Consider the following 565,337-nt stretch of genomic DNA (forward strand, 5'->3'; position numbering starts at 1 on the left):
GCCATATAAGGTAACATCCACAGGTTCTGGGAATATTAGAGTTTGCACATATTTGGAGGTTGCTATTCCGCCTATCATAGATGTGCTTGTAAGAGAAGAGGGGAGAGGAGTGAGGCAGGATCCAAGCACCAGTGTCTGGATTAGATGATGCTCGGGGCTTGGTTGGAGCCCCAGTAAACACTGGTAAAAACACTTGAGTATATCTCTAGCTAAGATATTTTAATTTTTCATTACATCTTGATCCTGTTATTCCCAGGAGAGGATTTGACCAGCGGGAAGGAGGGATGAGAAGTTTGGGGTGGCAGAAGCCCTGGGCCTTTCAGCTGCTTCAACTCTTTGTGTTTTTAATAAAAAGCCTCCTGACACAGAGTAAAAGGGCACAGAGCAGTGGGAAATGATGGTGTCCAAGTGAGTGGGGTTGGAGGAGGGTGGCAGAGGGTGTAGGGACTTCCGTTGGCATTAACAGGGTCCTTTGCTGACTTCAGTTCTGCGTTACTTATGGTTGGATTTTAAGAATTTATGGACCTAAATAATTACATGAGGCAAGATTAAGTAAATAAGAGAATACTGTATTTCCTAGATCTGTCAAAGAAACATTAAGTTCTCCTACCTAGACAGTCTTTCCAGAAATATTGAATTTCTTTTTATTATTTCTGAAGTTAAACAAGAATAAATTTGAATAATTAATGCATTGGTCTCTCTCTTCACTGCCTCCTCTGCCACTTGTTAGCATCTGTATCATCTTAAAGTACTGAGAGGAAAGAAATAGATCAAAGATGTGGCAGGGCAATTTGTAGGCATCAGCTAAATTGCTCGCTTGGCTGTGGGTGGACGTGGTTGTTATGATTGGAGGGTGAGGGGTCCTTGGCTGTAAGCTCCTGGGGGACCACACTGACATCTGCTCTCATTGATCTGTCTCAGTATAGGTTGGTGAGCCCTTTAAAAGAAGACTTTCTTTCTGATTGGGTTGGGAAGTGGGGCTAAGTATGGGCTGTGGGAGATGAATCGATGGGTTGGTGCCATGCAGGATTGGTAGGCACTGCTCTGATCTGAGGGAGGGTGGGATAGAGTCTTGGATTGGCCCTTCCTGCCTCTTTCAGAGTCGTCTCGGGGAGCTTCTATTATGCTGTCTTGGCTTCAGGACAACTGCTGGTTATTAGTTGTGCTGCTGCCTGCTCTATCTAATGCAGGTGATTGTCAGCTATACATACTGGGAGTTAATGAGATGGCCACTACTTGGCTTCTGATGAACTGATGACTTCCTCCACTAACCTAGAAGGGTGTGTGGGATAACATCTCTCTGGGGTCCTGCAAGAGGCCCTCATATATATATCCCACAGGCATTTAATGGGAGTCTACTATGGGTCAGACTCTGGGGATACCACATGGCATGGTATAGGCTTGGCCCTAAGTAGCTTTTGTCTAGTGGGAGAAACAGATAAGAACAGGCAATCATAGTAGAGTGGAATACAGGCTGCTGCAGGCCTGGGTGCAGGGTAATCTGAGAACACAAAACCTGGTCTTGAGAATCAGGGGTGGCTTTCTGGAGGAAGTCATGCCTACTCTGAAGTCTGAAAGATAACTTGGCATTAGCCAAGTAAAAGGGAGAGGAGACTATTCCAGATAGAACAACAACGAGTAAGCTCTGGAGAGAGAGGGGGGAGAAAGAGAGAGAGAGAGATTGTGTTTGGGGAACCAGAAGAAGTTTGGCATGAACGTAATGGTGGGTGAGGGATGGGGGTGGGAAGAGATGGAGGTGAACCAAGCCTATGTTATTTGGATGGAACATCAGGGCAATGGGTCATGAATGGATTTAAATGTGGGAGTGACATGAGCAGATTTTCACTTACTATTATTTTAGAAAAGCCACTCTGGCTGTGATGTGGAGGATGGGGTGGGATTAGGATTCTTTAGTAGGGACTCCAGTTCAGGGGCTGTTGTAGTCATCCGGACAACAAACATCAGCGGGATAGACTAAGGTCTCAGCAGTGGGGATGGAGAGAAGAGAAGAGATTTGAAATATTGAAAGAGTAGAAGGGACAGGACTTGAAGGTTGTGGAGAGTGAGAGAAAAGGAGGAATAGAAGGTGACACGCAGGCTTCATTTTCGGGCAACAGAAGGGTGTCCTTTGCTCAGATAGAAAACACAAGAGGTGCAGCAGACTTTCTGGAAAGATACTGAGATGCTTGTGGGATATTCCAGAGGAGAAGATGCTGGTCTCAACACATGAGATAGAGCAGGGCAGAAGATGCAAAATTTGATCCTCAGCACATGGATGGTAACTGAAGCCAAGGGAAAGGTGAGAGCTTCCAGAAATAGCATTGAGTGAGGAGAGATGAGGTCCATCCATCATGCTCCAGTCATCTATTGTGGCATAACAAATGGCCTACAAACGTAGTAGCTTAAAACAACAAATGTTTTATTATATTTTACTGTTTTATGGGTCATGAATTTGGCTAGGGCTTAGCTGGGCACTACTTCTGTTCTGTGTGGGGTTGACTCAGGTGACTGGTTGTATTTGGCTGGCAGATGGGCTGCTCTGGAGACCCCAAGAAGCCGTCACTCACACATCTGCCACCTTGGTGGAGATGGCTGGCAGTCCAGGCTCGGCTGAGACTCTGCAGCAAGACTGTCTCAGGGTGGCAGAACTTCCTCTGTGGGAGCTCAGGATTTCCAGATGGAGTATTCCATGAGAGAGGAATTAGAAACTGTCAGTTTCGCAAGGCATAGGCTCGGAGACTGGCACTGTGTTTTTTCCAATGCATTCTATTGATCAAAAGCAGTCACAGAACCACCCACTGAGGTTCAAGAGCTGGGAGTGGAGACTATGTCTTGATAGGCGGAGTGTCATATTTGTCGAATTTGTGGCATCATACTGTGGAAGGAAGGCAATAGAAGGCTGTAAGAGGCAAGGCTATCCTTATTTATAGGCAAGAAATTAGAAGAGATTCTTTGACTATTAGTTGATATTTAATTGGTAGGTACCAATTCTGTATTGGGTTGTCAAAAATGAAATACTACCATACATATTTGATAAATAGCCACTTCCCTGAGCTCCTGAGTGCTAACTGCCCCAGCTGACTTGGTTCTTCCCCTGCACATACAAATTGGAATTTTACTTTATTTTTTTATTATTTGCTTTTAATATTTTTCTCCATATCAGACTAGATGAATAGGTTGAATAAGGGCAGAGGACTTTTTTTTTTAAACCAGTATCTATTGTAATAGTGCTTGCTGCATAGTAGGCACTCAGTCAATGCTCAATGAATAAATGAGTGGAACAAATATGTATTATGTATTTGTATATGTATTATCTATCATGTACCAGACACATTCTGGGCATAGAGAGAAACAGATCATAAACAAAATAAATAGGGGAAATCTACAGTGTATCAGATGTTGATGAGTGTGGAGAAAACCCAGGCAGGAGTACAGGGAGCGCTAGGGAAGGAGTTGCTATTTAAATCGGGCTTTCCGGGAAGCCCTCAATGAGAAGGTAAATTCTGAGAGAAGATCTGAAGGAGTGAATGAACAAACTTACACAGTGGGTTTGGGGCACTGGGAATCTACTCATCAAAATCCAGACCTTTCTTTCCAGCTTTCTGGGCCAGAAAGGTTACAAGTAGAGATCCCTCCCTGTGGTTTGGGTTTTCTGTACATCAGCCTGTTGTTTTAGAGGGCCACCAAGCTGCCTTCTATTGTTAGAGCTCACTGTCAAAGATGTGGCTGAAGCCACCCCAAGAGCAGGTTTTCATAGAGGGAGAAGGGAAGAGTAAAGTGAAATTCTGACGGTGCCCTGCTCCATGAAGAGGGGGAAGAACCACAGGGGAAGGGATGCTCTTTACAAAATTGAACATTCCCAGGGGAAAGAATCCAATGAGGTGGTTAAGCTGGACCAGGGCCTGACTGCCTGGGTTCGAATCCTGACCCTGCCACACACCAGCTGGTGCCTTAGGCAGGATTGTTCCCCTTTCTCTATCAGTTTCTTCATCTGAAAAATGTGGGAAAATAAATGAGGCCTACCTCACAGGGGGAAGGTGGGGGTTCCACGAGGCATAGTGTGGAGTGTTATTAGCCCTGGGCATCCCATGGATGAAGCGCTCATTTTACTGATGATTAGAAATAAGATCCAATTTAAAGGCCTCCTCTAAAGAGAGCTCTTGACCACACTGCTTGTTTACAGATCAGTAACTGCTTGACGGTTGCTGGAGGGCAGAGGAGGTTACAGCTTAATTGACAGAAGGTGTTGCTGAGTGTGGAGGCATCAGAGATGGGGATGAAGCATCTCTGAGACTCTGGGGCAAGCACGCGGGGCATAGAGACCCACTTTATAAGACAATTTGCACACTCCTTTGTGATCAAAATTTCATGTAATGTATGCTGAGTTTAGTGGCTTATTTTCCCCCTTTCCTTTTTTTGCAGTACCCCTCCTTTACCTTATGTTGGTACCAGCAGGGCATCTCCTCCCCATGGTCCCAACTGGATGTACATCATTTTGTGCCCTTCTGTCTGTCATGCTGTCATTTAAAAATGTAGTGATGTACAGAATGATTATTGTCATTGTCTGATAAAAATGAGATCATTACATATACACTTGGTTGCATCCTGCTTTTCTGGTTTACTAATCCTCCCACAATTATTGATGAGCTGAGGCACCTGTGCAGGCAGGTGGTCCTCAGCTACCTGGGGTGGGGGTGCCTATTACATAATCCCTACTGTGGTGAGAGCATACAGGCATTTCTGGTGAGGTGTGGACTCATAACCTGAGCTGACCCTACTGTGTTGTGGTTAAGATAATGCTTTCAGGATGGCCTGCCAGCCTGTGAGCCCCACAAAAACACATACCGGTAGGTGTGTTGAGAAGCCAGAGCTAGAGCTGGTATTAAATTAAGAATATGCAGATTATGACCTGCCACGTGAGAAGGCACAAGCCTCCCACCCAGGGTAGGCAGGTAACTCAGCATCCAAGGTCCCACCTGGGGGAAATGAAAACCCCCCACGGTTGTTTTGATTGAAGGTGCAGTTTCAGTACACCTGCACAAAGGAAGTCATGTCACAAGATTTGTTACTTACAGATCCCAGAAACCAGGAGGAGGGGGGCTGCTATGAGCTGGGGAGCAGGGCAGCCCTCCATCCCGGGTCAAGAGTGAGCAGGAGATAGAGAGCAGGTTAGCCAGCACCTGTTACTTATAAAGAGGTTGGGGTGGAAGTCACTAACTTTTCTCAACTCCAAGTGGTCATTTTAAAAGGTGCCCTGGGAAAAGCAAAGTGGGGACTTGGGGCAGGAATCCTCAGCTTGGGTCTTCATCTAAATATACGAACGCTGGGTGTGAGCAGGCTTGCCATGCTGTAAAATGCCAAGACAGTGAGTCTTCTCACCTTTGCATCCCCAAGCCTGCACGCTGCCTGGTGCCATTGGGAGCAGGCATGTTAAAAATGCTTGGTTGGTCCTGGTTCATGGCCAACATGTAACATGTGACTTCCTTGACTCATGTGGGTGTGCTCCTGCGGACAGATATATTGGGAATGTCCTAGATGACTTGGAGGTGCTCTGGCAGTTACTTTCCTTAAACTGGAGGGAAGTGGAGCCTGAGGACACAGGGATGGAGAAGGGTAGCGGGACTCTCTCTATCTACCCTATTTGCTGGCTGCTTCTTTCCAATTGTGTGTGTATGTGTGTGTGTGTACATACACGTGGGTTTCCAGGTTGACTGTGACATCATAGCCGGTGGCTCTTATATCATCTGTTTGCTTTGCATCTAACCAATACCATCTCCTCCCCCAGTTTAACACAGGACGTTGTGCCTAGTGCTCAGGACAAAAAGATGCATGAATAGACTTTTGGTCTGACTTGGTGCTTTAGCAGCTGGACCCACCCCAGCACTCTGCTCTCCCTAGAAGACATGCATGCCCTGACCTCTGCATCGTCACTGCCAGGCCTTGCTGCGAGAAGAGACCTGGGGCCTACAGGCCTCAGCCTTGTTTAGACCCCTCTGCCACCAGCTTCAGAGCTAGAGTCACCTCCAAGGCTGTTCTTGGCTCCACTGCTGTGCTCTGTTCCTTCCCTGGGTGGGTTTCTGCTGCACTCTGGGGGGTTCCTCCTCCTGGGGCTTGAAGTGGGGGGAAGCTAGCTTCTCTACATCCTTGTCCCTTCCTCCTCCCCACTCCCAGGCCCTGGTAGGAGCCCTTATTGTTTGGTTCCAGGGACAAAATAACTGGTTGCCCAAATAGGTTCTAAATATAACCAGCGCAGCAAAGAAGCTCAGCTAGAGGGTATGGAGAAGTTGTACTTGGGTAAACGACTATTTATTTCTGATGATTTTACCAGTAATTGGTCCTGCCTTCTCCCAGGCGTCCCCTTGGCCTCTGTTTTAGCTGCAAATGTAATTGTTTCTGTTGAAGCTGTTCCCCTCCTCCCTTTCCACCTGCTGCTTCCTCGCCCACCCACTGTTTGAAAGTAGTCTTTACTCTTGTTCTTGTTCTTGGATGAACCCCAACAGCTCAGTGAGCAGAAAGATGGGCTGGGGCAAGTCTCTGTGAGCCCTGGCTGGTAGAGCTGGAACCCACTCCTTTGTGGCTCACAGCCCCAAGGAATGGGCATGACTGCACAGTGCCATGCTCAGAAGTCCTCAGTCAGGCACTCTAGGGACTTTTAAACAACAAAACCACTATTTATTCCCATCTTTAGGTGAGAAAACTGAGCTACGACTAGCCTCTCTGGTGGAGACAGACTCCTGTTCTCCTTTCCCTATTTTTCTTTTTCTTGTTTTGAAATAAAGGATGCTGTCAGGCACTGTGAGTGTGTGAGCTCAGTTAGAGTAGGCCAATGATGATAATTTCATGGATAGGATTGCCTGGGCACTGTCCAAAGGAAATCTCCCCCTGCTCTACAGGGAAGTTCAGCCCTGCCTAACCCTGCCTAACCAATGTGAGGCGAATAGAAGAGTATCTGGTTTTCCCCTAGATTTCAAAGCTGTATGGATGAACCCCCAAACATCTGAGTGACATTTGTTACCACGATGCTGTGGACGCCCAGCCCCTGAAGTAGCCTGAGGAGCTCACTGGGGAGCCCAGACCACCCCTGGAATCTTTGCCTCTTGGCCTTGTGAATGAGGGCAGCCGGGAGGTCACTTCTACTCCCTGAAGGGTATTTTTCTGCTGCTTATTCATGGTGGGCGGAGGAAAGGAGGGTGGGCTACTGATGCTGGCCATGGAAGGGGGCGAGAGATACGCTGGTGGAGGGTTCTCTCTGTCACAAAGCGGGAAGTCTGGTCATCTGATGAGTGTAGGGGGTCGGAATACAGACAGCTAACGTGCCTTTTGAGAGAACAGGAATGTGCTGGCTACAGAAACAGACTGGAGTGTTGGAAGACTAGTTACGTGCAGCTGCTGTCTGTGTGGAGGGTGCCATGTTTTCAGTGTGGTGTCCAGAGCAGTCTTACACTCCTCAGATTTTGAGGGCACCAGGTGGAATGGGTAAGTTTTACCAACTACTTCTGTTCTGTGGTCAGGAGCTATTTCTGGAGACTTAGCTGACCAAACAAAACAACTCTGGTTTGTTTTGCCACAAGATGCAACAAGGGGTTTGTAATGATTTCTCTTCCTGTGTGTAAAGGGACATTGTAAGAGTTTCTGGTGAAATCTTTTTTTTTTTTTTAAGATTTTTAAAAATTTATTTATTTGAGAGAGAGAGAGAATGAGAGAGAGAGCACATGAGAGGGGGGAGGGTCAGAGGGAGAAGCAGACTCCCTGCCGAGCAGGGAGCCTGATGCGAACTCCATCCAGGGACTCCAGGAACATGACCTGAGCCGAAGGCAGTCGCTTAACCAACTGAGCCACCCAGGCGCCCTCTGGTGAAATCTTACTCAGTGTGTAATCTTAAGAGAGTTTACAAGGTTGCAGGGGGATTTATTTTGGTTAGTAGAAAGAGCTTTGTTATTGTAGGCTGGTGATCCAATGAACTAAGGAACATGAAGGCTTGTCCCTCCACCGAGATTTCTTAGAAAAGCCTGGACAGCTGCTCTTTTGCAATGGGTTGAATGTGAATATTCTGTTTTGCAGGAGGAGTGTTGGTGAGTGGGGAATCTGGCCATTGCAGAGCTGATTTATTCATCATGAACTATCATTTCACATCAATGTAAAGCAGACTTCTAGAAACTGTCCTCCCTCAGAAGTACACCCAGCACACTACATAATGTCCTCGTAACATTTTCCCCCATATGTCTCTTCCTCAAATACCAGTCTAATGCATATGCCAGCAATGTTCCCCACTTGTAACATTCCTGGTTTTGTCATTTTATCAGAAGCCAAAGCAGTTGTGGACCAACAGGAATTTGGGATGACTCTAGAGTATTTGTTTGGATGCAACTTCTGCCCATGCCCTGGAAAGCACCCTTTTAAAAATCCTTTTTTTTTTTTTTTTTTTGCTTTCTTTGTACAAAAAATTTTTCAAAATTAGTTCCATGGCCATTTGTATTAACCCAGCGTCCTGGGTTCAAGTAGAGGCTCAGCCACACACTAATTGCCGGAATCCTTGATAAGTCCCTGACCTGTCTTGGCCTTGGTCCCTTATTTATACAATAGAGGCTTGGCCTGATTAATTTACTCAGTAGGTATTTATGGAACACTGCCTATGGGTTGAAAAGCACGGGAGGCATAGTCAAATAAGATAAAGCTCTTTAGTTGGAGGGGCTCAGAGGGGCTTTGGACAGAAGACAGAGATAGTCATTGTAACAAATTACAATGACAAGTGTGTAACATGTTAAGGGGCATAGATAAGAGATGGATTTATTTTGCCTGAGAGGGTCAGGAAACAACTCATTGAAAGAAGGGACATTTGTACTTGGCCTTGAAGAGGGAAGGGAGAAAGAACGGCATGAGCTAAGACACTGAGGTTCAAATGTGCACTGGGTTGTGGGGAACAGCAAGCAGTCCAGGGTGGCTGAAGGGGAGGGGTCCTGGAGAGGAAGCTGGAAACCGGCTAAAATGGGTCCAATTAGCCATTCTAAGGAACACAGGCTTGCCCTCCCATGAAAGGCCTTCTCATTCTGATATTCTGCAGATGTGTACATTTTTAAACCGTGAATATGTGATGTGAATTATAATTCTGTTTGGAAGATTGCAAAAAAAGAAAATCCCACTGTCTCTTTGGACGCACCGCACAACTATTTCTTCTCCGAGGTCTTGTTGCTTCTCTGGGGCTCTACTGAGAAAGGGCGCAAGGACCCTCAGTGTTCGAGTTCCCCTAAACCTGTGAGGAGGATGGTCCTAATGCCGTCCAGGGGTTGGGGGACAGGGCGCAGCATTCCCCTTTGTCAGAGGCTCACCACACCTCTCCACGCCTTGCTTCACCGCTGATGCTCCCCGCTCCCCAGTGGGATAGCCTCAGAGCTGTTTCTTCAGGTAGTCTCCTTGGTCTGTGGCCCAGGCACCGAATCCTCTCCACTCTTTCCTCCGGGCTGAACTCTGAACACCACAAGCCGGGAACAGACTCTTTCCTCCTCTGTGGTTCTTCTAGGCCATCCTCCCAGAGGTGGTGCCCAAAGACTCTCGGCAGACCCAGGGCAGGAAGGGCAGGACCGCGGAGGGGGGTTTGGAAACTTGGGTTTGGGAATCTCGGAATATTATTCTATCACAGGCTGCCCAATCTTCTGCTTCGTGCAGGGAGCAGAGACGGTCTCGGCGGTGTCGCGGGCAGGGAGGTTTGCCTGTGTGAATCCTTTTCCCGGGACCCCTGGGAACATTGGAGGGCTGTCATTAGTTGTGAGGGGCTGACAGGGACAGCATAGGACCCTTTCCAGTACCCCTGAAAGCACCCTGCAGAGGTCGCTGTTTGCTGTCCTCCCCTGTCACCTGTACACATGTCTTCCCCAGCTGCCTGTCCCCTCCTGAAGGGGCAGACCTCGGTGCCCGCAGGTCAACCTCTGACCAACCACTACTCCGTCGTGTATCTGAGGATGTCATGGGGAAGGGGACTTGGCTCGATCTCGAAACCCTCAGGATGGCTCTGCCACCCACAAACCGAGTGGCCTTGAGAACATTGATGAGACTCCGTTTCCACATCTGTGAACAGTGATAGGATTACTTAATGCATTCCGCCTTCAGTCTGTGAATGAAGGATTATTAGAGTTAATAAGTGCATGTATTTCCTCAGCACAGTGCCTGGCACAAGGCAAGAGCTCAGTAAATGGCTGGGACCATCCTGGCTGTTATTACTAGATGTGTGATCTGGAGAGTCGCTTACCCTCTCTGAACTTGTCTTCTCGTCTGTCAGGTGGGGCCGCTCTGACCTCCTTCACAGGGCTTTTTTGAAGACTGTTATGTGCCAGCATCTGGCGTTCAGTACGTAGGTGTTAGATAAACCTTAATCTGCCCCTTTTCCATGTTTTCTCCAGCAGCTCTGGTCTTTCCTCATCAGAGACCGCAAGGGGAAGTGCTTTGTCCCCATCATGACCTCACAACCCTGGTCCTGTTTGACTCTCACTCTCTTTTTTCCAGAGGCCCAGAGCCCCATGGATTTTCCCTTTGGGGGCAGAGATAGAAGAATGGGCTCATTTGTGGTCCTGTCTGCTGTGGCTGACAGCAAGACTTCGTCATTCTGGGAACGAGCCTTGGCCTTTGTTGCTGTCCCGGACAAGGGTACACTCCTTATCTAGCCTTGGCTTTGTTGCTTAGCAGGTGTGTGGTCTAGGACGAGGCACGCCGCCTCTCCAGATCTCAGTTTCCTTGTCTGTAGAATGGGGATAATGATCCTATTAGCCTTGCCCATCTTCCAGGATTGTTGTTACTGACACCTATGGAATGATGAATGTGAAACATATTTTGTAAAGTGCTGCACAGTTGTAAGGGATTATGATTCCGGACTCCCTGACTACCTAAAGTTCTGCCAGCCCTCTTGAAACACAAATTATCTCCTAGAGGTGGCTCACCCAGAGGCCTTGTATTAGTAGGAATGAGAGCAAAGCATGGGAATAAGATTTAGACATGCACATCAAGGAAGGGAAACTGGGGGGGGTGTGGTATTGGGGAGGAATGTGAAAGAGGAGACAGATGTTTTGTCTCTGGCTGACCGAGCTCCTCTGCTGGACCCCTCGCCCTGGGCCATCCTCAGGAATCCCAGTATGAGTTCACTGGGGAGGCTTGAGGGCATACTGAAAGGGTATAAACAGCCCATCCTAGCTCTGACCCTGTGCCTTTTACAGGTCCCCACAGACCCCATGGGCACAGTCTCCTGGGGGATGCGGCTGCATTTCCCAGACCAGGTATGTGGTGCAGGTGGTCGCCTGTCATTTCCTTCTCTGAGGCCCCTTGGTCCAGGTTGCTGGGCTACATACAGGAGACAGATGCGTATGCATTTCAGGGTTCATTCGTAGGTCTTGAAGGGCATATTTTGTGCCTCGTCTGGTGTGGAAGATTACAAAGAAGCCAAAAAGTCTGTCGCTGCTCTCAAGGTACTCACGATCTCGTTAGGAAGATAAGAAGACATAGATGCATGAAAACCATTAGCAAACCAAAACCCCAACCAACCCCTTTGTGAATCCTTGCCGAAATGTGCCTGAGATGTCTATCGCTATGATAATTCAGAGAGCGCAGCTGGAATGGCCAAGGGAGGGAGGAGAGAATCTGTGTTTGGCAATGGTGGAAACTTAATTGGGACAGTGTCTCGGGTCACTTTCCTGGAAGCAGACCCTGAAAGAGAGACTGGTATGCAAGTGATTTGTTAAGGCAGTGCTCCTAGGAGAAACCAGTAAGGGATCAGGGTGAGCAGGATAGGCAGGGCAGGGAAGACACCAAGCAAGGGTGACATCCCAGGTGATGTTCCAGCCTCAGCCTGCTTCCCCGGGGGATTCTGGGTTTTGAATGACACGGCTGACTTTGTCCAACCTCTAGACAAGGCTTTTATAGTCCGACTCGTTGCCTGTAGCTGCTGCAGGGTGGGAGCCACAGACCCCAGGTCTTTCTGGCTCTCTGCATAGCAGTGGCAGGGCTCTCAGTAAGGTCACGGGTGCCAGTGGTCAGAAACAAGGCACACAGAATGGAGGGCAGCGCACAGAAGCGGTGAGAGAAATCGGGGACGGCTGCCAGCAGTGCTCACTACAGATCGAGGCGTGGGGCCCAGGAACAGCGATCTTCCGTACCAGAGCCCTCTGTTCACCTATAACCCCTTCTCAGTTCCTGACTGGGTGATTGGCACAAGGAAAGCAGAGATGAACCCCATGGTAGAGCTCAAGGGGATTGGAGGGGGCAGAGCCTAGAGGCTGGGCAGGCCAGGCATGCACTTTCCTTTGGGGCCTTTGCACCGGCTTTTCCCCAGTGGCTGGAACATTCTCTCCCCGTGGATGTGACTGGCGAACTCCCTCACTTCCTGCAGGTTTTGTTCGGATTCCATCTCACTGAGGCCTGCCCTGCCCCTGCCCCTGAACCCTGCACCCCCACACTCCTAAGCCCCTTTATCCTGCTCTGCCTTTTCCTCTTGCTATAGCACATACCCGTTTCCGACACACTTTATAACCTACCTGTTTATTACAACTTTTGTGAGTTGTCTCCTTGTGAGCTCCGGGTGGGCAGGGCTGACTGTTTTGCCCACCGATTCATCTTGAGTGGGCGAGTGGTGGCTGGCCCAAGGCCAGCACGGGGTACACGTTTCGTAGAATGGATTGCTTCGAGCCAGAGGTCGGCTGGAGGCTGCCAGGGAGGGAGCTAGATAGGAGGCGTGAACCTCAGGGATATTTGGGGCATGAAGCAACAGGGATGAGTGGGGTCCACACAGGGGCTGAGAGGAAGGAGGGCACAGGAAGGATGATGAAGGTTTGGGAAAAGGGAAGCAGGGTGATGTTGGGTCCCTGCTGAGGTCAGAATTCTAGGTGGAGCGGTGTGTTGAAGAACACAACATGGTGAGGTTCCGGGGAGCAGATTTTCCCTGAGGGAGCAGTGGGGTGTGGGAGGGGGAAGGATCTGTCCTCAGGTCCATTTGGGCCTGAGTCTGAAGCCTGTGGTGGGGAAGGCCAGCAGGTGCCACAGTAGGAGCAGACGGAAGGCTTTTCCTGCTCCCCTGCCTGTGGCCTCCTTCCCGCCGACAAGGCTGCTAGGATATGACTGGTTCCCCAGGCCTTCCCTCTGCACAAAGACCTTGGCTTACGCTCATCAGCCAAGCTTTGCCATTCCCACTGAGTGGCCCCGGGTGGGTTTCATTTGCTTCTAGCATGGTTGGGTAGCAGCACGGAGCTTGCACTTGGGTGAGGTAAAGCCACTTAATGGTGCGTGTGTGAGTGTGGAGGAAGGTGGGGACAGCCCTACTGTGAAGGGGATCCCAGCCTGGAGAGCTGCCTGGAGTTCAGAAGCAGCCGAGTAAATCTGAGCAGCTGGGGTGGGGCAGCTGCGGCCTGTTGGCCTAATCTGTTGTTGCGCTGAAGAGATGGTAAGGGAGGAGCAGGGTGGGGACAGGCACTTCTCCCTTCCTGTCGCAAACACTGGGCAGCACGGGGGAAGGGCATCTTGGGCAGAAGCTCGAGCCGTTGATTTACCTTCGTGGGCAGGAAGGGGCTTTCCCGCTGTGTCAGGGGGCCCCGAGCCTGCTCTCGTGCCCTGACATTTAGCAGGAAGTGCCACGCCAAGCACAGGACAGCCTGTTTGTGAGCTACCAGCACCTTGCGAGGAAGTGGATGAAGGGCCGGAGTGGGAGAGGAAGATTGGGCCAGATGCCCTGTGGAAACTGGCTGGTGTCCCTTGGAGACCAGTGACTGGGGAGGCCTCCCAGAGCCTGCGAATTTGGGGTTCCTAACTTGTCCCTCTGCCTTCACATCCATACGCTGGCAAGAGCTGCAGACAGGCTGTCAAAAGGAACCTGGGATGGGGGCCCTCAGAGGACAGGGCCCCCATCCCAGAGACCTGGTTGTCAGCCGACTATCCTCTCTGGATGGCTATTCCCATCTTACGCTGTCTGTTTCAGGGCCAGAGGAAAGGATTGACACACCTCACACACATGACATCCTCCCTTCCACCCCCCCACCCCCCGTTTCTTACTACAAGGGTTCCCAGTTGTAATCTAGTCATTTGCCTCTGCTTTCCCCATTTGTCCCTTTTTTCCTGGTCACCTGAGAGGTGAGCCGCCAGCCTGTCAAGACAAGTCCAAGCCTGCTGGGACGGCATTTGCAGGAGCTCCTGCAGGAGGAGAGAGCATCCTGGCACGTGGGTGGGCCAAGTGGCCGACTGTAGATGCGAGGAGCAGCAATGTGAGCCCTGACCCTGCCACCCATTTGCTGTGTGACCCCAAACAATGTGCTTCCCTTCTCTGAACCTTAGACTTTTCTCCAAAAATGGAAGAGGAACCCTATGCCTTTATGGCAGTTAACTGAAGAGATGACAGACCATCATTAATAGTAGTAGCTGCCACCCCTTGCAGTCCGTTTTGTACCAGGTGCTTACTTAGATGATCTACAGTCCTCACAACAGCAACCTGAGATACTTCTAGCTCAGTTTTATAAATAAAAGGGCAATGTCTTGGAGGCTTGTATCCTTTAAAACTTGCTCCTCTTTCCATTATGTGATCCTGTGTCTGTATTGAAGGAGGTGTCCCCTTGCCTAACATTTCCTATTAGCTCCTTTTGGAGCTACCGCAGGGGTGGGCCCCAATTGGGCCTTGGACACCCCTGCTTCCTGGGACAGCTCTGCATTTCCTACTCCCCCATCCTGGGAGAGTTGCATTCAAAAGAGTATTGTCCTAGCACCTTTTACATTTGGGGACCCTACTGCTCCTCAGGATCAAGGCAGATTTTTAGCACAATTTAGAATTTGTCAAAGATCTTTGGCCTGGTGCCTGATCCAAAATGCTGCTTCAGAAGCTCTTTTTTGAATTGAATTGGCACCTTCTCATCTCTCCTTTAAAATTTTCTTTTTCCCATCTTGGGCATAAGGAATTACTTTCTTAGTTTGTCCCAGGGCCGCCTGGACATTCATTTTTATTGTGCACCACGATCTTGAAAAAAGAAAAAAAAACATTTAGGAAGCTTGCCCCCACAAGGGGTATTGAATTCACAGTTGTGGAAAAAATTAATAAAAAAAATAAAAGCTTGAAGCTTTCCAGATGACCCTGATTTAGGTTAATAATTATGTTTGTACTTTAGTTACAAGTGGAAATAACAGAGTAACTAATAGACTGCTTAAAAGATTATTTCATAAGGGATGAGTAAGATATGGTAAATTAGCTTCTATATTTTGATTATTTTCCAATGTAACATATATAATTTTGCTCCAGAACCATGAGAAATATGCCAGCTTATTTGTAATTTACTCTGCTTTCCTTGAAAATGATGCTTTATTTCTCATCCAGTGTTCAGAATAACCTTCCCAATCCTTTTGATAGATAGCCATGTGAAGTACTTGGCAAAGAGAAAATGCATCGCAGATCTACCAGAATAACCGAAATGAAGATATTTATAACCAGGTGACAAATGAAAACTATCTCCACAGAGAACCTGTGGTACAAATTTTATTACTGAAAGGATCTCTAAAAAGTTATTAAAGACATCTGAATTAGAAATAATAAAAGCAGCTGAATATCAAAATTAAGACTATCTGTGTGAATGAGGGAAAGGTGGTCTGTTATGTAGCAGAAACAACTCAGACATCCTTATGGAGCTTTAGTAAAGCTGCTTTTCAAAATTTACATCTGACATTTTCTCTCTTTTGTCTTGTGAGGACAGAGAAAAGCAGATGGGGGTGGAGGAGAAGACCAGTGAGGAGGATGGCAGCATTTTGCCCATACTCAGCATTAATACAAGTGGCCATGGAACTAATTTTGAAAAAATTTTTGTAGAAAGAAAGCAAAAAAAAAAAAAAAAAAAGGATTTTTAAAAATTTTCTATTTACACTGAATTCATTTCCAACTTTCCAGGGGGAGAAATGAAATATGTTAGAGGCAGTCAGTGTGAATGGGCACGGGTTTTGGAGTCAGATTGCTCAGTTCCACAGCTGTAAAATGGATCTCATAATACCCTCCTCGTGGATTCCTAAGGGAGCCAAGATCATGTGTGTAAGCACTCAGTGTACAGTAGGTTCATATTAAATTACCACCAGGATTTGTATTGATGCTGATTTATCACGATGATGACTCTGTGATGAAAGAAACATAATCAAGGAGGGCCAAAGCACATGCAGAAAAGGGTGGATTCCTTTGTCTAAATGACTCCGCTAGTTCAGGCTGGGACATTTCCTCACTTAATTATGCAGGACGACAAGTGCACCAGTGAATAGTTGCATGTCAACATTTCAAAGCTAGTTGACTCTTAAGATATTTCTAGCTTGGAAATTTCCACTAATTCAAGCCTTGCACAAAATGCAGTGTGGAGGTTGAAAACTGGAGAAATTAACCTGGCTCGCTACCAAGTCTTTTTAATGGCAGACTTCTTGAGTCTCTGTTTCCTAGTCTGACTGGGCCACGGGAGAAAGTGAATGCCTGTTGTGTCATAAACCTTGCTCTGACTATCAATCAAAGCCCCCCTCAGAGCAAAGGTAATTCTCCACACATTAACTGAGGTGTTCTGGGACACGCCACAATCACAGAACTTCCGCTCAAGTGAATTTCTCTGAAAGGCGTCGTATAGTTCCAATACACAGGCCTCAAAAAAATGGGGACCTCACGCCTGGAGTCACTTTCTTAGCAATTGATGCTAGCATGAAACCTGACACCCAAAAGAGCCAAGGAGTTTTAGGCCCCTGGGGCCAGGCTGGACGAGTCACAGTGCACTGGAACCCTGTGAAGACCATGGTCCCTTCTCCATTGCCATCAAGAGGCCTGAGTGTCTCCTGAAACTCTTAACATCACTTGATTAGTAGAAACAGGCTTGGTAGGAAATTCAACTCTGAATTGATTGCATTTTCTTAAGAAGATTTCATTTATTTGAGACACACACAGAGAGAGAGCAAGAGAATGAGAGCACGAGCGGGGAGGAGGGCAGAGGGAGAGGGAGAAGCAGACTCTCTGCTGAGCAGGGAGCCCAACACGAGGCTCAATCCCAGGACCCTGGGATCATGACCTGAGCCAAAGGCAGACGCTTAACCGGCTGAGCCACCCAGGTGGCCTTGAATTGATTCCATTTTTGCCCCTAAAAGCCTGAGGTAGTCTAAAAGAAAGTTTTTTAGGTCAGTAGAATCTAAAATAACTTTAAACAGCAAGCTTAAATTCCCCCTACTACCCAAGGAATTGGGGCTCAAAAATAAAAATGAATGGGGTTTTAAAAAAGAAAGGTATGTTTTTACATATCCAAGTTGTAAATATAATTTTTGTACCCTTTGGTATATCGAGTAATAAAGATAAAAGACATGAAAAGGTGACTAGTGTGAGGAGAAAATAATACAACATAGTTAACGCCAAAGAAAAAGCCAGCACAACGTGTACTATAAATGCCTTCACAGGTAAAAAGGGGACTTCAGATCTGGCTCTGAGGTCCTTTGCAGCCAGAATAAGAAGCACGGTTAGTCCCAGGTGTCACGTTTTTTTTTTTTTTTTTTTTTTAATTTTTTTATTGTTATGTTAATCACCATATATTACATCATTAGTTTTTGGTGCAGTGTTCCATGATTCATTGTTTGTTCATAACACCCAGTACTCCATGCAGAACGTGCCCTCCTCAATACCCATCACCAGGCTAACCCATCCCCCTACCCCCTCCCCTCTAGAACCCTCAGTTTGTTTTTCAGAGTCCATCATCTCTCATGGTTCGTCTCCCCCTCTGACATACTCCCCTTTTCTTCCTCTCCTGTTATCTTCTTCTTTTTCTTTTTTCTTAAAATATGTTGCATTATTTGTTTCAGAAGTACAGATCTGTGATTCAACAGTCTTGCACAATTCACAGCGCTCACCGTAGCACATACCCTCCCCAATATCTATCACCCAGCCACCCCATCCCTCCCACCCCCAACCACTCCAGTAACACTCAGTTTCTTTCCTGAGATTAAGAATTCCTCATATCAGTGAGGTCATGTGATACATGTCTTTCTCTGATTGACTTATTTCACTCAGCATAACACCCTCCAGTTCCATCCACGTCGTTGCAAATGGCAAGATCTCATTCCTTTTGATGGCTGCATAATATTCCATTGTGTATACATACCACATCTTCTTTATCCATTCATCTGTCGATGGGCATCTTGGCTCTTTCCACAGTTTGGCTATGGTGGACATTGCTGCTATAAACATTGGGGTACACGTACCCCTTCGGGTCCCTACATTTGTATCTTTGTGGTAAATACCCAGTAGTGCAATTGCTGGATTGAACGGTAGCTCTAATTTCAACTGTTTGAGGAACCTCCATACTGTTTTCCAGAGGGGTTGCACCAGCTTGCATTCCCACCAACAGTGTAGGAGGGTTCCCCTTTCTCCACATCCCCGCCAACATCTGTCGTTCCCTGACTTGTTAATTTTAGCCATTCTGACGGGTGTGAGGTGGTATCTCATTGAGGTTTTGATTTGGATTTCCCTGATGCCAAGCGATGTTGAGCACTTTTTCATGTGCCTGTTGGCCATTTGGATGTCTTCTTTGGAGAAATGTCTGTTCATGTCTTCTGCCCATTTCTTGATTGGATTATTTGTTCTTTGGGTGTTGAGTTTGATAAGTTCTTTATAGATTTTGGATACTAGCCCTTTATCTGATATGTCATTTGCAAATATTTTCTCCCATTCTGTCGGTTGTCTTTTGGTTTTGTGGACTGTTTCTTTTGCTGTGCAGAAGCTTTTTATCTTGATGAAATCCCAATAGTTCATTTTTGCCCTGGCTTCCCGTGCCTTTGGCGATGTTTCTAGGAAGAAGTTGCTGCGGCTAAGGTCGAAAAGGTTGCTACCTGTGTTCTCCTTTAGGATTTGGATGGACTCCTGTCTCACGTTTAGGTCTTTCAGCCATTTGGAGTCTATTTTTGTGTGTGGTGTAAGGAAATGGTCCAGTTTCATTCTTCTGCATGTGGCTGTCCAATTTTCCCAACACCATTTGTTGAAGAGACTGTCTTTTTGCCATTGGACATTTTTTCCTGTTTTGTCAAAAATAAGTTGACCATAGAGTTGAGGGTCCATTTCTGGGCTCTCAATTCTGTTCCATTGATCTATGTGTCTGTTTTTGTGCCAGTACCATACTGTCTTGATGATGACAGCTTTGTAATAGAGCTGGAAGTCCGGAATTGTGATGCCGCCAGCTTTGCTTTTCTTTTTCAGTATTCCTCTGGCTATTCTGGGTCTCTTCTGGTTCCATACAAATTTTAGGATTATTTGTTCCATTTCTTTGAAAAAAGTGGATGGTATTTTGATGGGGATTGCATTGAATGTGTAGATTGCTCTAGGTAGCATTGACATCTTCACAATGTTGATTCTCCCAATCCATGAGCATGGAACGTTTTTCCATTTCTTTGTGTCTTCTTCAATTTCTTTCCTGAGTATTTTATAGTTTTCTGAGTACAGATCCTTTGCCTCTTTGGTTAGATTTATTCCTAGGTATCTAATGGTTTTGGGTGCAATTGTAAATGGGATAGACTCCTTGATTTGTCTCTCTTCTGTCTTGTTGTTGGTGTATAGGAATGCCACTGATTTCTGTGCATTGATTTTATATCCTGCTACTTTACTGAATTCCTGTATGACTTCTAGCAGTTTTGGGGTGGAGTCTTTTGGGTTTTCCAGATACAGTATCATATCATCTGCAAAGAGTGAGAGTTTGACTTCCTCTTTGCCGATTTGGATGCCTTTGATTTCTTTTTGTTGTCTGATTGCTGTGGCTAGGACTTCTAATACTATGTTGAATAGCAGTGGTGAGAGTGGACATCCCTGCCGCGTTCCTGACCTTAGGGGAAAAGCTCTCAGCCTTTCCCCATTGAGAATGATATTCGCTGTAGGTTTTTCATAGATGGCTTTTATGATATTGAGGTATGTACCCTCTATCCCTATACTCTGAAGAGTTTTGATCAAGAAAGGATGTTGTACTTTGTCAAATGCTTTTTCTGCATCTATTGAGAGGATCATATGATTCTTGTTCTTTCTTTTGTTAATGTGTTGTATCACGTTGATTGATTTGCGGATGTTGAACCAGCCTTGCAGCCCAGGAATAAATCCCACTTGGTCGTGGTGAATAATCCTTTTAATGTACTGTTGGATCCTATTGGCTAGTATTTTGGTGAGAATTTTTGCATCCATGTTCATCAAGGATATTGGTCTGTAATTCTCTTTTTTGATGGGGTCTTTGTCTGGTTTTGGGATCAAGGTAATGCTGGCCTCATAAAATGAGTTTGGAAGTTTCCCTTCCATTTCTATTTTTTGGAACAGTTTCAGGAGAATAGGTATTAATTCTTCTTGAAATGTCTGATAGAATTCCCCTGGGAAGCCATCTGGCCCTGGGCTTTTGTTTCTTGGGAGAGTTTTGATGACTGTTTCAATTTCCTTAGTGGTTAAAGGTCTGTTCAGGTTTTCTATTTCTTCCTGGTTCAATTTTGGTAGTTGATACATCTCTAGGAATGCACCCATTTCTTCCAGGTTATCTAATTTGCTGGCATAGAGTTGCTCATAATATGTTCTTATAATTGTTTGTATTTCTTTGGTGTTGCTTGTGATCTCTCCTCTTTCATTCATGATTTTGTTGATTTGGGTCATTTCTCTTTTCTTTTTGATCAGTCTGGCCAGGGGTTTATCAATCTTGTTAATTCTTTCAAAGAACCAGCTCCTAGTTTCGTTGATCTGTTCTACTGTTCTTTTGGTTTCTAGTTCATTGATTTCTGCTCTGATCTTTATGATTTCTCTTCTCCTGCTGGGTTTAGGCTTTCTTTGCTGTTCTTTCTCCAGCTCCTTTAGGTGTAGGGTTAGGTTGTGTATTTGAGACCTTTCTTGTTTCTTGAGAAAGGCTTGTATTGCTATATACTTTCCTCTCAGGACTGCCTTTGCTGTATCCCAAAGATTTTGAACAGTTGTGTTTTCATTTTCATTGGTTTCCATGAATTTTTTTAATTCTTCTTTAATTTCTTGGTTGACCCATTCATTCTTTAGTAGGATGCTCTTTAGCCTCCATGTATTTGAGTTCTTTCCGACTTTCCTCTTGTGGTTGAGTTCTAGTTTCAAAGCATTGTGGTCTGAAAAGATGCAGGGAATGATCCCAATCTTTTGGTACCGATTGAGACCTGATTTGTGACCTAGGATGTGATCAATTCTGGAGAATGTTCCATGGGCACTAGAGAAGAATGTGTATTCCGTTGCTTTGGGATGGAATGTTCTGAATATGTCTGTGAAGTCCATTTGGTCCAGTGTGTCATTTAAAGTCTTTATTTCCTTGTTGATCTTTTGCTTAGATGATCTGTCCATTTCAGTCAGGGGGGTGTTAAAGTCCCCCACTATTATTGTATTGTTGTCAATGTGTTTCTTTGCTTTTGTTATTAATTGCCTTATATAATTGGCTGCTCCCATGTTCGGGGCATAGATATTTACAATTGTTAGATCTTCTTGTTGGATAGACCCTTTAAGTAGGATATAGTGTCCTTCCTCATCTCTTATTACAGTCTTTGTTTTAAAATCTAGTTTGTCTGATATAAGGATTGCCACCCCAGCTTTCTTTTGGTGTCCATTAGCATGGTAAATGGTTTTCCACCCCCTCACTTTCAATCTGGGGGTGTCTTTGGGTGTAAAATGAGTCTCTTGCAGACAGCATATTGATGGGTCTTGTTTTTTAATCCAATCTGATAGCCTGTGTCTTTTGATTGGGGCATTTAGCCCATTTACATTCAGGGTAACTATTGAAAGGTATGAATTTAGTGCCATTGTATTACCTGTAAGGTGACTGTTAACTGTCTGTTGTCTGTGTTCGTTTCTGCTCTTTGCTGCTTTTAGGTTCTCTCTTTGCTTAGAGGACCCCTCTCAATATTTCTTGGAGGGCTGGTTTCGTGTTTGCAAATTCCTTTAGTTTTTGTTTGTTCTGGAAGCTTTTTATCTCTCCTTCTATTTTCAATGATAGCCTAGCTGGATATAGTATTCTTGGCTGCATATTTTTCTCGTTTAGTGCTCTGAAGATATCTTGCCAGTCCTTTCTGGCCTGCCAGGTCTCTGTGGATAGGTCTGTTGCCAATCTAATGTTTCTACCATTGTAGGTTACATATCTCTTCTCCCGAGCTGCTTTCGGGATTTTCTCTTTGTCTCTGAGACTCGTAAGTTTTACTATTAGATGTCGGGGTGTTGACCTGTTTTTATTGATTTTGAGAGGGGTTCTCTGTGCCTCCTGGATTTTAATGCCTGTTTCCTTCCTCACATTAGGGAAGTTCTCTGCTATAATTTGCTCCAATATACCTTCTGCCCCTCTCTCTCTCTCTTCTTCTTCTGGGATCCCAATTATTCTAATGTTGTTTCGTCTTATCGTATCACTTATCTCTCGAATTCTGCCCTCGTGATCCTGTAGTTGTTTCTCTCTCTTTTTCTCAGCCTCTTTATTTTCCATCATTTGGTCTTCTATATCGCTGATTCTCTCTTCTGCCTCATTTATCCTAGCATTTAGTGCCCCCATTTTTGATTGCACCTCATCAATAGCCTTTTTGATTTCGATTTGGTTAGATTTTAGTTCTTTTATTTCTCCAGAAAGGGTTTCTCTAATAACTTCCACGCTTTTTTCAAGCCCAGCTAGTATCTTTAAAGTCATGATTCTGAACTCTAGGTCCGACATCGTACTAATGTCCGTATTGAGTAGGTCCCTGGCTGACGGTACTACCTCTTGTTCTTTTTGCTGAGGTGATTTCTTTCGTCTTGTCATTTTGTCCAGAGGAGAATAGATGAATGAGAGAACAAAAGGCTAACAGGTTTACAACGTCCCCAGCAAATATACTGTATACAAATCAGAAAAGACCTGAAACCAGGGGAAAAGAAAGGGAAAGAAAGAAAAAAGAAAGAGAAAAAGAAAAAAAAAAGATAAAAAAGATAAAAACAAAAACAAAACAATTCAAAAAAGGCAGAATATGATCAAATATGATCAGGCTAGTGCATAGATCAGTGCCACACACTAGATTTTGGGCGTATTTTGGTCTGTTACAAAAAAGTGCCTCCTAAAATTTTAAAGGAAGAAAGACATATATGTACAAAATAAGGGTTGATACAATGAAGGGATGGAAGATGACTGTAAAGATGAAAATTATAAAAGATTTTATAAAAGGACTTGGTAAGATAAGTTGTTTGAAAAAAGAAAGAAGATTTAAGGAAAAAAAAAAAAGGAAAAAGGGAGAGAATGTGATCAGGCAGGAGACTAGAACAAAGCCATACACTAGTGGTTTAGGGTATATTTTGATCTGTTAGAAGAAACTGTACCTCAAAATTTTAAAGAGAGAACAACTTATATATATATGCCAAAAACAAGGATAACTACTATGAAGGGATAAAATATGACTCTAAAAATGAAAAAAAAATAAAAAATGTTTTTTTTTTTTTTTTTAAAAAGGGATTTATAAGATGTTGGTTGAAAAAGGGAAAAAGAAAAATAAAAAAAAGTCAACAAAAATTAACTTTGATGAAATAATGAATCATGGTAAAAAAAAAAAAAAAAAAAAAAAAGAAGCCATGAATCTATGTGCAGTATTCCCCTAGCGCTGGAGTTCTCCTATTCTCCTTGATCGATCAACTTGGTCTTGGCTTGCTGGCTGTTTGTGTTGATCTTCTGGGGGAGGGGCCTGTTGCTGTGGTTTCCAAATGTCTTTGCCGGAGGCGGTATTGCCCTGCCCTTGTCGGTCTGGGCTAAGGAAGCTGCTCCAGTTTGCTCTCAGGAGCTTTTGTTCCCTGCAAGCTCTCGGTACAGCTTTGGAGGACCAGGGCGAAAATGGCGGCCTCCCAGTCTCCGCCCGGAGGAGCCGAGAACTCGGGGCCCCACTCCTCAGTGCGCCCCCAGAGAAAAGCAGTCACTCCCGTGTCCCCGGTCTCTGGCCGCACTCCGTGCTCACCCGGCCTGTGATCGAGCGTTGCTATCTCTGGCACCCGACCCCGCTCGGAGTCTCCAAACCCAGCAGATCCCTGCAGTGCGTTCCCGCACCGCTCCTCCCCGGGAAGGAAGGGGAGTCTCCCCGGATCTGCTGCTTGTTGGGTCCTTGCTGGGGGAGCCGTGCCCCGACTGGGCCGCAGATCACAGTTTATGGCAACCCCGAGCTGAGAGCCCGCGACTCTGCTCCGTATCTGCAGCCAGCTTCCCCGCCCCGACGCCTGGGAGCTCTGCCGCACTCAGGCACCCCCGGTCTCTCTGTGACCCCAAGGGTCCTGAGACCACACTGTCCCGGGAGGATTCCACCCCCCGCTTAGCCACTGCAGCGACGTCCCTCCGCCGAGCCAACTTTTAAAAGGTCCGATTTTGTGCTCCGCGGCTCTAGCACTTGCCAGAAGCGGCCGGCGGAGGCCCCTCCCCCGCCGTCTATCCTCCCGAATATCGCCTCAGATTCACTTCTCCGCACGTCCTACCTTCCAGTAAGTGGTCGCTTCTCTGTTCAGAGAGTTGTTGCTACTCTCCTGTTCGATCTCCTGTTGAGTTCGTAGGTGTTCAGAATGGTTTGATCCCTATTCAGCTGAATTCCTGAGACCAGACAAAATCTAGGTCTCCTACTCCTCCGCCATCTTGCTCCGCCCCCAGGTGTCACGTTTTCATAAGGTGAAAGAAAAATAGTTGCTCTGGAGAAGGTTTCCAGACACCAAGGATGGAGAGACCGGAGGTGCTGAGTGGTAGAATGGATGGATAACAATGCAATGGGCATTGGTACTTCATTCAACCAGTGTTTGTAGAATGTGCATGATATGCTTACCATGCCAGGTGCGGGGGATAAAACGATGAATGAGACTCAGACCCTGCCCTCACAGAACTTACAGTCTGGTGGGGTTTCAGGTAGTTGTTTCCTGCAGATTTGTCAGTGCAGACTGGGAGCCTAGACCTGAAAAGCCATTCTGGCAAAAGAGGTTTTCTTAGGGGTTGTATTCATGTCAGTTGGCTTTGTAGCTCATTTATAGTCTCGCCTGGTGTTTAAATTTTAGTAGGCATCTCTATAAAACTGAAAAGGAATTCACTCATTTGTCCCTTAAATATTTATTAGCCCTTATTTGTGCCGGCACCTAGGAGAGGCACTGAGGGTACAAAGATGAATATCAGATGTTAAGGCTTTCTAGAACCTTGGCTGACCATGAGGGTAACACACACAGGCAAGTAAATCAGAGTGCAACATGGTAGGTTTTATTATAGATGCATGAACTGAGATTTCCGGAGATGTCTGAATCTTCCAGAGTCAAGGAAGGTCTACTGAGTAGAAACCTGAGCTGCTTCCTGAAGGACCAAGAACAATAGCAAACACTTGGTACTTACTTTTTCAGGAACTGTTGTAAACACTTTCTGCATATGTGTTGAATTAACTCATTTTAATCCTTACAACAGCTCTGTGAAGTAAGTGCATTATGATCCCCATTTTAATTAATGAGGAAACTGAGGCACAAAGAAGCATCATGTCCTGGATCACCTTGCTGGTAAGTGATGTCAAGCAATGGAATCCCTCATCCTTCTTGCGTCCTCTGAGTGACCTCTCCTGAGACCCAGGTGAGGCTGGTTTTCCTGGTTGCGTGCTCCAACAGCACTGTGTGATTTCTTTCTTAGAACTTTCCATGTTGTGTAATTACACACTTATCTGTGCTATTATTTGTTTAATGTCTACTTCTTCCCATAGACTGCAGTCTTCACTTGGGCAGAAACTGTGTGCATTTTCTTGCTATTCAGTCACTAGGGCAAGAATTTGGCACACAGAGGGCACTCAGCAAATATTCTGGGTGCAGGTGGGAAAGGACCTGAACTATAAGAAGAATGTGTGGTAGAGACTTAGGTGGCAGAGAGGTGGGAGTGGGGTTTGGAGATGTTTGGGACGAACTTTCTACAAATCAGGTCATCTGTGTGGATACCTTTGTTGTTGTTGTTGTTGTTGCTATTTGCTTTAAAATAAACTTTGACTAGGATTGTCCACCCAGGTAGGTAAGCTGTTTACTTTTCAGAGGCAGAGACATGAAATAGGGAAGGAGGTTGGACAGTGTCAAATTGCATTTTTTTTTTTTTTTTTGGCAGCATTGGCCTACCAGATGCTTCCTGAGCCAGGTTAGGGGCACAGAACCTGCAAGGATGAGGTATTATATTCTAATTCTCTTTTCCTCCCTCAGTCTCTGGGAGACGGAGGTAGAGAAGACCTCATGGTGAGAGGTGGTTTGTGATGTTCCCTATTTGTTCCCTCCTTTCCCAACCTTTCAGGAAGGCCCATCAGAGCTTGGGGTGGACAAGGGTGGGGAATGGCTCCCATCCCTGGTTTCTCTCTTGCTTGCTGCAGCGCTGGCAGGAATAGGCTGTTTCCCATCCTGTGACACCATGTCAATCTTCCTTTGCATCCTGAGCTTCTGCTGCCTCCCAGTTTCTATTTCCAGGGGAGCATGGCGGCTGAGTCTATATTTGGTGGGATGTTCTGCTTCTCTTTGGCACATTTGACTCAGTGAGGCTGTGTTAATTAGACAAGTTCAAGAGCCTGGAAACTGGTAACTGGCGTTCTGTAGCCTTTGCTGCTTCTGTACCCCTAAGGCTGCCAGGATGATGTGGCTGTTTTGGGCTCAGTTCTTCCTGCCATTTGTATGATGAGGAGTTCATCTTCTCCCAGGAAGAACTGGCTAAGGAAAGAATTTACTGCTGGTTCTTTGCCTTGAATATCCCCATTAGTCCTCTGAGTTAAGTTAATTTGTTCATTGAGTAGATGTTTGTTGAGTGCCTACTAGATGCATAGGTCTATGATTACAGGTACTAATAAAGGAGGTAATAGAGGTCACATGAAAATCATGGACAGTTGTTAAGGGTGTTGAGAGGATATAGAGATTGAATATTTTGAAAGCGATCAGTATGGGCTTTATAAGAAGGTGGAGTTTGAGTTGGACTCTTAAGGGTGGGTAGGATTTTGATTGGGGGTGGGCTTGGGTGGAGGGGGGGCTATAAAATGGAATTCCAGGTGTAGGTGATTATGTGAGCATAGGTGGGAAGAAAGATGTATTTTGTTTCTGGCAAATGGATCCATATTATTGAAGGAAAGGCTTCATGTGGTGGTAGTGGTGGTAGGAAGATGAATTTAGAAATGAAGGTTGGGGCTTAACAGTGGGAGCACTTTGGGGTTACATGGGGAGTCACAGAAGGTTCCAAAAGAACTATCTCCTGGAGGATAACTTAAAGGGAGGAGAAACTGAAAACAAGGAGACCACTTCAGTTCAAGAAAAGGTTCCTCAAAAAGTTAAAAATAGAACTACGTTATAATCCAGCAATTGCAGTACTAGATATTTCCCTAAAGGATAAAAAAATACAAATTCGAAGGGGTACATACACCCTGATGTTTATAGCAGCATTAGCAACAATAACTAAATTATGGAAACAGCCAAATGTCCATTGACTGATGAATGGATAAAGAAGATGTGGTATATATACACAAGGGAATATTACTCAGCCATAAAAAATAATGAAATCTTACCATTTGCAATGACATGGATGGAGCTAGAGTGTATTGTGCTAAGTGAAATAAGTCAGTCAGAGAAAGACAAATACCGTATGATTTCACTCATGTGTGGAATTCAGGAAACAAAACAGATGAACATATGGGAAGAAAAAAAAAAGAGGGAAGCAAACCGTAAGAGACTCTTGTCCCAGCTTACTGTCTTGAGAGTTTCCAGGCCACACTGGAGGGAAGGGGAAATCAAATAGATCCTGGAAGACCCCCTGAATTGAGGAGACAAAGCTGAGAGTCTGGGAAACCAAATCAGTTAAAGTTCTCAGGTGTAGAGAGAATTCCAGAGATTTGTAGAAGATCCTTTTTGAGTATTCAGCTGAGTACTTACGAGTGCATGTGTGTGAGAAAACTACCCAAGGCTGGATAAAGAACCACCTGAAAGGATTAGAGGTAACAGCCCTTACACAGAGTCAGAAATAGTGCCTGTTCTCAATAGCCAGACTAGAAACCTCAAGGTTCAGGGGCATTAAATGGAGTCCACAGCAGTGTTTTTTTTTCCAGGAACCGAGGGTTAATGAGCTCTAGATTAGATACTGTTCTGGTTCTGCGTAACAAATTTAAAAAACACAGGACACAAAGGGATTCAACGAATTCCAAAGAACTGCATCCAGAACAAAGATCACAAATACTTGTAGGGAAAAAAATTTTAGCGTCCAGTAAGGTAAAATTTACAGTGTCAGGTATTCAATCAAAAAATTATCAGCCATGCAAAGAAACAAAAAATATAACCTATAATGACATAGGTCAATCAACTGAAATTGATGCAGAATTGACCCAGATGTTAGAATTAGCATAAAAAGGCCACTAAAAATAATTACAACTGTATTCCATATGTTCAAAAGTTAAGTAGAGACATGGGAGATATAAAAGTCTAGACCCAACTTTTAAAACTGAGAATTATAATGTGTGACTGGTTGAGACTAATGGTAGGTAAGACTGCAGAAGGAAAGTTTGGTGAACTTAAAGTCATAGTAACAGAAAATATCAAAAAAAAAAAAAAAGAAAGAAAGAAAAAGAAAGAAAAGAAACACATGAATAAGGGAGAATCTTAAAAAAGAAGAGAGTATTAGTAAGCTGTGAGGCAACTTCAAGTGGCTTAATATACATGTAATTGGAGTTTACAAAGGGAGGAGAGAGAGAAGAAAGGACAGAAAAAAATATTTGAAGAAATAATGGGTGAGATTTCTAAATTTGATGAAAACTATAAATTCACAACTCCAAGAAGCTCACAACCTCCAAGCACAAGGAACCTGAAGAAAACTATACCAACTCACATCATAAGCCAATTGCTCAAAACCATCAGTAAAGAGAAAATCTGAAAAGCAGCCAGAGGAAAAAGACACCTATGTACAGTGTTGGAACAAAGATGAAGACAGCAGATTTCTTTGGAAACAATGCAAATGAAAGGAAAAAGTACTGAAAGACAAATACCCCTGTCAATCTAGAATTATATGCCCAAAGAATGTATCTTTCAAAAATGAAGGAAAAATAAAGATTTTTCAGACATGGAAAAGACATACTTATTTAAATTTAAAATATTCTCTTTAAGAGAAAATAAACTGTTTAAAAAAAGCGGTAATAGTATAGTGTGGGGTTTTTAGTGTAAGTAAAAGTCATAGGCATGCAGAACAAAGGTCAGGAGGGAAAAAGTGGAAATGCACTATTACAAAGTTCTTAATGCTATATGAAGTGGTATGCTATCACTTTAGTGTATAAGGTAAATATGTATACTGTAAATCCTATAGCAACTGCTAAAATAATAAAACAGTGTTAGAAGATAAGCTATGTATAAAATGGAAATAAAATAGAATCATACAAATATTCAACTTATCCAAAATAAGGCAGAAAAAGAAGAGGGAAAGAACTACTTGAATGGACAAATAGAATAAATAAAAAGATAACAGATTCAATACAACCATATCAATAAATACCCCAGTTAAACAACAGAGATTGTCAGATTGGACACGAACTATATATGCTGCCTATAAGAAACACACTGAATATAAAGACACAAACTTTATAACACTAAACACCTGTATTAGAAATAAAGAACAGTCTCAAATCAGTGACTCAGATTCCATCCTAAGAAACTAGAAAGAGCAAAGTAAACCCAACGTAAATAGAAAAAAAAGATCAGAGCAGAAATCAATCAGAAAACAGAAAAACAGAGAAAAAGTTAATGAAACCAAAACCTAGTTCTTAGAGAAGGTCAATAAAATTGATAAATCTCTAGCCAGACTGATCAGGAAATAAGTGAGAGAAGATACAAATTACCAGTATCAGGAATGAGAGAGGTGACATCACTATAGATTTTACAGATATTAAAAAGATAACAAGGATAATATTATGAGCAACTTTCTGCCAATAAATTCAATCAAATTGACAAATTCCTTGAAAGATACAAGCTACCAAAGCTAACTTAAACAGAAAAGGATAATGAGAATATCCGCATATATATTAAAATATGTAATTTTTGGTGGAAAACCTTTCTATGAAGACAACTCCAGGGCCAGATAACATCACCAGTGAATTCTACCAAACATTTAAATAAGAAAACTACACAAACTCTTCCAGAAAGTTGAAGAGGAAGGAATATTTCCCAGCTCATTTTATAAGGCCCACATTGCACTGATAAACCAAACCAGACAAAAATATTAAAAGATAAGAACACTACAAACTATTATCCCTCATGGACATAGTTGCAAAAATTCTGAGCAAAATTTTAGCAAACTGAATTCAAACAGTTCGCAGATAAATCCATGAAACTACGCTCAGCATCATTAATAATTTGAGAAAAGCAAATTAAAACTTCAGGAGGGGCACCACTATAGGTCTACTAGAATGGCTAAAACTAAAAAGGCTGATGATATGAAGTATTGGGAGTTCTGTGGAGGAACTGGAACTCTTGAATGCTGGTTGTGGGAATGCACAACAGTTTAGCAGTTTATTTAAAAGCTAAACATTTATCTCCAATATGATACAGGCATTTCATCCCTAGTTACTCACCCAAGAGCAAAAAAAGCATGTTTGTATAATGACTTGTACACAAATGTTCATAGAAGCTTTATTTGTAATAGCCAAAAACTGGAAATAAGCCAGATATCCATTAACTAAGGAATGGACAAACTTCTGTATCAATACAATGGAATTCTACTCAGTAATAAAAAAGAACAAACTATTGTCATGAGGTACAACATGTGGTGAGTCTCAGAGTAATTATGCTGAGTGGAAAACCAGACAAAAAAAAGAGTATAAAATGTATGATTCCATTTATGTAGAATTCGAGGAAATGCGCACTAATGTATAGTGGCACAGAAGAGATCAGCGCTTTCCAGGAGAGAGTGGAGGATTGGGGGGTTGGTGAGGAAGAGATTACCAGGGGGCACAAGGAAACCACTTGGGGTAATGAATATGTTCATTATCTTGATTTTGGTAATGGTCTGGTATTTTCTTCAATTCAACTTCAATAAAGATTTAAAAAAAATGACAACCTCAATGATTAAGAAGTTGCTGTGTGAGGGGCGCCTGGGTGGCTCAGTTGGTTAAGCAACTGCCTTTGGCTCAGGTCATGATCCTGGAGTCCCGGGATCGAGTCCCACATCGGGCTCCCTGCTTGGCGGGGAGTCTGCTTCTCCCTCTGACCCTCTTCCTTCTTGTGCTCTCTAACTCTCATTCTATCTCTCTCAAATAAATAAATAAAATCTTAAAAGAAGTTGCTGTGTGAAAGCTCTTTATGTACTACATAGTGCTACAGAAAAGTTACTTATTAATTATATGTAAGGAATTAAAGATGACTATGTGATTGTAAGATTATGAAATTGCAAGGATGGTGGTAGGACTAACAGAAATAAGGGGTAGGAACTGATTTGCAAGAGATGGTGATTTTGTTTTCCCAACTGTGACATATAGGTGGAACACCCAGGAGCTGGTTGGGAATGTGGAACTGAGAGGTGAGTGCTGACACAATGTGTAAATGGGCACAGAGGTGAGGTTCTGGGTAGGAGAGTGGAGGAGATATTTGGAGGGACAGCATGGGGCAAGGGAAGAGTCGAAGTCTGGGGATACTCCCGGCAAATTTTGTAACAGTAACTGGGGAGGGGGGTGGTTTGGGACAGGGAAGTTAGAGGTCATCTGAAATGGTGACATGGGAGCTGAGCCAGCCATGTGGAGTTCAAAAGGAAGAGTGTTCCAGATCAAGGAACAGCAGATGGAGAGACTTTGAGATGGGAGAGACCTGGATGTGTTTTAGGAAGTGTTTAGGAGGCCAGTGGGGCTAGAGGTGGTAAGGGAGGAAGAAGGTATTTTAAGACTTGGTTAGGCTGGTAGGCTGCAATGAGTTTAGATTTTATCTTCAGCGTAATAGGGAGCCACGATGGATTTTTAGAAAAGCCATTCTGGTTGCAGGTGAATAAGTAGTTGTGGAGGAGGCAAGAGTAGAAGCAGAGAGATCAGTGAAGGAGTTTCTTTCAGTAGTTGAGGTGGGATATTGGTGGTGACTTGGACTAGGGTCACCGTGGAGTGGTGGATTTAAGGTAGAAAGATCAGGGCTTGATAAAAATCCAAGGTGCTCAGGAATCTTGCCAGTGACAAAACCACTGGGCCTTGAAATTTTAGAGTCGGAAGTGGTATTAAGGATTGTCCAGTAGAACTGCTTAACCAACAACCCTGTTTCCCACTCGGCTCTGTACAAATACCTTAGCACATGGCAGTAGTTATCTTTCACATTTGTGTGGTCCTTCAAAGCTTCCAGTGTGTGTTCAGATACAGTGTTTCCTTCAAAGACATGGTCCCACTCTTGCTTTATCTCAACTCTTTGCTCCAGTGTTCTGTGCCCGCCAGTTTGGTCATATCTTGGTATTCAAAGTGGGACTTGGGGCAGGGTAGGGGATGCAGTTGATGTGACAGAAGCTGGGGAAGCAACTTTCCAGAGACTGATTCCAAGTATGTGGCCAGCCATCTTGTCCTCAGAACAAGGTCAGCACAGCCTCCCTCTCTTCTTGGAAGCTCCTCCTCACTTTCCAACCTATTGAAATCAGCCTCAGCATTTAGAATTCATCCTATATTGTCTTCTCTTCCAGGGAGTCTTTTTCTGCTTCCCTTACCTGATGTTATCTCACATTGTTTTTCAACTCTCACTTTTGTGTTTCTTTGGGGGCATTTATCTCAGCTTAACATGTTATAATTATTTCAAACCTCCCCTGAGTTATTGTGTGTCTTTTACTTTTTTATACCCCATGCCCCTTACTGCATATAGCTCGTGCATATAGCACAGGCCTAGTGAAGGTTATTGAATGGAACCCATTCAAGTTCAAAGATATGTTTCAGACACAGTAGGTACACAGAAAAGTTAGAAGGGAGCCAAGATTCTCATGTGAATGTCCATTTTTTAAATCAAAGTTGGGATGGGTTAGTCTGGTGATGGGTATTAAGGAGGGTACGTACTGCATGGAGCACTGGGTGTTGTACGAAAACAATCGTGGATCACTGCATCAAAAACTGGTGATGTATGGTGACTAACATAACATAATAAAATAAAATAAAAAAAAAAAATCAAAGTTTTCCTAACTGAGGGGCACCTGGGTGGCTCAGTCGTTAAGCGTCTGCCTTCAGCTCAGGTCATGATCCCAGGGTCCTGGGATTGAGCCCCGCGTCAGGCTCCCTGCTCAGTGGGAAGCCTGCTTCTCCCTCTCCCACTCCCCCTGTCTGTGTTCCCTCTCTCACTGTCTCTCTCTGTCAAATTAAATAAAATTAAAAAAATACACAAAGTTTTCCTAATTGAGATATAATTGACATATAACATTGTATTAGTTTTAGATCTACAACATAATGATTTGATATATCTATATACTACAAAATGAATACCACAGTAAGTATAGTTACCATCTATTACCACACAATTACAATTTTTTTTTTCCTGGAGATGAGACATTTTAAGATCTGTTCTTTTAACAACTTTCAAATAAACAATACACTATTGGTAACTGTAGTAACCACGCTATACATTATATTCCCAAGACTTATTTATCTTATAACTGGAAGTTTGTACTTTTATACCCTTTTCATCCATTTCACACACTCCCCAACCCCCCTTCCCTGCAACCATGGATCTGTTCTCTGTATTTATGAGTTTGTGTTTTTGTTTTTAAGAGTCCACATATAAGTGAAATCATATAATATTTGTCTTTCTCTGACTTATTTCACTTAGCTTAATGCCATCAAGTTCCATCTGTATTGTTGCAAATGGCAGGATATCTTTTTTAATGGCTGAATAACATCCCATTATATATGTATCTGCATTTTCTTTTTTACTGTAGTTGACAGACAATGTTAAATTAGTTTCAGGTGTACAACATAGTGATTTGACAAAATTATGCTATGCTCACTGCAAGTGTAGCTACCATCTATCAGCATACAATGCTATTACAATATTATTGACTATATTCCCTATGCTGTACCCTTTTTTTATCCCTGTGGACTTACTCATTCCATAACTGGAAGCCTGTACCTCCCACTCCCCTTCACCCATTTTCCCCATCCCTCCACCCCCCTTCCCTCTGGTTACCATCAGTTTGTTCTCTGTATTTATGGGCCTATTTCTGCTTTTGTTTGTTTCTTTGTTTTGTTTTTTAGATTCTATATATAGGTGAAATCATTTGATATTTGTCTTTTTTTGACTTATTTCACTTACCATAACTCCTCCAGGTCCATCCATTGTCACAGATGGCAAGATCTCTTTCTTCTTTATAGCTGAGTAATATTCCAATATATATGTGGTCTGTGTGTGTGTATACACACCACATCTTGATCCATTCATCTATTGATGGACATTGGGGTTGCTTCCAATCTTGGCTATTGTAAATAATGCTGCAATAAACATAGGGATGCATATATCTCTTCAAATTAGTGTTTTCATTTTCTTTGGGTAAATACCTAGTAGTAGAATTACTGGATCATATGGTATTTCTATTTCTAGTTTTTGAGGAACCTCCATACTATTTTCCACAATGGCTGCACCAATTTACATTCCTACCAATAGCACACGGAGGATTCCTTTTTCTCCACATTTTCACCAACACTTGTTATTTCTTGTCATTTGATGATAGCCATTCTAACTGGTGTGAGGTGATATCTCATTGTGGTTTTGATTTTCATTTCCCTGATGATTAGTGATGTTCAGCATCTTTTTGTGTGTTTGTTGGCCATCTGTATGTCTTTTTTGGAAAAATGTCTATTCAGATCCTCTGTCCATTTATATATATATATATATATATATATATATATATACACACACACACACACACACACACATATACATATATATATGTATATATACCATCAATTTGTTGATGGTTTTCCTCCCTGTGCAAAAGCTTTTTATTTTGGTGTAGTTTTGCTTTTATTTCCCTTGCCTGAGAAGACATCTAGAAAAATGTTGCTAAAGCTAGTGTCAAAGAGATTACTGCCTATGTTTTTTTTCTAGGAGTTTTATGGTTTCATGTCTCACAATTAGGGCTTTAGTTCATTTTGAGTTTACTTTTGTGTATGGTGTGTAAAAGTGGTCCAGTCTCATTCTTTTGCATGTAGCTCTTCAGTGTTTCCAGCACCATTTATTAAGGAGACTATCTTTTCCCCATTGTATATTCTTGCCTCTTTTGTCATAGATTAATTGAACATATAAGCGTGGATTTATTTCTGGGCTCTCTATTCTGTTCCCATTCATCTGTGTGTTTATTTTTGCTAGTACCATACTTTTTTGATTACTAAAGCTTTGCAGTATATACTGAAATCTGGGATTGTGAAGCCTTAAGTTTTGTTATTTCTCAGGATTGCTTTGACTGTGGTCTTTTGTGGTTCTGATGAAATTTTAGGATTATTTTTTCTAGTTCTGTGAAAACTATTGTTCGTGATTTGATAGGGAATACATTGAAACTGTAGATTGCTTTGGATAGTATGGGCATTTTAACAATATTAATTACTCTGATCCATGGATATGGTATGTATTTCCATTTGTTTATATCATCTTTAATGTCTTTCATCAGTATTTTATAGTTTTGAGAGTATAGGTCTTTCACCTCCTTGGTTAATCTTATTCCTGGGTATTTTATTCTTTTTGGTACAATTTTAAGTGGAATTGCTTGCTTAATTTCTCTTTCTGCTACTTTGTTATTGTATATGGAATGTATATTTCCATATACATTGTTATTGTATATGGAAAAGCAACAAATTCCTGTGTGCTCCAACTTGGCTAAATTAATTTATTACTTCTAATGGTTTTTGTTTTTTGGTAGAGTCTTTAGGGTTTCCTATGTGTAGAATCATGCCATCTGTAAAATAGTGACAAATAGTGACATTTTAACTTCTTCCTTTCCAATTTGGATTCCTTTTATTTTTTTTCTGGTCAGATGGCTTCTATGTACTATGTATATAGGAGTTCCAGTATGATGTTGAATAAAAGTGGTGAGAATGGACATCCTTATCTTGTTCTTGCTCTTAGAGGAAAAGCTCTCAGTTTCTCACCACTGAGTTTGATGTTATCTGTGAATTTGTCATATATAGCCTTTATTATGTTGAAATATATTCCCTCTAAGTCCACTTTGTTGAGAGTTCTTACCATGAACAGATGTTGAATTTTGTCAAATGCTTTTTCTGCATTTATATGATCATAAGATTTTATCTTTCCTTTCGTTAATGTGTATCATATTGATTGATTTGTGGATATTGAATCATCCTTGCATCCCTGAAATAAATCCCACTTGATTGTGGTGAATGGTCCTTTTAATGTATTGTTAAATGTGCTTTGCTAATATTTTGTTGAGGATTTTTGCATCTATGTTCATCAGGGATATTGGCCTGTAGTTTTTCTTTTTCTTTTTTTATAGTGTTTTTGTCTGATTTTGAATTAGGGTAATGCTGGCCTCGTAGAATAATTTGGAAACTTTCCTTCCTCTTCTATTTCTTGGAATAGTTTGAAGAGAACAGATATTAACTCTTCTTTAAATGTTTGGTAGAATTTAGCTATGAATCCCTCTGGTCCTAGACTGTTGTTTGTTGGGAGTTTTTTGATTGCCAGTTCAATTTTATTACTAGTAATTTGTTCATATTTTCTATTTCTTTTGATTCGGTTTTGGAAGATTATACATTTGTAGGATTTTATCCATTTCTTCTAGGTTGTCCAATTTTTTGGCATATACTTTTTCATAGTAGTTTCTTATAATGCTTTGTATTTCTGTAGTGTTGGTTATTTCTCCTCTTTTATTTCTGATTTTATTTGGGTCCTGTCTTTTTTTTTTTCTTGATGAGTCTGGCTAAAGATTTATTAATTTTATCTTTTCAAAGGACCAGGTCTTGGTTTCATTGATCTTTTCTATTGTTTTTTTTTTTTTCAATCTCCATTTCCTTTATTTCTGCTCTGGTATTTATTATTTCCTTCCTTCAATTAACTTTGGGCTTTGTATGTTCTTTTTCTAGTTCCTTAAGATGTAAGGTTAGATTGTTTATTTGAGATTTTTCTTGTTTCTTGAGGCAGTCCTGTATCATCACACATTCCTCTCTTAGAACTACTTTCACTGTGTCCCAAAGATTTTGGACTATGTTGTTTTCATTTTCATTTATCGCTATGTATTATTTGATTTCATTGACCCACTGGTTGCTTAGTAGCATGTTGTTTAGCTTTCACATGTTTGTGTTTTTTCCAGTTTTTTTCTTGCAATTAACTTCTTTTAAAAAAGTTTTATTTATTTATTTGACACAGAGAGAGAGAGCGAGGGAGTGCTCACAAGCAGTGGGAGAGGGAGAAGCAGGCTCTTCACTGAGCAGGGAGCCTGATGCAGGCTTGATCCCAGGACTCTGGGATCATGACCTGAGACGAAGGCAGATGCTTAACCGACTGAGCCACCCAGATGCCCCAGTTGTAATTAATTTCTAGTTTCATATCGTTTAGTTGGAAAAAATGCATGATATGATTTCATTCTTCTTTAATTTACTGATACTTGTTTTGTGGCCTAACATATGATCTATCCTGGTGAATGTATCATGTGCACTTGAAAAAAATGTGTATTATGTTGTTTTGGGATAGACTATATATGTTTTTGAAGTCCACCTTGTCTAATGTGATGTTCACAGACACTGTTTCCTTATGGATTTTCTGCCTGAATGATGTATGCGTTGATATAAGTGAGTTAAAGTTTCCTACTATTACTGTAATACTGTCAATTTTTCTCTTTATGTCTGTTAATATTTGCTTTATGTGTTTAGGTGCTCCAGTGTTGGGTGTATAGATATTTATAATTGTTATATCCCCTTGTTGTGTTGATCCCTTTATCATTATGTAGTGCTCTTCTTCATCTCTTGTTAACAGTCTTTGTTTTAAAGTCTGTTTTGTCTAATATAAGTATTGCTACACCAGCATTTTTTCCATTTCCATTTGCATGAGCTATCTTTTTCCATCCCTTCATTTTCAGTCTGTATGTGTCTTCAGGTCTGAAGTGAGTCTCTGGTAGGCAGAATATAGATGGGTCCTGTTTTTTTTTTTTTTTTTTAATCCATTCAGCCACCCTATGTCTTTTGATTGGAGCATTTATACCATTTATATTTAAAGTAATTATTGATAGATATGCACTGATTGCCATTTTGTTAATTGTTTAATGATTTTTTTGGTAATTCTTCTCTTTTCCTTTCTTTTTCTCTCGCTCTCTTTCCTCATGATTGATGATTTTCCTTAATGTTATGCTTGATTTATTTCTTTTTATTTTTTGTGCATCTACTATAGGTATTTGGTTTGTGGTTACCATAAGGTTTGTATATAACATCTTAAGTATATAGCATTCTGTATTAAGTTGATGATTTAAAGTTTGAACATATTATAAAAGAACTTATGTTCCTATCTTCTGCCCATTTCTTGACTGGATTATTTGTTTTTTGGGTGTTGAGTTTGGTAAGTTCTTTATAGATCTTGGTTAGTAGCCCTTTATCTGATATGTCATTTGCAGATATTTTCTCCCATTCTGTAGGTTGCCTTTTAGTTTTGTTGACTGTTTCCTTTGCTGTGCAGAAGCTTTTTATCTGAATGAACTGGAGGGTGTTATGCTGAGTGAAATAAGTCAATCAGAGAAAGACAATTATCATATGTTTTCACAAATATATGAAATATAAGAAACAGGACAGAGGACCACAGGGGAAGGGAGGGAAAACAGAATGGGGAGAAATCAGAGAGGGAGAGAAACCATGGGAGACTCTTAACTCTAGGAGACAAACTGAGGGTTGCTGGAGGGGAGGTGGGTGGGGGGATGGGGTAATTAAGTGATGGGCATTAAGGAGGGCACGTGATGTGATGAGTACTGGGTGTTATATGCAACTGATAAATTATTGAACACTACATTTGAAACTAAAAAGTACTATAAGTTGGCTAATTGAATTTAAATAAAAAAAGAACTTATGTTTTATGCCCCCATTTTATATATATGTCATTGTATTTTAAATCTTTTTATTTTGTGGGTCCCCTTAACTAATTTTTTGATATAATTGATTTTCAAACTAGCTTAAGTGACTATTTGCTTTTACTCATGAAATTTTTACCTGTCATAATTTTCTTCTAATTATAGCCTTTTTGTTACCACTTAAAGAAGTCTCCTTAACATTTCCTATAAGGCCAGTTTAGTGGTGATGAACTCCTTTAACTTTTGTTTGGGAAAATCTTTATCTGTTCTTCAGTTGACAATGACAGCCTTGTCAGGTGGAGTATTCTTGGTTGTAGGTTTTTTCTTTTTAGCACTTTGAATATATCATGCTACTTTCTTCTGGCCTGCAAAGCTTCTGCTTAAAAAAATCAGCTGATATGGGGCACCTGGGTGGCTGAGTTGTTATGCATCTGGCTTCAGCTCAGGTCATGATCCCAGGGTTCTGGGACCGAGCCCTACATCAGGCTCCCTGCTTGGCGGAAAGCCTGCTTCTCCCTCTCCCACTCCCCCTGCTTGTGTTCCTGTTCTCGCCATCTCTCTCTGTCAAATAAATAAATAAAATCTTTAAAAAAAATCAGCTGATAGCCTTAGGGTTTTTTTTTTTTTTTGTAGTTTACTAGTTGCTTCTCTCTTGATGCTTTAAACATTCTCTGTATCTTTAATCTTTGACATTTTAATTATTATGTGTTGTGTGGTGGACCTTCTTGGGTTCATATTGTTTGGAACTCTCTGTACTTCCTGAACCTGGATTTTTGTTTTCCCCCCTCTGGTTAGGGAGGTTTTCAGCTGTTGTTTTTTCAGTTGATTTTTTTTTTTTTTTTTTTTTTTTGCCACATTCTCTTTTTCCTCTGGGAAGCCTCTAATGCAAATGTTTGTTTGCTTGATGTTGTTCAAGAGATCTATCCTCATTTTGTTTTATTCTTTTTTCTTTTTGCTGTTCAGCTTGGATGCTTCTTATTACCCTGTCTTCCACATCACTGATCTGTTTCTGCATCCTCTAGTCTACTTTGAATCTCTTTATTTTTCATCTCAGTTTTTGTATCCTTCAACTATGGTTATTTTTTAAATATATTTTTTATCTCTTTTTTGAAGTTCTCACTACATTCATCTACGCTTGTCACCAGTCCATTGAGCATCTTTATGACCATACTTTGAACTCTTTATCAGGTAGGGTTGGTTATCTTCATTTCATTTAGTTTATTTTCTGAGGTTTTGCCTTCTTTCATTTGGAACATATTCTTCTGTCTTGTTTTTCTTGACTTTCTGTGTTTGTTTTTATTAATTAGGCAGGACAGCTACTTCTCCCAAACTTAAAGAAATGGTCTTGTGTATAGTCAGACCCTGTGTAGACTGTGTGTGCCTGGTGACATTGGCTGACTGGCTCAGTTGTGACTGGCATGGGTGGTGGGTCCTGGGGCACTCCATGCTGTGGTTGTCCTGGTAGGCTGGCTGGAGCTGAAGTGTGCTTGGGCCAGACTCTCCTTGTAGAGGGTGCCCTGACAGGGAAGCTGAAGTGGGTACCTGCTTAGGGTATTTTGTGTCACTCCATACATGAGGTGCCCTGGTAAGGGCAGCTGGAGCTGAGGAGTCCTGGCACTCTCTACTGGGGGTGTCCTAGTTAGTTGTCTGGAGGTGAAGTGGTGTGGGCCTGGAGTGTTCTGGAATGCTTTGTGCTTCTGTCACTTTGGTGAGATGGCTGGAGCTGTAGGGAGCACTGACCAGGGGTTTCCTGCACTGGGGCTGCTGTGGTAGGGTAGCTTGGGTTGGTATGGGCTAGGGGCCTGGGGCTTACTGAGGTGGTAGGCTAGCTAGTGCACCTGGATCCTACTTCCATCCATGCTGTCATGGTAGAGGGGGAAAGTAAACCATGGCTCTTACCAGCTTCTCCAACTTGGAGAGAGTTCCAGCAGCTATCCCACCATTTGTGAGTTCTAGGGCTCATTCTTTTATATTCTAGTTGCCCTTTTATTTTACTTTTTAAATTTTTTCCAAATTTTTATTTAAATTTCAGTTAACATACAGTGTAATATTAGTTTCAGATGTAGAATTTAGTGTAGAATTCTAAATGTGTAGAATTTAGTGATTCATCACTTACATACAATACCCAGTGCTATCACAAGTACTCTCCTTAATACCCATCACCTATTTAACCCATCTCCCCACCGACCTCCCCTCCAGTAATCCTCAGTTTGTTCTCTTAACTATAGTTAAGGGTCTGTTTCCTGATTGGCATCTCTATTTTCTCCCCTCTATGTTCATCTGTTTTGTTTCTTAAATTCAAACCACAGCATTTTTTTTATATTTTATTATGTTATGTTAGTCACCACACATCACATCATTAGTTTTTGATGTAGTGTTCCATGATTCATTGTTTGCGTATAACACCCAGTGCTCCATTTAATACATGCCCTCTTTGATACTCATCACCAAGCTAACCCATCCCCCCACCCCCCTCCCCTCTAGAATCCTCAGTTTGTTTCTCAGAGTCCATAGTCTCTCATGGTTCGTCTCCACCTCCGATTTCTCCCCCTTCATTTTACCCTTCCTACTATCTTCTTTTTTTTTTTTTAACATATAATGTATTATTTGTTTCAGAGGTGCAGGTCTGTGATTCAACAGTCTTACACAATTCACAGTGCTCACCATAGCCCATACCCTCCCCAATGTCTATCACCCAGCCACCCCATCCCTCCCACCCCCCACCACTCCAGCAACCCTCAGTTTGTTTCCTGAGATTAAGAATTCCTCATATCAATGAGATCATATGATACATGTCTTTCTCTGATTGACTTATTTCGCTCAGCATAATACCCTCCAGTTCCATCCACGTCGTTGCAAATGGCAAGATCTCATTCCTTTTGATGGCTGCATATTATTCCATTGTGTGTGTGTGTGTGTGTGTGTGTGTGTGTGTATGTATATATATACACACACACACACACATACCACATCTTCTTTAGCCATTCATCTGTTGATGGACATCTTGGCTCTTTCCAGAGTTGGGCTATTGTGGACACTGCTGCTATAAACATCGGGGTGCCTGTACCCCTTCAGATCCCTACACTTGTATCTTTGGGGTAAATACCCGGTAGTGCAATTGCTGGGTCATAGGGTAGCTCTATTTTCAACTGTTTGAGGAACCTCCATACTGTTTTCCAGAGTGGCTGCACCAGCTTGCATTCCCACCAACAGTGTAGGAGGGTTCCCCTTTCTCGGCATCCCCACCAACATCTGTTGTTTCCTGCATTGTTAATTTTAGCCATTCTGACTGGTGTGAGGTGGTATTTCATTGAGGTTTTTATTTGGATTTCCCTGATGCCGAGTAATGTTGAGCACTTTTTCATGTGTCTGTTGGCCATTTGGATGTCTTCTTTGGGAAAACGTTCATGTCTTCTGCCCATTTCTTGATTGGATTATTCTTTGGGTGTTGAGTTTGATAAGTTCTTTCTAGATGTTGTATACTAGCCCTTTATCTGATATATCTTTTGCAAATATCTTCTCCCATTCTGTCGGTTGTCTTTTGGTTTTGTTGATTGTTTCTTTTGCTGTGCGAAAGCTTTTTATCTTGATGAAGTCCTAATAGTTCATTTTTGCCGTCGCTTCCCTTGCCTTTGGCAGTGTTTCTAGGAAGAAGTTGCTGCTGCTGAGGTCGAAGAAGTTGCTGCCTGTGTTCTCCTTAGGATTTTGATGGACTCCTGTCTCACATTTAGGTCTTTCAACCATTTTGAGTCTACTTTTGTGTGTGGTGTAAGGAAATGGTCCAGTTTCGGTCTCTGCATGTGGCTGTCCAATTTTCCCAACACCATTTGTTGAAGAGACTGTCTTTTTTCCATTGGACATTGTTTGCTGTTTTTTCGAAGATGAGTTGACCATAGAGTTGAGGGTCCATTTCTGGGCTCTCTGTTCTGTTCCATTGATCTATGTGTCTGTTTTTGTGCCAGTACCGTAGTGTCTTGATGATGACAGCTTTGTAATAGAGCTGGAAGTCCGGAAATGTGATGCCGCCAGCTTTGCTTTTCTTTTTCAACATTCCTCTGGCTATTCGGGGTCTTTTCTGGTTCGATACAAATTTTAGGATTATTCGTTGCATTTCTTTGAAAAAAGTTGCTGGTATTTTGATAGGGATTGCATTAAATGTGTAGATTGCTCTAGGTAGCATTGACATCTTCACAACATTTGTTCTTCCAATCCATGAGCATGGAATGCTTTTCCATTTCTTTGTGTCTTCCTCAGTTTCTTTCATGAGTATTTCATAGTTTTCTGAGTACAGATTCTTTGCCCCTTTGGTTAGATTTATTCCTAGGTATCTTATGGTTTTGGGTGCAATTGTAAATGGGATCGACTCTTTCTTCTGTCTTGTTGTTGGTGTATAGGAATGCCACTGATTTCTGTGCATTGATTTTATATCCTGCCACTTGACTGAATTCCTGTATGAGTTCTAGCAGTTTTGGGGTGGAGTCTTTTGGGTTTCCCACATAAAGTATCATATCATCTGCAGAGAATGAGAGTTTGACTTCTTCTTTGCCGATTCGGATGCCTTTTATTTCTTTTTGTTGTCTGATTGCTCTGGCTAGGACTTCTAGTACTATGTTGAATAGCAGTGGTGATAGTGGACATCCTTACCATGTTCCTGACCTTAGGGGGAAAGCTCTCAGTTTTTCCCCATTGAGAATGATACTCGCTGTGGGTTTTTCATAGATGGCTTTTATGATATTGAGGTATGTACCCTCTATCCCTATGCGCTGAAGAGTTTTGATCAAGAAAGGATGCTGTACTTTGTCAAATGCTTTTTCTGTAGCTACTGAGAGGATTATATGGTTGTTGTTCTTCCTTTTATTAATGTATTGTATCACATTGATTGATTTGTGGATGTTGAACCAACTTTGCAGCCCAGAAATAAATCCTACTTGGTTGTGGTGAAGAATCCTTTTAATGTACTGTTGGATCCTATTGGCTAGTATTTTGGTGAGAATTTTTGCGTCCATGTTTATCAGGGATATTGGTCTGTAATTCTCCTTTTTGATGGGATCTTTGGTTTTGGGATCAAGGTAATGGTGGCCTTATAAAATGAATTTGGGTTTTCCGTCCATTTCTATTTTTAGGAACAGTTTCAGAAGAAGAGGTATTAATTCTTCTTTCAATGTTTGGTAGAATTCCCCTAGGAAGCCATCTGGCCTGGGGCTCTTGTTTGTTGGGGATTTTTGATTACTGCTTCAATTTCCTTAGTGCTTATCGGTCTGTTCAGGTTTTCTATTTCTTCCTGGTTCAGTTTTGATAGTTGATATGTCTCTAGAAATGCATCCATTTCTTCCAAATTATCTAATTTGCTCGCATAGAGTTGCTCATAATATGTTCTTATAATTGTTTGTATTTCTTTGCTGTGGTTGTGATCTCTCCTCTTTCATTCATGATTTTATTTATTTGGGTCATTTCTCTTTTCTTTTTGATAAGTCTGGCCAGGGGTTTATCATTCTTATTCTTTCAAAGAACCAGCTCCTAGTTTCATTGATCTGTTCTACCATTTTTTTGGTTTCTATTTCATTGATTTCTGCTCTGATCTTTATTATTTCTCTTCTCCTGCTGGGTTTAGGCTTTATTTGCTGTTCTTTCTCCAGCTCTGTTAGGTCTAGGGTTAGGTTGTGTATTTGAGACCTTTCTTGTCTTGCTATATACTTCCGGCTTAGGACTGCCTTTGCTGCATCCCAAAGATTTTGAACAGTTGTGTTTTCATTTTCATTGGTTTCCATGAATTTTTTTAATTCTTCTTTAATTTCCTGGTTGACCCATTCATTCTTTAGTAGAATGCTCTTTAGCCTCCATGTATTTGAGTTCTTTCCAACTTTCCTCTTGTGATTGAGGTCTAGTTTCAAAGCACTGTGGTCTGAAAACATGCAGGGAATGATCCCAGTCTTTTGGTTCTGGTTGATACCTGATTTGTGACCTGGGATGTGATCTATTCTGGAGAATGTTCCATGGGCACTAGAGAAAAATGTGTATTCTGTTGCTTTGGGATGGAATGTTCTGAATATGTCTGTGAAGTCCATTTGGTCCAGTGTGTCATTTAAAGTCTTTATTTCCTTGTTGATCTTTTGCTTAGATGATCTGTCCATTTCAATGAGGGGGATGTTAAAGTCCCCCACTATTATTGTATTGTTGTCAATGTGTTTCTTTGCTTTTGTTATTAATTGCCTTATATAATTGGCTGCTCCCATGTTAGGGGCATAGATATTTACAATTGTTAGATCTTCTTGTTGGATGGACCCTTTAAGTAGGATATAGTGTCCTTCCTCATCTCTTAATACAGAGTTTGGTTTAAAATCTAATTTGTCTGATATAAGGGTTGCCACCCCTGCTTTCTTTTGGTGTCCATTAGCATGGTAAATGGTTTTCCACCCCCTCACTTTCAATCTGAGGGTGTCTTTGGGTCTAAAATGAGTCTCTGGCAGACAGTATATCGATGGGTCTTGTTTTTTTATCCAATCTGATACCCTGTGTCTTTTGATTGGGGCATGTAGCCCATTTATATTCAGAGTAACTTTTGAAAGATATGAATTTAGTGCCATTGTATTGCCTGTAAGGTGACTCTTACTGTATATTGTTTGTGTTCCTCTCTGGTCTATGTTACTTTAGGCTCTCTCTTTGCTTAGAGGACCCCTTTCAGTATTTCTTGTAGGGCTGGTTTCGTGTTTGCAAATTCTTTAGTTTTGTTTGTCCTGGAAGCTTTTTATCTCTCCTTCTATTTTCAAAGACAGCCTAGCTGGATATAGTATTCTTGGCTACATATTTTTCTCATTTAGTGCTCTGAATATTTCATTCCAGTCCTTTTGGGCCTGCCAGGTCTCTGTGGATGGGTCTGTTGCCAATCTAATGTTTCTACCATTATAGGTTACAGATCTCTTGTCCTGAGCTGCTTTCAGGATTTTCTCTTTGTTTCTGAGACTTGTAAGTTTTACTATTAGATGTCGGGGTGTTGACCTATTTGTTTTGATTTTAAGGGGGTTCTCTGTGCCTTCTGGATTTTGATGCCTGTTTCCTTCCCCAAATTAGGGAAGTTCTGTGTGCGGTATTCCCCTAGCGCTGGAGTTCTGTGGTTCTCATTGATGGGTAAACTTGGTCTTAGCAGGCTGTTCTTGCTGATCTTCTGGGGGAGGGGCCTGTTGCTGTAGTTCCCAAATGTCTTTGCTGGAGGCGGAATGGCCCCGCCCTTGCCGGTCCGGGCTACGTAATCTGCTCAGGTTTGCTCTCGGGAGCTTTTGTTCCCGGCAGCTTTTGGTACAGCTTTGGAGGATGAGTGTGAAAATGGTGGCCTCCCAATCTCCGCCTGGAGGAGCTGAGAACTCGGGGCCCCACACCTCAGTGCGCCCCCAGAGAAAAGCAGTCACTCCCGTCTCTCTGGTCTCCGGCAGCACTCCGTGCTCATCTGGCCTGTGAGCGAGCATTTCTATCTCTAGCACCCGACCCCTGTAGAGTCTCCAAACCCAGCAGATCCCTGCGGTGCGCTCCCGCGCTGCTCCTCCCCGGGGGAGGAAGGGGAGTGTTCCCGGATCTGCCACTTGTTGGGTCCCTGCTCAACGATCAGTGGCCGGACTGTGCTGTGTGTCACCGTTTATGGCAACCCCGAGCTGAGAGCCTGCGCCTCGGGTCTGTCTCTGCAGCCGGCTTCCCTGCTCCGATACCTGGGAGCTCTGCCGCACTCAGGCACCCCCGGTCTTTCTGTGACCCCGAGGGTCCTGAGACCACACTGTCCCAGAGAGGTTCCACCCCCCCCCCCCTCGCTTAGCCACTGGAGCAACGTCCCTTAGCGGAGCTGACTTCTAAAAGTTCTGTTTTAGAAGAAAACGGATAGAGTGCTCCACTGCTCTATCACTTGCCACAAATGACCAACGGAGTCCCCCTCCCCCGCCACCTATCCTTCCGAATATCACCTCGGATTCACTTCTCCGCACCTCCTACCTCCCAGAAAGTGGTCTCTTTTCTGTTCAGAGAGTTGCTGCTATTCTTTTCTTCGATCTCCTGTTGAGTTCGTAGGTTTTCAGAATGGTTTGATCCCTATCCTGCTGAATTCCTGGGACCAGACGAAATTTAGGTCGCCTACTCCTCTGCCATCTTGCTCCTCCCCCACCAAACCACAGCATTTTCTTCTGTGCCCCAGGGCACATGAATCTGCTCACAGTCTCAGTATTATCCCTCCCCACTGCCGTTTGCAGTGTCAAGGATGAAGGCTTCCTCTGTTATCGTGTCTCTGTCTCTTTTGCCATTCTCTGTGTAGTCTATCTTTTGTTGTGCAGAAGCTCTTCAGTCAGCCCTCCATTCTTCTTCAAGAGAAACTATTCTATAAATATGTGTAGATTTAAATGGCGTGTCTATGGAATAGGTGAGTTCAACATTTACCTATGTCACCATCTTGGCTCAGCAGTCCATATTTTCTTTATTCATTCATCGGTTGATGGACACTTAGGTTATTTCCATGTCTTGGCTATTGTAAATAATCTTTCAGTGAACATGGCAGTGTAGATATCTTTTCAAGATAGTGATTTCATTTCTTTGAGATAAATACCCAGTGGAATTCCTGGGTCATATGGTAGTTCTATTTTTAATATTTTGAGGAACCTCCATACTGTTTTCCATGGTGCCTGCAGCAATTTACATTCCCACCAACATTGTACAAGGGTTCCCTTTTCTCCACATGCTTGCCAACACTTGTCATTTCTTGTCATCTTCCTAAGATAGCCATTTTAACAGGTGTGAGGTGATATCTCTTTGTGATTTAGATTTGCATTTCCCTAATGATTAGTGAGGTTGAGCACCTTTTCATGTACCTATTGGCCATTTTGTGTATCTCCTTTGGAAAAATTCCTGTTTGGATCCTCTGCTCATTTTTTAGTTTTTTTTTTTCCTTTTGAGGTGGAGTTTTTTTGTATATTTTTGATATTAACCCCTCATCAGATACATGATTTACAAGTATTTTCTCCTATTCAGTAGGTTGCCTTTTCATCTTGTTGTTGGTTTTCGTTGCTGTGCAGAAGCTTTTTAGTGTGATGTAGTCCCACTTGGGTTTATTTTTGCCCTGTTCCCTCCCCTGTGAATGTTGATTATAGTATCTGTACACCAGGTATAAATGATGGAGTAGGGGTGGAGGTGGGGATAGAAATGGAGCACCTGGGAGTGCTTAGAATTAGGAAAGTATGTCACAGTGCCTTAGAGAACTGTAACTCTGAGTATGAGCCTGACCACCATCTTAACTCTTCCTTGTTTAAAATTTAAAACAGCCTTGGGGAGATAGTCTCTTTTTAGGATCATCATTCTGATTTTATTACAGAGCTCTGTTGGGAAATTAATTTTTCATTTTAGGAACTTGCTAGAACATATACATGGCAGAAACTGGTAAATACTCACTGGGCTCATTTCCTTTTCTTCCTGGGCGTATAGCTTGACTACATTTCTCTGTCTCCCTTCTTCTTTGCAGTTAGGTGTGGCTGTACAATAGAACCCTGGCCAGTGGAATATTGGCACAAGTGATGTCTGGCACCTCTAGGCCTGGCCCATTAAACTTCCTATATCATCATCCAAGCTTTTTCTCTTCTTTGCCTGCTGCTGAATGCCAGAGATCCAGTCTAGAGGAGCACTCTCCAATAGAACTTTAGTGATGATGCAATGTTCTAAACCTCTGCTGTCCAATATGGTAGCCATGTGCTCACTGAGTACTTCAAATATAGCTAGCAGGACTGGGGAACTGAATTTTTAATTTCATTTAATTTTAATTAATATAAATAACCACAAATGACCAGCAGCTACCATACTGGATAGCACAGCCTTTGATAGGAGTGTGGTCTCTGAGTGGCTGGATAGAGCAGAGTTCTTGGCCTACCTGCACTGCATGGTAAAGTGCATGAGAAATACATAATTACTGCGTTAAGGCACTGAAATGTAATATCCGTTCCATAAAATGAGGGATACCTGCTGATTCACCTACACTAAAAATTCATATGACATGCATTTTCAGTTGGGCAACAATGTGGCTGGACAAACCCAATATTTAATATCAAATTCAATTATATAGTATAATTCCTAAATAGACAATCTAATCTTTTACCTCCCTTAAGCTCCCAGTTTTGCCCCCCACCCTATTTTCTTGGAGGGCAGTAGTGATCAAGAGGCCAGGAGGCAAGTGCTACCCCCTTTTCCCACCTGGGGTAGAAAGAACTGCTTAGGGTTCTGGTTTCTTCTCTATCCTAGCTCACTGTGTAGGCTTGGGCAAGTCACATTGTTTCTCTTGTTATTGCCTTCATTACCTACACAATTGTGATTTCTAGATTTTTTTTTTTAATGCTGCTTTCATATATGTGCTCTATTTTTGCATCCTCTGTTATTCTTCTTTGAAGGGGTGACTGTCACTCCAGTGCTTCTGGCCCAAGCCCCTCCCACGCCCTTCCAAGTTCTGTGCCTCTGACTTCATGCCTTGATGTCTTTCCTCTTCATCATTGATTATGCCCATACCTGTTAATAGTGCTGCCTTACACCTCACTCACATTCAGCCTCTCAAGGCTCATTTCCACCCCAACCTCTCTGCTGAGATGGCTTTTAGGAATATCACTATAAAACCCTTCTGTTCAGGTTCAAAAGGGTGGGGTCTCTGGGGATAGATGAGTCTCCCATGTCTGGGTGCTTAATCCTGTCACATGGCTTTTCTCTGCCCATTTATATATTCTAGACTTTTACCTCCTTCACTCCCAGAATGTCAGGATAATTAAAAGTTTGTAAATTGCCTTGAATTCCTTGGGGATAACTAACAAGTGTAAAGAATAAAAAGCATTTCATGTAAAGCTGTTGAAAAATAGGCAGTGAATTCATTCCTAGGCTCCCCCATTGGGCTATGATTATAAGTGCCTCAGATGAAATATCACATTTTAGTAAGACAGGTGATGCCTGTGTTAGGCTGCTAATTGTAATAAAAAGCTTAATTTGCACTTCTATTTCTCATTCCAGTGGGTTGAGGAGAGGGGGTGGCAAAGATGGGGCTATTCAGGGAGTCTTTATAAGGTTGTCCTTGAGTTGGTGATGGGAAATGATTGTTCCAGCATTGTACAGTCAAAGCTTGACTGCTTGGTGCCATTAGTTCGCCAGCTATTCTGTTTCTCAATAACACCACCGTTTCTCCTGTCTCCTAAGCACAAGCTTTGCATTCACCGTTTACTCACCTACTTCTTCCTTTTATTTTCCTTTTATCTCCATCTCCCTCCCTTCCTTTCTCCTTCTCTCCATCCCTCTCTTCTTTTCTCATACCCTCCCCTCCTCTTTTCTTCCCTTCCTTTCTTTTGCCATCATTCCTTAATAATTTTGATTGTCCGTTATATTGGAGATACTGGAGATAAGGTTGTGAGATAAATAAGTCCCCTGCCCTTGTGTAATTGCAAACTATGATATTGACAAACAGTGATACAAGGAATTCTAACAAAGATTTATTTATTTGTTCATTCAACAAATAATTAAAGAGAGCCTACTGTGAGCCAGGCAGTGTTCTACAGACTTGGGATACATCAGTGAACAACAAAGCACAGACTTCTCTGAGATTGCAAAGCAGGAGACCTTGTCTTATTTAAAGGGTCCAGAGGGACCCCAGAAAAGGTATGCTTTGATTGGCTCAGTAGAATGAGAAGAAATTAGGTCAGCCAAAAGGGTCAGGGGAAGTGGTTCAGCTACGCTGCTGGAGAGAGCAGCTTGTGAGAAGGAAGGAACGAAGTTTACTCACTGAAGCTGGTGCATATGGTGTGAAGGTCCAGAGTCGCAAAAATGAGTCCTAAGAGCCACACAGGGACCAATCCATAAGGGACATCTAAGGGCAGTGAGTTCAGAGTTCATTCAGGGCATTTAAAGACCACTGAAGGGGGGTAAGGACAATTTGGATCAGAACTGTCCAATAGAACTTTCTGTGATGGTGGAAATTCTGCTCTGGCCAATATGGTAGCAACTAGTCACAGTAACTATTGCACACTTGAAATGTGGACTATTGTGACTGAAGAACTGAGTTTTAAATTTTATTTTATTATTTTATTTAAGTTTAAATGGCTACATGTGGCTAGGAGCTACCTTATCGGACAGTGCATATCTGAATTGTCTGTGCAAATCATATCCAGAATTATAATCACATGTTTTCTGCACAGCACCCCAGTGTGGGCTTCTGCTCCTTTGAAGCCTTTCTCAACCACTGAGGCCTGCGGTACCAACTGAATCTCCCAGCTAACTGGATAGCAACTTTCTACAAGCTTTTTGCGTGTCCCCCTTCCTCCTCATTGACTCTTCACACTTTCAGAGTGAGGACTATGCTCAGATTTTGTTTTCATCCTATGACAGGCCACGTAGCCTCTGTTCATTGAGTAATTTTTGTTTCAGGGTTGACTCCTGTTTTCTTTTGTGGGTTGATGATGGGTAGAAAGCTCAAGGATGCAGACACCAGCTTGGCCTGTGTGTTGCCCAATGGGTCTGTGTGTTCAAACTTCTGAGGGTGCTTGGGGGGACATCTGCCCAAGAAGCCAACCTGCATGGCCTCTGGGAGCCCAGCCAGAATCTCTCATTTGTCCACCCCTTGAACCCTTCAGTGCTGTGAATGAAGTGAGGTAGAGGGATTCTCTGGTTCTTCATGGAAAGGGGAGATGTCACCTCATGGCACCTTGTTGTCACGCAGAGGAACTGTTGGGTTGCTCCTCTGAAAGTCTTATGGTAACAGGAGCTTTCTTTCCATTTCTCTATTTTCTCTTGACCGTTAAGTCACTTTCCCACTGAGGTTTCAGCTTAAAACTGATTGGGAAAGGGTCTTATTTCCATGCTTATGTTTTCAGCTCAGCTTGAGGCATGAAAGGAAATATTCTTATGCTCTCAATTAATTTGGGGATAATCAATGATCTGCCACTCGTCTCACTTCCCTCCTTCATCAGAACCAAAATGTGTGAAGCTCCCGTCTGAGTTCTTTCATGTGACTAGCCCAGGGCTGCCTCTCCTTTCTCTGGAAGTACAGATAGTATTGCCCCATTTTCAGAGTACACAGAAGACAAGAGACATGGTAATTTTAGTGATGAAATGGGGATTTTGTCCTGGCAGAGTCTTGGTTCTCGCTGAGGGGATTTATTTTCATAAAATAACGATTGTCTCAAATATAATTTAGGCAGTGCTTATATTTTCTCAGTGACCCCTTTGTTGCAGTAACAAGGGCCTCCATGAGACTGTCCTCCTGTCCTCAAGGCTCTTCTGATTATTGGAACATACTTTGCTGGACTGAGCTAAAATCTGCCCATGGTAGCTTTCACTCCTGGATTCTAGCCTTTCTCAGCGGACCTGATAAGCCCAGCCTCATCATCCCTCCTTCACATGAATACCCCTGGGTATTTGATGATAGGTCAGTCTTGCACTTGTCCAGTAGATTCCCAGAGTTCCTTTATTGATTTCTTGGAGGATGAGGTATCAAACCCCATGGTCATCTTGACTAAAGGTCTTTAGTTTCTCCTCAGAGTGGAGCACCCAGAGAAAAGGAGGTTAGCTTTACCCAGAGACGTGGAGAATAAGTGTCCTGGGCAGAAATGGCGTGAAATCTTGTGCAAGTGTGTATCACAGGGAGGTCCAAAGTAGGGGTCCTGCCTGTATAGTGAGGGGGTCTTACTCTTTTTCCTGTCCTTGGATAGACTCAGCTGTGGGAGGACATGCCTCTCATTTGCATCAATACTGTCTGGCACAGTGTATCATCCAGAGTAGGGCATCTGGTGAATATTTGCTATTGGGCTGTGGGGGATGGTATGAGTGCTGTTTCAGAGCAGAGGGCACCCAGGGAGAGAATGAAATGAGACGGGATGCATGTAGGACCTAAGAGGCACTTAAAGTGAGGATGCAGAGCTTACTATTAATTCAAAAAATAAATGGAGAGGCAGTGGAAGGACCTAAAGGAAGAGACTGAAGTGGCTGCAGCCACAAGAAAGATGAGGTTAGAAGAGGCAGACTCTGTATTGGGGTGGGAATGGTGAGAAGCAGAAGGCTTGTTTTCCATTTACCCAGGAGACTTTCCTTCTTGAGGCCTACCCCTCTACATAAATGATGGCTGCTCCTCACAATGGCTCCCCGAGACAGGGCTGGGCTGTTATGTTCATTGTTAAGATGAACAAAGAGCCCAGGGGACTTACCTCACTTTCCCAAGGGAACAGGATCTGTGATGGACCCAGGGCACCTACTGTCACCTTGTGGAGTGGTTACAGTGAATTCAGTGATGGCCAGAAATGAGAGGTTAGGAAACTGGAGAAAGTTGAAAGAGCTTTTAAAAGAAAACATGCTGTTCGTGGTGTTTGGCGATGTCACTTTGATTCAGTTCAGTAGATATTTGTTGAGTCTCTATGTCTCCTTCCTCCTGGAAAGAATAGAGTCATGGGCTGGGCAGAGGAGGAGTATGGGCATGTAGGTCAGGGACAGCTGCCCATCAACAGGGAAGTGGGTTTAATTTATGAGGCAGGGAGGAACACCAAGGACTTTTAGCAAGGGCTCAAAGTGGGTACTGAAAGCCATACCTTTTGTATAATAAGAGACTCGAACTTGGTGTCTGTGGCCTACAGGTGATTCTGTTGTGCTACCATCTTAGTTCTGGACCCTGTGGCTCCATGTCTGAGAGCCCAAGTGCTGTGGAGGTCCCAAAGAGGAACAAGAAATGGTGAGCCACATCAAATTAAAATCTAGCAAGGGGAGTAAGTCAGACGGACATATAGCTACTATATAATTATAATATCATTCCACTATGCTATGATTACAAAGGAAGGATAAATTGTTTCCTACTGGAAGAGTTGCTGGAGGCTCCGTGAAGCAGGAGGCAGTTTGACATGCTATTTGACCCCCAAACTGCCCTTGCCCTTACCTTCCCATCTCTATACTTGCCACCCAGTTGATCAAGCCAAAAACCTAGAAGAGTCATTACTGGTACTTCCCTTTTTCCTATCCCTAACATCCCGTCTGTCACCAGTTTCCTTAGCATCTGTCTCCAGCATAGAGCTTGATTCTATCTATTTCACTCTTTATCCATTGCCACCATTGAAGCCCTGTACACAACCACCTGTTGCTGGGACAGTTGAAAGAACTTTCTACACATCTTTCTATCCTATCAACAGTTTTTGCAGCAGTCAGAGTAATCTTTCAAAAGGTAATTCAAGATCCTGCCACTCCTCTGCTCAAAAAACCTTTGTGGCTTCTTCTATTAGTCAGTGAGACAACTTTAGGTATTTTTTCCCCCAGTTTGTGTTTTATTGACACCAATGCTCCATCTTCAGTTCTCCCAGCTGTTTAAGTAGTGCCTCCCCCGACTCTTGCTATGAAGGTCTTGAGCTTTTAATCTTGGCCATGGCTGCAAAAGCTGCTACCACCTGCTTCTTGGGAAAGAGGAACAACTTTAGGTACTTCAGACAAGGAATATTAATACAAGATTTTGTTGCATAGATACAGAGGATGGGAGGCAACCAGAGCAGAAAACCACTTCTACCTCAAGGTTGGAGACCCCTAATCCCCAGAACTCAGAAGTTGCTCAACCATGATGGGTCCACCTGGTGGGAGCTGTGACCTCAGAGGAAGGCGCTGCCTTCCCACCTGGTGGGAAGCTGCAAGGACAAAGGAGATGCCACCATTGTCATAAAATGCCAACTAAAGCCAAGAAGGGAGAAGTACTCTGGCCTCTCTCCTCTTCCTCTCTCCTAGTCTTCCATTGTCAAGGGAGTCTGGGAAATGCTGAAGTGTAGAAACAGATTGACAGCAAGTAGGCAAAGACTGGCATACTCCCAGCTCTCTGCCATTGCCTACGGGGCCTCACATGACCTGCTTCTGGCCACCTGTCCATTCTTGTTTTGTACCGACCTGCCTTCCTCCTAGCGGACCTGCTCTACCATTTCCCTTTCTGGTCCTGGAATATTCCAGGCTCTTCTTTCCCCACTTCTTTGGACAGTGCTCTCTCTCTGGAATAGGCATCCCTTGGCTACTTTCATGGCTGGCTCCTTCTTTGCATCCTTCAGTCTTAGCTTAAATGGTACCTTCCCAGGGGGCCTTCCCTGACCACCCCATCTAAAGTACCTCCCCTCCCCTTACTGATGGCTGTGCTATGATGTCACCTTGGCATTTCATTGTGGCACTTACCATAATCAAAACTTATTTATTGGTTGTTATTTATTATTTGTCTTTCCTCAGTTCATTCAGGTCTCTGCTCAAATATCACCTCCCCAGAAAGGCCCTCTATGACCACCCAAGCTAAGGAGTGCCCCTTTCCGCTCATGTTCTATTTCATCACACAGCTTTGTTATTATTATTTTTATATAGGTAGTCATTACTTGGCAAGCACACTACCCCACTCTCCCCCCACCCCACACACATACATTTTCCTTCCCCACTAGATTATAAACTCTTTGAAAGCAGCTTGTTGACCTTGTTCATCTGAAAGGAAAGCTCCAAGAAGGCAGGGGCCTTATGTGTCCCATTCAGCTGAGTGAACTGTTGTGAACATCCCCAGCACTTAGAATGATGCCAGATATTGTACACACTTAGTGAATATCTGTGACATGAATGAATAAATAGTGTTGAAGTTGGTAGAATCTCAAAAAGCAGTGATGGGAGAGAAGAAAGAAGATTCTCAAACAATGGAAAAACAGAAATAAAAGCAGAGATATTGGAAAGTGTGCATTCTGGGAAAGATGAGAACTTTGGTTTGTTGAAATGTAAAGACCGTGATGGGTGTTAATTTGGAGTTAAGTCAGGAGAGGCAGGTTGAGGCCAGATCATGGAAGACCTTAAAGGCCATGTTAATGAGTTTATTAAATTAGGTAATAGGGAGCTGTGGAAAGTTTTTGAGCAGGGCCGTGAAATATTCAGACTGTGCTAGAAAGATGCATTGAAGTGTCTAAAGATTTACTTTACTTTAACCCTGGTGACAATTTTGTGGCTATCCAAGAGTCATAGTTGATTTAGACAGAGGGATGCCATTAGCAAAGACTAAACTTAAAAGGAATTTTAGTTTGGTTAATTGGTTGAATCATTTATTCATCAAGGATTGGAGCACCTGGTAATAACCAGGTTCTGCTGTGTAAGGAAAGAGTCATTTAAATGTAAAACAGGATATTAATGTAAATGTAAAAGCAGGATACCTTCCCTTGGGCTTACTGTCTCATAAGGGAGGTAAACCTATAAACAGGTCATTACAAGGCGGTGTGATATGTGCTCACAGAACTCTGTGTACCAGGGGCTGTGTCTTCCTGGGACTGTCAGGAAGGCTGCTCACATCCCAGGCCAAGCTTGGAAGGTGAGAGGCAATGGCAGGTGAACACATGGGTGAAGGGAAATGAAAACAGAGGGGGAGTATAGAGATCTGTTAGCTTCTTTTTAATCTCTCATGGCCTGGTGGAGGGACATTCATTCAGCCAAGGGATATTTTACAGTGAGAAGAGGACCCTAGAAAAGTCTAGGGTCTTCCCAGGAAAAACAAATTCTGCGTTACACTACACTGAAGTTTTGAATTTTCCCACATGATTGAATGGTTTTGAAAACTAATTTTTAATGAATTCAAAATATTCAATCATATGAATTTACCATTTAAACTTTGTTCCACGGCTGGGATTCCAATTTTTCAATTATGAACAATGCTGAGATTAAAATCTTTATTCGTGAAACAAAATAAAACAGAGGGGCAATATAAAATGCATAGGGTTACAAGAGCATGGTTGTCCGGAAAACAGGAAGCAGCAGCTCTATGGGCAGAGTTACTGGGTTTAGGAGGGTGGGCAGAGCACCATGGATTGGATGTGATGAAATGTGAGAGGTCAGAAAGAGGGGAGGGGCCAGGTAATGAAGACCTTATTTCACCACTGTAAGGCAAGGAGTTTGAAGAAGAGGTCTGTTTCCTACCACTCCCTGACTTCTGCTTATAACTTCTGACACACCCAATTTACACTCATTCGTGTTCATTTTTTTCTAAAAATATTTAATAAGTTTCTACTATATGCCACACACTGTTCTATGTATTGAAGATATGGTGGTGAATAAGGTAAACAAGTTGCCCTTTTGTAGTTTACAGTCTAGTGGGGAAGATGCATACATCTATGTGTGTGATGTACATATTGTATAATATAGTATTTGTTGCCAAGTCATGATTAATTTTATGAAAACATTTATGTGGGTATATGTGTATACATTTTTTTTTGCCAAATTAATTATTCTAGGAAAAACAAAACTTGTCTAAGGACATAAAACATGATGAGAGGGAGTGTTTAGGTTATGGAAGGTCTTTCTGTTCTGTGGAAGTGACATATGAAAAAGATCTGAAGTGAGGGACAAGCCATGTGAATATCATAGGGAAGAGTGTTTCAGGCAGAGAAACAGCACATGAAAGGTCCTGAGGCGGGAGATGTTCCAGAAAGAGCAAGGAGGACAGTGCAGCTGGAGTACAGTGAATAAAGGAAGAGGAATAGGAGTGGAGGAAGCAAGTAGGGACAAATCATGTTGGGCTTGCTGGTGACACACAAGGTTATAGATTTTATTCTAACTGTGATGAGAAGTCATTGGAAGCTTTTGAACAATGCATTGTAAAAGAATCATGCTAATTGTTTTTGAGAAATAGCCTCTAGTGGGGCAGGGGAGGAAGCCAAGAGATGAGTTAGGAGGCTGTTATGGTAGTGTAGGTAAGAAATGGTGGTGACTTGGTGCAGCTTAGTGGTGATGCTATTGGTGAAAAATGGTCAAATTCTAAATATATTTTGAAGATGGAGCCAGTGGGTTTGCTGATGGATTGAAGGTGGGGTGTTAAGGAAAGAGAGAAGTCAAGGATGATTCCCAAGGTTTTTGACTTGAGTACCTGGGCAAATGAACAGTGGTGCCATTTACTGAGACAAGAGACACTGATGGAAAAACAGATTTGTAAGAATGTAGAGGGCAGGGAAGACACAAGTTTTCATTTGGAGAAGCCTGTGAGACACCCAAGTGGAATGCTGTGTGGGCAGTTGGATGCACAAGTCAGGAGTTCAGGGACAAAGTCAAAGGTGGAGGTAGACATTTGGGAGTGTCCACATATAGGTGGCAGTTAAATGATGTCTCTGTGGTCCTGACCATCTTTCCAGGACCAGAGTCAGTGCTGCTCCTTCCAGGAAGCCTTCCTGGACTGTCCCAGGCCTTTCCTTTGCCTTCCTGTTATTTCCTTTAAACTGAAGACTTTTGGGTGCCTGGGTGGCTCAGTCGTTAAGTGTCTGCCTTCAGCTCAGGTCATGATCCCGGGGTCCTGGGATTGAGCCCCACATCAGGCTCCCTGCTTGGCGGGAAGCCTGCTTCTCCTTCTCCCTCTCCCACTCCCCCTGCTTCTGTTCCCTCTCTCGCTGTGTCTCTCTCTGTCTAATAAATAAATAAAATCTTTAAAAAAAATAAACTGAAGACTTTCATTTGGGAAAACTGTGGCTTTGCCTCTGATCCAGATCTCTTGAGGCTTCACAGGGCCTTAACTGGGGTGCCTAGAGTGAAATGTGCTCATCTTCTATGTCTACAGGCAGGTGGGCTGTTTCCCAAGGTTCTCTATGGTGATGTTTGGTTCTATCAGACAGGACCCTATTCTTGTCGTTAGAGCCTAGACCTTCAAGGTCATCAACCCACATAAGACTGATGTTTGGGTCTGTCAGACAGGACCCTGTTCTTGTCATTAGAGCCTAGACCCTCAGGGTCATCAACGCATATCAAAATATTATCGTGGAAACCAAAGGTAAAAGGACACATATTGTATGATTCTATTTATATGAAATATCCAAAATAGGCAAATCCATAGAGACAGAAAACAGATTAGTGGTTGCCAGGAGCTGGGTGAGGGGGATTGGCAAGAGACTGCTTAATGAGTAGAGTTTCCTTTGAAGTGATGAAAAAGTTCTGGAACTGGAGAGTGGTGATGGTTACACAGCATTGTGAATATGCTTAATGCTTTTGAATTGTGTACTTTAAAATGGTGAATTTTATGTGTGTCTATTTTACCACAACGAAAAAAATACCAAAAATATGTCATTAGGGACGGCAGTTTCCACAAACCTTCTCATTCTCTTCTCTTTGTGGCAGCTTCCTCACTTCCACTGGCTTCCTCTGCTTGGGGCAGGGATGGAGGCTCAGAGCTAGGCACTGCGGATGGGAGAGGTTGGATGTGTGTGGCTGGGGCCTGGTACTGACCTGCTTCAAAGAGCAATCTGTCTATTTGTAGGGAGAAGTGGAGGAAGGCAGGGATAGGATTACAGAGCAGGGTCAAGTTATTCCCATCCAACCTGAGGTTTAGGATGCATATGGGGGTGGGATGGGGTGGCCACAGGGAGGCTAGGCAAGCTGGCAGCTGTGATGGCAGTTCATTTGTAGACCACCAGTACACACCAGGGTAGCTACTGACATTCTTTCTTGCTGAGCCCTTGCTGCCAGAGACACCCAGGAAACTCTGGAGGACTTGTGTTGCTGGTTGTAAACTCTTTCCAATCTGGAAAAGGAGCCCTGTAGGGGTTGGAGAGAACTCTTTGAGAGAGGCTGGAAAAACCAAGACATTCCCAGTGATCTGATTACCCATCCCCCTATTGGGGTGACCACCCTTAGATTTTCAGGGCAAGTTTCTATGGGCTGTGATTTGGGGTTTCCTAAGGACCCATTAGCTTGAAATTACCAGGTAAGATGGAAGATGTTTTTACTTTGGGGCATAGTTTTGCCTTTGGCAGACTCCTGAGCAAATGTGTTAACTTGAGAGGGGGAGCCTATTAGCTATTGCACTAGCATGGATGAGTGAATTAGCCTATGGACAGTCACAGGGAGCACCAAGGAATTAAGATGAGGAGGGTGGTTATATTTCCAGAGATAGAGATGGTGGATGAAGATGGAAATCCAGAAAAGTCTGGGACATGTGGAGTCCTCAGTGAAAGTAAGCAAAAGGGAATGTGATGGCTTTTCATCTGGTACTGGGCCACTTATTCCCAGCATTATTATACTAGGACTCTGGGTATTTGCAGCCCCAGGTCTATAACATGGGTGTGACTCTGGAAATAGGAGTTGTCTTAGTCTGCTTGGGCTGCCATGATAAAATGCCTTAGGCTGGGTGGCTTAAACAACATACATGTATTTCTCACAGTTCTGGAGACAGAAGCCCAAGGTGAAGGTGCTAGCAGAATTGGTGTCTGGTGAGAGCTCTCTTTCTGGCTTGCAAACAGCGACCTTTTTGCCATGGCCTCATATGGCAGAGAGAGAGAGAGCTCTCTGGTGTCTCTTCTTAAAAGGGCACTAGTCCTATCAGACCAGTGCTCCACTTTATGATCTCATCCTTTAAGATTACCTTAATTACCTCCTAATGGTCCCATCTCCAAATGTAGTCACATTGGGGGAATAGGGCTTCATCATATGGACTGGAAGGTGTTGAATAAAGCCTATGGCAGGAGTCATAATCACACAGCCCCAGGAATGTTCTCTGGCAGGGTCCAGAGGTCTAAAGCTGAGACCCAGTGGCCTGGCTTCAGAAACCCACTCTATGGATTGTGAGTTGTATCCTGAGGTGTCCTTCGTGAGAACCAGCTAAGCTTAGGTATCACCATGTCGATGAAAACTGAGAAGACCCTGAACCTGGAGACCCTGCCTCTCAGGTGTTGAGTCACAGGTGAACCAAGCTCCCCTGGTATTCTGAAATACCTTGTAGGGGTTGGGACACATGTGGGGCTGGGGGCCAAGGCAGTTGGCCAGGGACCTGAGCTGTAACTGGAAAATAGAGTCTGATAAACTCTTGGCTTATGGAGTATCTTCAGGGTCTGGTTGAATAGTATGTGCAAACTGGGTTTGACTCCTGGGTGGAACAGAAAGCTGCTGAAATTGTGTCAGAAAGTGCCATAGCCCAGGAATCTGGTCAATGATTCCGTGTGTGTGTGTGTGTGTGTGTAGTGAAGGGACAGATCTGGGCCAAGGGCTGGGTAAATGAAGGATAGTCCCTTGTTGGCCTCTTGTTGACCCTGGGATGATATGCATAGAATATTATTTTTAAGAGAATTCTATTCAGGTCAGCACAGAGGGTGTTAAAGCACAGGCAGTTTGGTGCTTCCATAGTACAATCTCAGTGTCTTTTCATTTGGCATTAAAGACTTTTAGACTTTCCTCTGATCTTATTTCCCATGTTTCTCCACTGGAAATCTTTTTTCTGATACTTGACTAAGCCTTACTAACTTCAGCCTCCTTACCTTTGCATATAAGATTCCTTTGGCAAAATCCTATTTTCCTATTCTTTCTGTTCTTCAAGAACAGCTCAGTCCAGGTTGCCTGGGTGGCTCAGTTGGGCATCCAACTCAGGTCATCATGGTCTTGGGGTCATGAGATTGAGCCTTGTGTGTGTTGGCCATGGAGCCTGCTTGGGATTCTCTCTCCCTCTCCCCTTCCCACTCTCTTCTCTCTCTCAAAACAACAACAACAACAACAACAACACAACAAGTTGTGTTGCTCAGTCCTCACTTCCTCCATGAACCCCTCCTGGTTCCTCCAGCCCACAGGGATCTTTCTCTCCTAAGAAATTTTAAAAGGTTTAAAATTGCTTTCACTTCTTTGTTAAATCATAGCTTTTTCAAAGAGAGATATTTCAGAGATGTCACCACTATATGCAGGCACAGAGTGAATGACTGACCAACATCCGGTGAATGGAAATTTATGCAATCCTAAAAACCAAGCAGTCAGTGTTTTAAAAAGAAGAAAAGGCTAGGCAGGTAGAAATGTGTGTCATCATGATTAGTGAGCCCTCCAAAGGGAGTGCTTTAGGAATAAGAGCAATACAATCACTGGAAGCAAATATGAAATCGTGGCTCTTGGAGCAAAAGGGGGCTGCCCTTAATTAATGGGTAGCTGACAAAAAAAAAAGACATTGGTGAGAGAGGCTGAGATGGGGAGCAGACTGAGAAAGCTTAGTGTGAAGATAATGTGTGATGGTGGCAATTGTGAAATGTCATGTTTAGCAATGGATAATAGATGACTGATGTCGTGGAAAATGTAGAACTGGTTCTTGAGAATGGTGAGGATGGGGTCTGTGAAATGATAAGGGAGTTCAATGTGGATAGCTATATTAGAAGATATGTCTGCTTCCCATCTAGATGTTGTCTGTGAGTATGAATGGATTCACTCTGTGGAGTGCTAGAGCCTTCAACCACCACAGGTGGTGTTTACATGTTTCTCTTGTTTTCCTGCTGAAGTGTGGTGTATCTGTTAAATACAGGCTGTGGAGGTAGGCTGTTTTGGTTCAAATTCTGGCTCTACTGCTTGATATGGTACCTTGGGAATGTCTTCATGCCTCAGTTTTCTTCATCTGTAACATGGGGTTAATAATAGTACCTTCCTTTTGATGTTGTTGTGAAGGTTAAATGAGGTGTAATGTATGGAAGCATTCAGGAATGTCTAGCATGTTGTAAGAGCCAATACAGTGTTAGTTATTATTACCATTGGTTGTCAGTGTCATCACTGATTTTATCACATCAGGGCTTGACTCCTCACCACTTGTGTGACTTTAGGAAGCTACTTAACTTCTTTGAGCCTTGGAACACAGGAGGAATACATAAGATAATGTATATAAAGTGTCTGGCACATAGTAAGATTGAGAAATGTTAATTCCCTATCCCTCAGTTTCCTCATCTGTAAAATGTGGATAGTAAAAAAATTGTGGAACTTCCATAATAATTATAGATCATAGTATAAATTCATTAATTCAACAATTTCTTTTAGTGTCATGTATATGTCAGGTAATGTCTTAAAGGCTTAGGGCTTATCAGTGAATAAAATAGACAAAGATACTTCCCTTTTGTAGTTTAAATTTTAGCAAGGGAAGATAGACAATACACTAACAAATGATTAAGGCTTCCAGTGTGTTTAAAGATGCTAAGTACTATGGAAAAAAGAGAAAATGAAAGTAGGATAAGGAGGCTTGGGGTGCCAGGGGTGGCAGCAGTGTGCAGTATTAAATAGGATGGCCAAGACATGCTTCATTGAGAAGGTGGTATTTGAGCAAAGACTTGAAAAATATGAGGAACTGAGTCATAATGATATTTAGGGGACGAGCATTCCATGCAGAAGAAAGAGCAGTACAAATGCCGTGGGAGTGGGCCTGGCATGTTCCAAGAACAGCATGGAGGTCAGTGTGGCTAGAACAGAATAAGGGGGGGGTAGAAGGAGACAAGGTCAGGGGAGTAAGAGGGGCGCCAGACCATGTAGGGCTTTGCTGGCCATTGGCTTTTACTCTAAGTGAAATGAGGATATATCACAGGATGCCGAGTAGAGAAGAACAATGAGATCTGCCTATCTAAGGGAATCATATTGCACACTGGTTACTGTGTCCAAAACTGACTGCAGAAAGGCAAGGGTGGAAACACAGAGACCAGTTAGAGAAGGCTCTTGCTGTGTCCAGTTGAGAGATGATGGTGGCTTGAACCAGAATGGTATCAGTGGTAGATGACAAGCAACTGGATCTCATATTCTTGATGGTAGAGTCAGTAGGATTCCTTGATGATTGGTTATGGGGTATAAGAGAAAGATAGGAATCAAGGATAATCTGAGCAACTAGGAGGATGCCACCAATTCAGAAGAATATGGAACAGGTTTGGGTGGAGAAAATTAGGAGCTTACTTTTGATCATGTTGAATTGGAGCTGAATATTAAATATCCAAGTGTAAAAGTCATGTAGACAGTTGGTTACATGAGTCAGAAGCTTAGGAGAGGAGATCTGGACTGAGATATAAATGTGGTAATTGACAACATATAGTTGGTAATGATTAAAGCCATGAAACTGGATGAAGTCATTAAGGGAGTGAGTAGACATAGAAGAGTAGCAAAGGCCAGCTCTGGGCCTCAACTTAAAAAAGGTGGGCAGGAGTATAAGAATCAGCAAAGGAAGTTGAGGGGAAATGATCCATGAGGTAGAAGGAAAACCAAGAAAGAGTGGTTTAATGGAAGCTAAACTAAGAAAGTATTTCAAGGAGGAAGGAGTGATCAACTGTGTCAAATAATGTGACAGGTCAAGTATATTAGTAACCTATTGTGTTACAAATTACTACAAAGCTTAATAGTTTAAAGTAACAAACACTATCTCACAAAATTTCTGAGGGTCAGGAATCTGTGAGTGGCTAAGGTGAGTGCCTCTGACTTAAGATCCCTTGCAAGATTGTGGTCAAACTGTCAGCTGGGGCTGCAGTTATCTCAAGTCTTGACTGGGACTGGAGAATCCTACTCCAAATTCTTGCAGTTTTTGGAAGTCCTCAGTTCCTCACTGGCTGTTGGTCAGAGACCTCAATTCCTCACCATGTGGGCTTTTCCACAGGCTGTCTGTGTAGCCTCATGACGTGGTAACAGCTTCTTCTCATGTGATCTGAGAGAAAGAGTGCAAGAGAGCACCTGAAAGGTAGTCACAGTCTTCTGTAACCTAATTTTGAAAGTGTTATACCATCAACTCTGGATATTCTTGGAAGGAGACTACAGGAAAGCGTGAATACCAGGAGGTGGGGGGTCATTTTGGAAGTTGATTATCATGCCAAGTATAACAAGAAGAACTGATCATTGGATTTAGCAATATGGAGGTTATTGGTGACCTTAAGAAATGCTATGAAGAGAAATATTTGATTAAAGTTGGTGTTAGAAATGTTGGGATGAGGAGTACTGAGACAATGAATATAGACAACTCTTTTGAAGAGTTTTCTGCAGATAGGAGCAAAGAAATGGGGTAATCGCTGGTGAATGAAGTGTTTTTTCTGAGTTGAGGGAAATAACACTGTGTTTATATGTTGATGGAAATAGTCCAATAGAGAGTGAAAAATTGATGATGTATAAGAGAAAAGAGAATTAGTGAAGCACTGTCCTTGAGTGGGAGAGATAAGAACTTGTGTTGAGAAGGAGGGGTTGACTTTAAAGATTTTTTTTATTTATTTGAGAGAATGAGAGAGAGAGAGAGAGCAAGAGAGAGCATGAGAGGGGGTTGGGTCAGAGGGAGAAGCAGACTCCCTGCTGAGCAGGGAGCCCGATGCGGGACCCGATCCCGGGACTCCAGGATCATGACCTGAGCTGAAGGCAGTCGCTTAACCAACTGAGCCACCCAGGTGCCCCGGAGGGGTTGACTTTAGATAGAGGCATGCTGGATTCATCTACAGTATTATTTGGGAAGATATGGTTATGGAAGTTTGTGGAATTATCTTCTGATTGCTCCATTTTTCTCAGTGAAGTGGGAATCAATGCCATCAGCTGGACTTGTTAGATGGTATATATTTTTAAAAATCATGGCTTTGATACCTTTTGTAACTTCGATGAGGGTGGGTAACTATGGTCACAGTAAAGGCACCTCCCCCAAGATTCCTTTTGCTTTAAGTCAAAAGATAGAACTTTCGTTCTCATAATTTGTCCAGATGGTGGGACATCTGCAGTTCATGGTACTCTTTGTAATGTAACATGGAAACAACGATCTATTTAACCCAAAATAAATAGTTTATTCCAAGACATTATAACCCTCCCCCTACAAAACTACAGGTCAATATCCCTGATGAACATAGATGTAAAAATTCTCAACAAAATATTAACAAGCCAGATTCAACAATACATTAAAAGGATCATACACCATGATCAAGTGGGATTTATTCCAGGGCTGCAAGGATATCCATAAATCAATGTGATATACCACATTAACAAAATAAAGAATAAAAAATCATATGATCATATCAATATATGCAGAAAAAGCATTTGACAAAATTCAACAACGATTTATGATAAAAACTCTCAACAAGGTGGGTATAGAGGGAGTAAACCTCAACATGATGAAGGCCATATATGACAAATCCAGTTAGCATTATACTTAGTGGTGAAAAGCTGAAAACTTTTCTTCTAAAATTAGAAACAAGATAAGGATATCATCTCTTGCCACTTGTATGCAACATAGTATTGGAAGTCCTAGCTACAGCAGTTAGGCAAGAAAAAGAAATAAAAGTCATTTAAATTGGAAAGGTAGAAGTAAAACTCAATATTTGCAGATAGCCTGATACTATACATAAAAACCACTAAAGCATGCACCCAAAACCTATGAGAACTAATAAATGAACTCAGTGAAGTTGCAGGGTACAAAACCAATATACAGAAATCTGTTGCATACACTAATAATGAACTATCAGAAAGATAAATTAAGAAAATAATCCTATTTACAACTGCATCAAAAAGAAAATACCTAGGAATAAATTTAACCAAGAAGGTGAAAAACCTGCACCCTGAACAGTCTAAGACACTGATGAAAGAAACTGAAAGCAAAACAAATACATGGAAAGATATACTCTGCTCAGAGATTGCAAGAATCAGTATTGTTAAAATGCCCATAATACCCCTCCCCAAATCTGTAGATTCAGTGCATCCCTATGAAAATATCAATGACATTTTTCATAGAACTAGAACAAAGAATCCTAAGGTGTGTCTGGAACTACAAAGATCCAGAATAGCCAAAGTCATCTTGAGAAAGAAGAACAGAGCTGGAGGTATCATGCTGTCAGACTTAAAACTCTACTACAAAACTATAGTAACCAAAGCAGTATAGTACTAGCACTAAAACAGATATAGATAAATGGGACAGACTAGAGAGCCCAGAATAAACCCACACTTATATGGCCAATTAGTCTACATCAAAGGAAGCAAAAATATACAACAGGAAAAAGATAGTGTCTTCAATAAATGGCTGGGAAACTGGACCACTTTCTTGCACTATATACAAAAATAAATTCAAAATAAATTAAAGATTTAATGGAAGACCCAAAACCATAAAATTCCTGGAAGAAAACATAGTAAGCTCTTTAACATTGGTCTTAGTGCTTTTTTTTTTTTTTTTTGGATCTGTCACCTCAAAAAGGACAAAAGCAAAAATAAGTGGAACTACATCAAACCAAAAAAAGAAAAAAAAAAAACCCACAAAAACAAAAATAAAAACCCATTTGCACAGTGACAGAAACCATCAACAAAATGAGAAAACAGTCTACTGGATGACAGAAGATACTTGAAAATGATATATCTGAGAAGGGGTTAATATCCAAAATATATAAAGAACTCCTACAACTCAATATAAAAAAATCCAATAAAAAATGGGCGGAGCTGGGGTGCCTGGGTGGCTCAGTTGGTTAAGCGGCTGACTCTTGATTTTGGGTCAGGTCATGATCTCAGAGTCCTTGGATTGAGCCCTGAGTCGGGCTCCATGCTCAGCTGGGTGTCTGCTTGAGGATTCTCTCTCTCTGCCCCTCCCCCTGCCCACATTCTCTGTCTTTCAAATGAATAAATAAATTTTTATTAAAAAATGGGCAGAAGACCTGAAGAGACATTTTTCCAAAGAAGACAGAGATGGCCAACAGACACATGAAAAGATGTTCAACATAACTATTCATGAGGGAAATACAAATCAAAGACACAATGAGCTATCACCTCAATCCTATTACAATGGCTATTACCAAAAAGACAAGAAATAACAAGCACTGGAAAGGATGCAGAGAAAAGGGACACTTGTGTACTGTTGGTAGGAATGTAAATTGGGACAGTCACTGTGGAAAACAATATGGAGGTTCCTTGAAAAATTAAAAGCAGCATTAACAATCTATTAAGTCCACTTCTAGGTATTTATATGAAGAAAACAGAAACACTAATTTGAAAAGACTTATGTACCCCTATGTTCATTGCAGCATTCTATTTACAACAGCCAAGATATGGTTGCAATTTAGGTGTCCATTGATAGATGAATGGCTAAAGATGATGACACACACACACACACACACACACACACTCACACACACACACGCAGGAATATTACTCAGCCATAAAAAGAAAGAGTTCTTGTCACGTGTGGCAACATGGATGGACGGACACAGAAGGTAGTATACTAAGTAAGTCAGACAGAGAAAGGCAAATACCATATGGTTTCACTGACATGTAGAATCTAAAAAAATAAAATAGGTGAATGAACAAAACGAAAGAGAAATAGACTCATAGAGCAAACTGATGGTTGCCAGAGGGGAGGGGAGTGGAGTAATGGATGAACTAGGGGGCAAGGGGATCAAGAGGTACAATGTTCCAGTTATAAAATAAATAAGACATGGGGATGCAATATGCAGCAAAGGGAATATATTCAATAATACTGTAACAATTTTGTGTGGTGACAAATAATTAGACTTACTGTGTTAACCATTTCATAATGTATATAAATACCAAATGTGTTGTATACCTGAAACTAATATATTGTATTTCAATTCTTCAATAAAAAACAATTTTTAAAAAGTTTGTGCTAAAACAAGTAAAATCACCTACCATATTCTTATACAGACAAGAGGTAACATCTCAAGAGTTTAAGGAAAAAATTACAGGAGAAATCTTAATACTGAGAACTTTATTTCCATTTATTTTTCTTCTGGGAATTGGGAGAAGACTGGACAGTTTATTTCAGGAGCAGAACATACCTGCAAAAGTGCCTGGTTTGAAAACCTCTGTAGTCAGCCTTGCAAATGGAAAGGCTGGGACTTTTAAGGTAGTTCAGAGCTCTGAAGGAGAGGGTTTCTGTCTCTGGATGAGGGAATCGAAGAGCTGACCAAACAGACTGCACAGGGAAAAGGACAGGGGTCTGTTGAGCTCTCAGAATGTTTCTGGAAGAGGTAGGAGCGTCAGCCCCACCTCAGTGCCTCCTATGCTTCCTTTCTACTCATTGGATCTCACTAGAATAAATAGCAGTTAAGACTCAGCCCTGGACCCGTAAGCTGCTCAGCCTCCTGCCTGGGCCAGGTGACCTAGTCTCCTCTTGAACCCACTAGAAAGGCTCCAGAGAAGGAGGAGAGTAAGAGAAACTCTTGAATGGGCCATATCAGTGATGCCTAGAATCCATTTTCAGGACCTGGCATCCCTTCCTCTGTCATCTTGTCCTTCCTACCTCCTGCCCAACTCCTCAGCCTGGGGACCTCCAGGTGCAGGCCTGACCATGGGGTCAGCCCTTGCCCCTCTTGTCCTGCAGGCAGTTCCCATGGGTACCATCCTGGTTCTCAAAAAGCCCTTTCCCCATTGGCTGAGACAGAGTCACCCTGGAGATCCTGGATACTCTCCTAGCAACCACGACAGAGCTGGTGGCCACCTCATTTTTGCAGAGACAGGTGCTCTGGTAACAAGAACAAATCAATTAGCCAGCCTGATGCTAGTGTGCTAATGTTGCCTTATAAATGGCACTTGGCTCGGGGGAGCTACCTCTTCCCCCTATGCCTCCTATCCCTGCTCTGGTGCTCAATTTTTCATTGTTGCTTCAACCTCAGGCTTCTGTGGGGCTGCACAGGCCACAGGGTTCCTGCAGAGGGCTGACTCTTGACCTCTCTCTATTCTGAAGTCAGTTGTAAAATGCTGCCTTCTCAACACCTATGAAGATCACAGGCTCTGCCCAGATGCTTTGGCAGAGGGGAAGGGCAGCTTAATTCCCATTCCAGCTATTCTTTTCCTCCCTATTTCCTGAGAAACAGGAAAAAGACATGATGAAACTTTATTTTAGGTGATAATAACACTTTCCTCCTTAAAACGTGCTTTCTCATATTTATCTTATTTGACCCTCATAATAAATCTGTTGGAGGTGAGGGCAGTAATTTCCATCTTACAGATAAAGGAACTGAGGCCCAGAGAGGGGGCTGACTTGCTCACTGACATTAAACTGGGAAACAACGAAGCTGGGGATGGCAGAAGGGGCAGAAGGGCCAGAGAGGACCATCTAAAGCAAAGGCAAACTCTGGAAGGAAGTCTTCTGGCGGCCGGAGCCGAGCAGTGTGGAGTGTGCTGTCCTTTGTTGGGCCTCCCTGAAGGAGACTGGGGCTCCGTGGAGCACTAACCCCTCTCTGCCTCCCCACACCCAACCTGGGTCATCTGTCACAGTCTCATTTTCAGGAAAGATGTCTGAGCAACATGGCTGGACCTACTCTTGTATTAGTTTCCAAGGACTTTTCTCTTTGTCAAGCAAAACCAAGCACCTCTTTGACATCTGTAGCCCCATCCCTACAGATCAGCCTTTCAGCTCGATCAAAGGGCAAAAAGCAATGGAGAGACAACTAGAAACAACTCTATTCCTTCCAGGTGGTCTTGCTGTGCAGAACGTCACCTCAGAAATTCTGTCTACACTGTGAGGGCATGGATGTGAGGGAGCATCTCCTCTGCAGATTCTAGGTGAACCATGATCTTTCAGTGAGTCCCCTCAGGACACCTCCCGAATCCCTTAAACATTCATCCTCATATCATGCCCTTTCTGCCCTTCTTCTGAAGTTGTGGGAGTTGACTCTTCCCAAAATAACCCAAGTCAAAAAGTGATGGCTTGCAGGAAAGTTACAATTAGCTTTTCATGGGGAAAAAAGCTCAAAGAGATTTTTTTTTTTTTTTTTTTGAAGGAAGAGGTGGAGGAAGGAAAAGAAGCCACTGGAAAAAATCTGTGGTCTTCTGATTCAGTTGAGAAAACACAGAATTATTTCAGTGCCGAGCTATTTTGGCAGGAGACACATTGATTTTTGTCTTCTCTTCATTGTTTTTATTGTTGATTACATCTCTTTTTCTCAAGTGTCAGCAGTGGGCAGAGGCAAATGAATTACTTTTCCTCACAGTCCATTGATTTTTGTGTTGACACACATTGATTTCAGCTCAGAATAAGAAAGCACATCCTAATAGGGTTATCTAAAGTTGGAATAGTTGCCTTGGGGGCTGTGGGATCCCTGTCAATGGAGGTATTCAAACATAAGCTGAATGCCTGTACAGGGAATATTTAGAGCTGACTCAATCCATGACTGGGAGGATAGCTTAGGTAATCTTAGGGTCCTCTATTTCACATTCAACATTAAACTGGATGACTTACTTGCTTTAGGTAGAGCCTGCATGTCACCCAGGGCAGTGTTTCCCACATGGTGGTATGCTGGATGATTTTCATTGGTGAGAATTTACTATTAACAGGAAAAATGTAAAACAACAATAAGATATCATTATACACCCATTATAATGGTAAAAATCCAAAACATTGACAACACCAAATGCTGGCAAGAATTGGAGCAGCAGGAACTTTCTTTCATTGCTGGTGGGAATGCAAAATAATAGCCACTTTAGAAGATAGTTTGGCAATTTCTTACAAAACTAAATATACTATTACGATGTGATCCAGCAACCAAGCTTGTTGGTATTTACCCAAAGGAGCTGAAAACTTATGTCCATACAAAAGCTTGCACACAGAAGTTTCTAGCAGCTTTATTTGTAAGTGCAAAAACTTGGAAGCAAGATGTTTTTCAGTAGGTGAATGGATAAACAGTGGTAATCAGACAATGGAATATTATTCAGTGCCAAAAAGAAATGAGCTATCAAGCCATGCAAACACATGGAGGGATCTTAACTGCATATTACCAAGTGGAAGAAGTCAATCCGAAAAGGCTAAATACTGTATAATTCCAACTATATGACACTCTGGAAAAGGCAAAACTCTGGGGACAGTAAAAAGGTAAGTGGTTGCCGGAGGTTGTGGGGGTTAGGAAGGAATGTATAGGCAGAATGCAGAGGATTTTTAAGGCAGTGAAAATACTCTGTGTAATACTATGGTGGTTGATACATGTCATTATACATTTTTCCAAACCACAGAATGTAGGACACCGAGAGTGAACCCTTAAGTAAACTCTAGACTGTAGGTGATGATGATGTGTCAATTCAGGTTCATCAATTGTAACAAATAGACCACTTTGGTGGGGGATGGTGACAAAGGGGGAAGACTGTATATGTGTGAGGACAGGAAGTATATGAGAACTCTCTGTGCCTTTTTAAAAAATTTTATTATTTTTCAGAGAGAGAGTGCATACAAGCAGGGGAGTGGCAGGCAGAGGGAGAAGCAGGCCCTCCACTGATCAGGGAGCCCAATTTGGGGCTCAATCCCAGGACCCTGGGATCATGCTCTGAGCCAAGGCAGATGCTTAACAGACTGAGCCACCCAGGCGTCCCTCTCTGTGCCTTTCTCTCAATTTTTCTTCGAATCTAAAATTGCTCTAAAAAATAAAGTCTTTTTAAAAAACTGAAAAAAATAGTAAAAATATAATTAGCATATCAGATCATGATTTTATATATATCATTGCCTAGGATGAAGCTAAGACCATCAGTGCCATGGTAACCCACATTAAGACTGCACAGATTACAGGTAGAGTCCTAAGACATGGCCTTGAATAGTTAAAACCTCCATTGCTGAATTTCAGCCCTAACTGTTTCAAAGAGTGAAGAGTTCAGGTGATCCAGATAAGTAATATGGAATCATATCTGCCTTATTTCTGTGCTGTATCTCAGTGCTCTTTTTGGTGGTACATTATGAAGCAGATTTGAATTTGCACAGCTGTAAAACTCAGGTTATAAAAATGTGGCTATCCTTAGTTCCAGAAGCTTGTTTGATTTCTGAGTCCCTAGCTACATTAATGGAAAACAATTGATTTTTACAAGTTCATGTTTTTCCTTAGTTCTAGCCAGGGTTTTTCTAGTTAACTCATGATGTATCATTCTTTTTTAAAAAAATAAAAAAAATTAAGTAATCTACACCTAAGGTGGGGCTCAAATTCACAACCCCAAGATCAAGAGTTGCATGTTCTACGGACTGAGCCCGCCAGGCACAGTTAACTAATATGTTATCTCCTACCCCTTCTTTCTTGGAGCTTACATGGCCTGATATTGGGACAGGGCATCATGCTCAAATGTCACTTTCTCAATGAGGCCTCTCCTGACCATGCTGTTTAAATTGCAACCCACCCCAATTCCCACCCTCTCTGCCAGGCCCATTCTTACATAATGTACATTCTTAGCTTAACTATCCTATCCTTCAAGCAAACTCCCCAACTCCCCAGGGCCCTCTGTAGACTCCCAAAGCACCTTATTCTTTATTCCCATTTGAGCACTTATCACAGTAGCCTGTCAGCATCTGTTTACTGATCTGTTTTTGGCCCTGATGCTAGTGCAATGCTTGGCATGTGACAGGTGCTCATCATAAGTGTGTTGAATAAATAAGTGATTGGATGAATGAGTGAATGATTCAGTTCATTAAAAAAAAAGACTGCTGAGAGGATTAGCTAGAAGGCTGGTAAAGCCTCTTGTGTGGTGCTTGGTCCAAAAAGAGGTAATTTATAATTTACATGATAAGGAAGGTCTTTATGCCACAGAGCTTCCATATTGTCTAGAATTCAAGTAGTCCCAGTGAAGAAGGCACTGATTTTATTTATTTATTTTTCCTTTTCCTTTTTTTTATTATGTTATGTTAATCACCATACATTACATCATTAGTTTTTGATGTAGTGTTCCATGATTCATTGTTTGCATATAACACCCGGTGCTCTATTCAGTACGTGCCCTCTTTAATACCCATCACCAGGCTAACCCATCCCCCACCCCTCTCCCCTCTAGAACCCTCAGTTTGTTTCTCAGAGTCATTGTCTCTCCTGGTTCGTCTCCATCTCTGATTTCACCCCCTTCATTTTTCCCTTCCTACTATCTTTTTTTTTTTAACATATAATGTATTATTTGTTTCAGAGGTACAGGTCTGTGATTCAACGGTCTTACACAATTCACAGTGCTCACCATAGCACATACCCTCCCCAATGTCTATCACCCAGCTACCCCGTCCCTCCCACCCCCCACCACTCCAGCAACCCTCAGATTGTTTCCTGAGATTAAGAATTCCTCATATCAGCGAGATCATATGATACATGTCTTTCTCTGACTGACTTATTTCGCTCAGCATAATACCCTCCAGTTCCATCCACGTCGTTGCAAATGGCAAGATCTCATTCCTTTTGTTGGCTGCATAATATTCCATTGTATATATATTCCACATCTTTATCCGTTCATCTGTCGATGGACATCTTGGCTCTTTCCATAGTTGGGCTATTGTGGACATTGCTGCTATAAACATTGGGGTGCATGTACCCCTTTGGATCCCTACATTTGTATCTTTGGGGTAAATATCTAGTAGGAAGGCACTGATTTTATGTAGGAGATGACAATATATGCATGGAGAAGGTAGCTGGATGGAAGGGGCGGTCCTATGTTTTCACGGCGTCAGGACTTTCTCGCACATGACTACAGAGGTCATCTTGCCTTGCCTCCTGTTATCACTGCCTGGCTGCCAAAGAACCCACCCAGTTCCCTAGAGCGCTGGCACCTTAGAATGTGTTAATGTATTTGAGTGATTTTGATTTGATTTCTGAGAGCCTGGTGCTAGGGGACCTCAGGGGTGGGGGGGGCAAAAAGAGGTAGAAGAAAGACAGGATGAACTACCTTGGAGCATGTGTGTGGTGACCACATGGTCCAGACTTTCTGGTGCTTCCCAATTTCATATAATTCTATTTTTTCCAACATAGGTCACTATATGAGACATTCCATAAATATAAAACTTTGCAAATCCAAAAAAGACAACAACCAACTTTTTTTCTGAGCGGTTTTAATTTTTGGATAAAATTTGCCATAATCGTGGGGAATTTTTTTGTAGGAGATCATGGTAAAGACAGGCAGGAATTTGGCCACAGCCAGAGGCAGTGTAAGGACTGCAGCAGCTGGAGGGTAGAGGTGTAAGGTGGTGAGAGAGAGCCCAGGGACCAGGAAAGGTGGAAGGATCCCAAGACTCATTCTCTTTCCTCCTTGTTTCATCCCAGAGCAGATCAGTTCCTTGGTTCTTGTCAGGGGATGACGTGAGCTCAAGTGTCAGGGAAGTGCTGTGATCATCCCGCGTGGTGCTGCCTGAGGAGGCCTGGGATTATGTGCCAAGCCAGGATCATGCTCTGCCCCCACACAGTGCTGTGCTTGTGCAGAGAGTGCCGCTGACCCAGCTCTTCATCTTCTACCCAGACCTGCCTGAAGACACAAAGCCAGGCCTGTGAGGGGGGCTGGGTACAATCCATCACCGACATGCAGGGCTTATTACTCCCTCCACATATATGTACATGCAGTCACTAAAACACGCAGATGCTCCAAAAAAAAAAAAAAAAAGAAAGAAAGAAAGAAAGAAAAGAAGAAACATGCAGATGGTCTTGCACCCAAGGAATAGGACCATTTGGGAACCCATCCACGTTCAAAATACTGCTTCCCAGAGAGACGCTGGTGAGGAATCAGATACTGAAGTCCAGAGTCAGTATTTACAAGCTAGGTGACTTTGGGTAACTTTCCATTACTAAATAAGTGATAATATTTATCTTATGGGGTGGTTAATAAACATGAATTTCTGGTCCTGAATATCAGTTCAGTAAGTGAAAATTATCCTTACCATTATTCTTGCCATGGTCCTAACCCTTCTTAGAGCCCAGTGCGGTGCGGTGGGTGACAGCATGGCATTCGGAGTGGGTCAGACATGGATCAGATGCACTACTACGTAATGACTGTGTGACCCTGACATTGGAGACGTCTTGTAAGTCTCAGTTTTCTCATTTATAAAACTGCGTTAATAGTAATAGTTGTTTCATAAGATTTTTTCAAGAATTATGTGAATTCTTAAGATTTACTGCATGAAACCCTTACTGCAAGTTCTAGCATAAAAAAATTCAATGAATATTAGCCATTATATTTAGTGATGATGTGATGGTGGTGGTGGTGCCTGCTATGACCACTAGATCGTTCTGTACTGTTATTTAATTGCAACAAGTCCTTTTCCATGTAATCCAATCGCAGTGTTTCCTTCTCTACCTAAAACTTACTGCTCGCTCAGTTGAATTAACTTTATTCCATTTCGGTTGAGTCATTTTCCCATTATACAAAGGATTCTTAGAATCCTGGTCTCAAGAGTTTTATGCAAGACTGAAGTCCCAGTGTCCATGTATAAAAGATGAATTACAACCAGAAAACCTCTAGAGGAGTGTGAGGGGACTTTCCCCCTGCTGGGGCCAAAGCACATAAATGGTTTTGCGGGCTCTTGGAGTAGTATTGTGTGGAGGATGTGGGGGCTCCTGCTTTGGGGTGGAAGTAACGGAAAACATGACTCAAGTCAGTGGGCTTCAGCCATCAGGAGCTGTATTGCCTCATATTGCTAGTGGTGTAGAGGTGGGGAGGCTTCCAGGCTGGCTGAATCTGGTGGCTTTATCTCCACTGCCTGTGATTCTCTTGGCCCTGCTTTCCTTCATGTAGTGGCTTAGTCCTTAGGTTGGCGGTGAGGTGGTGCCCGAAGTTCCCCCATTTATATCTGTGCACAATAACATCCAGCACCCATTCCCATAAAACCTTCCTTTAAAAGTTGGGAGAATTTTCTTAAAAGCCCCAGTAAGCTTTACCTCATTCTTTACTGGCCTTACATGGGTCATGTGCCCTCTTCTTAATTAACCACTGGCAAAAGGATGGGATTCTCCTGACTGGCTTAATCTAACTAGAATCCACGGAGGAGCTGGAGCCCATTGCCCAAACTGTCTAGATACTGCACAAGGATGGGGGATGGAAGGGTCTTGAAGAGGTAACCATAATGTTTACTGTGGGTGTTCTTTTTAGCCTGTTGGAGGTATGCGGGCACTTTTGATTTGGTTGTAATTGTTGGTCTAATCTTACGAGTGCTCTGTGTCGTATTGCACAACTCCAGGGGGCGCCAGTCTGAGATGCACACCTGGCATCGCCAACATTGTACTCTAAGTGTATTTGTTGAGCAAAAAATCCTTCAGGTCATATTATCCCTGGAAATGCAAATTTTGTCCTCAGTGAATTCTTTGGCTTGAATAAACAGGTTAATTATAATATTATTAGCAATTATGTGGTGAAATACACAATAAATGACCAGAAAGAAAATGCATAAAAATGAACAGAGAGTACAGAGATGAGGGTGGGATGAAGGAAAGAGTCTAAAAGCTTTCAGAGACCAGATATGCTTTGGAGGCATCAGTGTGTCCTTCTTCCATTTCCACAGGTGCCTGAGTGTCCAGCTCATAACCTATCATCTTTCTACTTGGTGGCAGGCTTCTTTGTAACTTCCATGTCTTTGATCACAGCTGAGAAAGTGGCTGGACAGAGGCTGGGCTCTGAGATCTGACATCTGGACTTGACCCCTAGGAGGAGCCAGCACTGGCAGACAGATTGACGGCCACCACTACAGAGGCTCATGGCTGGTTAAAATGCAAAGCCCTTGAGGGTTATATAGGCTTGTCCTTCTTCCTGGGGCCACAGTGTGGAGGCCTTGAATGCCAGGCTCAGGGCTTTGCGCTTGTTTCTCTATGTGGCACTTCAGACTAGCTCTCCCAGTGTGAACGGTGTTCCCTGCTTAGAGCGGCAGAGAGAGGGGCTGCTGAGCTGGTGCCTTTGAAAGCCTGCAGGGGTATTAAGACCCCGATCAGAGAGGAGATTCCATCTGGGTGCACCAACATGGCTGTCTCCCACCCATAACTTTACTGTGGCAGTAACTTACTTTTCTTTAAAACAGGGCTTCCAAGGAAAGCAATTCAAGTAATCTGGGTCTGCGTGGGTAGGAAGGATATTATCAGGCTCTAGTTGGAGATTCCTGGTGTTCCTAGGACTGACACTTGAGAAGTGTTTTGATGGAAAAGAGGCTCTTGGAGAAGTTTCTGCAGCATTGTGGAGTCTGTTGTCTGAGACTGATGCTGCTGTGGTTTGGACCTTTCAGGGCACACCCGTGGTCTCCTAGATGTTTGCCCCACCAGGCCTTCCTTGTCCCCGGTCAGGCAGCTGTCACACCTTGACTCAGTTTCTGCAAGCCCAAGGGGTGGAGGCATTTGTTTTCTCTACATTTGTAACTGTTACTGACTCCTGGAGGGTTTTCCTTCCAGAAACTCTCTCAGGAGTGGTATTTTGTTCTTTGTTTTCTATTCCCTTTTGGGTCCCCAGAAAAAGTGCAGCTTTCTTTTTATCTTTGTCTGTCTGTCTGTCTGTCTGTTTATGTCTGGGTACTTTAGGGAAGTAGAAGGAAGAACAGAAGTAACAAATTCCAGAAAAGTCACAAATTCTCATCTCACGATACTCTTGCAGAAGTAATTCTTGCTTTACATTAAAAAGTTACTGTGCTAAAACAACAACAACAACAACAAAAACTGACTGTACTGGGCTTAAGTTTCTTCCTGGACTCTTGTTGTGATATCATCAAGAGTTTGCAGTGCCTTTCTCAGTCCCCAACACATAGTAGGTGCTCAATAAATGTTTGGTGAATGAATCTGTTGTCTTTTTCTGTGATGATTACTGCACAGTCATGTATTAAGTCCTCTTCCCTTATTAAAGAGTTTTTCTTCCCTTTTCTAAGTCAGGCAGATTCTGTGGAGGTTTGAAGCAGCTTCTAAAGTGGAATAGTAAAGATGAATATTTAAGCAAATTGGAAATTTACAAGTAAAGGCTCCTTAAAACCACTTCTATCCACTCAAGTGTAGTTGTAAGGATTTCTGCAGAAGGTAACTCTTAAAAGGACTAATTTACCACAGTAGCAAAATTATAGTATGGAAACTGTAGAGCGTCTTCTTTTCTCTCTGCCTCCTGCCCCTGCCCTCTCTTTCCTCCTATGCATTGCTTCCTTTTATAAATATTTACTGAATGCCTATCAGGGCTGGGTGCTGGGGATATGGTGGTGAATAAAGCAAGTGTGGTTTCTGCCTTCATGTAGCTAAAAGACTAGTGTGTGAGGACGTGTCATTAATCAGGGGACTGTAGAGACAGATATGTCTGTGATGTGAGTCTGCTCTGTAATTGATCAGGACCCACCCCCATTTTACATTTTTGAGGCCTTGCTTTCCAAATCATCAAGATCCTTTGGTGAATTGATTGTCGTGTTTAGGGTTTCTCCTTTTTCTTTCACATAAATCTGTTTCTCTATCTCTGTATACATTATGATGTGGCTAATTTTCAGCAATTCATTAATACCCCATTAGATTGATCAATATTCAGTGTATTTGATATATTTGTAAATATTTGCCTTTGCATTTACTCTTGTGGTTATATTACAATACAAATAGTAATCGTGTAATGGAGATTTCTAGTGCTTGTTATTATTGGTTTTCTCCTCATTTGGCACACAGATAGACTGTATTTTTGCTTTCCTTCAGTTAAACAGGGCCAGATCACAGAGTTCTGGCTAATGAAATATGGCATAAGTGGTACACAACACTTCTAGGTCTGGTCTCTAGACCTCTTGCAGGGTCCTCTGAGCTCTTTTTCTTTGTCTCCAGGCTGGAGACAAAAAGCCTAGTGGAGGACTCTGAGGCTCTGGGCTCAGGTGTTAGCTGCCTGTTTTTGTAAATAAAGTGTTATTGAAACACAGCCACACCCGTTTGTTTATGTATTATCTATGGCGCTTTTACACTACAAAGACAGGGTTGAATAGTTGCCACTGAAATCTCATAGGCTGCAAAGCCTAAAATATTTACTATCTGGTCTTTGAGGGGAGAAATTTGCCATCCTAAGGGGCTGACAGAGTCACTGAATGAGACAAACCTGGGTCCCTGAGTGACTGTGTGGAGCAGAGCCTATCTTTCCCATCTTCCAGGCCAGTTTGTGTTATTAAATGGTGACATGACAAAGAAATAAACCTTGACCATCTTAAGCCACAGGTATTTTGGGGTTGTTTACTAGCATTACTTAGTTAAAAAAATATAAGATATTTTACATAATAAAAATGACAGCTAACATTTATTGGGCATTTTTATCAGGTACTGTCTTATATGCTTCTGTATTCACTTCTCACAACAGCCTTATGAAGTATCTACTCTTAATGATCATTTTACAGATGAGGAGTGGAAGGCTATATAATTTGCCCATGGATTCAGTTGGTGAGAGGGAAGCTTGGATTCTTACCCAGGCAGCCTGGCTGTAGTGTGCAGGCTTTAATCTCTACTCTTTTTTTCCATATTTATATGACTTAACAGTCTCCAGGTTCTTTCCCAGATGCTATCTTATTTGATTCCCACCACAGATTTCTATAGGACAGGTTGTTGTATTATCCTCATTGTTCAGGTGAGGAAACTGACCTAGAGAAGAAAAGTGTATTGCCAAAAATTACTTGACTAGCAAGTGGAAGAACTGTACCCTGAACCCAGAGATTCTGACACCAGATCATGGGCTCTTTTGACTCCTCCTCAGGAACTCTGGCGGACTTAGTGATCACTCCATGTTTGAAGCAGAGTGTTTTCCTTGGGTCTTGGTTTACATTCAAAATGCAGCAGCCTGTCAAGTTGCAGTTGGACATTAGCCCATCCTTGAACAGTCACCATAACAACATAGACATATGGAGGAGAATGTGGGACGGGCAAAAACCGATGCCAGTCTAGGGGAGGATAGAGTTTTGCAAAGAGTGGGGGTGGGTCAAGGAACTCCTCTGGGTATATAGATACAGACTGAAAATGGGTGAGAGGGACACTGTCCTAGGGGCCTTTAGTATCCTAATTCACCCAGGGCAATACCTCTTACCAACTTAGCACAACCTCTCATAACTCTATGGTGCTTTTAGGACAGTGTTTCTTAAGACATGATTAGGGGAGGAGATGCCTATTAAAACTACAGATTCCTGAGTGCACTCAAGATCAATTGTATGAGAATCTCTGAAGGGAGGTCCCAGGAATCTGCATTTTAGAAAACCAGTGTAGATGATTCTGATGTACACTTGTAAAAGCTTTGAGAACCACAGCCTTTACAGGAAATGAAAACATTATCCAGCGTTTGTTCCTTCCTTGTGGTCGGGTAGCAAGCTGACTCAGAAAAGAAAGTCCTTGGATGAATATTTCTGCACCAGGAATGTCTCCTCTCTGAACAGGTGGGTGAAGACTTTGAGTAGGGTCATTCTCTGCCTTCCCTTTTGCTGGACAGAAAACCCATGAACTCTATGAGTTCTCTTCTCTAGGCTGTCATTTTTAGAGAGGAACTCAGTATGGCATCTCTGTTGTGTAGTATCATATTTTAAAAACTTTTTCCCTCTTATGATGTTTCATTTCCAACAGTTGGGGGATGGGGGCCCTTCTGCTCTCTTCTCGTGCAGGGCAGACAGAGGGAGCAGAGCCAGGAGAGTTTCAGGGCCACCACTAACATTTTGGTCCCATTTCTGCCCACCATCTCCCAGCCCATGCTACTTGGTGGTGTATGTAATGGAGACTCTCTCCTCCTTGCTGAACTCAGGACTTTCAGGGTATGAAGACAGTACACTCACAAGAGCATAAACTTTGTTGACTTCCTGGTATATCCATTGTTCAGAAGGTGACTGGAAGATGCACATAATCTGGAGGAATGCGAAAGTGAGCAGTGAAGGGGTGGGAGTGGGATGGGCATGAACCCAATGAGAGAAGAATACATGTCCTTGGCACAAGGGACTCCCCTGCTAAAGCCTGGGAGACACAGACAAGCCAATGGGATGCATGGGCCATTATTTCTGAAGCAATCAAAAATAGAAGAATAAAAGTTAAAACTCTTGATAGGATATAAAGGGAAGGATGGTGCAAATGACATAGTATTCCTCTGTGGAGGAAGATCTCAGCTCCAACTCTGGAAGGGTAAGAGGAGTGCAGATTTCCTTACCCTGCTACTCCATGTGGACTGGGAAGCAAGGGAAGAGTTCTTAATGGGGCTGCTGGGTTTCAAATAAGTCATTTTTCCTCCTCAGGACCCCTGTAATTAAAAAATCCTATCCTCTGCCCATGAGCCAAGCAGAGCAATAAAGAATAAGAAGAGATGTGGATGGAAAGCAAGGGTTAGATGAATAAGTCAGATGCCCTTGGAGATTTCACTAGCTTATTCTTGGGCCAGTATCTCAGAGCTGCAAGTCCTGTTTTCCTTCAATTAGGGACTAGGAGTGGGGGCCACAGAACAACAACTTTGCCCTCAGGAAGCTTCTTTTTAATTTTATTATTTATTATTTATTTTTATTTTTTTAAGGAAGCTTCTCATTTGGCATGTCCACCCTCAATTCTGTTTTATGGGTCTCCATCTCCTCTTTTTGCCTGCTGCTGTGAACCTGCCCCTATGGACATAGACTGAGTAACAATGATGGAGTCCAAGAGATGTATTTGAAAGAGCAAAGTTCACAAAAACAAAGTTTTATCAGAACACAGTCACACACATTTGTTTGCATATTGTCAGATTGTTTTCATGCTATAACAACAGAATTTGAGTACTTGCAACAAAAATTACATGGCTTACAACATCTGAAATATTGCTTATCTGGTCCTTTATAGAAGGATTTGCCAGCCCTTCTAGATCTAGAATTTTCACACTGCCTTTAAATGCTTAGCCTCGAAGGGACACACATCAGTCTACTCACAATTCATTGGCCAGAATGGTCACATGACCCCACTCAACCGCAGGAGGCCAGGAAGTGCATCCTACTATATGAATGCGGATAACCAGACTATTTGGCAAATAGTACTGATGACCACCACAACAACCTACTATGTGTTGACCTCAATACTGGGTGCTGGATATAGAAAGATAAGACAAAATTCCTGATCTCAAGGAACTCGAGGAATGCCAGAATTTGGGGGCTGGGCAGGAGGAAGGCTAACTATAGAGTAGATTCAAGTGTCCTTCCTTGGAACATGTAGACTCCATCTCGTCTAAATTGCTTGAGATAGAAGATGTCCTCTCAGTTTGATGATAGCCAGACCTGGGGACTGGCCGGTTTGGCAGGCAGTGGGGGCGACAGATTCCCCGATGAACATTTATATCAATAATAGAAGGGTTGTTTAACAGGAATTCTTAAAGGAAAGATGAGATAATTTCATGTTTTGATATTCGTAAAATTGATTCTGTTGAAGCAGAGCTCCGCAGTGCATATTATTGTGCTGTAATTTTGGCAAAGATGTGATTCAGATTGGCAAAGTGTCTGGGAAGGGGAAACCCAGTAAGGAGAGCGAGAGCAGGCTGGGCCAGGAAGCAGATGCCAGGAACCAGGTCCTGGTGGCCCGGTGAGAGCCGGGACGGTGGCCCAGGAGCCTTGGCCGTGGAGGAACATGAGGGAAAGGAGGCTGCGGGTGGCAGAACCTGAGAGTGCTTGAGTTTCTGGTAGTGCTGAAGCCTGTGGGGGGAGTGGGAGCACCCCGAGGACGGGTATGTGCATGTGTGTGGTGAGGGAGAGACATTTAAACGTTGTAGGAATGAAGGATAAATTTAAAATCCATCAAGCAGAGTTGAGACAGAATGACAATGTGAAGAGCATGAATCACTCTTTCTAGGGACCCACCCAACTGTTTGCAGATTTTGAAATGTATTTTTCCCTTCTTTTCTCCTCCCTACCAAGCTTATCCTGGACGCTTTACCTTCCTTCCCCTGCTCCTTGGACCCAAGCTTGGTGGCCAAGGTCCTAGACCAGGCTGGATGCTAGAAATAGGGGACAAATGAGGAGGATATTGAATAACCTACTCTCCAGGGAAGTCAGGCTCTCTTCATTGTTAACATCATCAGGCTTTATCACATATGCAGGAAGATCATCCTGGCCTTTTCTTGTCCACCTGTTATCTTAGTGTGATGCAGAGGGGGCTGGGAGGGGTGTCTATTTATTCTGCTTCATGTGGTAGAGACAGTGTGGTCAATATAGTGTGACAAACTGTGAGCTGGGATTTGAAACCCGAGCTGTGACTTTGAGTGGTAGTGTGACCCTGGGCAACTCTCTAGGTCTCTGCACCTCAGCTTCCTCACCTATAAAATGGTATGGCTATACCATGCAGATTCCTGCCCATTATAATATTCTTTGTTTTTGTGACTTTCAGTTCAGACCAGGGGAGGCTGCAGTGGGGTCTGGAGGGTAGCATTCTGGGAAGACGCCTCCTTGGGGGTCTAGCGCAGTCCCCCGTGCATAATGGGCACTCACTAAGCACTGGTTGAGTGATCTGGACACCAAGGCTTCTCTGAGCACGTAGAGCATGTGGCACTGCTTAGTGCCGAGAAGCCGTGTGTGTGTGTGTGTGTGTGTGTGTGTGTGCGCGCGCCACTTGTGGTTACTAGGGGTGTGGTTTGAAATGTGGGTGGGGAGGAGGCCAGGGATTCAGGGGTTGGGCTCTTGGCAGGAAGGGAGACAGTAAGCAGCTATCTCAAAAAAGGTGGTATCTCAGAAAGGTAAGTTTGGGACGCCTGGGTGGCTCAGTCAGTTAAGCGTCTGCCTTTGGCTCAGGTCATGATCCCAGGGTGCTGGGATCGAGTCCCACATTGGGCTTCTTGCTTGGCAGGGAGCCTGCTTCTCCCTCTGCCTGCCACTCCCCCTACTTGTGCTTGCTCGCTCTCTCTCTCTCTCTGACAAATAAATAAATAAAACCTTAAAAAAAAAAGTGGTAGGTTCAGGCCCTTTTGCGTCAGAAGGTCTGTCCCCCAAACCTCAGACTTGCCATGAGAACTCCCGGATCCTTCAGTTCCCTAAATCCTCTCTGCACATGCTCTTTCTTTTGTCCATAATCCTCTCCCATTCCTCACATGGAAAGCTCTGTTTAAACCCAGCATAATGGTCATATCTTCCACAAAGCCCTTCCAGCCACCCCCAGATGGGCTCTGGTGCCCCTAATGTGAGCTCATACAGCAACTGGGCCTGCCTCAATCATAGCACCTCATGTTGTGTGGTCAAAATGGATGTTTTTCCTGTTTCTCCCACGAGGAGGATGTGGACTAAATCCAGCTCATCTCAGTGTGCCCAGTGCCTGGCACAGTGCCTGGCACATGGTAAGCCCTCAGTCAGTGTTGACTGAATGAGTATGTCTTTCACATGCAAATCTGGACACATCCTCCTTGGCAGGGAAAGGGAAAGTGAGGCTCAAGGATGCTAGAGAGGCACCTGATTACACGCATGCTTCCCAGATCCTGGGCTGGATGCACGCATTAGCAAAGGAGGAAGGAACCTATATATGGGACCCAGTTCTCAAAGACAGGTCGCCTGTGGCTGGTCCTGGGGAGAGAGTGTGAGGATCAGGGCAGCAGGTGGTGGGTGGGATTTCCCCAGAGGAGTTGGGACACTGGGGAATGGATTAGAGAGATTCTTTCACCTTGAATGGGAGAGAACAGGCAGCGAGCTATCTGAGGCTTGGGCCCAAAAAGACAGTCTATGGAGTTCTTCTCTTGGTGTAGCAGTACCCTGAGACATTTATCACATTGCATATAATTATTTCTTTAACCTCTGTCTTCTGCACTAGACTGTGAAGTTCATGGGGCAGAAATCAAGTCTACTTTATTTAACTCTGGATACTCAGCACTTGGCACCCAGCCTGGTCCACAGTGGATGCTCCTGAGTTCAGTGATCATTTGCGGGGTCCCTAGTATGTGCCAGTTTTCTGGGCCAGGCCTGGGGCGTAGCACTGGGTCAGCCGGAAACTTTGATGTCATTAACCTCTTTCTTTTCTCTATTTCCTTCACGCCCACCCCTCCCCGCCTCCCGCCTCTCGCCTCTCCCCTCCTTAACCACGCTCCCCCCCCCCCCCCCCCCCCCCCGCAGAGCAATGTTCTGGGATGGTGCCCGAGATGCGTGGACCGAGCCCAGGCCGCAGGCTGCCCGAACCCGCCCCCTACCCTGCCGCGGATGGGAGCCCTGAGCCCTGGGCCGCAGGCCGCCGCCGCCACGTCCTGGCCCTGCCTGAGGAGGAGGCATGGCGGCCCCAGCAGTGCTCCCTGCTCGAGGCCGATGCCTCGGACGAAGTGGGCATGCTGCCGGCCTCCCCGCGCGCAGCCGCCACCGGCTTCGACAACTTCTTCCCGGTGCACGAGGGCGAGGGCCCAGGCTGGGAGGGCGGTGCGGCCCTGGAGGCTGGCTCCAGCCCCTTTCTCCCGGTGAGCCCCGAGGTGATGAAGCGGCGGCGCGGGGGCCTCATCGAGCAGCGCGACATCATCAAGGCCCACGAGGCGCACAAGATGCAGAGCACACCGCAGGCCCGGCGCAAGGAGTGGGAGTGAGTTTGGGGAGGTGGGAGTGAGGACACGCGGGGGTGGGGGGAAGCCCAGTGCAGCAGCGGGGAGGATGGGGTGGGTGTGGGAAAGGGTGGGCCCCGGGAGTCGGGTGCGTTTGTCACTGCTGTTGCTAAAGAGGGTTTTGACCCATCGAGTGAGGTCAGCCGGCTGCACGCAACCTCACTGAGGTCTACAACTGTCGGCTGGGGGCCGTCAGGCTTGCCCTCCAAAGCATGCCTCGTTTGCTAAGATCTGGAGAAAGAACTAGGGTCTGTTTCACACTCTGAGCTTCCCTGAAAAGAGGAGCTCTATAAAACGATGGAGAAGTCACCGAAACATGAATCATCAATCATCTTTTCTTCTGGAATTGTAGCTAAACTTACTCTTTCTAATGTCATCCTTGGGTGAATGATTACATTTTGAGGCAAGTGGTGGAAGAGATTGTGGCCCCCATGACTTTATCTCTGATCTTTTTGAGTAGAGCAAAAGGATTTATGTTCTGTCTTAGATTGCCTTGAACCCAATTCACGCCTCTTGAGAACTTGGGCTTTATTCTAAGGAGCCCTACGTTAAAGCAAGAGTGTTTCATTTGATTCTCATTTGACACTCCAGGCTTATACCCCACCTAGGGGCTTTGTTTTGTCTTTTGGATGCCAGTGTACATTCTGCAGGTTTACAGGTCTTGTGGTCTGTGTATCTTTAGCTCCTCTTCCTTAGATTGTTGAATTGTTAGATGTTACTAAGTGCAAAAAGACTAATAATAGATGTTTTTTGTTGGTGGTGGTTATGGTAGAATTTACTTATTTGGTTTCAGTGGACATTCTGGGTGGTACAAAGAGGGGTAGATTAGCTGATATCTGGAGGTTTTTCCCTATGGATGTCAGAATGTTTGCTGGTTCATCATTCATTCATTCAGTGGGCCCTGGGATTCAGAAAGGGGTCAGGCATCCAGCACTCAACCTCCTCCTATTGTTCACCTTCAAGTATTGTTAGTCTTTAAAACCCTACATAGCTCTAAGAGCCAGGCAATGTCCTAAGCACCCATGTTAACTTTTGTTAATCCTCACCATTACTGTACAGTAGGTACAGTATTTAACCACTGTTAAATATGGCACAGAGAAGTTAGGTGACTTTCCCAAAGTCGCTCCAATAATAACTACATTGTTACTGTGATTTGATGATTTGAACCCTGGCAATCTGGTTCTAGAATCCATGCTTTGAACCACAATGGCACAGTGACTTTCTTTCCAATTCCCACAGTACTTAACTTCTTCCTCAACCACAAGCTGAGATACCATGACAAGAACACTGGCTTGGAGGTTGAGAGATCTGGGTCTAATTCCCAGGGTGACTGACTAGTGGTATGATGTTGAGTAAGTCACCCCATGGCCTCAAAAAATGAAGAGGAGAAAGTGTGAATATCATGCAGCTCTGATAGTTGATATTTCTTTGTATTTAGAAGTACTATATTTCTCTGCACCTCTGTCTTGTTTTCCTGAGTGGATTCTGAACAACTTGAGGGCAGAGACTATCTTACACATTTTTCATGTCACTCAGTGCCTGTCCTTTGACCTAACTCAAGAATTACTATAATACTCATTGAAAAACTAGCTTCACCATGGCTAGCAATGCATGGTAACTCTTATACCTTTCTCTAAGTTAAACTTTTACTAGTTGGGGGATATAAAGGTCTAGTAGCAGCCACCTATTTCGAGTCATGGTGGGGATGGTTGGGAGACTGTGCTTTCACTAGGAAGGGCCATGAGGAGGTGAAATAGGGCAGACACTTCAGTGGCTTGGGGGTGTGTCAACCTTCCTGAGTAGAGGAATTGAGAAGGAGGGGCCAGAGAAGTAGGAGGAAAGCCAGAGAGTGGGGTGTCTGGGTGGCTCAGTTGGTTAAGTGTCTGCCTTCAGCTCAGGTCATGATCCCAGAGTTCTGGGATCGAGTCCTGTGCGGGGAGTCTGCTTCTCCATCTGTCCCTGCCCCCACTCATGCTCTTTCTATCTCAAATAAATAAATAAATAAATAAAATCTTAAAAAAAAAAAAAAAAGGAAAGCCGGAGAGTAAAGGGACAAAGAAGTGAAGAGAGGTGTCTGTTCAGAAGGCAGGAGTCATCTGTGTAGGAGGTTGCTGAGAGGTAAGTTAGGGCTGGAGACAGAATCACTGGTTTCAGCAATATGGAGGTGACCTTAATGGGAGCAGTTTCAGTAGGGTGATGGGGTCAGGGCCCAATTGAAATGGGTTGAAAAGAAAATGAGAGATGATAGAGACAGGGATGTTGCCCCACTCTCAACCCTGGACACCTTTATACAGGTTGCAGTGATGAGGCTGTGAGTGTTAAGAGGCAAATACCATCATGCCCTTTTTCTTTACCATCCAAAATCCATCCTCATATAGCTCTACATGCCTTAATCTGACCTACTTCCTGCTCTTCGCCAGCTCCCCAAACCCTAATATTGTACTGTCTGGAGCTCATGTTCCATCATGTGAAAAATTCTCTGCATTCTCACACCTTCTCTGGACATTCTCATCACCTCCTTGTTCTAACTGGTACCTGCCTCTCCCCCAAGAACATGGCTTGATTGGCAGCTGCCTCATGTGGTGGCAGCCTTCCCTCCCACACGTCCTCACAATCTTGAGCCTGGAGCCGGGGTAGCTGTCTACTTGCCCCTCATTATTGCTTCCAGACCATGATTCCTCATGCCTGTCCTAAAAGGCCAGCTTTGGAGCTCATGTCATCATGCAGTAGCACCTGCTACTCCTTCCTGTAGCCATCTACAGACTCCCAGGCCACTCACCTTCATTCCAGAAAGATTTTAGCTCTTGGTTTATTGCCTGTCTCCCATGTCTCCTCTTGCCATCAGTCTTGGTGATTTCCATATCCACTTAAATGACCTTTCCTGGACCCTGGCCTCTTGGATCCTTAACCTCTTCTCCCTGATGATTTTACCTCCGTGTTTGCTGCCGAGACCTCACTTCTATGGCCTCCCCACACCTTGTAACTGCACTGCTCCATAATCTCAGTTCCAAGCATCCTACTCTCTGACCACCAGCTCTTCTCTGCCCAGTTCACTCCCTCTAGTGCTCAACTCCCAAGATTCTTTAACCTCACTGAGATCCACAAGACATATTACTTTTTTGTGGCTCCCCTCTTCAGTCATCTCCTCACTTCTCATCTTATCAAATTAAATTCCCTTGTGAGCACCAAAAATACTTTCCAGAGCAAAATGGTGATGTCACTCTTGAGGTCTCCTCCTGCTCTCTCAACCCTTTCTCCTGCCAGCTTCTCAGATAGAGCCAGTCATCAGCCAGGGGCAAGAATGCTGGATGCCTCCCAAGCTGGCTCTAGTCTACTTCATGCTCTATCATCCTTGTTTTCACCCTCACCTTTCTTGCCCCTCTGTTGCTCCATCATACTGGTCTAGCAGGACTCCAGCCCTGCTTAAATCCCACTTGCCACCTATTTGTCCCTTGCACTTGCGCAGCAGAACATTGCTGTGGAAAATCTCACAGCTATGCTTACTGGTTTCACTGTAAATTCGTGATCCCCTCCCTCAAGTTGGTCCTCAGTCTTGCCCAGAAATCCTATGACTTTTCACCTTTCTATTCACCCTCACATTCTTTTAGAGGTTATTTCACATACTTTACCCTTAATTCTCAAACCCCAGCGTCTCCTGCCAGCCTATTCCTAGCTTATCACCGCAATTGCCTTCTTGCTTCACTGGGAAAAGAGCAGAAGTCAAAGAGGCTTGCAGGAGTTCCAACCACTGCATTAACCACCCACTGCACCTGGACCCCTGTTCTAGGCTGTTCTTCCTGTTTCTGTGGACCGATTACTCATCATGCTCCATGTGGAGGTCTAGATGTAGAGCATGATGAGCCCTTTTGTCTACATTCTCTGTCTCCCGTTCCCTCTGGAACCCATTGAAATCAGGCCTTTATGCCAGTCAAGCAGATGGCTCTGGCATGCTCACACCTGCCTCCATGCTGCTGTGTCCAGTGGGTGGTTCTCTGTGTCCATCTTCCCTGACCTGCTGGCAGCAGCCATACCATTTGTCCACTATCACTCTGTCTTTCTTGGAACTCTTTTCTCACATGGCCTTTATGACTCTAGGTTTTCTTCCTACCTTGCCAGTCTTTCCTCCACCTCTTTTGCTTGTTTCCTCTTCCTTTTTCTAATCCCCAAATACTGGGGGGCCCAGGGATCCATCCTCCACTCTCTCGCCAACACTTACTTGCTGGTGACCTCACCCAGTCCCGGACCTTTAGTGACAGTCACAGACTAGCAACTCTCAAATTTGTATCTCTGGCTAAGATCTCTTCCCTGGTTTTTAGATGTCATCCACTTAATCAGCACCTTTACTTGTATATCCATAGGTATCTCAAGCAAGATCTGTCCAACAGAAAAATACCAATTTTCCTCCAGATCTGCTTTTCCTGCGGTCTTCTCTTTCTCACTAAATGGAACCTATATTCATTCTTTCTTTTGCTGGGGCCAGAAGCATTGGAGTCCTCCTGATTTCTCTCACACTGACACTCAATTCTTGCCAATCCCCATCAGTTTTCCCTTTGAAATGTGTCAGATCATATTTGATCACTTCTGCCACTATCTCCCTAGTCTGAGTCACCTGTGATTTTTATTTTTAATAGAGACTTAAGTGGTAGACACTTATATGGTACTTATTAGATACCCAGAACTCTTCTTTTTTTCCCTAAAGATTTATTTATTTATTTATTTATTTGAGAATGAGTGACAGAGAGAGAGTGCAGGTGGGTGGGTGGGTTGGGACAGAGGGAGAAGGAGAGAGAATTTTAAGCTGACTCTGCACGGAGCGTGGAGCCTGACATGGGGCTCCACCTCATGACCCTCAAATCACGACCTGAGACAAAACCAAGAGTCAGATGCTCAACCAACTGTGCCATCTAGGCACCCCTACCCAGCACTCTTCTTAATACTTTAATTCATTTAATCCTTATAACAACTGAATAAGACCAGTACTATTATTATCCCCATATTTGCAGTTGAGGCACAGAGAATTTGAGTAACTCATCCAAGGGGATTACTGCAGCCACTCTTAACTAACTAACCTCCCCGCTAGGGTCTTTTTCGGTCTTTTTCCCCCACCAAAGCTGATTCTTCCTTGCCTTTTTTTTTTTTTTCCCCTTAAGATCTACAAAGGCATTGGAGGGATACTACATGGAGTTTCCATTAGAGAGTCTTCAGACATTTATCACATCAGTCCTCTGCTCAAGCCCTCTAGTGGCTCATGTCCCACAGAACAAAGTCCTTCACATGGTCTTTAAGGCCGTACATGATCTCCTTCCTCCACCCCTTGGACCTCTCCCCCGGCCCCCCAGACATGCACAGGCATTTTTGGCTACATCTCTTAATCTCTTCCCCACTCATCTGCTCGGTCCACGCTGGTCCCACGCTATTCCTTGACTATGCTCAGATCATTGCCACCTCAGGGAACTTTGCTTTTGCTCTTCCCTCTACCTGGAATGCTCTTTCCCCACAGACTTGCATGACTCCCACTCACTTCATTTAGGTCTCTGCTCAGAGAGACCTTTCTTATCACCCCCTGTAGTATAGCATTCCCCCGTTGTCACTCTCTTTCTCTCTTTATTTTGCCTTTTTTTTAATCACAGCCCTTCCTGTTATTATACATGCACTCAGGCACATAAAGACACACACACACATACACACACTATATATAGATGTAGGTAGATATCTACATAGACATATAGATATCTGTCTCCCTCCACTGAAGTGTCAACTTCTTGAATGGAGGGACTTTGTCTTATCTTGAGAGTATAGGACAATGCCCTGTGTGTAGTTGGCTCACAATAAGTCTTAGTTGAATGAATGATGAAGTAAATGCACTGAGGGGAATTGGTACCCATTCTAGTCTGCTAGCTTCCGGGGAAAGAGGTAGCTCCGTTCCCTGGGTTAGCCGTGTGGTTCTGCAGGTTGCTGACTGCTCAAGACCCTCCAGTTGAACAATCAGCAGAGGAATTGGGGAGTCTGTCCTCTGCCCTCCTTCTGCTTAGGATCCTGTGTCTACTTAGTGCACCTTGGAGAGATGGAGCCTTCTCCTCTCTATCTCCAGCCTTCTGGCTTCTCCTGACTGACATTCTAGAGACAGGATCCTCCTGACACTAAGACAGGGGCAGCCTGGTCCTTTCTCAAGAATGAATTTGCTACAGTAGGAAGTCAGGTAGGGTTCTCTGCCTGGCAGCCCTGCCAGCTTCTTGCTCCTCCCTCAGCTGCAGCCCCTCCCAAGGCCCTGTCCACCACCCACACAGCTGACAACCTATGGCACACATACCAAATTTACAAATCCTGCCTTCTTGGCACTGACTCAGGATTCTAGTGATGCACGAAGCCGGCTGGAAGCCAGCCTGGGAGGTTTCCAGAATTTTTTGCCTTTGGCTGTGTGAGCCAAATGTGGTAGGGGAAGGAGTTGAGAGGATAGGAGGAGGCCTCAAGTAAAGGGTCTTTGTTTTCCGGTGGACAGAGTATAGGGATTTGGATGAAACAGAATTTCTTGTGCAGAATTCCATTTTCCAAAGAACCTACTAAAAAAGGTTTCCACAGGCCATTGTGTAAGGGCTATGAGGACCTTTTGGGTAATACAAACTATTCCTCATGGACTGAGTTTTGTAGCTCTACAAAGGCATGAAACCATGTTTTACTCATATTTTAATAGAATTCCCTCCAGCTTACCAAATGTTTTCATGTATACTGTCTCATCTGACCCTCACAAGGACCCCGTGGACTAGCTATTATTATTATTTTTTCTTAAGAGAGAGAATGAGAGAGAGAGTTGGGGGGTGGGGCAGAGGGAGAAGGAGAGAGAGAATCTTAAGCAGGCTTCACACTCACTGTGGAGTCTGATAAGGAGCTTGATCTTGCAACCCTGAGATCATGACCTGAGCCAAAATCAAGAGTCAGACACTTTACTGACTGAGCCACCCAGATGCTCCTGGACTAGCTGTTATTATTCCTAATTTACAGAGGAGAAAAATGAGCCCAAAAGTCAGAGGTGGTGCTAGGTCAAAAAACCCATGTTTTAATAATGACCGTTACCATTTATTGACACTGGCTATGTGCTAGGTGCTTTGCATGTATTATTTATTCTAATGAAAATCATAGGTACTATTATAAAGAGTAGAAACATTTCATATGGGACTATTATTGCATATGGATTTGGAAGAAAGGAAATTATGTATAACTTTAAAGTCTGCGTAGGTTGGTACAACATACTCTAAAAAGAGGGAAGCAGTATTTCCATAATCATAGTACTTATCACACTATATTCTAATTGCCTGTTTACATGTCCATATCCCCCACTAGACTGTATACCACAGAAGTCTTATCTGTTCCCCATGGGTCCCCATTACTTGGTGCAGTGTCCGGCACACAAGAGACACTTAATAGATATTTGCAAAATAAAAAAAAATTCATAATTTTATACCCCAGAAAGCTCAGGCTTGCCCAGTATCACATAGCTAGTGAGGATTCAACCCAGGCCCTCTGACTTCAATGCCTAGCTTGTTCCACCGAGGCCTTCTGCCCATATGAGCATCCACCTGCATTCATTACACAGTGGTAGACAAGTGACAGGAACCCAGTCATAATATTTAGGGTTGATTCTTGCCATGCTACTTATAAACTGTGGGACCTGGGGCAGGCTGTAACTTCTCTGCATTTTTAGAGTGAAGATGAGCCTAATACCTTGCACGTCTGTTGTGAATTTGGACCATGTTTACTAGATCACGTATGCTCATGTGGGTCCTCAAAATGTTGGTGAGCCTTGGGTTACTCCTGGACTCTACTCTGCCTACACAATCTCCCTGGGTAACCTCAGCCAGGCCCACAGATCAGCAGATGATTCCCAAATTTGGTTCCTAAGAACCTTTGACTCTTGTAGCCAAATGGGAAGCTGGCATCTCCACATTGTGGTCTAACCAGCATCTAAAACTTAACATGGCTAAAGCAAAACTCTTGATCCTCTCCTGACCCAACGCAGCCCCGCATCTCAGTAGGCAGCACCACATCAACCCTGTTGCTCAAGCCAAAGACTTCTATTGTCCTTTATTACTCCCTTTCCCATTTCTTCTGCTTCCAGTCAGTTGGCAAGCCCTGTCAACACATCTCCCAAACACGTTCCAAGTCTGAACACTTCTGCGTCCCTGGTGCTAACAATCTTCCAAGCCGTTGTCACTTGGCCTCCTAATTTCCATGGCCTCCTAATTGGCCTCTCTCCTTATGTCTTTGTTTTTCTGTATTCAGGAGTGTGGCTGTTCATATGAGAGACAGCAGTGTTTAAAAAGATATAAACCAAATCATGCTTCTGTGATGTAACTTCCCTTTGCACTCAGAGTAAAATCTGAGCCCCTATCCCTGGTTTGTAAAGCCTTGAAGCACCTGGTCGTGGGTAGCTCATGACCTCATCTGTACAACTGCTCCCTTGCTCCCTGCAGTCCTGCCCACTTTCAGGCCAGGCCGACGCCTGCTATGTTTCTGCCTGTCCCTCTGCCTAGAACGTTCTTTCTCCAGATTTTTGAAAGGTTGGTCCATTCTTGTCATTTAGACCTCAGCTTAAGTGATGCCTTCTCAGAGAGGTTAGTCGTCACCATATAGTCTAAAATAGACATCTGGTAAATCTGGCTCCCATCACCCTGGGCTGCTGACTGCCCCCACTCCCGCCCCCAACAAGAGAAAAAGTAACACACTGCATGGTTCACTTCATAGACTCAGTGCTGGGAGCAATGCCTGACATCTAGTCTCTCAGTGACTGGTTGTCAGTGAATGAATGAGTGAATGAATGCCCAAGGGATAGTTGGCGTGGCAATGATTCTGATCTGGATGGTTACTTAGCCTCTGACAACACCGGACATATTGTCGGGTCTAGTTGAGGGAGCTGGGGACACCAGGGGCTCTGGATCTAGGCCAGGTCAGCCCCTGCGGTGGGGAGCCTCATGGGCTGAGAAAACCCAGGTTGGTTAGGTTGCAGGTTGTTCGGTCCTGTCTTCCCTCACACCTCTGATCACCCCCGAACCGTGTGTTATTTACCTCCGTATTTGACCTTGTTTTCCTCCCTTGCTAGATTGTGGATGAGGACGGTCACCTTTCTGACATGTGATGAACACCTAGAATACTTAGCCCAGGGTTTGGTTGTTTTGCCCCCTCGTGTCTGATTCCTCACCTTCAGGAGCCCCCCACTCGCTATCTACAGCAGGGCGTGCAAGGCTCGCTAATGCCTGTTGGTGCAGAGGCTACAGCCAGGGCTGAGGTCAGCTGTGTACATCAGCGGACCCCCTGGGCGATGAAATGAGGACCTGCACGGCGCCTGACACGGGGCCCAGAGTCAGGGCACAGCAGCCGCTCTTGCTATGATTGGCATTATTACTATTATGCCCACCACCATCACCGTTGTCTAGCCCAGGTGCCTCATTTACAGCTGAGGGGGCGAGGGCCCTCAGGGCCGAGTGACTGCTGGTGCTGGCAACGAGCCATTCTGATGGCGGGGTCAGCAGGCCGCTGTGAGGGACTGGCTCCGGGGAGCCGGCCCTGCGAGCCCCACCCGCTTCTCGCCTGTGTCCCAACCGCCCTGCTGACCAGGAGGGCTGGTACCACCACAGTCTCGGGTGTCCTACCACAGTCTCACCAGCTTCCATGCCACGCCCAAGGTCACACACCAGTTCCCCCAGGAAACAAATGTCCCAACCTTGAAACTTTCCCCTTGGATTTTAAAAGCCGGTGGGCCAGTTTTTCTCTGAGCCTCCTGAAAGGCAGCTAACCCCAGGCAGATCTAGTCGCAGTGACTGGGGACATCATTCCACATGCTGCCACTTGCTGGTAAAAGCAGGCAGCGCTTGGTTTACTGGGGTGCTAGTGTCTATAGCAATGTCATTGCCAGAAAGGCACATGGGCAGAGTTTGTTCAGTTAAATAGAAAGGTACTGCTGACTGATCTGGTGTTTTAATACAATTTAAATTTGTATGCTCTTAGGAGGCACAGGGGTTCTTGAGGTCTCCGCAGTCCCCTCCACCCCCCACTGCCTTAGACGGGGCTAATTCACCTATCAGCTGTGCTCATCCTGGCCCTGAGGGTGCCTGAGTTTGTAGCCCGGCTGAATCTCACCCCTGCGCTCAGAGATGAGGCATTTCAGGCTGGTCGGGTTGTAGTATAACAGACTTGCTGAACCAGAACATATGCCAATGGAATACAGAAATCACGCGATTTCAACACACTGTGCTTTCACTAGCCAACAACACGTATGAACACCACAAGCCAAGTAGGGACCTGTAGCATATGCCCTGCCTGTCTGGAATTCTGAGCAGAACAAGAAGCCACCGAGAAGCCAGAGAGCTGGGCTCCTCCTGGGAATTGACACAATTTGGGTGACTCCGTAGAGATTTAAGATGGGCCCTTTGGGGAAACGTCAACACATATCCTTGAAAAAAAATTTTTTTTTCGGTCTGTCCTCCAGAGATTTGAAAACGAGTGTCTCTTTCTAGGTCCGGTCTCTAGTGACTTCTTTTTCCTACATTTTCCTCCTGCAGTTCTCTCAACACTTCCTTTAGAGAACAGGCTATGGAGATATGCAGGGTGGTGAGCCGGAGCAGTGGGGTTCCTTTGAGGGTGCCCAGCCCCTCACTCAGTGCCTGGTGATGCCCACGTCTCAAAGGGAACGAAGACAGCTTCTCTGCTCCTTCACCGAAGCCACTGGACGCCCTTTCACCTTCTCCAGAGTGTGGGGCCAGGAGCTCGGGCTTAGTGGGGGCAAATGTTCCTCTGCTGTTCTGGCTCTTCCCTTCCAGGCCAAGCCAGGAAGGAGGCGCCAAGGGAGAAGGGTTGTGACTCTGTAGCTCTCAGTCCCGATGGGCCCCAGGGGTCCATTTGATGCCTGTGTTTCTCTGTCCAGCCCCATCAGAGTCTTGTTCCTGTTTTTTGGGGGGGTGCAGGTGAGCCAGTCTCCCCTACGCTACCCCAAACTCGGCCATCTCCACTGTGTTGGCATGGGCCGTGCCTGAATATCTTCAAAAGGAGACTCTTCAACCTCCTGCACTATCCACATCTGAACACCTGAGTCACCCTTTGGAAGAAAATGGGAAAAACAATGCCCTCTAGTGCCAGCGGCACAATTTGTCACACTTCCTCATTCTTGAGATACTTTTCCCTGTTTTATGATGCCCCCGAGTGGTCACTCCTGTGTACTGCAGCCACCGTCTCTTAATTGGAAGAGTCCTGGAATGCTGGGCCTGGCAGGGGCTGGAGCAGCCTGGGGGGTCACCCGTCACGTCGGAGGGAAGGACAAGGAAGCCTGAAGGCAGAAGGGCCTTGCAGAGCAGGGTGAGAGCCCCAAGGACTCGGGTTTCAGTCCAAAGCTACCATCTCCCTTACCTTCCTGCACGGCCTTTCCTTTCAAGCAGAGCTCACCTGGATGCATAGCCGCAGATGAGTCAAGGGTGTTTTTCTCTTGGATGTGATGGGATGGATGAAGACACTTGTAGAAAAGGAAATACTGAGGGCTGAAGAGTTGAAGTGTGATCATGCTCACATGCACGCGTGCATGCGTGCACACACACCCACACCCACACAATACTACAGTATTCCAGGCACTGCGATAAACAAGACGTTTAGAAACGTCGTGTCACCTAATTTCACATTTATTTAACGTTCAGGTGAGAAAGCAGAGGCCCACAGAACGAAGTGCATTGCCCTGGGCCAAGTGCGGGTCTGTCTGACCTTTAGACACTGCTGTTTCCAGTGGCCACACCTGCTCTCCGTCCAAGGACTGCTGCATAGCGTGCTTCTACCCCACAGCCCCCTCTTCCTCCTCCGCTCTGCTCTTGGCCCCTCTCACCACCTCTCTCTTCCTCTTTTGCTCTCCAAAACCCAGAGTGAAGGAGGAATGGTAAACGCAGAGTTGGAGCCCTCTTCTGCGTCTCTTCCTTCCCTCCGCCTCTCACCTGGGAACCTCTGTGCAGACTCGCTCAGTGCTTGCATCCCACCACCTCACCGCACTGCTCCTGTCAGAATGTAGCCCCGTTACCTCCTGATCTCAGGGATGGGACATTCACATCCCTTCTGAAATCTGTGAAGAAAACAGGGAGGAGTCAGGTAAATTCCCTCACTGTTCTTGGAGTGGAGAAATAATACACAGAAAGGCTTCCTCAGGGACCATGCTCTTCAGGGCAGGGCAGTGCTGGCCTGACATCCCTGGTTTGGGGACACCAGTTTCTAGTCCATCTTCATCCCCCTCCCCCGGCATCTTAAACTGTCCCCAGCTGTCATCCTCTCTCCTCATTCCTGTGCTTCAGCTGGGTAAATTTTGTCCCTCTCTTTCTGGCAAGAAAACGGAGTCAGAGTACACACGTAGGTCTGCATGTTGCATTTGTTATTTTGCTTTTTAAAAATTAACACTATATCATGGGCATCTTCCTTGGCAGTTTCTAGGAAGATGTCCATAAAGTCTCTGTAATGCTGCATAGTATTCCCTAGCATGGGAGTCTCTGGTCGCTTGGCCATTAGGAGCAGCGCTGCAGTTACCCTCTCTGTTGGTGCCTTTAGGATGTGCATTTTCCTTTCTGCAGCAGAGAGGGCCAGAAGCCAGTCTGTGGAGGAGGTTTCTCACACTGCCGCCCGTGCCCCTTGAGGACTGATGCTTCTCCCCAACAGCCCTCCGCCCGTCTCAGCTTCAAATTGAAATGTGAACTTTTGCAGTCTGTGTTATCTCTCTGGCCCCACTGGAGAGGCCCCATGAATTAATAATAGGCCAGCAGGAAACAGAGAGATGGAGTCATTAATAGTCTGTGTGCCCAACCTCTCGTTGTTGCTAATTAGCACGCCTACAGCTTTGGTTTTATCCAGAGCCAGAGCAATACTTTGGGGAGGCTTGTGGCTCAGCTTGTGGCATCCGGCGCAGAGGGGGGACCCTGGAACCTTCTTGGGTGGGGTGGGGGTGACCTTGCAAGAGGCTTGCTGAATTCAGAAGTTCCTTCAGGGAACCCTGTGTGCCTCCTGGTGGTGGGAGGAGACAGGCATGGGGGGGGGGTTAGTGTCCAGGTGGTGCTGGCTGGTGGGTGCTGTTCTCAGGGCCCCTGTGGCAGGTTTGTGACTCTGGTTCTGCTAATGGCGAGTGACAATTGCTGAGCTCTGTTGGGTTTAGTTGTCTTACGGCGGAGCCCTGCCTCCAAACCATAGGCTCCCTCGAGGGAGAGGAGGCCCAGAAATATGCTTCGGCATAAATACCATTCTAAGCCTCCAGCCCTGTCCTCTTTCACAACACGTATACCCCCAGTGGTCTAACCTTAAATCCGGCCCTGGCACAGTGCCAGGCTCTTACAGGGTTGCTTAGAGAATGTTTCTGTGAATGAAACTGCCACCAAGGAGCTATGTGACCCGGGCCAAGGCCGTTCACCTCTCTGGCTGTTTGTAATATGGCTTATGGGTAGCCCCCATTTGCTGTCTGAGGCAGTGTGGCCCCATGGTTCAGAGCACAAATTTTAGGGCAGACTGCCTGTTTTTAATCCTGGCTCTAGCACCTAGAAGCCGGGTGGCCTTGGGTAGGTCACTTCACCTCTCTGGGCTTCTGTTCCTTCATCCCTTTAATGTAGAGCTAATTTCAGTTTGATACTAAGGTGAACTCCAATCTGATGAAAATAAGATTTGTTTGACAGATGGACTCCAGATGAAATGTTTTAGGCCACGTGGCCAGGACTTAGCCCTCTTCTTTCCCAATGCCCCCCACTCCCCATCTTCCCCAGCAGACCTCTGGCTGGGATGCAGGCCTGGTCTCTTCCTCCGCTTGGCACTGCTTGCTGAGCGTCAGGCTCAGTCAGGCCCATCCTCTAGTTTTCCACTCCAGGACCCTGCCCTCCCACTTTACTCTAGGGCCTCTGCTTCCATGCTGCTGCAGGGAGGCTGACCCTGCTTGTTGTGGACGGGGTTCCAGGAGGCAGGCTCCGAGATGTGGATTAATGTGCAGGGGCTTATGGGGGCAACGTCTTGGGATCCACACCTGGGAAAGGAAGGGAAGGATGCAGGACTAGGTGGAAAGAGAAGTCAGGCTGTGATGTGTCTCAACAAAGGCCTCAGGTGGCCTCATGGGGTGGGTGGGGGCTCTTACAGAGTTTCCCTGAGTTGGGGCAGAGAGGCCAGGCTTTTCTGTTCCCCCACTGAGCAGTTATTGGACGAAGACTGCCTCAGGAAGTTGCCATGACCTTGGTCCAGGTAGCCAGCTTTAGCTAAGGCAGTTCCTGAGGTGGGCCGACAGCCCCGGGGGGTCGGACCGGCAGTCCTCCAGGGAGGCGGGGGCACATCACAGCATCCACTGAGGTGCTTTAAGGGCTGCTGGCCTGGAAGCTTCTGCACCACATAGAGGGATGGCTTTGTGGCCTACCATGAGCAGAGGCACAGGGGCTGGCCAGAACCTTCTGGAACACCAGCCAGGCCCTGCTGTCCCGACGGCGCGCTTCTGTTGTGAGCACATGCCTCTTTGCTCTGACCTCTCTGCACACGTGGGGATGGTTGGACTCTCTCAATGGACTGTCCCAGGCTTTTCTCGCTTTGCCGCCGACACTCATCTGCCCCAGCATCCATGCTTGGCTGTGTGTCTCAGGCTCCTCTCAGATGTTTCTGGCAGCAGAGCTTTGTAGAAGCTGAAAGTCTCTGGAATTAGGTAGACCTGATCTGTTGCTCAATAGCCTCACGTGTCTCTTAATCTTTACGGGATTGAGGACAACAACATCTCAGGGTTGTTTTTGTCTGTGTATTTACTTTTACTGATGAGTCTCATATGTTCTTAGGCTCTTGTGATGTGTTTAATATCATTTTCACTAGTGTTTATTAGGAGTCTTGGTCTTCGTTCATTTGGGCTGCTATAACAAAGTACCGCAAACTGGGTGGCTTACAAACAACAGAAATTTATTCCTCACAGTTCTGGAGGCTGGAAGTCTGAGATCAGGGTGCCGGCTTGGCTCTTCTGTTGCAGACGGCTGACTTCTTGCTGTGTCCTCCCTCAGAGGGCAGATAGAGAGTGAGCTCTCTGGCCTCTCCTTATAAGGGCACCAGAACCATTCATGGAGGCTCCACCCTCAAGACCTAATTATCTCCCAAACTCTTCACCAAATACCGTCCTGTTAGGATTAGGATTTCAACCTGGGAATTTCGGGGAGACACAAGATATTTAGTCTACTGCATTCTCTTTGTCCTGCTTTCTCCCCTCGCTGTGGCTGGGAAGCAGAACAGCTGTTGACGCAGTTAGCCACCAGTGACCCCAGCTCCCTCCCTTCCCACTTGGCTTTAAAAAATATGGGGCTCTAGATTCCAACTCTGAGAGATTCACATCAGGTTCTCCTGGTTGGAGTCTCGGTATTGATAGTTACATGTACGTATGTATAAGTTCTGATAAATAGACCTCTGTAGTTCCTCACGTGATTCTAAGGTGCAGTCAGGGTTGAGAATTATTGCTTGTTATCTGTGGCTACAGGGTGGGCAGGCATCTTTGCCCAGCCTTTGTCAGGAGTGAGTGCCACTGTTGTCTTTCCTGGGATACAGTAGATTGTCCGAGACTTATCTCCTGGTGACTTCCACAAATTCTTTCCTCGGACCAGGCTGTTTGTCTGGGTCTTCTAGAAGGTAATTAGGACTTCTCTGAGAGGTTCTGGATTCTGTACCTATAAACTAAGGGGGCGGAGCTCACTAGATGATGACTTACATCCCTTAGACTGAGTCTTGGGCTTAATGGGGGTGCAGGGGTCTTACTGGATTTGAGTCCTGTTTGGATCCAGCAATTCTGAGTTAGTTGTCTGATCTTGGGTAAACTACTGAGCCTTCTTGAACTTCATTTTCCTCATCTGTAGGAAAATATGTGCCTAAGAGTAATAACATTACATTTCTAGAACACTGTGTAGTTGACAAAGCACGTTCACTACCTCATGTAATTTGAGCGCCTAATGACCTGGTGAGTTGTTACGGATGAAAGAAAAGGCTCAGGGAGATTAAATATCTTAGCCAAGATCACACAGCTAGAGGTAGGATTGAACCCACATTTTCATTTCCCTTACAACTATGCTGAGGATGGACCTTGCAATTCCATATGACTATAAATAAGTAAAATCCAGATAGTTCAGGGACTAAGAGACTGTTACAAAGTCTACTTAACACTCTTCTTTCTGTAGGTTCGACAATTATTAGTTATCCCTGGAACTGTTGTGACCTCGTCAGGGTTATGGGCTCCTCCAGGTTCCCAGGAGATCTGTGGAACTCTCCTCACCCCGGAAACACACACTCATACATATACAACCATCATGAGCAATTTTGCCCTTAATTCATTTTATTAATATATTTTACATACATGAAATAGAAAAATGATACACTAAAGAATGATGCTTCTCACTCAATTTTTTTTATGTAGAAATACATGCCCACTTGTTAAAAAAAATTAAATCATGTAAGTAAAACAAAAGATATATTTAAGCTTTCAACAGAAGATTGTTTACATTTGCTTTGAATAAGGAGCAGAAATTGTGGAGTGATTTTGGATGTGACAGGGTATATATCATTTTTGCTCTCTAGCTGCTTTTGACTTGGTTTTGATGGCGAGCAGATATTGACCCTGATGCTCAGAGGTACGTAATCACATCATTTTGAAGACATCCTGACTCTTAAAGTTTCCAAAAGGGGCTCCCCAAATAGGAATTCTTTTGAGAGGGCATTGACATGTTCCAAACCAGTGGAATCCCCCCACAGGGATTGACTGAGTGGCTAGAACTGGGAGTTTCAGATAGCTGTAAGTTGAAGAAAACTGGCAGAGGTAATCCCTTTGTGACTTTCTTCCAGAATCTGACAGAAATACCCATGACCCTAGGTGCTTGATGTTACTTGACAGAAGCATAGCTTCCATCCCCGCCCCCCCGCCCCGCCCCTGCACCCAGCCACAAAGCAGCTCATTCGTTTCCAGGGCACGAGTCTTCAGGGGGGTCTCTGTGGCTGCATTTGTCCTCTCTTGTTTGGCAGTCTGTAGGATTTGTCAGGATGAGGTTTTTGCCTAGGGCACCTGAGATTTGGCAATGTTCTGCTTTTTAAAATAGAGTGTTCTCATAAAATCATTTCATAACTGTGACAGACTTGTGTAAGATATATTTGTGGCCTGCTGTTTTAGAAATTGAGTTTGACTTTTGAGTACAGTGACCTGAAGAACAAACTGGGGTCCTATTTTTCTCATTCCAGTACGTCTGCGGGAGGCAGGCTGGGGCTGGTGAGGCAGTTCTGTGATGTCATCAGGGTCTTTCCACCCAGCTGTCTTTAGTGTGGGCTTGTTGCCTCAGGGTCCCAAGCAGGAGATTTGTGTCCAGTGCTGTGGGAAATATGAGAAGAAAGAAAAGGAAGGGCAAAAGGAAACATGATATTGGAGTCAGCCCCTTCCTGAAGAACTTTCCTTGCAGCCTCTACCTAGTAACTTCTGATTATATCTCCTTAGTCTGATCTGTATCACATGACTTCCTTTAGGTGAAAAGGGGGATGGGAAGTGTAGTTTCATTAGTGGAGGACCTAGCTGTTCCTTATAGAATCAGGTTTCTTTTGGGAAGAAAGGAGTAAAAGGCTATTGGGTAGGCAATTCTCAGCTATAAGAACCTTGCAAAGCAAGAAACAGTGCAGCATTGCCTCTTTATGTTTGGCAATAAAAGTAAAATCAAAACATATGTAAGCCTTGCCTTATTGTGATTTTCTAACTTAAGCTAGATCTGGTGTATACAAAGATTATGTCCCCACACAAAATGGCAGGATCTAGTTTAATTTTTATCAGTGGAAAACTCTTCCAGACCTCATTCCATGGTGATGGGTTGGACTGGACTCTACATGATGGTCTATAGAACGTCCCACACCACACTATATTTGCTTGGGTTGAAGCAATACATGAATGAAAGCATTTTGAGAATGTTTTCACAAAGACAGTTTTCTAAGTAACAGGAAGAACATTGGGGAAAAAAAAATCCTTAGTTGTTGCAAGTTTCCCAAACATCAGATGACAATAACCTCAATTGTCTATAGAAATGAAGTACACTGTTTCTATGTCCCTGGAATCAAACATGTGATATGTAGATTGGGTCAAGAGGCAAGAGGATTGGATTGGGTGGTAAGAACTGTGAGAATTGGTCTCATCTCTTTCACTAACTAGCTGTGTGGAGTTCATTAAATAGCTCTAGCCACTCACTCACTGTAGCTTCAAGTTGGTCATCTTTATTTATTTTTTACATTTTTTTATTATGTTAATCACCATATATTACATGATTAGTTTTTGATGTAGTGTTCCATGATTCATTGTTTGCGTATAACACCCAGTGCTCCATGCAGAACGTGCCCCCTTTAATACCCATCACCAGGCTAACCCATCCCCCCACCCCCCTCCCCTCTAGAACCCTCAGTTTGTTTCTCAGAGTCCATAGTCTCTTATGTTTCGTCTCCCCCTCCAATTTACCCCCCTTCATTCTTCCCTTCCTGCTATCTTCTTCTTTTTTTTTTTTTTAACATATAATGTATTATTTGTTTCAGAGGTACAGGTCTGTGATTCAACAGTCTCACACAATTCACAGTGCTCACCATAGCACATACCCTCCCCAGGAACTATCACCCAGCCACCCCATCCCTCCCACCCCCCCACCACTCCAGCAACCCTCAGTTTGTTTCCTGAGATTAAGAATTCCTCATATCAGTGAGATCATATGATACATGTCTTTCTCTGATTGACTTATTTCGCTCAGCATAATACCCTCCAGTTCCATCCACGTTGTTGCAAATGGCAAGATCTCATTCCTTTTGAAAGCTGCATAATATTCCATTGTGTATATATACCACATCTTCTTTATCCATTCATCTGTCAATGGACATCTTGACTCTTTCCACAGTTTGGCTATTGTGGACATTGCTGCTATAAACATTGGGGTGCGCATACCCCTTCAGATCCCTACATTTGTATCTTTGGGGTAAATACCCAGTAGTGCAATTGCTGGGTCATAGGGTAGCTCTATTTTCAACTTTTTGAGGAACCTCCATACTGTTTTCCAGAGTGGTTGCACCAGCTTGCATTCCCACCAACAGTGTAGGAGGGTTCCCCTTTCTCCGCATCCCCACCAACATCTGTTGTTTCCTGACTTGTTAATTGTAGGCATTCTGATTGGTGTGAGGTGGTATCTCATTGAGGTTTTGATTTGGATTTCCCTGATACCGAGCGATGTTGAGCACTTTTTCATGTGTCTGTTGGCCATTTGGATATCTTTGGAAAAATGTCTGTTCATGTCTTCTGCCCATTTCTTGATTGGATCATTTGTTCTTTGGGTGTTGAGTTTAAGAAGTTCTTTATAGATTTTGGATACTAGCCCTTTATCTGATATGTCATTTGCAAATATCTTCTCCCATTCTGTCGTTTGTCTTTTGGTTTTGTTGACTGTTTCTTTTGCACAGCGATTAGTTTTTTCCCTTGATGAAGTCCCAATAGTTCATTTTCACCCCTGCTTCCCTTGCCTTTGGCAGTGTTTCTAGGAAGAAGTTGCTGTGGCTGGGGTCAAAGAGGTTGCTGCCTGTGTTCTCCTTTAAGATTTTGATGGACTCCTGTCTAACATTTAGGTCTTTCAACCATTTTGAGTCCATTTTTGTGTGTGGTGTAAGGAAATGGTCCAGTTTCATTCTTCTGCATGTGGCTGTCCAATTTTCCCAAAACCATTTGTTGAAGAGACTGTCTTTTTTCCATTGGACATTCTTTCCTGCTTTGTTGAAGATGAGTTGACCATAGAGTTGAGGGTCCATTTCTGGGCTCTCTGTTCTGTTCCATTGATCTATGTGTCTGTTTTTGTGCCAGTACCATAGTGTCTTGATGATTACAGCTTTGTAATAGAGCTTGAAGTCCAGAATTGTGATGCCGCCAGCTTTGCTTTTCTTTTTCAACATTCCTCCAGCTATTCGGAGTCTTTTCTGGTTCGATACAAATTTTAGGACTATTTGTTCCATTTCTTTGAAAAAAGTGGATGGTATTTTGACGGGGATTGCATTGAATGTGTAGATTGCTCTAGGTAACGTTGACATCGTCACAATATTTGTTCTTTCAATCCATGTGCATGGAAATTTTACCATTTCTTTGTGTCTTACACAATTTCTTTCATGAGGATTTTATAGTTTAATGAGTACACATTCTTTGCCCCTTTGGTTAGATTTATTCCTAGGTATCTTATGGTTTTGGGTGCAATTGTAAATGGGATCAACTCCTTAATTTCTCTTTCTTCTGTCTTGTTGTTTGCATATAGGAATACCACTGATTTCTGTGAACTGATTTTATATCCTGACACTTTACTGAATTCCTGTATGAGTTCTAGCAGTTTTGGGGTGGAGTCTTTTGGGTTTCCCACATAAAGTATCATATCATCTGCAAAGAATGAGAGTTTGACTTCTTTGCTGATTCGGATGCCTTTTATTTCTTTTTGTTGTCTGATTGCTCTGGCTAGGACTTCTAGTACTATGTTGAATAGCAGTGGTGATAGTGGACATCCCTGCTGTGTTCCTGACCTTAGGGGGAAAGCTCTCAGCTTTTCCCCATTGAGAATGATACTCGCTGTGGGTTTTTCATAGATGGCTTTTATGATATTGAGGTATGTACTCTCTATCCCTATACTCTGAAGAGTTTTGATCAAGAAAGGATGCTGTACTTTGTCAAATGCTTTTTCTGCATCTACTGAGAGGATCATATGGTTGTTGTTCTTTCTTTTATTAATGTATCACATTGATTGATTTGCAGATGTTGAACCAACCTTGCAGCCCAGGGATAAATCCCACTTGGTCATGGTGAATAATCCTTTTAATGTACTGTTGGATCCTATTGGCTAGTATTTTGGTGAGAATTTTTGCATCCATGTTCATCAAGGATATTGGTCTGTAATTCTCCTTTTTGATGGGGTCTTTGTCTGGTTTTGGGATCAAGGTAATGGTGGCCTCATAAAACGAGTTTGGAAGTTTTCCTTCCATTTCTATTTTTAGGAACAGTTTCAGAAGAATAGGTATTAATTCTTCTTGAAATGTTTGGTAGAATTCCCCTGGGAAGCCATCTGGCCCGGGGCTCTTGTTTGTTGGGGATTTTTGATTACTGCTTCAATTTCCATAGTGGCTATGGGTTTGTTCAGGTTTTGTATTTCTTCCTGGTTCAGTTTTAGTAGTTGATACATCTCTAGGAATGCATCCATTTCTTCCAGATTATCTAATTTGCTGGCATAGAGTTGCTCATAATATGTTCTTATAATTGTTTGTGTTTCTTTGGTGTTAGTTGTGATCTCTCCTCTTTCATTCATGATTTTATTGATTTGGGTCATTTCTCTTTTCTTTTTGATAAGTCTGGCCAGGGTTTTATCAATCTTGTTAATTCTTTCAAAGAACCAGCTCCTAGTTTCGTTGATCTGTTCTACTGTTCTTTTGGTTTCTATTTCATTGATTTCTGCTCTGATCTTTATTATTTCTCTTCTCCTGCTTGGTTTGGGCTTTATTTGCTGTTCTTTTTCCAGCTCCTATAAGTGTAGGGTTAGGTTGTGTATTTGAGACCTTTCTTGTTTCTTGAGAAAGGCTTGTAGTGCTATATACTTTCCTCTTAGGACTGCCTTTGTTGCATCCCAAAGAGTTTGAACAGTTGTGTTTTCATTTTTACTTGTTTCCATGATTTTTTTAAATTCTTCTTTAATTTCCTGGTTGACCATTCATTCTTTAGTAGAATGCTCTTTAGCCTCCATGTATTTGAGTCCTTTCCAACTTTACTCTTGTGATTGAGGTCTAGTTTCAAAGCATTGTGGTCTGAAAATATGCAGGGAATGATTCCAGTCTTTTGGTACGTGTTGAGACCCGATTTGTGACCTAGGATATGATCTATTCTGGAGAATGTTCCATGGGCAGTAGAGAAGAATGTGTATTCTGTTGCTTTGGGATGGAATGTTCTGAGTATATCTGTGAAGTCCATTTGGTCCAGTGTGTCATTTAAAGTCTTTATTTCCTTGTTGATCTTTTGTTTAGATGATCTGTCCATTTCAGTGTCCACTATTATTGTATTGTTGTCGATGTGTTTCTTTGTTTTTGTTATTAATTGGCTTATATGATTGGCTGCTCCCATGTTAGGGGCATATATATTTACAATTGTTAGATCTTCTTGTTGGATAGACCCTTTAAGTAGGATATAGTGTCCTTCCTCATCTCTTAATACAGAGTTTGGTTTAAAATCTAATTTGTCTGATATAAGGATTGCCACCCCAGCTTTCTTTTGGTGTCCATTAGCATGGTAAATAGTTTTTCACCCCCTCACTTTCAATCTGGGGATGTTTTTGGGTCTAAAATGAGTCTCTTGCAGACAGCATATCGATGGGTCTCGTTTTTTTATCCAATCTGATAGCCTGTGTCTTTTGATTGGGGCATTTAGCCCATTTACATTCAGGGTAACTATTGAAAGATATGACTTTAGTGCCATTGTATTAACTGTAAGGTGACTGTTACTGTATATTGTCTGTGTTCCTTTCTGGTCTATGTTGCTTTTATGTTCTTTCTTTGCTTAGAGGACCCCTTTCAATATTTCTTGTAGGCCTGGTTTCGTGTTTGCAAATTCCTTTAGTTTTTGTTTGTCCTGGAAGCTTCTTATCTCTCCTTCTATTTTCAATGACAGCCTAGCTGGATATAGTATTCTTGGCTGCATATTTTTCTCATTTAATGCTCTGAATATATCATGCCAGTCCTTTCAGGCCTGCCAGTCCTCTGTGGATAAGTGTGTTGCCAATCTAATGTGTCTACTGTTGTAGGTTACAGATCTCTTGTCTCGAGCTGCTTTCAGGATTTTTTCTTTGTCTCGGAGACTCATAAGTTTTACTATTAGATGTCGGGGTGTTGACCTATTTTTATTGATTTTGAGGGGGGTTCTCTATGCCTCCTGGATTTTGATGACTGTTTCCTTCCCCAAATTAGGGAAGTTCTCTGCTATAATTTGCTCTAGTATACCTTCTGCCCCTCTCTCTCTTTCCTCTTCTTCTGGGATCCCAATTATTCTAATATTGTTTCATCTTATGGTATCACTTATCTCTCGAATTCTGCCCTCATGATCCAGTAGTTGTTTATCTCTCTTTTTTTCAGCTTCTTTATTTTCCATCATTTGGTCTTCTATTTCATGAATTCTCTCTTCTACCTCATTTATCCTAGCAGTTAGAGCCTCCATTTTTGACTGCACCTCATTAATAGCCCTTTTAATTTCGACTTGGTTAGATTTTAGTTCTTTTATTTCTACAGAAAGGGTTTCTCTAATATCTTCCATGCTTTTTTCAAGCCCAGCTTGTATCTTTAAAATCATCATTCTGAACTCTAGTTCCGACACCTTACTAATGCCTGTATTGATTAGGTCCCTGGCGGTCAGTACTGCCTTTCGTTCTTTTTTTTGAGTTGATATTTTCTGTCTTGTCATTTTGTCCAGAGGAGAATAGATGAATGAGAGAACAAAATGCTAACAGAGTAACAACATCCCCAGAAAATATACACTAAAGAAATCAGAAATGACCCGAAACCTGGGGAAAAGAAAGGGAAAGAAAGAAAAAAGAAAAAGAAAAAGATAAAAACAAACAAAAACAAAAACAAAAAAAACAACATGATCAAATATGATCAGGCTGGTGCATAGATCCTGCCTGAATTTTGGGTGTATTTTGGTCTGTTAGAAGAAACTGCCTCCCAAAATTTTAAAAAAAGAAAAACTTATATATGTACAAAAATAAGGGTTAATACAATGAAGGGTTGGAATATGACTGTAAAGATGAAAATTATAAAAGATTTTATAAAAGGAATTGATAAGAAGTTGGTTGAAAAAAGAAAGAAGAGGATTTAAAAAAAAAAAGGGAGAGAATGTGATCAAGCAGGAGACTAGAACAAAGCCATACACTAGAGATCTAGGGTATATTTTGGTCTGTTAGAAGAAACTATCCCAAAATTTTAAAGGGAGAACAACTTATATACCAAAAATAAGGTTAACTACTATGAAGGGATAGAATATGACTCTAAAAATGAAAAATAAAAGATTTATTAAAAAAAGGGATTTGATCAGATGGTTGAAAAAGGGAAAAAGAAAAATTCAAAAAAAAAAAGAAAAAGAAAGTTAAAAAAAATTAACTTTGAAAGACTAAAGAATCATGGGAAAAAAGCCATGAATTCTTGTGCACTATTCCCCTAGCGCTGGCGTTCCGCCGTTCTCATTGATCAGTAAACTTGGTCTTGGCTGGCTGTTCCTGCTGATCTTCTGGGGGAGGGATCTGTTGCCGTGGTTCCCAAATGTCTTTGCTGGAGGCGGAATTGCCTGGCCGTCGCTGGGTCCAGGCTAAGTAATCTGCTCGGGTTGCTCTCGGGAGCTTTTGTTCCCTGCAAGCTTTTGGTACAGCTTTGGAAGACGAGAGTGAAAATGGCGGCCCCCCAGTCTCCGCCCTGCAGAAGCCGAGAACTCGAGGCCCCACTCCTCAGTGCACCCCCAGAGAAAAGCAGTCAATCACTCCTATCTCCCTGGTCTCCGCCATACTCAGTGCTCACCTGGCCTGTGACCAAGTGTTTTTCTCTGTGGCACACGATCCCGTGTGGAGTCTCTAAACCCAGCAGATCCCTGCGGTGCACTCCTGTGCTGCTCCTCCCGGGGGAGGAAGGGGAGTCTCCCCGGATCTGCCGCTTGTTGGGTCCCTGCTGGACAAGCAGTGGCCCGACTGTGCCACGGATCGTGGTTTATGGCAACCCCGAGCTGATAGCCCACTCCTCGGCTCCGTCTCTGCAGCCCACTTCCCTGCTCCAGTACCTGGGAGCTCTGCCACACTCAGGCACCCCCGGTCTTTCTGTAACCCCGAGGGTCCTGAGACCACACTGTTCCAGTGAGGGTTCCACCCCCCGCTTAGCCACTAGAGCGACGTCCCTCCGTGGAGCTGACTTCTAAAGGTTCCGATTTTGTGCTCTGTGGCTCTGTCACTTGCCGGTATTGGCTGATGGAGGCCCCCTCCCCTGCCGTCTATCCTCCTGAATATCGCCTTGGATTCACTTCTCTGCATGTCCTACCTTCCAGAAAGTGGTTGCTTTTCTGTTCAGAGAGTTGCTGCTATTCTTTTCTTCAATCTCCTTCTGAGTTTGTAGGTATTCAGAATGGTTTGATCCCTATCTAGCTGAATTCCTGGGACTAGAGGAAATTTAGGTCTGCTACTCCTCCGCCATCTTGCTCCACCCCCTCAAGTTGGTCATCTTTAAATGAAAGGGCTCGTCTAGATCATGTTCAGTTGAAATATTCTTTGAGCCACAAATGCAGGCCACCAGTGTAATTTTAAGATTTTTAGTAGCTATATTGAAAAAGTAAAAATGAACAGGTGAGGTTAATAATATATTTTATTAATCCAACTTTTCCAAAAATATTGTCACTTCAGCATATAGGCAATAAAAAATTGAGGTATTTTACATTTTTTTCCTGCTAAATCTTTGAACTTAGTGTATAGCCACCAATTGGTGGACTAGCCACATTTCAGATGCTCATAGTGCACGTGGCTATTGGTTACTGTTTTAGACTCGGCACTGCTCTGAATGAGCTCGTTTCTTTCAGTCTGACCCTTGGGGATTCCACACTTGGTTACTCAAGTTTTGAATATCCTTTCTATCCTAGAATATCCTTACTGTCCTTTCTGACTCAGTCTCTGAGTGTCACAGCTCTTTCTCCCAGATGGCCATCCTACCTGTGATATTGTGATTTATACGAAAAATATGCATTTGGTCATTTGGGTGACCAAAATCTAATACTCATATATATTTGGTCTTTGTCTAGTTCCCAACTCACAGCTCCCAAAACCCTTGGAATTTCCCAAATGATGAGAGTGATAAAGGTGTCACGTGTTATGTTAATGAGGTGACTTTTGGAAATCATGTAAGAATGGGGGTTGTTTGCCAGGAGAACCAACCATATGATTCAAGGGTTGGAACTTTCAGTCCCACCCCAACCTCCTCCTAGGAGAGGAGAGGGGCTGGAGATGAAATCCGTCATCATTGGCCAATGAGTTTATCAATCATGTCTATGTAATAGACCCAAAATGACGGTGTTGGGAAAGCTTCTGGTTTGGTGAACACTTGGAGATTGGGGAGAGTTAGTGCTCCTGGAGAGGGCATAGAAACTTCCTGTCCTTTTCCCCATACCTTGGTCCATGCATCTCTTCCATCTGGCTGTTCCTGAATTATATCCTTTTTATAATCAACCAGTAACCTAGTAGGTAATTTATTTCTTTGAGTCTTGTGAGTTGCTCTGGAAAATTCATTGAATCCAAGGAGGAGGTCCTGGGAACCTGTGATTTCTAACCAATAGGTCAGAAATACAGGTAACAACCTGGGTTTGCAGTTGGCAACTGAAGTGTGTCCCAGGGTGGCAGTCTTGTAGGATTGAGCCCTTAGCCTGTGGAATCTGACATATTCTCTGGGTTTATAATCTCAGAATTGAGTTGACACCCAGATACCAGCTTGGTATTGTTGGAATGGTGTCCAGGAACCTAGAAGACTACCCTGACATGAACTCACTTCCCTTCCCTTCCGGTGTTGCGGGGGAGGGGACCAACCCTTAAGTATAACATGTCTGTCATCTTTCTTCACCTTCACCTCTCTGTCCTGTGTTTGTCTCATTTGTAACTACTTCCCTTGTTGCTTTTTCTCAGGTTAAATGTGTGTGGACTTTCCCAGCCCTGGAGAAACCCTATTTGCAGCCTTCCAATCCTGCTTTATCTGGGCTGTTTAACATTCTCTGAATTTTGCCTTCTGTTGCCTTTAAAGTCTTCACCCACTTAAAAAAATGCAATGATACAGATTTTTTTCTTTCTCAATACAAAAGACATACTTATTGGGAAACAATTGGAAAATAGGGAAAGGCATACAGAAGAATATAAAAATCGCTCAGAATCCAATCACCTCAGTCCAAACCCTGCTAACATTTGGTGTGTTTTCCCCTCCGGTCTTTTTGTAAGCATTATATATACACATACAAATGTGTTTTTAATTTCTTTGTTTTCTCAAAAATTGAGCTTTTACAGAACACATAGTTTTCTATTCTGCTTCTTTTACTTTTTTATTATCTTGTGAACATTATAATGATATCATGAAATATTGTTTGAAAACCTGATTTGTAATGGCTGATGGTTGAAGTTCAGGGAGAGATTTGGGTGCTATTATGTTGCTCTTAAGCTAGGGACTTGGATAAATTTCGTTCCCACCCTGCTTTTTGCTATTCCTCTGAAAAAGCTCTTGACCAAGGGAACTACAAATATGAAGAGCAGGAGCCAACTGTGAAATAAGGAATGATTTTATTAATAGCTCAGTGAGCACCTGAAACCAGCACTTCCATGTTCCTGTGGTCATTGGTCTAAGTGAAGCTTCAACCCCATCCCTGGAATCTTAGATGATCTATCCAGTTGAGCCTGTGAAACTGACTTGGATTCGACTTCCATGGCTCCATGTGGCTTTGGGCAGATTACTTAACCTCCCTGGGTATTTCCTCATCTGTAAAATGAGAATGACAAGAGTGCTCACTCCATAGAGTTTTGTACAGATGATGTGAGGTGAACATATCATGTGCTTCTCATAGTACCTGGTAGATGGTAAATGATCAACAAATGTTAGTTTTACCATTTCCCTATCATTGGACATTTATGTGGTTTAAACATTCTTCACTATTATAGACTAATCAGTGTGTCAATATTCAACAAATAGGTATCAAGTACTTACTGTGTGCCAAGTATTTTTCTGAATTCCGGGAATTACCTGGGGTAGCCATGACAGGTGTCTGATCTTGTGGAGTTTAAATTTTAGTGGAGAGGCATGATAAATAAAGGAGGTAAGTTCAGGTAGTGACAGGGGCTGTACACGGTAATGGAGTGAACTAAGGGGTGGCAACTTCAATACTTTTTTTTTTTTTTTAAAGATTTTATTTATTTATTCATGAGAGACAGAGAGAGAGAGAGAAGGAGAGGGAGAAGCAGGCTCCCAAGGAGCAGGGAGCCCGATACGGGACTCGATCCCAGGACCCTGGGATCATGACCTGAGCCGAACGCAGACGCTTAACCATCTGAGCCACCCAGGCACCCGGGTGGCAACTTCAGGTAGGATGGTCAGGGGGGCACCTTTCTGAGTAGGTGAACTGAATGACAAGGAGAGATTCTGGGAAAGGTGAAGTTGAAAGACTCTGAAGTGGGAGTGAACGTGGGGAGTTCAAAGTTCAGGAAGAGTTAATGAGCAAAGAGAGGGGATGGGAGGAGGGGACCGAGGTGGTCAGGGGCCACCTTGTCGTGGAGAGCTTTGGAGGACAGGGTAAGCAGGGTGGGCTTTATTGCAGTGTGAAGGACACCCACCGGAGCATTTCATGCCGGAGAGTGATGCACATTGAGTGGTGTGCTGGACCTGGCTCACGTGGGCTCCTGAGAGCCAGTTATGCCTATCTCTCCCCAACTAATTGTGTAGTGACATCACATGTTGGTAATTCGAAATGGCCACAGTGAGAGTATTTACATCACAGAAATTTGTAGCAGATGCTGCAAGTCAGGGGCTTTCATCCTTCAGAGAGCTGATTGTTTAACATTTACCAGCACACCACTGGAACAAGCTGATCTAGATTTTAAAAATAGTTGGTTGCCTGGGTGGCTCAGTTGGTTGGGCGACTGCCTTCGGCTCGGGTCATGATCCTGGAGTCCCAGGATTGAGTCCCACATCAAGCTCCCTGCTCAGCGGGGAGTCTGCTCCCTCTGACCCTCCCCCCTCTCATGTGCTCTCTCTCTCATTCTCTCTCTCAAATAAATAAATAAAATCTTTAAAAAAAATAAAAATACTTGAGCTGCTCTATGGAGAATGAATTACATGGAAGTGATACAGCAGTGAACATTCTGGAACATATTGTTTTGACTGCGGTTTTGGGTATTTTCTTAGGAGAAATTACTAGAAGTAAAATGACTGCATAAAATTATCTAATTGCTCCCTATTGGAAGTTTTCACCAATTTATATTTCCACCAGCCATGGGAGATAATTTTTCTGTACCCTTATTAATACTGATCACTAGCAAGAAAAAAAGGAAAAAAAAAGAAAAAACAAAATGTGTTAGATGAAAAATGGTATCCTGTTTGATTATTAATGATTAGATGTTTATTGATTGTATGTCTTCTTTATGGAATCCTGTATCTATATCCTAAGCATCATTATAAAAAATTGGTTATTTGTATTTTTCTTACTGATTTGTCAGAACTTTTTAAAAAAATTAATTTTAATTAATTAAAAATTTCAGTTAGCCAACATATAGTACATCATTAGTTTTTGATATAACGTTCAATGACTGATTAGTTGGGTATAACACCCAGTGCTCATCACATCACGTGCCCTCCTTAATGCCCATCACTCTTTATGCATTAAAAGGAATAATTTTTGCCATTATGTTGCAAATATTTTCCTTAGTTTACTATCTTAACTTTTTTAGTATCCAGAAGTTTTACATTTGTATGGACTAAGATCTGTGTTTTTTCTCCCAGTGCTTTCATATTTAAAAAATTTTCTCCATCTTGAGGTCAGAGGAATATTCATTTATGTTTTACTTATGTTTTTTTTTTTTAAATACATCTTTAATCCATCTGGAATTGATTTTGGTTTAAGATCTTAGGTAATAAATCAATTTCATTTCATTCTAAATGGTTTACCAAATTTTCCCAGCACTAGTTATTGAATACATATTTCTTTCTCCACTGATGTTTAATATTACCTGTATTTACAATTTTGTGTATAGTAAGGTCTGTTTTTGTCTATGCTTAGTTCTCTTGATCTGCTTATTATTTTCTTATTATAATGCTGTTTTAATTTTTAGCTTTATATTAGAATATTTGATAAGGCAATATCCCCTTTAGTACACTTTAGAATCACTTTGCAACAATATAAAAAATCAGAATTTGGCTCAGAATTGCAACAACATTTTATGGTTTAATTAAAAGGACATTTATAGAAAGGACATTTTGGAACTTGGCATTTATTGGAGGCTTCTCTTACCTTTTGCAGTCAGATGTTAGAGTTTCCAATTTCCTCTCTTAAGCCAAATCCTGTTTCTACGTATCTTGTTAAGGGATTTTTTTTTTCCTAGATAAAGTTTTTATTGCTATTATAAGCAGGATACTTTTTTTCTGACGTTATTACTGGCATGTAGGCAAGTTATAATGCTGTTTGTTTGTTTATGTATGTTGGACACTTAAGTGAAATCTAAACTGATAAACCACTGTCTGAATTGGCATCATCTGTCCTGGAGCTCCTGCTTCTCTGTTCTCTGTCCTCTGGGCTTTCTCTGACTTCCTCCAAGACCTTAAGCTCTTTGTTTTTACCACTTTGTGTGGTCTGTTCCTCTTATCTCGGACTTCCCAGTCTCTTCTCTAGGCAGGTAATTCCTTTTTATCCTTCAGGTCTGGGCTCCCATGTCCTCTCCTCCCAGAGGACTTTACTGATCACCCTGTCAGTCTGTCATTACTTATTTGCAAGAACCATGGCCATTTATTTATTCCAACTGCCCAGGGCAGTATCTGTCACCTGGTAGGCTCTCAATATATGTTCTTGGAGTAAATACATGCATCTGGCTACCTTTCTGAACTCTCAAATTAATGAATTCTCATAGAGTCAAAGGAGTTCTTTTATTTGGAATGTCCAAGATTGGCTTATTCCAGGTTCATGATATTTCTGGAGTTGGGGTATATGCAGTCCAAAGAGTGCCGTGATTGATAACAAAACATGATGCAATAAAACACAGCTAAACATCTGTTACCAATGAACACACAAACAACTAAGAACTTGTGCTAACTGCACGATCAAGTGAGATTTCTCTGTACGCTCACCAGTGGCATCTCTGACCAGCAGACCACCCCGTCCCCGTTTGCCCCGTGTGGCCTCAGCTCACCACGGCCTTCGCTTCTCGCGACGTGGCTGCTGGGTGTAGTCCCACTTCTGCCAGTTACATTTCTACATCCACTTTCAGTCTCAGCCCTTCATCTTCCTGTGCTCTCAGTGTCTCTCTCTCCACCAGATCACTTACACCTGTGTAAGGACATGCTCTAGAATCTCACACAAAACAAAGCAACCCTCCCTTGACCTCATACCCTTCTTTATCCTCTGTCCTGTTTCTCTGCTCTTCTCTACAGCAGAACTTATTAAGAGTTGTCTGTAGCTGTCCCCATTTTCTCATCTGTGGTTCCCTCCTCGAGCTACACTGATAGACTTGGGTTTGCTAAAACTGCTCTTGGTAAGGTCCTGAGTGACATCCATGCTACTGCATTCTCGTGTTCCTTCTCCCACTTTATTTTACTTGACTTGCTATTTGGTACAGGTGACCACTGTCTTCGTTCTTGAAACATTTGCTTCTCTGGGCTTTTGGGATGGCATGCTCTTCTATAGTTTCCCTCCTCTGTGGCTGTTCCTGGTCTCTGTTGCTGGCTCTTCCTCTCTGCTATTACCCCTAACGAGGGTGTGCCCCAGGGCTGGGTTCTGGACTTCTCTTCTCTGCCCATACTCAGCCCTAGGAGCTCATCCATTCTTGTGGGTTCATGTAAATCTACCTGCGGATGACTTCCCCATTTGTAGATCCAGCCTCTTCTCTCCTCTGAGCTCCAAAACCAACTGCCTCCTTGACATCTTAACTCAGGTGTCTAGTAGGCACCTTCACCTTAACATGTCCACACCAGAACTTTTGACTTATCCCGTCTTCCAATCTATTCTTCCCTTGTGTCTTTTCCGTTCCACAAATGATACCACCATCTATAGTATGGCTCCAGTCCTAGCTTGTGTTAAAGAGTTAAGGAAGGCGTTTGGTGGGAGTAACAGCTATGTTCCCCAGGGGTGCTGTTACCAGGACGTGTCCTTTCTCCGATCTGACTCTCCTCATTTTGTAGTAGATGTTTCAGAACGCAGTGTGTGCAGCCAGCTCTACCCACCCACCACTCCTACTTCCTTTCCCTTCTTAGGAGTTTTGGACTCATAATGGCTCTAGAAGCAGAGGCGTGAAGGCTGGAGTGGGCAATGGTATTCGGTCTACTCAAAAGTTATACCCATGCAAGAGAAGGTTGGCCTCCTGGTTTTCTGGGTAGTGCAACCCCTGAGTTCCTGTGATGTGCAGCAGGAATTGTGAGTGATGGATGGGGCATTTATGGAGATTCCTTCAGGCTAGTAGGTTTGTTCTGTTCCATTTCCATTCTCAGCTTTTTTTTTTAAATTTTTTTTGTTTTTGTCTTTTTTTTTCTTTATCATCATGTGTATTTTGGGGGGAATGGGGGAGTCTAAATCAAACACTGTCAGTCAGATGGTATTTTAAGCTAGAAATCCCCGGAGAAATGCAAATATAAACAATTATGAGAAACTTCTTGATACTCCTCAGAATGGCAAAATTCAGAAATTTGGATAATACCCATGTTGGCGCTGATGTGGGGAGATGGGAACTTTCGTGTACTGCTGGTGAGGACCCAACTGCTACAATGATTCTGGAAAGTAATTTGGCAGAATCTAGTGAAATGAAACGTGGATGACATACATTCTAGAAATCCCACTTAGGTATATATGTCCTAGAGAAATTCTTTGCATAGATCTGAAAGGAAGGCCACGCGCAGAGATTTCATTAAGGTATCACTTCTAATAGCAGGGAGTTAATGGCAACCTAAGTGCCCATTCCAAGGGGAATAGATAAGTAAAGCGTGGTGGGAGCAGCTATGGGACAGAGTGGCAAGAGCCTCCGTGCAGCAACATGGATAGGTTTTAAAGACACTGTTGAGTGGGCGCCTGGGTAGCTCAGATGGTTAAGCGTCTGCCTTCGGCTCAGGTCATTATCCCAGGGTCCTGGGATCGAGTCCCGCATCGGGCTCCCTGCTCCTTGGGAGCCTGCTTCTCCCTCTGCTTCTCTCTCTCTCTCTTCCTCTCTCTCTCTCCCTCTGTCTCTCATGAATAAATAAATCTTAAAAAAAAAAAGACATTGTTGAGTGAACAAAGACAGAAACCAAATGAAATTCATAACATAATATGACTTAGGAAAGTGAAAAACATCCCAACATCTTATGTTTTATAAAGATAAATGGATATTTAAGATTCTGTGTTACATGTGTCAGAGAGGGTGCCCATGCTGGGGGAGGTGCTTGAAAGGGGTTATTAGGGATGAAGAGGCAAAAGCCTTGTTGCCCTTTGAGCCATTTCAGGAACAGGGCGTAACCTGTCTAAAATCAAAGACAGGAAGTTCAGATTTGAGATCTATGTCCCTCATGAATTTCAGAAAGCTAGATTAGATATCCCAAATGTGGTATCTTTTCTTTGAAGAACCATGTTTAAAACCCCAGGCCAGGACTAGTATGAGTGGGCCATGCCTTTGCTAATGGCAATGAGGGGTGGCGTTTTTCTCCTTTCTGCCCCCAAATTGCTCCAAGTTGCAGAAGGCATAAAACCACTCTGCATACTGAGTCAACCTGTTGTCTAGAGATTGAGCACTTAAGGATAGAGACGGCACCCATTCACTTCGGTGTCACAAACACCTGGCTACTCTTTGGCAGTGAATGCGGTATCAGCACTGCTTACCACTTTTAAATGCATCCCTTCACTGGCAACTTTTCTAGTATATAGGCTTGCCTTGCAAGTGGCTTATCAAAGTATTTTTCCCACCCTCCACCGCATAAGGTAGGTCTCACCCAAAGATACAGTGTGATACTATCTGCCAAGGGCATAACATGTCATCTGGTCACAGGTTAAAAGCATAAAAATGGGCTTTCCTGAATGATGGCCAGGTCTGTTCCCACAAGGAGACAACATCTTTTCCATGTAAAAAATACCTTTGTGGAATTCTGTTCAAGTTCCTTCAATCTCACAAATATATGTTGAATGCCTACTAAGTGCAAGGGAACAGAACTCGAGGGGGCTGTTCCGGTGAGATGACCAGAACGCTCTAGACTGAGCAGTAAATAGATTGTGGTACATTGAGTACAATCCTTTATGCAATAGTAGGAATAATAGGAAATAATAAGGCCTTACATTTATAGAATGTACCTTTCAAAAATACTTGCATATCAATTATCTCAGCATGGTTTGGTGACCACAATCTCAGGCAGTACCTGTGACCAGGTAGATATTTTCTGTGGAAAATGGTCTCCAGCATTGGGCATCATACTTTTTTGGGTTGCGTGTGTGGGGGAGTCAATTGTCGTGTGCTTCCATAGATGGAGATGAAGGAGCCAAGACTGAAAGAATGAAAAGTTTCCCATCCCTAGGAGTGAAACCTTACATCAGTGATTCCCAACCCTGCTTATTGATTCCCCAGGGGTGTCTTGAAATTTTTCAAAGGAAATTAATTGTAATTCACTTCAATTTTTAAAATACATGTATATAACGCATAGCACAAAGGTTCCGGGCAGGGGTGGACCAAGGGAGGTGGACTTGAAGTTGTATGTATGCCAAAGAAACTGTCAATCAGCCAAAGAACAATAGGGAGCTGAAACTCCCCCAAATTTGGGGGAGTGATTGGTCTGTGCTCACACCTGCAGGGTAGGCAGAGGCAGAAGGGGGTGGTGTTGGTGACTGAAAAAGTTGACATAACTTGGATGACTGCAGTGACTCCAAACTCTCAGCAGAAGATGCCTTGCTCTTTCCAGAGTCTGGAAAAGCAGACTTCCAGGCCCCAGGGACTATGTTAAATCCATGTTCTACAATGGGAGGGGGGGGGTGTCTCATTTTGCCATTATTATTTTTAATTGGCTAATAATTTAATGATTCCGTGCTTTTAACACTTGTTTGTCAATACCAAGAAAGTGCTGTTGCGTAGCTGCTTGGCTTAAGAGCAAAGTGTTGGTTGTTCTCTTCCTTCCCTACCCAAGTTAGAAGTGCGAGTTTGCTCTGTTGTGGCATCTGATTAATGCAGACATGTGGATCCCTGTGTGTGCCAGTGCTCAGAACTTAAAAGGCATCCTACTGGATGGGGAGGAACTCACAGACAACTGGGTCTTGAAGGAACGGATCAAGGGCTGCCCCTGCTTTTCTCCGTCTGTCTTGCTGGGTTCGCATGGGAAGTGGGATTTGTGGGCAGCCACGCATGTTTGGGCTATGTCTTCTTAGCTCAGTTCTGCACAGCCCTGTAGGAAAGGGGACAGAGAAGGAGGCTAGTGGTAGGGGAGCCTCTGTTTTGGGAACATGAAGCCGCCTGGGAGAGGATGAGGGAAGTAAGGCGGGGGAGAGTTAGGGAAGCCTTGATTCATTTCATCCGATAGCCCAGGAACAGAGGTTGTAATGTCTTCTTATCTGCAGGTAGTGCCATCAGCGTATTCGCTGCATTTTGGAGCACACGTGGACCTTGGACTCTGGCATGTGCTGTAATTGGCTGTAAGAAGAGTGGGTTCTCCCTGTTTCATATCCCTTGGCTTTCACATCCCTTGCCTCAGGAGACAGATCTAGACAAATGATACTCTAGCAATTACTGCTTGTGCTCTCTTCAAGGATTTTTATGGTTTCAGCTCTTAGGTCTTTCATCCATTTTGAGTTTATTTTTGTGTATGGTGTAAGAAAGTGGTCCAGTTTCATTCTTTTGCATGTTGCTATCCAGTTTTCCCAACACCATTGAAGATACATTCTTTTTCCCATTGGATATTCTTTCCTGCTTTATCAAAGATTAACTGACCATGTAATTGTGGGTTCACTTCTGGGTTTTCTATTCTGTTGCATTGATCTATGTGTCTGTTTTTTGTGCCAGTATCATACTGTTTTGATTACTACAACTTTGTAATATAACTTGAAGTCTAGAATTGTGATGCCTCCAGCTTTGTTTTTTCTTTTTCAAGATTGCTTTGGCTATTCGGGGTCCTTTGTGGTTCTATACAAATTTTAGGATTGTTTGTTCTAGCTCTGTGAAAAATGCTGTTGGTATTTTGATAAGGATTGCATTAAATGCGTAGAGTGCTTTGGGCAGTAGAGACATTTTAGTGATACGTGTTTTTTCAGTCCATGAGCTTGAAATGTCTTTCCATTTCTTTGTGTCATCTTCACTTTCTTTCATCAGGGTTTTATAGTTTTCAGAGTACAGGCCTTTCACCTCTTTCCCATTGCCCCAATCTTGACCTCACACTTCATGGCTGTCTCCTCCCTGGAATTCCACATTGACAGGAGAGAGATAAGAAAATTACGCCAGTGAAATAAGTCAAGTAGAGAAGGACAATTATCGTATGGTTTCACTTATATGTGGAACATAGGAATAGCTTGGAGGACATCAGGAGAAGGAAGGGAAAAATGAAGGGTGGGAAATTGCAGGGGGAGGTGAAGCATGAGAGATGATGGACTCTGAGGAACAAACTGAGGGTTCTAGAGGGGAGGGGGCTGGGGGGATGGGTTAGCCTGGGGATGGGTATTAAGGAGGGCACGTATTGCATGGAGCACTGGGTGTTACACGAAAACAATGAATTATGGAACACTACATCAAAAACTAATGACGTGGGACACCTGGGTGGCTCAGTCGGTTAAGCGGCTGCCTTCGGCCCAGGTCATGATCCCAGGGTCCTGGGATCGAGTCCCACGTTGGGCTCCTTGCTCAGCAGGGAACCTGCTTCTCCCTCTCTCTCCCTCTGCTTGTGCTCTCTCTGTCAAATAAATAAAAATCTTAAAACAAAAAAAAAACTAACGAAATGTATGGTGACTAACATAACATAATAATAATAAAAAAAGAAAATGTGCTCCTCTTGTCTCTAAGCTATTGAAGTTGATTAAGAAAATGACTTAACCTATTTTGAGTCTTGGCACATTAAAACAAAGTCAGTTGCTGCAGCAAAGTACAAGGGGTGTTTGCTGCAGGTTTAAAAAGAGGCAGGTAGCCTTCGCAGCAGGCCTACCAGTCTTTTCAAGTCACTACACATTCATGAGGACAACAGGTGCTGAGAGGGGTTGTCCCACAACAACTGTGTAAGGCCTGGATTCTTGTCCTTCTTTTGTTGATAAGAAACCGAGGCTTTGTGAGCAGCCAGAGCTCACTGCGGTGGTGAGTGGTGAAGATAGGATTTGACCCTAAGCCTGTCAAGCCCCAGAACCCGTCCTGTCTGCAGTGCTGCATAATGCTGACTGTACACACGGTCTCTTGATATGACAGCTCTCCTCCTGATCCTCCAAAATAGCTTGGAGCAGCCTTAGAACTCTGATGAATCCGCACAATCATTCTGGCTTCAAAGCACACTGATGAGGAGTGGAGCTTTTGCTGAAGATTTTCTTGGCCAGATGAGGAAGACATTTTGCATTGTGCATGGTCTAGAAAAACTTTCCTGAATTTCTTGGATTCATTTTTAACATCTCTGTTCTCCCTAATGCTTTTTCCCTCCAGCTCCACTTTTAGGGTTGGGTCAACTGTTTTCTGTCCCTCTTTTCCTTTGACCCCTTGGTCCTCCCTCCCTCCGTTGCTCCAAGCAGTTCATTGCCCACCCTGGCCGGGCATGCGCAGGCCGGCCAAGTGGAACGAATCTCGGCAGTCAGTTGTGCTGGCTTTGCTTTGATAGCAATCCAGTGAGCGTCTGCAGTTATTTCAGCGAGTCCCCAAGAGGCTTATCAGAGTGTTCACCCCGCAGAGCTGCCGTCCTCTGGTGGTAGGGACGACTATGCTGTTAAGAATATAGGATTTTCCTCCATGTTGTTTCACGTGGGGGAGCATGAAGAAAGAGAGACAGTTGCAAAGAGAAGGCTTACGTTCCAGGAAGGCCAGTGGGGAAGGAGAGGAGGATACTACTCTGAGACGTCGAAAGGTAGAATTCTAGGACTTGGCGATTATCTGGAAAGAGAGGGAAAGGGAAGAATTTTGACTACAGCAAAAGGGTAGAATGAGATGGAGAATTCTGCAGAGAAGCAGATTTGAGATGGGGTGGGAGGAAAATAGTTTAGGGAAAATACTCTATTTTTGGAATGTACTGCTTCCTGGCTGTCAACTTGGGACACTGTCCTTGCTTTGTTCTTGCTTTGTCCTTGGATCACCAGCCCCAGTGGGGTGGGCTGGGGGGGGGGGGCGGCGGGAATGGGAGTGGTTGGCTCCAGAGCTCAGAAGTAATTCCATAGTTCCTGGCCATGCGTGCTCTGGGGACTGTCGACTCTGCTTGGAGGCCCCTGGAACTGCTCCCACCTCTGGGGTTACCTTTTTTCTTTTTTCCTGGCTGTGGTTCCTCAGTCTTCTCTGTCAACTTGTACCCATTGGCTTTTGGTCTTTTGGAAATTTCTTCCTGATAGCATTTTTGTTTTCCATTAATAGTTGTGGATGTATTCTTAAACAAAGCAAGATAAGACAAACAAACTGCAGGGAAAGAAAAAGAGACACGTACTTGGACTATCCTCCAACTCTCCTGTAGTTGTTTTCCTGGCTCAGTCCCCTCCTGACTTTGAATTCCTTGAGGGCAGGTAAAACAGCTTATTCATCCTTTTGTTCCCAAGCACGGACTGATTCTTTTTTTTACAGGCACTGGGGCACTTAGTCTCTAAGGGATTCTATGTTTACCTCTTTTATAAACTTAAAAAGAAAAAAGATAAAAATATAACACATCATCTCCAACTCAAGATTTGTTTTTTCCCCCGTATTTTCAATTCAACACTATTTCTGAGTGCCTCTTCTGTGTTTAGCATGAGTTTAATCCAATGTGAGGAGAATATGAATACTTCAGAAGACTTAAAGTCTTGAAGCAATTTCACCTGCTCCTGCCTCTAGATTTCAGGGCTGGAGAAGGTGAAGGATGGGTGGTCAGGATGAAGGATAGCAGTGAGGATGAAGAGTGGCAGCAGGTCTCTGGCTCGAGGAAGTTCTTTGTGGGACCGGATGAGTTTTTCTCAGTCCACCCATGTGTCTGTTGCATATCTGCCCTGTGTACCCGAGGTGTGTGGTACAACAGGTGATACACCACACAGGGTCCCTGCCCTCTTGGATCCAAAGGGATAGGCCTGACATCCACGTAGCCGTGGAAAACATTGCAAACATTCCATGTTTAGAGAGTTAAAAATCATAGCATTTGACACATCTGGTCTCAGCCTCACTGTACTTGCTCAATCAGTTGTTTATGCAGAAAGGATCATTCAGGTTTCAAAAAGGGAGCCATCAGAGTAGGGAAGGCATCTCTGTATCTTTGCCTATGGCTCCTGAGTTCCCACTGGCTCAAAGAGAACCCTCAGCCACCCCAAGTTTGCGAGATGACTGCTGTCCCAGCCCACCACACTGAGCACCCCCTGGCATTCACGGAGGGAGAAGAATATAAGGAGGCATGCACCTTCTTTCTGTAAATGACTGTGACTGAGTCATCTCGGAGCCCACCTGGCAGTTTGTTCTCAAGGTAAAATAGTATCCTGTTTCCAGACTGACTCCTTCTATGCTCACCAGCAGGGCAGACCTCAGAGTCTGGGACATGGGACAGTCTTAATTACCTTGCTAGACTGTGGTGTTCTTTGGGGGGGGGGGCTTCCAGGACTGGGAGAGACATGTAGCAAGGGCCAGTCTGGGGCCTCCCAGCCTCTGTGAGGTGACCACACAGGTGCCTCTGGCTTGGGAGCACAGCCTAGATTCTGCTTCTATCTGCAGTAGGAGGGGAGGCAGTGAATCTTAGCCGAAGGGCCCAGGATTGCTTGATGCCAAGTATTGCATTCTGAGCACGTCAGAATACAGGGGGCCTCATGGATAAAGCTATTATAAATGATCTAATTAATACAGCAGACCGCTGTTTTATAACGGGGGCTGCAGGCTCCTGCCTGCGTGCGACACTTGGAGTTACTGCCATCAGCTTCTTGTTCCTGGCATTCGGGTGGCTCATGCACTATAGAGAGATGCAGGGGCATTTAATAAGATGATCAAATGCCGTGCTGAATTAATGTTTATAGCTTCTTGGCTTGAGCTCTCTAAATCTAGAGGTACTCAGGACTGAAAAGGAAGAATTTATCTGGGTCCCCATGCGCTCTCTGCTCACCCTTGTTATTCTTTTGTAGCACATCCCTTGAAGACCTTGCATTCTGTCATTCAGTTGCAGAGCACATTCTAACATGATGGGAGGTACACGACACTTGTGCCATGCGTGTTACCAGGAAATATCTTCTGGTGGCTGGTGGGGCTGTGGCACCTACTGGATCATTCTTATTTCCGGGTACTTATGTGGCATCTAGTTTATTTCCTCTCTCCAAATCACACCATTCCTAAAGTGTTGTTCTTTGGAACTGCACCTGTTGGAGCCTTTCTTAATCCCAGAAGAATCTGGGCCATTGCATTTTAAGCTTGTGATGTTACCCTGCATTGAAGGGTGATTTGGGATGGCTCTTCTCCTGAGGCTGTCAAGTTCTTGCCAGATGTTGTGCTTTGTTTCCTTAGTGGACACCAGGAGGAAGTGGCCTGTGTTAGAGCCTCAGGGCTCAAATAGCCAGAATATCCTGGCTTCCTAGGAGTGGTTAACTGAGTAAAAAACCAAATGAAACCAAACAAACCTGATTGTTATTTCATTTTGGGATGTTTTTTTCTATCAAAATAGAACTCTATTAAAACGTTAAATCTAACCATACATAGTATAGTGTTTCAGTTTTTCTATTGCTGCGATAACACATTCCTGCGAGTTTAGTATCTTAAAAAACCCACAGATTTATTATCTTCCAGTTCTGTGCAGCAGAAGTCTGGTATGGGTCTCACTGGACTAAAATCAAGGTGTCAACAGAATGTTCCCTTCTGGAGGCTCTAGGGGAGAATTTGTTCCCTGGTCTCTCTGGTTGTTGGCAGAATTCATTTCTTTGCAGCTATAGGGTTGTGGTCTCCATTCTCTTCCTGGCTGTAACCAGAGAGGCGTCTCCTTCTAGAGGCTGCTACATTCTCTGACTTGGGACGTCCTTCCTCCATCTTCGAAGCCAGCAAGAGCAGGGGGACATTTTCTTATAGTATATCGCGGGCCCACTTTTTTGCCTTCCTCTTCTACTTTTTTAAAAGCACGTATGGTTAGATTAGAGATCATGTAGATAGGTAGATGAGACCATGATAATCCAGGATAATCTCTCCATTTTAAGGTCAGCTGAGTAACAACTTTTATTCCACCTATAACCTTAATTCTCTTAATTTATCGGTCCTGGGGATTAAGATGTGGACATCTCTGGGAGGGGTATTATTCTGCCTACCACATATAGTTTCTTGACAAAGTCCACAATGCATTTAATTTAAATTCTAGAGGTTATGATAGGGAGGAGGGAGATTGATGTTTATTGAGCACCTACTGTATGCCAAGCATCACATGCTTAGACTTGCACATGTACTGTGTACATTAGGTAAGTACTGTCCTCATCTTGCCGATGAGTTAACTGAGATTTGTAGAAATTAAGTAACTTGCCTAAGTTCCAAGAGTTAGTAAATGACAGAGCCAGGATTTGAGCCCAAGAGGATAAGACTCCAAGGTCTGAATCCTGCTCTTTCTACCCCATCATATCGTTTCTCTTGGGACTTTAGCTAAGAGCCTCAGAACTGATGGCTTGGTTAGGCATAAGTGTTTTCTCTGGGTTAACTTCAGTATGTTTGAGGCCTGAGCTTCCGGCGGAGTGCAGATCACCAATTTCCCCCCCACTTCAGCCTCTCATATGCAGCAGGATCTATTTTATGTTACTCAGATCTGGGCAAGGAATGCAGTGGAGGAAGTGAGGAAACTGTCAGGGCCTGTGGCTGGGCCAAGCTCAGACTTACTTGAGTGGCATCTTGTCCCTGCACTGCCTGACCTTAGGTGTTGGAAAGCTGCTTGAAGTTCCTCCTCTGTTCTGCTCGTCTCAGCTCACCTGGGGCCCTGCATGGGGCTGGCCTTGGGCAAGTGGCACCTGCTTTCTCAGTGGACTGGAACTGAGAGGCCTGGGGTGGCCTTGCCATAGGAGCTCTGCAGGGGAGAGCCTTCCAGAACTGCGGTGACAAAGGAGACAGGGTGGGGCAGAAGGGTGTGCCAGGTCTGGGGTGGCTGTAGGCAGGGTCACGTCTGGAGGCCTCCAGTTCTGTATCATTCCCCCCTCCGCCCCCTCCCCCGCAACAGTGTGATCACTGATGTCCTGCAGCTGCACTTGGTTCGGATATGGGTAGATTCTTGGTGCTGTGGCATTTTGGGAGCTCACGGTTCAAGTCAGAGTTCTTTGGTTTCTGCATCAATTAGAAAGATCCTCAGAGCTACGCGGTCCCACCCCTGAGATGCCCGCCACAGTAACGGCTCAGGGGGCCAGAGCTATTTCCGTCTCTGGTACACACATATGTCCACTCATGTACACGCTTTAAATAATGTGATCAGCTTATGTCCTGCCTCAGTATTCTTGTTTTTCTCTTCCAATTTTGTTACTGCTCTGACAGGCTGGCAGGGCACCATGATTCTGTCTTTGCATGTTGATTAAAGCAACTCTGACAGATCAGGATTACAAGTTGCTAACTTGCTTTTAGGCCCTGGCTGCTGAATTTATAATGTCTCCCCAAATCTCTTCTCCCTCTCAGCTACTGTACAGAGAGTCAGGAGTGTTGCATGAACTGGTGTCAGCGTCTTTTTATTTGCATCCAGGAAGGCAGGAGCCTGGGTGAGCAGACACTGGGGCCTCTTTCTGTTGATGACCAATTCCTACCCACAAATCACCTGAGTGTGAAGGTGCTGGACTGTGGGCTCCTTTGTTTCATTTCAGCAAATACTGATTAAACCTCTACTTTGGATATTCAGAGATTAAAAAAAAATGACAAACCTCTCCCTCAATTAAAAAGGCAAATACAATAGAGGGTTCTAAATGTGATGGAAGGCAGGAAGTATAGGGTATAATGGGGGCACATAGGAAGGTGCCCGGCCCAGTCTTGGCAGTGGATGGGCAGGAAAGGCTTTCTTAAGGAACTGACATACACACTAGACCTGAAGACTAATGGGAGACCTTCAGGTGAGGGAGGAGAGAGAGAGAGAGTGTGTAGGGGGTTCAAGAAGAAGTAAGGAAGAGCTCTAAACAGAATACATGCCATGAGCAAGAGCCCAGAGGCCAGAGACAGGTAGGTGAGTGAGAGTATTAGAAGCCCAGATTACGGGTGGGACCCTAGCATGCAGCAGGACAATGGATGGGGGGTGGAGAGAGATTAGATTAGTAGGCCTGAAACACTCTGTAATGATACATAGGCCACATGAAGATATTTGTGCTTTAACCTTAGAGAAATGGAATAATTATAGAAGAGTAGTTGCATGAACAAATTTGGCCTTAAAGAAGATTATTTTAGCCTGGATGTGGAGAGTGGCTTGGAGGAGGCAGCACCAGAGTCCGGGAGATGCACTGAAACAGTCTTAAGTGAAAAAAGCAGTGGCCAGATTTAAAGATTGGGCTGGAGAAAGTGGGTGTATTTGAGAACTATTTAGGAATTGCAAAGAATAGGACTTGCTGATTGATTCAGTGGGGTTCAGGGAGAGGAGGTGGCAGCAAGAATACCCAGATTTCTGCCTTAGGCAACTGGATGGATAGTAGAGCCATTTATCGCTTCAGGGACATAAAAGGCAGAGCAGGTGTGGGAGGCTGGGGTGGAAAAGATGAATGCATCAGGGCCATGTTGAACGTGAAGGGCTGTGGGATAGCCAGGTTTGAGTTTGAGTTGGTCCTGATTCGTGTGGCTGGGTTGGTTATTGAAATACCGAAATACCTCTGTACTGTTGATGAAGAACGACTGCCCTGAGAAGCCCCTCTTCCATGTTCCCCTTTCACTGTCTTGCTTGCCCTAACTTACCCAGTCACTAAGGCCTTTCCAAGATCTGGAAAGGTGGCTAATATGAGGCATAGCAGGACATCTCCTATTCTGACTGGTTAGTGCCCTTGCCATTCCAGTTCAATATTCTTAACATCTCCCTTCGGAGACAGCTGAGTGTCCTGCAGGCAGTTGGTTTTAAAAAGTCAGGAGCTCAGGAGAAAGAGAGGTCATGGCTATGAATACTCTATTTCAAGTCACCAGCCTGAAAGTTGAAGCCTTGAAGTGGCCGAGCATCTTCAGGAAGAGTGTACAGAATAAGAAGAGAGGGCCTAGGACTAAGGAATTTGGACTTGACCCTACAGGAAGTGAGGAGCCAATAAAGTATTTTATGCGGGGGCATGAAGCAACTGGTGGACCCCTTAGGACTGAGAAGAATGCCAAAGAAGTCTGACAAAGTTGTTGCCGTAGAGAAGTGCCTCTCCAACTGGGGTAGGCAAGGTCCTTGGAAAGGAACCTGCTCACCCTGTGTGAGAACTGAGGATCAGGTGAGCAGCTCTGTCTCACAGTAAGTAGTTCTGTCCCACAACGTGGCCCAGAGCCCCCAGTGGGGAAGGATCTTCTTCCATCTGATGATGGTTAAGGTCAGCTGAGGGTGTAGTCGATCAATTTGCCTTTGTTGGAATCTTGATAGTAAGGTTGTTCCTTGGGACTAGGTGACTTCTGAGTTCCCTGCCAAAGCCTAGATAACTGAATAAGCAAGAAGGGTTCTTCATAAAAGGAAATGCTTTTGTATGGCACTTTGGAGTTCACGAGACCCTTTGATGTTATGTTACCTCATTTTATACCTTCAGCAGGTAAGTTATAGAGGTTGTTGCAGAGATAAGGAGCTGAGACTTGGAGAAGTTTGGAGTTAACTCAGGGTTATGGAACCAGCCTTCAAATCTGGGTCTTTAGATACAAAGGTTGGTACATTAATGCTTCTCCAGTGGTCTGCAAACCATATTCCTTGGCACACCTAAGGGACTGCTGGGTTGGATTGCAGGTGTTGGGAAGCATCCAGAAAGCAGGGCTCAGCTCCTAGCCTACTTCAGCCAGATAGTTTTGTCCATTCCCGATCAGCCTTCTTAGGACATTTTCTTCTGGGAAAGCATTTCCTAGTGGGAGAAACCTATCCTATCTTCAAGACTTTTCTAGTTAGGCCTGACTAAACCATCCTCCAAAGTTGGTGTTGGTTCCCTTATTGATCACACACAAGACCTAGCAAGCCACGTCTTTTGTTTTAACCCTAACCCTTTGGTTCCAGCTCCAGCCTCTTCTGTCTGGACCATGCTCTCTGGTACTCATTCTTCTCAGCTGGATGGCTGCCTTCCACCCTCTCCTGTGGATTCCTGGCACTCCAGACACTGTAAGAGTGCATATAAAAATTTACCATTTGGATTCTTTCCTGGATGTGCATTGTTGCTGACCTTGTGACTACCCACCGGTCAGTTTTAGTATCTTCAACTCTTGATGGACTTGTATTTGAATCCTTTGTGGCAGTGTTTTCCTGAAACCATTGCATCTCAAGCATCTCAGTGTACCAATTCCTTTGTTCTCAGAAATTGTATCTTCATTAAAACAAGCCGTTTTCCATTAAAATACTCTTTAAAAGGCTGCGGTTTGCCTTGATGCACCAGTAGTTATGAGTTAGAGGGTAAAGAGAAAGGGCCCAGAGGCAAAGAAAATCATTTTACTTCCTAATTATACAAGCAAAATTAAGAGTTAGTATTTCTCTGGCTTCCCTTTCTGAGAACTGCCTAGAATTTAGTGGCAACTTTCTAACTCACAATTTGTGAAATACAGTCCTAATAAGCCTTTCTCTTTTTCTCAAATACTTATTGAGCACCTACAGTGTAAGTGCAAAACTTAGTTCTAGTCTCTGTAGAGGATACAGCAATTTTAAGGAATGATTTCTGCCCTCCAAGGAGTTTATGATCCCAGCATGCACTTAAATAATACAAGGAGAAGCAGGGAGGGGTGGATAGGGTAAGTGCTGCGGATGGCCTGAAGATGGGAGGAAACAGACTCCCTCTAGGTTCCCAATTCAAATGTGGGTAATATGACAGGTGACCCTTTTATATCCTACTCCAGAAGTGTAGGGGTTGAAGGCAGAGTTCCACTGGAGACAGAGAGCAGGAAAGGTCCTGCAAAGGAGGCCTGACACTGGTAAATCAGTTTCAAATGCTGGTGAGGTTGATGGTGGGTGGGATCTGGACTCAAGTGGAATTCTCACACTGGGGCAAATTCAAGATATTTCAATTGTGTGTTTTTGAAGATCCACGTGATCGCTGGTAGTTCTTGACTTCTTAGCCCCTAACAGACTGAAACTATGGAGGGACCACACTCTGGGGCAGCTCACCCAGCAGATCCACTGCTGGGAGAACACAGGCCCTGGCATGTTTTCTGGCAGATTCAGGACTTGAATCCCTGCTGTCCTTTCCCATTCTGTTGGTTGCTTAACTTCTCTTGCCTCAGTTTTCTTCTTGTGCAAAAGGGACCTAAGACCTACCTTGCTGGGTTGTGGAGAGGATGGGAGATGGTGCAGGGAAAGTACTTGGCTTATAGGAGGCACTCAGTAAATAGTGCCTCATTACTTTTACTACGAACCCAGCAGCTTCATAGTGGGAACAAGGCACACAAGGCCAAGGTGGCCTAGCTCAGATGTTAGCCTTCAGTCTTACAAGTGGTCAGGATAGCCATGCTGTGTGGTGGATTGAGGGTCTAAAGATCAGGCTCCTCTCCCGAGCCTCTGGGGGGAACTTGGATAAACCTTTTAACCTTCTCTGTATGTTATTCCTGTCCATATACTGATAAGATGGGAGTGAAAAAAAAAATCACAGCATTCTTAGTTGGAAAGTATTTTCCAGTACAAATGTAAAATAAGGGCATTTAACAGGAGAGGCTGCGAAGGCTGAAAGAGATAAAATGACACCCTGAAGGCAAAGCGAGAGTGTAGCCCTGTCTTGACTTTTAGCCTAATGCTCTTCCTCCACATGGTTGCCTCGAAGACTGGTGACAGCTCAGGGGTTTGGGAAGATTAGTTCATGCATCATGAACTAATGATCCCTTGGGCTGGACCACCTGAATTTGTCAGATTGATCGAGACAAATCTGTTTTCATCAGCATCATTCCAGGATTCAAAGCATAAATGTAGTAGAAATGGTAGTGGAAATGTGCTGTCCTCCCCATCTTTTTTTTGTTTGTTTGTTTTAATTCCTTAGCTCCCTCCTTACCTTTGGTTCCTTGAGTATTTCCCTGCTCTGACCTGGCATTCACTTACTTGGTATTTATTCTACATACAATGTGTGTACTATGAGGGATACGAAGAAATACAAGACAGACCTTGACCTGAAGGGTGTTACTGTCTAGTACACAGGGAAAGACATGCGCAGTTGAAAAGTTGGGTAAACAATATGAGAGGAAGAAAAAGTGAACAAAACATGCAAGGCACCATATGATTAAGTGTCAAATGAGACATCTAGATCAGTGGTTCCCAAATGCTAATTTATGGGTTGGTGCTTGTTGATGACAACATTTTCATCAGTTTGCTGTGAAATGAGGAAAATAGGGCAAGTAGTGATTATCTCATAGGGCTAAATTTATTTGTTTTATAGGATTTTCTGAGATTATATCCTTCCAATGTTACAGTGCTAAAATGCCCTTTCTTTTTTTTTTTTTTTTTAAATAATGGGGTATAAATAGCGGTGGCTGTTTTTGAAAGCCCATACTTAGAAAATAAAAAGTTGGCCACATTATACTGTTTCCCTTTGAAGTTTTGCTCATTCTTGAAAGCCAAAAGCAAGGGAACCACTGGTGTGCACAAATGTCTGGAGTCAGGGGGAGGAGCAAATATGGAGTACTGGGGTGTTCAAGGAAGCTCCCAGAACAAGGATAAACACTGATACCAAGTTGGAAGGATGGAAGACTTTGCTACAGTGGAGAGGTATGGGGAGTCTTCCCCTTATGGAATAATGAGAAGAGCTTTGGGGACAAGATTGGAGGGTTTATTTAGGGCCACAGGGGGAAAAGTTTGGAAGCCTTGTCCATTTATCTGCTGTGCCTATAAAAAAAATCACCCTGCTGTTATCACAATAAAAACAGATCTCTGACTCCCTTGAAATAACCAAAGTCAACCTCTTGAACCACTGCCTCCAGTCAATGAGTCAGTGACCCAGTCCACCTCGTGTTCCAGTTTTGTTTGGCCTGCTCTCTCACATGCCCATTTTTGACCTTGCTTGAACATTCACATGCAGTGAGCAATATCTCATTTTTAGTTCCAACCTCTTGCTTCCATCCTAGACTACAGTGTGGACTCATTCTTGGGTTAGATCAACCTTGCTCCTTCTGGCCTTGTCCTGAGGTATACAGCCTAGGCCATGCCCTTGAGGACAGCACCTAAAATGAGTTAGTCATTTTGGTTAGAGCTCCTGAGGAGGGCCCAGTGAGCAGTGGCATGTAGGATGCATTGCAGGGGAGACTGGAAAGAATGGAAGAAGGCTCAACAGGACGTGTGTCTAGGTGGAAAAGGAGGAACCGGTGGCCTAAGCCTGGGGGTCTGAGGCAGGAATGGTCACCATTGACTACAAGCCTGTTCAGGGGGGTGGGGAAGTATTTGGTTTCAGAGCTGTTGAGTCGAGGGATGGGAAGGGAGATAAAACGGTGGCTGGAGGGGAAAGACCAGGTCCATTTGGAGCCAAGAAGTATTCGTGATCAAGAACTTTTATAGAGGGAATGGGGTGCTGCTGCAAGTGAACACAGAGGAGAAGGAAGCTGAAAGGAGTATAGCCTCACACGAAGACCAGAAATTCATGCAGGAGGGACTGGGCAAATGGGCAGGAGGCTGGGGAGGCCATGGGGGGCAAGATGAGGGAAATCACTAATTTAGAGACCATAAACTTGAATCTTGGCAAGGACCCATACTTTCTGGACTGGAAGGCACATTTCACTATAGATGTGCAGCCAGAGGGTGAGGGAGAGGCATGCTTGTTTTACGAGCCTGGATGTGATCTGAGGTGTCCCCTTGGCACAAACCTCTACTTCCTTTGCTTGGTGTCTTCACAACTTTCCCTGCCTCCTACTCCTTCTCAAGGTGGAGAAGTCCTTGTTTCTAGGAACTGAGTGGCTGTAGGGCACAGAGAGGGTAGGAGCCAATGGGGCCATCCTTCTTCAGGCCTCCCTCATGGGTTGCTAAAAGCAGTGGATCTGTTTGAGCTTATTTATGTGCCTGGAGTTGAGAGCCCATGTTTTGCTTATTCAACCAGCTTCCCACGCTGCCAGGAAGGTGCTAAGCAGCAGAAGTTCATATTCACCCTCTCCCCTCTCCCTCTCTCTCACACTTTCTCTGGTATTCTTCAACTTCAACGGGAGCTAATATTTACCTGAAGTATTAGCTGTGGGTCCGTGGGATGTGACAGCTGGAGGTGGAGACTTTTTTCTCCCTTCTTCCTCCACCTGTCTTTCTCCAGAGGTTTGAAAATGGGAAAAACTGTAATTGTAATCTTCAAGACTGCCTGGTTGAGAATTCAGAGATGGCAGGGAAGAGTCAGGGGGTCTTGAGTTAGCTTGTCCACTGAAAGGCAAGGAAGGAAGATGAATTTGGTGGGCAAAGGGATTTTGGGAGGGGACCTGAAGATTGGACGAGCTACTAGGCAGCCTGGGGCGGGGAGTAGCTGCCAGCCAAGAGACACTGTTCCTTACCAGGTGAAGGACTCCAGAATTGGGGACTGGAGGGCACAGATGACAGAGTCACAGGTATTACCGTAACTGGTCTCCCTAGCAGCATAGGCAACCTCTATAGTGGAGGCCTAGCAGGCTCCGCAGGGCTAGGCATATAACTGCTCCCTACTCCCAGGGAATGTGCACAAAGGGCAAGTTTCCCCCAAGCCTGGTGCTGACTCAGCCTGAGTATTCAACAGCTCACCTGTCAGGAATCAAGCGTACACAGTAAGTGGAACAAGTATCTGACGCCGGGAATGGGAGAAGGGCCTCAGCTCAGCATGCTTTGTAAATGACAGAAAGATGAGTAACTGGTGATACTCTTAAGACTTGATAGGTTCCTGCACTGGGCAAAGAGGTTTCCCAGGGATGCTGAAGGAAGGGACATGCAGGGGAGATGGGGTAGGGATGAAAAAAGGGATCTCAAAAGTTGGGAGTGGGTAGGGATGACACCCTGTGTAGGTTCTGGAGGTGGTATGGGTCCATCTGTGTCTGTGAGCTGGCTCCCCACAAGGGGCCAGATGCCCTCCTCCACTCATTCCTCTAGCTGCCTTTACTTGCCTTTCCAGCCATTTATCAGAAAGCCTGTTTCTGTTCTTTAAACTAATCTTTTAAGCTGTGTGTCATAATTCTCTCTTGCCTCAATTTGTCCTCTTGGTGCCATGGTAGCTGGCTAGGGGTCTCCAGCTAGCTGGGGGTGTCCTGCTGGCAAAGCATGGAGGCAGAAGACACAGTGATCCTGGGCTGGTGCTTCTGGAGCTCCTGGTGCTACAAGGCCCCTCCTTGTCCCTCCGCCCTTGCTCCCAGCTCCCTAAAGTTCCCACAACCTGTGCCTACCAAAACGCAAAAGCAGGGAAAAACAATAGTAACATTTGTTGTTGTTCTGGCCATTTCAGAAATCGCCAGAACTGATTTGTTCCATGCATGATTAGGAAGAGAAAAGGAGACAGCAGTGAGAGAGCCAAGATTTAGCCTGTGAAAAGCCCCTTCTAAGAAACATGCATAATCTGAGGGGAGCAGCGGGCCCTTGACATCCGAGCTAAGCAGCCCAGCGGGGACGCTCCAGCCCACGAGCACAGACATTTTCATATGGACTCTTGACTTCACTTCTGAGAATCCTGGGATTTCCGTGCCTTGCATGACCATACGTTAGCTTTTTAGCTTTCACCCTGATTTTCTCTCGAATTCATGGCAACTTTTCACAAGACAAGATATATTTTAAATAATTTATTTACATACCCATCCATCCATTTATCCATCTATAGCCATCCATCCATCCATTTATTCAAGAAATATTCAAGAAATAATTGAGCACCTACTATAATTTTGTACTGATTCAACTCTGGGGAAATAGCAGTGAATGATATTGACAGACTCTGCTCTCACATAGTTTACATTCTTTTGAGACAGATCAACAATGAGTAAACAAGAAAACACCAGATAGTAAAAAGTGGAAGATAACAAAGGGTGATGTTACAAAAGGTGTCTGGGTGGGTGGTTCAGGAAGGCCTCCGACAAGGTAGCAAGTTAACTTGAAATCAGAGCACTGGGAATTAGCCACAATGTGAAGATGTGGGAAGAACATTTCCAGCAGAGGAAATAACTAGGCAGAAGCTAGCTTGTGTGTTTGAGAAATATCAATGTCAGTATGAGTGGAATGAGTGAGTTAGAGGGAGGTAGAAGATATGGTCAGATCAGAAGGTCATTGGGTCATACATGGGCCACATCAGAAGCTCTTGGCCTCACCGGTCTCTGGGACTTTGGGCCATTTGTTTCAGCCCGGCCACCACTGCAGTGACTGACCAATTCCATGCATGTAAAACCTGAGAGCCCCTCACTTCATGCTTTGCATCTCCCACCTTTTACCCTGGAGCTTCCTTCCCTATTGACATTGACCCATGAGATACTCAGGACTCTCTTGGGCAGCTGCAACTTGGAGAAGGAAATTAACTCCCTGAGTGATGAACTTTTGACCAATAGGAGATTCAACGATAAATTTCTTCAGTTTCCTCTGATGGACTGTCCCAAGATTCAGTTACTTGGGCTTTTCGCGTGGCCAGCTTGGTAATGCATACTTGTATTGGCTTTCCCTTTTCCCCTGCCTTATTTCCCTTTCCCCCCCATTCCTGTTTTCCTGTGATTGCACTCAGTAATAAAGGCATCTAAACCCCTGCCTCAGGCTCTGCTTCCTGGGAAGCTGGGCTAAGACAAATAGGCAGGCATTAGGTGAAGTGGGTTTTGTAGGACATGGTTAGGCATTTTCATTTCATTCTGAGGATTAGGGGAGGTGGTTAGAGAGTATTAAACAGGGGATTGTTGATCTGACTTAGTTCTTAAAAAAAGGACTCTGGGAGAATAGTTTGAAGAGAGGCAGGAGTGGAAGCAGGATGAGCAGTGGGGAGGCTATTACTGTGGTTCAGGTTGAGGGATGAATGATATAGCCCAAATGAGTGGGAACAGTGGAGGTCATGAGCATGTGGGTCGGTGACAAGGGTGATCATAAGGCAAGGTAGCACTGGCATGGGTGCTGGGTAGTGGGCCAGTTGTTCTTAGTAATAAACTCACCTCTGCACAGCTGCCTTTATGCTTGGAACTCAAATACCTGGTTCAGCAAGATGACAGATTACAACCTGCCATGGACCTTCCTCTATGTTGAAATACAGAGGCTTCCCCTTTGAACACTGTCAGGGTAAACTGAAGACATTTCCCATAATCTCAGGTCAGCATTATTCAAGCTGTTCCTTGTTCAGGGGAAAGGAGTTTGGGTTTCCCACCCTCAGCTGACTCAGAGTAACCTTCTGCCTTTATCTGTTTAATTAATTTACACTTACAGTAGTATTTCTTTTGCAGAAAAAGCTCCGTGGCTAAAAATTTAAGGAAATACTGCTTCCATCATTGAAAAGTAATTTAGCTTAATAAGACTGAATCTTGGATTCAGATAGCTCTAGGTTTCAATTTCAGACTGAGCAGTTCCTAGTTACATGGCTTTGTTTCTTATCTACAATGTGCAGATTAATAACACCAACTGCTCAGAGTTATGAGAATTAAATGATTTAGATGTACAAAGTGCTTGATACGTGCTCTTTCTATCCCCTGACTACACCCGACACACAGGATAAATAAACCCCGTGGAAGGTGAAATTCAGTGGGGTTGAATTGAGGTTGGTTCAGCCTTGGCCCTCATCTGGCAGACCTCCTTCCATGGTTGACCCTGGAGATTCTGGAGTTTGTGCCATCCTTACCAACTATTCTTCTGGAGACATTCAGGAGGCTGGAACCTAGCCTTTTCTTTTGACAGGCTCAAAGCAGCATCCATCTACGAATTACTGTGATGGTACCCCCATGAGATAGTGTGAGACAAGTGTTGTTCAATCCATTTTATGGACGGAAGAGTCTAATACTTCAGGCAGTTGTGCCTTTGCGATCAAACGCTAAGGCTTTTTCCCCTCGCTGTCTTTTTCACTTGCTCAACTAAAACTTTGTCAGCTCTTGCAGAATAAATGATCAGTTGTTAACAGTGGCTGATGTGAACAACTCTTATGAACCTTGGACCCATCTTAGATATAATGTGTTTTTCTGAAAGTACAAAAGTATTTTATGTTTATTTTATAATATATGAAAAAGCACACAGAAGAAAATATAATCTATAATGCCATCATGTCAAATTAATCACTAACATTGGATAACTATTTCTTCTGGGTTTCTCACCCCCTCCCACATGTGCATGTGTACAATTACATCTATATACCTACCTATAGTTTTTTTTTTTTAAAGAAAAAAAATTTTTTTTTTTTTAGATTTTATTTATTTATTTGAGAGAGAGAGAATGAGAATTAGAGAGCACGAGAGGGAAGAGGGTCAGAGGGAGGAGCAGACTTCCCGCTGAGCAGGGAGCCCGATGTGGGACTCGATCCCGGGACTCCAGGATCATGACCTGAACCGAAGGCAGTTGCTTAACCAACTGAGCCACCCAGGTGCCCCAGCCTACCTATAGTTTTATTACATTAAATGGGGATTATGGTCTGCACACATTGCCTTTGTAACCTGCTTTGCTAATTAATAATATGCTGTGGACAATTTTGTCATTAAATATTATATTACCACATGATTTATTTTAGCATATGATTTTTAATAATTGTAAAATACTCCATTATATGACTACATTATGTTAACCAGTACCTTATTATTGTTTATTTGGATTGTAGTTTTTAATATTTGAATTAACAGTCCAATGGGCAGTTTTACAAATGCATCTTTGTGTGCAAATTCAGTGATCTCATAAGGACAAATTTTTAGAATTGGAATTATTGGGGCAAAGGCTATGCATATATTTATGACTCTTTAGAAGCATTGTTGGTCTGCCTCAGGAGAGTTTGTACTAATTACATCCTTTGCCAGTAGTGGATGAGATTGCCCACATTTTTGCCAATTCTGTGTGCTTTAATTAGTAAGAATATCTCCTGAATCTCTCTTAAATATTTATATGAATTATGATGTATCAAACATTTAGTATAAAAAACGACTAAGAAACACTCATTACCACCATTAAGATTAAATATATCATAATATTTGTCTTTATTTGCTTCATCTAGCTCCCGTTTTTTAAAGGAATAAAATATTACAGATGCATTTATACACCCTCATCCCTTATCCCTCTCTCCACAAGTCACCACTCCTCTGAAATTAAAATTTCATTACCATGTGCATTTTTGTAATTTTACTACATATGTGGGTATTAATAAAGTATGTATGTGATTTTTTGTGAGTTTTAAAATTTTATATAAATGATACATGAAATGTGTCCTTTTGCAGCAAAGTGAACATTAATTTTTAAGATTAACCAGTGTTATTACATGCACACTTATTTCATTATTTCACTTTCTGCATAGAACTACATTGTATGCATAAATTGAAGGTTGTTCACTTACTCCCCTTCTGAAGGGAGCCGGGCTGCTCCAATTCTTTTGCCTACTATAAGTAATGTTAAAATGATCATCCTTGCCCATGTCTCCTTGGGCAAGGATGTGAGATTTTCTCTAGGGTAGATGCCTAAAAGTGGAATTGTCGAGTTTTGGAATGCACGTTTCCACCTTTATTGGATATCACCACATTGCTTTCCAAAGAGACTCCCATCTACACATCTGCCATTTGCAGTCCCCATTTCTGTATGTCTTCCACAACACTTTAGATGATCAGAATTATTAAAGTTTGACAATCTGATGCGTATGAAATGAAATCTAGTTATTGCATTAATTGCATTTTCCTGATTACTAATGCAATTGAGCGTCTAACATATGTTTATTGGCCATTTGGATTTCTTCTTATGTGAATTGTAGTTTCATATCCTTTTCCTGTATTTCTATTAGGTAGTTTGTTTTTTCATTTGATTTGTTAGGGTTCTTTTAAGTATTCTAGATATGATTTAAGGGTTGTAAATATCTTCTCCCTCAAATGGCTTGTCTTTTTCACTTTGTTTATGGTGCTTTTTGTCACACAGAATTATTAGTTTTAGGGTAGTAAAATTTATCTGCTTTTTTTTTTTAATGATTTTAGCCGATTTTGTCTTGTTTAAAAATTCTTTCCACATACTGAGATAAAAAAAGAAGTTATTTGTATTAAACTTTTTTTTTCAGTTTTGCTTATCATATTTTGCTCTTTTAATCCATCCATAATTTATTTTTGCATGTAGTGTGAGGTAGGCCCTAATTTCATCTTTTATCCTCCCTAGGATTTGTCCTTTGCCATAACAACATTTAGTAGATAGTCAATAGGTTTCCACTGTTCTCTGGGCACCTTATTTTATTCCGGTGGTCTAATTGTATATTCTCTTTGGCCGTGTCTCAATAATTTAATTTTTATAGCTGTGTAGATTTGATGCATTAGGGTAAATTCTCCCCACACCTCTGCCAGATTATCTTGGATATTAGCCCTTTATTCATCCACATAACTTGTAGGATCAGCTTGTCACATTTCATTTAAAAAATGGGATTTTGATTGTAACTGAACTTATGGATTTATTTGGGAAAGGATTACTATCTTTAAGCTCTTTCATTTTTCCATCCCCCAACATGACATATTTCTTCCTATGCTTAGATCTTCCTTAAAATCCCTCAAGAGAGTTTAAAATTTTTTCTCTACATATTTTATTGCATATCTTTTATTAAATTTTGTTTTTGCACCCTGTATAGTTTTGATGCTATCGCATGGTATCTTTTTATTTTTGTATTTTCTGATTCTCTGCTGTAGCTGTATGAGAAACTGTGTGTTTGTATATGGATTTCATATCCAGCCTCCTTGTAGAACTCTTATTACTTTGAATTATTTTTTCTGTTTGCTCTCTTCTATTTGGTATGTAGACTGCATTGACGGTGAATAATGACAGCTTTGTTTTTTTCCTTTTCAGTTTGTATGTCTATTCTTTCTTTTTACTTTGTTGATTACATTGACTAGTACTTCATTTACAATATTGAAGAGAAATAGTGTTAGTAGGTGTCCTAGTCAGATACCTTCCTTCACTTGCTTATCTGCAAGTCTGTCCTCCTGCCCGATACCCTACCTCTGATCACCCTTCTCAACTTACATGGCCTGTTTAGTGCTATGGCTCCATCTTGTGTGTGTGTATATTCAAAATTAAACAATCCGTTTACCTATCTATCTACCCCTCTGTCTACCTATCTAATCATCTTTCTTTATTGTAGATTTGTCCTCATATTTACCATTATCTTTTGCTTATTGTGCCGTTTTCTTGCAAGCCATTCTTTTTTCTTCCATCTAAATTTCCTGCTTGGGAAATACTGTATAGTACTTATTTCACCTGAGCCTGAGTAGTAAACTTTTCTTTATTTTTCTGAGAAAGCCTTTATTTTTACCTCGATTTTGAGAAGTAATTTAGCTGAGTATTTTTAATACTGTAAGATATTATTCCATTATCTTCTGGTCTCTGTGATTATACCCGATAATCAAAATGTTGTTTCTTGTTTCTTGAAAAAATAAAGTTTTTTCTCAGGATGCCTTTAGGAATTTCTCTTCATAATTTTAGATCTTCTGGTATTTCACTGGAATGCATAGAGGTTGGGTTTATTTTTGTTCATCCTTCTTAGAATTCATTGAAGGATTTATATCTTTCATCAATACTGGAAAATTTATCCTTTAGCTCTTAAAATACTGCCCCTCGGCTTTCTCTCCTTTCTCTCTTTCTAGAACTTCCATGAGATATATTTTGGATTTTTCAGTCTGTTCTCCCTGTCTCTTAACTTTATATTTTTCATCTCTTTATCTCCCTGCCTATATACTGGAGAACTTCCTCATATATGTCTACCTAATACTCCCCTTAGTTGTGTCTAACCTAATAGTTAATTTACCTGGTGCTTTTAATTTCAGTGATTCCATTTTTTGTTAGAAGAAATTGTATTTGCCACTTCATATTTTTTTCATTGTATCCTATTCCTTTATATACATTTTCTATTATTTCAAGCTGTGGTGCTCTAATTCTCCTGTTCATTGTATCAACTAACTTTTCCTTATGGTGAATTGTTTCCTTACATGATTAAAAAGTTCTGATTGTAAGCTCATGTCTAGTGATGCTTGTTTTTCCTATGGGAATGCCGTTTAGTCAGGGATGTGAGAGTAGCCTCATAGAGCATTTCTGTTGGTTCTCTTATTTGACCCAGGGAAGTTACTGGGACTAGTTTTCACATTGATTTTTTTGGCTTAAGGGTTTCTAAACCCTCCTGAACATGTAGTGTGAATTCAGCTTGTAAATCCATGTAACATGCAATCTTGGGTTTTGATTTCTCAGGGCTTTGCTTTTCATTCACCCAGATAGAAGTTTCCTCATTATCTCCTTTTGCTGCAGAGTTGATTTTTCTGCAGTTCATTGTTTAACTCAGAGTGTCGTCTTTCAAGTGTTCCAGCTTAATGCAGAGTTTTAGTTTCAACTTCTATTCACATATGCTCAGAAGACCTTATCTCTTGCTCTTGAATGGGCATTAAAACCCATCCATTAAATCCTCTAGGTTGCCAGGACTAATCACTGTCCATGGGATAGCTGCAGTTTGGGTTCACATGCTTGGTTTTATGTTTTCCATTTCCTCCTGGGAGATTCCTTTCATATTTCGCTAGTTTAGGAATGTATATATATATACACATATATGTATTTTAAGATTTTATTTATTTATTTGACAGAGAGAGACACAGCGAGAGAGGGAACACAAGCAGGGCGAGCAGGAGAGGGACCATGACCTGAGCTGAAGGCAGACGCTTAACGACTGAGCCACCCAGGCGCCCCAAGCAATGTATATTTTAAAATCCATTTGAAAATGCATTCCTGGGGCATCTGGGTGGCTCAGAGGGTTAAGCATCTGCCTTTGGCTCAAGTCATGATCCTGGGGTCCTGGGATCGAGCCCCGAGTCAGGCTCCCCGCTCAGTGGGGAGTCTGCTTCTCCCTCTCCCTCTGCTTCTCCCCCTGCTCATGCTCTCTCTCTGTATCTCTCGTCTCAAATGAATAATTAAGTTCTAAAAACAAAGAAAATGCATTCCTGTATTTTAGTTTTCTAGAGATTTGTAGCAAGAGGTTTCTCTTGTTCTGCCATCTTGCTAGTATTAGATCCTTGAATGTCTTTTACTCTAAAATAGGAAAATGTAAGATATTTCCTGGGGGATACATAGAGTCCTCCAGGACTTATAAGTGTGATGTTCCTAATGGAGAGGTTAGTCAGAGTGCTATTGAACCAGGTAGAACCTGGAAGCGAAAGAAGGTTTAAGAGGCTCTTCTCTTCTGAGGAGGAGGTATGAAGTCCTGAACTTGAGAGGTGGTGGTGCAAACAGAAAAGAAAGGAAGATTATGAAAGTGGAGTAAAGAAAAAAAAAAGTGACAGGGTGTGGGGGATGGTTGCTGTAGGAAGGAGGTGGGAGGAAGAATCAAGGATGCATCCAAAGTTTTGTTCCTGAGTTACGGGGAGTCTGTGATGCTGAGAACAGAGTGAGACCTGGGAAGGCACTGGTTTGGAGGGAAAGAACATGTTTTTAAACCAGTTGATTGATTCCTGGTGGCATCAGATTGTCCAGGTGGGGGGAGCCCATTTGAGCAGTTGTGAATGTGGTACCTGGCTTTAAAAAGAATAGGGCCAAAGATAAAGATTTGGGCATCTCTCAGATATTAGCTTTAGCTGCAGCCATCAAGACGGACGAGATCACCGAAAGAGAGTGTAGATAACTGAGAGAAAAGGTAGGAGACAGGCTCTGAGGAATGCATACATTTAGGAGGTGGAAGAAGAAGAGGTGAAGAAGAAGATGAAGGGGCAGTTCGGGAGGTGGGAATAGAAAAATAGATTGGAAATGCTCCTGAGGGGGAAGCAGGGAGGCAGAGAAGCCAATTCCTGCTGAGTCCCGGATGCAGCAGAATGTGTATACACCCTAATAGCCTCCAGGGAAACAGACTCTGGTTTTAAAAATCCCTTGGATGCATTTAGCTGTAAAAGTGTTGAGCCACCTGATCATTTTATCACTTCTTGGTGCCTCAGCCAGAGGGTGAGGAGGGAGAGAGAGAGGAGGAGGCTCTCCAGTGACTCATCCCTCATGTGTGTTAGGAGTTTTGGTTAAAAGGTTTGCTGCAAGAGAAAGCTGCTTGACTTATTTTATAATAGGTTCCTGGAGCACGGTGGCAACAATAGGACTATAGAAGCTACGGCCTTTGCCTCTGAGAGGTATGCCGCCAAAGGGAAGGCATTTGGGGGACTGTCCGGGATTGAGGTTATCTGTGCCATCCTGGATGGTCGAGTGGCTGCACTGGGGTTTGTAGCTCATGCAAAGCTTGTGGTTTCCAGGTAAAGGGACTTTTCATCCTTTTACGTTTGGCTGTGGAGGAGACTCTGTGCCCAGGACCTGATCCTTACTGACTCCGGAGTGACTCTACGCTCTTCCACTATGGGCCCTGGGCAGCCATTCCTGTCCAGCCTCAGGGGCCCAGCCATACTGGCTCCTTCAGCATGTCTCTTGCTGTGAGGTGTAGGGGTAGTATGTAACCTCCCGCATTAGGCACAACCAGGTTCTGGGTCTAGCTCTGCATTTGTTCGCTGTGTGATCTTGGTTTAGGGACTTTGTTTCTCTGATCTCAGTTGCCTCATCTGAGAGGTGGTTGAAGCTAAACATACCTACCTCATAGATTCTCACGCAGCTCAAGTGAGGTAGCATGTACCCAGTGCTTTGTTAGGCCTTCCACCATTGCTAGTTATTGTTGCTGCTTTGAAACTTTTATTTTTCTGTTGAATTATTTCCAGAATTCCTTTCCCTTTCTCCCCGTGTTTCCCACTTTTTTTTTTTAAAGTACTTAATTTGAAGAAAATCAATACCCCCAATGCCCGTTAGCCAGCTCCTGTCTGGATGTGTATAAAGGGCCTTGAATGCTTCGATTGTTCTGGTATAATTCTCTTTTGGAAATAGGAAGCTGTCTTTTGACATCCCCTGTAATGCCTGGTGTCTGTCCCTGTAACTATAACAATGATACCACCCACAGTGGTGTGACAATCTAAGTTTACAAAGCACTTTCACACACACAGTCTTCACCATCTCAACATCATTTGGGAAGCTGGGTCTTTCAGCCCAGCAAGCTGCTGACTCTCATCAGGTTTCAGGTGCATGTGTGTGTGAGCACACGTGTGTGCACACACGCAAGCTTGAAGGATTGCTTCTTTTCTTTTAACACGAAGAGCTAAAGTTTCAAAGCAGGTGGGGTGTGGGTTAAACACTGTTCTAAATGGCAGGCCTGCTGTTCGTGGGGAGGGAAAGTGGCCTGAAAGTTTAAAAATAACCCGAACATTATAGACTCCTGTGAATTCTACAGCCCGGAGCACTGTGAGTCTGTGGGTGTCTCACCTGCTGGAGTGCAGGCAGGAAAACAAGTTTGAGAGGCAGGAGGATTTAAATTTGCTGAATCCTTTAGAGGCACGCGTTGGCAGCAGAAGCTTTCATAAAAAAATGGAAACCATACCTAATAATCAGGATCGATATTCCTGAATGGTGGGCATAGTGCCACCCTCGGTTTCTCTGAACACAGAACCCTTGCTAATATTTGAGTCTGCAGTAAAGCAGACCCTCCTCTTCTGCTGCTGAACACCACCTCTCTTTCCCTATCTTTCTTCCCTTACTGACCCCTCTGGTTTTCCCAGATAGCTGCCTGAGACGGACCCACCAGGGAGCTCAGGGCTGGGTCATTTTGGGGTAGATTTGGCCATTCATTGAGAAACAAGCAAATGGTGTGTGTAAAACCATGTTCATCATGAGTAAATTGTGCACAGTAACATACCCTTTGGATTTTGAAGAAATTTTGAAGAGTTTAAACAGTTTTTGAAGTAAGACTCAGTTCTCCTAGGCGTGGCCCGTGCTGCATGGCCCGTGCTGCTTGGGGACGTTGCAATGGGGGGACTGCAGCAGCAGGTCAGGCTAATAACACCAGCACATATTAGAACATGATGCACTTGCGAATCTGTTGTCCCAGTTGGTGTATCAACAGTCTCCTGAGATTTGGAGGGCATTTTTGCACACACAGTCATAAACCCAACCAGGACTGAGGTGCAAATCTTGTCTCGCGCTCTTGTGACTCACTTATTCTGAGGGCTCCCCCCCCCCAGTACCTGCTGTAGTGTCTGGACATTTTCTTGCATCTTGGAACTGTAGGGTGGTCAGCAAATAAAGTAACTAGCCCAAATCTCTATTAATCATATCAGCGAGAAGCTCTACACTGTGGTGGTTAAGATAATGGATTTTGGAGTCAAATAGACCAAGGGTTGACTTTCTGCTATGTCATTTACCATCTTGGGAAATTATTTAGTTTTGTTCAATTTTGCTTTTCTTATCTATGAAATGTTGATTATAGTAGTACTTACCACACAGGATTATTCTCAGAAATAAGGAAAGTAAAGGGTTTACTGCAATGCCTTATTATTAAATAATAAGTATTTAATACCCATTACAATTAATATTATTAACCAAATTGCCTATACTTTTTTTGGTAATTACTCGTAATTATTTGTTTGATGCATGTCCATTTTTCTCTTGGTTTTTTTATATCCTGGTATTTGCAAGATCAAACCATGACCTACTGGAGAATAGAGGTTATTTTAACAAAGGAAAAATAGCATAATAGGAAGCTCTGGGTTATTATATTAATAATACTTGACTACTTTACATGTGGTAGAAGTTTTTTGAAGAATGTGACTGAGTGATGGAGGATTATGTAAAGAAAAAAACCCCACAACCCGGTCTCTAAGGGAAAGGACTGTATTATGAGTGCGTCTGTGTGTGTGTGTGTCCAAGGAGTTGGCTCGTTGAGCGTCCTAGAGAGGAGTATTTCAGAAATTCTTTCTTTCGATTGAGAATTACATTTCCACCTTACCCATTTTTAAATGGCACATTAGGAATATTTATAAATCTTCAAGAGAGCTTGTAATTCTTCCCACTTAAATATAATGTATTAGGCCTGTCTGAAACCTCCCAACAGCATAGGAAAATTACTTTATATGTTTATACAGCTGGCTGGCAGAACTTGAGATCAGATCAGAATTGAGTGTGTGTCTTTGCACAAAGGCAGGAGTGTATGTGTGTGTGTGTGTCTCTTCCACATGTAATTCTTTGTAAGGGAAAGGAGTCTGATGATGACATTTGCCTTTTTGTAGAGAGAAGAGATAGAACCAGTTTAAGACTATAGTTGATTTTTTTTTTGAAGCAGAAGTTTATTCTTCTGTTTTATATTCTGTGAAAAGAGATCTGAAAATATTCTTTGTGTCGGGGTCTGAATGTCTTTTTTCAATAGGTGATTCCCCAAATCTTATTTCAATTACATTTTTTATTTTTATTCATTTATTTACTTTTTTAAAAAAGATTTTATTTATTTATTTGAGAGAGAGAATGAGATAGAGAGCATGAGATGGGGGAGGGTCAGAGGGAGAAGCAGACTCCCCGCTGAGCAGGGAGCCCGATGTGGGACTTGATCCCGGGACTCCACGATCATGACCTGAGCTGAAGGCAGTCGCTTAACCCACTGAGCCACCCAGGCGCCCTCAATTACATTTTTTAAAGAGCAGATGATATTCCTCATAAGAGAATGAACCCTATAATTTGATGATTGATAAAATGAGGGTGAGGTTGTTATTGTGCTGGTAAAGTTCCTGAGTTAGAGTCACTTGATCCCCTAGAGGAGAAGGAGGCATCCTTTCTTGCTATGAAGGGAAGGATGAACACTCAACCCAGAAAGAACAGCTGGGAACCCTGAGAACAGAGCAGAGACTCAGAGCCAGAATGGGTTAGGGGAAGGGCAGCCCCTCTGACAGGAACCAGTTAACCAGTTGATGCTGAAACTCTTTTTCACCAGAAAAAGTTGCAGGAGACTCCATGTTTCATTCATTGATGATGTATTTCAGAAAGGCCAGCTAGAACATAATGCAGGCACTCTAGGTAATACCATGAAGGGGAAGATAAGTCCTTTGCACTCGAGAAGCTTACACCATGGTGAAGAAGACAAGACAGACATGATTGAAAAATTAAATAGGAATTTAGTGGTGGGGTATATACCCATGACAACAATGACAGTAAGTAAACAAGGTTTATGAATGACACGAAGTTTTGTGAGTTTATGGCAAGTAGAGATCACAGATAGAATTGGAGAGGTTATGGAAGGCTTCATGGAGGAGGCAGAATTGAACCGAACCACACCTTGAACGATACCTAGGAGTTAGAGGAGCAGACAAGAGGAAGGATGTTCTTGGATCAGTCTGAGTCAGGTGCTCTGAGCAAGAGTTTTGAGGCAGGGGTGGGTGTGACATGTTATAAATTTGTTGATACTATGGTACATGAGAAGATGATGTTGGAAAGGTAGGTTGAATTCAGATTGTCAGGCTAAGGAGTTCGGCCATTTTTTAGGCAGCAAGGAACCACTGAAGTTAAGTGATTGACACGGGAGAATGACGTCACCTCAGTAGAAGCTGGGATTTTTGAAGGGGAGATTGTCTCGAAGGAATTACGATGAATTCACTTTTAAGCACATTGAGTTTGAGATGGTGGACAGTCCTTAGTTGGGCATTTGGATCTGGAAAGGAGGTGGAAAAGTAAGGCTGAGTCTAGGTGTGGAAGCCAGGGGGGTAGTTGAAAGTGTGGGTAAGGACGTGACCCCAAAAGGAAAGATGTCAGAGAAGATGCAGGGGTTAAGAACAGCCCCATGGGGTACTCCCACAATAAAGAGGGGGATCAAGGAGCAAGAGAAGGAAACAGACAGAAACTGGGAGGTGGGATGCTAAGGGAGGGGAACTCTGAGAAGGAGGGGAGGTCAGTGGTGGCAGATGCTGCAGAGTAATCAAGGAAAAAACGGGCGGGGGAGCAAGGACCACTGGAGGTCAGTGGAGGTCTTAGTGCAGTTTTAGGGGAGCGGAAGGGGCAGAACCAGCACATGGCCTGCCCAGGTGCACATTTCAAAACTGGCCTTAAGTCCATATCATATGGGAATGCCTTATTCACTCTGATTATTTTATACCAGGTGGGTGTAACCAGCTGCTCAGTGTAGGAGCGAGTGGGAGAGAAAGGGTGTGGTGATGGACAGGTGGTGGTTTACTCTGCTGATGATTCCAACCCAAAGAGTCCTGTAAGAGACAAGACTGGTGGGTGTGGTGGGATTGAGTTCCCTTCTCTGAGCCTTTAGGGTTCCTCTAGGGTTTGTTTCAGCCGTGAGCTGCTTTTCCTGCTATTGGGACACCGTCTTCAAGAGTGAAGTGTGGGGAATGGATTAAGACCAGCAAGTTCAGGTTAAAGCTCAGGCACCTTCTCATCCTGGGCACTGCCTCCTTTGCTCTAGCACCTGACATCATGCCTGACACGTGGAAGGTGCTCATTTTATGTTTGCTGAATGAATGAATCAGATTGAACCCACCCAGGCTGAGCAAGCTTTACAATGTGTGGGCTGTATTTTGTTTTCTGAGTCAAGAGGCCAAGGGGGTGGATGGATGGGCGTGCTTCTGTCGGTTGTTCTCACCCTTAGATACCGATGCATCCTCCGCTCACCCCCCACCAGTCAGAGCTGGAGCTCTGCAGAGTCGTCCTGCTGCACTTTGCCTTGGCCAGAAGCAAGACTGGACCCAGAGGATGGGTGTTGAGGTGCAGTAATGAGGCAGGGAGCCTATGATGTCTGGGGCTAAACACTGAAGCTCTAAAAGGACTTTCCCAATGAGGGTTAATGTTAGGTTGAATATATTTGACTTTGGTCCAGGCTGAAAAGTGGCCTTATCTAATGGGGAAAAAAAGGACTGAAGTGGTAATACTAGAATTTTTATGATCTTAGATACACTGAAACGCAGTAAACATGCTGTCTGGTTCATCAGCCCCATGTGTCTGGTATTCCCTCCACAGCCTGGGCATTCGTGTTCCATGCTGCTCTTCCCCACTGCTTCTCCCCACCTCCGGTGCCCTCTGTTTCAAAGGATCTCCCCGATTCTTTCCTTTTCCTGGTTGCTTCCAGCCAGAAGGGATCTCTCCCTTCTCCATTCTCCCCCTTACTGTGTACACTATCCTGGCGCACGCTACCTTCTGCGTTGTATCAGAGCCCTTTATGGGTATGTTTTCCCCCTCTTCTCTCTTCACATGCAAGCTCTCAGAGGCTGTGGCCATGTCTAATTTATCCTTGAGCCTCAGAATCTTGAGAAAAATCCCTGGCACATTAAAAGGGTTTAATGAGCATGAAATGGGCTTATGAATGAAAGAATAAATAAACAAACACGGATCTGTCCCAGGTGCCAAGGTCTTTGGGCTCTTTGGACTGTGGTCTCAAATGTTTTTCTTTCTTTTCTCTTTTCCCCCATTTGCCTTTCTGACCGAGTCTCAGATACTTGTATTTCTCTGCGCCTCTGTCCACCCCATACACACCGAAGTCATCCCTGGGCTGCACTTCTGCCGTCTGCCTTCTGAAACAGAAAGCTGCCAGATACGTGGTTTGCTACGTGGTACTGTGGTCACAGCTACCATTGCTGAAATGTATTTAACAAACACGTATGTAGAGCTTGTTGTATGCCAGGTACTGTTCTGAGAGCCTTACACATATTAACTAACTTAATCTTCATAAAAGCCCAGAGACAGGTGGTGTGCTTTCTTAGAAATTTAACCCTTTGGGAGGCTTTCTGGCTCAGGGTCCTGCCTCACCTCTCCAAAGTCCAAGATTATGGCTGTGACTGGACTCTTAAGCAAGGAAAACATTATTTTGACATGCAGTATGCTAATAGGGGCCACAGATTGTCTAGAGTCCTGACCTTATTACCAGGAGATCCAGCTCTGCTATTTCCTACCTCGGTGCACTTGGACAAGTCCCTGACCCTTTGCATCTCAGATAATAGAATGTGCCTCACAGTCCTGCAGCAAAGATGCAGTAAGATAACATCACAGTTGGCACCCAGGAAATATTGAGTTGTCATAAATGAATGGTTTTAAAAACACTTTTTAAGCAAAATTTGCACATCTATAGTTAGCTGGTAGAGTGTTAGAGCTGTGGGGTTTCTCAGGCACAGGTTTGAGAAATGCTGCTTCTAGGGATGGACATTACATAAGCATGTAAAGTTATGTTTTCACCCAAGTAAGGGCTGTAAGGTATTGTGGAAGCCACCAGATTCCTAAGATGTCTACATCACCATAATGCTCCTCTGCTCTGCAATGAATTTGTACATGGTCTCCTGCCAACTTTTTTCTTAAGAACCCACTCCCAAATCCTCTCTGCATTATGTTCCTTAGAGTACTGCTTTGCATAAGAGTCTATTTCTTGGAAAAGCTCAACAGGGGGAAAATAGAACAAAAGGGGCTCTGATAGCTTAACCATAAGCTATCTGAGAGTAACTGACAGTGGGGGAGGGAGGAATGAGGAAGCTGGGCTGATGGGAGGGGCACATGCTTTTTGGATGAGGCTAGATTTGCAGCCCCTGGCAGTGATGGGCTGAAATCTCACGCAGAGATGGCCCAAGGCCTGACAGATCTGGGAAGAGCTTTATGAATGAGGGGAATAGATAAGTACTTCTCCACTCATGCTGCTCATGTCTATCCAGCTTAGTACAAACTCCCGTGGCCTTCCTGGTCTGGGGGAGTTCAGCCAACTGGTTTCATTCCTTTTCCAGAGGAGACTGGAGGTACCCTCTACCAGTCGCCTTCCATCCTGCTTGCATTTTGGATGGTACACTGGAGATGAGGGGCTACAGGGTGAAAGCTTTGAAATTAAGCCATCTGGATGGGATTGATCTAGGAAAGTTTTTCACTTGCTTCCTCAGATCCTTTTGGGTTAGTTTGCAGGTCACTGCTTGCAGCAAAACATGCATGCAGAAAAACACTTGGTTGCACCATGTTAACTGTGTGTGTGTATGTGTGCGCATGTGCATGCAGTGTGTTGACCTTGTGCCCCGTGTGTGGGGGTGTACTTTCTAACTACTGGATGGTTGCATTGTGGTGAAATTTGGGGCTTGGACCTCAACAAAGTCCCACAGGGGAGTAGAGAGCTGGTGACAAGAAGTTACCTCTTTAGGCACGTCTAGGTTGTGAGGTGTGCTAGGGGTGCTGGGCGGCCAGGTACTGGGCTCACGTTGACGTGCTCACAAGTGACCAGTAGATGGTGCTCTGACAACAGGGAAATATGGCTACGGTCCCTCATGGGCTGGAAAGGGATTTTAGGAATCTGGTTTCCAGTCAGCGTTATGACCAAATGCTGACTTTCTACATTTCCATATGTGGGTCTTTAAGAAGACATTGCAAGGAGGGACACTGTTAGGAGAATGCCCACCAAGTTCCCTTATGAAGAGCATTATGGCAATGACCTGACCTCAGGTTTTTTCTAAGGATCCTCCTGGATCTTGAGGGCAGTACCTGTGTTCCTAGTTTAGTGTCTTCCCAGCATGGTCCCAGGACCATGTGGCTACTGACCAAATTCAATTTGAGGACGGTAAGCATAGGATTCCCATAGGTTTAGCGTTATTGTGTAGTTTCTTCTCTTGACAATGAACAACTTTGGAATTACACTATTACCATCCACCAGAGATTAGACTGGTTATTAGAAAGAGCCATAAAGTGACAGTCGGAAGATCTGTTAGAGGCCCAGGGAAAATTACCTAAGGTTTCTGAAACTCTGCTAATTTGTCCATCAAATCAGGGTCATAATACCTGGGTTGCCAGGCTGATCTCAGAGATTTGTTGTGAGGTTTATGTAAACTGAAAACTATTGAAGACACATAAAATATTTTTCAGTCATTAAAATTCTAGCCCTCTGGGGGCTGGGAGAATGGGGGCATTGGAGAGCATAAGAGATCATGAGTTCATAGATCTCAAAAGTCTGAAAAGCTGTGACTGTGGGGTGGGGGATGGTGTTCGTGGTGGTGGTGGTGGAATATGAGAGTATGCCTCCCTCCCACCATTACTGCCCTTAGATCAAGTCCATTCCCAAAGACTTTAATGCCATTATGTTTGCCTTTTTCCTCTTGGGCTTCTCCCCCCACCCCACAAATTCCCCATTTATAACTTCCCTCCAAAGGTGCTCATACTCTCCAGCATGGTCTGTATCATTCCCAACCCATGCATTTGTGATTCCTGTCTCCTCAGGGAGGCAAGCCTCAACTCCACTGGGTCTTCACATTTCCAAGTATAATATTCTGTCTTGGGGAACCTAGGTCTCTTAAGAATTACAACAGCCACAGAGAACACAGGACATTGTAGAGAGAGGAAAGGGGATTAGTACCGCCTCTCTTCTGAGTGGGTGGCATTGAAGATCCAGATCTGGAGGTTCCAGATCTTCCAAGAGCCTCTTCCAGGATGTAAAGCTTAGAGAGCCCTGCTTCCTCTGAGCATGAACAAACAGGCATACCACTCGGATGCCTGCTAAGGTCAGGACCCAGGGAAAAGAGGTGAAGTTGTAGTGTGAGAATGAGGTCTATCAAGCATTCTGGCTGGTAAGGTTGTAGAATCTAATTTAATCCAAGAAGAGGACACATTTTTTTTTTTCATCTGTTTTCTTCATTTGGCATCCTCAGTGCCAACAGTGCCTGGTGCTCAAAAATATTTATCAGATGATTGATGTGAATGAATTTTGTGCTATGGATTATGGTCTGCCTGAAAGCATGGGTTTGATCACTTCTGCAAGCCCTTTCTAATCTGCACAGTTCACAGGGTTAGTGAGACAGCCACTTGTGACCATTGTGAATGACTAAACAGGCTGATGGGGCTTTGTGGTTCACAGCACCGCCTCCCCTTTCACTTCTGACCAGGTATCCAGACAGAAAAGGGTCTTCGAGTAAAGGGAGGTAGAATGACAGAGTAAGGCAGTAATATGAAATCAAAATACTAATTAGAATGGACACACCTTGCATAGTAAGTTGGACTGAAATGGGCTACCTTGAATCAAAAGGTCAATATGATGACCCAAGGGCAGCACGGACACCATTCCTTTGGATTTCCAGTACCCAGAGGATTTCCCTTCACACATACACTCAAATGCATTCTCACCCAGACGTGTGTCAGTGCTCACGTGGCCTTGCCCACACATAGACACACACAGGAACACACGTGCCTCTCACTCAGGTGTCATCACCCTTCCCATCAATTATTCTCACACATAGAGACACTGCCTTTCACACATGTGAAGCCACACTCACCCATGGTTTCCAACCTCCAGGTTTTAGTCAGTCTCTTTGTTTCCTTCCTCAGCCGCCCCCTTCCCCTTCTCTAACATTTCTTAGGTGGGGAGGATTTGGATAGAGCTGTGTATTGAGACTACACTGGAAAAAGGAGAGGAAAGTGTGCTCCAGGTAGTGTAGACATGGAAGGCGGCAGCTGGTCCTGGGCTCAGTTCAAACCACTGAGTCACCTGTGGAGAAGGGCTTGGTTGCTAAACCTAGGGACTCTTTCTCCGGGTCTTGGAGTCCACCTTTCCCACTTAGGCAGCTCAAATACTAATTGTTTTTTTCTTCATTAATGGGGTGGGTTTGAGGAAGTCAGTGGAGACGATTTATGGGTAAAAGATAGGGGTGTGAGGATCCCCCTGATTGTTAAGACTTTGAGAAAGGTAGTGTTTAGCTCCAAACTCACCATCTACGGCCCCAATATCTGGACCAGTCTTCCAGAAATGGATGCGCAGGGCTCCGCGAGAGCTGAACCCAAGGGGCCGCCCCAGATCGCATTTGGCTGGGGGAGGGCAGAAGCTCCCACGCGGAGCTGCCGCCAACACCCGAGTGCGGAGCCCCCAGAGGTCCTAGCGTGCCTCACGGGGCCTGCGGGTTGCTAAGTGGGGAGATGGGGAGAGGGTGCTGCCTTCTCCGCGGAAATCCCTGGGCAGCGTTCCTCGGAGACTGGGAGCTGAGGAGCAGCAGCGACGGGGCCCCGGTGCGCGGCGCGCAGGGCGCAAAGGCTTCGACTACCCTTCAGGGCAGGCACGGCGCGGGGCACAGCCCTGGCGGGCGCCTTGGCGGGGACGGAAGGCGCGAGTGCGTGCGCGCGTGCGTGTGCGCCCCCGCCGGGCCTGGGCTCGGCTCTCTTGCGGGGACTGTGCCGCGCCGCCAGCTGCGCCCGCCTCCCTCCTCTCGGCGTTACTTGGGGAGAGGCGACTCTCGCTGGGCCTCTGCAGCGGTGGCCCCCTACCCTTTGGCTAAATAAATCCCGAAGCCAAACCAGCCTCGCTTCCCTGGCCCCTGCAGCCGCGGTCGGCCGGGTTCCTTCCGGCTCCATCCCCGCCCCTCCTGTCCTCGCCGGCCCCGCCCCCGCTTCTCCTGGCGCTCCAGCGCTCGCCTCGCTGCGCCTCTGCGCTCCGCTTGCTCTCCGCTCCTCGCATTCCCCTTTCCTTCCCTACATTCTCCTCTGCTTCCCCGGAGTGGGGCTATCCGAGTGGCAGAAGAAACCCAGCCGTTCAGGAGGAAGTTCGGTCCTTGGACAACTCGCGTGCCAGGCCACCGCTAGGCTCGCCTGCAACCTGTTCCTATCTCGCCCAAGTGCTCGCCCGCCCGCCCGCTCCCGCTCCCGCCCTCGCCCCGGCGCAGCCGCGGATCGCTGTTGCATGCTGATCCGGGGAGGCGGCGGCGGTGGCGGCGGCGAGCGCTCCGGCAGGATGCTGGCACTCGGGCTTCGCTGCTCTCTGGATGCTGCTCAACTTCTATCCCAAGCGCAGGAGCTTTGAAGTCGTTTGTCCCTCTCCGGTTGGATTGACTTCTTATTTTGATATTTTGGGCGTTGCGGTTTGCGCAGGAACCTCAATATCGCTCTCCCCCCTCCCTCTCTGTCAACCTTTGGATGCGTCTGTGCTGGCAGATTTAAAGACCCAAGTCTTGGCTGTGGAATTTCTTAGATGGACTTGCTGGGGCTGGCGTTATAAAGCATGTCATCATAACCCCGTCCTTATCTTATTTTTTTTAAAGTTCTTTTGTTTTCATTTTTCCCTTCCTCCCCAACCCCCACCCCCAATAAATCACCAAACTGTTACCTAGCGGGCCGGTGCCTGCCTCTCTTCCAGAACTAGGTGGTGCGTCTGCCAGAAGAGGAGCTATGTTTGAAGAGCAGCCTACTCCACCCCTCTCCTCTTCAGTCCCTGAATGCCACCACACACTGGCATTTTGAAAAAAAAAAAAAAGAATTGCCTCCAGAAACTGAGCACCCCCAAGCCCTCTCCCCATTTTTTTTTTTTTTTTTTTTCCTCCTTGAGGAATGGAGCTTCGCAGAGGTTGTATTTAGATTCAACAGTTCGGAGCGGCGGGGCTGCTGCTGCCGCCTCTTCCAAGAGCTCGCGAGGCTCCCCGGAGGCGGTGGTCCCCGCGCTCGGCTGGATGCGGCTCTGAGTCTCCGTGTGTCTTTCTGCTTGTTGCTGTGTGCGGGTGTTCGGCCGCGATCACCTTTGTGTGTCTTCTGTCTGTTTAAACTTCAGGATGGCTCGCTTCGGGGAGGCGGTGGTCGGCAGGCCGGGGTCGGGCGATGGAGACTCGGACCAGAGCAGAAACCGGCAAGGAACCCCTGTGCCGGCCTCGGGGCCGGCGGCCGCCTACAAGCAGTCGAAAGCGCAGAGGGCGCGGACTATGGCTTTGTACAACCCCATTCCCGTCCGGCAGAACTGTTTCACCGTCAACAGATCCCTGTTCATCTTCGGAGAAGATAACATTGTCAGGAAATACGCCAAGAAGCTCATCGATTGGCCATATCCTTTCTTGCCCTCTCCCCCTTTGCATTTCTTTGGGTAAGGGGGGAAATCTAGCATGGAATTTATCCCCCATCCCCTTCCTGGTGCCAATTTGCCCCTTTGCTGAAGTGCACTCTTTACTTCGGTGTGCCTAAGGGGCAAGCTTGGTGCTGTAGAGGCCAGTGTGGGCACGGGTGCTTTTCAAGGTAAGACTTTTGGTTTTTTGATTTTTCCAATGTGGAAATCTCTAGCGTCCCTGGGTGCATGGTGTTGCTGTGTCTGCCCCTTTCTGGGCTGGGCTTTGTCTGATTCCCAGGCCCCCAAGGCCCTTCACATAGAATGGGTTGCCCCTAATCTCAAGGTTTTCTTTCATACTCACTCCCCCTTTTCCTCCCTCAAAGCCACCCCCTCTGTCCCCATCCCCACCAGCTGGGGAGACATCCGCACTATCTGCGCCTGGGGAAGTCAAGGCTCCCTGGGGGATTTATCAGTTCAGAAGCTTCAAGAGTCTGGGCCAAAACCTTGTAGACAAACAGAATGGTTAAATAAAACAGCCATTTGGCTGGGGATCCAGCTAACTCTGGGGACTGAGTTTAAGTTCCACTGAGAGTGGAGTGAATGAATTTGTCAGCGGAGGTAATCTCTAATGATCCAGCCCAGACAGCTCAGAGTTGGAGTTCTCTTCTCAGCCAAAGAGGAACAGCTCATCAGAGCTCATTGTTTTCTTAGTCCGGTTGGGTGCCCCTGCCTCTGAATGCTTGACCCAGCTGAGTGCTCTCCTAGGGCCCAAGATTCAGGTTGATATGCTGGGCCTGAATTCTTCAGCTGAGGGCTGCATCAAGCTGAGCCCAGAGGTGTGCAAGCAGTCTGTCTCTCCCTACCTCCAAAGGAACTGCTCTCCCACAAAGAGCTGGTGGTGTCTCTCATGGTGGCGTCTCACGGTGTCAGGGTGAAAAGGCATCGAAGGAGCTTCTTTGCAGGTTTAATCAAGTGCACCAAATGCAGGCTGCTGATTAGGCATCTCGCTGCCTTGTTCTTCACTAAGAATTTGGGCATCTGGCAAGGTCTTTAGGAATTGCGGGTTGGTGGGGGTGGGGAGGGTGCTTGGTAAGAAGCAAGCCAGGGGGGTGGTGGTAAATATGGGGGTAGGCTTGGAGACATGGGACTTTGATGCTTGTAGAAAGACATTTCTTGGGAAGGATGCACCTGCAAAGGAGGCCCCTCCTCTTCTCCTCTAGCCTCCTCTTTCCCCACCCCCTCCCTCCAGGTGTGCATCATGAGGCAGCTGAGCTGCACTGGGTCTCTAGTATCAGTGAGGCACGTGGCTCGCTTCCCCTAGGGCTTGGACATCTCCCTGCTACCCCCACCCCAGTCTCTGGCCTTCCCCTCCTTCCTCCCTAGTTCCCTGCCTCAGCAGCACTGCCATTGGCTGGCGCTTGGTGCTTCTAGGCAGCACCCCTCATTAGAAACGAAGGAGCATCTCTAAGCAGATATTCTTCCTGCTGCTGCTCAAATCCTCCCACAACCACCCCTGGCTGGGCTTCTTCTCTCCTCCTCTCTGCACTCCCCTCCTCCTCCCACCCCCACAGAGTGATTCGGGGTCATTCCGTGCCCGAGTTGAACGTATCTAGGGTGCGGATACTGGAGAGGAGGAAGGGTCCAGTCTCTGCGGTCCCGCCTGCCGGTGCGCCGCACAAAGCGGACAGATCTCATTATGTTGCGTGCCGCGCGGCTGGGCTGCAAACACTCCTCTAGTCAGATCTCTACTGATTTCTCTAGCGCGGCCCCGCTCCCCCATCCGCCTTGTACAATTCTCAAAAATTCCCCACCCTCCAGGTGCTGCTTTACTGTGCTCCTCTCTTAGGGGCATGTTAACTTAGGCGCCCTTGGGCTTCCTTGCGGTAGACAAAGCGCCCCCGCCGCGCCGCGGGTGGCAAAGTGTGCCAGCAGCCATCGTTGGCACCTAGGACAGCGCCACCGAAACTCCCCAGGCGTCCGCGGCTCTGCGATCAGCCGGTTCGGCACCACGGGCACTTCCGGCTGGGCCCAGGCTCTGGGGCTGGGAAATGAAGCTCGGTTCCTAGACCACGCGGTCGGCGCTTTTCACGTTTTCGCTTCCGCTGCAAAGACACCGCCTTTCTACCAGGCGTTGCGAGCGCAAGGTGCAACAGTGGTTTTTACCCCGCCCCTTCCTTGTCTTTGGCCGGGATGAACCAGAGGGACTCAAAGGAGAGCATAGGGAGTTGATTTCATTGTGGTACTCAGTGCCTCGGCCGAGAGCTGAGTCCCAGGGGTCTCTTCTGTCCCCGTTGTTGGAAGTTGCACAGTGGTTCTGCAGCACTTAGGCTGTTGTAACAGTGTTCAGAGAACATCTGCTAAGGTGTGTAGAGGAGCCCTGTTGGAAAATTTAAAATACACCATGTTGCTTTTTTTCTCTTCGCTGTGCAACGTGACTGAGTGACAAGTATATATTGCCTCTGGTGGTGACCATGTGGAAACACTGTGCTTCTGTGGGTTCTGCTTTTTCTCCAGTACTGCATCTGAGATCCTAGTCTCACTTTCCTTCCTACCTAGACATCCAGCTTCCGGAAATCTCTCCCTTTTTCTTTCTGGGAGTCGTTGTGAGCAGTGGTTACCAGAAAACTTGGGAGCCGGGCTGTCTGCGTTCAAATCCCCGTTCCTTCACCAGCTCTGTGACCTTGAAAAGTTACTTCCTTATCTGTAAAATGAGGGTGGTAATCATGAGTTAGGGGGAGAATTAAATGACCTAACATATGTCGGGTTTCTAAAACATTCCTGATTACCCAGTAAACACTAGCTATTATTTTAATGGGGTCCTTCAGAAATGTCAGCATGTCTGAAGGTAGGGGTCTTAGTTCTAGGTGAACTAAATCTTCTAGGTTTTTGCGTCTCAAAGAGAGCAAAGAGCAACATCCCCGTCACTTGGGGGCCTGTTAAAAATTCAGAACCCTGAGCCCCATTTCAGATTTTACTGACTCAGAATCTGCATTTTAATAAGATCCCCAGGTGGTTAGTATGCACATTAAAGTCTGGGAAGTACTTCTCTACTGTTTATAAGGGCCAGATATTTGAAAAAAAAAAAAGAAAAAGATTGTTCAGAACATGGGTTAAGACTGCCCGCTTTGAACTGACATATGAACATGTAACATGCTTGAGGACTTTGATTATCTGTGCACTATGTCTTTGAGGCTTATACATCTTTTATGGGCTGTAGAAAGTCACTGTGGAGCTAGGAGGAAATGAGCACTTCTGTGTGTTATGTTAGCTCCTCTTCACACTGCATGTTACTGGTCTTTAACAAACTGGTCTGGAAAGATCAGTTAAGAGAAAGGAATTATTTGATTTATACTGGTAGGACCCTCTGGCTTGGGTGGGTGGGTGGGGTAAACTTCTCCAGTTATTTAATAGGGAAAGTCTCGTTCCTACGGAAGGAAATGCCCAAGATAACCCAGATTTGGCATGAAAGATGGTGGTAAGTTACAGCCCACTCTGAATGTGTTTCATTTTTCTTGGAAGCTACATCTGCATAGGGAGATAATTTTATTTTCTTATGGCACTCTTTTCTGCAGTGGGTACCATAACCTTTTTGAAAATGCTAATCTGATTTAAAATGTGATGTTACATTTTATATGATACCTTCATTTCTTTCTTGTTCATCTAATAGATGTAACAATAAAAGGATTCTCTTTTTCTCAGGGAATTGGCTGCTCTGAATGTCATCCCACGTTCACTGTGCCATATGCTTACCGGCTCTCACCTTTCCATGCTCAGGCTCAGTTACTCTGTGGACACACACAAGGTCTCCCTCATGGTTTGTGAGATGCAAACACTTGTTTGCACTTTTTTTTAGGTCAGAGGATGAGGGGAAGAAATGGGATGTCTGATTTGGGGCTCTGTGCCATTAATGGGCAGTGGGAGATATTTTTTTCCTCCACCGATGATGTGGGTCATCTCAGCAGGGATCACATGTCTCATGCAGAAATGTAAAGGGTCTAAAGTAGGAAGATCAAATGTGTTTGCAGCCATTGAGATCTTGAAAGCTCATTATAATGAACTTGTAGATACTCATCCATGATTTCCTGTTGCAGAGAATTTCACTGTAGCCTCAAAAGACTCCAGCTCTGGGTCAGAGGTTATGTGCTTTATTATGGTAAATTTCCCCTTGTAAATTGCCTATTTATTTTGGAGGGTTTTGGTGAGGATTACTGAAGGCTTTAGTTCTCACATCTCCCATTTTTGCATAAACTTTTCTCCTGCTCTGGTTGCCTATAAATATACAGCACCTTGCAGGATAGTAGACTGTAATCTTGGCAAGAATTTCAGGTTTGATGTAACGCTAATGGATCATGAGTCAGAGTGCCTTGATTAGGGCCCAGGGTGGCAGCTAACAAGGACAAAGTCTGTAATTATATCCTATGATCACATAACGCAGAAAGACTTCGCATCTTCTGTGTATCTGGGCACCGATGCAGATAGGGAAGCAGATAGTGAGTGTAACTGGCCCTGCGGCTGCTGGAGAAAGGTCTTCATTTTCTGAGCCTCCCAGGACAGTCTCCAAATTGTCCGTTGGCTTTGTCTTTGAAATGAGGTGTGGGTAATGTTTCCTCCAGAAACCAGGCTTTGACTTGTTGTGGGGACCAGTTGTAATTGGGATGCAGCCTGGAAAGCAAGCTGGAGTGAAGGAGTTTGACAGAAATGAAATGACTGGAGAATGGAGATGAAAATATCTTGGACGTGATAGTGTTGTCTGTTGGTGTGCATGCCACCATTTCTCCACTTCCCTCCACTTGCTTTCCCTTGCAATAGGTGGAACGCACACTATGAATTAAAGGAGGAGGAAGGAAATAATGAGAACAGGATTTTTTATCTTCTGAGAGATCCAGACTTTGGAATTATTAGCTCCATCCAGAATTGCTGATCTCTTTTTAGCTGCTGCTGTATAAAATGTAGGGTTTCTTTCCCTTCCAACTCTGCTGCTTTCCCCCCTCTTTATAGGAACATCTGGTTTCCTTCCATCTTCATGTTCTTAGTTAAAATAGAACAGAGCCAAGATTTGCTAAGCTGTCAGAAATCCTGCAAACCCTTGACTCCTTGGGTCCCACCAACAGCCCGGTAGCCTCCCTTTTGTTGTTTGCAGGGCTGCCTGGGATGGGAAGCTGTGGGTCTCCAACGCCCAGACATGGAAGCCAGCCATCAGAGGCCACTCTGCTGATCTTAGTTTGTTTCTCAGTGACCACACACACGTGCAAGAGGGAACCTGGACGTGACTGTGATGAATACCCTTGTATTCAAGGAGAGAGACTTTCTCTTTCTGCAGTCCTCTGTCCCTTTTCCGTCTCTCTGTGTTTCTCCGTCTCTCATTTTTAGGTTCAGCCTTTGTGAATAATTCATTATATGTGTGGGTTTTCCCTAGGATTTTCAGAAAAGGAAGGTTATTTGTCTTCCTCTTGGATACAAGCAGGGTCTCTTGCTGAGGACCAGCTTCACAGATCGACTTTTCCCTCTGCGTCTGCTATTTGTTGCAGTGGGACTGGGACACAAGAGAAAGGTAGCAGGGGGGGGGGAAAGCTCTCTTCTTACATGCTTTTTCCTGCTGCTTTTATAATGACTGCCTCCTGCCCAGTCCTGTTACATCTGGGTGCCCCATAAATATGCAGCTACTCCCCTCCTCTGTTCAGAGAACATGGTTAACTAGAAGATATTTGTGTCCTTGTCGCTCTGAATGCTCTTGTCATTCCAGGTCTTTACGCTAATAAATGCTGAACCACAGAGCTAAGGAGGCTTCTCTAATTGTTTCTTTTCAAACTTCAGTGGGAATTCACATAGGAATTTGAAGGGGTGAGCCGCTACTGAAATTAATGTGTACCACTCCCTGTCACCTCTGCCATCATAAACACGATATGGTTTTTAAAGCAGTCCCTTTCAAGGAGGGATAAAAATGCCGGTGACCTGTGCTGGTACTTCCCCTTCCAAGCATTCTGAACCTGCACAGAAAGGGCTCATGTGGAGGCTCCCCAGCACGTTTCCACCATCACTTGGATTTAAGGACAGAAAGTATAGCCCTGAGGTTTTAGCCTTCTCCAACCTAGTGGTCTGTCTCTTATGTGTCAGTCTTACGTTAGGGAGATGTCTGTGGTGTATTTTTGCTCACTGAATAGCCCAGGTACGTTTACTTAATTTTCCATTCCCTGTGTCCTTGGCTAGTCTTTGGCTATAAACTCTGATGAGCCACCCCCGTGTCACCATTTCTGGAAAGCAAGGGGCAGCCAGGAGGTGTGTCCTTAAGAGGGAGAAATGGGCCAGACTAAGGAGAACAGCACTGAGTGACTAAAAAGTGTCAGTTATCCAAGACACTGGCAGAGCAGTGGGTACTTCTTAGGAGTGTCTTTTTTTTTAATTGTATTTTGGGTTCCAAATTTGTAGGACTAAGCAGTTCCACTCTTAGTCCTCTTGAATATTTAAAAAAAAAAAGGACCCATTTTTAAAGTGGTAGCTCATCCCCGAGGCAGGTGGGCAGGGCTTGGGAATGTGACTGAGTCCAGGCTAGGCTCCAACGACAGGATCCTGTGGTCCAGCCAGTGAAGGGCTTCTGGGAGAGGCTCTGTGTGGCTCCTATGCCAGGTGTGGTCTTTTGCCTGTGGGTGGTTGATATGAATTGCTGTTGCAACTCTGCATAATTTCGAGGCTGTATTTTTTGCTGGATTTGGTCATGCTGCATGTGTACTGCATCTGTTCCCTCCATCGCTAGAGAATTTGGAAAGCCTGTGTCAGATGTAAGCCTTCCTTTCTGAAGGCTTCTGTCCTTAAAGCGGGGAGTGGGGCATCTATAGAATCCCCTCCCCCTTAGAGAAGGGATGAAGAGGATGTGACTGAGTGGTTGGTCACAGATTAGAGGGGAAAGGAAGAAATGCTCTGACTAAGGTCAAGACCTGAGGCTTGGGGTACTCAGACTCTGGCATCATTTCTGTGGCTGAGATGCAAGACACCGTGTGTGCCTCATCGACCCAGAGGAGAGGCTCTGAAAACCAGGACGGGGAGGAGAATCAGCCCTCACAAGCTTTTCTCCACCTGCGACGTGGCTGTATGTTTGAAGGGTTTCAAACTTTCGGTGCCTCCTTCTCAATTTCCACACCATTGTCTCACGGGGCTGGTCAGACTCAAAAAGCATGAAATGGATTTTCAACAGTCACTCAGCAGCGTCCTGGCAATTTCCGGCTGTATGCTGTTGGGAACTGTTTTGCTACTATTTTGTCAATGACTGTTCCTTCCAGCAGGTGACTTCCATCAGCATCAAAGCTAATTCCTCAGTTTCTTTGTGCTGAAGTCATACTATATGCACTGCCCATTTCATCTACATCACTGGTTCAGAAGCTTCAGGATTTACTGAAGGGCTTATTAAGATACAGATTTCTGGACCCTACTGCCTGCCAGAGTTGTGGATTCAGTAGGTCTGAAGTAGGGTCTGGGAATTTGCCTTTGTCACAGGTTCCCAGGTGATGCTAAAGCTGCAGGCCTCGGAACCGTACTCTGAGAACCACTGTTTGACATGGTTTTGTTGTCTGCCCGGCAGGGCCTTCAGAGAAGGCCAGTTTTGCAAATCGCAGAGGAGAGTCCCCATCCCAAATTTCTCTCATCTCTCAGCCTGAAGCCTTGCTGTGACCTCTGGGTTCAGGTAGTGAGGCTTCAAGACTTCACTGTCAGAATGCAGATGTTCTTGGGGGCTGGGATATAGTAGCAGCTACATGGCATAAACACCGTATAACTGAAAGCAGGCTCTTCTGAGAACTGGCACAGGACACGCCCCTAATTAATTTCCACACCTAGCGCAACCCTGACTTGCACTGAGCATCTGGTACAATTTTGTTAGATGATTTCATTAGGTGGTTACTACTGGCCAACAGAAAGCATCACTGAAGTATCTCTTGCCTAGTGTTGCACTGACCTGGCCCTATAGGATCAGGGGTGGCTCTAGCGTGGGGAGGGGAGGTTGCTGGGAGGTAGTGAGGGCACTGGATAGCTGGTGGTGTCATTACATGCGAATCTGTAAGTTGTAAAAGACAGGCTTCAGGATCTAGCTATGGATCAGTCCGGTTTCTGTATTACCCAATATGAACTGTGAAAAAAGCACACAGTATTTGTTATCTGGCATTTTATTATATATTAATTGGCACCCAGAGATCTATAGCATAATAACAATTGAGATTTGTTCTGATGGCCCCCAGGCACCACAAAATGCCATAGTGCTTTCTGAATATCGCCAGTGAAGCATTTATTACATCATGTTCAACATGGTTTGAATGGTGTGTGCGCTTTATCGTGTTCAGAGCTTTTGCAAATTACAATCCATATTGATTATTTAAAGTAGCTCTTTATCACTTTTTTTTGTTAAATTAACCAAAGTATTCTTCTCTAGCTACACCAGATAACAAAAGAATCCCTGCGTTGTTCTAGAAATCAGTCCTTTCAGCTCTAGAGATACTCTAGGACATAGAGATGAATTCTGGACAATTGTCATACTGTCAGGTGGTGATTAGAACAAAGTCATATTTCTTTAAACGGATTGATAGCTCAGCAAACTTTGGATTCACTGGGCAGGTTCTCCAGCTAGTAAGCTGGTATTACATCTGACTGGGTGTGCTTGTGTCTCTAGGTTGTCATTGAAAATGAGCCACCAGGATTTACAAGAGAGTTTCCAATGGGCATCTCAGGAAGAGGTTGACAGATTCTCTTCTTCCTTTCCCCGACCTGACTGAATTATCCAACTTTAGTGCCTTGGGTTGTTTCCATGTCCTTTTATACTTGTCCCATCTCTTTTCTCCTTGATCAAGGTCAGGGGATACTTGACTTGAAACTGTTCAATTGCAGGGTGATTGTCTTTAGATGCTCCCACAATGGAACCTTACAGTCGGGAATGACCCTAGTGGCCATCTGGATGACATCCAGATGACTCTTTTTGGAGGACTGGGACTGCCTGGTCCCTCCAGTACAATGTTTATTTGCTTTGTATATTGGGATCACAAATCTTACTGAAATCTGATTGGTGCAATGCACCCCCTTTCCTGAAAGAGATACACATACAATTTGCATTCAGTTTCAGGGGGTCCATGGATTGCAATGCTGACTATGTTAGAACATTCCCACATTCTGGGATGTTGGGTTGCTGAACCACCAGGCATAGTGATTCGCAATCCAGCATCATATCTGTTAGCTACAGGTGTGACAGGGACTCCATGTGAAGGAACTTCAGAGATATGTTTGCACAAGTACATCAGTCAGACTGCCATGGTAGAATACAAACATCCTAACCAAAGAGCAGTAGGTCAGTAAAGGAACTCTTTTTCCATCCCCCTGATGGTTGGCTGTCAAGCTTCCAGTGACGGGGTGCTCTTGTCATTAAGGTGTAGGACGTTGAAATAGTCTTCCTTAGAGCTCCCACCTGCCGATTTTTATTTTTCCTGTTTCTGTTCTATAAAGCAATATAAACCCAATCTACTTCTCATTCACTTAAAGTCCTATGGCACTGAGTAGTGCTGTAGACCAGAACTTTCTATGCTGATGGATATATGTTTTTATCTGTGCTAATATAGTATCCAGTAGCCACATGTGGCTCTTGAGCCCTTGAGAGGTGGCTGTTGTGACTAAGTACTAAATTATAAATTACATTTCCTTTTAATTAATTTAAGTTAAATAGCTACATATGGCTAGTGGCTACAGTAAAGGACAGCAGGGATATAGAGAATAGATAATGATTCAGGAAGCCTAAGTTCCTGTCTGGGTTCTGTTATTTGTTTGCTTTATAACTGGGCAAGGTTTTCCTGCCTTGGTGTGCAGGGCTTCCTATGCTCTACTCTGCACATGGTGGCAACCGTGCAATCACCTTCTTTTCAACTGTTCCAGTGGGCTGCTAATGTCTGAAGGCACCAGCTTCTCCTAGGCCTCCATGCCTGTGCACTTACTGCTCCCAGTGCCTGGAATGTCTTTTCTCTCTCCCCCTGACTTCCTGGCTTTAAGACTATACTCAGTAGTCACTTCCTCCATGAAGACTTCCTTGATTTCTCTTGGCAGAATAAAACCAACTCCCTCCTCTGGGCTCCCATAGGGCACCTGGTTTATTACTTTATTGTAACACTTACCACATAGCTTTAGTATTGGTTTAAAATCCCTGGAAGGGAATGGACAGTGTCTGTTAGTTTTTAAATTACTGGAACATAGATCAGTGCTTATTAACATTAGCACATTTGTTTAAACTAAAACAAATTTTAAAAATTTTTTTCTTTGTAAAGAAGTGGCACTGTACTTCTGACTTAACTTGAGGTCGCTTGCAGTCAGCAATAAACCCTGGGTCTTTTATATGAATTGATGACAGAATTAGTTTTCTCTCACTCTGTTCTCAATTTAATTTTTGAGTCTAAATTCAGGACTTCATGTTTATTTCAAGTACGTTTTGTTTTCTTTTGGTGCAACAGTCCTTCTTACAGAGATCCTTTACAAGTGGGGACATGGAACCAACATTCAGTGAGTATTCACCAAACTTCAGACCCTCTGCATTTATCTATCTATCTGTCTATCTGAGAAAGAGAGAGAGTGTCCACGTGTGTGCAAGAGCTGGGGGTGGGGAAGGGAGAGGGACAGAGAGAATACCAAGCAGGTTGCATGCTCAGTGCAGAGCCTGACACTGAGCTCAGTCTCATGACCCTGACATCATGACCTGAACCAAAATCAAGAGTTGGACACCCAACTGACTGAGCCACCCAGGTGCCCCAAGACTCTCTGCATTTAAACAAAACAACAATCCAGTGAGATAACTATTATCCACATTTTAAATATAGAGAAACTGAGACTATAGAAGATTAAATCACTTGCCCAAGGTCACCACTAGTGAACTTGAACCCCAGGGGTCCGACTCCAAAATTTAAGTGGTTTCTACTACACATTGTCTTCAGACTCTGCTGTTTAATGAGTGAGCTCTCTACTTGGAGCTCTACATCATCTGCAGACTGGATAAGCATGTGCTTTATACTTTCATTCGAGTAACTAATAAAAATATGTTTAGAATTGGGGACCTCCCTTCTGCTTATCATTAGTGCATTGGTCAGTGCTCATCGACTGTTCACCTTTTCTCGAATTTTCTGCACTATTCTTTAGCCGACTTATATTTCTTTATTCGGTAAGAATTTTGTGCAAGATATCCTTGTCACATGCTTTGCTGAATCAATACATGCTTTTATGACTATTTCATGTCTATTTTAGGCTAGGATATAGTGTTCTACTTTCTCCAAAGTCTACACTAAATATCGTTTTCAGAGACTCACTTAGACACTATTTTATTTCTTTACTAGAAAATAGAAGTGTCGGAGCCTAGAATCTCGGCAGTTGAAGGGATATTAGACATCATCTAGTCCAGTGTCCAGCTGGTGAAATCTTCACCTTACTGTTAGGATGTACAGTCTGCTTGGAAGCATTAAAGTGTCAAGGTTAAGAACTGGCTTCTGGATTCAGATCTTGGTACCATTTCCACAACTTCCTAGCTGTGTGCCTTGGGGAAGAGACTTAACCTTGCTGTGCTTCAGATTGCTCAAACATAAAATGAAAATAGGAATTTTATCTATAGGGTGTATCCTATAGGATTTTTGAGAAGATCAGGTGGGATAGCGCATGTAAAATGTTAGGACAGTGTTTGGCACGTAGTAACCCGTGACTACAGCTTAGTTGTTAGTATTTGGTTAACTCTGGGTGAATCAACATAAACTTAACATAAGGTTAAGTTTCCTTATAATAATACCATCTCCTTTCTTCTGACTCTTGTCAAGTTTTAGCCTGAGCACTGTGAGTAACAGTTATGTGACCTCGAGTTGGTTTCGCAACCTCTGTGAGCCTCAGGGATTTCAGGTGTGAGGGGGAAATCACATCCTTGCAAGACTAATGTGTATGAAAGCCCTTTGTAAACATGGATATACGTTAGTACTAGCATTAATGTGGATATATCTAATATTTATTGCGTATTTATGAGGTGCCAGATTACTGTGCTAAATTAATCCCACAGATTATTGCATTGATTCCTTATGGCAGTTCTACCGAGACTCGCATTCTTGTTTCCCACACCCCACAGTTGGGGGATTAAGGTGTGGAGAGGTTAACTCACTTGCCCACTTACCCAGCAAGGGAGAGCTGGAAGCCTGGCTTGGAGCCCGGGCTCTCAACCACTGTAGCTAGATGGTCTTCCCAGGAGCCTTTTTTTTTCCGTCTCAAAATTACTGAGTCTACTTATTTTTTAAGGTGAGTTTTTAAAATATCTACATCAAAACCTGTCTTTCTTTGCATGTTTCTAATACCGATTTTACATTGATATTATCCCCAAGGACACATCTGGACTTATAACCCAGGAAAAATATCTTCAGGAGCAATAAGATGTGGAATTTTCCCAGCAGGCTTTCAGATCAGATATTCAGAACCCTCAGGCTTAAACAAACGCAGTAGATTTTGTTTTTGCTTGTACAAAAATGGTAGCCACAGGTTTCAGATGGCTTGATTGATGGCATGTGGAAGGATCTGTCCTAGAGTCCAAGCTTGGCCTCTGAGTAGATTTCCTTCTCAGGGGTTGTTGGTCTTCTGGTGAATTATTCCTTATCTGTTTGGGTTTCTAGGTATTCTGGGTCTCCATCTCTGTTCCGTCAGAGAAGGGAGTCGGGATTGGACTCCACCGACTGTGGAAGAAGTTTCTGAAAGGGTTAGAGGGATGGTGGGGGAAGGGGAGCCTCCCTGGGTTGGAGCCCTTGCACATTTGCATAATGAGCTTGATGAAGGTCACCTGACCAGGATCCTGGAGGGCATTTTCCCTGAGGGCACTGGATACTGGTGTGGATGTGAATGGAGATCTAGGATGTACCACTTGGCTTCTGGAAACCAGGTGGAAGATTTAAGAGAAATTAAGGAGTGGACCTAAAAAATATTAAAAGAATTGCCTCTTCTTTCTGCTAACTTTGGATTGTATTTGCATGGGAATTTGTGTTTATGAAATAACTGAGCCATATGGATGTACAAGGATGCATGTGTTCTCCTGATCTGTTGATATGAGGAGAAGTTGAAGGGCGTGGGCTTGTCTGGAGGTGGGATGGGTGGGTGGATGTGGTAACACAAGGCGGGGGCAGGTCCGGGGAATATGGGCCCATGTAAATTCGGAGGATCTGAGCCTTTTGGCAAAATAGGACTCCCTTCTCAGAGAGAGTTATGTATGTATATATTTATTTATTTTGGTGATCACCATTACCCCCCACCCAAGGTGAGGATGTTACATATTTCCCAGGTAACCTCTTCCCCTGGCGATGATTAGAGAGTAACAGATGCCCACCCCTGAATGCAAAGGCTCGTAAAGCCTGAGCTCATTTCTGTTACAAATATCAGTAGACAGGCGCAAAAGAGCAAAGCAAGGGAATAGATGTGGAAAATGAGAACTCTCCCAACAGCTAGCCACACTTCCACTGTGAAAGCGACTCGGTTCAGAACAATCCTGCACAGTCATAACGCTTATCATCTTTCCTTTTCTCTTACCTTCATATATTTGTGTCATGTAATTTTATCAACATTCCATGGGGACCATGATCCAGGCCTAGAGAGTCATCCATTCCTCAGTACGCCTTTAATAAATGCCTGTTGTGTGACACTCTCTGTGTTTTAGAGACATCTATCATTTAGCTCTGTGTGAAGTGGACATTGTTTTCATATTACAGATGATTAGCCCAAGGTCACAGGTAGATGTGATCTCACCGATTCCATTGGCTGCTCTCTTTCCACTGTACACACTGCCTCGGGTCAGACGAGAGACTGGCAGGCACTCTTCCCTAACAGAGCGTCTTTTTAGGATGACTGTGAACTGCTTGCATATATCTGTAGCACCCACTGGGTATGAAGCTAAACCCATGGAAGGGTAAAGGATCAGTAGATGGGAGAAGAGCAGAGATCTCTTACCCATCGTCATGGTCATCATGAAATGGATCTGAGACATTTTGCACTGTATCATTGGAATGCGAGATTCTGTTGGAATTAGGGCATTTTGCTGTTTTGTTTTTCCCTTCACCAAAAGCTCCACTGCCGTACTTCTTCATTGCTCTGTAGAGGACCTTTGTTTTGGAAATGCCAGTTCTTCCTCTCCTTTCAATATTAGCATGTGAAGTCCGTTTTCTGTTTCCAGCCCTCAAAGAAGTCTGCTCTTTTCTGGGAGGCCCAGAGTTGTAAGTTATCATATGGAGGAGTCAACTTGAATGACTTTTTCTTAAAGTTTCATCTTACCGAATGCTTCTGCCTTTGCAGATTTTTAAGGAAATGGGAGTTGGGGGGACAGGGAGGCTGTGGAAAAGACTCTTAGACTCTTATAGGGAGTGTAGAAGAGGCTCTCTCTTACAGAGAGTGTAGGTTTATAGAAAAGCAGCTTTATGTTCACCCCCAGGCCACTGTTATGAGGATTCTTTGTATTAACCATCTTTTAGTGAAGTTTTTGGCCAACTCCGCTTGTGATGGAGCTCCTATTCTTGAAAATTTAGAAACATGTCCATTGGCTGTGGACACTTTCAAGGTATTCATAGGTGTGCCAGGATTTCCATTTTGGATGTTATTGTTGGATGTCCTCATTAGTAGCTTCATCAAAAATAGCTTCTCTCAATTGTAGTAATAGATACTCCTCCTTTATCCTTTACTCTTTTCCCATCGTATTGTCTATTAGCACCACAGAATAATAGTTTATTGGAGGAATGGTGAGCTAGGAGAAACTCTTAGCAAGTGACAATGCGGGGGCTAGAATCCAGGGCTCCTTACCCTTAAGTCTAGGGATCCTTTGATCACATTTCCTCTTTTCTTTCCTCAGTACCCTTTCTCTGCTCAGTCATCTTCCTTCTTGCTCCTTCGTTCTTTTCTGGGGCCTTCTCATCCTTTTATTAGTAAGTATGTGTTTTAGAGTTTGTCTTGGGTTGGGGCCTATGAGGATGGATATAGGGATTGTGATTAATAAGAAAGGACTTAATTAAGGAGTAGGAATGGGTAGGAGAAGGTTAATTCAAGAGAGGCCAATCAGCGCTGATCCAACGAGAATGGGAAACAGCGATTCAGAACAATGGTTAATGTTTTCCTTTCCCAAAAATGTTGCTAGAGAGAATATGAGTTGCTGGAGAACTTTATGAATTGATAGTACTGTACTCAGTAGGCAATGGTCTTCTCCCCAGTGTCAAACCATGTCTCAGCACATGGGAGCTCTGGCAAGCACTCCTCTCAGAATGTTTTCTGGACTCTTGAGTGGCCTTAGGAAAGGTAAACCATCCAGACTCTACCTTAAGAAATATGCTCTTGAGAACAATTGAGTAGTCTTCGGGTGGAGGAAATAAACTCAAATAAAAAGATCCCTTTCTTTTAGAACCCTCAGTTCAAGTCAAGAAACCAGGGAGTTTTACTTGATTGTTCTGAATAGATTCCTAAGTTTTCAGGGTGTGGGGCTATGAATCCAGAGAGGTTTCTAGTCCTGGCTCTGCAAAAGTCTCCTTGCACCTCGGGTCTCAGTATCTACATCTGTAAAATTAATGTAATGGAATAGTTAATAGAACTCTAAGGCACCTTCCGGTTCTTACCTTTGGGCACCTGGGAGTCTAGTTTCTCCTGTTGTTATCTCATCCGAGTTGAGGATACCATTAGGTTTCATGGCCTCCAGCATCTATAGTAGTGTTCTTTACCCTGGCTGCACATTAGAATCAGCATAGGAGCTTCTAGAAATGCTGATGCCCAGATGGCACCTGAGACAAATCAGAATTTCTAGAGATAGGATACCCATATCCTTAATTTCTAAAAGGTTCCCAGGTCATTCTGTGTGTGGCCAAGGCTGAGATCCGCTGATCTTCTAGAAGGAGAGGTGAGCCTTTTACCTGATGTGTTTCTGTCTCTTGGGATTGTGCTTTCATTGTGTGTGTTGGCTGATTCCTCTCAGTTCTTTTGCAGGCTATGGTGAAATAGCAGGAGCCCCTGGGTATCCCAGACTCCAGCCTAAGAGGATGGGGATGATTGATTAATTATTATGATTCATGGCACTGGCAAACCATTCACCTGTGCTGCTTCTGGCCCACATCCAGCTGCACAGATGTCAGCCTTCTGTGATAAGGGTGATGCTCCAGACTTCATGAACGCAGGTCTAGCTAAGTAGGCAACTTGAGGCTGAGGACCAGAGTGAGTCATGCTGACCCAGGAGGCCCTTGAGCAAGTGACTGAAGACTCGTTGACCTTGCTTCCTACCCATTTGTTAACCCCTGTTAGCGACAAGGGTTGATCCAGCTCAACTAATATCAAATACAGGAATCTCCACCTCACTACTCGTTTTTTTTTGTTTTGTTTTGTTTTGAGTTACAGTAAGTGGTGTGTGGGAACTGGCCAGTCCCAGCTCTTGAGTGCTCATTGTGTGTATCTTTGCAACTCCATGTGCATTGATGTCAAGTTGGGAACTTGAAATTAGTTATGGAGAGAGTATTTGCACTCCAGAAATTGGCAAATGCTATACACCAGGGCTTTTCATCCTTTAGAGAGACTGGTTGTTAAACATTTGTTAGTCCAACATTCAGTTTACTATTTAACGAAATCATCCATTCACTTATGGAAGAGTGAAGCTTCTTCTCTGTTCCCTCAGATCTGCCTTTGGGTGGGTATTCTACCTTTTGGTCTTGGTCTTACGCTCCAGAATAATGTAGACAATGTCTAAGCCCCCATTATAAGCTAGTTCTTCAGATATTTGAAAACAGCTGTGATGTCTCTCTCCACTTCCCTTCCCAAGCTGTATATCCTTAGTGTCCTTGACATTTTCTCGTGGTTTGGAGGCTCAATGGGTGTCTTTGAACACGGGGTGATAGGTGCTGGGTTTTCAGAGTAAGACAAAAATTCTCTCGCAGATGATCTGTGGACTCTTTCATAAAAGGCTTTTCATTTTCTTTGTACATTCAGCTACTGTCTGTCACCCCACGAAGCCAGTGTGGATGTGAATTTAGGGGATAGTTTTGGGTGTGGTTGCTGGTTGCAGCCCACATTCTTCTTCCCCTAGGATGTATGCTGCTGCCAGAACTCTTGATGGGCTCGTATTTGTCACAGTATCATCAAAACACAGATTCTGGTTTCTGAAACAGGTAATTTTCCCACTGCTGTTTTGTTTTCTTCCAGAGGCTTTTAATATTCCCCGTTCCTTTCTTCCCTTTTCTGTAGCGTTCAATCATCTGTCCCCTGATCACCAAAACTGGGTGTTGAATGACAGCGTTCTGAGTCCAGGGTTTAGTCAGACACATACACACGGTGAATTTGTTAAGATGTATCCACCTGACTGAAACTGAGGCAAAAGAAGGAGGAAAGCTGGTGCTGTCTTAATTCCTCAGAACTGTCACTCCCCATTCTCTTGGAACTGGGACCCAGATGAGTCTGGAGCTGAGCTCAGTATTAGTTAACCAAATTAGCAATACTGTGAACTTCCTTTCAGTCATTTTTTATAGAGTCAGGGATATGGGAGTCAGATGAGAGCTTTTGGTTGAAAAGCAATGGAGGGTTGAATGTGGCTTCCTTCACAGCCAACATTAAAAGGGTGATGATGCTAGGCATCTTTTTTGTTGAGTAGCTGAGTCCATTGAGCTCCCCAGGAGAGCAGTGGGACTGTGCCACAGCAAGCGAGAGCCTTTTGGGGGAAGCGGGGCGGGGGGGGGGTCTCTGCCTCTTGGCTGTATTCTCAATATTGCTTTCTTTGTCTTTCATTCATTAGGATTTAAGTCTTTAGGAGTAGGTGTAGTGGCATTTCCATCTTCTTGACAGAGAGCGAGAGAGAATGGGAGAGGTGTGTATGTGTGTTCAGGACTGCCTGTCAGATGGTGAATTTGAACCGAAGCAGCTGTTGTCATGGTGATGGCAGGTCGCATCCACCACCATGGAAACCAAAGTTAAAAAACTGATGTTAAGGCTGGAAGTCACATGATACATTTTTGTTTTGTTTTGTTTTAAAAAAAGAAAAGGGGTTTGGTTTTTCAGTCTGATCTTGTGTTTGTTTTCTTTAAAGGCGAAGTTGGGTGGCGAGAAAAAATGCGATAAGGAAAGCGATGAGCTAGTGAAATGGGACATCATGAAGTCTGCAGAGCCTTCTACTGCATTCTTCTGCTTGTTAACTGCATTTCTCCTGTCATGGGGGCAGAAAGGGAGGAGGAGATGCTGCGTGAATTTCCAGATTTGCACCCTTTGCACTGCACACTGTCACATGGAGAAGCACAGGTTAGGAGCCCTCCTGTCCTTCAGTAGCTGTGTGTGGTCCACTCTCTATTGATCAGCCCAGGACGGAGGCTGGAACCCTAAAATTAAGGACTGAGACAAGAGAAGGAAATGCAATTGAGGGTGTGACTTGCTCCAGATAAGAGTGTGGTTCATGCATTGGTAAGTTTAGATGATTAACATTGTTTTTCAGGAAATGGAAAAATTCATCTGTAGTCCCTCAGAACCCCAAGGAATACAGTCCTTCTGTCTACTCCCTTTTCCGGATTGGTCTTTGGCCTACACTGTCCTGCTAGGTCAGCCACAGGAGCAAGTGCAAAGAAGGCTGAAAGGAGCCTATCCAGGAGCACGTTAGCCTCTGCGCCAGGGTCCTTGGGCCTCAGCTTAGCTCTTAACTTGGCCTTTCAGCTGGGCGGGTTGGGGTGAGGCGGAGAAGGCTGGCCCACAGGCATTAGGGAGCCCTCTTGGATCTCCATCTTTTTATCTCGTACTCGCTGTCACTTCATACCATGATCTGGGCAAAAAGTGAGGCATCTTTCCAGGAAGGAGAGCTGGCCCCAGGCCTCATTTACCAGGGTGGGGTTTAATTTTCTTTTCAGTCAGAAGTGTTGAAGGCCTGCATGCGTGTCCTGCGTGGCCAGGCGAGGGGACAGCTATTCCTGTGAGGGTATCAGCCTCTAGAGAGGGCGAGGAAGGTGAGGGGGGTGCAGACGCACTCTGTGGTGGAGATCGTAGTGGTGGCTCTGGCCACGTCTGGGTTTGAGGCACAAGGTCTGTCTCTTCAATGTTACTGGTCCCTCCAGGACAGACGTATCGTTCTCAGCAGCCTGGGCGAGGGGGATGTGATCTCACCAGCATGATCTCACTGCATTTCCATCGGGGTCTGTAGGAGCTGGAGCCGGACTTCTGTGATGGTTCAGTCCCTTCTGTTCTTAGCCCTGGCCTTGGGTGTGATTAATGCCCCTTCTGATCACTGAGAGAGATTGCATCAGAGCCATCAGCTTCATAAATCCTCCTCTGGGGACTGGTGTTTGGATGTGCTTTCCATATTCCCAGGAGGTTCTGGGCCAAATGTCTTTGCTGTCTTCCCGGAGGCCCATTACCATAATTTTTTTTTCAAATCCTTTATTGCGGTGGGTCTTTTCAGTGTCAGCTCCTGGCTGCAGCCAGCCAGCCCATTCCCAGAGGCTATGACCACTAACTGTTGCTTATCCCAAAGCTTAGAGTCACAGCAGATGCTTGAAGAGTGATTTAGTAGGATAATAAAAATGACTGTGCATTTGTGTAGCACCTTACCGGTTTTCAAAGAACTTTATATTCATGGGTCATTTTAGATTTTGATCCTTCTGTATTTCGTGTTTGGTTCTGCGGGAATGGATGGTGGTGCTTTTCTCTGCCTTGAGTGCCATGTTGGGGTAGATTTTGCAGTGGGAACCCTGGCTCTGGTTTCCCATTACCAATCTACATTTCTCCATTGCAGTGCAGATTTCCAGGAAGATTCTGATTCTTCTCATAGAAAAAAAAAAAGTAGTGTGAAAGCCTTGGATAGCTGTTATTTCATTATCATTCATTTTTAAAATGTCTCTCTGGTGTAGTGCTCAAGGGAATCACAGATTAGGCAGGGCCCCTTCCCTCAGACTGTCCTTGAGTTAACATCCCACTTGTTAGAATGGCCCAGGCCATCTTCTGAGGACTCTCTCATCTCTTAGAATTAGACCTCCCAAAACAGGCAGCTGCGATAATAGGGAGGAAAGGGAGATCTTGTGGGGAGAGTGTCCTGGGCTGGGGGTGAGGGGTGGAAATGGGTAAAGGAGGCTGAACCAAGCCTTCCCTGAGACTGTGGGCTATTCCCGACTCCCCCAGGAGTTTTTGGAAGTGGATGAGTGGCTGCGGGCTGCTCCCCACACAGTGGCATTCTCCATTAGGCCTGGAGTCAGGGAGAGAGCACAGCATTCTGTCCCTGGTGGCCTCTCAGTCTCTCTGAGTACATTCCATCTCCTTAAGTGTGCTCTGATGTCCCAGATCTGAGAGCACACGGCTGAGAGCCAAGGGGATCTAGGATCAGCATCCTGGTGGTGGTGAAGATACAGCTTTCCCCTGGAGGACCCCAGGTGTGCTGCTCGAGGCCTAAGTCTCTCCCAGTCCTGAGCCTGCAGATCTACCCCTGAGAGGTGTTGGCAGGTGAGTCTCTGCTGGTCCGGCCAGAAGGAGGGCTCCTCTCCCAGGCCGGGTCCCCAGGGCTCTGGTGATAAGCAGAGCCAGCACCACAACTGTGGCCTGTAGGGCAGCCCTCTTCCTTGCCCTGACTTTCTGCGCCTCGGGAAGGAAATGAACAAATGGCAGGTGTGCAGGCCAAGTAGTGCTGCTCAAATTAGCTGTGTTGCTAAGGAAACAAGTCAACTGTTGGAAGGAAGGAGCATCGGGTAAAGGAGATAAATCAATAAGCGAACCTATTTTTGTCATTTCCCTAATGATTGTCTTGAAGCTGCTAGACGGGAAGGGGAGAGATGGAGTGGCACAGGTCCTCGTTAATGGGCTCAGAGGGAGAGAGGAGTGAAGGGGTGTTTGGGGAGATTGCCAGGAAAGTGGGTGAAATGAGGCCCCTGGTGAACAGACAGTGAGACAGATACGGGAGAGGAGGCGTCTTGGCAGGTTCAAAGCACTTCCATGGCATTTTCTCCTTGGGTCCAGTCCCTTTGTTCTCCTGTATTAGATCCTCTCAGAAACCTTGTGCTGATTTCCATTACCCTCAGGTTGGGATGGTTTTATTGTGTTGGTTTGTGTTTTTTCAAAATACGTATAGCTTTAATTGATTTTATAATTATAAATTAACATATACTCACTATAACACTCCAGGCAATGCATACAGGAGTAGAGGAGAAAGCGGAAATGACCCTACTACCCCAAGAAAACTCATTATCCTTCTAGCATGACGGATTTTTTTTCCTTCGCTCCTTTTTCAAAAAATATTTTTTACATCAAAGGGATCTTCTATGCATGCTGGTTTCTGTTTTTGAATAGCTAATGTGTATACACAGACTATAGTACAAAAAGTTCAAGTGGGTCCACAGTGTGGAGAAAGTAGGAGATACCTTTGCAAGGATACCTCTGACTCTGGCTTTTCTGTGCAGTTCACGTATCAGTTGATTGATTCATTAATTAGTTAATTAATTAGAAGACAATTACTGCATGCCTACCATGCAATGGACACAAGGGGTCCGGAGGTGAGTAAGACAGGCAGAGCTCCTGCCCTCAGGCTCCCACACCTCACTGCCCTGCTAGCACCCATTTATTCAAGATCTCCAACACAGTCTGGACACCAGGGAGAGATACAGTTCTCCAAAATGTGTCTGGTACCAAGCACAGAACGTAATGGGGGCCACTGAATTCCTGGGCGGAAGGAATCAGAGTTCTGGACAGTCTTCCATTACCGTCTCATGAAGGGCCTTGTACTTTGAGGTCTTGGCAACGTGGAGCTTCCTTTGACCTTTCCGGGTCACATCTCTGTGTAGCCTGAGGTGCATTCCCTTGGCCTATGGGCCATTATTTGCAGTCCAGGCTCTTGCCTTGGGAGATGTAGCAGAGCCACAAGCCTTAGAGCCAAGCTTATTTGGCTGGAAGTTGTGACGGTAGATGAGAAGAAATGGGAGTGGCGCCTCTGAGTCAGCTCCCAAGGGTGGGGGTGAGCAGGAGCCCGGGCCTGAGCCAGTGTGAGTGACTACTGTGCAGTCTTTGTGATGGCTCCTTAATGGAGCTGCTGCTCCCGGGGGTGCCTCCCATTCATTCACGCCTGCATTGAGCATTGAGTCAGCTCCTACTGTGTACCAGGGGCTCTGGTAAGCACTGCCATTGGAGAGATGAACAAGAACACGTCCTTGCTTTCAAGCTGTAGTTTCTTGGGGGAGACAAATAGGAGAAGAAATGATAAAATTGTACAATATAAAGAGCTGTGGGGTACAGGGAGAAACCTTCACAGACAAGGTGGTATTTTAGCGTGCTCTGGACATAGGACCGGAAAAGAGGAGAAAGCCCCCCCTTTGCAGGTGGAGGCCAAAGCGCCAAGATGTAGGTGCCCATTCTTCATGCTTTCTTCAGAAAGAGAAGGGGGCGCGAGGGAGATGGAAAGGGCTGAAAGGGAGAGTGGCTGGACCCCAGACGGAATTGGATGTTCTCTGCCAAGATTTCCCAGTCACTCTCCTTTCTGTTGCCTCATCCACAGATGCATGCGATTCCCATAGTCTCACCTCTGCTTCTCAGCAAAACCTCACCTCAGATTCTTAATTGCCCCAAACATGAATTCATCCTGAGGTTGAGATGAGCTGTAAGGTCTAAAGGGACATCCCTCCCAAGGATATGTGCATTTAAACAGTTTCCACATTTCAAGCCAAAGGATTGCTGCTCTGCAAGGGTCCTTAGGCATCAGGCCATAGGCAGAGGATTTGGGTTGGGGAGGGCGTGGCAGTGGGGTCTTTTCAGAACCTATGAATTACCAAACCCTCACTTTTCGATGGAAGCCTCCCGGGCCTTAGGCAGTGCCGTTCACTGAGGCCTCATGAATTCTCGGCCATCCAGATATCTGGCCAGTCCCAGGAAGTTTGGGTCATTAGCACCGGGGGCCAAGAGCCTTGCTCCTGTCCCCCGAGCATCCAGCAGTGGTGATGGTCATACCTTCCTGAAGCTAGCCAGCCCTGTGGTCACAGAGAAGCCTCACGTATCCGCACCCAGACATTCTCGAGTAGGTCAGCTGACAGGTAAACGCAGGGAGTTGTATGCTTAGGTGATCCAGCTAGGGAAATGCAAGTGTGGAAGTGGGAGCAGGGAGTGGGGGCCGCAGAGGGGCTGCTGCAGTCCCAGCAGGTGTTGTGGGGTAGAGAGGCTTGGGGGACATACGGCTGCCACGACCCATCAGGCCTGCAAGTCAGCACCTAAGAGCTCATCAGCTTTGAAGTCTGTGGCTCTCACTTGGAGGTTTTCAGGGGAAGAAGCCTGAACCCCAGAAAGCAATCCTAGCACCCAAGCAGACCCATGAGAGCTCAGGATGTCTGCCACTCCCCAGTCCTGCCTGCCAGGTCACCTGCCGGGCTCCGTGGAGCTGCTGAGCAGCTTCTCTGAACTTGCTCGGGGCACTGCCAGCCAGGGCCAAGGGCAGCTGAGCCCCGCGCTTTGGGAATGGTTTCACTGGGAATAAGGATGCCACCAGTTTCCCCCCTGCCGGAGCGGCAGCCTTCCTCCTCATACCTGGGGACTGGCAGTGACATCTGCCCTTTGGACCAGGGCTTCCCAAATACGTTCCTCTGACACCATTCCCAGGAGAGGTGTTCCGATAAAAGGATGATGTGGTCAAGCGGGTTAGGGAATGCTGTGTACCATTCCCACCACCCCCTTTGGGGGAGGCGGTGGACACTGTTGACAGTAATACCAAAGGCTCCAAGAAGTCCTGCTGAAGGAGCCTGCTCACTCTCCTGAATTCCCGCTTTCCCTCATTGATTTGATTGCCAATTCCTATAACACTGGTATCCCGTGGCCTGCATTTTAGGAACACTGCCCCAGATGCCCTCCACTTCTGTTGACCTTTGTCAGTGGCTGATCAGCATGTTGTCAGGAAAAGGCCTGCATGGCTGGACCACCACTTCTGCCATGCTCTCATCTTCATTGTTACCTTTTGGGTCTGGGGAATTCTGGGTGTCTGAACCCGGCCCAGGACCAGCTAGCCTTTTCAGAGGGCCCCTGGGACACCAGGGTCCTGCTATGAACCCTGGTCCCGCTACACTTAGAGCTCTGGGTCAGACCCCATGATGGGAGGGAGGAGCACGCCCCCTGTGACCAGTGCGAGCTGGTGGCCCTGGGGGCATTGTGGGCGGGGGCTTGTCCCAAGAAAGTGGGCATGCCCGCCGGGTGGGCGTCTGTGGAGCTTGTCCGCTGGCATGTTTAGCTCTCAGGGGCCTCGTTCGGTACTGAGAGAGACTGCGGGAGGAGGAACGGCTGGGCGTGTGGTTAGATTCTCCTCTGACTGGGAGGGTTTAAAGGAGCACAGTGGGGTGCGGAGGCAGGGGGCTGGCTCTGAAGTCCTTGGAGCCCATCCAGTCTGCGGATCCGGTGGCAGAGCGTCAGAGCATCAGAAGCCAGCAGGGCTGTCCCTAGAGCGTGGGTCCTGGGGGAACACTGGGGCTGTGTGGGAAGGAAGGGTGGCCAGCCGCGGGAGAGTGGGCGGTGACTCGGGTGCACGGTCGAGGGGAAGGAGACGGCACTGGGCACTGCCGCGTGCCCTTGAAGAGCTCTGGGAGCTCCGATGCAGCCTCCTGCCTCACCCGCTGTAGCCTCTCATTCCAGCCCTGGGGCCTGAGCAGCGGAGGGGAGCTCACATCTCCTTCCACACGTCCCCTCTGCTGGGAGGTGCCCTGCCCTTCCTCACAGATGCCCTGAATGCCCACTGGCCACTGATGGGCACTGGGGCGGGGAAGCATCAGGGGCCTGATTATGATCTGTACTCCCCAGGGAAAGCTCTAGGCCCTACGTGCTATACAGCAGGCCTGGATATGTGGAAGGACAAGGAGGATGGTCCCTTGCCTTCCCTCCACTTGGCCAGATCTACTCTTTTCTCCTGCCCAGATGCCAGAATCTGCCAGAGCATAGGTTGCTTGGCAAGACCCGTGGCAACTGCTCACTTGTGTTTGTCACAGCAATAGTCACAGAATGAAATCTAGCACGCAGGATGACTTGACTCCAGAAACTGGTGATTCCCTCTCTCTCTGTGAACAGCCCCCCCCCCCCATAACTCCTGGACTCGTGGCACACCCTTTCTGCAGGAGTCCAGATGCAGGCACTTGAATCATAGTCCTGTTGTTCAGAAAGGCTCAGGGAGACCCCTCATCTGTCCACAGAAAAATGCAACAGAAAAAGAACCTGAATTCATTATCCATTCATTTTTAGTTTGATTCTTAGATGCCCTAAGAACCAAACTGCCCTGGACTCAGACTTATGATGCATCTCTGTTTGCTCTCTGTGTAGAAGCTCAGGAGAAAATAAGGTGGGCCTAGGCAAGCTTCTCCTGCCTGCATTAAATATTTTTCTGAATTGGATATTGAAATAGAAGAAAGCTCACATGGAGAGAATTGTTTTTTCCAAAGGCCCTTCTACTCAGTTGAGCAGAGGTTCTAGAGGAGGAGGCCCCAGATGTGATTCCCAGAGATACCAACAGACAGCCACGGCTGGATCCTTGCTGAAGCATCGTCGTCCAGCGCCGAGGTTGAAGCTGGGGAAGAGCAGGAGCCTGCGGCCACATCACTGTCTCTTCCTTCTTTCTGTTTCCGTTTTTAGCCCTGCTTAATCCCCGGCTATACCATTGAATTCCCTAAGTATCTGGAGTGTCAGCCAGATGTCAAACTATATTATTTATTGGCTACATTCCTCCTTTTCTTGGAGAAGGTGCTTTGGGTTTAGAGCCCAACCAGAAATGGTTATAGTTTCTCACACTATGGAGCATCCAGTGCCCTGCCTGCGTGCTTGCTCATAGAGATCATGCAGACTGCACAGGCGTCATTTAGGTTTTAATGAAGTTTGTGTATTTATGTACATAGCCATCGTGGAGGCTGCATCCCTCTCTCTTTGGTGAATCTGTTCCTTAACTTCATCTTTCCTACGCCGTTTGAGTACATGATTTTGGCCACCATCATTGCCAACTGCATTGTCTTGGCCCTGGAACAGCATCTTCCTGAAGATGACAAGACCCCGATGTCCCGCAGACTGGTATGTGCCTCCTTCCATCTCGTCTTTCTCCCCAGTCCTTTCTCTTCCCCGGTTCCCTTCTCCTTTGCTTCATCACCTGGCCACCTCCCCTATGCCCTCCCCTACAGTTCAGTGAGGAGTTTGTTCTTTGCTGAGGGACAAGTTGGTGACAAACTCCACTGGGGTGCAGAAGGACGAGAGGACTGACCTTTTTTAACTCCTGCTCCCAGGAAGTTCTGAGGGCATCACAAACACTTGTGTATACACCGTGTGGCAGCCAGACAAGAAGAAAGGGCAGGCGCAAGGGCCATTAACTTCACTCCCCTTCCTAAGGGACTTTGGAAGTGATAGGGAGAAGGATGCTCAAAGCCTATGTGCATTCACAGTGATGATTTTGTAGATGTCATGTCCGTTTTCTCCTTAAAGCAATGAGTCATGTGTTTAGTGTATTACCTCTAGAGAGGGAAAATTAATTGCTTAAAATCCAAATGTGTGGATAAGCGGCTTCAGCCTGATTACCTGCAGATGAAAACCCGTAAGCTTCCAGGGTAAGTGAAGGCCAGCAATGGAAAAGCCAACTTCGCCAAGGCAAAAGCCAGAAACATCAACCATCCTCCTGGGAAGAAGTCTGGCTTGAGTGTGACCGCCTCACCCATCCATTTCTGCAGCTGGCGCCCCCTGAGGCTTCCCGTGCTCTTGTGCACTCCCGGAGTCCTTCAGCGCACTCACTTCCCACCTGTACCTGGGGCTGGCCCAGCGCGGACGTCAGGTGTTGTGTAGGAGAGAGAAGTGGTCAGAGTGGAGAGGGCGGCCGGGGCGCGACTTTGTCTGCATCTGACAAAGTATATTCCGCTCCCCCCACCCCTTACCGGCACCTGTGCTCCTCATCCCGCAGGAGAAGACAGAACCGTATTTCATTGGGATCTTTTGCTTTGAAGCTGGTATCAAAATTGTGGCCCTGGGGTTCATCTTCCATAAGGGCTCGTACCTCCGCAATGGCTGGAATGTCATGGACTTCATCGTGGTCCTCAGTGGGTGAGTCCTCCTGTCTCTCCCTTTTGGTGTGAGGGGATGTGCCTATGTGGTCATGAAGTGGTTGGTGCAAGGAACCCAGGGGTGGGAAGGCCGAAGTGCATGCAGGAGGGCCAGAAGAAAACAGTTTCAGGACGGAATTCTCCACAGGGCCAGACCATAGGTGACCCACCTGCAGGGGGCTATGGGTACTCTGTGGAGATGCATGTGGCATTCCGTAGAGGTTACAGAACCAGGGTGTGGCTGCCTCTCCTTCTGCTTTTCCATTCTGGGTTTGCCTAGTGCCAGGCGCACATACCCCGGTGAGTCTTTTCACCAAAGCAAGCAGCTTGCCCTAGCCTGAGGGGCCCCCGCAAAGATGGGCCCCGAATGCCATTGGGGTGCAGTGTTTCTTTGAACGTTGAAGAAGACCCCCCCCATGAATATTTTCTTAACTGATAACTGAGACTCGTGTCCTGACCACAGAATTTTTTATGACTTGCAGATTTATTCATATGAGGAGGTATAAAATTGAGTCACATTAAAATGCTTGATAAGTAATACTAAATTGTTGCCAACGCAGTGTCATAGGCGGCATATGTTCATTGGCAGTAGATTTAAATATCTGATAAATCATGTTTTTGAGAATGAGTGTGGTATGGCCTCTCTTGGGGCCTATCCAGTGCCCCATAGCATATGCGATGGGCCTTGGGACTGGTGATAACGGGCATGCCTCTCTGGGCTTTTGTGGTTTCTCGTTGTTGTTTGTGTCAGGTGGCTTTTGGTGCCTGCATGGGAGGGTAGTGGCCCAGACCTCGTGGGGGAGCCCCTGTGGCCCAGACCTGTGTGGATATGGCTATGGCAGCAAGGGGTGTGACTTGGAAATTCCCATACTCAAGCTGCTTGCCAGACCTGTGTGGAAAAGAAGAGAATGCAGTAGAAAAGGGAGGAGGGGGATCTAGGAGCCACCATTACGATTGACCAAAAGGAGAGGGGAACAAAGAGGAGATTTTTTCCAGGGAACAGAGGAGTGGTGGTAGATAAAGTCTGAGAAAAATAAGAGCTTGACAATGATCGTGTCTACTCATCATCCTGTGGAATACACACAATACTTATACTTTTAACCTTCACACCAGTTGTGATTAAGTGAAAGAGAAAAAGTTGAAGGTGTAAAGGATTGGAATGTTCGAATGGAGCTCATAAGCAACCAACCCCTCAAGATAGGGAACAGATAAATAGATAGAGATGACGATGTTTAAAAACATCTGTTGCCTTACAAAAGGATCTTCTGAAGGTTACTCTCGTAAAAGAAAATTCTGCTGAATTTTAAACATGGTTTAGTCTATAAAGATAATTTGTACATAGTGTTTCAGAAGTGCATGGTCATAGACAATGCAGCACACCTGGGCAATGTTTTCTCATGTTTTATTTTTTTCAGCTTTATTGAGGTATGATTGACAGATAGAAATTGTATATATTTAAGGTATGCGATACAGTGTTTAGACATACATTGCGGAATGATTACCACAATCAAGCTAATTAACATACCCATCATCTCACATAGTTACCTATTTTGTGTGTGTGGTGAGAACACTTGAGCTCTATTCTCAGCAAATTTCAAGTGTACGGTACATTGTTATTAACTGTAGTCACCATGCTGGTCTCCAGGACTTATTCCTCTGTAGCTGATAGTTTGTACTCTTTGGCCAGTTTCTCCCCCACTCCCAACACCTAGGAAGTATCATTCATTTCTCTGTTACTGAGTTCGATTTTTTTTTATAAAAGACTCTACATATAAATGAGATCATGCAGTATTTGTCTCTTTTCAGTGCTTGGGTTATTTCACTTAGCATAATGCCCTCCAAATTCATCCATACCATTGCCAGTGGCAGGACTTCCTTCTCCTCCTCCTTCTTTTTTTTTTTTAAGGCTAAATAACATTCCTCTGTGTGTGTGTGTGTGTGTGTGTGTGTGTGTGTATCTCTATCCATTCACCCACCGATGGACATTTAGGTTGCTTTCCTATCTTGGCTACTGTGAATAATGCTACAGTGAACATGGGGGTATAAGTATCTCTTCAAGTTAGTGATTTTATTTCTTTTGGATATATACTCAGCAGTGGGTTTGCTGGATTTATGGTATTTCTAATTTTAATTTTTTGAGGAACTGCTATACTGTTTTCCAGAGTGGTTGCACCAGCTTACATTCCTACCAACAGTGCATGAGGGTTCCCTTTCTCCATATCCTCGCCAAGGCCTGTTATCTTTTGACTTTTTGATAATAGCTTGGTGATGTTTTAAATGTCCTTAAAATAAGTACTATCTACTATATAGTGAAAGGTCTTAAATGAGAATCTGAGTCATTTAGAAATACTGTGATTCTGTCTGAGAGAAAAGCATTAAGTACTATAATGCATGTGTATTATATGTCAAGATTGTGTGCATTCTTGGTCCTGCTGAGTTTTATATGTGTGAGAGGCCATTTGAAATTTCTCATCTCATCTTATTTATTTATTTAGAGAATTTGGGGGGAAGGGCAGAAGGAGAGAGGGAGAGCGAGATTCTTAAGCAGGCTCCATGCCCAGTGTGGATTCTGACATGGGGCTTGATCTCATGACCCTGAGATCATGACCTAAGCTGAAATCAAGAGTTGGTCGCTTAACCCACTGAGCCACCCAGGTGCCTCTCATCCATTTATTTTTATTTTAAACTATTATGCATCCATTAAAGAAAATATAGGAAAGTCAAAAGAGAAAAACAGTTCACTGATTAAGAAGATTTTATAACTATTTGGTGATGTTTCCTTCCAACCCTTTTAATGCTAAGGAAGCTTTCTTTTCAGTGCTTATAATTTTGCTGCCTTTTCTCAATATCATATGGGCATAGTACATGTTACTTCATATTTTGGTAAAAATCTGTAATACTTGACCAGCAGTTTATTAAATGGACGTACACAGAAGATGTGTACTTCTCCATTTTTACAATTATTTGACAGCTGGATTGCCTTCTGGTTTTGGCTATTATAGTTAATTATTAAGAGTGTTCCAATGTACGTCTTTAGGATATCACATTTTAATAGGGTATTGTGACAGGTTGAAGTGCTCCCAAAGACGACTCTGCCATTCTGGGGTGGGGTCTGGGAGCTAGGATGTATGAGGAGAGGTAGAGGAACTGGACCCTTTGACAGGATGGGAGAAGACTGATGGGAGCAGTACCCACTGGCTTCCCAGAAGGGTTGCCATGTGGCTTGAGGAGCAGATTTGTAGGAGTCACCGGGGTCTTTCCATTAGCATGTCCAGGAAGGCCCTCTGTGTCCTTGCTGGCATGTATCAAGGTGCATGCGAGTGGGCACAAGTGGTGACCCCTAGGCCAAGTCCGTTGTCTTCTTCATTCTCTGCCCACTCAGCCGTCCAACCTCCCATTCTTAGTGGCCTTCAGACTTTGCCAAACGGCCCCCGCTATCCGTCTGAACCAACAGGACCTTGTCCCTGTTCTTCCCGCACCTACTGATTTCTTCCTCTCTCCTTAATTCCCATGTGAATGTGCTCCAGGGAAAGGGCTTGGCACTCTCGAGATTTGTGCTGAGGGTGCTGAGGGCTGTGGTTCAATCCCCCAGGAACGGCTACTCAGATTTAGTCTTAGGTTCACACAGTTCGTTCACGTACCAAATCACAGTGCTTCTGCAATGCGCATTTCTCAAGCTGAAGCATCATTGACATCAGCCTGTGTCTTATAATAATGACATGATACAATGTAATTGACAGCATTTTTCTTTCTGTCTTTGCTAAAAAGGAATTCCTGGGGCATCCTACAACTCTTGGGGTCTTAGAAGCAGTGAAATATGTTATAATACCAACCCAGGGAGGCAGGCAGATCAGGCTTTTGATGTGAATCATCTAGGATGCAGGTTAAGTGCTCAGCCCAAGATCAACTGCTTCTGGACCGCAGATCCAGGAGTTGGCACTGTGCCCTTTGCCCCAGGGCGGGTGCTTTGCCTGGGACAGCCCCCTCTCCAGGCTTCCTGACATCCGCCTCTGCAGCAGTCCCTGCTGGCAGCTCCTTCTCCCCACCTCAGCTCCAGGTGTCACTTCGTAGTCTCCTCCTGTGTACGGAGGGAATGACAGGTGCTGGAGCATGACACAGCGCCCTGGGCTGAGGCTGCACAACTCCTCAGCTCTCACTGTGTGACAGAGGGGAGGGAGCTAGGGAGGGGGTGTTGAGGTGTCAGACAGCTGGGTCGGTGAAAGACCTTCTATCAGTGACCTTTGCTAAGGAAGGGGTAGCTGGGGACTGAGCCACTCCATTTTGCCTGTTCCTCTGATCTTCCAACCTCTGGTATTCTTAGGTCTGTAAGTTGAGAGAGTTTATGGTTTAGAAAGTTAATAACAGATGCTTTATTCATCTAATGCTCATAATCCCCCAAATGAGATCTTGTTATCCTCATTTGATAGATGAAGAAACAGGTTCAGAGGGAGTATGTGACTTATTAGGAGCTACCTGATCCAGGACTTGAGCTCACATCTCCACATCTTCTGGCACCAAGGTCCTTCTTCACACTCATTTCCCCACACTGTCAGCCACCTGCCAACCACACGGGCTCCAGGTTTTTATATGCAGTCTGTGTGATTGCATGTTTCTTCAGTTCCCTTGATGCAATGTGGGATGGGCAGGGAGGGGGGTGGGCATAATTTAGCAAATGTCCCCGACCCGGAGCTGTGGCTTCCCATGTGACTTGAGGAGGACCAGAGTCCCATCTGTCCATCCTAAGACTTCTCTCTGTGGGCTTGGAATAAAACTCGCTGATCTGTGGTTAAGAAGCCATGTTACTTAGCTCTTGTGGGGTTAATGTATAAAAACTGAATCACGAGTTCGTTAATAGGCTTGTTTGTTCATTCCAGTCATTTATCTATTCATTTTTTGAACAAACTTGTGGAATACTCAAGCAAATGCTGGGACTGAGAAACACCAAAATTAATATATTCTCATTTCTCCTAAAAGACAGTGGAATTTGCCATTCCTTTAACAAACTATTACCTTACATAACTTGGGATCTCTTGTATTGGTAACAATTTAGGACATGCTGTTTCTAAACATTTATTAGGCCACCTGGAAAATTCTACATTATTTGAAGTCATTATTCTCTGTTAGTCTTTATAATAAATCATAGTACCTGGAATAGATGGGTAAGTGATAAAGGAGGATGGAAACTCAGAGATGCTCCTAAGCCATGGCTAAGAACAGGGAAGTGAGGGCGAGGACCTTCTTTCAACCCTGTTCATCTCTGTAGCCTCGGGGCCCGGATTGTAGTAGGTACTTGGTAAATGTTAATTGACTTGAATCGCTTGCTTCATCCCAGAATCTGTCTGTCACCTATAGGATACAAAAGAGAGTGCTGAGGGAAGCCTTGGACTGGGAGTAGGGAAGGGTTGTCTATTCCCAATCCTTTCCCTTGGTCTCCATCTCTCTCATGTAGCTATGACTCATCCCAGCTCGCTCCCATTCTGATCACTCCGTTGGAGAAAAGAGAGCTGAGAATTCAGTCTCTAGGTTATCAAGAGTTAGGGGATTCCAGTCACTTGGGCCTATTTACAGGGTTATCAGTGTTACCTTTTGGGGCTTGCTTCCTGGGTGATGGGGGTGGGGGCAGGGTCAGGGCTGGATATTGAAGACCCAGCCTTCTAGAGGTATCTATAGGGGGTGGTAAGGAGAAAGCAACAGGATCGGATCACATGATATTTGCTCTACAATGAAAGCTGCCATTTGTTAGTCTATATGCCAAAGACTGTAGTATGTATTCTCACACGCACACATATGTATATATGTGTGTATGTATGTTACTGATCAGAACATGCTGTGCCAACAGTTTTGTCAGCCTTGCTGTGGGAGATGACCTGTTTTGACTATTCCCCTAACTGTGAGTACATGGGTGCAAGCTCAGGAGAATGGGCAGGTGTATCTGAGCCTGGGGCTTTTCCTCTTTTTTCTACTAAGGCCCTCACTCCAGGGCCCACGCGATCATTCTGTCCCCACCCTCCTGTCTTCCTTCAAGACACGTGGTTGAATACCCACAATGTGCCAGGTACTGTGCTCGGTGTGGGTGGGATGGGGCTGAGTGTCCCCAGCCGGGAACCACATGTCATGAAAACCCAGAAGAAGGGCACCCAACCTAGCTATGGGGGGTTGGGGCAAACTTTCTGAAGGAAGTAACGTTTAAATTGGGATTGAAGATGGGCACGTGGGACTTAGACAAAGAAGAAGAGGTTTTCTGGGGAAGGAATGCTACGTCTAAATCCTTGCAGGTGTGAGTGAGAGCAAGCAGGACAGTTCTGGGCTGTTGGCCAGTGTCCATACCTTCTCTGAGAGCTGAGCCTGGAGGTTAGCAGGGGCCCGTGCCAGCCTGGCTCAGGAGCTTGAGCTTTAGCCGGAGGGCAGTGGGAGACCCCTGAAGGCTTTGAGCAGGGCTGGGATGATTCGTTCTAACTCTGCTTTGGATGCTGCACAGGACTTCTTTATCCTGGACGCAGTCCACTCTGAGGAATTGGCATGGAGAGGAGAAGGGAGCCATGGCCATGTCTTTGGCTCCAGTTTGGGAGGATGTGCATAACCGAGCAGAGAGAGGAAAGACAAAGGAAAAGGGAACAGGAAAGAAAAGCCTGAGGAAATGCTGTGGGCTGCCAGCACAGGTCCCCAGTTTCTCACCAGCGGCACATGCAGAATGGTTCAGCCTGAAGCCTGTGGTAGGAGGATGGTATCTGGAGCTAAATATACATTGATAGGTATTTTTAGAGGGCTTCTGTAAGCAGGCTGCCCTAATACACGAGTTTCCTGAGCAGCTAAAGATCGAGGAAAGCAGTTTCCCCGTTGGAGCACCATCTCTTCAGTGCCGAGAATGTGGGGGAGGTGTTGCGAACGCAGTCCCAGGGCCCCCAGCCCAATTTAAACCTCTGTGGTGATAGTACGATAACACTTGGTATTTATATAGCATCTTCATGCCAGTGAGCCTGGCAGGATTTTACAGACCTGTCTTGTAGTCATCCTCTCTGCTCTAAGTGGGCAAAGCAGGGAGGTGGGGAGCAAGGAAGGGCTGGGTAGAGGGAGGGGGCATTGGAGCTTGTCATTTGGGAGATGGGGAAACTGAGGCTGAGTAAGGAGATGTGAGGGGCTTGGCTCTAGAGGAGCTGAGTCTGGAGAAGGGGATGAGGTCTCTGGTGCCTGAGTGCTGATGGCGGGGTGCTCCGCTAGCCCTCAAGCTGGACCGCTTCTCAGGTTCTCGCTCTCGGCAGAGTTGGTGGCTGCTCACCCGGAGACTTGCTCCTCCTCAGTGGCTCCTTTTCATTTCTAGCTCCACACCGAGGCAACACAGCTGCTACTTGCAGCATCTCCTTCCATCAGAACATTATTTTTTTTAAGTGCGTTTTCCTCCAGATGGGTGAATGATGGGAACGATGGAGTTAGAATAAGGAATTTTGGTTCAGGGGAGAGGGGGACCAAAGGTAAAATGTGGAGCTCAGAGGTCTCTCAGCTCTGTGCCAATGAGAAACCCAGTTCCTTCAGGGAGACTCTGAATGAGAGTCTCAGGTAGTGGCTGACAGGTGGGTGAGCTGGGATTACTCCTTGGGTGGAGGTAATCGTCCTCTCATATATGAAGTCTGCCTTTTTTCTATATTGAGAATCATCTTTGATTCACTCAAAAGGTATTTATTGAGTAGCTACTGTGTTCTGGTTTTGGCATGGTTTCTCTCTCCTGAAAGGCTGCTTCTTGCCTCCCCCACTCACTGACTGACGGAAGCTGGAACTGGAGAGAACTGAGTGAGGCCTGAATTGGCCTTGTTGGAAATAGGGAGGGAGTGGGGGAGGCTTCAGAATCCATGGGGAGATCGGTTTGGGGCTGTTTTTCTGGCTTCACATCCATTCAGAGTAGCTTAGGGAAAACATGGTGGCAAGCTGCTTTCCAAGTCAGACCATGTCCACCCTAGGGCACCTTAGTGCCTGTTGTCTTCCGTGTGTGTGAGCGTGTGTGGGAGAGCTTGGCAGTGGGAGAGTTCCAAGGCATGTCTGCGAAGCAGAGATGGATGTAGCATAAATGTTCATTCTGTAGATTTACCAGGTAGACTTCAGAATGAAAGGGAGTGTTTACATTTGCATTCTGTGGATGATGCACGTCTCCTCACTCAGGCCGGGATGTGTGCACTGGTGTCTATTGTAGGTAGAGTCCACAGTTAAGCACAGATATATCCATGTGGGATGTGCAATTCAGCAGCACTCCTCAGTGTATCCATCACTGAAGTCAGGAACTAGCAGAGGTGGTGAGTGCAGAGTGGTTGCCCACAGGAGGGGTGAGGAGGAGCAGTGCAGATGCTGAAAGGAAAAAGAAGGTGTACAGGTCTTTAAAGAGAACATACATCCTCTGAAACAAATAATGCAATATATGTTAAGAAAAAAAAAAGAAGAGGAAGAAGATAGCAGGAGGGGAAGAATGAAGGGGAGTAAATCGGAGGGGGAGATGAACCAGGAGAGACGATGGACTCTGCAAAACAAACTGAGGTTCTAGAGGGGAGGGGGGTGGGGGGATGGGTTAGCCTGGTGATGGGTATTAAAGAGGGCACGTTCTGCGTGGAGCACTGGGTGTTATGCACGAACAGTGAATCATGGAACAGTACATCAAAAACTAATGATGGAATGTATGGTGATTAACATAACAATAAAAAATTAAGAAGAAAAAGAGAACATACAAAGGAAAGTGAAGTCCATGGTTACTAAAACTTACTGAATTTTAGATTTAGGAGGATGCTAGATTGCCCTGGCTTTCCCTTATTTATTATTTGTCGCCGAAGAGCGAACCGAGGCCCAAGTGGCCAAGCGACTTGTCAAGGGTCTTGTTGCTGGAACGCGGTGAGCAGGGACCCGGGCCTCGTGTGTGGTTGGGCTCTGCTATCCCTGACAGTGAGAAGCTGCGGCTGCTTGATTGTGTTCAGGCCGTCAAGCTGGGGTGGTAGGAAACAAATACAGGTTTTTATTAGTTAGCTGGAATATGTATGCGGAATTTATATGGAAACAGTTCAATCTAGTGGGCTGAATGTTTTGGGGGTCCTGGGCTCTGGTCCTGACCCTACAATGCATTCTCTCCGTGATGCCAGGTGACACATCAATAATCTCAGCCTCAGTTTCCTTTATGAAGTGAAGACAACACCTTCCCTAGCTTCTTCACCACGTCTTGTGACAAGCAAATAAAATAATGACGAAGCTGATGTTGATGGTGATGGCTCCCATTTCACCGGGAGCTCACATGTCTTATTTTAAATGGGAAAGCCTTCATACACCACCTCAGTCCTGGCACAGATCATTTTATCATTTTTTTTTATTTTTTATTTTTTTATTTTATTTTCTTTAAAGATTTTATTATCTGACAGACAGAGAGAGAAACAGCGAGAGAGGAACACAAGCAGGGGGAGCGGGAGAGGCATAAGCAGGCTTCCCACTGAGCAGGGAGCCTGATGCGGGACTCGATCCCCCAGGATCCTGGGATCATGACCTGAGCCGAAGGCAGACACTTAACCGACTGAGCCACCCAGGTGCCCCCAGATCATTTTATTTATTTTTTTCTTTTCTTTAAAGATTTTATTTATTTATTCATGAGAGACAGAGAGAGAGAGAGAGAGAGAGAAGCAGAGGGAGAAGCAGGCCCCCAAGGAGCAGGGAGCCCGATGCGGGGATCATGACCCGAGCCGAAGGCAGACCCTCAACCATCTGAGCCACCCAGGCGCCCCCCAGATCATTTTAAATGTAGAAACACAACAAGGCAGATAACTGTCTCCATTTTGCAGGTGAGGAAACCAACACTCAAAGAGGCTAATTCTTTTACCAAGAATTCCAAAGCCCATGCTACATCCGATATATGCACAGTTGCCTCAGGAAAAGTGCTTTGAAAGATAATGAAACAAAATAACAAATCAGTGAGCAGTGATACCTTCCCCCAGGACAGTGATATTATGAAGATAAATGTTAAAATACACATAAAGCACCTTGAGTACTTTGAAAAAAACGTGTATAAACAATGAAGCATTCAAAATACTCTGATTCGGTAGTGCTCGTTCAGAATAGTCATTTATCTCCATAAAACTTGAGCCACAGAGATACGTTTCACTACAGTCTATTGCAAGTTCCAAAACAGTGGCTAATTAAAAAATTTCCATTACTTGTAATTTTGTTTCAAGACAAGTTTACTACTACTTGAACATAAAATAGCTCTCACTTCCTTTTGGTAGTGTATCTAATCTCATCAGAACTGGTCAAATCCTTCTACAGTGATTATCAACGACAACAAAGAAAGTCCAAGAGTAACAGTTGAAACAAAGGCCTTCATTTTTAATCTTTATCGATAATGGAAATACTACATTACCCAGACTCCCCTGCCTTTATTTTATTTTATTTTATTTTAATTTTTTGGCTTCGTCTTCTGGCCCACCCTTCTCCTCCCTACTTCATATGGCTATCAGGTCAGAGGGGTCTGGTTGTTACAAAGGAAGGCTGAAGAGAATGCCCCTCTTCCCTCAGGAGGAATGTCCCATCAGAGAGCTCTAGTTATCGCTCTGAGGAGAACTGACAGGGAAGGCTGAGCTCCAACGTCCTCCAACCCTTGTCTTTCATTTCCTTCTGTTTCGGCTGCCACTCTTCCATCAGGAGCCTGGGCCGTGGTGACACAATGATTAGGAGAGGAGCTAAAGGCCATGGCTTTTCTCCTTGACTTCTAATTCTGGGACAGTGACTGGGAGGCTGAGTGACAGGTGTGGTGTGGCCGCTTCAAACATGAAATGGCATTTGCATTGAAGTCTCATGATTCACGTCACTGTGGGGGTCCATTGCATGCATCTTACCTCCTCCTCCCACCCCTGTGGAGCCAAGCTGGGCTTACGGAGTTGGTCCTTAGCTCAGGGCCACATAACTGGCCATGGGGGAGCCGAAATGAAACAGACTGGTCTGACGTGTCTTTTCTGTTGGGTCTGAATCAAAAGTTTGGGCAAAAAGGGATGATGAGGATGATGTGTCTCCCAGCCTGGCCCATTCAGGGCTGAGCATGTCTAGCGCCCACATCTGCAACTCTGAATTACGGGGTGGGGAAGACACCCGAGGGGCCAGTCGAAGACAGGGAGGAAGGAAGGATGGAGGCAGCCAGTATTCGTTGAACACCTTCTGTGTTCCGAACACTGTGCTGACTCCGAGAGATACGGCCATGGACAGAGATGTTCTTTCTATTATTTTAGAGCTTGCTAAGACAGAGAAGACAGATGTTAAATAAACTTAAATATGACCCAGCAATTGCATTCCTGGGTATTTACCCCAAAGACACAGATGCAGTGAAAAGAAGGGCCACATGCACCCCAACGTTCATAGCAGCAATGTCCGCAATAGCCAAACTGTGGAAAGAGCCGAGATGCCCTTCAACAGACGAATGGATAAAGAAGCTGTGGTCCATATATACAATGGACTATTACTCAGCCATCAGAAAGGATGAATACCCAACTTTTACATCAACATGGATGGGACTGGAGGAGATGATGCTAAGTGAAATAAGTCAAGCAGAGAAAGTCAATTATCCTATGGTTTCACTTATTTGTGAACCATAACGAATAGCAGGGAGGACATTAGGAGAAGGAAGGGAAAAATGAAGGGGGGGACTCGGAGGGGGAGACGAACCATGAGAGACTGTGGACTCTGAGAAACAAACTGAGGGTTCTAGAGGGGAGGGGGGTGGGGGGATGGGTTAGCCCAGTGATGGGTATTAAGGAGGGCACGTACTGCATGGGGCACTGGGTGTTATATAAAAACACTGGATCGTGGATCACCACATCAAAAACTAATGATGTATTTATTGTATGGTGACTAACATAACATAATAAAATTAAAAAGTAAATAAATAAACTTAAATTTAATGGTATTTAAAGTGCTGCAAAGGAGACCTGTTAGGAGGTTGGGAGAGTTTTAAATTGGGAGCCTAACCTAATTGAGGGAGGCTGTTCAAGGAGTTGCTGTTGAGGTGGAAGCCTGGAGACTGGATAGCATTTGGCTGGAAAAAGAAGACAAGAGGGAAGGGGGTGGGATGGAGAGAGTATATAGGCAGAGGGTAGGGCAGGTGTGAAGGGCTGGAGGTGAGAGAGAGCCTGGCAGTCTGGGAAACAGAAGACCAACAACAGTCCTATCTCGTGACTGAGGTGAGGGTAAGCTGAGGGAGGCTGGAGGGGGGGGCGGGGACCACATCATTCAGGGCCACATTGGCATCGCAAGGGATGTTCCACAGGATGCCACTGCATGGTTTGAAGTGGGAAAGTGGACATGTTTGCAGAAAATGAATGGGGATGGGACAATGCTTGCCGAAAAGATAGAACAAATTCCTGAGTGACTCTGTGTCTGCTCAAAATTAGGTACATCGAATTATGTCCTCCAAGAGTCCCTCTCTTCTGTCTTGCCTCCTCCTTCCAACACTGGCCCTCAACTATAATTTTGTTCAACCTTTTGGAGTTGTACCAAAACCCAGTCTGTAAACCTTATAATCTAGCCCATTATAAGCTAAAGATCTGTTAATCTTGCCCGGAGTAGAGACATAGTCCTGCCTTCTGGGTTCACAGTCTGAGCATCTCCTACTGATTTAAATAATGGGTAAGAATTGATGAGTGTGTGGGCTTTTATTTTTGATATTCAGCAGAGAAATTATTTTAAAAATGCTTTTGTGAGAACATTGCTATATGATTATTATGATTTTTATTTTTCTGATAGAACAATAGTCAAAAGATCAAGCCAACCCACATGCTTGTTTATGGGATGTTTCTCTTTTTTCCTGCTTTCTAAGCCTGTGACACATCATGATGCTGGATCTGGATCCCAATTGAACTCTGGTTAATAACCACCATAAACACAACATTTTGTGATTTAGGGGCCCCATCCGGCGAGAGCTCACAGTGCTCTGTAGTTCACCCTCTACTCACTCCTCATTTGGAAAAGGGAAATAGAGGTCTCCTCCTGGTTCCTTTTCTGGGTAAGTGTTGTATTCTGTGTTCTAGAGACAGGTTGCCCAGATGGATGCTTCACAGCTAGGCTCTGGTGCTGGAGATGGGGAGGTGCTCACTGCTTATCCAAGTCTTTCCTAATTACTACTTAAATTCCACATCCTCTTTTCAGATGAGTGCAGCCAGCTGCTTCATGTTCTGGCTTCCTCCTCTCTGTTCTTTCTCTGTCCTTTCCTGACTCTTCCCAGCCCTTCTCTGTTTTCATTTTTCACACTCATTCAAAATAAAAGATTAAGGTGGAGGCAGGTGCCATGGAGGGTGGTGTGTGTGTGTGTGTGTGTGTGTGTGGACGTGTGTGACAGAGGGAGAGAGAGAAGATGACAATCCTGACTGACTTCTTCTTAAAGTTTTATTAGAGTGACTTTGAAATCAGCCTCTCTTCCCCAACAAACAAATCCAGGTTTGGGGTGGGTTCTCTCTAGTGGGAATATGATAACTCAAAGGTTTGACCAGGTACTACTGCAAATGAGGGAGAAGGGACTTCCCTGACTTCAGCTCCCCTGAGCTGTCCCTGACCAGAAACAGACTGAAGCTACGCATCAAGAAATCACCCAGAAGTTCAAATTTTGGGACCACGAATAGAAAGTGAAGGCAGGAATGTACCTAAATTGTCACCTAGCTGTTCCAGTGGTTTTTCAGTCTGTGGGCTCTGGGACTCTTGAGAGCCCTGGAATTACTGCAGTGGGCGTGCAGATCCATGGCCACACCCAGCATTGGCTGTTTTCTGAACAGCGTCTCCCACAAATATGTACCACGGTATCATTTTTCTAAAGTGTGTGGGTGCCATTGTGATTTATAAAATATGAATGTATTTAAAAGCATTGTTGAATAAATAGTGGCTTTTTTTCTCTTCGTTTAGCCGATAGTATACTGTTAACAGTTTGGGCTTTGTACACAAGCAAAGCTGAATTCATATTTCTGCTCTGCTGTTTAGTAGCTCAGTGGTTGTAGGCAAGTGACCCAGCTTCTGAAAGCCTCAACGTCTAGAGGACATGTTGTAGAGGCTCTCTATAAAAAAGGGGTGTGGTAGTAGTGGTAGAAAATGACATCTATTTAACACAGTTGTTACAAGGTTATACTAATGAAATAACGCCTCCAGGGGGCAAAGTGGGTCTAGGATTTTGACATTATAAGGGAGCCTCATGCTTGAAACGATAAGAACCGATCCAGTGTTTGGGGCGCCTGGGTGCCTTAGTTGTTAAGCATCTGCCTTCAGCTCAGGTCGTGATCCCAGGGTCCTGGGATTGAGCCCCGCGTCGGGCTCCCTGCTCAGTGGGAAGCCTGCTTCTCCCTCTTGCACTCCCCCTGCTTGCGTTCCCTCTCTCGCTGTGTCTCTCTCTGTCAAATAAATAAATAAATCTTAGAAAAAGAAAAAGAACTGATCCAGTGTGACCCATTGTTACAGATGAAGGGGTTGAGGCCCAGAGAGGGGCCAGTGTATGCCTGGTACTCTTGTCTCTGACTGGAAATTATTTGCTTGAAGCTAATGCCTGGTTTTAGTCAAGCTGACAGAGTTTTGGTATTCAGTCTGATGTAGGTGTGGTGGGGGGAGTAGAAGTTAGACACAGTGCTCGCACTCATGAATGGAACTGTCTGACTGGAGTAGAATATATATATATATATAGAATATATATTTATATATATATATATATAAAGAGAGAGAGAGAGAGGGAGAGACAGGGCAGCTGGATATAATGTGATCAAGACAGTCTAGTTCTGGGTTGGATGGTCCAGTCTCTTTAACAGTGGCTAGATGGGAAGGGTGTAAGTTGCATCAGAGACATCCAGATCTCTGTCTAGGGTTAGGTATTCCAGGGTCAGCCTTTGGATCCTTTGCTTTTTTACCATTGACCACAAATGCCTTCTTGGCTAGTTAACTCTCTTTTAGCCATTGCATGTCCATCTTTCTTTCACCCTGTGTGCATGTATATCTCATCTTACTGTCTTAAAATAAAAAATATATTTTTCCTCAAGATTTTTCAGCTTGAATATAGATCTTGATTTGATTACTGTTTGGTAGAGGAGAGCAATATTAGATCTTTAAAGATACATCTCTTTTTCCTGAAATTCCAGGGCAAGAATGTATAATAGAGTCTACAAAGACTCTCAGCATCCGTGGCCCTTGCTGTAGGAGGATGTGGGATAGGGAATGAGGTAGTTGGCCCTTTTTCATCATATTTATCCTAGTGACAACTTTTCCCCCCCACCCATCCATCTGTTCTATCCAACTCTCCATCCATCCATCCATCCATCCATCCATCCATCCATCCATCTAAAAAACCATCATGTGTTAGTTAAGTGCATATGGGATTCCAGGCACTATATTGGATGGTATAACAGTAATGTAACTGTTATAGTCCCTGCCCACATGGAGACTGCCATCAATTCAGGCTTAGGGAGGAGTAAGAAAGCTTAGTCTGATATTGCCTGGACTGCACCTGGCAGTGGGGGAAGTAGTGGTTTCATAGGTATGTATCTATGCGTTACCAACATCAAATCACCCCAGTAGTACATAGTGGAAAGACTAAGGACTTTAGTGTTAGGCAGACCTGAGCTTGAACTTCAGCTTTGCCACTGAGATGTTGCTTTGGGTAAGTTGTTGAACCTAGCAGAACCTTGTTTTTTAAATCTAAACTACCCCGTTTGCAACATTTTATGTACTAGATTGAGTAGTGCTCGATGCTCTCAGAAACAACCCCTCAGATTGCAGTGGGTTAGGCTTATGTCTTTCCCCTTGAACAGGCCAGTGTGTTCTTGGCTTTCCTTTACTTTCTGTCCCCTTCTGTCTGGTGCCTCTCCCATCTTCTAGGTTCCCATGGTTTACATCTCCTCGATGGGAGTAGAGAGTATGAAGAAGGCAGACTCGTTTTTTACATTTTTTGGCATAGAAGTGACACAGTAATTTCTACTAACATCCCATTGGCAAAGACCAGCCTCATGACTCAACATAGGTGCAAAGGAGACTAGGAGATCTCATCTCTAATTGTGTGGCTGCTTCCCAGCAAAACCCCACACTGTGGAAAGGAGACCATCAATTTTAGAGGACAGGTAGTGGCCTCTTCATCGTCTATATGAGGGTTAAATAAGAAAATGAATGTATATTGTCTGGTGTATAGCAGATACTCTACACTAAATGTCGTCTTCTAATTCCTAGTGATACTTATGGATTCAGGGAATATTTACCAGGCATGTACAGAACATTTTGCTAAGTATTGGGGCTAAAAAGGTAAATAATACGATATCTGCCCTCAAAGAGCTTTTGGTCTGATATAGAGATACTGTATGTAAATAGATAATTTTAATTTGAACTCAGTACCACTTGATCAGGAGGAAAGGCAATGAAAATTATTTTGTTCTGTCCATTTAGTTTTCTATCTATCCATCTGTCCACCTTTATTAAGCGCTTAACATGTACCAGACATAGTTGTGAGTAGTAAGAGGCATAGCAGTGGAGTTTAACCGAGAAGGATGTGAGGGATCAGTGGGAATTGGGTTTCATTTTGCTCTATTGATGCTTAGACTAGAAGCAGCCCCTAACACCTTTTGCCACCTCTTTTGATCAGACTTTGAAGATAAGATTGAGAAGCAAGCAGTTTATTTTATTTCACGTAATTTTTGTATTGTTGCTTTCCTCTTTAAGATGGCAAAGACCAGAGGTAGTCAGCCAGGTGAGCTGTTTATAAAATATCCATGTTGGCTTGGATATCGCTGCTGGCTAACTCCTGTCAAATCCCAAACCGTGTAGCCAGTAGGACAGAGGATCAGAAGCCAGTTTCAGAGGGAAAACCAGCTTTTCAGTTCACTAATGTCTTTTCTATCTTTAGTTTGCACAAACAAGGTTGAGAAGTCAGAGGTTTAGTTCATGTACATCTACGACAAATAAATTGGGGAGTCAGTAACAAGTAAATGGTTGTGGCGGATCTTTGGAGAAGGATTTATTATTGTGGCAAGTATCGGCATGGTCCCTGGGGATGTTAATTATGTTGCTCCTTGCTGCAGTGTATAACACTGGATCTAGGAGAGCTGTCTCTTTCGAAGGGAAGAGGCCGGTTTGATTCCAAGTTCATGATCTTAAGGAAAGGAGCTTCGGAAAGGAGCTTCAGAAAGGAATTGCCCAGATGATTCAGTCTCCTTGATATTTCCTATTCCTAACTCTGGAAGAGGGCTTTTCCATTCACCCGCTGGTCCTTGCCATAGTGATACAGGTCAGAAGGCAGGGGGCAGAAGAATGGATAGAGAGAGCTGGGATTACCTAGTCACCCAGGACTGCTGACTTAGTTAATAGCTGATGGTCTGTGCCAAGCACTGCGTTCAACATTTCAAAGCATTTTCTCATTTAATTCTTACAGCCACCCTATGGGATAGATATTATTATTATTGCTATTGGATTAAGGAAACCAGAGCTTCACTGGGTTCCATAATTTCTGCCTTATCATGCTGCTCCTGGTTGGTGGAATCAGGATTTAAATGCCGTAGTCCGATTCCAGATCCCCTATCATTAGCCATGATGCTGTTCTGTCTTCCTAATATATATATTGTGGGGGCTGCCTGCTCTGGATTTTTTTACTCTTGAGGCATCATAAGTAACAAAGGTAAAGGGATGTATCTATTGGTAGGTCAAAACCCATCCAGGGGAATATGAAACTCACTATTTGGTTTTGGTTACTGCGAAAATGTCTTTTGTTAAAAAGGATTAAAGGAGCAACAGATTATTGGATTTTCGATATCATGTTGATCTTGAAGTCATTTTGGACAGGGTTTTCATTTAGTTCTTTAAAATAGGTCACTGTTACAAAGCAGGACAGCCTGGCAGGATGGGAAGAACAAAGGCTATGGAATTACACAGTTCTGCATTTGAAGACTGAATCTGGCACTGTAACTGAGCAAGTTATTGTTAGCCTCAGTTTCCTCATTGGGATATTAAGCCTTCAGGGTATTTCTGAGTATTTTATGAGCATCCTGATATGATGTATGTCAAGCACTTGGCACAGTGCTTTGCACATAGTAGGTTTTTAATAAATAGTATCTATTACTATTCCCTAGTTTATTGATGAAGAACGGGGGGTACAAAAGGAGCAAATATATTCCTCAAGTTACTCTAAGCCCCACAGAAATGCTTACTGTAGCTGAGATGAAGTTGATATCCCTGTATTTTTAGTCTGTAGTTAACTTGCACTGGGTCATACGAGCTTCTACAATGTACTGAATCTTGGGTGGGCTTTAGGGTCCTAGAATCACTTTGTATTTGATCTGTATTCACAATGCTTAGTTTAGCTAGGATGGGGGTTTCAAATTATAAAAAATAACTGTATTCACCTAATGATAATAAAGCAGGTCTGTATCAAACAAGGCACACTGTCAGTTGGCTATGAACAATAGCCATGCTAAGCTGATGTGTTTGATCTTTTTTTCTCCTTACCCTTTTCTTTCTTTCTTTCTTTTTTTTTTTTTTTTAACGATTTTATTTATTTTTTGAGAGAGAGAGAGCATGAGCAGTGGGGAAAGGCAGAGGGAGAGGGGGATGCGGAGCTCTGTCCCAGGACCCCGAAATCATGACCTGAGCTGAAGGCAGATGCTTAACTGACTGAGCCACCCAGGCGCTCCCTTACGCTTTTCAAAAAAATTCTCTTTCCTGGGGCACCTGGGTGGCTCAGTTGTTAAACATCTTCCTTCGGTTCAGGTCATGGTCCCAGGGCCCCGCATCGGGTTCCTTTCTCCGTAGGAGTGCTGCTTCTCCCTCTCCCCCTGCTGTGTTCCCTCTCTCTCTGTGTCTCTCTCTGTCAAATAAATAAATAAAACCTTTAAAAAAAATTCTCTTTCCAGTCCTGTTTTTAAATTTATTTACTCCAAGAAACCAGTCCATTTTATTTCTTTTCTAGTTCCTTGTTTGCTTCCCATCCCTTCATACTTAAATAATCAAAATCCCATGATAGTTTTTTTGTGTTGCTTTCCAGTTACACACCTGTGTCTTCCTCTTTTGAGAGATTATGCACATTAATATTTATTGTAATAGAAAATTTATTTGTTTTCATTTCTTTCATTTATATGCTTGCTGTTCATTAGAATTTTTTCCATTTTTCTTATAGTTCCTGCATTGCTTAGCATGTTATAGATCAGTTGCTTATAATTATCAGAATTATTACATTATTAAATTCTTATGATGGCGAATCTCCTTTTTATCTTTTTTGTTTTAGCTCCCATCCCCTTCCCCACTCCTTTGCAGGCTATAAGCATGCATTACACATATAGCACTGAGCTTAATCCTGAATTTGTAGTAGAGTTTTAATACTTATTGCATAACCAAAAGTTTGGCGGTCAGGCTCAGTCAATTCTAGTGAGATATTGTGTGTTGTAGTAGAATTCCCTTCGAGGTCAGAACTGATCAAGTACTGGTACTGGTCCTTATTGGTGATATGACTGTAGGCTAGTTGCTTCACCTTCCTGAGTTTTCATTTTCTGCTCTAAAAAAGAGACAGAAACACTAGTCTTCTGGAAGTGTTGAGATTAGATGGCATGGAATATCCGAGAGTGTCTGGTACCCGCCCTGCTGCTGGTACCTTTCTCTGCCTGCCTTCTCTCATGCCTTTCACCCATCAGTAGAAGGAGTCATGGAGGAACCTGATGCAGATATCTGTATTCAGGCTATGGTGCTGCAGAGAAGGGAGGCCATGAAGTTTGATGGTACCCCTGGCAGCTGCCAGGCTGGAGGTGAGATAGAAGAGAAGAGAAAGAATAAGAAGTAGGAATGAGAATAAGACATTCTGAGGTTCTTGAAGAAGATAGGCATAGGCTTGTAGTTTATGGTCTGTCCATATGTGTGCTTGCTGATGGGTCGTATATATTCTTGCCTGAGGTTGCAACGAAGTACCTCTGCATCTAGACTTTCGTCCTTATCCTCCACCCCATACGTTATGGTAAGCAGAATTCTTAAATGCAAACAGCATGACGCTGTGTTCCCTTAGCAGCTTGCTTTCTTTATTAGTGATTTTGTTAAAAGGATTTGAAAGCCTTTTCTTCCCTTTGGAGAGACCATAGCTTGTTTCTATGAACTGATCTAGGGCTGGATTCCCCTGCCTTTCTGTGAACTGCTCCAAGGGAATCTCTTTTCTTCTCCCTGCCTTAGCATCCACAGCCCCTGACCCTGACCACAGTTTGGTTTTGTCTTTGCCAGGACCCAACCCTAAGAATTTACCGGGAATGAACTCTCCCAGGTCACCAGTTCTCAAATGCAAATCCTCGGCCTGGATGGACATTTGGAAATGAATTTGCCACAGCAAGGACAGCCGCTAAACCCTAATTTTACTCATGATCCTGGCCTGCTGTTTGAAGGCAGACCCATTTCCCAAGAGGGCACACTGAGATTGTCTTCCTTATACTTCTGTGAAGGGAGGGAGGACAGAAAACTCCTTGATGGTTTTTGAAAGGCAGACCCCTTCCAAAATTAATTGTACATTAAAAACAAAAGCAAAAACAAAAAGTCAAGAGATTACAAAAGGGTCACTTTTTTTTTTTTTTTTTTTTTGAGTAAGCACATAGAGACATTCCAGAAAGGGTAACTTCTCTCACTACAGTTTTTTATTTCATTTTTTTTCTATCTCCTTGATTTTTCTTTGAACAGAAGATCCTTTCCTACAAAATGACATGCTTTCTAACATCAGTGCTTTAATCAGTGGTGTCACTGGTCTGTGTGGTTATGAGGAAGAGACCTTTAGTTGTGTCCGAAATACTGGGATCTGTTCCAGGCACTGCCTGTCCCTTCTGAGGGGTGGCCCAGGCTGACGTTTACTCACCTGCAGCCTGGAAGCTTCGGATGGATGGACTTTAGGGAGTCTCGAACCGTTTGAAATGCTATTAAAAGTTAGTAGATATGAGCATTTTCCCCTAGGGAAAGGGCCCATAGATTTTACCAAAGGAGCCTGTGACTCACATTTCAGGACTATTCTGTTAAATGATCTCTAAGGAACCTACAAGCTTGAGAATTTATGTCGGTTTTATTACCCTTCCTGTCATGTAGACTTTTCTGTACCTTTGATGTCTTCATCAATCCAAGACCTTATTTTTCTCTCTGGCTCTTTCTTTCTCCCCCCTCGTCGGCATTGTCCTCAGTGGATCTGTTCCCTGCAAGAGCATCATAACTTGACTTCCAGCCTCAGGTTTGCCTCCGCCCTGGTCCGTCATCATGGGAGCACCTGAATCCTTTCTTTCTTCATATCTCTGTCCTGATCAGGACCTGTGGACAAGTGTTTCTTTCTTCTTTGATGTAGCGTGGCATCCCAGACGTGTGTCTGCCCAATCTCCTGCTCCTATTCTCATGTCCATTGTCTGACTGGTGTTGTCACTGCTGCAGATGGTTTCTTCGCCCCAGCAAGGCCAGCCTTGGTGCCTGTCTCATCTTGAAACTTCTCCCCTTGTTCCCTCACTGCTGTCACCGACCTTGTTTCTATCCCGCCTGCCTTTTACCATTCCCTGCCGTGATGATCTATCTGTGGGAACCAGCTCAAGACCCAACCCCTCAGGAAGGTAGCCTTCCTTCTCTGGACACCCTCAACGCTTACATGTGTTTGCCTTTTAGTAGCAAGCCCTGTGCTTCTTCTTTGGTTATTCTTGTGACCCTCTTTCTCTACATTGAGATCGAGCATCATGTTTTCCTTTTCCTCTTATCTAGGGTGACTTGGGTTTTTCTCAGACCTGTAATAGATGCCCAACAAATGTGGGATGAATGAGGAGGTGAACAGCAAGGGTCAGTTCATACCCACCCATGGAGCTGAGGAGGGAGTGGGAATCATGGACCCAGCTTAAGCCTTGTACTCCAGTTGCACTTAGAGTCTGTCCAGGTGTGAGTCCACGTAGCTGGAATAAAAATGTGGGCCGTGACCCAGCCTCAGGCCCAGTAGCAGTGTGTGTGTGGTTATCAACCTCCCAGTCGAGCTGAGGGTGGTGAGGCTACAGGTAGAGAACGGGGTGCCATGGGGTGGAATGCTTTGATTCGGATTCTGGGGGAAGGCAGTGTGTTTCTCCCCTCCTACTTCAGAGGCAGCCTGTATCCCATATTAGTTATCCAATTAACTTAGAAGAGGCTGTTTTCTTCCTTGGTGCTTATTCGTTGTTGTTTGTTTAAAATAAATGGAGTATTAATACTGCCAGTTGTCAAATTGGCACGATGCCTTTTCCTTCCATCAACCTCTTTTCCCCCTTCACCTCTCCTTCCTGGACAATTAGCAAAGGGTTTGGTCTTTGGTTGGGATGAATAATTGATTCAGAAGCTTTGTGAATGATTCATGGCCCATATGGTAGGACAACAGGATGTGTGTGTGTGTGTGTGTGTGTGTGTGTGTGTGTGTGTGTGTGTGTGTGTGTGTGTGTGTGTGTGTGTGTGTGGCTGGCACCTCATACAAAAGGTCAGAGGCTTCTCCCTTGCTCAGTGGAAGGCTGGTGCAGACCACTCCCCAGGGCCAGAGAAGGTTGCCCATGGTCTTTCTCTCTGTATGCTATCAAAGGTAAGAGGCTTGGAGCTTCTTCTAGGAAAGTAAGATTCTCCATGAGTGTGTATGCATTCTAGTTCTTCTTCATCAGCGGTTCTGTTTTTGGTTCGATTAATCAATGAATGGATTAGAATTTATCTCCTTTAAACTAGCTTTTCACCCTCCCCAATTTGAACGGCTCATTTGATTTTCAGAGCAATTGAGGGAGGGGGATATATTGCCTTTTTTTCCTTGGCATTACCATATTTCAAACCTTCCTAGTTAGGGGACATTTTTTCCCCTAACCTAGAGCCTTAACCTAGACACTCCCTGCTACTACATTAATTTGGTTTCCTTGTATACCTCCTTCATTAGAGATGGAGAACATCTAGTTATCATTCATTTTATAACTTTTCTCATCCTTAAAAACTGTTAGGAAATACTTGTGTGCATGGGAAAAATGGGACTGATGCCTAGCTTATATTATAGAAGAGTGACATTCCCTATCTACAAACCTTTGCAGTTTTAGTCATTTTGTAGGGAAAAATTGGGACTCCTGAATATGCCCTGGTCTTTGGAAGCCAGCTGAGAGAACATAATGTTGTTACCTGAACATAGTTTGTTGTCTCTTAGGCAGCCAGACTGCACATTTTATTATAGGAAGTTGAGACAGATGCAGTACAGGAGTAAAATGCAAGACTATGGTAGCATGTTTATTGGTCATTCAGGTTTTTTTTTTTTTTTTCCAGGAAGGCTATAAAGATTATATTTTCTAGTACAATTTTAAAATTATGCTTTTCCTATTTATGTCCTAATCCTTTTCAAATTTATTTTTGTGTGTTATGTGAGGTATGAATGAATATGCCTATATATTTTCCTTTAAGTTCCCAACTCCATTTAATGAATAGTACATCTTTTGTCCACTAACTTTTTTTTTTTAAAGATTTTATTCATTTATTTGAGAGAGAGAATGAGATAGAGAGAGAGCATGAGGGGGGAGAGGGTCAGGGGGAGAAGCAGACTCCCAGCTGAGCAGGGAGCCCGATGCGGGACTCGATCCTGGGACTCCAGGATCATGACCTGAGCTGAAGGCAGTCGCTTAACCAACTGAGCCACTGAGGCGCCCTTGTCCACTTACTTGTAAAGCTACTTCTTTTCATATACAAATTTCCATATGTGAATGATTTGTTTTTAGGCTCTCTGTTCTATCTCACTGAATATTATTTATCTATCCTATTAATGACTATATTTTTATAATGGTTTTATAATGGTTTTTATAATGGTTTTTGATAAGCGATAGTGCTAATCATCCCCTCTCCATTTGTCTTTAAAATTGGCTAACCTTGGGGCGCCTGGGTGGCTCAGTTGGTTAAGCGACTGCCTTCGGCTCAGGTCATGATCCTGGAGTCCCGGGATCGAGTCCCACATCGGGCTCCCTGCTCAGCAGGGAGTCTGCTTCTCCCTCTGACCCTCTTCCCTCTCGTGCTCTCTCTCATTCTCTCTCTCTCTCAAATAAATAAATAAAATCTTTAAAAAAATAAAATAAAATAAAATAAAATTGGCTAACCTTGCACATTATAGTGTCATATGAATTTAGAATTAATTTGTCAAAGTTTTAAGATTTTCTTAGGAAATACACTAATAATGAAGTCACAGAAAGAGAAATTAAGAAAACAACCCCATTTGCAATTGCACCAAAAATAATAAAAACCCAGGAATAAACTTAACCAACAAGATGAAAAACCTGTACTGTAAAACTTTAAAACTGATGAAATAAATTGAAGATGACACAAATAGATGGAAAGATATTCCATGCTCACAGGTGGGAAGAACGTTATTGTTAAAATGCTCATACTACACAAAGCAATCTACAGATTAAATGCAATCACTATCGAAATACCAACAACATTTTTCACAGAACTAGAGAAAATAATCCTAAAATTTGTGTGGAACCATAAAAGACCTCCATAGCTAAAGCAATCTTGAGAAAGAATAAAGCTGGAAGTATCACAACCCCAGATTTCAAGATACACTGCAAAGCTGTAGTAATCAAAACAGTATGTCACTGGCACAAAAACAGACACATAGATCAGTGGAACAGAATAAAGAATCCAGAAATAAACCCACACTTTTATGGTCAGTTAGTCTGCAACAAAGGAGGCAAGAACATATAATGGGAAAAAGAACCATGTCTTCAACAAATGGTGTAGGGAAGCTGGACAGCTACATGCAAAAGACTGAAAGTGTACCACCTTCTTCCATAGTACACAGAAATAAACCCTGAATGGAAATGTAGTGTGTTTACTGACTAATATGGGGAGAATTGACATTTTCATAATGCTAAGTCTTACCAATATCTCTTCATTTATTTGGGATATATTTTAAGTATTATAAGAGTTTGAGAGATTTCTCCATTTAGGACTTGCACATCTTTCAATAGGGTTATTCTATGTACCTTTATTTATTGCTCTTGCAAAGGAATTAGTATTTTTTTGTACTTCCAACTAAACATTGCTAATGTGTAAAAATGTTACTGCTTTTGTCTGTTGATGCTATATCCAGTAATCATGTCAAATCTTTTCATTAATTGAAATCATTTATTGGTGGATTTTTTTAGGTTGCCTATGTAGAAAATTACATCACCTGATAATAACTGTTATTATATTTCTTTCTTTCCAATGCACCCACTATATATTTTTTTCTTATTGCACTAACTACAATTTCTAAGACAGTGTTGAGCAATGGCAATAGAAAGCTTTCATATCTTGTTTTTGATATTAAAGAAAATATTTTTAAATCTTCTGCATTAAGATAGCTGTTTGTTATAATGACATGGTGGATAGTTCTCTAAAGTAACTGAAGTGTAATAGTTAAATTAGTTTTATGAGTAGCTTAATATTTTTATTTGACTTATAAATTCAAAGTTTTTGGAAGTTCATTCTGTAGAAGGTAAAACATTGAGAATGCTATAGAAAAAATTCAATTTAGAAGTTTAACAATAATTTATTTTTGGAGTGATAATATAATTTTGATGCATTGTGGTATTATTGTATAAACAACGTTTTTACTAAATTAAGAAAACTACGGAATGGAAATTGATGGGGTAGTGATGGGGACACAATTCATAGCCAACAAGGTCTGGTATTCTACGTGTTGAGATAGAAGCTGTAGGCAAGTGGAACCAGTATAGAAAAGAAAGGTAAGAAGGGAGCAAGATGGCGGAGGAGTAGGAGACCTGGGTTTCGCCTGGCCTCAGGAATTCAGCTGGATAGGGATCAAACCATTCTGAACACCTATGAACTCAACAGGAGATTGAAGAGAAGAATAGCAACAACTCTCTGAACAGAAAAGCAACCACTTACTGGAAGGTAGGACATGCGGAGAAGTGAATCCGAGGTGATATTAGGGAGGAGAGACGGCGGGGGAGGGGGCCTCTGTCGGCCGCTTCTGGCAAGTGATAGATGCGCAGAGCACAAAATCAGAGCTTTTAGAAGTTGGCTCCGCTGAGTGACATCACTCCAGTGGCTAAGCGGGGGGTGGAACCCTCGCAGGACAGTGTGGTCTCAGGACCCTCGGGGTCACAGAAAGACCCGGGGTGCCTGAGTGCAGCAGAGCTCACAGGTATCGGAGGGGGGAAGCCGGCTGCAGAGACGGAGTTGAGGAGTGGGCTCTCAGCTCAGGGTTGCCATAAACTGTGATCCGTGGCCCAGTGGGGCCACTGCTCCTCCAGCAGGGACCCAACAAGCGGCAGATCCGGGGAGACTCCCCTTGCTTCCCCGGGAGGAGTGGCGCGGGAGCTCACCGTAGGGATCTGCTGGGTTTGGAGACTCCACATGGGGTCGGGTGCCAGGGATAGAAACACTCGGTCACAGGCCGAGTGAGTACGGAGTGCGGCCGGAGGCCGGGGAGATGGGAGTGACTGCTTTTCTCTGGGGGCGCACTGAGGAGTGGGGCCCCGAGTTCTCACCTCCTCCGGGTCAGAGATTGGGAGGCCACCATTTTCACCCTGGTCCTCCAAAGCTGTACCGAGAGCTTGGAGGGAACAAAAGCACCGGAGAGCAAACCTGAGCAGATTGCTTAGCTGGGACCTACGAGGGTGGGGCAATTCCGCCTTCGGCAAAGACATTTGGGAACCATGGCAACAGGCCCCTCCCCCAGAAGATCAGCAAGAACAGCCAGCAAGCCAAGACCAAGTTTACCGATCAAGGAGAACGGGAGAACTCCAGTGCTAGGGGAATACTGCACATAGAATTCATGGCTTTTTTACCATGATTCATTAGGTTTTCAAAGTTGATTTTTTAACTGTTTTTTTTTTCTTTTTTTTTGAATTTTTCTTTTTCCCTTTTTCAACCAACATCTTATCAATCCCTTTTTAAAAATTTTTTTTAATTTTTCATTTTTTAGAGTCATATTTTATCCCTTCATAGTAGTTACCCTTATTTTTGGCATATATATATAAGTTGTTCTCTCTTTAAAATTTTGAGATACAGTTTCTTCTAACAGATCAAAATATACCCTAAATCATTAGTGTATGGCTTTGTTCTAGTCTCCTGCCTGATCACATTCTCTCTTTTCTTTTAATCTTCTTCTTTCTTTTTTTAAACAACTTATCTTATTAATTCCTTTTATAAAATCTTTTATAATTTTCATCTTTACAGTCATCTTCCATCCCTTCATTGTATCAACCCTTATTTTGTACATATATAAGTCTTTCTTTCTTTAAAATTTTAGGAGGCACTTTCTTCTAACAGACCAAAATACACCCGAAATCTAGTGTGTGGCACTGATCTATACACTAGTCTGATCATATTTGATCATTTTGGTTTTTTTTGTTTTATTCTGTTTTTGTTTGTTTTTATCTTTTTCTTTTTTCTTTTTTTTCCCCCTTTCTTTTTCCTTTCTTTTCCTTTCTTTTCCCCTGGTTTCAGGTCTTTTCTGATTTGTATAGAGTATATTTGCTGGGGACGTTGTTAGCCTGTTAGCATTCTGTTCTCTCATTCATCTATTTTCCTCTGGACAAAATGACAAGACAAAAAAAAATCACCTCAGCCAAAAGAACAAGAGGTAGTACCGTCTGCCAGGGACCTACTCAATACAGACCATTAGTACGATGTCAGACCTAGAGTTCAGAATCATGACTTTAAAGACAATAACTGGGCTTGAAAAAAGCATGGAAGTTATTAAAGAAACCCTTTCTGGAGAAATAAAAGAACTAAACTCTAACCAAGTCGAAATCAAAAAGGCTATTAATGAGGTACAATCAAAAATGGGGTCACTAACTGCTAGGATAAATGAGGCAGAAGAGAGAATCACCGATATAGAAGACCAAATGATGGAAAATAAAGAGGCTGAGAAAAAGAGTGATAAACAACTACTGGATCACGAGGGCAGAATTCGAGAGATAAGCAATACTATAAGACGAAACAACATTAGAATAATTGGGATCCCAGAAGAAGAAGAAAGAGAGAGACGGGCAGAAGGTATATTGGAGCAAATTATAGCAGAGAACTTCCCTAATGTGGGGAAGGAAACAGGCATCAAAATCCAAGAGGCACAGAGAACCCCCCTCAAAATGAATAAAAATAGGTCAACACCCCGACATCTAATAGTAAAACTTACGAGTCTCAGAGACAAAGAGAAAATCCTGAAAGCAGCTCGGGAGAAGAGATATGTAACCTACAATGGTAGAAATATTAGATTGGCAACAGACCTATCCACAGAGACCTGGCAGGCCAGAAAGGACTGGCATGGTATCTTCAGAGTGCTAAACGAGAAAAATATGCAGCCAAGAATACTATATCCAGCTAGGCTGTCACTGAAAATAGAAGGAGAGGTAAAAAGCTTCCAGGACAAACAAAAACTAAAGGAATTTGCAAGTACGAAACCAGCCCTCCAAGAAATATTGAAAGGGGTCCTCTAAGCAAACAGAGAGCCTAAAAGCAGCATAGATCAGAAGGGAACACAGACAATATACACTCACAGTCACCTTACAGGCAATACAGTGGCACTAAATTCATATCTTTCACTAGTTACCCTGAATGTAAATGGGCTAAATGACCCAATCAAAAGACACAGGCTATCAGATTGGATTAAAAAACAAGGGCTCCTGGGTGGCTCAGATGGTTAAGCGTCTGCCTTCAGCTCAGGTCATGATCCCAGGGTCCTGGGATCGAGTCCCGCATTGGGCTCCCTGCTCTGTGGTGAGCCTGCTTCTCCCTCTGCCTCTGCCTCTGCCTCTCTCTCTCTCTTTCTCTCTCTGACTCTCGTGAATAAATAAATAAAACATTTAAGAAAAATTCCTTTAAAAAAAAAACAAGACCCATTGATATGCTGTCTGCAAGAGACTCATTTTAGAGCCAAAGACACCCCCAGATTGAAAGTGAGGGGGTGGAAAACCATTTACCATGCTAATGGACACCAAAAGAAAGCTGGGGTGGCAATCCTTCTATCAGACAAATTAGATTTTAAAACAAAGACTGTAATAAGAGATGAAAAAGGACACTATATCCTACTTAGAGGGTCCATCCAACAAGAAGATCTAACAATTGTAAATATCTATACCCCTAACATGGGAGCAGCCAATTATATAAGGCAATTAATAACAAAAGCAAAGAAACACATTGACAACAATACAATAATAGTGGGGGACTTTAACACCCCCCTGACTGAAATGGACAGATCATCTAAGCAAAAAATCAACAAGGAAATAAAGCCTTTAAATGACACACTGGACCAAATGGACTTCACAGACATATTCAGAACATTCCATCCCAAAGCAACGGAATACACATTCTTCTCTAGTGCCCATGGAACATTCTCCAGAATAGATCACATCCTAGGTCACAAATCAGGTCTCAACTGGTACCAAAAGATTGGGATCATTCCCTGCATATGTTCAGACCACAATGCTTTGAAACTAGAACTCAGTCACAAGAGGAAAGTCGGAAAGAACTCAAATACATGGAGGCTAAAGAGCATGCTACTAAAGAATGAATGGGTCAACCAGGAAATTAAAGAAGAATTAAAAAAATTCATGGAAACCAATGAAAATGAAAACACAACTGTTCAAAATCTTTGGGATACAGCAAAGGCAGTCCTGAGAGGAAAGTATATAGCAATACAAGCCTTTCTCAACAAACAAGAAAGGTCTCAAATACACAACCTCACCCTACACCTAAAGGAGCTAGAGAAAGAACAGCAAATAAAGCCTAAACCCAGCAGGAGAAGAGAAATAATAAAGATCAGAGCAGAAATCAATGAAATAGAAACCAAAAGAACAGTAGAACAGATCAACGAAACTAGGAGCTGGTTCTTTGAAAGAATTAAAAAGATTGATAAACCCCTGGCCAGACTGATCAAAAAGAAAAGAGAAATGACCCAAATCAACAAAATCATGAATGAAAGAAGAGAGATCACAACTAACACCAAAGAAATACAAACAATTATAAGAACATATGATGAGCAACTCTATGCCAGCAAATTAGATAACCTGGAAGAAATGGGTGCATTCCTAGAGATGTATCAAATACCAAAACTGAACCAGGAAGAAATACAAAACCTGAACAGACCTATAACCACTAAGGAAATTGAAGCAGTCATCAAAAATCTCCCAGAAACAAAAGCCCAGGACCAGATGGCTTCCCAGGGGAATTCTACCAAACATTTAAAGAAGAATTAATACCTATTCTCCTGAAACTGTTCCAAAAAATAGAAATGGAAGGAAAACTTCCAAATTCATTTTATGAGGCCACCATTACCTTGATCCCAAAACCAAAGACCCCATCAAAAAGGAGAATTACAGACCAATATCCTTGATGAACATGGATGCAAAGATTCTCACCAAAATACTAGCCAATAGGATGCAACAGTACATTAAAAGGATTGTTCACCATGACCAAGTGGGATTTATCCCTGGGCTGCAAGGTTGGTTCAACATCCGCAAATCAATCAACGTGATACAACACATTAACAAAGGAAGGAACAAGAGTCATATGATCCTCTCAATAGATGCAGAAAAAGCATTTGACAAAGTACAGCATCCTTTCTTGATCAAAACTCTTCAGAGTATAGGGATAGAGGGTACATACCTCAATATCATAAAAGCCATCTATGAAAAACCTACAGCGAATATCATTCTCAATGGGGAAAAGCTGAGAGCTTTTCCCCTAAGGTCAGGAATGCGGCAGGGATGTCCACTCTCACCACTGCTATTCAACATAGTATTAGAAGTCCTAGCCACAGCAATCAGACAACAAAAAGAAATCAAAGGCATCCAAATCGGCAAAGAGGAAGTCAAACTCTCACTCTTTGCAGATGATATGATACTGTATGTGGAAAACCCAAAAGACTCCACCCCCAAACTGCTAGAACTCATACAGGAATTCAGTAAAGTAGCAGGATATAAAATCAATGCACAGAAATCAGCGGCATTCCTATACACCAACAACAAGACAGAAGAGAGACAAATCAAGGAGTCGATCCCATTTACAATTGCACCCAAAACCATAAGATACCTAGGAATAAATTTAACCAAAGAGGCAAAGGATCTGTACTCAGAAAACTATAAAATACTCATGAAAGAAATTGAAGAAGACACAAAGAAATGGAAAAACGTTCCATGCTCACTGATTGGAAGAACAAACATTGTGAAGATGTCAATGCTACCTAGAGCAATCTACGCATTCAATGCAATCCCCATCAAAATACCATCCACTTTTTTCAAAGAAATGGAACAAATAATCCTAAAATTTGTATGGAACCAGAAGAGACCCCGAATAGCCAGAGGAATATTGAAAAAGAAAAGCAAAGCTGGTGGCATCACAATTCCGCACTTCCAGCTCTATTACAAAGCTGTCATCATCAAGACAGTATGGTACTGGCACAAAACAGACACATAGATCAATGGAACAGAATAGAGAACCCAGAAATGGACCCTCAACTCTATGGTCAGCTCATCTTTGACAAAGCAGGAAAGAAAGTCCAATGGAAAAAAGACAGTCTCTTCCACAAATGGTGTTGGGAAAATTGGACAGCCACATGCAGAAGAATGAAACTGGACCATTTCCTTACACCACACACAAAAATAGACTCTAAATGGTTGAAAGACCTAAACGTGAGACAGGAGTCCATCAAAATCCTAAAGGAGAACACAGGAAGCAACCTCTTCGACCTCAGCCGCAGCAACTTCTTCCTAGAAACATCTCCAAAGGCAAGGGAAGCAAGGGCAAAAATGAACTACTGGGATTTCATCAAGATAAAAAGCTTTTGCACAGCAAAGGAAACAGCCCACAAAATCAAAAGACAACCGACAGAATGGGAGAAAATATTTGCAAATGACATATCAGATAAAGGGCTGGTATCCAAAATCTATAAAGAACTTATCAAACTCAACATCCAAAGAACAAATAATCCAATCAAGAAATGGGCAGAAGACATGAACAGACATTTTTCCAAAGAAGACATCCAAATGGCCAACAGACACATGAAAAAGTGCTCAACATCACTCGTCATCAGGGAAATCCAAATCAAAACCTCAATGAGATACCACCTCACACCAGTCAGAATGGCTAAAATTAACAAGTCAGGCAAAGACAGATGTTTGCGGGGATGCGGAGAAAGGGGAACCCTCCTACACTGTTGGTGGGAATGCAAGCTGGTGCAACCACTCTGGGAAACAGTATGGAGGTTCCTCAAGCAGTTTAAAATAGAGCTACCCTACAATCCAGCAATTGCACTACTGGGTATTTACCCCAAAGATACAAATGTAGGGATCCAAAGGGGTACGTCCACCCCGATGTTTATAGCAGCAATGTCCACAATAGCCAAACTGTGGAAAGAGCCAAGATATCCATCAACAGATGAATGGATAAAGAAGAAGTGGTATATATACACAATGGAATATTATGCAGCCATCAAAAGGAATGAGATCTTGCCATTTGCAACGACGTGGATGGAACTGGAGGGTGTTATGCTGAATGAAATAAGTCAATCAGAGAAAGACATGTATCATATGATCTCACTGATATGAGGAGTTCTTAATCTCAGGAAACAAACTGAGGGTGCTGGAGTGGTGGGGGGTGGGAGGGATGGGGTGGCTGGGTGATAGACATTGGGGAGGGTATGTGCTATGGTGAGCACTGTGAATTGTACAAGACTGTTGAATCACAGATCTGTACTTCTGAAAGAAATAATGCAATATATGTTAAAAAAAAAGGAAGAAGAAGATAGCAGGAGGGGAAGAATGAAGGGGAGTAAGTCGGAGGGGGAGACAAACCATGAGATATGAAAAACAAACTGAGGGTTCTAGAGGGGAGGGGGTGGGGGAATGGGTTAGCCCGGTGATGGGTATTAAAGAGGGCACGTTCTGCATGGAGCACTGGGTGTTATGCACAAACAATGAATCAGGGAACACTACATCAAAAACTAATGTAATGTATGGTGATTAACATAATAAAAAATGAAAAAAAAGAAAGGTAACAAAATTCAGAAAGTCCATCAAAAAGTAAAAAACAAGGGAAGAGAATCAATAGGCAAGAAAACTAGAAAATACGAATGGAGAAATAAGTCCTAACTTAATAGCAGTTGGAACAAATGTAAATAGATTAAACTTTTTCAAAAAGAGACCCTGTGGTTTTATTTATTTTTAACTTTATATTGGCTGACTAAAAATGATACTAGAAAACTGAAAATAGAAGAGATGGTAAAAGATGCGCTAGACGCATGCCAACCAAAAGAAAGTGGAATTGACAGATGCTAAAAACATTAAGATGAAAGCATTAAAGGGGACAATGATGACATTTTATTCTGATAAAAAGAAAATAATTCTTTAAAAAAAGATGATTCAAGAAGATGTAAAAGTTACGTGTTTGTGCATTGTCAGCGTAAATGTTTGTTAAATATTGATGGTAAGTATTAAAGAGGCTTCCAACTGGTTTTGAACAAAACACAACCAAAATTGCTTTTTTATAGAAAGTTTAATACCATTTCAATACACACACACACACACACACACACACACACAGGATTATGTTTACTACTTACTGTACTTACTGTCTTTTATCTTTTGCAGTTGATGGCAATTTTAATATGCACCTGATTTTTCTTTACAGAAAATTGACATTTCCCCCTTATTTTTGGAGTTGTAAAATTTCACTAATATGTCTTATGTTTTTTTTTTTAAAGTTTCATGCCACTTTGGGGCGTCCTTTCAATCCAAAAATTCGTATCTTTATTCAGTTTAGTTCTGGGAAGTACTTTTTGAATTGTTTTTCCCTCCCTCAAATGGCTCTTTCCTTTCTTTTTTTAAATACTGCTTTCTCTCCCTTACACCTATTCTTTATTTCTAGCATTCATTATATGTGATGCTGGGTCATTTCTATATATCCTCTGTCTTTAAACTCTGCTTTTTTCAGCTTTTTATTGCTCTGTGTTGATTTCTGGGAACATTGCTCACTTTCATTTTCTGAGTCTCTAATTCAGCTGTCTCTTTGGCCATTCAATTTATTTAGTCATTTAAAAATTTTTCAGTTATCAGGGGCGCCTGGGTGGCTCAGTTGGTTAAGCGACTGCCTTCGGCTCAGGTCATGATCCTGGAGTCCCGGGATCAAGTCCCGCATCGGGATCCCTGCTCGGCAGGGAGTCTGCTTCTCCCTCTGACCCTCCCCCCTCTCATGCTCCCTCTCTCTCTCTCATTCTCTCTCTCAAATAAATAAATAAAATCTTTAAAAAAAATAAAATAAAAAATTTTCAGTTATCCAAATTTTCATTTGTACTATCTATAGCTAATTTAAAAAAATGCTTGCAGTATTCTCACACTTACCCCTAACCTAGTAATTATATGTATTCATTCTTGATGATTATAAGTACTTTGATGGTTCAGTTTGTTTCCTTTCTTTGTGGTATTGAATTTCCTCAAGCACTGGGTGATTCTTGATTGTAATGTCAGCTGTCATATCTGTTTGTGCAAACAGCTTAAAGGGACTTTAGGCTCCGAGTTAGTAGTCTAGTGAGAGTATGGTGGGGTGGGACCTCACTGTGGCAGCTAGTCACCTGTTCCTCTTAGGCATGAGGGACAAAAGGTACTGCCCTACTTCTCACCCAGCTTCCATGCCCATTGCCTTGGCTTATGGTCAGATACTCCAAAGAGAGTAAGGAGGAGAGAGTAGAGTGCTTGCTCGATCTTTCTGCTACTGTGTCAGTAGTGGTGATGGTGGAGGTGCTGATACTTAGCTAACATTGGAAATTATAATATGTGTCAGGCATTACTCTTAAGTTCCCACTCTATATGTACGAACTCATCTAATTCCTCAACAACCCTGTGTTATATATTATTGCCATATTATAGATGAAGAAACTGAGGTACAGGAAGGTTAATTTACCCAAGGAAGTAGCTACCTACTTCATAGGGTTCCTTTGAGGATTATTGAATTAATACATATGAAGCACTTACCATGGTGCTTGAAACATATTAAAACTATGAAGATGGCTGTTATTTTTCTCAGTGCCAACCTGAGCTGGCTGAAAACAGGCACTAATAAAATACATGGTAAATGAATGAAAAGACAGCAAAAAGTGGTAGTCTATTTGGTCTGTAGAAGGTCATGTGGAAGTTGGACAGCAAACCCTGTCCAAGTGTTTTCTTAAGTAATAAAAATAAACTGGGTCCTGGACATTGGCCACTTGGTTCCCACTCTAACCAGCTCAGGAGTTTAGATTTTTAGTATTGAGTTCTTGGTTCTTGGAACCATTTTAACTTTTTCTGTTTTTGTCATGTGGTATGACTTAATTTGAAATTTAGTTAATAAGTTTTAAAAAATCAGTTGCTTTTCTTTCTTTTTCTTTCTTTCTTTCTTTCTTTCTTTCTTTCTTTCTTTCTTCTTTCTATTTTAGTTTTTAGCAATATTTTAAAATTTAAATTCAATTAACATACAGTGTATTATTAGTTTCAGAGGTAGAATTTAGTGATTCATCAGTTGTATATAACACCCAATGCTCATTGCATCATATGCCCTCCTTTATGCCCATCACCCAGTTACCCCACCCCCCACCCCCTCCCCTCCAGCAATTCTCAGTTTGTTTCCTATAGTTAAGAGTCTCTTATGGTTTGTCTCCCTCTCTGTTTTCGTCTTATTTTATTTTCCCCTCCCTTCCCCTATGATCCTGTTTTGTTTCTTAAATTCTACATATGAGTGAAATCATATGATAATTGTTTTTCTATGATTGACTTATTTTGCTTAGCATAATACCCTCTAGATCCATCCACATCGTTGCAAATGGTAAGATTTCATTTTTTTGATGGTTGAGTAGTATTCCATTGTATATCTGTACCACATTTTCTTTATCCGTTCATCTGTCGATGGACACCTGGGCTCTTTCGCTGTGTTGGCTATTGTGGACATTGCTGCTATAAACATTAGGGTACAGGTACCCCTTTGGATCACTACATTTGTATCTTTTGGGTAAATACCTAGTTGTGCAATTGCTGGGTCATAGGGTAGCTCTAAAAAGTCAGTTGCTTTTCATTTCTCATATTCAGAGTACTGAAAAAAATGTTAACTTTTGCTTTAAGGGAACTTAACACTCAATTTCCATATACATATATATTATATACACATTTACATATACCACACGAGAATAGTTTTTTTCTTTTAGTAGTATATTGAAAATCAGCGTCTAGCACAATGTCTGGAAGAGAGCAGGTGTTCGATAAAGTACTGCTGAGTAAATGAGCATGTATATGTAAATTAGAATGCAAGTCTCTGCCTTCATGGGATCCATACTATAATAGAAGAGAGAGACTTGTAGAAAGTAATTAGAATACATCACCATAGTAATATTGTGTAGAATGTATCCTGGGAACTTGGAGGAAGAAGAAGGTGACTGTATTTGAGGGAAAAAAAAATCACAGAGGAGTTGATGTTTGTTTTAGCTGCATTTTGAGGATGGATAAGGTGTTGCCATGGAGAATGTAGTGAAGGGCATTCAATCAGGGCAAGGGGAGGATATCACCCAATATAATGCAAAGTGAATTGCAAAATCCTGAGAATCTACACAGTGAAATCTGTTCAATGAGATCATGTTAATCAAAAAGGCTTCTTTTGAAATTTGAAAAAAAATCATGCAAAAGATAACCATAGATTTTCAAAATGATAATGAAATATGATTATGCAATTCTTTGCCTAAAGGCCTTCAGTGGTTCACTGTTGTCAGTGGCAAAGTACAGGAGCCATTCAAGATCCTTCCTGACCTGACCACATGCAGCCTGCCCTTTAGCTGCACTGGATTACTCGTAATTCCTTGAATTTCATGCTATTTTATGCCTCTGTCTTTTTGAATATGCTCTTTTGCCTGCTGTTACACCATCCTTGCCATCCCTTTAAGCTAATTCCTCATTTCCCTCCACCTTCCCTTCCTTCCTGGCCACGTTCTCTCTGAATTTTACTCCTGTGGTTGACATTGGTGTCTCCTCCACTAGATGGGTTGCTTGCTGGGGGCTGGAGGGTGGGTTTATAGCTTACTCTCATTTGAATTCCTTGCATGACTGGTCTTTAGTAATCTTTCAGCAAATACTACTGAAAAATAGATGACTGAACAAGCTAATGAATAAATTAGGGAATGGCAGTTACGAAAGGGAGAAGAATTCAAAAGGCAGGCACAATGTTTCAAGGACATTTCTTAAGGCCAAAGAAACGCCAGGTTGAGGGCGCCTGGGTGGCTCAGATGGTTAAGCGTCTGCCTTCGACTCAGGTCATGATCCTGGAGTCCTGGGATCGAGTCCCGCATCGGGCTCCCTGCTCCTTGGGAGCCTGCTTCTCCCTCTGCCTCTTTCTCTCTCTCTGTCTCTCATGAATAAATAAATAAAATCTTAAAAAAAAAAAAAAAAGAAATGCCAGGTTGTTCCAGTCTATGTCCAAGAATTACCTTCATGGCAGGAAGAACATATCATTCCTAGTCTTCTACTCCTTCCCCCTTCTCTAATGGTCCTTTTTAACATTACTAGTGCTGCCTGTGAGCCCTTCAATCCCACATGTTCTACACTGTCTGAGTCCCAGTAAAGCCTTCCTTGAGCTGAGTAAAAGCAACTTGAAGAAACTGATAAGGTTCTTTAATAGAAAACCTTCCTCAGAGCAGTAACCTCTGAATATTAGCTGTAAAGCCATTACATTATTTAATGGATAAAACTTCTGTTAAAATTCACCTTTTCTCCGTAGAAGACAGAGTCCAGGTTTTGCTCTCAGTCTCCATGTATATGAAATGGTGTCCAGTGAAGCTGTGTTATTTGACCAGGAGGTCTTAAGTTAAAACACGACGTCGGTAAAATCAGACACCAGGATGTCTGATTTCAGGTCCCCAGTCTGATAACAGATGTTTTCTACAAGAGATGTTTTCTATTTGTCTTTCTTTGGTTTCTATCCTCCTCAATTCCAACATTAATAGATACTCAACAAACACCTACTGTTTGTGTATGACATGCTGTTGGGTGCTGGTGATACAATGCACAGGTAGAGCCCGTTTATAATGAGGCAGACGGAAGATCTTCACAAAACCCACATTAATGTAACCATGTTTCCAACATACTTTGTGAAGTCAGTCTTAATTCTGTGCATTCATAAATAACAAACATCAGAGGTCTTTGATTCCTGTATCCTCATCTGATTTCTCTTAGGTTCACTACCATAGTCTCCATACTCTAAGGTAAATGGTTTATTATATGCAGTTATATATGGTAGTTTTTATTCCCTGTGTGCCTAGCACTTAGTAGTCATTTAGCAATATTTGATGAATGTTGAACACGCTAATGAATGAATGGCAGATATGAGAAGGAGGAGAATTTACGAAGGCAGGCAAGTGTGTTTTTAAGGTTCTAGTAGTCCCAGAGCAGCTGCGTGGCTCAGCTGGTTGAGCATCTGACTCTTGATTTTGGCTCAGGTTATGATCTCAGGGTCCTGAGTTCCAGCCCCACATTGAACCCTGCATCAGGCTCTGTGCTCAGTGGGGAGTCTGAGATTCTCTCTCCTTCTGCCCCTCCCCTTTCTCTCTCTCTCAAATAAATAAAGCTTACAAAATAATAAAGTCCTAGCAGTCCTAGGATTTAAACATGGTTTTAGGCAAAAAATGTTGTACTTTACATTTGGAAAGAAACTGAGGCTTTATATTCAACAATCTACCGCCAGAATAATAGCAGTTATAGATTAACCCAAAAAAAGATGGAGGTAATTTCTAAGGAATGGGATTTTAGGAGCTACTAATGCTGGGAATTATGAGTTTCCCAATTAGATAGGTGGACAATGAAAGAAAAAAAAAAAGACAGGGATGTGATTTATAGTTTAGCAGTAGCCAGATTGTTGAGAGCACACACAGAAGTGAATTGATACTCATCTCCCAGATTAGTTAAGAACAGCCTAATTAGCTAATGAACTGTTCCAATCCTATGTCCTGAAAAGCTTGGTTTCTGGGCAAGCTGCAGTGCTTAGCAGCAGCTGCAAAATGTGTAGACATGCTAAACACCAAGAAGAGGAACACATGCTGAGTTCCGACCTGCAAAGGTTGGTCTTTTTGTGTTACCCGTTCTTAAAGGAGTATCAGAAAGCGTGGTGAGTAAGAATAACAGATACAGGACACGGTAGCCTGGACTCGAGCCAGACTGCCTGGGGTCAAGTCACAGCCCTGTCACTTACTAGCAGAGCGATGTTTACCCCCTGGTCCTCATGACCTTGCATCGTTCTCTCCCACATCATGTCAGGTCTCGTCTGTGTGACCAAGAGAACGTGGCAGAAGTGAGGGTGTGACTTTTAAGCCTCGATCATAAAAGACCTTGCCACATCTGCCTTGCTCTCTTGGATCACTTGCTGTGGGGGAAGCCAGCTGCCATGTCATGAGGACACTCAGTGAGCTCTACAGAAGGTCACATAGTGAGGAACTGGGCGCTCCTGCCAAGGCCATGTGAGGGAGCCATCTTGGGAAATCCAGACTCAGGGTCAAGCCTTCAGATAATGGCAGCCCCTAGTGAAATCTTGACTGCCAGATCCTGAGACATCCCGAGCAAGAACCATGTAGCTAAGCCACTCTCAGATTCCTGTCCTGCTATGTGAGATCATAAATGCATATTGCTCTTTTAAGCCACCACACACTACATTTTACTCTGCTGCAATAGACAACTGAAGCAAAAGACTTTGTAAAGAACTAGTGTAAAGCATGTTTAACAATAGACTTGATTTGATAAATAGTAGCATACACTTTTAATTTATTTTACAGAATATTTTTATGTTTCTGAAAGTAACTTCTATGGAACACTAGTCCCACAAGATGCTCCATGTAAAAGGGGTTTCGTGCTTATATAACACTGTGCTGTACATTAGATCTCCTTCTTGGAGATCTCCATGCTCATAAACATATTAAAGAATCTGAGAAGTCCTGAGTAAAGGATTTTTTGATTAGCCCAGGGTTTTTCAGACTTACATCACTAAGAAATTTCTTTATCAAATATCACCTGCTAAAATACCGTGGCTCACCCTGTAAGAAACATTCTTCTATAGCACTGATTTTCAGACCTAAGCCTACATCAGAATCATGTGGAGAACTTTTAAACACATTGCTGGGCCCCGCTCTCAGGATTTCTGATTAAGGAGATTTGGGGTAGGGCCTGAGAATTTGCATTTCTAATAAGGACTCTGGTGATGCTGCTGGCGCATGCACCTGTGTTAGGGGAGTGGACCCCACTTTGAGAATCACTGTTAGATAAGGTTCCAGGTTCTTTGGTAAAAAGCTTTAAGGAATGTCTATGCAAATGGCCAGTAAGCACAGGAAAGGATGCTCAACATTATTAGCCATTAAAGAAATGCAAATCAAAACCACAAGGGGATACCTCTTCACATCCACCAGAATGATTATAATAATAAAAAAAAAAACCAGACAATAGCAAGTGTTGTGCAGGAATGTGGAGAAATTAGCACCTTAACCATTGCTGGTAGAAGTGTAAAATGGTGCAGCCACTTTGCAGAACACTTTTGTCAGTTTCTCAAACTGTTAACCATAGTTACCATATGCCCTAGCTATTTCACTTTTAGGTACATTCTTAAGAGAAATGAAAACATGTACCCATCTAAAAACTTGTACCCGAATGCCCTTCACCTCAGTATTCATAATAGCGAAAAGTTGCTAAGCACCCAGGTGTGCATTAGCTGATGAATGGATAAACAACCTATGTTTATTATATTATAATGGAATACTATTTGATGATGAAAAGGAAGGAAATACTGATTCATGCTACAAAATGAATGAACCTTGAAAACTGTGCTGAGTGGAAGAAGTCCTTCACAAAAGGCTGCATACTTCATGATTCCATTTATATTAAAAATTCAGGATAGGCAAATCTGTAGAAACAGAGAGTAGAGTAGTGGTTACCAAAGGCTGGGGGGAGGCTGGGGGAGGAGTGACTGATAATGGGTATGGGGTTTCTTTTAGGAGTGATGAAAAATGTCCTGAAATTATATAGCAGTGATGATTGGATAATTGTTTGAATGTACTAAAAAACCACTGGATGGGAGAAAACCACTCTGTTACTATTATTATTATTTTTTTTAGAGAGAGAGAAAATGAGTATGAGCAGGAGGGAGGGGCAGGGGGGAGAGGGACAGAGAGAATCTTAAGCAGGCTCCACACAGCGCGGATCCTGATGTGGGGCTCAATCCCATGACCCTGAGATCATGATCTGAGCTGAAATCAAGTCAGATGTTCAACCAATGTTCAACCAACTGAGCCACCCGGGTGCCCCATGGGAGAAAACCACTCTAAATGGGAGAATTTTGTAGTTGTAAACAGACTTAATAAAACTGCTATAAAAAAAAAAAAAACGTGCATAGCTTCTAAATTAAGAGAGCAACAAAAATACAAATATCCAATTACATCTATTGTTACTCTTGTTACAGTCCATCAGGTGCAGGGACGTGCTACGTATGGTGGCAGTAGTGGGCTGATGCGAACAGGACACTTGGATCTGGGGGGCCTTTTAGCTCTCTTCTCTCCCTGTGTCCCTCTCTGAAGACAATAAAGGTTTATTGTTGTTTTATGGTGGCTCTAAGTGAGCTGTGGAAGTGATGGGGAAACAGCAGGCTGACCCGTAGTCATTGGGCAGAGTACAAAGCCTGCCTATGATCTGTCATTTACATGGAGCAGTAGGTGACAGCAGTCTAAAGGGTAACCCTTCCCAGGGTTAGTTGGTTTGTTTTGGTCTTTGTTGTTGTTTGTTTTGCATTCTAAGAGAACTTAAAGTCCTGGGGCGCCCGGGGGGCTCAGTTAAACAACAACTCTTGATTTCAGCTCAGGTCATGATCTCAGGGTTGTGAAATGGGGCCCCATGTTGGGCTCTATGCTGGGCATGGAGCCTGCTTAAGAGTATTTCTCTCCCTTTCCCTCTGCACTCCCTCACCCCTGCCCCCATTTGCTTGTGAGCTCTCTCTCTCTCTCAAAAAAAAAAAAAAAAAAAAAGAGGCTTAAAGTCCTAAGCTAGAACAGTGGTTCTTGAAGCTTTAGTGTGCATTAAAAAGCATTTGGAGTTCTTTTTAAAAAAACAAAACAAAACAAAACATTTGGAGTTCTTATTTAAAAAGCAGAATTTTGGCCTTACTCCAAGAGGGTCAGAAATCTGCATGTGAAGCAAGCACCCAGATAACTCTGATGCACGTGGTTCATGGACTCCGTTGAAAACATTTGAGCTGGAAAACACCCAGCTATAGTGGGAAAGTACATAAATCTGTATGCAGGCCATACAACCAATTCCAAGACAGTGATTACTTTGGGAAGGTAGGGGAGAAAACGGGTTGGGGTGGAGTCTTAGGTGTATCTGGCATGTCCATAGCTTTTACAAAATGATTTGGAAGCAAATATCAGAAAATGTTAAATCCCTGATAAATAGGGGATTGTGTATGACTGTGTATGACTGTTGTGTCTTACGTTTTATTTTCTGAATTTCTGAACTGTCTCATAAGAAATACGGTATTTTATCATCTTTGGGGTTTTAGGTTTTAGGACCCTTGTAGGGACTCTCACCGCAGGCTCTGGGTTTCCCATAGGGCTGTAGGTCAGGGTAGCTCTCAGCCCGAAAGCCCTCTGGCGGGCCTGGCCCCACCCCTCTCCTCCCACCTCTGCCTTCTGCATGGAGGGCACCCTTGTGACTACTCCTGGCTCCACACAGGCTCCAGCAGAGCAGGACCAGGAACTCCAGAAGCCGGAGGGTGGAATTTCTCCTGACAGAACAGGAGAGAGAGGAGGAACCAGAAAACTACAGCCTGCCTCCTTGGTCCCAGGAGCTGTCTGTTGCTGGAGTTTGGGAGGATTCCATATGCAGGTCATCATGGTTGTCACACTTTCCTTCCTTTTCCCTCATGGGTTTCAAGACCCCTGCCTTTCCCCCCTACTTCTAGGAGAGAGGAGTTTTTATTTCTTGGTCAAAGGCTATCAGAGGGAACACTACCGCCCCCCCGCCCAGTCCAATCTCTTTCTTTACAGTTTTCCTCTGGTATATTCTTTCCTTGGTCCCCTATGACATGGCCGTGCTCCTCAGGTATATTCTTTCCTTGGTCCCCTTTAACATGGCCGTGCCCTGATGTGCAGATGAGGTGACGAAATGCTACTCCAGGTGGCTGCCTTGCCGGGGGTGGGGCTCTGAACCCCACACAGCCACCTTGGGGCACAGGGGGAGGGCTGGCCAAGGCTCCAGAATGCTGGGCTCGCTGGAAGGCCGGTGCAGGCAGCGGGGCGGCGGCGGCGGCGGACTGGCTTGGGCACTTCAGTAACTGGAGAGTTCACAGCCAGCAGACACAGAGCTTGGCTGGAAGGCAGAGGCACAGCGAGTCATCACGTTGTGAAGCAGGCCCAGGCCAGTCGGGAAGCCGGCCAGCATGGGCCATCCCTGAGGAGGAGGGAGGCCTGGCCCAGAGCGCTCTGGGCCGAGTACTGAGACTCGGGCTCTTACCAGCTACTTCTTTCCCTGAACCCCTGCCCTCCTGTTTGAAAGCAGGCAGGGCCCTCCGTCTGCCTGGAGGAGGTGATGGCACTAAGGTCAGGCGTTTGTTATATTTATAACCCTATCGTTGCTGCAAGGCCTTGCCTCTACCAAGTCCCCCCGCCCCTTCCTGCTGCGCGTGGTCTCTCCACAGGAGCCCCTGCTGAGGCCGTGCCCTCTGTTTTCTATCTCAGATTGCCCCCTTTCCCTTCCCCGACCTGCCCTCTTCTGTGTGTGATGCCTCTAAAGGTTTCTGAAGTTACACGAGGGATTACTTAAGGTTCAGCGTAGACGAGTTCTCAATGAAGACAACTGCTGGCCATCGGTTGTGTGCCGAGCACGGTGCTAGCTGCCGTTGGAGGCCCAATATTAAATAGGCCCCCTTCTCCATAGAGAAGGGTCTGTGGGGCCAGTTCACGCTCATCAGTTGCTCTTCTGCCTCTTTATGTCAGCTGCCCGTCTCACAGAGCTATTGCAGCCTCAGGATTTGGAGTTGGGTGTTAGCCTGGGCTTGGAAGTAATGAGACAGGTACTGGCCTCATCAGTTTTGTGCATTCTTCACACCTTTGTTTTCCAAGTCGTGTCTGTCCTTTTAGAATAAGCCCTTTGTGTGTGCCTTCAGCGTCCTCCTCCCAGCCACTGGCCTGCATCCGCGTCATCTCAGTAATATAGATGATTTAATGGCCCTGGCCTTCATTTCCTCCCCAGTTTCAGTCTGTTGACTGTCATGTCTCCTTAATGCCCCTTCTGCAGCAAGGCATGACCCGGAGTGGGAACCTAGAATGGCCGTCTGTTTCCTGTTGCCTCGGGTCTGACCTCTTCTGCATGACCTCTGAAGCCTTTCTCAGTTGGTGATGCTGTCTGCACCCTGGCCCTGATACTTTGGCCACCAGCTCGGCTCTGTTCTCTTAAACATGCCTCCATTCTGACTTTCACATCCCTGCTCAGGATCCGCCCGCATCTGGAATCCCTCTATCATCCCTCCTTCCTCCTCCTATCCATCCTTTATACCCCTCTAAAGCCTTGCACCATGAGGTCAGCTGGTTCTTCTGCATTCAGAACCACCTTTGAATTGGAAGGGATTTCAGAGATTCTTGGGTCCTGCTTCTCTCTAGAGGCCCCAACAGAGAAAGTAACCTGCCCGTGAATCCATACCAGGTGATTCCTGGACCAGGCCCCTCAGCCCCAGTCCAGGGCTGCTTTCATTATATGGAGCTGTAGAGGAAGTGTTCTCGCCCACAGCTAGCTGCGATATTGCCATCAGCAGCAACAGAGATGCAGTGGAAGTAAATAACAATATTTGTGGAGGATTTCTTATTCATTGCCTTTGCTGTGCAATTAGTGCCTTATTATAGCCTGATGTCATTCTTATTGTCAGTGCCACACATTGAGCCCTTTTATATCAGAATATAACGCTTCCTTGTTCACTAATTACTTTATGCACAGAAGACAAAACTGTCTTAAATATCTTTTGTAGCCCAAAGCATCTCCCACAGTTGCAGGCAGGGAATAGAACTCACCACCTATTTGTTGATTCACTGGGTTTCAAGGACAATTCCAGGCAAGGCTCACATTTAAACAATTAGTTGTGTTGGGGACCTGCCTACCCACACTGGTATTGGCTCTGAGACTTCTCAGAACCACCTGGTTAGAGTTAGATACCTTCCCTCCTCTCTCTCCTCATAGCACTTTATTAGCACCTTGCTTGTTGCTCAGATCATGTGCATAATTAGGAACAAACCCATGCCTCTTTCTGGATTCTGAGCTTCCGGGGACAATAAGAAGTCTTTCTCTGCATGGCCTGTAGGTTTCTTTGGCCACACAGTTTCTTCCACATGGTTGTGCTCCATACACGGCTGTTAAATTGAATATTATGAGTAATGACATAGTCAACACCATCTTATCCACATGTAGTCTATTTGCACAGCCCAGGGCCTCTTTCCACACTGTGGCCAAACCCCAGGCTGGGATGAAGGCCAGGCTGGGAGGGTTTGGGATGCTTTCCAGATGGGCAGAGATAGTTGTATGTCTCTGAGTATGTCTCTAACCACCTCTCGAAGTGAAATATATGATAAATTACTTTGGTTTTTATCCACTCTGTTTAGTTGGCTCGGTCTCTTCCTCCCTTTATCAGTCCAGATAATGAAGAGATGATATTTTTATTGTTTACTCCGTGGCACAGAGAATAAAGCAGGTTCCCAGGTAACCTGACACAGGCGGCATTTTCCAAGCACCTCAGCTGATATGGTCTGGGAAGGGAAGGTATGTCTGGGGGACACAGAAAGGAAAAGCTAGACAGAAAAAGGAGTCGTTCTTTGTTGATTCCAACTCGGAGAGATGGAAAGTGTGACCTCATTTTGTGAATAAAGAAATGGAGGTCCAAAGAAGGAAAGCCAGCCTAAACTTACAGGTGGTGAAGGTGTGGGGTCAGGACTAGCAGGAGGGGGGACTTCTGAGCCACTGGCCTGGTTGTCTGGTTTTGGTTTCTTTAACCCTGTAGCCCCATCAGGTGGTTAGGAGAAATGCCACATGACTGGATGGTCAGGCCATGCTTTGAGGGCGTAAGAAAGGGACAGGAGCGAATAGATTAGGGTAGGAGTGCAGGGGATGCCTGAGGGACTAGAGAGAGATGTGGGGGAGGAGGGCTGAAAAGAGAGGGGCCAGCAGTATTTGCTATTAATTCAGAGTGATTCCTTTCTCTGGAAAGAAGGATGAGTAAGAGAATAAGGGAAGGCCACAGTCATGCCACAAATCGTCAGGCGCAGGGAGGTGGAAAACAACAGTTCACCTCCCGGCTGCTTCCAGATTCATTGATCTCTTTCCCTTAGGATGATATTGCCTCAATTTTAGAACTTTCTGAAAACTTCTGGGGAGTGAATCTGTCCAAAGGAGAAGGATGGAGGAGGGGAGTTGTCCTTGGGGTCCTAACGTACTTGCTGAGGAGCTGTAGACAAGAGGGGCCCCATGAGGCTGGATATGTGTTTTCTGCTAGGGGAGGGAGTGGATAATAATGATTAGATGTCCCCAAGCCCCTAACTAAGTAGACTCATAGTCCTAAATAAGGAATAGAATTAAAGGGGGAAATTATACAGTCCTGAATTAGGATTTTTATAAGTGAATAAATTAAGAACTGGATAGCAGAGCAATGGCTCCTCAGCAATTCACATAAGATTTGTGTTTTTATGGTTTAACTAATATTATCTTAATTTCTATTGGTTAGGAATATAGGGTCCAGATAAAAGATAGTGGTAATACATGTATTCTCTTGACTTCACTCCCATGGAAATGATGTGCTAATTCAAGAGTCATGCTGTGTAAGGGATGCTGACCACCTGGGATGCCCTCAGAGGAGGGTGGCGGGACAGTGTGGGGCTCTGGAAACTGGAGCACCTTTTTGATGACTGTAAGTGCTTAGTAAGCTATAAACCCTTCCTACAGGATTCAGAGTATCTTGGGAAATTGGACTAGAAACCAGCCATTGCAATAAGGGTGATAGGGCTGTAGGAGACGAAAGTCCAGCGTGCTCAGGGAGCGTGAAGGAGGAAGCGTCTAGGTCTACTGGGAGGAGTCAGGGAAAGAAACCATGCAGAGGAGCTGTTGCTTGAGTGGAGACCTCTTCAGAAGGGGCTCCTCAGCAGTGGGACTGGGGGAGAAAGCAACAGCGAGGGAACGCAAGCGGAGGCACAGAGGTGAGAGCAGACGTGCCGCCCTGGAGAATGGCACGTGTACAGTGTGAAGGGCTTGGAGTGTCGGGGGCACGAGGGAGGGTGGGTCCACATGCTGCTGAGCGGTGAGGCGGGAACGGTGGGGTCTTGTGTACCACAATAACATGTTTGGATTTTATTAGGAAGGCAATACAGGGTCATTACAGGGTTTAAAGCAAGAGAGTGGTAGAATCCCTGGATGGTTGGACCTTCTAGCCTTCTGAGCCTGGGACTCTTGTGGTGTATGTGTGCAGTCATGATGATTAGGAAGGGGTCAGACTGGAGCCCCAAGGACCAGTTAGGAGGCTATCTCCTTTACATGCTCTACTGTCTAGAAGAAAAATGAAGGTATGAACCTGGATCGTGTCAGTGAGACCAGACTGAAGAGGACAGATGTAATATTGGGATCTTTAAATTTGTATGATGAGGGAGAGGGAAAAAAATCAAAGATGAATCCAGGTGGGGTGGATGGAATACCTTCCCTGAGAGATAACACGCTGGATGAGGAGTAGTCTGGAGGGGTGGGGATGTTTTTGTCTTTGTTGGGTTGGATGTGCTTTCTGGACCACTGGGTGTGGAGCTCAGGGTAGGGGTCTGTGTGGACATCTGCAGTTCATCAGTGTGTGGTTGGCAGTTGAAACCAAAGACATGGGCCAGATTGCCCCAGGGTAGGAGAGAGGCCGAGAGAGAGAGAGACAGAGAGAGAGAGCGCCAAAGGTAGTAGACTCCAGGGGAAAATATGCAGGCCTGAGAGGGAGTCTGAGGTGCAGCACGAAGGGACAGGGAGGCAGGTTGATGAAGACCATTAGCAGAAAAATGAAGGAAGTTTCTAGAAGAAAGGAGTGGTTCACAGAGTCAAATGTGAGGAAAGAACCCACTGCTGGCGTTTGTTTGAGAAACTGACTTTTTTCTACTTCCTTGTTAGAAATGAGTTTTTGTTTTGTTTGTTTTTATGGCGGGCAGGGATGTACAAGGACCCTGCCCCTATGGGGTGGAATTATTATTGCTTGGGGTCTTCGATTCTATACATAAAGTCTGTTCTGGTTCTAGGCTTTTGTCAAAGAGCAGAGAACTCTTGCAGTTTGCAGTGAGAGGCAGGGGGGCTGGGTGTGAAAGATGAGCTCCTCAATTTTAGCAAGACTGTCTGAGCTCCTTGGAAGACAAGCTTTATTTCTACGTAAATAGAAAGTATTATTATTATTATATCCTCACACTGTATCAGAGCCAAACACTGGAGTCCTTAATACTGTATTTATTTCTCTGGGCTTCTGGAGGGGTGGGGAAGAATGGGACGTTTAGGTTGCTAAGTGATTTTGCTTCTAAAAATAATGAAATTCCCCAGCGGCTCTCTCTCATCTTTTTTTTCTTTTTCTTTCTTTTTTTTTTTTTTTGGTTAGAGTAAGAATGCGAAGGTCAAGCTATGGATTTATGGATGACAGGCTATGTCTTGAGGTGGCCTCAGGGCAGCCTGTTGGGGATGGTGAGGAGGAACTCTCCTTCTCCAGTCCTCCTATCTGTGTCCCCTTAGGGCTCACTACTTTGGGAAATTGCAGGAAAAACTGGGCCTCCCTCTGCCTGAATTGAAATGCCTTGTGAGGTAGTCAGCCCCAGTGGTTGCTATGGTGATGGTGGGCGGTTGGGGGGAGCTGGTGATGCAGCATTTGGCCTGTGTGGCTGAGGTCCCCAATGCAGGCTGCTTGGAGCCAAGGCTGCTGATGCTCTCATGACAATTCATTTGGTATTCCAGAGGGTCACTTGCTGCAGTGTTGAAATCTTCAGACAAGCCAACCAGTTTGTCCAGCTGAATCCTTCACTGTTGAATATGGCTCTCACAGGCCAATTTTTGGCAGGTGTTCATGGGATTGGGAGCTCCACAGTGACCTTGATGGGGGAAGAGGGTATGTGGAAGAAAGTTCTGAGCAGGGCAGAGGGTGGGGATCATAGCCTTTGAGAATTGAAAATGACCTTTAAGATCATCTAGTGCATCAGTCTCCTCAACAATATTCCTGACAACTGGCCACCATGCCCCTGCTTGGACTCTTCCTATATTGGAGAGCTCACTACTGGGCAAGGCACACCATTCTGTTGTTGGATAGCTCCTAGGTTTTCTTCCTTCCCTCCCTCCCTGTCTGTCTTTTTGTCTTTACAAAATCTGGCCCTTTCTAATTTGATCTACTGGCTTAAGTTATGCCAAGAAAGAAAGCAGTGTCATTCCTCCAAATGACAACCACTTGCTGCCAAACAAAACAGTAGTCTCTTTCTCAACTATTTCTCACCTGACATCACCTCAGGACCCACTGTGCTAACCCCATTCCCCAAATTTCTCACTATTGTTCTTAAAATATGACACCTAGAACTGAACATAGTACTCCAATGGTCAGAGTTATGTAGAGTACTTTCAGATGATACCACACATCTGCGAACACAGTCTGAGCTTATTGTTTATCTCCTTCATCACACCATTGTCTGATAGGAAACTTGTGATTGTCAGTCTCACATCTTTTGTATAGAGTTTTCACTGTCCTCTAGTTCTCTACATTTTTGCTGTTTTCATCTAAGATGTTGATAAAAACGTTGAAATGGACAGAAATGGTGATAAAACTCAGTAACATACCTCTAGGAACCTCCCTAAAGGACACAATTACATTAACAGCTAACATTTTGATGTATCTGTCTAATCTGTCTCGTCACTGGGCTTTTGAGATGGTTGATATTATTATTATTATTATTAATTATTTATGACAAGGAAGTGGAACCACAGAGAGGTTAGGTAAGTTGCTCAAGCTCTCACAGGCTCTAGATAGCAAACTTGGTACTTGAATTCCATCTTTTATTCACTGGTCAGTATAATTGGAGCAAGACTTTTCAAATGTCAGCAACTCTGATCCAGTGGTACTCTTCACCGTTCTGAAAACATGAGAGATTTTGTCAAGGGCTGCTGAAACACAGCAATACCAAATCTTCATCATTGGCCCGATCTGTTCTTCCAATAACCCTATTAAAAAAAGAAACAAAGTTAGCTTGGATGGGTTTGTTCCAAGAAATCTTTTGCTAATTCCAGATAATAAGAAACAGTGACACTAGTGATAGTAACAGCCCTCACATTTACAGAGCCCTCACCCTTACCAGTCAGTGTTTGAACAACTTGCTTTCTCGAAATTCCTCACAAAGTAGCCATGTATTGCAGAATTTTTCTGGGATTGATAATGAGGTCACTGGTTATTATTCTAGATTTTTTTGAAATCAAACATTTGTTTGGGTTTAGGTTACTTTGGGTTTCTAAGGCCCTTGATTTTATGCTCAGTTTCCAACAAGTTCTCTCTCAATTTGGGTGTTTTGTTTTGTTTTCAGTGTTGAGTCTAAAGGAGCATTGAACTTGGGGGCTGGAGATTGGGTTCAAGTCCAGTTCTACTATGGCTTTTTATCTGTGGGACTAATAGCAAATCACTCAACCTTCCTGTGTTTTGGTCTTCTCATTTTTTAATTGGGCAATAATTCCAGTGAAGCATATTTCTAGGGATGTTGAGATGCTCTTGTGGGAGAATGTTTATGTAAAAGTGCTTCTCAAGTTTTGAAGTTTCAGACTTACTTGAACCATTGTTATTATTTAAAATGGTTAGATAGCCCCTCTTATGTTATCTTCTATTTGTGTTTCACTTTTAACAAACTTTGTCTTACCTTTTTTATGTTATTTTATATATTTATAAGACACACAGAGGTCTATGGCCGAATATTGGTCACCAGGCACAGAAAGATACCCACCAGCCCTCTCCACACTGATTTGTGGTTGAAGCGGAAGAAATGGGGTTGTAGACTCAAGGAGGGAGAGGGTATCTTTTTAGAATTCTTTTGTCCAGAAAAAAGCATCCGTACCCACTATTAAACAGCAGAAGTCCTCAAAAAAGCAAGCCACATTGATCCTGGAAGAAGGGCGCCATATGTATTGGTGTTCATTTTCTTATTTTTCCTTATACCCTCTGCCAGTGTCCACAGGATAGTCTGGTGCCCCCTACAAGTCTTCTGGTGTCACTGTGGTGGGGACAGCTGCATGCAGAAGCAACCAGCTTTTTATCCCGATGGCGCCAGCAGCCTCATTTTCTCTTTGGGAAAGCTAAGGCACAAAAAAATGGTCAGGGACCTCCATGGTGTCATGAGACCAGCAGAACCAGGCACTGCTCTATTCCGTCCTTGGTCTTGGTCCTCTGGATTATAAACTGTAAGAGGGCAAGACCATGACCCCCTTGCCATTACATGCCAGCTCCTCACATGGTCAGGTACCACATACATGTGAAACGTCAGCATATGGGCTTGTAAGAATGAAGGGATGAATACATGAGGGGAGAGTTCTTTTCTGTGGGAACTGTGGCTCCTGCCAGTCTGAGCAACATGCAGCCCTTCAACTTTGTGAGGAGGAAGCCCAGAAAGTCTCCACCGATCTTTATTCCTGAGACCCTGTCAAAAAGTATGGAAACGTTCTGAGATTGTTGGAAATGTGGGCCTAGACTAGCAAATGATTTTGGAGTGATATAGGTATGTCCAGCTGCTGTCAGCAGTGAAGGACGCTGCAGAAGTAAGGATGGCGGATGGGTTTTCTGCTTTAAATACGGCTCTATACTAGAGTTGCCCAGGCGTCTTCTTAGTGGTGTTGCAGCAGGGCCCTCCTCTGAGACAGAAGGGGTGCCGGATACCTTCCTGCAGGTTTGCATTAAATACTGCGGATCCCAGGAGAGTGAAATCTCATACATTTTCATTCCACAATACCCTTGAGAGATGCTCTTGTCTCTTCACGTCCCCATAGTACCCACCTCTAAAGCAAGAAGATAAATACGAAGCAAAAGTTCAGGCTCCCTTCCTGATCACAGAAGGTCTGGACTGCAAGAAGGGACAGAGGCACATGTGGCTGGTGGAAGGGGCAGGTTGGAGCAGGCTGGCTTATTGCAGCTCAGTCCCCAAGAAGCCCTGTGGGCACTGGTCCTTTGAGTGCACCCCACCCCACCATAGTACCAGGTGTATGGCCTCAGGCCACATTTTGGGGCGGGTGGGAAGAATTTGAGGGGGGGGCAAGGAGGTGCTGTGGGCCTATTGAAATAGTGAAATGCTAAAGCTTTCCATTCCGAGGGGCTCAGGTTGCTGATTCCCTGAGCAGAGACCAGAGTGTGTGTGGCACCACGGCCACAGAGAGGTGGAAAACCGGAGTTCGGAGGGAGAAGCAGAGAATCTGTTAGTTCATGACTCTTCTCGTGGTTCCCACAGAATTTTTAGTCCCCTGCCCATTTCTTTCAAATATGTCAGAACCGGTGAGATGAACAGGCACGTATTCTCCTGCGGTGCAAGAACCGGGTGCTGGGTGTGCCCCTCCTTGGCTCTGGGAGAAGAGGCGTTGGCGAGGGCTGGCTGAGTGTTTGGGAATCTGCTCAGGGTGGCTGGCCATTCCCTCAGCTCTCGTCGCTGTGGCCCTGGTTGCTGCCTCATGGGAGGCCCGGCCTATGGGCCCACAGCACGACTTTTCCGTCAGCGCCGTCCAGGGTACCTCAGTTAGAGGCTCTGAGAGCAGCAAATAGTAGATGTGGGATCCGTGGAGGGCACTGCCTGGGAGGCTCCAGAGCACCGCCCGAATATTCTGTCTAGCCTTTGTTTTCCCCTCCTAAAAATTACACCAGCAACTCTAACCTCACTGCGGTCACCCTTTGCCATGTAGTGGCTGCCTCGATTCTTTTTGACAGCCTCAGACATTTTAATAGTCCTGCTGCTGACAGCCATGGGGAGCAGGCATTTCCTGTCGGCATGCTGAGTATTCTGAGAAGACAGGGATAATGGACTTCCTTTTCATCCTGGTTACTGCCCCAGGTTCAGGGCCTTGCAGCAGGGCTGTGGCAGAGCCTTCTCCCCGGCAGCTCTCTTCTTTCTGGTCCCTCTGTTGGCCACCACTGGACAACCTTCTAAAGCATTTTCTTCTCACGTTGTCCTCCTGGTCCAGAACCATCCATGGCTCCCCACACTCAACAGAGGAGGAAGCAGAGCTGGCTTAGCAGCATTTTTGAGGAAAGGATTCACAGTACATTAAGAAGACAGAATGGCTGCTGAAAGGGATGATGCTATCTGGACTCTGCTATCAGCAGAGTTTAGGGTCCCCAAACAAGATTCACACTGGTCCCACTTTTAAACTCAGCCCTGGTTTTTGAAGTGGACGCTACCTTTGAAGAGGCGAACAGGAGTGGTTCCAGATAAAACTGTCCAGAATAACTAGAGTTTGGCTTAAAGAAGCATTACAGGGAAATGGGAGAAGAAATAAGGCCGTGAGCCTGGGAAGAGGATAATTCCAGGACCATATAATGCTTATCTTTGAACATGTGAAAGGCAGTCTTAGAGGTACGTCAAGAGGGGGTTACTTTGTATAACTCTGAGGTCAGGGATGGGCTGCCTTGGAAGAATGTGAGCTGCCCATCCCTGTAAGGGACAAAAGAGAGGCTGGAATGACCCAGGAGCACTATATAGAGGTGTGGAGCTTGGGCTCAGTGTTTTCTAAGATCATTTCCACTTTGAGGTGGATCTAGTCACTCTGTCCTGCAACACCCATTTATTGAGTACTTTATGCCAAGTACTTTGTCATAGACAGGTTGTCATAGTTCATGTCCCCCCCAGAACTCACATGTTCAACCTAATCCCCAGTGTGAGGAAGTTTAGAGGTGAGCCTTGGGAGGTGATTATTAGTTCATGGGATTAATGCCCTTATAAGAAGAGGCCCCAGAGAGTTCCCTCACCCTCTTGTCCATGTGCAGACACAGCAGGAAGATGGCTGTCTATGAACCAGAAATCAGGTTCTCACCAGACACCAATCTGTTGGCACCTTGACCTTGGACTTCCCAGCCTCCAGCACTGCAGAAAATAAATTTCAGTTGTGTTAGCCACCCATTCTGTGGCATTTTGTTATAGGACATGCCTTCTATATTGTATTGGAAATATGGCACAGGCCTTGCCCTCAGAGAATTCATCCTAGTAGGGGAGACAGATAAGAAAAATGAATTATAAGCTAGAACGTTGGGGGAAGGCTGTTTGGAAAGGCTTCCTAAAGGAACTCACACTGACAAGAGCTTTGAGGGGAGTGTTTTGGAGGAGCAGGCTATCCCTAAACAAGGTAGAGTACGTACAGAAGCACTGATGTGATGTGTGAGATCCTGGTACCTGTAGGAAACTCTAACTAGGTGATTGGAGGGCTGTCTGGGGGCAGTGTGGTGAGAGGTTAGGCTAGATCCTGGCATGATTCTAAAGTTCACATGGACGTACGAGAGGATTTGACCCAGGATGCTACATATCAGCCCTGAATTTTAGAAAGATCATTCTAGTAATGGTCTGGAGATAAGATTGTGGAAGAAGGGAACGGGAAGTCAGAGAGAAACTAGCAGGTAGTCACGTGAAACATGATGAGGACATTGGTAGTAGAGATAGAGGGACAGAGATATTAACTGAGAGGAAGCTACAGGAGTTGCTATAAGAATCTCTGGAGAAAGAAGAGGTGACGTTTGAGTTGAAACCTGAGTGATGAGAAGAAAGGACCAGCAAAGCCCTGCAAACAAAAGTAAATCTAGAATGTTCAAGAAACAGAGAGGAGACTGGTATGGCTGGGTGACAGAGAGCAGTGAAGATCACTGAGGGAGATGAGGTGAGAGGGGGAGGCAGGGCCCAGTTCATGCAGGACCTTATTTGTGGGAAAGGTTTGGGATGTTGTTGTTAAGTGCGATGAGAAGCTGGAGCATTTTAAGCAAGTTGATCTGATTTACACTTTTGAGAGTTCATTCTGCTCTGTGAAGAATACACAGTAGAGGGTGCCTTCAGGCCAGAAGCCCTGTGGGAGGCACCTGGACCACAGAGTGGAAGTGCTCAACAGGGTACTGGATATGCAAGGAGAGAGGTTTGCCCAGGAGATAAAAGCTGGGGAGTCATTTGCATTCAAGTGATAGTTAGAAGCTTGGTTTCAGGGAGGGCACTTAGGGAGAATGTGTGGATTGGATCAAAGGGGGAGGTGGGGTACAAGTATGAAACTGTAGGAAACCTTGTTTTTAAATGAGGGTGGAGGAAGAGGAGCAGCCAGAGGAAGAATAGCAACTCAGAATGAAAGGGAGGAGTTTCACAACAAGGGCACCGAACACAGACTTACAAAATACTACAGCGTGAATACCATCAAGTTCATATTGGATTTGGGGGCCTGGAGGTCATCGATGACCTGTAGTGGGAGTCATTTCTGTAGAGTGGCGAGGGCTGAAGCCAGATGGCAGTGGGCTGAGGAGGTGGAGTTAGTTGCAAGTGCATACGAGTTTCAGCAGCAGGACGCCAGGTTCAGCAGCTGGACGGCAACATGAAGATGGTGAAGAGGGGCACTTTGCACATCCAGGAAAGCGCTGTGTTAACAGGTAGAGAGTAGGGAGTTGAGGAAACGAGAGAGAGAGAGAGAGAGAGAGAGAGAGAGAGAGGGGCTCAGAGCACAGCATCCCTGAGGGCGTGGGATGCAGGGAGGGCATCAGATGAAGGTTGGTCTGCAACATGAGAAACCTCAGCTCTGCTCAGTCCACATTTTTATTAGAAGGTTTTGCTTATTTTAAGTAAGGATCTAATAATTATTGGAAAATTATTTCTGCATTTGTTGAATTTTAGTCATATTTGAAGTTCAGCATTCAAAACATGTCTTTGGTTATATATGTAAATTAATTATATTTATATATATAAATTAATATATTCATATATATTAACTAATTAATATTAATATGAATGTAAGAATCACCATCCAGTTCAGTGGCCCTTCTGCACAGGGCCATGAAGAGTGGTTTTGTGAAAAGCATAGGATTGCTCTCTGTGGTGCTGACTTCAGGTTAGGGAGATATTTCAGTCAACCTTCTGTCTCTCTCTTTTATAGTTGTGTTTTCCTGCTTATAGTAGGAATTCATTCTCATGAGAGAAAATTTGCAAAGTACAGAGGAATATAAAGGAAATACAGATAACCTGTAATTCCACCTCCTAAAGATGATCACTGTTACCCTTTGGGTATTTTTCCTTCCAGTCTTTTTTCTTCTTTTACACATTTCATATTGTTGAACATACATAAAATAATTTCCCTTTAAAATTATGTTTTTCCCCTTAAAACTATACGATGGCTTTTTCCATGTTATTAAAAGTAATGTAGGAATAGCATTTTAAAGGCTGCATAATATTTCATCAAGTGCACTATACTCAACCCATTCCCCTCTTGTTAAAACACTAAGATTCTCTGTGGAAAATGGTATGGCAATTTCTCAAAAACTTAAACATAGAATAAACATACTATTCAGCAATTCCACTTCTGCATATATACCCAAAAGAACTGAAAGCAGGAACTTGGACAGATATTTGTACACCAGTGTTTATAACAGCATTATTCACAGTAGCGAAAAGGTAGAAGAACTCCCAAGTGTCCATTGATGGAAGAATGGATAAACAAAACATGGTATATACGTACAATGGAATATTATCCATCCCTAAAAAAGGAGGAAAGCCTAACACATGCTACAACATGTGTGAACCTTGAAGACATTATACTGAATGAAATAAGCCAGTCATAAAAGGGCAAATATTGTGATTCCATTTATGTAAGTTACCTAGAGTAGTTAAATTCACAGAGACAGAAAGTAGATTGGCACTTACCAGGGGCTGGGGGAAGGAGGGAATGGGGAGTTAGTATTTAATGGGTACAGAGTTTCACTTTTGCAAGATGAAAAGAGTTACAGGGATGGATGGTGGTGGTGGTTGCACAACAATGGGAATGTACTTGACGCCACTGAACTGGACACTTAAAAATGGTTCTGGTGGTAAATTTTATGTGTATTTTACCACAATGAGAAAAAAAACCCCAAACACTAAGGACCCTGACAAATGTATACAGATAGCTAACCACCTCCATAATCAAGACAAGAATATTTCTTTCACTCTCAAAGTTCCCTCAGGCCCCTTCCTAGCCAGTTTCGTCTCTCAGTCCCCAGGCTTTCGTAGGGTGCTGAGCTGTTTTGTCCTTATCGTTTTGTCTTTGCAGAATATCATATACATGGAATCAGATAGGATATAGCCTTTTGATTCTGGCTTCTTGCATATAACATAATACCTTTGAGAGCCACCTATGCTGTTGCGTGGATCAATAGTTCATTTCTTTTTGTTGCTGCCTAGCAGTTGGATGGGTGTATCACAGATTGTTTATTCACCATTTGAGGGACATATCTCAGATTGTTCCCAGTTTGGGGCAATTATGAATCTATCTGTGATAAATAACCATGGTTGGGTCATATAGCAAGTGTATGTTTAGCTCTAAGCAGCTGCTGCAAAACTGTTCTCCAAAATGGTTGTACTGTTTTGTATTCCCACTAGCAATACATGAGCGTTCCAGTTGCTCCACATTCTTACCAGCATATGATCTTATCAGGCTTTTTATTGTCTAGTTTCATTTCTGTTTTAGCTTTCTGGTAGGTAGGTAGTGGTAACTATTGTGATTTTAATTGGCATTTCCTTAGTAATTAATAATGGTTCTTATTTGTCATCCACGTCTCTCTTTGGTGAAGTGTCTGTTTACTTCTTTTGCTCATGTTTGTAATTGGGTTGCTTGTTTTCTTATTATTCAGTTGTGGGTGATTTAAAAATATTTTGCTATCATAAAAAATCCTTCATTGAACAACATTGTATTTGCCCTAATTTTGGAATATGGATTCAAAATAATTTCCTAAACCTCCTGGATCAAAGAGAGTGAACATCTTCAGTGACCTTATATACAAAATGTCCAATAGCTTTGCAAAGTACCAATATGCTTTCTTTCTAGTGGTGGCAACTTAAGAGCAGAACAGGCTGTTGTGTTGTTTTAATTTGAATTTCTTTGACTATAATGCTATGGAACTTTTTCATGTAATCCCTAAATAGTCTATGTTTCTTCTTTTGTGAATTGTTTATAGCTTGCCTTTTTTGCTGCTAGATTGGCACAGAAATTTGCCATGGCAATATCTATCCAGGGTAGTTAATAGAGTATGTGAAGATCAGTGCCAGGATCAGTGGTTTAGAGGATTTTCATTTTTTCATAAAATATTAACCTGGTCTCAGCCTGGTTTCTTTCATGCTCTGAGGCCATGAGCTAATTTGCATAGCTGGCAAGGTAAAAATAACTTCAGAGCCGAAAAGAAAGATCATTGCCATTGAGTTAAACTTGGACCCTGGGGGGCCAGCACTTCTACATGGGGCAGCAGTTCCTTGGTCTAGACTCCATTATTAATAAACACACTCCATTGTTCCTTATAAATAGAAAAAAGGTGCTCTTTTAAATTCCTTTCTGAGAAAATGGCCATGCCTCTTAGCTCTTCAGCTGGGAGAGAAGTAACCTCTTGATTCTTGCAACAATTCAGCATTTTATTTATTCACAGTGAAAGTACAATTAAAACCACTTACTCTGTGCTTACATATCTCTATCAAATAGATTTGGGTAACAATTAAAGAGTTCCTGTATATAGGCGCAATTCTTTTTAATTATTAAAATGGCTTGTGTTTTATTGTATTCCAAATAGGCGGTATGGGATGTGATATGACTCAGAAGTACTAGAAGGAATTTTGGTTTAATGACTCAAAAATAAAAAGCACTTTGTTTTCTCTAACAAATAGCTCTAGTTCATTTGGGGGCTCTACAGACAGTTGATATTTTATAACAGCTTTATGGCTGCCTCTTCATCATGCACTGTAATTGTAGGTTTGTCTGCTCTGCAAGTACGGGAAATTATCTGGGTATTTTTTTTTTTAATACTTGTCATCCTAGAAGACAGATGGCATATGCCTGTCATGCAAATCAATCTCTTAGGCATTGTAGGCTGAACTAGGGAAGAGGAACAATGGACAAATATGTTTTCTCTAAAATTTATGGATCCATATTTTTCTGAAAGAGTCAATGATTTGAAAAGTTTTATAAACTCAGATTCTTTTAGCTAGATATTCCTCAGACATCCAAAAGAAAAAAATCTCCTACCCCAATACACTATGAGACGGTAGAGTTTTATTACTTAGGTTTTTCTTTTCCTCCTGCTTTGAGTATCCCTTCAGTCAACCCACCATCTAGTGTTCACCTGCACTCATCCACATTTGACGTCTTGACAAGAAGACTCTGGCTCTCCCCAGGATCTTGAATATGTATATTTTTTTAGTCTTTCCAAAGCTGAAGAGGAAGCAGTGTTTCAGTATCTTAGGATTTAAGCCACTTGCTAAGGTGACATCAAGAAAAAAAAAGCTTTCACATTCTCTAATTGGTGTATTGGCTCCATGCCAGGGGCATGGTTTTCCGAGTTTTTCCTTGTTTTTCATGTATCTTACTTAGCTCTTGTCTGGCCAGGCCAGTTATGTCAACTTTCACTTTGGTTTCTTATCCAGGTGATATTATCTGGACAGAATAGGTGAGTGGGTCATTGTGAGTGATAGACACCTAACTTGGAGTCATTTAAGCAAGGAGGGCTTTTCAAGGAAGACGTGTCTCATGGAACCACCGAGTTGCAGAAATGTCAGGAAGTAGTTGGGCCTCAGGAACTGCAGGATCAGGGTGCTAGCTCCAGAGGAATTCTTTCCTTTTTTCATTCTTCTTACCTCCAGGGTCAGCTTTATTCTTCTCTCTTACTACAGCCAGCTGTGTTCTGTGAGAACAATGACAGCTCCTGAAGCCTATCATTTTAGGGCTTTAGCTGCTTCAGGAGAGATCAGCCAAACTCTGGTCCTCCGTCCAAACATCCCCGGGGAGAAACTTAACTGGCTAGCGGTGGCATGTAAGAGCATTGCAGTTTTTGAAAAGAATGGTAGGGGGAGAGGGCGCCTGGGTGGCTCAGTTGGTTAAGCGACTGCCTTCAGCTCAGGTCATGATCCTGGAGTCCCGGGATCGAGTCCCGCATCGGGCTCCCTGCTCAGCAGGGAGTCTGCTTCTCCCTCTGACCTTACCCCCTCTCATGTACTCTCTCTCTCTCCCTCATTCTCTCTCTCAAATAAATAAATAAAATCTTTAAAAAAAAAAAAAAAAAGAATGGTAGGGGGAGAGTGTTGTTTTTGGAGGAAGAGGAGATCCTAGCAGTACAAACAATAGGAGGCCACTTTGTGTGGGCAGTGGGGGAGTATACCGCTGGTCTCTGTAATGTGATACTGGAGGTCACTAGTGCAGCCTTCTCATGAGGCCAGCATTAGCGGCTTGGCCCTAATTAGCTGCATTCTGTTGCTCAGCTGGTTTCTGCTCTATCCCAGGCTAGCCATCTCACAAGTGCTTGTCCCTGGACCTCAGGGAGACCTGGTGAGAGAAAGTGTGTGGGTGGTAGATCAACAGAAATCCCTCACCACTACTAGAAAAACAACTGAAAGAACATGTATTTATGTTAGCGAGTTCTTATAATGTGGGATTTCCCTCTCCAGCAATTATCTGTCTTTGCCAGCTCTCTGAAGTACAGTTTTGGTAACATTCATATGATCCTGCAATCACAGGACACCATAAGGCTCTGCCGAGAGGCAGCTCTGTGGTTGTCCTAGAGAAGACATTTGTTGAACGTATGTGCCTTTGGGATATGTTTCTAGCTATTAGCCATTATCTTTTGTAGCTACCAAAAGCACTCCAAATTTGGAATCTAAATTTCTGGATTTGGGTCTCAGTTTGACCATTTACTATCTCCGTAATCTTGGGCTAGGCAGTTTCTCTCTCTGAACCTTAATTCTCAAACTGACGAAATGGAGAATAATGTATCTTTATGGGACAAGGTTATGTAAACTGGGAAGCAACGAGGCATTTTTTTCATCATCATCATCATCATCATCATCATCATCTTTATCATCACCTGGACCTGAATGACACTCATAGAGTTTCTACCCATTGCTTGGCATTTCTCCTTGCTGTGTCTGAGTGAATCGTCAGGGGCTTTCTTGTAAAACAAGGAAGAAACCCAGGACCATTAGTAGGAACCTGACCTTTGTCTCCATTACACTGAGGTTAAGTAAAAACCCTCCTTTGTACGTTACTGTGTTCTTTACCTTCCATGATCTGGGGAAACTTTTGGATTAAAGCTTCCTTTGTAGACACACTGGGGTTAAGCTTCATGTAGCCACTAGGAGATGTTTAAAGAAGAAGGCAGAGGACATTTTTATCAATGTTGGCATCAATGCATTTTCAGCAAAATTATGACTTGTAGCTGGGGGTCACCCTGGCAACATCTTCACGTCTGCCTGAGAGGGGCTGTGTGTGCTTCTCCCAGAGTGGATGAGGACTAGTTGTGAAACACACGCATTGCCTTTAATCAGGCTACTACTCAGTTTGAAGGAATCGCTATCTGAGAGATTCTCTGTCAGTAGTGGTCCTCAACCTGTGATGTGTCCCCCCCCCCCCCACCGGCCCCATCACAATGTCTAGAGACATTTTTGGTTGTCACAACCCCCGGGGGAGGGGGGTTGGAGGAGGGGTTGCTACTGGCACCTAGTGGGTAGAAGTGGGGGATGCTGTTAAACATCCTACAATGCACAGAATAGCTCCCAACAACAAAGAATTATCTGGTCTCAAATGTTAATACAAACTCCTCTCCTTGGCATGACATGGTTTGATTGTTGAACTTTCTTTTAGTGGGAAAGGCCATGATTTTTCTGTTCACCAAAAAGCATATTTGGGGACCACTTCATAGCCTCAAGAGAGTCTTGGGAAATTTAATTAGGAGCCCCATTTTAAATTCCAGAAAGGGTAGCCTTACCTTTGTTAAATACAGAACCACTTGTCCTTTCTGGAAATGGCACAGACCTTCTCTTTTGGAAAGGGACAATTTGACCCCACTGTCCTCATTCTCCCAAGAAATATTGTGACTTCTTCCTAGGCAGAATCTTAGAAGAAAGTTCATGCTCCATTTTGGTCATAAATCAACTTGGACCCAAGTCTAAATAAATAAATAACAGCCAACCAACTAACCAACCAAACCCCAGAAATAGCTGCCTCGTGACAGTTTTGGAGGTGGTGGTCTTTCTATAAGACTACCCATTCTGAAAGGCAGCAAGATGCTGTTACTATTTCTGGTAACAGAGGAGGGAACAGGGTCTCTCCTAGACTGCTGTGTCTACAGTTCTTGGAAAAACACAGTAAAACTTTTCAAGGCAAACTGTTTCATCATTCTGGGGAAACACCAAGAAACCACATGGTGCTATTAAAGCAGTAGTTCATGTTGGTCTATCTTGTCCTCTTTAGAACAGTCTCCTTAGAGTGAGCATGTGTATTAGCTAGTCTTTACATCTGGGTTTTTCAAACTGTAGGTCAACCCCATTAGAGAATCGTGACATCAACTTAATTGGTTGTGACCAGCGTGAAACAAAAAATAGCAAGGAAAATTTGAAGAGAAAATATATCACACATAGAATATTATTTTATGAGGCACTCTGTAATTTTACACAAACACACACACACGCATGCATACACACACACACATACATATATTCATCGTGGCTTGTGATGTAAAATATATTTTGTACTGCAGGTATGTTCAAAAAAGGTTTGAAAATCATTGCTTTATATGCTTTTACTTTTGAACAAAATTTGGGTGAATTGAAGCAACACAGCATATTTTCCTTTAAACTCAAAGGCCTGAGTTCTATGAGCTGTTCATTCCTAAACCAGTCACTATTCAGAATAGGACAATGGATGATTTGCTTAGGATAATCTAGATTCAGTCTCTGGGCTGGAGAGAGACCCAGCATGACTATAGGATATCTCTGTTATCAGGAAAGAGTACTGTGGAGGAGGCAGGTGGGAGCAGCTGTCCTAGGAGGGGCCTATGGGAATAGAAGTCGGCACTAATTCAGGTACAGTGGCCAAGGTAGACACATATTATAGCAGCTCGGGCTGGGCTTGGGGAGAAGCTAAGAGACCAATGGTTCAATCAGGGACTTCTTTGGGGCTCATAGTAGTGGTGTGGGTAACCTGATGCTTCATTACCAAGTGTAAGCCCGGATTTTGAGCACTGCTAGGCTTGGTCCAATCTCTAACATGTCTGTGAAGTTTTCTTTATTTGATATTTCCACACTCTCTAGCCTCTCTGCTTTCCATACTTCCTGGATTTCCCTAAGTTCCAGACAACACCAGCCCTTGTTTGAATTGTTCAAGTATACCAGTCTCCTTTCTGCCTCTGTCCCTTCTATGCATGTCTGTTCCTGCATCTGGGATGCTCTTCCCACGTTGTTTCCTCTAGCCTACTCATACTTCACCTTTGAGCTCATATGCCATTTCCATAGGAAAGCCTTCCTTTCCTGACCCTCTAGTTACTATAATTGTGATCTGTGTAATGTCTTTTTCATTAAGTTTCATGAGGACAGCCACCATCTCATCCTATTCTGCATTGTAATGCCAGTGCCTACTGCATTGCATGCATTCAGTAATTATTAGCACACTGTAGATGGGTTCTGGGTTCTGGGTTCTGGGTTCTAGGTTCTGGGTTCTGGGTTCTGGGATTGAGCTAAGCCTGAATGGTATCAGAGGGCCCTAACATAGGGTCTGGGGAGGAAAAGGGGGCAGCTTGCAGAGACTGGGTACTGGGCCAGTACCCAAACACCTATTTTCCCTCTCTCAGCCTCATCCTTTTCCCTCGGATGTATTTTGGTCAAATTGAATTTTGAGGGGAGGTTGTCTCCATTGAACAATGTAATACACAGGAACTATTTTTTTGTTTTTGATAAAATGAAGTAAAATCTTTAGAAACTGATTCCCAAATCAAATTATACTTTCAGTAATTTATTTAAAAGAAATGGAGAGCCAAACGTTGGGTGTAATTTAGTAGATTTTTGATAGATCATCATTATTTGCACATGTGGTAAAATCTCCTTCAGTTTGGATATCTAATTATATAGGTGCCAGTGGGCTCATTCGCAGCTCCACGGACAAGTTCATCCGATCTGCCCCAGTGGGGATCTGTTAACACCCCTTTATCCCTGAGTCAAGGGTATTTCTTGGGCATTACTGTTGCATATCGTTAGGGAAGGGACCATAGACAGAAATGTGAAAGGAACTTTCTGCCATTGAGGAGCTGGCTTTGAACTGAGTTACAAGGTTCCAGCTAATTATCATTAACAGTCAGACTTTAGTTCTAAGACATAAGAACTGTACGCGATCAGGTGTTAAATGCTGTGCACTTTTCAAGATATTCAGAGAAAGGGGAGGTGGCGTGAGCTGGAGAAACGTAGTGCCATCTGGACAGGTTTTGGCTCGGAGTCTTAGAGCCAGGAGGGATCTGAGAAGTCCCTCTATCTGATCCATTTGTTTTAGAGACTAAAAAAACAAAACAAAACAAAACAAAACAAATAAACCCAGATATGTTCTTCCTCATCTTCCTCCATGACACCTATTTCCTAAGTACTTTCTAGGAGTCAGGCTTAGTAGAAATTGTTGTATTTTTAGAGACTCCATGACTCCATGTCCAGCTTCCCCAGTGGCCTCCAATCTCCCTTTTGGGAGAATCTTTTATTGTGTGTGCGCTTGGTGGGGGTCTTGCCCACTTTGGAAATGCTAGAGGACCGTCCCAGTGCAGCCAGATGAAGTGTAAGGGGACATGTGACTTAAGTTCCACCACATGCTTTTTCCACCATGACTTTTAAGCTATCAATGCTATGTTATTAGTACAGTTGGCGATGATACGTCTAGCAATAGCCACAGTGGCCTAAGAATCAGATTTCCTGGAATCTCTGACCTTTGCCAGGTGTATTATTCCTGCTGTAACAAATTGCTGCAAACTTGGTGGCTTAAAGCGAATTCCTTCTCTTACAGCTCTAGATTCAAAACTCCAAAATTTGTTTCCCTGGGCTGCATCGGTTATCAGCAGGTCTGTACTCTCACCTGAGGCTTTAAGACGGGGAAGGCATTTCTTTGCCTTTCCTCGCATCTAGAGCTGTATTCCTTGCATCCTTCCTCCATCTTCAAAGCCAGCAGCATAGCACCTTGCTTCAGTCATCACATTGCCTTCTTTCTAGCCAAATCTTCCTGTGCCTCCCTCTTATGAGGCACTTGTGATTGCATTCAGGGCCCACGCAGATAATCCAGAAAAATCTCCCCATCTCAAAATCCTTAATCACATCTGCAAAGTCAGTTTTGCCATATCAGGTAACATTCACAGGTTTCCAGGATTAGGAGCTGGATCTCTTTGAATCTCTTATTCAGCCTACCACACCAAGATTTCTACTTTCCTGTTTTTCCAGCCTGGTCCTCCAATATCCCTTTAATTCTGTGAGCTCTTGATATCTTTTCAAAGTCAGCACTATGTGAAGAAGTTTATAAGCATCTTATCTTTTAAAATCCTCACATGACCCTCTACGGAAGGTATTGTCCCCATTTTACAGATAAGAACACTATAGCTCAGGGAGGCAATTGCATCAGGCCAGACAGCTAGTGTGAGTGAGGGAACTGACATTTGAAACCAGCCAGTATGACGGGAGAGTATGTGCTTTACCACTTCCTTATCATCTTAGTTCAAGTTTCTTTTGACTGTAGATCTTTTCCACGGAGGAGGTAGGATGCCATCTGGCTCTGAAGTCTGGATCGTATTATTTAGGCAAGGAGAGAAGGCAAGGGGGTGGGCATTCCAAGGCAAGAAGGAAGCTGGAGGTTAAGAGGTGAATCCAAGAGATGTGTTGAAGGAAGGGTATGTTAGACTTTGGTGCCTCATTGGTGGTAAAATAGTAGAAGAGAAGAAGGAACCAACCACCTCTGAAACACTTCTAAGTGGACCCAGCAACCCATTTTGGATTACCCATGGAAATGATATCCTGGCTCAAATCTGTGTAGGGAATCCAACTTGAATTAGGTCCCTCCCTGTCTCCTCTTGGTCTCCTGTAATATGGGCTGGTTAAACACCTAACACCCTTTGCTCCTGTTAATCAGCCTTTTTGCACAGATGCTAATGAATAACTTGCCTTTTGAATGCTAATCAGCTTCTCCCTTGGGATTTATATGGGCAGAAGCAAAGAGATACTTTTTAGAGCTCAGGAGGGACTCCGGAGCCTAAGGGCAGGAGACTCCTGGTTTGTGTCTCTTCTTCACAAAAGAGAATTTACACGTTTGTTTAGGGCTAGGGCAACAACTGGGAGGGAAGCTATTTACCTGGTTATCCCTTGAATAGAGTTGCCAGATTTAGCAAATAAAAATACAAAATGCCCAGTTAAATCTGAATTGCAGATAAGCAACAGATAATATTTTGATGTAATATTTGCATAATGCTTCAGGGAATTTTTAGCCATGGAAGTGTGAAAAGAGACTGTTAAGACTTGGGTTGATGAAGAGGCTAAGACAGAACCCCAAGGTCAAAAGGAATTCTTGAGTGGGAGAATTCTTTGGGTGATTGACTTGGGGAGAGACCATTTGGTTGTGATGGCTCAGAGCATCCCTTCCATCTCCTGCCACTGCAGTGACGGTCCTGCCACACCCTCAGGATCATATCAGCCTCTAGGCTCTTCTTATCTGCTGACAGCTCAGAGCAGAAGCATTAGAGGTAGGGATGAGCCATGACATCCATGAGGAAACAGGTTTTGAACATACACAGTGCACCAAACCCTCCGTCTCTGCTGGTGGTGCTCAGAGGTTCATGTCTGTCCTCTGCTTTGGGGGTAAAGTAGTAATTAAGCACCCTCTGTGTACAGAGCTCCGCACCCTGGGGACAAAAGAACTGGAAAAACACAACCTCTGTTTCTGAAGGGTATGTGCAAATGGGGCACGGGATGATGCAGAACTCAGGCTTTTATTACTCAGAATTGGAACTTTGCACAGTGGCCTCTCTCTGATCCTGTGGCAGTAGCGCGCGCGCGTGTGTGTGTATGTGTGTGTGCGTGTAGATATTACAGCAGCTGTGACCTCAGGTGTAAGGAGCCTCCAACCTGCTGGTCCGGAGAGCTGTCAGTGGCAAGTCTGTGGGACTTAGTGATTTGTGGCTTGAGGATCAAGGGAACCAAGCTCACTGGCTTGTTGGGAGACTAAACACTGTGACCTTGGTATTTTTAGCAGCACACTGGGCTGAGGACCAGTGGAACTGTGCTGTGCTAGAAAAGACTGCACGGCATGCTGGCAGACTGGGGAAAGGCTGGACTTCGATACCAGAAGAGGAAGGACTTTAATACCTGCTCTGGGCGTGTATTAGCAGTTTAATTGTTTCTAAGTCCCAATTTCCTCTCCTATGAAATGGAAACAGTCGTGATATCAGGATATGTTTGAGGATTTAATGAAATAACTTAGGGGAAAATGCTAGCAGGTAGTAAGCCCCGTAGGTGATCCTGCAGTGTGTCCCATTCTCGGAGCGCTTTGTAAGCATTTCTCTTAAGACATTCTTCATTGTGAATTATAATTATTTCATTTCTCTGTCTGTCTGCTTTTGCTAGACTGAGGGCCTGGGCCTTTTCCTACTGTGCACTTGCCTTGAGCCTCCCACATTAGGCCTGCTCTGTGTGAGGCCCAGAGTTTTGCTGAGCTGTATAGACTTCAGTACCAAGGCTTTGCTAAAGGGCAAGTCTTCACATTTTGAGGCTTCTTCCTTCCCTCCCTCTCTCTTAACTCTCCTGCTGCAGACGGGGCAGATCCTGTCCTGTGGGATCTGCTTGAGAGCAGGAGTCCTATACGATATTAGAAGCTCCTCATTAGACTCTAAAATGTTTGAGGACAGATTTCTAGTACGCCCCCGTGCACTCAAATAGGTGTGTGTTTGAGTAGTATCCGGCAGTGCCACCTACCCTTTCCATTGGTAAATTCTAGGGTTTCTGTGATATTTCTGTCCGTTTGGTTCCTGCTTCAACACATTGACTACTTTCCTCAGTGCAGTTCGATCCACCAAGCATTCACTGAGCACCTTTTACTTGCTGGAGTCTGGGCTAGGTGTGGGGGATGTAGAGATGGGGAAGACGGCGTCTCTGCTTGAGGTGTTCCGGATCCTGTGGGAGAGACAGAGGAGAAACCAGAGAAAACGGAGAATTCCTCTAAGATGTGGGCAGGGCAGGGATGGCAGTGGGCACAGAATTTTATGGGGGCACACAGCAGGGCCCGTTCCCTCAATTATCCTTCCCCCCGAAGAATCCCACTGTCCCTGCTTCTAGCAAGTGGATGGGACCTCCTTCCCTCAAACATGATGTGAACACTAGGGATGTGCATGGGATATTCTTCATGGGTGAAGGAAAAGAAAGTTCTGAGGGCTAGGGGAGCATGGGGCCCCAGGTGGTGTGGTCCTGGCTGAAGTTTGAGGCAGCTTGGATAACTTGGGGGACAGGTTGGTGAAAAGAGCACGGACGTGTCTGGTGGCCCCGGCCACAAGTGCCATATTTTTGCTTCTCTCCTTCAAATTGGCTTCACTTCTGTTCTCTTTCCTACATGAGAATTCTTATTTTTCTCGCATTTGCTTCTCCACCAGCTCTTATTTCGTATTTTTTCCTGTTTTCATCTCCATGTCTCCTTTCACCATTTGCTTCCCTGTCCTCTCATTTTTTCCCCCCCTCAACCGTTTTTCTTTCTCCGTACACTTCTGCCTTCTTGCCTTTCAATTTTGTCTTTTGGACCCTACCTCCATGTTCTGAAATATCCCTCCTTCAACTCAGGGTTGGAAAGGAAATTTTCCTTTTCAGTAGCTCCTTCTTAGGACTTGAAAGAGCATCTCATGTGTATCTGGGTATCCTAGGAAACAGAACTCTGATTTCTGAACAGGGCAGAGTCTCCCCACCGTGTGTGTGTGTGTGTGTAAGACAGCACGAACCGGAGGGAAAGGCATCTCCCATGGTCACCACGCCTCAGAAGACTGAGAATACAGTGCTTCTTTCCCTTTTAGCAGATTCAGCAGAACAGTGACCCCATTTTCCTGGGGTTCTAGTTCTCTATCACTACACTATCCTTGAGCTTTCTCTTTCTCTGCTTTCCTTTATTTGTTTCTTTGTCTGTTTTATTTTTCAGTCCTATTTTCCACGTTTCTCCTTGCTCTCTTTTCTCTTCAGGTTTTCCCTACTTGTTGGAAAGGATATCACTCCCCTCCCTAATTTCTCTCTTTGGTTTTGGCAGACAGAGTCAAAAGTAGCATCAGAGACCCTGCTCGTCGACATCCCCCATTTTCAGAGACAGTGTGGAAGTTTGGATCAGGAGAGGTAGAGGGAGACCTGAGAACCAGCTTGCCTGGGTCCTGAGACCCTTTATGAGAGTAGGGTTTCTTTCTGGTTCTTATTTTGAGGTTGGGTTAACATAGAATTATAGAGTCTTAAAGTTGAGAGCAATCTCTACTGGTTATTTAGATAACCTTCAACCCACATTGGAACACTTTTAACTTCCTAATAGATAGTTCTACAGTCTGTGGCTGAGTATGTTTAATGTTGTGAAGTGGACCTACCCCATGAAACAGTCCACCTTGTTCTTGGCCAGCCCTGCTCATGATTCTCATGTCCTGGATCTGTGCAATTTGTACCTATTGATCCTATGTCTGCTTTCTAGAGGTATACAGCACAGACCTTTCATTCAAGTTCGATTTCAAGTATTGAAGGAAATGTTTCCTCCAAAATAATTAAGTGACATAAACTATTCCCATCACCCTTTGACTATATAGAAAACTTGGTTTTCTGAATGACTCACTCACCAGTGGCTCCAGGTAGCTGAAATTCTCATGGAGAGGTTATGAGGGAGTTCAAATAGTGTTCCAAAGAAGGAAGACTAAGATTAGACAAAGTTGCAAAAACTATACTATTAATATTTATGTTGGACGTATTAGCTAGTTTGCACATTATAACTTCTAGAATACTCCTAATATTCAATACCATGTCATTTTATTTTTATAGTGAGGTCCTGGCACTCCCCCCATTTTGTAGATGGGGGTAGTGAGGCTGCTGGAGTGTGTAACTTGCCTCAAATCACTCAGTTCTCAAGTGCTTGAGTCACAACTGAAACCCAGCTCTGCTGGCTCTTGGTCATCTGCTGTGTTTTTCATTAATCCTTAAGTATCATTGACTATCCGCAGTACCTGCAGTGTCATGGGATTCTATGAAATAAATTGTCTCCTGAAGACAAGGTGCTTGGTGTATACAATATAATAGGATTGTTATGGATTTTGGTGTGTGTGTGTGTGTGTGTGTGTGTGTGTGTGTGTGTGTGTGTGTGTCTGTGGAAATGGAAAAATGGAAGCAAAGAAACAAAATCCAAGTTATACAGTGATTTGGAGCAATTATAAAAGTGCTGTATGTGAACGAGTGAAGTTATTCCCTAATTTATAAGCATCAGTGTGATTGATATGTTTGGTAAAAACTCTTAAGTGCCAAGGTGGGGAAGAATGAGTTACTCCTTTACTGCACCTGATCCAGAGAAATTCCCTAAAGGAGTTAGGAGACAGGGGAATCTAAGAAAATTCTTAAATACAAAATCCAGGGGCCTTGGTAGGTTGGAAAGAGGGAAAGGAGGTTGGTGAGAAATAGCAAGGAGAGTAGGGACCAAGGTTTGGAGGCAGCAATGGGACCGATGCTAGGGAGCTGGTATTCTACTCATGATTTGGATCTAGGATTCTGGTGTGATGGTAATTTTTCCTTCTTTGCAAAGTAAAACCCAGATATGGCTAAGTTTAATTCCAGTCAGAACCACCGATGATTCACCCAAGCTCAGGTGCTCCCACATGCAACTGGCATCAGCTCTGTGTGCTTTCCAGGCTGAGCCTTCTTCAACCCGGCTTCCCCCATGGAACAGGGGGAGAAAGCCAGACTGTGGTAACCTTGACCTTCTGTGTCTCCATCTGCAGCATCCTGGCCACGGCAGGAACCCACTTCAACACACATGTGGACCTGAGGACCCTCCGGGCTGTGCGTGTCCTGAGACCCCTGAAGCTCGTGTCAGGGATACCTAGTGAGCACCTGCCTTTCTTCTTTCTCCTCTGCTGTAGCTTTACTGATGTGTCCCCGCAGGATCTGGGGCCAAAGGAATTTGGGATAAACAAGAAACAATTTCTCCAGTGATAATAAAGAGTGGGGATGAAGCAATCTGGCATAACATTTTACTTTAAAATCTAGCAACTTTTTTTCAGATTTTTAAAGATAATGAAAGATCTTTGTAGAATCTTTACAAAGTAAAAAATATATATATAAAGTGAAAAGGAAAAACACTCATTATCCTATATTTTTATGCATTTTTTCCTGTGAGTTTTAATATAATTTGATCATACTTGGTATATACTTTTGGATCCTGTCACGGAAGCCTTTGATTTTCCTGACATTAAAAATTCTTCAGAAATACAATTCTGATATAGTAGTGGGGGAGGTAAACTTTGTCCTTGCTCTCATAGGACTTAGAGCCTAGCAGGGCCAGGCTTAATTTCCTTTAGGAAAGAAGCACGTTCACGTAAGTTTGTAAAAGATAAGCAGAAGGCAACATGGATGAAACAAAAAAAGGAAGGAGTAATAGGCATGTAAATAAATGATCAGAGAATGGTGAGAAGGAGCATGAGATTGATTCTAGGGGTAGTAGTGATGGAGTCTTTGGCTTGACTTGTTCTGGTTGTCCCTTTGCAAATTTTCTTCGTCATCTCAGGACCAGTGGTTCTTTTCCCTCAAAGACTTGTCCTTCTCCTCTTAGGAGAAGGTAGAGGGAGCCTGCTGTATCAGATGGTGCCCAGGGAGGCTCCATTTGTCATTCTCTTCCTTTCCTTCTAGGCCTGCAGATTGTACTGAAGTCCATCATGAAGGCCATGGTACCTCTTCTGCAAATTGGTCTTCTGCTCTTCTTTGCCATCCTGATGTTTGCTATCATTGGCTTGGAGTTCTACAGTGGGAAGTTGCACCGTGCATGTTTCACGAACAATTCAGGTAGGGTCATTGTTTCTTGCCTTCTACTTCTTCCCTTCCTCTCCACTCTGGTCATTGGAGTACTTTCAGGTCATTGGGAGACTGGTTGGAAGAGAATATTCTGTCCCAACCCCAGAATTAGGATCAGAAACTTCCTAGTTTGCTTTTTGAGGCACAAGCAGCCTAGAATAAAGGTCCCCATTGGACAGTGATATTGCAAAGCAAATGACCTCTTACGTTTGCAGTCAGAGGATGTCAAACAGGAGGTCCCAGCTCCCCCGTCCCATGGTAGAAGGTTGTCAGAATGCATGTCAAAAACCACCTGTCTGAAGAACTACTCTTTGTTCAGTGTCTTCTTTGGCCCACAGGCCAAGGAGATCCAGGAGTCCAGAGTCAGATTTAGGTCTCTCTAGATCTGTGGAGACATTTTCCCTCATGATCCATCTTGTGACCTTTCTCCTCCCCTGCTGTGCCCCACAGACAGTGTAGAAGGGCTGAGGGAGCGCTGAGCTTGGCTTGCCGGGGGTGCTTGGGAGATCTGTGGTGTTCACAGACCCCAGATTCTTATCTCTTTGTATCTTATTTGTTCAAGTTGAGTAGAATACCCTAGCAGGAAAGGGGGTCAGGGAGAGGTTGAAGAAGTCCAATTTAGTATAATGTTTATGTTTTTTTAAAAGCATCTTCAAAGGACACCTTCCACAGTGGAGTTTTACTTTATTGATTGATGGATTGATTGTCTTATTCAAGACCAGGAATTTAGGCCAGAAGAACAAGGAGTTGAGACCCACTGTGAAGGGACTGTAGTTTATAATTGTCCCCAAGAAACTGGAAAATCTGAGTCTATACTACAGTCTGAAGTTAGAAACTCAGTAGGATTCTGCCTTCACCTCAGACTGTTCTGTGTGATCCAGTCTTGTCATTTCCTGTGGGACTCAGGCGAGGGTAGAGAATGAGGCCTGCAGAAAGTGAAGGCCATGTGGAGGAGAGGCTCCATGTTCAGAGGAGTTTGGGAAGCACTGGGATGAGCTTGTGGTATGTGAGCTGTGAGGTGGAGAGAGGCCGGAGGTGGGAGGGAGCTTGAGAGAAAGAAGGTCACACTTTTCTGGGGGAAATAGAATTGAGTGTTTGTGGCTTCCTGGAGTCCTTTCCAGCTCATGCTAAACACCATGTGGTTTGTCTCCTGCCCTCCAAATGTGTCTGCAGGTATTCTGGAAGGATTTGACCCCCCTCACCCATGTGGTGTGCAGGGCTGCCCAGCTGGTTATGAGTGCCGGGACTGGATTGGCCCCAATGATGGGATCACCCAGTTTGATAACATACTTTTTGCTGTGCTGACTGTCTTCCAATGCATCACCATGGAAGGGTGGACTACCGTGCTGTACAATGTGAGTAGAGCTTGCAGGGGGCTGGAGCAAGAGGGAACAACCCTGCAATGAGGCTTCTGGCATTGTGTCGGCTGGTTATTCTGGGGTAGGGGAGGGGTGTGTGTGTGTGTGTGTGTGTGTGTGTGTGTGTGTGTGTGTGCATACGCGCATAGACTCAACTGTGAAAAGTTGTAGCACTTCATATCCTCCTATCGTCTGGCCTCTTGCTGAGTGGAAGCATGCAGCTTCTTAGCAGAGTTAGGAAATTGCATCCCATTGGATGGGTGAGCAAAGCTAGTTAAATGAGATCAACTTAGTAGTGATAGAGTGTGTTTTACGGCAGGTACAACACGATGGTGGGGTTGGGTAAGGGGTACTAAGAGGTATAGATTTCTTGGTTGCTGGCTTCAAATAGCTTACCATCGGGTTGGGAAGATATTACGGTCGTTCTTAACCCTCGCTGCAGATTAGAATCAGCTAGTAGCTTTAAACATTTACACCTCCTGGGCTCTACTCCAGACAAATTAAGTAGGAAAAGCTAGGGGTAAAGCCCTGTCATTGATTTTTTTAAAGCTTTCTAGCTGATTCTCAGATGCAGCTACTGTCAAGAACCACTGCATTACATGCACATAAGAAACATGCTTAATTGTAGGACTCACTAGGGATGCTTGTTGCAATTTGGGTTCACAGGCCCTTTCTCTGCAGGTTTTGATTTTGTGTAGCTTTGAATAGTTCGTGGGCTATATACTTTTTACAGGTGCTACTGGTGGTTCATACAATCAGGCACGTTTGGAAGGTTCTGAGTTGGTGCACAAGACAAGGCTGTCTGACTGCCAGTCAGGGATGTTAGGGGATTCCGGCGTGGCTACACAAGTCAGACAGCGTGACCACTGAAGGATCTTCTGCCTCCCAGAGTCCAATTTTAAGAAGCTGTGGAAGGCATGGGCAGAGTCCAAGTTCTAAAATGACAGGTATTGGGGAGGTGTGCGCTTTGATGCCCACCCTGAAGCAGATACTTTGCAATGATTGTGCCTCTTATTTTTACTTTCACAGGCTGCCTTTACCCTGAGGTCTCCTCTGTTTCCTTTAAACCTGGTTCTGTCTGTAGAAAACTTAATGGGTGGGGCATGGGATAGCTTACACAAAGCAGTCTTTAGAAGGAGCTCTGGATGTAATCTACACTGGAGGGAAAGGAAATGCTTTGTCTCAGGAGAGACTCAACCAGACTGTAATGCCCAATGAGCCAGGATTTGTATAAGGCCTGCAAAGTAGGTGTTTTGTAAATGTCCATTACTAACCTGGATCCATTTCCATACGGGTGAGCAAGTCAGGCCTGAGCTTTATGGAAAAGAGCCACAGGCTATTACGCTCAGTCTCTAAAGGGCAGTGAAGAAGTCCCAAGGACCAGTTTATGTGCCGCAAGCCCAAGGGTTACTTGTGACCTAGAAACACCTTGAGGACATTCTAAGATTCTTACCGGTTGTGGGGGGTAGCAGGAGGGCGGGGAGGGAGGCAAGATTGGATGAGGGTAGCTGCTTCGTATTTGAAATGTCTTGAGGCCATGTCACTCAGATTAGCCAGGCGTCTCTGGAAATTACAGCACTGGCCCCACGGTGGCTGATGTCATTCGTGGGGCTTTGCGAGTGATGTATTTCAATTATATGTGTAGACTCACCTAAGTGATGTGATAAATGCACTGAAAGCCTGAAAGGAGAAGTGTTGCATTTGAACATATGATCTGTTGGTCCTCCTGAGTCGGGGCTCCGATGGTGCTGAGATAAGTAGAAGCGCAGCTGAAAAATCACCTAGCCTTTGCATTTGTTCCTTTGTTCATTCAGTCATTCAACAAATATTAAGTGAGCATCTACTGTATGCCAAGCACTTCACTCAGGAAATATGGAAGGTAAAAACGGCTTGCTCTCACGGTGCTCTTTTTAAATTCCCATTTCTCTCCAGTTATTTCTCTGACATAGATATAGAGGTCACACCGACTCAGGGATCTTGCCCTGTTCTCTATTTTTGCTCCAGTGAGGAAGCAGGGAAGAGACGAAGTCAAGCTGCTGATCCTCTGAAACCTTTCATTGCGTGGGCTTCCAAGGCCACAGACTCATACTCTCTCTGACTTCCAGTCTGTTGCTATTGAACTTCAGTTTACTGAAGGCCTCCTGCTAACCTCGTGGCTGAATGCAGTGTTGAGGGAATTAGTTAGGGCTGGTTTCTAAAACGTAGCTGGCTGCTCATGGGGAAGAATGAACTTCTGTCCACTTTGAAATGATGTCACTTTCCACAACATTGGATCTAGGGCCAGGGAGCCAGGAATCCATAGGTAGAGGTGATAATTAGAGGTGGATAACTACACCTTGATTCAGAAGTTGGATGAAAAAGACGCTCATTTTTCAGCCAGTGGAACAAGGACAAAGTGTGGCTTCCTAGGAAGAAAGAGCCAGCCAAGGCTGGGCTCCAGGTAAGGAGGGAACTGCGGCATGAAGCATGACCCAGGCAGACTCTGTTACAGAGGCTGGATGCACATCCTGGAGTTAGCGTTGTCTGCTTCCAGAAAAGCAGGTTCAGAGAAGCCGATTCTTCATACTGTTGGGGATAGGGCTTGCATTGTATGGTGGAGTTACATCGTAAATGCTTTAAATTACCCAAATTCAACCATTCAGCTTGGACCAGAAGAGGGGGCCAGGGAGAGAGGAAAATAATTTAAATAGTACAGGCTAATTCATTTATCATTCCTTCCCCTGTTCCTATACCCATTGAAAGTGTGAGATGAGAAATGCCTGAGAAAGGTGATGGCTGAAAAATTGAGGATTCACATAGCCAATTCAACAATTCCCGAGTCTTTTTCTTCTTTTTCTTTTAACTCAGGACTTGGTAATGACAAAATTTTACATATATATTAGAACTGGTTGCACACCATGCAATTAACCATGATCAACTAGTAAATTCAGTATTATAAATTCAGATACGCATATATGGATGTTTCTGCATAGAGAAAATCTCTCACTCTGCCCTTATCACCACCATCCCAATAAGATGCAAATACAACTGTTGGTTTCCCTTCCTACCACGTATCCTGGGAAGGCTCAATTCACCCAGCTGCTGTATTTCCTCACCCAGTCCACAAGGGCTGGGGGAGCTCCCATTTCCCAGTCTAGTGCCTCTTCTAGTCAATGGTGGCGACAAGGATGAATGATATCCTGGTGCCACTTGTGCTCGAGCCAGGAGGAGAACCTTCAGGTTTACACAATACACAGAAGCTCTCTCAAGCATGTGGACTTGGTGTTAACCTTTCTCTACACAATTTAAATGCTTCCTTCCTGTTTGCATCCCTTTTCTGCTACACAGATTCTCCCTCAATGCCTCTTGTGACTTTGTTTGCTCTGCTATGGGTTACTTTTTCTCTTAATTTAAATTCAATTAGGCGACATATAGTGCATCATTAGTTTGAGGTGTAGAGTTCAACAATTCATCAGATGCATATAACATGCTCTGGGTTACTTTTAACTTCATTTGCATGTAGCTTTTCTCAGAATGCATTATTGTAAGGGGCAGGGAGGGTTCTCCTTGTGGGGGGGGCGACCTGCAGTCAGGCTTGCTCAATGTAGGCTCTACCCAGATTTCAATTCTGCTTGGTCAAACTCCAACGTATTATTGGCTTCCCTCCCTCTTGTGGTAGAAAGCATGCAAAGCAGTCTGCAGTTCCGCGGGCTGCTTCTTCCTGTTTTGACTGTCTCTCTGAAGGTCTCCTCAACTTGCAAATCCTCCCCTATTCTTGCCAGTTTAATTCATGTTATTTCTCCGACCCTGGATAGGTGTTCCTACAGTACATTTTGCCTGTGATCAGTGTGGTTCACTCCACAGATGTTACCATGGCTCTCGTATTAACTTTCAAACCTTGGTCACCTGGACTGCATCTGGTTCTGAGAACTGGCTCTCTCCTGCTTCTGGTCTGTCTCATTTCCCTGGTGTTATTCTGGTTTGGTGTTATCTGCTGTTTCTGTTATCAGGTCTCTCATGCAGATTGCAGAGGTTCTCAGTCTCTGTCTGCAGTTACTCAAACCTCTTCTCCTAAAGTCCATCATTTTTCATCTGTGTTTCTGAGGCTTGAACCATGTCTCTTCTCACTTGGTATTGATAAAGTCATGCAGGTGTGCAGATTTCTCCGAGGGGTGCCCTTTCTCCTAGTACGCCAGCTGGGTCTGTTACGACTGACAAGGGTGTTCTGTGCTGCTGTGGAGGAAGAGATGTTTACAGACTTTATGGCTTTTTGTATGAGGCAGCTTGTAGACTGGATGCTTTCTCAGTCTTCCTCACTTCTCGGTTCTTTGGTCTGTAACAGTGCCCGTGGCTCTGTTTTAAGTTGCCTTCTCTCAGATGCATATAGTCAATATTTGTTAAGTAGTTGACAGTTATTCACTTTTTGCTTTAAGATTTTGCTGAAGTGTGTTATGCCCAATGTTAAAAAATAAAATTCAACTGAGTAAATTTGAAGATCAAGTTGGCTTTTTCAATGATTCATGAATTGGGCAGTATCCCATCTAGCAAAAGAAAGGAGCTCCCAGGAGCTGTACAAAATGGAAGACTTTTATAGGCAGACAGGAGTAGAAAAAGGAAGTTTCTAACAAACAGTGGATTGTTTCAGGCAAGGTCACCTTCCTTTGGGGGAAAGGCAGGGCTCTTTTAGGCAGATTACCTCACTAGTGCTGATCAGTAACTCCAGATGTACTGGTTAAAGGTTACCTTCCTGGGAGAGGCTGAAACTACAATTAGTTGTTAAGCCTGGTTTCCTGACCTGGGGTCAGCACCAGTGACTCTGAGGCCTGTTCTTTCTTTCTTTGTTTCTTTGTTTCTTTCCTTCCTTTCTTCTTCTTTTCCTCCTCCTCCTTCTTTTTAACAGTTCACCCCTTTTGATCAGAATCTCAGCTTTTCTTTTCTTTTTTTTCCTTCCTTCCTTCCTTCCTTTTTCTTTCTTTCTTTCTTTCTTTCTTTCTTTCTTTCTTTCTTTCTTTCTTTCTTTCTTTCTTTCTTCCTTCCTTCCTTCCTTCCTTCCTTCCTTCCTTTTTCTTTTTCTTTCTTTCTTTCTTTCTTTCTTTCTTTCTTTCTTTCTTTCTTTCTTTTTCTTTCTTCCTTTCTTCCTTCCTTCCTTTTTCTTTCTTTCTTTCTTTCTTTTCTTTCTCTTTCTTTCTTTTTCTTTCTTCCTTCCTTTTTCTTTCTTCCTTTCTTCCTTCCTTCCTTCCTTTTTCTTTCTTTCTTTCTTTCTTTCTTTCTTTCTTTCTCTTTCTTTCTTTCTTTCTTTTTCTTTCTTTCTTTTTTTTCTTTCTTTTCCTCCTTCTTCTTTTTAACAATTCCCCCCTTTTGATCAGAATCCCAGCTTAACTGAAAGATGTGATCAAAATTTAAAGCATTAGTGCCTCTTGTAGCTACTGCTCTGAAGTTCTTATAGCTTTTACTGATCCTCTATGTGATAGAGGTTGTGATAGGATGTTTTTGTTTGTTTGTTCATTTGTTTATTTGTTTCTGAATCTCTGTGGTATTCACAGGTCAAAACTTCAAGCCCACAATTTTTTAGTCATTTTCTTCATTCCTTTTATGGCATTCCAGTCTTAGGGAGGTTATTAGCTTGGTGATTAATGGCTGTGAGCATGCATTTAAAGCTTTTGAGAGAATACAGTGTGCCAGAGAGACTATTATTATTATTAGTAGTAGTAGTATCTAGAAGTGTACTTCAGAGCCATGGTTCTCAAGACCCAAACCAATCAAAATCCAATAAATCAAAGACCCTGTTGAAGGAGTCACTTTCTTAAGCCAGTTCAGTGACCTTGTGTAGCTGTTTCAACTTTCCTAGTGTTAATCCAGGTACAGCAGGTGGTGCTGGCTACAGCACAGACAGCTTCTTGCTCAGCTAACACAGTCAAGGGTTGTCCTATTATCAAGAAGAACTTTGGCCAGTGGCGCCTGGGTGGCTCAGTCATTAAGCGTCTGCCTTCGGTTTAGGTCATAATCCCAGGGTCTTGGGATCGAGCCCAGCGTCCGGCTCCCTGCTCCATGGGAAGCCTGCTTCTCCCTCCCCCACTCTCCCTGCTTGTGTTTCCTCTCTCGCTGTCTCTCTCTCTCTCTGTCAAATAAATGAATAAACTCTTTAACCAAAAAGAAGAAGAAGAAGAGGAACTTTGGCCAGAGAGTCTAAGGACCTCTTTTGGACAGCTGTTGTTTTACCAACAGATTCTGTAATGCTTTCAAGAGTTAAGGAGAGTTTCTGGATCAGAGCCTCATTTGTATTCCCTCCCAACCAGGGAAGTAGAAGCCTGACAAAGGAAGCAAATCCTGAATCATGAAACACTTCCTGATAGGTCTTTTCTAACTCAATGTTGTATATTCAGGGGAATTGACCAATGAAGTAGCACAATCTATTTGTGAAAAGGTAGGGGTGCAGTTAACGTAAGAGGCATTCCTCAGTTATATGCCAGCCATTTAGGGATTTATAGGCCCAAGAGTGATAATCACTACAGAAAAAGATAAATTCTGTTGGGTCACAAACCACCCCCACTAAGGAGGCACTGTTAATGGACAAATCAGAGTTTTTTATGACAAATCTAGTAGTCTGAAAGGTCTTAGCAATGGCCTAGGAGATACAGATGATGGCATTATCTTTCCAGACCAATGCCAGTACAAAGGAAAGAAAGAAGAGTTTTATGTTTAAAGTACGAATTCTTGATCCAGCATCTTGGGTGGAAGCAGTCTACTTCGATATCAGCTACTTGTCTTTCTCATCAATCTGATTTGGAGCTCTCCAGCTGGTGTACAGAACCATGTGTTGGGTGGAGCCTTCTTTAGGTGTGAGATATATATCCAAGTTTCAAATCTCTGAAGTTTGGCTGGGTGGTGAGGAGGATCTGGTATAATGCCTTCCAAGGACATTCAAGGGTAGTCTCTGTTCTTAGTGATTCTGAACCAGAAAGGAACTAATTGGAAACATTAGTTTGGAGAGTTGTAGCCAGATACTTGAGGAAACTAGAACAATTCAGAATCCATTCCAGTTTATAGGTATAGAACAAAACCTCAAAGACAATTAACAGGACTAGAATCCAATACCTACAAAGGTGCAAACATAATTTTTCTCTCTACAATCACTCCCATTCTTTTAACCAAAGATAATCATAGTAATAGTCATTTATTTGCATTAAACATGGACTGATTATTTACATAAATGCAGCAAAAATAGTGATTGACTATGTAAGTCAATACTGCTTTGCTGGAACTTTTCTTAGGGAATCTCAGACTGAACTCTAAAAAATTCTTTGAGAGGGCACCTGGGTGGCTCAGTTGTTGGGTGTCTGCCTTCGGCTCTGGTCATGATCCCAGGGTCCTGGGATCGAGCCCCGCATCGGGCTGCCTGCTCAGTGGGAGGACTGCTTCTCCCTCTCCCACTCCCCCTGCTTGTGTTCCCTCTCTTGCTGTGTCTCTCTCTGTCAAATAAATAAATAAAATCTTAAAAAATAAAATAAAATAAAAAATAAAAAATTCTTTGAGGCCAGGAAGCCAAGGCAAGGGCTTGCCATAGATTTTGCCTATAATACCTATAGTTTGGCTGAATTCCTCTCTTCTCAAGGTCCCTCAAAATATCTTGATGTATCTGGGTCTACTAGGCAGTGACCTTCTTTCCTTACTTGGTAAGGCTGCCAGAAACCTTATAAGCAAGGTATCAGATGATCTTTCCAAGTAGTTACTTAAGCTGTCTGGTCATATCTGAGTCTGTACACAACTTTGTCAAATACAATATTCCATTCGAAGCTTTGGTAATACTGCCAATGATCTCATTGTGTTCTATTACAGGGAGAATGGATTCTTGTTGAACTTATGCACATAACTAATTATATTGCCATGGATAGAATACTAAAGAGTTTCTGATTTCTGGAGGAATTGGGTAGGGAGAAAAAGGAAATGTTTCATCTTTGTTTACAAAGATGGACTTTACCAAACTGCTATAAGTCATGGATAGCTTAAGAAAAGGTTTTTTATATCTAAAAAAACAAAACAAGAACTATCAATGTCTCAAACAAAAAGTCATAAAGAATTATAATTATCCCCCTTAGTTTATTCAGTCCCATGTAGTTAATACTTGTTCTGCTTGAATCCAGTTTTTTCATTAGTCCTAGAAAGTCTTACCCAGTTCAGTTTTATTATCTTAAAGTTATCAGAGCCTGTGCTTGCCAAAGTCCTTCCTATGACTCTCCCTGAAGATGAAACACTTTGTGGAACATCTTTGCAAAAACATCTGAGTATAACAATAACTGCCTATAAATGACAAAAGACAAGCAGTGCTCATTGTTAAAGATCTGATGAGAGTTTGTCATAATGGAATTGACACAGAAATTTGGATATTTCTGTGACACACAGCATTTTAAAATTACGACTGATAGCATTATATATCAGGACATATCAGATTTCTAGGAATTTCACACAATTTCTGGAACACTAATAAGATTTTCTTATACAAATACAACATAAAGACTTAGTATTACTTTTTTTTAAAGATTTTATTTATTTATTTGACAGAGAGAGAGAGAGCACAAACAGGGGGAGTGGGAGAGGGATAAGTAGGCTCCCCACCTAGCAGGGAGCCTGATGTGGGGCTCTATCCCCGGACCCTGGGATCACGACCTGAGCTGAAGGCAGATGTTTAACCGACTGAGCCACCTAGATGCCCCTTAGTATTACTTCTTATTTGACAATGCTTCCTAGAAATTTAACATATCAAATAAGCCAAATTAGCTTAACATCTCACTTTTTATAAGAAAAGAAATCAATCTTTTGAGATGTTCCAGGGACCCTCTGAAATATCCCAAAGATAGTTCTAAGGCAAAAAGGCTTTATTTAGGATTTAATTTTGGGAAGTTTGTCAAAAATATCAAAGGTTTTAAAACACTTAGTCAAGTTGGATTATAAGTCATTGTGCAACAATACTTAGTTATATATTTAACAATAGTGACAATTAGAAATTTTGTAGGCAAATATAGAAAGTTAAGTAGTTGGGGAAAAAAAACCAAAAACTTCACTTTTTAAATAGAGAAGACTCAGTTTTCTTTAAGTAATCAATGACCTGACATGTTATAAAGATAAATGAAGCATGGCAAATTATTTTGGTAGGACACAAAATCTTTGCTGTTCAGGCAGATTACTTAAAAATAAACTTTTCAGTGTCTTATCGAGAGCAGACCAATAGTCCAATAAAACTTTGTTCTTTTAACAGAGAGAAAACCAAATTCTAATTTCGCACCAGCTTACTTTTGATATTAAAACACATTCACTTAATTAAATTCATTCCAATCTTAGCAAGGCCTGACCATGCATAAAATTCCTTTCCAAAGATTTCTGTCCTTAGTGACTTTAATTACATATGTTAGAATTTTTAACTCTTAAAAATCTTACCTTTTAGTAAGAATAAACAGTTATGAGCTGTCTTTTACACTAGCATTCTGTGGATTGGCAGACTTTTTATAATTTCTAGAACCACATGCTTTCTCATAGTAAATTTTTCAGCATAGCACAAAACTAACAGACCCAGATATCTTTAGTTCCTCTGTAAAAGGAAGCCAAAAGTGGATAAACTTATATTCAGTAATTAATGTTTCTAGTATTTTATCTTATTTGGAAATGATCCAGATATATAAAGATTATCCATCATTTAATTTAACTTGGCAAAACTTTAAGGTTTAAGGTTACCCAAAAGATTTGGGGAAACTATTAAAAACATCTTAAGACTTTTTATCCCACATACATCTATTTAATTCACTTGTTCTCAACAATTATCTTTAGAACACTTAGAAAATTTCATTGTATGAAGTTATTTTTTTCTTGTTGACAAATTTTGTAACAGAGATAATATGAATTTGTTTGACTAGTAAACCCAGATAGAATAAAAGTTGTATGTTGGCATTATTTTTAATTTTGATAACTTTAAAGATAATGTTTGTTTTAATTAAACTAATAAACTAGTGTTTAATTACTAAAGATTATCTGAGATCATGGGAACCTGAAAGGCATTTGGGTTAGTTTTCATTATAATTCTAAGAATTTTATGAATACGTGATTCATATAAGCACTTAATTATCTTTGGGCCAACTAAATAGAACTCTTTTACAAACTGATTTTGGTAATACCAAATCAAATACCAATATCTAGAGATAGAAAATTATCATACATGTAGAACACATATATGTAGGTACACATAGACACAAAAAATTTTAGCCATGAATCAAGTAGTTATAAAAGAGGTTGGATCCAAAATACCTTTCTGGCAGGTGGAATAATTTAAGATTACTAACTCAGATGGCTAATGCTTTTTGTTAATATTTGTGGAGAAGACACTTAAGATTTTTATTTGCCTAAGTTTTAAAATAAACTTTCCCCTTTCTGTTCTTTTTTTTTTTGGTAAGGATTACCTCCCTGAAGTTTGCATTTCAAAGAGATGGCCTAGATAAAAGTTCTTGAAGAAGACCAGGTAGGCAGGACACTTGTACCTCAAAGGTATAGGGAAAGAATGTACAAAGGACTTTGGTTTCCTAAGGCCAAAATTTTTATAACACTTAACAAGGCTTTTGAGATGAATAGATGAGATTAGTTGTTTATGAAAGGACTGACACACCTGCCCACCTATGTTGGAATGTTTTTCTTTCCCTCTACAAACATTTAGTTTAGGGGAGAGGTCCTAAAAAATATTGCTGTTAGGCCCTGAGTATCAGCTTCCAATTTGGCCAAATTTCTGATCATAGGGTTATTAATTCCTTTCAGATGTCTTATCAGGCTTCAGCAAACAGTAAATACATCTGGCAGTATTAAACAATGTCATAAACCCAAGAGGTGTCCTCAAAGAGGTTGCAAAAGATATTATCTTCACAAGATTTAGAGCTACTCCCAAAGATAGCCAAAGGAAGGAACTGATAACCTGCATGTCCCCGGCAGGCAGAAAGCCAAGCCAAGTTCTTAGGAGGTAGAACAAGACAAGAAGGCAGTCATCCTTAAGGATCAATAACCAATAAGTCTGGATTTGGAAAGGAAGAGACTGAAATTTTATCCTCCTTTTTCAGCTGGGCCCTACAGACAGAGGTCTGAGAGAGCTGACTCTGGTAAGAATTTTTACGCTGTTCTGCGAGGTTTTTGCCAGTTTTCCTAGGATTTCCTCTGTCAGCTCCAATACCTTGCAGAATTTGACAAGATTTTTCATTAATTTTAATTTAGGTTCTCTTAGCTATTTTAAGAGAATAACATAGCAGTTTACCAGAAAATTCCTCAGAGTCCTGTCAACCTTGGGAGGGACCCATAGGGGGCCCTTCTTCAGGAGTACATGAGGATATCTATAAGACCACTAACTTGGCAGTCTTGTGTTTATGGTCTTGTAGCCTCTTCAGAGTGGAAAGGCAATTCAGATGGAGGATTATTAGACTGCGAATACTCAGGTAAAAGGAGGATAGAGGGGGGCAGGTCTTATTTTAGGTACCTCCTGTGTCTTTAATTTTTCATTAGCGTTTGCAATGAATTTTTTAATGAAGCAATTTTAGAATCTTGAAGCCTCTGGAATCTTTTGCATAGCAATTAAAATAGGTCTACAGTCTGTTTAATTCAGGAACCCTTACTTTCAAGTGCACTTCTTAAATGAACGATCTTGCCTAATTGGAATGTTCCCCATAATGGCCATTGTAATTCTAGGTGGTCTTTAGTAAGATTTTGCCATTTTTGTAGCTATTTATATTCTGGAACCATAGTTCTTAGATATAAAATAAACAAGTGTGCTGGAAAGTGGCATATTCAACTCTTTGGAATTTAAGGATACCATATTTATTTATTTATTTATTTATTTATTTTATTTTTTAAAGATTTTTATTTATTTATTCGAGAGAGAGAGAATGAGAGATAGAGAGCACGAGAGGGAAGAGGGTCAGAGGGAGAAGCAGACTCCCCGCCGAGCAGGGAGCCCGATGTGGGACTCGATCCCAGGACTCCAGGATCATGACCTGAGCCGAAGGCAGTCGCTTAACCAACTGAGCCACCCAGGCGCCCTAGTTATTTGTTTATTTTTAAGCTAAGCCTTTGTGCCTCTTGGAGCCAAACTAATTCCTAAAAGGATGTACTACTGGGTTGGGGATTGTGTTGTGTTTCACAGCGTACCTCGTTACACAGAGATTTTCTAGAGGTTGGCAGATTACCTTGTGTCTGTCTAACCTGTCCCATGATGAGCTTATCTTAATAAGAGTTGCTGGTTATGTGCTAAGTACTCCAACAGCTTTCAAATGCTTGACCTATCACCACCAATTCTGCAGCTGCTTCTAAGATTCCCATTAGCAATAGACTTTGTCTACACAAAATAAGACAAACAAACGTGTGCTATAAAATACTGGCAGTAACTAAGAGATGTTTCTGCATCATGGCCAAGAGAAGGCCTGTGCACGCTACCACCAGTTCCTACAATGAAAGGATTGGGGAAGGGACTGACCTAGGAGACCTCAACAAGTGGGGAGTGCAGACTGGGAGCTCCACATAAATGGGGAGCTGTGAACTGCCACTATCAGTTCTCATGCAGATCGTGGTATAAAATCAAGGGCTGGAAGTTTCCACCAATTAAATGAGAATTGAAGTCTGAACTATCAGTAGTTCTCAACACGGAAATGACTCAAAAGCTAATTAGATCTGGAGCTTGATGCAAAGCTATCAGCACTCCGAACCAAGGGGTGCACTTACCCACAGCCCTCAGAAATGGTGAGAAAGAGAACTCAAAAGGGTTTGCAGGCACCATGCCTGTGTTTCTTGTTGTCCCTGAAACCCTCAGAAGTTCATTTTAGATCTTATCACCGCCACCAAATCTGTTAACAAAATTCAGCTGAGTAAATTTGAAGATCAAATTGGCTTTATTCAATGAATCATGAATCAAGCAGTATCCTCTCTAGTAAATAGAAGGAAGCCCCAAGTTGCTGTACAAAATAGAAGACTTTTATAGGCAGAAGGGAACAGAAAAAAAGAAGTTTCTAACAAAGAGTGGATTGTTTCAGGCAAGGTCACCTTCCTTTTGGGAAGGGCAGGGCTCTGTCAAGCAGATTACCTCACTAGTGTTGATCAGGTAGTTTCAAATGTTCTGGTTAAAGGTCACATGAAACTACAATGAGAACAGATGTTAAGCTTTGTTTGCTGCCGTGGGTCTCAGCACTAGTGACTCCACGTGGGGCATGTTGTTTCTTTCTTTCTTTCCTTCTTTTTTTAAACACCAAGCACATTGAAAGAATATCACCATATCCAAGGGTTGATGAAAAACTGCCATTTTCCAGCTTCCTAAAGTTTCTCGGATTTTATGGGATCTACAGAGAATGTTTTGGTTCGAGGGTCCATGAGACTAGGAAAATGCATCTAACTCATCTTTGCTTTTGTCTTCCCCCACCACCTGCCCTACATGCCCTGGGAACGGAACCTACTCAAAACCCATTTGACAACACGTGGGCAGGAGCCTGCCATCATGTGGGGATGCTAGAGTGAGAAGGTTCACCAGCTGACCTAGGATCATGTGTATAGTTGATAAAAGTTGCAGATGCCTGTATCCAGGATCAGTCATGCTCTGGAATAGGTTGTCTGTTTTTCCCACTATGTCCCTGTCTGCACTGTCCTGTTCCCGTGTTCTTGTAGGAGTCTGAGACCTTGTAATACAGATGACACTTAGAATCTGATACTTGTGTCTGTTCACCTGTGACTTGTCTTATCCATAGAGAGGTTGATAAATGGATGCTAGAAGTTAGTCTGTCTCCTTTTTTGCTAAGGCTAGAAGCAGGGTGTGTGTGCTTAAAAGGAACTGTAATTCCTTATTCCTTCTAATTCTGCCCAGGCACTTTGGCTGGGCACATTGCTTATCAGGCTCTTCAAGGAGGGGAAAGAGCAGAGGGAGTAGAAAACTATTTCCTGAACTCCAAGCGAAGTCTTCTAAACCTCCACTTTTTCTCTATTTGCATTTTCTCTGTTTACATTCATAGATTCATTCATTAACCCATTCATGCAATAAATATTGATTAAGTGTGTATTATGTGCTAGAACTGTTCTGGATGTTGGGGATACAGCAGAGAATAAAATGTGAAAAAGTCCCTGCCCTCATGGAGCTTACATTCTATTGGGAAATACGTGCAGAATAAATAACTAAAACATGTGGTGTATCTGATAGTGATAGGTGCTGTGGAGAAAAATAAAGTGGGGAAGGAGGAAGTTGATTGTAATTTTAAATGGAGATGTCACGGAGGACCATGTTGAGGAGTTGGCATTTGCGCAAGGACCTGGAGCAGGTGACGAGTGAGCTGGGGAAAAGTGTCGCAGGGAGATGGGATAGATAGCAGCTACAGAGATGCTGACATGGGCAGGTTCCGGGTCTATCTGAAGAACAGCAAAGAGGCCAGTGGGTTGGAGCGTACTGAGTGAGGGGTAAAGTACGAGACCATCGGGTCAGGAGGAGACACAATAGCCAGCTAGATGGTGTGGAGCCTTGTAGGCCATTGTAAACACTCTGGTTGGTACTCTGAGCAAGAGGGAAGTGATAGGAGGATTTGGGGGAGAAGAGGGATATGACCTGCGTTATGTTTTAAAAGGATTGTTGCAGCTGCTTTGCTGAGAACAGACTATAAAGGAGCAAGGCCAGAAGCAGGGACACAAGTTAAGAGAGACTGCAGTGATTTAAGGCAAGGACGATGGAGGCTTGGGCCCGGGAGGTAGCAGTGGAAGAGGTGAAAGTGGTTGGATTTAGGCCGCGGTATCCTCTAGTGGACTGGATGTATGAGGAAAGACAACCAAAAAGTGGAGTTGGCGTTCGCTAACTCGGGGAAGACTGTAGGTGAAGTAGGTTGGGAGGAAAGTTAAGAATTAAGTTTGCACATGAACTGAGACTTTGTGATGCTTATTTGACATGGGAGTATAAGAAGGGGTTGGGTAACCGAATTCAGGGCTGGAGGTGTAGAGTTGGGAGTTTTTGTGTATAGATGGCATCTCGATCACAAGACTGGACAAGCCTCTCTGACTATAGGTTACAGAGAAGAGGTTCCAGAACTGAGTTCCCATGTTAGGATGCTGATGAGTTGAGGAGGTAACAGCAAAAAGAGTAAGAAGGAGCAGAGGGGAGGAAAGATGGAAATCAGGCCAGTTGAGAGAATGCTTTGGGCAAGAGGAAGGGAAGGAGACCAGCTGAACCAAATACTGCTCATGGATCAAGATGAGGGCCGGGGCAGTTTGAGTGGAGTGGGAAGTGTGAAAGCATGGTTGGAGAAGGCTGAAGAGAAGGTTGGACACAGTGAGTGCAGACCATTGTGTGGAGTTTTGTTTGAAAGGGAAGCAGAGACGATGGGGCAGGTGGAAGAAATGCCATTTATTTGCTGGTGAGAACGCTCCAGTCATGATAAAAATCATTGCTGATGTGGGAGAGGGAAGACTCTTGGGGGAATGTCCTACCACAGGGGAGAGAATGGGCTCAGGGCGCAGGTTGGGTTGGGTTCTGCTGGGCTCATGCTCTGATGGTTCATCCACAGCCCTAGAAGGGAAGACTCAAGGCTGCCGTGTGGGGAGATGAGGTGACAGAAGCTTGTGGAAATTCTCTTGCTTCTGTTTTCTTAATGAAATAAGAAGTCAGTTCATCAGCAGAGGTGGGAGGAGGAAAGGGTTGGAGGAGAAGGTGAGAGCGTCTTCTAGGAAAGTCAGGGGAGTGAATAGAGTGGGGATCTGCTGACAGGCAGCATCCAGGGCCCGCTTGGGGTTAGTGGTGATGAGGTTAAAGTGAGACAAATGAGCCTGGGTGTTTTCCTCCAGCCCCATTCTGTCACTGAGGTTCAGGCCGGAAGCGACAGAGAGCTGGCTTTTACCTGGGTACTTTTGCCAGGTGAGTAGAATAAAATGAGAAGGTCAAGAGAGTGATCTTAGCATGGCCATGGAATTTGAGCTAGGTAGGGAGGAAAGAGGTGGGGGAGAGACAAAAGGGGGCCAGAATAATGGATTATAGAATAATGCGATAGATATAAAATATAAATTCAGACGTGATTTGAAATGTTACTCTTCAATCTGCTGGACATATTCAGTCAGTTGCAAAACCTGTCTCATTGCAGAGAGGAAGTAGGAAGTGAGTTTTGAAACCAAATGTTCTGATTTCTAATTTGGTGCTCTGCCCCCAGTAGAGAGAGAATGAGTGCGTGCCTGCTTGTGTGAGTGAGGTGTGTGTGTGCCCCTGTGCAGGGCAAGCTGTGACTAGAAGTTTCAGCACACCCCTTGTGCCCTCTAACTTGACTCCTGGGTCCTGCTTCTGCCCGATTCAGAACAGTGACTTGGGGGGAATTTTGAGGGCCCCAAACCACAGGGCCTCCCACCTTCCCCACTAGCATTATATTCTGAAATCTTGTTTTCCCTCTCAGAGTGTGTGTGTATAACTTTTTTAAAACATTATGTTTGCTGCTCCTGCTGATGCCTTTGGCAGCCTGTTCACCACGCTAATTGCTCATCCTCCCTCTAAACCCTGCAGTGCCTTCCTCCTGCACCCTGCCCGCTGGGCTGGAGGCTGGGGTCTGCAGTGCTGCACTCTCTGGCTCCCTCCATGGGAAGAAGCTATGATTTTCTTTCTCCCTCATGGTTGCATTTTCCCATACATTGTTGCCTCCATCCTGAAATTGTCCCTATTCTTTCATATCCATCTTGCTTTCTCAATAATGTCAAACCAGAGATGCCAGTGTTTGGGGTTTATTCCAAATACTCCAAGTTTGCATCCTGATCGGGTGCCTGAATTTCAAACCATGCACCAGGCCCGCTTCCAGATCTTTTGTTTGTACAGAGCCATTAGGCTGGCTCATGGTTTCTTTCCTTTCTTTTAGCCCGCTCTAATATACAGCTTAATTTCTGACCCAAGGCCAGAGGCCTCAGGTGCCTGGTGTGTCATGCAGCCTTAGGCTATGATCTCTCCATTCCGAGGCAACACTAAGCCTTCGGACTGAGGGGCAGAAATTAACTCAGGGTGGTGCGTTGTTGGCTCAGTGGCTGTTTCAGGGCCTTTCAACTGGATCATTCTGGAGCCCAAATCCTTATGAAATCTCAGCCAAACAAGGATGGCACAAGGGCCAGTATCTGGTACACTGGATAAACCAAGAGGTATCTATGATTTTTTTCCTTATCATTCACTGGAAAAGTACTTTTGGGAGGGTAGAATGGGGTACAAAGTAGGAGATACTGAATGAAAAGCCTTCAGCCTGTCTCCCTCACTAGATGGATTTCCAGAAGGTCATGCTTTATTCAGTATTTATCCCACATAACGTGATGACACACAGTGGGGTCTCAGGAAAAGAATTAATTTATTGCTCTGAGTCTAAAAGACGTGATCAGTGATGTGCACGGAAATGCACACATTCTCGTAACAACAGGGCCAATGGAATTTAGTGAATGGTTGGGACCTACCTAAGCAAAGGTGTGTGGGAGGCTTGAGGAGGGCGTGGCTCACTTACAGGGAGCTTCAGGGACCCTGGGTAGACTGAGCCTATTGTCAGTGAGGGCCAGTGAACTCAAGGGGAGCCAGTGATATTGAATTGCAGCCGTTGGACAGGCTGCTGGATGAAGAAATCAGAGCTACTCGAAGTAGATCGGGGCATCACTTGCCTCCTGGGCACTTAGAAGCTATTTTACATTTTTACTTTCTTTCAGGGATAACACTCAGAAACTGACTTTTAAATTGTGGGGTGCCGGGGCAGAACTTTCTCTTAAGGACCCTCTCCTTGGCCCTTCCTCACTTCATGTCTGTTAAAAACGATACACCGAGGTGTACATACCTTTGCCTTCTTCAAGTCCTATTTTGCAGATCTCAACTTTTTCTCAGTGTTGCAGCTGATGCTTTTCCTGTGGACCTATACTCCTGCCCTCAATTACACCTCAGTTCCCTCCCAAAGAGAGGGAAGGCCCGAACAAAAGCCTCTTTCCTTCAAGGTGCTAGGCATCATGAGGCCCCATTTTACACTTTGGGGGACTTTTTTTTTTTTTTAAAGTAGGGTCCGTGTCCAGTATGGAGCCCAACATAGGGCTTGAACTCACCACCTTGAGATCGAGACCTGAGCTGAGATCAAGAGTCAGACGCTTAACCAACTGAGCCACCCAGGTGCCCCTGAGGAACTCTTTTTAAAGGGACTCCTCTTTCTAGTTCCTTCCTCCCCCTACCATGGGCTCCCATTATCTGCCTACCAGGGAAAACAAAGGATTCCCGGTACTCATAGAGAAGGAAGAGTAGTAGAATTAGTCATAAGAAATACGTTTTATATTTGACTAGTTAGTTTTGGTTTATCATCTGCATATGACCATGTCTGATCTTCTGGGAAATTACAACACTTGCAATAAAACGAAGAAGCCACAGTGATGAGAGCAGCCTTAGCAGACCTGGGATGATCTTTTGATTTTTATCCCTACCAGCTTCTCTTAATTTCCTTCCTCTTGAGAAGCAGCAGGCCAAGGCTGAGGCCTTCACCTTAGGAGCAGACCAGTCACAGCAGCCAGTGATGGTTAGAGAAGGTGAGGACTGTTAGCATTTCCATCCTCCTGAGGGCACTTTGCCAGGTGCCTCTTTGCCCTGCCCTCTGGGCCTCACTGTCCTGCCCTTTGCCCTCTGGACTAGGGACTTACCAGCTGAGATCTGTAGACAGACTTTGGTGGCTTCTACAAAATGGTTTCAATTTTTTTTTTTTTTAAGACTTTATTGAGTTGACCGAGACAGCATGAGCAGTGGGGGGAAAGGCAGAGGGAGAAGCAGACTCCCCGCTGAACAGGGGGGAACCATGACCTGAGCCAAAGGCAGATGCTTAACCAACTGAGCCACCCAGGTGCCCCTCAAATTTTGTTTTTAAAGTACATTTTTTTAACTACTACATTTCCTTGAATCTAAGATACATACCATTGTTTATAAGAGCTACTAAAAACTTAATAACAGCTTTTCATGCTGGAGGAGGAGGAGGGGGACATTCTGTATGTTCCATCTTCCTATATTTGGAGTTCCAAAACCTTCAACTGTGAAGAAAGGTGTATCAGAGTTGAGGAGGTAGGAAATGATGAAAAGAAAAAAAAAACTAATTTAAAAAGTCACACATCATCAGTGCATCCTAGACCAAATTTTCATACTTGGAGACCACCTGTGGTCATCCTGGTGTAATTCTGTTTTGTGCAGACCTTGGAATAAAGCTCTCTGTGCCATCTTCTGCATTCGTTTGAACTTTGTGTAAATGTGCTGTGGATTAGAAAGCTTGTATTCTGTGTTAGCCTTTTTAAAAAATTCAGGCCTGAGCTTGTTTGCTCATATAAAATGATATAAGTGAGCACCTTTATTACTTTTCTGTGTGATTCAGGATTTTCTCCATACTGTGAAACTAAAACAAAATACAGAAATACACTGGATGCCAATGCTGATTCAAGACTGTACCTGTCATCTGTGGCCCTGACTTTGAATTTGTATCTTGCTAAACACCATCTCATTTCTTTGAGTGATTGATTCCTTATTGAAAACATGGTTTGTATCATACATAGATTAAATAGATAAAATGCTTTTATGCCAAAAGGTGTCCTTTTTGGGTAAGTTTTCCATGCTGATGTTCTGATGAAGATCTTGCTTGGAAAAAAAAATGATTTCTGATGCTGGGGTGGTGTAACAGTGGTTAGGAAGCCTGGTCCCACCTTTATGTTGCCTGTGGGATTTGGGCAGCTTTACTTAACCTCTGTGGCTTAGTTTCCTTCTTTGCGAAGTGAGGGTACTTACGGGACCCACCTCATGGAGTTGAGAGAATTGAGATCAGGTGGAGAAAGCCCTTGGCACCTGTCTGGCCCCTAGGAAGCACTCTGGTGATACACTGTTACTCAGAACATCTGGTGACACCCACTGACAGAGTAGACGGGCAGATCATCTTCTCTTGCTTCCTGTTGTGCAGCACTGCTCCTTCCTGTCCCTCAGCCTAGCAACTTTGTACCTTCCATGGGCCTCTTGGCCCGTCTTCCACCCATGTTTCTCCTCCAAGACGTTGGTGCCGTCTCCTCTAGAGAGCCTTCTCTGAGACATTCAGAGGAGAGGGGCTCTTTCCTCTGAGCTGTCTCCCCCAGACCTAAATGTGAGTAGCATTTAATTTGGTGCTTTTTCCAGATTCCCCCATTTTGACTTGTCTTTTATGTGTCTCTGTCCCTTTTCCCTATCGGAATATCCTTCTGTCCTCTGGCATCAATCACAGGTCCCCAAACATGGTTAAATATTCAGTAAGTATCCACTGGTGGACTGATTTCACAGAGCCCATGTGAACCCACCGAAGGTGCCGCAGCCACCAGACTGTCCGGGCTCTCCACGCATGTGGTCCGGGTTCCGTGCTCGGTGAGGTGAGTGAGCACCGTCGGGAGGGCAGGGCTAACTCTCCGCAGCGGGCTGGCACCACTTGGACTGTCTGCTCTTCCTGCCTCCCTCCAGCTCAGCTCCCTGCTCCCTTCCCCAGGGGCAGGTAGAGGAAAAAAAGTAGAGAAAAGTAGGGGGATGGTAATTTGAGTGTTTACAGAGGGTTTGCATGTAATTAGCAGTTTATTTCCAAGACACAGTTGGCATCCTGGCTTGGAACCTGGCTCTGAAATGCTCTTAAAGAGACCCATACCTCCACAGTCTGAGAGATGCGTAGGTTTTGGAACATAACAAAGAAAAAGGATGCCCTGCCTTTTGTGATGAAATGTAACCAAGAACAGCCCCTACATTGAAGACTCCTTACACACACACAGACACACACACACACTTTTGTTTCTTGAATTAGTTTCCATTACTGAATCCACCTTTGACTTGAACCTTTTACAAGCTCCATTTTTTTACTTCCGTGAAAATCAGCTTGGGATTTGATAGGTAACTGAGAGTAGGGACACGGTCCTACTGCCAGGAGCCCTGTGATTGCAGGCAAAACACTTACCTCTCTTTTTAAGTGTTGAGTAGATGAATAAATAAATGTCTTACTAGTCTTCTCATTAGTAATATGGAGGTGTGGGCACCTGGGTGGCTCAGTTAGTCAGTTAAGTGTCTGCCTTCGGCTCAGATCATGATCCCGGAGTCCCAGGAATGAGCCCTGCACTGGGCTCCCTGCTCAGTGGGGAGTCTGCTTCTCTCTCTGCCCCTCACCCAATCCTGTTCTCTCTCTCTCTCACGTGCATGTGCTATCTCCTTCAAATAAATAAATAAAATCTTAAAAAAAAGTAATATGGGGGTAATACCACCTGATGCTCTTACCTCAAGAGAGTCCCGTAGCAATGACATGAGATAAAACATAGAAAAGTACTTTGAAAAATACTTCGCCACAGGAGTGCTCTTCTCACGACTTTGTATTGTGCACTTATAAACTCAGTTATGCTAAGTGAGACAATTTTATTTTTTTGCTTATTTAAAGGGAGTGTCTGGTTGTTTCAAGGGCATGTAAGGTGAATTTTCCCATCATGTTTTCTCTTCCTTTGCATCTGGTTGCTGGTTAAGTCTCTGCTGTGTGTACTGGGTGCTCTCATGTCCTGCATTTTGGCTTAGAAATATGGTGGTGTTTATAGTACGTGTGTATTGAAAACCATACCTGCATTTGGTGAAAAATGGTTTCTGAATACATTTGAAGCATTCATATCGGTTCTTGCTAACTTGTGTAACCTCTGAATAATGGGGAAATGCTCATGTGGCACGGCCACCAAATTCTAACGTGCTTCAGCATTTTTGACACTTTGTAAGCATAGGGCAGGCCTGAACTTGACCCACAGCAATGTTTCTGAATGGTCCAGGGCTGAGCCCTTGCTAAAGTTCTCACCAGTCTGGCAAAATGAGATGATAATGGCAGTATAGTTTTTCATGAAACTAAACTTGTTCAACTTGACTTTGAATTTAAATATTTTAAATGTTAATGGATTTTCTTGGCAAAATAAAACATTGACCCTACTGCAAGCCCATTTTCTTTTGTTTTTGTTTTGGAAAATTCTCTGAACTGTGAAAGGTAGAAAAACAATGGCAATATAGATTTTATCTATATCATCGATTAATCTGTTAATATAATTATATTGATATAAATAATTTACTGTGAATGCACAGTATTGCTATTAGCAGCTTGGTACTTAAGTTTTCTCTTCTATTCTAGTGACACTGAGCTTTTTACTTTAATTTTAACAGAACTTAGTAGTTGCTCATGTGACATCGCTGAAGAATGAATATCTTAGAAAACCAGTTAGGCTGGTATGTCGAATGCCATAAGGAATAAGGTAGTATTAGACATTGGACTGTGCGGAGGCAACCTGGGTCCAATTCCAGGTTTTGTTTCTTATCAACTCCCTGCTCCCCTCAGTCATGATTTAGGAAAGTCACATGACCTCAAGGAGACTCATTTTACTCTTCTGTTAAATCGTAATACCAATTCAGTCCTTAGTTCATATTATGGATGTAAGAATTAAGTAAGAACATGTGTGTGAAAGTACTTTGTGCACCAAGATTTGCTTTATGAATTTAAGGTATTGTTAAAATACTTTAAGGTTATGAAGAGTTATGTTAGAAGGATTTCCACTATTGAGCTTTACAATGCAGATTTTTCACATACCATCTTTAAATGTGTTTTGACAGATATGGTCAATGGGATTCCTTGGAAAAAAGGTAGAATATATATTCAAAATATTGTTAGCATCTTTCTTTTTCCTTTGTGCACAATACATCATAATACCATGACCATTTTCAGCTGTTTCCTTGATGTAAAACAAAGGTGCCACTCCCCAAGTAATTTGTATAAAAACAGCAGATTTCTAGATGAAACAAAAAAGAAAGGGAGCGTGAGAACATGTGACTCCATCTTTATCCCAGTGATTGTGGTGCACCGCCCCCCGCCTTCCTTTATGGGCACTGTAGGCTGCAACTGGCCTGTTGAACCAGAGAGCCTGCCCTTAATGATTTGGCAGGAGAGGCAGGACTCAAAGGGCAACAGGCACATGCCCACCCAGGTGATCACGCCTCCTTCACCACCAGTCACGGGGACTTTCCAGTTCTTGGTAGCCCCTGCCCCCTAAACACAGGTGGGGCTAGGGTCGTCAATGAGGCTGGCACATCTTTGTCACATGCTTCCCTTTCTCCTGGGGTTTTCATTCAGGGCTCTCTCTCTTCAGCTTCCTCACCATCCTCAGATCTGCCACTCTCCTGTCTCTGTGGTGGGTTCCTCTTCCATAGCAGGTTGCATGGGAGGAGCATGATGCACCCTCAGGGAGCATGCCACCTGAGCAAGTAGGGAAGGAAGAGCAGAGAGGTACCCACCCAGGGCTGCCCGAGTAATCGGGATCATGCTCCCCAAAGAGGTGGGCACCCATGGCTCCAGTCCTCCTGGGATTAGAAATTCCGTCGCCTCCTTGAGCCAGCGGTTCTGGTCTGCCCTCTAGGACCTTAGTCTCCCTGGGCACACGAACCTTGCCTGCCACCCTGCGCTGCTAGAAGCAGCTGTGACTCTCGGCACACCGGGCCTGGCAAGGGTGACCATGGAGAGTAATTGCCCGCGTCTAGTCTGTGTGTGCATGTGTGTGACAGAGTGACAGGGAGGGCGCATGCCTCTCCTTTGTGCCCAAGTTATTTATCGCATTTGTCTTACGACTTCCATTTAAAGCTAAATAAACTGCGAAGTAGGTTATTTAAACTGGATCTCGGGTGCCTTTAGCAAGTGGGGAAGTGGGTGGTGAGGAGGGAGAGAGACAGGAGGTTGGGCAGAGGGGCCGGAGGAACATAATGTGGCTTTTTTCCTGCCTCCAGTAGGGTGAGGCAGGGGTACCGAAGCTCCTGCCATACAGAGCCCCTCTGCTGGAGGCTCTTGAAGAGCATTCTGTCTCAGGCACTTGGGAAGCCGCTTCCAGTGGACTTAAATTGATTTATGACTTATAAATAAAACCAAGGCACTGCCTAGCACTGCAGATGGCACAGAGTCTGCAGTGAGCTTCCCCACCTAGAAAGGTAGGTTTCCACCTGACACGATTGTACCTGGATCCCCTGCGTGCCCTGGCTTTGTGCAGCCTGCCACAGGGCTGACTCATGAGGCAGAAAGAATGTCCTTAGAGTATATTATAGTTGCTGGATCCAAGGGATTTGGGGGTCTCGTCTCCACTGAGTAGCATGTTTCCCTCCCCACTCCCCTGCATGTGCCTGTATGTGTGCATATTCAAGCTCAAACTCCCTGCAGGCCTGGGTAGCTCTTTGTCATTTCAAGAGACTCTTGGTCCATCAAAATCACTCATGAATTCTCTTTTGTAGAGATTTGATAAAGGGTCTTTCTTGAGTACCAGAAGTACTGTACATAATTCATAACATGAAGCAAGATGAAGTAGAAAGAGCAAGAAAAGATAATAACTGGGGAATGAAAAGTTTTAAGCTTTGTTACAAGCTGGAAGAATGAGTCAGCAGCACATATGTCTTGAGGGAGAGCTTTGCACAAGGCTGGTTTTGGGGTGGGGGCATAGGTGTCCCAAAAAAGAGGAAGAAGGATGCCAAGGAGGAGTCGGAAGTAGGGGGTGGGAGGAGATGGGTTGAGGGGCAGAGGGAGGTGAGGGGCAGATTGTTAGGGGGGTGACCTCTTGCTCTGCCTTGCCTCCTCCTCTCTCCTCAAAGGAAGGAAATATCCTGGGGCCTTCATCATCTCCCCCTCTCTCATTTCTCTCCTGGTTTAATTAAATTCCTGTTCTAATTTGGAAGAGCCTGCAGATCCCTTTCTGCTGTGGCAACCAGTCTCTTTTATGAGACCCACCCTGGCATTCAGAAGAACTATGACCTCCACGGGGACTTGGATCCTCTGCAGCTTTTGAAGTCATGGTCAATTCAGTAAGCAGAAGCTGGCGTGAGGGGAGAAATGGAGTCTCTTGCTCTTGTCAGTCATCTTGCTTCCCATTGACTTCAGTCTGCCACTTCCCCAACTATCACCGGGAGTCAAGCCTCTCCTCTCATCCGGACCACCTTTGTGTCTTTCTCCTTGTGTTACCTCGCCTGTCTCAGGACAAAACACGCTTTGTTGGGATATCTTTGAGTATGAGGTGAATCTGAAAAGAGAGATGAAAGACGGGAAACATGTGGATAATCGTATTAGCCACCGTTTATTTACACCTCCTGTGTGCCAGGCATCGTGCCGGGCACTTTACATGTATGACCTCTAATTCTTACAGTGGCCTTGAAATTGACTCTTGTCATTCCTTGTTTTACAAGTGAGGCAGTTGAGGCACAGAGAGGGTAAGTGATCTGCCCAAGTTGTGCAGCTATGAAGTGGAAAGCCTGGGTTGGAACCTAGTTTTGCCTAACTAGAGAAGCCCAGATTCTTGCCATTTGTTAGAGCAGAATAGGAGAGAAGATGGTGGCTGATAAAGGAATTCAGTTCAACTTAATTTACACAACAAACATTAGAGGACCTACTCATTGCCAGGACCTGTGCTAGGTGTTGGAGGGTAAAAGAGATTATGTTCCTGCCCTCAGGGAAGGAAGACAGACTGTTCAACCGATGCCATGATGAAGTGTTTAGTCATTTTAGCACTGGGGACCCAGTGCTATGGGGTCATAAAGACGATGGCCATATTCTATCTGAAGTGATCAAGAACGGCTTCTTAGAGAAACCTCACAGTGTCTTGCATGGCAGAGTGGCTGCTTGGTAGGTTCAAAGAACAGCAAGAAAGCCAGAGCGCTCCAAGGTGAGCAGAGAGAGAGTTGGGGCCAGATCCAGTCTGGCCTGGTTGGATTTTGTTTTTCATAATGGGAAGTGGCAGTATTTTGAGCAGATGAATGGTATGATCTGATATATGTTGAAAGATCACCCTGACTGCTGTGTGGGGAACTGGCCATAGTGGGGCAACAGTGGAGGTGGTAGGAAGGCAATGGTGGTGAAGTCTGGGGTGGTGGTGCTGGTGGTGATGAGCAGTGGTCAGATTAGCATGTGTCCTGAAGGTACAGCTGATAAGACTTGCTGAAGGACTTATTGTAGGGTGTGAGAGAAAGGCAGGGGCTAGTGATGGCTCCTCAGCAACAGTAATGAGTCAACAGTGGTGCCATTTACCAAGATCCAGAGACCTAGAGAAGAAGTAGGTTGGTTGGGCAGGATCAAGAGTTCAGTCAGGGGCATGTTAAATTGGGGATGCCTATTTGATGCCTCTTGGTTATCCAAGTAGGAGATGTCATGATGAGTGAGTGGTTGAATAGATGAGTCTGGAGTTCAGAGGAGAGGTCAAGACAGGACATATGCATTTAATTTTTTTTTTTAAGATTTTATTTATTTATTTGTCAGAGAGAGAGAGAGAAAGAGAGTGAGAGAGAGAGAGAGAGAAACAAGCAGGAGGAGCAGCACAGGGAGAGGAGAAGCGGGCTCCCGCCTGAGTAGAGAGCCCAGTGTGGGACTCGATCCCAGGGATCATGATCTGAGCCGAAGGCAGACGCTTAACCCACTGAGCCACCCAGGCGCCCCAGGACATACACATTTAAGATGCATCACTTTATTAATCATTTTAGTCATGGGACTGACTGGCTGATACCCCATGGGGGAGGTATCCCTAAAGAAGAAGGCCGGGGGCTGGGCTGTGAGGGACACAGCTCACTGTGTATTCGGACGGCAGCAGACCTGTTACTAAGCCCCCGAGAACTTGGGGTTCTTCTCTTGGAGCTATTTCTTCTGGAATTTAGCCCACATTTAGCATTATTACAACTCTTAGGAAGTTATCAGGATAATAACATGCTCTAGGGCCAGTTTCTTGATTATGACAGGAACTGCTTTGCCCTAGGGAATGAGAACAGGAGTTCCCATTACCAGCCAATGAGCTAGCTGCGGCTTTAGGGCAGAGAGAATTTCAGGTGTGGAGGGAGTTCTTCAGTTTCTGTTCTGGTTTGGTTCATTTTCCTTTAGTCTTTGCCTCTTCTCCTGTAAAAATTATATTTTCCCTCAAGATGATGTTGTTTGTAAAGCTTGGTTTTTATTTAACTGCACTTCTTTTCACTCAACAAACTTTCATTGAGGGCCTACTGCATGCTGGACACTGCTCCCTCTTCAAACACACAGTTCTTCTCACCATTCCCGTATTGCCCCTTAGTGTCCTCGGCTGTCCCCCAGCTCTTCTCGACTTGTTTACATTTGTTGCATCATTCACATACCTGTTACATCATTCATCCATAGACACTGGAGCTACCCAAACTTGAAACCGTTCTTGACTTCTCTTTTCTTCTCCTACCCCACATTTAATTCATCGATAATTCCTGTTGGCTCCAAATCCTGTATTATCCAGAACCTGACTGCCAGTTCCAACCCCCAGTACCACAGCTGGCTCCAAGCCTGAGTTACTGCAGTGCATCCCGATTGCATGGTCGCCCCACGTCTCTCTGTCCCTATGACCCTGGTAAGTTTAAGTTAGAGCTTGTCACTCCTACAGGGAGCCCTCCAGTGGCTCCTCCTCCCATGCTGGGTGACAGCCAGAGCTCATAAAAGGTCCAAGGACTCCAGGCACTCTGCTCCGCAGACCCACCTGCCCCTCTCCTACTCTCCCCATCATGTCTCTGCTCCGGCCACAGTGGTTGTCTTGTGCAGACATGTCAGGCATGCTCCTGCCTTGAAACCTTCCTGTTGTGCTAGCTTGCTGGAGTTATTGTAGTGGGCTCACTCTTTTCCCTCCTTAGTGAGCCTTTTCATAACCATCCTATCTAAAATTCGGCATCCCCCTTCTCGTGTTCTTTCTTTTCAGTGAATTTACCACAGTGTCTATCTTACCCATTTATTCTGTCTATAGGCTCAGTCATCACACTAGGGTATAAGCCCCATGAGGGCAGGAATCTTGTCTCACTCACACTGGTGTAAGGTAAGTTCTTAGTAGGTCTTTGCTGAATGAATAAATGACAGAATGTGAGTTCATGGCCGGTGGGCTGGTCAGTGCACTCTCTGTTACTTCCTGGCTACTGCACCCGGCCCTCTGGTGACCTTTGAGGTGCCTTTGTGAGTTGGCTGCCTGCCATAAGGGACCTGAGAACAGCATTCCCATTGGAGAAGTCAGCTGGCCTCCACAGCAGTGAGCCATTCACCTAGATGTACTTAGTATTATTAGCAAACTGCCCATCCCACATTTGAGCTTAGATGAATCCACAAAGTGACTTATTGAGGTCATATTAACAAAGAAACAGTGATTTATTTAAGGGTCCCCAAGATGCATATTTGTGCATGAAGATAACTGTGGGGTCTCTGGGGGAATGGGGAAGAGATCCGAATTCCCAAGGGAGCCCTCAGGAAGCCTTCATCCAGGCTCACAGCTGGTGCCACAGTGAGTTTCCAACACCACTGGCTATAGTTTGAATCTGGGAATGAATTGGAGATATTTGAACCTTAAAACCAGGAAGGGAAACCTACTGGCCTTATGAATTGGAAGACCTCTTGTTGACGTCGTTGGGGATATTTAGCGTTGGGAAAGGTCCAGGGTGAGGAATCATGGCACACCCTCCTACAGCACATATTGTATGCCAGGAGATGTTTTAGCATACTATAAATATAAATTCACTTAATTTTCCTTAGCAACCCTTTCTGATAGGACTGTCATATCCCCATTTTCCACCTGATAAAACCAAGGCCGTCTGTGCCCAGAATCTGTGCTCTTAACCATTATGCTGCACCTATTTCAAAATAAGTGCTGCCGAAGGGCCATTTAGGGGAGTAGACAACTTGTTTAATATGCTTACGTGTTATATTTTTATTTTTATATTGTTGTAGGGAGTAGCTGTGTGTGAAAACTGACTTTTTAATGAGGTGTGCATGTGTGAACTCTGTAATTAGTGTTTCCAAGACAGAACAGGTTTTTTTCCCCCACTGTGCCTAGCTGGAGACTTTGCTCCTGACACATCTTTTTTTTTTTTTTTTGCCTTTTCTTTCTTTCTTTCTTTCTTTCTTTCTTTCTTTCTTTCTTTCTTTTTCTTTCTTTCTTTCTTCCTTTCTTTCTTCCTTTCTTTCTTTCTTTCTTTCTTTCTTTTTTTTTATACCTTCATAAGAGAGAATGTTAAAGTAGGGCTGTCCTTTTGATGGAAGTCCTAGAGCATTTGGGACACTTGAAGACTGGTCAGATGCTAGTAAGCATTTTTCACCTTTGATCGTCTGTACTAAGGAATTCTTGATTACCAGGAAGGATTCTATAGAAATCAGAGAAGCCTATTTCTTATCCTCTCCTGTTTTTGCCTCTGCCTGCCTGCCTTTCTGTCTGCGGTGATGTGAGCTGGCTCACCGTCAGGTGTCCAGGGCAAGGAGGCAATCAGGTTTGCAGCCGCCTGCCCACCTTAGGGACCTCCGAAGGCAGCCCAAGGTCGTGAGTGATGGTCAAAGATGTGCAACACCTAGCTGACCTGAAGCTTGAAAATGGCCCTCTGACCCATGCCCCTTCACACTTTGCCCTCCCCTTTGGGGGGACAGAGCTGGGAAGCTGGTCTCATCCTGGAAGCACTGATTTTAAGAGAAGAGCCAGGCTTATATTTGCTGGCCTCATCCTGATTTGAGAGGCAGGGTCTTGTTGATTCCCATGAAAGTGCCCACATGTCCAAACTTCAAGTGCCATTGTCCTTTGAGGCGAGTAGTAGGTGAGTAGTTTCATCCTGACCCTTCTCAGACTGAGGTCCCATCTTGTGCCAGAGTGTGGCCACTGGGGGTGACTCGCCTCACTTTGGTTGGCCCTTCCTTTTGGGGGGAGTAATCAGAACCCTCAGACCCTACTGCCGTCTTCACAACACATAGAGCTTTCCACCTTTCTTCCAGGCAGGCTTGAGATAATTTTTTTCACGGAGAGGGGATGCCGTGGAATTGTTTGGGGACGGGAGCAGCCATTGGCTCCCCTTCCCTCGGCTAAGACTGGGAAGTGGGAAGAGATGGAGTGGTTGGGCTTGGCCCTTGGAGGCGGTGTTTGCAGCGGGGCTGGTAGGTGGTCTCTGCACAGTGCCACGCCTCACACTCATGTAATTAGACTCCTAATGCCACTTTCTACTGACAAGGGTGAGGCTGCTGCCAAGTCACTTGAGATGAAATTAGGTCGCCTGTCACAATTCCTGTGGGACTGAGGTAGAACGGTGCTTACTATACACCTTGCCCTACTTTCACCTCCAACTGGATCTGGTCCCACATCCCAGCTGGAGGGAGGAGAGGAGGCCTCTCTGGGCCACTCTGATCTCCTTGGGGTGGGGACTTGCCCAGGAATGCCTCCCTTAACCTAACACAGAGTTGCTTAACGGAGGTCAACGTGAATCTTTTATCCCTTTATAAGTCCAATTTGTAGAACGAGAAGGAGACAGTGACCCTAAAACCCTCTGAGTGTGGGAGAGATGAGAAAGGCCCCATTTGTCATTCTGAATGTGGAGGAAGGAATGGACAGTTATTTGTCTTCTCTCAGAAAGAGCCATGATCTCTGGTTGCCAGCTCTTCTCTGAGAATGGAAATCAGGAGAGCTGTCCAGAGACTGAGGGAGCGAGGGAGGAGAGGGAGAGAGAAGAAAGTCAATCATGTGTGCGTGCGTGCCCATACATTGATGTGTTTAACTTAGGATGCAATTGAGGAGGAAACAGAAAGAGAGAAATGAGAGTGAGCAGGAAAGACAACTGAAGTGGAGGTGAGGGAGGCAGAACATGGACAAAAGGCTGCCTGAAGAGGCAGTGAAAAACTCCATAAGGGGGCAGAGAGAGAGAGAAGCCTGGGGGGGGAGGGAGGAACAGGGGCAGCGGGCCGATGGGGGCTGGGGAGCGGGGTCTGCACCAGCTGTTTCCTAGATGCTGGGACACCCCCCATCTGTGAACCAGGGCCCTGCCCCCTGGCCCCCAGCAGCGCTTAAACCTCCAGCCAAAGCACAGGCAAGAAAATAATTCTTTTTCTTGTGTTTTCTTGATGTTTTAGGAATAGGAATAACAAGCAGAAAAGAAACACGGGAAAAAAAGAGACAGGGGAAAAAGTCTGTCATGGAGGGATGAAAATTTAATCAACACCCAGTGTTCCTAGCAGTTTGGGAGCAAGCTCGTTCTTATTATCTGTGCGGCTATTTCTGTCACCTGAGGGGGACCCTCAGAGCAGCCCCTGCCACTGCACGGGCTCCGGGAGACTGCATCTGGGACCCCCTGGCCTGGTAGGGCAGGTGTAGGGGAAGACAGGCTGACCTTGGGAAGCTTTCGGCATAGGGCACTTTCAGGCTTTACCAGCTCGGAATTGATGCAGGTGAGGATTTTAACATAGACTGTTGTCCTGATGGGCTGGATATAAACTTGTAAACTGAGCATTTAAACCTCAACCATGTTCCCTTCAGTGTATGGACATGGATCAGTCTACCCTACTTGACCTCTCAGCAACATTCAACACTGTGGCTCCGTCCCTCCCTCTTGAAGCTCCTGGCTTCAGAGCCATCACACTGTCCTGTTTCCTTCCAGTTTTCTGGTTGCTGCTTCTCTTTTGAGCCCTCATTTCTTCTCACATGCTCTTTCCCTTGGGATACTGTTGAAAGTCCCTTGACTATATGCTGATGACTCGATTTTATATTTCTAGTCCAGAGCTCTCTTCTGAGCTCCAGGCGTAGAGAGCTAATTACCTACTGTTGGCACCATTGCTAAATACCTCAGATTAACAAGCCTTAAACAGAAGTCTTGATCTTCCTGCCATCCTGTTTTCCAGTCTCCCCCAGCCCAGTACGGGAGCCCCACCTCCTGTTTAGTTGTATGAGCCAAAAGCCTCCTTGTCACCCTTGTTTCCTCCCCCTCCTTCACCTTGTCTCCCTGTCAGACAGCAAGTCTTACGGATGCTGCCTGCAGAATAGGTCCCAGTCCCTCGGTCTCTGTCTTCACTACAGAGACTCTGGTCCAGTGACCATCTTCTTTCCCAGATTATGGCAGGCGCCTCTTGACTGCCATCCCAGTTTTCTCTCTTGTGCATCTGTCTCCTCTGCAGCCAGAATGATTTTTAGACAATGCACATCTCCTGGGTCACTTCCCTTTTCAAATGCTTTATTGGGTTCCTGTTGCACCTGAAGTAGAGACAAAACTCTAATGGCACGTGATCTGCAAGAATCACAAACCTCCCAGCTTCACCAATCTCTGAAAGTTTGGATATGCTGTTCTGCACATATGGGAATTTCTTGCCTCGGTAGCCTCCCATCTTTCCGGTTAAACTCCTACTCATCTTGTAGGTCCCAATTTAAAGGACATACCCTGAGGAAAATGTTTTCTGAGCACAGGCCCTAAACAAAGTCAGCTCTCCCCAGGAATCATACTCATGACTCTATTTTCCTTTGGAGCACTTACCTTTGTTGTACTATTCCAGTTATTTGTGTAATGTTTTAGGTACTACCATTCCTCCTACTAATCATAAAGCTCCATGAGAGCAGGGCCATGTCTGTCCGATTCACTGTGGTGCCTGTGGGATATGGCAGTCCATTGTAGAGGCTGAACAAGTGAACCCATTGTCTTGAACACCTCTGTTCAAGGTGTTTTGATTCAAGGTGGGGGTGGGGCAGGACATTCAGAAAAGTGTAACAAGGAGTCCTTGGCCCTAAGGCCCCTTCCTATCTGGCCCTATTCTGTTTTGTGTTATATTATCAGCTTGTGTGCATATGCATTTTTTTCTCCAAATAGAGCTTATGTATTTCTTGAGGACCGTGTCTTCCACTCTGTGGTCACACATGCGTGGGTTTTATCTTCTTGGATCTTGACTGTACATAGATGCCCCCCCTCCCAGCCCCCATCCGGCCAGATGCATCTTCCTCTCCTTCCACACTGGCCTGTATCTGTGGGAATACAGTTCATCCTGCAACCCAAACCGCCTGCATTATGACAACCTAATCGCTGTGTCTTCTCTGCCATGGCTCTTATTCTCTAGAAGCTTCAGCTCTCTGCAAAATGCGAATGAGATCATTAATGGTAATAATACCTTGTCTATCTTTCAAGGTTGTTGTGAGGAAAAGAGGAGTTCATTTATGTCAAATACTTTGAAAACCATAAAGCTTCACAAGAGTGCTGGAATTAAGTAAGAATGTTGGGGAGTGACGAGAGATGAGCAATCACTCTTAACTACAGCAGAAAATAAAGTTTCTTGGAGGAGGCGGGATTTGGAATGAGGCTGGAAAGATGGTGTTTCAGGCAGATCCTGATGGGAAACAGAAAGCAGCTTCAGGTGGCATATGAAGAGGATTTAAAGAAGGGAGTATTTAAGAGATGTGGACAGGACCAACAAGGGGTGTTTAGATCCCAGGGACCAGCTACAGTGGGATATAATCTCCACTCCTGGGTCTGAAGGAGCAAGGGGAGGAAAAGGGGTTATCAGAACCCAGTGAGAGCTGGAAGCAGGAGGAGGGACCATCAGACTGTGACCACTGTGATCACAGAGGGACCTAGTCCAGACAGAATGTGTCCTGAAGCCGGAGGGGGGGAGCGGGAAGGACATCCATTCGACCCTCTCCTGCTGCAGGTGCCTCCGGTGAGAAGCGAAAGGGCTAAGGAGCCAGGTGAGGAAGTTTGAACGGGCCACCCTCTCAGACCACAGAAAAGGGCAGAGAATTGATGGGGGGAGGGGCAGCACAGATGGGTGTAGTTGGGGAAGACAGGAGCAAGGAACAGTGAGGATGTCCAGGTGAGGACAGTGGTGCGAGGAAAGCAGAAAGGCTGGAAGATATTTAGGGGGCAGCTAAAGACACTAATGGGAAATAGAATTTAAGAAGTAGGTAGCGAGCTCCCTGCTCAGCGGGAAGCCTGCTTCTCCCTCTCCCACTCCCCCTGCTTGTGTTCCCTCTCTCGCTGTCTCTGTCTCGATCAAATAAATAAATAGAATCTTAAAAAAAAAAAAGTAGGTAGCTTCCACCAAACCATGAAAGCTGTTGTCAGCCTTGGAAGGTTGGGTTTGATAGATCCTGCTGACAACGGAAGTTATGGAAGATGTTTCAACAGAGAAGACCCATTATTAAGACTGTGTTTGAAGAAATGGTTTTGGCAGAGGTATGTTGGTCGGGTTGAGAGAAGCAAGAAGTGGCTGGAAGGCTGTGGTAATAGGAGCTGTTGTGAGGGGACAGGGCCCCCAGACTGAATGATGGCCGAGTGAGGATGGAAAGTGCCGGACGAACACAAGAAACCACTGGGAACGGGTGAGACTTGGATGTGGAGGCTGTCAGTCAGCAAGTGTGTCCACAGGATACCTAGGGGCACAGAGAGCCCCCCAAATTGTGGCATTTGTGGGCAGGATCCCTTCGCTTGCCCCTCTCCCCGCTTCCCCTCTCTTCTAGTCCCATACCAGGGGTCTTTGTGACCAGGGCTTTTCTCTTCTTTTCCTTGGGGCATGACTGCTGCAGCTGCCTGCCTCCTTGTTTCTGGGGGCCCCTTCCACACCCTTGATGACATGTTATTACTTTAAGACTCGGGAATGATGGACTGAGGCTTTCGCGCCTGCGGAGCTGGTGGGTGGTGTCTCCTGACAGTATTCCAACCCTTGGGCAGCAGCCTGGACCAGGCCTGCCGTGCGAGAGGCTGTGGAGACAGCCACACCCACACGGGGGCCCCCAGGGTGCGGGAAGCCCAGAAAGAGGAAATGGAGAGGGAATATTTGTCTGGCTTTTTCCTTAGCACCTGAAAGGATGCTGCCCCCTGCAGGGCCACCTCCTGCCCATCTGTTAGGCGCCATTCCTTTATTGTAATGCTGGTTCCTAATTCACATCCCCCAAGCACAAAAGGTACATCAGGGCCACATGGAAACAAAGGGAAATACTGGAGGTGCTCCTTGGGTTTAGGCCTGAAATAGGACAAACAAGAACGTAACACATAACCCCCGGAGATGAGGGCCGGGGAGAAAGAATGGCAGCGGGGTTGGCTGGCTTGCTTGCTTTCAGGCTCTTTGGTCCCTTCCACTCTCCTTTTTCCTTAAGACCTCTTATTTGAGAGACGTTTGTGTTTTGTTTTTGTCAATGGTAACTGAATGGAGGCAAACGTTTGGAATGGATGGATTTGGAGAGGGGTTGTTAAACAGAAAGCAGTTCAGCAGGTATGATGGGGAAGCGTTGGGAATAAGAGCCCCAAATGTGGCAGACAAGAAAGAGAGGAACTGAGTGGGCAAATGAACACCAGATGCAGTGTGGGGGTAGAACGGACTCTGGGACAAGGTGAGGAGTCGGCGAGGGCTTTGAAAATGTGTATGCTGGTTGTAAGAAAATTGCTAGTGAGCCCAAATAAATTCTAATTGTGCGCTCATTATGTCATTAAGCACTGTGGTTTAGCTCCTTTGTGCATTATCTTGTTTAATTCTCATAACAGTTCTGCGAGATAGAACTACAATTAGCTGGAGTTATAGATAACAAAACCGAGGCCAAAAGGGAGTATCTTGCCTCAGGTCACACAGTTGGTAAGTAGCACAGGTGGAACTCAGGCTCGATATTGTCAAGGGATTGTTCCACCTGTCTGTGGTTGCTTAGCGAGAACTCCTAACCGGTCTCGGATGGAATTAAAGAGGAGTTGGTAGGACAGAACACATCTCCACCCTTACCGCGTCCACCTGCTCGGAGCTGGTCCAGAGATGCCCACACAGGTGTTCCTTAGATGGATGGTCAAGAAAGGCTGGGAAAAGTCCCATCAGTTTGGTGTGTAGAAAGCATCTTCCTGACCTGGACTAGATCTTCTTACCCTAAAATCCCTGATGTTTTGTTCCCCATGTTGTATAAGAAAAGGGGAGCAAGCCTTTTGCTCCAGGACCACCTAGAGAGTCTGTGGCTTGGGCCTACTTCCTGAGGACCAGTCCTTTCACAGTCCCTGCACATCATTTTTCCAGCCATTCCTTTCACCCCTATCCCCAGTTGTAGACCAGGAACCTGAGAAGGTAAGGTTGAGAAGTCTCCTTCCACATGTCTTTGAGTAACTGGGGGGTCTACAGAATGTATATGAGGATTTGTTGGGAGGTACCAAGAACATTTCTTTTTCTATAGTACTTTCTACCTTGCCTAGTCTACTAAAAGACAGCTGATCTCAGAGTACAATATTGTGTACCTTTGTTTTTTTTTTTTCCCTTGACACGCCAAATATTCTTAATCATCTTTGGAAGAGAGCAAAATGTTCTGGTGCAAACAATGTCTCTCTCACTGAAATCACTGAGAGTTGAAAGCAGGCCTTGTGAACTTGGTCATGTAGTCTTATTTGCAAAGACTCATACTCAGGTAACTCTATCAACACTGTGTTAACACTCAGGAAAGCTGTTTGGTGCTGAGTTCCCCAGACTCAGTGGGGCATCTTGATTCATTCCAGTGAGGCCCTTCTGAGGCCAGCTCAACCCCATGCATACCAGCATGCAACTTTGCTCTGGTGTAAATAAAAACTATGGAAAATGGCTCTTCTTCATTGAACTTTTACTATACAATAGGCACTATGTTGAGGTCTTTAAATCTGTTATTTCCAACTCTTACAACAACTGCAATGCAACATGATTACTTTTTTTTTAGAGGAGGGAGCTGAAATTTAGAGAAGTCAGTGGCTTACCAAGGGCATGCAGTAAGTCTGTCTGAGGATTCCTCAGTCCATGCTCTTAACGTCTACCCAGGTATGAAAGACCTGCCTCCTGTGTAGGGAGTATAAGGAATAGTTCATATGCTAATCCATTTCCATGGTCATGAACACTGGAGTCAGATCTTGGAAAAATGGTAAAGTGTGTCTTCTAGCTGCCAGCCTTCCTTTCCTTTCCCAGATACACCTTGTGTAAAACTCTCCACTCCTATCACCACAGTCTACACGGTTTGGTCGCTCAGTGCCTCCCCTATCAAATTCTCTTCCTCGTTCATTCGTTCATTCATTCATTCATTCGTTCATTCATTCATCCATTCCATCAGCTGATACTAATAAGTAGTATCATACTCACTGTACTGGGTACCATTGTGGGCACTGCTCTAAGGAAAGGGACTAATTTTAGTTGCTTACACTTTTACTTGATTTCAAGTCTGTATTTTCTCTTGGAAAACAATTCATACTAAACGCTTCTAACCAGAGACTGGAAGACCTTGTCCGTTACCAGCAGGCACCTGGTGAGGTGTTTTGGGGTAGGTGTATCACTGCTGTCAAGCCAGACAGCAGCCTGCTTTCCTCAAGGATAGGATAGACTTGAGGTACACAGAGGTGAGTTAAAGCATGATTTGGATCTACCTCCAGAGGCTCTATATCACTTGGTAATTTGTAGATTCAATCAGCCCTCAGCCCCTGGCCCTATCCCAGTATTGGTAGCTGGGAAGAACCAGTGGGGTCATGTTTACTGCCATAATTATTCTGGTGTATTAAAAGTAACAACATTGTGGTTGTGCAACTGTGTGGTTAGCAGATTTTCATTGGGCAGTTGGCTTATGTTACAATTCTTTTTTTTTTAAGATTTTTTTTATTTATTTGAGAGAGTGAGAGAGAGAGAGAGAGAGAGCACGAGCAGGGGGAGGGGCAGAGGGAGAAGCAGGCTCCCTGCTGAGCAAGGAGCCCGATATGGGACTCAACCCCAGGACCTTGGGATCATGACCTGAGCCAAAGGCAGATGCTCAACTGACTGAGCCACCCAGGCATCTCTTATGTTACAATTCTTAATTGAGGACCACTTGTATCTGGTCATTCTAGAATGTAATAACCAACTCTCCCTGGTTACCCTTGGTAAAAATTTTAGCTGTGGACAAACTATTTCCTTATTGCATACAGGAGGTAAAATGAGGTATATTCTAAAAACACAAAAGTAAGAGAAATAAGATCTCCTACTGAATATCAGTGTACAAAGCTATACTCTTAGAGTAGGGATTGCTAAATCATGTTCTAGTCTCCCTCCCAGGACAAATCAAAATACTATTAGTAGATTAACATACCTGAACAAAATGTGGCCCTCAGAGAAGGTGCTGACCACCTGCAGAAGCAAGGGAAAAAAGAAGCCTGGAAAAAAGCATAGGTCCTACCTAACCATCCCAGCTTCTGTAAGGCAGAAGATTCTCTGCCTAAGGAATAGACTTCCAGGTCTATCTGGGACTTGTACTCTCATGTGGCGGCGGGGGGGGGGGGGGGAGGTGGTGGCTAATGCCACTGACCTTTCCAATCATGTGACTCAACTTGCTCTGAGAAATATTTGTTACAGATTGACTTTACAGGTAGCCAATGGGTTGGTGATGGGTTAACCTGAGCACATGTGGCCCATGATTATTATATAGTTCTGTCATTGGAAAGGTTGCTGATGGTGACCCTGACCTGAGAAGCAAATCAGTTCTTGAGGTGAATGAATCATGTTTGTGAGCAACCCATGCTCAGGGCCAGACTGGGGAGTGTATGGAGTTTACTCAGGGAAGTTTATCACTGGGGGCCTCTTAGAAGTCCGTCTGACCCCCAAGCAGTAGCCCTTGGCACTGTCCCTTTTCTGGTTTGATGCCGCCAGCCTCTGGGCCTTCTTTAGTATCAGTCAGTTGAGACAGTCCCATGGAGAATAGACGTGTGCACATGTGCGCGTGCGTCACACACACACACACACACACACACACACACACACACACACACACACAGAGTTTACATTTAAAATGCTCTTTCCTGCATAGCTACTATGATCTACAGTGCCAGGCAAGATAACTCCGCCATTCACTTTTTGAGTATACGCAAAACTATCAGGTTGACTGAGGAACTTTTCCCACCTCAGGGTCATGAAGGTGTTCTCCTGTGTTATTTGCTAGAAGTTTTACTGGTTTACGTTTCACGTTTAGTTTTCAGTGCACCCAGAATTGATTTTCATGTATGTTGTGCATGGGAGTTAATCTTAATTTTTTTTCCAAATGGACATCCAATTGACCTAACACTAGTTATTGTAAAGGTTATTTATCATTATTACTTTTATAATAAATCAAGTGACCATATTTGTATGAGTCTGTTTCAGGGCACTCTGTTCTCTTGTGTCTCTTTGCTTGGACCCAATGCCACCATTTCTTAATTATTATAGCTTTATAATAAATTTTGATATGTGGTAATGTAATTCCTCCAAATCTGTTCTACCTTTTCAGGTTTGTCTTGGCTGTTACTTTTTTCTCCTAGCATTTCCATATATATTTTAGAATTAACTTGTCAATTTCCATCACAAAAATTCCTGCTTTGAATCTGTAGATTTTGGGGGAAAATTAACATCTTTACAATAAATGGCCATACCATTTATGAACATAGTATATCCCTCTATTTATTATATCTACTTTAATTTTTCTCAGTAATGTTTTATAGTATGCTGTGTAGAGATGTATCTTAATGTTTTTGGTATCATAATTGGTGTTTTTAAAGTTTGTTTTCTAATATTTTGTTAATAGTATATCCACATACAAATGAGTTTTGTTTATTGAATTTCTATCTGGCAATCTTGCTAAATTCACTTATGCATTTTAATAGTGTATCTGAAAATCCTTTTGGATTTTCTACATACATAATTATGCCAGCTACAAATAAAGATAGTTTCATTTCTTCCTTTCCAATCCTTACACCATTATTTCTCTTTCTTGTCTTATTGCACTGGCTAGGACCCCTAGTACAGATTAAATTTAAGTGGTAAAATGGATGTTCGTATTTACGGTCTCAGTGAAAAAGCTTTTAATACTTCCTCATTAAATATGTTTGCTATAGGTTTTTTATATATATCCTTTTTTAGGCTAAGAAAGTTTTCTTCTATTCCTAAATTGATTAAGTTGTTTTTTTAAAATCAAGAACAGAGGCTGAACTTCCTTAAATTCATCTTCTCTATTTATTGTATTGATGACATGATTTTTGCCTATATTTCAATATAGTGAATTATACTTCTTTTTCCTTTTCTTTTTTTAAAGATGAGCAGGGGGAGGGGCAGAGGGAGAAGCAGGTTCCCCGCTGAGCGGGAAGCCTAATGAAGGGCTCCATCCCAGGACCCTGAGATCATGACTTGAGCCAAAGGCAGACGCTGAACTGACTGAGCCACCCAGGCACCCCTACACTTATTTTTCTAGTGTTAAACTTTCAATGCTAGACTAACACAAACTTTGTTGTGCTATGCTTTTTCTATATCACTGGATTTAATTTATTCTGGTTTAGAATTTTATTCTCTATGTTTATAATAGAGATTGGCCTGCACTTTTCTTGAAATGTCCTAGTTAGGTTTTGGTATCAAGGATAGGTTTCCCTCATGAAATAAGATATGTTCCCTCTTTATTCTTTGGAATAATTTGTAAGACTTAAGGATTAGGGTTACTTCTTCCATTAGTATCCATGCACGAAGTCATTTGGGCTTGGTGGGTTGTTTTTTTTTGTTTTTTGTTTTTTAGCTTTATATTGGCTTTATCCAACTTGCAACTTGTTTGTTTAACAGTATAAAATTAACTAATGTAATTCACTGTATTAAAAGGATGAAGGAGAAAAATTGTGATCAATGCAAACATGATCAATATAGAAAAAGAATTTAAAGTTCAAGTTTTGTTTTTGTGATTTTTTTTTTTAAGTACAGATTTAATTTCTCTGCTAGACATCAAACTTTTTAGCCTTCCTGCTTCTTGTGTTGGTCATTTTAAGTTGTATTTTAAAAATTAGTGATGCATTGCATCTTAATTTTAAAATTTAGTTGCATAAAGATGTGAATTATTATTATCTTATTTGATGTTTATAGGATCTGTAGTAATGTCCTCTTTTTTTCATTCCCAATATTAGTAATCTCTGCCTTCTTTTATTTTTGATCAGTGTTGATAGTTTTATGAAACTTTTTTAAAGATTTATTTATTTATTTTTAAAGATTTATTTATTTATTTGACGGAGAGAGTGACAGCGAGAGAGGGAACACAAGCAGGGGGAGTGGGAGAGGGAGAAGCAGGCTTCCTGCCGAGCAGGGAGCCCGATGTGGGGCTCAATCCCAGGACCCTGGGATCATGACCTGAGCTGGAGGCAGATGCTTAATGCCTGAGTCACCCAGGTGTCCCGATTTATTTATTTTAGAGAGAAAGCATGTGCGAGCGGGGGTGGGGGGAGGGATAGAGAGAGGGGAATAGAGAATCTCAAGCAGATTCCCACTGAGTGTGGAGCCCCACATGGGCTTCAGTCCCACGACCCTGAGATCATGACCTGAGCCAAAATCAAGAGTCTGATGCTTAAACCACTGAGTCACCCAGGCGCCCCGGTTTATCAAATTTATTAGCCTTCTCAAAGAACTAATTCTTTATCCGTATATACAATGGAATATTACTCAGCCATCAGAAAGGATGAATACCCACCATTTGCATCGACATGGAGGGAACTGGAGGGGATTATGCTGAGTGAAGTAAGTCAAGCAGAGAAAGACAATCATCGTATGGTTTCACTCCTGTGTGGAACATAAGCAATAGCGCGGAGGACCAGAGGGGAAGGGAGGGAAATCTGAAGGGGGAGAAATCAGAGAGGGAGATGAACCATGAGAGACTGTAGACCCCGGAAAACAAACTGAGGGTTTCAGAGGCAAGGGGGTAACAGGGTGATGGGTTTTAAGGAGGGCATGCACGGTGATAAGCACTCGGTGTTATATGTAACTGATGAATCATTGAACACTACATCAGAAACTAATGATGTACTATACAGTGGCTAACTGAACATAATTTAAAAAGAACCAATTCTTGATTTTGTAGATTTTCTGTATTTCACACTTATTTTAATTTCTGTTGTTATTTTGTTCTCGTTTTGGAAAGTTTTAATATGCTATATTCTGTTGTAACCTTTTACGTATCTTTATATCTAAGATGTGTTTATTCTTAAGCAATTTTTGTCTTTTAATTGGCATCTTTAGTGTTGAGTTTGTTCATTATGATAAGTTGTACCTGGAATAGTACCTGGCATATCCTTAGTGTTTCACCAGAAAATATTGAATGAATGAGTGAATGGGCACCGAGGTCTTTGTGACGAGCGGGAGATTGGGACAGAGATAGTCAGGGATCTGAGTTTGTCCAGCCACAAGTGAAAGGTGCAATTCCTTTGGGCACCTTTGTTCTGTGTTTCGTTGCCTCTCTGACTCTGACTGTGATTTAGCCAGCTTTCATGCTTATCTTTTTTATACTAATCCCCCCATCAGGGACTCCTGCTTCCCTCTTCCCCACCCCCCTCACTCACAATTATAACAGTGAGAGGTGCTGCCGGCTTACGTATATAACGTGTCCTTTGCCAACATTCACATCGGCCCCTCCTTGTCAGTGTTCTCCCAAGGAAAGATTGCCTCCCACATCTCTCTCCATTACAAAAGAGCCCAAATGCCTCTGGGTATTTTAAGGGGCACAACGTTGTGACAGTGACAGAGTGATGTGGTATTAGCACAATTACTCTGTTGGAAGTGCCATTAGGACTTTTCATGTCATCTGGGTGACTGCTACTTTGTCCACATTTAGCTGGGTGAGCCCCAGAGCTGAGGGAATTTATTTTCAGTGTAGGAAGAAAAAAGCTTCTTGGATCTGCATGGCAGCTTCTTTTTTTTTTTTTTTTTAAGACTCTAAACTTAATATGGCTTTTCCTCCCTGCCTTGCCCCTGAGGCCCAAAGTTGCAGACAGTGAGTCCCTGCAGGACATCCAATTTGCCTACAGTGGTGTTTTGAATGTTAAAGATCAACCAAGTATGAATTAGCTGCGTGTCTCGGTTTATGTGGGTATGTGAGACAGAGGGACTCGGTGAGACAGGGGTACTCAGCGAATCAGAGAGAAAGGTTCTTAGGAAAAGTAGGAAGATGTTGGAGAGGGGATAATAAGTGGACGTGGCAGATGAGCTTCACAGTGGTAGAAGGGATATCAGACCATCATCTGTTTGTTCATATTTCATAGACAACACAACTGATCTGGAGAGACATTCCATTACTTGGTAAAGAAGTGAAAATCAGATTCTGCTAGATCGTAAATTTCAGGGGTCAAAGGCTCTCTTTGCTGTGATTGATAGTGTATCTTCAGCACCTAGCTCAGTAAGTAGCATATAGTAGGTGCTCAATAAATGGTGGTTGAATGGACACCAAATACATAATGACTGCTAGTAAAAATTCCCTCAAGGTTACTCTTTAACATATTCTTCATAGTATCGGCTTAATCTGGTCCTTGTTTATTTCAAGATTATCAAGTTTTTTGATTCAGTAGATAAACAAAACAGTAACACATAAAATAAGTGGCTTTCAGTTTATTAAGTTAGGGTTTATAATTACAACAAATTTTTATTAAGCATCTATTCTGTACCAGGTACGTAATAATGATCTAGGTAATGATCTAGATAATGGGGGTACAGTGGGGAGGAAAACAATAGAAATACCTGCTTTCATGGAACTTACATTCTAAATAATGTAAAAAGCAAAATAAATAAATGCTAAGCATAGTATGATAGAAGGGGATATAACCCTTGGGGGCATGGGCAGGTTTGGTAGGAGGGTCCGATAATGTAGTTTTTCTATAGGATAGTTGGGAAAGCCTCGAAGAGAAGTTGACTTTCAGATAAGACCAGAAGAAAGTTAGGAGTTGAGACCTATGCATACATAGGGAACAAGCATTCTGAGAAGGAACAGCACAGGCAAAAGCCCTGAGGTAAGAGTAGATCTAGAGAGGTAAAGGAAGGGCTAAGAGGACAGTGTGCGTGGAGCTTAACGGGAGGGCAGCAGTAGGAGATGGGGTCAGATATGGGGAGTCAGATCACGGGGAACCCTGTAGACCATGATGAGGCTTTGAGGGGTGAGGTGGGAATTTTTGGGAGAGCTTCGAAGAGGGCAGTGACTCAGCTTGCACTTTAACAGAATCAGTCTGGCTGCTGTGTTGACAGTAGACTGGAAGAGGGCAAAGGCAAAAGCAGGAAGACCAGCTAGGAAGCTATTGCAATAGTCCAAGCAAGAGGGGACGGTGCCTTGGACCAGGGTGGCAGCAGTACAGGTGGGGAGGAGTGAAATCCTGAAGGTTCTGAAGGAAAGGCCAATCAGTTTATTGATGAACCAGAAATGGATGTGAGAGACAGAGGGGAATCAAGAGTGATCTGAAGGTTTTTGGCCTGAAAAACGAGTGGAATTCCATTGCAAGGGCAGTATCAGGAACTCGGATTTAGACGTGTTAAATTTGAGATGGCTGTTGGCCATTCCCGGAAAAACTTGAATAGGCAGCTGGATATATGACCCTGAAGTTCAGAGAAGAGGTTTGTGGTGAGCATAAATATTTCAGGGCTATTATGGCATATAAATGGTTTTATTTTTTATTTTGTTTTATTTATACATATTGTCACTATATTATTGTTATAGCAAATAGATGGCCATGAAAATTAGATGGGAACAAAGCTGTCATGAGTTCCATTTGGATATGGCCCAGATAGGTTTTCCTGTTGGGGGGAAGCACTGAATTGTTTCAGGGCCTCCAGCCAAGCTAGCTGTCTAGTATGGTACAAGTACGTAATTAAGCCTACAGGTGAGCCTCGTGAGAGCAGGGGGATAGATCGGCATAAGCCAGCCTTGCTACTGGAAAAGCAGCCTCATGTGGTGAGTCAGCTGTCCTCAACCATCCTTACTGTGAAGGGGAGCATATCCTGATTGCTGTGACAGATATGCCGATACCACTCACCTGGATAATGTCATTCCACCATGCTGACACCCCCTCATCCACATGTTGAGACATGGCTGACATGTGCAATTGAATTCATTTCTTGTTTTTCTTTTAGGGTTCATTCATCTCAAGGTGAGACTTTGAAATAGAGTTGACAGATAGGCCCGAGTGAACGCAGATCAAAGCATACTAGGACTGGTCCGCACTGCCCACGACACTGGGAGGATAGCTTCTCCCAACTTGTCAGAAGGTATTTCCCTGGGAGGAGTCCCAAGTGGGTTGCATTGCATTCATAGCAATGTGGTGGGTACTGGGGGTGCAAAGAGGTAAAAGACTCAGACTTCTCTTAAGGGACTTATTATCTGGTGGACTTATATGGAAGTTCGAATAATAAATGCATGATGGAGGGAGCTAGAAGGCAAAGGCAACGTGTGTCATGAAGAACACAGAGAAGAGAGAGACTCCTGAGTGCCATGGAGTGAGAAAAGCCTTGTTTCCACAGGATATGAGGCTCAAGCTGGCCTTTGAGGAGTGGAGGCACTTAAATAAGTACAAGAAGGAGGAGAAAGGCTCCCCTATGTGGTTGTAAGGGAAGTACATAACTCTACACAGCACCATATAATACACTGATCGTGTGCAAAGTCAGTGACCCCACGACAGAGAGAGACCCTCCAGGAGGGAAGAAGTATGAACAAAAACCAAAAGGCAGAATTGGGTATGATATGGTCATTTGCTTAATGCTTATCTAACATCCATCCACTTGTTCAGGAAATACTTATTGTCTGGCATCAACAAGCAGGCTACGTTGACCATAGTGGAAGATTTGTACAGGAGGGTAGTGGCAAAGAATGTGGGCCTGCTGTGCTATGTGATGTGAGGCCTTGAATGTCTAGCTCAGGAGTTAGAACTTTGTCCTATGGGCAGTTAGTAGCTGACAAAATTTTCTTTATTTTGAGTAAGAGATTGAATGTTTTAAAAATAATGTTCTAGGAAGCTGTCTTGGTAGCACCGTGCAATCTGGCTTGGGTTATGAGGTGACCGGTGGTGGGGAAGTGAAGGAAGGCCATCGGCTAGAAGAAGAGTTGAGAGCGTTAAAATAATGCAGTTAGGGTTCATGGAAAGACGTGGCACCATGGGGCCAAGTGTATATTAGCCAAATAGATGCTTGTTAAGTGCTTGCACTGCTTGAGCCCACAGTTCTCTAACATGTATAAAGGGGAGACAGGAAAAATATTGAACATATGGCTCTCTCCCTCGATTGTTCAAAGTCTAACTGAATATAAAATGCACGTCCACATTGCAAGTCAATCTGCCAATAAGAGAGGACAGAACTTGGATAAGCAGAAGAAGATGTAGTAAGTAAATTTAATAATTGCCAGGATAACTAGCATTTATGGAGCGCCTCAGTGGCTTCAAACATGTCCATAAATGACCACACTTGATTCTCACTATAGCCCTGTGAGATTGGCATCATCATCTCCATCTTTACAGTAAGACACCAAGATGCTGAGAGGGTGGAACACCAGTATTGTCACCCAGCTTGTACGTGGCAAGCCACATCTCAAGCTCTTAACTGATTTCTCTAGAAATAATGCTTTTCTACTCCCATGTTGTCTTGTGCTGCATTTTGTGTCTGTCTTCGGAGGCCATGGGAGACCCTGCAGAAAGTATTGGTAGTATGAGGAGGAAGGGAAGGGGATGTTTTCCACTACTAGCTCTTTTTCATGGGGTGGGCCATGACCCTTTCAGATCCCTTGCCTGTATCAAGCTGTCTTTTTACAATGCACAGGTAAAGGAACATCTACTCACAGAGCCAGCTTTGTCCGTGGTGGCGAGGGTCATGCCTTGGCCCACCATGAGTATATGCCCTCCTCAAGGGGCATACAAGACTCTGCTGATCTAAGACCTTCAGTACAGGCCCAGAATGCCCCTAGTCTAATTATAGTGTCCTTGAGTCACAGAGTCCCTACTCCCTTCTCCTGGATGTCTCAGTTGAGAAGGGCTCCACCAACCCTCCTTGGCACTGATCCATCAGAGCTGCCTCATGCCTGTTTCCATTCTCAGGTTATGCTTGGCATATCCAAAGTAAGATCCTCCATTCCCCGCCCCCCCCCCCCCCCCCCCCCAGCTAAGAGTCTTCCCCAGTGTCTTGGAAAGCCAGCTCTTGGCTCAGTAGAGGGCTGTTCTCTTTGAAAGAGTCAAGGCTCTTTCATTATTGAACTGTCCTTGATTATGAGGGCAGTGTTAGAGTAGCTGATAGGTGTATTGGTGTGCTAGAGAAACCAAAAATTACCACAGGCTGTGTGGCTTAAATAACAGAAATTTATTTTCTCACTGTTCTGGAGGCTAGAAGTCCAAGATGAAGGTGTGGGCAGATTTGGTTTCTCCTGAGGCTTCTTGGCTTGCAGACGCCCATCGTCTCGCTGTGTCCTCGTATGGTCTTTCCTTTGTGTGTGTTCATTCCTGATATCCCTTCATGTGTCTATATAGTAAGATTGAATTAGGGCCTACGCCAATGGGCTCTTTTTGATGTAATCACCTCTCTAATATACCCTGTGTTCAAATACAGGCACATGTGGTCATACTGGGAGTTAGGACTGTAACAAATGAATTTTGGAGGGACACAGTGTAGCCCATAGCAGTGGGGAAGCTCTTCCCTACTCCACACTTCATCCTTCTCTTGCCTCCACTTACCCCAGCACCTTTTCTGGGAGTCCATTTGGGCTGGATCCAGAGGATAAAAGGGTGGGATCTGAAGCGGTTGCTTAAAAACTATACAGTAAGTTCCTTAAGGACAAGGACTACCCCTTGAATTATTTTTTCTGCCAGAGTTTAGCAGAGAGTGGACACAGAGTAGGTTCTCAGATGTTTGCTGAATGATTAAATGATTAGGGGACTTGTCTGAAGCAGGGATATTTTTTTGGTTTTATAAATTAAAAACTTCTGCTTAATCAAATATAGTACTTAAGACTGTCGAAGAGATTTTGTCGAGTATAAATTTTACAAAAATCAAGCTGCAGTAGGATGCATTTTAAATTCAAATAATATAAAACTAATCTCATCTTAGGTGTATGATATAAAGCAAACGACATTAAAGCAAAGCTAGAGAGTTCTGCTTCCTGCTCTGCTCCTCATGGGTGTTTGGATCTTGGGAAGTCAGTTTTTCTCAGGACCTTTTACCATACAAAAATGGGGGGATGGAATCTCAGCTGACAAGTAGGCTTCACACTGCATGCAGTTTTTAGTCGATGGACATAGTTGCCTGGAGGAGGATTCTGAGATCATGTTCAAACTCATTTTTGAAGAGTAGCTTGCATGATTAGCCATGTCTATCAAATGCACGGGAGAAGGGAGAGGTGACATAAATGGAGATGTTCTCTAAGGTCACTCTGAGAAATAAAGTTCTATGAATTTATGATTCAGAGAAGGCACTTCAGAAACTTGCTGGGCCCAAAGTCATCACCAAGAACATCTGCTTGCATTGTACTGTTGATATGTAGGAGTGCTCACTGGCAGAGATTTCTGGTCAACCAAATGCTGGGTGAGTACAGAGTATGTGACTTGATCTAAATTCAGGAAAACACGCACAGGGCGTAGGACTTCCATATGTAAATTTATTTAATTGCATTGATGTAAAATGTGCAATTAAGAGGGTAATGAGCATGGTTATCTCTAGGTGATGATTGTGGGTAATTTTTATTTTTCTGTTTACGCTTTTCTTTTCAAATGTTTATGCATTGCTTTTATGACCAGAAGAACAAAATCTTATAAAAATAATTAACATTCTAGCAGGGTGAAAGAACAATGAAGAATTTCAAAATTTGGTTCAGTTCTTTGCAACAAACATTATCCATCTCATTCAGTAAACATTTATTTAGCATTTACAGTGTTACAAGTACTGTGGGGGTTACAAATAATTATGACTCAAGATGGATAGCCATTGATAGGATGTTTTACAGAAGACAAAGCATATTGAACTAGGTCTTGTGGGAAGAGTTAGCAATGGATAGAATATGTAAGGTGGACATCTCAGTTGGAGGAAATAGCACCTGTATCTAGAAAATGTAGTATGTTATCAAAGGACTGCAAGAGGTCAGGTTTAGATATATGGCAGGGATCCTATCAGGGAGTGGGGAGAGAGAAGCCTCAACATGCTCATTGGGCCCAGATGGTTGTGCTCACAGCCACCAATTGGTGAGCAGAGTGTAGCCACTGTGGAACTCTGAGCAGAGGAAGGCCATAACAGAGCCGTGGATTGATGAAATGGGCTGTGGTCACAGGGTGGGTTGGAGGGGACCCATCAGTCCAGCACAGTAGTTCAACTATATGGGAATGCTATCTAGGCATTCCAGGGTTTAGAAAAAGGCCTTTCAAGGTGGTAGATACTTATAGGAGCATCAGGTTTCTCCACAGTGTTGCTAATTATTACAAATTAGGGAGAGTAAGGTTTAAGCTCTGTCACTAACATGCTTCTCCAGTGGGCGAGGCTAAAGGTTGCTAAACTTTTTGGAATCGTGATACAATAATTTCATTGTTTTAGTGTCGTGTCTTGTCAACCCACCTCTGCTTTCTCTGTCTAGCCTTCTTCTACCCCGTTATTGACATTTAGTTCATATTCATTTTAGTACTAAAATGAACTAAATTATTTCTGTATTATGAAATTCACATTTGAGATCATTTAGACATATTCTGTAATGCTGGAAGCTGGAATCATAAGACCGATTAAGTCCTATTCTTTAAAAAAGAAGAAAAAAATCACCAAGAAGCTACATGAAGTGATGAAGTGCTGAGATGGGCTGGTCTGTGTCCCTCAGACGACTGTCAATAACCTTTGAACCTTGTCCTAGGTGAAAAGTTCAGCTGTCCTACTGTAAAGTTCTGATCATTGGGGGTGCTCCAGGAAGCTTTCCTTTTCTTAGATTCTTCAACAACTCCCAGGAATGGGAACACTTTCAGGGAAAACAGGAGACTAAGGAAGTAAATGTCCACAGCAGTTACAGAGAGGAAGCAGGGCCTCTATTTCTAAAGAAGGACTCTGTGCAACCAAATAATTTTCTTCTATTAAAAATTGGAAATCCTTTCTCCTAGGAGCTCAGTGCCAGACATCCCTGTAGTCTTATAGTCAATTTAAAAATATGTCGCTTCTCAAAGATGTGAGCTTGAAGTGAATGCTATCACATGAATCAGTTTTTTTTTTTATCATAGAAAAGTCTTTTAGGTGGGGTGTTGATGTCAAGATTAACTCAGAGAACATTGACTGTAGTCAATTAGGGCTAAATGATAGTGATCATTCCAAAACTCATTAAGAGTCTGAAAAATGAATATTTAGACTTTTTTTTTTAAAGATTTTATTTATTTATTTGACAGAGAGAGAGACAGCGAGAGAGGGAACACGAGCAGGGGGAGTGGGAAAGGGAGAAGCAGGCTTCCCGCGGAGCAGGGAGCCAGATGCAGGGCTCGATCCCAGGACCCTGGGATCATGACCTGAGCTGAAGGCAGACGCTTAACTGACTGAGCCGCCTAGGCGCCCCGAATATTTAGACTTTATCCTTGACCAAAAACCATTTGTCCCAGAGTGAAACATGGTAGCTGGAGAATGGCAGTTCAGCAACCCTGAAGTGTAGGCGGGCCTTTCTTTATGAACCAGGCATGTTCTTGACATTTACTGTGTCAATCAGCTTTTTGTAAATGGAATCCTTTTTTTTTTTTTCTTCATTAACTTACCCTGTAATTTCAGCAATGTTTAACATTCTTTCCTGATTGATCTTGAGTTGACAGTGAACTGTGAACGTTCGGCTTTGGAGTTGAGTGCTTCTCTCTTGATTTCTTGCTCTTTTGCTTTGCTTTCTTTCTTTCAGTAGCTACTTAAGGAGCAAATAGTGTGTCAGGTACAGTCCTAGGTGTTGGGAATATAAATACACATGGCAGGTAAATAATTACCAAATGATAGGTAATGCAATGCTGGGGAATGCAGGGAGGCCCATGATAGCAGAGTCCCTCTGTCTAGGGAGGTGAAGGAATGGTAGGTGTTTGAGCTGAGTGTTGAAGGAGATGAAGATAGAAGGAGGAGCTTGCATGGGTGATGTACACCCAAAGATGACCCAGATCAAGGGCCTGGTTGGGATCGACTGGCTAGAAGGACTTTGATGTTGAATAGTTTCAGCCCTGAGACAAGCACTCAGCAGTGGATGGTTTTTGCTTAGCCTTCTACATGGAGTAAATATCAGTGAAAATTTGTTCCCTACCTTTGTTTCTCTAATGGTTGGGAGGAGATATTTTACTATTATTTTCTCCCAAATACACTTGTGAGTTTCTGTAATATGCATGGTCTTACTTCAAGCTTCAGTTCAACCTATAATATCAAAATTTTAATATTCATGAAGCAGAGCACCCTCAAATAAAATTGAGAGGGAAAAGAATATGAATCTTTTAATTTCCAGTAGGAATGCTAATTTTGATTCAGCAACTTTAAGAAATGATTATGTAGAAATTATAATTTTTTCAGTGGGAGAGGACATCCACCATAAGTAATGTCAAGACACTTGATAGACTAAGAAAAATGACACAAAAAGCAAGCTTCTTTTTTTTAAAGATTTATTTTAGAGAGAAGAGAGTGTGTGTGCATGCAGGAGTAGGGGGAGGGGTAGAGGGAGAGAATTCTCAAGCAGACTCCCCGTTGAGCGCGGAGCCTGACCCGGGGGTCGATCCGAGATCGTGACCTAAGCCGAAACGAAGAGTTGGATGGTCAACCAATTGAGCCACTCAGGTGTCCCAAACATGCTTCTAAAATAACTGATATACAAAGAGCCTCAACAAATTCATAAGAAAAGGACGACTACCTAGGAAAAACAGCAAAGCGTATGAACAAGTAATTCAAAGGAAAGGAAATTTGTATGGTAATAAATACCTGAAATGATGCTAATTTCAGAAAAATGCAAATTAAATAGGACCTATTTTTTTGTCCAATTGGCTGACATTTAAGTGTCATAACATCCAGTACCTGTGAGCATGTGGAGTAAAAGGCATTCATGAATTTCTGGTAGATTTGGTGGCTTCTGGTATTACTACAACCTCTGGGGGGATTAATACCGAAAATAAATATTTCCTTTGACTCTGTCAGCCCATTGTTGAGACATTCACCTATTGAAATAAAAAGGCTGGTTGATAAGGATATAATATGTAAGGGAGAGTATTTCAATCTTCTTTTACAGTACCAAACCAAAAGCAAACAAACATCAGTAGTGAGATCAGTAGAGGAACATTGCATTGCTTTGGTTCTCTGTATGTGCATGCCTGTGTGGTGTGTGTGTGTATGTGTATATTTCAATGAATTTGATCTATGTGGTTGTTCTGGAGGGACATTCCTAATGTGTTTTAAATAAGAATAGCAAGCTACAGAGTAACGTGTATAGTATGGTTCCATTTAAAAAAAAAATAGCGAAACACTATATGTAAGTTTGAATGTGCATGGATGGAGGTAGGTGGGGAAGTATCCACATAAGACTGTAAACACTTGTGTAAACACAGCAGGATGAGAATGGAGGTGAGGGAAACTAAACTTTTTCTTTACACGTTTTTGTAGTGTTTGAGTATCAGTTATTCCTCATACACATTGCTTTTGCAATTTAAAATGTTACAGGTAATAAAACTGAAGTAAGTACATAAAAATTGAGAACTGGTTAGGACACCTTTGTTGCTACTCTTGTCCAAACCAGCTAGAAAACAGTTACATGATGCCAAGGAAGGTGAACTCCCTGCCTCACCATCCCACAGAACAAAGCAGTGCAATTGAGACCACCCACCACACCTGTTTTAGCTTCTCTGTTTGTAGGTCCGAACAGGTATTCATTCATCCATTCATCAATTTCTTACTTCAGTTATAATTTATTTTTTTTTAAAGATTTTTTATTTTTGGGCGCCTGGGTGGCTCAGTCGGTTAAGCGACTGCCTTTGGCTCAGGTCATGATCCTGGAGTCCCGGGATCGAGCCCCGCATCGGACTCCCTGCTCGGCGGGGAGTCTGCTTCTCCCTCTGACCCTCTTTCCTCTCGTGCTCTCTATCTCTCATTCTCTCTCTCTCTCAAATAAGTAAATAAAATCTTTAAAAAAAAAAAAATGAAGATTTTTTATTTTTTTTGAGGGGGGCAGGGGCAGATTATTTTTTTAAAAGATTTATTTATTTATTAGAGAAAGAGTGGGGAAGAGGGGTAGAGGGAGAGGGAGAGAGAGTCTTAAGCAGACTCCCCGCTGAGTGCAGAGCCATTTTAGTAATAATTTTAATAAATATATAAACGAATATATGTGTATATATAAGTTTATCTCTCTATGTTGGTAGGTAGGTAGGAAGATTGCCTACTAAGTGCTTGGCTTTCCACATGTACTGGCTTTGAGCCCTGCACACCTCCCCGGGTGCTCTTTGTTTCTAACTCTGACCTAATCCTTCCCAGGCCCAAGGCCAGCACCTGCTGGAATTGCCCTCAGGTGGCTGGAAGGCCTGACTGGAAGGAACTTGGTTTTTGTCACCCTCAGCTGGGGGTTGCTTCTTGGAGGCCTACTCTCCAAGAACAAACCAACTGAGCCTGACACTGCATAATAGGGACATTTTCACAGGCTCTGTGCCCATGGTGGCGGAGTGCCCCCCCCCCCCCCGGGTGCACGGTCCTCAGTTAATTAGGTGGTGATGGCAGTCCCACAGCCTGGCTGTGCGCTAATGAGTCTGGGCTGACATGGGAGGCCTCGGGCTGTGGATGGACTTCTCTGCAAGGAGCTTGAATATTTCAGGTTTCGGGATGACTTTTCTTTTGGGAAAGTTTTATAGGACCGCTTAGGCCTTCAGAACCTATCTTCCCATCTCTGAATGTCTTTTTGGGGTATATCCTTTCTCATGCCTTCAATCATTGCACTTTTCATTCTCCCTGTGGATGGTAGGCTGCCTGAGGTCAAGAATTTTCTCTAGACATTTGCTCCCTCCAGTACAGTACTTTGGGCAGAGTTGGTGCTCCGTAAGCAGACACATGCCTGAAGTGTTGGAGGATTCTGGGGCATGCCTGGGGCCGTATTCCCGGAGGCAGAGGCCTGATGGAGTAGGCTAGATGAGGATGGTGGGGATGGACCTTTCTGCCCAGGAACTCCTGCCAGGCCGCCAGCTGGGTGATGCCCCTCAGAGGGAAGTGAACCCTGGAGCAGGTGAGAAGAGGGAGAAGCTGGGTCCTCGACTTCGAGAGACCATGCCAAAAACTCGCCTGTTATAACACCCACTTTATTCCTGCTCCTTGCAAGCTGAAAGGAGAGAGTTGAGGAACCTTCCATTTGCCCACTTTTTCTGATTCATGGTGGCCCTGGCTGGGCCCCCAGGGGAAACACCTGACCCATACAACCTTCCCCAGACCATCCCCTGTCTGACTCCACAAGCCCACAGAGATTGTGTGTATGTGTGTGTGTGTGTGTGTGTGTGTGTGTGTGTGTGTGTGTGTGTATACACACATACACAGCTCAGGTTTCATGTGTTGATAGGAATACGGTTCAGTGGATCTCAAGGCCCCACTAAAACTCAGTATCTCGGGGGGTATCTCAGAGTCCGTGCATGAAGCAGGAGATGGATATAAGTAATAGCAAGTCTTCCTGGGAGTCCTGAGGGAGAGTTCACCCTAGTGCGGCCCCAAGGACTTTAGACTGAACCAGAGTCACCTTGTACTGAATGAGCTGATGCGGTGTTTCCAGAGGACCTGCTGTCTTCAGGGTGCTTGGAGGAAAGGTGAAGATCTTCAAGACACGGTCCTTCTTCCTCAGTGAACCTACCATCCAGCCAGCAATTTTATAAAGCTGCCAGGAGTTGCATATACAGTGTCATAGTCCTTTGAGTTTGAAGACGGTCATGATTACTGTTATCAAAGACTCTTTACTGAGTGCTCTCTAAGATCTATATTATCTTAGATTGAGGTCCCTGGAAGTCAGTTCTGCGCTGGAGGACTGCAGGCATAGTGTTGATTGAATGTACTTTGGGGATGCCAGGAGGCCGAAGCTGGACAGAGGAGGGACTGAACCACACCAGCAGAGCTCGCTCGGTGTGTGGTACAAGGACGGTTCCCAGGGCGGGGCACAGCTGTGAGCGGTCAGAGGCAAATGTTACCAGCAGCAGGGAGACCAGAGCGCGTCGCCTCTGGGGAAGAGAACTGACTAGAACACCTAGTATCCACCGGTGTGTGGTACAAGGACGGTTCCCAGGGCGGGGCACAGCTGTGAGCGGTCAGAGGCAAATGTTACCAGCAGCAGGGAGACCAGAGCGCGTCGCCTCTGGGGAAGAGAACTGACTAGAACACCTAGTATCCACCGGCAGAATGCTTTCTGCCTGCCTGACCTTGAGCGGGATGTTTTAGCTACATGATTTCCAATCTGTACAGATAAAGATAGGCCAATGATGGGCAGAAAAGTAACTTACCTAAGATTGCACAGCTAATATCATGAAGGACTGTTAACCATCCCACTGCACTTTTCCACGATAGGGATTATCATCCCCATTATACAAACTGAGAAATTGAGGCACTGAGAGTTTAAATGATTTGCCCATTGTCACACAACTAATAAGAGATGAGGGCCAGTGTTTTCTGCTTGTCCTATGGTGTCTCACAGAGGTAAGCGGCCCAGCGAAGGACAGCCAGTTCTGGCTGGGATAGACATCACAGCCCTCGGGTAATGTATGGACCGCTGGTATGGACCAGTTCTCTCCCCTCTCCTTTATTGTACACAGAATCATGTCCCTTATTGTGGACAAGTGAGCACGGCTTTTGAAGTCAGGCAGACATGGATTTGAATCCGGACTCCTTGTTTTACTACTTGTCACGAATTCAGTTTTGTCATTCATAAAATGGGGGTGATAATGACCACTTCCCTGGGTCGTGATGAGGATTAAAAGAAATCAGATAGAAGAAATCTCTCAGCACATTCTTCCCCATCCTCCCTGCCCCCGAAAAGGGGTTCAAGGCTGCACGAGGATTTTTTGAGGGCAGAGTCTTTGAACATAACGGTGGTTTATTGGTTTATCTTTTCCACATTTGCTTTCTTCTCTCAGAGAGTGATACCAAGTCTTCCATGCAGTTCGCTCAGAGTTCTAACACTAGCCTGTTAGTCTAATCATAACAGAGTTCTTCTTGGAAACAAACATAGCAACAGCAATTATATCTTACTTTTAATGTCTAATTGGCTGTAAACTCCCTTTTACTAAGTTATTTTCATCAAATGTGGGGAGCATTGTGCATTTAGCTTATCTCAATGTCCCTTTCTTGCAGCCCCCATCTTGCCTTTATTAGGGAAGACGGTTTGATGTATGTTTGCCTTGTGGGTGCCCCGCAAGCTCCAGCCATTCCCAGCAAAGGACTGCGACGATCTTGTGAGGCTTCTATTCCTCATTATCCCTCTGTTCTCCCACCAGAGTCTCTGGCCTGGAATCTTCCTGTGAGTTCTGTTGGTATGCCCCTTCCCCATTTGGTCTCCTCTCCTGGCTTCTGGACTAATCCTTCCCTAGTGTCTTAGCCCTGCTTCATTGCCCTCCTCTGCTTCCAACCCTACAGCTAGGTGGGCTCCCTTCCTCTCCTCTTAAGTCTCTCTTCTTTTCTCAGTGTCCCACAGAGCAGCTGAGCCATCCACCCAAGCCAGGCTGTGTTAGGCTGTGAGCCTAGAGCAAACGCAAGTGCCTCTCCCTTGCTGTGTCTTCTGCCCTTACGAAGAAGTAGTAGTTTTTGCAGGAGCCCAGCTGGGGACCAGAGCTGATATGGGGTGCTTTTTCCCTAAACTTTCCCCTCACTAGGTCTTTCCAACTCAAGCTTGGATCCTTCTGCAGGACTCCAGCCTCAGTGTAGGTGTGTCTAGTGCCTGGCCATCTTGGGGATGGGGGTGTAGGGAGAGAGATACTGTACCTGTTGCTATGGTAGCACCCAGCTGAGATCATGAACCCATTTCATTCCCAGGAGATTTCAAGGTGAATCAGTCTCTCCTTCTCACCCACTGCCTTTCTCCTCCCTCTGGCTCTCTCCCCACATTCTTCTGTAATCTTTCCTCCTCCCCACTCAACCTCAGGCTTGTCCTTACTCAGACTTCTCTTCTTTTTGCTCCTGGATACATCAGCATAGCCACTGAGGCTACACATAGCAGACTTTTTTTTTTTTTTAATTTCCCTAGACCAGTGTTTCTCAAACTTTAGCAGGCATCCCCTGAAGAACGTGTTAGAACACAGTTGCTGAATGTTAAGCTTCATCCCCAGAGTTCTGATCTGAAGGTCCTCGTTGGGACCCAAGAATGTGTATTTCCAATAAGGCCTCCCAAAATGCTGATGCTGTGGAGCCCTTTGAGAACCACTGTTCTAGACTATGTTTGCCTATGTTGAACTAGTTATGGTTGGAATATTCCACTGTGTTTTGATTCTAGATGATTTGATTAGCTCATTCATCCATTCATACAACATGTTTATTGAGCACCTACCTACTCAGAGAACTGTGGCAGTTACTCTCCATACAAAGAAACACAAAACCTTGTCCTCCAAGAGTCCACAGATTTGTACAGGGGACAGACAAGTAAATAATTATTATATGGTGTGAAAAATATTATAATAACCTGCAAATAATGAAAAAGGTTTAGAAGTAGGCACTAATCTCCTTGCACAGGGAAGTAAAATATTTAGATGAGATGAATACAAATTGATTCATTCATACAAAGTGATTCATTCTTTTTTTCTTTTGCTCTTTTCCAAGGGTTAAGGGGAGCTAAGATTAACCTATTTAAATAGCATCTAATGTCTGTGGAGTGTTTACTCTGTGTCAGTTACTGTACCAAGTACAGAATGTATTGATGAAAATGTCCGGGGTCAGACTGCTAGCTGTAGCCTGGTCACTTACTCTGTGCAACCTCGGACAGGTTGCTCACCCACTCTGTGCTTCAGTTTCCTCACCAGAGAAAAAAGCTATCGTTCTAGTATCTGCTTCGAAAGATTCTTGAGAAGATTTAAGGTGCCAATGTGGGCAAAATGAACATAGTAAGTTCTCCAATAAAATGTTGCCTCTTATTATCCATATTTTTTAACCTCATGCTGAACATCAGACAATCTGCCTAGAGAAATTTGTACCCTCCAAACTAAATAAATCACCAGGATTTAACCAAGAGAATGATTTGTGGGTAGGTCTGAATGTGGGAATTGCAAGATCTCAGAGCAAGCCTGGGAAGCCCCTGGGGCACCAGCCAGGGTCAGCAGCCCTAGCTGAGCAGTCAGGGAATCTCTTCATCCAGATGCATCATAAGAAAGGCCTTGAAGGATGGCCAGGATTTTGACCAAAGTGCCTCCCTTGTCCTCCCTTCCTCCCTTCCTCCTGTCCTCCCTTCCTCCCTTCCTGAGATGATGAGGGGGAATTGTCCGGATTGAGGCTTAAAAGCATTCTCAGCAGAGAGAACATCTCTACCCCACAAAGTTTAAGAGGGAAGAGCTCTCAGGCCGGGATCTAGAGTTTCAAACTTAGCTTTGCCATTGAGAGGGCCAGGTTCACCTTCCCTGAGAGATGCTTTATCGATACCCCATCATCTTCAGGCCCAAATGCCAGGTGGCTGGTGCTGACCGCATTAACTGGGTGTTTCCTACCAGTACCCTCCAAGAGGCAGGTTTTCTATTGCTTCCCCTGAGGCGCAGTCCTCTCCCCTCTTAGGTACCCTTCCCCAGCCCTGAGAGATGTGGTTCTCTGTACTTAGTCCAAGATCAGGGAGTGTTCCCCTAATCTTTGTGGCCTTCCAGGGAGGGACTGTAGTCCACATTCATGCTGAGTGTCCAGTCTGAATTTTCTACCTCCCTCAGACCTAAGTTTACAGCTGAAACTGTAGCTGGATGGGGAAGGCAGAATCTTAGCAGTTTTGTTTTAATCCTTTCCTGAGCTCATCAAAAATAAGAGTGGTACAGCCTTTCTTCTTCCAGAGAGGATTAGAGGATAAAGTCTTTCCTGGGAGATATACCTGGAAAGGGCTTAATAAGTGATAATCCCTGATAACCCCCCTCAAATTATCTACTAACTCTGCCCTCTTAGTAATGAAAAAGACTTCTAGGCATTTCATTAACTCTTTGAAGATTTTTTTTTCTCACCTTTTCTTGTCTCCCTTCTGCTTGCCTTAGATTTAATCAGAGCATTCAGTTTATTAACTTATTCCTTTATTTATTCACTCAACAAACACTTGCTGAGCACCTGCTGAGAGCTAATTTGTGTTCTGGGACAGATACCTAGACAAATAAGACCTGTTCCTTGTTCTTAAGGGGTGTCAAGCCTTGCAGAGGAGAATGACATAAAAGCAAGCACTGATTACCACACAAAGTTAGGTGGTATGACAGCATTAAGGGCAGGGAGTGATGAGTGTGAATGACTCTGGGAAGGTTTCCCTGACATGGGTAGCACTTAACCAGGGTATGTGCAGAGGCCTTCCAGGTAGAAAAAGTGGAGAGGGTTTTCTAAGCGCTGGAGAGAACATGAGCAAAAGCATAGAACTATGAAAGAACATGAAATATGAAGGAATTGCAAGAAGCAGGGTCTGGTCATGTGCCTTGGCCTAGGGAGGGGCAGCAGCTTTGAGGTGAGCTGGAGAGGTTAGGCTGGAATCAGTCTTGGGAGGGGATTTGGCAAGGGTGGCCATCGGAGGTTTTTAAGCAGAGGAGAGACGGTGAGATATGTTGGTAGGAAAGAACACCTTTCCCCTGCTCTGAAGACTGAGTCCAACTGTGTGGCTGGGAGTCACTTGTCCCACTTTACGAGGTCACCCTGGCCACAAAGTAGCTGTCACCCTACTAGCCAGGGAACTAGCTGGAAGATGAGGTCTTCCAACCTTATCAAATGTCCATGGCCCCAAAGAAACCCGAGTTAAGGTGGACACGTCAAAGGTGTTGAAACAATGTAACATTTGGATGGGATTAAGATATGCAGTTGGTTAGAAACGATTTCCTCTGCCGGCATTGCTGTTGTAAATACCTGCCTTCATAACTCTGTTCTCAGGTATGTTCCAGGTTACAACAACATTGTTATTTTTATCCCCCACCCTCAATGCAAGAAGCAACACAATGTAATATTTTAAGAAGAGGCCAAACTAGGGTTTGGATGTTGGTTCTACAATATACTGACTGTGGGAGCTTGGACAAGTCCCCTTAGCCTTTCTAAGTTTGGATTTTGTTGCTGTTGTACTTACATGAACTTAAAATTGCACCTGTCTTGCACATGGTTGTGAAGATTAGAGTTAACGTATTTTATGTACCTGGTTCAGTATCCAGCATAGAGTAGGAAGTGGAATAACAAGTGGAAGCTATGATTCTTTTTCCTCCTCAGTTACACTGGAGTCTTAGGATGTAAGTCACAGTAAAATATTTAGGTAAAGATGTTTTAATCAGGTCCTCTTCATATTTCCAGAAACAGGTCTCATTGTTTCCATGTTGGAGCTGCCATTCAAGAGCTTATATACATTCTTACATTAGTCACCTATCATCATTAACATAGTACATTCATAGTATAAAGAAAGTTCTGCAAAGAATGGTAAAAGCAAAAAGCAATTCTTTTCAGTGACTCCTAGATTGGGGAAGCAATGAACGTTATTGTTTTATTGTCTGTGTTCTGTTTCAACCTTGTTATACCCCCAAACCAATGGGAATGCTCAATTGCAATGAACTTTGGGCATCTTAGGGGAAAGGGGAAGAACAAGAAGAATTTCTAGCAGCAGAATGAACCAGACAGTAGAAAATCAAGAGAGGAGAAAAGAGAAAGGTTTGGGGGGGTGGTAGACTTGGAACCCAAAAATGAGAGTCCCTGAGAGAGAGGAGAAACAAAGTGAAGAATATGGTCTGAGTGGGAAGGGCTCTCACATCTGTTGTCTGATGTAGGCACCTACACAAGTGAGGAATTCCCTCCTCAATGTCCCTAACAGATGGTAATCTTGCACAGTTATTCCTTTTTTTTTTTTTTCACATCATGGCACACATAGAAAATAATATTTGTATAACACTGGGGTAAATGGATGAAGCTGCTTACAAGTGGAGGTGACCAACCTGGGGCCTCTGACAGGTGAGTAGAATAATACCTTGAGTATACCTGTAACCCAGTGTGCTTTGAGAAACTCTAATCCAGCAGGACCAGAGTGGAGAGCCTCACGCATGCACTCTCAGGACAGGACCTCAGGTGATAAATAGGCACATGGGACTGGGTATTTCATTATCACCACCAGTGAAAATTTATTGAGCGTGTTTTCCAGAGATATGTCTTGGATTCTGAAGATGCAAAGACTTGCAAGGCGTGGTTTCTTGCTTTCACGCTGTTGTTACTAGGGAGTAAGAGTGCTTCCTGCGGCCACAGAATAAATGGAACTGGCCCGAGGCTGCTTCAGGGAACCAACTGGGCTTACCAGCCTTGCCTAGTGTGTGATGCACAATCATTAATTAACATAGGGATGTTCAGTGATAAATTAATTCATCTGCTCAGAAACCATTGTGGAGGGAAGACTGAAAGCCAAGAAAAATGATTATTTGAAGCTTTTTTCTCAAGTGTCTCCTCTTATGTGCTATGCTAAATATTTGTTAGCGAGGTATACTTGCTGTATGTCAGCAGAGATGCCAATTTACAGGGGATGTGGTATTTATTACCAGAGAAGGAAACTCCTAGAGGCCTGTGAAGCAGAAGGCTAGTGGTGGTAAAGTCTCCCATTAGCCAATGACATTATTGAGAATCTCTTGTTTGAAGAATAATCATCTAGGCGTTAGCGGAGTGAACAGAGAAATTAAAGATGCAGTTCTGTTTTTGAGAAACATTTTAACCCTAATGGGAAAGTAGGACCAATATGTGAAAGAGACAGAATATATATAAAAAAAGGTCTGTAAATAAGTACAAATAAAAACTCGTGCAGCACTTAATGTTCTCTTTTCTATAGTAGGTATTTCTACTCATGACTTAGCCTTCGTTAAGATACCAAGAATCTTGAGGACTGTTTTCCGTTCTTACTCATTTTGTGCGGAGTACACACTCAAAGGTGTTGAATGAACATGCTACTCTGGGTTGTCTAAGTGCTGGGGGATTTCTGGAGGGAAGTAGAGTGATGTGCTTAGGGGAAGCCTTATAGAGGCTGAGCAGTGTTTTCAAGTATGAGAAACTCATGGTTTGGCAGAGGGAGGGGACAGGAGAGGGAAGAAAGAGGAGCTTGTAGGCAGTGAGCAAATCCAAATAAACACTGAGGCCACCACTCAAGGTCCTCCATGACCTGCCTTCCTAACTACTGCCAAGAACAACTCTTTGTGGTCTCCTCATTTCTGCCCATTTCTTTCTCCTTGGACTCTCTTCCTCCATTGATTGGCCAATCTAAATCTTCCCCCTACTTTGAGTCCAGGTGAAGGTACAGCCGCAGGAAGCCTTCCATGATACTTCTAATCTCAGTCCTTTCTTCATTAAATCCAGTATGAGTATTCACAGGTCTGAGCTCCATGCTCTTAAGGTTCAGAGGGAGTGAGAGACAGCATCAAAAGAGTCTTCAACCTGGGGATGTAGCTTCCAAATGAGATTGTGAGGCTAGACTAATTACAAACAAAATAACTAGAGGGAACTGGGCTTTGGACACATAGTTTTAGTATGAAACTGAGCAGTACAGAAGTGCTGTGCAGAGTGAACTGGGGGTCCTAAGTCCTGCATCCCAGTTCTACTTCTATAGCCAATTAGTGGAGTATCTTTCAGCAGTCACCTGGCTTTTGATCCTCAGTTCTTCACCTGTGAAATGAGGGGTTTGTGCAAGATGCTATGATTCCTTCTATCTAATCTGCAAGATGATAAAGGCTTGAGGACTTACACTGAATGGAAAGTAGTGATTGGTTAGCTGGAAGGGACAGGGACCAATGGAAAAGTAATAAATGATAACTAGAAGGATTGATCCCTGAGGACCATAGGATAGAGAGAACCAGCTAGGGACTGGTAGAAGACCTGTTTTCCTGGTATTATCAGCACAGTCTTTCTGGAATACAATGGACCCTCCACAAAGCTCCCCCAGTGTACAGGGTCTATCAAGCCTCATGTACCCTTTGTCCCTGAGCCTTAAAGGAACAGTCTTCTAAGACTCTCTCTCTCTCTCTTTTTTTAATATTTTATTTATTAGAGACAGAGACAGAGAGTACGAGCAGAGAGAGAGTCAGAGGGAGAGGAAGAAGCAGGCTCCCCGCTGAGTAAGGAGCCCAATGTGGGGCTCGATCCCAGGACCCTGGGATCGTGACCTGAACTAAAGGCAGTTACTTAACCGACTGAGCCACCCAGGCGCCCTGGGACTCTCTCCTCTTTTGTTCTCTGATTCCTGAATTTCTTGAAAAAGTACATCAAGTCTCTTATCAGCAAGCGCTGTAGAATGGGTGAAGGGGTGATGGGTTTTAGCTAATCATCATAGGATGCATCCTCTTTAATTTCCTCTTTCAGTCACCTACTTTGGCCAGCCTGCACACGATGCTGTCAGAACAACACACTCACCTTTTCCCAGAGCAAAGCAACATCCCAGCCTGGATGGCTTAGTAGAGGGTCAACTGCCTCTGTCCTGGCTTTTCAGAGGCTCTGAAAATGTCTGCTGCCTAGCTCCTTGGGTTGCAGGGCAGGAGGACCTCTCTGTCTCTCCCTCTCCCTCCCTCTTTTTTTCCCCAATAGTATTTGTTTTCTCTCATTTTTAAAAACAAACAAAAATCACTGCAGGAGAAGTTTCAAAGTACAGAAAAGTATAAAAAGATTATTTAAAAATGTCTAATTTCTACCCCTCCCATTACCATCACTGTTTAACATTTTTCACTATTTTGACGAAATTAGGGTTTTCTGTTAAAATGTGTTCATGACCCTGAACTATTTGAATAAACTGCTCAATTTTATTTGGGGAAAACTTAAAGCCTTTTATTATAGAAATTTTCAAATGTATGCAGAACTAGAGAGGAGAGAATATTGAGCCCCCATGTAATCCAGCCCCAGCTTTGGCAGATGCAAGAAGACCTTCTTTAAATGACCTGTTCTCTCCACGGTGGGTTCGTGGGCCAGAGCTCAGAGAGGGAGCGGACAGGATAAACATCACATAACAGGGATGTTGGAATTATTAGGATTTAGCCAGAGAGATTGTAAGGATCGCAGGGCCCTGAGCCATGTGGGTTGTAAGGCCTGGCTTCTATGGACACACAGTCATGTCTGCCTTCCCGGTCCGAAGTGGCACCACTTACCCTCTCTCCGTTTGATGGTATTTATGTGAGTCCTCTTCTGAGGTGTGCGGATGGATGTTTACTGACCCATCAATGCCTGTCTGCCCAGTGCTGGTGGGGATCAGCACCTACGGCCAGGATGGGGCAGTACTTGGCCTGTGATGCTGAGCAGAGCTCCCGACATGCAGCTCCTGACCCTGGTCTCATCGGCATCCTTCTGCTGCCTTGGGACTAGGCTGGGGGTGCTGTTCCTTCCTGGCTTGCTTTGCTGAACTGGTTCTGCTGTTTTCCCACTGGCAAGAGAAGGGGAGGAATAGGTAGTGAAATGTCCAATAGGCAGTTACTCCTTGAGGTGCTTTTGCATCTGGACTCAGGCACTGCTGCATCCTCGGTGGCCGTCCCTGAGAAAGTGGCTGCTGGCCATGCAGTCCGGGGGCTTGGAACAACCAGAACGTGTGCTGAGTCTTGACTGTTTATCACGGGCCCCTCTCTATGCCAGATGCTGCCCTTGGAGCTTGTCTGTGTGGGGAGACTGGCAGTGTTGGCTAAATATGCTCAGGGAGCGGAGACATAATAAAATGCTTTGCCTTTAGGACTGACAGGCTCAGCCTCCTTGCCGGGTTTGGGGGGGGGGGTGGTGGTGCAGGTGGTTGTGTTTTACTGGGAGCTCTCTGGCCTCACTCTTTCCACCTGCTCCGCCATCCTTCTTTCTTGCCTGGGTGGGGCGGGGAAGACCACTCCTCCTTTCTGGCTGCCAGATCCCAGTGTCAGCTTTCCTATTTATTTTTGTTCTCCCCCGGAAGGTGGTAATGGCATGGATAGGATTGCTTTTAAAAGACCTGGGGTAAATGAGATCTGGAGAGTCTAGAGTTCTGAAGCAGGTGACCATTTATGGTTCTCCGTGACTCCAGGTCACTTTGCTGATTTGGGCCTCAGCTTCCTCTTCTACCAAAGGAAGCATTGGATCGCACGTTCTCAAATTCTTCCAAGACCAGGGATGGAATTCCTGGTATGCAGGGAACCAGGTTGGATAATCCATATGCTTTTAGTTGCCAGGGGTTGTAGAGGAGGCTGTACCTTGTGTCCTTTTCCTAAAATGTGAGCATGGTCAGAGGGGTGTACATGGCTCTGCCCTTGGAAATAGCCAACTCTGTGACTCGGGGCTGGGATGTTGCCACTTTGTAAGGCTGGTCAAAACGCTGATGAGAAAAGGATGTAATGCCTTAAGTCAGATTCCCTGTAAACAGACGTTGGGACAGATTCTTGTGGCAGTGATTTATTATTGAGGGACTGCTTTCCAGAGAAAACTGTAAGGATATAAGGGAAGCAGGATAGGTTAGGGGGAAAATATTAAGAGATGTGGTTTCAACAGTTTTAACCTCAGCCTGATCCCACAGGCAGCTCCAGAATGTGAATTGCAACCCAGCGGTGGTCCCACCCAGAGGAAGAGGGGCCGGACCATGGATAACCTTCCATCGGTTAATTATTGCCTATAGGTCACCCCCATTCCAAGGGCAGGCATAAACTCCCAGGTGAGGCAGGTCTCTCGGCCAGGGCCAGACTTCTGAGAAGGGCCCAGGTGTGAGCCCTTAGCAGCCAACACAACATAGCAGCCAACACAACATGGGCGCACCTGCAGCTAGAGGCTACGTGATGGGGGCAACACAGAATTTGCCCCATCCAGGCAGGTGAGAGCCAGATAGGGAGCAGGGGAGGAGGCCAGGTGGGAGAGGGTTATTCTGGATGTAAATCCTGAGCACATCTCGGTCCTGAGCAAAGAGGGAGTGTGGATGGCTCAGCATTTGCAGGGAAATGCTCAAATGTGACTTTCCAATTAGGCCGACATAACTGCTGATGATAAAAGTCAGGATAATGGTAGATTTGAGGAGAGGGAGATGGTGCCTAGGATAGGGCAGGAGGGAAGCACCGGGGCTATCTGGGTGCTGGTCGTACAATTATGTACACTTGGCAGAAAACCCATCAAGGGGTGCCCTCACAATTCGTGGATGTTTCAGGATAATGCCCGCATAGAAGTGCGGGGGCTGCTCTCACAGGGTGGTGGGAGTTCATTCCGAGAGGGCCTCCCCACCCTCATTTCTCTTCCCCTGTGTCACCCACTTCACGGCACTCCTTCATCTTCACTTTTCTCTCCTTTCTGTTTCCCCTTCATGATGTACCTTTTCCCTGCTTTTCTGGCCTCTGCTGTCTCAGCCAAGGTAGTATCTTAGACAGTCATGTGACTCTGTTCTCCAAAAGCTTCAGCGCATCCTTTCCTGACCCCCTGGACCAGATCAGATGCCCCTTTGCATCCCTGCCCAGTGTGGCCCCTTCACAGCCCACAGGTCAAAGGCACATTATGTGTGCTGATCTCTTTAACGCGGGTCCCCTGATATGCTGGGATTCACAAGGTCCAGGGCCTGTGGCTGTTTTGCTCATTGTTTATCCCCAACACCTAGGAGACTGTCACAAAGTATGTGCTCCACAAATGTACAGAACAAAATATGGCCTCTCAGCTCTGCAACATGAGCTCCAAGTGCCTTGGGGTGGAAGAGGAGCTGTCGGCCCCGGAGCTGGGATGAAGCAGAGGCAAAGGGAGGCCATCAGCCGGGGGATGTCTGGTGTGCTGCCCTTAGGGAAGGTGGTACTTGGTGGAGTCGGTCTTTGGCTTCTGTCCCTTTCCTTCCCCATGCTTGCCCTCCCTGAACTTCTTTTTCCTGGGGTGGTCAGCGGAGGCCTTGGACAGATGCTTTTGCTGAGATGAATGGCCTGGTCTTCTTGGCAGCCTCAGGTGGTGTTTCCAACCATATCCTGACCTGAGATCAGTTGGTGATTTCAAAGAACTCTGGGGACAGAGCCTCTCAGCCTGTGGTTCTCAACTGGGAACTGTTTTTACCCCTCAGGACATTTGGCAATTCCAGAAACACCTTTGGTTGTTACAGCTGGGGGAGTGCCCCTGGCATCTAGTGGGTAGAACCTAGGGATCCTGCAAATGTACCCCACAGGATAGCATTATCCAGAGTTAGCCCACAATGAAGAATTATCCAGCCCAAGATGCTAGCGGTGTCCTGGCTGAGAAACCCCACAGTAGGCCAGCCCAGGCTTGCCAGCAGATGCTGTCTCCAGACACTCTTTTTTCCTGAAAGGATCCTAGAATCCATATCCTCCTTACCCCCAGCCCCAGCTCATGCAGCCTCCTTGGTCAGATTTGCTCTGTGAAAGGCATGTACATGGAAGAGGCCCCTCCGCATTTTTTCCAGAGCCCTGTGGAACCTTGACAGAGACCTGCTTCCAAGAGTGAGGGCCTAGCTCTGCTTCTATAGCTTTAGTCCAGGAGAACCACGGGAACCCCCGCCCCTTCATCTTGCTGTCTCCATCCTCGTGTTTCTCTTCAATCTTGTTCCTCCCACCCCGCCTTCTCCCATTTCCCCCAGTGCTCCAGAGATTAATGTGATAATTGCCATGCGTGCCTGTTTACGCAGGGAGTGGGTGCACTCACCACCCCCAGTTGGGCAGGTTCCCAAAGGAACACATTTCACGGTGTCAGGACTGGTACCGCTGAGCACTCCCTGTGCAGGTGGGCTGCCACCCCCGACTGCTTTCTCTGTCTGTCATTACCCCTGTCACGTGCACATGTACGTGTGTGTGTGTCACTCGGGGAGTCAGCAGGTGAGAAAGAGAGCGGCCAGCCTGCCGGTCGAGGGGCTTGTCTGAGTTGGGTGGGTGGAGAATCTGTACCTTCACTAAGAGGACATTGCCCCAAAGAAAAACACTCTTCTGTAATGGCTAACAAAGAGTAGGTGTTCCATGAATGGTGGGGAACGAAGACGCTGCTCAGGCATCCTTCTCTGAAGAGAGAAGCCTGGTTTATCCTTAGCTGCTCCGCCACAGCAGGCTGGGCAGGGGAGGTGCCACTGTGAGACTCTTGGGCCAGAAGCCAGTGAAACACGTTCAGAAAGCTGGGGGTCTCCTTCCCCAGCATCTTGCTCAGAGTACTTAGCATGGCTGCCTCCGATTCCTGAAGGAAGATGCGCGAGGGAAGGTAGAGTGTGATGATGCCACAGGCAAGCGGCTTGTCCGAGTCGCAGAAGCAGAAGGATTTGGAGACAGGAGCAGAGAACAACTGCTTCTCACCTTGGCAGCCCTAGTGTTTGTCCCCTCCCCCTGTGACACAGACACCTGGACTCTCGAGAGAAAACACAGGCACAACTCTAAGGTCGCACTGGCTACTTTGTCCTTGGCTTACCTGACTCCCGCCTCACGTGGCTTCAGGGCACTTGCTCACCGGAGAGTTGTCAGTTACTTTCCTCTTGTTTAATAGTGACGAATCAGAAGGAGATTGAAGTTCTAACTAGCATCAGAAAGAACCTTGCCATTTTGGAGGAGGGAAATTGGAAGTCCTTTGCCCCCTTCCTGCTGAGTTATGTCCCCTTGTCCTACTGGATTTGTCGTTGATCCATTGACAGGCATGTGAGGTGAGGGTGAGGCCTCCTGGTGGGGCAAGATGGGAGGGGAGTAACCAGGAGGAAACCTGAGGGAGAGGAGAGAAGTGTAGAGGGTGCGGCAGGTCTATTAAAAGGTTTGTGAATAATCTCGGGGAGCTGTCAAGCTGCCTTCTCCAGAAGAATCTTGATACCGTCAGTCATCCGTAACGACCCGCAGGTATGGTGCCGCTGTCCCCCAGCCCGTCTTTTTCTCCTTCTCTTCCCCTTCGTCCTCTTTTTCTCATCAAACAGGCACTGATGTCATAGTGGATGATGGTTTTTCTTAAAAAACAATTCAGACAAACCTTGAGGGGAATATCAGAATGAACAATTTTGGGGGGTACGTTTTAAGCACGAGAATCCTCTTGTTCAAACTGGGGTCGTGTATGGGTTAGTTGACAAATACTGCATGTGCCAGACACTTCACTAGGTACCAGGTATAGAAATGAACAGTGAAGTTTCTTGCCTTAAGGTGGGTTAAATCAAAGCCAAAGCATTGTCACAACACATGGCTAAAGAGAGACTTTCTGTCCTTGTTTTTTCTGGAAGAATTGAGGAGTGTGTTCCAGACTTTCGGTCCTTTGGGGAGAGTCCTTTCATCCCTGCATTTCACAGGCTGTGTTTCCTCATATGTTAAAAGATTTCCTTCAAAAAAGGGGGTTTCATAATCCAGGCAGTATGTGAAATGATATTGAAGTTAGTAATATTTCTTTCATGAGTCTTTTCACAGGCTAAGGGGAAAATATAATCTGTTGTGTTTCCTAAGTTCCTTTGGTTACCGAAGTTCATTTTCCACAGAACACATTAACATCTTACAGATGACTAGCAAGGAGGAGAACACTATTTGGGAAATGCTCTTCACTCTACAGCCTCTCTGGCAAATCATCCCCCAACTGAAATTGCTCTAGCCATCCTCAAACTGTAGCTCAGTCACTTCTGGGACCAAAGACACCTTAACAGCATGTTTCATCGTTGCCACTGCTGGCACCAACTCAGGTGTCTTGGCAGCTGAGCCCTGATCTGGGTGTTGGGAGCAGACTTGGTCCTTGCTGCCAAAGAATGCTGGGGGCGGGGGGCACTGGCTAAGCCATATAGTAGATGAAACTTGTTGGTCTGGTGCACCACTGGTGAGCCATCCAAGTTAACCAGTCTTTACAAAATGTTGTATTTGTAATCATGGATAAAGATATAGCTATTTATACAAGGGTCATGTAATCCATCCCTCAGCTTACAGGAAGGACCATGTCTTAACTGTCTCAGAAAAAACAGCTTCCTATGTTCATTAACATCCCTTGTGGCTGGCCCTCAGTGTCTAGTTCTTCTACATCTTCTTTCTGATAATCAGGAGCACTTTTCTCTGAGGTCTGGTCCACATCTTCTCTGCTTGCACATAACTGACCAGACCTGGTTGAACTAAAGAGTTAGATCTTACGCACACTGAAATTGGCAGATCCCCACCTTTGCCCCATCCAGTTCAGCAGGTGTTTGTTTTTAATTTATATTCTGCTTCATTTGCAGTCACCTGTCTCTGAACAGTGTGGGGACAAGACGAAAGACACAAGTTTGGTGAAAGAGGTTGCCTTAAAAGCTATTTTTAATGGAAAAATCTACTATGCGGTGATAGCTTCCACGATCAGTGGGAAGCTATATTCTGTGTACTGACATATCTGAATGGGAGACAGAAAGAAAATTAGGTAATTTTGAGAGAAAAGATAGAATGCCCTAGAAGTCCACAGAAAGCATGAGAACAATGAGTCAAAATATGTTTGCAAAGTTGAGTAGCGAGAGGGAAAAAAAGGTAAATCACAGGGACAAAGAAGCATTTTGCCATAGAAATTCTGAGTTCAGATCTTAATTTTACTAATTTAGCCTGTGAATTTTAGGCATGGCATTTGACTTTGGCCTAGTTTCTCCAGTGAACTGAGAATAAAATATCTTTTAACTGTTTCAAATGGGTATTCAAGTTTGCGTGTGAGGGGCCGGTGTGGGAATGGGAGGATTTCAAAGCCCTGCATAGTAAAATGTGACTCAAGGAGACTATTTAGAAAGATTTGGAGTTGATATTATGGGGAGAGAGAGTCAAAGTGAAGTTTAGTTGAGAGGCTCAAGTGTTAGAGTTTTCAAAATGTTCCCAAACTGTTTCTAGATCCTAATAAGGCACCATTCCAAGAGTTGCTGCCTTTGGCTAAGCCATGTGGTATAATCCTCCCTCAACCCCCCACCATTCAAGGGCCTTGCATCTCACTTATAGTATAAAAATCCAGAATATGAATTGCCAAGCACTTTTCACTTCACTGTGTGTTAGCATTAGAGAGGAAGAGATCGCTCTTCAGATTGAATCCTTGTTCTGTCCAGAGCCTTGCTGGGGCCAAGCCTGAGCCTGCTCTGTACTATTGGACTATGATAGAAGAAAGCAAGCCAGAGCTGAGGATCAAGGGCTGAGCAGGATGTGGATGACACTAAGGTCTTCCAAGCAGCCCTGTCAAGGCTCTCGCCAGCATCCATGGAATAGACTGATAGACCTAGCTTGCCTCTGACTTGTTGAGAATTTGTCTGATTTAGACTCCAAAAGCTTGGAACTGACATCACTAAACACTATAAAACCTGTAAGTGTTTGCATGATCTTGGAAAAGTACTTGACCTCTCTGGATTCAGTTATCTCAGCTGTTAAGTGAGGGTTTTGGACAAATCCTACTCAGGATCTCATGTGAGGCTCATGCAGTGTCCTTTCCTCTGTACATGGTGGAATATGAGTTAACCCACAGTAACACCAAATTGGGAATGAAGCAGGCGGTGTTAATTGTATTGCCCTGTGCTTGCTGTATCACCATATATGTGAAGCTTCAGGAAGGGAGACCTCCTTCTGGCAGATGGTTTCGGTAAAACATTAAGGAACCATTTTTCTTTCTTTCAGACCAATGATGCCTTAGGAGCCACCTGGAACTGGCTGTACTTCATCCCCCTCATCATCATTGGATCCTTCTTTGTTCTCAACCTAGTTCTGGGAGTGCTCTCCGGGTAAGCCAGACGTTCCTCTCTCCTCTTAACTTCTTTACAACTGTAAACCAATGCTCCTGACTACCGACCAATTCATTCATCTAATGTTCGTTTAGAAGACATCTACTGAGCAGCCCCCATGGGCCAAGTGCTATTCTAGCAGCTGCGGATACAGTAGTGAACATTGTTCTAATCATGTTTATTTTTCTTAGGAGTTAAAAAGTATTTAAACCACATGCAACATTGAACATGATACCTAGTGAGAGTTCATGTATCCATCCATCCTTTCATTCAGTCATTCAACAGTCATAGACCTTCTTTGTCAAACAGGTGCTGGTTGTGAGGGATATAAAGTTGAATAAGATGTAATCTTTACCTTCAAATGTTATTATTCTGTCATGTATTGAATATCAAATCCCATATTTGTAGCTTGGATTAGTGTACCTCAGTCAGCAAGTACTCAGTGTCCAGTGCCATGGTAAGCATTGCAAAGAGCACACAAAGTCTCAGGCATGGTTCCTGTCCTTAAGAAAATTGTACTTCGTGGGGCACCTGGGTGGCTCAGTTGGTTAAGTGTCCCACTCTTGATTTCAGCTGGGGTCATGATCTTAGGGTAACGGGATTGAGCCCTGCATCAGGCTCTGTGCTCAGCATGGAGTCTGCGTGGGATTCTTTCTCTCTCTTCCTTCTGCCCCCCCCCCCCGCTCTCTCTCTCTCAATAAATAAAATCTTTAAGAAAAAAGGAAATCATATTTTGTAGACAGGACAACACACTTGAAACAGGGAATGGAAATTCTTTTACTTACTAATATAAGCTATAGATCATTTTGTGGAAGGAACAAATCTATTTAGTCTGAAGTTACCAGGAATGGTTTCATAAAGGACTGGGCTTTTGCTTGGATGTACAAGATGTAATAGGATAAAATAGAATATATGTGAGTGAACATTCCAAGAAGGAGAGCACCACACCGTAAGCAAAATTGAAGAAATGGGACTCATCTTATAGTGGGAAAAGAATGTTATGCAACCTGACTTATCTAGAGCTGATACTTTACTTTGGGAAATGAAAAGTATAAAATTAGGGCTATTACAGGGGTCAATTTTAGAGGGTCTTAGATTTTTCTAAGCAAAACTGGACTTAATTTCTTCTCTGAGTAGCATAAGTTCTTCAAGTGGAAATTAAATGGTGGTGCTTCTGTTTCAGCATAGCAGATTGAACCAAGTTTGTCATGTCTTGTAACGCTACTAACACAGGAAATAAATTTTAAGAAGGGCATAGTGATAGAACAAGAGAGGAAATGACAAAGATGAGAGATGTCAATAAAAGTTTTGAAGGCAGAGAGTAAATGGTAACTTATCTAGTGGTGGGAAAGCTGAGGTTTAATTGCCTTTGGTGAGGAATGCCAATAAAAAGGCAAAATGATTGTCCTTCAGAACCTTCCACAGTCCTGGAGAGGCTCGGGAATTGAAGGTACCACGTATGTCTGAGAGATGAAGTATGGGTGCCACTAAAAACAAGAGGATTGGTCAAAAGTCCTCGTAAGGAACCCTTAGATGCCCTCTTGCCCAACACCTTAGATCTCTACCCCCAAACACTTCTGACAGGTATCTGCCCTGCCCTCCCCAGTGAAAGTCAGAAGACATCCTGTCTCTGTAGAGGCTGAATCAGAAATTTGCAATGGTAACATCAGGGACTTCTGAGGGTAGGGGTGATATGTTGTAGTGAAGTCCACAAACTGAACATTATGCTCCCAGCCCACATCTACTGTTGACTCCCAAAAGTGGATCAATCTGGTAAGGGTAAGTAGGATTCCTCTGTGGGGAAACTGTCCATCTTAAGAGAAGAATCTTATGTATGTTGATATCTGAGGATGGACAGAGAAATGGCTCCCACCCATCACCCTCAGCGAGGCTCCTATTAGTTTCCTATGGCTGCTGCAACAAATTAACACAACTAGGTGGCTTCACACTATGAAAGAAATTAATTCTCTCACAGTTCTGGAGGCTAGAGATCCAAAATCTGGCAGGGCATTACTCCCTGTGAGGGCTCAAGGGAGAATTTATTTCCTTCCTCTTCCAGTCCCTGGTGACTCCCAAGTATTCCTCGGCTAGTGGCTGCATTACCCTGGTCTCTTCTTCTGTGGTCAAATTGCCTCCTTCTCTTTTGTCTAAAATCTCCCTGGGCCTCTTTCTTATGAGGATACTTGTCACTGGCTTTAGGGTCACTTCTATATTCCAGGGTGACCTCTTCATTTCAAGACCCTTAACTTAATTGCATCTGCAAGGACTCTTTTTCCAAATAAGGTAACATTCATAGGATCCAGGAATTAGGTTGTGGACATATTTTTTTTTGGCAGGGGCATTCAACCCACCACACTCATCATTCTAGAAGCTCCAGCTATACACACGAGTTTCCAGTAAGACTTTTGAGACTTGCTCTTAAATATTAATGCACAGCTAGGGATCATCAGCATTTGAAGAAAATGTCCAAAACAAAAGACAAAAACAAAATAACACATAGAAAAAAGGATTTAGAGGGAATATGAATGATGCAGGGAGCAAAAGATTTAAAAAGCACGATTGATATCAGCAGAGATAGAAGAGAAATAATTTTATCCACAAAATAACATTGCTATTTAAAAAGGAAAATTTAGCCATTAAGAAGAGTCCTTGGGGATTAATGTAAAATAAATAATGTAAAATTTACATTAATGTAACATGAATTAATGTAAAAATGTAAACATGTAATGAAAATAATGAGGTAGTAAATGGTTGGAATATGAAATTAATGAAATCACCTAGAAAGTAGAACAAAAATAAGAAAATCAAAGGGTTCGTCCATCATTCAACTATTAAGAGTTCCATAAAGAGAACAGGGAAGTGGAGAGGGAGGAATTTACAAAGAAAAATACTAAAAATATTTCCAGAATCAGTAAACACACCTTGCCAGAGTAAAAGGTCTGTGGAAACATGTTCAAGGATATTCTTTCCAGCAGTGGTTTTTGGTGATGGGGAGTTGGAGAACCTGGACATCCATAATTGGAAGGGTAGATAGGTAAGCTGTTGGATGCATACCATGACATACTAGCCCAGTTAGGAGCAACAAATACCATATACACATGACAACATAGAGTAATTTAAAAGCATAGTTTAATGAAAACAAGAAGAAATAGCATGGTATAATATCATCCACATAAATAAAAAATACATGCACACACAATACGTAGTTTGTAAGAATGCATTCAAATAAAACGAATACATTGAATACAGGTTTCTCTTGCTATCTGAAAGTAAAACATTCTTTGTTTTTTACTGAAATATAATTAAAATACAATGTTAAATTAGTTTCAGATGTGCAACCTATTGATTTGACACTTCTGTACATTACCTGGTGCTTACCATGTAGTCACCATCTGTCACCATACAACATTATTACAGTATTATTGATTACATTCCCTAAACTGTACTATTTGACTTCATGGTTTATTTTATAACTAGAAGTTTGTAACTCAGTCTTTTTATCATTTTGCCCATCCCCCCACTCACTTCCCCTCTCTGGCAACCACCAGTTCTTTGTGTTTAAGAATTTGGTTTTTGTTTGTTTGTTCATTTATTTTTTATACTCCACATATAAGTGAAATCATATTGTATTTGTCTTTCTCTTTCTGGCTTATTTCACTTAGCGTAATACCCTCTAGGTCCATCTGTGTTGTCACAAATGACAAGACCTCATTCTTTTGAATGAAAAAGTAATATTCCATTGTCTATATATACCACATCTTCTTTATCCATTCCTCTCTGGATGGACACTTGTGTTGTTTCCATATCTTTGCTATTGCAAATAGTGCTACTGTAAGCATAGGGGTGCTTATATCTTTTTAAATTAGTATTTTTGTTTTCTTTGCATAAATACCTAGTAGTGAAATAATGGATCATATGGTATTTCTATTTTTAAATTTTTGAGGAACCTATACGGTTTTTCCACAGTAGTTGCTCCAACTTACAGTCCTACCAACAGTATATGAGGGTTCCCTTTTTTCCATGTTCTCACCAACACATATTTCTTATCCTTTTGCTACTATCCATTCTGATATGTATGTGTGATATGATATCTCATTGTGTTTTGATTTTCATTTCTTTGATGAGTGATGTTGAGCATCTTTTCATGGGTCTGTTGGCCGTCTGTGCATTGTCTTTAGACAAATGTCTATTCCAGGTCCTCTGTCCATTTTTTTAGTATGATTTTTTTGGTTTTTTTTTTTTTGTGGTGTTGAATTGAAAGTAGAGCATTCTTATGAAACCCTTCATAAACCAATATGACATGAAGCAAAGAAGCAATTACCATTTCATAAAGGCAAAAATGCTCTTTGGATTTTTTTCAGTTGTCGAAAATAGGTACTAATATAGGTTTTTCATGAAAGTGAAGTGGTGTAAAATGAAATTTCAGATACTTGGGGAAACCAGTATATTGTAATGGTAATTTGTATGGCAGAGAGATGGGAGGCAGGTATAGAGAGGGATAAAAGGAAACAAATGAATTTAATTAATAAAAAAAATGCCCACTGAGCACTTGACACAACTAATGAAAAGAGACCACAGCAAGATAAAGTCATCATAAAATTTCAGAGCCTCTGAATAAAGATAATATTCTAAAAGCTTCTGGTTATTGGAAAGGTGATATATTTTGCCAACAAAAAATCAGGAATTAGGGCGGCTTTGGGTTTCTCATTGATACTGAAAGTTAGAAATGAACAGAGAAGTTCCTAAAACTTTTTGAAGGAAAAACATTTCCAAGGTGGAATTCTATACCCAGCCAAAATAGCAATAATTTGTGCGAATGGAATAACAGTATTTTGGGACACTCTTTCTGAAGTTACTGGAGAATGTGAGTCACTAATTCCTAGAAATAAGGAATTAATTGAAGAATGAGAAGGACATGATATTCATGCAAACAAGGGATTCAATAGAGGAGAGAGGCAAAGGGGATTCCAAGATGATGATGAGGGGAAGTCTACCATGACAGCTGTCAGAATGCCTAGAGAGCAGCAAGTTCAGATTTGAATAGGGTGATAGAGAGCTCTAAGAGTAATAGCTTTATGGAAATAATGAAACAAGTATATTCCCTGACACATATTCAGAAAAGTTTAATGGTTTTGTGAAGATTATATTTAATTATATTTATAAAATATATACAAATATGTTTGCATTATATATAAACATTATATATTCATATATGTATTTGTATGCACATGCCTCCATCTAAGCAATTCCATAAAATACAAAAGGGTTACCACTAAAGGAATATAAGCATAGTAAGTTTTCTCTGCAGCTGTCAACCAGATTTTCATTGTTAACACTGGGTTGTGAGATGGCCCCTTATGGTGCTATAATTGCCCTTGAGAGAAAGGGGGAAGGTAAATATGGGGAGGGGGAGGGAATGTCAAAGACTAAAATCTTAGTTTTCACAGTAAGAGTCTTTAAGCAGTATCTAAAATTGAAAGATAAAGAAATAGCAGTTGTGTAAGTATAATACTCAGAAAATTGGAAATGAATACCAGAAAAAAATACAGGTAAAAATTACAAGTGATGGTTTCTGGGAAATGAGAATTAGGGGTGGGGAGGGGTGAGGCAGTGGATGGCTATCTCTTCATGATAAGTCTTTTTAAAATATTTGACTTAAAACTCAATGTGTATCACTTTAAGAAAAATAGAAATACAATTTTAAAGTAAAAATGCTGCAATTACATAAAGTATAGGATGAAAGTATATAAGACCATTCATCGAGCATCAGTGGGGGAAGGATTGGCATGGAGAGAGACCAAATTCACTAGGATTAAGGAGGAAACAACCATACTAGTCCAAATATGTGGTACTGAGAGCCGGTGGTGACTTGTGAAATGGTTATGAAGTAAAAGCAGGGTTCATTGTGAAGGCGTTTATAATACTGTGTATCTTGAGTGGAAAGTTCTAAGACACAATGGGACTTCTTATATATGTACTCATTCAGTGAGGGTTCATTGGCATCCTTTATGTGCAGGCACTGCTCTAGGTAATTCACTTCATATAGCCTGTACCTACACCTCATATGCTCTCTCTCAATGACTACTTACTCAAGGGGCCTGACCACCGACTTCATTCTTCATGTATTTCTACAGAGGGAATATCTCTTATTTATGTAATCTTACTTGATCTTTATCCATACTTGTTTCCAAAGTGTGTCCGTGTGTTAATTTAGAAAATTCAAGTCCTGTTCTTACTATTTGAAAAGGGAGAAAAGTAGATGCCATGTTAACAAATCATTGGTGTTCCAGAAAAGGCTTCGATATGGGTTCAAGATATATTTTAACAGAGCTGACATAGGACAGAGCACTGCCCTCCAGGACAATTCTTACGTCTAACCACATGCACTCTGATGGACCAGCTCTGGTTTGGAGTCATACCTTTTAGTTCTCCTGCATCCTTCTCCAGATGGGAAAGAGTGGCACGTTGGGGGAAGCATGGTCTTTGGCATGTGACAGTCATGAGTGCGACCCTTATCTTGCTACTTGCCAGCATTGTACATCTGGACCAGTTACTCTGAGCCCACTTCCTCCTCTGTGAAATGGGATAGCATTGTCTCTCATAGGCAGAGGCCTAGCCCGGGGTCTGGGATGGAGCAGCCATAAGCTCTTATAACCTTTGATAATATTGACATTCATTTTCTCCACCTGTTACATCTAGGTGACTGTCATCTGAGTAGCAGCCTGTGATGTTTGGCTTGAATTGGCTTTGAGGCCATCGGCTCTTCTCTGATGGGGAGACAGCCTCCTCAGGTTGGGAGATGAAACAGACCTGGAATGGCATATGTCTCCTTAGTGCTTCTGGAGAAGCCTAGGAAGTGACAACAGCAGCTGGGAACAGCTGGTGTGAATAAATTCTGACATTTAAAGGAGTGTTAACGATAGGGGCCTTACAGGCTCGGACTGAAATATTTCTGTCCCGGTTTCTTTTTCACATTCTGATGCTCAACACCTAAGGGGTTTTACCGGTGTCTGCAGAGGGTTCAGCAGCAGCTAGTTCTGTGTATAAAGGGGCCAAGGAAGCTCCGTTCTGCTTGGTCTGGTTCTCACATGCCTCTGGATGAGGGGATGTTGGCTTTCTCTTTGGAGGAAGTGTTTGGTTGGGAGTTGCACTTGAGAGCCAGAGAAAAGCTCTGATGTTTTATTTCCAGGGGACATGTTCCCTGTGCCCTGTAGGCAGTTCGAATGTTATGTGCCCAAGGCTTTTCTAAAGCAGAGAAAGAAGGCAGTGGAAGGAGGAGCCTCTGTGCTGGCAAGTGACAAGATGAGTCTGGGCAAGAGGGGGCAGGTAGCCGACACCAGTGCTCGTGGCCCACAGGACACTCAGTGTGGAAATGGCTGAGGCACCCATCTCAGGGCCAGGGGACTCAGAGAGGGGAGGGCTGTCAGCTTCGGTGTATTTAAAGAGGAAGTATGGATAGAAGCATTGCAGCATTTTTACTAGTCTCAGAGGAAATGGGATTTGATGAAAACCATTAGCTTAGGCTTGAGGAGAAGCAGAGCTTCCTGTCTCCATGGAAACAAACCAGGGCTGCATAAACACAGGGCTGCAGGGCAGAAGGCTCACACAAACAGAAAATGACCCTGAGCTAGTCCGTTGCCTACATCCACTGCTCCCAGGGCTTCTGGAGAGAGGGGAAGGTGGGCTTGGGGGAGTAGTTGTGTTGTCTCCAAACTGGGACGGGAACAGCCAGGCCAGAGACTGCTTACAAATGCACATGGGGAGCAATTGGAAACCTCATGTATGTAAAGCATGTCATAGTTTTCAAAGCTTCTTTGCTTCCATGTATTTTTTAAATATACCAGGTGGCCTCCATTCAGGGACACTAGCACTCAACGTGGCACAACTAGAGAAAGGCTGCCAACGGTTAGCCTAGAATATCGCCCTGTCCGTATAGACTTTGGTGCAAGCTTTAATCTGTACATGCATGGACACACACACTTACACACACTGGTCTTCAGGTAAACAACATGACCTGGTACATACAAGTAGAGAATGCCAAGACCCACTGTCAAGGTCCTGTTGCCCTAAGGACTAATGGGGAATGGTGAGCTTTCCATATTAGAGGAGGAATTCTTCTGGTTGCATCTCTTATGTGAATGGAGTGGCTCCTATAACAAGCAAGGGGACAGTTGTCTGTCTGTCTTGACACCAAACTGACTTGCTGAGTGGGTTTGACAATTTAGTGCAATTCCATAAATATTTATTGAATATTTGCTATGCACTAGACACTTCGCTAGACTGAGATTACAAAGATAAATGAATTAAGGAGATTGTAGATATATTAAGGAAATAATTCAAAATACATGTAATGGAATCTAAGTTCAAGGAGATCCTGAATTTTATCCCTACCAAAAGCTATTTTTGTAATATTCATATATGTCATATATATTTTTTAAGATTTATATCACATATTTTGAGTGCCTACTATCTTGCAAGGCATTGTTAAGGATACAAAAGTGAATAAGACCTAGGTCCTGTCCACAAGGAAGACACCAACAGACATACCTTCAGTATTAAACTTTGCATCTCCTGAATCACCTGCCCTTGCTTCTCTTTGGATATAGAAGTTGGCACCTGAGTATTTCTCAGACCTGACTTGTGTGTAGATGAACTGCACAGTAATTTTCCTGCCAGGATTCTGACCCTGGAATCAACCATAGAAATTCATTTATTCATGCATCCAGTGTTACTGAGTTCGCGATGTATGTCACCTGCTTCTAGGAACCAAGGATATCAGACAAGGACAGAGAGCTGTTACCCTCAAGGAGCTTGTAGTCTAGGTGGAGAGACAGCACAGGTCGAGCATTTAAATTAGAAGGGGCAAGGATCAGTCAAGGTCAAGTGAAGAAGTTGCCATTGATGTATACTTTGAAAGAATGAGTAATCATTGGCTAGAAGAAAGAGGAAGGACATCCCAAGAGGTTGGTAGTTAAGAAGGTGTAGAAGGCCATTCTGACTTGAGTGAATTACATCAGGGAAAGTAGAGATGAAACTAGAGGCAAAGACAGAGGCTTGTCACGAAGGGCTCATCAGATGGGCTAAGCTGATGAGTTTAAACCTGATTCCAGAAGCTTGTGGGAGGTTCTCAAGTTTTAAGCAGGGAAGATGACCAGTTTGCAATTGAAGATGATCATCCTGCAGAAAATATATAGAGAAACAAGCCTGGAGTCGGGCAGATACTTTAGGAGCAAAGCGGAGAAGCAGCGAGGCCCACCCGAAGGGGTACAGTGGCGTGACAGTGGACAGGATGGGCCAGACCCGAGAGGTGCTGGTTACACAGGATGCGCACGACTTGGTGACTGTGTGGGTGTGTCTGAGTGTGGACTGGGGGCGGAAATGAGAGGGAAGTCTCTTGGACTGCTTCTGGATTTCTGAATTGAGCCACCACGTGGCTGGTGGAGAACGCAGGACAAAGAGATTTTGAGGGAAAGAGTGTAGGTTCTGGATCTGTTGAATTTGAGGAAACATAACGCACTTTACACCTGTTGGCTAGTTTATAGCAGTAGTGTAGGGTTTGTTTCAGGTTGCTTTTTTCTTTTTTTAGGCTGTAATTTATCGAGATTGTGCTATGCATTGAAGATTGTGTCAGTGCCATGAGACATGTTGTTTCATTTAATCCTCACAATGACCCTATGAGGTATTACTGTCTTCTTTTATGAATAGGGCAACTGACAGGGAGGTTTGGTAATTTGCCTAAGCTCACAAAGCTGTTAAGCAGCAGCTTCAGAATTTGGGATGAGGTCTGCCAGGCCCAAACACCAATTCTGTTAAACACATCCTGCGTACAGTAAATGTGCTTTTTGGAAGGAAATTATCCAGCATTCAGCGCAACAAATCTTGATGGAAATGAAGGGACCCTTGGTAGCTGGCAAGACATGTAGAACTTTCCAGTCCTTCAGACAGAGATTTCATGTTCAACACCAGAGTTGTAGAGTTCAAAGACCAGAGTAGTAGTTGTCGTCCCTGCATGACTAGGACGACACTCTCCTGGATGAGTTGTGTGGCCATGGAAGTCACATACAAAGTTATGAGAGCTTGCGGGAAGCATCCGCATTTCCCCCAAGACACTGTTCGGTGTATCAGTTGTCAGAGCTGTGTCTTAGAGTGTGACAAAAATTATTTGAGGTAGAAGGGACTGTAAGTGAAGCTTATGCCTGGCTTCTGTGTTACAGTCGAAGAAACCAGAATAGAAAGTGAAGCAACTTGCCCAAGTGATAGATAGCTATTTAGTGGCAGATCTTGACTGGCACCCAGGTTCTCTGGTTCCCTGTCTAGAGTGCTTTTGTTGTTCTGCACAATAGGTACAGCTTGGTAGTAAAATACAGACGGCTACACAGTATATCTGGGTTTGAATCCCTTTTCTATCACTTGTCATCTTTATAGACCTTAGGCAAGTCACTTCCATTTCCATACCTTTAATTACCCAATGGCAAACAAGGATACTAGTATCCACCACGTAGGATTGTTGGGAAAACTAAATCAGATCACGAATGTTCAGTGCTTAGTACCTGGGAGAAATTTAATACTTAATCAGTGTTAGCTCTTTGTAGCAGATTTCTTCTCTCCAGAACCTGGTCTACACCTCAGTAGGTGGGCCTGGGAAAGAATCCTTCTTCTTACCTACCAAGTAACCCCACTGAGTCAAGTTGCATGAACTAAGATGTTTTTGGGTACCACCTGGTAGGGCTGACCCACTATGGCGCTCTGCATGGAATAGTCATAATAGACCAGTGGACCACATTCTTGTGCCCCACGTATAGCCATCACCTTAGACTCTCCTCCTGTTACAGTTTCTTGGAAATGCCCTGGACTTTCGGTGCTCCGCTCCTGTGGTCTAGAGTAGGCCCCTGACCCCTTCATTTGCCTTGGTGAATTCTTTCCTTCACAACCTGTTTCAACTTTGACCTCTTTCATGAGATCTTTCCAGGTCCATACCCCTCCTCCTGTTCTTCAGTTAGGTTTAAAATCTTTCTCTCATATACTCTCATGACACTGTGTACCTATCCATTATAGAACCGATTACTCATAATAACATGCAATTTTGTTACAGAACTTAATAATACTGAAGACAAGAGCTAACATTTATTGAAAGCTCATCATCTGCCTGATACTATGCCAAATATTTTATATACATTATTTCAATTAATTTTTATAATAGCCTCATGAGTAAGATACTGTTGTTAACCCCAGTTTATAAATGAGGAAATGGAAGCTGAGAGACTTGGAGTCTTGCCTAAGGCTGCGTAGTTAGTGAGGGAAGTGTATTAGAGCTACGAATGTCCCTGTCCCCCATTAGGTTTTGTTTCTTATGCTAGAAATGGCCTTCCACATAATTGGCTCTCTCCTAACATCTTGGTGCCTTGTTCTTGGGTTCAGTAAATAATTACTGAATTGAGGGGAAATCCAGTAACACCAGGCCGCTCTTAGAGGATGCCATACGCCCTGTGACCTCCTGGAGAAAAATACTGCAGAGACTAAGGAAGACTCTGGTATTTTTAATTAATTAAATTATTTATTTATTTATTTATTTGGGTGCAGAGTGGTGGATTATTAAAGCATAGGGACAGGACCCGTGGGCAGAAGGAGCTGCCGCCCCGGGGTTGTGAGGGGTGGCAGATTATATGCTATGGGGTGGGGGGAGGTAAGGAAAAGGGAGGTTGCAAAAAAACTCTCATATGTTAGAGACAGGATACCAGAGGCCTTGCCATTGTCAAGTTAAAGACTCTGATATCTTAAAAGTAAGGAGCAATCACAGCCCCGGAGAGGCTGTTTTTTTCTGCAGAGCGATGGCCCTTGCCTGTGTCTTCCAGACAAGTCATCGGCTCACACTGAACGTTTTTTTTTTCACATGGCTATTGCTATTCTTATTTTTTTAGTTATTGATTATGCCCTTTTCCCACTTTCCTATTGGCACGTTTATCTTTTCTCATATGAACATAAAAGATCTATTCGTATGGCAAAGATATTAACCTTTTTTAAAATCGTACGTAGCATTATTTAGGGAATAATTGCTTTTAAAGGATAAAGTTGTCATCATATTGGGAATTGTGGGCAACTCAGTCTGTTGGAAGCAGAAAAAGACTAAAATGGTTATTTTTTTTTAAATGTAGGGCACTTCATTTAGAAAGCATTCCGTATGTGTTCATTTGTTTGATTCTCACAATGGTGCTAGGCACCATATTATCATTATTTTACAAATAAGGAGAGTAAAGCTCAAAGCGAATAAGTATTATGCCCTAAGTCATAAATCCGAAAGTGTGGTGTTCTGGGGTGATAGAAGCTAACAATCACATCCAGAAAGGTCAACATCGAGGGGCAGTGTTGAAGTGTTAACGGAAACGAAATAGAGAAATCAGTAAGCAGGACTCTCAAGATAAATAATCAAGACAAGGTACTGTTTGACATGGACTCACCCTTTTTATAGAGATATTTGAACAAATATGTTACAACATCAGTAGGTGCCTTTTTGGTGATGTTGAGACAAGGGGCAAATATAAAAATGCCCCCCTTATCTTTTGAAAAATTTTTGCACATGGAATTTTTTAAATTTAAATTTTACTAGTTAACATACGGTGCAATGTTGGTTTCTGGAGTAGAATTCAGTGATTCATCACTGAATATACAACACCCAGTGCTCATCACAAGTGCCCTCTTTAATACCCATCTCACATCTAGCCCATTACCCCCCCCCCCCAGCAACACTCAGTTTGTTCGCTATTGTTAAGAATCTCTTATGGCTTGTTCCCCTCTCTCCTTTTTTTCTTTTCCCCCTTCCCTTATGTTCATTTGTTTTCTGTCTTAAATTCCACATATGATAAGACAAAATCAGAGAGGGAGACAAACCATAAGAGACTCTTAACTATAGGAAACTGAGGGTTGCTGGAGGGGAGGTGGGGGGCGGGATGGGGTAACTGGGTGATGGGCATTAAGGAGGGCACTTGATGTAATGAGCACTGGGTATTATATACAACTGATGAATCACTAAACTCTACCTCTAAAACTAATAATACACTGTGTTAATTGAATTTAAATAAAAGTCTTAAAAAATTCATATATGAGTGAGAGCATATGGCATTTGTCTTTCTCTGACTGATTTCACTTAGCATAATACACTCTAATCAGTCGATGGACATTAGGGCTCTCTCCATAGCTTGACTATTGTTGATAATGCTGCTATAAACATCGGGGTGCATGTGCCCCTTCAAATCTATATTTTTGTATCCTTTGGGTAAATACCTAGTAGTACAATTGATGGGTCGTAGGGTGGTTCTGTTTTTAACTTTTTGAGGAACCTCCAAACTGTTCTCCAGAGTGGCTGCACCAGTTTGCATTTCCACCAACCCTGCTGAGGGTTCCCCTTTCTCCACATTCTCCCCAACACCTGTTGTTAATTTTAGCCATTCTGACAGGTGTGAGGTGGTATCTCATTGGGGTTTTAATTTGCATTTCCCTGATCCTGAGTGATGTTGAGCAATTTTTCATGTGTCTTTAAGCCATTTGGATGTCTTTGGAAAAGTGTCTGTCATTTCTTAACTGAATTGTTTGTTTTTTTTTGGGGTATTGAGCTTGATAAGTTCTTTATAGATTTTAGATACAAGCCCTTTATCAGATATGTCATTTGCAAATATTTTTTCCCATTCCGTAGGCTGCCTTTTATTTCTGTTGATTGTTTCCTTTGCTGTCAGAAGGTTTTTATATTTTTTAAAAGATTTTATTAATGTGGTAAAAGGAGAACACACAAGCAGGAGGAGCTGTAGTCAGAGAGAGTGGGAGAAGCAGACTCCCCACTGAGCAGGGAGCCCAACTCAGGGCACGATCCCAGACCCTGGGATCGTGACTGAGCCGAAGGCAGATGCTTAACCAACTGAACCAACCAGGCGCCCCAGAAGCTTTTAACTCGATAAAGTCCCAGTAGTTCATTTTTCCTTTTGTTTCCCTTGCCTCCAGCAGCATGTCTAGTAAGAAGTTGCTGAGGCTGAGGTCAAAGAGGTTTCTGCCTGTGTTGTTCTCTAGGATTTCGATGGTTATTTTTGGTTGGCCAAGTTCTTAGGTCTCTGAAACAATCCTGTTATCTCCTCTGCCATACCTTAACTAACTTAGTGTAGATTCACCCTCTAATACTCTGATACCTTTATTTCTATGTGTGTGTACATACACACACACATCTCTACACACCATACATACATACATATATACATTTTTACATATTTTCACACGTGTACGTGATGCTTTGTATTCATGTTCCAACTCTAATGCATGCATGTACCATTGTTCAGTCTTCCTCCTCCCATGAAGTACTTCACGACCCAGTAGATAACTGTACCATTCTGAATTCACCGTATATAGCATACATGGTGCTATATAATTCAATATAGCATACACTGTATTGCATACTTGTACACTACTATATCTAAACCTATTTCAAGAATGTTTCCATCTAAAAATCCCATTTTACTTCTCTGTTTTTCAGAGGACAAGTTAATGTTACTTAATAGAATAATATAATGTGAAATAATGTGTAAGGACATAGCTTTGTTAACAGACAGACCTGGATTTAATTTACCTGTCTGCCACTGAGCTCCAAAGGGTACCCCTTTGCTTAGGTATCCCTTAGGCATCTCAAATTCAGGATGCTCTAAACTGAATTAATTCTCTCATTCTCCTACCCTCCACTCACTGTCCCCCCCATACTCTCCATCTGTTACCACATTCATTATCCAAGACAGTAACCTCAGTTAATACTTTTTCGCTTATTCTCTGCATCTAATCGCTCATCAAGACCTACTGGTTCCACCCTTGAAAGGGTTCATGAACTATATCTTGGATGGTAGCAGCTGTCTCTTTAAATGCTCTCCTTACTCTAATCCAGCCTGCTGTCTATCAGCAAAGCAGTCTTTCTAAGCTAGACATTTAATTACGTGATTTGTATATCTTAACTATTTATAATGGTTTCCTGTGGCCTAAATAATGGAATCATTTATGTTTTCACTTGTTCAGTTTTTCAACAAATAGGTAATGAGCTTCTGTTAAGTGCCAGCCAGTGTTCTAGATGCTGCCTACGTAGCAGAGAACAAAACAAACAACAAGTTCTGCACTTGTGAAGCTTGAGTTCCAGTAAGAGCATATTCCAATTGTTGTATATTTTCATTTGGGTAATTGGAAGGCAAACCCTGTTCTTGAAAAGTAATACTTCAAATTACAAAGATCTTTCTTTCCCCTACTTTAGTCTTTTAACTTTAATGTAGTATTAATAAACACAAATAAGATTTTCACTTTACTAAATTGAAATTTATTTGAACACTTACGTATGTAAGAATAACGAGGACATTTCTTAGAATGATGAAGTAGTGTGGCTTTTCCCACAAGTAGTAAATTATATTCTAAAACTATAGTAATTGAAACAGTGTGGTATGATGTAAGAATAGGAGGACCAAGGGAAGACTCAAAAAAAAATATATATGAATTTACAATAGTATATATTTTTCATATGTCATTTCAAGTTAGTAAAAATGAATTATTCAATAAATGGCACTAATAAGTGGCCAACACCTGAAAAGAAAAAATTTGAGTTAGATAACCCCAGTTCTTATATCTTACACGGTAATAAATTGTAGGTGGAGCTAGTATAAAAAAGTGTATATTTTTTAATTAAACCATAAAAGTATTCAAAGAGATTATGCACAATTTAAAATTCTTCAAGGGGGAAGGTTTTTTAAGTGTGATGCAAATTAATAAGATACTAAGGAAACAATGGATACATTTGAATTTATAAAAATAAGAAATATACTGCCGTAGTTCATTAATAAAAATCAAAAGACAAAAGTTGAGTGTTAGTTTTGAATTTTAGATAGTCTATAGAGGATTAGGGAAGATGGTTTTTTAAAAAGGTGATTGACTAGTAATAAGACCATAAAAAAGATCTGGTTGTGAACAGAAAATGAGGATATCATGCGGTGGTGACTGGAAAGTAAAGAGAAAACAGGTGAAGATTTTAGGTAGTGAAATTGTCAGGATATGGTAAGTGATTGACTGGAATGGGTGAGGGAAGATGGTGGAGGATATCCCCGGATTCAGTTGTAAATGTCTTGGCCCATTTATTGAGATGAATAATAGAGGAAAAAAAAAAAAGCTCATGTTCTGGGAGGGAGATGCTTTAGATATCAAACAGAATTTGAGGTCCATGAGGGCCAAGCAAGTAGATAGGATTAGCCAGTATCTGTGTTTTAAGAACAGAGAGAGAAAAGATGTGAGGGCTATCAGGACATGATAGAGAAAATGGTAAAAATAGATAAGGTCATCTATAGAAGGCATATAGAAAAGAAGAAAAGAGCCAGAGACAGAGATTTATCAAAACATTAAGCATTAAAGAGTTAGAATATCAAGATGGGTCAAGAGGAGATCATGAAAGCACCATGTCATAGAAGACAAGTATATGGTTTCAGAAAGGAATGAGAAAACTCCAAATGCTCTCCCTTGGTAACCACACCACAGTCCTTTACCCACTCCCTACAACCCCTGGTGACCACTCATCTGTTCTCCATCTCTCTAATTTTGTCATTTTAAGAATGTTATATAAATAGACTTATACAGTGTGTAACTTCTTGAAATGGTATCACTCAGCATAATTTCCTTGAAATCTACCCAGATCCTTCCATGTAACAGTTGTTCATTCCTTTTAAATTCTGAATAGTGTTCCATGGCACGATGTAGCAGTTTGTTCAACCATGCACCCCTTGGAGAACATTTGGGTTGTTTTCAGTTTTGAGCTATTACTGATAAAGTTACCACAAAGATTTCTGAGTAGATTTTTGTGTGAATAAGTTTTCTTTTCTCTGGGATAAATGCTCAAGAGTACAATTGCTGGGTCATATGGTAAGTGTGTGTTTAGTCTCTAAGAAACTGTCATTCTGTCTTCTAGAGTGGCTGTATACCATTTTATATTCCTGCTAGCAATATATGAGAGTTCTATTTTTTCCGTGTTTTCACTGGCTGGCTTAAAAATAAATAATATACAATGAACATTAATCAGTATCACAACTTTATGTTGAAATTTTAAGACAATATAAGTAATGTTGGCCAATGATTGTTAAATAGATGACTTTTTAAAAAAGATTTTATTTTTTATTTATTTGAGACTGAGAGAGAAAGAGAGAGAATAGGCATGATTGGGGAGAAGGGGTAGACTAAGAGGGAGGAGCAGGCTCCCCACTGAGCAGGGAGCCCGATGCGGGGCTCGATCCCAGGATCCCCAAGATCATGACCTGAGCCGAAGGCAGACACTTAACGAACTGAGCCACCCAGGTGCCCCAAAATAGGTGACATTTTTAAATATTATGGACCAGTAAATTCTTAGAAAAAGAATAAACTAAAACAGAAAACCAACATTGAGTGGGTAGAACAGACGAATAACTTTTAATAGTTGAAGGCTTTAAAGTGAACAGAGTAATCATCACAAACACAGCTTCAACTGCTAGCTTCTCTCATCATCAGTTTATTAAAGAGTCCAAATTAATGTTCCTTCCTTGCATGATGTCTCAAAGCTTAGTGCAACCTACTTTTCCATCCTTGATCCTACCTTTCTCTCCTTTAGCCCTGCCACACACATGCCACTCCTGACTTTCCCAGGTACACATCCCTCCGTTTCTTTGTTCCTTTTGCCTAGAAATAACCAACCTCTACAATCCTCCTCTGCTCTCCTGCTTTATTTGACTGGGGACTCCTCTTGTAAGGTCGCATTTCCCTTACATTTCTTCATCTGTGTTTCCACTGCACTGTGTATGATCCTCTATTAGAGCACTTGTCTTATAATTATTTGTGAATGTCTTTGTCCCTTTTGTAAAATTACGAAGGCAGGTAGCATGGCGAGTTCATCTTCCTTTCCCCAACCCAAGGATAATTAGTAGGCACACAGTAGGCTCCCAGTAGATGCCCTCCAGCAAACAAATCAAAGGCCATCTTCCTTTTTGTAGGATGTCTGTATTGGTCAGAAATTTTCCTGAGATCTTGGGCATTGTTTTCAGTGGGTATAATTCCCCTGAAACCCAAGTTTAATATTAGTTGAAGGGCTGAGCACAGATTAGTGTAACAGAACTCCATTATTTTGCTAGTATCAAGGGACAACTCTGAGAACTGTGTAGACCTTCTCCATTACTGGGAGAAAGAGGGAACATTTGTCATTATCAGTATGGTGGACATGACCCAGTGTAATCAAATCATTGCTATTTGAGAGGCTTTTAAATGGCTTTCTTTACTGTCATAATTTATCCCACATGCTCCTTTCACTGTAGCTTTTGTGCCAAAATCTTATGCTTTTCAAGATTAGAAAAGAATTTATGCTTGAACCTATGTCTCTTTTTTTGGTCTGTGGAATCTCCTAGTAATTGCTTTTACCACATGGAAATTTATAATAGTGTTAGAACCTCACTTCATTCTGAGCTTATAGCCCATAGTCAAGCCCCTATAATTAGACATGTTTTCTGTGCACTTGCAGACATGTGCACGCTGAGGTGGCTGAAATAATACCTCCCAATTTCCCCAGTTGATAATCACAGTCTTTACAACTTGGTTATAAACTGGGTGGTTGGCATTTCTAGCTGTTAAGTTTCAGATTCTGTTAGAGTTGCAGTTGAATTAAAAGTTCTTCATTTTCCCCTTGGTGTCAAGTGCATCACTACATTCTCAACACTTAATTATCATTGCATCCTAAAATATTCCTCATTTGGCAAAAATATTGAAATTACTTTTTCCTGTTGAAGAAGCAAACTCTGATATGCGGGGAAAACACTGAGATGCTGTGTTCTACCGAGAACCCAGGAAGTGAACAGCAACTTAGGGCATTTGGAAGAATAAGAGGGACCCCAAAACCAGTTAAAGGGTCCACATTACCATTACCCATATTAAACTAAACTTGATAACTGATCTGTTTAACCAGATGACATATCCATAAACTGAAGCTCACCAGACCAGAGGAAGCACCCTAACCCTCACCAGAGTTGACTGAAATGGCAGTAAAATGGGATGTGACCTTCCTCCCCTCCTCGCACAGCCTCTGTGCTGTACACAGGGCAGCTTCTCCTCACTCACCCTCCCACTACATTTTCATATTAGACTCTTCCCTTAGATCAAGGTGTACCCACTGATCAAATATAACACAAGGGAGGGATGACATTATTTATAAACATTAGTACCTCAGCCAGCAGGTATCTGAGACCAAGAACTGAGGGAAGAAGACACAAGATAAGTTAAGTAGAAGTAGATTAAGGAGACAAGACATTTATTTGCTTATTTATTAAAATACTTTTCCAGCAACCATTTATGAAGCACCTGTGTGTTGGGCACTCTGCGTTTGATAGTGAACAAGATGAGGTCCATAACCCCCATGAGCTTCATATTCTAATGGCGAAGGGAGAAAACAAGTAAACATACGAATAATGTGATAGTAATGGTAAATGTCATGAAGAAAATGAACAGGCTTTGAATAGCAGCTCTGGCTCCTTCTTAGAATGGAAAAGAAAATCAGACTTGAGAGAATAGCTACCATTCCCTGACAGTCTGCATGGGTCTGACCTCTATGTCAAATCCGTGGATACGCTTTTTTCAACTGACCCAACAGCTTCCTTGCTGTTCTCCACAGGAGAAATGCTGCATGCATTTCTCAAGGGGACAGTGTCAGTTATTCTGAAAATGTCCTTTCCCAACCATCGGGGCTACAAAAAAATAACCAAGCAACGGTATCTTGAATGCATTAATTAACCTGTGTGGGGCACCTCCTGTCCTTTGCTCAGTGGTGGTCAAAAGGATGCCTCTTATTAAAAGATGCCCCAGTGGATAAAGCAACTTAATATTCTTTCCAGAGTCCTGGAATCCAGGACTATGCTGTTATTGACATCCTCACCTTCTACATTCCCTGTGCATACACCCATGAATAGGAAAAAAAAAATTCTAAAATGGTCCGAGGGAACCTCAAGGCCAAGTTGTGTCCCAGATCAGGTACCCCCCGGAGAGGAGGTGTGTTATTCATTCAGTCACTCATTTCTGGCCCCTCTCCTCAGCACTATCCTCAGAAGCAGAAGCAAATAACGGTCTCTAGTTTGGGCTGTGCTGGTCATTTCCACAGATAAATTAAGCTCAGGTTATCTCTTCTTTCTAGGAATTTTTTGTCCATCTAGCCTTTCAACCCTGGTCAAGATTTGCTCCTGGCTAAATTTGAGAAGTGGGTAGCATTCGTATTTGAGATCATGCACCCTTTCTCTCTCCCAGTTTAATGTCACCCCTTCCTTTTCCCCATCCTTTTGTCAAGAGGGAAAATGATTTGATGGACTTACTAGTTCACAGATAGTGTTTTGGTCTGGGTTTCCCTGAAAGAAGACCCTAAGAAAAGAATTGGGTATAGGTGGTTTATTTGGGAGGTGATCCCTAACTGCAAAAGGGAGAAAGTGGGGAAATTTATTTTTATTTTTATTTTTTTTAAAGATTTTTTTTTTATTTATTTATTCATGAGAGACAGAGGAGGAGAGAGAGAGAGGGAGAGAGAGAGGGAGAAGCAGAGGGAGAAGCAGGCTCCCAAGGAGCAGGGAGCCCGATGCGGGACTCGATCCCAGGACCCCGGGATCATGACCTGAGCCGAAGGCAGAAGCTTAACCATCTGAGCCACCCAGGCGCCCAAAGTGGGGAAATTTAAACAGAGAAGTGGGAAAAGCCAAGGAATACATGTTAATTGAGAGGGTTACTAGTATGGACTGCTGAGGCTTCATCTACTGGGAGCTTTTTAAGGAATCATAGAGATCAGAGTTGCTCTACCAAGGGTTGAGAAATGGGGATATATATAATCTCTATTAATTCCTCTCCCTCCTTGAGAGATGACACTTAAGGGTTGCCCTGCTTGCGAGCTGAGCAAGCTCCCAGGGCACTGGAAAAATCCCTTAGGCAGAGAATCAGAAAGATGTGGGCACTTGAGGTGGGAGCTGTCAACATCTGTCGAAGTGCACAGGATCTGTCCATGGCAGCTTTAGGACAACGCAGAGGTGATCTGAGAGGATATGAAGTGGGGCATCCAGAGCATACACTGCTTGCTGTCCATTCAAGGAGGATTTCACTTGTTCAACATTTGTTGAGCACTTACTGTGTGCCAGGAATAGTTTTCCCGAGATGAGCGTCCAGGTAAATTAAAAGAAGCAGGGTAAAGGGCACCTGGGAGCCTCAGTTGGTTAAGAGTCTGACTCTTGATCTCAGCTCAGGTCTTAGTTTCAGGGTTGTGAGTTCAGGCCCTGCGTTGGGCTCCACACTGGGCGTGGAGCCTTCTTAAAAGTAAAAATAAAAATAAATAAAAGAAGCAGGATGAGAAAAGATCTGAGGGATGGAGCTGCCTGGAAGAGCAGGTGTTCCACTGCTCAGAAGGATGACATCCCTCAAAGGGCTGGGGAGATAGGTGCTCTGGGAATAGGTATGCTGCTCAGAAGCCATGGGCTGGCTAGAACACACCTGTCACATCCTGCAAGGCCAATCAGAGACCTGAAAGTTTAAGTTAACGTGACCCTTCCCCTCTCCTGCAGCCTGGTGCCTCCTCCCAAGCCCATTTGGCCATCCAGAACCCGGATACCTGCCATGCCAGCTTGAAGTCATTCCCCTTTCCTCTTCTGCCTTCTCTCTCCAGCACACCCACCATTCCATTTTATCCCAGTGTGCCCTTGCCCTGCTCAGCCTTCCTGCCCTTTTCACCTTCCTCCTCACCATGAAATACAGTATTCCCATTATCATTGCCTAGTTCCCCATCTACACAGCTAATCCTGTTAAGGACCAATTTAAGCAATGCTGGAGTCTGGAGCTTTTATGACTTAAGCAGTTGAGGATCTCCTTATGTTACCAATGATGAATGATATAATAAATAAGCAGAGTCTCAATTAAAATACTCATCCATCATGTTTGATGTCACAGAAGTCTAATCTCAGACATAATAGGTTTGTAAATTAAAAATACTGGGTCTCAGTAGCCAGAAAGTCATTCTGTCTTAGAGCCTCTGGACACTGTCCCCTAATCTGCGTCTGGCCCCATGTGTCAGTTTCACACACCCCGCTTCCCCAGCCTGTGTGCTGTTAGCCCAGTCCATTCCCTTTCCCTGGGGATGAGAGAGCAGAAGTGGGCTGTCCGGAGGAAGGAGGGACTCTGCCACAGTCCCCAGGACTGTGCTGGTCCCAGCCACCTGTCTGGGGTCACCTGGACCCCAGTCCAGAGAGCCACAGCAGAGGTCCTCAGGATACCAACCCTTTGGCAGCTGTACAAACCAAACAACCATTTCTGCTGTAGATACACCCTGGGCCTCCCCAAGCATGAGGACTCCCTCCCTGTGGGCGAATGAAGCAGATGGGAGCCCGTGCTGGCCTTTCTCAGGTGGCTTGTGCACAGAGGGGAAGTTCGGGCTCCCTCTGCCCTGTTTTGGTTCCATTTGCCTCTCTGGCTCCATCCTGTTTTTTGATAGCAAAGGTTAACATTATAATTAAACAATCAATTTAGCAAATCTTCTTTGGGGATTTCCTTTCCTTTCCTTTTGGCAACTGTAGCTTCTCTTATCTCTAGAGATCCCCTGTGAAGTCTATCTGAGGTGTTTTCACTTTCCTTCATCTACAGTTGTTGTTTTTTTAAATGCTGTTTTCTCAAACTACCAAATGATAAATAAGATGCAGCATGTTCGTGGTTTATGTAAGCAGGAAGGAATATATTTGCTTCTCTCTGCAGGAAAAGAGAAGGAGGCAAGCTGATGTCTGTTACCCAAAGCCTTGTTCCCAAATATCATGGGGATTTGGGAGTCTAAGAATATTAATTGGATATAGCGAGAACAGTGGCAATTTCAAGTACCTAGGAGGGACATGCTGTGCTGCAATAGAGTGTGAGAGAAATTTACCTGGCAGTGATTTGGTCTTCATTTCTTCCACGTTTTGTTTCCTGTGCAAAACATATATGTGGCAAGAGATGGGAATAGGGAAAAGGAGTTCACGGAGGGGAGAAGAGAAGAAATAAACTTTGAAAATTCTAGTTGCCATGACAACATAATGAGCTCCAAAAGTGGTATCTCTGAACTAGTTTTGCATGGAAAGGCAGGGGAGCCCAGAAGGAAAGAATTAAAATAATACAAATAATAAAACAGTGATCATGAAGCAAAAGACACCACGGAAGAGCCACTTCTTGCCACTGCTTGGGGACTGGGACTGCGAAAGCTGCCTGCTCCCGGCCAACCACAGCAGTGACAGTGGGATTACCGTTGGCTGGGGGGTGGGGTGGGGTGGGGGGGTAGAATGCTCTTCACAACCTCCTGGGCTCTGGGTGATGCGCAGCTAAGAGATTCTGACAAAAGAAACCCTGTGCATTGTGTGTGAAGCAGAGCATGCTGAGGGCCCTCGAAAAGCAAGGCTCTCCTCCTGCCCTGGTCTCCTCCCTTTCTTTCCTCCCACCTGAGCTCCCTTACAGCCTAGCTTCGTCCTTCCAGTGGGTTTCCCGGCAGCCCTAGCCACAAGGTGTGCTGTCTCACTCTTACCGCAGCAGTTGGGAGCAGGGTCCCCATGGCCCGGCATCCGTTGTAGCTGTAAGGCTCTCCTCCCACAGCCAAGGGCCCCAGAGCTGTATGGGGTTTAGAAAAGAGCAGGCAGCATATAGAAGCATAAACTAGGAAGGCTGAGTAATGGTTTGTTGACTACACTCAAATTGGAAATGCACCCAAGGCATCTTAAAAAAAGGGGGGGGGGTATTTTAATAAAGAAATCTCTCAGTACTTCCTTATTCTTATTCAAATGTTGTTCATTTTTTCCTCGTTAGGATAACTATGAACATTGCAATACATATTCTTTTCTCATATCATCAGCATTTATTTTACAGCATTTTGAACGAATCTGTGAGTTAACGTGCTTGTTCTTAGGACTGGGTGGATTTGGGGATCCTGCTGCCACCTTGTGCTTGCTTGATACTGCTCCTCACTAGTCTTGTACATTGTTCTGTCTCTACCACCAAACACAGTAGCTGCCACACAATTGTTACTTAATACTATGTTTGTTAAATAAATAGAATGAGTGCTTCATTCCACTTGAAGTATCAAGCCTTCTTTATTATACATGCTCTGGCTCGACTCCAACAAATGGCTGTTTGGCAATAACCCACATCAAGGTCAACAGATGACTTACAGGTGTATATGTACGTGAACTACTGCCCCTGAGCAGGGCAGCACCTCTGTGGAGAGAAGAAAATCATTGAGATCAGCAAAGACGAATCAACTAATTTTCTAGCCCCTTTCAGATATTATCGTTAAAGTATTAGTACTTAATACCAAAGCATAATACTTCCTGCTTTAGAACCATTTATTAGTGAGGGGAACCTCCTTTTCCCTGGCTCCAACATGTTTTCATATGGAGGTACTTCCTCTAGAAAACTCTAGGCTTCTCTCTCTGCCCTTCATTCATTCCTCCTGACTTGTAATTGATGAGCTTAGAAGACCTGGGTATGCTTCTCTCTGCCTCTTTTTTTTAGAGCTGACCTGCCCTCCAGGTGTATAAACCCTCTCCTCTGCTTTCTTAGCTCACAGGGACAGCACCCTAGAATAGGGCAGGTCTGGGATCGTGTGGTTGTGCTTATGATGAGGTGGCTCAAAATGTTGGGGTAAATATCAGTGATAGAATTAAAGCTGTGCTCTCCAATGGGTTTTATCAGAAATAATGCTGATATTTTTGTTTTCATTTATCTGACTCCTCTATATACTGTTTCTCTCAGTTGGTTCCATAATCTGAAGGAGAATCAATATTGATCCCCATAGGACTGTTACGCTTGATTACAAAGCCTTTTTTTTTTCCTTTAAATGTGCAATTTTCAGTGATACAATACAGTCTCCGATGTGATTTTCTTCCCATCCAAGGAATCTAGAAATTCCAGTGCACATACCTTAGATATTTATTTTGAAGGTCAGTTGGGAAAGAGTAGTCAGAGAACAGAAATTATCTTTATAGCACACTTGATTAGTGTATGACCTTCTGATCACCAAAAATAGGAGAATGCAAAAGAAGTGTAAGAACTGGTTCATCCTCTTGGGGGCTCACCTCCTCCCCTGGAAGCTTAAACCCGCCATTTTTTCATATTGGGCATCACTGTAGCAGGTATTCTGTGGCTTCTACCAGAACAGCAGCTTTGCAGAAGAGGTGGAATTTGAGCTGGGCTTTGAGGGGTGCCTAAAATTTATATAAGCCAGGGATGGTGTGGATTTCAGGGAGGGAGCATTAGGTGAGCACCAGCTTTGAGGCAGGCCCTAATCTATTTGCAGGATAGAGAGGACATTGCATTTGAGAGTTGGGCAAACAAGGTTGGATCATTTGGGTCTGGCCAGATTTTGGAGAGTCTCACAAAAGAGGGGATTAGGCTTGAGCCTGCAGATGGGTGAGTTATTGTGGGTACCAGATGGAGGATATGGGATGACCACGTGGGACATAGTATTTTAGTAAGATTAACTTGCAGAACTGTCCTGTGTAAGGATATCCTGCTTATCTAGTTCCTTTGCTACCTCTCCAACTCTTTAATCTTCCTCTGAGCTGCTCCTGCTTGAGGACCATGGCTGGGTCTCTCTGTCAGCCTCTCTGAACCATGGTTAGACGTGCCTGGCACAGAAGTTAGGTAGGCTGCTTCTAAAAAGACTGAGAGCATTCATTCCACCCAGACCATGGCTTTTAGATTTGAGACTGGATATCAGGATGTGCATTTTTCATAAGAAAGGTGTTTGTTTGTTTTGGTAAATGAAAAAGGAGAAGTAATAGTCCCCTTTCACCTGTAAACACCACTATCTGGGAACCATAGCAAAGAGCTATATGTAATAACAATAATATTAATAATAATAGCTATTGTCATAAAAGTGTTTGCTGCATGCTAGAACTTATCTTATTGTCTTTACTGCATCTCTAACATGTAGGTCTCTGATAAGGGCATACAGAACAGGTGTTAGGATTTTAACATGCTGGGAATAAATACAGAAAACAAGGCAACCCCTGATGGAAAGGTGTTGGATGGGCCCCTTACCAAAAGTGGGAGGCAGTCCAGTGTGGTGGTGGTTTTGGAATTAGAGGGCTCCCACTTGACTCCTAACTCTTCATTTTACCAGTTGTATGGCTATGGGCCGATTTCCCAACCTCTATAATATAGTTTCCATTACCCAGTCTGTAAAATGGGGCTCATAATACTTCAAATTTGTTGTCATTGTTGTTGAAAGTGAGGTAAATTAACGTAATAAACTTTACTAGCACAGTGCCTGGCCCGTATTGGATGTTCAGTATTGTGTAGCTATTATTATTAAGGGCCTTCCTTAACCAGCCTCCCATGAATCATAATTTTTCTGCCATCCATTGTATCTTTGACTTGAGGCTTTGGAAGAGCCTCCAAATAACTAAAAATATGATAGATCATCAAAGTTACACATTTTCTCCCTCATGTTCCCTGAATATCTTTGTGCAGTTCATTTATTAGCACTCTAAAATGATGGAGCCTTGGGAGAGAGGTACAGACAGAACAGAATCATTTTGATAGCTAGGGGATGGAATTGTAAAAGCTGAAGAAATCTGAAGGAAAAAAAAGAGGCAAGTTAACAAAATGTATTGAATAACCACAATATGGTAGGAAAAAATGTCACGTATTGTTTATTTAATCCTCACAAGAACTCAGTAAAGTGGCTATGTTCTCCTCACCTACAGATGGGAAAATATGGACCATCAGAGATAAAATAATTTGCCCAAGGATCCCCAGATAGTAAGTGGGGGGATTGGGATTTGAACTTAGATTTCTTTTCATCCAAAGCCTGTGCATTTTGTCCTGCATTCTGCTGGCCCTCAAGGAATGCACAGAACAGCAGTGCCTATTGGAAGAAGCCAAGCATCTTGGGGAGACCAGGGGGAGGCTAAGGACATGGTGTCAGAGAGCCCAATGTAAGCATATGAAAGAGGTAGACATTTTCCGATAACAGGGAAATGGGGGAAAGGTGGAAGAAAGGTATACTTTCACTATTTCTACTTTTTTTTTAAAGATTTTATTAATTTATTTGACAGAGAAAGACACAGCGAGAGAGGGAACACAAGCAGGGGGAGTGGGAGAGGGAGAAGCAGGCTCCCTGCTGAGCAGGGAGCCTGATGTGGGACTGGATCCCAGGACCCTGGGATCATGACCTGAGCTGAAGGCAGACACCTAACGACTGAGCCACCCAGGCGCCCTCACAATTTCTACTTCTAGTATCCCTTAGGGCTCATTTGGTCTGTGGGAGACAGAGAGACTGAGTCCCTGACCACACTCCCAAGGCTCACTACCCAACAGGACAATGCTGCAGGGACTGGGGTTCTGAGAGGGGCTGCTCAGCATCTTTCCCCTGTTAGTGACTAGGCCTGAGCAGGCCTGACTAGGCAGAGGCCTGGGGAGTGTAGGATAGGCAGGCCACTTGTTACCTGCCATAGCAATGTGCAGAATTGACAAATCCATGTCTAGAAGGGGACCAAAGTCATAGTGAAGGCTGATGTTCTAAAGCCAGGTCCCCAATCTAGAGAGCTAGACAGAAAACAGGAGTCAGGATGCAGGCTGGAGGAACCAGTGGGTAGGAAGGGGGCAGTGAGTGAAGAGAATCAACACGGGCATTGGGAGATGGCCCAGGTGGTATTCTGCGGGCAGGGAGTGGGCTTCTAGCATGGTTCCTGTCTTGGGAAGATAGGCTGGACACTTTTCAAGGAGCCAGATGTCCTTCTGATGTGCTGTGATGTATGAACCTTCAACCTTTGGGGTGAGGGATGTGATTTGGGGTGAGAGCACAAGCCAAGGATGTGACAACCAAATGTGCTTGAGGGAAAACTGCTGCAGGGAGAAATGTGTAGGTTGCCGACCAACAGGGCCAAGGAGAGTCAAGGAACTGCATGTTCTCTAATTCACATGCAGACCAACACCAGCCCAGTCGACCCTACTTTTCAGGCTCTCTGCCTTCAGAAATGAAGAGCCAAAAAAGAAAACCTCAAGAAAATGATTTCTACACTTTCAGACATAGGTCCACTCAACAGCAAAGTTGACTGCACTCCTGTACCTGCCCTCAGTTATCCCCAGTGAACCCAGGTTGCCAAATCATGTCTCTTTCCGCCATGAAGCCCTGTCACTGCCTTGAAGTGTTTAAATAAGTTGAGGATTTCACTGAGACCTTTCTCTTAAGTTTCTCTTTTTCACTTCCTGCATATCTGACCACTTGCTCTCAGTATTAGTCAGTATAAATTAGGCTATGTTGCTGAAACAAACAACCCTCAAATCTCAGTAGCTTAAAACAATGGAGGTTTATATTTTGCTCAAGCTTCAAGGTCAGTGTTGCATATCATAGATGCCTCCTAGAGACTCAGGCTGACAGTTAAATGCTTTGGCACAGATGTGTCTCCCAGCAACCCTGCTCACATTTCACAGGTCAGAACTAGTCACGTGGCCTTGCTAACATTAAGGGGGGAGAAGAGCAGTCTTCCATGTGTCTGGAAGTTGAGGAGAACTGGGTATGAGCAAATACCAGTAATGTCTACCTTACTCTCTTTGCTGATTTCTTTTTCTCTATGTCCTGTGAAACCGTGGTTTCCCACAAGGTGCCATTCTGAGCCACATCATCCTTCTCTTCCTTGGAGGTCTCATTTACTTCCCCATAGCTATAAGCCATCCATGTCCTTAGGACCCTTGGACCCAAACCCCCAACTTTTGCCTCTCTCCTGTGCTACAAAGCCGTATTTTCAACTGTATGATAGATCTGAATGAATTACTTCAAGCTCATCATGCTGCAAACCAAATTAACTTTCTATACCAAAATCCCCACCTCCTCTCTCTACTAACACACCCACTTAGCCATCGTGGGGGCCTTTGGAATTTCTGGCTCTTCTAATCTGGTCTACAGATTCCTTTTTTATTCTGTGATATGTCTGTTGACCTGTCCATTCTCCTTTCCATTTTCAATGCCCTTGATCATGTGAGGCCCAGGTTCTTGTCATAACCTGTCAAATAGTGCCTCCCCCCATCTTTAGTCTTTGGCACAAATATAGCTATTTTCCTAAAAATAGATTTAATCATGTTGCTCCCTTGTGAAAAAACCTTTGAGAATTTCTTGCGACCCACAGAATAAATTAAATTGCATCAAGTCGTTGGGGGAACAGGGTTGTATTTGAACAGAGCCAGACAAGGATTTGAATCCTGGTCTACCACCTACTAGCTGTGAGTAAGTTATTTAATCTCATTGACTCTCAGTTTTTCAGTCTATAAAAAGAAGACAGTAATACGTACCTCTCAAGGTTATTTCTTGCTCATGTTAGTGTCCATCATCCATTTGGCTGGGGCTCCATGCCAAGTTGTTATTGTATTCCCTCTAGAACCTGGACTGATGGAGTACTCATTCTCTGACCTCATCACCTCCTGCTCTGTCCTGGCCCACTGCACTTCAGCCATACTTCTCACACTGGGGTAAGGAAAAAGAGAGCTCTGAAGGTTCTTACTCTGGCAGGAAGTATTTGGCCTCAAACTTATTTGTCAGAATTGGTCATATGTCTGTATCCAACCTTAGGCACTAAGGAGGCAAAGAGCCAAAAATATTATGTGAGCAGCATTAATGACTACCCTGTAATCCCATAGAGGTTACCTCAGATCCTTGCCCTGTGGCTGGCTTCTTGGCCTGATTAAGCTCTGACACAGAGACTCCATGTGACCATTAGCTAGTCAAACTTGTCAGGTTTTTCTTAGTCTCCTTCAAAACAGGATGGGACACTTCAAGTGTGTCAGCGACTTAAGGATTAAAAACTGATCCACAAAGATGGTCTAACTAAAGGGGATGGAAACCATCTTTTAGTCGGTTCTACTCATCACAGATGAGGAAACTCAAGGACCAAGAAGAGTAAGACAACCTGCCTAGGACTCTCTGGCATCTTAGACTCTTCATGTCTGTCTCTGAACCCTCATTATCCCTTCCAGCAAGCCCCACCAGCCAACCTGTGTTTTCTCCGTGGCTGGTGTCATCATCTATTTTCAATTTATCCTTTGGAACACAATGTCCTCTTTCCTAGACACCTTCCCTAGTTCCTCCCATGGAATCAGAGCCTTTCCTCTTTATGTCATCTGTGTCCCATTTATAGCATATGCCATTTTGTATTGATTTCTTTGTCTCCTGGGAATATTGGATTTACTTGAATAAGGAATGGTATCTTTTTTTTTTTAAGATTTTATTTATTTATTTGAGAGAGAGAGAATGAGAGATAGAAAGCACGAGAGGGAAGAGGGTCAGAGGGAGAAGCAGACTCCCCGCTGAGCAGGGAGCCCGATGCGGGACTCGATCCCGGGACTCCAGGATCATGACCTGAGCTGAAGGCAGTCGCTTAACCAACTGAGCCACCCAGGCGTCCAATAAGGAATGGTATCTTATATATCTCTATATTTTCCAATCTAGCAAGTGGTACTTTATCCAGTGGCACTGGATAAAGACTCTGTGTCTAAATAATTGGAAAAAAATAAACTCCCATAGCCACACAGGCAGTAGCAGAGTTGGTACCAAAACCCAACACTCCTGATTTTTGTTTCCATTAATTTTCTCCTGAATTTTATTCAGCTTATAATTTTTCAGTCTCTTACAGAGTAGTGTCCTGTGCTTTTCTGCTGGGGGTTAAGAGACTATTTCTTTTTTTTTTTTTTAATAATTTTTTATTGTTATGTTAATCACCATACATTACATCATTAGTTTTTGATGGAGTGTTCCATGATTCATTGTTTGTACATAACACCCAGTGCTCCACACAGAACGTGCCCTCTTTAATACCCATCACCAGGCTAACCCATCCCCCACCCCCCTCCCCTCTAGAACCCTCAGTTTGTTTTTCAGAGTCCATCGTCTCTAATGGTCCGTCTCCCCCTCCAACTTACTCCCCTTCATTCTTCCCCTCCTGCTATCTTCTTTTTCTTTTTTTTTTCTTAACATATATTGCATTATTTGTTTCAGAAGTACAGATCCATGATTCATCAGTCTTGTACAATTCACAGTGCTCACCATAGCACATACCCTCCCCAATGTCTATCACCCAGCCACCCCATCCCTCCCACCCCCCACCACTCCAGCAACCCTCAGTTTGTTTCCTGAGATTAAGAATTCCTCATATCAGTGAGGTCATATGATACATGTCTTTCTCTGATTGACTTATTTCACTCAGCATAACACCCTCCAGTTCTATCCACGTCGCTGCAAATGGCAAGATCTCATTCCTTTTGATGGCTGCATAATATTCCATTGTGTATATAGACCACATCTTCTTTATCCATTCATCTGTCGATGGACATCTTGGCTCTTTCCACAGTTTGGCTATTGTGGACATTGCTGCTATAAACATTGGGGTGCACGTACCCCTTCGGATCCCTACATTTGTATCTTTGTGGTAAATACCCAGTAGTGCAATTGCTGGATCGTAGGGTAGCTCTATTTTCAACTGTTTGAGGAACCTCCATACTGTTTTCCAGAGGGGTTGCACCAGCTTGCATTCCCACCAACAGTGTAGGAGGGTTCCCCTTTCTCCGCATCCCCGCCAACATCTGTCGTTTGCTGACTTGTTAATTTTAGCCATTCTGACGGGTGTGAGGTGGTATCTCATTGACGTTTTGATTTGGATTTCCCTGATGCCGAGCGATGTTGAGCACTTTTTCATGTGTCTGTTGGCCATTGGATGTCTTCTTTGGAAAAATGTCTGTTCATGTCTTCTGCCCATTTCTTGATTGGATTATTTGTTCTTTGGGTGTTGAGTTTGATAAGTTCTTTATAGATTTTGGATACTGGTTAAGAGACTATTTCTTACCAGATTTTTTCCCTCTATTCTTCATTGGATTTGCTAACTTGAATTTGTTTTTGTTTTTGTTTTTGTTTCTTGTTTGGTGATAATACCACATTCCCATTCAAGATGGAAATTCTCCATAAACAAAGGATGTTTTGTTTTTATTTTTGTTTTGCCTTTCAAGTATCATGCTACAAGAAATAAGTTAATTCTAATTTGCAATCTCACAAACTTTGAAAGGCATCTATATGGCTTTGGGGGCTTAATGTATTGCAAATACTGAGTTAATTCTCGAGATACTCGGTATGAAACTTTTTTTTACAAACTGTAAGGTGGCATAGTGTTACAAGTATTATATTTAACATTATAATATTAAATTATACTTAACATCCAGCATCATGTCTGGTGCTGGTAGATGCTTAATGAGAATTTGGTGAACAAATGAAGACTTTCCCCCCCCCCCCAGATTATTTCATGTTGTCCTCATGAGAAGTTGTTTTGTAGCCATGGACTGTACCCCTTGAGTCAGTCAGTGCTGTGTCCTGAATACCTTTTACAGGTCTCTGGGGGAATTGAGCTGGACACTGTAGATAACTAACCCAGTGCAGTCTGTTTTCTATCAACAGCAGGTTCATTGCACCACGTTCCTTCTTGGAGGGCAGTCTCCTTACCCCCACTGACTTACTCTTTTGGGGTGTCTCTTTTTTACTTCTGGAAGGGTCCCAGGTCTTTCTGATAATATTCCAAACTGTCATGTTTTGAGCAGGTGTTTCCGGTTATAAAAACCATATCAGCAAACTCTCTTTAGCAGATGTTCTCAGTCTTGGTCTCATTTATTCAGTAAACATATATAGTTCTTACTCTGAGGCAGATGCTATGTTCTGTGGGAAAAGCATGACTTACTTTTGGGAGACTCTCTCAAATTTTGTCCAGAAGACCTTTTAGAATAATTAATCTATATCCCATTGTTTTATTACCCCCTGGCTTCCCAAATCTTCCTCATTTTATACACTGACTGTTTGCATTTTATATAACATGGACTTTTCCTTCATATTCTTCGTCCCCTGCATCCTTCATGCCCTCCATCTTTGTTCTCTAAATTTTATTCCCTGGGACCAATCTGATGTGACTTACATTGCACTTCATTTGAGTTATAACCATAGAGTACTCAAGCTAACAAGCTCCTTAGAGAACATTTCAGGGCTGAAGTAAAGCCCGCCCACCCCCATCCCGCCCCCACAACCAAATTGTCTTGACAAAGACCCAGAGGTGGTGAGTGGTGGAGTAGGGCTAGAATCCAGACCCCCTGGCCCTTATTCAAATAGTGTCTTTTGCCTACCTCTATTCAGTGCTCTTTGTCCTTATCAGATGAACCTTTTGATATTTGACTTTCATCCTTGTTACCCCTTTCTCTTGTTGGTGTTAAGACCATGGTTTCCATCCCTCATTAGATTGATTACAGAGCTGTAGGGACCAATAAGGACCCAGGTTTCAGAAGGATGGCTTCATGTCTCTGTGTGTCAGCCTTTGAGGGTGACGTGCTATGGTTATGGTTGGTAGCAAGATGATGAGCCTTTTTTTAATCCTTATTGCTATCTAGATAATGTAGCTTGGATTGCCACTGGTAGTCATGATAAAGCCCTTCTATTCCAGTGAGGAAACGTTCAGAGGACAGGCCAATGTGGGGATGCTAGCAGGACTTTCATGTGAAGAATTCCCGTGTATGGGGTTGTTTGGGGAAGCAGGCTTGTGGGTGAGGGGCAAAGAGAATTCTAAAAAGACTACATCATATTTCCTTTAGCTCAAAGACAGGTGGAGATCCTGGATGACATGTGATGTCAATTTTTATTGTTATGCATACTGGTACGATAGGTGTGTCTTTTATTGTCTCTTTGGCAAGAGTGATGTGAATGGCTTTTTTGGGAACATGAGATAGAGGCTCACCGCTGTACTTGGTGAGGGTAAAAATTAAGATGAGTTCTGACTGCTTTTATATATTTTTGAAAGGGCATTGGGGCAACTGTAAAGATACAGCTGACAGACAGTTTCTTGAATTGGGAGAAAAACTTATTTCCTCTTTGTGTTTTTATGGTTTCTGTATTCATCTATGAGAACATATGGTTTATTAAAATTTCCAGAGCACCTTTGTATATATTTTATTCTTTTATCCCCACCATAACTTCAAGAAAAGTTATCATCCATTTTGTAAGAAACTGAGGCCATTTAGTGACTTACACAGAATTTCATAACTAGAGTATGTCAAAGTTGGGACCAAAAAACAGCTCTTCTTCCTGTCTGGTCCTTTTTGTTGTTGTTGTTATTCAAGGTAACTCAGTGTCCTCATCACTATGACACAGTATGTTTTCATAACTCATGGTTCATTGACTTACAAAAAAAACCCTTCTGTCTGAAATATTTCATATATACCCCCCCAATATGTGTTTGTGTGTATGTATATCTGTGTATATGTGTGTGTGTATAAAATTTTTTATATAGTTTGTACTATATATGTGATATAAACATAAATAAAATATCTGGGTACTCACAGTGAAGCTTAAGAGAGGGAGTATTAGTGAAACCCAGTGGCCTTTCCCCAACTGTATCTCTTCATCTCCCCCTTAAGGGTAGTGCTTATTATTCCTTTGCTTTCCGTTAGTTTTACTACCTATATATATTTCCCTACACAATAAATCACTGAATGCTATATGAACTGTAGCATCCTGTGTATATTTTTATACCTGTTGGTTCACTACTGTTACTGCAGTATAGAATTGCACTCTATACATGTACTGCAAGTTATGTGTTCTCCACTTGGATACTTCTAGTTTTTTGTTAATGCAAATACACTGCCAGAAGATTCTGGAAGTGAATTTTTGGGGTTATAGGGCATCTGCATGTCCAACTTCACAAGATAATGCCCAATCGCATTTTTAAAAATCACTTTTTAGGGCGCCTGGGTGGCTCAGTTGGTTAAGTGACTGCCTTCGGCTCAGGTCATGATCCTGGAGCCCTGGGATCGAGTCCCACATCGGGCTCCCTGCTCCGCAGGGAGTCTGCTTCTCCCTCTGACCCTCTTCCCTCTCGTGCTCTCTATCTCTCATTCTCTCTCTCTCAAATAAATAAATAAAATCTTAAAAAAAAATCACTTTTTAAAGTGACTGTACCAATTTACATTTTCACCAGTAGCATATCAGAGATCTTGTTCCTCATTCTTCTTAATACTTAAACTTTTTGACTTCTGAATTTGTGTCGGTTTGATGTGTGTAAACAGCATCTTGTGGTTTTAACATGCTTTTTCTTGTTTACTAGTGAGGTTGAGCATATTTTCAAATATTTATTGCCCATTTGTATTTGCTTTTTACTTTTGTGAGGCCTTAACTGCTTAGACTTTTTTGTGTGAATGATTTAGGATAGTGACCCATTTCTATTTATTTTCCGTGTAGATAATGAATGCTATGTGAATGCTCAACACCACGTATAGGAAAATATCTGGCTCTTCTTGGCTTTTCTTTTCCATGTGAATTTTAAAATCCTTATCAGATTCCAAGGAAGCCTCTGTTAGGATTTTCATTAGAATGCTTTTTATCCTATAGTATGATTTAGTGGTATTTATAATAAGTCTATCCATTAACATACAGATGTCTTCATTTATTTGTGCCTTCTTTAATGTCTTTCAACATAGTTTTATAACTCCAGAAAGGTCTTGCACATCTTTGCTTATATTTATTCCTGGGTACTGCATGGCATTTTTTGCTAGTTTATTATTTTATTATTAATTGTACTCGTGTCTAGAGTTTCAATTGATTTCTGGATATTGATATTTTTATTGATTGATGTTGTTATACTCTGTTAATTCTATTAAATTATATGTACATTTTTTGAGGCTTCCAACACATAGACTTATCATTGGAGAATCATGGCTTTTGTATATTTTTTCACTTATTCTACTTATACCATCTATCAAATTTGAAGTTATTAGCATTTATCTGTTCTTTCAGTGGCTGAATTTTAATTTTTCCCAGGCATTCTTCAGTTAATGAAATTTTTATAAACTTAATACCTTCTACCACAAAATATAAAATCTCAGTAAGTCATATTACCCTGTCCTGGGATTATTAGACCAATATGAAGTTGTAATTTATATTTTTAACTGAACGATTTAGGCATAATCTTTAGCATTTTAAACATATTTTGTTAGATTTACTCACAGTTTCCTACATATTTTTTTTTACTGTTCTTTCTTCCATCTTAGACTTTTGTTTTTAGACTGTTTTCCTTATTTCTGAAGTACATTCTTCAGAGATTTCTTTGACAGTGCAAATTTCCTGTTTTTAGTTGTCTAAAAATATCTTTATTTTGACCACATCCTTAGTGTTTGTCAGGATTCATAATTCGAAGGTGACAATTATTTTGTCTCAGCATTCTAAAGAAATAATCCCTGTATCTTGGCTTCCATCATTGCTGATGAGAGCTAATTGTGAATCCTTAGTAAGTGATCAATTATTTTCTTATTTCTTAGGCTCCTTTAAAGACTTTGTCTTTGGTGTTGTGTAGTTTTACTTTAATCGTTTTAGTTATGGATTTCTAAATTTATCCTACTTTTATATATATTGTACTTACTCTACTTATATATTTGAGTATATCCACAATTCTGAGAAATTCAGGTATTTTCAAATATTTCCTCTCTTCACTCGGTCTTTTCTCTTATTATGGAATTCTGACTTGTCTTAAAGACCTTCATCATATCTAACATTTCTGTTAATCTCCCTTTCATTTTTCTCATCTCTTTATTTTATCGTGCTGTGTTTAAAAACAAACCACCCCCCCAAAACAAAAATAAAACCTCACAGTTCACTGACCTTTTATTTAATGCTATTTTCTCTGCTGTGCAATTTACCTTTGAATTTTAAATTTCAAAGAAAGAAAGAAAACACAAATTTTCGACATGAGGAATAAAAATGGGGTTATCACTACAGGTCCTACAGACATTGGAAAATATGAACAATTTTCTGCCAGTAAATTCAACAACTTAAATGAAATAGCAAGTTTCTTGAAAACAAAAATTGCCAAAACTTACACAAGAAATTAAAAAGTTAAATAAACCCATATCTATTAAAGAAATTAAATTGATCTAAAACCTTCCTACCAAAAAGCAAAACAAAACTCCAGGTCACATGTCATTTTTACCAAACATAATACCAATCCTCATGAGCTCCTTTAGAATATAGAGGAGTATAGAACACTTCCCAACTTATTTGATGTGGCAGGCATAACCCCAATATGTAAATCTGACAAATAAGAAGAAGATTACAGAACAATATCCATCATGAACATAGATGCAAAATTCCTGAATAAAATATTATCAATCAAATCTGGCAGAATAGAAGGATAATACATTATCACCAAGTAATATTTAATCCGTGAATACAAGGTTGGTTTAGCATTTGAAAATCAATCAATGTAATATGCCATAGTAACAGTATAAAAGGGGAAAAGCATATGACATCTCGATAGAGGCCCAAAAAGAATTTAACAAAATCCAACTCCTTTTTATAATAAAAACTCACAGTAAACTAATGAAAGGAGAGAACTTTCTCAATCTCATAAAAGAATGTCTATAAAACCTACAAGCCAGCACCATACCTATAGATAAAATATTAATCCCTTCCCCTCTGATCTGGAAATAGGCAAGGAATTTATACTTTCAGCACTTCTTAACACCGTTCTGTAGACCTGAGCCATTTTAATAAGGCAAGAAAAAGGAATAAAGGGCAAGAATATTGGAAAGGAAGAAGTAAAATTGTAATTTTTTCAAGAACAATATCATATGTTTTGAAACTAACAATAAAATATATAAACTACTGGAGCTAATAAGCAAATTAAGCAAAATTATAGGATATAAGGTCAATATACAAAAAACTAATCAGATTCTATATACTTGCAATGATCAATTTCAATTTGAATGAAAAATGAATTAAAAATTTTTTAAAGTAGCGTAAAATCAAGTATCTAAGCATAAATCTAACAAAAGATGCGTAAAACCTTTATACTGAGAAGTACAGAACATTTCTGAAATAAGTCCTTTAAAAATGGAGAGACATACCATCTTTATAGATTGAAAGACTTAGGAGCGCCTGGGTGGCTCAGTTGGTTAAGTGTCTGCCTTTGGCTCAGGTCATGATCCCGGGGTCCTGGGATGGAGCCCCATGTTGGGCTCCCTGCTCAAGGGGGGAGTCTGCTTCGCCCTCTATCCCTTCTCCTGCTCATTCTCTCTCTCTCTCAAATAAAATAAATTAAATCCTTAAAAAAAGACTTAATATCATTAAGATATCCATTACCCCTAAATCAATATATAGATTCAGTGTATTCCCCACCAAAATTTCAGCAGGCTAATTTGAAGAAATAGGCAAGACGATTAAAAAATTGACATGTAAATGCAAAAGCTTTAGAGAAACTAGACAATTCTGTAAAAGGAGAACAAAGTTGTAGGACTTGCACCATTTGATTTTAAGATTTACTATAATGCTACCCTATCAAGACGATATGGTATTGGTGCAAAGATAGAGAAATAGATCAGCAAAACAGAATAGAGAGCCCCTCATATATGTGGTTGGTTGATTTTTGACAAAAGTGCAAAGTCAATTTAATGAGAAAAGGACAGTTTTTTAAAATAAATCATGTTGGATCTACTGGGTATTGGTATGGAGAAGAAAAAATGAATCTAGACCCCTGTCTCTCTCTGTAGATAAATATTAATTTGAGAATATCTGAGAATTTAGCACAGGCAAGTATTTCTTGCACAGAATACAAAAAACACAAACAATAAAACAAAAAAATTGTTAAGTTGGGCTTTGTCAAAATTAAAAAAAAATCTGTTCATCCAAAAGGCAGCATTAAGAGAATGAATGTAGACAAACCACAGACTGGGAGAAAATATTTATATAGTGTGTGTCTGTTTTTGTTTTTTTGACTATGGAGATTTCTGTTACTTTAAGCTTAGCGATGTATTAATTGCCATGCTTATTGCAATTTACCCAGCATCTGGGAATTTTGTACAGAATTCTGCCAGAAGCAGAAGCTAGTTTTTTTGACTTTTCAGATTCTTTATAAAATGTAATTGTTTTCTGAGTAGCATTAGGGAGAAATACAGTGATAGCAACCTAGTGACTACCGTATTTCGCATTTAAGCAGAATTATTTAGCTAATCCCCCTTAGAAGTAAAGCCTGTACTTACTAGCTTCCCAGGTAGGGGGCATATCTACAAAGGAGTAGGTAAACCTCTGAAAAACATTGGCACGTTAGATCTTTTCAGGTTTAAGTGGGCTTCCTGTAAGTGGGTTCTGGCCATAAATGTGTGTATGTGCATACCCACATGTATGCATGTACTTTTTCATGACTGTGGAGCCATATGTGTGCACGGATAATGTTTTCAAATAAGATGTATTTTCAGGTAAGAATTGAAGATTTGGAAAGAAGTCATATTTTTTTTCTTTAAATTTTTTTATTGTTATGTTAATCACCATACATTACATCATTAGTTTTTGATGTAGTGTTCCATGATTCATTGGTTTGTGCATAACCCCCAGGGCTCCATGCAGAACGTGCCCTCTTTAATACCAAACACCAGGCTAACCCATCCCCCACCCCCCTCCCCTCTAGAACCCTCAGTTTGTTTTTCAGAGTCCATTATCTCTCATGGTTCGTCTCCCCCTCCGATTCCTCCCCTTCATTCTTCCCCTCCTGCTGTCTTTTTCTTTTTTTTTTTTGTCTTAACATATATTACATCATTTGTTTCAGAGGTACAGGTCTGTGATTCAACAGTCTTGCACAATTCACAGCGCTCACCATAGCACATACCCTCCCCAATGTCTATCACCCAGCCACCCCTTCCCTCCCAAGAAGTCATATTTTAACTTAGAATTCATTGTAATATTTGGATTTGGATAGCTAAAAAATGATCAGTGTTTATTAGCAGAGCATGTTTCCTTGCAAAAGGATATGGCTGTTTATGCTATTGAAAATTGGCACTTTTAATGAGAATCCATTTCTCTTAACTATTGTTTGATAATAAAAGGGTAATATACATTTCCTACTTCCTGCACACGACGAGAATGTGCATTTTAATGCCTTTGTATGATTCATCCCCTCAACTGCACAGAGCAGGGTAGGGCAGAAATATCCTGTAGTGAAGTTCAGGGGCCTACCCAAGAAAGGGGGAAAAAAAGAAAGGATGTACTTTCCTCTTGGTATTCCTTCCTTTCTGATGTTGACTTATTTGTATTATCCTTGATCCAAATGTCTATTTTGAGTTAATATCCCAAGGTAATAAAATAACAACAGTTATCCACCACAGTGCTTTGGACTTTAAGAGTACCAGCTGCTTTGGGCTTCAGATTCAGCTCACATATATTTAAGATATACCATGCTAGGTGCTCTTGTGAGCCCATTGACAACAGCTCAGTAAGGTCGGTATTTTTATCAATGCCGTGTATTAGGAAATCAAGCCTCAGAGAGGTTAACTGACTTGCCTGTGGACTCTCTTTTTTTCCCCCCACTATACTACATGTTTAAGTATCTTTTATGACATCTTGTTACTTTAGTTGCATATTTATTGTTACAGAGTCCTCATGGGAATGTGCATGGCCTCCAGTAGTCTTAAGCAGTAATGTCCACCACCTGCTAGCCTTTCCAAAGGAGAACATCTTTGCTTGTACATCACCTGCTTTTGTAGCATTTGTCTCTAATAGGCATTGAAACTTTCAATGAGGTAATAATTAATTGCATTTTATCAAAGAACTTAGGTTAACTGTAAGATAAGATAAAGAAGTTGGTGATTTATTAAGTATCTTCAATTTAAGAAAGACCGCTAAATAAAATAGCCATCAGCGTTAGTGAGTCTGCAGAGGGATGAGCTGTCAATGGCAGCAGAAAAAATTTAAGCCGAATGTGCTAAAGAATTCCCTGAAGTGATGACACTTTGCAGCTTTGGCACAGCTTTGAAAGTTCATGTAAAGTGTCAGAGAAGAGGTGGATAACTTGTTTTCAGAGTGGCTTCGTTGAGAATTAATTCCGGAGGTAAGAGGGATTGATCCTACAACCAGTAGATGGGATGTGCAGTGGTCATGACTCATAAAGGTAACTTAGCTCCAAAGAAAAGAATGCATAATTTTGAATGCTCTGTTACCTTTATTCATTCATTCAATAAGTATTTGTTGAGTTCCTTCTAAGTATCTTGGCACTGAGGATACAATGTTCAACATTATAGAAGAGACTCTTTCCTCATATAGGTTATATTCTTGTGAAAAGACAAAAAAAAAAAGGTGAGAAAAATCATCTTTTAGTGGCAAATGTTACTAATGAAATAAAACAGCCTGGTATAGTAGAGCATGACAACTCGTGGGATTATTAACTTTGGTTCTGTGATCAGGAAAGGCCCCCTGAAGCCAGGGAGATAGACAAGGATCTGACCTATGTAGGGTCTTGTAGACTATAGTAAAGAGTTTGGATTTTAGTAGTGAGATGCCGGCGGGGTGGGGGTCGTAAGCTGGGGATAACATGACTATTTTGTATTTCAAAATCATCCCCCCCCCCGTTTTCCTTCCATGAGGGAAATAGGGTTATCAGGAGAAGGGTGGAAATAAGAAGTCACTTAGTGAGATTATTGTGGGCTACTGAGGGTAGGAAGCATCTAGGCAAGAGATAAGAATAGCCTGGGATCAGGTGGTAGCAGTGAGTTGGAAAGAAGGCAGTAGATGGAATGGCTGGGAATTGCTTATAGATTGGATTGGCCTTGCAGTGAGGAAAATAGAGTAATCGAAAATGACTATGAGCCTGAGTGCTATTATTTATTTACTGAGATGGGAGAGACTAGAGGAGGAGTAGTTTAGGGGAGAAATCAACAGTTCTGCTTTGGCCATCTTAAGTTTGAGAGGCCAGCTTCACATCCACATTGCTGATATCAAGTAGACAGTTGCACAGATGGCTTTGGAGTTCACTGGTGAGTTGCGGCTGGAGATATAAATGTGGTCTTTAGCATAGGATGGTGTTGACTCCATGGGGCTCTCTGAGATCATGGAGAGGGGAGGACCCTCAAGGAGAAGACCCAGGTCTGGATCCTGGGACACACCAATGTTTGGAGGAGAAGCAAAGGAGATTGAGAAGAAGCCTCTCCTAGAAAAATAAGTGGGAGTCACGGAGTCACAGATCCTCATGCACCACCCTGTGCTGCCACCCTCTTCCCCCCGCCCCCCCCCCCCCAATGACTCTACACACTCTGGAGCAATGCATCTTTAGGACTGAGGCCCAGGGCGTATGCCACTAGATCCACTCTCTCCTCTTGTTCCAAAATCCAAAACTGCCCTTTGTCTAGTGGTTGCCTGTGGGGTGGGGTACAGTTCATTCACTTAGAAGATGTTTCCTGAGCAGCCAGTTGGTGCTGGGTCTATGAATGTGATATTGAACAAGAGCTATTTGACACAGCCCCTGCCCTCACGGAATTGACAGCATAATAGGGCCACCAGCAAGTAAGTGGACAGTTTATAAGGAACAGAAATGTTTGAGGTATGGCTGTTTCTAATACAGACTGTGTGATTTGGGCAAGTTTAGTTGTACTGAGCCTTGATTTTTCTGTCTGAAAAATGGAGCTGAGTTTGAGGGGCTCTTTAACATACCCTGAAGATATGAATGAATACATGTGACTGAAAACTCCTGCATAGCCCATCATGGAGATGTTTACCAGGCTAGTGAGTAGAAAAGCCTGGTCAGCCTTTCTGTGTGGTAAGCTTATGCTTGGTGCATTAGCCAACACCAAGTCTGCAAACTTTGTTACCTCCCTCAGGACTCTCTCCCCATCTTGTTTGCTCCAGCCCATTTTTTTCCTTCACATTTCTCTTTCGCTTCTCACTATCCACCACTCCTGTTCTGTCAGCCCTGGGCCTTCTCTTTGGCTTCACTTGTCCATTCTAAAGCAGAAGAAAGGGCTTGTTTTAGCAGGGAAGAATCTTCTGATGCTGAACCAGAAGGATTTTACCTCCCTGAGAGGAATCTTTAATGTTTAAATTATCTGGGGCTGTTGAACAATGGATTCTGGGAAATTTAAAGCTTTTTACAAGGAAAAAAAAAGCCCACAAGGTATTAAAGTGTATAATGACTCAACTTGGTAATAAACTCTCAGTCATTCTCTTGAATGCAGCCACACCCGTTCCTCAGAAACCTCCAGACCCTTGTGGGGTGGGGGGGGGGGGGTCAGGATTGACTGCTCTAGCTTCTCAGAGGAGTGCCAAAAGTGTCTCTTAAAAGAACACAGCCATTTGTTCCCTGTCAAGAAGCCTCTTTCCTGCTGTGGAGTGCTGCGGGGCGGGGCGGGGGAGGGGGCGGTGTGTGATGGAAATGAGGGAGAAAGAATATGAAATCCCTTACTTCCCCTGGCTCATTCTTCCTTACCACAGGGCTTTGAACCCACTGAAATATTGTGACTGAAACATATCCCATTATGTGCAGAGAGAGAGACAGAAGGCGACATGTGTGCCCCTGAGTTCACGCCTCGATAGTGTCTGTGTGCTATAATGGGGTGGTGCGGACTGGTACGTAATTATAGAGTTGGGAGATCTGAATTCCTCTTCGTAACTCTGTGTCTTTCCATAAGTCACACTGATCCTCTAGGCCTTTGATTTTCTGATCTGTCGAATAGGGAGAGAAGTATGGTTTCCTAGTTCCCATCGTAAAAGCTGGGAAAGTCAAGCACGTGAGAACGCATAACTTTTCTGTGTCCATAGTACATGCTATCCCTTGATCATCCCTGCTGATGGGAGGAACTGTGAAGTAGATGGAATAGAATAATGCATCATTCAAGAATATTTGTGGGGTTTGGTTTTGTTTTGAATCTTATTTGCGGCAATAGCAACAATAATTTCTGGATTGTATTTTGCTGAAAAATCAGTCACCATCTTTCTAGCATATGACAGCAGGGGAGAAGAACGGAAGGGTGGTAGGGAGACCGTGTAGAACACTCCGTGAAGCAACTAGCACATACCACATGGATAACAGAATTAGTGCTATTGGGCCTAATGATTTTTAATGTGAATGTGTCTGGATATCCAGCTGACTTATATACACAGCTGAACTTTTGATCTCCACCCCACCCTCCAAAAAAACCCCTACTCCTCACAGTGTCTTTTCCGTCTCAGTTCATTTAATTCCATCCTTCTCGTTGCTCAAGTGAAACAACTTTTTGTCGGGGGTGGGGGGGGGAGTCATCTTTGATCCAGATCTCTCTTATACTCCACATTCAAAGTGTCATCATGTCTTCTTAGCCCTACTTCACAACATATCCAGAGCCCTGGTATTTCTCAGTATCTGCACACCTGCCACTCTGACCAAGGCAGCCATGGTCTGGATATAACCTGTCGGGTCTCCCTGCTCCCACCCTTAGCCCTCATCTGCCTGTTGTCAACAGGGTGACCAGAGACATTCTGTGAAAGCTTAGGTCATTGACTCCCCTGCTCCAATCCCACCAATGGCTCCCAGATCACACCAAGTAAAAGTCAAATAGTTAGAGGGCCTCTGAAGCCCTACAAGGTCTAGCTCTCCACCTCTGTGCAGCCTGTGACCCACTCTGACCTCATCTTATTTGTTTTCTGTTTATTCAATCCACTTCCAAGCCATATTGGCCCCTTTCTATTCTTGGAAGACTTCTCTGGGGAGTTCCTGCCCCACAGCTTTGCCCTGGCTGTTGCCTCTCCTAGAATGTTCTCCCTCAGATACCCTGTATGGCTCACTGCCTCCCACCTCTCAAGTCATTTCTCAGGTCAGGCCTTCCCTGGACACCCTACCCCAAATCCCAGACCTCCTCCCGATACTTACTGTTCCTCTTCTATGCCTTAGTTTCCCCTTAGAACTTAAAAGTACATAACATATTTTATATTGCCCTTTTTTATCTTGTGTATTGTCTGTCTCCTCCACTAGAATGTAAGTTACATGAAGACGAGGATTTCTGGTTTTTATTGTATCCCCATATTCTAAAATAATGCCCACCCAGCAGGCACTCAATTAATTTTATTTTGGAGGCAGAATGAATATGTAGAGATGGATAGATGGTTGGATAAAGACCTTGGTAATATGTTAAATGTATTAGGATACATTCTCAGGAGTGTCAGTGATACTTAAAATAGGCACTTGGAACACCTACTCTCCTAGATACTATACTTGGCATCTTCCATCTAATATTTAATTTAATCCTCACAACGCTTTGAGACAGATATGGTGTTTATTCCTATTTTACAAAGGAGGAAACCGAGACTCACATGTTAGCTTGCCCCAGATCATACCCTGATGTAGATGGGATTCAAATCCAGTTTGGTTTGGTTTCAGAGATTTTAGTTATTATGCTCTAACAGTCTGGATTACACCAACTTCAAGGTTAAAAAGCAAAAAGCAAAACAGGAAACATATTCCAGCTCCTTCATCATCCCCTTTGTGTCAGTTGCCAGGCCTTCCCCTGCATCTACTCCAACAAATAAATGAATTCTCAATGTCAAGAAGAACAAGACAAAAAATAAAAAGACCATGCCTTCCCCAAGGTCCTAAAAGAACCTGCTTCTTTGACTTCTCATGCCTGAAATGTCATGAAGATATGAAATGCACTGGCTTCGGGATCCAGAGATGCAAGTTATGCTCTGGGCAGCCATCACAGGCTACTGGCCTTGGACTAGCAAGCCATTTGACCTATCTATGCCTCAGTTTCCTTGCCTATGAAAGGAGAGGCTTGGAGAGGTGATTTGTTAGCCCCGCCCCCAACCTGATATTCTGGTCTGTGAGACCCATGGCCTTTCTTTCTTTGCTTTGGGTATAGGGTGGAGGAGTCGGGGTGGGGTATAAGACTCTGTGTAAGGTCATTGATTTACCATAACTGCCTTAGAAAAGGACAACTTCTCATTGGAGGAGCCCTCCCAAAGCCTCTGATCTCTGAGGAGGTGTGACATGGTGTGATAAAGGGCCCGAGTTAAGCATCCCTTGCCCGCCTGGACTCCTATCCATCCTGCTTATTAGAGTCAACACTGGATGGCATTTAGAGAATTGGGTGCTCTTCTGGTCTTTATTTATTAGCAACCTAAGGCTCCTTAAATCCTTTCTGGAACAAGTCAAGGGATAAGACGTAAATAACTATAATACAGCTGAACTGTGTGACCTTCAGCAAGGTGTTTACCTTCTCTGGGCTGTGTTTGCTCCTCTGAAAAATGGGAGAAAAGCTTCCCCAGACTCATAAGAACAACCAAAAAGCTGTTTTACCCTCCATCCCCCAGCCCATGTTCCAATGAGACTGAAATGAAATCCCAGCCAACACACAATTGCCTATCTGACTTACCCCAATTTCTCTTAATTTCAGAATCTTTAGGGTTGATGAGGTTTTTTTCTTGATGTCTAACCCCAACTCCCCCTTCCTGGAGCAAACATCTTACAGGAAGACTGGCAAAGTTCACCCGGGAGCAGTGAAGCATTTTGGAAATATGGGCTCCGAAGAGTAATAGGAATATGACCATGTGGCCATTTGTGTGCTTGGCAAAGTCTGTCTGCATATGCGTCTATGTGCCAGTGTGAGCATGTGTTTATTTGTGCCGTGTGTGTGTGATGAAGCGTACAAGGGTGTACAGGAGTGTGGGTAAACATCTTTGAGTCACACAGGCCAGCCCATCCTGGCCGGCTTTGTCTTCTTTTTGTTGCCATGACAGCCGCAAAGGCCTCTGCATGGGTAAACAAAGCTCCCTGTGGGTACTGAATCAGGAGGAGGGGTCTTGGAGCTAGAGGCTAAAACAGGAGCCAGAGTCCTCCAACAGAGCATTTCTTGTCACAGCAGACCTACCAGCATGTCTTCCTCACTATCTAGATAAGTGTAGAGATACCTGTCCAGGTGACCCGTGACTCTGAGTTCACATGACATAACACGGGCAGGAATTTCAGGCGGGAGCAAGGCTTCATTGAATCTCCCAAGAGTTAGTCTTGGTGACTTAGTCACCTCATGATAAATTCTAGCAATGTGAATGACCAAGCACCCTCACATCAGCTCATGGACAAAAACCAGTCACTTTAATGTATTAAAATACAGATGAGCACTTCATGGATTATCTGTGGCAGTGGCTCCTTTATAGGTCTGTAAGTTCAGGAAATATAAACCCATTTTAATGTTTACCTAAATATGACTTGAAAGAGGACATTGCCTTCTCCCTGTACACCTCCCACCAGTCACACATGACAATGTTTTGGGTTTTATACCTCGTGTGAGATTATGTAATTCTTCCACTTCATCTAATTGTGAATAATTTATAATTGGCTATGTAGGAATAGTTGATTTTTTACAAATTATGCCTCTCATGTAAACTGCTGGAAAACAAAAGCAGTCACAAATGTAAATTCACTACCTAGGCTGAAAGAAGAAGATTATACTTAACCAAGCAGAACATGGAGATCAGCTTTCTTCTTAGTTCCCATAACTGAAATTTAGAAACCCAAACCTTGCACACCTAAGTGACAACTAGAATAGAGACTCATCCATGCTTAGCTTCAGCTTACTTTCCTTCCATCTATGCGAGAGCTCTGTCATGGGAGGGAACAGCAAATTATCCTCCTGGATGAAAAAAAGGGGGGTGGGTGGTACACCTAAAAACAATGGATAATAGAATTGGGTAAGAAGTATCTCCAGTGAAACAGAATTTGGATTTTTACCGTTATACAGTCTTTTACAGGAACCCAGTCTGGACTCCCAGAGTAACCCAATTTATTCCTGTCCTGGGCTAAGACCAGAGGGATTTTTGTGTCCTTCTAATGATTGACAGGGAAATTGAGACAGAGAGGTTACTGCCAGTTTCTTAGCACAGAGGTTACCTGAATGCCGAGCTCTGAGAATAGACCTGGTAGTATTTTTGCTACCTCACATGGGATTTATTTTCGTTCCCCCTGTTTGGGATTCTGGAGTCTGGATGCATCCCATCTTGAGTTCTGTTATATCTTTGGGTATTTCTACACTGGATGGAGCAAATGAAAAAGGAGTTGTTTAGCCATCTCTATGCCTTAAGCCACAGGCCAATGCAGAAAGGCTGAGGGGTTGTGAACACTTTCTACTATAAGCCAGAGTTCCTCCTTTTAAACTTCCTTGCTTGATCCAAGGGAATTGGGTAAGTTGAGATACTTGGAGGGCCGCTCTTCGAGGTACCTTTCAATAGGAAGTTTGGCAGTGGTCATCTGGATGACTAAGTAATGTAGCAGCTGTATGCTTTATCTTTGCCAAAACACCATCATCTGAATAATCCCAGGATCCTCTGTGAAAAGTAGAGAGTACTCAGGTCTTCAGGGAAGAGGGGATCAGTGGTGGGATGTGTTTCCCTTTCCTCAGGGCCAGGCACGAATATACTCCCAAGAATGGGGGACATAACAGTTCTAACGTTAGAATAGACACTTACTTTTGGTAGGTACTGGAACCGAATCCTGTCTGTCCCTGTTCTCTCTAGAATGTAATATGCATATAAATAAATGGTGGCTATGCTACAGACAGAAAATCAAGCAGTATATTACTAGTTTGACTAATGCCATGAATTTTATACTGGGTCTTTATTAACCGAACACAGAGCAGTGGATTTTTGTGCTGTTTGCTCAATTAAAAAGCTAGTCCTTTTAGAAAAAGCACAAAACTCTGTTTTTAGGTCTTTATTTTCCTTGACCTTGAGCTGAAACTAAATCCCTTGTGATTTTAAATGTTGACATCTAGATAGCATGTAAGACAGCTGAGGAATTGTGGAAATGGCACTTAACCTCGCTTTGGAAAATATTACCTTGAATTCTGGCTCTGTCTTCTGCTGATGAGGTGATCTTGGGCAAGAGCCTTTCTGAATCTCCCAGGGTCTTTACAAATATAAATGAAATTATTTACATGAAAGTGATTCATAGATTCATAGATTAAAAATATCACAGGGGCACCTGGGAGGCTCAGATGGTTAGGCTCAGGTCATGATCCCAGGGTCCTAGGATCGAGTACTGCATTGGGCTCCCTGCTCAGGGGAGAGTCTGCTTCTCCCTCTGCCTCTCCCTCTTGTGCTCTGTCTCTCTCTCTCTCTCAAATGAATAAATTAAAAAAATATATTTAAAATTAAAAAATGTCACAAATATGTTAGGTGAATATTAGCTGTTCTTCATATGTTATATCCATAATCTGTGGAATCTACTATAATACCAGGCCTTGGTATTCAACTTCGTAGGGCCTCGTTGGAATGTGATACAATCAGTGTAGGCTCTTCTTGGCCTCATGGAGCCCGTAGACTAGTCAGGGAAATAAGCCATGGGCACAGTTACGACGACAAGGGAGGGATGACAGGTGTGAAAGACATTGGTACTAGACTTTGTGCCCTAGGCCCCCAATGGAAAAACAAAACCTAAAAGTCCCCTTGATAGACCTAATACAGAACCTTCCCCCTACCCAGCCCTTCTTCCTCCACTGACACAGGGGCTGCTCAGGAAGTATTCCCCCTGGTGCTTATTCTTTGCTTTACTTCTTTTAGCCAAGAGACTTCTTTAAAAGACCAGGTCAGTTTTGTTAGGCCCTGGGCCCTTGAGCCCTGCTAAGAGGCCAGGTGGAAGGCTGAGCATACATGGTGGTCTGTAGCAGCAGTACAAGAGAGCAGGGAAGCCAGCTGATGAGACCCAGAGCCAGAAAACTTCCAAATATGCAGGGAGGTTAGACTGGGGGTTGTTGGCCTCTCTCTCCCACCGGAAATCAAGCTACGTGGTCATTCTCTCTTTCACAGAGGAAAGAAAGGGTGGAGACTAGAGACTGGGATTTTTCACAGAACTAGAACAAATAATTCTAAAATTTGTATGGAAATGCAGAAGACCCCCAAAGAGCCACGTACTACCACTGCAGTAGAAGTGACACACTGCATACTTCATAGACTGATTCTACAGAGATTTTAGTGGAGCCGAACACAAGAGAAGCAGTGGTGGCAGTGTCCAGGAGTTACCTGGCAACTGCTGCTGTCCGGCTAGTTCACCTACCTCCCTTTGGATTGGTGCAGAGTTGGAGGGTTCCTTCATTTAAGCCTTTGAGAACCAGGGTAGAGCTATCCGTTTACTCTCCAAGTCAGCCTGGATATTTTTAATTAAAAAGAAATCTATTGGGCCTATTACCATGTGTCCGGCCTAGTCTGTCTAGTCTGGGAGGATATGGAGTTGAGCAAGACATGGAGTATTTTCACAAAAGGCTCACATAGAGGGAGAGACCACCACATGCACAGCTCACTACAGTAAAGCCTGGCTGGGAGATGAGCTGTAAAGGCACAGAGGAAAGAAAGGATGGAGACTAGAGACTGGGGAAGGAGTAAGGAGAGGAGGGGAAAGCTGAACAGAAAAAGTAACATTTCAACCTGGCCTTGGAGAAGGATTCTGACAGACTTGGGCAGTTAAGAAGGGATTCCCGGCAGACAAACAGTGGACCAAACCTTGAGAACGGTGCTGTATTCTCCAGAACAGGGAGAAGGGTGCTGCTGCTGGAGTGAGCCACACTGGCTGCAGGCAGGTGGGTGGGTGCGAATGATGGGAGGCGAGGCTCAGAGGAAAGGTTAGTATCAGGCTGTGAAAGACTGTGAAGGTCATGTTACGTGTTTGTATTTCATTTAGCGGAAGATGGAGGAGGCTGTGGAGGAGCAGAGGAAGAATAGAAAGACTATGGAATGTAGAAGATCTGAAGGTCTTGGTTCCTCTTAGTGGCTCTGTGTCCTTGGACACTTGCTCTCTCAAAGGGCCACTTAACTCCCCCTTAGATTCAGTGTTCTGAGCTAGAAAATGGTGATGTTGGTAATGATGCTCACCCTAGATGCTAAAGGATTATTGTGTTCTTCTGTTCATAGCCTGCTTAAATTCTGCTTTTTTCAAGGTCATCCTTAAAATATTACCTCCTCTTTAAACCTTTCTGGATCCCCAGAGTGTAGTTGAAAAATCAAGTCACGCATATATATGAAACAATAAAGAAAGCAGCATATAAATATGCCATTGGGCTAGGCAGACATGTGGAGTATGAAGAGCCTGAGCTCTTAGAGCAGACAGGACTGGGGTCCAATCCTGACTTTGTTTCTTACTTAAATTTGAACAAGTTATTTAACTTTTAAATTGAGGATGAAAATACCTGTTCTACCTTCTTAAAAATATGAGCAAAATATGTGAAGGTGCTTGGAAACTAGAAGGTGTTCCACAAATGTTACTCACTGTGGTTATTATTTTAGGTTTGGAAGTGATCACATCTAGTGTGTGTTTTAGAAAGTGTGTGTGAGGGGCGCCTGGGTGGCTCAGTCGTTAAGCGTCTGCCTTCGGCTCAGGTCATGATGCCAGGGTCCTGGGATCAAGCCCCACATCGGGCTCCCTGCTCAGTGGGAAGCCTGCTTCTCCCTCTCCTGCTCCCACTGCTTGTGTTCGCTCTCTCACTGTGTCTCTCTCTGTCAAATACATAAATAAAATCTTTAAAAAAAATTTAGAAAAAGGAAGAAAGTATGTGTGAGATGGATAAAATGAAGGGAAGAGAGACAGGCGGTTGAGAGACCCATGGAAGTGCTTTTGTAATAGTCCAGGCAGAAAAGGATGAGGCCCTGGACAAGGCAGTGAGGACGAAGAGGGAGGGTAGATCCAAGTGCTGTTTTGGGGATAGAACCAATAGAACATAGCACTAATTGGACAGGAGGGATAGAAAGAAGACAAAGAGCCAAAGGTAAGAACTTTGGTAGATGGTAATGCCATGAACCAAGCCAGCCCCTTGTTTCTTTCTAACTGTAGCAATCCAGAGAAGAAGGAAAGGAAAGGAGGTGCCCCAGGGCTTACGTTCTGTTGTTCTGACTCTCACTGGCCCTGGCACTCTTCATTTGACTCTTTCCCTCTCTATTCCCCCACAACACTGTTGGTAGAACCTGCTGAACCTGAAGATGAGCCCAGAATTTCTCCTTTAATGTGCCCTGTTCTCAAACCCTCAGACTATGACCATGATAAGGTGTCTGTGCCAAAGAATCCATATATTGTGGCAGGAGAGGCTGAATGAGGTTCCTCCTCTTCCCCTGCCCTGGGGCTGTGGCATGTCCCTCAACCCCTGGCTTGTTTCTTCCTTCCTGGATATGAGGGCTATTTTATTTTGGGAGGCAAATATGCTCAGAGGCTGAGTTTGTCTTTGCCAGCAATTTATTTAACATAGGTTTACTGCAGGAATCTTACAAGCCAATAGTATACAGGATAATTTCTCTTAATAAGCCAGTAAAGAAATAACATATTCCAAATCAATGACTGATTAATCACACTATTGTTCCAGGTAAGGGGAGATGAAAGGAATAAAATACAAATTTTTTTTAAAGATTTTATTTATTTATTTGAGAGAGAGAATGAGATAGAGCATGAGAGGGGGGAGGGTCAGAGGGAGAAGCAGACTCCCTGCTGACAGCAGGGAGCCCGATGCGGGACTTGATCCTGGGATTCCAGGATCATGACTTGAGCCGAAGGCAGTCGCTTAACCAACTGAGCCACCCAGGCGCCCCATAAAATACAAATTTAGTTGAGCTGTACCTTTATACAAGTTGGTACTGGGAAGAGACAGCTTAAACAACTGAGAGCTGATGTCCAGCTACCAGTGCAAAAGTAAAAGTCCTGTGTTGCCTAGAACATACTGCTAGGGAACAGGGGAGCTGGTGTTGATGGGCAAGATGTTCTTTATGGGGCTGCTGTATGACTTTCACCGTTGCCTGTAAGTGTTACCTTTACGGATGTCCATCATGACCATTTTTATTCAACATATTACTGGAAGTCCTAGCCACAGCAATCAGACAAGAAAAAGAAATAAAAGTCATCCAAATTAGTAAGGAAGAAGTGAAACATTCACTATTTGCAGATGACATGATACTATATGTAGAAAACCCTCAAGACTCCATCAAAAAACTACAAGAACTGACAAATTAATTCAGTAAAGTCACAGGATACAAAATCAATATACAGAAATCCATTGCATTTCTATACATGAATAATGAAGTAGCAGAAAGAGAAATTAAGAAAAGAATTCCATTTACAATTGCACCAGAAATAACAGTATACCAGGAATAAACTTAACCAACTTAACCTGGCCTCTGAAAACCATAAAACATTGATGAAAGAAATTGAAGACAACAGAAAGAAATGGAAAGACATTCCAGGGGTGTCTGAGTGACTCAGTCGTTAAGTGTCTGCCTTTGGCTCAGGTCATGATGCCAGGGTCCTGGGATCGAGCCCCACGTCAGGCTCCCTGCTCGGTGGGAAGCCTGCTTCTCCCTCTCCCACTCCCCCTGCTTGTGTTCCCTCTCTCACTTTGTCTGTCTCTGTCAAATAAATGAATAAAATCTTAAAAAAAAAAAAAAAAAGAAATGGAAAGACATTCCATGCTTGTGGATTGGGAGAATAAATACTATTAAAATGTCAATAAAGAAATCTACAGATTTAATGACATCCCTATAAAATACCAACAGATTTTTCACAGAACTAGAGCAAAGAATTCTAAAATTTGCATGAAAATGCAAAAGACCCCCAAAAAGCTAAAGCAGTCTTGGAAAGGAAGAACAAAACTGGGGGATCACAATCCCAGATTTCAAGATATACTACAAAGCTACAGTAATCAAAGTACTATGGTACTGGTACAAAAGATCAATGGAACACAATAGAGAGCCCAGAAATAAACCCATGATTATATAGTCAATCTTCAATAAAGGAGGCCAAGAATATGCAATGGGAAAAACAGTCTCTTCAAAAAAGGCATTGGGAAAACTGGACAGCTACATGCAAAGGAATGAACCTGGACCCTTCTTAAACCGTATACAAAAGTAGACTCAAAATGGATTAAAGACCTAAATGTGAGACCTGAAACCATAAAAATCCTAGAAAAGAGCACAGGCAATAATTTCTCTGACATTGGTCATAACAACATCTTTCTAGATATGTTTTCTGAGGCAAGGGAAACAACAGCAAAAATATTGGGATCACATCAAAGTAAAAAGTGCATAGCAAAAGAAACAAAACTAAAAGCCTACAGAATGGGAGAAGATCTTTGCAAACAACATATCTGATAAAGGGTTAGTATCCAAAATACATAAAGAACTTCTACAACTCCATACCCAAAAAACAAATAATCCAATTTAAAATGGGCAGAAGACATGAACAGACATTTTTCCAGAGAAGACATCCAAATGGCCAACACATCCAGACACATGAAAGGATACTCAGATCACTCATCATCAGGGAAACCACAGTGAGATACCACCTCACACCTGTCAGAATGGCTGAAATCAAAAACACAAGAAACAAGTGTTGGGGAGGATGTGGAGAAAAAGGAACCCTCATGTACTATTGGAAAACAGTATGGAGGTTCCTCAAAAAAATTAAAAATAGAACAACCAGTAATTCCACTCCTGGGTATTTACCCAAAGAATACAAAAACACTAATTTGAAAAGATATATTCACCCCTATGTTTATTGCAGCATTATTTGCAATAGTCAAATTATGGAAGTAGTACAAATGTCCATTTATAAATGAGTAGATAAGGAAGATGTGGTATAATATACACAATGGAATATTATTCAGTCATAAAAAGAATGAGATCTTGCCATTTGCAACAACGTGAATGGATCTAGAGAGTATAACGCTAAGTGAAATAGAGAAAGACAAATACTCATATGGGAATTTAAGAAACAAAACAAATGAAAAAAAAAAAAGAGACCAAAAAAACCCCACAAAATAGACTCTTAACTATAGAGAACAGATGGTTATCAGAGGGGATGGGGTGGGGGATGGGTGAAATAGGTGAAGGGGATTAAGAGCACACTTACCTTGATGAGCACTAAGGTATGGAATTGTTGAATCACTATATTGTACACCTAAAACTAATAAACATTGTGTGTTAATTAACTGGAATTAAAAAATAAACTGCAAAAAAAAAAAAAAAGCGTCTGCTCTGCGAAGGCGGGAGCTGATTGCCCCAAGGTCTTCATGGAGCTATCTTTGATCAGTGGAGTGTAGCCTTGCTCAGACCAGATGCTCTTATATCGTCCTCACAGACTCTATGTTCACAGTTTAATGTTCCCTTGCCATAGTTGTTTCTTCATATGCTTTCATGTTCAGCCCCCAGTGGAGCCCCTCAGCAGCTGAGCAACTGAGTTCTGATGGGCAAGAACAGATGAGATGGTGACATCCTGACACAACTTACTTCATTCTTCTATCAAAACAACTTTTACTCCTGGGGCGCCTAGGTGGCTTAGTCAGTTGAGCATCTGCCTTCGGCAGGTCATGATCTCAGGGTCCTGGGATCGAGCCCCGCATCGGGCTCCCTGCTCAGCGGGGAGTCGGCTTCTCCCTCTCCCTCTGCCCCCACCACTTGTGCTCTCTCTCTCTCGCTCACTCTTTCTCTCTCAAATAAATAAAATCTTTAAAAAAAAAAAACAAACTTCTAAATCTTTTTTTTTCTTTGTCATATACAAGTGGATTAAAACAGCTTCACCTAAGTCATAAGCAAGTGGGTTTGAAGTCCTGTCAAACAAATACACAACAAGGGAGTAGCTGAGAGGACCCACAGTGGGTTGCTGGGCTCCCTCATCTTCAGGCTGGGCCTCTTTAGTCACGGGGACCCCCTCGAATACGTGCAGTGCTCCTGGGGCAGGAGGAGCATGCCTGAGCCCTGGCGAGCGTGACACTGCTGAGTGGCATGGTAGCCTGGGCGGGTGTCTGGTGATGAGAAGGGCGTTGGTAGAGGTGGTTGCCAGAGAGGCCTCTCAGCAAGTGTGCATTTCTTTATCCCAGTGTGCTCAACCTTTGAATTTGTTTGTCTTCCTCTCTGCCAGGGAGCCCTCGGGTCTCTTCTCTCTTCTTTCTTCCCACGGGCTTTAGGCTTTTGACCGTCTTGTGCCACAGACTCTGGTCCTCCACCCCTGTCAGTGGACTGTGTCTTCTCCCTGATCTTTGATCTTCGCTTGCCCTCTGTCCCATTATCTCCCTTCCTACCCCTCCCACCTTCCCACTGTGTTTCTGTTGGAGCCGGGGGCCCTTTCCAGTCCTTCCCTTCTCTTTTTAACCTCCGCCAGCCATCGTCACACAGAATCAGCCCTTCGAGGCCTTGGTGCTCTTGGTCTTACTGAGTGCCGCAGGATGCGGGATGCCAGAGGAAGCATAGCACTGTGGTTTGACTTCAGATCCCAGCAAGTTATTTCCCTTCTCTGATCCTTGGTGTTTCCCCCTCTGTTAAATAGGAATTTTAATAGTGCTTATTACTTCATAGGGTGACTGTAATGGATTAAATGAGTCCATGGGTCTGAAGCACCTCGTACAGGGTCGGCACATAATTGGTCAATATACATCAATCACGGTTGTTATTAAAAGCACAAAGGGAAGGTGTGCCCCCCCCAGGAGGCTGAGGGCTGGTGTTGTAGCTGGGGAAGCAGAACATAGCATTTTGAACCCTAGTTTGTCGCATGACAAAGAAAGTGCCTTTCCAGATAGAGCACGCAGAGGGTGTTAGGGCTGACTGGGACGAAACCGACCTGGAAGAGCTTCCTGCACGAGGCCAGAGGAGGTAGGTTTCTGTGAGGCATTTTAAGATCGTAGTTGCCGCCTGGAAGGAGAGGGGACGTGATGGGTAGAGAAGCACCTGCGCCAACACTCTCTCGCTTCTACAGGCTTCACCCTTCCTCTTTGTCCTGGAGCTCCTCATACATTACAAAGTCCTGCATCTCATCCTTCTCATCCACAGGGAATTCGCCAAAGAGAGAGAGAGAGTGGAGAACCGGAGGGCGTTCATGAAACTGCGGCGGCAGCAGCAGATTGAGCGCGAGCTGAATGGATACCGCGCCTGGATAGACAAAGCAGGTGAGGCGTGGTGGGCAGCACAGATGTCCCTGCAGACAGCCCCTTGCCCCGGCCCCTCCGCTTCCATTCACAGGGGCAGCTCTGGCCAGAGCACAGAGAAGCTCTGGATGTCTCACCAGATTTGTGTGTTTCCTGCTGGTCCGTCTTTCTTCCTCTGGGGTCTAACCGTCCCTGTCCTTCTACCAAACACCTTTGTGAGGCCCACAAGGTGAAGTGAGTGAAAGGTAACAGAGCCCAGTCCTGGAACTGAGGTTGGGTGGGTGACATTTCACACTACTGCTAATAATAATAACAACAACAACAGCAGCAGCAGCAACAACAATCCATCCATTCCACAAATATTTATTGAGTGTTTACTTTGTGCCAACACCTGTTCTAGGAACTTGAGACACAGCAGGGAGCCTTTCTTGCAGAACTCAGTCCCCTCTAGCTGGGGAAGGCAGAGATAAAATGATGAGTAAGTAACTTGTAAGAAGGTGATAAGTACACTAGAAAACAGATCAAGGTAGGGTTATGGGGTGTAGGGTAGGTTGTGATTTTATTTAAATTTTTAAAGATGTATTTATTTATTTGACAGAGAGAGACACAGCGAGAGAGGGAACACAAGCAGAGGGAGTGGGAGAGGGAGAAGCAGGCTTCCCGCTGAGCGGGGAGCCCGATGCGGGGCTCGATCCCAGGACCCCGAGATCATGACCTGAGCTGAAGGCAGATGTTTAACTGACGGAGCCACCTAGGTGCCCCTAGGTTGTGATTTTAAATAGGGAGTTCAGGGAGACCCATTTTGGGGAAAGACTTAAAGGAGCTGAGGCATAAATCATGGGAATGTCTGAGGGGGGTATCAACAGTGCCATTTGTCTAGTGTGGAAGTGGGAATATTCCAAGAGTAGAAGGAGGAATGAGTAAGGGGAGAGGAACAGGAAGACAGGGTGGGGGCTGTAATGGGAGGAGGGGCAGACTTTATGGGCCATTGTAAGGGTTTGGGGCTTTCCTGTAAGTGAGGCAGGAACCATTGGACTGTTTGGGTCAGAGGTGGGAGATGGTCTGATTGAAGATTTGAAGGGTGCACTTGGTTGCTGCATTAGTAGGAGGGCAAGGTCAGAAGTAGGGGGTTGACCGTGAGGCCACTGCAGTAAGTGGGTAATAGCTGATGGTGAGAACTGCTTGTTGCTATTCCCTGAGCTGTCCCCAGTTCTTCACTACAAGGCTCAGCATCAGGAACAATTCTTGCCCAGCCTTGAGGATAGGTCCAAACCTATCACAGTTTTATTAACCCACAGAGCCACCATATTCAAGCTTGACTGTGGCTCAGCTGCTTATGAGGGGTATCGATCACCCCATATCTGTCAGTAAATTGGATGCATTTGCTTTCCTTATTATTTTAAAGATTGCATTGCATTGCTGTTATATATCTTTATTTTCATCCCGAGCAAAGAGTAATTTATTTTAATAAAAAAATACACATGACAGCATTTTTTTTTCTCTATTCCTGGTAGAAAGCATAGCTCAAATGTGAGGTCTCGCAGGAAAAATTTGGAATATGATTTGATGCTTAGCTGCCTGAGCCTTATTCTTCTACAGCAGCTTTGGAATGACACCATGGCCCTCCTGTTCTAACCACCAGCACACAAAAGCTCGCTTTCGGCTCTGGAGTCAACCTTTGATCACCTGTCAGGTGTGAGAGTGTGTGTGCAATGAAAAGTGCCATTTCAGTGCCCGATAGATTAAAAAACACCTCCCATTTAGGACTATCTGCATCTCTTTGCTGCCTCTGGAGGCCTGCACAGTGCCCACTGATGGCGCTTCCCAATTTGCCCTTTCTTCTCCGAGGCTCTCGTGTGGGGGTGAATGTGAACCTCTCAGCCTTCTTTCCAGAATGGTAACTCAGCCTTACAGAGCAGATTTGCCTCCAGGTCTGGCAGGCAGCTTGAAGTTCCCCACTGTCCTTGGCTTCCTGGGTGGAGGAGCCATCTGACAGACCGCCCCCGTGAGCAGGCTGGCAGCAGAACTGGAAGAGAACCTTCCCCGCCCCGTCCGTGACCCCACTTGTGGCCAGGCAGCACGGGACGCTGTTCTTTGTGGCTCTGCTCTTCCTATACACGCAGAATTCCAAGGCTCCACTTTCTTCCAGTTGGCAAAGCCAGCTCTCTCCTTCTAAGAAAAAAGACGTACTGCGACGTCAAATTGTGCTTCCTGGCCCTTCTCTTTGCAAATGGGGTGTGAGTGAATCAGAGACATATGGGTTACATTTCCCTGGAAAGACACTCTCAAGTTCGAAAGAGAACTTGGCAAAAGGCAGTGGGGGAGGGGGGGCAGCTTCCGCTCATCCAGAGCCCTCAGAGCACTTCTCAGAGCTATTCAGCAGCACCACACACCCTCCATCTGCCTTGCGGGTCCTCCGATCTGCCCACCCCAGCACCCAGGCACTGTACACAGCAGATGTGACTCCCGGGCTCAGGTCATTCACGTTGCCATGAGGGGTATTTTAACGAGTACCTAATTTTTAAATGATGCCCTCTGAACAACGTGGGCTGTAAATGACTTTAAAACCCTCTATGTCTGCATAAAGGAGCATCCCACCAGTAACACTTAACCTGTTAACTTAGAGTTTTGCCAGAGGCTGTTCTTAAAAAAGAAGGCTAAACATATATGACTTGGTATAATGGCCGTCCTGCGTGGTCCCCTCCGAGCCTCAAAGTGTTCCCCTCCCTGGGAAATACATTACCTACTCTCTGTTTTATTATGCAGGTGGAATTATGGTAATGGCTTTGCCCTCTTCTGCTTGTCCTTTTACTTGTTACAATTGCTTAAATTAAACCATTGTTTAATAGGGCCTGCTGCAAGCTTTTCCCCAGCAGCTGGGATCTTAAGGAATGATTGCTCAAGGCCTCTGACATCCTCGCCTGTGGCTGAGGTGGGGCGGGGATCAAAACTCATCCACGTCACTCCCAAAGGGGACTCAGAATCCTGCTAGACATGGGACAGAAGGGCTAGTTTGTAAGTTTGGAGGGATGCTAGTGAGGTTTATTCTAAACAAGTCTTACTAGAATTCCTGGAATGCAGGACTGTTCCTGGGGAGGTCATGAGGAAAATCCAAGGGACTATTGGTTCTTTTCCAAATACCAACAATGAGACACACCATTCCAACACTGGCCAGTCCTTCAGTTCTCCAACTGGGTGTCCAGCAATTAATTCAATTCAGTTCTGACACTAAACACCACCAGAAATTAGTGCAGATCCCACAGGTTAGGGACTCAATCCCACAAGCCTGCCCTCACTTCACATAGCACCCCAAGTGGAGTCCCCAGGTGACCTGCATTTTTGCCTTCCAGACTGCAAATTTACAGGGCTCCAGGTTTGATAATTTCCTCAGGAAAATTATTCTTACCATCACCAGTTAATTACAAAGGATTCAACTCAGGAACAACCAAATGGAAGAGATACGTGGGGGTGGAAGGGGGGCAAAGAGCCTCCATGCCCCCTTCAGGCATATCACCCTCCCAGCATCTTAATGTGTTCACTAACTCTGAAGCTTCCTGAGCCCCATTATGTAGGGTTTTTTTTTTTTTTTTTTGAAGGTCCCATTACATAGACCTGCTTGAGTAAATCATTGGCCATTGGTGATTAAACATTCTCAAGCCCCTCACCCATTCCAGGAGTTAGGAGAGGGAATGGGGCTAAAAGTTATAGCCAAATATGTGGTTGGTTTTTCTGGTGACCCATCCAGATCCTCAGGTAGTGTAGGCCTCCCCCACAATGAGTTATCTTGTTAGCATACAGAAGACAGTAAATTCCAAGGGTGTGGGAACTCTGTGCCAGGAAGGTGGACAAAAAACAAATATTTGTTTGTTCTGTCAGAGGGACAAATTCATGATGGGCCTAAGCCTCTTTCCCTCAAGCAAGGCAGACTGTGGCATGGGGGTAAGAGGAAGCAAACCCACAAGTCCTCCTCCTCTGGTCCATTAGCATCTTCTTCTCCTCCTCCAAGAAGTAGACAGGCTGGAGCTGAAAACATGGTCTTACCTCCTGAACAAGGCAGTAGATGTTGTGCCTTGGTATGCCTTGTATGTGCTGCAGACAGGAAACACCAAGGAAGCTCCTATTGCTAGGAAAAGTTTATAGAACCTGGGTAAAAGAAAAAAACAAAGATGGAAATTTTTCACTCCTACCAATTTAGGAGATTTCAGTTAAAAAAGATCAGGTCTTGCTCGCAACAAGTGTTATCAGACGCAGAGCTGAATTTTACCCATCAACCTCCACTTGAGGCCCCTCGGTACAGAACTTCCTTTCTGTTCTGATTTGCGCTCAGGAGCTCCCTCTGTGGCCCTTGCTGTCCTTCTGATGCTGGTGCCTGAGTGGAGCTGTGAACTCTTTGCTCACTCTCTCTCTCTCTCTCTTTCTCTCTCTCTCTCTCTCTCTCTCTCTTTTTCTCTCTGTTGCCCTGGAGCCACAGCAGTCCCTGGGGGATTTTTCATTTTGCAAAATAATTTGACATTTACAGATAATTTACTCAACCATTTGTTTCCTTATAGAGGAAGTCATGCTCGCTGAAGAAAATAAAAATGCCGGGACGTCAGCCTTAGAAGGTAAGGACGTGCTCCCGCACTTGCCTGCTTTTGCGCCCTTTCAGGCTGTGGCCATCTCTTGATCAAAAGAAGAAGAAGAAAAAAAAGAGGAGTGCCCTGGGATTTGAAATGAAGGTCTCTCTGTCATAGAATCTCTCATGCTTTAAAATGAAGGGAATTGACTCATGGATTTAAATGCTTTTTAAAGTGATGGAAATGAAATCCAAGAGCTGCTTTGTTCCAGGGTGTATGATTGATAACCGTACAATGAAAAAACCATCACACAACCAGCGGCATGTAAAGGGATCTTCGGTGAAAATTTGTGGGGATCATCTTGGGACCATTTCATTAGCAGGAGGTGGCCTTGTTTATGAAGAGAGCAAACAGATAGGGAGCGCCTTTTTACCTACTGCATGTAGATAAGGTCTAGCAAGGGTTCTGGAGCCTGTGTGTTTCAAGGTGCTGCTGAGCACGGGAGTCCTGTTTCTGTAGACACTGGCGGCTTCTAGAACCATGGCTCAGGTGCTTCAAGGCGGCTGCCTGTGTCACAGAGGCTTCTGGCACACAGTCCTGAGCTTTGACCAGAATGATCTGGTTGTTCTTGTGTTCTTTCACCGGGCTTTCCCCTTCCCTGGTGTAGTACTTCGAAGGGCAACCATCAAACGGAGCCGGACGGAGGCCATGACTCGAGACTCCAGCGATGAGCACTGTGTTGACATCTCCTCTGTGGGTGAGTGGAACCAGTTAGATCTTTGACTTGTCTGAGCTCCTGTAAGAAGACAGATCCTGTCTTTTGAGAAGCACCACGAAGAGAAATAGAATCAAAAGAATCCAGGATTTAGGGATGTAATTAGGGAAGGACTTGGAAATCTAATCTAGAGAAAAATGGACCGTGGGGTGTAGGGCTAAGAATCCCACCCAGATTCTTTAAGTGTGGCAGATGTATTCCATTTGCATATAAATACTATCTGTCCTGGAGGTGATAATGAGAACCCACTTTGGGATATTGTTCCGAGGATGCTGAGGACCTGTTGCTTCTAGTGACCCCCATTTGAGGGCCTATAATCATTTGCTTAACCATAGTGACACCCACCTACTTCCAAGTGATATTTCAACAAATTCCTACTGACAACTCTTAAATGATTGCTCTTCAGTCCCAGGTTCCCTTAGATATGCTGGCTGATGGCAGATTTAACCTCCCCAGAAAAAGGGATGACAGATTTTTACCTCCTCCCTCACTTCATCCTCAAAAGCAGAAGAGGTATACAGAACTCAGTGCTGCTCTAGGCTGCCAGTGGTAGAAATCATCACAAATGTAGCAAGACGATTCCAGTGCCTCAAACATATTTAAAAGGAAAGGCCAGAGAGAAGCCCAATCTGTTAAAAACATAAACGCCCCCCTATTAGGCTTCAGGACACTGGGTATATGTCTGGTGTCGTGCCCAGGGAATCTTTCAGTTTCCTAGAACTGAGAGTGTCCAGTGAGGAAAAGCAGGGATCTCTGCTATGGAAACTACTTAATTCATACCATGGGGATTTCCCTGGGCCTGCAACGTGGGGGTCACCTAACCCCCCAGGACTGAAGCTGTCCACCTCCCCCTTTGACTGCCCCCCTTGCCATGGAGGGCGATCTGTCGTGCAGCCTCATTCTTCCTCCCTACTTCTCTCCCCTTAGGCACACCTCTTGCCCGAGCCAGCATCAAAAGTGCAAAGGTGGACGGGGCCTCCTATTTCCGGCACAAAGAAAGGCTTCTGCGCATTTCTATCCGCCACATGGTTAAATCCCAGGTGTTTTACTGGATCGTGTTGAGCCTTGTGGCTCTCAACACCGCCTGCGTGGCCATCGTCCATCACAACCAGCCCCAGTGGCTCACCCATCTCCTCTGTAAGTGGCCAGCGATTGCCAGTCGGCACAGTGTGGCTAGATTCAGGTGTGAACATAAGAGGACGGGTGTCCTGCTGGGCCTGGCAGTGCTCTGAGGGGGAGGCCAGAGTTGGCCTCTAGGGGTTGGGATATCACACCACGGGTCCCCTTGTCGTTCATTATTGAATCAGATGAATCTTTGCTGATAAGACAACAAAATGGTGTTAGCCTTGGGTACTTTAAGGCCTTCACTTAGTGTCTTAAGGAGGCTCAATGGTGTAGAGAGTTTTGGTCACCTAAGTCCTGGGGAGAAAGTTCTAAGGGCAGTGGTTACTTCCAGTAGACCAAGACAGGAACTTATAGGTCAGCTCTGAGTAGGGCCACCACTGCGGGTAAATGGGGATCCAGGATGCCATCACACAGCTGGGTGTGTGTAGGGCGAATCGGGCTCTTTCATCAGCACCATGATAAAGCCCTTTCTCTCCTGAGAGCCATATACCATTTAAAGGCCAGTGACAAACCCGTCCATTGAAAGAGAGCAAAGCAGATATGTGGAGTGTGCCTGGGCCCCCCAGGTCACAGTGTATTCAGATATCATTAGGTTTTGCCTGCCATTGACCTGACATGGTCACTGAATGTCTGCCTAGGGGGTCCTGCCGGTGTTGAGGGCTCCTCCGTAAGGTGAGGGGGTTGGGCTGGGGGGTGTGGGAGCCCATGGCATCTATGGAATAAACACTTCTGCTCTTGACGCTTTCAGATTATGCAGAATTTTTGTTTCTGGGGCTGTTCCTCTTGGAGATGTCCCTGAAGATGTATGGCATGGGGCCTCGACTCTATTTTCACTCTTCATTCAACTGTTTTGATTTTGGGGTAAGTGCTCTGGAGCCCACCTGTCCTCCTGCTTCATGTTGATATGGCTCAGTTTGAGTTAAGCAGCTCGCTCCACTGCTCAGCATGAAGCACTGAAATCAGAATTTATAAAAGGGGACTAAGTAAGTGAGCTAAAGGGAGGTCAGGAATGAGGAAATCCTTCCCATACCAGGATTTGTCTGTTTGTTGTTTAAAGTTCTTTTATTTTTTAATGTTTCTATTGAAGTATAACATGCATACCATTGTGTGCACTTAAGTGTACAGCAGAATGAATTTGACGGAGCTGCCCATAGCAAGTTTTTAACCACTTACTATCTTAGGGGGGAAGCCTGAGAGAGAACAAAGGAACTGATTCCAGAAGGTGACTCAGTAAAAATGAGAAGCTTATATACTTTTTTTTTTTAGTTCAGTTTAAAATTGGGAAAATTATCTAGATATACCCTCATGCAAAGATGCACACGTGCGCGTGCGCGCACACACACTCCTGTCTTAGCAAGTTCCCACATCGTCTATTTCATCCAGCGTTCACTTCCTAAATTGTGTTGATATGTAAATGTGTGCATATCTAACAGTGTTCAAGGTGCTCTGACATACATTTTTGCCCTCCACTGCTTTCAGGACTCCTAGCCACTCTATTACATATCAGGAGTTACCTTTCCCATTTGCAGATGGGTAAATAGAGAACATCGTGTGCAAGTTCACATCGCCAGTTAGCAACAGAACAAGGTTGTAAAACTTTGGGTTCCTGAACCACTTCTCTTTCTGCCAAACCCATTCTGTTCCTGCCAAATCTTCAGTTAGGTGCTAAGGATTTTGAGCACTTGCCAATCTGCGTTTCACTTGGACCATATGCTTCTGGGTACATGGGCAATTTTCAGGCACAACAACTAGTGAAAGACCATTCCCTATATATGTACTTTTCAGCGCTGCAGCGAGGATTAATTTTTGTCACTCCTCCTAGTGCGTTGTGTAGAACATAGTAGATATTCAGTGCACATATAATTAAAACAAAAACCAAATTGTTAATTTGACATTGCTACTTCCTACAGCAATCAGTATCTATATGCCACCAAGTAGTACTGTCCCATTGGGGTGTGTGGGACCTGAGTGACTGAAAAATATTTCACAGACGGGTGACTGAACCATTCTTGGTAGCACTAAATTCTAGGACAGTGGGAGAATGTGGATCTCCTCTGAGGTTTTTACATTGGAATGCAACCTGTATTAAATTTGTTTCCTTGCTTTGAGTACCGCTCTTTCATGTGTTTGTTCAAGGTGTTATTATGTAAGAACAGTTGTGGCTCTCAGATTGTGCAGAAGCAGTGACTGGTCTCGTAGTTTCCACCAAGGACAGAGCAGCAGTGAACCAGTCTCCAGCATGAAGGAGTGACATCAGGAAGGGGAGTGGAGAGCAGTGGGGAGGGAGGCAGTAGTCTCATTTTCCCTTGGCAGCCTTCACAAATAGGTAGTCTTGCTGGAGCTGCGCTGGGTGGGGAGGGGAGAGTTTTAATTTCACCATAGCCCAGTGACAGGTGTTGACTGCTGAATGCCAGAAGGCTCCTCTCTTCTCCTCCTCCTCCTCACTGTGGCTGGGTTTGGCTCTTTAGGTCACAGTGGGCAGTATCTTTGAAGTGGTCTGGGCAATCTTCAGACCTGGTACATCTTTTGGAATCAGTGTCTTGCGAGCTCTCCGGCTTCTAAGAATATTTAAAATAACCAAGTAAGTGATCAGAATCTGGACTCTTCCCAACCACCTGTGAGAGTGGAAGCTTCTCTCTGCCTTATTATATTTCCTTCCATCCCCTGTTCTCCTTTGCCACAGTCCCCTTTCCCTACCACGTCCCCTACTCCATTCTTCAGCTCCTCCTTCTCCAAAAATCAAGCCAGAAAAATACCTATGATGCCAGATCCCATGCCACATTCCCCAGGGGAGCCTCATTGTTGCTGACATCTCTCCTTCATACAAGTACACAAATACAGCCTATTTCATAGACTACCAGGCAGATGCCCGGCTGGATTTGGGGATAATTTTACATTCAGTGTTCACTGCTGTAATGTTTGGATTTTGTAGGTATTGGGCATCTCTGCGAAATTTGGTGGTGTCCTTGATGAGTTCTATGAAGTCTATCATCAGTTTGCTCTTCCTCCTCTTCCTCTTCATTGTTGTCTTTGCTCTCCTAGGAATGCAGCTGTTTGGAGGCAGGTAAGCACCAATGAACTTTCCATCCAAAGAGCCTCAAAACCCAGTCTTCAGCCTGTGAGCGCCAGGGTTTCTAATTTGGTCACTGTGCTATCATCCTGTTTGCTTTGGCCCACATCAACCACTGTGTGTGTGTGTAAAACTTATGTCTCTGCTTTTAATCTTTTCACACTGTATAGGGTTCTGGGTCTAGAGACCTCTCTTTGAAGCTGTCCCCAAAATGTACAGCATGGGGCCTTATAACTCAAGATCAGCCCAAACCCCATCTTGTTACCCACACCCTTCAAAGTGCACAGTCCATCAGTAGTAGTCACTAATAGTACCATCTTCATAAGTTACATGGAAAGGGGAGAAATTAGGGAAGAGGAGGATATAGAGAATGGGTAAAAGAAGTGATGAAGAAGGGAGGGAAAACTTGGTATGTGGGATTTTCATTTTATTCTTCTCTCTGAACTTCCTTTTCAGGTTTAACTTTAATGATGGGACTCCTTCGGCAAACTTTGACACATTCCCTGCAGCCATCATGACTGTATTCCAGGTATGAGGCCAACTGGCAGTTAAAAATGTTATGTAGGATCTTTTGGATCCTACAAATCAGCAAAATGATATGTTAGGAGAATCCTACTTTTCTGCCCCAGGCTCGTCCCAGGCAACTGGGACTCTGGTTGAGTAATTATAATCAAGATAATTCCTAGAATTTCTGTAGCTGCATTCTTACCAATAATGGAAGAGCTCTATCATAATTACAATATTGGCCTTTTTCCTGTACTTGTGAGTTTGCAAGAGATATTAAGACATTCAGTAACTTACGATATTTATGACTACCATCAAGTGGGCTTTATTCCACGAATGTAAGGATGGTTCAGTATCCACAAATCAATCAATGTGATCTACCAAATTACCAAAATAAAGGATAAAAATCATGTTATTTCAATAGATGCAGAAAAAGCATTTAACAAAATTTAACACTCATTCCTGATAAAACTCTCAATGAAGTGGGTGTGGAAGGAACCTACCTCAAAATAATAAAGGCCATGTATGACCAACCCACAGCTAAATCATACTCAGTGGTGAAAAGCTGAAGGCTTTTTCTCTAAGACTAGGAACAAGATAAGGATGTCTACTTGCACCACTTTTATTCTGCATAGTGCTGGAAGTCCTAGCCACTGCAATCAGACAAGAAAAAGAAATAAATATCATCCAGATTGGTAAGGAAGAAGTAAAACTGTCATATCACATTTATGGTTTTCTGAAATTGAAAGCATCTTCTGACCCATATGTCCATTTAATGAATTTTTCCCCCCACCCCGCCTCCCCCCACCCCACAAAAAATATGTTTTTAAATCATGGAGGGAAACTCAAAAATCAATAATGCTGAGAGCTAAAGAAAACACTATTTAGCTAGAATCTGAGGCTAAACCAGAACCCAGGTTTCTGAAACTGGAACCCATGAGGTTCTTTCTAATAGTGCTGCTGTCCCACAAATTGTATCTTAGCTCCCCTGGGATGGACTGGTCGTGACCAGACCACCTGATCTGTGTGATTCCCATAGGCCTGGCCAAGTTGGAAGTGGAGGGAGTCGGTAGTCAGACTCAGAAAAGAATCTTCCCTTGTGATGCTCTCTTTCCATTTTCAATGCCTAACATTATCTTCCTTATCAGAAGAAAGTTTAGAATTATTCATGGAAGTGACTTTATTTTTCTCCCTGGCAGAATAACCAAGCAAGGGGGTAGACGGAAAAGACCGAGGCCAGAATTTTCCTTTTTACATTGGCCCCATTTTCTCAACCAACCCAAGTCTCTGACTTGCTTGTTGTTTGCTTTGCATAGATCCTAACAGGGGAGGACTGGAATGAGGTGATGTACAATGGGATCCGTTCCCAGGGTGGGGTCAGCTCAGGCATGTGGTCAGCTATCTATTTCATTGTGCTCACCTTGTTTGGAAACTGTATCCTTTTTAAGATACTCCTCTTCATGCTGCCTGCCTGCCTGGACCAGCATTTAAGGAGGGTGGTAGTGGTGATGGTGGTGGTGGTAGAGGTGGGTGAGTTTTTTTGGCCGGGGGGTGGGAGTCAGGGTGGTAGTGGGGTGGATATTGCTTGGTATACTAAGAGAAACAAGGATTCTGATCTTAAGGAACTTGTGTATTAGTTGGGTAAAGAAGACAATTATAAACAAGGAGATAAAGTATTATCCAAATCTTCAGCATACAAAATAATAACATGTGAGGCTCTTATTTTGCATAGTTGGAAATACTATCAGCTGGGGAAAATAAGAGATGGCAAAGATAACTCCAGGCTGAAATAGTGGTCACATTGTAATATTAATAAATTAATTATATGTTAATATAGAATAGGACCTGCACATAATAAGATCTCAGAAATATCTGTATTATGATTAATGCTAATACTATTTAGCATAGCTAACATTTATTGTATTTGTGCTATTCGTGAGACCCTGTACTAAATGTTTTACAGGCACTATTTCATCTGATCCTTACCTTCTAAGACTTAGAAGAAATAACTTTCAAAGTCAAACAATTATTAAATTTTAAGGGGAGACTGGAAATCAAGTACATTTAATTCCCATACCCTTACCTGGTCATAAGATCTAGACTAGGAAGATTTAGGTTTTAATACCAGCAGTTCTGCTTACCAGTTGTGTAGCCTTGGAAAAGTCCCTTAATCTGTCTGAGTTTTAGTTTTCACATCTGTAAGGAGGATAACAACATTGATCCCTTTGTTAGTTGTGAATAATGAATGAGGTCATTTATTTGGATGTACCTTATGAACTGCAGACTTCTACACAATCACTAGATGTTTGGGGGGGATGGGACTTGCCTTGAAATGGCATTGATGGAGTTAGAAGGGAGAGCCATGTGATGTAGCTGCACTTTTGCTTTTCCCATAGTCTCACAGAGACAAGATACTCCTTTAACTTTTTTGCCTTGAAAATTTCTAGGGGCCAGAGCAGACTATGAACTAAACATGAGACACCCATAAGAATAAAGTTACGCAGTGCGTCACAGAAATGGAGTGTCACAATGGCACCTTGATTTTCCTGTTCCTCTGAGGGTAGTCAGACCTGGACTTTGATGCTAAAACCAGCTCTATATTCCACAACACCTGGATCTCAAAGAGAGTTGGAAAATTGGGACTTCAGAGATTAGAGCTTAGAATGGAAATGGGTTCCATAATGATCTTGTGTGCTCTGTGACATTTTTGTTAAATGAAATATGGAAGCCTTTTAGGATAAGAAGAACGAGAGAAGTTAGCATTCCATTATTGAGAGCCGCTCAGTGATGGGTCTATGGGATCTCATTTCTTTTCACCTTTAAGAACAGAGTAGGATCTTGATCTGGGTGGGCTTCAATTCTAGCCTCCCAGAAAGGAGAGGTAAGCTCCTGCATTGAGCTCCCTACTGTCATGTTGTTCCATGATTCTCTATTCAATATTGCTATGAGTGGGGGCCATATATGTCAAAGGCCCCCTTACTCCAACTTGGCCCCTGAGTGATTGGATTCAGCTATCTCTGTGTCCTAGGCAAAGAGAAGCCATGTGGAAGGAAGAAGAGATATTCTTCTTCAGACAGGGCTGCATAACCTCTGCTTAATTGTTGCTGTGGGGTAGCTTCTGTTCCTGTTGGATCCCAGGCAGCAAAGACCTCGAGAAACCTTCTCAGTCTTGCTAAAGCCTTTTGGTTTTCTTACTTGCCTGTCCTTAACTCATCACCCCAGACACACTGCTGAATGTGTTCTTGGCCATTGCTGTGGACAATCTGGCCAATGCCCAAGAGCTGACCAAGGTAAGCATTCTCTGCAGATCTGATGATTCTCTTGTGCCATTGGGCACTTCATCTAGAGCATGGGAATGATCTATCTGCTTTGCATACCTCACAGGATTATTGTTAGGATCAAGTAAAATAATGTATGTGAAGATCAGAGCAGGCTGAGAAGATGTGTCTTCTTAGTAGCTCTAGTCATTTCGCCTGAACTGGCTTTTCCCAGTGTCATCACAAAGAAGGAACACTTACACCAGGAATGTAGGTGAGGGGATGAGGTCCCTGCCTGATCACCTGGGGTGAGGCCACTTAGCTGGGCAGGGGAAAGGGTGTAAGTAGACGCACAGTCTTAGCATTTTACTTTAGGGCAGGTCTGCCTGGAAGGACCCTGCTCCATCACTTGCAGGCACTGCAGAACATCTGAAAGGTGTCAGCTCCAGCTTCTGACCTCCATAGCCATGGGCTCCACCGAGGGCTAGAGCCTGGGGTAGAATTCCATGGCTTTCCTGAGGAATGGTGGGGAAGCCTGTGGGACAGGGTAGAGACCAGAATTACTGGCCATGCCAGGGCTGTGGAGGCTTCTGTCTCCTAAGGTGCCTGGCACCTGGCCACCTGAGGTCACCCACCCTTCTACTGCCTTGTTTAACCCCTTTTCCTGCCTTCCTCATTTCACCTGGTCTCCAGAACTTGTGGGGAGAGCCAAGGGAGCTCTTCTCCTTCATGGGGATCCCAGGCAAGGCCATCTCTGCTTTGTGTCTAGGATGAGCAAGAAGAAGAGGAGGCTTTCAACCAGAAACATGCATTGCAGAAGGCCAAGGAGGTCAGCCCGATGTCTGCACCCAACATGCCTTCTATCGAGTGAGTTGGCTGTCCCCACTTCACTGACCCCTGGGCTCCTGTGCTAACAGCCAATTCATCAACTCAAAATGATATATTATCGGAGGATGCCTACTCCATGCTGGGAAATGTCCTAAGAATACAGCAGTGAGCAAGACAGAGTCTCTGTTCTCCTGGAGCTTTTATTTCAGTGAGAGAGATGGATCATTAACACACATAAATAATTTTAGGTGATGATAACTGCTCTAAGGTAAATAGAACAGGGTAATAATGCAGAAGAATAAGAATTGGGTGGAGTACTTACAGGCAGCCTGGGAGGGATTCTCTGAAGAGGTGAAATTCAAGCAGAGATCTATATGTGGAGAAGGTGGTCATGTAAAATTACAAAGGAGGAGCATTCTCCAGCGAGGTGCAGTGTGGCTGGTGGGCAGGGAGCAAGGAGGAATAGAAGGAGACATGGCCAGGGAGATCCTGGAGGCCCAGGTGAAGCGTTTTAGCTTTTATTCTAATTGCAACCATGGAGGCTCTAAGGCAGAAGGATGGATACTATATGACCTACACTTTTTAAAAAATATATGTTATTTATTTGAGAGAAAGAGAGCATGAGCAGGGGGAGGGGCAGAGGGAGAGGGAGAAGCAGGCTTCCCGCTGAGCAGGGAGCCCGAAGCGGGGCCTGATACTAGGACCCCGAGCTCATGACCTGAGCTGAAGGCCAGCACTTAACTGGTGCCCCCCCCCATGATAAATATTTTAAAAGTTTGCTCTGCTCTATGAAAAATGGATTGTAGGGGCCAAGGGTGGAGGCAGGGAGCCAGGGTTGACTATAAGGGTAAAGTAGGTGACAGGTAATGGTCGTTGAGACCATGGTAGCAATGGAGGAAATGAGAAGTAATCCCATTCAGTCTGTGCTTTGGAGGGAGAACCAATAGGACGAGGTGATGGATTAAATGTGATGGAGGTGGGGATAAAAAAAAAAGAAATATTTCTCCCATGTTTTAAGGTTTGATGCCTAAGCAACTAGGTAGATGGTGGTGGTACTTACTGATAGTCTGGAGAACAGTGGAAATCCAAGGTTCATTTTGGCCACATTAAAATTTGAGATACTTAGAGGACATCCAAGTGAAGATGTTGAATAGGCCGTTGGTTACATGAGTCTGAAGCTTGGAAGAGAAGTCCAGGTTAGAAATAAAGATTTGGGGGGAGCCATTTGTATTTGGACAGCATTAAACTATCAGCACGCGTGAACTGGCACAGAGTTGGTGGGACAGAGTTGCTCAGGATGGAGGCCAGAGCACTCCTGTGCCTCGACGTCTGGCAGAGGAGAAACCCACAGAGGAGATAAATGGGAAGCAATTATGAGTAGGAAGAAAGAACAGGGAAGTGTCCTATCCTGGAGACCTAGAGAAGAAAACTCTTCAGGAAGGAGTGAGTGGACAGTGCAGCTAAATACTATTGAAAGATCACATAAGCTGAGGACAGAAAAGGGACCATTGGGTTTGGCAAAACAAACGTTGTTAGTGACCGTCAGTTTCAGCGGCTCGGTGGGAACAGAATCCAGTTGGAGTGGTTTAGGGAGAGAATAGCAGGTGAGAGAGTAGAGCAGCGAGTGTAGACTTTAAGGATCTAGTCTGGACCTGTGGTTGCTGGTAGAACTAGCAAGGCGTGGGCCCCGGGTGTAGCTGGAAGAAAGTGTTGGAGGAGGAGCTGAGAATCCCTTTTGTGGCTTCTGAGCCTCACTGAGGTCTGCATGGGTGGCCCTGGGGATCAATGGGGAGGCTTTGAGACCCCCGGGAGGTGTGACTCTATCCGGACACCAGACCCTGTCATCCACCACTTGAAGCTGGTCAGCAGGAGCCTTTCTTTGCCAAGTGCTCATGGGAAGGGCTCTGAGTGTTCTCTGTCTTGCCCTTTAGAGTCATTCCAGAGCTCTGTGTGGGGCCCTTCTTCCCCTGGACGGTCATCATCTTGCCCTCACCTTTCAAAACTGAAGGCCTGGCCTCTGAGCCCCTTCTCTGTGAGTGAGAAAAAAAAACGGCCCTCAAACTTTGTTAAAGATTGATGGAGAAAGGTAGAGTAACTCCTTTCTCTCTGGAATACTCTCTGGGCCTTGAGTCGTTCCTTCCCCACCTTCCCTGCACTCATGTGTTTGGATTAAAAATACACACACGCAGGTATGCAAACACGCTGATGGGGAGGGCTGGCTGTCACTTAGGAGTGGGTGGTTCTATTTACTGAGATGAGGAAGCCTGGGGAAGAGTGGGTTTGGAGACGTGAGTTGGGAAAATGCTTGGCCCAGAGTAGAAACTCCCTATTTGTGGAATGGAAGAATGAATGAAATGCGGGTAGGCATAGGGCTGTAGGCAGTGAGCTGTAATGCGTGTCTGGGCACGGTGAGGTGGAAGAAGGTGCTACAACCATCCAAGATGAGCAGAGATCCAGCTCTGGTTGCTGGGTGGGTACTGCTGACGGGAACGATGTTGGGGTGGGGTGTGTGTTTCTCCGGAGTGCAGGCAAGACCACTGAATCCTGGGCTACCGAACAGGCGAAGAGGTGGCTGTCCCTAGAGAAACCTGAAAAGAGCGTTGTTACAAATCAGAAGGTCTGAGGGCTGGTTCTGTCATTCCCATGCTCAGTGTCCTTGGAGAAAGAACCACTTAGGATCCTAGAACCTCTGTTGCCCCATCTTTGAAATGGGAAGAATGCTGCTGCCCTTCCTGATCCACAGGGTTAATGTCAGGTGTATGTGAGGTCACATATGCACGAGTTGGAGAGATGTCGATGCCTCTCTGTGTGATTTTAGGAAAGATGGTGTATTGCTGATGGGCTGTGAATTTGGATATGTGTATGTGTGAGTGGAGAAGTGGAGTTTGAAGCGTGTATCTGATTTGTATGGGAATTAAAAGTTGGGTCTGTCTTTGCCTGGTGTGTGTGTGTGTGTGTGTGTGTGTGTGTGTGTGTGCGCGCGTGCGCGTGTGTGTGCGTGTGCGTGCGTGTGTGTGCGCGCGCACGTTCATGAGAGAATTCTTCCATGTACTTAAACTCTTACACATGTGCTTCTGGAGAGCTGATATTTGAATATTTGAGGATTTGCAAGTAGATGATAGCGTCTGCTTTCTCTAGTGGGTGTGCTTGCTGCCTGGCTAGAGTGTGTCCTTCTATTTCTATGTGTTACCCATGCTGCTTGGCAGCGGCACCCCATGTGGGCCTCATTGCATTGCAGCTGCCCCTGCTGAGGGGTGCACACAGTCGGGGAGCTCACAGGCATCTCCGCAGTGATGTCTGCCCCCACTCCGTGGATGCTTGTACACACTGTGCCTCTTCCAGATGCCAAGTGAGGCTCCCACCAGCTGCTGCTCCTCCCCCAGCCCACCCATGTATCAGGCTTCTCTGTGGATGTGGGACATGGCAGTTGAGCAGTGCTACGAGGCCTAGCATGTTCTCCATTGGTCAGGGAGGGAACAACGGTCACTAAGCATCCCCCAGGTCTAGGCAGGGCCCAGTGGGCCACACTGCATCTGTCGGCCCAGGACTGGGGGCAAGCTCGCTCCACAGGTGTCCCACCTGTGGTGTCCTTGACCTGAGCGTTGACCTTGCCCTGAGAGCTTCATTTTTAGGAGTCCCATTTGCCTTTGTGGGTGATGCCCACACCCTACCAGTCTGACCTTGTCTGGACCTTGTAAGCGAAAGGGCACAGCATGTGTGTGTCTGGAGAAAGATCCCCCCCCTCCCCTGCGCATGGCTGAGAAGGCTGGGGCTGTGCTTTACCTGGCTGAACAGACGGAGCCTGGAAGGCCTCTGGCCAGGGTCACTGGGTCGCAGAGCCGCAGGGGTGCTGCACATGTCCTGAAGTACATGGACAGCAGCCTATGGCAGGGTGGCCCTGCCCCTGGCCATGGGCTGCTCTGTGGCTCTGATGGTTTGCATGGCGGGGCAGTTTTCCCGCATGTGTTATGTGACTGGAGTGATGAGCTTGGGGGCGGGGCGGTCACACCCATGTGAATGTCCTAGACGTGATTGGGGGGAATACAACTCTCATCCGAGTTTGTAGGGTTTTCAGGATAGATCCCCGAAGGGCACTTAGGGGCAAGCGTGAGTGCCGGGGGCGGGGCATGATGACCGAGCCCCCGAAGCTGTGTCCTCTATGAAATGAGACCTCCTTTGCACCTGCATGTGTGCTTCCAGCACCGGATCCATGTGTCTGCACAGAATCCAAGGTCACTTCCTGGGCAAGGTGAAGGTGGGGAGCCTCCAGAGGGCAGCGGGCATGTGGAGAGCGTGTGGGCACCTAGAGGACTCTGCGCCTCTCCCTGGACACTGGCTGGTGGCTGTGGGGCTTGTGGTTCCGAGAGGCCGGGGTGAACTGAACCTGTTCGTTTTTCTTTCCCAGAAGAGACAGAAGGAGAAGACACCACATGTCGATGTGGGAGCCACGCAGCGGCCACCTGTATGTGTGTACCGGTCTGCGTGTTTGTGAGCGGTCATGTGTGTGCGTGGGGACACCGTGTCTTCGTCCTCACCGCGGACACAGTGGCGCCGGGTGTGCATGTCAGTGTGTGCCGTGGTGTGCGCGTGTGTCCCGTGGACGCTATCCTCTGCACCTCTCCACTTGTGCTCAGTTCAGTGTGTGTCTACGGTACGTGACCCCGTGTGTTGTGCACGCCTCTGTGCGGCCCGCGAGTGGGCACGCGTTGGTGTGGGCACGTCGTGTCGGCGCGTGGGCCTCGCCCGTGGGCTGGCGCACGGGCCTCCGTGAGGGTGCGTGTGGGCACATGTGCGTGAAAGCAGGGACTGCCCTCCCGCCCACGGGAGCCCGCTCCTGGGCGCGTCACGTTGCGTGGGCCTGCCGCCACGTGAGGGCTCATCTCAGCCCCTGGGCTGAAGCGTTCGGCAGCGGTTTTGAGAAGCAGGGGCCGGCGCTCTCGGCACACACAGTGCCATGGTCTGCGTCAGCTGTCGTGGAAGAGAGCCACGGCACTCTCGTTTTTGGAGGGCGATGCCAACACGGGTCTGCTAGTCACCGTCGCCAGGCTTCCTCTCGTCGGACCCGGCCGCTGTACTTCTCAGCCTGTGCCCCCCACCATCTGAGGGGCAGGGGGAGCTGGGGGAGTGGGGGGAGCAAAGCTCTCTGACCTGGAATTAAGGGCCAGTGCTGAGCGCAGGGTGGGTATAGGTGGATGTCCTGAGAGCGAAGGAGAACAGGGGAGTGCAGACCGGGTGAGCCTTGGTACCGCAGTCCTGTAGGCCCTGGGGGCTCCATCCCGGGCTCATGCCCACCCCCCGCCCCCCCGCCCCCCTGACGACTGCAGAGCAGGGACGAGAGTGGGAAGCCCCACATGCTCGGAGGCGCTGGTCCCACCACCTACTCGTGTGTGGCCCACTCCGCTCCTTGCATCTTTCTGTGCTTCCTGTCTGCAGGTCCTGGGCTCTCCCGTTTGCTGCCCGCCCCCCATGTGTCCCGCCCCTTTCCCACGGCCGCTGAGGGCTGGTCTGCACCCCAGTGGCTCCCTCCCTGGCCTTCGGCTATCAGGCTCTGACCGTGGTCCTCGCCCTTTCCCCTTTGGCAGGAGGGAGCGGAGGCGCCGGCACCACATGTCGGTGTGGGAGCAGCGCACCAGCCAGCTGAGAAGGCACATGCAGATGTCCAGCCAGGAGGCCCTCAATAAAGAGGAGGCCCCACCAATGAACCCCCTCAACCCCCTCAACCCGCTGAGTGCCCTCAACCCACTCAATGCCCACCCCAGCCTCTACCGGAGACCCAGGCCCATCGAGGGCCTGGGCCTGGAGAAGTGTGAGGAGGAGCGCATCAGCCGTGGGGGGTCCCTCAAGGGGGATGGAGGGGACCTGTCGAGCGCCCTGGACAACCAGAGGAGCCCCTTGTCCCTGGGCAAACGGGAGCCACCGTGGCTGGCCAGGCCCTGTCATGGCAACTGTGATCCGACCCAGCTGGAGGCTGGGGGAGGGGAGACCATGGTGACCTTTGAGGACCGTGCCAGACACAGGCAGAGCCAGCGGCGCAGCCGGCACCGTCGCGTCAGGACAGAAGGCAGGGAGCTGTCTTCCACCTCCCGGAGCAGGTCTGCCAGCCAGGAGCGGAGTCTGGATGAGGCGGCGCCCCCCGAGGGGGAGAAGGACAGCGAGCCCAGGGGCGGCCACGCGGGCAAGGCACCCACGATCCAGGAAGAAGAGCGAGGCCAAGACTTAAGGAGGTAAGTTAGTCACAGGCGTGCCCCAGAGGCATCTAGCCCTGCGGGGGTGAAGGACTCTTCAATACAATCCTGTCTGACCCTCCGTTTTCCCTTTTACAAAATGGAGAAGATGCTAACACATCCTTCATAAGATATGCGTGACTATGATAGGTGATGGACGCTGTCCCCTTGAAAACCCGGTCTGTTCTTCTAGGGCATCTCCTTTTGGGAGCGGGTCCCGGGCCGATTGATGGGAACAAGGCCTGGACACTGCCTGGGGGTCTTAGCTGCCCCCTGCCTGGGTGGGTTGGGGTGGGAGGCAGCGGTTGGCACGCTCTCCAGCAAGGCTCCTCGGGCTTCCCTCACCTTTCCCTCTTGCCTGGCTCACCCGCCACTTGAGAACAGCTTCTTCTGATCTGAGCAACAGCCATCTCCTCCTTTGTCCCTCCAGGACCAACAGTCTGATGGTGCCCAGAGGCTCTGGGCTGGCAGGAGCCTTCGACGAGGACAACATGCCCCTGGTCCTGCCCCAGCCGGAGCTGGAAGTGGGGAAGGACACAGCGCTGACCGAGCAGGAGGTGGAGGGCAGCAGTGAGCGGGCCCTGCTGGGCGACGTGCAGTTGGACATGGGCAGGGCCATCAGCCAGAGTGAGCCTGACCTCTCCTGCGCCACCAACACAGACAAGGCCACCACTGACAGCACCAGCGTCACTGTTGCCATCCCCGACGTGGGCCCCTTGGTGGACTCAACTGTGGTTCACAGTGAGAACGCAGTCCCTGCCCCCTTCACCCTTACTGCCCATCCCACCCAGGGCTGGGGACCATTGTGGCTCTGAAGTCACCCAGTAAAGCTACATGAAAAACCCCAGCAGCAGGACGAAGTCATTCTTCAGCAAGTAAATGATAGCAGTAGTTTTATCTCGGTTTGCAGGAAAAATGTTCTCTGTCTTAAGTTTTGCCCATAAAATTTCTTCAGCCTTGGCCCCTGTGACCACCATAGAGACTTCAAGGAGAACACATGTGGTTTGGTACCCAGATATATATTCAGCTATTTGACTTACCGTGTGAATATTTGGTGGTGTTCTCCAGGACCTCCAAGGTGCCCTGTCACTTGGACAGGTTAGGGAACCCCTGATGGAGCAGGAGATGGCCCAGACCTGTTCAGTGTGGCTTGCACAAACCTCGGTTTCTCCCAAGGCTTCAGGTTGTCAGCCCTGCAGTGAAAGCATTGAATTGGGTGATCTCTGAGGTCTTTCTCAGCACTAACATTTTATGAATCTGTTACTCTTATCTACTCTTTCCTCCGAGGAGATTTTACTCAGTTTTTATCCTAGATCCCTCAGGCAATGGATGTTAATCTCCGGACCTCAAAAGGAAGAGACAAAAATTACGGGGCCTACCCCTGCATCCCCACCCTTCACCCCACCCGGCCTCACTCCTATCCTTGTTTCAACCCCATCCCTCTTCCTCCCCTAACCCCATCCCTCTCCCAGCCCTAACCCTAAACTCCACCCCTGTCTCTGCCCTGACCCCATCCCCGCCCTAAGCCCACCCCATCCCTACTTCCCCCCCAGCCCCATCCCCTCCCTAACCCTCACCACACCCCCATTCTTGCATTAATCCCACCTGCTGCCCATGGCCACTGAATTGCGACCATAGATTCCACCCTTGCTTTTTTGGCCTCTCTTTTTCCTTATTTTTCTCTTTGCATAGAACAGTCTTCTCCTCTCCCTGTTTTTCTTTCTTCCACTGCTCCATCTCCATTCCATCACCTTGTCAGCACTCAAAATGCCAATACTACTCTAGAAAATGAAATCCCCCATGTCTAGTGCTCGTGGGGTTGACTTGGGCATGTCTCAGGATTTCAGACAACCTCTTTTGGTGTCTGTTTCATTTTATGCTCTAATAAGTGCTTTGGACCCTCTCTGATGAGAAATGTTAAGAAGTTTGACCTTCCTCTGTTCCTGTTCTGGGGCTGGTCGATGGCCTTGGTCATAGGTAAGAGCATATTATCAGAGGGCTTTTGGATGGGTTACCTCTTGGAAGGACCCAGAAGGGGCCAGAAGCTCAAAGGTTTGCTGCTTGCACAAGGCTCCAGGGTAGAGTCATTAGCTGAGAGAGAACAGCGGGAGAGGCTGACTGCATCCCTTGCCCCGCTCAGAGAGCTTCCGCCTCTTTGCCACTTACCCCACCCTGTGACTTGCATGTGGAAACCAAGGGTGGCCCAAGAGCTCCACTCAGTCTCTGGCTCCTTCATCCTCCCCGTCCTGGAATGCAGTCATGGTCCCATAGAGGTATGAATATTGCATTGCCATTTCAACATTAATCATGACCGGAACAAGAAGAGCCAGCAAGTCAGCCGCAAACAAGAGTAACGGCTTTTTAAAATCTTCCATTGCAGTGGGAGATTATCGAAAGGCTACAGGATTTGGAATTGGGAACTAGCTGTATGAACCTAGGATAGGTACTTGAATTCCCTGAACCTTAGTTTTCCCGTCTGTATAATGGGCAGAGTACATGCCGCTCAGGGTGTAGTGATGTGAAAATTCAAGAAGTGAACATAGGCAAAGAATCTAGATTTTAGATATGTCGGCTTTGTAAACTTCACAGCAGGAACAAGCCTTCTGTGACCCTAGGAAATGTGATTATTATTTATATGGCAAAAAAAGTCATATACCATGTAAAATTAGGGTGACAGCCAGGCGAGAACGAGAGCAAGGGCTTGACTCAGCATAATAGTGAACACCCCCAGTGTTTGCAGCGTACCTGGCTAGACACATTCCTCTAACCCCTTCCCCTCCTCTTGATCCTACCCCCATGGGAAACAAAGGGCACCGTTCTCACAGGCGGCAAGGTTTCTGATGATTTCAACACATTCCTTTGGCAGTTAGCAACAAGACTGATGGAGAAGCCAGTCCGCTGAAGGAGGCAGAGATCAAAGAGGAGGAGGAGGAGGTGGAGAAGAAGCAGAAGAAGGAGAAGCGTGAGACGGGCAAAGCCATGGTGCCCCACAGCTCCATGTTCATCTTCAGCACCACCAACCCGTAAGGCACCTTCCCATCACTCCCCGTTCAGGACCAGGGTTAGAGCCAGGGCAGGGTGATGAGAAGGAGAGATGAGGGCCCCCTTAGTAGACTGTGGCCAGACATCTGAAACATGCGGGGTGCTCACTGGTGGAAGTGGGTCATGGGATTGAACAGCCTCTGAGCTCTGTGCTGAGTCTACAAGGTAATTTAAGACAGGGAAGCATGAGAGATGTCATGAGGAAAGGACCCTATAACTCTTATTCCTCTTATTTGGTCAGTAGGTTGTGTAGCGGTGGGGTGGGAGGAAGGAAATCTACTTGGGATGTGTCATCAAATACTCCAGTGGTGGACAGAACTGAGAATAGGGAACCTAGAATAGAAAGATCATCCACTGAAGTTTAAGAGTATTGGTCCCACTGTCCCATACGTGAGTTTTGAAATGGGCATGTTCCTCAAAGCAGAGGTAGGGGCATGAGATGAGGGTGGCAGAGAAGATTCTGGAAGGTTAGACTGAGCTGCCTTTTGCCCTGGAAATGAGCAAGATGTACACATAGACCTAATTCTGAGGCTAGCAAGACAAAAACGTTTTCAGTGACCACATGGGCAGTATTTCAGGCAAGGCTCTGGGAAGGAAGGAACTTGGGCTAAGGTATGTCAGGTCACCCAAGTCCAGAATACAGTCTGTAGAACATAATTACTCTAATCAGAATACGTGGGGCTCATGAAAACCCGTTGCTGTTCTCGCTAGGAATCTTAGAATCAAGGTCTATTGTTATGTTTCTTGGTTCTTCTGGTTTCCTTGCTATGTCCCAGTTTCTGTATGGTGGGGGAGTAGACATTGAGATACAGTGGAGGGTACCATGTGGCCATGCGGAGTGCATGTCGTCTGATGCTGGCTGCTCCCTTGGCTCAGACGTGCCTACAGATAATGTATCTTGGCTTACACACTGCAGCCTCTAACCAATCTGATTACCTTCTCCCACTGGAGCTTTAAATCACGGGTGGTGCCTGCGAAATTAAATTGATCTCCCCACGGCTTCCTCTGGCCAGGGCCTGGCTGTCTGGAGGAGGCTGATGTGCACGAGGGTGGGGAGTAAGGAATGGGGAGGGGAGGGAAGCCGACACAGCTCTGTTGGCTCCTCCGCCCCACAGGATCCGCAGGGCCTGCCACTACATCGTGAGCCTGCGCTACTTTGAGATGTGCATTCTCCTGGTGATCGCGGCCAGCAGCATCGCCCTGGCAGCCGAGGACCCCGTCCTGACCAACTCGGAGCGCAACAAAGTGGGTGCATGGGAGCCCTTTGCCCTGGGACCCGCCCCGTCCCAGCCCCTCCCCATCCCAGTATTAAAGGTGAACTGAGGAAGGTTCCTGGGGTAATGAGGAAGGCTTAAGAAATGGCCCATTCCTCTTCCTCAGGGCAGAGTATGGACCATTTCCAGATCAGCCCCGTCTCCCCAGTCCCCACCGCGTGCCCTGAGGCTTCAGCGGTGGGCCTTACATCCAGAGCCAGCCAGTCTTTGCAGCTGCCCAAGGGCTTCTATAGTGTGTGTGTGGGGGGGTCTGATGTCAGGTCATGAGGGATGTGCATGAATTTGGGGAGCTGAGATTCTACCCCAGGGAGCTGAGACATCTCCTGGAGGTCCCAAGGGTGTATGTCCGGAGGGATGACGGGGGGTGGGTGGGGAGGATTGCAACCAACAAGGATTCCAGGTCCTGAGGGAGAGATTTGTGGGGCAATTGGGACCCAAGAAGTTAAGTTCTGGCCCAGGGGAGGGAGGAGCCAAGGACTGACCCCTGGGTCCTGCGGCTCTAGCAGAATGCGTGGCTCCTCTAGTCCCTGTGTCCAGCCAGCACTTAGAAGCCCATGCTTCTGTTCTGAGGGAGAAGTGAGCTGGGGTGCGGGTGCAGCACTGCCTGTGTGTGGGTAGGCAGGAGTGTATACGGCCTGGTGGCCACACGTGGTCCTCTTGCCCTTCACTGTACGTGTTTTACAGGTCCTGAGGTATTTTGACTATGTTTTCACTGGCGTGTTCACCTTTGAGATGGTCATAAAGGTAAAAGCCTCCAGAGAAAAGCTGGGCTCCAGGGTTTGGATGGGTCATGGGTCTGCTCTTCCCCAGTGCTGCCACCTACCAGCCAGTGACAGACCTCAGGCCTCTGGCGACCCCTCTTTTGGCCTCGGAAGTCTGATGAAGTCTGTCGTGACCAAACTTCATGGCACAGCATGGCTGTGTGGATCTGTTTAGGCTGGGGCAGACCTGTGGGAGTGGCCCAGGAAGGAGCCAGTCCACTCTCAGGCAGGCAGGAGAGCAGACAGGCCTGGGCACTGTACTTGCCTCCCCAGGGTGCCCCCTGGTTTGAGCCAAGGTAAAGGGCCAAGGAGGAATGAGTCCTCCTGGACTCTACATGTAGTGCCAGCCGCACTCACTGCTTACCAGTCTGGTCCCCACCACCCTAACAGCCCACATTTCTATCTTGTTCATAGTCTCTCCCATCTGGGGTTTTCCCCATCTGTGCGTATGTGGTGACGCCTGGTGTTCTGAGCCCCTAAAGGAAGGAGGAATGTGAGAACCAAGGAGTCTAGCTGAGCCCTGGTGGCTAGGATACGGGGCCTGAGCTTCACAGTTAGGTGGAGAGAGCCTGTGGGACCTGTCCCTTGCTCCTCAGGTCCTTGTGCAGGGCTGATTGTGGAGACAGTGGTAGTAGGGGCATTGCCCTGGGGGAAGCCCTGAGCTCCGGGTGCATTGCCAGCTCCTGTGGGCTCATCCACGGCTGTTCACATCCTTCTCCTTCAGATGATAGACCAGGGCTTGATCCTGCAGGACGGGTCGTACTTCCGAGACCTGTGGAACATCCTGGACTTCGTGGTGGTGGTTGGCGCGTTGGTGGCCTTCGCTTTGGCGTAAGTGTAACTCTTTCTTGCTCAGTTTCCTTTGTCCCTTCTTCCTGAGACTCGGACTGATTTGAGGCCTTCTCCTAGGCCAGCATGAGAGGCAGTCCACTCAGAGTGGTGCCAAAGCAAGCCGCCCTGGAAATCTGGTTCCCACTTGCCCTCCCTGGAACTCCGGCGAGCCTTATAGCTTCAGCTCCCTGCCCCAAATTGCTGCACTGATGAAGGAAGAGCCGGGGGAGTCCTGAGGAAGAAGTCAGGGGCCCTGGAGTTCCTCTTGGAGAAGAGCAAGCATGGGCAGGTGCTCACCCATGTGGGCAGTTCCTCCATGGGCTCAGGGAGGGACCCAGGGACAGCTCATGTACCCTTTCCTTTCTTGGATATGTCAAACAAAGAGTCGGCTTGGAAGAAGAATGCATAGCTGGGGACTGCAGACTCTTGAGTATGAGATTCTCTGCTCATGAGCAGGGGGACCCCAGAGCTACTTCACAGACATAAGAACCATGTTAATATGTTTAGCTCCAGAACATAAGACTCTCACAACTTCCTTGATAACGCACTGAGGAGAACATTCAGGTGACTAAACCATGCTCATTACATTTGGGGAATTTTTTTTTTCCAAACATTGATTCAGCTGTAGCAGGTTTTCAACTAACTACATGCTGACATTTCCTGTGGCATCCAGCCAAGGAAGGGGCTCTCTTGGCCCTCCAGGGTCTAGCTAGGAAACACACATGGTCAGGGTCTTTTCCCTAAGCTGGTGTGTAGAGTGCCCAGGAGATGAATGACAGCCTCTGGGCCCCATCGGCACCTTGTTGTACTGCCAGAGAGCTCCCGCCTTTTCCAGGTGGCCCAGCAGACTTCCCTCCAGCCTCTCCAAGTGCAAGACAGAGCCGAGTCTTTAAGCAAGTCTGGCTACACTGTGATGAGGCAGAAAGAAAGCATTTGGGAGTTGCTGTCAGTGATATCACTGCAAAAGGGAAGGGGCAGAGCACCTGCAGAAGTTGGGCCTCCCCAGGTCCAGGTGGTCAGAGGGGGCTAATCCATTTCCCCTCTTCTCCCCAAACACCATCAGCTTCCATTTCTCTCCATCCTGGAGGAGAAAGAGGTGGGGTGACAGTTGAGAAGGAACATTCCCCAAGTAGCTAAGGGTGGGGAGCTCTCTGTAGGAGAGATGAAAGGTCCCCAGCTGTCCTAAGAACTTAAGATCTTCCAGAACCTAGAAGTGGGCTATTTGCATTGCTGTCCCAGCCACGGGGGACCCTCCAAAGGAGAGCCGGTTGAATGTCGTGGGTAGCCCTGAGCTGGGCTGGCGGGACAATTTCAGTGTCCCCCATGTACACCATTGTATTAACTGCCCCTCCCCCCCGCCTACCATTAGAGTCACATGGAATCACCTGTGTCTCTCACAACCAGAAAGCCTCCTATTAGATGTGTCTGAGCTATTTCTAAGGAAATTGCCCAAAAGCGGGGTATTTTCCCCCATCATCTGGACCTTGTATAAATTCTCACCCCAAGGTAAAAATCAAGGCAACTCTGGCTCTACCAAGGGGACTCCCAGCTCCTCTTCCTCCTTCTTAGAAAAAAATCATTAAAATCTGTCTTTTTCCTAAAGAGGCCTACTTACTTTGTTAGGGATAAATAGCACCCTTGAGTTTTTAAAAGGTCAAGTTCCCTTCTCATCAATCCATTTGCATATATTATTCACCATATTGTTCTTCTTTCTTATTTTGATCTCAGTAAAGTAGTTTGTCTCTCTTTGAAGAAACAAAACACAAGGAGGGAGAAGTGTATGGGAAAGAATCTTCCCCATCTTTTAGGAAGAACAGAGCTCCTTGGGGTGACAGGGCAGAGTGGGAGGAAGGTGTGGGCTATGGACTCAGGCAGGCCCTGCTTTGAATCCCAGCCCCTCTACTTACCTGCATCATGTTCTAGAGCAACAGAACAAGGTAGTAACCCTCCTAACCTCAGTTTCTCATCCCTGAAATGGCAGTCAAAATAATGCGTGTGGCATGCTTAGCACATAGGGCGTGGCACAATGTGAATGATCATAAATTTTTTTAATTTAAAGATTTTTTTATTTATTTTATTTGAGAGAGAGAGAAAGCACATGAGATGGGGGGAGGGTCAGAGGGAGAAGCAGACTCCCTGCCGAGCAGGGAGCCCGATGCGGGACTCGATCCGGGGACTCCAGGATCATGACCTGAGCCGAAGGCAGTCGCTTAACCAACTGAGCCACCCAGGCGCCCATAAATTTTTTTAATTTAAATTCCATTTGCCAACAAATAGTAAATCATTGGTTCTGATATAATGTTCAATAATTCATTAGGTGTTAGTTCCCCTCCTTATCCTTCCATTTTCTCATCACACCCTGAAGTCTAGACACTGGAGCCAAGTATGTGTTGATATATACTGTGTGCAAATGGTTGAAGATGAACACAGGCTGGTTTCCACAACTTGGTTGTCTTAGACACATACACACGCGCGCGCAAAGACACACACCCTGGTAACCGGGCAGGTATGCAGGTGCCTTTGGGGAGGAGGTGTGTTTTAGAGGAAGCCTCTGCATGCCTGCCCCATGTCCACAGTCCTGTTGTCTCTCCTCAGATCCAGAGTGATGACAGTGGGCTGGAGGGTCGTCATCTATCTTGTTCTTTTTTTTTGTGCCCTTTGAAAATATGGCAGTGGTGGCTTTGGTGCTGGTGGCAGGGGAAGCGTTAACAGCCCCGGAACCGAAGCCTCTCTGTGGGTCCTCAGACCAGGTACAGTGCAGGGAACCCCAAGAATCCCCTGGTTCTGGGGTCCACACTTATGTGATGGATTGAGAGTTATGATCCATCACTTGCTTTTAGTGATGTCACTCCCTGAACTTTTTCTTAATTTCCCTGGAAATGTAAATGGTACTTGCTCATCCTTCTCCATCCACTCTCTTCTTTTACCATCCTTTCAAGCTGGCCATGCACATTTCCTCTCCCCTTCCTCCTGCTCGTGGGACAGGCTCACACCCCTCTCCTCTGGCCTTCGTCACATTGCTGAGGTCCAGGTAACGCTTTCTCTTGCTCATGTGCCATGCTTCCTAACTCTTTTCTCTCCCCTTCCTCATTAAAGGCACCAGAGAATTCAGCTCTCCCATCACTTTGGTAGGGTTGGCCGGGGTCCCACCTGCCAGCAGAGTGAGGGCCTGGCCCAGGGCACACCGCAGAAGGAAGCCCGTGTCGCACTGCCAGGCCATGCTAGGAGGCTCAAGCCAAGAGGAAGCCAAATGTGGGGTTTTCTGCAGGCTTTTCAAGGGCCTCCCTCCTTTGCAGTTACAGCCTTCATCATTATAACCCATATATTTGCCCCTGGGGAATGTCTACCACTCAGATGACCTTACCCCTGCCCTGTCTCGCTCTCCTCCTCCTGAGGAGAGGCTCCTGCGGAGGCTTCTGCTCAGGCTGTTACTCAGTCTGAGCAAAGCTGATGACGATTGCCGTGGTAACACTGTCACGTGATGCCTCAGAAGTCCGAGGCGACTTGGCATCCCTTTCACCGTGACCAGCCAGGATCTTCTCAGAACCCAACCCAAGTCCCAAGAGCACTACCCCTAACCAAGGGGAAGGAATGGCCAGTAGCTGAATTCTCAGAGAGAGCTGCGTGGTCCCCTGAGCCCTTCTGCAGAGGTCTGCACCTGCCGTCATGTATGTTTTGTATAAGCATATGTGTCATTTACGTAGTGGCTGAAGAGAACTCTCTCTTCTCCATAGCTGCGTACCTCAAGTGAAGGGATTCTTTATAATGTAAACCTGACAAATTCTGTTTGGGAACTTTTATTCCTGACTTTTGAGGAGGAGGGGAAGGGGATTTCTTTCTAAGCGGGGGGCATACCGGGAGATGAGAAAACCAACGGAAAGATACCCCAATCGCACCTTTCCTGTTCCTCCCGGCACACTTTTACATTATAAAGCATTTATAAGAACACTCAGGTCTCCTGTCTCAGCCAGACACCCGTGTAGGGAGATGGGCAGAGTTTTGGCAGAGGCTGGGTATGTTTCTCCCTCATTCTGCTGCCCTCACAACACCCCACTTTCTGGGCCATATGGAGACACGGAGTGTTTGCCAACTATAAATGTCCCAACTGTGCCTTTTCCTCCTTGAGGTTTCAAGAAAAGTCTGGTGAGTGACTGGATCTATGAAACCTTTCTCTTTTATCTTTTTCTATCTGAAAAAGAGGATTCTTCAGTTTGATCATTATTTTACACTGGCGGGCCAGCAACTGCTTTTCCCAGTTTCCTCACACCCTGTTGCCATCATGTCTGCCTCCCAGCCTCCTGGGTGGGGCAACAAAGGTGGCTCCAGCCTTGGCATTTCTGGGTATCTGCACATCAGGCACATTCCCTCGCTTTGGGGCCTCCTGCTGGAGTCATCTGCCTTGTAGGGAAGTCATGTGACCCGACCCCTGTGGCAGGTTGAGTTCACGAGCCTTATGGGATCATGCGCAGGGATGGTGATGCCATCTGGCCCTCAGGTTTCGCGTCTGAAATGTCTCGTGAAGGGATTTGGACAGGCAGCTGGGCAGGGACAGCATCTGAGGAGGAAAGGTAGGAGAGCACGGGGACATATGTGTGTGTGAGGTCCTGCACTCCAACCCAAGCCCTCATCCTCTTCATTCCCATCGGTCTACAACATGTTACTTGACTAGCTCACATCAAGTCATCAGGTGAGCCATCCTGGATTGGCTTCTAACTAGTAAACTCACAGCTTATAATGACTTGTTCACACAAACAATTTCAAAGAAAAATAACCAGCAGTTCTTCTACCTCCTCCCCCAGCTGGGGCCTGTGCCTCAGTCAGAGTCACGCAGGCTCTCTGGCAGCTAAGGCCAAAGCTTTCCCTTGCTGTTTGCCATCTTAGTGGAGCATGAGGTAAGGTCAGGACTCCCTGGCATGCGGGGGATCTGGATCACAGCCGCACTTGGCCTTTAATTATTCAGTGCTTAGCCAGAAAGGAAAAACATGAGTCAGTCTGCCTCTTGATGCCAGAAGGAACCAGAATTCCCACATTAGCTTTTAATACCTTCTTTTTATCGAAGTGTGTTGCTTTTCTGACACTTGACACTCCACCCTGGTCTTTAAGATGGATAAGGTCTTTCGGAATGCATTTCAGAACCAGCCGCAGTGGCCGAGCTGGTTCTGAATTCATTCAGTGAAATACACAGATAGAGACAATCTTAGATTTGGAAGGCCCCTGAGGAGCCACAGAATATGGTGCCCCGGTTCTGGTTTTGTATTTGTAAAGGTGTGAATGTGTGCTCTGAGAAAGGAGTGGCTTCCAGAACTGAAATGCTAGGATGTACTTAGCAGAGCACAGAACAATAGAGCAGACATTTCACCCTATACCTGGCTCCTTCTTATTCTTCACTGCCTGCCTGTGTCTGAGGCAGTGCCCCTCAAATCTCACGCTTTGCTGTGGGACTTCTTTCTTGAGCACTGCTATTCTTCTAGAACCGAAAGGGGCATCTCCCAAAGGAAGTTGTGACTACACATTAATCTTGGAGGGGGCAAAAAAAAAGAGTGGACAAAATCCTGCTTCATGCAAAGAAAACCCATTTACCACTGAACCAGACAGGTCATCCAGTTCCACTGTTCTGTGCAAATGAATGAAGGATTAAAATTAGATTTAGCCATCAGGTAGCCAATTAACTGTGGATTTAGGATGCTGGCTGAACTGGAATTGGAAATTTCCAGCAGTGAGCAGATAGAAAGATGTTGTTTCTCGAGACTCCAGCTTTCAGAGTCACCTCAAGAGTGACTTTCCCTGACTTTGTGCCCAGGCAGGGACACTAAAGGTGGTTAATGGCCAGGGACTTTTGGGGTGCCTACTGCTGTATGGTCCCCGAGCTGCCTCGAAAATGGGCTTTGGGATGAATTAGGAGGGACAGAGTGGGAGCCACATGGAGGGGGTGCCTGAAAGAAAGAGATAAGTTCTCAGTCTACCTGCTCTTGGCATTAAGCTCCAGCATGCATGTTTTTTGATGAACGCTGGAAAATCCGTCATCTGTGATCTGTGCCACGGGGAATGTGCATTTGGAGACCTTTATCATATGGAGGCAGTGGGTGTGAATGCCCTAGCATTGTTCTTTATTAACAAGCACAAATTTGGAGAAGGTTGATTATAAATGGGATCTCAGCCTCTGGCCACATAAACAAGCAAAGTGAAATGGTCCAGTCAGGGAACACGGCCCCGTTCACACAGTAGCCAACAATTTGGCTAACCAGCCTCAGATGCAAGACGCACCCTGCACACGAGGCAAGCCTTCACAGACGTAGGAAGAGCTCAGTCCTGCAGGATTAGTAGAAATCCATCACCATGCTCTCCAGATTTAAAAAGTAAGTTTTAGAGTAACTCAGACCAGATTTCGTGATGGGCCTAGGGAAGGATCAGCTCAGATCATGTGACCTGCAAGCCATCTGTCTAAGCCACGCTCACAGAGCCACAACCTAGCATTATGAATTAGTCTCCTGCTGGGGGAGCGTATCAGCTGGACTTTAGCCAGTGCCAAGGCCTTCTGGGAAAGACCAGCAGATGAGGGGTCTTGGGTATGTTTAGAATATGAAGACTAGGAAGCAAGACAGATCGGATCACTGTTCCCCAGCCTGAATAACAAAGCTGCTAGGAGACAGTGAGGTGCTTTGCTGTCTCCTGCTGCTGCTCAGTGCTCAGACCTTCCAGTTAGAGTACAGTGCTGTGTTTTCGAAGGCAACGATGACTGTGTATTGGAGGCTCACTGAGGTGCATTTGCAGGAAGGAAAGGATTATGCACTAACCGCTTATTATAGAATTAGTGCCCTGGTCACAGAGCAAAGGAAGTTGGCAGAGTTGCAAAGGATTTGGGGCTCATGGGAGAACCCACGTGATGCTGAGGTAGGGGCAAGGAAGAAAAATACATAAATAGATGAACTAGCCTTACCAACAGGTCCTAGACTTCCTCTGGAGACAAGCAGTGCCAATGCAGAGAACTTCTCATTTCCACTGGTCTTTAGAACTTTTAAAGTTCTTTCACACTATTTATTTCATGCATCACTCAACAGTCCTGTTTTATAGTTGAGAGGTGGGTTGCTTGAGACTTTAACTATTTTGACTCATTTGACTAGTAGTCTAGTAGTTCTTTCTTTTTTTTTTTTAAGATTTTATTTATTTATTTATTTGACAGAGAGAGAATGAGAACAAGCAGGGGGAGCAGCAGAGGGAGAGGGAGAAGCAGACTCCCTGCGGATCAGGGAGCCCGATACGGGGCTCAATCCCAGGACCCTGGGATCATGACCTGAGCCAAAGGCAGATGCTTAACCAACTAAGCCACCCAGGTGCCCCGCAAAACCAGTTCTTAAGCAGCTGGTATTTTTTACTTCAAGTTTAGGGGCTTTCTCTATTACATTAAACTCCTTTCTATCTCTGTTGTTGTAGTTAGTTCCAAGCCATTAACCCCTGTAAACTCAACTTGGTGGCTTGGTATGGATCTCTCCTCAGCCTTGCGATCCATCTTTCTCTGCTTGGAGACAGAAAAGACCTATGGACCAGGTGGACAAGGGCATCCCTGACCTTGTCCATCTGTTCTATCTGTACCTTTTTCTTTCTGTGAACACTCACAGACCCTAGGCTGATTACGGCTAAGAGGATAAATAGCTCAATATTTGAGCTCAGGAACTACTCATTTCTTTTGCTGTTCCTTCTTTGGTTAAAGTCCTCCTGTGATTCCCATCCAAAAAGGCACTGTAACATCACAAATAAGGACATAGATTTCAGAGCCTGACTTAGGTCTGAATCCCAGCATTATGAATTATTAGCTGTCTTAATTCTCTGAACTTCTATTTCCTCATCTATAAGTAGAAATTAAAAAGAACTATATTTTAGTCTTGTGAGAATGAAATAATACATTCAGTGTCCAGTATAGTGCCAAACCCTTAGCAAGTACGTATTAAAGTTATTATTGCCTCCCAAATAATAGTCCAGACATTTTAGCAAGGCTCACGGCTCCTCACAGCGTGACCTCCTGTCCCCACCTTACACTCCAGCAAGCCTGTCCATCCTTCTAAGGCAAGAGATTCCTTCAGATCCCTGTGCTGTTCTCTCTGGGGCTCATGGGGGAGGGAGGCCATTCCACTTAGAGGAGGGAGAGCTCTTCAGAACCCGATGTCCCTCCTCTGCCTGCCATGGAAAGAGTTGGTTCCTTGCAGAAATCAATGTGAGAGCATGTCCTTTGAGAAAGGGGGGGCCTGGAAGCTGAGGAGCGAGATTACAGTGAATGATGAGTGGTTATATATGAAAGATCTGGAGGGCAACTTGACAATTGAGCTGGAAAATTCTCATCTTTTACTGATGAGACATAAGAGAAATGTGGCTTTTTTTTTTTTTTTCTGTAGAGCAGCCAGGACCTTACCAAATAACAAGTAGGAAATAAATGGGAAAATGAGTGGCCCAGTTGAGTCCCAATTAAAGGCGGACCAGTACATCCTAGCATGCGAAATTATCCTCAAATTTTAACATTAGAGTCAGTTTTTAAACCTGATAAATTTCACTAGTTAGGCAGTATAAAAAAATTCTGACTATACATAGAGTAGCAAAGACTAACAAAGTGTTATCAAGTGATTATATTTAAATGATTTGTAAAAAGCACATGAATTATTTCAAAAATAATATGCCTCCATTAAAGTGAAGAGTTTGTCCTCTTGGTTTGGTAAAACATTTCCCTTGTAATCTTGTTGGCTCTGATAATGGCTTAAATAGCTCCCCTGTGCATGGATTCGGGAAAGGTAGTTCGGCCTAGCATATGTGTAAATTATGATATATTTTAATTAATAATAAAATTAATATTGGGGTGAAATTGTCAAGACTTTTCTGGACACTGTGGCTTTGTTATCTGGTGTTCCTTTCATTTCAAATGGCAATTTTCAAATCCGTGTTGAACATATGTTAACAAAACCGAGAAGCAACCGTGCTTTTCTGCAACCACTCAAAATCATAGCTTTTCAGTGGTTCCTCTGCTATGAGGGACTTGTTTGAAAAATGTGCAGGGCAATGACTAATCTTATTTTGCTTTGGGCCTCTGTCTTATTACTATCCTTGGCTCAACTTTGTGGGAGTCAGCATGGGACAAATGTCCCCCCACCTCTGCTGTACATTGGCAGCCACAATCAGCTGTTGAGATCAGAGTGTGCTATTAAGGAACCCCATTTTCCAAAACAAGGGACACACAAATCATACAAGCAGTGGGGTCAGATGGTCTTTGTTCCATAGCAGAATATTTTAGTAGGATCCTGGGGCAAAATTAATTATAGAGAACAAATTCTGTCCTTTATCGAGGTGTGTGGGAAGAGCAAGAAATTTGGGGCCTTCCTTCATAAAATGGGCATCTGTGAGTATGAACCTCTGAGAACCCGTTCAGATGCTCCTGGACATAAAGGTCTCAGAGTTGAGGACCTGGGCTAAGCAACAGGTAAAAGCTTAGAGTGTGTCACCCTAAATCACCTGCCCATCCATTGATCCTACTCTGTTCTCTCATTTTAGGGATATGGAAGATTCTCCCTAAGCTTTTCCTCAAAATGAATGTAGCCTGGGGAAAGGAAGGTGACCTATGTAGTTGTTTTGGGGAAATTTTCAATCAAATGATTGCATTTTTCCCATGGCACATAGCTTGCAATTATACTTTCATTTGTTTGCTTGTTTACTTGAGGTCTTTCCTCCCCACTAGACTTGGTAAATTTCAAGAAGTGAGGGACGCCATTTGTTTTATTCACGGTGGTATATCCACACCCAGAAGAGTGCCTGGTGTATATTAAAGACTCCATCAGTGCTGTGATACGAGTGGATAAAGGTGCGTTTGGCCTACCCACCGTGTGCCCAGTCTCGTGCATGAGAAGGCACTATTATAACTCAGGGAAAGATACTATCTTTGCCTTCTGAACACTCAGAGGGTGTCACACGAGGGATTTAAGATTTATAAAGCCTTGGGTTTAATCCCAAATCAGCATTAATTTGGCAATTACTGTGAAAATGAATGTAATTTTGAATATGAGATCATTTACTGAGTAAAATAACCATGAGAAGTCTTTGCTTGTGACATAGAGTGGTGTAACGTAGGTTTGTGTTACATTAAAAAGATTAAGGATGGAGAGAAAGTACCCTTTCCAGCAACCAGCAACTGGGAACCACAGCCTGAATTCTAGACAGTTCTACATGGCTGAAGGTGGATTCATCAATGGCTCCACTGTGGCTCACTCACTGAGGGATCTCATGCAAGGCACATCTTCCTGGGGATGCAGTTAAGTGGATTTCAGGGATCTTTTCCAGCTCTAGAATTTGGTTTGACAGAGCCTGGAACCAAAACCTGCTGCCGAGGCTTAGTGGTACAGAGCAAGAGCTCCAACCATCATACAGTCTTAGCTTCAAGGCCCAGCTTGCCCTGCTAATGCCAGGTACTCCTTAGCCTCTCTGAATCATGTCTGTGAAATGGGGATAGTCATAGCTATGTGTCCTAAGGTTATTGGAAGGTCCAAAGAAAGAGTTGCACTAAAAGTGCTTAGCATAGAATCTAGCCAAGAGGAAATATGCAGAAAGTTAGCTCTCGTTATTTCTAATCTCAAATATTTCATATTTATGCTCTCACCCTTTTTATTATTGGTAAGCCTCCAAATAGAGCTGGGATGATTTTTCTCCAAGCTGCACAGTAAATAGCTCATGATGAACAGTTGGTCATTTAACTTATCAAAGGGCATCCCTTTGTGTGCCATCAGGACTTTGATACAAAATGCCTTCCCCCATATTTTGGGGTGGTTTTATGGTGTTGCTCATCCATGCTTTTAAGAGGTGTCCTACCATCCCTGTCAGAGGGGTCATGCGCCCCATTGCAGATGAAATCCTTCGGAAGCGTAGGTACGCCACTGTGACGTGAAATGCCTTTCCCAACAGAATTTCTGGCCCAGAGCAGACCTAATTCCTCTCTCCTGGTTTCTTATAAATTCACTGGAAGTAGAGTTTGTCTGAAGACTACTAAGGAAATGGAAGTAAAAGACTCTATTTAGGAAATGTCACTAGACTGGGCTCCATGAAATCAAGCACAATATGGGGAATGCCATCCGGTTAGACACAGTTTCACTGGTGCTTGCAAAGCGCCTTTGCCTTTGCAGGTTGGAGAGGTGGGTGTGGAGCAAATGGTGTGCTGGCCCTTCCTTTCACAAAGCGTGTGGACTCTACAAGTGCCAAGGCTGTAAGCGGGATCTCCTGGGCCTGTGCTTGTCCAATTTCCTGTCGCTGTACGGTTTCCTGTCCTCCCTGGAGTTTTCTGACTGTTTCCTTCTCTCCACCCCCTTCCTTTTTTTTTTTTTTTTTTTTTTTAACTGCTTTCTGCTTGGATCCTCCATAGGAACGCTTTGGGGTAAATATTGTTCTCACTTTTCTTTGAAGTAAAGAATCCGGGAAGTGGGTTGGAGGAGGGTGCAAGTACAGTTGGGAGGGAAGGAGTCTGCTCACTGAAAAAGGACTGGTGAGTGTATATGAGTGGTAAGTTCTCACTGACATCCAAGAGGGCAAAAATTAGGAGTCGCCAAGCCTTCTTGGGAAGTGATCATGTGCATTGGTTTGGGTATGTATTTGGCTTGGAAGTTGCCTTTTTTAGCTAGGTAGATATATGAACGTAATACAGTAAAAGAGTTTATAAAATATACAGAACCCCTGGATGCAAATGACCTTCTAATGCGGTACTCTTGGATTATCTATATTCAGAGCTCGAATGGAATAAGAGTGGCTTATAGGCCATGGCCTACAGCCATTAAAAGGGTCTTTAAATTCACATTCTGGGCAAAGCCAGCATTCCCTGAATGATATTAAATGTCTTTCTACCTTGCCTTCTGTGGAAGCATAGCTCTTTTATCTCCCTGCCAGAGGGTGGGTGGTGGGTATGGCAGGAAGAACGAGGTAAAAAGCAGGCAGAAGCCCTTGTAGTTCCCATCTGATGTTCTGGATCTTGTTTCCTTGGGCTGTTGGCGTCATGATACTCTGAACCAACAGGAGGAAAGAACCAGAGCCTGAGCTCACTCTTCAGAGTCTCATTTCCTACCATCTGTGTGTGTCTTTTACAAATTGCAATTGTTTGGATTGAATGCAAAGATCTCAGGGAATAAGCAGGTTGGAGGGAGAAATGCAGGTTGATTGATTCATTTCATTCCTGAAAATATAAAGAGAAGCATATTTTATCTATTAGGAACACACGTTTCCAAGTGGCTGAATAGGGACGCTCATGAGCTGAAGGGCAAGGATAAAGGTGGGCAGGGCCTGCAGTTTGGGCCTTCTCCAACTCTCTGGCTCTCCGCAGCCTGTGCTAGGTATAGAATGTCTCAGATGGGAAAGGACTGCCGAAAGAGCCAGCCACGCACAGATAACTGGGGTGTGAGCCAAGGTCCTGGCAAGAAGCCCACGTGACATGCTTTCTCTGGAAGCGGCAGCCAACACAGCAGGAGTGTCATGTCCCCAGTGCCCTTCCTCACCCTGCTGTCCCCTGAACTAATGAACTCTGCAGGGGTGACAAATCTAGAGCCAAAGAAAGGACTAGGTCAAGTCCCCTGATGAGATTTGCTTTCGACCGGAGGTTCCTAGTCCATTCAACAAATATCATTTGAGAGCCTGCTACTGAAGAAGCACCAGAGCAGGCACAGTGGGGATCCAGAATGGACTGCCAGTCATGTTCCCTAGTCAGTTGGTCTTCCATTTGCATTCTGCTAGTGTGGTAATGAGCCGCATTACTCCAGACGTTGGGGAGAGGAAGCGTTCATTATCATACGTGCATGGAGGCCTCTGGGTGCATGCCCATGTGTTCCTGTGTGAGGACACATGGGTGTGCATGCATAGGAGTGTGTGCACACTGGGGAGTGAATTGAAAATTTTCCCAGAGCATGTTTTGTGGGGTTGTCCTGAAGGGAGTTTACTCTGACCCAATCTCTGGTCTCTTGCCTAAGCATCTCCCCTTTTACCCTGTTGTTAATGCAGTCGTATGAATGCCACTTTCATTTCTCCCCCTCTCCTCTGACCTCTGGGGGCCTCCCCACTGCAGAACAAACAAGGGGCGAGACATCAAGACCATCAAATCTCTGAGGGTCCTCCGAGTTCTTAGGCCGCTGAAGACCATCAAGCGCTTGCCCAAGCTCAAGGTAACATTTCCCGAGGCCCCTTCTCCCATCTTGTCTTTAGCCGTGGTCAGCCTACTTTTGGAGGATCATTTCTGGGAATATTCCTTTTGCTCACACAGAGACTGGGGTTCTTTCAAATGCCTGAGTTAAAGGCCTTCATTTCAAAGAAAAATAACCGATGGGCCAAGAAATCTATAAGGCAGCTTTGGCCTCTTGAGTCCGGCCCCAGGTGGTATTTTGTATATACTCTGCCTGTGGCATGCCATCCAGAAAGAACCCTGTGTCATTAAGGTGCACTCAGAACACCAAAATGGAAGTGCAGGAGTCCTCTATGTTGTGGGCTACACGTTAGATCATGCTGAGTAACCTGGGATGCTTTCTTCCCTCATAATCCTTGAGAAGGAAAGGATTTTCTAGCCCTGACCCTTTATATTTTTAAGGCATAGATTGATCATAACTTGCCCAAGAACACAGTCATTTTTGGCAGAAGCAGAGAATGGGGAAGCAAGCTAACATGAATTGAGTTTTTCCTGTTACCAGGACCTGCACTTTCATAGCTATATTACCTTGGTTCTCCTCTTTTCTGGCCCATGCCCTCCCTGCTCCATCCTCCTAGGCCTCCTTCCTGCCCTCAATGTGTGCTTTACCATTCAAGTCCGGTTTGCTAACATGTTGAGCCCTCCTTCCCCCCTCCCAGCCGCCCCCACACATAAATTGCGATTAATGGAAGCTGAAGCTTCATGGGGGAAAAGTTCTTCCCCTGAATTCCTGAGCGATAGCCTGCCACCATGAGGGAGGGACCAGGACTCCCAGTTCACAGCCCAGAGGTCCGCTCACTGCTGCCCCAGGCCACATAGCCAGCCAACTGAGCCACAGCGCCATACCTGAGCCCGGTCTCCAGGTTCCTTACAACCCTCTACCATCATAGTGCCGGGCCTTGTCCATGCCCATAAATACTCCTTTCTGCCAGGGGGCCTGGGGCCCTAACCACTATTGTTAGCTGCAGCCCAGGCCCCAGGGGTCTCCTTTCTTCTGAGCTATGTTGGGGTCCTAAGGAGACTGCAGACAGCATGATGAGATTAATTAACAGGCTGGAGAGTGAAACCTCACCCTTGGTTAATTCCATTTAATTAGGAAGTGCTGGCTTCTGGCTTCTCACACTCTCTGCAGCTCCATAACCTAGGCAAGTATAGGTGGCGCTGATGAATCTGTAAGGCTGCAGGCTGCTCACCTTCCCTGCAGTGTTCAACTAATTAAACCAGCGCTATTCATCCAGCGCTGTGAAGAAGCAACTGCACAAATGTAGCAAGGGCACAAATGCAGTGCCACCATGGGGCACCACTCTCCAGTGAGCTAAACCTAAAAACCTAGAAAATAACCTAAAAATGGCTTGGAATGTGTTGAATTCCTGTGTAACCCCCCAGGATTCTGCTGAAGGACATGGCCTGTAACTGGAGAGCAAGTCTCTGATTTTGCCCACCCCATCCCCCCTGCCCTATGAGAAGGCAGCTCCCCATCCCCACCCGTACCACCTGTTGAATCTTCATCCCCAATAGAGCCCGCCTTAAGCTAAAAACATTTAAGTGAAGTGTTGAACATACTTGGAGTGAATGTAGGAATTTATTCCAAATATCATTAAATACTAAGTAATAATTTACTATACTCTCTGATCCATTTAAAACAGTAAAGAGAAAAACAATACATATTCAGTATATAAACCAAATCTAAGAATGTCACCAAATAGATGTTGGGTTAGGGACAAGCCATTTAATGACCAGAAAGGGCTGAACGCTCTCAGAGATCCCTTTCTGCAATAGATTTCTGTGCCTCCCGCTAATTGGAGCACACCTGTTGGGAGCCCACAAAGGACTCCCTGCATTGCCTGCTGCCATTTGGTTTCTACTGCTTTGGGTTTGCTTTCAGATTCAGAGCACGTGTGCCCTTCCAGGTGGTAGATTCTTGCAGTCATGACCGGCTTGGAAGCCAGCTCTGAATCCCATGCGTGTCACTTCTTAGTAAGGGGATATCTCCCGGGGCACCTTCTATGGGGGGCTGGCTGGTGGTGATGTGGCCCTCACTCAGCTCTAGGCAAAGGCACAGGCCATTCTGGGGACCCATAGGGCTTTTGACTTCTCTTTGCAGGCTGTCTTCGACTGTGTGGTGACTTCCTTGAAGAACGTATTCAACATCCTCATTGTCTACAAGCTCTTCATGTTCATCTTTGCTGTTATTGCAGTCCAGCTCTTCAAGGGAAAATTCTTTTATTGCACAGACAGTTCCAAAGACACAGAGAAGGAGTGCATGTAAGTGCGACCAGCACGCGCTGCTCACCTTCCCTGATGCATATTCTGGTGATGCCCGCTCAGCCCTCCACACATAGCTCTTCTCTTTCTCTCTTACCTCTCTCACATTTCTTCTTTTAGGAAAAAGGCAAGATAGGAAATTGTTAAACTTTCATTGAGCACCTCTTTTGTGCCAGACATGGTACATGGCATTTTACACCCAGTTTTTCACTTTAAGTCTTTGCAGTGACCTTTTGAGATAGGTTTCATTTACATATTCTAGATTGGAAGCTGAGGCTCAGAAAGTTTAAATTGCTCAAGGTTACACACGGTGACTAGTAAAAGGATTAGAATTTAATCTTCCATGTCTACTAGGCACCAAATACAACTTTTATCCCACAATCATAGACTGCCTTTGATAAGGCTCTGCTTTCTTCCTCACATTTGTATGCTGATTATTACTCAGCCACATTATTGAAGTTTGTAGAATTTCCTTCCTCTCCCACGAGCTATAGTGAAGAGGCCCTATTTCATCTGTACTCTGGTTTTAGAGGCAACTATGTAGATCATGAAAAAAACAAGATGGAGGTGAAAGGCCGGGAATGGAAGCGCCACGAATTCCACTACGACAACATTATCTGGGCCCTGCTGACCCTCTTCACCGTCTCCACAGGGGAAGGATGGCCTCAGTGAGTGATGGGTTTGAGTTGGCATGCTTGTCTGTGAGCTGGGATAGGACCACGTGGTTGCCTTGAGAAGCTTATTGAAGATGAACGAGGCTGACCCTTTGCTATTCTCCCAGGGAAAATAAGTGGTTATGAGTGGGTGAGACAGGCAGAAGAGAGGAGGAATGAAATAAGGCAAAAATCAAGAGGGAGATAACAAAGTCAGAAATATTTGCAACTCTTATTGTTTCAGTCTCTGGGGATGGTTTTAGACATATTTATCCTCCAAGTTGGCCCTTCACCTGAGGATTGAGGTTAAGAATGAGCTGGAAGAGGGGCATCTTGGTGGTTTGTTGGTTAAGCATCTGACTCTTAATCTCAGCTCAGTTCTTCGTGTCAGGGTCATGAGTTCAAGCCCCACGTTGGGCTCCATGGTAGGTATGGAGCCTACTTAAAAAAAAAGAGAGAGAGAAAAAGAATAAGCTGGAAGAACTCAGAGACCCTTTCTGCGATCATACCTGTCATGAAGAAGACAACAGAATGCAGTTTCTTTTTTCTTTTCTTTTCTTTCTTTTTTTTTTTATTTTTAGAGAGAGTGTGAGTGGGGTGGGAGAGGGGCAGAGGCAGAGGGAGAGGGGGAGAGAGAATCTTAAGCAGGCTCCACGCCCAGCACAGAGGCCAATGAGGGGCTTGATCTTATAACCCTGAGATCATGACCTGAGCCGAAATGAAGAATCTGGTGCTTAACCGACTGAGCCACCCAGGTGCCCCTAGAATGCAGTTTCTTAGGCTGCCGATGGCTGATTTTTCAGAGACTTGGCAATTACTAAGACCCCACTTTCTGGTGGGGGCATACTCTAGTTGGTAAAATGCCATATAGACATCCGGCATCTCTTGGCATTGAATATGACAACCTAAGATATAAAATAATGTCACTCTTTCTTAGCAGTTGGATGCATGATGGGACAGGGCCTAGAAAGGGCAGTGGACTGGGGATCACTGGCTCTTCACCAGCTTGGTTATGGACCCTAAAAATTATGGTGGATCTTCAAAGTCAGGGAAGCCACATAAGAAGATATAATAGGTGGCACATCTCCTAATGAAGCCTTAAGTCAGGGCCACTGCCAAGATTGCTGTCCACCATCCATGCCCCCTCATTCTGTCCCTACAGAGTCTTACAGCATTCTGTTGATGTGACAGAGGAAGACCGAGGACCAAGCCGCAGCAACCGCATGGAGATGTCCATCTTTTACGTGGTCTACTTCGTGGTCTTCCCTTTCTTCTTTGTCAATATCTTTGTGGCTCTCATCATCATCACCTTCCAGGAGCAAGGGGACAAGATGATGGAGGAGTGCAGCCTGGAGAAGAACGAGGTAAAAACAAGTGGTCTAGAGCATGGGAGAGCAGGGGTTCCAGAAAGGACGCTTGGAACCGCAGTGGTAGGAAGGAAGACTGAATTGTCTTAACTTTATTAAAAATGACAGAAGATGGGAAAAATTATTCAGTCATTAAATATTTTTTGAACATATGCTCTTTTAAGACCTAGGCATGAGGCACAGAGAACTGGAAGGTTTATGATGTAGTCCCTACCTTTAAGCAGTGAATAGTCTAAAAGTGGCAGTAAAAGTTAGGTACCAGAATTACATCATGAAGACATTTGCTTACCTGGCTGTGTCCCTCCGTGGTATGTATTTGCTGTAAGGATAAGGGATATGGCTTGCTTATTGCGGCTTTTCTAGTAACAAGCATAGTTCTGGCACATTGTAGGGTTCATTATTTTTGTAATGGAATGGAACAGAAACTGTTTGAGACTATGAGAGAAATGCAAATACAGTGCTATGGGAACGCACAGGGAGATAGATTTTTACATCTGACCAAGGGCATCGGGTAAGGCTTCCTGCCTGCTCATGTTGGCTGCAGCCTGTGTAAACGACGTTACTAATCACCATGCAGTCCACATCCCATGTGTTAGCCCAGTTCTGTGTACTCATTTAAAGGGACCATGCACCTATAGTTTTGTCCCCATAATCCCTGCTGCCCTTTTTACCTTTTGCTTGTCCAGCCCGACCCTGTGTTTTCCTGCACTGTCCTGTTCTTCTAGCCACCTAACAGAGAGCCCACCAATGGGTGAGGTTGAGGGAACTTGAGCTTGGGCTAATAGCTGTAACTTTCCTTTCAGAGGGCGTGCATCGACTTCGCCATAAGCGCCAAACCTCTCACCCGCTACATGCCGCAGAACAGACACACCTTCCAGTACCGCGTCTGGCACTTCGTGGTGTCCCCGTCCTTCGAGTACACCATCATGGCCATGATCGCCTTGAACACTGTCGTGCTGATGATGAAGGTGAGGGGTTGGTGGCTGGGAGGCACTCAGCAGACGGGGCCTTTGGGGCCGGGTCCCTCCCGGGGCATCGGGCAGACGCTTGCCTCCTCCCCTTCTTCTCCCCCTGCAGAATCTCTTTTTGATCTTGTCCCGTTCAGCAGCCCAGCCTCTGGGCCTTCTGGGCAAAGTGCAGTGAGACCTATAGTAGCAAGCCAGTAGTGCCCAGGGCCCCGGGTGCTGGTGGCCATCAGATTCAGACGAGAATGGGAATGTCAGGAGGTCTACATGATCGTGGGGTTCTAAAGGAGTGTTAGAAGAGGTGTGATCTTATTTAATAATAAATGGTAAGAAAATGTTTCTGTCCCTCTCACCTTCCTCTTTAGGAAGACTGGCTGTTTTGCTAATAAGTAGCCACCATAGGGCATGGTCTGTGGTTTCCTCTGTGTTGTCCGGTTCTGCTACGTGGGATGCGTGGTCCTCCTTGCTGGCACGTCTGTCGCGCCTCCTACACCACATGCCAGAGTGTCGCCCAAGGGCAGGGATGAGAGATGGCCAGCCTCGATGACACAGAATATCCTCCCTCACCTTAAGGGTTTGATTCTTTTTCTCCTCTTTTCTCTTCTTGGCAGTACTACTCTGCTCCCTGCACCTACGAACTGGCCCTGAAGTACCTGAATATTGCCTTCACCATGGTGTTCTCCCTGGAATGTGTCCTAAAGATCATCGCGTTCGGCTTCTTGGTATGGCTTGCCATGTACCCCAGCATTGCGCTTGTCTTCCCTGCCTTCTGGAGGCCTTCCCAGCCTTTGCTAGAAGGGGAGTGGCTCCCATTCTTCCAGAAATGGTTCACACACCTGACCTAATTGTGGGCCTATTTCAACTGCTAAGTAAACTGCCCAAGAAAGAAGAGGGTACATGAGGGTATTAGGAGAAAGGGCAAAGGAAACCAGATCCCCAGCTCCATACTCATCAAGCCATCAGCTCTGGTCCTGTCAGGTTCTTTCAGTGGTCAAGCGGTGACAGAGTTCTTAATAGAACTGCAATTTATTTGTCGATAGGGAGCAAAACAAAGATTGGACTAATAAGCCTTGAATGTTTATTTACTGGTAAAAGGTATAAGATTTTATAATTCAAGTGGGAAAATGTCTGTCCCTCTTACCCTCAAACATAGCAGATACTAGATTTTACCTAATTGTCCTCCTCCCATTAGTTACATGAAGCACAATTTCTGCTAACAAAAATAAATGTTTATTACTTAAGCTTACAAAGGCTTGTGACCATTAAAGCGTGAGAGAGAGAGAGAGAGAGAGAGAGAGAGAGAGAAAGGGAGAGAAAGGTAAATTGGTACGTAGGTATGCTGGAATTAGGTTTGAGGAGGGTTGGGCTGAGTTTTTCTTGTATGAGTCTTTTACTTCTCTTCAACTATTAATTACAAATGCTTGGCACATCCATGCATCTCCTCTCAATGGTGTTAAGCAAACCTAGCCCTTGGCTTCAGTGTCCTATAAACAAAATAGTTCTCTCTGCTACCACCCTCCTTGTTTCAGCGTTTACAGTGAGATCAGTGGAATGCAGATAACCCCACCTGACGGCTGTTTCACCCTTACTTAGTGTGTGAGCTACCATTTCAAGTTATGTGTGTATGTGGCTTTCCCTGCACGAAAAGAAACTTCGCTGATTATCCGAATAGGGGTTTGTCTGGTAGCAGCTTTAGCAGGGACTCTGGGCTGGGCTTGATAACTGTGAGTGTTGATTGCGGGGGGGGGGGGGGGGGGGGTTGCTTTTGGTCTCCTAATGGTTCTTTGAAAAGTCATTAACTTGATGGTTTGGGGAGGGGAGTTGAAGAGAGCCCATTGCAGGTGGCTGCATTGTTGCTCGCTTGACTCCAGTTGAGTATTTTGAGACTTGGGGAAATAAAAAAGTAAAAAGAAACTACCACCAACAAAGATGCCTTTATAATACAGTCTAGCCCTGAGCAGGGTGAGCAGAGTGAGGGACAAGCTGGTGCTGCAACAGGGAAAGTTTTTCTATGCATCTTGATTACTTGCATATGCTATTGACATTGTCTGTGACTTAAGTCCCCAACTGTGCGCTAATTACAGTGAATGCTGAATACATACTTATAAGCTTAACTAGACTCGGCTCCAAAGCCTGCCTCCTTCCCACTCTCACCTCCATATTTTCATTCAAGGTCTAGAGGCATTTTCACACAATAAAAGACATCACTACTCCCAAATAAGTCTTTATATTGATAGAGTACTCTAGGTTTTCAGAATATCCTAACGTATACTATTTTGTTAGATCTTCTCAATGATTCTGAAATACACATGGCAGATGCCATCATTATCATTGTTGATGTTGTTGATTTAAATGAGGAACTTGAAGTTCAGAAAAATTGTATAGCTTTTTAAAGATGACAGAATAAAAGGCAGTAGAAATGGAAAGTGGGATGGGAATAAAAAAGGAAGAAGGAAAAAGGGGGAGAGAATGAACATTGGTTGTCATATTAAGTACCAAACTCTTTATATGTTACTCATTTTAGCTTCATAACTTCATAATGCCTACTAGATAGGCGTTATCAGTTTCTTTTATGGATGGGCTAGGGCTCAAGAAGATTCAATACTTTGCCCAAGGTTACTAAAAGGCAGAGCCAGCGTTCAGATCCTGATCTAATCTGACTTGAAACCCACAGTCTGTCCACGGTAATCTACTAGTCTACACTACACTGTGCTATTCTAAACCATATTGTGTCGTAAAATCCCTTCAGCTGGAATCCAGAGCTCCCGTCCTCTGAGACCTAGATTCATGTTCTCTCTACTATATGGGGGCCTATCCAAGAATTAAGAAGCTTAGCCCAGGTTGGAAATAGGAGAGCCCTGAGAACTGAGGAACTCAGAGACTCGACTTGGTTCCACTCCTGAGGAAGTAGGTATTCTTCATGGAAACGTGAATTTGTGAGGCTGTGTGCCCTGTTTCTCTGCATGCCTAGCAGGTGCTGGTGGCTTTGGAATCAGACAAGCCTCTCTAAGCCTTAGCTTTGTCATTCAAAATGAGGATCACTATAGTTGCCTTATAGCCTTAGATACTTTGTTGTGTGTACCCAGCTAAACAGTGTACCGAAGGCATCAAGGCTCTAGTCCTGAGTAGGTGCTCCTTAAAGATCACTTAGCAGGGCGCCTGGGTGGCTCAGCTGGTTAAGCGTCTGACTCTTGATTTCGGCTCAGGTCATGATCTCAGGGTCATGGGATCAAGCCCCGTGTGGTGCTCCATGCTCAGCAGTGAATCTGCTTGAGATTCTCTCTCTCCATCTCCCTCTGCCCCTACCCGCCCCCCACCCCGTACTTATGTTCTAAGAAAGAAAGAAAAGAAAAGAAAAGAAAGCTTTGCTCTCACCATACTCCTTTCCTCTCACTATTTGTGTGTCTCTGCCCACTCTTCTTGCCAACCTTGCTACTGAGTATTTTATGAACATAGGGTATTGAGGGTATTGATCATGACCTACCCATAGGATTCATGGGAGAAACGAATGGAAAGAACTCAAGGGCCTAGCCATTATCTGGCACATACTGTAAAAGTCACTAATGCTCATTGTGAGGGTGGGGGGGTTGACTTCAGCAGTGCTCTGAGAGTCTCATATGGGACCTGCTGCCCAAGGACAAGCCAGTGACTTTGGAAACCCAAGTGTCCTGTTTCTTTTAAGGAATATAGTCCAAGGTCTGTATTCACCTGAGCGCTGGAGATGGGAGCAGAACCTACCTACTCTCTCTGTTAAGCAGGCTGTTACATGGTTGATGCATTTGCCAGGTCCTTTATTTCTCCTCCATCTCCTTCAACCCACTCATTTTATTACTCAAGAGGTGTAACAGAGCTGAGAAAGAGGGGAAGGATGAAGTCTATTCGTCCTATCGCCCTGTGGAGTTAGGAGAAGATTTTTGGTACATCTTTTGGCCTTTAAAGACTTAAGACATCACTGTGAATAGTTGAAAGTTAGAACTGTATATTTATAGGGTCACATGATATAGACAATTTAAAAAGTTGTAGAAAACCTTAGAGTAATACAGTAAATAATTTTATTGCCTTGTAGGTGACAATGATGATCTTTCCTTTTTTGGACTTTATAATATTCTTGGCCACAGATCTCTTTCTTACAAATTTTTTTTAATGTAGCTTTTTAGTGACAGCTACAAAAACAAGGTCTTCAAGTAGTGAGAAGACTGCTTTCCCAAATGAGAAATTCCCAAGTCGGTAAAGAAATACCATTTCCTGTTAGAAATGGGAAAATGAAAGCCAAAGTTAGAATTGCTCTTGTAAGTGAATTGACGAGTTTTAATTCCAAGTGACAAACTTATGTAATTAAAGATATCTTTTCTCCATTTCTTTTTCTTTTCCTCCTTTTTCTGGTGCTCCTGTGACTGAATTCACACTGCAGAACTATTTTCGAGACACCTGGAATATCTTTGACTTCATCACGGTGATTGGCAGTATCACAGAAATCATTCTGACAGACAGCAAGGTGAGTGGCTTGTACATCCTTGTCTTTGAGCTTGGTCCTGAAGTAGCATAAAAAAAATCCTTTGTGCATGCAGTTCGTTTTTTTAAAAAGATTATTTATTTATTTGAGAGAGAGTGAGTGAGCACGAGCAGGGGGAGGGCCAGAGGGAGAGGGAGAAGCAGGCTTCCTGCTGAACAGGGAGCCCGACACGGGGCTCAATCCCAGGACCCTGAGATCATGACCTGAGCTGAAGGCCGATACTCAACCGGCTGAGCCACCCAGGCGCCTCCCCTATACAGTCCATTTTTTAGCTCATCAAACCAAATGTGTAGCCCTCTAAGTGCTGGGAGCTCATTTCCTCACTCCCGAGCTGCAAACACTGGAGTGGCACTGGGCCTCGTGGAAGGTTTTGTTCATTTGCATGACTCAACAGCAGCCTCCGAATGGGGTCAGTGCAATAGGCAGTACCAGAAGAAGCCTCGTGTGCACAGTGTTCTGCTAGATTCTTTGGGAGAGACAGAAGCAGCACAGTATTGTTGTCCTCAAAGTTGTTAGACCTGAATCGTTTCCCTAAAATTGTTTATCCTAAAGAAGACTTGGAGAGCTCATTGTCATTCTCATCGAATGTGGGCATGACCATCATATGTGCTAGAGGCATTATTTGGTCACCTCGTTGGCTTCTGAGTGCAGTTAGGACCACGAGGGCCCCTTGGAAGACTAGAGAGCCTGGTTTTGTCTGACACATGCTGGGCACTCTTCTGGGGCTACTACCCATACCCTTCTACCTGGGAATAGAGGGCGGGCCTGGGAAGGCTTGGAGAGATGGTCCTTACTGGCGCAACAGTTGGAGATGGGTTGAAAACACAAGACAGAATCTGTGTCCAATTTTATGATCCGAATGAGGGATACATATGCAAATACTAGTGTGTAGTGTTTTCTAAATGACTGTAATGTCACTATGAGCTTCCTTTTGGTCCACCAGCTGGTGAACACCAGTGGCTTCAACATGAGCTTTCTGAAGCTCTTCCGAGCCGCCCGCCTCATCAAGCTTCTACGGCAGGGCTACACCATCCGTATTTTACTTTGGACCTTTGTGCAGTCCTTTAAGGTAAGCGGCATCAGCTCCTCCTCTCTGTCTTATCAGATGGAACACTGCCGGGCCACAGCATGTCATTACACAGGTCCCTTGACCTCCAGGAATGAGTGTTTGTCAGATGCATCCAGTAAATACAGCAGTTCTCAGTTACAGTGCAACTTAGCTGGGCCACAGTCAGCTCGTGCCTAACTGGATAGAATGTCATTCTAGAAAAACACCTCCACTTTGTAACTCCCTTATCTTCTCTGTTGACTGAGGCCAGGGCTTGTCTGAGAAGATAGTCCAAAAAGCCCCAGGCAATCCCATCCGTGTCTGGAGCCAGCTTCTTCATTTTCAGGGACTTGCCAACGGCTTCATTTCACATGACCAGTTTTTCAAAGGATTCCTTGAGTTGTGTTTGATTGCAGGATGATTCATACGGTCCCATTCTTGTCTTTGTTAGTGTTTCCTCAACCACTGAATGTATGGCATGTTCATGGTCACCTCCGTGTCCTACAGTCTAATAGGATGTTTGGGCCAGGCTGATGTAGTGAGCTGCTTTGAATGGTCTCATGGGGCCATACAGAGGTGTATGTATAAGAAACAGAAGTTTAAAAGTGACCTGAAATCCACTCTAATCACAGAGACTTCCTGCAAAAGAAGTTTTACAAACAGATTTCAATGTCTTCAGGCTGTAGCAGATATCATAGTTTGTTTTTGAAGTTTGGGGGGGGGATTCTAAATGCTGTTCAAATGCCTACTATTTTTCCTCTTATTAAAAAAAGCTTTTCAATGAATGTGTTTTGAAAATAAATTTGATGACATTGATTCAAAGCTGAGAAATCATGAATTTACCAATTGTCTCCTTTATTTAATTTAATTATTTATGTACTTTAATTGAACTAGAGAAGGTCAGCCAGTGAATTCAATGGTTTCTCATCATTTGGGAAAAGTGTTCACCCCACACCATCGTTACTGACTTATTCTCCATCGAGGTCCTGCGGGTTTGATATGTGAGACCAGTCATAGGGATGTTCAGGCTCCTACAAGCAACCTTGACATTTTTATCATATCCAGAGTAATTGTTTGGTGTCATGACTCCCACAGAGGCCTCACCTCAATGAAAGGAATTTTGCCAAAGCTACATGACAGAGGAGAAATCTAAAACCTTAGTAAGAATTTACCAAGTCTCAGGTGAATTTGGATTTAGAATCTGATACACAAAATACTCCTAAAACCTTTTTGCTAGAGACCTTCCAAACAAGTTACAGTTAGTCTCTCAAGAAATAACGTGTCAGCCTGTCACGTTATCATGCTCACCAGCTCTCTGTAAAAATGCATACTGTTGAGGGCAATGAAAAGCATGTCAAAACTTGATGGCCAAGTGGTTGGCTTATTGCAGTGAATATAGAACAGCGAAGAAAAGGTGAATCTGCCTCCAGGTGACACCATGATGGATAGGTGTTTCCCTTTTGGAACAGTCCCAGTACACAGTGTAGAAATTATTTTCTTAAAGTCGGCTTCACAAAGGTTGCCTCTGCAGATACACACAGCAGGGAGCCACACAGTATAAACTGCACCCCCATGGCCTACCCAAGCCACCCCTCCCGCACCCCACCAGCCATGAGCATAGCCCCCAGTTCTCCATCACTGACGCCTACTTCATTCTTCCGTGTTTTTCTTTGTTTTGAGTTAGAATTTATAGCATGATAAGAAAGGCGATCAGAATGTATCTTTGATCTTTTTCCAAAACCTGGGGGTAGGGAGAGATGAGCTAGGGACTGAAGACATTGGAGTGTAGAAGGTGGAATGAGGGCAGGAAGTAAGCAGAAGGTGGGAGAAGGTAGCAGCACCTCGAGCGGTAAGAAACCTATCTCCCTTCCTTCTTCTATCAGCAGACGGAGTCTTCGCATGGCCCCTTGAAATGCAGCCATTTTTCTTCACAGACCTTGGGAGTCAGCACTTTACCAGTGAGGGGATTCTCCTGGCAACTTTCAGTTGCATTTTAATTTTATCCTTTTTTCAAGTTGTAAAAGTCTCCCAAGGCTCTTCATTTAGTTGGCTCTGTTGATAAGCCCTACCCTTGCAGTCTGAAAGCCTTCAACTGATCTCCTGGGATTTGTGCTGCACACAGTCAAGATAGAGTGGAGACTCATAGTTGCATCGTCTTCTGTGGAACTTACTGGGTGGTAAAGGAGGGAGGGAGGTTTCCGTGTCAGCACTGAGATCACCCCAGAATTACGGAGCCCACCCTGGCCCTAAAACCAAATTGCCCTATATCCTCCTCCAGCCAGAGGCCAGTTCCCTACCTTACATTTCCTTCATTTGCCCCATTGCCCCCCTTATTGAAATGTTATCCTCCCAGCATGGCAGTTGGCTTGCACGATATAGAATTTTGTGCCACATGGCTTCATGGCAGTGTTTTTCAGTGGCTTACACTTGAAAGGCTTTTTGGAGTTTTGCGTGACACATAATGAAGTGTCAGGAGGCTTAAACACTGGAAAGTGATGTTACCTCAGAAGATGAAGGTGCCTTCTACGAAATGGTGAACAACTGAGACTCAGCCCATTCACTTTGCTCCCAGATTCTCCATCAGGGGCTTGGCATTGAGTGAGGGAGTGGGAAGGGGTAATACAGGAATTTGGGAGCCAAAGCTAGGTGCTTACTGTGTACTTTGCGTCACAATTGTCCACATTATTAATATTCTGCAATGCAAAGTGGGATGCATCCCAAGCCCAGGAAGTTTCCCCAGCTCTCCTTGGAGATCTGGGCCATACTTCTGGGTGAGTGAATATTCTTGACAGAAGGTAAATGACAAGCCTCTCCACAGACAGCAGCTTACCTGTCTGTCAGAGGACATGAACATCTGCAAATTTATGGCACTCTAGAACAGCACAGCCCCAGGGAATAGATTCCCAGCCCCCCATTTAAATCAGCCTCAGGGCAAGAGTTCCAGTATTGCTGGTGACTGTGGGGTGTGGAGCCTGGGAGCTATCTGCCTCTGAATTCATGGTCCTGTCTCTGCTTTCCTTCCAGGCCCTCCCCTATGTCTGCCTTCTGATTGCCATGCTTTTCTTCATCTATGCCATCATTGGGATGCAGGTGAGCTCGTGTATCAGGGGCCTGGTGGGGGACAGTTGTTGCCCAGATTGTCACTGGCTTACCAGCCCGAGCACACAAGATTGAGGGTGAGGCCCATGATGATCCATTTCTCAGGATCTCCCATATTTGAGCTAGACCTAAAAGAAAGTCTGATGGTTGTTCTCTTGTATACAGCAACACAAAATGTGTCTAAGTCTTGAATGGCTGAGATTTATGCCCTAAGACCTACAACTGGGAACAACTCCCAGGGTTCCTAGTAGCCTGCCTAATCCTAAGGGTACCCAAGGGCCATGATCCTGCTGATTCCTCTCAAAGGGTCAGGCAGCTCCTAGACAGTTCTCTTGGGTTACCACATCCTTGCCAGTTTCGGAGTTGAGAAGTGGATCAGGTTCCCACCCTGGATATTTATGCGGGTAGCCAGAGGCCCACTGAGCAGAAGAGGCCATAAGATCTTTCTAATGCGACTTCATCTGTGACAGATGGACACCTGTAAACAGTCAGCAGCTCATCCCATGAACCTATCCAGCTGGATACACTGGATTGTCTGCCTGTCTCAGGGAGGCGAACTTTCTGACTTGGAGATGTGGAGACTAAACCCCAGCATGGAAATTTAGCCAAGTGGCAGTCTCCTGCATTTAGCCAGTCTGGCCGCCTTCAGACTGCCAGCCATCTTGTCAATAGTACCTGCCATCTGGGGCCACTGGGCACCTCTCCCAGGCTTGCTGTGTCAGCAGCCTTTTTCCAGAGCATCTCTGAAATGTCTCTTCTTTTTGCTCCTCTCTCATGCAAGCACTTCTTAATTTGATTCATCTTCTAACCACGTTCCTGGAGAGTTTTTTGTTCTCCAAAAAGACAGCCGAATGTCAAATGTGAAAAAGTGTGAGATTTGGTTGAGAAGTAGTGAGTTCTCCTTCAATGAGGATATTTCAGTAGAGATGTCATGATGGTGTCAGGGCTGTGTTGTAAGCGGAATCCCTACTGAAATTGCTGATCAGCGTGATGATGTCTATTAAGGCCCTTCTAACTCTCAAATATTTGATTCTAGAATTTAAATGTTCTTGAATAGCCAAATAGAAACTTAATCAATTTTTGCCCATGCTTAAAATAGCTCTTACCTCCTTTTCGTCATCAATCAAAATAAACCAGAATAATACCATCTCCAGTACTCAACTGTTCTTGATATTGCTGGTAATGATGATAAGGCTGTTTACCATCACTTGAATTCCTGGATGTTCCAGACACTGTCCTAAATGTGTGCTCTTACCCCCATCCTTCCTCCCTATCAGCAGGCACACACACAATCCATGACTAACGTATTCGGGAGTGATGTGAAAATGTTTACGGGTGGATTTCATTGACTCCATTGATGCTTAGCATAGTTAAGTAACTTATAACATGCTCAAGGGCTCAGTAAGTGGGAGAGCTGAGGTTTAAATTTAGCTTTGTCTGCTACACAGCGCATATTCTTACTGTACTGCATGTTCTCTCCTCCTACCAACAAGCAAATACAAGTATTTCTTTGACCCTTCAGTGGGACGTGGGAGTTGTTCAGTCATGAAATTGTGATCTTTAAAATTACTGCAATGTCTAATATTTTATTGCCCTGAGACTTCTTTCCAAAAAAATAAGAGCACTATTTCCATTACACAGGGACGCAAATGGGTTTGCCACTGTGATTTGCCTTTAGATGGCCGTCTTCCTCCTGGTCCATGACGGAGACCCCGCACCAAGCACATTGCTGACACCTAGATTGTGACTAGAGAAATTGTATCTAGTATAGTCATAACAAAGCAGAGGGATCCATTTAAACAGAAAGACATAAAGGCAGAAGACCAACATTGGAAAGATATAAATAGAAACAGGATGAATCTATGAGAAGAACCATTATTCTGAACTTCCACAGGCATCTTGGAAGAAGAGAGAGCTTTGCAGAGGAATCTGAAGATGGAAGGAAGGAGTAACTTGCTGGGTATGGGAAAGAGTCCCGGGGCACAGATCATTAGAAGGTGAGGCTTTCAGCCTCAGCTCCTGCACTGACCACCTGTACAAACTTGGTCAAGTCACTGAGCCTCTCGGGGCCTTAAGACCCTCACCAATACAGTAGAGGAGTTGGATAGATGTCTTCAGAGGTCCTTTTATGTGCCAGAGTTCTGTGATTCCAAGCGAAAGTATATTTAAGCTTGTACTTCCATTAAGTTTTCTGGTGGGTCTCGGTATCCCCTCTTTCTTTTTCATGCCCTTTTGGTGTAAGAAATTTGGTTTGGGACAAGAGCTAAGTGAAAGCTTAAAAAAAAAAAAAAGGACTGACTTCACAATAAATATACATTTTTACATTTTTGGCTTGAAAACTAGAGTAGATTCAAAACAGCTTCAGTTTTTTTGACTGTTAGACACATGCCTCATGCAAAACCCCAGCATGCTCTCCAACCAGCTGATGACTGGATAAAGTATTGGAGAAAATCATAACGAGGACAATTAATGATGGCTGATGACTGTCATATGTAGAAAGAAAAAAAACACTGTAAGTTTTGTGGATGTGATGAATGAGGGATAAATCGTGGATGCTGGACCAAGAGGGTGAAAAGGAGAGACTGGTGATGTGAACATAGGCAAGGATGTTGGACAGTTTCCTCCTGGGTGCCTGGAACTAAATGTAAGGGGGACTTTTTCATTGCTACTACTTCTGTTTGTGGGCCTTCCACCTGCTTATCTTTCTCCTTCCTTTCTTTGCTGGTGCTGCCTCGCTTGCCACTTCCATTCTCCCTGAGAGACAAATAGTATTTGGGTCTTGAAAAACAGTGTTGAGAACAAATTCCCAAAGCAGGTGTCAGTGGGGGTTATTTGAGCAAAATAGCTGGGGGCAGAGATTGTTCCTCAATTGCACATTCTCAAAACTGTTTGGGGGAAAAATGTGTTGAATTTAGCATATATTAGATAAACTGAAGCATGTCATGTATAGGCTGGAAATTGTCTCAGATATCTGGGAAAGTGACCTATAGGCCTTCAGTAGTACCGATACTGACTTGTGAGACTAGATCCTGACACCTGAAACATGGTTAGCGGGGAGGGCAGGGAGTGCATTTGGAAGGGCGCCCTTCTCATCTGAAGAGACTTAGGGTCTCAGAGTTCAACATTATTCACTGTCTGTGGACAAATATCTCTGAGTTTTCCCTCTTTTTTCACATTAATGTGCATGGTGACCACATTCCGAGCTCAACAACCAACAGCAGGCTAGTAAACTCTTTCTATAGCCAGATCTACCCAAATTCATTTTCTTTCTCCTTTTTTAAGTATCCAGTTGTCCTGACTTTCTTCATCCTCTTTGCCAGAACTTGGCTTTGTGTGCCTTTGTTCTCGTGGATTCTAGATTATGGATGTACTGATCTTCTCACTTTGACTCTCTGGATAAGAACATATCCAAGGAAGATCAAGGTGCCCCTCTCTGACCCACACTGCTTGCAAATTCCAGGACAGTATCCGCCCAAGCCGTAAATCACATCTTCTGCAAATACACATGCCCCCCTCATTACTACCTGAGACAGGAAGAGAGGGGTAATTCCTTCCCCGCACTTCTGTGATGGGGTACGTCTTTGACAGACTGCTTGAGTACCATGGTGACAGGTACCATGGAAATGAAAAGACCAAATTAGGTGTGGGAGGAACTACCTACAGGCAGAATGACTTCAAAAAGATCTTGCCTTCTATGGTCCTGAGTCCCCTTTGCTGCACTGGAGAATGTAATTACTTCTTCACAGCGGGCCGGGAGCGTGGGATCCACCAGCCTGTCTGGGTTTGAGTTGTCTGTGTCAGGATTAAGCCACTGGGAAGGGCCATGTGATTTGCCAACCCTAGTAGATGCAGGTGCATCTAATATTCATGTGCAGGACAAGACACATCACACAGCCAGTAATGCTCTTTGTTTTTCGTTGTTTTTTTCTTTTCAAGGTATTTGGAAACATAAAATTAGATGAGGAGAGTCATATCAACCGGCACAACAACTTCCGGAGTTTCTTTGGGTCCCTCATGTTACTCTTCAGGTATCTGGATGCATAACTGTTGTAGCTGGAGCTCTCTTGTCGAGGGAGGCAGTTAGTCTGCCTTTTCCTATTTGTCTCTTTATTCTGCTTGCTCTGCTCCTATTAAGATACACAGTTGGAGTAGAGGCAGGGGTTGGGGAGGGGCAATGGCTCTGAAAAATGGCTCCATTGATGACGGGAAGTTTCCTCAAGGTTTTTGACTCAGCAGGTAATTTGTAAACTGCAAGTTTAGACTATGTGCAGCAGGACTGAGTAGGGAAGGTGACAACAGGTTCCTCCAGGTCAGATTCCATTTAAGGGCTGGAACGCTGGATGGCCAGGTTTACGTGGGGTCTTAGATAGTCCCACCACCGTCTCTACCACTGTCAGCAGACACTCCCAAAAAGACAGAAGCAGTGGGGGAGGTGGTAGAGCCCAAGAGAGACCTCCTTGGCACGCTCCCATCTCTGGATGGAAAGCACTAGAGGGAGGAAACCTACAGAGAAGAGAGAGGGATGGGTGAGTTGGGAAGGAGGGCCAAAGAGAGGCTGAGACGTGCAGCCTTGCTACAACTAACCAAAATGTCTTCGGGGCTCAGGAGTGCCACAGGTGAGGCCTGGCAGGAGATAATGCTGTCGTGCCTCGGGGAGAAAGGCTGCGAGCCCGACACCACTGCACCTTCGGGGCAGAACGAGAATGAGCGCTGTGGCACAGATCTGGCCTACGTTTACTTTGTCTCCTTCATCTTCTTCTGCTCCTTCTTGGTGAGCAAACCCTGCATTCTTGGCTCGAGATGTGGCCTGCCCTACCCTACACTACCCTACCCTACCCTACCCTACCCTACCCTATTCCATCCCATCCTCCAAGGAACTCTTGAAGGCCAGGATGCTTAGCGGACTCCCAGGCAAGTGACTTCCCATGGCTGCCACCAAATAGATTTTGTTGCCTCTAGGGAAGGTTTGCTGTGAGAAGGAATGATGAGTGGAGTGGAGTGGCATTTAGGGAATAGATTATTGAGTTTCATGTTGAATCTGTTGTGACCCAGAGGACATCTCTCTTCTCTGTACCTGAGGGATTTTATCTTACAGGTAGGGCTAAGAATATCTCACCTCTCTTTTGGAGCCTTGCAAACTGTTGAGAAGAGGTACCTCAGAAATATAAAGTGATAGGATTAATAAGACTCGAGTGCTGAAAAAGTACAGTGTCACAGATGCGGTCTCTTGACTCACGTCACTATATTTGACAACAGTTGGCCAACTTGACAGACATGAAAGGAAGTGATCGCTTTGGGTATTAGTAAATACTGAGTGACATATGTGGAGCATGGCTACTTATAAAATGGTGAGAAGCCCTAGGTGCCTTCTTAATCCGTTCTTTGGGAGAAAGCATGAATCAGCACCCCGGCCTCTAAAAATCTCTACCCTGCACAATCCTAGACGAGGTGCTACCAGATCTATTAAATTGTCGGTCTGGTGTTTTTGGCCACCCTGACATCCCTCAGCGTGGCTTCACTGCTCATGTCACTGACTGTACAAAAATCTAAAACTAGGGGTGCCTGGGTGGCTCGGTTGAGCATCTGCCTTCAGCTCGGGTCCTGGTCCTGGGATCGAGCCCCACGTGGGGCTCCCTGCTCAACGGGGAGCCTGCTTCTCCCTCTGTCTGCCTCTCTGCCTACTTGTGCTTTCTCTCTGTCAAATAAATAAATAAAAGTCTAAAAAAAAAAAATCTAAAACTAAAGCGGTGCCACTGAGAAATGGTTAACTTTGCATGCAGCCGTGCATCAGCAAATGAATTAGGTCATGTCCAAGCATTTCTGCCTCTCTAAAGTGATCACGAGGGATTTGCCATGTGTCCAGCTCGCTGGTGTGGAGAAGCTCTCTGGTGTGGCTTGCAGGCAGACTTTTGAGGGTGGCCATCAGGTTAACCCAGCAGGGAGTGAGCCAGCTGGAGACTCAGGTAGCCCTATGTTGTGGTCTTGGCTTTGCTGCTGTCCTAGCATGGTCACACACTTTCCCTTTTGTAGCTTCTGTAAATGAGAGGAAAAATGACTTGATAATAAGGGTATTATTTGCATGGTGAACGGGTACATGTGTTTTTAATACACTCCCTTCTTGTGGGTATGAAAGGTTTTTCAGTGAAAAAAAAAGAACACAAAACAGCATCTTAGAAGCACGGGGGTGAAGCTGTGAGTGGGTTACAGTCTCTCTGTCAACCAGAGGCAAAGGGAGGAAGGCCCACGGGTGCCGGTGCTTGTTGTAGGGTGATGTGGAGGAGCATATAGAAGGGCATGTGGGCAGCTTGGTTTTATCCTCCATGGTGTAAGTGTTTAATAATAAATATTTTAAAAGAAACCAAAGATATAACTGGAAAATTCATTAGAGACTAAAAAGGTACTTTTAGAATTATGAGATAGAGGGTGCTGCATAATTCACATTCATGTTATTTTTAAAGAGGCTATATTCAGTATGAGCCGATGTGCTTTCGAATCTTGGCCCTCTGAGAGATTGACTTTGTGACCTTGGGCGAGTCACACAGCTTCTTCGCTCAAACCAACCACTCCAGAAAGATTTACTGATATGCTGCGATGTGCCAGGCCGCATGCTTGGAGCTGAGAATACAAATGTGTCTAGGAAGCACTTGTGTCCTCGAAGGGCTGATGGCAATTAAGTCTGCCTCACGAGGTTAGAGCAGCGTTAAAACAAATTATCAGTTTGAGTGTGCACACCACACTATGAAAGACTATACAAATGTAAAGCAGTGATTTTGTTAACATTAGTAATAAGTACCTTGAAAGGCGTGTAAAACACATGTGTGGATACGTGGAAACCCTTTTAGAACCCAGGCAGTGATTGAACAATTCACTGTGGCTCCAATGTCAGCGACAGAAAGAAAGGCCCGGCCCATGCTGGGATGAGGTTCAGCGGCATGAAACAGAACTCCCCAAATAACAGCGGCTTAACCAATAGGGAGGTTTATTTCCCTCACACACCAGTGAGGTGCGAAGGAAGGCAGTCCAGGCTTGTTATGGTGGCTCTACAGAGTGCTTAGCACCCCAGACACCACCTCCAGGGGCCAGACCTCCAGGCATCCACATATATCCTCTTTGGATATACGTGGCGGGACGGAGGAAGGCAGGCAGGCAGGAATGAGACGGGTTGTTAGGATGCAGTCTGCAGGCTCTGCATAAAGACTCTCAGAGAAGACTCCAACCACGTCCTGTCTCCAGACTTTCTCCTTATCTTTATTTTTAAAGAGATTTTTATTTGAGAGTGAGAGCATGAGAGTGGGGTGAGGGGCAGAGGGAGAAGCAGACCCCCCGTGGAGCAGGGAGCTCAATGCAGGACTCAATCCCAGGACTCCGGGATCATGACCTGAGCCGAAGGCAGACGCTTAACCAACAGAGCCACCTAGACACCTGACTTTCTCCTTATCTTCTGTGCCACCTGCACATCTGGCACCCCCTTCCACCTGGGAACCAACAGAGTCTACTCTCACCCCATCAGCCAGTTGTGTCTCTCAGGCAGGACTCTTACTCCGGAGTGACAGAAGGCCCAGCTCCATCTGGCCTAAGTGGAAAGGGATTTTATAGGCACATATAAATGAAAAGTCCTGGGGCACGGGAGGCATAAGTAGGTTCCTTTCTCTGTGTATGATCTCTTCCTCCAGGCTCCTCCATGAGAGCTCTTTCCTCAAACACCCCAACCTGTGGCGCCAAGATGGTGGTAGCAGCAGTTCCAGACCCCAGTCCTCACACATTCAAGACTGACAGGGAAGAACAAGTCTATTGCCCAGAAGGTCCAATACCATTTTATTGGCTGTGATTGGATCACCAATCACTATGACCCAGGGAAATGGGATTCAGTGACTGGCTGAGGCCCGGGTCACAGGTGGTGCCCCATTGAACCGTGTTAACTGGGAATAGGGTGGGGTCCCCAAGAGACCAGATGTACAATAAATGAGCACTCGGCAGCCAAGAAGCAACAACAGCGTGTGTTCCCGGGTGCTCAAGTTCTGTCAATTCCATGTCATTTGATTCTCGACTATCGCCACTGCTATCCTGCCACGGGGTTGGTCCAGGAGCACCGCAAAATTCTCCCCACAGGTCTCCTGGGCACCCTCCGCCACACTGCTCCCAAGGGTTCTTTCTGGATGAAACATACCTCTGTCTCTCTCCTAGTATAAACCCTTTTGGTGGATTCTGTTGCTTCCTCATAATTTAGACCAGAAATGGGCAAACTGTAGCCCAAGGGCCAAATCCAGTTTGCCACCTCTTTTTGTATGGCCCCTGAGCTACCAATGGGTTTTACATTCTTAAATGGTTATGGAAAAAGTCAAAAGATGGATGATATTTCATGAACTGGAAATTATATGAAATTCACATCCATACTCCTTTCTGATCCCAGTGTAACCTGTGTACATTTCTTTTATGGCTCCTAAAAAGATTTATAGCATTTGTATGTTCCTGATACATCACAGTCTCTGCTAAATACTAAGTCTTTAAGAATATTCAAGTAACAGTATCTAGTGAAGGCTTGCTGTGTTTTAAGCAATGTGCGAGGCATAGGAACGTATCTCTGGACAGCCCCTTTCTTATTTCCCCTCCTTAGCATCTGGATCTCTGCAACACAGTGGGTGCACAAGAAATGTTGTTGAGCAAATAAATGAGAGAACAGGGTTTTGGAAGCCACTGAGGGGCATGGACAGCTTCCAAGTGATCACATAGTAAGCCATGCGGTGAGCTCTAAAGCACCTCCCCAGGTCTCTTGATGGCTCCTTTTGTGGAACTAGGGGCAGGGACAGGGGAAGCTAGAAGGGAAGGTTGGTGTCAGGCCTTGACTTTGAGAATGCTGTCACTGTTGCTGCTCCCTCTGCTGCACATCAATTAAATTAATTGAACAGATAAGAAAGTGACTTTTTGTGGAATTCTTTGCAAATATAAAGTGGCACTGAAGAGTGAAGTAATAAAGCTCACACAATGAAATGTGTGGAAATCATGACGAAAACATGTTACATACAGCAAGATCAGCAGTGCTTTAGCTAGGATCTTCGGCCTCACAAACTTTTGAATTCCTTGATTTGCCTTGAAGCCCATTTTCCTACATTAGGTTTCCCCTAACTCCACTTCTCCCCCTTGCCCTCCAGATGCTCAACCTGTTCGTGGCCGTCATCATGGACAACTTTGAGTACCTGACTCGGGACTCCTCCATCTTAGGGCCTCACCACTTGGATGAGTTTGTCCGTGTCTGGGCAGAATATGACAGAGCTGCATGGTGCGTAGGCCTCCCAGCCATCCCAGTGGGGCCCGTAGCAAGGACCTCTGGAGTTCCCAAGGAAGGGGTTGGAACCGGATGTCTGCCTGTTACAGAAGGAGAGGAGATTCCTCTCAGTCATGGCCTGTGGGAGAGCCCAGGCCCTCAGATTGGCTCTGGTATCAGGCCAGTCATCAAAAACATAGCTTCTTTATCTTCGTTTCCCCTCTCATTCCTTCTGTGACAGGCTTTCCTTTTCTTTGCCGATCTCATCACACAGTCTCTACCTCAGAATGGTTGGTTTCAACTGCCAGAGGGGCTTCCCATAATCTTTTTCTTTTTTACCCCTGCCAATGGTTAGTGGACTCCTTTGAGTCACCAGAGCAGGGAGGGGGGGTGGGTTGACAAGGGTTTTCTAGGTCAGTTGAACATCTGGCCATCGTGGTCAGTGACAACAGCATTTTGTCTCTCTCATCCCTCTCAAAAGATACTGTTTGAGATAACTCTGAAATTATGTTAAAAACCGAGCAAGTAACACTTGAGGATTTTCATTGCATAGAATTGAATTACATGACAGGAATTAGCATGAATAACCCCCCAGATTTCTTTCACTGTTCTGTATTTCTCAAGTGATGTGCCTTCTGGGCTTTCGAGCAGGGGTTGGCAAACTACAGCCTCAGGGCCAAACATGGTCCGCTGGCTGTTTTTGTAAATAAAGCTTTATTAGAACACAGCCAGACCCACTCATTGATGCATCGTCTATGGCAGCTTTCACACTATAAGGCGGAGCTGTGTAGTTGTGACAAAGACAGTGTGACCCTCAAAATCAAAAATATTACCTGACCCTTTACAGAAAAAGAATTTGTGGATCCCTGCTTTAGAGCGCAAAGGCAGCAATTTGGCCCCTCATGGTTGAGGACAGGGTGACCATTCTGGGAGAACTCACTCCACAGGAACTTTTCTGTCCCATGTCATTGAACTTTAGGATCTTACCTCACCCATCTACCCATTTTGGTCCCCTTCTAAAAATACTACAAAAAATGCCATCCTTCCCAGGAATGGCCCACGTTGCTTCCACCTGGAGCCCCTTCATAATCCGAGACTTTTCCTAAAATCTACCCTCCTGTGAGGCTGTTGAACTTGGGTCAAGCGTTGGAAAAGTGAATCAGAATTCCTCTTCCCCTCAGTAATTACTAGTGACTTAGGGCACAGAGTTCTCCAAATCCATTCCTGTTACAAATGGCTGAGCAATGGTGTTACTTTCTGGGTCTACTTTCTGGTAGATAGGCTGCTTAGAAAGCCACGGGTGGTGTTAGAGGGAATGTAGGCAGGGCCTGCATCGAACTGGCCCTGTGGCCTTGGACAAGTCACCTAACCACGCTAAGCCTCCTCATCTGTAAAATGGTGCTAATGATGCCCTGCCTACCCTGAAGGGTGGCTGTGTGGCTTGTATTAGGTCATGTATGTAACTGTTGTTACAACTGATAGTAACCATATGGGAAAGCAACCAGAAATGATGGAACATTGGTTTGAAAAGCATGGATGGCCATGAGATGGGGAGCCTGAGAAGGGATGTCTTCACTCCCCTGAGAGAGAACTGCTTGTAGAAGAGTCCATTGCTCACCTAGCCTCACTCAGGTGTCTCTGGCTTTCGTGTTATCTTGGGACCCGAAAACCTTGTGCATTAAACATGCTCCTCCCCACTCATTCCAGCTGCTGGGAAGAAAGAATTCCATGAGAACTAAAAAAAAAAAAAAAAAAAAAAAAAAAATCATGAGACTTAGATCGAAGAGCTATGAGAGAGCAAAAATAGAAAGGAGAACCCCTTCTGCTTCAAAATTCACAGCATAACAGGCTGGTTAGAGTTTCATTGGTCTTCTCTTTGAGATGCGGGGGGAAGCGCTATCAGGGATAATGTGAGCCAATGTCTTGGCCAACTGATACAGGATGCAGAGAATACCAGCTTATAGGCAGTACGAACCCACCCACATCCCAATCTCAAGAAACAAAGAGCAAATGGTTAATTGAACTTCCTCTCAAGAATCAAGAGACTTGAAGTACTGATGAGCTGCTATTTAGAAAAAGAGGAGGAATTAACACCAACATCAAGAAAAGACTAGAAAGAGTAAAGCTGGGACCAAGCCTCACATGGCTGCTGGCAAGGACCGGATGCCCAGAGGTGGACATGTAGGTTCATAATTTCAGGTAGAAACCATGGTCCATCCCGGGACCAGGAGGTTGCTTCCTTGTTTTGGTCTCTGACAGGGCAGATGCTTTAGCCCCTGAAAATGAATCCGTTGTTGATTCTGTCCTTCCCGCAGAAAGCCAGGATTCCCTAGCCGGCCCTTGATAGAAGGGTGGTAAGATAGGTCGCATTGTTCCTGGAATTCTGGCTGGATCTGACCAGGCTGCCTGCCTGTGGGCTGGCTGGCAGGAGCAGAGCTGGAGGGAGAATGTCCACAGCTCCCTCCCAGGCCCCTGAGCACAGATCCAGGCAGGCTCCCCACTGAGGAGAGCAGAGCTTGCCCAAGCTGAACTCGGGAACAATCTGCTGCCCCGAGAAGCAAAGCCCTTTGCCAGTTCCCTTGTGCTAACTGTGCTCCTTGCTAATTAGCCTAACGGGAAATTCATCTCTCTCTGTCCGCAGAGCAATGCTGACTTCCCACTGCCCCTGACAGGGCGGGTCTGAGTGACTGGCTGTAATTGGTCTCTGTGAAAAGCATACCGTTGGGCAGCCCACTTCATGGCAGCCTGGCATCTGCTCTGACAGCTGTCAGAGGCCGTCCTGAACTCTCAAGCTCTGTTCTCTGAGGCCTGGCTCGAGCCAGTGTCCATTTTCTGCATCTGGCTGAGCATGGGCCAGACAGGTGTCTTGGGGGGGCTCTGGGCCATTTGGCAGTCCCTCGGGCGCTGGACAGGCTCTGATTTCCTTCGACAACCGGGGGCAGTGCAGTTCAGCAAGGTGGTGGTTCTCTGATGCTTACTGTTCTCAGTCTGTCCTGGCCTGGCTTTGCTGGGTCCCAGGGGGGGGAAAAAAAAAGCTGCTCTTCTTCCGGCCATCAGCTTCATGGCTAAATTGTCATGTCTTTCCCACCCTTTTCTGAGTGTCCTCTATTAACCCACCTGTGCTTCCTTTGCAGCGGCAGGATCCCGTATAAGGATATGTACAAATTAGTGCGGGTGATCTCACCGCCTCTGGGCCTGGGAAAGAACTGCCCCTACAGGGTGGCTTGCAAGGTTGGCCTCCCAGTCCCCAGCCGTGCCCGGCTGTGGGGTGCAACCTCCAACCCTCCTGTCCGTTCTGCTCCACCACCACTGCGCCACATGAGGGAACCTTCATGTTGCTTTCCTTTGAGTTTAAAGAGGTCCAAACCCTCCCAGAACCAGCAGCTGTTACATAAGGAAGAAGGGCACATGGTGGGGGGGGGGGGGCAGGGAGGCAGAAAAAAAGGGCTTCATACAGAAGGCTGAGGTGACCTCTCTCACTGTTCAGCACGTGCGCACACTCAGTCACGTGTGTATGCACACACAACCACACACACACTCACACACACTCGGTCTCTCTCCCCACTCCACCTTAACCTGTAGCTTTCACCAGAGGGACCTCTCTGTCCTCCAGAGAATTCGGACATCTTTGCTGGTTTCCCTTCACCGGAGAACAGAGAGCCTCTTTTTGGTAGAAGTAGCACCATCCTCCCATGTGTAAAGTAGCCAAGTGTGATCCTAGTCAGCCCTACCTCTGCGCGTCCTCCAGCTCCTGGAGAGTCGGGCCAGAAGCGATCGTAAAAGCTCGAGGATAGAAAGGAGGTGAGAAGCCATAAAGAATCGGAGCTCAAGGGCAGAGCGGTAGGATGGGGTAGCCTCGGGGGGGTGTGGAAGAACGCAGTAGCTGCAGGGGTCTGGGAAGGTCTTTGTAGGTGACGGAGGGCTCCTGAGCAGATGCCTTGCCTTAGGGTCCTCTGGATATTGCCGAGGGGACCAAGGGGCCTGTCATAACTGCCGCATCGCTGCTTGTTTGCGAGACCAAGGACGTTGTTCAGGGTCACGTGGGACGCCCTCTGCAACTCTGCCAGACCCTGGGAACTCGAGCAGGAGTGGCTCTGCCAAGCCGCCGTCCAAGGCCAAGCCCGCTAGATAAGGAAGCCCCTCCTGGCACTGCAGGAGGGAAGGGCGGGCTCTCTGGGCATAGCACGGTCCGGCAGCTGGCAGAAGACGTAGGCCCAGGAAGATGCCAGCGTGAGCAACGGGAAGGAGCTGGCTTAGGGGTGGCGACACAGTGACTCCCGTACCCCGGGGGGCCAAACAGCTGCCTCTGCTGAGACTCTTTAAACTGCACCCCCGTGAAACCTGCAGCCGCATGTGGGGAGAGCCGGGAGGGCAGCATGGCATGCGAGATGCTCTTCCTCCTCCTGGTTTGGTTTCTTCCGTCCCCAGCATGCCATTGCCCCGGGGCATGCCAGGAGTAAAGAGCACTCTTCCCCACAGAGCCAGGTGGAAGCAACGGGGCCGGCCGACGTGGAAAAGCAGCCCACCACTTTGAGTGCAAGTTGCCGCCTCCTGCTGCACACACACCACAGAGGGGGATACACGACGTTCCGCCTGTGGGTTGAGAGGAGGAGAAAGGCCCGACTCCCAGGTCGGGGGCCCCATCCCGGCAGGGGCCAGAAATCCTAACCCGTGGCTGGAGCACCGTCTATCCATTTTATACCGCGCGCACACAGCCCTGGGAATTGCAAACAGGCTTGCGGTGAATGGGGGATGGATAGAGTGAACAGCCAAGTAGGGTCCTGATCGTCCAGGAGGAGAAAACTGAGTCCCCACGACTGCGCTCTAGAGTCAGAGGGGCCACAGTGTTGCCACGAATGTTCCCGGGTCTGTGTGGGGCGTGATATAAATCCGCACCAGGATGGAGTCACACGTACGATTTGCCTTGATTAACAGGTTTCCTGTTCTTTTTCTGTTTGTCCATTTTGTTTTGTTTCTCTTCTGTTTTCTGTATTATTTTGTTTTGGCTCTCTGGGAATGCCTGTTCTCCTCTCCTCCCGGTCTGCATCCTTCTCCCCACTTCCTGTTCCTTTCCCTGCCACCCTCCCTGCCCCTCCAACCCACCCACCCCCACTTACCACCCCTCCATGAGCAGTGGCCGCATCCATTACACTGAGATGTATGAAATGCTGACTCTCATGTCACCACCGCTAGGCCTCGGCAAGAGATGTCCCTCCAAAGTGGCATATAAGGTAGACCACCCCTTCCTTTATTCTGGGCTAGAGACCAACAGGAAACGGGACCCAGCTGTGGGGAGGCCAGAATATGGGGAGGAAGCTGGGCTGGGGAGGTGGAGGAGGGAACCAAGGGGGAAAGAAACAATGAGATCGAAGGGCAAGGAAGGTTCCTGGAAGTATGGAGTCCTAGAACAATACAAAGCATGCTTGGCAAGACTCTTCACCATGGGGCGTTTTATGTGTGATTCTGTGTTTCTATAAGCGTGTGGCTTCTCATGAATGACCAGATTACCAGAGAGTACCGGAAAGGAAGTGTTAAGTAACGCGTTTCCTCAGAGGAGGCAGAGGTGGCCGGCAGGATAGCGTATATGGGCAAGAAGGAAGCCTACAGTGAAACTGAGATCAGAGCCTATAAAAAAAAAAAAAAAAAATCTTCAATTGGATAAGCTAAGGAAATAAATGCAGAAATTTGTCTAAACATGGTTCAAGAAATTTTTAGGAGAGGGGAAAATCCTTAACAAATTTCTTCTTCTTTGACATAGGAAGGAACTGTGGCATGGTTCCTTCTAGGTATCAGGACAAAAAAGAACAACATGATCTCTGTGATACATGAGGAAGGATCCAGCCCCCTCCCCCCATCAGCCCAGCTGCCAGGCTCTCTTGTCAGTACAAGGGAAAAGGTGACAGTGGGCACAAGTTGCCCTCAGCATTAGATTTGCTTTCTTGGCATGACTGATGATGGGGGCTGGCCCTGGAGTCAAGGGTGGATTCCCCACGGCTTGCTCAGAGCAGTGTTGTGTATTGGAAGTCACCTGCCATCAGGGTACTCAGAGCTTTGGGGCCTGATTTTCTTCTCCACCTGTTAGTAATAGTTACTGTGGGGTGTTTAGACTGACCCAGCACTCCGGAGCTCTTTCATCTAGGAAGGCACCCCAGCAATGTTGCCACTTGTCTAGAAGCTTAAGGAAGTGGGAGAGAGATGGCACTCAGGTACAAACAAGAAACTGACTTTACACTCTCAAGACACCACGTCTGTGGAATCACATTAGGTGAGATGTTCCAACGGAGCACTAGAGATCCTGCCTTGGGAAGAGACACATCCCTCCCTGCTAGGCTGGTGGTTCTGCCAGAGGACCTTCTAGCTGCTTCTACCTCCAAGTTGTATGGCTCCAGAGAGCATCTCCTTGGAACAGGGCCGTTTCAGGTCCAGGACATGGCTCTTCATGCGCAGCTTATGGGCTGGCATCCTTTTTGCTCATGATGGCCACATCCAAAAGGACCAGGTGGTGGGACATGGCATTGAGTTCTTTGAATTTCTGGGATGAAGCTTGGGGGAAGAGGGGGTGTGGAGCCTGGAGGAAACGTTAAAGGATTCCAAAAGCAAGATACTCTCTGGAAAGTGGATTTGGCCATTTCAGTTTGATCCCTTCCTTCGGGTGAGGGGAACAAGGCCTGCCCACTCTGCTCCTGCCTCGGTCACCCTTCTCTCATTCTCCCTCCTCTGCGCTCTGCAGCCTTCTTCCCCGAGACCCTGTTTGCACTCTTTTCCATCCTGTTCCACCTCATCCTTTGGATAAGTTGGACTTATGCATGTTTAACCATGTGCTGGCAAATTTCACCTTTTAAAGACTCAAAAAGGGGGCATCAGGATGCATCTTTCAAGTCAGATAAGCAAAGCGAAATCTCCCCCGTCACTCTCTTTCCATGTGAGTTTTGGGGGTATCCATGGGACAAGGGGAAACAGAGAGCAGCCTTGAATCAGGGAATGGAGTCACCTCCCAGAGCTGACTCTTTTCTCTGAGCCGCTTCTTTTAAAAATATCACTTTCCATCGCTATGGAAGACGTTCTTAGGACCGTGGAGGAGTCCTGCAGAATGACTAGCCCCCCTTCTTTTGGAATTCGGCGACCCCCCCTAGGAAAAACTACCTAACTACATAGCAGCGAATGAGGCTGAAGTGAGAAGCAGAGAGAGGGGGTGGGACCGGGGACAGGGAATCCTTGCCCTTCTTTTTTGTCTCTGCATTTGACCCCTGTACTTCTCTTCTCTTCTCACCAAGGTTTCTGTCGATTTTTTTTTTTCCTCCTGCTGTTTCTTTTCTCTCTTTTGCACAGAGGTTGGTCCTGATGAATATGCCAGTAGCTGAGGACATGACAGTCCACTTCACCTCCACACTTATGGCTCTGATCCGGACAGCTCTGGACATCAAAATCGCCAAAGGTGAGCTGCGGGGGGAAAACGGGATTCTGCAACAACTCACCCGAGGTGGCACAGGCTGGAGATTTCGAACTTGCCTCCATCTGACAGCGCCGTGATGTGGAAATCAGCTCTGTAGGGTCCTAGTTTCACCTCTGACTTGGTAACTCTAATGTTTGCCACTTCTTCCTGGGAGAATGAATGGTTTGATAATCCCTAAGGCTCCTTTCAGCTCTACCAGCCTGCGAGCTTTGTTGTCTGGCACAGGGTAGGCCCACAGAAGTCTTTGCTTATTGAACGAAGGACTTTTGATTCTGCCCTTTTTTTCTTATGTGGTATCATCTCTAATGCCCTGGAAGGTCCATGGCAGGGGCTGTTGGGGCAGCACTTTGCTCCTCTCCGTTTCTGATTCAGTGATTCAGGAGAGGAAAAGTTTACTGCTTCCAGATGCCCCTCCAGCCTTCCTGCTCTTGCCTGTTCCAAATCCTTTTTAAAATCAGGTCACTCAGGCTATGGAGTCAGAGTCGCTGGAAGAATTAATGTACATCTCATGAGGCAGGGGAGGCTCCTTATGGCTCTTTTCATTTTTCCCTCTGATATATTAAGCACCCGGGGAGGTGTTTCTAATGAATGAGGAAGCTGCTCTTGGTCTCGGGGCCTCAGATCTGTGGCAGGATATCCCTGAGTCACTAAAAATGGGAGCCAAAATGTGGTCTGCTTCTTCAGCAGAAAGACCTGGTATTACAAGATCCACTGTCACTAAGTGCCAAGATGTCCTCTGAGAATATGAGGTGCCATGCTGATTCAGCTCCCACCCCGCACCCACTCCCTCAGTCCTTGGTGTTTGTGTGTCTGTTCTATTTATGAAAATTTATCTTCTAGGTGGTGCAGACAGGCAGCAGCTAGACTCGGAGCTGCAAAAAGAGACCCTGGCCATCTGGCCTCACCTGTCCCAGAAGATGCTAGATCTGCTTGTGCCCATGCCCAAAGGTGTGGGGGTCTCCTCCTGGGTAGTGTTGTCACTGTGGGCTCAGCATGCCACGGTCACGTCTTTTGGGAGAATGGGAAGTGATCAAGGAGATAAAGAAAGGTTGCTCTTTTATCCGTAGGAAACCCAAATCCCCCACTTCTTAATCCCTTTGCATGCACTGAAAACATTTTTTCAAGATAGGTCACTGTAGTTGTGGGCGAAACTTCCTGGGCATATAGCCCTCTCCCTGCCTGTAGTAGTGTCCAGCAAACCCTCACGCATTGGCAATAAGGGTGCTGTGACTTGGACATGGGAATCTAGACCAGTGGAGGTGATGCTTTCTCATATGTGGTTTCTCATCAGTATCCTTACCCTCACTGGGTGGTGGTGGAAGCTCCCTGAAGGCAGATCTGGGACCTCATCACTTGGTATCCCCAGGGTCCTGCACACGTGGAGCTCTCCATAAATGTTGGCTAGATGGGTGGCTGAGGGAGCAAACCTGCTTCAGAGAGTGGGGAGGCTTGTGAGGTGTCCTCACTCTCTGCCACCTGTCTTCTCCCTGTTCCCTCCCATGCCACCTTTGTGGTTCTAGCCTCTGACCTGACTGTGGGCAAAATCTATGCAGCAATGATGATCATGGACTACTATAAACAGAGTAAGGTGAAGAAGCAGAGACAGCAGCTGGAGGAACAGGTGAGGGTCACTGACAGCAGGGGAAGTGGGTGGGCCATGAGGAGTCACAGGAGGGCCCCTCTAGGGCCAGGCCTGCGCCTCTGTGGGGCTCAGAAGCAGAGGCCGGGGTGCAGGGCCCAGGAACATTCTAATGTTGGGGATTAGAAACCCAGGAGATTGGAGGATCAGGCATGATCCTATCTTACCCAAGTGAATGGTATCCCCCGCTCCCCCGCTGGTAGACCCCACCATCACATGAATTCCTCCTTCCTGCTTTTAACACAGAAAAATGCACCCATGTTCCAGCGCATGGAGCCCTCATCTCTGCCTCAGGAGATCATTGCCAATGCCAAAGCCCTGCCCTATCTCCAGCAGGACCCTGTTTCAGGCCTGTGAGTATAACCAAGGACTCCACAGCCGTCCTGCTTGCATCCGATCACCAGCACCATTGTGCAGGCCCAGAAATGCCCAGGAAATAATAGTCTGAGCCAAGTGATCCTTTCTCTGAGTTTGAGAAGACAACAGTTTTTATTTTAAAATGGTTATTCAGTGGGGGGAATAGCATGTTCGGTCCTGGGGCCAGCTTGAGAGAGAGTGAATGGACAAAGGAAGAAGGGCATACGTTCATGTCTTTGCTCTACAAATAAGAAACTGGGGACTAAATAAGTTACCCACAGCCATGTGGCTAGTAGGAAGCTGAACTGGAAGTTAAGTTTGTTATTCCTAACTCCAGAGTATTCCCACTACACTGTTACCTGTAATGAACAAAAGGAACCTTAGATCAGGAAAAAATATATATATATTGGAAGCGGAAACAAAGCCTCGGTTAAGGAATTTACCAACTCTTCTGAGTTGCAAGCCCTAGCCCCCCACTTGGTCGTTAGTCATACATGATTTACTATAGCAGACATATCTCATTATAACCTGAACTTCTTTACATCAGCAAGCATGTCCAAGTTCCAAAAGGGCAGGAATCTCTCTGCCCAAGGTGAGTGAGTTTTTGCAGTGGGGTTTAACCCGGTCTTCGTTCTCGTGGAGCTGATAATCATTAAATACCACAACCTCAGTAATTATCAGGGGAATGAAATCAAGGCTTGGGAATGAGACCTCTGTCAGAATGCCATTTGGAGTTTCTCACACCACCAATTCCTTTAAGCCTGTGATGCTGGACACCTGTTTTTGAAAAGCATTGATTTCAGAGGTCTTAATCCAACACATTTGCAAGAGAAGCAAAGGACCAACATCATGACCAAGGCTATTCATTTTTACAGATATTTGATGTGATAAAATAGCAAGGTATGGATTCTCCTGTCTACAGAAAACCAGAAGTCTGCCTTTGGTCTGTGCAGGAAGCGGGTATGACTGGAGCTGTGGAATCTTCCCAGGGGAAGTACAGGGTCTTTCAAGGGCCTTGCTTAGAAAGAGAGGACACCCCTCCACCTAGATCTCTCTCACCCCAACAATTTGCCATATTTAACTCCTACTACAGCATCAGTCCAACTCTTCCCTGTGTTTATTGATACTTTTACTCCTTGATTTGACCAATATTTGTTAAAACCCCCTATGAGAGAAGAGCTGGCTCAGGCACTGGGGAGTTATCAGTCAACATGATCACGGCCCCCATGGAGATAAATATTGAAAAAGAAATTACAAAAGCGATGAAGGTTAAAATGCAGAAGGGTAGCCTCGTGTGATACCACAGAAGAGAAGCAACACAACGGTTCTAGGGTGTGGGGAGGCCTCCCTGTGGAAATAACATTTAAGGAGACTCAAAGACAGGGTCTTCAAAGAGAGTGGGGGGAACGGGGAGAAGCCTCAGCAACCTGAAAACTGTCAGGATGGCTGGAGCTGAGGTGATGAGCTCCATCAGGGCCAGCACGGGGAAGCATTATAAACAGGATACAGGAGTGAGGGTTTATCTAAGGATCATGGCGTTTTACTCATCAGTGTGACATGATCAGACTTGGGCTTTTCAGAGATGATTCTTGAAACCAATGTGGACTTGTATCAGAATGGAACAGTTTGAACTGCTTTTAGTATGTGACGGCAATTGTGTGAATTATTAATGACTGTGGCTTGGACTAACAGGATGGAGATGGGGAGAGATGCTCAGACTTGAAATATTATCAGGAGGGAGACTGGATGGGATGTGGTGATTGATTTGCCTCAGGGAGTGAAGGAGGGGAAAAAAAATCAAAGATGACCCACAAGTTTCCAGCATAAGGCTTTGGGTGGTTGTTGGCACACTTCCTGAAAGGGGTTCAGAGGTAGAGGTCCTCAGGACCTTCTGCCCTCCCTGAGCTTATACTTGGTGGAAAGCCAGTCATGAAACAGAATTATTGGAAAGCAGAAAAGTTGTCATTTTCAGTGATTTGGACTAGGAGGAAAACAGTGTGGCATAATCTGAGTCCACCTCCATTCTGGCGGTAGGGAGAGATCAGAGAGCATTTCCTGAACAGAGTGAATTTTGAAGGATGAATTAAAAATAACATGAAAAAAGTTTGCCAAGGGCAGGGGAGTTGGAGAGAAGCACTCTGCTCTCTGGGAACAGCCTGTATTAACGTCTCGAGGCAGAGAGAAGCCAGGCGGGCCCATTCAGTGAACTAAGAGAGTCCAGTGTGTCTGAAATTCAGGAGCAGGAGGTAAAGGGCATGAGAAAGCAGGCAGGGTAGGAACCAGATCAGGAGAGGCCGTGTTCCAGACTTTATCCTAAAAATGAGAATCCAGACACGGTTTTTAAAGGAGGAAGTCACTCTCACTTCAAGTTATTCAACTCTAGGAGGTTGTTCAGTGATCCCAAGTGTCCTCTCTCCCCATTGGGGATTCTGTGGTGACTCAGAGAGCAGTGTCCATCTTGCTCCCAGTGATTCTCAGGAGAAGGCACACTGAGGAAGGGGACTGACATGTAAGCAGGTCATTTAAATATCAGATCGCTCTGTATCAGCTGTGAAAATTCAGCAAACATCCTCCTGGCAGCAAGGGGACAGGTGGGGTGACTCTCCACTCTTCAGATCCCTCCCTGTGATCCCAGTCAAGGTAAGATTGTGCCTGTGGATTATTTTTAAGTAAATTGGTTCACGCCTCAGATTTTCCAGCAGATACACTCATGAGTGCAGTACCCTCCGCTCTGAAATGGCTGTCCCTCGAGTACAGGACGATGCCCCCTCTCTCCCTTCCAGCTGCAGCCCCATCCCCGACCACTGTCCCTCTTCCCACCATCAGGAGGCTCACTCCGCATTCTTTTTTTTTTTTTTTTAAAGATTTTATTTATTTATTTGAGAGAGAGAGAGAGAGTGAGAGACAGAGAGCACGAGAGGGAAGAGGGTCAGAGGGAGAAGCAGACTCCCCGCTGAGCAGGGAGCCCGATGTGGGACTCGATCCCGGGACTCCAGGATCATGACCTGAGCCGAAGGCAGTCGCTTAACCAACTGAGCCACCCAGGCGCCCCTCACTCCGCATTCTTGAGTGGGTCAGAGGGCACCTGTTACAGTGCTAGTCGCAGTGAATGGCAGCAACAGACACCTTCTCAGGAGAGACTGGCTACCTTTTTCTCTCCTAACCAGCCCCTTGGGTCCCATTGGCCAAGAGTGTCTGCAGGTTCCCAACAGTGGTTTAAACCTGGACGGCTCACCATAGCTTTCATTCAGTGGCCTCTTACCTCATCACCATTTAAGTGTTCTCCTCCATAACCATCAACCCAGAGGTTACCACCTCAGAGATCATTCCCCCCAGCTCATAAACCAACAGACATAGTGTCTGGCACAGAATTGTCCTTCAGTGGATGTTCATGGCATTGAATAGTTTGGCCAAGGATGTTGGCACAATAAGACCATATTTCTGCTGAGACTGGGGGAAATTTTTTAAAAGACCACGACTGCTTGATATTTAAACAAACTGTTCACTGTTTAAACTACAGTATTTTTTTTTTCTCTGCTGGAGGGAGAAACTGAGCAGAAACAGGTTTGTAATTGAGCATGGGTCTTCCATATGGCTGAATGTGACAAATAATGTCGTTTGTCACAGATAGACTAGTCACCAGCAGAATTCTGATGAATGGTTCCAAATGCAGGTTGAAAACAGTGGCTTCTCCTTTCCAGTGCTTTTTTTTAAAAAAAAAAAAACTTTTTATTCCAGGGTCCAGCCCCCTGTCAGTTACCAGCCTTATACCCAGCCAGTACTGACGGGTGTTGCCCTTGCCAGAAAGGAAGTCCCCCATCTGGGGTGGGGCGCTAGTAGCGGCTATGACAGGACTTTCCCTTTCTCTCGTGTACACGTGACGTCTGACTTTGCCATTGCTTTTCAGGAGTGGCCGTAGCGGATACCCTTCGATGAGTCCGCTCTCCCCCCAGGAAATATTCCAGTTGGCTTGTATGGACCCAGCCGATGGACAGTTCCAGGAACAGCAGTCTCTGGTGAATGAATGAGTTACATGACCTCAAAAATAGTTCCTTGGTTTCCCGATCCCTCCCACTCTCATTTCCGAATCTTATTTCATAGCTATGGTTTATCAGGAAAACCCTTTCTGATAGTCCTGCCAGTTAGTTACCCTGCTGTCTCTCCTTTTGTGGCTGACTTTCTCATGTTCTCTGACAAATGCTTCCTCTGCACGTTTTAACAATCCCAGAGACCCCTTACCTGCTTCAGGAACCTAGATCGCTTCAGGCTAAACCTTCTTAATTTATGCCTGTAAGCAGCAAATGTAGAAGCAAGAGTCACTAAATCTTGCCTTTGATATGGAGCCTTAGGACGAACCATCAGAATGAGTGGCACCAAATGGACAGCTTAGTGTAGCCAGGTACTGCTTCTGGGAACACAGGAATGCCCTACGCCGGCCCTCTGGAGATGCCCACCTCCTGGATAACTCAGGGGAGCATGTGTGACCATGACGAGCTGTCAGCCAAGAGTTACAGAAAAATCTCTTACCTCTTTTCTGTGTGTCCCTTTTGGTCACAGTTCTATAAATCGAGTACATACTGAGAGGTCCCTAAAATCCCTCCCCTGAGCCTAAAGTTTTTCATTAGCATAAATGGTAAAATTCCTGAGAAACCTATTGAATCAAGTTTAAGCTGGGGGGGGGGCGGGGGCACATTGACCTTTAGATTTTGCTAATACAAAGCTAAAATAGCTTTGTGTTTTGATTCCCAATGATAATAGACTTTACCGTTATCCTTAGTTCAGGAGCCTGAGATCAAGGTCCATCCTGAACTTAGAATCAAAGCCCAAGTGTTCATGGGCCTGGAAAGAAAAAGACAAAACTCCACATTTGCAAAAGCCCACATAGACAGCTTATTCTGAGTTCTGTGTCACTTTGATTATAATTCATCTGTGTGTTTTCTCTCCCCTTCTCTCCTGACCCCCTCCACTGCTACCATGCACCCCAGAGCCATCCTGGATGATGTGGGTGGAATGTGGGACTGGCCTGTTTATGGAGTGCATGTCTGATGGCATGGGAACCCTTAGAGGGGGCAAAACCCTCTGGTAGCTCAAACAAATGGGTGATTCCGTCTCCTGTGACTGCTGAGACAGGGAGTTCTGTGTAGATGTTTGGGAGACCGCTAGACCAAACCCTCCCAGGGTATGAGTACCTTGGGTGTTCTTGGTAAGGTAGGCAGGAATCATTGGACTATTTCCTGCCTTCCTTTATGAGGAACTTAGCACCATGGACTAATTGGTACAGATAGTTTTTTATTCTTAAAAGTTCCTCTCAGCATTTTACAGCTTGTCTGCCTGATGATGTGTCTGGCTGGGAAAATCTCAATAATCTGTCCTTTCTTTCACAGGGAGGCTTGCTTTATTACATCATTATTTCTGTGGGTTCCCCAGGGCTGAGCCATAGTGCCAGGACTTTTTGGATCTGTGTTCATCTCATTGTCAGTACTGGTGTCTGTAATTCAGTTCAGGTGTCAGCCCGTGCCACACGCTCACCACTGTGTACTCCTGCCCATCCCTTGGGGCCCCCTGCTCCACGTCCAGAGGCGTGGCCATGATTTGTGCATGTGTCTTATCCCACCTCCCACACCCCACAAACTGCAGTGTTGTTACCACGTCTGTTTTTTAAGTCGGACCTGTGTGCTTTATAAAGCATGTACTGCAAACACTAAAATTTCCTCAAGCGCACATATCACATGTCCTAGGAGGGCAGTCCTCCCCTTCACACCAGAAACCACCCGGCCAAATGGTCTTGGAGGCTGAGCCAGGTCTCGGGCACCCTTTCCTTCAGCAGTGCCCTATTTAAACAACTAGGTTTTTAGGGTGTCATTCTCTAAATATAAAATAGCTTTTTTTTCCTGGTAAAATCTCCAGATGTCCAGGATATTTCTAGGTCTCTTTGGTGGCCCATGTAAACATTTCTAAGGCAACTCTACCCCTTAGGCAGTGACAGTAGCTATCTGTATGGATCACGTACATTTGCCAAACTGACATTCTTTAACCAGGAAAATCACCTAAAAGAGCTGACCCCTTAGAGAGTTCCAATCTAATCTTCTAGAGTGGCATAGGCCAGTATAACAGCCACTTCCCACATTGGCCATTGAGCACTTGGATTGAGATGTGCTGTAAGCAGAAAATACTGTCCCGTGTCAAAGACGTGGTGCCAAAAAGAATGTGAAATATCCCAAGTTTTAGATTGATTACATGTTGACATGAGAATATTTGGATATATTGGGCTAAATATATTAAACTTGATGGTTTTTAAAAATTTTTTTAAATGTAGTTCCTAGGAAATTTAAAATTACAGAGGCACTTTGCATACTATTTTTATTGGACTGCACTAGTGGAGAGCATCCCTGACAAATGGCTATCTATCATATTTTTTGAATGGTTTCAATCGGAAAGAAAGTTCTCAGCTAATAAAATCAAGTGTCTTAAGGTTTGAGATGATATATTTGATACCAGAAATTGGTGACTTTCCTTAGAATAGTGATTTCTGTTTGACAAATAGCTTCTTCCAATTAAAAGAATAAGCCTAACAAACACTACCAACTTTCAGAAAGTAAACTTCACTTATCTAAGAAGTACTATGACATAATGTTTTACAGAGCTATAAAATCAGAAGCACTGCTTAGAGGTAAATAAGAGGATACTTGACTAGAAAAAGTAGTCTTTACCTTTCGGTTCCTGGTAGAATTTTCTGTTTGGGACATCTGGCATACCACAAGTGCACACATAGATGCACACATATATACACATACAACTGAGACCTTAAAGATGTAAGTGTCTCTTCTAAAAACTATTCTTGTTATGGAGGAGGCAGAATCATCCACCGGAGGTGAGAAGCAATGAGATGGAACCAAGTCCCACAAGCTTGGCTGTGTGTTTATTTCCAGGAGCCAGAGGTTAGTGAATTAAAAAGCGTGCAGTCCTCTAACCATGGCATCTACCTTCCTTCGGACACCCAGGAGCATACGGGATCGGGGAGGGCATCCTCTATGCCACGCCTGACTGTGGATCCCCAGGTAAAAAGCTATCACCACCTACCATGTGTAGTGGCATCCTGGACTGTATTGAATTGGTGGGTTATGAAAAAATCATCTGATATTTTCAGGTGAGCCCTCGACTTGCCCCCATCCCTTCCGTATAAGCAAAATCTGGCTCATGGGCCTTCTCTTTAGAGTCTGCTTGCTCCTCCACAGTGTGTTTTTAGTGAAGCCCTAAGCATAAAAGTCTAACTCCTTCTGGATGGGCTCAACATCTTCAAGACTCAACCAGCCATGCAAGAAATATTTTCCAGGATTTTCCCTGTGGTTCTTTTTTTTTTCCTTTCACCTTTCCTGGCTTCCCCAGCACATATGCAGTTACTTACACACACAGCTCTGTGTCAGGACCGTCTGTCCTAACCAGTGCAGGCCACGCCTCGTTTCTTTGTCTGTTTTTCTGGCTTCTTTTTTTCTGTCTGTCTGTCTTACATCAAGTTTTGACAGAGAGAAGAAGTTTTTGTGGATCTGTTTTAACATCTGTGGCAAATCAAAATGCAAGAGTTTAAGGTGGGGCTGGGGGAGGGGGGCGGGAGGATGGATGATAGAGAGCAATGCATTCTTAGATGCTGCCCAGCTACGAGCTGTCCTAAGCTCCTGTGCTATAGGGAAGGGCCTTCCCTGGTGAGAGCAACAAAGAAAAGGCAAAGTTATGCTTCTTTCATGGTGCAGACTTTTTGATAATTGCCCTCACATATTTCAGAGTGGCTCAAGGTTCACTGCAGGTCCTGGCTGGGTCCCTATGGTAGAGGGCTCTATGGGAAGCTTGCACTGTACATTTACTGCTTGCTTTCCTGAGCACGAAGACAAGACCGTGGATAAGTCTCAGTGTCTATGTTAACATAGCATAGGACGCTTGCCGCCAGCTAAGATCTGAGCAAGAGGGATTCAAGGAAGGTTACAGTTTGCACTCTTCAACAATCTTTAGCTCACTTCTTCCTTACTTTTAGACCTTTTCCGTAATTAATCCAGATTTTGTGTTCCTCTGGGGCTCCTATTTCCAGGTGGTGACAGATCCCAGCTCCATGAGACGTTCATTTTCCACGATTCGGGATAAGCGTTCAAATTCCTCATGGTTAGAGGAATTCTCCATGGAGAGAAGCAGTGAAAACACCTACAAGTCACGTCGTCGGAGTTACCACTCCTCACTGAGACTGTCAGCTCATCGCCTGAATTCTGACTCAGGTGAGGCGGGGGGGTGTTCCCTGTTCACCTCTTTTCAGGCTCCTGCGCTGATGACCAGTTCTGACAAGAACTGAAAATCACTGGAACAGGATTCAGATAAGGATACAGGTTTAGGAGAGCAAGGGAAGAAAGAACACTTGTCATCAGGAAAGAGTTCCCTATCTGATTTGTCCTGAAACAAAGTCTTCTATATTCATCATAAAGGCTGAAATTTCTTTCTTTCAGAGTAGGGCTATAGAAGTCATTAAAATGTATAGAACTGTTGAATCAATTACGTTTTACACCTGAAACTAATATAATCTTCTATTTTAATTATACTTCAATAATTAAAAAAATTGAGATTTTCAAATAACCTTCTGCAAAACCACTGAGGTTCCTTAGGGGGTTTCTTTTTTTTTTTTTATTAAAGATTTTATTTATTTATTTATTTGACAGAGCACAAGTAGGCAGAGCAGGAGGGAGAAGCTGGCTCTCTGCTGAGCCAGGAGCCCAACGTGGGGCTCGATCCCAGGACCCTGGGATCATGACCTGAGCCGAAGGCAGCCGCTTAACCGACTGAGCCACCCACGCGCCCCACCTTAGGGGGTCTCTAACACATTCCTGGCAGGGGCTGGGCTCTTACCACCAACTCCGCTTCAACCCCAGTAGGGCTACCTGGAATTTTTTTTAGGTTTTTGAGTTTTGTTTCTTTTTTAAGGAAAAGGGTCATACTGATAGAGTTTGAAGCATTCTCATGTTTTTCTAATGGTTTCTATTTTACTAGATGAGGAAAGAGATCAAAAAGCTGTGACATGCCTATAGCATAGGGCCAGTAAGTGGCAGAAATGGGACTAGAAGTCTTCAGTGGGACTGAAACACTTTGACCTCCATCCCTTTACTGATGCCACCTTCCCCCCAAAAAATTACACACCCGTGTTTAGGACAGAGAATTCCTGGGCCATATTGTTGGCAAAGATTCTATCTTAATTGTGTTCTAGCATAAACAGTAGCAGAAGAGAATCAAGTGCATCCTTTGACACGTGTGTCTTTCCAATGGCAACTTGCACACTTTCCTCTTCACAAAAGAGTAATTTTCCAACCTTTCCCTCCTGCCTCCCTTTCAGATCACCTGTTGACATGCCTGGAGAAGCTAGGATTCCTCAGGGGCCCAGTCCCTCCCAGGCTTTATGACATCTCTTTATGTTCAGAGGCCAGTATGTGTAGAGCTGTGATCAGGTGCTTTTGTCATCTCTCCCAGGCCACAAGTCTGACACCCATCGCTCAGGGGGCAGAGAGCGGGGGCGGTCGAAAGAGCGAAAGCATCTTCTCTCTCCCGATGTCTCCCGCTGCAATTCAGAGGAGCGAGGGACCCAGGCCGACTGGGAGTCCCCAGAGCGCCAGCAGTCCAGGTCTCCCAGTGAGGGCCGGTCACAGACCCCCAACAGACAGGTGAGCCTGGAGAGGAAGTGGAACCCCTGTAGAAAGAGACAGAGGGGTGGTCTGCTAACGTTAGGTGCAAAATGTGGGCATCTAGTACCCACACCCACCTTGGTGTCACAGCAACTATACCCATTGTGCATAGAAGCTGGCTACCTCCTGCTTGTGTACTCAGAAAACCAGATAGTTGCCCCAAGAAAGACAATGGTATCTAGAAGTCATTCCATCTCAGTCCTCAGAACCCAGAGGTACAAAGTCACAAGTAAGTTCACGGAAGTCTCAGCCAGATTTAGGAGGAAAGGATCACCTCTAGCCAGAAAAGTTTCTTTGACCAGTTGCGTGATCCTTAGTATTAGTTACAGTGGTGATCCATCTCTCAGCACAGGATTTATCATTTGGATCAGTTCAACCTCACTTACCTAGCTTCCAGCCATCCCAAAAGGAAGACCCCCCCCCCCCTTCTCCTTCCAGCCCCTGCCTAAGAAATCACTACCCGAGCTGTGTGAAAACATTCTCTCGACTCCCGCTTTCCTCCTCACTCCCAGCCCAAACTCTGTTTAAGGCTGTGGGAGCCCAGATGGGAGAACCCCTCAGCAGCAGTGAGCAGAGGGGAAGGGGAGGGTCTGCTACAGTAGACTTTAGAGGCAGTTGAGAAGTTTCTTCTAGAGCAGTGACTTTCAAATTTTAGTGAACAGAATCATGAAAGCTTGTTAGAACTGCATATTCCAGGGACCTAGAGGGCTCTGCTTCAGTAGTGAGACCAGCTAGAAAGGGAAAAGTAGAAAGTTGAAAGGACCCCTACTTCCCCAGGAACTTCTGAGCAGGTGGTTCATAGGTCACACACACCTTTGAGAAACACCTTCCCGAAGGTTCATTTACCAGCGCTGGGCTCAGGGACCCTTGGGTCTAGGTGAGCAGATCAAGTAAGGCCTGAAGCAGCAGCTGAGCATGTGGGTGTAGAAGCTGAGTTGACCTCAACCAGCCACTGAAGACATGAAGGCAGAGTGAAGATGAGGGGAGGAAGTTGCTATTCCCTCAGATCCACTTCCCAGGAAAGGTTTCCCAGACAGCAACCCCTTAGCATCCATTCATCTTGCATGTAGCTGTCTTCCTCTGAGGTTGCAAGGCTTTCTTTCACTGTGCCCCTTGTTACATTTTTTGAGCTTCCAGATCCTTGCTCCTCTAAGTGTATGCTCCATGGTCCAGCCACACCTGGGAGCGTGTTAGAAATGCAGAGTCTCAGACCCCACCCCAGACCTGCTGAGCCTGCAGCTGCAGTTTACGTTGACAGGCCCTGGTCTCCACGGCGGAGACTCTTCTGTCTCCTTCAGTCCCTCCCTTCCTAAGCGGAGGGGACCCCCAGCTCAGACCTCCCTCCCCCAGGCTCCAAGGGCTCTCTGGAGGGAGGGTTGGGGACCTTACCCGGGCCCCTAGTAGGGATCAGGCCAGGCGCGGTCTAACCTGCCTTGTCTGTCCCGCTGCGCAGGGCACAGGTTCCCTGAGTGAAAGCTCCATCCCCTCCATCTCTGACACCAGCACCCCAAGACGAAGTCGCCGGCAGCTCCCACCTGTTCCCCCAAAGCCACGGCCCCTCCTTTCCTACAGCTCCCTGCTGCGCCACACCGGGAGCATCTCCCCGCCGGCTGACGGAAGCGAGGGCGGCTCCCCGCTCACCTCCCAGGCGCTGGAGAGCACGGAGGCCGGCCTGGTGGAGGCTCCCAGCTCCCGGCTCGTCCAGCAGGGCCAACACTGCTCCCCTCAGCGCTACATCTCCGAGCCCTACCTGGCCCTGCACGAAGACTCCCACGCCTCAGACTGTGGCGAGGAGGAGACGCTCACCTTCGAAGCCGCCGTGGCCACCAGCCTGGGCCGCTCCAATACCATTGGCTCGGCACCGCCACTGAGGCATGGCTGGCAGATGCCCAACGGGCACTATCGGCGGCGGCGGCGCGGGGGGCCTGGGCCCGGCGTCATGTGTGGGGCTGTCGGCGACCTCCTGAGTGACACGGAAGAAGACGACAAGTGCTAGAGGCTGCTCCCCCCTCCGATGCATGCTCTTCTCTCCACCGAGTTGGGAAGCCAGTGCTGCCCGGGGGGGAAGGAAGAGGGAGGAGGAAGATGGGAGGACACCGTGCATCATCAGACGAGAGGAACGAAGGGACACCAGGAAAACCAGGGGCACTCGCCCCATTGCTTTACTTCCCTTTGCAAGATGGGCCCTGCCCACGGGCTGCCTCTTTGCTGGGGACAGGAAATTGGAGAAGGCACAGGGGGCTTCCCATGGCAGGAGGGACGTGAGGATGGCTTTGCTTCCCCTTGCCCCTTCCCCCTTTGCCGTCAGCTCAGCTACAGAGGGATGGAGCTGGCCTGTGTCTACACCCCTTGCCCTGAAAAGCCTGGAAGACTTTCTGGCTCTTCGCTAGGGAGTTGTGGAGACCCCAGCAGAGGGGTCCTCTCCCTCAGCAGCTCTTGCTCCCCAGCCAGCACCCCTGCCAGGGAGGGCAACCACAGGAGCATCTCCTGCACACTCCCCTCCGGCTTGCTTCCCCCAGAGAAGTGTAGGCTAAGTGCGGGAGTGTTGGATGCCAGGGGTCGGAGGCCAAAAGGGAAAAGTTGAAGTGGCAGAAGGGGTCAGGGTGCTGTGGCAGCAGCAGCAAGGGCTGGTCTGGGTGAGCAAAGCCATAGTCCGGCAGCCCGGACCCTGGGGGAGAGGCTTAAATAGAGGGAGGGAATGGGGGGTGCGGGGAGGGACAGTCCCGTCTCTTTGAAGCCTGTCACCTCCTCAGTAGGTGCTGGGTTAGGATAGGCCAGGGACAGCCCTCAGGCTCCACCGAGGCTCTGGGAAGGGTATATTTGGAAAGCATTTACCAACCCCTGTGGCCAGAGCACCAGCCGGTGTGAGCAGAAGTCCAGCCAGGACTCTGCCAGGCCTTAGCCCTGCAAATGCTGGTCCTAAGGGATCTCTGAGGGTGGGGTGAGTACGGTGAGGGGCACTTAAGGCAGAGTCTGTTTTCCATCCAGTAGAGAAGAATCTGGAACCAGCACATAGGGCCGAATGTCAAGGTAGACTCTGGGCCAGGAGGCAGTGGGCCTTTCTGCCAAGCAGCGAGGCCCCGAGCCAGAGGCCCAGGCTTCCCTGCCACTCCCTGAGATGGTAGTGCACACATACCCAAGGTGGGCCCTCCATCACTGAGTAGAGACTTCTAGAGCGAGAGGAAAGGTGGCCAGACCGACATGTGAAACTTCCATGAGAGAGTCAGGCTGAGTTCACTGAGGACCTCCTGGGAGGAGGACCCCTTCCACAGCTAGTTGGTGAAGTGAAGGTCAGTTTGTCCTGACACTTTGAAGGTGATTAGTCAATATACCTCAGCTGAGACCTGGGCTGCTCCTCCTAGCCACGGAGACTCTGATGCGACCTCGTCACACAGTGTCATGAAATGGGGGTTCCCCATGGCCCTGCATATTCCCTGGGGCCGGGACGAGGCTTTTTCTCTCCCCAGGGTAAGAGCTGGGCAGAAGACGGCCTCAGGCCACTGTGTTATTCTTAACCACCAACCCCCCAAACTCAGAAGCATGGAGAAAGAGAGAGACTTCCTCGACTAATCAGTCCTCGCCTTGTATCGATTGTCCACTCGGGGAAGCACATCACTCCCTCTATCTGGTGGAAATGTCCCATCCCCTCAACTTCCTCCCCTGTCTCCTCCCAGGGGCTGGAAGGGTCTGCTGGAGAAGGGTGCCAGGCAGGCCTTCCCTTCACAGCCACGAGCAGGCCGAGCTGGCCTCACAGGCCCCTCCCCTGGCCCAAGATCCCCGTGGCTGAACCCTCTCCCCATCCTCCTCCAGCCAAGCCAGCCTCCACCTCTTGGGGAGGAGAAGTGAGGAGCTGTTATTTTTCTTAGAAGGAGCCTCTTTTGACTTCTGAAGTTTTTTGTTTGTTTTGGTTGAAATAGAACTAAGGCATAGTTGCTTCTACCCTGAAAAGCCAAATACAACCGTGGGGCTGCAGAATCGTTGCTCATGGCCCCGCCTTCTCTTTTAGATACTGATGGAGCTTCATGACCCCCAGGCAGCCCCCACATCAAAGTAGGCCCAGGGCAGGAGACCATGGAGGCAGAACAGAAGCCGCCTCCTCCCCGACCTAATGTCCATTTTCACTGCACTCTCCTGCTCACTACTTGCGTGCTTGGGAGTAGCTGCCCATGTGAACGCGACTACGTCACACCCTGATCTGAACAGGCGTGCCCCCCTTTACGGAAGACTCAGATGCTGGGCCTTGTAGTGTTTGAAAAGTTTCCTCTGCCCTGTGTCATTTCATGCCAAAGTGCCGCAGTGGGCTGTTTTCTGTGCACAAATTTGCATTCTTCCCCCTCAGAAATGCAGCTTTCCCTAGGGACAGGCCTACCCCAGGACAGCCGCTCTGAGTCAGCAAGCCTCTTGCACTGTGGTGTGAGAACAGGAATTGATCTCTTCTGCCATCTCAACAGGAGGAATTTAGCCTGGCAGAGCAATTACCAGAAATGGGATTTGCCTGTAAACCACATTATGAACACAAAATTTACTGTGCCAGGAACCCTCCCTGGACACCTGAACTCCTTAAACTCACATACACACCCAAGCACCGGAGTCTCGAATGCGGTGGTATCGAGCCTTGCAGAGGCAGTCCCCCGACCAACCACTGGGGTTTTTCTAGAACCAATGAACTTAGGAACGCTCTTACTCAGTTTCCCCTGACCAAGAAATTGGGTTTCTTATCCCTGAGCCTGCATTTACCGTTCTAGTAAGACCAGAAAATAAAAGACAGTTTTCTGTTAAGTCACGGAACTCATAATCTGTTTCCTTCCACCTCTTAATAAATGTGACCTTCCCCCTTCCCTCTAATAGCTGACCAGGATATCCCTTCCCACGTGTCAGATTCTGTCTCTTCTCTCTCCCTTGAAAAGAAGGTCCTTGAGATCTCAAAACCTGTGCTGCTCTTCTTTGGATGAAAAAGTATGGCAGCATCTCGAGAAATGCCAAGCAAACTGGAAACTGTTGGAGATAACACCGAATGATTAAACGGAGTACTGCAGGTCCCCTCAGAAGAACATTTATCTCTATGTCCAGTTTCCATTGCTATTGTTAGTCTTCGGCATCTCCTCAAAACAAAGAGGGAGGGATGGGGGAAAAGAGTAGAGGAGGAAAAGAAATCAAGGTAGATTAACTAGGTCTGTGTTTAGATGCTCCTCTCTTCACTTCCAGACAGACTTCTGGTGGGGAATTCACGTGTCTCCCTCTCTCAATCCCCATGAGGGCAGAATGCCAGCAGGCCTTCAGACACAGGGCAAGAGCTCTAGGCCAAGATGCTCTGTGAGCCAGGGTCTGGATAGAATTACCTACACTATGAAGAGATGGTACCTTCGAGCATCTCCCCCACCCCACCCCCAGGGTTGACTTACATAAGCCATGAACACGACCGCCCAATGTGGGTCTGTCCACTCTTCTAGCTGAAGAATCTATTTCTATTCTGGGCTTCACTTCTCCCCACTCAATGTCCCTATGGGGTACTGAAATCATGGATAATGTTTCTCTGAAACTGAAATTCAGATGTTCTGGATTAGACCACCTTTTGACTCTGGGACCACACAAAGACGACCCCATATTCCACCACTCAGCCAACGTCTTCTTTCTACACACGTCCATCTCTCCCCTGGCCTTTGTGATGAGCCTCAGTATCTCCTGCCTTCTGTTCTCCCATCCCAGCTCTTGTTTTGCTGCATGTTATCACTGACTTAACTCCTGAAATGTTTTAAATCCACCCAGTCCAAGCTTATTTGCTGACCTGCCTGTTTCTGCTGTTGGGGAATGCATCATTCTCATAAAAATAGTTGGGAACTCACCAGGTAATATTCACAAGGTGATCTGAACCAGTATAAGGTGCAGTACTATTGGGGTGAGTGGGGGATATGAAATGTCCGCATATTCAATGAAAGTCCACTTGAGGGAAATTAGGTCTCTCTTGGCATAATGGAACAAAATTTAATAATTTTGGTTTTTTTAAAGAAAGTTCTCAATTTTCCATTACATCCTATTTCTAAAGCCTGCTCTGGATGTTTCATTTTTGGACAGAGTATTTGTTCAGTGGGTTGAGCCAGGGATAAGCTGAGATTCTTTAATTTCTCAGCCCAGCTGTAATAAATATGAGGTCATAATAAGAAAAGGCATATGTATAGCAGGCGGGAAGCAGATGGTCATCTACTTTGCTGGGATTTTGTGAGACTTGAAGGTTAAGGAATTTTCACCCTATTTTTATCAGTTTCATGTTTGTTATGTTTTGAGACCCTCAGAGACCTGGTGCCAGTGTGCACAAAGAATCTTGGGGAGGACAGGCATTCCCATGCCTTGGGGTAGCCTCTTCCTCACCAGATTCTTCCATCCTGTCCGTCCGTCCTTCCTGGATTCCCAGGCACTGAACACTGTCCAAGAGGTGCAGGTGAGGAGTAAGGCAAAAAAAAAAAAAAAGTGGGCCTCCTGCCCGTGGCCAGAGCATGATGGTTTAATTCCAGGCAAGAGCCTCCTGAGGAATCAGGTCTAGGTTTGGATAAAGAGATCTCCACACTGAGGCTCTTATTTTAACAAAAGCCACACAGAGGTAGCTCAGGACTTAGGACCTAAGTTGGCATGATATGATCAGAAGAGATGCCACGTTAACGAGTGCTGCCTTTACCTGTAGCTCTTTCTGACTTTTGTTTTTTCTTTGGTGAACTACCCTGTATACTGTAGCCGTTTAGCCTGACAGAGCCCCAGCTGATGGCTTTGCTGGTTGCAGCCCCAGACTTAGCTGAAGACTGCTGGGGTGATCTGCCAGTCATCATGTGCCGTCACTCAGTCAGAAGGACACAGATGTACCATTTTGGGCTGGGGGAGACTAGGAACAGAAAAAACTGTCTTTGGTTTCTGATGCCTTTTTCTTCCCTTAAATCCTTTCTGCTTTGACCCTCTGAGGCTTAGGCATCCCAGAGAAATCAGGTCAAGTCAAAGATAACAGATTCATAGATTGTCCCAACCTTCCCAAAGGGCCTGGAAAGCTTCTCTTAACAAAACTCAAGTTAGTTGGTTGAGAAATTTGAATGAGACTCACAGCAGAGGCAAATGGATGGCTGGGGTACCTCTGAACTTCCCTTCTATTTTTGTAGTCTTCCTTCTGATCCCTTCCATCACGCTAAAAATGGGGTGGGGGCGGCCCTAGCATCCTGACCTTCTAAATGCAAAAAGATTTTATAACAAGCCATGCTACTATGTAAATACATGATTGAAGTTTGAAATCTTATTTCTGGGGGTATGAAAGAGTTGAGCAGATCTGATGATAAAAAATGGTAAGGGGATCTATGTTTATTTTTATTTGCGATCTTTTTGTTTGGATTTTTTGTATCAGACCCGCTCTAAAATAGCAATGAAGGATAAATGTGTGCTCTGCAGTGTTTCTGAATCACCTTCTAATTAATTTCCATCAAACTTAATATATTTGAGCCAAAAATCAGAGGTATACAGTACCAGTTCCATCTTCTCTCTTTGGTGGATTTTTGTTTTTTGGGTTTTTGTTTTTGTTTTTGTTTTTGTTTTTTGTCTTCTTCTAAGCCTCTGTCTCTTGTTTCTAGGGACTTAAAATATAACCTAGATGAACGTAAAGCAGCCTGAAAACTTAGTGAAAGCCAAGGAAATAATAGAATGGATATAGATTTTTTTCAAGACATCTTTAACCAATAAATACAGAGTTTATGTCTTGAGAAGATAAAATTTTAAGAGTGTAGTAATCTGGTAACTGAAAATTATTGGGAGTCAAAAATAATTCTATCCCAGCCTTCTGTACTCGTGCCTTCAGCAAGGTATTGCATCTGCGTGCTTTATTTCCCTCATTAGGAAAGCTGAAATACTAATGCTTGGCTAATTCATGGGGTATGTTTGTAAGTCAATTAATATCACATCATTTAACATACTTAGTCTCCACAAATCAACTTAGAAAAATCTTCTCTTCTTATATCCCACTAAGGACCTATGAAATTCTTGGCATCACTAGAAACTTCATGTTTAATGGAACCCAAATCCCAGATTTGCTTTAATTTCACCAGCTATTGTTCCCGTTTTCCCTTCCTCTTCTTTTTCACTCTCTAATTTAAAAAAAAAAAAAAAATCAAGACTTTTTTTTTTCTTAAATGCAGGAAAGAAGTTGAGTTTTCATGATCAGAGCTTCCTGGTATCTTCTTTTTGTGGACACTTAAGCCAGTGTTAGATCAAATAACCATTCTCTAATGCTTAGGATCCTCACGAAGACCTCTTTTCTAACCCAACATTGAGTCTTTTCTGTCTTTGTTCTGCCAGTTTGTCAGAGAGAAGGGATGGATTACTCTCTCTATTCTGGAACCAGATCTGTAGGATCTGTACCAGGTACTACCACGTCCTCCTCAGTTCACCCAGAGGTGGGCCCCAAAACTGAAAGGGTATTAATCACAGCTGCCAAATCCAAATTTGACCTTATCTGGTGACTCAATTTTCTTTCTGGTAATCTGATTTCTTACAGTGATGGCCTGTACCACACAGGAACCCACTGCCCAAAGGAAGTCTATTAGAAATCCATATAAGGGGTGAGCAAGAAAAACACACTCCAAAATTTAAAGTGCCATTAAACCCATTAAAAAAAAATAAGGGTAATATGAAATGAGGGCTAAACAGTGTAATCTAACTGCCAATTAAAGTATACAGTAGTTCTGGTCTTAGCTACATTTGATAGGGAATTATATCACATTAAGCAGATCCCAGCAGATTTAGTAAAAACATAGGCATTCAATTTTAATGGCTACCAATGGGGATATATACTTAGCCTGCGGGCCAAACTTCAATCAGTGTTTTTCTATCCTGGTGTTTTGTGAACAAGCCAAAATTTATACAAAGCCACCCTAAATGCTGCAATTGCAGAGGAACCTCCCTCTTGGTGATATGAGAACAGTCCAACTCCACTCAAATTGAGTCTAAAATTTGGAACTCGACCAGAAAAACAAATGGAGGAGAAAAATCTAATGCACAAGTTGATTTGACATATTTGTAGCTGGGGCAATGTGAGCAGAGCCTAGGAAGACAAACTATAGAACAAAGACAAGGTTGAGGTAGAAAATATCAGCTAGTCCCAGGAAAAGAAGGTGTATGACTTGAGATAGTCTTTTACTAGATCAGTGGTATACGTGTTAGCATGATACAGGATTCAGAGCAGTACTTCCTGCCAAGCTCACCAAAGGTAGTGGATTTGAAGGCTTCAGTGGATTAATAGAGCCCTGAACAAATTTTTCAGACCTGGGAGATGGAGAGAAAGGAGGTTCATGCTTTAAAGCAGCCCGAAGACAATCTCTGTGACTTTATCAACTCTTCAGTATAGTAGTGCCAATAGTGGAGAGATTTCACTGATCTTCCTGGTGGTACAAATGCCAACAGGAGGGGAGGGGAGAGGGGTGGTGAGTGGGACAGAGGATGAGCTTTATCAGGAAGAGATTTCAAACTGTGAAGGGTGCACCGGTACTAGCCCCAAAGGATATCATTGCAAAAAAGTAGACCAATGGGTGTCCAGGCCATACCCTCTGTGCTTTGGGACCTAAGGCCAGGCCATTCCCACCTTGATTTGCTCTTAGAGGAGGAGCTTGTAAGATGGAATCAAGAGGGAAAATGGGTGCTCTGCCTTAGGCTGTTAAAAACGCTGCCACCTGCATTACAAACCACATGTGAGTCAAAGACGCTTGAGACACTTCCTTATGGGCAGCATCCACTGTGGTGCACCAGACTGACACCCCTTCAGGAATGGTGTTTAAATGGCAGCCAGTGCTGGCCCGCCCAGAGTATCGGTGCATCTTTCCTAAAGCCAGAATTCAGCACTGCATGTTGACCAGGTGGATATCCTGTAATATAAATGCTCGTTTGGATCCAAAAGGAAAATTATTAAAAATAAAAGAAAGATGAACAACTTTAATGTTTTTTTTGGGGGGGTGGTCAAAGAAAAGAATAAATAAAACCTTGTTGTAAAGAATTAATTGGCCTGATTCCCCTCACTCTGTTTCTTTGGTCCCTAAAAAGGGAGGTCTCAGGAGTGAATCCTTGCCAGAACTCTCAGGGTAAGTGGGCAGCGGGTCCTGCAGTGCAGTTGGATGACATCTGCTCAGCCCAGCTAGTTAGGAGGAATTCCAAAGTTTCTCCAAGTTTCAAGGACACCCTGTCCCTAAAAGATTTTCTTAAAAGTATTAACTTGGAGGAAACAACAACACAAAAATAGGCTCCAGATAAACAGCTTCACTGAACAAGTTATTTCCTTTTCTTTTTTATTTATTTTTTAAAGATTTTACTTGAGAACAAGAGAAACAGAATGAGTGGAGGGAGGGGCAAGAAGCAGACTCCCCGCTGAGCAGGGAGCAGATCGCAACAGCAGGGCTGGAACCCAGGACCCTGAGATCATGACCTAAGCTGAAGGCAGACTCTTAACCAACTGAGCCACCCAGGTGCCCCCGAACAAGTTATTTTCTGACCAGAAAAGTTCTATCTCTAGGTAAGGAGTTTAAAAGTAGACTGGAAATCTATGGAACACAGGGCTTCATGACTAGAACTATAACCAGCCTCCTCTCTGAAAGAGCAGGGAAGAGAGGACATCCCAAGACTTTGAGGAGATACTGTCTATTCTTTCCCACTGCCTGTATTACTCCTCATGTAATCATAATAGCTTCCTTAATAAAAGGGAAGCAGCCGCCCTCGGATCCAGTGGTCCCTTATGAGTCTCCCTCTAATCCTAGTGTTGGGTCTATTGTTTTAATATGAATTATTCTTCTATTAATTAATTTAATGGAAACCAGCTTCTAGAATGGATCCTCTATTTCTGCAGTTCTACCAACATAGGGCTTCTCAAGCCCTACATGATTTTTTTAAGTGAGGGTTCGTTAGGATTAAAACCATCCAAAAATATGGTAGGTGGCCAATAGAGCCCTTCGAGGCTGGATTGTAAATCTCTACTATCTTGTCCAACTCTCAGAGTTTATTTTCCAGTCATAATTTTTTCCCATGGCTTCCATCACCACTGAAGCTGGAAAGACAGAATTTGAAGAAAAATTTTTACCTAATTACACACTTCTATGGGATGACTAGTTGGTTTGGGCAAAGATTGGTTTGTAAGAAATTTTTAACATTGAGGAGTTTTTTGGTTTCTTTCTAATCTGGACCTTAGGTCCATAGTATTTCCCAGGCGAATGGTACTAGGAAACACATATAAAGAAAAATAGACACTACTCTGAACTTCTCTCCAGTGTTTCTGTGTTATGCTTCTGAGCATCTATTGGTTACCCTAACACAACATGTCCCTTTACCTAAATTTTGCCTCTGGGATATTACAAAACTTGTCTTTCCTAGTATACCATGTTCTTTTGTTAATAAGCTAGAAAATTTTCAAACCAGAGACTAAGATTTTAGTTCCTTAGACACTTAAAATATTGGGACTAGTCACAGGTGCATATAGCTCTAGAACACCATAAACTTAAGAGGCAACAAAGAGCAGGAAGAGAATCGAGGCTATAAATGCAAGTTCTGGAGTCAGATCCAACTAAATTCAAATCTGTGAACCACCCCTCTTGAACTGTGTGTCCCTGAGCAAGCCACTTAACCTTAAAGTCACTTTCTTAATCTTTGCAATGGGAAAATTGTAGCAATGACATCATGGGGTTACTGTACAGAGTGAATGAGTTTTTGCACATACAGAGAACAGCCACTGTCTGCCCCATAAAAGGTATTTGATAAAAGCCATTTGATAAAAGCCAGATACCACCATTGTAGCTATCAATGTTGTCACTTAAAAGTACTTTCCCCAAACCTGAAGAACTGAGCCCTACAGAGAGGCAATCTAACTGGAAGAGTGTGGCAGGTGAGTGTGTTCCCCTTATGCTAGTGGAACATGGAAGACAATTTGATCCTCAGACAGATTTCTAAGGAAAAGGGAATAAATTAAGCTTTCAAAAGGAAGCAAATCATTATTATATATATCTAGTTTTAAATAATGCCTCCACTCTTGTCTCAGAAACAAGCACTAATTTGCTTACTCTTCACTTCTAATTTCCATATTCATTTAATAGTGAAATGGGGGAAACATTAGTGGGAAATACCAATTGTAATAGTAGCAATAAAGTTAATGGCAACATTAAAATACTGTACACATATAAACAGCAATATTCAAGACAATTTGAAATATCAAGCAACTCACAAATTAACAGCACACATAAGGGAATCATATATCCAGCGTCAATGGCCTGATTATGACTCTATTAAAAGGAAAAAAACAGCAGCTCCTGGCTGGCTCAGTTGGTGGAACATACAACTCTTGATCTCAGGGTCATGAGTTCAAGCCCCATGTTGGGCATAGAGATTACTAAAAAAAAAAAAGGCAAAACTTTTTATTTTATTTATTTGAGGAGAGAGAGAGAGAGCACGCACGCATAAGCAGGGGGAACAGGAGAGGGAGAGGGAGAAGCAGGTTCTCCACTGAACAGGGAGCCCAATACAGTACTCGATCCCAGGACCCTGGGATCATGACCTGAGCCGAAGACAGACACTTAACCGACTGAGCCACCCAGGTGCCCCCCAAAAAGCCAAAATTCTTAAATTGTAATCTATAAATAGTATACTTCTGTGAAGGCCACATTACTTGGAAAACAAAAAATTCTCAACCCCATAAAATAAACAAAATAAGCATCCTGAGGTTACTTCTATAGTAAAGCAAAATTAAAAAACAAAAAAAAAAGGAAAAAACTAAGATCCATCCTTTTAAAAAAAATTCCTAGGTGATCAGTAAAGAACCATCATTTCATAAGGCATCAGCTCTGGATGTAAATAAATTATGCAGTGCCGTGCAGGTGATTCCTGGAGGAATAGTCAGGGTACCACAAAGGCAGAACAGCATAAGAAAGCCAACCACTGCAAGTCTGTCCACAATGGGAACCCCCATGCCTCAGAGCGTTCCTTCCAGCTCTCTCACCTCTGCTTCCGCATGCAAGACCACATGTGCTCATAAAAATAATAACTATCATCTCCAGCTGCTGACATTTAAATGACAGGAACCATAGAACCCAGAATGTTAGAGCAGGAAAGGGCCTCGGGATCAATTCTGTCCTAGTCTATTTCATATGTGAGGGATTTAAGACTCAGAAAAACTCTAGTGTGTGCTTTCCAGAGGTCAAGGAGGTCTCCTGTGAATCTGGCCAGCCACAGAAGGCTTTTGAGGTGGCCCCAGCAACCCTTAAACAACCACCTTCTAAACAACAAGAGAAGAAAATAACAAGAGAAGCACCCGAGGAGGCCCTTTGCTCTTGTGTCTAGAATTAACGGACACTGTGCACCCTCTCCCTTGCAAAGGGTATGCAGAAACCTGAGTCTTCACATTCCCCTAGCCCTACCCCCAGAGTCTTTTTATAAGCCCTGAAACAGTCCCAGGAACTATTAGGGAGAGACCAAGCACAAGCAAAGCTACTTGCACCAAAGAAATGCAGGGGAAGAGCTGCAACGGACCAAATATCAAGGCCTGAAAATGCAGAATGGAAGCCAGGCCCAGTCCCCAGCATGTTAGAAACACTGCTTTCCTCTGCCTCCAGATCAGAGGGCTTGACTTGGTTGGGAATATAGTGTGGATGGCTGGGAGAGGGCGTGAGAGGGGAAAAGGTTGTCTCGAATACAGCCTGGTAAATATGCTGACATAAAGTATTAGGCAGACCAGGGTCCAAATTCCAGCTGTGCACTGAAGAGTGTGACCCCAGCCTTGACCATGTCACATAGCTTCTAACCCTTGGTTTTTTCAAATGTAGAATTAGGAAAACAAGACCAACTGTGTGTAGTTGTATTTAGGATTAGAGATCACACACACACACACACACACACACACACACACACACACACACTGAGTACCTATTATGTAGCAGACATTCAATGAACCTATTGCTATCATTATGATATCCATTCACTCATTCGTTAAATATATTTATTAATCACATACTCTGGTTCCAAGCACTAGGGCTGCAATAATGAACAAGCCAGGTGAAGTAGTCGTCTTGAGTTGTCCACAGCCTAATAGAAATTCCATCAACAAAGAAACCATTGCACCGTAGTGCGATTCTTGTTAGAGAGGGAGACTTTCAGAGTACTCTGGCAGTCCCTAGGAGTGACTTAGGGAGTCACAAATGGCTTCCTGAGAGGACTGGTATTTGAGCTGAGGCCTAAAGAATGATGGGTCAGGTAGGCCACAAGGAAGGGGAAGAGAGTGTCAGGTAGAGGTGTGGGAGAAAAGAGCTTGTTGCACCTCCAGGGTGGAGCTTTGAGAGGACGTATTAAGGGATAAGCCTGGAGCCTAGTAGGGGAGCTCACATACGGTGTCCGGAGTTTAACCTTCATGCATCCACTGGGTTGGCAAATGGCAATGGCAAGTATCAAGTCACGAGAAAACTAAATACAGTTAGCACATAGGTAAGCCAAACCAGGTTTGCTTACCTAAAGGATAAAGAAGAAAGTCAGCATAGTCAGTAATACAACAAAGAGGAAATAATACTCTTTGAGACCTCCTGCAATACAAGCTTCCTCCCCTCTCCACCCCCCACAGCAATGTGGGTACACAGCTGAAGATGATAATGTGAGTGAGGGAGGCTTACATCAGACCCAGTGGAGGCTTAACTGTCTCCTCCAGGTTCCACTCATGAACGTGACACCAAAGCTGCTCTCGGTGTAGGTTAATCTGAAGAAATGCCAGGGTGCATCTCAGCTGGCTTGCCTCGTCAATCTTGAAGTCACACCATGGTGACGGGGCTTGTGCAGAGCAGAACCCTCAGGCTGGAGAACAAGTCTCATTTATCACGCTCAACCTCAGCCCCTCCCCAGCCTCAGTAAATCCCTGAGTTCGGTGCTGCGGAACCCAGCAGGGCCCACACTCCCAGTTTCCTCTGAGCAGCCGAGCAGGTTGGGGCCCTCTGACCTGTGACTCTGTTTGTACCCCAGGCTTTATCCTGAGGGCAGTGAGCAGCCACCAAGGTAAAGGAAGCACAGGAATGACAATGGTCTGATTTGTAAAAAATAAAACAAAACCCTTTAGCGGAAATGAGGAAAATGGGATTTAAAGGAGAAAAAAACCCAGCAAACCATCAGAGTAGAGCTGGTGAGAGGGGCCTGGGATAGGGTAGTGACAGCAGAGAGAGATACAAAGAACTGGACACAACCAAAAAGTCCATTTAGGGGAGGAGTAGATAGGATTTGATGATTGGTGTGTCACCCTGACATACAAATCTGTGGTTTCCAGTAAATGAGGGAGGCAGTTAGTTGAGATGGTACATTGAGTTTCCTTTTGCTACTGCAACAAATTATAAAACAAAACAACAAAAAAACTAGTGGCTTAATACAAATTTATTCTCTTATAGTTCTGGAGGTCAGAAGTCCAGAGTCAATTTCAGTGAGCTAAGGTCAAGGTGTTAGCAGGGCTGGTTCCTTCTGGAGTGCCTGAGGGAGATTTCCTTTCCCTGCCTTTTTCAGCTTCTAGTGGTCATCTGTATCCCTTGGCTTGTGGCCCCTTCTTCCATCTTCAAAATGTATCACTCCAACCTCTGCTTCCAGAATCACATTGCCTTCTCCTCTGAGGGGCTCCTCACATAAGAAATACTGTGATTACATCAGTCCATTCAGATAATCCAGGATAATTTCTCCATCTCAAGAGTACTTAATCACATCTGTGAAGTTTCTTTTGCCTTGTGAGGTGACATTGACAAGTTCCAGGGGGTAGAATGACATTGGCAGGGGTGGGGGGCATTTTTCAGCCACAGAGGTTTCCTTCATTTATTTGAGCAACAGCAGCTCCACATATCTGTACCTCCTCATGGAAGGCAGAGGCCGTTACCAGCCCCGTGGAGCCTTCTGGTCCTCCCCGTCCAGTTGTCTGCTGCTCAAAGAGACCCAGTAGACTCTCAGTAGGATAATTTCCATATTTCCCTTAGTAGCACATACAGCTTTGTCACTCATATATTCAGCTTTTTTAGAATATTTCTCATAGCGCAAGATAAGGACCAAAAGAAATCATACCAGCATCTCATTTTCTAATTGGAAAATCTTCTGTCAGAATCACAACCAGCAGTTGAGATAAATTAAGCTTGTTGTAGGTCATCAAACCATTCTTTGCTTCATTAAAGCCCAACAGTGGTCCCTTTATGTGTTTAAAAATATGACTGAGTTTTATAATAAATTGATTCATAAACAATTTTCAGGAGTACATCTTAAGCAAAAACTAAAATGCATCTCAAATGTTTGTCTCTGGAGAAGCAAACTCATTGCAGAGGTCCCCACTTTGTTTTCACTTGAAGTCCTCACTTAAGAGTAATAAGTCCCTTTGTCAAGGACTCTATTTCCCGGTTATATTTCTGCTCCAGACCTATCAGCTCACCTTTCTTATTTTCCAGGTATTTAGAATCTGTCTTTTCCTTCTCACTTTTATTTTATGTGTAGCCCATCTCCTTTGATTTGTAACTGTGGAGTTGTTAGTAAAAATGGAAGAGAGGGTCTTCATAAATAGATTGTACTGGGAACAGTCTCGGTGAAGTTTTAAATAACTCCTTACTTCTTAGATTCAATTCAAAATAAGTCACCTTGCAGGAGCAAAAGTGCTTCTTGAGCGGGATTAGTAAACCCTTCCCAGATAAGTACTAAAGAGAGATGAATGAACTCACGAGGGTCCCAGGCACTGGGTGGACCACCTGGCTCCCCACTGAGATGGGATGTGGTATGACGTCTGCATCCTGAGCTGGACTCCATGAGACACAAGCAGCTGCTGCTCAGATCTGAGCTGAGAGGTAGTGGCTTTAACCTTGGGCAGTAATCAGAGTTCCAAATGGCAGGGCCTCTGCCAGATAGAGGGATGAAGAGAGGGTTTTCAGGCACCATGACCGGTCACCAGCTGCAGAAATTTCTTAGAAAGGAGAGATGGCTAGGAGAGGGAGAATAAGAAGAAGTATTAACACAATCAAAGTGTAACTGTATCATTACCAAGCATCACAATTTAATCACCAAACATGGCAGAAAGGTTCTTTTGTAATTAGAAAAATCAGCAGGTTAGTCACACACTAATCAAGACCTATTTTTGCTTGAATTAGGTCAGTCTTCGTTAAATGCCTCTCTAGAAATAGGCAGAGGTCGAACTCCCCATGGGTGGTTTGCACTGATGAAGCAGACATGACTCATGTTTGCTCATCTTATAAGCTGTACAGATGGCTGATGGAACTCCTCCTGCCAACTCCCCAGAGAATGAAGAACCCTCCCCACCCCACCCCCATCTTCACTGGAAGCCCGGCAAATGCACTTCAGAGTAGGCGAAGTGGTTTCTGAACTGATTCTCATACCAGCGGGGCACAAAGTTTCCTTGACCCCTTGCTAACAGAGTGCCAGGAAAGTATATCAGCCAGCTGCATAGTCGTGGCTGGACAGAGGAGTTCCTGGTATCTTTGTGGACCGGTGAGTCACTGAAGTGAAATAAATAAGCACTATAGCTGAGTCTTCATGGAGTGACCAACTTGTTTCAATTCGCCTGAAAGGCCTGCATCCTGGGGATCACCTGGGTACTGGGCAAACCAACCATTGGTCACCATAGGCATCTTTACAAAGGTTAAGATCCAAGACCAAATCTTTACTTGACAGATACTCTAGGTTCCTCCCAGTGGATAAAAATTACTGCATGAGAAAATGTTCAAGATGAAAAGGATATTAGGAATTATTTGATCCAAGCGAATCAGAAGCCACTGGGCTATTTGTTGAAAATGCAGATTCCTGAGTTTTACCTCCAGAAATACTAAATCAGTAGGTCTGAGGTGGAGTTCCATGTTTTACAATTTTATATGCACTCTGGATGATTCAGATTACAAGTGGTCCAAGAAGCCATGTTTGAGAAATAGGGATTTAATTCCAGTGCCTCATTTTATTGATAAATCCATGCTGTGTGAGACCACACAATATGCCATTTACAGCCTGATCTAAAATAAACCTCAAAAACACACCCTCTTCCAGTCCAAAGTTATTTTCATTTACAGCATTTGGGGGCTATGTAGTTCTTTTTTTCTTGCGAAAGTCTGTTTACATTATCCTTCTAGAATATGTCATCTGAGACAATATTTGACAAAAAGGAAAACTGAGACTCATTAGATACAGCTATGTTTACGGGGTTTAGCATTTCTTCTCTGTGAGTAGCTGATGTCAGCTTCAAGGAAAGAGGTGTAATGTTTTGTTTTCCTTATTGAGGAGTTTCTTAGAAGCATTAGCTGCCTTGAACTAGTCTGCTCTTATACACGAGGTTCTGAGACCTCACAATGACTCAGCCGGGATAAAGGATGTTAATTATAAAGATACCTGGGATTAGACACACCCGCAAAAATATCTTAATTCATGCTCCCAAATTTGCATCTTGTGAAATTGGACCCCAGATATTTTGTGTGAGTGTGCCTCATCTCTGGTGTGCCCATACCATGTAGAACCAGTCTTTAAATATAAAAGTGTAAGCTTTTGAAAGTAGTATTTTAAGGTAGTTCTGGCTAAAAAGGTGGCAATTTGGGATAGGCCCTGTTTTGTGCAGTTTCATTCCCTCTGTGGGTAACTTTCATCTACTGCAATAGAACTGTCCTTTGGAGCTATCTATAATCTAATTTCTCTTCCAAAAGACAGTTCTTTAAATATTTGAAGATAATAATTAAGACTTATTCAGGCTAGATATCTCTAAAATTTAGGTGTCCCTTTTCCAAGCTCTTTGTTCTCCTGCAGGTTTGATCTAGAACATTGCTGTCTTCTGAAAGTATATCACGCAGAACTGAACCCAGTTCCTCAGTCCCATTCTCTTCTGTCACACCAACATCCATCATTAGAACTAGGTGGAAAAAGTGAAGGGAGGGGACACATCTCACTTGGAGGCTTGAAGATTTCCAAGTCTAAGGACAGTTTGTGAAAATAGACCCATCAAGGAGCAGAGGGAGAAAGCATTCAGGCCTCCCACCTGCCAGGTATGGACTGGGAATTTCTTTAGCAGTGGTGATAATAAATTGAATTCAGAGGAGCAAGATGGCGGAAGAGTAGGTGACCTAAATTTCGTCTGGTCCCAGGAATTCAGGTGGATAGGGATCAAACCATTCTGAACACCTACGAACTCAACAGGAGATCGAAGAGGAGAGTAGCAACAACTCTCTGAACAGAGAAGCGACCACTTTCTGGAAGGTAGGACGTGCGGAGAAGTGAATCCGAGGCGATATTCGGGAGGATAGACGGCGGGGGAGGGGGCCTCCGTCGGCCGCTTCTGGCAAGTGCTAGAGCCGCGGAGCACAAAATCGGAACTTTTAGAAGTCGGCTCCGCTGAGGGACGTCGCTCCAGTGGCTAAGCGGGGGGTGGAACCCTTGTGGGCCCCTCCCCAAGAAGATCAGCAAGAACAGCCAGCCAAGACCAAGTTTACTGATCAAGGAGAATGGGAGAACTCCAGCATTAGGGGAATACTGCACATAGAATTCATGGCTTTTTTCCCCATGATTCTTTAGTCTTTCAAAGTTAATTTTTTAAATTTTCTGTTTTTTTCCTTTTCTATTTTTTGAATTTTTCTTTTTCCCTTTTTCAACCAACATCTTATCAATCCCTTTTTTAAAATCTTTTTTAGTTTTCATTTTTAGAATCGTATTCTGTCCCTTCATTGTAGTCACCTTATTTTTTGTATATATATAAGTTGTTCTCTCTTTAAAATTTTGTGATACATTTTCTTCTAACAGACCAAAATATACCCTAAATCGTTAGTATATGGCTTTGTTCTAGTCTCCTGCCTGATCACATTATCTTCCCCCTCTTTTTTTTCCTTCTTTTTAAATTTCTTTTTTCAACCAACTTTTTATCTTATCAATTCCTTTTATAGAATCTTTTATAATTTTCATCTTTATAGTCATATTCCATCGCTTCATCCTATTTACCCTTATCTTTGTACATATATAAGCTTTTCTTTCTTTAAAATTCTGGGAGGCAGTTTCTTCTAACAGACCAAAATACACCCAAAACCTAGTGTGGGGCACTGATCTATTCACCACCCTGATCATATTTGATCATATTCCTTTTTTTTTCTTTCGTTCTTTCCCCCCTGGTTTTGGGTCTCTTTTGATTTGTTTGGTGTATATTTTTCTGGGGTCGTTGTTGCCCTGTTAGCATTTTGTTCTCTCATTCATCTATTCTCCTCTGGACAAAATGACAAGATGGAAAAACTCACCTCAAAAAAAAAAAAAAAGAATAAGAGGCAGTACCGACTGCCAGGGACCTAATCAATATGGACATTAGTAAGATATAGGAACTAGAGTTCATTCTGAACTCTATATATTATAAAGATTATAAAAATACTAGCTGGGCTTGAAAAAAACATGGAAGATACTAGAGAATCCCTTTCTGGAGAAATAAAAGAACTAAAACCTAAACAAGTCAAAATCAAAAAGGTTATTAATGAAGTGCAATAAAAAATGGAGGCTCTAACTGCTAGAATAAATGAGGCAGAAGAGAGAACTAGTGATATAGAAAACCAAATGATGGAGAATAAAGAAGCTGAGAAAAAGAGAGATAAACAACTACTGGATCACGAGGGCAGAATTCGAGAGATAAGGGATACCATAAGATGAAACAACATTAGAATAATGGGGATTCCAGAAGAAGAAGAGAGAGAGAGGGGCAGAAGGTATATTGGAGCAAATTATAGCAGAGAACTTCCCTAATTGGGGGAAGGAAATAGGCATCAAAATCCAGGAGGCACAGAGAATCCCCCTCAAAGTCAATAAAAATAGGTCAACACCCTGACATCTAATAGTAAAACTTACAAGTCTCAAAGACAAAAAGAAAATCCTAAAAGCAGCCTGGGACAAGAGATCAGTAACCTACAATGGTAGAAACATAGATTGGCAGCAGACCTATCCACAGAGACCTGGCAGGCCCGAAAGGACTGGCCTGATATATTCAGAGCACTAAACAAGAAAAATATGCAGCCAAGAATACTATAACCAGCTAGGCTGTCATTGAAAATAGAAGGAGAGAGAAAAAGCTTCCAGGACAAACAAAAACTAAAAGAATTTGTAAACACCAAACCGCCCTACAAGAAATATTGAAAAGGGTCCTCTAAGCAAAGAGAGAGCCTAAAAGTAACATAGACCAGAAAGGAACACAGACAATATACAGTAACAGTAACCTTACAGGCAATACAATGGCACTACATTCATATCTTTCAGTAGTGACCCTGAATGTAAATGGGTTAAATGCCCCAATCAAAAGACACAGGGTATCAGCTTGGATAAAAAAACAAGACCCATAAATATGCTGACTGCAAGAGACTCATTTTAGACCCAAAGACACCTCCAGATTGAAAGTGAGGGGGTAGAATATGATTTACCATACTAATGGACATCAAAAGAAAGCTGGGGTGGCAATCCTTATATCAGACAAATTAGATTTTATTTTTTATTTCTTTTAAGAGATATTATTTATTTATTTAACAGAGAGACACAGCGAGAGAGGGAACACAAGCAGGGGGAGTGGGAGAGGGAGAAGCAGGCTTCCCGCCCAGCAGGGAGCCCAATGCAGGGCTCGATCCCAGGACCCTGGAATCATGAACTGAGCTGAAAGCAGATGCTTAATGACTGAGCCACCCAGGCACCCCAAGAAATTAGATTTTAAACAAAAAACTGTAATAAGAGATGAGGAAGGACACTATATCATACTTAAAGGATCTATCCAACAAGAAGATCTAACAACTGTAAATATCTATGCCCCTAACATGGGAGCAGCCAATCATATAAGCCAATTAATAACAAAATCAAACAAAATCAAAGAAACACATTGATAACAATACAATAATAGTAGGGGACTTTAACAACCTCCCCTCAAAGAAATGGACCGATCATCTAAGCAAAAGATTAACAAGGAAATAAAGGCTTTAAATGACGCACTGGACCTAATGGACTTCACAGATATATTCAGAACATTCCATCCCAAAGCAACAGAATACACATTCTTCTCTAGTGCCCATGGAACATTCTCCAGAATAGATCATATCCTAGGTCACAAATCAGGTCTCAATCCGTACCAAAAGATTGGGATGATTCCCTGCATATTTTCAGACCACAATGCTTTGAAACTAGAACTCAATCACAAGAGGAAAGTCAAAAAGAACTCAAATACATGGAAGCTAAAGAGCATCCTACTAAAGAATGAATGGGTCAACCAGGAAATTAAAGCAGAATTTAAAAAGTTCATGGAAGCAAATGAAAATGAAAATGAAAACACAACTCTTCGAAATCTTTGGGATGCATCAAAGGCAGTCCTAAGAGGAAAGTATATAGCAATGCAAGCCTTTCTCAAGAAACAAGAAAGGTCTCAAATACACAACCTAACCCTACACCTAAAGGAGCTGGAGAAAGAACAGCAAATAAAGGCTAAACCCAGCAGGAGAAGAGAAATAATAAAGATCAGAGCAGAAATCAATGAAATAGAAACCAAAAGAACAGTAGAACAGATCAACAAAACTAGGAGCTGGTTCTTTGAAAGAACTAACAAGATTGATAAACCCCTGGACAGACTTATCAAAAAGAAAAGGGAAATGACCCAAATCAACAAAATCATGAAGGAAAGAGGAGAGATCACAACCAACACCAAAGAAATACAAACAATTATAAGAACATATTAGGAGCAACTCTATGCCAGCAAATTAGATAATCTGGAAGAAATGGATGCATTCCTAGAGATGTATGAACTACCAAAACTGAACCAGGAAGAAATAGAAAACCTGAACAGACCCATAACCAGTAAGGAAATTGAAGCAGTCATCAAAAATCTCCCAACAAACCAGAGCCCAGGGCCAGATGGCTTCCCAGGGGAATTCTACCAAACATTTAAAGAAGAATTAATACCTATTCTTCTGAAACTGTTCCAAAAAATAGAGATGGAAAGAAAACTTCCAAACTCGTTTTATGAGGCCACCATTACCTTGATTCCAAAACCAGACAGAGACCTCTTCAGAAAGGAGAATTACAGACCAATATCCCTGATGAACATGGATGCAAAAATTCTCACCAAAATACTAGCCAATAGGATCCAACAGTACATTAAAAGGATTATTCACCATGACCAAGTGGGATTTATTCCTGGCTGCAAGGTTGGTTTAACATCCGCAAATCAATGTGATACAATACATTAATAAAAGAAAGAACAAGAACCATATGATCCTCTCAATAGATGCAGAAAAAGCATTTGACAAAGTACAGCATCCTTTCTTGATTAAGACTCTTCAGAGTGTAGGGATAGAGGGTACATACCTCAATATCATAAAAGCCATCTATGAAAAACACATAGCGAATATCATTCTCAATGGGGAAAAACTGAGAGCTTTTCCCCTAAGGTCAGGAACACGGCAGGGATGTCCACTATCACCATTGCTATTCCACATAGTACTAGAAGTCCTAGCCACAGCAATCAGACAACAAAAAGAAATAAAAGGCATCCAAATCGGCAAAGAAGAAGTCAAAGTCTCACTCTTTGCAGAAGATACTTTATGTGGAAAACCCAAAAGACTCCACCCCAAAATTGCTAGAACTCATACAGGAATTCAGTAAAGTGGAAGGATATAAAATCAATGTACAAAAATCAGTTGCATTTCTATATACCAACAACAAGACAGAAGAAAGAGAAATTAAGGAGTTGATCCCATTTACAATTGCACCCAAAACCTTAAGACACCGAGAAATAAATCTAACCAAAGAGGCAAAGAATCTGTACTCAGAAAACTATAGAATACTCCTGAAAAAATTGAGGAAGACACAAAGAAATGGAAAAACATTCCATGCTCATGGATTGGAAGAACAAATATTGTGAAAATGTCAATGTTACCTAGAGCAATCTACACATTTAATGCAATCCCTATCAAAATACCATCGACTTTTTTCAAAGAAATGGAACCAATAATCCTAAAATTTGTGTGGAAGCAGAAAAGACCCGGAATAGCCAGAGGAATGTCAAAAAAGAAATGCAAAGCTGGCGGCATCACAATTCTGGAATTCAAGCTCTATTACAAAGCTGTAATCATCAAGACAGTATGGTACTGGCACAAAACAGACACATAGATCAATGGAACAGAATAGAGAGCCAAGAAATGGATCCTCAACTCTATAATCAACTAACCTTCAACAAAGCAGGAAAGAATGTCCAGTGGAAAAAAGATAGTCTCTTCAACAAATGGTGTTGGGAAAATTGGACAGCCACATGCAGAAGAGTGAAACCAGACCATTTCCTTACACCACACACAAAAATAGACTCAAAATGGATGAAAGACCTAAATGTGAGACAGGAATCCATCAAAATCCTCGAGAACACAGGCAGTAACTTCTTCGACCTCAGTGGCAGCAACTTCTTCCTAGAAACATCACCAAAGGCAAGGGAAGCAAGGGCAAAAAGGAACTATTGGGACTTCATCAAGATAAAAAGCTTCTGCACAGCAAAAGAAACAGTCCACAAAACCAAAAGACAACCGACAGAATGGGAGAAGATATTTGCAAATGACATATCAGATAAAGGGCTAGCATCCAAAATCTATAAAGAACTTATCAAACTCAACACCCAATTAACAAGTGATCCAATCAGGAAATGGGCAGAAGACATGAACAGACATTTTTCCAAAGAAGAGATCCAAATGGCCAACAGACACATGAAAAAGTGCTCAACATCGCTCGGCATCAGGGAAATCCAAATCAAAACCTCAATGAGATACCACCTCACACCAGTCAGAATGGCTAAAATTAACAAGTTAGGAAACAACAGATGTTGGCGAGGATGTGGAGAAAGGGGAACTCACCCACACTGTTGGTGGGAATGCAAGCTGATGCAATCCCTCTGGAAAACAGTATGAAGGTTCCTCAAAAAGTTAAAAATAGAGCTACCCTCTGACCCAGCAATTGCGCTACTGGGTATTTACCCCAAATATACAAATGTAGTGATCTGAAGGGGCACTCCAATGTTTATAGCAGCAATGTCTACAATAGCCAAACTATGGAAAGAGCCTAGATGTCCATCAACAGCAAATGGATAACGAAGAAGTGGTATACACACACACACACACACACACTGGAATATTATGCAGCTATCCAAAAAAGAAATGCTGCCATTTGCAACGATGTGGATGGAACTAGAGGGTATTATGCTAAGTGAAATAAGTCAACCAGAGAAAGACAAGTATCATATGATCTCACTGATATGAGGAATTTGAGAAACAAGACAGAGGATCATAGGGGAAGAGAGGGAAAAATGAAACATAGATGAAACCAGAGAGGGAGACAAACCATTAGAGACTCTTAATCTCAGGAAACAAACTGAGAGTTGCTGGAGTGGAGGGGGGTGGGAGGGATGGGGTGGCTGGGTGATGGACTCTGCGGAGGGTAGATACTATGGTGAGTGCTGTGAATTGTATAAGACAGATGAATCACAGACCTGTACCCCTGAAACAAATAATACATTATATGTTAAGAAAAAAAAAGAAAAAAATTAAGTCAAATAAATGCCACTTTTGATGAACGTTAAAAAAAAAAGAAAGAAAAAGAAAAACAAAGTTGGAAGCATCACAATTTCAGACTTCAAGTTATATTTCAAAGCTGTAGTAATCAAAACAGTATGGTGCTGGCACAGAAACAGACACATAGATCAATGGAACAAATAGAAAACCCAGAAATAAACCCACAATTATATGGCCAATTAATCTTCAACAAAGGAGGCAAGAATATGCAGTGGGAAAATATCTTCAACAAATGGTGCTCGGAAAACTGGACAGCAATATGCAAAAGAATGAAACTGGACCACTTAAACTATACACAAAAATAAAGTCCAAATGGATTAAAGACCTAGATGTGAGACAAGAAACCATAAAAATCCTAGAAGAGAACACAGGCAGTAACTTCTCTGACATTGGCCATAGTAATGTTTTTCTAGATATGTTTCCTGAGGCAAGGCAAATAAAAGAAAAAATAAACTATTGGAACTACATCAAAATAAAAAGCTTCTGCATAGTGAAGGAAACAGTTAACAAAGCTAAAAAGCAAACTACAGAATGGGAGAAGATATTTGCAAATGACATATCTGATAAAGGGTGTATCAAAAATATATAAAGAATTTATACAATCCAATACCAAAAAAAATCTAATTAAAAATGGACAGAAGACATGAACATTTTTCTAAAGAAGACATACAGATGGCCAACAGACACATGAAAGGATGCTCAACATAACTCATCCTCAAGGAAATACACATTGACACTACAATGAGATATCTCTTCACACCTGTCAGGAAATGGCTAGAATCAACAACACAAGAAACAACAGGTGCTGGTGAGGATATGAAGAAAAAGGAATCCTCTTGCACAGTTGGTGGGAATCCAAACCAGTCCAGCCACTGTAGAAAACAATATGGAGTTTCCTCAAAAAGTTAAAAATAGAACTACCCTATGATCTAGCAATCACACTATTGATATTTACCCAAAGAATACAAAAATACTAAATCAAAGGGATACATGCACCCCTATGTTTATAGCAGCATTATAACAGTAGTCAAGATATGGAAGCAGCTCAAGTGTCCATTGATTGATGAATGGATAAAGAAGTGGTATATATGTGTACACACACACACACACACACACACACACACACGAATATATTACTCAGCCATGAAAACGAAAGAAATCATAGCACTTGCTATGACATGGATGGTGCTAGATAGTATAATGCTAAGCAAAATAAATGAGTCAGAGAAAGACAAAAACCATATATTTCACTCCTGCGGAATTTAAGAAACAAAACAACGAAGTAAAGGGGGAAAGAGAAAGAGAGACAAATCAAGAAACAGGCCCTTAATTATAGAGAACAAACTGATGATTACCAGAGGGTAGGTAGGTGGAGAAGGGATGGGTGAAATAGATGATGGGGATTAAGGAGTGAACTTGTGATAAGCACTGGGCGATGTATGGAATTGTTAAATCACTGTACTGTACACCTTAAACTAATATAGCACTGTATGTTAACTAACGAATTAAAGTAAAAACTTAAAGTAGCTTGTAAAAAGCCTATAGTTGAGTCTTGCTGTTTTTTTTCTTTTTCTTTTAAAATCAAACTTGACAATCTCCATATTTCAGTTGAGGGACTAGCACCATTTATACTCAATGTAGTTACTTATGGGGTTGGAAATCTATCTTCCTATTTGTCTCATCTATTCTTTGTCCCTTTTTACCTATTTTCTCTCTTTAGGGATTAAGTATCTTAATTTAATTTCTATCTTGTTTAATTTCCATTCTTGGTATTTTAGCTACAGTTTTTAAAAAAGTTTTTAGTGGTTGCTCTACCATTGATAAAATATATCTTCAACCTTTCACAATCCATCTTCTAATTTTATTCTGCTATGTCATATGTAGTATGAAGTCTATTCAATAGTATAAACCTATTTTCCTCTCCCATTCTTATGCTATTTTTATCACATATTTCATTTCTACATATAAACTCCACAAAATATAATTTTTTAAGAAGTCAATTATGTTTTTAAGAATGTTGAAAATGAGAAAAAAGTATTTCATATTTACACCATGTTTCTTTATGGGCCCTTTGTTTTTTTGCATCAATTTGTGCTTCCATTATTTTCCTTCTGCTTCCTACAGCAATTCCTGTAGTGCATATCTACTACTGATAAGGTCTCCCAGCCTTGGTTTATCTAAAAAATTTTGAATTTTACCTTCATTTTAAAAAGATGCTTTCACTGCTATAAAATTATAGGTTGTTTTATTTTTCTTTCATAACCTGGAAACTTATTTTATTTTCTTCTGGATTGCACAGTTTTCAGCAAGAAGACTAGAAATCCTTCTCTGTCTCCTTCTACATAATGTATCTTTTTTTCCCTTTGGCTCTTGTTAAGCCTCGTTTGGTATCAGTTTTCATAAACTTTGCTTAGGATATGCCTTGGTGTGGTGTGTGTACATACCTGTGTGTATGGGTGAGTATGTGTATTTATCTTACCTGGAGTTAATTTTTTTTAATCTGTGAGTTTTTACTTTTCATCAAATTTCAATGTTCATTTACTATTTCTTCAGATTTTTTCTACCTTTCTTCCACTCTTACTCCTCTTCCACTTATACAGTTAGACTACTTACTAATATCTATAAGTCATTGAGGTTCTGTTTTTTTTTTAAACATTTTATTTATTTATTTGACAGAGAGAGACACAGCGAGAGAGGGAACACAAGCAGGGGGAGTGGGAGAGGGAGAAGCAGGCTTCCTGCCGAGCAGGGAGCCCGATGTGGGACTCGATCCCAGGACCCTGGGATCATGACCTGAGCCAAAGGCAGACGCTTAACGGCTGAGCCACCCAGGCGCCTGAGGCTCTGTTCTTATACTTTTTAGTACTTTTCCTTCTCCATGCTTCATTTTATGAACAGATTATCTTGCTATACCTTTGGGTTTATAGATCTTTTCTTCTGTCTAACCTGTTGTTTAATCCTATCCAGTGAGATTTTAACTTCAAATATTTTATTTTTCATATCTGAAGCTCCATTTGATTATTTTTATATCACCATTGATTTTCTCATTATGTTCATCATTTACTTTAAATATTTGAACATAGTTATAGTAACTATTTTAACATCCTTCTTTCTAATTCTATTATTTCTGCATCTGTTCTTATTGACTGATTTTTGCACGAATTATGAGTCACATTTTCCTGTTTCTTGGAAAGCCTAATAATTTTTATTGAATATTGGACTTTGTGAATATTACGTTGAGTGTCTGGTTTGCATTGTCTTTCTTTAAAGAGTGCTGGTCAGGCAGTTAAATAATTTGCAGATGTTTGTCCTTTTGAGATGTGTTTGAACTTTTCTAGAGGAAGTCTAGAGTAGTCTTCACCCTATGATAGTACAGCTCTACTGCTGAGCTGTGGCATCTCCACTGGATGTCCTGGTGTGATCACCAATGGCTCTCCAATCTGACTGGTCATAGTTTGAATACCTCCCCACAGCTTAAACATCACACCAACCTGTGTGAGCTTCTAGGGATTATTCTAATTACAATTCTCTGGGTATTCTCTGCCTGGTATTGTAAATTTTCCTCTATGAATGTGCAGCCTAATACTAAACAAAGACTCATGAGGATCCTTCTTCAGGTTTCTGGAGTTTTTTTCCAGCTCACATCACATGTTTCTAAAATTCTAAACTGTAACACCCAACAGCCTTAACTTTCTTGAGCTTTAATTTTCTAAATTAGAAATCTCTATCTGAAATTAGATTACTTCTAGATTAGAAATTCCTATCTCCTGAATTCATTAAGGTTACTGGGCTCTGCTTGGGTTGACCCCACCTCCACTATGCTCACTGTCCAGAAATTGCCTCCAGGCAGAAATACAAGGTCGTTAGGGGATTCACCTTACTTTTTTCTCTCCATTAGCAATTAAGGGTCACAAAACTGTGTTGCTTGTTGTACAATGTCTGAAAATAGTTGTTTCAATTGCTAGATTGTGTTCCATCCCCCAATTCATATGTTGAAATCAAATGCATAGTGTGATAGTATTTGGAGGTGGAGCTTTTGGGAGGTGATTAGGTCATAAGAGTTGACCCTCATAAACAGAATTAATGCTCTAATAAAAGAGCTCCTTGGCCCCTTCTCCTATGTGAGGACACAGTGAAAAGATGGCCATCAAAGAACCAGGAAGTGGGCTCTCAACAGGCACCAAGTCTGCAGGTGCCTTGATCTGGAGTTACTAGCCTCCAGAACAGTGAGAAATAAATTCCTATTGCTTACTATCCATCCAGTCTATGGCAAATTGTTACAACAACCCAAATGTGCTAAGACACATATATTTTGTCTAATTTTCTGGTTTATGGTGGGAGGTCTCCCCTAGTCCTTATTTTATCATGGCTTTAAGCAGAAGTCCAGTCAGAGATCTTTTATTTAATCAGTTTTTTTATATATAAGCTAAAGATTTCATCTTGACTCATTCATGTAAAGGAAAAGTTTATATACAATGTAAATAGAGAAAGGATAGGCAAAGAGGAGGTGAAAGAGTGAGTTTGCAAAGTGTGAGTTTAGGTCCCTCATCTTTTAACCCAAATCTGACTTTGATCATCTTTAGTATTGTTTTGAAAGTACAAAAAGGAAATATTTAGTTTCCTTTCATTGGCTTCTAGATAAATAGTGCAGATTCTAAAAGTAATTAGGCTGAACTAGTAAGCAAAATGGGTTTCATGCCTTGAGGGAAGTTTTGATCCAAGCCTGTAACTCCATAGATTTAAGGTTAGTTACAAGTGATAAGCCTATTCTGGTGTTATCCAGAGTCCTTTCGTCCTGAAGACTGATCAGCCTTCCCTGTAAGCCTGAAAGATTAGGAGAACAAAGACCCATGGATACAGCCCTGAATGTTCACAGAAGAGTGTATAAAGATGGGACCCAAAAGTTAATTCCCAGCCCTGGTAAAATTTATAAAATAACAAAATAGATACATCAATAATGCCTAAATAAAGCTGAAAATAACCTTTGCTGAAAGTTTTCCTTTAAAAGCTCTCATTTGTTATCATTTAGTCTGAGCTGAAAGCTAGTGGGAGAAACAGGTACTATCTGTATATTTAGGGATCGCCCTTTCTGTTTCTCAGCCGGAAGCTATAGTGCATCCACAGGAAGGATTATGTCCAGTAGATGTAAATTATTAGCATCATCACTCCCAGCATATTCCCCTATATTATAAGAATTCATATTCAAAAGAAATAAAACTTTTCCTTTTAAATTCAATAACCAGGGTCTCTTGGGAAGCTCTTTCCTTGTTTTGATCAAACTTGCAGAGCAGCAACTGTTACTGCTGTGAAAGGATGAGTTTTAGAAAGAATTATATTGTCTCTGCAAAATTGTTTTCTTTGTGAAAGCTGCAAGGTGGTAAGGAACACACAGGGTATATGTCTACATATTCAAAAACATGAATGCATGTGTGTATTTAAAAGTTTGTTCCAAATGGAAAACTTTTATTGAGACTTTTCTAGACTCTAGAAACTGTGTTACATACTAGGAGGGATATGCAGATGTTAAATAAGACAAGGACTTTAAATGAAATAAGCTCACAAGTCAGATGAGAGATTGACATTAAATACATAATTCTAAGACATAGCAAAGAGTAACAGGGTGTAAAATGCTCAAGAGAGACACATATATACAAACCCAAGAGAGTGGAAGTGTCAACTAGTATCTGGCACATAGTAGATTCTCAATAAATTTTTAGTTAGTGGACGAATTGATGATGAGTACATTTGTCTCCCCTTCCCTTCAACATAAAACAATTCTACTCTCAAAAATGGAATAATAGGGACCATATTTAACCTCCACCTGAAACAATAAAAAAAATTCAAATATATGAAACAATGGTTTGAAGACACTGAATATAAGGCAATAAAGGAGAGTGATTGTAGGAGTGCTCACAACACTAAATCACCTTTGGCCCTCCATCTTGTTCTCCCCTCTGGCACACAGATAGCACCATTTTAGATAACTACCTTGTGGTCTCACCACCATGCCCCTCACCCCATAAAAGCGGGGGATTAAGGTCTGGATAGGGGCAGAGAATACCTGCATAGTGCCCTGGATAGTCCCTGTCCACCCATCTACCCTGTCAATAAGTTACTCTAAATGAAACTCTGTATAAATAATATTCAGTGGTTTGTTTTTTGTTTTGTTTTGTTTGTTTTTGTATTAAAGTGGCTTCTCATTCTGGAGGATACATTACTGACCCCCTCCACCTTCTAACAGTGATCCTTGAGAGGTAGGAAATACAGTGATTCCTATGAGAGATGAAACACTGTAACTTCCCGAGTTTACTGCTTTGAGAAAATTTCCAGGCCATAGTGCAGGGTTGATGGGAGGAGGACCATGTGGAGCCCAAAGAACTTCCAGAGCTGAGGAGAAGAGTAGAGAATTTGTAGGAGACTATAGGGCTCAAGTTGGTAGAATAGAATACCAGAAAGCAAAGAACTACACAGAAAGAGAACTCTGGAGATATGCAAAGACTACCCTTGAGTATTAAGCTGAATACTAATCAACGCATGCATATGAGGAAACTGCCCAAGTCTGGGGAAGAACTATTTAAAATAATCAGAAGTAACAATTCCTAGAGGTAACAATTGTTGGTGATTAGACAGGACTTGGAATACTATGTGTTCCCCCCAACAGACTGAAAACCCAGATTAGGGAGGCATTGGGTAGAGTACAAACAGGCTTTCACCTCAGTATTGGGGAATAATAAGCCAGAAATTGATAAGTATTCCAGTCCTGCCTTATATATCTTAACAACAAAACTTGAAAGGATCAAACTGTTCTTAGATAATACAACTACCAACCAGAACAAAGCTCAAGTATGTGGGAATACAAAAATATCCAGCACCCCACAGGGTAAAGTTCAAAATGTTTGACATCCAATCAAAAATTACCAGCATGCAAAGAAGCAGAAAAACACAACCCATTGTGAGGAAATTAATTAATTGAAACTGACTTAGAACTGACACAGATATTAGAATTAGCAGACAAGAACATTAAAATAATTATTATAGTTGTGTTCCATATGTTCCAAATCTTAAGAGATATGGTATATACAAAAATGACTAAAATTGCACTTCTAGAGATGAAAATCACAAAGTGCAAGATGAAAAATAAACTGAAAAGATTAATAGCAGATTAAAGAGAAGAAAAGGTAAGTTTCAGGACATAATAGAAAACACACACACAGAAAAAAGAATTTAAAAATGTTAACAAAACATCAGTGATCTGAGACAACCTCAGGTAGCCCAATAAACATGTAATTTGAATCTTTGAAAATCCTACAGAAAAATGATTTAAAAATAATGGTTGAAAAATTTCCAAAATTAAAAAGTATAAACTCATAGATCCAAAAACTAGATGAATCACAAAAGAAACGGGAATAAAAATACTCTAAGGCATATCAAATCAAATTGCTCAAAACCAGTGCTATAAGAAAATCTTAAAAGCATCCAGAGAAGAAATACATGATATATGCAGAATGTGGAATGTTGAACAATGGCCTCCCAAAGATGTCCACGTTCTAATCCTTGGAACCTATAAATACATTAGGTCACATGGCAAAAGGAATTAATTTAAAAGATGGAATACAATTTACTGATCAAGCAACCTTAAGACAGGAGAATTATCCTGGATTATCTAAATCTAGGATATCTGGGCTCAATGTAATCACAAAGGTCCTCAAAAGAGGAAGAGGGAGACAGAAGAGAGAACCAGAGAGATGACAGTGTGAGGAGGACTTGGTTGCTGATTTTAAAAGTGGGGGAGGGAAGTCATAAGCCAAGGAATGCTAGAGGTCTCTCGAAGTTGGAAAAGGCAAGAAAATGCATTATATCCTGTAGCCTTCAGAAAGGAATGCAGCCATGTCAATTTTTGATTTTAGCCCAGTAAGACCCATTTCAGACTTGAATATTTTTCCAGAACTATATAAATTTGTACTGTTTTAAGTCACTAAGCTTATCATAATTTGTTACAGCAGCAAATAAAAAAGCAATACACAGAAGAACAACAAAAGGATGAAATCTAATTTTTTATCAAGAAGCAATGTAAGAAAGAAGATACTTGAATAATATTTGTGAAGTACTAAATTTAAAAATTCAACCTAGAATTCTATACCCAGGGAAAGTATCTCTTAAAAATAAAGGTGAAATAAAGTTTCTTTTAGATATACAAAAGCTGAAGAGACCCACAAAAAGAAATGTTAAATGAGGTCCTTCAGGAAGAAAGAAAATGACATCAGATGGAAATATGAATCTACACAAAGAAATAAAGAGCCATGGAAATAACTACATGAGTAAATATAAAATATTTCTATTACTTAAATATTTTAAAAATATAATGTTTAAATAAAATAATGTATTTGGTGGTTTACAACATCTGTGAAAGTAAAATATATGACAACAATAGGGCACATGTCAGGAGGGGTGAAATAAAAGTATACTACTGGAAGTCTCTTGTATTTGGTGAGGAGTGGTACAATATCACTTGAAAATAGACAACTGACAAGTCCTAAGTTAAATATGTATACTATAAACTCTAAGGCAATCCCCAAAATTATAAAATGAAGAGTTATGTTGAATAAGACAAAAAATGAGATGAAATGGAATTATAAAAAAATCCTCACTGAATTCAAAAGCCAAGAAAAAAGGAGAAGGGAATGAAAGCCACATTGGACAAACAAAAAACAATAGCAAGATGATAAATGGTCTAAATATCCCAACTAAAGGGAAAAATTGTCAGATTGACCTAAAAAAAGCAAGATTCAAATCTATGCTAACTACAAGAAACACAATTCAAATATAAAGACAGAAATAGATTAAAAGTAAAAGTATGAAAAAATACACAATGCTAACAATAGTAGAAAATAAAAAGCTGAAGTGGCTATACTAATATTAAACAAAATAAATTGCAGAGCAAACATTACTACTATATATAAAAGACAATTATTCCATAATAACAAAGGATATTACAAATAACCATCATAGAAATTTAGGCACCATATAACAGAATTTCAAAACACATCAAGCAAAAACTGGCAACTACAAGGATAAATAAACATATCCATAATTATTTGTGGACATTTCAATACTCTTCTCAGAATAATTGATAAAACAAGTAAATCCATGATGATATAGTATACTTAAATAAGACTCTCATTTAATTTGATCTAGTTAAGAGCATAGAAAATTCTACACAATTGTAGAATATACATTTTTTTCAAATGCACAAACAATATTTACCAAGATAGACCATATTGTAGACCATAAAACATATCTCAGGAAATTTAAAATTATTCAAGTCATACAAAGTATGTTGTCTGATTACTATGTAATTGAATTAAAAACCATTAGCAGAAATATCTCTGGAAAACACCAAAATATCTGGAAACTAACACACTTCTAAATTATCTAATGAAAATGAAAACAATACATATAAAAATTTGTGGGATGTCACAATTTTATAGAATTAGTGCCAATATTAGAAGAGAAGAAAGTCCTCATATGAATGACCTTAGCTTCCACTTTGGGCAACTAGAGAAAGAAGAGCCAATGAAACTCAAAGAAGTAGAATAAAGGGAATAATAAATGTCAGAGCATAAATCAATGAAATAGAAAACAGGAAAATAGAGAAAATCAACACCCAAAAGCTGATTCTTTGATATCAAGTGATAAATATCTAGCTAGACTGGAGATTAATATGGATTATGGATATTAAAAGGCTAATAAGTAAATATTATACATAAATTTATGCCAATACATTTGACAGCTTAGATAAAATTTGTAGTCAAAAACCTTCAGAGTACTCCCCAAGTAATTCTGCGCATCCATCATTAAACTGATAACAAAACAGGATAGAAACATTACAAGAAGTGAATTACCAAACAACAAGCCTCATAAACATAGTTGCAAAAGTCCTGTACAAAATTTTAATATCAAATTTGGTAATATATAAAAACAATAATATCAAATGACCAAATGGGGGTTTTCCAGGAATGCAAGGTTCGTTTAACATGCAAAAAATCAATCAGTGGAGGAGGATTCTGGGAAGATGGCAGAGTAGGAAGCACCAGAAATATATCTTCTCAATTAGACAACAATTACACTGGCAGAATCTGTGTGATATAACGACTTTGGAACTCTGCACTATAGACTGAAGCCTTGTAACTTCCAGGGAAAGACTCCAGTAGTAACTTGCAGTTAATTTCAGTCAACTTCAGCTCTTAACACAGTAGCAGTTATGAATTCCCACCCTCTCAGCCCCATTATGATGAGTAGCTATGCATGTTTTCCTGGAGTAGCTTGCAGGAGCCAGAGTGGGCAAAAAGAACCCCGTCCTTCAAATGTTAGGGATCTGTGCTCTGACTGCTGATTCTGATCACAGAGGTACAAAGGGGTAGCAGCTAATGTTGTTGTATCTCCCCCTATCTTTGTAAGCCCATCCCCTTCTGATTAAAGTGACTTCTACAGCATTTAAAGAGCCAGCATAATTTTGTTAAGATCCAGAATAATTTTATTTCATTATTTACTTTTTGAGAGCTCGAAATTGAAGACGAGGACATTCAAAAGCAGCCATATAGATGGCAGGAATTAGAAAGTCACCATGCATGCCCAAAGAAAGGTACAGATTCAGAAAAGACCTAAGAAGAACTTAAATTTACAACTAAGGTGATCCTTGGCACAGAGATGGCCAACAACAAAAAACTAAAAACAAATGAACCAACAAAAACCAGGAAACCCTGGAGAAGGGAGAAAATCAGATTTTCAGAGTTACCACATTTATTTGATTCAAGTGTCCAGTTCCCAACTAAAAATCCAGGCATACAAAGAAATAGGAAAACTTTTTTTCATTTATTTTTTCATTTTTATAAATATTTTATTTTTTTAAATTTTAATTTCAGATGGTGTTTGTCATACCATAAGACTTATTATGTAGTTACTTGTTTGTGCATTTATTCCCCCCTCCCCGACCCCTACAAGAATGAAATATCTTGTATGGAAGGACTTTATCTAGCTATTGACTACAGTATCCCCAGTACCTCAGACCGTGCTGGTTCCATAGTAAATCTCATGGGTATTTGTTGACTCAGTCAATGAATCAGTGAATTAAAATATATGAGTCCAAACATGAAAGATGGAAGACTTCCTCTATGCTCACTTTCCTCCCTGCTGGTTTGGAGCAGACAAGGGCAGAGGTTCTTAGCCCTTGAGAGCTTGTAGACAGAATTCAGAAGACTCATGAACTTGGATGGGAACAAATTTTATCTTTTAGCTAGCCCCTAACAGAAAATTAGCATTTCTTTCACTTACGATGGCAATTAGATAACACCACTATTACTAGTAATACTTGTGATTTGGTTGCCAGTCAAAATCACAGATATCTTATATCACATTTCTACTGCTATAGATATCTTGAAATATTATTTACCCTCACCACTACTTCAAAAGTATGGTGGTTATTAGAACTATGGTGCTAGAGCTAGTTAATGTTAATTAAAAGCACATGTATTTACTGTGTAATAAATTCATTTTAAACACATTTTAATAAATTATGTCAGTATAATTGCTTATCTTTATAATCCCATATCTTTTATGTATTTAAAAATGTTATACTTAGGCTTTATCAGTGTGAAAGATGGGTCCGTGGCGCACACACACAAAATGAAGGACCCTACATCTGAATTGGCAGAGTCACAAGATATAAGGAGAGTGGGTCCATGAATTACCACAAGAGGAGAGCTGCCAGTTAAAAAGTAGCCCCTTCTTTCAACTATTAAGGGTATGAGAAAAAAAAACTTCTATTGTTTTTGATCCTTTATTTATGTTGGGGAATATTTCTTTTTTTTATTTGTTTCTTAAAGATTTTATTTATTTCAGAGAGAGAGTGAGCACAAGCTGGGGGGACAGGCAGAGGGAGAAGCAGACTCCCCTCCAAGCAGGGAGCCTGACGTAGGGCTCAATCCCAGGACTCTGATATCATGACCTGAGCTGAAGGCAGAGGCTTAACTGACTGAGCCACCTAGGCACCCCAACATGGCTCATTTAAAGAAAAAAGTAAACCAACAAAAAGTGTCCCTGAAAAAGAACTAATCTGCTAAATAGGGACTGTCTTAAGGAAGACAAGGAGAAAATGAAGAAAATGATGAACAAATTGGAAATAAAGAAAAAGATAGAAAACAAAAGAAAAACCTAAGAAGATGTTTTGGAACTGAGAAGTACAGCAACTGAAGTTGAAAATTTACTAGAGGAACTCAAAAGCAGATCTGAGCAGACCAGAGGAAGAATCAGCATATTTGATAATTGAATAATGAAATTACTGAGTCTGAGGAAAAGAAAACAGATTTAAAAAAAAAAAGTATTCAGAGCCTAAGGGACCTGTAAGATAACCAAGTGGACCAATATACATATTGTGGGAATCCTAGGAAAAGAAAAATGGGCAGAGAGAATATTTGAAAAAGTTGTGTTTGGAAACTACCCAAATTTGATGAAGGGCATGAATATAAACATTATGAAGCTCAACAGACTCCAAGCACGATGAACCCAGATTCATACTAAGACATATTATAATCAAACTGTCAAAAGCCAAAGATAGAATTTTGAAAGCAGCAAGAGAGGAGCAACTTGTCACATATAACGGATCATCAATAAGTTTATTAGCATAGTTCCTATCTGAAACTTTGGAGGCCAGAAGACAGTGGGCTGATACAAAATGCTAAAAGAAAAAAAAATGTCAACCAAGAATCCTATATCTGGCAAAACTGCCCTCCAAAAACATGGGAAAATTTAAGTTATTCTCAGATAACCAAAAACTGAAGGAGTTTATTACCACTATATCACTTCCTGCAAACAAACAAACAAAACAAACATAAAGGGGGTCCTATAGGTTGAAATGAACAGACACTAAGAATATACACAAAAGGAAATGAGAGAGGAATTTGAATGTTTCACTACAAAAAAGTCAACTAAGCACAAAAAATTATAATAATGCCAGAAACAAAAGACCAAAAAGCTATAGGTATATAGAAAACAAATATCAAAATGACTGAAGTCAATCCTTCCTTAGAAGTAACTACTTTAAATGTAAATGGACTAAACTGTCATATCAAAAGACAGATTGGCAGAATGGATAAAAAAACATGACCCAAGCATGTGCTGTCTCAAAGAGACTTGCTTTAGATCCAAAGATATAAATAGATTGAAAGTGAAAGGCTAAAAAAGATATTCCATGCTAATAGTAACCAAAAGAGAGCAGGAGTGGCTCTATTAATATCACATGAAATAGACTAAATAAAAAAAAAAACTGTATGAGACAAAGAAGAACATTATATATTTAAAAAATTCAAGACAGCAAAAAGTTATGATTATAAACACTTACTTACCCAATAACAGATTATCAAACTATATAATGAAAACATTGGCAGTATTAAGGGGAAATATAGTTGTACAATAATATTTGACAAGTTCAATACCCTGCTCTCAATAATGTATAGAACAATCAGATAGAAGATAAGTAAGGAAATAGAGGACTTGACAACATAATAAACTAACTAGATCTAAGAGACATACACAAAAACACTCTACCCAACAACAGAATACACATTCTTCTCAAATACATTTTAAAATATAGGTATCATACATAATATCTTCTCTGACTACAACAGGATGAAATTAGAAATCAATAACAGAAGAAAAATTAGAAAATTCACATATTTGTGGAAATTAAAAAACATTCTTAAACAACCTATGAGTGAAAGAAGAAATCACAAGAGAAATTAGAAAGTACTTAGGAATGAATGAAAAAAGCAGAGCATATCCAAATTTACAGAATGCAGTGAAAGCAGTGTTAAAGGGGAAATTTATAGCTATAAAACTTATATTAGAAAACAAGAAAGATTTCAACAATCTCATTTTACAGCCTAAGGAACTTAAAAAAGAAAAAAAAAACCTACGGTGCCTTGCTGGCTCAGTTGGTGGAGCATGTGACTCTCAATCTCAGGGTTGTGAGGTCAAGCCCCAGGTTCGGTGTGGAGCCTACTTAAACAATTTTAGAGAAAAAAAAAAACTAAAGCCACAGCTAGCAGAAGGAAGACATAATAAAAATTAGAGAGGCAATAAACTAAGTCAAGAATAGAAAAATAATAGAGAAAAATTAGCGCAACCAAAAGTTGGCTCTTCAATAGGATCAACAAAATTAATAAATAAGAAAAAAAGAAAGACTCAAATTACTAAAAGTTAAAGTGGGGACGTTACCACAATTCTGTAGAAATAAAAAGAATTATAACAGAGTACTATAAGCAATTATATGCCAACAAATTGGACAACTACATGAAATGGAAAACTTCCTAGAAACACAAAACCTACCAAGAATAAACCATGAAAAAAGAGAAAATATAAATAGACCTATAACTACTAAGGAGATTGACTCAGTAATAAAAATCTCCCAACAAGAAAAGAATTCTGGACCTGATGGATTCATTGGTGAATTCTACAAAATATTTAAAGAAAAATTAACACCAACCTTTTTCAAGCTTTTCCAAAAAAGAAAGAAAAAAATTGAAGAGGCTGGAACGCTAACTCATTCTCTGAGGCCAGAATTAACCTGACACCAAAACCAGACAAAGACATTACAAGAAAACTACAGACCAACATTTATTATGAAAATTGATGCAAAATACTCAATAAAATACTAAGCAAACAAAATTCAGCAGCACATTAAAACTATTATACACCATGACCAAATGGGACTTATTCCTAAACTGCAAGGATGGTTCAAACATAAGAAAATTTATCAGTATAATGCACCACATTAATATAACGAAGGGGGAAAAAATCCTACATGATCATTCCAATTGATGCAGGAAAACCACTGGGCAAAATTCAATACTCTTTCCTGATTAAAAAAAAAAAACACTCAACACACTAGGAACAGAAGAAAACTATTGCAATATAATAAAAACCCCAGCAAATAACAGATTTGATAATAAAAATTTGAAAGGTTTTCTCTAAGATCAAGAATGAGGGAAGGATGCCCACTTTTACCACTTCCATTCAACACAGTACTGGAAGTTCTAGCCAGAATAATTAGGTGAGAAAAGGAAATAAAATGCATCTAAATTGGAGAGAAGTAAAGTTATCTGTTTTCAGATGATAAGATCTTATATATAGAAAACTAAAAATTCCACCCCCCCCAAAAAAACTGTTAGAACTAATAAATTCAACAAAGTAGCAGGATACAAAATCAACAACACCAAAAATTCAGTTGCATTTCTAAACACCAACAATGAATAATCTGAAACAGAAATTAGGAAAACAATTCCATTTACAATAGCTTCCAAAAATATACTTGTAGTTAACTAAGGAGGGAATGAAAATAACAAAACATTCCTGAAAGAAATTAAAGACAACATAAATAAATGTATAGACATTCTGTGTTCATAGATTGGAAAACTTAATATTGTTAATATGCCAGTACTACCCAAAATAATCTACAGATTTAATTCAGTCCCTATCAAAACCCCAAAAGCCCCTCTTTTTTTTCAGAAATAGAAAAATCTATCCTAAAACTTATATGGAAACTTAAGTGATCCCAAATAACCAAAACAAGCCTGAAAAATACCAAAGATAGAGACGCATATTTCCTGACTTCAAAACTTACTATAAGGTTACAGTAATCAAAACTGTGGTACTTGTATAAATTCAGACATGTAGGCCAATGGAATAAAGAGTTCAGAAATACATCCTTGCACATACAGTGAAGTGATTTTCAACAAGAGTGCCAAGACCATTCAATGGGGAAAAGACAGTCTTTTCAACAAATGGTTCTAGAAGAAGTGGATCTCCACAATCAAAAGACTGGAGTTGAATCCTGAACTAATACTATATATAAAAGTTAAATTAAAGTAGATTCATGACCAAAATGTAGACCCTAAATTATCGACCTCTTAGAATACAATGTAGGGCAAAAGATTCATGACATTAGATTTAGGAATGATTCTTATATATGGCAAAAAAGGTACAAAGAACAAAAGAAAAAAAAACAGACAAATCAAACTTCATAAAAATTTTTAAAATTTGTGCATCAATGGAATATTACTCAGCCATCAGAAAGGATGAATACCCACCATTTGTATTGACATGGATGGAACTGGAGGGGATTATGCTAAGTGAAATAAGTCAAGCAGAGAGAGACAATTATCATATGGTTTCACTCATATGTGGAACATAAAGCGTAGCATGGAGAACCACAGGGGAAGGAAGGGAAAACTGAATGGGAGGAAATCAGAGAGGGAGATAAACCATGAGAGAGTCTGGACTCCAGGAAACAAATGGAGGGTTACAGAAGGGATGGGGGGATGGGGTAAGGAGGTGATGGGTATTAAGGAGGGCACATGTTGTGATGAGCACAGGGTGTTGTATGAAACTAATGAATCATTGAATACTACATCAAAAACTAATGATGTACTATATGCTGGCTAACTGAACATTAAAAAAAAATTGTGCCTCAAAAGATATTATCAACAGAATAAGCAGGCAATCCAGAGAATGGGAAAATATTTGCAAATTATATATCTGATAAGAGATTAATATCCAGAATGTATAGATAATTCCTAAAACCTAAGAACAAAAATCAACCCAATTCAAAAATAAGCAAAGGACTTGAATTAATATTTATCTAAAGAAGATATATAAAAAGCCAATAAGCACAATTAAAGATGCTAAACACCACTCATCATTAGGGAAATGCAAATAAAAACTACACTGAAGTATCACCTCATACCTACTGGGATGGCTAATATATATTAGGAAACAAAAAAACAAAGGAACTAAGATGTTGGAGTAGTAGGCGGACCCTAGGCTTGCTTCGATCCACAAACATAGTTAGATAAATATCAAGTCATTCTGGACATGCAAGAAATCAATCTGAGAACAGAACAAACTGCACAACTAGAGGGAGAGAAGAGGCCACATCATGGAAGATAGGTGGTGTGGAGAGACATGGTTTGGGGGAGAAAAGGACGGTGAAGCATGCAGAGGGGAGAGAGCCCTGATCGAGGAGAGAGAGAGAGAGAAGTACAGAGGAGATCACACAAGGAAAACACTTCCCCAAAGCCACTGACTGGGAAAATGAGAGGAACTGATTATCATGAGTTTTCACAACCAGCATAACTCAAAGACTGGAGTTTTAGAGGTCCATGCCATGGCCAGTGTAGAGCCTGATGGGCATTGGAGTGTTCCTGTGGGGTGCAGGTAACCAGGTAGCAGACTATTCAATCTGAGGATTCCCTGGGACATGCTTGGAGAGACAGTTCCCCCTTCTTGGAACACATCTGGGCGAGGCGGCATTACCTCTCTAAGGACAAAGAAGGGGTATGCTCATTCTCCTCCCCTGCCCCGCAGCACAGGCACAGAGACACCTGCTGAGGGCAGCTAACCTGGACACTGGTTTTTTGCTGTGCTTTATTCCAAACCTGAGGCATCTGCACTTTGGTGAAACTGCCCTTCTTGGACAAACCTGCACCAGCCCCAGCACAGTGACACTCCCCCAGAGGACCAGCACACCACAACAGGTCCATAAAGTTTGGAGCTTTAAAACTCAGCCAGCCTGCCTGGGATAAAACACAGGTATACTGCACTGCCAGTTGGGCAGATGGCCCGGACACAAACAGGGTGAAGGCAGAGATCTGAGGGATGCCTGGGACAGATGAGGGGAGGGGAGAGTGTTCTCTCTTCTGTGAGGGCTACCCAGACCGTGGGGAGCACAACTCCTCTCTCCGGGGTCAAGGGAGAGTGTTGGCACATTTCCCTCCCCAGCCATTCAGCATAAACTAACTTCAGTAAGCAGCACAGCACGAATAGTAGCGGTGTCCTAAACTGCTTACACCAAGCCCTGCCCCCCTTGCACTCGGCAGGTGCTGTTTTACTCTCAGGACAAGTGTGCCTGAGAACAAGGGCAGTGGTCCCTTCCCCAGAAGACAAGCACACCCCCCCCCCCCGCAACACACACACCAAGTCTACTGACCATAGAGTTCTGCAAAGCTTCAGCTCTAGTGGAAATAGCATCAGGTCTCTCTTACAAGCAGACCAGAGGACACCTACTTAAAGCTTGCCACACTCTGGCCAAGGTCCAAACACTCCCCACTGCAGGCAAGGAGAAACTCTGAACTGAGGACTGTCCTGAGGGAAAGAGCAGCCCAGATACAGCAGTAGAGGGCATGCAGCATACACTAGAATCACTTCCTGAAGTGACAGGCCCTGGACAGTATATGACCTCTTCTTAATAAAGCCATTAGTCTCAGGAGCAGGAAACATAACAGACTCTCCTAACACACAGAAGAAGACAGAGTCTAGACAAAATGCCAAGGTGGAGGAATTCATCCCAAAAGAAAGAACGAGAAAAGCTCATGGTCAGGGATCTAATTGAAACAGATATAATTTGCCTGATACAGAATTTAAAATAAAAATCATAAGGATAATAGCTGGGCTCAAGAAAAGCATAGAAGACAGCAGGGAGTCCCTTACCGCAGAGATAAAAGACCCCAAGATTAGGCTGAAATAAAAAAACGCTCTGAGATGTGAAACTGAATGGATCTAATGACCACAAAGACGGAAGAAGCAGAAGAACAAATAAGTGATATAGAAGATAAAATTATGGAAAATAATGAAGCTGAAAAGAAGAGGGAAAGAAAAACATTGGGTCACAAGTACCAATTTAGGGAACTCAACAGCTCCATAAGGTATATTAACATTCATATCATAGGAGTCCCAGAAGAAGAAGAGAGGGAAAAGGGGGCATAAGGTATATTTGAGGAAATTATAGTTGAAAACTTTCCTAATCTGGGAAAGGAAACAGACACCCAAATCCAGGAGGCACAGAGAACTCCCATCAAAATCAACAAAAGCAGGGCAACGCCAAGACATATCATAGTTAAATTTGCAAAATATAGAGATAAGGAAAAAATCCTAAAAGCAACAAGAGAAAAGAAATCCCTAACTTACAAGGGAAGATAAATAAGGTTAGCAGCAAATCTCTCCACAGAAACTTGACAGGCCAGACAAAAGGGGCCCAATATATTCAACATGCTGAATGGGAAAAATATGCAGCCAAAAATACTCTATCTAGCAAGGCTGTCATTGAGAACAGAAGAAGTAGTTTCCCAGACAAACAAAAACTAAAGGAGTTCATGACCACGAAACGAGACCTGCAGGAAATATTAAAGGGGACTCTTTGGGAAAGAAAGACCAAAAGCAACAAAGACTAGAAAGGACAGAGAAAATCTCCAGAAATAATGACTTAACAGGTAATACAAAGGCACTAAATCCCTATCTAACAATAATCACTCTGAATGTAAATGGACTAAATGCTCCAATCAAAAGATATAGTGTGTAAAAATAGATTAAAAAATAAGACTCATGTATATGCTGCCTACAATAGATTCATTTATACCCAAAGACACCTCCAGATTGAAAGTGAGGGGGTGGAGAACCATCCAATGGCTGTCAAAAGAAAGACAGAGTAGCCATACTTGTATCAGACAAACTAGATTTTAAACCAAAGACTACAAGAGATGAAGAAGGGCACTATGTCATAATGAAGGGCACTATGTCATAATAAAGGGGTCTATCCAACAAGAAGATCTAATGATTGTAACTATTTTTTTTAAAGATTTTATTTATTTATTTGACAGAGAGAAAGAGAGAGAGCACAAGCAGGGAGAGTGGCAGGCAGAGGGAGAGAAAGAAGCAGGCTCCCCGCCGAGCAGGGAGCCCAATGTGGGGCTCAATCCCAGGACCCTGGGATCATGACCTGAGCCGAAGGCAGAAGGCTTAACGACTGAGCCACCCAGGCGCCCTGATTGTAACTATTTATGCCCCCAACTTGGGAGCACCCAAATAAATAAAACAATTAATAACAAACATAAAGAAACTCATTGATAATAATAAAATAGTAGGCCACTTTAACACCCCACTTACAACAATGGACAGATCATCTAAGCAGAAAATCAACAAGGAAATAATGGCTTTGAATGACTTGCTGGACCAGATGGACTTAACAGATATATTCAGAACATTTCATCCTCAAGCAGTACAATACACATTATTTTCGAATGCACATAAGATATTCTCCAAAAGAGATCACATACAGGTCACAAATCATGTCTTGACAAGTACAAAAAGACTGAGATCTTACCATGCCTATTTTCTGACCACAATGCTATGAAACTTGAAGTCAACAACAAGAAAAAATTTAGAAGACCTCAAATACATGGAGGTTAAAGAACATCTTACTAAAGAATGAATGGGTCAGGATGCCTGGGGGGCTCAGTTGGTTGGGCGGCTGCCTTTGGCTCAGGTCATGATCCCAGAGTCCTGGGATGGAGTCCCGCATTGGGGTCCTTGCTCAGAGGGGATCCTGCTTCTCCCTCTGTCTGCCACTCCCCCTGCTTGTGCTCTTTCTCTCTCTGACAAATAAATAAATAAAAATTAAAAAAAAGAATGAATGGATCAACCAGGAAATTAAGGAAGAAATTAAAGATACATGGGAACGAATGAGAATGAAAACACAAGAGTCCAAAACCTTTGGGATGCAGCAAAAGAGGGGAAGTATACACTTCCTTTCATAAGAGGGAAGTATATAGCAAAGCAATTGAACCTCAAAAAGCAAGAAAAATCTCAAGTACACAGCTAACCTTACACCAAAAAGAGCTAGAAAAAGAACAACTAATGAAGCCTAAAGCCAGCAGAAGGGAAATAATAAAGATTAGAGCAGAAATAAATTATATAGAAATAACAACAAAAACCCCGTTACAGATCAATGAAACCAGGAGTTGGTTCTTTGAAAGAATTAATAAAATTGATAAACCCCCAGCCAGGCTTGACAAAAAGAAAAAAAAAGTACCCAAGAAAATAAAATCATGAATGAGAGAGATTACAACCAACACCAGAAATACAATTATAAGAGAATATTGTGAAAAATTATATGCCAACAAATTGGGAAATCTGGGAGAAATTGATAAATTCCTAGAAACATATAAACTACCAAAACTGAAATAGGAAGAAATAGAAAATTTGAACAGACTGATAACCAGCAAAGAAATTGAATCAGTAATCAAAAATCTCCCAACAAACAAGAGCCCGGGCCAGATGGCTTCCCAGGGGAATTCTACCAAACATTTAGAGAAGAGTTAATATGTATTCTTCTCAGATTGTTCCAAAAATAGAAAAGGAAGGAAAACTTCCAAACTCATTCTACGAGGCCAGCATTACCTTGATTCCCAAACCAGAAAAAGACCCCAGTAAAAAGAATTACAGGCCAATAACCCTGATAAATATGGATGCAAAATTCTCAATAAAATACTAGCAAATTAAGTCCAACAGTACATTAAAATAATCATTCACCACGATCAAGTAGGACTTATTCCTGGGCTGCAAGGGTGTTTCATTGTTTGCAAATCCATCAATGTGATACACCACATTAATAAAAGAAAGGATAAGAACCATATGATTCTCTCAATAGATGCAGAAAAAGCATTTGACAAAGTACAGCATCCATTCTTGATAAAAGCCTTTAACAAAGTAGGTATAGATGGAACATACCTCAACATCGTAAAGGCCATATACAAAAGACCCACAGCTAGTATCATCATTGATGAGGAAAAACTTCCTCTGCAGTCAGGAATAAGACAGGGATATCCACGCTCACCATTGTTATTTAACATAGTACTGGATGTCCTCCCTCAGCAATCAAACAACAATAAGATAAAAAAAGGCATCCAAATCAGCAAGGAAGAAATCAAACCCTCACTATTTGAAGATGACAGAATACTGTATGTATCCTGAAAGACTCCACCAAAAAATTGCTAGAATTGATACACAAATTCAGTATAAAGTTGCAGGATACAAAATTAATATACAGCAATCTATTGCATTTCTATACACCAATAATGAAGCAGCAGAAAGAGAAATCAAGGAATTGATCCCATTTATAATTGCACCAAAAACCATAAGATACCAAGAATAAACCTAACCAAAGAGGTAAAAGATCTCTACTCTGAAAACTAGAGAACACTTATGAAAGAAATTGGAGAGGACACAAAGAAAAGGAAAAACATTCCAAGCTCACAGATTAGAAGAAAAAATATTGTTAAAATGTCTATATTACCCAAAGCAATCTACACACTTAATACAACCCCTATCAAAATACCACCAACATTTTTCACAGAGCAAAAATAAGCAATCCTAAAATTCATATGGAACTACGAAAGACCCCAAATAGCCAAAGCAATCTTGAAAAAGAAAAGCATTAAAGAGGGCATGTGGTATGATGAACACTGGGTGTTATACTGAACTAATGAAACATTGAACATTATATCAAAAACCAATGATGTACTATACTTTGGCTAATTGAATTTAAATAAAAAATTAAAGTTAAAATTAATAAAAAAGAAAAACAAAGCTGGAGACATCATAATCCTGGAGCTATATTGCAAAGCTGTAGTTACCAAGACAGTATGGTAGTGGCACAAAAACAGACACATAGATCAATGGAACAGAATAGAAAACCCCGAAATGGACCCACAACAATATGGTCAACTAATCTTCAACAAAGCAGGAAAGAATATCCAATGGGGGGAAAAATGGTTTCTTCAACAAATGGTGTTGGGAAAAATGGACAGCCACATGCAGAAGAATGAAACTGAACCACTTTTTTTTAAATTTTATTTTATTATGTTATGTTAATCACCATACATTACATCATTAGTTTCTGATGTAGTGTTCCATCATTCATTGTTTGCATATAACACCCAGTGCTCGATTTAATACCCATCACCAGGTTAACCCATCCTCCTACCCCCTCCCCTCTAGAATCCTCAGTTTGTTTCTCAGAGTCCATAGTCTCTCATGGTTCGTCTCCCCCTCTCATCCCCCCCCTTCATTTTTCCCTTCCTACTATCTTTTTTTTTTTAACATACAATGTATTTGTTTCAGAGGTACAGGTCTGTGATTCAACAGTCTTACACAATTCACAGCGCTCACCATAGCACATACCCTCCCCAGTGTCTGTCACCCAGCCACCCCATCCCTCCCACCCCCCACCACTCCAGCAACCCTCAGTTTGTTTCCTGAGATTAAGAATTCCTCATATCAGTGAGATCATATGATACATGGTTTTCTCTGATTGACTTATTTCACATAGCATAATACCCTCTAGTTCCATCCATGTCATTGCAAATGGCAGGATTTGGGGGGTTTTTTGATGGCTGCATAATATTCCACTGTACGTATATACATCTTTATCCATTCATCTGTTGATGGACATCTTGGCTCTTTCCATAGTTTGGCTATTGTGGACATTGCTGCTATAAACATTGGGGTGCATGTACCCCTTTGGGAAACCAAACCACTTTCTTACACCACACACAAAAAATAAATTCAAAATGGTTGAAAGACCTAAATGTGAGACAGGAAGCCATCAAAATCCTAGAGGAGAACGCAGGCATCAACCTCTTTGACATTGACCATAGCAACTTCTTTTTTTTTTTTTAAGATTTTACTTATCTATTTTACAGAGGGAGATAGAGAGTGAGAGAGAGAGAGAGAGTGAGTGCATAAGCAGGGGGAGCAGCAGGAAGAGGGAGACACAGGCTTCCCACGGAGCAGGGAGGCCAACTTGGGGTTGGATCCCAGGACCTGGGGATCATGACCTGAGCCAAAGGCAGACGCTTAACTAACTGAGTCACCAAAGGCACCCCATTGACCATAGTAACTTCTTACTAGACATGTCTCTGGAGGCAAGGGAAACAAAAGCAAACATGAACTATTAGGACTTCATCAAGATAAAAGACTTCTGCACAACAAAGGAAACAAGCAACAAAACTAAAAGGAAACCTTCAGAATGGGAGAAGATATTTGCAAATGCTATATCTGATAAAGGGTTAGTATACAAAATCTATAAAGAACTTATCTAACAACACCCCAAAACCAAACAATCCAATTAAAAATGGGCAGAAGAAGATGATATGATACTTTATGTAAAAACCCAAAAGACTCCACCCCAAAACTGCTAGAACTCATACAGGAATTCAGTAAAGTGGCAGGATATAAAATCAATGCACAGAAATCAGTCGCATATCTATACACCAACAAGACAGAAGAAAATTAAGGACTCTATCCCATTTTCAAATGCACACAAAACCATAAGATACCTAGGAATAAATCTAACCAAAGAGGCAAAGAATCTGTACTCAGAAAACTATAGAATACTCAAAAAAGAAATTGAGAATGACACAAAGAAATGGAAAAATGTTCCATGCTTATGGATTGGAAGAACAAATATTGTGAAAATGTCTAATGTTTATGCTACCTAGAGCAATCTATACATTTAAAGCAATCCCTATCAAAATACCATCAACTTTTTTCACAGAGTTGGAACAAATAATCCTAAAATTTGTATGGAGCCAGATAAGACCCCAAATAGCTACAGGAATGTCAAAAAAGAAGTGCAAAGCTGGTGGCATCACAATTCTGGAATTCAAGCTCTACTACAAAGCTGTCATCATCAAGACAGTATGGTACTGGCACAAAAACAGACACATAGATCAATGGAACAGAAGGGAGAGCTCAACTCCATGGTCAACTAATCTTTGACAAAGCTGGAAAGAACGTCCAGTGGAAAAAAGTCTCTTCAACAAATTTGGGAAAATTGGACAGCCACAAGCAGAAGAGTGAAACCAAACCATTTCCTTACACCACACACAAAAATAGACTCAAAATGGATGAAAGACCTAAATGTGAGACAGGAATCCATCAAAATCCTCGAGAACACAGGCAGTAACCTCTTCGACCTCAGTGGCAGCAACTTCTTGCTAGAAACATCGCCAAAGGCAAGGGAAGCAAGGGCAAAAATGAACTATTGGGACTTCATCAAGATAAAAAGCTTTTGCAAAGCAAAGGAAACAGTCCACAAAACCAAAAGACAACCGACAGAATGGGAGAAGATATTTGCAAATGACATATCAGATAAAGGGCTAGTATCCAAAATCTATAAAAATCTTATCAAACTCAACACCCAAAGAACAAATAATCCAATCAAGACATGGGCAGAAGACATGAACAGACATTTCTGCAAAGAAGACATCCAAATGGCCAACAGACAGTTGAAAAAGTACTCAACATCACTCAGCATCAGGGCAACCCAAATCAAAACCTCAATGAGATACCACCTCACACCAGTCAGAATGGCTAAAATTAACAAGTCAGGAAACAACAGATGTTGGCGAGGATGCAGAGAAAAGGGAACCCTCCTAAACTGTTGGGAATGCAAGCTGGTGCAGCCACTCTGGAAAACAGTATGGAGGTTCCTCAGAAAGTTAAAAATAGAGTTACCCTCCAACCCAGCAATTGCACTACTTGGTATTTACCCCAAACATACAAATGTAGTGATCCAAAGGGGCACGTGCACCCCAATGTTTATAGCAGCAATGTCCACAATAGCCAAACTATGGTGAGAGCCCAGATGTCCGTCGACAGATGAATGGATAAAGAAGATGTGGTATATTTATACAATGGAATATTATGCAGCCATCAAAAAAAGAAATGTTGCCATCTGCAACGATGTGGATGGAACTAGAGGGTATTATGCTAAGTGAAATAAGTCAATTGGAGAAAGACAAGTATCATATGATCTCACTGATATGAGGAATTTGAGAAACAAGACAGAGGATCATAGGGGAAGGGAGGGGAAAAATGAAACAAGATGAAACCAGAGAGGGAGACAAACCATAAGAGACTCTTAATCTCAGGAAACAAACTGAGGGTTGCTGGAGTGGTGGGGTGTGGGAGGGATGGGTGGCTGGGTGATGGAACACTGGGGAGGGTATGTACTATGGTGAGTGTGAATTGTGTAAGACTGATGAATCACAGACCTGTACCCCTGAAACAAATAATACATGTTAATTAAAAAAAATAAAAATGGGCAGAAGACATGAACAGACATTTTTCCAAAGATGTCGTCCAGATGGCTAACAGACAAATGAAAAGATGCTCAACAACCCTCATCATCAGGGAACTATAAATCAAAACTACAATGAGGTCATCTCATACCTATCAGAATGACTAAAATTAACAATGCAGGAAACAACAGACATTAGTGAAGGTGTGGAGAAAAGGGAACCCTCTTGCACTGTTGGTGGCAGTGCAAACTGGGGCAGCCACTCTGAAAAACAGTATGGAGGTTCCTCAAAAAGTTAAAAATAGGTATTTACCCATTTGAAAGGACATATCCACCCCTCTGTTTATAGCAGCATTATGAACAATAGCCAAATTATGGAGAAGCCCAAGTGTCCATTGACTGATGAATGGATAAAGAAGTTGTGGTATATATATACAACAGAATATCTGCCATAAAAAAGAATGAAATCTTGCCATTTGCAATGATGTGGATGGAACTAGAGTATATTATGTCAAGCAAAATAAGGCAGAAAGACAAATACCATATGATTTCACTCATATGTAGAATTTAAGAAATGAAACAGATGAACATAGCAGGAAAAAAAAGAGTGGCAAGCCATAAAACAGACTCTTAACTATAGAGAACAAACTGAGAGTTGCTGGAGGGGATGTGGGCAGGGGGCATTGGTTAAATGGGTGAAGGGTACAAAGGAAGGCAGTGTTGTGATGAGCACTGGGTGTTATATGTAAGTGATGAATCAGTAAATTCTACTCCTGAAACTAACATTACACTATATGTTAACTAACTGGAATTTAAATAAAAACTTTAAACAAAAATGTGAGGAAAAAATCAGAAAAAAAAGCAAATGATGGCAAGGATGTTGAAAAATTGGAACCCTAAATGCATTGTTCATTGGAATGGAAAATGGTACAGTCACTGTGTAAAACATTATAGTGGATCCTCAAAAAATTAAAAATAGAATTACCATATAATCCAGCAATTCTAGTTTCGGGTATATACTCAGAAGAATTAAAAGGAGGGTCTCAAAGAGATATTTGCATAGTATCTTCACAGCAATATTCACAATAGCTAAAAAGTGGAAGCAACCCAAGTGTCCACTGATGGATGAATGGATAAGCAAAATGTAGCATATATGTATATACAATAGAATGCTATCCATATTTAAAAGGAAAGAAATTCTGACATATGCTACCACATGAATGAACCTTGAGTACATTTCCTCAGTGAAATCAGCTAGTCACAAAAAAATAAATACTGTATGATTCCATTTACATAAGGTACTTAGAGTCATCATAATTGGAGACAGAAAGTAGAATGAATGGTGGTTGCAGAGGCTGGAAGAAGAGGTAATCAGAAGTTATTGTTTAATGCAAATAGAGTTTCAGTTTTGCAGGGTAAAAAGAGTTCTGGATTGATGGTGTTGATGTTTGCACAACAGTGAAAATGTACTTAATCCCACTAACTATACACTTAAGAACCGGTTAACATAGTAAATTTTATGTTATATGTATTTTACCACCAAACCGTGAAAGATTTTCTTCTATTTTTCTCCTCAGCTTCATTGAAATTGAAAACTCGTAGCATAGTATCAACAGCAGACTGGACAGAGAAGACAGATTTGGTGAAGTAAAGATGTATCGGAAGAAAATACTCAAAAAATTGAAGCCGAATAAAAAAGATTTAAAAAACAGAGAAGAGAATAATACATGTGTGGAATAGAGTTTAAAACGAAAGGCATGTTGGGCTGCCTGGGTGGCTCAGTTGGTCGAGCGCCTGACTCTTGGTTTAGGCTCAGGTCATGATCTCATGGTCCTGAGATCAAGCCCCCTGTCAGCTCTGTGCTCAGTGGAGTCTGCTTAGGATTCTCTCTCTCCCTCTGCCCCTCTCCCCATAAAAATAAAGGTATAGCATGTTTATAGTCCCAGGAAGAGGTGAGGGATAGACTGGGTCAGAAATAATAACTGGAAAGATAAGGGTTGAGAATCCAACTCCAAACAGGATAAATACGAAGACAGCCAGCCAAAGCACACAGTTAACCTGCCGAAAACCAAAGACTAATTTCAGTTTTACCCAGTGTCCAGCCTCTGCCTGGGCCCAACCTGATACCCAGTCCTTTTCCTGATTTGTAAAATACCCCCAGGAAATAAAGTGATGTCCTTGTCAGCTCACACCGGAAGGTCTTCTTTTTATCGAGTTTGTCTTAGTCTTATTGCTTCCACAGTTCTCTGAGATCCTAAAAAGTAATTTAGGCAGTTTCCCCCTCATTTCCTAATTGTTGCAGATACAGTTTCTGATTTTGTAATGAAAACTGGAATGCCAGTCTTCTGCTAACAATCAACTGTAATGAACTTTGGTGTGGAACCTCCCTTATGTTATATTTTATTTAAAGAAAAAAATTAACAACATCATTTCAGAAATTTGAGAAGCCTACACATCCACTAACCTTAATGACATTTTATCTGAATGTCTGTGAAAAATAAAAAAGGTTCATAAATTATTTAATTGGTGTTAAAAATCTTAAACATTAAAAATTTTTAAAAAACAGACGTTGGGCGCCTGGGTGGCTCGGTTGTTGGGCGTCTGCCTTTGGCTCAGGTCATGATCCCAGGGTCCTGGGATCGAGCCCCGCATCGGGCTCCCCGCTCAGCGGGAAGCCTGCTTCTCCCTCTGCCGCTCCCCCTGCTTGTGTTCCCTCTCTCACCGTCTCTCTCTCTCTGTTGAAAAATAAATAAAATCTTAAAAAAAAAACAGATGTCATAGGAGTATAGAAAGAGGATATATACTGTATCTAGACTTTGCTTATATTCACAATTATTATACACTTATAATGCAACAGACTTTAATTAAAAAGTTCTTTTCAGTTTTCTGTATACAGAAATATACAGGTGACTAGATCTCTATCTTCAGCATCCTTTGACCTCATTGAGCTAACACAATGCCATGACCATAACTTTGGACAATGGTTTGCTGCTAAAGGTCTAGCAACTAGCTCTTCAAGAAAAAAAAATTAATTTGTATCTTTTGCCAATTTCCAAGGTATATATAGTCCCACTATGTCCAATTACAAGCTACCAATATGAAGTTACTGAATGTGGGGCTTGGGAAGAGATATGAACAATTGGTTTGCCATTTGTGACAACATGGATGGACCTAAAAGGTAAATGAAATAAGTCAGACTGAGAAAGACAAGTATCATACGATTTTACTCATATGTGGAATCTAAAAAACAAAACAAATGAATAAACAAAAAGGAGAATTGGACTTATAAAGAGAACTGATGGTTACCAGAAGGAAAGGGGGTGGGGGAGGGGCACAATGGGTGAAGGGGAGTGGGAGATACAGGTTTCCAGTTATGGAATGGAGTAAGTCATGGGAATAAAAAGTACAGCATAGGGAAAGTAGTCAGTGACATTATATGTATGGTGACAGATGGTAGCTACACTTGTGAGCATAGCACAACATCCAGAGATGCTAAATCACTACCTTGTACACCTGCAACTAACATAACATTGTGTGTCAACTACACTCAAAAACGAATAAAGAAGCAAACAACTGGCTTGCATGAGCCAGTGCCAACCAGTTTCTGTATATTTCTGAGTTCCTAAGATTGACTAAGTTGAGGGCAGTGAGAGGGAATTCTTTAACAAACCCCTTCAGGCTCCCATGAGGCCTTACCACTGCCCATTCCTATGTGGTCTGAGTGAAGAGTAGATGGCCTTGAGTGATCCCCTCCTTGTCCCCTGGCCCATTATTCTTTTTGGACAGGCAACTCAGAAACATAGCATGTCCTACAGAAACACTGAGGGAATAATAACAAAATGCAAAAAAAAAAAAAAAAGTTCCTAAAATCCAAGGTGCTGTTCCACCTGGGACATTTATTAAGATGATATACACAGATTTCAAATGAGAGCCAGTCCTCACTGGGAAGGGAATTTCAGTGGAAGGTGGGGAGAGTCTGCAACAAAAAGAAAACCCGGGGCAGCTATAGCTGCAGACATAGAGTTATTCCAAGAAAGAGTGGCGGAGGAGCCTAAGAAGGGCCATGAAGCTGAAAGAACATCAGGGTTGGAAGAGAGCTAAAGGATCATGTAATCTTACCTTCCACCTAGGACAGAGGTCTCCCCCACAGAGCAATCTCAACATCCCCTGGAATTCAGAGATTTCTTTCTCACTCTTTAACTCAGTTTCTCTATCCTCTAATTAAGTAATTCCAGTCAAGGAAAATTAGGACTCTGATATTCCTAAATATGTTGAGAATTTATGTCTTTACCAACTACAACAAACTCAAAAAGGGATAGGAATGTTTCATGGCAGTTGCAAAGTTCGGATGACTAGCTCAGCCATGATCCATGACTGACACCTGCCTTGGATCTAGGAGAGGCAACGATGCTAACACCACAAATCTGTCATCCTTCCCTTAAAAGAATCTGCTTCTCTTTGGTCTTCTTAGGTCTGAGAATTGATTAAAACATTACGGGATAAGAAATAAGGAGAAACCTCAAAGCAGAGTGAAGTTGTTTACTTCTTTCATGCCATAACTTATCTTTTATAATTTACAGGGGATACTTAGAGGCAAAAATAAGACACCATCCAGAATTTGGGAAGGTGGTAAATTTGCCTCATAGAATTATGACTCAGCACATAATACGCTACAGGAGAGATGCAAAATCATCTTAAAAAAACAGCAAAATGTGGGGCGCCTTGGTGGCTCAGTCATTGGGCATCTGCCGTTGGCTCAGGTCATGATCCCAGGATCCTGGGGTCGAGCTCCGCATCGGGCTCCCTGCTCAGTGGGAAGTCTACTTCTCCCTCTCCCTCTCCCTCTCCCACTCCCTCTGCTTGTGTTCCCTCTCTCTAATAAATAAAATAAAATCTTAAAAAAAACCCAGCAAAGTTTGACTGTAAACCAAATGGATATGTGAGTACAACCCAAGAAAGCACACAATAGTCAGGATGGGGTTGATTAGCAAAGGAAACTTAGAAAAAGATAACTCAAAGGGATGACTTAAACTACATAAAAGCATACAGCAGAAAGTATATAGCAAGAGGCCAGTGTTGGCAGAACTTTTGAGCCCTTATTGATAAGGTCCTTTCTATAGTGCCCTAAAGGATTTCAAGGCTTCTTTTCTGGGGAGCAGAACCTCATCTAAATAAATATCTTTTTCTGTTTGCCTGTTCCCGGAGCATTTGGCTTTCCAGAGAGCTCTGCTTCTTTGTAGTGGATGTGGTCCAAGAGCATAAAGAGCATGGAGGATAGAGTGATTGTCTGAGAATCACCTAGTGTACTTTCCACGAGGTATGGAAATACAATGATGGGGAAGGAAAGTAGTCATTTTTAAGTTGAAATGCTCTCCAGGCGATCCCTGATACCCCACTCCATCACCCATCCTTGAGTATCACCAGACTTTTTAAAAAGAGTACATCACACCCACAGGAAATTTTAGCACATGTGACAACTATATTTATTTTCATAAGTTAGTAAATTATCAAAGTGACGGATACAGCAATTCCTGTGAGTTTAGTTAATGTAAAGTTACCTTGAGTAACGAACTCACTCTCAGTAAACCAAAATCACTTTCTGGTGCTCAAAACTGATGACCATAACCTTGACTGAGATGAAATCACCTGGGTAAATGGCAGCCAGTCAGCTCAGCTTCCTTGATGCTACTTTATGATGAGGACTCAATTTGGGGCAACACAATGTGATGTGACTAAGAGTATAAGTTCTTTCCAGTCTCTACCTATAAAATGGGGATAATGATACCTTCCACATGGGATTGCTGTGAGGAGTGAATGAGATAACAATGATAAAGAGCCTGGAACATCCTTAGTGTGGCAGAGGTAGGCTAGATGCTCATCAATCCAATTTCTTGTGCACAGAGAAATGCTACATTTCCCAGCCTCCTTTGAAGTCATATTGACGTCACCACATTCTGGCTAATGGAACGTGGGGTAGAAGTGACACACATCACTTCCAGGCTTGGCCATAAAATTCTCTGCACAATTACCCCTTCTCTCTCTTTCCTTTTAATTGTGCTCTTGGAAGCCACATGTTTAAATGGCAATTTCACAGGTTACAAAAAAAGTGAACCTTGAGGTCACTGCCAAACAGAGAGCCCTCAAGGAGAGCCCTAATCTGCACTGGATAGGGTGTAAGCAAGAAATAAACCTTTGTGGTGCTAAGCTCCTGAACCTTAGAGTGGTGGTTAAAGCAGCTAGCATAAATTCCTCTAGCACAGAAATCGGTATCTTTGAATTGGGATGTGGCTGAAAGTCTAGAATTTGTGCCAGTGCCTAAAAATCAGCACTGAGTGGCAAGCAAACCAATGTTGGAGGCTAAAAAAAGATCAAGATACATATTAAACCGTTCCATACATTTGATGAAACACTAGAATTTGAAATACAGTGCTGTAACCTGGATGTCAGATCACATGCCTAAGGACTTCAGAGCTTTAGGGAAAGAATGCAGAAAGCAAGATGCTACTGGCATGTGTTGCTGACTATTGGTTGCATTTGATAAGGTATTACAGGAAAGAGATGAATTCAGAAAAGAATCAGCTTGCTTGTAAGCAGAAATGAAATGAATAGAGAATCCAGAAATTCAGGGCTTTGCAGGATTGTAAAATCGGACTGCTTCTAACTCCCAATGTGTTAGAAGAAAGTGGGTGTGGTTACTGGCATATGAAATACACTGAAAATAGATTAGAAACCCACTACATTTTTGAGGGGATTATATCGCCTAAGAAACCATGAATCTGGACTAAAAAAGGCTTTGACCGTTCAAAACTTAAAACAATCCTTAAAATTTCCTTGAGCAAGGCAGGCTTCAAAAGCTGCACAATTCCCCCAAAGAGCACTTCATATGTGGTTAAGAAAAATTACACATGGTGGGGGGTGGGTAGGGAGACTCCTGGAGGAACCAGAAGCCACAGAGAACACTGAACAAGAGAACTGTTTCCAGAAGCAGGGTAAAATCAAGGAATCACCCCACCTCAAGGATGGGTACATTTAAAACACCTGCCTAAACAAGATTCCAAAATTGCTCCAGACAAGTGTCTGTACAGTGTCTCCACTCTTTCCATTTCTGAAGGGGTATTCATCATGATTATCGCAGACCTCTTCCATCAGTGTATATTGGTGGGGATGAGGGAAGGCAGACAAGAAGAGGCACATAAATTTCTTTTTATTTCATCAATTGCCAAACTAAGAAAAGCTATATTTGGACTTTTGATGGAAAAGACTGAATAACACCAGGGTTCCTGAACTTTAAGTAAGATGCAGGGACTGGGTAGAGCCTTGAGTGATGAGCATGTGTTATATGTGAAACAAGAGTGAAAAAGGCCTTTATGATCAGATGGACAGTCTACGTCACAGTGTTGCTAGATGCTTACCAATTCTGTTTTCCTCTTCTTGAGCCCATGGAAGACTACATTTCCCAATATTAGCAGTTAGGTTGGAACAATAAGAATTGGTTCTGGCCAGTCAGTTATAGATAGAAGTGCTCATGCATAGCCCCTGTGCTGTCCGATAATATGGCCACCAAATCTAAATTTTAAAAAATTCAGTTTCTCAGTCATACTATATTTCAAGTGCTCAATAGATATAGATCTAGTGGCTATCATACTGAAAGGTGAAGATATAAAACATTTCCTTCCTCAGAGAAGATTCCATTCAACAATGCTGGCCTAGCCTTTCTGCAGTGAACTTAGCAGTCCACTCCCTAAATGAGATGAAGACTCAGGAGGCCCAAATAGTGGGGAGAATGGTGCTTCTAAGGATTAGGGCAAATTTTACAGGTTTAAGTGTCAATTAGAAAAAAATGCCTGGAGTTAAACAATTAAGTGGCCGATGGATAAAACAGTCCTGCTTGTGTCTATAGCAGAAAGTTGGGGACAAGAGGAATCTTTGCTACTTTAATAACAATGCCATCTTCCTCAACACTGAAAAATAATTGTATCATTTATGTGTTTATGGTGCTATGAAAATAAGTCCACAGTTTATCCTGACTTCCAGACTGACATCCCCCCAGAAATCTTTTTTTTTTTTAAGATTTTATTTGACAGAGAGAGACACAGCGAGAGAGGGAACACAAGCAGGGGGAGTGGGAGAGGGAGAAGCAGGCTTCCTGCTGAGCAGGGAGCCCGGCTCCATCCCAGGACCCTGGGATCATGACCTGAGCTGCAGGCAGATATTGAACAACTGAGCCACCCAGGTGCCCCCACCTCAGAAATCTTATCAGCACTCTTGAATTATGCTCTCTATGAAGGGGGAGTTTGTAAATCAAAGGTAAACCTCAGGGCTTGTTGAAACAAATTCCTAATCAATGTAACCCTGGGATGCCTGTAAAAATGCTTTTGGCAATATTGAATATTATCTAAATTATGATTAGGGCCAATGACTTCTAGTATGGCTGAAAGATTCCCTGTGGGAGTCATAAAAATTCTCCACACCTCCAGCCTAGCAGAATCAAGTTAATCAGAGCATTTTGTGAAAATTTTCAGAAGGAAATGAAGAGGATTTTTTTTTTTTCCTAAGGAAAACAGAATCCACCATAATTTCCAACCTGAGCATGTTCTCTTTCCCAATTTTGTTACTTCTCCAAAAGAATCTAATGGGTAACAAAGCATCATTTATGACACTAGCTTTTTCTCTGATGATTCTGACAAGGCCAAAGAGCCCACGTTATTCTAGATCCACAGATGTTTTCTATTTATTTTTCATATATGAGTATGTGTCTATATGTATCTAAATGTTATACTCCCTTTTTAAGACTTTGCCCTTCTTCACATTCCTACACACACAAACACATCACACTGGTAGCATTTTGAGGTGAAAGACAGCATGATTCGACCACTATCTCTGTGACCATATGCAAAGTTACTTAATTATTTAGGATCTTGCTTCACTGTACTTTAAAATGCATTCCTTAAAAAATGAATGCATAAACAAAATAATCTCTAAGGTATATTTTTTATTAATTTACATCATTTATGACTTCCATATAATTGAAAACCAATAAAAATATGTTAATAAATATGCTACTTAAAATTCCATTGTCCAGTTTAACCATTTATTAGTGGTAGGCAAGAATATTTGACTTATTTATTATGCCCATAAATAAATTAAGCTTTGTTTGAATTTCCCTAAGTATTCTTGAATTCACAAGAACCCCCGGCTATAAGGGCAAACTATCATACCATTAAATACCAGAGTTGATAAGCTGAACCTGCTGGCTAGATAAACCAGGGTGACATTTGCCATAGTACAGATTTTGACCAAACCAAATGTATATTTTTGTCCTATAAATTAGAAAAATTGTCCTGCTGACATTGTTATCACATATAAGGCTCCATCCATCTAACTTTAAGTCACTCTAATCTTTCAGAGACCCTTCTTTCATCAGGTACTTTTAAAATACCACAAGTAATCATATGATCCTCAGAGAAAATACTTGATCTTTGTCAATATCCCGTAACACCTTCATAGGAAAATAATGTTCAGTCATGAGGCAAGACAATAGTGTGAAATAATGTCACACTGAGAGCCAGAAAAACTAAATTTGAGTCCTGGTTTCCATTTAATCTAATGAATATGTATTGAGCAACCACTATGTCCAAAAATGTTGGGCAAGCATCTGGAGATAATAGTGGGAAATAAGACAAAAATAACTTATTATTTATTGGGGAAGATAAGCATTACACATGTAACTGCAAGGGTGATAAGCATTTCCAAGGGTGATATAAAGGGGGCTATGGGAACATAGAAGACTTTACTCAGTCTGAAGGATAAGCTCAGAAAGAAAATTAAGTGAGAGTTCTTCAGAGAAAGATAATGGAGAATTAATCCAAACAGTGGGAAAAGCATGTGCAAAGGCTTAGGAAGCAAAAGAGTATCACACATGTGAGGAACTAAAGGAAGTTCAAACCAGCTAGAGTAGGGAGAACAGTGGAAATAGTCTGAGATGAAGATGAGGCACACAGGTACCACAATGTAGAAGACTCCAAAATAACATTAACCAGCTGTGGTCTTGGGAAGACCTCTAACCTCTCTAGGTCACTGTAGTGTGGGAGGTTAGGTACGTGAACTGTTTTTTTTTTTTTTAAAGAATTTATTTATTTATTTGACAAAGAGAGACACAGCAAGAAAGGGAACACAAGCAGAGGGAGTGGGAGAGGGAGAAGCAGGAGGAACCTTCTAGCTCTGAGGTTGAAAGGGTCTATGACATCTAATTAGTCCCTGTTGCAGAAGTCCACTAGCTTAAATTCAAGCCTTGAGGGAAAAGCAGATATTTAGGGTAAATCTTAGCCTGACATCTCAAGCAATTTTTCACTATTCCATGAATTTTATGGGTGTCTCTGTATGTTGTTAGGGCCAAAAAGCATGAAAATGCCAAATTTTTATGCTGTGTGGTCTAGTCATTGGGTGGAGATTCTGAGAGTGTTGGGCCCTTGGTCTTACTTTGGACCTTTGCTGACTCACCCCGTCTCTACCTTGTCACTTCTCTTTGTCCCTCTGAAATGATCATGGGGGTGCTAGAAAACACTTCTCTTAGGACAGTCATGATGATTACATGGTATAAAATGTTCTAAGTGCCTGGGATGAAAGGTGTGGGCAATATAATAGGTTCAGTTCAGCCTGGCCAAATATGTTGCCTGAATTTCAGAGAGATGACATTCTTGATAGTCTAGTGCGCTAGGTAAGGCAATTTGGCTTGGAAAAAAGTTCCAGTAAGCAGAGTCACAACTGGCAAGTAACAACTGTCAAGACTGTGTGCCTTGTAAAATCAGGAAAGTGTCTTTTGTGTTCTGCTGTATTTGGAACACCCAGATGGTGTCAGAGCCAAAACTCAATAAATATTTACAGAACATGCAAATTAATCAAAGTATCTATTGGTATGGCTTAGGTTGATTCAATTTACCTTGAATATGCAAGAAAGAACTCATCAAAATCATCAAGGATACTAATCCACATTTTCAAAACTGGGCTCATTTCCTCTCCTGTTTTCCCATTCTGATTAGCTTTGTGTAAATCTTGACTTCCTTGGTTTTCCAACCTTAGTTTGGCTCTAATCCATGTTAAATTTCCTCTAATGCACTCCCAGCTTTGACAATCCATTTTGGATTCACTACTCCAGCTTAACTTGGTATCTCACTTTGTACCAAATGCTAATATTTGACCTTTGGAATAACATACACTATGACAGGAGCCTTTAGTTTAACCTACTAGTGATACAGAATAAGCCATTTTTGAAACCAAGGTCCGTGTGTCACTAGGAAACCCTTTGTTGCATTGTGGCAAAAGTTGCTTCCTTTAAATTCAAGTCATTTAACCTAATTCTTTGCCTTGGAGAAACACAGAATAAGTCCACCCCTCTTTCACACAACAGTCATTCAAATATGTGAAAATTAGTGATTATACTCTACCTCAGGCTCTTTACTGGAAACTCAACAATCTCACAGGACATAGATTTGAAATCATCTATCTTTCTGATAAATTTGAGTACAAAAAACAAAAATTGTATGGCAAAAGCCATCATAACCTAAGTTATGGAAACCGGTAAATGAGGAGAAAATATTTGCGAGACATATCACAGACAAAAGCTAATATCCCTAATGTTCATAAAATTCATAAAAATTAAGAACAGAGGCGCTAAAATCTGATAAAAATATAGGCAAAGTAAAATTAGACAATTCACAAAAATATATTTGAAACGGTCCTCAAACATATGAAAAGATATTCAATCTCAATTAGATTTTATAAAAATTAAGTTAATGCAAATTAAATTATACTGAGATACCTCCTATCCATTAGAAAGGTGAAAACTAAAAAACAAACAAAAACAACAACATCAAAAAACCCTCACATTTTGTTAGTGATACTATGTGGAAACATACATACATTGTTGGTGGGAGTAAAAACTAGTACAACTCTTTTAGAGAAGAATTTAAGATTACATAATAAAAATATATATGCACTTACCTATTGACCCAGCAAAAGAATCAAAACAATTCTTAGAAGTTATTTGAGGAGTCCATCTCAAAGATACACCCTCAGCAATGTAAAAATACATATATGAAAGATTATTCATTGCAAAATTGTTTATAATTGCACAGTATTGGGAACCATTTAAATATAGCAAAGTGGCTGAGTAGACCTTGGTACATCCACACAATGCAATACCATGTAGCTGTAAAAAGAATGAGGAAGTTATTTATGAACTAATATAGAGTAATTTTTAGGGTATAATGTTAGGACAATGGAAGCAACTTTCATGAGTGTCTACAGTATGTTACTTTGAGTGTAAGGAGGGAAAAATAAGAAAATGTGCTCATTTATGAATAAAGAAAACAGAAAGGATAAACCAGAAACTACTAAGATTTGTTACCCACAGATAGTTGGTGGAAACAGGGTGAAAATGGAAATGTAGTAGAAGGGATTAGGAGAGTGACACTACCTGAATTTAAAAAAAATTATATATATATTACATATGTATTTATATATGTAATATGGCTTATTTATTTATTTTTAAAGATTTTATTTATTTATTTGAAAGAGAGAGAGAGCACAAGCAAGGGAAGAGGAAGAAGCAGGCTCCCCACCAAGCAGGAAGCCTGACGCGGGGCTCAATCCCAGGACCCTGGGATCATGACCTGAGCCAAAGGCAGACGCTTAACTGACTGGGCCACCCAGGCGCCCTATTTTTTTTATTTAAATTCAATTTGCCAACATATAGCACATCATTAGATTTTGATGTAGTGTTCAATGATTCATTAGTTGTGTATATATGGTTTTGACTTGGAATGATGTTACTATCCCACATACTCGAAGAATAGATATATGATTAAAATGAATGGTGGCAAAGATGACCCCAAATGTGAAGTAAACAGAAAAGGATGAATCAAACTCTATTATCAATAACATAACCACACTGAAGAGGTAGGGGTGGTGAATAACTAACCAAATTAACTTTGGAAAATTTTGACTGCGTACTTTAAGACTGAATGGGAAAAAAAGAAAAACTGTATACAAACATTGAACTTTAATTAGCAGACTTATTTTCCACAGGTTATGGGTTAGTTATGAAATTACTTTATGTGTATTCTATGAGCCAGCAAATATATTGTGGATAATGAGAAATAGGTTGCTCTTTGTCAGAGAAAGGGTTGTCAACTAGGAAAGGAAGAAAGCTGGAATAAGTCTTGTGGACTTGGACTGAAATTGGAGCCATACTGGAGTATAAGCTCAAGCATTTAAAAATGTATATGGATCGATAGGTATACAAATACCTATAGGTGTTTGTGTATGTGAATTCATACATATAGTTCATAGCTCTGTCTTCCAAGAAAGCTGAAAAAGCAATTATACTCCTATATCAATGGGCACACCTAGGGCCCATTCTCTCTACTAAAAGTAACTGTTTTAATAAAATACCACTCTCATACAAATCAAAACCACAATGGGATACCACTTCATACCAGTCAGAATGGCTAAAATTAACAAGTCAGGAAACAACAGATGTTGGCAAGGATGCAGAGAAAAGGGACTCTCCTACACTGTTGGTGCAGCCACTCTGGAAAACAGTATGGAGTTTCCTCAAAAAGTTAAAAATAGAGCTACCCTATGCCCCAGCAATTGCACTACTAGGTATTTACCCAAAAGATACAAATGTAGTGATCTAAAGGGGCACCTGTACCCCAATGTTTACAGCAGCAATGTCCATAATAGCCAAACTATGGAAAGAGCCCAGATAAAGATGTGGTGTGTGTATACACACACACACACACAATGGAAAATTACTCAGCAATCAAAAAAAGAAATCTTACCATTTGCAATGACATGGATGGAACTAGAGGGTATTTTGCTAAGCAAAATAAATCAATCAGAGAAAGACAATTATCATATGATTTTACTCATATGTGGAATTTAAGAAACAAAACAGAGGATCATAGGGAAAGGGAGGGAAAGATAAGATGAAATCAGAGAGAGAGACAAGGCATAAGAGACTCAACTATAGGAAACAAACTGAGGGTTGCTGGAGGGGAGGGGGTTGGGAGGATGGGGTAACTGGGTGATGGGCATTAAGGAAGGCACGTGATGTAATGAGCAGTGTGTGTTACATACAACTGATGAATCACTGAACTCTGCCTCTGAAATTAATAATACACTATATGTTAATTGAATTTAAATTAAATTAAATTAAATTAAATTAAATTAAAAAATAAAATACCACTCTCAGAAAAAGTAGCCAGGGCTCCTCAAGGAAAGGGCACATTTCAAAGCTTGGGTAGGAAAAGTATAGGATGAGCTTGAAACATCTAGTGAGGTCAGGGATTAGGTAATGCTCAAAGAATGAAAGAAGAAAAGTGCTCATATCAAAAAGACACTGGAGGGGCGCCTGGGTGGCTCAGTCATTAAGTGTCTGCCTTCAGCTTAGGTCATGATCCCAGGGTCCTGGAATCGAGCCCTGCATCGGGTTCCCTGCTTGGTGGGAAGCCTGTTGCTTCTCCCTCTCCCACTCCCCCTGCTTGTGTTCCTGCTCTCGCTATCTCTCTCTCTGTCAAATAAATAAGTAAAATCTTAGAAAAAAGAAGACACTGGAACCAATGAAATGAGTTCCCAATGACCAAATCCAGAACAATTTGAGCATGAAAATAAATAATTATAATGTTGGCTTATAATTCATAGAATAAAATAAAATCCATGAGTCCCCACAGATATAAATAATTGAACAGACACACAAAGGGTGGGGAAAGGAAATCTCTTCTTTGAATTAGAATAAATGTGGAAGAGACATTGGAAATAGAAAATTGCCATTTAACGAACACCAAGGTAATAGTTATCAGGCAAGAATCATCAATGGAAGCTAAAACTAGTAGACGAAAATATGATGAGAAAAAAGATACATTGTCTCAAAGTATCTCCCCATAAGATACTTATTTACTACAAAGGAAAAAATACAGTGGAGGAGCCTGGTAGGTAGCACTTTTACCAAACAGTCAAAGATAACAGCACATGTACAGCATGGACCACTGGGTGTTATACAAAAAGAATGAATCGTGGATCACTACATCAAAAACTAATGATGTATTGTATAGTGACTAATACAACATAATAAAATAAAATTAAAGAAAAAGATAACATCACCAGCAATGGGACAAATCAACACTGTGTGCTTCTTGATATGATGCACTGAGAGGGACACAACATCACTTCTGTGACTTTCTTAAAAATATTCATAACCTGAATTTAATCACAGGGAAACATCCTACAGATTAAGGGCTTTGTCTAAAATAACTGAACAGTCCTCTTCAAAATGTTAAGATCATGAAAGAAAAATTGAGGAAATGTTCCAGACTAAAAGAGACTGAAGAGACAACTAAATGTGAACAAGCTCTGTAGAATACCTAATTGTATTAATATTAATTTCCTGATTTTGATAACTACCATGGGTGTTATGGGCTGAACTGTGTCCCCCCGCCAATTCGTGTTTTGAAATCCTAATACCCCAGTACCTCAGAATGTGACTATCTGGAGATAGGGCCTTTAAAGAGGTGGTTAAGGTAAAATGAGGTCGTAAGGGTAGACCCTAATCCCATATACCTGATCTTCTTATGAAAAGAAATTAGCACAATGACAACACAGACTGAGGGATGACTATGTGAGGACACAGTGAGAAGGTGGCCATCTGCGAGTCAAGGAGATGGGCCTCAAGAAGAATCCAAACCTGTTGACACCCTGATCTTGGATTTTTAACTTCCAAGCAGTGAGAAAATAAATTTCTGTTGTTTAAGCTCCCCCCATCACTACTATTGTATTATGGCAGCCCTAGAAAACTAATACAACATACAACAGAGTATTATTTAGCCTTAAAAAGGAAGGAGATTCTGACACATGCTATAATATGGATAAGCTTTAAAGACATTATAGTAAGTAAAATAAACCAGCCACAAAAGGTCTGTATGATTCCACTTATATGAGATACCTAGAGTGGTCAAATTCATACAGATAGAGAGTAGAATGATGGCTGCCAGGGGTTGAGGAAGGAGGGAACGGGGAGTTACTGTTAAATGGGTACTTTCAGTGATACAAGATGGAAAGAATTCTAGAGATCAGTGTGGTGATAGCTGGGCAACAATCTGAATGCACTTAATGCCATTGAACTGTAATGCTTAAAAATGGTTAAAATGATAAATTTTATGTTTTTTAGATCTTGCTAGAATTAAAAATAACAATAGAGAGGAGGGAAATTTGGATATATAGGGGGAAAACCCACAGGGAACAAAATGTAATAATAGAGGGAGAGGTGGGAGTGATGCCGTCCACAAGCCAAGGAGCACCAAGGATTTCGGGGAGGCCCTAAAAGCTAGGAAAAGGCAATGAAGGATTCTCCCCTACAGTCCTCAGAGGGAACATGGCCCTGCTGATGGACCCTGATTCCAGCTGTCTAGACTTCAGAACTGTGAGAGAATTAATTTTTGTTGTTTTAAGTGAAGGAAAGAAGAAAGGGAGGAAAAGAATGAGAGAAATAGGGAGAAAAAAGAAAAAGGGAGAAAAAAAAAAAAAAGGAAAGCATGAGCCTGAGAACCCATCTGAAGTTCTGTGATACATAATACAGTGCTATATATCTAGCCAGCTTGGAATAGGTTCAAGAGTGAACTATCACTATTTCATGTGGATTAAATGCTTGAAAAGTGTAGGTCTGAAATATCTATAAGTGCATCTGCCCAAATAACAGCCAAGGATCATTCTTTTCCCTGGGGGAATACACTTGTCTTCGTAAATCATTGCCTAAACACAGAATTACCAAGAAGAAAGGGTAAAGTAGATAAACTTTGTCTCCTGTGACGCCACTTCAAATTCCCCCATGCTTGCTTTTCACCAGAGCAATAATGGCGGTGAGCAAATTGTGAAACAGGAAACTTGCTTCTATTTGTTTTGTGTTCACTTAATTCTTTTATTTGTTCATATTCAACAAACAGCTATTAAGTAACTTATATGTTCTAAGGAAGAATTCATTTATTCAATAGCTGCCATATGCTAGACATTGGTCTAGGTGTCAGAGATACGGTAGTGAACAAAACAATATCCCTGTGGCCACCATGAAAATGCACATCTCAGAGCTCCTACTGAGAGAATGTCATTAACTGCCAGCACCAGCTGCTGTGCTCTGAAATCCATCACCATATTCATGCCAAGGCTCTAACTCCCATGGCCTGTTCCCAGTTAATGACTGAACTTGGCAGAGGCACTAAAGCAAACCAGGTCCTGGAAGACAGGCGTCTCCTCTGATGGATGATTCTTACTGGACTTTGTGAAACTTTCTTAAAATTGTACTGCAAGTTATGGTCTTCCTTCTTTCCTTTCTTCCTCCTTTCCATTTCTCCTTCACAAGAGTCAGAACGGCATCATTGTCTAACTTCCCTTCCAGCTTTCTCTGGTTCCTTTCCCATATTCCTTTACTGGTGTTTCCCTCAATAAACCTCTTGCATGTGTAATCCCACCTTGGTATCTGCTTTTTGGAGGACCCTGACTAACACAGTCCCCAACACCCTGCAGGAGGGACCATCGGAAGCAGTTAAGAGCACAGGCTCTGGAAGCAGACTGCCTGGGTTTGAAGCCCTGCCCTGCCACTTACTAACAACTTATTTCACCTCTCCCCCACCTCAATTTCATTGCAGACTTTGATTCAGTTTCATCACCTGTAAAATGAAGGTAATGACAGTAAACCAAACTTGCAGGGTCATTGTTAGAACTAAACACATTATATACAGGGTGCCTACAATGATGGAAGGGTGCATGGTCTATGTACATGCTGATCATTAAAAGGGGTTGCATTTTAGTGAAGGAGATAGACAAAAATACACAAATACCAGGTAATGATAATACTAAGGTGAAAATAAGGAGGGTGATATGATAGGATGACTAATTAGTCATTTTAGATCAGGAAGCCAAGAAAGGTCAATAAGAAAGAGTCCACCATGCTGAGATCTGGAGAAGGGCTGATTAGGGAAAGGGAACAGCTTGTGTGAAGACCTTAAGGCAAGAGGGGTGCCTGGATGGCTCAGTTCGCTGAGCATCCGACTCTTGATTTCAGCTCAGGTCATGGTCCCAGGGTCATGAGCTAGAGCCCCAAGTCAGGCTCTGTGCTCAACAGGGAGTCTGCTTGAGATTCTTTCCCTCTGCCCCCCACCCCTCTAAAATAAGTAAATCCTTTAAAAAAAAAAAAAAGACCTTAAGGCAAGAATGTGCAGTCATGCTTTAGAAAGAACAAGAGGGTCAGGGAAACTAGAGGATAGTGAACAGCAAGGAGGGTGATAGATGAGAAGACAAGGAGACAGGTGGGGGCCAGATCATGGGGGCAAAGTAGGCTGCAAGGAGTTTCATTTCTTCTTTCCTTTATTTATTTAATGTATTATTTGTCAGCCACCCAACTCAGTATTAAGAACCCCGATAATTCTTGTTCTACATTTTTAAATTACATGATTAGAGGCAACATGAGGTAGTAGTTAGGTCCAGTAAGTAGTTGTATAGTCATACAGGAGACAAAACCATCTTCTAAAAACACTCCTGTGAGGAGTGTTTTTGTATAGCTTGATTCCAATTTTCTGCCCTTGGCAATTTTTTCTACTTGTAGACAATTTTGATTATATATATATATATATCTCACACATTTATATAATTACATAGATATTACTTATTTACATAGTTATATATAACAACCAGATTCATTTTAGCTATCAAAGTTCTGATGGTTTGAAAACAACAAGACTCCTCCAGCAATTCTGTGGTTGGCTGTTATTCTAAGCATTGCTGAGTTCTGTTTGCCTAAATGTGACTGTACTGCAAGTACTCGGGCCACTCTGTGAGTACCTTTCAATAGGGGGCAACGTTTGAGAACCACTTTAGCAGTTACACTATAGTCCTGAAATGCCCAGTAAAGGGTGTGTTTGTTTTACCTTGTTTTGTAGTCTATTGTAAAACCAGAGATGAAAGTTTTGGGTCTTCAAGGTCCTGAGCACTCAGTTAGTTTTCCTTAACATTGGAAGGAATGTTCTGCACAGGTCCACAGTCATATAATTCACCAGGGTCTTCATTTCCTTGTTAATAAAGTGTGGATAATGTACACTTTCTACTTGCCTTTGAGCCTGAGTGAGTGAAGTTTTCTCTAGTGGGTTCTCCTGAATCTGGAGCCATGAGGCAATGAAGGGATTTCAAAGTTATTTTTATTTAGCCCGTTTCCCCACAAGTTCAGTGAAGCTGAAAAAAAAATCTTTAGCTGGAATTCTAGGTGGGAAAGTGATAACTAGAGTGTCGAGATAGTTAGACAAGCTGTTGTGTTTTCATCCCAGATTAGAGTCCCATGGACAAGAATAGTATTTGCAGTAGCACTCGCCTGGGCAAAATTACAAGTGACTTCAGTGTTCAGGTCTCAGGTTGCAGGTTGGCAGTTTTGGGTCCTCCCGCCAAGGGTTGCCTTTCCTTCTCTGTTAAAATCTATGGACTCCCCCAGAGAACCCAAAGATTTCCTCGTTAGATCTACCTGTGGGTCAGGGAGGCCCTATGCCTTTCACTGGCCCCTGGGCTTCAACTTTTCAGTCTGCAAAATAGAACATATGATACAATCAACATATCTTCCTCAAAGGTTATTGGTGAGGCTTACACCAGTAACTGTGTGTGAGGGGGAGGAGGGGAAATTTAGAGTTAGAGACAGAGCAGTTATAGGAAGCACTTCCTGGAATCCTAACCTTGAAGGAGAATATGAGATTGGCTATTCCTTAGGCTAGATAAAGGACCATAAAATCAGGAAGGAAATATTCTCTAATTTTGGATTATGGAGGAAAGAAAACAAGACTTCTCTACGTTGTATTGCTTGTTTGACTACAGAGAGGAAAGATGTCATTTTTCCTGAGGTTTTCTTTAGCCTAGAACAGTGGCTCTCAAGGTTGATTGCTTCTCAGAGTCATTTGTTGAGCCTAATCCAATACTTTCTGAGAGAGAATCACTGGGACTTCTACTTCTGGCTAATATGGAATAACAGAGACTATATTAATTCTCCCGTTGGAAACAGCCAAAAAATGGGCAACATATATAAAACAATGGTTTGCAAGACACTGGATATAAGAAAACAAAGGAAAGTGATCTCTGAGTCACAGGAAAGAAACAAGGTAAGTCTTCTGATTACCTCAGCTTGCAGTGGTGCGAAAGTTGCTAGGTTTGTATAGGGCAGAGCCCAGTAGGCCACTTGAGCTGGGAGGAGGAAGGTGACATTGTGGCAAAATCAAAATGGTAGAATTCTCAGGATAGAGTACTAGAGAGAAAAAAAAGCAACAGAGAGAGAGAGAGAACACGTTAGATATCTGCAGATTCTCAGTATTCATCTGAGTATTGACCAATGCATATGTATTCGAAAACTAAGACTGGGTGGCGGGGGGGGGAACCATCTGGAAGGACTGAAGATAACAATGTCCAGCACTCACACAGAGTCAAGAACAGTTTCTTTCTTTTTTTTTTTTAAAGATTTTTATTTATTTATTTTACAGAGAGAGACACAGCAAGAGAGGGAACACAAGCAGGGGGAGTGGGAAAGGGAGAAGCAGGCTTCCCGCAGAGCGGGGAGCCCGATGTGGGGCTCGATCCCAGGACCCTGGGATCATGACCTGAGCCAAGGCAGACGCTTAACGACCGGGCCACCCAGGCGCCCCTCAAGAACAGTTTCTATTCTCAACACCTTGAATGGAAAACCCCAAGATTCAAGAGTCAATATGTAGATTAAATGGGGTTTCTCCTTCAGTGGTGGGGAATAAGTAGCTCTAAACTGATAACTGCTTCACGTCTGCCTAACAAATCTTAAAAGGAAACAGGAAAGAATTAGTTTTCCAAATAACTGAACTCTGTTCCAGAACTAAGCTCAAGAGTATTTATAAGAGTATAAAAATATCCAGCCCTCAAAAACTCAACAGGTAAGATTCATAAAATTTGATATTTAGTAAAAAAAAAGCATATATATTTATAATATAATGTTATATTATATATAATTATATTATGTAAAATATATATTCATACTATATGTTTTATAAATAAAATCTTTGGCCATAAAAAAAGAAAATGCAACCATAATAAGAAGACAAGTAAAATCACTGAAAATAACTCAGAACTAATAGAGTCAGTGATATTATAATAGCATTGTATGACAGATGGTAGGTACATTTGGGGTGAGCATAGCATAATATATAGAGATGTTGAATCACTGTGTTGTACACCTGAAACTAATGTAACATTTTGTGTCAACTACAGTCAAATTTAAAAGAAAATAAAAAGAAAACAGTAAAAAGCAATTGCTTCTATTAATAAATATGATGAACTTGATTTGGAAAAAAAGAACAGAACTGATATTAATACTAGGATTACCAGACAAAGACATTGAAATAATTATATGCTGTATTCTATATAATTTAAAATAAATAGAGACATGGAAGATCTAAAAAAGACCTAAGGCAAACATAGAAATAAAAACTACAATGTGTGAGATATAAATTCACTGGTTGGGAATAATAGCAGATTAGACATGGCAAACTAAAAGATTAGCAGACTATGAAGACAAAGCAATATAAACTATTCAAAATGAAACAGAAAAGGGATAATTTTTTTAAATGAACAAAACACTGGTAAACTGTGGGATACCTTCAAGTAACTTAATATATGTATAATTAAAGAACCCAAAGTACAGAAGAGTGTAAAAATAAATATTTGAAGAAATAATGACTGAAATATTCCCAAATTTGATGGATATAACAAAAACAGAGATCTAACAGTTTCAACAAACCCTGAGGAGAAGAAGCATGAACAAAATTACCCCAAGGCACATCATAATAAAATTTCAAAACCAGTGATAGAAAATCTTAAAAGCAGCAAAATGAATAAAATACACATTACCTGCATTAGAGATCTTGCAGGCCAGGATGGAATGAGATAATATATTTAAAGTACTGGAAAGAAAATAACTCCCAGTCAAGAATATTATATCCAGCAAAATTATCCTTCAAAAATGAAGAGATAAAGTCTTTCCCAAACAAAAACTGGGGGTGTTTCTTATCTAGTAAACCCGTCTTACAAAAGCTGCTTAAGAAAATTCTTCAGACTGAAACAAAAACTAAAAAGCAACACAGAAACATATGAAAGCATAAATCTCATTGGTAAAGGTAAATATATAAACAAATACAGGATAATAAAACACTATAATGGTGATAAATTACTTTTAACCTGGGGAACTTAGGAAAGATGTAGAGTAGGAGGATTCTGAGTTCACCTTATCCCACATGCAAACTAAGGTAACAGTTGTATCTATGCAGCTAACTCTGAAAACGACCCAAAGACTGGCAGAACAGACCTTCTACAGTTAATCACAGACAGAAGACCACATACAAAGGGGTAGGAGGACTGGAGATGTGTTTGGGAGCCAGCATGACTAACCACAAATGGGAGAGACATGACAAACATGGAGAAGTGAGAGGATCAGACCCTGCAGAGGGCACCCCTCACATTGGGGATCCATACTAGAAAGATGAGTCCCCATAAGATCTGGTTTTGAAAACCAGCAGGGCTTAACACTGGAAGCTTTACAAATTAGCAGGTTGGCTCCATTAGAGCTGGAGGACAATAGGAAACTGAGTCCTGGCCTTTCCAGAGCCAGAATATTAAATAACTCAGTGGAGACACAGTGAGGGAGCAGCACTTTGAAAAGTAACTGGGGTGTATGTGAAGATTTATTGACTAACCTTAGAACTAATCAAAGGGGCAGGAATCTATAGGAGATTTCTCTCAAAAGTTCTGGTGGATGCCATTTCTCTTTCCCACCCCCAACCTAGATAGTCAAACACTGTGGGAGCCAGTGCTAATACTTTCCATCTACCTTGCAAGCACTGCATACCCTATCCCGTCATTTCCCTGCAGACCTGCCCCATCCAAACAGCTCACCTCAGCAGGTGTCCCTCCAAAGTGACTTCTGTTTTACCACACCCAACAGGTAGCCCTACCTGGGAACAGTGCCACTCCAAAATGACTTCTGTCCTGGGGAAGGGGGAAATAACCCCACATATCATCTCACCTGCAGATCCTACAGCCAGACCTTGTGGCTGGTTGTGCAGGGAACAAACCCTGTCATTTGGTGTGCCAGCAGCTATAGCAAAGAGGGTGATTGCAGACAGCTAAGCTGACAGCCCACCCACCAAAAAGCTCATGGTGGCCACAGACAGGCTTCTCAACAGTATAGGGGCAAACCCTGCCCAGTGCAACCACAGTAGGCAAAGTGGGTCATTGCAGCTAGCAAGGCTGAAGACAATTTCAGTTTAGCCACAACAGGAGGGTGCACACAGCCCACAGAGGGGACATCTCATAACACCTGGTTCTGGTGACCAGAGGGGATTGCACTATAGGTTACCACAGGACTTTTTCTACACCATTTTCAAGACCAGGATACATAGCTGGTTTACCTAATACATAAAAACAAACACATAGATTTAGACAAAGAGAAGAAATAGAGGGAATTAAAAAAAAAGACAAAATCATAGTAAAAGAGCTAAATTAAGTGGAGAGAAGCAATATGCCTGATAAAAAATTCAAAGTAATGGTCATAAAGATACTAGTGGACATGAGGAAAGAGTGGATGAACTCAGTGAGAACTTCAACAAAGAGATAAAAAATATAAAGAACCAGTCAGAGCTGAAGAATTCATTAACTGAAATAAAATATATGCTAGAGGAAATCAACAGCAGAGTAGAGGGCACAGAAGAACAGATGAGCAATCTGGAAGACAGGATAGTGGAAAGCAGTCAAACTGAAGAGCAAAAAGAAAAAAGAATAATAAAAAATGACAATAGATTAAGAGAACAATGCAATATCACCAAGAATAATAAAATTCATATTATAGGGATTCCAAACTATGAAGAGACAGAGAAGTGGGCAGGAAAGTTATCTGAATAAATAATAGCTGAAATCATCTCTAATCTGGGGAAAGGAAACAGACATCCAGATCCAGGAAACAAACAGAGTCCCTAACAACACGAATACAAGGAGCCCTACACCAAGATATGTAATAAATAAAATGGCAAATAAAGATAGAATTTTAGAAGCACCAAGACAACAGTTTCATATAAGGAAAACCCCATAGACTATCAACTATTTTTTCAGCATGCCAGAAGGAAGTGACATGGGATGTTCAAAGTGGTGAAAGGAAAAAACCTACAACAAAGAATACTCTACCTGGCAAGGTTATCATTCAGTCACTAAACCAGCCTTTTAAGAAATGTTAAAGGGAATTCTCTTGGTGAAAAAAAAAAAAGTCCATAACTAGAAGAAAGTTCTAAAAGGAAAAAAATTTCACAGGCAAGAGTAAACATATAGTAAATACAGTAGATTAATCAGTTATAAAGCCAGTATGGAAGTCAAAACACAAATGTTGTAAAATCAATTATATCTACAGAAATTAGTCAAGGTATACACAAAATCAAAAGATGTAAAATACAACATCATATACCTAAAACATGAAAAGGAGTAAAAATTTAGTGCTTTCAGAATATGTTCAAACTTAAGTGATCATCAACATAATGTAGGTTGCTACACAAATAAGATGCTATATATAAACCATGAATCAAAAATCTATGATGGATACCAAAAAATAAAATAAAGAGAAAGGAATCCAAGCATAACACTTAAGAAAGCCATCAAACCACAAAGGTAGAGACCAAATGAAGGAGAAAGGAACAGAGGAGAACTAAAAAACAACCAGAAAACAATTAACAAAATGGCAGTAAGTACATACTTATCAATTTTTACTTTAAATGTAAATGGTCTACATGCTCCAATCAAAAACACATAGGGTGGCTGAATGGATTTTAAAGAGACCCATCTATATATTGCATACAACAGATTCACTTTAGACCTAAAGACATACACGGTGTAAAAGTGAAGGGATGGAAAACATACCATGAAAATGCAAGCAAAAAAAAAAAAAAAAAAGTAAAAAGAAAATCTGGGAGAGTAATGAATAATACTTATATCAGACAAAATAGACTTTAAAGACTGTAAGACTGTAGCAAGAGACAAAGAAGGGCCCTACATAATAATCAAAGGATCAATACAACAAGCGGTTTTAACAACTGTAAATATCTAAGCATCCAACATAGGAGCACCTAAAAGATAAAGTAAATATTAGCATACATAAAGGGAGAAATTGAAGGTAATACCATAATAATAGGAGAATTTAATACCCTGCTTACATCAATGGATAGAACGTCTATCAGATATCCTTCAACAAGGAAACAGTGGCTTTGAATGACTCATTAGACCCAACAGACTTAACAGATATCGACAGAACAACCCATCCAAAACCAGCAGAATACACTTTCTTTTTAAGTGCATATGGAACATTCTCCAGGACAGATCACATGTTAGGCCACAAAACAAGTCTCGATAAATTTAAGAAAATTGAAATTATATTAAGCATCTTTTCCAACCACAACAGTTTGAAACTAGAAATCAATTACAAGAAAAAAAGAAACCTAGTAAAAACAACAAAAACCCACAAAGACATGAAGGTTACAACACATGCTATTAAACAACCTATGTCAACAAATAAATAAGAGGAAATAAAAAATACATGGAGACAAATTAAATTGAAAACACAATGAGTCAAAATCTTTGGGATGAGGCAGAAGCAGTTCTAGGAGGGAAGTTAGTATGATACAGTCCTACCTCAAGAAGTAATGAGAATCTCATACAAACAACCTAACCTTACTTCTAAAGGAGCTAGAAAAAGAAAAAAAAAGTCCAAATTTAGAAGAAAGGAAATAAAAACTAGAATGAAAATAAATTAAATAGAGACAAAAAAATCAACAAAATCCAACAGTTTTTTTTTAAAAGATAAAACTGATAAACCTTCAGCTAGACTCGTTAAGAAAATAAAAAGATTCCATGAAATCAGATATGAAAGAAGGGAAATAATAACTGATACCACATAAATACAGAGAATTATAGGAGAATATTATGAAAATTATATACCAATAAATTGGTGTATCAATAGAAGAAATAGATAAAATCCCAGAAATATGCAGTCTTCCAAAACTGAATCCAGAAGAAACAGAAAATTTAAACAGACAAATCAGTGATGAAATTGAATCAGTAATCAAAAAACTTCCAACAAACAAAAGTTTGTCTTCACGGGTGAATTTTACCAAACATTTAAAGAAGACTTAATACTTAATCTTCTCAAACTATTCAAAGAAATAAATAGAAAATTTCCAAATTTGTTCTACAAGGCCAACATGACCATGATACCCAAACCAGACAAAGACACTATAAAAAAACAAAAACAAAAAAACCCCCCAAAACTACAGCCAATATCTCTGATGAACATTAATGCAAAAATCCTCAACAAAATATTAGCAAACCAAATTCTAGAATACATTAGAACAGTCATTCACCATGACCAAGTCGGATTCATCCCAGGGATACAAGGATGTTTCAGTATTCACAAATCAATCATTGTGGTACATCACATTAACAAGAGGAAGGATAAAAACCACATGATCATCTCAATAGAGAAAAATCATTTGGCAAAATTCAACAACTATCCATAATAAAAACTTTCAATGGAGGAGGTTTAGAGGGAATATGACTTAACAAAATAAAGGCCATATGTAAAAAACCCACAGCTAACATCACACTCAATGGCGAAAAGCTGAAAGCTTTCCCACTAAGATCAGAAACAAGACAAGAATGTCCACTTTCACCATTTTTACTCAGCATAGTACTGGAGGTCCTAGTGACAGCCATCAGACAAGAAATAAAGATCATCCAAATTGGTAAGGAAGAAGTAAAACTGTCTTATTTGCAGATGACAGAATATATAGAAAACCCTAAATACTCCACCAAAAAAACTATTAGAAATAATAAATGAATTTAGTAATGTTATAGGATGCAAAATACACAGAAGTCTGTTGTGCTCATATACATTAATAATGAAGTAACAGAAAGATAAATTAGGAAAACAATCTATTTATAACTTCACCAAAAAGATGGATAAAACACCTAGGAATAAATTAAATGAAGGAAGTGAAAGATCTATATTCTGAAAACTAAAACATTTATGAAATAAACACTATACAAACAAGTGAAAAGATATACCATGCTCATGGTTTGGAAGAATTAACATTATTAACATGTCCATACTACCCAAAGCAATCTACAGATTCAATGCAATACCAACAGTATTTTTCACAAAACTAGAATAATCCTCAAATTTGTATGGAACCACAAAAGACTCTAAATAGCCAAAACACCAATGAGAAAGAGGAACAAAGCTGGAGGTATCACAACCCTAAATTGCAAAATACATCACAAAGCTATAGTAATCAAGACAGTATTGTATTGGCTCAAAAATAGACACATAAGGGGGCACCTGGGTGGCTCAGTCATTAAGCGTCTGCCTTCAGCTCAGGTCATGATCCCAGGGTCCTGGGATCGAGCCCCGCATTGGGCTCCCTGCTCTGCCGGGAGCCTGCTTCTCCCTCTCCCACTCTCTCTGCTTGTGTTCCCTCTCTCACTGTGTCTCTCTCTGTCAAATAAATAAATAAAATCTTAAAAAAAAAAAAACAAACAGACACATAGGTCAACAGAATAGGATAGAAAGACCAGAAATAAACCCACACCTTTGTGATCAATTAATAAAGACACAACTATATGATCAATTAACCTATGACAAAGGAGGCAAGAATATATGAGGAAAAGACAGTTCTTCAATAAATGGTGCTGGAAAAAGTGGACAGCTACATGCAAATGAATGAAACCGGACAATTTTCTTACATCAGACATAAAAATTAAAACTAAAAGGTATATTAAAGACCTCAAAGTGTGGCCTGAAACCACAAAACATAAGCAGTAATCTCTTGGAAACAGCCTTAGCAATATATTTATGGATATGTCTCCACAGGAAAGGGTAAAAGAAAGCAGACAAACTATTGGGACTACACCAAAATAAAAAGTTTTTCACAGTGATGGAAACCATCATCAAAACAAAAAGGCAACCTAGTAAATGGGAGAAGATACTTGTAAATGGTATATCTGATAAGGGGTTAAAATACAAAATATATAAAGAATTTATACAACACCACCAAAAAACCACAAACAATCCAATTTTTAAAAATGGACCAAAGAACTCAATACAGGAAAAATGGACAAAGGAATTTCATTTTTCCAAAGAAGGCATATAGATGGCAGACAGACACATAAAAAGATGCTCAATATCACTAATCATCAGGGAAATGCAAATGAATACAGTGAGATATCTCCTCACACCTGTCAGAATGGCTAGTATCAAAAAGACAATAAATATCAAGTGTTGGTGAGGATGTGGAGTAAAGATACCCTTGTGCACTGTTGGTAAGAATTCAAATTGGTACAAGCACTGTGGAAAACACTATGGGAGTTTCCCTCAAACAGTTAAAAGTAGAAATACAATATTATCCAGTAATTCCAATATTGGATATTTGCCCAAAGAAAAAGAAAATGTGAATTCAAAAAGATTTATTCGCAGCTTTGTTTACTTCAGCACCATTCACAAGAGCCAAGATATAGAAGCAACTCAAGTGTCCATCTATAAATGAATGGATTCAGAATATGTGGTATCTATATTACTATAGCTTTGTGATATATCTTGAAGTTTAGGACTGTGATACCTCTAGCTTTGTTCCTCTCTCTCAGTGGTGCTTTGGCACACATACAGACATACATACACACATAATGTAGTATTCCTCAGCCATAAAAAAAAAAATGAGATCTTGCCATTTATAGCAACATGGATGGACCTAGAGGGTATTATGCTAAGTGAAATAAGTCAAAGACAAATATCATAGGATTTCACTTAGATGTGGAATCTAAAACACAAAACAAAAAAACAATCAGACTCTTAAATATGAAGAACAAACTGGTACTTGCCAGAGGGGAGGTGGGTAGGTGGGTCTGGGTAAAGTAGATAAAGAAGATTAAGGGGTACAAACTTCCAGTTACAAAATAAATGAATCATAGAGATTAAAATTACAGCATAGGAAATGTATTCAGTAATATTATAATAACATTGTATGGAGATAGATGGTGACTACACTTATCATGGTATGCATAAGTAATGTATAGAATTGTTGAATCAATATGTTGTATACCTGAAGATAATATAAAGTTGTTTGTCGGGTATACTTCAATAATAAAAAAATTACCTTTGACTCTAATATGAAGGTTAAGAGATAAAACTTTGTTAATGGATACCTGCTATTAAAAAAACAAAAAACAAAAATCTGATTAAAAGAACACAAAATATAGAGGAGGGAATGAAAACTGTAGAATTTTTTTTTTGTGATTGAAGTCAAGTTGTTATCGACCTAAAATAGGTTATAACTACAAGATATTTTATGTAAGACTTGAGTCAACCGCAAAGAAAAAAAAGATAATAAACATGAAAAATGATAAAAAGAATCAAATCATTACACAACTTTATCAATTAACAGCAAGAGAGGAAGACAGGGATAAAACACATGCAAAACAAAAAACAATAAAATGACAGTAAGTAATTCCTCACCTATCAATGATTACTTTAAATGTAAATGCATTAAACTTACCAAGTGAAAGGCAAAGAGTGGCCAAATGGGTAATATAAAACAAGATCCAGCAACGTGCTCCCTACACAAGACACAATTTAGATTAGAGACACACATAGACTGAAAGTAAAGGGATAAAAAAGACACTTCATCCAAGTGGTAACCAAAAGAAAAGCATGGATGTCTATTAATTAGGCAAAATATACTTTAAGTCTAAAACTGTCTCTAGAGACAAAGAAAGTCTTTGTCTATGGTAAAAGGACCAGTTCAACAGGAAGATATAACAATTTTAAATATATAAGCACACAACATCAGACAAAGCAACATAACTATATAAAGCAACCAAATATATAAAGCAGATATTGACAGGTCTGAAGGGAGACATGGGTAGTAATACAATAATAATAGGGGACTTTAATATCCCACTGACAATAATGGATAGAATAACTCAGACAAAAATTTCTATAAAGAAACAACTGACCTGAACAACACATAGACTAAATGAATCTAAGAGACATATACAGAACTTTCCATTCAACAATAAAAGATACACATTCTTCCCAAGCATACATGGAATATTTTCCAGGATAGTTCACATGCTGGTCATAAAACAAGTCTTAACAAACTTTTAAAAAATTGTTTGTTCGTTCCTGGAACAAGCAATCCTAAAATTTGTATGGAATCAGAAAAGACCCCGAATCACCAAGGAAATATTGAAAAAGTAAAACAAAGCTGGGGGCATCACGTTGCCTGATTTCAAGCTATATTACAAAGCAGTGATCACCAAAACAGCATGGTACTGGCACAAAAACAGACATATAGACCAATGGAACAGAACAGAGAGCCCAGAAATGGACCCTCAACTCTATGGTCAAATAATCTTCAACAAAGCAGGAGAAAATATGCAATGGAAAAAAGTCTCTTCAATAAATGGTGCTGGCAAAATTGGACAGCTATATACAGAAGAATGAAATTCGACCATTCTCTAACACCATACACAAAGATAGACTCAAAATGGATGAAAGACTTCAATGTGAGAGAGGAATCCATCAAAATCCTAGAGGAGAACATAGGCAGTAACCTCTTTGACATCGGCCACAGCAACTTCTTTCAAGATACATCTCCAAAAGCCAGTGAAACAAAAGCAAAAATGAACTTTGGGGACTTCATCAAGATAAAAATCTTCTGCACAGCAAAGGAAACAGTCAACAAAACAAAGAGGAAACCCACAGAATGGGAGAAGATATTTGCAAATGACACTACAGATAAAGGGCTGGTATCCAAGATCTATAAAGAACTTCTCAGGGGTGCCTGGATGGCTCAGTCCGTTAAGCAGCTGCCTTCAGCTCAGGTCATGATCCCAGAGTCCTGGGATCGAGCCCCACATCGGGCTCCCTGCTCAGTGGATAGCCTGCTTCTCCCTCTCCCTCTGCCTGCCTCTCTGCCTACTTGTGCTCTCTCTCTCTCTCTGTCAAATAAATAAATAAAATCTTAAAAAAAAAGAACTTCTCAAACTCAACACCCAAAAGACAAATAATCAAGTCAAAAAATGGGCAGAAGACATGACCAGACACGTCTCCAAAGAAGATACACAAATGGCTAACAGACACATGAAAAAATGTTCACCATCATTAGCCATCAAGGGAAATTCAAATCAAAACCACATTGAGATACCATCTTACACCAGTTAGAATGGCAAAAATTGACAAGACAAGAAACAACAACTGTTGGAGAGGTTGTGGAGAAAGGGGAACCCTCTTACACTGTTGGTGGGAATGCAAGCTGGTATAGCCACTTTGGAAAACAGTGTGGAGGTTCCTCAAAAAATTAAAAATAGAGCTACCCTCTGACCCAGCAATTGCACTACTGGGTATTTACCCCAAAGACAAAGATGTAGTGAAAAGAAGAGCCATATGCACTTCAATGTTCATAGCAGCAATGTCCGCAATAGCCAAACTGTGGAAAGAGCCGAGATGCCCTTCAACAGATGAATGGATAAAGAAGATGTGGTCCACATACACAATGGAATATTACTCAGCCATCAGAAAGGATGAATACCCAACTCTTACATCAACATGGATGGGACTGGAGGAGATTATGCTAAGTGAAATAAGTCAAGCAGAGAAAGTCAATTATCATATGGTTTCACTTATTTGTGGAACATAAGGAATAGCATGAAGGACATTAGGAGAAGGAAGGGAAAATGAAGGGGGAGAAACCAGAGGGGGAGATGAACCATGAGAAACTATGGACCCTTAGAAGCAAACTGAGGGTTCTAGAGGGGAGGGGGTGGGGGGATGGGTTAGCCCGGTGATGGGTATTAAGGAGGGCACGTACTGCATGGAGCACTGGGTGTTATATGCAAACAATGAATCATGGAACAGTACATCAAAAACTAATGATGTATTGTATGGTGACTAACATAACATAATAAAATTAAATTAAATTAAAATAAATAAAAAGATTGAAATCATTCCAAGTATCTTTTCCAACCACAATGAAAAGAGAACAGAAATCAAGAACAATAAGAAAATTGGAAAATTCATATATAAATGAAAATTAAAAAACACACTCTTCAACAACCACTGGGTCAAAGAGGAAATCAAAAGGGAATTTTAAAGTATCTCAAAACAAAATTAAAATGAAAACGTAGCACACTAAAACTTATAGGATGCAGCAAAAGCAGTTCTAAGAGGGAAGTTTACAGTGATAAATGCCTAAATTACAAAGAGGGTCTCAAATAAACAACCTACGTATATGCTTCAAGAAAAAAGAAAAACAAAGTAAGCCCAAAATTTAAAAAAGAAAAAAATAAATAGTGTAGAAATAAGTTAAATTTAAGAAAAATACAACTAAGGGTTAATTTTTTGAAAAAAATAAAATTGACAAACTCTTAGACAAAAAAAATAGAAGATTCAAATAAGTATAATCAGAAATGAGAGGGGAGATATCACAATGGATGTCTCAAAAGTAAAAAGAATCATAAATGACTATTATGAACAATTATACACCAACAAATTGGATAACCTAGAAGAAATGGATAGATTCCTAGAAATTCACAACTTACCAAAATTAAATCAAGAAGAAATAGAAAGCCTTAGCGGATCAATATCAAATAAAAAAGATTGAATCAATAATCAAAAACTTCCCAACAAAGAAAAGCCCAGTACCACATGGCTTCACAGATGAATTCTACCAAACATTCAAAGAAGGACTAATACCAATTCTTCTTTAATTCTTCCAAAAACTTGGAAAGAGAAAGCACTCTAAACTCATGTTATGAGGCCAGCATCAGCCTAATACAAAAACCGGACAGACAGGATAAGAAAAGAAACAGACCAATATCCTTAATGAACACAGATGTAAAAGTCCTCAATAAAATACCAGAAGACTTAATTCAACAATACACTGAAAGGATCATACACGCTGACCAAGAGGGATTAATCACTGGGATGTCAGAATGGTTCAACACATGCAAATCAATGTGATACACTACATTAACAAAATGAAAAGAAGAAAAAAAGCCACATGACCATCTCAGTACCATTTGACACAGTTCAACATCCATTCATGATTAAAATTCTCAACAAATACATATAGAAGGAATTTATCTCAACAACAACAACAACAACAACAAAAGCATATCTGATGAGCCCACATCTAACATCATAAAGGAAAAAAAGATTGAATGCTTTCCCTTGAAGATTGAGTACAAGGCAAGAACACTCATTATCACTACTTCTTTTCAACATAGTACTGGAAGTCCTAACCAGAGCAATTAGAAAAGAAAAAGAAATGACTCTTCCAAATTTGAAAGGAAGAAGTAAAATAATCATATACATAGAAAACTATGAAGACAACAACAATAAAAACTGTTAGAACTGAACAATGAATTCAGTAAAGTTGTAGGATATAAAATCCACAGACAAAAATCAAACACATTTCTGGGCGCCTGGGTGGCTCAGTCGTTAAGCATCTGCCTTCAGCTCAGGTCATGATCCCAGGGTCCTGGGATCGAGTCCCACACCGGGCTCCCTGCTCGGCGGGAAGCCTGCTTCTCCCTCTCCCACTCCCCTGCTTGTGTTCCTGCTCTCGCTATCTCTCTCTCTGTCAAATAAATAAAATCTTAAAAAAAAAAACACACACATTTCTATAAACAAACAATGAATTCTCCCAAAAGTGAATTAAGAAAATAACTCCATTCACAATAGCAACAAAAAGAATAAAATACTTTGGGATAAACTTACCAAAAGGTGAAAGACATGTAACTTAAAAATTATAAAACATTAATGAAGGAAATTAAAGATGACAAATGGTAAATGATAAATGGAAAGGCACTCTGTGTTTATGAAGGATTAATATTGTATAGATGTCCGTAATACCCGAAGTGATCTATAGACTCAATGCAATCCCTATAAAAATACCCACAGCTTTCTTCACAGATAAATAGACAGAGTTATTGCAAGCAAGAAGAACAAAGCTGAAGGCACATTTCAGATTTTGTAATATACTGCAAAGTTACAGTAATCAGAACAGTATGGTACTGGCATAAAAACAGAAATGTAGACCAATGGAACAGAGTAGAGTCCAGAAATAAATTCATGCATCTATTTGACACTTCGATAAGAGTGCCAAAACGCACGATGGGGAAAGGATAGTTTCTTCAATTAATGGTACTGAGAAAACTGGATATCCACATGCAGAATGAAACTGGACACTCATTTTACACCATATGCAAAAATAACTTAAAATGATGGAAAGATTTACATAAGACCTTAAAGCATAAAACCACTAGAAGAAAACATAAGGGAAAAACTTCTTGATATTGGGATAAGCAATTATTGTGGGTTTTTTTTTAATATAACACCAACAAAAGCAAAAGTAGATAAATGGTACTGGGACTTCATTAAACTAAGAAGCTTCTGTATAGCAAACAGAACAGAGTGAAAAGGCAACACACAGAATGATAGAAAATATTTGTAAACCATGTAGCTGATAAGGGGCTAATATCCAATGTAAGGAACTCATACAACTCAATAGCTAAAACCAAATAAACCAATTAAAAATGGGCAAAGAACATGAGTAGACCTCACAAAAGAAGATATACAGGGCACCTGGGTGGCTCAGTTGGTTAAGTGACTGCCTTCAGCTCAGGTCATGATCCTGGAGTCTCAGGATCGAGTCCCACATCGGGCTTCCTGCTCAGCAGGGAGTCTGCTTCTCCCTCTGACCCTCTTCCCTCTTGTTATATCTCTCATTCTCTCTCTCTCAAATAAATAAATAAAATCTTTAAAAAAAATAAAATAAAATAAAGAAGATATACAAATGGCCAACAGGAATATAAGAAGGTGTTAAACTTCACCAATCATCAGGGAAATGCAACTTGGAACCACAATGAGGTGTCACTTCACACCTGTTAGAATGTCTATTATATAACAACTGTTGGTGTAGATATAAAGAAGAGGGAACCCTTATATACTATTTGTAGGATTGTAAACTGGTGTAGTCACTATGGAAAACAGGATAGAAATTTCTCAAAAAATTAAAAATTGAACTATCTTATGATCCATTAATCCCACCACTTCTTAGTACGTGTCCAAAAGAAAGGAGATCAGAATCTTGAAGTGATATCTGTACTCCCACATTGATTTCAGCATTATTCACAAGAGCCAAGATATGGAAACAACCTAAATGACAATCAATGGATACATGGATAAAGAAAATGTAGTTATCTATCTATCTATCTATCTATCTATCTATCTATCTATCTATCTATCTACCTATCTATCTACCTATCTATCATCTATCTACCTACCTACCATCTAACATGCACACACATACCACACGCAATATTCATCCATTAAAAAAATCATGCCCTTTGTTCCAAATTGGCAAAGAAGAAGTTAAACTCTCACTCTTTCCAGATGACATGATACTCTATGTGGAGAACCCAAAAGACTCTACCCCACAATTGCTAGAACTCATGAAAGAATTCAACAACATGGCAGGATATAAAATCAGTGCACAGAAGTCAATTGCATTTCTATACACTAACAATGAGATAGAAAAATAGAAATTAAGTAGTCAATCCCATTTACAATTGCACCAAAAACCATAAGATACCTAGGAATAAACCTAATCAAGGAGGCAAAGGATCTGTACTCAGAAAATTATAGAACACTCACGAAAGAAATGGAGGAAGACACAAAGAAATGGAAGAATGTTCCATGCTCATGGATTGGAAGAACAAATATTGTGAAAATGTCTATGCTACCTAGAGCAATCTATACATTCAATGCAATCCTTATCAAAATACCATCAACTTTTTTCACAGAGCTGGAACAAATAAACCTAAAATTTGTATGGAACCAGAAAAGACCCCAAATAGCCAAAGGAATGTTGGAAACAAACAAACAAAGCTGGTAGCATCACAATTCCAGACTTCAAGCTCTATTACAAAGCTGTAATCATCAAGACGGTATGGTACTGGCACAAAAACAGACGCATAGATCAATGGAACAGAATACAGAACCCAGAAATGGACCCTCAACTCTATGGTCAACTAACCTTCAACAAAGCAGGAAAGAATGTCCAATGGAAAAAAGACAGTCTCTTCAACAAATGGTGTTGGGAAAATTGGATAGCCACACGCAGAAGAATGAAACTGGACCATTCCTTACACCACACACAAAAATAGACTCAAAACGGATGGAAGACCTAAATGTGAGACAGGAATCCATCAAAATCCTAGAGAACACAGGCAGCAAACTCTGACCTCAGCCACAGCAACTTCTTGCTAGACACATCTCCAAAGCCAAGGGAATCAAAAGCAAAAATGAACTACTGGGACTTCATCAAGATAAAAAAGCTTTTTCACAACAAAGGGAGCAGATGACAAAACCAAAAGACAACTGACAGAATAGGAGAAGATATTTGCAAATGACATATCAGATAAAGGGCTAGTATCCAAAATCTATAAAGAACTTATCAAACTCAACACCCAGAGAATAAATAATCTAATCAAGAAATGGGCAGAAGACATGAACAGACATTTCTGCAGAGGAGACATCCAAATGACCAACAGACACATGAAAAAGTGCTCAACATCACTCAGCATCAGGAAAATACAAATCAAAACCTCAGTGAGATACCACCTCACACCAGTCAGAATGGCTAAAATTAAAAAGTCAGGGGGGCACCTGGGTGGCTCAGTTGATTACGCATCTGCCTTCAGCTCTGGTCCCTCATCGGGCTCCCTGCTCATTGGGTAGTCTGCCTCTTCCCTCCCCCCCCGCTCATGCTCTCTTTCTTGCTATCTCTCTCTCTCAAATAAATAAATAAAATCTTTAAAAAAAATTAAAAAGTCAGGAAACGAAAGATGTTGGTGATGTGGAGAAAGGGGAACCCTCTTACACTGCTGGTTGGGAATGCAAGCTGGTACAGCCACTCTGGAATACAGTATGGAGGTTCCTCAAAAAGTTGAGGAACCTATGACCTAGCAATTGCACTACTAGGGATTTACCCCAAAGATACAAATGTAGTGATCCAAAGGGGCACCTGCACCCCAATGTTTATAGCAGCAATGTCCACAACAGCCTAACAATGGAAAAAGCTGAGATGTCCATTGACAGATGAATGGATAAAGAAGATGTGGTATGTATACACACACACACACAAAATGGAATACTAAGCCATCAAAAAAAATCAAATGTTGCAACAACGTGGATGGAACTAGACGGTATTATGCTAAGCAAAATAAGTCAGTCAGGGAGAAAGACAATTATCATATGATCTCGCTAATATGCGGAAGAAACAAACCAAAGGACCACTGGGGGAGAGATGAAAAAATAAAACAAGATGAAATCAGAGAGGGAGACAAATCTCTTAATCATATGAAACAAACTTGAGGGTTGCTGGAGGATAGAGGGTTAGGGGATGGGGTAGCTTGTGATGGACATCAAGGAGGGCACATGATGTAATGAGCACTGGGTATTATGTAAGACTGATAAATCACTGACTTCTACCTCTGTAACTAATAATACATTATATGTTAATTAATAGAATATAAATTTTAAAAATTAAAAAAAAATCATGCCATTTATGACAGGATAAACCTGGAGGACACTATGCTAAGTGAAATAAGTCAGAATAAATATTGCATTATCTTTCTTATATATGGAATATAAAAGAGTTGAACTCATAGAAGTAGAAAGTAGAATGGCGGTTTCCAGGAGCTAGGAGGAGGTGGAAATGGGGAGATGTTGATCAAAGGGTACAAAGTTTCATTTATGCAAGATGAATAGTTCTGAAGATCTAATGTATACAATGTAACTATAGTTAACAATACTGTATTGCATACTTAAGATCTACCCTCTTAGAAAATCTCAAGTTTTCTTTTTTTTTTAAAGATTTTATTTATTTATTCATGAGAGACACAGAGAGAGAGAGAGGCAGAGGGAGAAGCAGGTTCCCAGGGAGCCAGGGACCCCGATGCGGGACTCGATCCCAGGACTCTGGGATCATGACTTGAGCCGAAGTTTTCTTACCACAAGGAAAAAAACTATGTGAGGTGATGGATATGAAATTAATTTGATTGTGATTATTTCACTATGTGTACGTATAACAGATCATCAAGTTATATACCTTAAATATATATAATTTTTATTTGTCAATTATACCTCAGTAAAGCTGTTGGGAGGAAAGCTCTAGGTACAAATGGCTTCACATGAGTTGTATTAAATATATAAGGAAGAAATGATACTAATGATGCACAACCTCTTTCAGAAAAATGAAGAGAAGGAATATTTCCCAATTCATTCTACAAGACCATCAATATCGTGATTAAAACCAGATAAAGACAATAAGAAAACTAAAGGTCAATATCCTTTGTAAACATAAATGTAAAATTTCTAAACAAAATTTCAGCAAATCAAATCCTACAAAATGCAAAAAGGATAAATACCTCATAATCAGTTGGGGTTTCCCAGGAATACAAGGTTGTTTTAACATTTCAAAATCAGTTGGTATATTTCACTGTCCATCATATTAAAGGACTAAAAAGAAAACCTGTATAATTTTTTCAATAAATGCAGAAAAAAACATTGATAAAATCCACTACCCATTCTTTATAAAAACAATCAGCAAACAAGGAAGATAACTCTTTCTCAAATCAATAAAGGGCATGTTCAAAAAAATCTACACCTGATGGTGAAAGAATGAATGTTTACTCCCCAAGACAATGATGTCTATTATCATTGACTCTATTCAGTATTGTATTGGAGGTTCAAACTAGTGTAGGAAGGTAAGAAAAACAAACGGAAGATAGATTGGAAAAGAAGAGTAAAACTCTTCTTATTCAGAGACAACATGATCATCAACGTAAAAAGACCCATGAAATTTATCAAAATATTACCAGAATAAGCAAATTTAACAATGTTGCAGGACAGAAATCAATATGTAAAAATCAACTTTATTTCTATATACAATTAGCCAACTATTGAAAATTGAAATTAAAAAATATAAATCGTACAAAAGCATGCTTAGAGAAAACTTTTACAAAAGATGTGCGAGATTAAAAAAATACAAAACATTGCTGACAAAAATTAGAGACCTAAATAAATAGAGATTTACCATGTTCATGTATGGGAACACTCAATTTTATTTCAAAATTATAGTAAGATAGGACTTTTTTCATCTCAGTCCTCTTGAACATTTTATTCTGCCTTATCTGTCTTTGTTTTATTACTTACTATAGCTATGGGACTCTATGAGCCTATCTTGCATATATAGGGGCTCAATAAATGTTTGAATGAATGAATGAACATAGTGACATACTTGTTGAAGTTTGGGTAACAATGATAATGAAAGAAATTCAGTGACATTTTATACAATTGATAATTCTTTTCTTTTTTTTAAATGGGTCTGATTCTGCTTTTTGTTTATTGTTAGTTTTAGATTTCACTTATAAGTGGAATCATAGGATATTTGACTTTCTCAGTCTGACTTATTTCACTTAGCATAATACCCTCTAAGTACATCCATATAGTCTCAAATGGCATGGTCTCATCTTTTTTTTTTATGGCTGTGTAATATTACATTATATATATATATATATATATATATATACACACACACACACACGTTATATATATAACATATTTTATATATATTACTTTATATATGTGTATGTACATACATATATACCACTTTTTCTTATATATAGATTACATTATATATTATATATAATATATATTACATTGTGTGTGTGTGTGTGTGTGTGTACACACACATATATACTACATTTTTTTTATCCATTCATCAACTGATGGACACTTGGACTTGGGTTGCTTCCATATCTTAGCTACTGTAATACTGCAACAAATCTAGTGGTACATAGATCCTTTTGAATTAGTTTCATTTTCTTTGGGTAAATACCCAATATTGGAATCACTGGATCATATGGTATTTCCATTTTTAATTTTTTAAGGAACTTCCATACTGTTTTCCACAGTGGCTGTACCAATTTACATCCCCACAAACACTGTTATGAGTGTTCCAACATTTCTCTCCTTGAGACTTTCTTGCTGGTTTTCCATCTGTAACTCTGGTCATTCCTTCTTCTTCCTTGTGGAGTTATCTTCCTCTTGCAAAATATAAATCATAGGGTTTCTTACATTCTCTTTTCTTACTCCTGAACCTCTCACTGCCCCATCCTCTGTCTTGTAGTCACTTCTCATCACTACATTGATGATTCCCAAATCTCTTGTCCAGCTTGGACCTGCCATTCCAATTGGCATTCACATATTCAACTACATATTTGACATCTCCACTATCAACCCAAGCTCATCAGGTGTAAAACAGAACTGATTATATACCGTGTTCCCAAGTAAACAAACAATAAAAACCAAAAAGCACCTGCTCTTCTACCTAGATTCTCTCTCTCAGTGAATATGACAGGTGGTTCATCTAGGTATCAAGCCAAAGTCCCAGGTATTATTCTTACCACCTCCTTCGTATACCCCCTAGGCTAATCTTCCAATAGTTCTGTCATTTCTACCTCTAAATAACTCCTGCATTTTTCCACTTCTTTATATATACTGCTGCTATCCTGGTTCAGACCACTACCATCACTCACCTGGAATACTGCAACAGCCTAACTGTTCTCCCTTCCTTCAAAATGATGTCTCTCTTCAGCCCATTCCTCAATTTGCAACCAGAGTGATCTTTCTAGAGTGAAGGTCTCATGCCACTTATATCATTTAAGAGCTCCCTATATCATTTTTTTCTTTAAATTTTTTATTGTTATGCTAATCATCATACATTACATCATTAGTTTTTGATGTAGTGTTCCATCATTCACTGTTTGTGCATAACACCCAGTGCTCCATGCAGAACGTGCCCTCTTTAATACCCATCACCAGGCTAATCCATCCCCCCCACACCCCTCCCCTCTAGAACACTCAGTTTGTTTTTCAGAGTCCATTGTCTCTCATGGTTTGTCTCCCCCTCTGATTTACCCCCCTTCATTCTTCCCGTCCTTTTTTTTTTCTTAACATATATTGCGTTATTTGTTTCAGAGGTACAGATCTGTGATTCAACAGCCTCGCATAATTCACAGCGCTCACCATAGCACATACGCTCCCCAATGTCTATCACCCAGCCACCCCATCCCTCCCACCCCCCACCACTCCAGCCATGCTCAGTTTGTTTCCTGAGATTAAGAATTCCTCAGATCAGTGAGGTCATATGATACATGTCTTTCTCTGATTGACTTATTTCACTCAGCATAACACCCTCCAGTTCCATCCACGTCATTGCAAATGGCAAGACCTCATTCCTTTTGATGGCTGCATGATATTCCATTGTATATATACCACATCTTTATCCATTCATCTGTCGATGGACATCTTGGCTCTTTCCACAATTTAGCTATTGTGGCCATTGCTGCTATAAACATTGGGGTGCACGTACGCCTTCAGACCCTTACATTTGTATCTTTCTGGTAAATACCCAGTAGTGCAATTGCTGGATCGTATGGTAGCTCTATTTTCAACTGTTTGAGGAACCTCCATACTGTTTTCCAGGGTGGTTGCACCAGCTTGCATTCCCACCAACAGTGTAGGAGGGTTCCCTTTCTCCACATCCCCACCAACATCTGTCATTTCCTGACTTATTAATTTTAGCCATTCTAACTGGTGTGAGGTGGTATCTCACTGACGTTTTGATTTGGATTTCCCTGATGCCGAGCGATGTTGAGCACTTTTTCATGTGTCCGTTGGCCATTTGGATGTCTTCTTTGGAAAAATGTCTGTTCATGTCTTCTGTCCATGTCTTGATTGGATTATTTGTTCTTTGGGTGTTGAGTTTGGTAAGTTCTTTATAGATTTTGGATACTAGCCCTTTATCTGATATGTCATTTGCAAATATTTTCTCCCATTCCGTCGGTTGTCTTTTGGTTTTGTGGACTGTTTCTTTTGCTGTGCAAAAGCTTTTTAACTTGATGAAATCCCAGTAGTTCATTTTTGCCCTTGCTTCCCTTGCCTTTGGCGATGTTTCTAGGAAGAAGTTGCTGCTGTTGAGGTCGAAGAGGTTGCTGCCTGTGTTCTCCTTTAGGATGTTGATGGACTCCTGTCTCACATTTAGGTCTTTCAACCATGTGTAGTCTATTTTTGTGTGTGGTGTAAGGAAATGGTCCAGTTTCATTCTTCTGCATGTGGCTGTCCAATTTTCCCAACACCATTTGTTGAAGAGACTGTCTTTTTTCCACTGGACATTCTTTCCTGCTTTGTCAAAGATGAGTTGACCATAGAGTTGAGCGTCCATTTCTGGGCTCTCTATTCAGTTCCATTGATCTATGTATCTGTTTTTGTGCCAGTACCATACTGTCTTGATGATGACAGCTTTGTAATAGAGCTGGAAGTCCAGAATTGTGATGCCACCAGCTTTGCTTTTCTTTTTCAACATTCCTCTGGCTATTCGGGGTCTCTTCTGGTTCCATAGAAATTTTAGGATTATTTGTTCCATTTCTTTGAAAAAAGTGGATGGTATTTTGATGGGGATTGCATTGAATGTGTAGATTGCTCTAGGTAGCATTGACATCTTCACAGTGTTTGTTCTTCCAATCCATGAGCATGGAATGTTTTTCCATTTCTTTGTGTCTTCCTCAATTTCTTTCATGAGTATTTTATAGTTTTCTGAGTACAGATTCTTTGCCTCTTTGGTTAGATTTATTCCTAGGTATCTTATGGTTTTGGGTGCAATTGTAACTGGGATCGACTCCTTAATTTGTCTCTCTTCTGTCTTGTTGTTGGTGTATAGGAATGCCACTGATTTCTGTGCATTGATTTTATATCCTGCCACTTGACTGAATTCCTGTATGAGTTCTAGCAGTTTTGGGATGGAGTCTTTTGGGTTTTCCACATAAAGTATCATATCATCTGCAAAGAGTGAGAGTTTGACTTCCTCTTTGCCAATTTGGATGCTTTTGTTTTCTTTTTGTTGTCTGATTGCTGTGGCTAGGACTTCTAATACTATGTTGAATAGCAGTGGTGAGAGTGGACATCCCTGCCGCGTTCCTGACCTTAGGGGAAAAGCTCTCAGCTTTTCCCCATTGAGAATGATATTCGCTGTAGGTTTTTCATAGATGGCTTTTATGATATTGAGGTATGTACCCTCTATCCCTATACTCTGAAGAGTTTTGATCAAGAAAGGATACTGTACTTTGTCGAATGCTTTTTCTGCATCTACTGAGAGAATCTTATGATTCTTGTTCTTTCTTTTGTTAATGTATTGTATTTTGTTGATTGATTTGCGGATGTTGAACCAACCTTGCAGCCCAGGGATAAATCCCACTTGGTCATGGTGAATAATCCTTTTAATGTACTGTTGGATCCTATTGGCTAGTATTTTGGTGAGAATTTTTGCATCCATGTTCATCAAGGATATTGGTCTGTAATTCTCCTTTTTAATGGGGTCTTTGACTGGTTTTGGGATCAAGGTAATGGTGGCCTCATAAAAGGAGTTTGGAAGTTTTCCTTCCATTTCTATTTTTTGGAACAGGTATTCTCCTGAATACCTATCAGGAGAATAGGTATTAATTCTTCTTTAAATGTTTGGTAGAATTCCCCTGGGAAGCCATCTGGCCCTGGGCTTTTGTTTGTTTGGAGATTTTTGATGACTGCTTCAATTTCTTTAGTGGTTATAGGTCTGTTCAGGTTTTCTATTTCTTCCTGGATCAATTTTGGTAGTTGATACATCTCTAGGAATGCATCCATTTCTTCCAGATAATCTAATTTGCTGGCATAGAGTTGCTCATAATATGTTCTTATAATTGTTTGTATTTCTTTGGTGTTGGTTGTGATCTCTCCTCTTTCATTCATGATTTTGTTGATTTGGGTCATTTCTCTTTTCTTTTTGATAAGTCTGGCCAGGGGTTTATCAATCTTGTTAGTTCTTTCAAAGAACCAGCTCCTAGTTTCGTTGATCTGTTCTACTGTTCTTTTGGTTTCTATTTCATTGATTTCTGCTCTGATCTTTATTATTTCTTTTCTCCTGCTGGGTTTAGCCTTTATTTGTTGTTCTTTCTCTAGCTCCTTTAGGGGTAAGGGTAGGTTGTGTATTTGAGACCTTTTTTGTTTTCTTGAGAAAGGCTTGTATTGCTATATACTTTCCTCTTAGGACTGCCTTTGCTGCATCCCAAAGATTTTGAACAGTTGTGTTTTCATTTTCATTGGTTTCCATGAATTTTTAAAATTCTTCTTTAATTTTCTGGTTGACCCATTCATTCTTTAGTAGGATGCTCTTTAGCTTCCATGTATTTGAGTTCTTTCTGACTTTCCGCTTGTGATTGAGTTCTAGTTTCAAAGCATTGTGGTCTGAAAATATGCAGGGAATCATCCCAATCTTTTGGTACCAGTGGAGACCTGATTTGTGACCTAGGATGCGTTTGATCTATTCTGGAGAATGTTCATGGGCACTAGAGAAGAATGTGTATTCCGTTGCTTTGGGATGGAACGTTCTGGATATGTTTGTGAATTCCATTTGGTCCAGTGTGTCATTTAAACTCTTTATTTCCTTGTTGATCTTTTGCTTAGATGATCTGTCCATTTCAGTCAGGGGGTGTTAAAGTCCCCCACTATTATTGTATTGTTGTCAATGTGTTTCTTTGCTTTTGTTATTAATTGCCTTAAATAATTGGCTGCTCACATGTTAGGGGCACAGATATTTACAGTTGTTAGATCGTCTTGTTGGATAGTACATTTAAGTAGGATATAGTGTCCTTTTTCATCTCTTATTACAGTCTTTGTTTTAAAATCTAATTTGTCTGATAGAAGGACTGCCACCCCAGCTTTCTTTTGGTGTCCATTAGCATGGTAAATGGTTTTCCACCCCCTCACTTTCAATGTGGGGGTGTCTTTGGGTCTAAAATGAGTCTCTTGCAGACAGCATATCGATGGGTCTTGTTTTTTAATCCAATCTGATAGCCTGTGTCTTTTGATTGGGGCATTTAGCCCATTTACATTCAGGGTAACTATTGAAAGATATGAATTTAGTGCCATTGTATTGCCTGTAGGGTGACTATTACTGTATATTGTTTGTCTTCCTTTCTGTTCTATGCTGCTTTTAGGCTCTCTCTTTGCTTAGAGGACCCCTTTCAATATTTCTTGTAGGACTGGTTTCGTGTTTGCAAATTCCTTTAGTTTTTGCTTGTCCTGGAAGCTTTTTATCTCTCCTATATTCAGTGACAGCCTAGCTGGATATAGTATTCTTGGCTGTATATTTTTCTCATTTAGGGCTCTGAAGATATCATGCCAGTCCTTTCTGGCCTGCCAGGTCTCTGTGGATAGGTCTGTTGCCAATCTAATGTTTCTACCATTATAGGTTACATATCTCTTCTCTCGAGCTGCTTTCAAGATTTTCTCTTTGTCTCTGAGACTCGTAAGTTTTACTATTAGAATCAGGGTGTTGACCTATTTTTATTGATTTTGAGGGGGGTTCTCTGTGCCTCCTGGATTTTGATGCCTGTTTCCTTCCCCACATTAGGGAAGTTCTCTGCTATAATTTGCTCCAATATACCTTCTGCCCCTCTTTCGCTTTCTTCTTCTTCTGGGATCCCAATTATTCTAATGTTGTTTCATCTTATCATATCGCTTATCTCTCAAATTCTGCCCTCGTGATCCAGTAGTTGTTTATCTCTCTTTTTCTCAGCTTCTTTATTTTCCATCATTTGGTCTTCTATATTGCTGATTCTCTCTTCTGCCTCATTTATCCTAGCAGTAAGTGCCCCCATTTTTTATTGCATCTCATTAATAGCCTTTTTGATTTTGACTTGGTTAGATTTTAGTTCTTATATTTCTCCAGAAAGGGTTTCTCTAATATCTTCCATGTTTTTTTCAAGCCCAGCTAGTATCTTTAAAGTCATGATTCTGAACTCTAGGTCTGACATTGTACTAATGTCCGTATTGAATAGGTCCCTGGCATACTGTACTACCCCTTGTTCTTTTTGCTGAGGTGATTTTTTTCGTCTTGTCATTTTG

General features: G+C 43.4%; 1 protein-coding gene across 7 annotated transcripts; it reads left to right on the forward strand.

Annotated features, from left to right (window-relative positions):
* Positions 1-85,394: 85,394 nt before the first annotated feature.
* CACNA1E (calcium voltage-gated channel subunit alpha1 E) lies at positions 85,395-470,239 on the forward strand. Of its 7 annotated transcripts, XM_088016634.1 has the most exons (49): positions 85,728-85,831; positions 157,225-157,491; positions 183,396-183,501; positions 184,376-184,515; positions 255,480-255,583; positions 256,387-256,539; positions 257,722-257,903; positions 329,002-329,105; positions 385,732-385,847; positions 390,377-390,430; positions 391,050-391,139; positions 392,085-392,294; positions 393,031-393,143; positions 394,751-394,863; positions 395,215-395,346; positions 395,809-395,881; positions 397,173-397,290; positions 399,079-399,146; positions 399,883-399,980; positions 404,347-404,403; positions 405,524-406,165; positions 406,596-406,906; positions 409,032-409,188; positions 410,323-410,475; positions 411,147-411,225; positions 411,967-412,073; positions 423,460-423,471; positions 425,143-425,239; positions 427,361-427,521; positions 428,052-428,189; positions 429,337-429,538; positions 430,345-430,509; positions 431,118-431,228; positions 434,918-435,001; positions 435,963-436,088; positions 439,092-439,157; positions 443,103-443,194; positions 443,772-443,937; positions 448,316-448,443; positions 453,563-453,659; positions 455,758-455,863; positions 456,722-456,829; positions 457,402-457,502; positions 457,767-457,873; positions 461,785-461,893; positions 464,807-464,935; positions 465,958-466,138; positions 467,376-467,566; positions 469,041-470,239. In XM_088016634.1, exons 1-49 carry the CDS (start codon positions 85,728-85,730, stop codon positions 469,581-469,583), a joined length of 7,071 nt encoding a protein of 2,356 aa, XP_087872760.1. In that variant the 3' UTR covers positions 469,584-470,239. The 7 variants fall into 7 exon arrangements, with proteins under 7 accessions (XP_087872763.1, XP_087872759.1, XP_087872760.1 ...); XM_088016637.1 differs by lacking the exon at positions 423,460-423,471 and having other exon boundaries at positions 85,395-85,831; positions 410,323-410,452; positions 411,166-411,225; XM_088016633.1 differs by lacking the exon at positions 423,460-423,471 and having other exon boundaries at positions 85,587-85,831.
* Positions 470,240-565,337: the final 95,098 nt, after the last annotated feature.

Source organism: Eumetopias jubatus, unplaced genomic scaffold, assembly GCF_037043125.1.
Source record: "Eumetopias jubatus isolate StellerSeaLion01/CBP00866 unplaced genomic scaffold, mEumJub1_p1.0 scaffold_12, whole genome shotgun sequence".
NCBI lineage: Eukaryota > Metazoa > Chordata > Mammalia > Carnivora > Otariidae > Eumetopias > Eumetopias jubatus.

Excerpts from the sequence above, each read along its gene's own strand:
- CACNA1E (XM_088016637.1), top strand. The coding sequence starts at position 85,395 with ATGGTGCCCGAGATGCGTGGACCGAGCCCAGGCCGCAGGCTGCCCGAA. Across the intron at positions 329,106-385,731 it reads GTTCTGGGAGTGCTCTCCGG|GGAATTCGCCAAAGAGAGAG; the intron begins GTAAGCCAGACG and ends TCTCATCCACAG. Across the intron at positions 412,074-425,142 it reads TTGGTGGCCTTCGCTTTGGC|AACAAACAAGGGGCGAGACA; the intron begins GTAAGTGTAACT and ends TCCCCACTGCAG.